This window comes from Hesperophylax consimilis, chromosome 1, assembly GCF_061612785.1.
Source record: "Hesperophylax consimilis isolate HC1 chromosome 1, BYU_Hcon_1.0, whole genome shotgun sequence".
Taxonomy (NCBI): Eukaryota; Metazoa; Arthropoda; class Insecta; order Trichoptera; family Limnephilidae; genus Hesperophylax; species Hesperophylax consimilis.
The window spans coordinates 8063469-8640184 of record NC_142836.1 but is presented as its reverse complement, the minus strand read 5'-3'; the positions used below and the strand labels follow the sequence as shown (position 1 = coordinate 8640184).

Sequence of the window (576716 nt, the reverse complement as noted above, 5' to 3'; positions counted from 1 at the left end):
GGGAACACATTCTTTAACATCGTAAGCTTCAGAAATTCCGGAGAGTGCCTTATCCAGAAAGTTTACATCAGATTATAGGTAATACAATAATAGTATTTAAAAAAAAACCTATCTAAAACGCACCCAGTTGATAGGAACACTAGAATTCACAACCAAACCATTTATAAGTCCCAGAGAAATGCCGGGTATACGTCAACAAGGATTTTATAATTTGAAACACAAATAAATAAAGTAGCACATATCCGTACTATATATATTTGCTATACCTTGATACTAGATGATAATTAACAGCCCTTTTGATACCCCCCCCCCCCCCCCTATCAACCTAAAAATAATTATTCATTGTTTGTTCAAGTATTATGGCCAAAAATCGATACATTGACTTAAGGTTGAATGCAGTTAATCCAATCAATTGAGGGCTGAAGCCGATAGCAGCTATTGAAAATTTATCAGGAATGGAGTCTGGCAGTCTACAATAATTTCTGAAACCAACTCTGAAGTACGACAGGAAGTAGAGAGGCATGGAACTGGCAGAGAAAGAATGTGGATAGAATACAGAATAAATGATATTCGAGAGTCAAAGAGAAGAGAAGAGAGGAATATGACATTAACAAATGCATATTTTAAATCAGAAAGTTTTAAGAAAATTGCAAAGAAAGACACTATCTATGGTTTGAACAAAGCGATACATAATATACCAGTTGATAAATTTAATATGAGAGTGGTAGATACCAGATACTCTGAACCGCCCTGGTGAAGGTGGTAGATACTAGATAGTCTGAATCGACCTGGTGAAAATGGTAGATGCTAGATACTCTGAATCTAGCATCTACCATTACGCCTCCGACTATAAAAAAAAAAAAAAAAATACTCTGAATCACCCTGGTTAAAGTGGTAGATACTAGATACTCTGAATCACCCTGGTTAAAGTGGTAGATACTAGATACTCTGAATCACCCTGGTTAAAGTGGTAGATACTAGATACTCTGAATCGACCTGGTGAAAGACCACTATTCAGAAACGAAGCGCTTCTTAAATTGTTTGATAACCATACCTTAACAGTCAGGTTCTTCCCACCTTCCTCTTCCCGATCTCTTTCTCTTCACACGTCCTTTAGCCTCACACAAACTCCCAATTAGGCTCGGCGGCGCCTTGCGCTAATCAAAATCTCAAGAATGGTGTGTTAGGTGTTAGGTATTATAAGCGCGTTGGCTCCTTGGTACCTAGATAAGTTGGCGCCCGGAGCAGACTGCTTCATTTGTGTCTGGACAGGACCAGCCCTGCAATTGAGGACTTGTGTGGTATTCACATAAAAATAAGATATAAATGAAGCAAGGATAGAGGTATAAAGTGTTTCATCTTCGTCAAACATATCTATACATTATATTAAAGGCACTGCTGAAAACCAGCTAGAGAAATCCGGAATGTACAGCTGAGCAGTTGCCCTTTTGGCAATATAATCATCTAAATGTATGTATACTAACTATATGCAAACATGTAAAAATTATTGTCAAATAAACGTTTTTATTATTAATATTATTATATATTAATGCGTATTATCTAGCTGAAATCAAAAACCTATGAAAGTTTTCATCAAAAAAACAATTACTATTCATGTACAGCACTTAAATACTTACCATTATATAGAGCAGTCTGCAATATTGTTTTTGAAACAGCAGTTTTTATCTTTTGAGCTCTCCGAGGGAAATCCATCGTGAGTAAGGGGGTCTATTTCACAAATTACTGCACTCCATATGCGCACGCAAACTTTTAAGCTGGTACGAAAACTTTTCGTTCAACACTTTACAAGTTGCCTGAATGCGGAGGAATTTAAAACTTTCAGAATATCAATTTGCGTGGCTCGGGGACAAAGCCTGTTCACCCGATAACTATTAGGTAGTTGCTGGAATTCGTCTTTTTTTATTTAATAATTAATTAAGTAATAATGACATTTTATGAAAATATGTAAAATATAAATATAATAAGATAATGTGGATTTTTTTTATTAATCCTCCTCACTGAGCAATCCTGTGCTGAGGCGTACTAGGTTTTTGGAAAGAGTGCTTTCGGCTACTTCTATGGTTTATCTTCGTGGTTTGGGTAGAGTTTTTTCAGGAAGTTCCATGATGATGTATTTAAAATACAAGTGTGTTCTTTTTCTAATAATTCCTTATCGAATTTCTACAGATTTATAATAAATTTCTCTTGAACACTTTAAGGTTTTAAGTTCCTTGTTATATTTTAATTAAGATAATATCTATACATTTGTAGAGCCGAAACGGTAATTATATATTAGACATTACTTCTATGGAAAAAAAGAGAAATATATGCTTCAAAAATAATTAAAAATACATTTTGTTCTGTTATATTTTATAGGAATAAAAAAAATCAGTTTATCTTTAAGGCGATAAACTGATACCATATGTAGTATTGTAAAATCATGTCTTTTTGGTTTCAAAATTTGGTCGTCTAAAAATGCTTCAGGTGCTTCAATTAAATACTGCGAGTAGAATACATCCTCGCCTTTGAAACAATCGAGTAATTTTTAGATAAGTCTTTTTATAAGCCCAGAAAAAAATAATGTATAAAGCCTATGAAAACTGCTTTAAAGTTCAAAATCTCCTACTTACGAACCCATTATCGGCTATGATTTTATTGCATAATGTGGAAAATTAATTTATTTATGAAATGATCGAAAAAAAAAAAATATTTATGCCTGAACATCCACAAAATAAAATAAAAGGCACTTTTTGGCCATGTTTTTTTCCTGCATAAATCAAAACAGGCGGATGGTGTTAAGCGGGAATTTAAACCTTATCGCCATTTACGTAAGGGTTGTTATTGATAGCAGCTCAATTTAAAATATTACACGACGTAGTGCAAATTTTGCATTTGTCGAGAAATTTTTGCTACATTTTAAACGAGTGCTGTTTTATAAAATATTTTCACAATTTTATTATTAACGTTTTTTTATATTAGCGCGCTCCCTTTCACATTCGTATTTACATAGGTATCTCCCTTTCAAACCATCTTCTTCTTCGTTTTGAACGCTCACCACAGAGCCATAGGCTAGAATTTGATGGACTTAATCTAGTTATTTTTTATTTAATTTTTTTTTATACTTAGTGTGAATATGTTACATAACTTTACATCTAAAAATTCAGAACTTCAGAGTGTCTATCTTCTTAGCTCTGGTATTATGAGTATATGATGTGTTTGCTTTTTGTCTTTTTTGAGGTGATGAACCAGCATATTTTTGGCATAGATTTTTTATACTTTTGGATGTCAAACTGTTTAAAGATTTCATGACGTCCTTATGGGGACCTCTCATATGGTTTTTATTATGCATTTCTGAGTTATATTCAGTAGTTTTTATTTGAAGCTCTGAGCCCCATCCCTCTCGACCATATTGCAAATAAGATTGGCATAAAATAGGTGACTATTTAGAAGTTGAATAACATGTATTATTAAACAATGTTGAAAAAACGCTAAAATTAAATACAAACACCGTTTTCATGTATAAAAAACGACGACAAGCGTTTGAACCTTTACAAAAAAGTCAGACATTGAAATCGTCGTACTTTTTAAGTACCATTATTCTTGTATGACTTGTCAGCAGAAGCGTAGAGATAAAAACACGTTTTATTTATTTATTTTTAATACTCATAGGCGCAGTCATTAAAAGATTAGCACGAAACATTTGTTTAATAACTCTCTAAACTATCAACAATAAAAAATAGTTTCCTAATACAAACTCAAATAAATAATCTTACTTTTAAGTAGGTACTTTTCGATAATCATGAAAAAATTTGAAAATATATAAATTAGTTCAAAAAATGACAAAATAAAGTTAAAAAAAACTGCTAATCAATATAAAAAGGCTATTTGTGGCATCTGAAGCCTAGAAATTTACCGCTCTGCAATCGTCTATGATTCATGAGTGATATTTTATGACATCAACTATTAGGTAGTATACTATATCTACAACAGGCCAGAATAAAAGAATGTAATTTCATTCTTCCACTTGGGCCGCTCTACCTACACCAGGGGCAATCGGAGTAACAGACGGCGGAGCAGGAACTTCCGACTTTGCGATGGTTAAACGGTCGTTAGGGGAACATGAAGAGACGGGGGCTTACCCACTTCTGTTTACTACCAACATTTCGTTTCTACAATGGTTTTACTGTCTTCATATTTAATTACATCGGTACCCTTTGACTGAAGTTACGCTAGGTAGGGCCTTTAATAGAAAATTTCGGAAACAATTATAAGCGAAACCTAACAGTACTTTTTTTTTATTTTTATAAGCAATAATTATTAGCCTGAAACGCTCATCCACATTGAAAAATCTCCTAATAAAAGATACATGACGCCAACGGGACTTGAACCCGTTTCCTTTCGATTTCCGGTCGACAGCTCTGACCACTGAGCTATGGTGGCTTATCTCTTATCTTACTTAAAATCTTACTTAAAATAATAAGTACTTTTTTGTATTCGAATCTTGATTCTTCCATTCCCCCGTTGAGTTAATATATTACGTCAGTTATTTTAGGAATATATACCTATATTCAACACAAGTTCTTGTGTCTTTAAAAATAAAAAAATAAAATTCTAATTTGTGAAAATCGTGGTTTACCCACAGTTGGTTATTCGATCTGAAAATTTTAAACCTAATTCCAACGATTCTTCACTGAGATAAAATATTACACCAAAGATATTTACCTACGTAGTACGTAATATGCCAACCTAAAAAAGAGCGTTTGGGTGCCACCCAGGCGTCGGCGTCGTACGTACAATTCCTAGGCTGGCTAAGTCCTCCATCACAACACAAGCAACATTTTCCGCTTACTGTGGTGTTAGTAGGAGATTTTCAAGTATTTTCTGGTTATTCGTAACCCGGAAATGTTTGTCTTTCATTTTTTTTATTAAAAAAAAAACCTAAGTTAAAATATTAAATTCTTCAATGGAAGAAAATCTTGTTTTATTCTTAAAAAAACAATATTGGTAGCTAACCCTAAAACGTGCCCTAAAATCATTATATAAAATTGTTTCCTTTCTGACGCAGGGATCATCTAATCTATAATGTATCTATACCTCATCACAGTTTGGGGAGTATTTTATTATAATCGTCGTAAAAATAATTATTGCCGGTTTGGAGTGAGAAACTAAACTGCATTAGCTGTAAATTATTACTAAATTCTAAATGAAGTGTTTCGCGATCATGCATAATTCATTTCCTGGAAAATTGCCCGTCGAACGAAGGACAAATGGTCCCATCTTTAATAGCGAAACCTTTTAAAGCGTAAATCATCTTTAATAATAATTAATGTATGTACTTTAAGGAAGAAATTTATAGCTGTATTTTCAATTGTACGTTTACGTTTGATGTATTGCTGTTTTAATAGTACTTCGTTTATTGAATCAAATGACCCTTTGGTTGCTATGGTACTTTAAAAGGAACTGCGTTTGCGTTTCAATACTAAATAACATACATTATTTTTCATACATTATTACGTAGGTACAAGAACGTTTATTAGCTGTAAGTATAATAATATTATGTAATTATTAATTTAACAGTAGGATTACGTTTGATGAATTCCTGTTTTAATAGCGCTTCGTTTATTGAATCAAATGGTTTCTAAAAGGACTGCATTCACGTTCGAATACTAATACTAATATATATAATTTTCTCTATGTACGTACGAGATATAATATATTCTTCTACAACTAATTTACTAACTCACGAATGGAAAATCACGGATTTTACAATATTTTTTATCTTTGGAATATTACTAGTAGAAGAGTTTTTAGCTCGCAATGCGTTTTCAATTATAAGCTATAATAGTGCATTACAATACTATAGAACTGTCTATAGTACTCTGTACTATAGATAAATTAGACAAGACGCCATATTGTTGTTCAACGAGATCAAAGAAATCAAATACCCCCTATTACGTTAATAATATCTCCAACTTCTGATAGTTCCATAAATTCTGATGACAATATGCTACACTATCGTCTCCTAGCGGCGTGATTTTGGCGCCTTCTTTTTTTCATACATTGCAATACATTTTACGTGAAATATTTTCTTTATTTTACCTCTATAAATTATAAGAAATACACATTACAAATATAGAATTTCAATAATTTCCTGGATAAAAAATATATATTATAAGTAGGTACTTCACCGCTTTTCTGAATTCTTCACTTATCAGTTCCAAGTTTGAAGATAATTAAAATAATTTTCTATTTAAGTATTATAGGTAGGTACTTTATCGCTTCTCTGAATTTTTGATACAATCAGTTCCAATTTTGACACTTGAATGCAAAACAAAATCCGAGTTTATTGAATCAGAGTTACAATCACTCACAGAAAAACGAACAACCAAAATTAGTATATTTGATAAAGCTAAACTTTGTGTTTTTTTGTACACAGAGAAAAATGGTTATTGTTGATTTATTAAAAATCTCTTAAAATTATTGGTAATCGGGATTATTATTAAAAACGGGATTGCAGGCCGTTTCATGGTAAACTTTTTGTAAAATCCTTATATATCGGAACACGTGTTCATGCACCTACATTTGCCTTGATAAATCATTATATATCGAAACACGTGTTCATGCACGTACATTTGCCTTGATAAATCCTTATATATCGAAACACGTGTTCATGCACCTACATTTGCCTTGATAAATCCTTATATATCGAAACACGTGTTCATGCACCTAAATTTGCCTTGATAAATCCTTATATATCGAAACACGTGTTCATGCACCTACATTTGCCTTGATAAATCCTTATATATCGAAACACGTGTTCATGCACCTACATTTGCCTTGATAAATCCTTATATATCGAAACACGTGTTCATGCACCTACATTTGCCTTGATAAATCCTTATATATCGAAACACGTGTTCATGCACCTACATTTGCCTTGATAAATCCTTATATATCGAAACACGTGTTCATGCACCTACATTTGCCTTGATAAATCATTATATATCGAAACACGTGTTCATGCACCTACATTTGCCTTGATAAATCCTTATATATCGAAACACGTGTTCATGCACCTACATTTGCCTTGATAAATCCTTATATATCGAATCACGTGTTCATGCACCTATATTTGCGTTGATATTATATAATGACGAAATGAGATTTTTATGACATCGTAATAATGCTTTACTTTTACTAAAAGTTTAAAAGGAAAAAAATCAACTACGAATTGATTACGATTAATAATTTGAAGAGATTCTTAATAAATTAGCAATACTCATTTCTCTCCACGTAGGCAATTTGAAAGGGAAATTAATACTGTTAGCAATAATAAAACGCTAAGTAAATGTTATGATGAAATATTATATTGTCTTCACGGTCTATTACAATAATAACATCCAATATTCAGTAAGGTTATATCGCGCATTGCGCAGTTCCAAGTCTCAGCCGCTTGCAATGCTCGTCCCGCGGGTGTCCGCTAGGTGGCGGTGGAGTCGCTCCCGCCTTCAACCAGCAGCGCCTCTGCCGGCCAATTGGTGAACTAAACACTGTGGCGGCAGTATTTGAATTCGCTGCTAACACGGCCATACTGACCACTGCTTTGACCTCAAAGCAGTTGCTGAAATAAAAATAAAATTATAATTAGACTGATTGAAACTTGTTCAGCTCCACGACGGTATTGACGAAAAAATTTTACTGTTCGCCCTTCCTGACCGTTACTCCGAAATTTTTTCAGCCGGCCAATTCCTCATATTCTCATATGTGACCGTCACTCTGTGAGTGCTGCCGTTGGGTCTGGTACCCAACACGTCAAAGCGATCGTTCGGCAAGACTTCATCCACTTTATAAGGCAAGCTCCGAAACCGATCTTTCAACATTTTTTTTTGTACCCAGGATTTCCCTTGGAAATCCGGATTAAAACCGTATCGCCAACGCGATATGAAGGTTTAATGAATCGTTTCGAGTTGAAACGTTTCATCTGCCGCCTTTGATCTTCATCAAAAAGCTTCCGTGCTTCCGCACGTATGACGTTAAAGTCCTGCCTCTCACCAGCCTATGTGAGATTATTTATCCATACCGTGCTTCAGCACGTACAACCGTAAGGTTCTGCCTCTCACCAGCCTACGTGAGATTATTTATCCACACCGTGCTTCAGCACGTACAACCGTAAGGTTCTGCCTCTCACCAGCCTACGTGAGATTATTTATCCACACCGTGCTTTAGCACGCATGACCCTAAGGTCATGAAATTATGAATCGGTTTGAGTTGAACCGTTTCACCTGCCGCTTTTGATACTCGTCAAAAGCTCCCGTGCCACAGCACGAATGACCATAAGATCATGAAATTATGAATCGGTTCGAGTTGAACCGTTTCACCTGCCGCATTTGATACTCATCAAAAGCTTCCGTGCCGTTGCACGTATGACCCTAAAGTCTTGAAATAATGAATCGGTTCGAGTTGAACCGTTTCATCTGCCGCCTTTGATACTTGTCAAAAGCTCCCATGGCACGCCATCGCCGAAAGTGCCTTGACGACACTTTTCATATTTGTTTCTGCCACCGCCTCTAATGGGCTGTACTTTGTGAAGCCACCCCGAAGAGCAATAACACGCTGTGTTCCATCCAGTCTCTTCACGGAGGGTCACAATAAATTGATCTTGCTACATGCTCAACACATCGGCAAAAGATATCTCCATTTTTTTCAATATCCCGGGCTTTTGACCCGTATCACTTTTCTCAACCAAACATTTAAAAGTTTTCACATATTTTGTGATAACATTCCTCATCCACGGAAACCAGTATTTGTCCCGGACAGTAGCCAGTGTTTGATAAACATCTCGATGTCCACTCTCATCGTGAAGAATCCAAAGGATGCCACACCTGGCATTTCTGGGTGTGAATCATTTCGAATATCTTCGAATCATTTCGATTATCTCCGAATCATTCCAAACAGCATCGAATGGTTTCGATTATCTCCCAACCATTTCAAACCAGTTTGAACATCTTCAAACCATAATACAGGATTTCAACTTGACAGTCGACATGATGTAAAACTCTTTGTCGCCACACATATTAACGGGCTTTAATTTTCGAAAACATATTTCCTTTAACATTGATCGGCACTTTTCATTCATTCCGCTTGTGACCAGTGTATCCATAACAGGCAAGTCACCGAATTGGTCTCCTTTTTAGCAGCTAGATCAGGTACCAGGATCAGGTTTCGTTACCGCCGCGTCAACTTTTATCAACTGAATTTCGAAACATTTTGAGGTTTCGAACATTTCACCAACCGCCCTCGAGAATAATATCCATGTGCTATATGTTTGCCCTCAGGAGGGCTTCTCCAGTTCTTCTCCTGTTCCAGATTTCAGGTTATGCGCCCAGCACAAAAAGATAGCGACTTCGTTTTGACAGCTCGGTTGACAATTTCTTCGATCATCGTGAAGTTCGGCTCTCGAAACAAATACGAAAAGGCAAGGTCTTCTTGGAGAATCCATTGAATCACAAATGAATTTTCACGCACCATATAAAAATGAAATCTCCAATGAAATTTCGGCGGGAACATAAGCTATGCATAAGAGTAAAGCGTGCCTCCGTCCTCACAAACTGTCATCACTGTAATTACGCGGCATTTTTACGTAAATTCACAACAGAAGTCCAAATATTTCACGCTGATACACAAATTGTCACTTAAAAACAACAGTAACAGTCACCGGTATCAATACCAAAGGTAAACAAAAACTCGTGAATGCCGCAATGGCGCACGCTGCATTGTTTTCACAACACGATATTTCAAGTCAGGCGAATTAACTAAAAGCCAATGCTTTTCCGAATCCCACTTCTGATGTTAGCAATAATAAAACGCTAAGTAAATGTTATGATGAAATATTATATTGTCTTCACGGTCTATTACAATAATAACATCCAATATTCAGTAAGGTTATATCGCGCATTGCGCAGTTCCAAGTCTCAGCCGCTTGCAATGCTCGTCCCGCGGGTGTCCGCTAGGTGGCGGTGGAGTCGCTCCCGCCTTCAACCAGCAGCGCCTCTGCCGGCCAATTGGTGAACTAAACACTGTGGCGGCAGTATTTGAATTCGCTGCTAACAATACATTAACCCCTATTCAGTAGAGAAAAATTGATGTATGTTATAAGTTAGGTGCATAATATGAGGTATTATTGTATCTCTATCTAAAGGTAGAAGGTATAGGTGGACCTAATATCATCATATTGTGTTTTAGTTGGTAAACGCGAGGCTTAGGAAGTTTCATGCTCTGAAACACGCCAAGGTATTTATTGCACATCGGCGCAATTACATTAACCACACGCTATTACCCTTCACTCTAATTAATTTATACATCATCTAGATAATAAACGGTACTTACTGATCCCGACACACCAATTTATATTTTTTTAAATAGTCAATAACTATCCAAAAATTTATAGTCTAACTAAAACGTACGCGAAAGTAGAAAATCGAATTGCATTCGATTAATTTGCAATAAATCATTTTCACAAATATCCCATACGTTTAATATCAGTATGTATAGGTAGTATTTATAAATAGTAACTTCTTTTATTAAATATGGAAATTCTGAAACAAAGATTTTGATTAATTTAGTCTGAATCTGAGTGGTTCATATAAAGTTTTTTTTTATTTATAATTTTATAAAAGGTTTTTTTTTTAATCATCAAAAGTATTAATGTCGGTTATGTGTCTGTCCTGGGTAACTCTGGTTACATAAAATTTAGATTTCATATTTGTTTTGAATTTAAGTGTTATTTTCATTGAAATTATTTGTTTGAGGAATTCAGACAAACGATAGAGGGTGTTTGTTATATGGTGGTGAAATAAGAACACGATTATAATTGTTTTGAGTTTAATAAATAAACCATTCTTATTGACAATCGGTTAACAAGTGCTTGACAGGAAGAGGTTCCGAAGCAAAGACAATCTTAGGCATAGATTTATTTATTTTATTTTAATATTACATTTAGATACAATAGTGACGTATTGCCCATCTCACTAGGTGTGTAACGCCTGTGTTGAGATGGCAATTTACATAGTGATTGTTAACTAGGTTTTAGTTAATACAATATTGTGAAAATGCCAGATAAAATAAAATGAGTATTTTTTGTTTAAATTATACAATTCAAGAATGAATGATAATAGACAAAGATAATATGTAAGCATAGTGTTACTATATCCAACAGAGGGTAAATATCTTTAATACGATATTTTCACATAAAATTATTTGAATTGTCTTTTTTAAATATGGAACTGGTGTGTCAAGAATTTGGATAAGTGGTATTTGTGTAGTATAAGATTTTTAACATAAAATTATTTTCATTTTCAAATGTGGAACTGGTGTGTCAAGAATTCAGATAAGTGGTACTGTGATATAAGATATTAACATAAAATTACTTGTATTGTCATTTTCAAATATGGAACTGGTGTCAAGAATTTAGATAAGTGGTATCTGTGTAATATAGGATTTTTAATATAAAATTATTTTAATTGCTCTTTCAAAATTGGAACTGATCTGTCAGGAATTCCGACTATCCTGTGATTTTTAATAGTAATATTATTTGTCATAGTAACTTTATAAATTCGATTAAACTCTATTTTCCCCTTCAGTTGTTCGTATGGTAATTTGGCTAGCGGCGATGACACGTGAAGTACCGTTAATACGAGCGGCCACGCAAATATTTACCTGATAAAATAAATGGAACGCGGTACATCATTCGTTCATTTGGTAAACAGATATGCAGCACGAACTCCGGGCTTAGGAAAAGCTTCCACGAGATCACGAACTGAAGTTTAATAGATTTCCGCTGGAAAAATAAAACAAAGGCCTTCGAAAAGTTCCCCGCGGTCTCAGTTACCATTACGAATTGGAGCAAGCTATTTTTGCTCAAAGTTTTAATCGAGAACCCGCATTATGATCATGGCGTTATTTCTCTGCATTCGCTTCTGGTGCACTTTAAACTTCAAGTTTTTAAATTACTATAATTAGCATTTAAATTTATCATAATTCAATCTTGTTCAGTCCTTTGAAGTGAATATCGTTCCATAAATAATATGACGATAATTTTACTGTTTTTGTTTATAATTATTTGTGTCAGAGCTGTGGATTGTTTTGATCTTAAAGAAGACCAAGATATGGTGAAAAATGTTGGAGGATGCTTATTGCATATAACTGAGAGAGAATTCGAACTTAATCCACTGGGATTTATGACCATTCCTAAAACAAACAAACTCACCAAGCCTGCTGATAAGATCCTAAGCAACTACCTTCAGTTTATGTTTGATACGCAGCAAACTACTGTCATGACCATTGGAGATGATCAAGAAGATAGCCAGTGGAGCAAACGAAGAGGAATCAATGACCAACAGCTCCTAGACGCAAGCCTCGAGAATGATGTATCTACAACTGATGCGGAAGATGAGATTATACAGTCTCATCTCACTTTTGTGCGCCTTTCAGAATTTTATGTCATTATAATTGATAGTTTTCGGCTCTATAACAGCAAAATAAGACAGATGGCAAGTCAACCATCTTGGAATGCTACAGCACGCGTAGTCATATACTGTTCCACGCTGCGAAAAACGCATAAGGAAATGATTAAATATCCAGTATCCATGTTGCGTTCACTATGGATGTACCACGTCATGAACGTTATAATATTGGTACACGATTACAAGAACCACTCTGTCATCAATATTTTCTCATGGGAGCCGTATGATCCGCCGACGAGGTGCGGAGAAAAGCACCAAAGTATAAAAAAACATATAAAATTATACAACACTTGTGAGAATGGTAGGCTTTCTCAGGATGCCAGCTTATTTCCTCTCAAGATTCCAAACAATTTAAAAGGATGTCCTATCAGCATCCTCGGAGTTATTTGGCACCCTTTTTTGAATCACAATACGAGTACCGGTGACGACCCGGGAATGGACCGAGAAATACTAAACGTCTTAGCTGAGAGAATCAACTTCACCATTGAGTTAGACACTTCAGAAGGCGTTTGGGGAGACCGAGCACCGAATGGAACTTGGTCAGGGATGATGGGAGCTTTAAAGAGAGGTCAAGCGGAAGTGGGAATCGGCGCCGTATATCCTGATAACCAAATTCACGAAGACTTCGATTCCACTCTGTCGTATCTTCAAGACTCTTACGTTTGGATTGTTCCAAGAGCCAGGAAGATTCCTGAATGGGAAAACCTTATAATCATACTGAAGCCAAAGTTGTGGCTCACAACCCTTGTTGTGTTTTGGATTTCTACAGTAGTTTGGTATTTCCTGGCAAAGTCCAGGTTTGAAACTGGAGTAAAAAACACTTACGCTTTGGCTCTCATGGACTCATACTGCTTGCAGCTGTGTATTTCCACGGTCGGCAGGCCGACAGGTCACTCCATGCGGATATATTTCGTAGCTTTTTGTCTGTACAGCATGGTATGGTGCACGGTTTACCAAACGAAACTGATTACCATATTGACTAACCCGATATATGAACACCAGATTACCCAGATAACAGAGCTTTTAGAGTCTGACTTGAAAATCGGAGGCAACCAGGCATTCAAATATCTATTTAATAACTCTATCGATGCAATCGAAGATCATTTCCGCGATAACTACTTGGACTTAGATATACACGAAGTTTTGGAACATGTTATTTGGAACCGTAACGTATCTGTCCTCACGAGTAAACTGTACGTGCAGTACCTATCGGCAACGACTACCCATTACAACGACAAGCATGGCGCCCCTATGTTTTACGTATTGAATGCTAATGTGTTTTCGTTCCCTGTCGAGATGGTGTCCGTGAAAGGCTTTGCGTTCTTAGAGAGATTCAACTTCATAATAACCTTACTCAAATCAAACGGGTTAGTAAGGCACATATACGACAAATTCGACGTCCTTTCGAAAAGAAAAGCTGCAAAGTTAGTACGAGAGTCTGGGATACACGAGATGGATGAAAACCAAGCTTTAACCATGGTCCACCTTCAAGGAGCCTTCATAGTGTTACTTCTAGGACTGTCGGCTGCTACCATCGCATTTGTGGGAGAACTGGTGGCCTTCAAGCGGTCCAGAGGGAAGATGAAAACCAAAGACAGCCGGGCGAGAAGTGGCGCACCGGATCAGCATTACACAAGACACAATTTTATAAAATGGGCTCAGTGGTCTGATGATTTCAAAAACGTCGATAGACTTAAGTTTTACAAAAAATAAACTTGAAGACACAAATAGTCAAAGGCGCGGTTTTTTACTCACGAAACACAGGTTCTAATAATATATTGTTTTATTAACTGCGCGTGGCGAAGTTCTGTTCTAACTCGGCCACTTGGCGTAGCATCATGATCATGGTTCCTACCGCGAGCTGTCAAATCGGAATAAGAAACATCGTGATACCTACCGGACCGAAGAAAGGTTGAAAAAAATCTCAATTTCTTTGGATAAATTGAAAAAATCTTTCATAAAACATCTATGGTTTATAATTTAGTAGGTGTATATTTAAGTACCTACTTACAAATTTTATGAATTCAGAACTAATTTTGGTTTTCATTTATTAAATAAGAGAAAATAGAAACATACTTTTTTGGTCGCAATGTCTACACAGAATTACTAGTTAATTTTATTTTTGAAGAAGAAAATAATACAAAAAATAAATCTAAACGATACATGAAATAAAACAAGACACATAAAAATATAAAGATATCGGTCACAACTAGGAATCGAACCCGGGATCTTTTGTCTTAATCTCTTGTTTTATTTAGCTATGAAATTTGATCATCAGTAAAATATTTTTTCAGACTTTGAATAGTAGTATCGTGATTAATTTTTGGGTTACTATGCCGCGTTGCGCTTCCACCTTCTTTGGCCAACGTTTCGGACAGTGTTAACACGTTGAACGCCATGTAGGTCACCGGTGACCTCATAACGAAAATCGTCATTTTTCTCCCATAGCGCCATGACGGTCACCGGTGACCGCAGTTAATTTTCTTGATTTTCATGGAAAATTTTGGTAAAAAAAAGGAATACGTTTTGATGGTCGCCGATGCCATCTGAGTATTTTTTTTTCAAATTTAAAATGGTAATATTTCTTCATCTCCACAATGGCGTTCAACGTGTTAATTACGGCGGCAATTGAAATCCACAAAAACCCATTAGGCATACTAATGGAGACGACGGTTCCAAGCTTTATATTTATTATTTCAAATTATTCATAAAATTACTGTTCATGTGTGAAATAAAAATTATTTTATATGAGGAATAACTGCGTCAATTATTTTAATATTTATTTTTCCAAGGGCCAAGGTGATAGCGACGCACCACGTAGTGTAACAATTGGAATCGGGCTGCTAACAATAACAATCCTTGTGTAGTTGACAATAAGGTGTAAATTCTCACTTAACTCCAGCCGCCTGTTATGATTTATGCAAGAAAAAAAACTTCGCCAAAAAGTGTGTTTGTTCAGTCACAAATATTCAAATGTTTTACAATAATTTTATAAATCACTTAATTTCCCATATACAATTAAAAACATTAAAACCATAACGGAAATGGGTCCGTAAGTAGGAAATATTGAATTATAAAGGAGTTTTTATAGGCCTAATACTTTATTTTTATTGCCTTATAGAACGACATATAAAAATAAAATAAAAAAATTCTAAGACCAATATGTGTTCTACTCGTAGTATTTAAGTAAACCATCCAAAATATTTCTATGTGATCACACTTTCAAACCAAAAATACCCGAATTTGCATTACTTCGTAGTGCTTCGCCTTAATAGCGATTTTTTAACAGAATTTTTAATTAGCAAAACAATGTTGAATTACTAATTTAAAACATCAAATACGGCGGCACTGTGGGGTGAGTTGTCCGCTGAGGTTTTATTGGCTAATTTTAAGGCGTGCGTATTAATTAAATAACATTAGAATGCTCATGTTTTAATTTGGTTATGGTTACAATCTACAGTACGGCTGCTTTATTGCCGCTGACTGAGCTTTTGGGTGAATTTCATTACGAACAGGGCAGGTAATGGGTACCTACATCCTACGCCATATACCATTAGATACAAGTACTCCCTATGTATGGAGATATGGCTGTACGAGTCTGAAAGTATATGGAGATAATTTGAGGCACATTTTCCATAAAAGTAATACACGTTAGCATATTCTTGTGCTGTATAACGCATAATGAGTGGCGTTGCACCCCAGTCACGTTATTACAAACACGTCCAGAAAAAAGCTGATAAATTGGTTTATTAATCTCCAATAAAGTCCAGATCAATAGGCAAGCAAAAACCATCACTACGTAGCCCAATTGTCAACTAAAACAAAACGATGCACAGCAAACGAAGTAAAGTAACATACTGCCTTAGCCTAGCACAAAAACAGACAAATTGTAACGAAACTGCAACACAATCTATCTCACTCTAACTAATGTTCAATGGGGTCTCACATAATAAAAAAACGTTTCTTTGATTGATAAATTATTTCAAATGGAATATCCTTTGTGAGTAAAATTGAAATATCTTTTTTTTTTAAGCAAAAGGAAATAATTTTTATACAATTTTGTATTCGAGCTGTTTTTTGCAATAACATCCCAGGTCAGTGTGGTACATTTTTTTTTGCAGTATAAAGGGTTAAATTTAGATGTTTTTCTTTTAATTTATGATTTGGCAAAATATATTTTTTCCAAACGTAAAGCGCATCTACTTAATTTTGGTCTATGATCAATATCAGCATTATTCAGGATTTCGTGACAGAATGGCAGCATTATTCAGAATTGCGTGAATTAGAATTGTAAAATTGGAAATTTATAGTTGTGGCCAGTGGCGGCTCGTGACTTTTGTTATTTTATTGTTATTATTTTTTTTATTAGTAAAAAAAGATACATGAATTACATTACACAATATTGAATATAGTACAGTTATTAATTACATAATATAAGTAGTATTTGATGTACCCCCATAAATAAGCAGGGCTTGTGTGTTATAGGGTGCTAAGTTTGACAAAATCAACATTATTGGTGTTATTGTATCCGAAAATGATTTTTTTGTTTACGAAAATTCGGTTTTTTGTATGAAGATTTTCAGAATATCCGTGCGGCGCACGGTCTAGCGGAATTCCTGAAAATCTTCTTACAAAGAACCGAATTTAAAAAAAAAATCATTTTCGGATACAACAACATTATTTATGCCATTTTTGTAATATTAGCACTCTAGTACACCCAAAAGTCTCGAGCTGCCACTCGTTTTGGCATTAAAAAAACTGACCAAATTGATCAAACTGATTTTCCCTAAAGTCGTAAAAGTGCGAATATCTCGAAAACTAGCGACTTTTTATTGAAGTCATATTTAGATATTCTGATTAATCGTGAGCTGGCCTATTGCCCCTTGAAATAAATAAAAAATAATCTTAAAACAAAAGCTGATACCTACATATATACGATAATTTGGCACAATAATTTTTAAATAAAGCATTGTAGTGAGTAAAAATTGCCTGTAGCTCCAATTATGTGAAGATAAATTTTGCATAATACACGTGTAAAGTTGAACATTAATTTTTAATCTGAAACTACCGGTACTTATTTTATTATGGGAAGTTCGAAAAAGTTATTTACATTATTTTACTTCTACCATCGTGTAGAATCACCTCCCGAAGTTACTGCACTTTATTTATTTTTATTTAGTGAACGCAGTGAACGTAGGGCTTTTACAAACATATACGTGTCGAAAATTTACAAATATTATATGGAAACACATTACCTACATATAAAACATATCAGCACAATAATTACTTATAATTTTACAAAAATAAAACAGAAAAAAATTGTTGTATTCACAACTAATTATTTATGAGTAAAACGTCATATTGTAATATTTAATCATAATAAATAGTTTAGTAATGAAAAATAGTTTAGTCATGAAAAATAGTTTAGTCATTGCCATTCAGGATAGAGTCATTAATACTAAAAATTATAGAAAGCATATAATCAAAGATACAAATCAAATTGATGATTTGTGTAGAAAATGTTTGGCTTTTCCGGAAACTATAGAACATATTATATCGGGATGTTCTATATTAGCACCGTCCGAGTATACATTTAGGCACAATCAAGTTTTAAAAATAATTCACCAAAATTTGGTAATTAAACATAACTTGATTGACTGCCGTAATGTAGTACCATATTATGAATACGAACCAAATTCATTTTTAGAAAACGATTTTTATAAAATATATTATGATAAAACTATACTAACAGACCGAGTGATTAGTCATAATAGACCCGATATAGTTTTACATGACAAAATTAAAAAAATAACTTATATCATTGATGTCGCTATTCCAAATTCCTGTAATATTCAAAAATCTGTCAGTGAAAAAATAAGAAAATACACAGATTTAGGAAATGAAATAAAAATAATTTGGCATTCTCAGACTATAAAAATATTACCATTCGTTATTTCGGCTACTGGCATTATACCTAGCTCTCTAATTAAAAATTTAGGCGTATTAGATCTATCAAAAAAATTATATATAAAGATGCAAAAGTCGGTCATTTTGAATACATGTAGGATAACAAAAGATTTTTTAAATATTTATGTTGAGGGATCAGTAGGATTTATAGGCCCTGTTAGAAGTTCTACCGAGCCGAACCCTCTGATATGAAAATATCTGGAGTCGGTGAATTATTTTCCCATTTGATCTCTGGTGAGTTGACGTGTTGTTCTTGTATTGTTTTGTATTTATTTTGCTTATATAATGCACTTACATAATGTTGATTGACTAGATGATCATTTGTGGAAAAGTGAGTGGAAGGGTTAAGTTTTTCCTTTGGGGAAGATTTAACCCGGACAACTAAATCGGAAGGTAAGTTTTTTAATAGGAGCTAAGCTCAACAGCTCTTGGTATCCGGTAATTGACGGCTACACCAAAGCTAAACGCAAATAACATGTCTAAGTATACTCCAATACCATATAATAATACAATATAAAACCATTGCATTTATACCTTGATACTGGGTACATCTACTCTAACCGCTGTCAATCGGTTTTCTAATTCTAGAATTCACCACAAGATGGCGCCACTTCCGTTGGCATTTCGCACTTGGATGGGCCCCAGGCTATCATAAATACTGTGCTTTCAGAATTCGCCACAAGATGTCGCCACTTCCGTTGGCATTTCGCACTTGGACGGGCCCAGGCCACAAATAAATAAGCACAAACTCGACAACCAAAATTTACACATCTTCGGATCTGCCCTGATGATGGGCACTGCAACGCTGTCCGAAACGTCGGCTAAAGAAGGAGTTAGCGCAACACGGCATAACACCCCAAAAACAAACAAAAAAAAAAAAAAACAAAAAAAAACTAAATCGGAAGTTAAAAAAAAAAATGTAAAACAGAAAAAAATCAGTCGCGTCTAGGAATTGAACCCAGGACCTCGTCCTAGGTTTAATTCCCAGATGCGACTGATTTTTTTTCCGTTTTACATTTTTCATTTGACAGGCGTTAATTTTGTCTTCAATGTTAATTAGGTATTTTTGCTTTGATGTCTGTATATGTAGGAGTATTATCAGTTCGGTGAAATGGCGCTAGTGGGGAGTGATATTAATAGTTGGTGGTCACAGGGGAAAAGATAAAGGAGATGAGTAGATTTAACAGGGACAAGATGTTAATTTATAACACTTACATTTGAGGGCAGAATATGAAGTCATTCTTTAATTTAACAGGGACACGGATGTTAATTTATCACACTTAACATTTGAGGGCAGACTATGAAGTCATTCTTTAATTTAACAGGGACACGGGTGTTAATTTATCACACTTAACATTTGAGGGCAGACTATGAAATCATTCTTTAATTTAACAGGGACACGGGTGTTAATTTATCACACTTAACATTTGAGGGCAGACTATGAAGTCATTCTTTAATTTAACAGGGACACGGGTGTTAATTTATCACACTTAACATTTGAGGGCAGACTATGAAGTCATTCTTTAATTTAACAGGGACACGGGTGTTAATTTATCACACTTAACATTTGAGGGCAGACTATGAAGTCATTCAGTAATTTAAAAAGAATAAGAATATCTATTTCTCACTTTGTGTAGGTACCATTTAGAAAATACTAGCTGACGTGTACCCGGTGTTGCTGGGGGTTATCCTTAGGAGATAGACATATACCATCATTGAATTTTATGTAGGCCTTTTTAAAATGTACAATTCCATCGTACATTATTTTGATGTATTTCATAAGGTTTAGCCAGCGTTAGCAATGTAAGCGCACGAAAATATTTTTTACGACTTGATTACAAAACATCGACCTTTCTCTACTTTCTATAAGTGTAATGGGCATGCTTCCTAGCATGCCGATATCCTTATCGGATAATCGTAAGATATCGGTTTTTGGAAAAAATAGATTGGCTCAAAGCTCTGCGTATAAGTAATAGACCTCCTCCTCGGCTATGTATATCCTATTCTAACCTCTTAAAAAAATAAAACAATTTTATATGAAAATGTATACAAATATAATAATAATAATAATTGGATAATTTGTAAAGCGCCGTTTTTGTTAAAAATCACCTCAAGGGCGCTGTACAATTTATTTCCTAGGATCTACATTTGTTATTTAGAAAAGATACCAAAACATACTTACCTGGCAAGTCGCTTCCGACAAACACACTAAATATGTACATATTAAAATGGACGTACTTATCGGTATACATAAAAAATAATTTAGTATTTTTTAGAGTAGTTCCAGGGAGGAGGCGCTCAGGAAAATAATTTCCTTCTGAGCCTAAGTCATCTTTAGGGATGCTGTGTGGAGGATATTTTCAAGGAAAGGAATGAGAGGAAGTTCATGAAGGAAAAGAGTGGGTAGGAATCTGGGGGTCAGTTGGTCCAGGCGATGGGTAGAGAGAGTCCTGCAGGAGAGGTCAAATAGTCTTCCTCAACCCGATGCGGACTGCCACGCGGTAAGTGGGCAGAAGTATTCGCCGCCAAGACCTAGCAAAATCTCACCTATGAAAAACCGGGTACCCCTACGAAGTCACCAAACGTAGCAAACCACTTGGAGTGACCTATGACAGATTGTGTTACTGTTGGTTATCCAATAAATGGTTCCCGAGGTGGCGGTACCCGTACCCGCCTCTCAAATATACTATACTTCGGTACTTACTTACATTACTATGTAAATATTATTATTTTAGTCTATTTAAAACATTGGCCTATTTTAATTTATTTTTAACTTTATACGAAATGAGTTCAAAAAACAACTTAATTTCCTAGGCGTGTAGATGATTACTATGAAAATATGATTAAAAGTTTCACATCCATTGTTAAATAATTATTTGCAATGTGACTGTCCATCTTTCGTCTGCTCTATTTTTGTCTGGACAGTTTTTTCAAATGACAATGGTGACATGCGCGATAAATATATCTCCAGGAGGATATCTGAAATAGAAAGCTTCTCGGAGCACATCTGTTCGCGAGCGGTAAAAAAAAATAATAAAGCAAGCAGACTGAGCTCCGGGAGAACTTCTCGCCGCAAAACAACACGTGTAACACAAATAAAATGAGAAAAACAACATTGTCACATGCACGCACACAAATAATAATAATCATCGCCGTTTTTAAAGCGCGTTCCATTTTCTAAAATTTGAATTCTCCATTTGAACGGAATATAAAAGGCGACACACCTCGCATTGCGCTCAGTCTCTGAGGGTAGCCGTCTAAATAAAGATTTCAGCTTTCGTGTTAGGAGATGGCGGGCCTTGAGCATTGCCGCTTGTCTGCGGGCCGGAGCTTGCGAGCTTTTCGCGCTTTTTCGCCGAGTGCCGCAGGAGCTGTATCTATTCGAGGGATTACGAAATATTTGCCACGAAGTTCAAAACAACAGAAAGCCCAACAGATGTGAAGTTGGCCGCGGGACGGCAAACTTTGGCAAGTCCCTGAAAAACGGTAAGAAAAAACTTTATTACGTAACGAATAGCTTTAAGTCACTTACACATTTAGGTATATACCAGGTAATATAATAGTTTCAAATACCTATTTAATAACTGAATATTTCGAGTGACCTTTTCAGTAATGTACCATTTCGCTTTTCAGGGTATTTTTAAAACGAGATGGCCGTCAAAATGACTGCATTGTAGTGCGGGGTGACATTTGTGATCTTTTCCAAGAAATGAGAGTCTTGGAGTTGCTAAATTGCTGCAGAATTTATTTGATTTAATAAGTAACCAGTTGCAACGTCAAGATGAAGATCACAATTGATGTTTTGGGCATCTTTTTGAAGATTGTCATAAAGGTATGTACCAACCACAATTACTGTATTTATCGAATAGTTTGAGCTAGACTTTGCATTCTATGTTTAGAAAATCCTTGGCCTATTGGTGGCGTGTTTTCATCCACTGTTAATAATTAAATTAAAGCACAAGACATTACAATATTATGATGCTAACATTTTAACTTGACACCAAATCATTTTTCTTAACACACACCTGTTTCGAACCTGTGAAAAGACTAAGGAGAGGTTGTCTCACAAAATTTGAACAATTCGTCAATTTTTTATAGTAAAATTCAAGTTCTGTTAATATTTAATTGTGGGCCGGTTGTTTAACAGTACATATATAATAACAGAAATTGAATAGGACTTTCACAGAACTTGAATTTGATAAATTGTTCAAAATCTGTGAAACAACCCGTCCTAACTCTATTCGCTGTTGGAAAATTTTATGTTATTTAACTTAGCATTTTTTTCCTTTTTTATTTCGTTGATTTCTATTGTGCTAAAGATTTGCAATATAAATAATAGTTTCGGTTATTGCGTGTCCTGCGTAACTCCAGTTCAAAGAAATAAAATTTGTTTTTCATTTAAGTGTCATTTTCAAAAGTGGAACTGATTGTTATAAGAATTCAGACAAGCGATAAATTACCTACCTCTTAATGTAATGTTTTTAAAAGAACCAGATTTTTATTACTATCCCGTAATTTTAGATTTTGTGTATGTAGTGTTATTTTTAGATACGGAAAAAATCCGATATGGCAACAAAGTGTATGGCTGAAAATTTAAAACCTACCTAGATATATAATTTTAAATAAAAGTTCTGAGCTCTATCCATCCAAATTTTACGTAGGTATTTGTAAACATTCTCTTTGTTGCGTTCTGAATTTTAAACATGTAGGAGTTAAAATTAAAATATTAATCTGAAAATTGAACACGAAAACGGTTTGTTTGGAGCGCGGAGCGGCGCTATCGACATTTTGGCGGGAAACGTGCATGGGAAATGAAAATGACAACTAGTTAGGGGAGCGATCCGGAATAGTGGCCAACTTTGCGTGGCCGACTGCAACTGCCGCAGTTGCTACAATTTCCGCTTGCAACCTTGTTTTCCTTTTATTCGGCTTATGGCAATACCGCCGCGCGATTGTCCAGGTACTTGACTATCACACGGTTTATTTCCCCCCTTCAACAAAATCTCTTGCTTGTAAATATACCATTAATATCCGGGTTTTCGTGTTTTTGACAAACTGATCCGAAAGCGTTTCGTAAAGCAAAATTGTTTGTTTTCTCGTCATTATTATTCTGGTTTAATCCCTTATAATGTCCCTTAGTCTCCTGTCTCTCCTCAGTTTATTATCCTCAGGGGTTTTCCACACCACCCAATCGCCAAAGATTAGACCCAAACACTCATTCGGACAGTTTTTATGAAGTTTGATAGTCCTGCCTAACAATAGAACATTCCAATTGTGGTCTTTTAATAGATAATAATTGCTTTTTTACTTAAAACGGTATTTGTTAATGAATAATTTTGGCGAGTTTGAAAGTTTTAACAATATTTTTTTACCTTTTAGAGAGAAAATCAAAGAATAATATATATAGAAATATCAACGTTTACGATTTACATAGTAGTTGGCAAGAGGAATATGAGCGTCACATAGCGTCACATGTAGAAACCTTTGACTTCACAATGAATCAAGTTCATCAGTCGTTGTTATTTTAGTTTCTGAGGCCATTATTTTTTGGTTTCTCCCATGCCTGTCTACCACATAGTGTGTTTCGTGTTAATTTTTAGTTCTCTTTCATAATAAACCTCATGAATTCATACGTTAGACTTGAGGTGACCAGATGTTGATAATTGAATTATTAGATTTATTAGTTACTTTATTTGAAAGCAGGACACGAAGTATGTACTGTGCAATCAAACAAAAAGTTTACCTACCATTATCGAAATGCCACCAAGAAAATCAACGCTTGTACGTATTTCATTAATTTTTCATTTTACTTCTGCATTCTGTATAATTGCTTTCTAGCATCAAATAAGGTTTGTCTTTTGACCCGTTTTTAATGCAATTTTAGTACCTACTCAACAGTGAGTTTATACATGTCGACGACCACGTACCTACTTATTAGAATCTGCAAATAACAGAATTTAAAATGAAGTAGGTAGGTACCTATATAATTTTATTCCTATATAAAGTGCGTGGCTTTACGTAAAAATGTATTTCTCTGGCAATATTCCCGGTAAAATGTACCTGAATAATAAATTTCGTCAATTTTACATCTAGTCGTCCAGTCTATGTACTTTCCACCGCTCGTACATCGAATTCAATTATTAATTCTTGTACAAGTCGTACAGCGAAGCACCATCAACTATTAATTAAATATGCAGGTACCCGACTGTCAACTGATGCAATGTCACCGTTGATCGGACAAGGTTGGAGTTAGATTAATATTGGTCGGCCGGCATTACATTGGTTAGTGTACTTGGGTCTATTACCCGTGACCCAATAAGTACGACTAGCGAGAGAAAAGTCTGCTTTGTTTAACCATCAAAAATTGATAGAATCAGTATATTCGATTTTTTTAATTATCTACATCAATTTAAAATTACACCAGATGGTACACATTGCATATTTGTTTTTTGTCTGTATTAAATTTCGGCGATAATATTTATTTTTGATTTCTTGGGGTTATTTGTGCTGTTTGTAGTTTAATTTGTGCGATACAACGTCAAAACATTTATCTTGAAAAGGGGGAACTGAGATCTAAGTTCTCCCATCCACGGAATGCTATTTCGTGGTACTTCAAAGTTTTCATCTCGTATATCTGGGCTCCAGATACACGAGATGAAAATCCCTGATTGTGACATCGACTATTTTCATCACATACTTGGCTTTGCAGTCAGCGGCGTCGCTAGTTTAGATATCGTGTATACAAAAAGACTAATATTTTAAACAACGTTGTTATCGATCGTTCCTTTTTAAAAGTGTGTCAAGCATTGCTCTGAGTAGGTACGGTACCTACGTAAATATGAGAAGGTATTAACAGTAATCGTAATAGATAATATTAATTTATTAACAGGTCAATGTTGAAAGAGATACGTCATGTCGAAGCATTATTGGTATACAAAATGGTTTTAAATACTATTGTTGTGAAAAAATAGTGCAATATTATATATCCCGAACCAGAAACGCGTCCAATTGTTCTTTTATATCGGTCGATGGAGTCATGTCGGTGACAAAACATTATTATAATGCTAAATTAAAATGTTTCTTTTGGTTCCTACTTACGAGATTAATTTTTCTGTTTGATTTCTTATATTCCAGGTGAACAGGATGACATTCGCGCCACTCGTGGTGTCAACTCTGTTCATATTGCTGACGTCACTCCTGGCACATTGCGCGCGAAGAGTTGTCAACAAATTTGTGAAGGAACCATTTGTTAAACTTTTATTTGAGGAAGCCATCGCCACTGCCGAACTATGCGGGTGCTGTTTCGAGCTAATAATAAGTATGTTTCAATATACTAACATTAATTGTTAGAAATTTACGACTTGGATAATCACCAAACAATAATAATTATTTACCCACCTTGGTAATATCCCTCGGTGGGTGAGTACTGCTTACCTACTTACACAGGGCCGGACCTGAGCCAACGGGGCGCCTAGCGCGAATAAAATTTTGACGCTTATCAAAACCAGTAGACGCCCGGGATATCGCTGTAATCAATAATATTCGGATGATTTGTATTTTTATAAAGCGCCGTTTTTGGGAAAAATAATCTCAATGGCGATGTGTTAAAACTGGTAGATGTTAGGTATTATCAAAGCCTTGGTGCCTTGACCATTCGGGGCCCGGAGCGGATTGCTCCAATTGCGCTCACACAGGGCCGGCCCTTGCTTACAGTGTATAATTAATAATAATATTTTCTTGATTTTTGAATAATTTTCTGATCTCGTTAAAATTTTGAATTTTAAAATTAGAGCCGTCAACAACAGTCAGCGTTCACCGAAAAGCTACGCCAGCGACCCTAGCGATGGAAAACTGATTTATAACGGTGGCGCGGCGATTGTTCATGATGATTATTTTTTACGTGTATTTTATTTCACGTTTTCTCTAACACAGAATAACGTGGTATAAAAAATAAAAATTGGCAAACGTAAGTATTCTAAGGAATTCATGACAATATGTAATATAACAATATCAATTACGAAAATGCAATGACGTTACAGTATAAAATGTGTTTGTGGGTTTTCGGCTGTTGTACAATTTGCCATTTGGACCTTGATTTCATTTGGGAAACGGGACTAAAGCAGCCAACAGGAATTTGTTTACACAAGGGCCAATTTAACTCGAACCTCTAGATTCACAATATCTAGTGATTTTAATGACATTTGCCACATTCAATTCTACGAAATACTATACTTATGTAGTATTTGGTTATTCATAATATTCTATACATGACTTGCTGATTATAGTCTCGGTGGATTGCGATTGACAAGTGAATTATAATGTTTTTCTTCTTTTTAGTTGCTGATAATTTTGGTGTGGCAACATACGCCATATTCCTGTTCCTGCTATCAATATGGTGGTCAGCAAACTGGGGAGATGCATCTGCTTGTCCGTACACCCATTTGGAAGAATATGTCGAAGGTATTTGATATTTAGAACTATAATTCAGTACCAGTCCGTATTATGAAATTTAAAAATGGCCGAGTTAATCCCACACATCGTCCCATACTGCAAAAACTCTAAAAAATAGGTGTTTTTTATAACCCATAAGGGGATCATAAATTATCTTTAAATTGCTGTCCTGTATAGTAATTCGACATTTGTCAATTATACAGTTTTTGCAGTATAGCAAATATTGAGTTTTTCCCACTCCCCACACAAGAAGTTTTTCCAGTCCCTTGGAAATCCTTACAAGAGAATTTCACTTTCCAGGCATATCGCAAAAATAGCGAAAGTAGGTAGGTACTATTATAAAATTTATCAGATAATAATGTTGTCCGGCTGTTGTACAATTTGCCATTTGGACCTTGATTCCATTTGGGAAACGAGACTAAAGCAGCCAACAGGGATTTGTTTTTCACAAAGGCCAATTTAGCTCGAATCTCTAGATTCACAAAATCTAGTGATTTTAATGACATTTGCCACAAAATTAATGAGATTTAATACCTTTAGTATAAGTATCTGTGTTCGAAAGTGCCTTTCATTGCAATAATTACCTACAGCTTTTCTAAATTCTATAATTTTTTCATAAAGTCGGTGTTAGATAGAAAATGAGTATTTCTGCGAAAAGCATGTGGCAAGAAAGAGTTGTATGGTGTTTCATCCTCTATTCTTAGGTTACTCCTGCAAAGAAATAATGATTTTTTTTATATATATATATTAACTCCACACAGGAGGCCCTGAAGAAAATAATTTCCCTCAGGGCCTAATTCATCTTTGGGGATGCTGTGTGGAGGTTAAATGATTGTAATTATGTTGTTTTAAAATACCTATACCTACTTTAATCTCCTTACTATCGTCTATTTCCAGGCAAAGCAGACCTGCGTCATGTCCTGCTAAAGGTGTGGGCTGAGTTGACTGGGGGCTTCATCGTCTTCAAGTACGTTCAGATGTACTGGGCCTTGGAGATTACCGACACACATAAAGACAGAGCCTTCGAAGACTGCAAGGCCGACCTGCAGGTTAACCTTCAAACACCTTTTTTATGTGCATGTATACCATTCAAAGCATGATACACCTTCTGCAAGGGGTCAAATGATGCTTCTATGGGACCCACTATAGTTGAAAGAATTTTTTTCAGAAGGAGGAAGAGGAGTTGGGAAGTATCCTGATATACATAAATAAACCACTCACTAGATTGATTTCTCCGGGCTTATTGTATGAAACAAATTGGTCCTCGATTTAACCATATGCCACTATATGGTTAAATCAAGGACAGTACAATTCTCATTCGGAGCCTACTTTTAGCCTAAAATAATTTTAAAATAAAAATGTTAGAAATGCAAAATATTACCTCACTATAGGAAAATGAAAAACTCAGTTACATGTTAAGCATTTTTATTTCAGCAAGACAATAAATTTTGGATATAGATTAAATCATTAATGAATAAGGTAGAATTATGGAATTCTACATTGCACGATATAATCACGATCCAGTACGGCCTCACAATACGTACATTTCTGGCAGGAACACAGATACAGTATGAAAAAGAAAAAAAATACATTTCTGCGGTGAAGTTAAATTAAGGCTATTACAAATTAGTAAATTTAGAACCAAAGAAAAAGAGATTCTCACCTGTTTACAAACATGTGTTCTATTTTGTGTTCGAGATGTGAAGATTAAGCATTGACATAATTTCATAACAAACCACTCAGCCTTTTGCTTCCGATTGAGAAATAAGAGTCACAAACTGACGGACATCTCGTTAATATTGGATAAACAATATATTATTCCATATTATGCTGTCTCAGTCTACCTCTAGGTAAAGTCACAAGGAGGAAATCCATAATTGGTTTTATTTTGGCTATATGTAAAATACTTATGTTAAAAACTGATTAAATGTAAACTTTTGATTTATCGAAAATTAATAAATAAATATTCAAATAAGTCAAAATTACACAACAACGGCGTAGTTTGATATCAAAATATCAAAACCATAAATGTTCCACTCAGCCAGCATTCACCTTTCAACAGTTCATTCCATGGACGTTCAGTTTTTCATTAGTGGATACAGTTAGTCAATAATATTCAAGGTTCCAATTTTCGATCTCAGCTATACACCTCTGCTGATCTATTTCATAGAATCTTTTAAATAAATCTGTCAGAACAGGCTTTTCTATGGATTAGAAAAGCAAAGTTGAATACTTCAACTTTCATTCTATAAATTGAACATCAATTTGGGTCTCAAAGGATAGAACAGGTGAAAACCCGCCATAAGAATTCTAGTAAATTTTGGTCTCTTCAAAAACCATAGGCAATGATTCCATTAATGCTCATCAAAAATGCTGGGCTAAAACAGCATCTTGTTAAAATAGTCCATTTATGATTATAATTTTGTCTGCGAAAGATAAGTTGGTACCTACCAAAAAAAATGTTGTAAAATTACAATAAATCGTTACACCAACTATTAACAGTACCGAAAATCTTATATTCCTCCTATATATATTTATATCTGCAATCACATAACCTTACCCTAATGAAGATTCAATAACCATCTACCAACAATATTGCAATAGCCCTAGATAGAAAGAGAATTTTTTTTGTTTGATTATCTAATTTTTTCTGAATACAGGTCCCCATGCTGTATGGAGCAATAATCGAAGGTATAGCCACATGCGTCTGCCGCTTAACTTCAAAGTCCCTCGGAGATTTGAGCCCTCGCTTCTCCACAGCCATCGATGCCTTCATCGGTACTTCCCTGGTGGTTGCTGGTAAAAATTAACACATTTCCACATAATATTTAAAAAAAATGATTGTGAACAGTACATTTTCAATGGTTAATCAAAGCTTTTCATCACATTTTAACAATTTTTCGCTCAGTTTTATTGTCTTGTTTTGTGTGCTAAAAGCTCCAAATTTGTATTAAATATTGAGAATATTTTTTAAAAAAAAATCTACTACGGATAAAAAAAGTGTGTTAATTGTCAGGAAAAAAGCTAGGAGTAATTATTTTTTTTAAAGATAAAATGACAAAAAAATCTTATAAATTAAGTACCTAATGTTAAGTAAAATATTTATAACCTATACTATCGCTATGTAAACACAAGACCAACACTAAACCTAAGCCATTCACACAGCAAAGTACATTACGTACTACTCTCAAGAAGTTTTCTATTGAACCGGAAAATAAAAACTTCTTAAGCTGGTTCACTGTATTGTATTCAAAGCCACATTCAGACGCGAGTAAAAGAGTTGCCAAATGTAATTTTTTTTAACAACACTTTCCAAAATGTTGGCCATTGTTAGCAAGATTTCTAGAATCTCTCATCAGCGCACATCATTCACTCTCATCTGAATGCGACATATATAAAAAGTTACTTCAATTTTGATGAGTTCACTCAAACACAAACATAACACTAACAAAATTGATTTGATTTGATTTGATTGATTGGAGCCAATGCACTAATGTGTCATGTATTGCAGGAGTCTCGTTCAGGAATACGGAATTCACCTACATGTACCAGGATACCAAAACCAGTTCAGACATGACCGTATCCGTTTTTTGCAAAGTCAAATTAGGCCAAGGTACTTAAATTGTCATGATAATATTAATGACCTAATGTTTACTGTAAATACATAGCTGCAGCACGCTTGTTATTACCAAACCCGTATGCGAATGCGTACTTAACCAATTTTTGTTCTTTGCCTAATTTGCTACTCCATTCAGAACTTTAATAACAGTCTATGATTTATGCTTGCATTGTGAGGAATAAAGCAGCCTTGTCTCTGCCCCTAGTCTTAGGATTTACATAACTATGTAAAGGTAAAAGGACCCACATTTGCAACATTTTACATAAGCAGTTTAAAACACTTAGGACGGGTTGTTTCGGAAAACTTGAACAATTATTCAAATTCAAAGTTAATTTTCAAGTTCTGTTAAAGATTATTTCAAGATCTGTTATTATTTCATTTCTATCAAGCAACTAGCCTATAATGATATAATAACAGAACTTGAATAGGACTTTCACAGAACCCGATAATGAAATTTGATGAATTGTTCATATTCTGCGAAACAACCCATCTTTAGGATGAGTTATTTCAAGTTGATTTTTAAGTTATGTGAAGGTTCTGTTATTATTTAAATTTTGTAAAACAACTGGCCAATGATGATATAATAACAGAACTTTAATAGAACCTTCACAGAACTTGAAAATCAACTTCGAAATTTGATGAATTGTTCAAATTCTCTGAAACAACCCATCCTTAGGATTGGTGGTTTGTAAGAATTTGAAAAATTCGCCATATTTCAAAGTTAGAATTCAAATTCTGGGAAAATCTGTTCGGTTATTATTACATCATGGGCTAGTTGTTTCACAGTACTTGTGTAATAACATTGAAATTTGATGAATTCTTTGAAACAACCTAATAAACAGTCCTAAGTAAAAATTTGAAATGTTTGAAAAATGTCATATTTAGAACATTTATTTATGATTCTATTGATGCTATGTAAATATTAAAGAAAATATTTTCAATGTGGGTTATTTAAGCCCTTCTGCCCTATCAATTCAAATATAATATGTGGTAATGTTTCTTTTACATGCAGCCATAAACCAAGGAGCAAAAAGGTTTGATTTTGGTAAATTACTATGTATTCTAAATGTTTCTTTGTGCTGGAAAAAAATTATACTGAAAGAGTTTGAGAAAGGAGACTTTTGTTTTACAAAAATTTTCAATAAATTAACCATTTTTTATTTCAAAATTAAATTCAACCTTTTACTTAATTTTTATGTATTCTATGTACCTACCTACATGCACTTAAATATTATGTCATCACTGGATTGACAATGTGATAAAAGTCAAATTTTACAGGAGAGCAAATAAAGTTACTTTATTCAAGTATTGCGTAATTATTGATGACTTTGGTTCATGGATTGTAATATATTGCAGCATTTGACTACTCGGGTGGCTACTTCAATCCGGCTCTGGCCACCTCCCTGAAGTACGGCTGCGAGGGCAACACGCTGCTGGAGCACGCCGTGGTGTACTGGATCGGGGCGTGCGCCGGGGCGCTCCTCAGCATCTACATCTACAAGCTGCCCGCCGTGCGAAAGTTCATACAAGGGACCAGTGAACTTAACGGCAGCGCCAGCGTATGGGACGAGACCAAGGAAGACTAAAGCCATCGCAAACTTCAACGATTCCAAAATCACACTAAAACAAATTGACTTCGTCTCGTCATATTGCGTCCATAATACACTTATACTAGGAATTATTAAGCAGAAAATTTTATATGTTTCATTTTGCATGTGTAAATAAATAATTCAATTTCAGTCTTTGACATTATATAATTTTAAAATATTCAGCGTTTTCATATTTAAATTTCTTTTACAAAATATAAGAGTCATGTATTTTGGTGGAGCTGTGATCTCTAACTGCAGAAGCGAAGCAATCTAGTCATTTGAGCTTTAAAAGTGTATTTTAATACTAATATTATTGTTTGAAAATCTGATTTTATTTTAAATATAATATATGTATGTACATAATATCACCCGTTGACAAACCAGTTTTAAGTTTAAAATATACTGTTAACAATAAAATGTGTTTATTTATTTGATTAGATTTAATTTTTTGGTACTCATTAGCTGATGCACAACCAACAGATCAGTGATGCTCGACCCGTCGCATTTGGTCCACGAGCCCATCTCGTTTTCTTGAGCCTATTTTGTACTACACTCGTACTGCATACGGCCTGCGGAGGTTTTAAAAGTAGGTAGTACGGCCCCCGCCTGCTAAAGAGGTTGTGCATCTTTGCTTTATAATATGCATCAACTAGGTGTATAGTTTTTACATTACGTTCTACAGTGCGGCCTTACAAAATGGTTTTCACTGGACTTTATTTACATAAACATACATATATTAGATATTCACCTTTTGCTGCCCTCGTTCTACCGTTATTTCAATGGAAGATGCTCTGAGGAACTAGCGTCTTTGATCCCTCTGGCACCGGTGCACAAACGGGAAAATATCCAACATATGAATATAAGGTTTGTTTTCACATGAGAATGCTTGTTTGGTCGCTTGTACAACTCGTTCTTGCATTCAACTGCTCAGCTGGAATGATTTTCCAACCTGTATTTCCTCCCTTCTACAACATGTTATTTCCTTCCTTCTCTCAAAAAGACCCCCAAGAAAAGCATTAAGAGAATTTTTTTATTTTTTTTTTATTGGTTTTCAAGTTACAATCCCGTTAAACTGCAATAAAGCAGTTTGTCAACAGGATGTTAATGATCAATTACATACATACACACATAATATTATTACTATAACTATACAATTAACACACCTAAATTAATATAAACTATTTCTATTTAGTAACCATTGTTTCAGCATATATCTCAATCTATTTGTAGAATCGAAATTTTTTATATTAATGGGTAACATGTTAAGCATTTTTGGCACGTTAAATTCTAGGGTTCGCCGTCCGTATTTATTATTATATTTTGGAACAAGCATTCCTTCATTCTTTGTAAACCTTGTATTATATTCATGTTCCACTTTCCTTTTATAATCAGACTCAGATATATGTTGAATCAATATTTTGTACCATAATAAGGCCTGCACCGGTAATATTGTTGTATTCCGATACAACAATGATATGTTTGGTCTCTGTGAAAAAATATGTTTTTGAGCTAATAACTTAACCATAGAATTTTGTACTGATTGCAGGTGGTTTAAATTAGTTTTACAAGAGTGACCCCAAGTAGTTAAACCATACCGTAAAGTTGATTCTGCGAGTGATAGGTAAATAATTTTTAAAATATTCACCGGAACGAAACATTTCAGTTTGTATATCCTACCCACTATCGCTCTCAGCCGCTTGCAAATTTTGTTTATTTGTGTATCCCATTTGAAATGACAATCAACAGTCACCCCCAAATAAACGTATTCATTTACCAGTTCAATACTTTCACACATACAGGGCTGTAAAATGTTTTGATGAATACATATAAAGTTATGTGAAATTATTTTAGGCATGATCTGAAATGAAGCATGTCGTCGACGGCAATCCATCACCGCGTAAATCATATTTGGTTACTTTTCAGGAGAGACATAAAACCACTTTTCTTAATATATTTACATCGAAATCGCGGCAAATCATTTTATTTTCCATGTTCAATTGTCTTTACAATTATTTATTTAAACACATATACGTTTTTAACCGAAAATAAAATAATAAATGACTTAAGCGGTGATGTTCACTAAAATACGGCAAAAGTTTAGACTTACGCGGAAATTTATTCTTGTTGGGAGTTAGGTATATAATATCATTATAGTTTTAAAACACGGGAACGTGGAAACAAATGTTATTTTTAATAATAATAATATTTTACAACAAAGTAATATTATGTTACATGACATTATTTAGACAAATAAAATAGTAGATAGGTACCTTATCATAAAAATACACAAAATTATTAGTTACTCAATGACACCGACAATCATCAACGTAAAAATTTAGCTCGTCAATTTTTTTTATTTAAAAAAAATAAACTTACACTGTAGGTACCTCGTGTAATGTTAAAAATATAAAAAATAAAGTTATTGATATAGTAATGAATCATAATAGCTATGACAATCTTGCGGTATTACAAATTTCAGTTCCTGTAAATGTTTCCACTTGGATTCTTTTATTTTAATTCTATCTTTGTAAAGTTTTGGAATCTATATTATCTTTGACTTTTTCTTCATGTGCCTTATTTTTACGTACGATGTGTCTTTTCCAAACCTCATCGCTAATATTCCCAACGTCGTGACCACAACATGTGTCACACCGATCTTTTTTGGGCGTAAAAATACTCATTTTTTCTTTTTTTAAACACATTTTCGAAAGTTCTGCAACTCATGGGACTTCCTACATTTTCCTTACAATAATCTAAATAAATATCATACAGTTGAGCCAAACTTTTGATTATTGGTTCTAAGTACAGCTTTTTTGTAGATTTACGACAATAGTGCGATTCGAGTTTTGGAAGATCGTGAAAAAACTTCAGTAATAACATTTTTTTAGAATTTTCTCCTGTTGTTCGTCGCCTGTTCTGATTCGTCATGGATGACATCGGAATCATTGCAGATTCTGATTTTTCTGCCCAATACCTCACGGTCCATTCCTTAATCCCCAGGGTATTCAAAAACGACATTTTGCAAACTTGGGCTGTAATATTTTCAATGGGCAAAAAATACACCAACGTGCCTTGTCTACGAGAAGCACTTGTTTCCGATCTTCTTTGTTTGGGTTCTTTTTTCATTACATTAGATGCAACAAATTGTTTTCTCTGATCCCAATTCAGTTTTGACCAAAACATTTAGAACCTTGGTTAAGTTTGGGACAGTTTCGTAGTTTTGAACGAATGCATATTTTGGATTTGCAAGCTGGACCCATTTGACGAGCTTCTTTAGGCACGTCGTGTACTATGTTGAATTTCCCATCTTGCAGTAAACTTTTTCTGTAGCCTAAATAATCTTTCCCTTGCATCCTCAATTTTTTGTTTAATAATCTTGATGAATCTGCGTGTATGTCACCATCACTCTGCCGATTTGATGGGGATGCTATTATTTCCGAAGGAGATAATATAGTACCTGGTGTAGGAGAACTGTAATCCACCACCTGCATTTCAATTGAAGTTGAATCAACTATAATCTTTTCATTATTTATTATAACAAAAGACGTTGAATTATTATTAATGCTATGAATATCTTGGCATATGTATTCAGGAGATACCATCGAGATCAACTCCGCACTGTCTTCTGTTGTTGTCGGCTGATTTTGGGAATAATCAAGAAAATTCTAAATTATTTATATCAATGTTTTCTATATTTTCATTTGTAGAACATTCACCAACTTTTTTTCCACTGCCCTGTTTGTCAGATAATGTATTTATTCCGAGTTCTTTGCACATGGCATCAACAAATAACTCATCATCGCTAGAATCGAACATTTTGTTACTGAAATAAAAAATAAAATTAAATAATTAATAATTTGTTTCGCTATATACTATTAGTAAATAGTAAAGTATAATTATAATTATTAGTAAAGTCACAAAAAATAAAAAGGACAAATCAAAAAAGAATGAATCAGCGCGTATCTCACGTTTTCCGATACAATGAAACGAATCATTGCGAAGTGTATCAACGCGTAAGTTCATAATGATTAATAATAACGTCTACCGTGTGCACAAACCAATGTTTGTAATATATAATTACTTAGTCTCATAATACATACCTTTTGTAAGACATCCGATGAACAAAAAACACATAAATTTAAAAAAAAACTGTTGTAACCAGCGAAATAATGTTTTGCGGCAATAACGGTTGGTCAACGGCTGAGATAGGCGATGATTTTACCCAAACGGAAGGCAAATGAGATGCGCGGTGATACTATTTTCGTTGTAGGACTATTTCCTTACATTGAAAAAATCCTATAATAATCCCAACGATGTAGGTTTATGACCGCCGTCGAATGGCATTTCAGGATGACTTACGCGGTGATGTTACATACGCGGTGATGGATTGCCGTCGACGATGTGGAGACCGTATGTGCATCAATTTAGTTTTCTTGGTATTAATGATTAGACCTGCGTCATGTGACCATTTTATCAGGGACGTAAAGTCATGTTGCATATATTTAATTGCAATGGATAATGCTAAAAGGAATGATGCAAGTACAAGATTTACAAGTCTGAGAATGATGTACAAAAAGTGGCTTATCGATGTAGTTATAATCTTAACAAAATGCGCAATATTGCCGATTTTTAAATACATCTATTTGAATTTTACTTTTGTTTTCGGCAATGAATGAATGCAAATCTTGGAAGCGGAAATTAACCCACTTTCTGGCATCCGATTGAGCTGAAACTCGGCAGATAAACACATTATCAATGACAATGCATTCTTTCAACTTTTGGTTGCAATTACGCACACCCATGCGAATATATATATATATGCATTTCTCTGAAATTGGACATTACAGCAGTTAATATATAAAATAAATGTCGGTCCTACAAGAAATAAAATATCGTTTTCAGTTACAACAACATCAATAATGCCATTTTTTGTAATATTAGCACTCTAGTACACTCACTCTGGATCGGCATTTGGCGAGGTTGAGTTTTCGATTCCAATTCCTGGGTAGGAAGGTTCAATCCGCAGTCAAACCAACCTTTTTTTTTAGTTTTAAAATAGATGTATTTTAGCAAAAAAACTTTGCTTTTCACAGGTTTTTTTTTCATAAATATGAAAATACATTCTTAACTTAAGACAAATACACAACCTTTCTTCATTCTTCATATTTTATTTCATATAAAAGTATATAAATATTTGTAGTGAAAAGAACAGAATAGTATATAAACAAGTTTAGTAGTCTGTCGCTGTACGTCACCAAAAAAGAAACTGGCTCTTGTGCTTGGTGTGGGATTTAAAATTTGCTTATATAATTTAAAAAAAAATACTTAGGATAGCATAATACTAAGATGTATGAAAATAATTTCTAATAAAAAGATTCGCTTAGTTTGAGTAAAATTGCTTTTTCAAACCTTGCTTGAGTTTTTTAATGCCATTTATATATTTTAACATTCTATGGGCATATTATTAAAAAATTTAATTTTTAAAAATATTGTTTTGCATTTGCTTAGTGTTAAATTTTGAATTTGAAATATTGGTATTTCTTTGATAAATTAGTGATATAGATAATAAATATACCTGTACATTAAATTCAGTAAAATCATATTGTCGGCCCATGTAAACTGAGGAGACATTTTGTAATCCTTTAACCAAAAATATGTCATTCATCCTCAAATCGTAAGCAGTACAGGATTATTTATATTATGTAGACATTTCAATGTTTTCACTCTAAATTTAATTATGTTTTTTGACTATTAAACATCTTACTTGCACATTAAATTTAGAAGACAAAAATCATATTGTTGGCCCATGCAAACTGAGGAGACAGCTACATTATTTGAATATCTCATTTCGTACTACTTTAACCAAACAATATATTGTTCAGCCTCAAATCGTACCTACACAGTACAGGATTATATAGTAAAGGCACAAATCTGAGTACACATTTGAATACATTCACACTACATTTATTTATTTACTAGCTGTACCCCGCCACGCTTTGCTGTGGCTCAGTCTGTCTGTGCAGATAGAGAAACAATAGGAATATAATATAGATAAAAACACATGCGTATTCGAATGCACAGATGACATCTATATAATATAGATAAAAACACATGCGTATTCGAATGCACAGATGACATCTATATAATATAGATAAAAACACATGCGTATTCGAATGCACAGATGACATCTATATAATATAGATAAAAACACATGCGTATTCGAATGCACAGATGACATCTATATAATATAGATAAAAACACATGCGTATTCGAATGCACAGATGACATCTATATAATATAGATAAAAACACATGCGTATTCGAATGCACAGATGACATCTATATAATATAGATAAAAACACATGCGTATTCGAATGCACAGATGACATCTATATAATATAGATAAAAACACATGCGTATTCGAATGCACAGATGACATCTATATAATATAGATAAAAACACATGCGTATTCGAATGCACAGATGACATCTATATAATATAGATAAAAACACATGCGTATTCGAATGCACAGATGACATCTATATAATATAGATAAAAACACATGCGTATTGGAATGCACAGATGACATCTATATAATATAGATAAAAACACATGCGTATTCGAATGCACAGATGACATCTATATAATATAGATAAAAACACATGCGTATTCGAATGCACAGATGACATCTATATAATATAGATAAAAACACATGCGTATTGGAATGCACAGATGACATCTATATAATATAGATAAAAACACATGCGTATTCGAATGCACAGATGACATCTATATAATATAGATAAAAACACATGCGTATTCGAATGCACAGATGACATCTATATAATATAGATAAAAACACATGCGTATTCGAATGCACAGATGACATCTATATAATATAGATAAAAACACATGCGTATTCGAATGCACAGATGACATCTATATAATATAGATAAAAACACATGCGTATTCGAATGCACAGATGACATCTATATAATATAGATAAAAACACATGCGTATTCGAATGCACAGATGACATCTATATAATATAGATAAAAACACATGCGTATTCGAATGCACAGATGACATCTATATAATATAGATAAAAACACATGCGTATTCGAATGCAACATTGTGGCAAAATTTCAAAGCAATCGGTATAGAACTTTCAGACATTAAAGATTTTTATTTAAATAGATTTATTCAAAAAGGGTATTATGTAGTGCCGTTCCTTATCCAGAATATTCCTAGGTGAGAGATAGCATCTCTGTTTCTATGCGATTAGGGCTTCTCTCCTCTTTCAGTGTTCAAATTTTGCGCCATTTCCCGCGAGATTTTGTCCCTCTGAAATGTCACCCACTGCCGCCAACAGCTGGGCGTACGCAAGTGTAAATGCGACGCCATTTTCTCAATTGACATCAAGTTTCTGTCGCGGGCGGTTGTTTAAGTTGTAATATCGCGACTAAAAACAAAGATTATATTTCTCCTCCAAAAAGAATTCTATAATGTCGACTAATGTTAGCGAAGCGGTTGAAATTCGACATCCGCAAGTAAACATCGTGAAAATCGTGACGAAAGACGTAGAAACAAAAAACGAAAGAGACGAATGCATCGCCGACATTCACCGAGTTCCGATAGCTCTGCTTCCAAGAGCTCTTCAAGCACCGAAGGTTCACGCTCCAGAAGGCGGAAGAAGGGAATGGCCCGTTCAATTAAAAAATTATCAAAACAAGTAGACAGACTGCAAGACTTTGTTTTGAAAACGCAGTGGTCTGGATTCGGAGATAATACAGCCGCAGACAATATGTCCACCGGGGAAAATGAAAGTTTGTGCTCAGTTGAAGCCGGGCATAGCTCTCGTACCTTTCAAATGGCGGGACCCACCACTTCTCTCAAAGAACCCTTGATGCCTGCACCTCCTCGAGACAGACTCGAAGTGTTGGAGCGCCTTCAATGCTTTAACAAAAAGATTGGGCCAATGTGAGGTATAGCAAGGTCATCAAGGACCATCTTGCCGACCCCGGTTTCAAAGAGCTCGATGTGAACTTTGAATTGCAGCCGTATGATTCCGCGTCTTTCCAACATGCTCCTATCGAAAGATCGTTCACGGCAATAACACATGCAGCTCTCAAATACAGGGAGCAGCTGCAGCATTCTCTGCAGCAACTGATTGAATGGGGTTTCGAAGCGCAGGATGTCTCCCCGGAGACTTTGTCTGAAAAAATTAACGAATTGTTTGGAGGTCAGAACGACTTGCAAAAATGTTCCGATGATTTGCTGCAGATTACGTGTGGAAAACGAGCACAGATGATTGAACTCAGGAGGGATCGAATCCTCAATTCCTGCCTACAGAATCGGACAAAAGAGTATTGATGCAGATACCTCCGACCTCCTCTCATCTCTTCAACGAAGAAGCCCTCTCTGCCCAGTTGCAGAAATTGGGAGGAGTGAAGAATTGTTTCCGCTCTCTTCAAAAGGCCAAGACATCAACTGGTCCACCAAAGGAGGACACTGGTACAAAAAGGGTATCGAAACCAGGCCGAGATTTCTTACCGGCCTGAGATTTATTTCCGGCCCGAGATTCCTTTCCGCCTCGAGAATTTTTTCCATCCCGAGATCCCTTTCGCCCGAGGGGAGCAGACCCCCAAAGGTGCCCCCAGCCCTCCACCTCCGGAGTTAAAAGGGGGGGAAGGGATAGTAGCAAGCGACCGGTTCGGGGGCAGACCTCTAACCGGCGTTACTACAGGGGTTCATGACTGGAGGCCACCACAGTTTCGGGCGGGGCAATTGTTGAATTACAAAAGACAATTGGGCAGCTCTAAATGCTCCCAGAGTCATTCTAAAAATCATAGGGGGTTACAAAATCCCCTTCTTTACAAAGCCCCTAATATTACGCCCAACTGACCTAATTTTAAAAAGATTCATGACAAAGACTACCCCAGCAATGACAAAGGAAATAGAAATCCTCATAATATTTTATATGTACTGAAACATTTTTTTGTGTGTGTCAAGAACCTGTGTAACTAATACTTTGAAAATGACGAAGTATTCAGCAAAGATTTTCTTCTAGTAAGTGATTATACTGTTTTCTGTTTTTTTGTATCACACTTAACCTTTCCAGGAGTATGGACGCTAATGAACAACGGTACACACTTTCGCCAAAGGAGTATGGACGGCTATGGACGTCAGGCGTGGCATAGTTAAATTTCGCACCTCGATTCTGTAAATATGCATCGTATTGCCATCTATGGGCATATTCCTGTAACTTTACAACATTTTACATCATTATCGACAGGGATATCGGCCGTTATTTATTTTGCATGACGTCACAGGAACAAGTTAGGACATAAACAGAAATATTCAACCATTGATTTCGGCGCGTACGTGTTTTTACGATTTCTCGCGAATTTCTAATAATTTGTTGGAACATCTGTACTTGTCTTTTATGTTTTTAATGTGATTGTAAGTTTGTAGCGAAGTACATAGCATTGTGTCAACCTGTAAATTCCGTAGTTTTGAAACATTTAACTTTTCTTGTGATCCAAGAGTATGTAAAACCGTTTTAAACTAACTTTTTCGTGGTTTTGTGATATCTTGAGCATTGTGATTCATATGTTTAAATGTTTTTATCATTATTATTTGTGTTTTGTGTTTTTATCCCTACCAAAATTTGTGTATTGATGAAAGTTTATTACATATTATGGAAAATAAGGCTCTCTTTTAAAATTTATAAACCTTCAAAGAGGCACAGATTTGACATCAGAATTTTTGTTTGCTGTGTCGTAAAAACGGGCTATGTTTTGGATTTAATAATTTATAGCGGTGGTGAAACAGACTGTTATGAGTTGCCCATATACATACATACATACCCGCGCGGCCGCATCTACTGATCACGTGGCCGGCGCATGTCAACAGTAAAGCCACGAGCTTACAGCCAATAGAGGAACGAATACGCAAACCATTACCTTTTATGGTCACAAAATGATGCACAATACACGCGGGCATTGCGTGTTACGCATGAGGTGACCTGCGTAGACCAATGAACGTAGACATTGCCTTATACGGCAGTGCGCCCCCCCCTCTCCCGCTCGCTGGACAGGAGAAGCCAACGGAAGATTCGAGAGTCGCGCCGGAACAACCCTTGAGGTAACACTACGGTTCAGGCCGCCAGCTGTTAGCTCCGCCACTCGCGTAGGAGTCCGCGTACCTACCCGGTTTGCCCTATAATCGGCTAAGTGTTTTGTACGAATTACCAAGTTTACGATCTCAATGGCTCCGCCACCTGACCCTTTACGTTGTACACTTGTGCCATGCCCTGTGCCATCACCCATCGCCTGCGCAGTGAGCCCCTTGCTCCCGCCCTGCGCTCGTCTTGCAACTGCCCTGTGCCATCACACGTCGCCTTCATAGGCATCCTGCCACTCCAGGCCGCCCTCGCCACCATTGTTCGCTAACACGTGAGACACTAATATACCTAACCCTGTCTGAGCCCTAGATTCCTAGCTTGCCATAGTATAAACAGGTCTTAAACTGATTCACTGTAACTGTCCAGTATTTTTTTTTTTTTTTTTTTTTTAATTCCTTTATTTTTCCCAATTTTTACATTAATTACATACAATATTATATAAATCAATAAGAATAATGGGAACCCACTAAGGCGCAGCCTGTGCGTGGGTAATATATTTAAGTTATTATTTTATTGTACCTAGAAATAAACAAATTGTGGGCATATAAAATAAAAACAAGATTACATTTTGTATAAGCGTTTTGTATAAAAAGTGTTTATAATAGTGTATAGTGAAGTTATAAGTGTTTATTGTAATATATGTAATATATGGTGAATATTTTATGAGAAGTATTACCCCTTGTAATTGATAATAAACCAATCATACCGAAGTACCTGTTTCATTGGATATCGTACTATAGAGCCTTACCCCTGAGATGGAGTTGAATCCTCGACCGGCACCAACCTGGTGGGATTTAACTCTGGCGAACCAACGATATAACACTGGGAACATAGGAGTATATAACACTGGCCCCAACGTGGTCTATATAACACATATAACAAGACATTGAAAGCCACCCAACGTTGGAATATCGGGATCTGTAGTAATGACTTTACTTAAAGATTATCTTGGCTGTGGGCATCGACTCTATGTAGATAGTTTAGTATACTTCACCCGCTTTGTTTAATTATCTTTTTGAAAACAATACTAATTGCTTGTGGGACAGCAAGGAGCAATCGAAAGCAAATGCCTAAATTGGATAGGAAAATAAGAAAAGGAGATGTCATATCGTATAATTCGGAAAATTTAATGGCATTGAAATGGCGAGATAAACATTATGATGTTGACAAATATTCACGCTAATAATATCGAAACAAAAAAAATTGACTACACCACAGGAGCTAAAAAAACACAAACCTGAAGCTCTTGTGGACTATACCATGTGTTATTTTAGTTATTTCAAAATACTACTAATGCCATCTGTGTGTGCGGTACTTATTAAATAAAAGCCAGTTCATTCTGTCTCCTTGTATAAAAGACCGTGTTTTGTTTAATTGGTTATCGGCCCAGCACGCTTCCGCTGCGCCACTCTGCTGTGAGATACCTTCCTTCTTGAGATAATAATGCTGTTATTTGTTATATGGGCGGCGAGCGGAGTACAGGGGCTTAGCATTGTAAAATGTAGATTGTGCACTGAAAGTGAAGATGAGTGCACAATCCGAAATGATGGTCATAGGATGACATTTAATGGGACTGGGCCACTACCAAGAATTTGGTATGGATTAGTTGAGTACAAGTGCATTGGATCATATGGAGCACTTGTATCTAAATTTGAATGTATTGAGTGTGGGTTATATTGCAAGGAGAATGACCTACTAGCAAAGTGTGCATCTGTGGTACCATTAATGGCAGGGGTACTTTGTTCTATGAAACTATCTTCACTGCTGTCAATAGTTCTATTTTGGAAGAGGAAAGCTATTGGAGAGTGGCCTTAGGCCTGCTAGCATTGTCGTGACTTACACAAGTGGCCAAATCATGTGATTTAACTTTATTCATATCCGGTGGTGGACGTATGTGCTTAGAAAGTAGGTGCAAGGATATCAACACTGTCACTTTCCCAAGCACCCAAGGAAAGACCATATATGCTTTAACACCATAACTGATGACAAGATAATAATAAGTGTGGACTCCACATATGACATTACAAGGTACATTAAAGAGTATGCTACTAGAGCCTTCACCATTGATGTAGACTATTATAGAGAATGCTGAAAGAGTGGACAATGTAGGGTTGATGGATGTGAAGGTGGGATCAAGGGGTATCGGTTTGATAACATGAGTAATAGGACCATTGGCGGATTTTACTATAGGATTGTACCATCACAGTGTGATAAGTTCTGTGGTCATGGTCAATTATGTAACTATGTTAAATGGAAGCTCACACCTGAAGGGGAGATTGCGTACATCTACAGGAAGGCATATTCAACTTGGGTATCTAAAATCACTGTCACATACAATGATTTGATTTTTAAGTATGATGTTGATGCAAATAAGCCATCACTCAACTTAACCTAGAATTCACAAAAATAAAGCTAACTTAAACCTTAGATACAGCAAGAACAAGAACATATTACCAATTGCAGATACTGATATACTCAAATAACTCAACATCAGAACAACCACCTTTTTGTCATGGGAGGTAATGCAGAGCTGGTTGATGCATCACCAAAAAACTACCCTGACACGTCTAGGCTTGGTGATTATCAGATATCTCTGTATGACGAGTGTAGTATATACCCAGTCGAAGCCATAAGCTGTACCGGAAGTCAGTGTAGGCCATCATGCAAGGGGCCTGAATCTAGGTTGAAAAGGAATGTCACCAGTATGAAGGAGGCTAAGAACAAATCATCAGAAATATTTTCAATAGATAGATACAATATGAATGTACATCATGCATCAGGATGCCATACATTGTAATCAGGGCAGTAAACATAAAGACCACTGGGGCACTTGAGTACATTAGCAATTGCAAATTTGATAGGCCATTGCTGTCATGTTCACCAATCCCATATTCTATCAAGTTAAGTGCAAACTCTGAGGCATGCTGGATTCATGTAAAGGCCTTAAATTTGACACCAGGATTGAGTATAAGTTTCTGGGTGAACTAACACCTTTAAAGGTGGAGTATTACACCGATGATGGCACCTTTGGAGCATTAAAGAACATCATGACTAGCGAAGACTTCCTAACTGGTTTAGTTTCTAGCTTGGGAGTGTTCACTATACTAACAGTGTTACTCACTTTAATATTGAGAGTAGTGAAATATATTCTCTTGACGAAAGCAGTGGTTGATAGTTACAACCACTACTTGTAACTATTTTAGCTTTTAGACAGTTATTTTTGGGTCGTTCATACTATCATAAAGCATTGGGCAACTAGGCGAATCTGTGGCAGAACATACTCAATCCTAAAATGATGCAATGGCTGTACACAGCCATTGTAAAACCGAGGATCATGCATGCAGCCCTAATCTGGTGGAGGAGAACAACACTGAAAACAGTGATGGTCACACTCAATCACACACCGGGACTCGCATCCAGAGGAATCACGGGAGCTATGCGAACCACTCCAATACTAGCCATGGGAGTGCTCCTGAACCTACCCCAACTAAACTTAGAAATAGAGGGGGCGGCGATGGCGGCAGCCTACAGGCTACAATGCAAAGGTCAATGGAGAGGTGAGAAAAAGAGGTGCCCAAAAAGACTGAGGGCAATTAATGACAGCTGGAATGAAGCAGGACGGCAAACAAGGCGAATACTTCTTCAGACAGCAGTTTAGGGGATCTATCCCACAAGGGAGGTTTATTTCTAGTATAGAAGTCATATCTATGGTCGCATCTGTCAAATCTGCAACAGTGAAATTCGCTTACCAATATATCCAACGAAACAAGAAGAATTTGCTAATAATCACATCTTAAAGTGGGTAAAAGTTGAAAACAGTTAATGAATTTACAATTCAATCAATCAGTTTTCTACACTGGAGTGCTTGCTGTTAAATATTGTGATCTAAAAATATGACAAAGTCCAACACTGTAAACAATACAGATAGTTTTGACATTGCCTCATGATTGGTCAATAGTGTTGTCACTTTTGACGACTTTAAAACAGCAACATGAAAAACACAAGGGCGAAGAAAAATTTCATATGCGTGCTCAACAAAAACCAATCAGAATGTCAATATCAATGTCGAACCACTCAAGAAAGATGATCTTCAGCAATACACCAAGTACATTGATGATAAACTCGATAAACTGACGGCAGCTCTGGAACATAACCTCATACAAAAATTTTGTGATATAATTACAAGTAAAGTGACAATGGAATTGAACTCAATAAAAGAAAAAATTGTCATGCTCGACGAAATAAAGACCTCACTGGATTTTCTATCAACAGAATATGATCACTTATGCAAAGAAGCCAAAGAAAGTTCCGCAACAATAAATAAATTATGTGTCGATAACCAACGTTTCCAAACAAACAATAATATTCTTACGAAGAAAATTGATTCTCTTGAACAATTTAATCGGAAAAATATTAATGTAGAAATATAAATGGTTCCTGAGAAATCTAATGAAAGTCCAGTGAACCTGTTATTAGCTTGTCATCGTGTCCCTCAAGCAAACAAAAGTTCAGGTCGACCTAAACATATTGTAGTGGAACTACCTAGCAGCTATACCCGAGATGCTTTACTGTCTGCAGTAAAAAACTTCAATAAGAAGTACCTAAATTGCAAACTCAACAGTGAACATCTGGAGATTAGTGGAAAAACCCATGTATGTATATGTGTAGTAAACCCATGTATGTAGTAAAAAACAACTTACTCCCAACAATAAAGAACTTCACGCCGCAGTACGTCACGCAGCCAAGGAAAAAAACATTAAATTCATTTGGGTACGGAATGGAAAAATATATATTCGAAAAATGAGAATTCCCCGGCAATATGGGCAAGTAGAAAAGACGTTTTAGAAAAATCAAAATTCTGCATAAATATATACTTTTCTACATCCCTCTAACAATCACAATGGCACTGTCCTTATATTGTCAGAATATAAGAGGCATGAGAAGCAAATTAGATCAAATCTCTATAAACACTCTCTCCTCAAACTATGATGTTATATGTTTAACAGAGACATGGCTAAATTCTTCAATTCAATATGCAGAGATACTGGATAAACGATACACTATTTTCAGACAAGACCAAAAACAACTAACATCCAGAAAGAAAGACGGAGGGGGAGTTTTAATAGATAAAACCCAATAAATATTAAATTTTAAAAATCGGTTTGTTTGAGTTAAAAAAAGGTTGTTAACGAATTCATAGTTTTCCTTAAATTGCTGATAAAATCCTTTGAAACCAACAATAAAATTTTAATAGAAGTTAAAGTAATATTATTTTTTTAATGATAAACTAATGTTTATAAGACCTTTTTACTATTCAAAGTCGTGAGCAGAAATGTTGAGATTAAGACTTTGGGAAGAGAATTTTTCCTAATTTTTTAAAAACATTTTTCTAGGAAAAAAGGAAACGACAAGTGATCTACAAATGCCATTTATCAAAACAAATATCAACGCCCGCTTGTTTAACTGCGTACGCGTTTGCGTACTAACTAAATTTGCCACAGGCGCGATAGCGCACGCGAAATCAGTTGCTGGTTAGCGTGCGGTAGGGGAGGTTGCTCGCACGCATCGGTCGGCACGATACGGAGGATGTACCGGACTGCGAAAATGACAATGTGACCTCGACCCACTTCACATGCCTACCACCGGATGCGCAATACAATAAACAAACTCAGGACCAAAACATACCCCACCAGGTGACGCAAAACCTATTGATTTCTTCAATTTGTTTTATATTTATTTTTTGATAAACAAAAAATGGATTGCGCATCTTGTTCGGTTGGGATGATTGAATTTTGGGACATTATAAAGCAGGAGGAAATCTTGTTGGAGTGGTTGAGGAATCACGGTGTGATCCTCAGGGAGAAAATATGCGAGAAATGTGGCAATAAATGCAATTTTTCGAAATTCATGTTCAGGTGTAGAAAAACGTCCACCGTTAGTGTTGGTCACAAGAAAATTAAATCACACTGCGATTTTTCGGTTTCGGCGCGAAAGCAGTGGCGGCCGGTGGTCAAAATATATGGGGGTTCACCGGATTACAACATTAAGTCATAAAATAAATTAAATAAAGGTACATACCTATTTATAAAGAAGTTCTATTATCTGCTCCTTTTGTTTAGCGAAGACCTCTATCAATGCTTAACACTGATAGTGCGATCAGTCTGTCCTGGCTCAACGTGTTTAAAAAAGATTTTATTCTTTTTAACGTTGAGAAACATCTTTAGCTTTCAACTGAGGTCATTCCAAAGGTCATGAATGGTGCACAAAAGTTTTAGTAATTTCAGTCTCGGGAAAGTCTTCTAATAAACAAGTACTATAAAAAATTTGTAAAATTGATAAAGGGCCGTTAGCTTTTGAAAAATCGTCGCGGGCGTAAATTCTACAGAGTTCACTTTTACTGAACTTTATTTAGGAAGTCATACGTTTTAAACGTAACATTGAAATCATGTTCTGGGAAATTTGACCTGTATCGATTTTTATTAAATAGCTCATTATGGTGTTTAACTTAGGCACGGTAGCCAGAATCCAATTGCATTCTGATGTCAACTTTTCCTAAAACCTTTAAGCTCAAAACTTTTTGTAAATGTAAATGACAAGAATTATGTTTTTTGATTTTTTCAGAAAGGTGAGATACATCAGTAACACCGCTGATTGTCCAAACTGAATCAACATCGTAAATTAAACACGTAAAACAAAATAAACTATTACATTCTTCGATCCAGATTTTCACTCTTGTTTTATTATCAGTTCAGGTTTTAGGTGGACCGGCATTTTTATTATCACTTTGTTTTCAAAACTCGACCTATTGTTCTTAATGTATTCCACATTCAAACTCATTCTTAATTTATACTTTGAACAAACACAAAAGTAATCATAAATTAGTATAACCTGCAATTGATATGCCTTATTAATAATTGATATACAAGATCGATATAACCTGCAATTAAACTTCAAAACTTTCGCAGAGTAAGAAAAGTTTTAAATTCCACAGATAAGGCCCCGGCAACGGCGAGTACTGACTAAACTGATAATAAGTAATCTGACCATCACTCATCTCTTAATGACAAATTTTATCTTAAATGCTTGTATCCAAGAAGCGAAACATTCGCTGAAAATAGCAGATGGTAAATTGAAACCACGATATCGACAATAACATTAAACATACGCGTTTTAGTTTAACTTTCTACTGAATAAACCGTTCCTTCTGATGTGGTGGTAAAACCCCGAACGCCGTCCATGATATGGTATTATTTGCAAAGAATAGTATGAACTGGTATGTACCCACGCTTTCGACTGTTCCACAGAATATGCGACAAAGCAGTTAAATTTTGGATCGCAATCGAAAACGAACTGCTACGAACATAGGCACAAGTCAAAGTCGGTCTGCAAGTTAAGCGCGCTTAATAAGTATGTACCTTTTGAATGAGATATTATAACCGAACCGAGTTTCGTATTGTGATTAGTCATGTCGGAAATCTTGTTGGTTGTTCGGCGCTCGGGAGCACATATTAGCTGGCCGCCACTGCGCGAAAGGGCACGTTTTTTTCGAAGTCGAGCCTTATGGTAAATAAAATCTGTACTTTTGTAGTATTTTGGACCATGATGCGTCCACGAGGACCGCCTTTTTGGTAGAGGAGCTGGAAATGAGCAGCGAGACGGTTGTCAACCGGTCCAACTATTGCCGAGAGGTGTGCGTCCTGTGGTGCTTAAAAATAAAGCAACAAATTGGAGGCGTTGGAGTCACGGTTGAGATCGATGAAGCGAAAATTGGAAAAAGAAAAAACAACCGAGGAAGAATTGTTGAAGGGAAGTGGATCTTCGGCGGATACGAGCGAGGTACGAAGAAGATGTTTGTCTGCGGTGTCGAGGATCGGTCCAAGGAAACCTTGTTGAAAGTTATAAAAGAATATATATTGCCCGGCACAACTGTGTAGAACTTGCATGGTCCCTTTATCAGAAAGCCACATATCTAACAGGAACCATACGTAGAAATAGGAAGCTTGTTCCAAAAGAAGCCAAAAAAGTACCAGTAAACGAACCCAAGTATTTCACCAACGATCCAGTGTTAATGTGTTCCCTTAGAGACAAAAAGTCAAAAAGAAATCCCGTTATTTTGATTTCTACGCACAGCGATAGGGCAATCAAACAGTCTATGATTATACCTACTACCTACAGTATTAATTTCTGCTCCCAGTATAAAAACAGTAAAAAAATTAAACTTTGTGTTATAAAACTTGTTGATTTAACCCGGCGATACTCGCTACCGGGTAAAAAATACCACAGAGTACAAAAAATTGGTTGTATTTTTTTTTCTACGCGTTCTGGCAACCCAAGATTCTAAGTACCTTCAAGCCGATAGTTCACACGCCCTCACCCCGCGCGGCGGTCAGTTCGCGCACGGCGCTTGTTAACGACGGACGTGTAAAGTGAGTATGGGCAAAAAATACCCAGTAGCGACGATCCTTGTTCCATTATTTTTCTATATGTTTACGACTATGTTTTTTGTTTTAGAGCTGTAATTAGTACAATAGAACAGCTGCTTCAAGAAGAAGACAGCGGAGAAGAAAATGTGTCAGAAAGAGAAGATTTTGAGGTGAATAGTGAACACGAAAGTGAAACTGAACAAGAAGCTGATAGTTCAGACGCGCCCTCAAATTCAGAAAATGTTTTTGACCGTCTACCTTCAGATTCAGAAGTTGAAGAATATGAAGAACTGCGTCCAATAGATGAAGAATATTTAGAAGATGTGCCATTGAAGTACCGGATGCGAGGAAAGTTTATTGGAAAAGATGGATCTACTCAGTGGCAAGTTCTTGCGCCAACGCAACGTGTCCGCACAAGATCCCATAATATTGTTTATCATTTACCAGGACCTATTGGCGAAGGAAGATCGTGTACATCTATGTTAGAAGCCTGGGATCTTATGATTCCGGAAACTTGTCTACAAAAGATAGTCTATTCCACTAATATTTACATTCAAGAGCAGAGATCAAAATTTTCCAGAGAACGCGATTGTAAGAGTACAGACATTGTGGAACTTACGGCCGTTGTGGCCAACAATTTCGATGGATTATCAAAGGAATTCTGAGCCTGAGCCAGGCGCTGCTCAGTTAAGTGATCGTAGTGATTTGCTCCATTTCGCCTGTAGCCAACATTTTGATCATAACACCTCGTGTGTAGCACTGTTTATTTACATAGACAAAAAAATGACGTCAAATTAGAAACTTTACATTTTAAATTAATACCGAAGCATTAATTAATTGTATTTATTATTTATACAGATAATTTACTTTAAATAGTGTAATACATAAACCGACATTTCATATTTTTAAAACAAACGTATTTAATATGTAAAAAATAAGGTGTTAATTGACTTAACTTTTTTGTTTACGTCAAGTTTGACGTTTTATGCAGTTGAAACTTTAGATTCAAAATCATAAATATACAAAATGGACAAAGCAAAACGCTCAAAAAATTTCACCCCAAATGAGAAAATGCGACTTGTCGATTTAGTTACCTCGTCGCGGGTCATTTTGTCTAGGTCTACAGGCGGCCCAAATTACGCCACACTTTTGAAATCTAAAGAAACTGCTTGGAACGAAGTGGTTCTCGGTTTTAATAGCAGCAACTCAATTAACCGGTAAGTTACATACTGATTATCTCATATAATAATGTGTTCTTCAAATGCCATTGAAGCTCGATTAAGAAATATGGTTTGGGCACGTAGAATGAACGAACTAAAGAGCTCTTTTAGGATTACTATATTTCTGCGGAAGACTGAGAAGCGGTCACCTGAATACAAGAGATCTCTGGGAAAAGGATGGAAGTGGTTGCGATGTATGCATTGCCACCATGTCACGAGAGAGGTTCCATTTTTTACTGCGAAATTTACGTTTCGACGATATTCGAACAAGGGTTGAAAGAAGACAAACGGATAAACTGGCGCCTTTTCGCGAGATTTTCCAAGAGATTGTTGACAATTTCAAAAAATATTACAGCGTTGGCAACGATGTAACAATTGATGAAAAGTTGGAGAAGACTCGTGGTCGGTGCCCATTCAGGCAATATATACCCAGCAAGCCAGGTAAATATGGCATAAAAATTTTAGTGATGGCTGACGCACGAACCTTTTATACCAATAACATGGAAGTATACGTTGGAAAAAATGACGGTCCATATGATCACAGCAATTCACCAAGAGATCTTGTCAAGCGTTTGGTAGAAACTATAAGAAACAGCCACCGAAACGTTGTGATGGATAACTGGTTCACCAGTTTGCCCCTATTGAGTGACTTGCTCAATGATTATGGATTGACAGCACTCGGCACTTTGAGGAAGAATAAAGCTGAAATCCCACCTGTTTTTACGACAACTAAGGGCCGAGATATTCACAGCTCCCTTTTTGGGTTTCAGAAAGACTGTACTGTAGTCTCGTATGTCCCAAAAAAAAATAAAGTAGTGCTCTTGGCTTCAACTATGCACCATGACGGCAAGAAAAGTTCTGAAGAAAACAAAAAGCCGGAAATGATTATGGACTACAACAGAACAAAATGTGGTGTCGATGTTGTAGATGAGATGTGTGCTACCTACTCAGTGTCACGGGCAACCAAAAGATGGCCATTAGTACTCTTTTATGGTCTTCTGAACGTCAGTGGCATCAATGCGTACGTTGTAGTGAAAGAAAATAAAGAACATAGCGGATTGGTTATGGTCCAGAGAAGAATTGCCTTGAAAGATCTGGCTTTGAGTCTTGTGATGCCGCAGATAAAAAAGCGATCATCGGTACCTAATTTGTCATCATATATAAAAACTAAAATAAAGTTTTTGGTCAGTGACGACTCCAATGACGAACACACATCCGCCAACGCTGACTCATCCAGGTCGCGTCCGCCTATATCTGCTTCTCGCTGTGCTGTTTGTGAATGGAAGAAGGATCGGAAAACGAAGACGGTTTGCGAATTGTGCTTCAAAAAGATATGCCGCGAGCATACAACCCCAATATGTGAGGATTGCTATGATAGAGTGAAGTAGTTTCGTTTTTCGCAAAATATTTGAAACAGTTTGTTTAGTGTTGATTATCTCAATGTTCACTCAGTATAAACGTATCATTATTTTTTATTATTTTAGGAGTGTACCTAGTTTATTTTCGGTACCGATCTCAATTTTGCCAAATTTGTAAGAAAAAAAATATTATTGTAGATTTTCGTAAGATAACTAAGATTTTTTTTATTGTTTTTTAGGATAAACTCTAAATACAAAAAAATAAACACTAATATTCAGTTACGACTACCGTTTTTAAAACACGCATTTAAAAATAAACAATCATTTGATTCATCTTAATGACAATAAACAACAACTTTTTGCATTTATGATTTTGAAAAATATTGATATTTAATATTATTTACGTAAATAATAATTTACGAGAAAATTTTCCGTACGACACACCATTTTGACACACCGAGTTATTTTTCGCGTTACTTCGCGTTTTTTATTACGTAGTGTAGGGCACTGCCAACATAACAATTAAAAAAACACAATCGGAAGCGAGAAACGCCAAAAATTCAAATATAATTAATAATAATTGATTATAAAATTAGCCAACAAACCTCTAATCGGAATCACTCTCTGCTAACTGAGCTGTAGGCTCATTTTCTCCGTTGTTAAATGGATTATAGGCCTGACTTGCCATTTTGAAAAATCGTGTACTCGGTCCCTGTGATGCGGATGCGACCTTTTTCATAGGAATTCGCACAGGTAGCCTTCGTAGTGCAATTCGCTTCTTCCAAATCTAGGCACACTTCCCCGAACTTCCCGCCAACATCTTTCGATATTTTGAGTGTGAGCTCCACTTTCATGGTCCACAAAGGTAACACTGTGGTTCACACTCATATGAACAAAACCATCGTCTTGTAGACAATTGTACGCCTTCCAACAATCGGAAATGATGGTAGTTCCCGGCAAAATGTTTTCCTTGATCACTTGCAACAGCGTTTCTTTCGATCTGTTTGGAACCGAGAAGACAAACAATTTTTTGGATTCTCTTTCGAATCCGCCGAAAACCCACTTTCCATCTACCCGTCGACCCCTGTTATATTTGCGTTTCCCAATTTTCGCTTCATCAATTTCAACAGTCACACCAATCCCACCCACCTTTTCCTTTGTTTTGTAACACCAATTTATACACACTTCCCTACAAAACGACGCCCAATCCACTGCAGTGCAGCTACTAATCTTTAACTCTTCAATTAAGAAAATCGTCCTTGGTGGTCGCAGAATTGCCCAATATAACACAAATCTACATATTACTTCAATCGATAATTTCGATTCCGAAAAAAATGTACATTTGCGAACTGAAGCAGTATAATTACATCTAGTTATTATTTTTTTCTGATTTAGTTGAACGGTGATTGTTTTCCCGCATTTAAAATTAAGGCGGGAAGTCAATGTACATACATTTCCGCACTTTTCACAATTTTTAAATCTTCTTATTACTTCATGGTTTCTTAACCATTCTAATAATACGTCCCTCTTTCCAATAATGTCCAAAAATTCCGCCAAGCCAGTATCACACGATTCACACGACATTTTTATTATTTCTAGCGACCAAGTCAGTTGCAAAATTATTTAGAACTGATTCAAGTTTCAATAGTTTCTTACAGCAAAACGTTTTTTATATCATAGACAATGAAAAACATTTTTTTTTAAATGATGTGTTAATTTATTTATACATAAAAAATATTGTAAATAAAAAACCCGTTATTTATTAAAATTAACGTATTAAGGGAAGGTTTTTTGGTAAAGGTTACGAATTCCGCTTCACGGTAAATATGGAATGTTTACTTTGAATTAATACTTGAATTTATTTATATTATTAAATTATTACTAAAAGTTACTATAAATGTTGGGGAACCTTTAATAACGCCTGCTCGCGTCCCCTTTAGAGTTATATCCCAGTTTTCAAGTAGTTTGTGGGCTACGCTAGGTTTGTATAGACTGGTTTGTGATTTAATTCTATCTAATCCATCCTAACCTAACCTATCCTATAATAATCCAACCTAAACTATCCTATAATAACCCAACCTAACCTAACCTATCCTAATCTAACATATAATAATCCAACCTAACCTAACCTATCCTAATCTAACATATAATAATCCAACCTAACCTAACCTAACCTATCCTAATCTAACCTATAATAATCCAACCTAACCTAACCTAATCTATCCTAATCTAACATATAATAATCCAACCTAACCTAACCCTTTTATTTATCCTTTTATTTTAAAAAAATCGTAGTAAACTTTTAAATGTTAAGAAACTAAATTCATCTGATGTTTGGTATCAAAGTTGATCGCCTAACAATTAACGGGTGCGTGTCTAGCGATCTCGAAAAATTGTCTATTATGCCGATTATGTCTTTCATGTTTCCTACACTGCCACTACACAAACAAACGCGAAGTATGCGAGAACTCGGTGTATCAAAATGGTGTCTCGTACGGAATATTTTCTCAAACGGTAGTCGTAACTGAATAATTACCAAACTTGCATTTGTAGTTTTATTTATGAGCAATAGTACCAATAACACAAATACATTGTCAAACATTGTAACTCAAACTTCTTTTTGAAAATAACGGCAATTAAACTCTGTGGTATTTATTACCCGGTAGCGAGTGTTCATGTTCGTAAATACCTAGCGAGTACCGCCGGGTTAAGATACTTGATTACTCCCGACGGTGTCAAGTATTTATTCTGCTGTGAAACTTGTTTTGAAATTCGTAAACAGTGCAAACAAATAATATCTGACAGTTAGAATAATTGTCAGTCCATAGATAAAGTCCGAAAAAAGAAATACCTTATCAAATACATACCATAAAGCAAAACCGGGGCAACTTGCATCCTTTTACTTTATTCTAACAATATGGCTAATACACGAGCAGGTAAAGTAAATAATACACCGGAAAATGTAGATAAAACTATGGAAAAAATAATTCAATATATCGACAAAAAAACGACGATATCATAAAAAAAATCCACCTGGCAAATGAATATAACCGAAAAATAACAATTGAATTTGAGATTATTAAAAAACAGCACACAGAACAGAACATAACAATAAAAAAAAATGGAAATCCGAGTCTCGGAACTTGACTACAAATCTAGATCCAATGTCTTAGAGATAGCGGGTATCCCCCAGAAAAATGGAGAGCAACCCATCGAAATAGTAAGGAGAGTTGCTGCTGCAGCCGGTGTAAAAGTTCAGCACCCAGCACTCGATGAAGTAACCAGAATTACAGACCGGCGCAACCAGGCACCCCCCAAATTGCTTGTGAAGTTTTTAGACACTAATTACAATTCATTTCAAGATCTGGCTACAGACTCGATATTTATTGGAGAGGACATAAGCCCGTACCATAAAGAAATTTTATGGAAGGCGAAACAAATAGCAAAAGAAAAAAAATATCAGTACGTATGGATAAAAAAAGGACAGATAAAAAAAGGACAGATAATGCTACGCAGGGCCCAGAATGAAAAATTTGTATACACAAATCACCTAGATGACCTGAACAAAATTATCTAATTAAATGTTTCTCCATATACTACATACCAAAAATAATAATTTACCAAAATGGATGAACAAATAACTATATCTAAACCAGAGAACATAACATCACTTAAACATAATTTTAACATTTTACATAAAAACATAAGGAGCATTAATAAAAACTTCAATGAACTACAAGTACTAATAAAAAGTTTAAAATTAAAATGGGACATAATTATACTTACCGAATGCTGGATAACCGATAAATACTCTTGACAAATTGACAATTACATCCCTCACTAAACTTTAATGAATAAGGGAAAAAGTGATATATCTTCATTATCTTCTATATCTTCATTAATGAGTATACATATAAGATATAGAAGTTAATGTTAAAGAGATCAGTATAAATAATGCAAACTGCCTAAAATTATCAATTGGGAACGATACAGCCATACTAGCAATTTATCGATCGCCCTCAACCAAAAACATAGAACCTTTCCTTCATTCTCTATTTCAAGAACTAAATCAACTCAAAAACATTAAAAACGTTTTTGTTATTGGTGATATCAATATTGATATTCTTCAAACCAAAAAAAATTGACTGTATGCAGACGCTTGCTTACCATGGATTCAAAAGCCTCATAAATGAACCAACTCGAATATCAAATGAATGCAAAACTTGCATCGATCATATCTTCAGTAAGACCAATAAACAAACTCAAGCCATCATATATACATCCACCATTACAGACCATTACTCAACAATTCTCTCGATTAACAAAAATAAAACAGGAAAAATCCAAAATCATAAAATTGTACTGCAAATATCAGAAAAGAATTGGAAGGAAGTAAAAAAACAAAATTACAAAATACTGAGTGGACAAACCTTTATGAAACAGATGATACAAATTCTGTTTGGAGCTATTTTAACGAAATTATACAACATAAAATACTAATGAATACCACATTAATAGAAAAAAAGATATCCCATAAAAATAAGCACATCAAACCTTGGATTACACAAAACATCATCAACTGTATAAGGAAAAGAGATGAAATACATTTAAAAGTTAAAAAAGACCCTTATGATATACTTAAATGAAGATTCTATAAAAGATACAGAAATATAAGTAAAAATGTTATTCGCAACGCCAGAGAAAACTACTATAAAAGGAAAATAGAAGAATGTAACAATGACTCCAGAAAAATATGGAGGATTATAAAAGAAATCACTAACTTTGAACCCTCCTACAACAAGAAAATGATTGGAGAATTAAACATTGACATGATTCGAACTTCTTTTGCAGAGCATCCTGACAAAATTCTGGAATATATCAACACTTTTTTCACTAACATAGGCTAACATTAATAACATCCTCTGGTTCTGGCATTTGAGCTTCAATGGCAATATTGTGAAGAACAGCGCATGCATTCGCTATCTTCACTGCCATTACTGGGGTATAATGAAGCACACATGTTTTAGAAGACAGAGCCATCTTGCTTTTAAAATCCCGAAACAGCGTTCTATACAATTTCTAACCCCGCACTGCAATTTCGTGTAACGCTTTTCTGGTGATGCCGGTACCGCATTTAAGATGGGGGTCATCATATATGGCCTAAGCGGAAATGCTGATTGCAAAAAAAAAGTTCACCTTAGTTTTTACCAAATCAAAGCAGAAGATTGTAACCACCTAATCCAATGTTACCACTGCCAAAAATATGGGCACACAGCAATGCATTGCCTTCAACTTCCTAACAAACCAAATGCCATCATTGTGCGGGTGAGCATGACATTAAAGACTGTAACAATAAGAATGAAACACCAAAATGCATTAATTGCACAGAAATTAATTTAATATCACGAATCCAACAGACCACAAATCAAATAACGAAAAATGCAAGCACAGAATAAAAATGCTTGCCTTTGCTTAAGAAAAAAGTTATTACAATTAAAAATGACCGATTTTATAGTAAAACAAATTGACGAAAAATATAAAATAAATTAAGAAATATTACAGAAGTTAATAAGTGGTGCATTACAAACAGTACCCCCTTTTTAATATTACATATGAGTCGTATAGTTCCTATCTACGATAAGTCCACTTTCGTGAAATGTTGGCAAATTAATATTTTTTAATTACAAGGTTTTTTAAATAAAAACTAGAGAATTATGTATTAGGTGGGCTTTGTTGTCAAACTACGGATATAAATAATAAGATAAAACCATTAATTTCATAATAGTTTAGGAGTAATTACGTAAATAATGATGTACTTATCGGCATTTGAAAGTAACTGTCAAATTAATCGTATATAGGAACTCACCAGCCTGTACTTATCGGTGTTTGTTTCTCAACACCGTTGAAATGTGAATGACAAGTATAGGGCCAACAAAAAAATTGATTTAAATGTAAAGAAAATATTTAATGTTTTATTTTTTTTTAATAAAAGTTAGTTAAGAAAAGTGCATAGAAGAAAAATTAAATAAAATACAAACGTACTTATGTAATTTTTTTTTTCTAAATTTTTTTTTTTATAATTTTTTACAAAAAAATACGATGGATTAGAATGTGTTTACAAAAAAAAACTTAAAATATTATTTTTATTGTTTTCCTAAAAAAATAAACAAAATATTTTTTGTACTCTAAACAAAAGTAAATAATCATTGCAATATTTAAGAATTAAACAAAACCAATTTATTGAATGAAACATAATATTATTATAAAAAGTAAATGCAGATATTTTATGATTACAATTTTTCTGTATTTATCACAAAATATTCAAAATTAGAATATTGAAGGAGTTCGCACCCGTTATATGCTGCGTAATTCAAAACTGAACTCCCCGGTTAACAGGTTAATACTTCTCAAAAATCATATGTTTCAACTCTCCTCGACCCCTGTTTCATCTTACCTCGGTATGAGGGGAGTTGAAACAAGTTGACTTGTTACGGTTAAGTCGATTTTTAACCACAATATTTAACGCTTACAATTTCTTTATGTTAGTCATTCGCAAGTGTAAAGAATGACCTATCGATTGGTACTAATATCATCCGATTTCTGTCTATAGTATTTGGTGTATGAAACAAAATGTGAAAATTGTTTCAACTCCCCTCGGTCTCCCCTACTCCAGAGTCCGACAGATGTCGCTAGAGTGTAGCATTAGCCTGTGGGATATTATTGCCAAACAACAAGCTTCTAGAAACAGAGAATTAACAACCCTCGGGTAATGAACAGTGTAGCAGAAATCCTTCAATTCTTGATGGATTTCAACCTCGACGTTCTCCTCATTAAAACCCAGGGCAAAAATAAATTTCCCAAACTACATAACTTACTGCACCGATCGCACCCACACCTCCGGCGGTAGCACCGCTATCATCGTTAAATATTCCATCGACCACTGCGTTATAAACTGTCCCACATCCGAAAAAATCGAAACTACCGGCATCGTCATCAACACTTTAAATAATGGTCCAATAAGGAAGTTGAGTCCATTTTTATTATTTTTTTTTATCAATGTTACAAAATATATATTACATATACTGACAGTGACTCTTCCATTGATAAGTCATCTAATTATGTGCCGTCGGAAATGGAATACATCCAGGAGCCGGAGATTGAGCTGAAAGAATACCAGGAGCACATGGTCTGTGCGACACTGATGACCATTGAAAGGGAACCACAACTTTGCTTGGGCATAATACCTTCTGTTAGCTACTATATTGTCAAGGTGTTAGAAGAGGAAGTACGCGCACCCCTAAGAAATATATTACTAACGCTACGGAAAATTAGGCTGAATGAACCATTTGCCATGTTAGCTTTACTTTTCGGGATGTCCTTAAGTAACGTAAGCCTCATATTTACGCCCACTTTAAAATTAGTAGCCACAGCTCTTCAGGAACTAATCATCTGGCCAGAAGCAAATGAAATTTAAAAAAAATAGCCACTTGCTTTTCGGGCAAGGTATTCATTCTCAAGTGCAGTCCATTATAGACTGCATAGAGATACAGATTGAGAAACCGAGTGACTCAGTAAACCAATCTGCTGCCTGGTCGTCCTATAAAAATTGTAACACGGTGAAATATTTAATTTCATGCACGCCTGATAGTCTTGTGAATTACGTTTCTGAAGGGTAATGTGGGCGCGTGACAGACACAGCTTTGATTAAAGATTGTGGCTACTATGATTATTTAAAACCTGGGATGCATGTATTGGCCGACAGAGGCTTTAAAAATATAGCCGGTGTTCTGCAGCAGCTAGGGTGCGTTTTAATTAGACCCCCCAGTGTTGCAGCAAACACCCAAACAGGAGGTGAAGCAAGGCAAGCGCATAGCCGCCATTCGCATCCACGTGGAACGGGTGATAGGGAGACTGAGGGAATTTAAAATGCTCTTACCTCATGCAACTACGGACAACCATCATGTGCATCAGCTAGATTACATTATGGTATGTGCTTGCGAGATAATAAATGTTCAGAATAAACTAATCAAATAGCTGCACACATTGTCACTACTTTATTAATTAACTATAACTATAATACTTACTTTTCATAAATCTCTTGTTTTCATTTTAATGATCACGTTCATGTATGACCTTTATTTATTTAATAAGACCTATAAATTATAAAAAGTTCTCTTCTTTTTGTATGCAATTATTTCATAAACAAAATTATATTTTTATGGTGTTCATACATGTCGGCCCCTTAGAGTCAAAAAAACGTAACTCAATTTTTATCGATTTTGAGTTACGGATGGTACTAGTCACAAAATAACACATTACGTTAAGTGACAAAAACACGTATCAATAGGTTCAATGTATAAAAATATACATCGATATGTATCTGCAGAAAATCATTTGTTGTTAATATCAGTAGGATGTATCTTTACTTGCGTTTTTTATACTTGAATAAAAAGATATTTGCTTGTGAGTCAAAGAAACGCATCTTTAGTTACGTTTGATTCACCCGCACACATTATGAGAACTGTTTTATCGACATGTCACTTACGCGTCATTCATTCACGATTTGGCAGTTGAGTTCGCGGCAGTTTTTTTATTAAACGAGTGGTTTGAATATTAACTTTGTTATTTTACCTGTGTTTTGACTTAATACAAATCAAACATGGAAAGGAAAACACGGATTCAACGAATAATGGAAGCGGCAATGTTGAATAATAAGAAAGATTCTTCAATTGTCACAAATATCGAAAAAAGTAAGGTTAATTTTGGTTTATTTTTTAGACATTAATAATTACTTTACTAATATCCATAAAGATAAGCAAATGGTGTGATAAAAAAATGTTTTATTTGTTTATTTATGCCCTGGGAGCATTTACATTGATTCTGTAACGTGATGATCATGATAATTATGTTTTTAATACACAAAAATCATTTGATTTTTCTAATTACTTTGGAGTGATAAAACAAACAAAACACACAACCTGATGTAATTATAAACAGGCTATTATTACTGATTATTACCATGTTTGATAAAGATTAGGTTTAGATTAGCAGTTGACTTTTCTAAGTTCCATTTTAAATTTGATGAAGATCTGATTTAACGTTTTTTCCATAGTAAGAAGAATATAAGTAGAATTATGTATCTACAGAATATAATCAATGATTGTTTTTTAGGAAAATTATAGTTTGTTATCTTAGCGCTCAGTACCTACCAATATATTTATATATTTTAATTTATTGTTTATAGATTACCCTTCGACATCTCATAATGAAGATGAAGAATCGCATTTAAATAATAAGCCGTATTTAAGTTCACTAAGTTAATTTGAATACATCAGTGAATCTAGCGATTCTGAAGAATATTCTTCAAATTCTCCACCTCCCAAGAAGTCCCCAGGTGCCTCAATACTTATATAGGAGAATCCAATGCTATTGAACAACAGAACAATGTCGACATAAATAACACCATTGAACAAAATGCTGATTTTGAAAATGTTAGTGCGTCTGGCAATATTCTTGCGAGAGCAGTTAAGAAACGTCAAAAGGTTGCCAATCCAGGTGAATGGAAGAAAAATGTTTTAAAAAGATCAAGGCAGTCTGGAAAACAATATGTTAACTCTGTTGGACAGCACGTGGTGGTTCCTAGGCGTCTAAAAGATTGCAGCAAATGCAATAGAAAATGCAATGTATATTTTGATGAAGATACCATGTAACGATTTGAAACTACTCGCCCCGGTGTCAAGCGCTTGAGAAGAACTTATTAATTTAACAAGTGTGCAGTTATGAACACAGCGACGGCCGAGTACATAATCATAGATTTCGAGCCAGTTCTAGAGAGGTTGGACAGCTGTCAGGATCTGCATCACGGAACGGATTCCCAAGAGGTCTTGCGCCATTAGAAACACGTGAGCGATTGTCATCATGTTATTTTAGAATTCACAATATGGTTTACTATAATTATAAATTTGTTCTTCATATGATAATTAGGAAGAACTGGCGCCCTATGTATTTAAAGCAAGATTACTATTTGAGATTTGAAACTTTAACCTTTTCATTTTTTATATCCACAGATTAGCATATTAGAATTGTAAATTCGCATCACTAGTCAGATTTAGTTTAACGATCTGAACATACCCTGATATTCATAGTAAATGTAGAGTCTCTTGCCAACTAACTTGATTAATATTGTAATTTAATGGATGATAAAGAATTATGGAAAATAACCTCAATAAATTTGTTCTTAGCATTACACACAGTTCTTTAATTTCAGATTTCCTTACTTAATTTTGTACTACACTTGAGATGTATGTTTTACACACCTTTTCAGAAATATTACACCAAGAAATCATGGTACATTTGGCCTCCCAACGTGGATTAAACCTAGTGATCTGTTATTTTGTGGGTAGGATGTAAATTTGTGCTCAATGTTTTATGTGTAGTTAAATGTTTCAAGTGGTAATCTTGCTAATTTGTGAATATATGATGACAGTCGCTCGCGGTTTTGATGCTCTGTGGATCTGTTTTGTGATGTAATTCCAAAGTTAAATAATAATTTTACAAAGTTTAATATATTTGAATGTCCCCCCTGGAACTCTAGCGCTCTGCGTTTTTTACTGTTTATTGACTTACAGTACGCTGTAGTCAATTTTTTTTTTTTTATGAACGAGGCAAGGTTATTGTTATCGTGTATATATGGTACATGTGCTAATTATTTCTTTCATACCTACATAGCATAGTTTCTTCAAGTCATGTCGGAACCGAAAATTATAACGAGGAGTCAGGCCAAGATTCAGGATTCTGTGACAATGCTGAATCAAAATGAAGCTTCGCCGGAGGGACAGGCGGAAACGCAATCCTCTTCCTGCAAGTCATTCCCCGTACACAAATGGAATCTGGTTTTTGACGGATCCACATGCGTACGCAATTTCATAGAACGTGTAGAAGAACTAGCAAATTCTCGTGGTGTAAGTACCAATAATCTATTTTCTAGCGCGATTGAATTTTTCACAGGCGATGCTTTGAACTGGTTCAGGGTGAACCGTTTTACTTTTAATTCATGGTCAGAGATTGTTGCAGGTTTGAAGGAGGAGTTCGAACTCTTGGACCATGAGAAACGTCTTGTAGCTCAGTTAAGAACTACATGTCAAAAACCCAAAGAAAACTTGGGTTCATTTATAACTACAGTCTTACTAATGAATAATCGCCTCTCGAAGAGGAAATATTAGAAATTCTAATGTGTAATATGTTGCCAAGATACATACATAAACTTTCTCTTACAGAGGTGACTAATGTTACTGCTCTAAAGAAATATGGAAAGATGATAGAATTGGCGGATAGTCGCACGGATACTAGAAACCATCCTGCAAATTCAAAAGCCAATAATTCTGCCAACAATACTCCATCTAGTAATAGTAATAACAGGGAGGCTTCTCGCAATAATAATAATTATAATCCTAATGTCAAAAGAAATCAAAGGTATTTTTATAACAATAATCAAAGCGCTCAAAACGTGAATTTCAGAGAACCAGTGAGATGTTTCCGCTGTGGTCAACCTGGTGTGAAGGCTCCTGACTGCAGATGCAAGAACCAAAAAAAAACTAGCAGCCCTGGTTGCCTGTGCAGTGGGCGAGGAGACGTCTTCATCTACTGTGCCGTGTGACCCGGAGTGGACTAATTGGCTTGCTGTCGTGGAGAAATTCTACCAGGACCTTAGAACGTCAAAGGCGGAGAGAGCGGGTAACAATGATGGCCGTCCTCACATATCATTTCAGGTTCTAAATACTAAATTTTCTGGTTTGCTAGATTCAGGTTCTCACCTGTCTATTTTGGGAAATAACTTTCACACACATTTTGTGAGATTAGGATTTAGTTTGGCGACTTTAAAAGAAAAATTTTCTCTAACTTCTGCGACAGGTCACTCAGTAAAATGTACACAAAAGATAACAGTTCCGGTGCTATATAAAAACATTGTCAAATATTTCACTTTTGTAGTTATGCCTGAGATCACTTCAAATGTAATTCTAGGTATAGACTTTTGGAAACATTTTAATATTTGTCCGGAAATTTGCAAATATATATCACCACGGGAATCAAAATCTGAGCCGAAATCAGTCACAGAGATAAAAGGATTAGAAAACAGCTTAAATTTATCGAATAGACAGAAGCATGAGCTTAAATGCGTCATAGACGAATTTAAAGATATCTCGGGAGACAGGTTAGGTAAAACCGATTTGGAATATCACGTCATTGACACAGGTGATGCTCAACCGGTAAAACAAAGATATTACCCAGTTTCACCATACTTGCTACCGGCGGTACACAAAGAATTAGATAGAATGTTAGAGTTAGGCGTTGTTGAACCAAGTCATAGTGCGTGGAACAGTCCTATTTTACTTGTTCCCAAGAAGGATGGATCATTTAGGTTATGTTTGGACAGTAGAACTTTAAACTCGCTGTCGAAAAAAGACAGTTTTCCTATTCCTTATGTTTCAAGCATACTAGATTCCTTAGGCGGTGCTAAATACCTGTCTACTATTGACTTAACAGCAGCTTTCTGTCAAATTCCTTTGGAGGAAAACTCTAAAGAGAAGACGGCTTTTACTGTTCCGAAACGAGGATTATTTCATTTTGCTAGAATGCCATTCGGTCTTCATGGGGCGAGCTCTAGAATGATGCGCTTAATGAATAAAATATTTGGACCTGAATTTGAGGGCAAAGTATTTTATTACTTAGATGATATTATAATTATAAGCACTTCATTTGAGGAACACATGTCTCTTTTGAGGAAAGTTCGACAAAAACTTTCTAATGCGGGTCTAACTATCAATATGGACAAATCTGTTTTTTGTAGAGACTCGTTAAAGTTTCTGGGTTATGTCGTTTAAGTTAAAGTTAAAGCCATAGTGGATTTTCCTATACCGAACTCGCAAAAAAGCTTAAGACGTTTTGTAGGCATACTATCTTGGTATAAAAGGTTTATTTGTAACTTTTCCATAATAGCAGCTCCGTTGCATAATTTAACAAGAAAGGAATTTACGGGAAACAAATTTAAATGGAACAGTCAGGCAGATATAGCTTTTAAAAAACTTAAAGATATTTTAGTGAGCGCACCTGTTTTAGCTTGTCCTAACTTTGGAAAACCTTTCATCATATCATGCGACGCATCCAACACCGGGCTAGGGGCGGTCCTGATGCAGGTAGACGATTCGGGTAGAGAACACCCTATATCATTTATTAGTAGGTCTCTGAGTGCTCAAGAGAGAAATCATACAACTACAGAGAAAGAGCTAAATGCAATGATTTTTGCTCTGGAGAAATTTAGAGCTTACATAGAAGGTTCTGTCATACCGGTTAAGATAATAACAGATCATTACAGTCTAAAATGGTTAGTGAATATTAAATCTCCTACAGGCAGATTAGCAAGATGGGCTGTCAAGTTACAGCAATTCAATTTTATTATAGAACACCGTAAAGGAAAAGATAATATAGTGCCTGACGCATTATCACGTGATCCCGTAGAATTAGCTGTAGTAGGACAAACTACACCAACCAAAGAATCGTGGTACGATAAAATGTGTAGAAATGTTCTAGCTTTTCCAGATAAATTTCATGCTTGGAAAGTTAATAATGGAGTATTGTACAAACACATACAGAGTATGGAAGCTCTACACAGAGTGTATGACTGGAAAGAAGTGGTACCTAAAGAGTCTAGGAAAGATATAATAACGCAATATCATGTACCTCCTTCGTGTGCTCATTGCAGAGTAACTATCCATCAAGGTTTCTGGAGCTTAGCTGATACGCAAAAGCAGCGACAATTCATTTCGGCATTAATTGATGTTACCGCAACTGCTACCAAAACAAAAATAGCAGAAAATCAAGAGTCACGACGCAAAAAATCAAGACAGTTCTTCTTCTACAAGGGCGATTCGAGAATCCAAGTATGCCAAGGATTTTTCTTGGCTACATTGGATGTTACTGAAACCTTTGTTAGAAATATAATTAATAATAGATTGGAAAATCGAATCGTTCTCCAAAGCAAAAGGGGAAAACACCCACCTGGAGTCAAAAGACCAGAAGAGTCCAAAAAAATCATCAGGGATCATATTATGTCTTTTCCCACAGTACCGTCACACTACTGTAGGGTGAAGACTTCATTTAAATATTTAGCAGCCGATTTAACATTACACCTAATGTACACTTTGTATGTTGACTTGTGTAAGGAAAAAAAATATACACCTTAAAAAATGTGGTTTTATCGAAACATATTTAACACATGTAAGTTCCATCAACCACGCAAAGATATGTGCGACTCGTGTGTTAAATACGATAATGCTAATACGCAAGAAAAAATATCTCTTTCGGAACAGTATGATCTCCATATAAAACGCAAAATTTCTGCACAGAATTATAAAATCTAATTGAAAACCCTTGCTTCAGAATCCACTGTAAACTTCATCGAGTGGTTCAGACGAAATCGCTTCATGTATGTACAAGTATTTGGCAGCTAATGCTAACGGAAAGAAGTTCATTTTGATGAGTGATACTTGTGGTGGTCAAAATAGAAATGTAAATTTCTCTGCCATGCTTCTGTATGCCGTTCAGTCTTTTGATATTCCGTACATAGAGCATGCTTTTTTTGAACCTGGGCATTCTATGATGGAATGCGACTCGGTTCACGCCCATATTGAAACGTCTACGAAGAAAATAAATGTATTTGACCCTTCATCGTGGTACACGGCAGTTAGATTAGCTTCCAGAAAATCCAAATATGATGTCATTGAGATGGGACAAGAGTGTTTCTTCAGTTTCATCAACTTGAGGAAACAATTAATTAAAAACAAAAAGACGGATACAAATGGCGTGGATGTAAACTGGTTAAAACTCACATTGATGCAATATCAAAAAGTAGATCCTGACCATATTTATTTCAAATATAACAAAGATGAACAAGAATATCGTAAACTCAAAGTAATTCGACAAGTTCCTAAAACAAGGCTATCAGCTGGACTTCCAGAATTACAAAGAGCTTACAACGCCCCAATGAAAATTGCTACTGAAAAGTTGCAAGACTTACAAGATTTGTGTTATAAAGGTATTATACCCTCTCAATATCACACATTTTACAACTCTTTAAAAGAAGGAATTATCATTACTGATAATCGAGTTGAGGAAGACTTCATTGAACAGTTTGTTGATGAATGATTATAAAATGAATATATGATTTTTTTTTAATATCATGTATATTATCGATGCTTCTGACTCACACAATGTTGTAATTTTTTGCCTCATCTGTTTTTAAATTATAATATTATCATTGTAATCTCCAATGATTTTTAAAAAGGTACTTAATCCTTTTATATTCATGTTGTATAAAAAGTCACTTTCAAATGTTTTCCAAACATGATTATTATATAATATGATTAATGAATCTAAGAATAAATGTATAAGATTTGCCTAAATAACCTAATTGTTTTTTTTTTTTGGTACGAGTTAAGTATTTATAAGAAGGCAGGTATTCGATATTCATAATTTAGGTACAAGATTCCAGTTTTTAAGCAAGTAACAATATTATTTAGCATATTAAGTTTTCTTTTGACGATAGTATCAGTTGGTAAATAGTTACCTAAATATTTTCTATGTTTTTCTGTTTTAAATCAGTTTTTCAATAAATATTTCTAGACATGAATTATTTTTATTACTGTTCCACCACTATCATAATTCCTATTCATCATCTACTATACTAACGTTCGGATGTAAAAAAAAAGTCAAATACTGATGCAAGTTTTTCGTAACTGGAGTTCAGTGTTTGCAATTTTTACTTTGGTTAGGATCAAAGAAACGTAACTGAGATGTAACTGAGATATAACTGAGATGTAACTGAGACGTAACTGAGATATAGCTGAACAACAACACCGATTAACAAAAATAGTGGTTTAATTATATTTGTTCATGAGTGTGAAATTACTGACATTGAAGAAATTTGTGTGTCAACTGTCTAAAAATAGATATAAAATGAAAAAATAAATTATACAGAATTTTAACAGTGTACAGAACACACAAATCAAACATAATTAACTTTATAAACGAACTATGTGAATATCATCTAAGCAAATTAACGAGAGTATTTACTTTTTTGTGTGGTGATTTTAATATAAATATTTCTACAAACCATAACTCAATAGAAAAAAATAATTTCATTAACATGATGACGCACCTCAATTTTAAATCTTATATAAATAGTAACTGTTTCGTGACGATGAATTGTTTTCACGCTTTTTCCGCTCCAACCAATAAGGAAGCTAGGATTTAAAATACCAGTTGTACCGGACGTTGTACACCGACTTAAATTAATTTGCATAAATTTGAATTTACGCAGAGGTAGTTCCTTTACAAACTTACCTCTGCGCATCTTCGAATTTATGCAACAAATTCTCTCTCTAAAACTTGTATAAAAATCTGTAAATCTTATCTGCAAAATTGATTAATAAATAAAACCACGGGGTCAAGCAGTCATCATTATAGACAAAAAACAAAGGCTTGACCCCCCAAATACCCTCTTATAAATTAAATCTGTACAAAACATGAATGACTTGCATGAAATTTGAAATTGTGCAAGCACAGTTTCCTTTACAAAACTCGCCGTTTGCACAAAATCGAATATTGTGCAAAGCTTCCCTTTAAATATCAATTCCCTTTTTAATATGTAAATTTGTGCAAACTATTTAAAAATAAAATATGTCCCGGGCAAACGGATTAAAGAAACAGTCAGGGACCCAGGCAATGTCGTCCGCTATCGAGTTGCGCAACAACGGCGCTCTGCCCTGTGAAAATTCCGGGAACCCAAAATAATTCTCGGAATTTCTCGCTAACAAAGGGAAAGCAGGGCCCGTTGGTCCTTTAAAAGGCGGAAAACTTGCACAATTCGGCAGAGATCCAGCAACCATCGCCTCGACAACATCTCTCCTGGACTGCCCCTGACTGCCTCTTCAAGCCTCTTCTGCCCCGAGATCTTCACTTCAACCTGGCCTTCTTCTTTCTCCCGGCTCCCTGGTGCTCACCAAGAAGAAACATTTCACAAAAGTCGAAACGTCCTTTGTCAGGGCGCAGGTTCCCCCCTACCTTCCTCCCCCCTGCCTTATACCTTTATCCCATAATCTCCCACATTTTCCGCATTTCTTTCTTTCCCTATATTTTTCCCTATTATTCCCACATTTTCCCCCATTTTTTCCTTTCCCCATATTTTTCCCTTTTCCTCATATTTTTCTTAATTTTTCCCTTTTTTGCACATTCTCCATCCTTTTTCCCGACTTTCCTTCCTAGGCGTCGAAGCGGCCAGCCGGCCATTCCCGCTACATCGTCTGTGCGGCCGGCGACTACAGTGCCGTCCCGTACACCAGTTTTGCATCTTTCGCATTTGAATTAAAAACCGTAAGTTACATTGCGAGTACCTATCCTTTTGGTTTGCGAATTAAGCGTTAATTCACATAGGCACAGACCTGCCGAGATTATTATAATTATAATTTCACCCGTGTGTTGATGGTCTACGAGGCTATCGCACATTTATGGTGCCAAAACCACGGAACTTTAGATTATTTTATTTCAATTATATGTTAACCGATCTCAATGGTGTGAAACGTTTCATGAATTTGAATAGTATTATTCATTTAGTATCACTTTGAATAATAGAATAGATTACCTAGCTTTTCATTATTTACAACCTACCGACATTTAAATGCTAATACTATTTTCGGGGCATTTATATATCAAAATGGCGCCTACAATTCAAACATTACGCCGTAAACAGACATTAGCGAACAATCGATTAATAAAAATGCACGATATTGCACAATTTGCTTTGCAAAATGCAACAACAATTCATCTATTTTTAGCGCATTATACTGGGCTAGAAAAGATAGTTACTGAGTTTGAATCAGCCCATGTGGATATCATAAACGAAGCCGAAGAAGATAAAGTTCGCGAAAATTTTGATGAAATGTATTACCAAATTATCGTTATATATCAGGAGTTAACGGTTCAGCCTTGCGAATCTAAAGCTACTGATAGATGCACAAATGTCAAGTTACCGAAAATAAATATTCCCACATTTTCTGGAGATGTAAAACAATGGCCCAAATTCTACGATACGTTCTACGATATGAGAAAGCCCGAGAAGCCGTCGGCCCGCTTCTGATGGACCCTGCTCAAGTTCCGGAGATCCTGGCAGTCTTGGAGCAACGATATGGAGGGACAACTTCACTCGCTGCTCTGATGCTGGACAAAGTCAAGAAGCTGCCTCACCTCACAATTGAGGCCTCTCTGGAGGATATTGCAAACTCTCCGGCACTGTGCAAAACCTGGTGGCATCACTCCGCTCCCTCAACAATGAGGGCTATCTCACCAATCCAGCGCTGTTCAGCAACATCGCGGGAAGATGCCGTGCACCTTGCGGTTGGCGTGGCTGATGGAAGTGCGGCACTACGAGGCCTCCGCTACCATTTGCCAGTTTGCCACCTTCCTCAAGACCGTCGCGAACGCCATCCCCAAGTCCGGTTTGGTCAACCAGGGGGGTCCCGCCCGCGCCGAGAACATACGCTCGCAACAACAGAACTGTTTTCGCGAAAAAACAGTACACAAAAACGTGATACCTGTGACGAAAACAGTTTCGTAAATACGTCTGCCGCGTCAAAAAAGTTTTCGCCGCGAAGAAACAATTCAAATATAAGTGATACCTGAGACGAAAACAGTTTTATGAACATGTTTGCGACGTCAGAACAGTTTTCGCCGCAAATAAACAGTATCCACAAAGGTGATTCTAGCGAAAAAAACCAGTTCACGAAAAATAATCGAAAGCCCGAAAATTTGTCTGGCAATAATCGAAAGCCCGGAAATTTGTCTGGTAATAAACGAGACAATCATCGAAGCGGTGAAAATGTGCGGAACAGTTACGGTGAAGTTCGCGAGTTCGACAACCATGCCGGGTGTGTCCAGTGCGGTGAAAATGGCCACCAACTCAGTGAATGTCGCACTTTTGCCGCGAAAGATTTAAATTCACGTTTCGAAACAGTAAAAAGCGCCGGATTGTGCAAAGTGTGCCTTAATGGCAAACATTATACAAAACAATGTGAATATAGTGACTGGTGCGGTGTGGGGGAGTGCAGATACCCCCACCACCGACTACTTCACAACCCGAACTAACGGGATAAACATTCGTAACGGGACATTCACAACTTGTGACGCCACACCGAAAGTGCCGTGCTAAAAGTGGTGGGAGTTATATTGTTGAGCCCGAAGCGGCAGATCTCAACCTTTGCGCTTCTGGACGAGGGCTCGACTGTCACTCTTATTGACGCCGCCACAGCACAAAAACTCGGCACTACCGGACCTACCCAAATCACCCTACGCGGCGCCGGAATTGCTGATGAGTATATTATCAAGGCAAACATCCATCCAGCAGCTCAGCCTCCCTTAACAGAGGTTCCACGGTCGCTACATCACCCCCACACTTCTCATAGGGCAAGACAATGCTCATCTAATTGTCTCGAGGGAAGTGCACGACGTTCGTGATTCTACGCGAATATTCTCACGAACGGCGTTGGGGTAGACCACCCATGGCGGAGGGACCTCTGAACATGAGAATGAGGCTACCACATTGGCCATACGAGCCACACTGTCACCCAGGCACAATGCCCGGTGGCATTCTACAATGCAACATGGACCATCTGGCCCTGTACCGCAAGCACCTCTGATACAGCAGAGACACCAGAAAGCCGTACGAGAAGCACCACCTGGATCTGTGCCTGCATTTGATACGAGAAGATCAGTCAGCCCTGCGAAACGGTCTCCCAGGCACATTGAAATAAGGCGCCAAAACGTTGGCCTTACTACAACTGTGGCAGAGACACTGCCCGACATAAAAAGATTTTCATCATGGCGTCGCCTTATCCGGACTACCTGCTGGATCCACTGTTTTATCAAAAAACGCTTGCAAAATCTTTGCAAACTCCCAAATTTAAGCGTCTGCCTTCGGCTATACCACCGGCAAAATGAATATGCAACATTTTGCGGTGGCCTATGTACGCGTTTGTGACGCGGATAGAATCCCCACACTTTTTTGGTCGACAGCCAAATGTCGGCTGCGAGTCAAGCTTATTGAATATATGCAGCAAAAGCAAAAATAATAAATTAGTTCAACTTTACCACCAAAACAAGCGTTTTATTTTCAACAAGTGACTCCTGCCCACCAACTGCCTCACCTCGGCTAGTCTTCTGCTCCAAACCTTCTGGTGTTACCTCAGCAAGACGGCCCTACTTAGGAAAACCGCCAACGCCAGAAGCGAGCAGAGACGACAGCACACCCAGTGCCCAACATTCACCGAACACCGGGTGCGGGAGGCAGATTGACATAAATTCGTACCACTATCATCATCATCGGCCGTAAAGGAGCATTCTCATCGGTTGAAGACACGGTTTGGAACCGGCGCCCAAATCTACAGTCTTGTGCGGACTCCCGTCCAGTACAATAGTATCACTTGTGATAATAATGTAAGTATTGTAATTTTTGTAGCCTAGGGTTTTAGATTAGGTCGGGGAGGGTGCGATGTTTGGTAATAAGTTGGGTTTTCAAGCGATAGATGGCACCAGTCATAAAGCTTACTCCAGAGTCCGACAGATGTCGCTAGAGTGTAGCATTAGCCTGTGGGATATTATTGTCAGACAACAAGCTTCTAGAAACAAAGAATTACCAACCCTCGGGTAATGAACAGTGTAGCTAAATCCAGACTTATTTATAGTAACGTAAATAAACGCAATTATAGTAAAAGAACCTTTTACTTTTCACAAGAGTTCCCAACACTAAATCTGCAAGTAAAGCAGAGATAAAACAATTTCCGAGGGGAAATCCTTCAATTCTTGATGGATTTCAACCTCGACGTTCTCCTCATTAATGAAACCTGGTTAAAACCCATTGCAAAAAAAAAATTTCCCAAACTACATAACTTACCGCACCGATCGCACCCACACCTCTGACGGTAGCACCGCTATCATCGTTAAATATTCCATCGACCACTATGTTATAAATTGTCCCACATCCGAAAAAACATCATACCGGCATCGTCATCAACACTTTAAATAATGGTACAATTAAACTCATCTCAGCCTATAGTCCCCCCAAAAGATTACTAACTACCCACAATAATAGCCGGAGACCTCAATGCCAAGCATGCTTCGTGGCACAGCCGCAAGACAAACCAAAAGGGATTATTTCTTTTTAACTACGTCGCCGACAAATCCCTCATAGTAAACGCCCCCGACATCCCCACTTATTTCTCCAGAAACCCGATCTACGACCCCGACACAATCGTCGAAGTCGCGAATGATAAACTCCGCCCCGATCTACCCGCAGAATTAAAAGAACTAATTAGGGAAAAAAACTATGCCCGAAAAGAATGGCAAAGATTATCAGACCCGATCGATCGCATTCGCATGAACCGCCTCGCCCATCAGGTCAAAGTAGAACTACAAAAACACAGAGACGACTAATGGCACGACTTTATCTCCACTCTTGACGACGACCAAAATGCCTTCTGGAAACTTTCCAAGTCCCTCAGAAAACCTCCCACCAGAATATGTCCCCTAACGGGCCCAAAAGGCACTGTATACTCCTCCAGAGACAAAGCCGAGACTTTTGCAGACAGTCTCGAAGAACAATTCTCCCCGATCACGACCTACGATGACCCTCAATTCGTTTCAACTGTAGTCGATGTTGTCGGCGATGAATATGAGAAATTGGATATAGGTGGCAAGACGGTTATACGCCTTTCTGAAACTCTTCCACCAGGAGTTACCATATACTATACATGGACCGTTACTTTACTTCCATCAGACTTTTGGATTTACTTCACATTAAAGCTGAATGTCAAGGTACTAGTACTATTCAGGTGAACAGAATTCCAAAAGACTGCAAATTAAAAACAGACAATGAAATGAAAAAAGAAAATGGAGGGTCCATTGACCAGTCCGTGAGAAATGATGGCCAAATAGCTATTATTAAATGGTTTGACAACTGCCCAGTTACATTGATTTCTAGTAAAGAGGGGAAAATTCCTACCTATCTATGTCGCCGGTGGTCGAAAAAAGACAGTCGATATATAATGGTCAATAGACCAGCACTCGTGAAAGCCTACAACACAAACATGGGCGGTGTTGACATGTTAGATCGAATAATAAGCACCTACAGAATAAATGCACGAACCAAAAAATGGACAGTCCGATTTTTGATGCATTTATTTGATTTTTCCATTGTGTTGATGGTCTACGAGGCTATCGCACAGTAATACTCGAGAAATTAAAAAACAAATGCCATGATGCATAGATTATATCTGGTGTAATATACATTTAAATGAAATAAAAATATACAACAACAACATTGTATGGAATGCCCTTGAGGTGTTTTTGCACAAAAACGGCGCTATACAAGTCATCCAAGTATTATTATTATTATTAATGGTAGCATTTCCGCATACTACACAATTTAATACAGAAAAATTTCAGTCAAATCCAAATATTATCAAATAAAACAGTTTATTAAACCGTTATAAGAACCAGTGAAGGGTTTTTTTAAAACAAACTAAGTCACAGAAACAGTGTGAAAACCAAATATAAGATACGTAACCTAAAAACTGTCAAAATATCACAGTGAAGTGTTTTTGTAAATCTTTTAAACAAACTAAGCTACATAAACAGTGTTGTGTCTCGGTGCATATTCTCTTTTATTAGAATAATTTGGAATAATAATAGCACAATATACCTACAAATCTAAAATCACATTTCTATATTAAAATAATACAAAATGAGTAGGCAAAGAAAACCAGTGACATTGAGCGACGCAGAGGAAATTGACGCACCTACAAAGAAGCCCCAAACTGGCTCCAAGCAGAATATCAAAGACACCCAACAAAGTGCGAGTACAAGTGATGTATACAAATTTAGTGAAGACAATATTATCCTCTATGAGCGTCTTACGAAACACTTCAATAATAAAATTACTAAAATTCAAAAAAAGTTTACAGATGAAATCAATGACCTAAAGAGAAGCAGTGATTTTGTCTGCAACCAATATGAAGATCTGCTGTCAAACTTTAAAAAAATGGAAGATCTCGAGAAAATTTTCTTAAAAAATATTCGACATTCGCTCGCGATGAACGAACGTGGGACGAGGGTAGGTAACTGTACGCCAGATATTTTCAACGGAATTCTACGGAGCTAGGCCCGAGCAAGTTTCGCTACGCCCAGGGTAATTATTTATTATCCCGACCGTCGCTTTTTATTGCGGCTACAATGCACCGCTTCTACAATCACCAGGAACAGGATTATATGGAGATTAACGATGGATTCGCCGAACGTCACAGCGGTGCTGCCAAGGTCCGTTATCTATGTGAGGATATTATGTCAGCGCTTTATTAGCAGCTGACATATACCTGGACGGATGACGAACCTCGTGCTGGCACTGTTGGTGGACGCGGAGGACTCTCTCGCTGCAGCAGTTGGTCCAGTTTCTTCACCACCTAGGATTCCTGCTGCAAAGTCTCCATCTTCTATCTTCATGTCACCTGTTCCTGTACTTCATTTTACTTAACTTAACTTCACTTTCTTTTTGTAATATTTATATATTTTTGTAATACCTGCATCAACTTTAAAGCGCCCTTGAGGTGATGTCTCACAAAAGTTGCGCTGTATACAAATTAACCAAAAAATAAATAAACTCACTGGAAATGAGATCCTTAAGGCATATGTGCAGTAAAATTATTTACGAACGAAGTGCTAGGTTGCCAACGATAGTGTTTTCGGCTACCGACTTGACAGAAATAGTGTTGAAAACCAAAAATTGTGATGTCAAACAAATTTTCAATATGATAAACGATATAAATCAAAATTACATTATTGGTTGCGTGTATATTACTCTGTCAGCTAATTTATCTATTTATAAAAATCATTCCGAAGATATCGAACTTTTAAAATCAAAACATAAATTCATAATTTTTGGAGATTACAACCTTCCAAATTGCAATTTCAACCCAGATTCCCAATCAGTTACATTATGCGAAAGAGAAATCATTGATATGTCAATATTTCTGAATTTCACCCAATTTAATAATGTACATAATTCGAATAATCGCCTCCTAGATTTTGTTTTTTCAAATGAAGAGGTTAGTGAAGGAGTTAGTAAAGCATTAGAGTCTATCCTTCCCATGGATAATCACCATCTTCCACTGTCAGTAATTATTCCAAACAATGTTAAAAAATATATTAAACTCTCAATGATATTAATTACCATCTAAGCAAGGTAGATTGGACTTTTCTCAAGGAAAACAATATGATCTACAATAAAGAATCATTTTATTATAAAATAAATGCCATTATCATAGACTGTATACCCTTAATTAAATTCAAAGAATCAAAGCATCCAAAATAGTTTAACAAGGAATTAATTCAATTAATAGCTAAAAAAAAGTTTTACATAAGAAATAGGTATAAAGAAGTGAGATTCCTACCAAATTATATTGAATTCAGTAAAATAAGAAAAGATTGCAAAAATATGTCAAAAATGTGTTACAACAATTATATAAATAAGGTAGAAATGTCAATTAATGGAAACATAAAACAATTTTGGAATTACGCAAAGTCTATGAAAAATGATGATATTAGCATACCCTCTAATATATGTTATGAAAGTAAAAGAGCCAACAACTCCCAGAATGTAGCTCACCTATTTGCCGACTTCTTCAAAAGTGTTTATGTCCGTGACTCAATAATAGTCAACGATTACTCGCCTAGTTTTTTCTCGGATCATTACTTAAATTTAACTAATGTAATAATTGAATATAATGATGTACTGACTCAGCTAAAACAATTGGATCAAAGCAAGAGCGGAGGTCCTGATAATATTCCACCTGTTTTCTTAAAGAATTGCGCCACTACTCTTGCATATCCACTACATTTTCTTTTCAACTAGCCATTACAAACAGGACACTTTTCTGAAAAATGGAAATACAGTTTCCTCACCCCGATATTTAAAAAACCACGTTATATTTGATTTCCCTAAGCGGTTCGAGTCCGTGGAAACGCAGATATCTAACACAGCCTAATCGAACACCACATAAAGACCAAAGGTCCCCCAATCAAGCAAAGATACAACTTGGCCCTCAAAAACTGAAACTTTTGAAAAAAGAATAATATAATAATAATAGTACCCAGCAGAAGTGCTTGTACCAACCCAACCTTACTAGTTATGAAGAGACTTTGCGTTAATTATCCAACTAAAAACTTTGCTCTCAACAAATTCAATATAATATTGGGTATTATATTGAATTTGTGTATTAAATCATAAATTTACTTCTTGTGTGTGATGAAATCACTATCATATATTATATGTATGGAATTTTCTAGAAAATAAAGGATTCAAATATTAAAAATGTCGTAACGTGAACCAAGACCAAACATTTAAAATTTTCTATCAAATTCTAATATTACTTCTGCTCTTTTGTAACTAACTATACCTGACAAAAAGAAGTTAATTTCTGAAAAATTGGGATGAATTTTTCACACAAACATTGAGAATTTACTCTAAAGCAGAATTTTTGTTTAAAAAGGTATCGAAAGCTATCCGAGGTCGCAATGAATGCAAATCAATGTGATCATATAACCTCGCAGAGAGATAAAATCCCATGAATTCGTTTATATTAACTCGCGAATACCGTGTCACAGAGAGATAACATTCCAAAATTCATATAATAGAGTGATATAACAGCATAGTGGCTAAATTTACAGGCGGAAAACGTATTAATTATTCCTGTAGACAGTCCTATCAAGCCCGCTGCCATGCTGAGGTTGTATCATTTAACACTCGCAAGCCAATACGCACATTGCAAAAAAAAATCTTGGGTAGGAGTCCCAAATCTAATGTTATTAGTAAGATTGAAGAGAAACGTTACAAAAAAACACAATATAATTTGAATTTTATTAGAAAAAAGAATAGGTCTCGGCATACTGACCCTAAAAAGGACAACAAAGAATATGGCAATGCAAGTGCACAAGTGGATATGGAACTGGATGAATTCGAAAAAAGGGAAAAAACTAATTTTAAGTTTGTTGGTCGAAAAACAACAGGTAAGGAATCAAATTCAAGAACTTACTGTTCTTCAAGGGGATTCTAACGAATGGCGTGAGCACAGACGCATGATGCTGACGGGGTCAAATTTTGGGAGAGTTATAAAAAAAAAAGAGAGTACGAGTTGTGGCCCTCTTGTTCGTAGTTTGATTATTGCAAACAACATGTGAAAAACTTGCCTTAACCGAATTAAGCATGCAAATAGTTCAAATAAAGCCTTATGGTCTGTTTATCGATAGCAATATACCATTTTTAGGGGCTACGCCGGACGGAATAACAGACGATATGGTGGTTGAAGTAAAGTGCCCCATTACAGCCTTCAAACTCGGACTAGAAGAGGCGATTAAAAGAAAGAAGGTAACTTTTTGGAAGAAGGACGGAAGCGTCAATAGAGCCCATGGTATGGTACTACCAGATTCAAGGTCAATTACGGGTAACTGGAAAGAGTATATGTCTTTTTGGCGTGTGGTCAGGAAGTAATGTACCATTGAAATTGGAATACAGTGAAACCTCTATCCATCGTTCCTCGAATAATCGTTTTCCCGGATGTATCGTTCATTTCTTCTAGTCCGAATTCATTTCATACAAAAATAGATCACATCGATCGTTTCTATGTCCACCATTTTACCGCATTCATCGTAGGAATTACGTCGCGTATTTGATATATTTTGTCTGTGTTTAAACGGCGCCAGACAGCACTCGTTACGATGCGCGAAACTTTTGAGAGAGAAAGAAAACAGTTTGTCGCCACCATCAGTAGCTAGTTGTCGTCAGTTGTCGCTAGATACCCGAATTTAGTGGAGTGTGTGCAGTTATCCTTTTTGAGCTTTTAAACTATCTTCGAAGTGAGCCGTTCGATGAAAAAAGTACGTACTCTTCAAGAAAGATTTTAAATTATCGAAGAGGTGGAATAAAACCCCGCTGAAAAACGCGTCGATATAGACAAGTGTTTAGGAATAGCGGCATCCACGTTAAATTCTATTTTCTTAAAAAAAAGAAATTCAGGAGCAAATTCAAAAGTGCGGAAAATCTTTGAAAACTAGAAAAACAAGTAAAAAATCAAAGTTTAGTGAACTGGAGAAAATCCTTTTCTGTTGGTACCAAAAATCTCGTGCCGTTCCGTTAACATTCCGATTAATGGGAGCATTGTTCGAGAAAAGGCCAAACAAATTGCGGAGAGACTCGGCATTAACGATTTTGCAGCATCGAACAGGTGGATAAGTCGTTTTAAAGATCGCCACGGTCTTGTGTACAAGAAGCTCGCAGGATTCCGCATCCGTGTTTGATGGATTCGGGCACTTCAGTAAATAAAGCAACTTTAAAGATTGACATTCTACAAGCGTTGCATTTCACATTGACTGCTTGGCGTTAGGTCAAACAGACAACAGTTGTAAACTGTTTCAAATGCGATTACAATAGAGTGTCAGAATCTTTAGATGAACAAGTAGAACACGTTGAGGTTTCTGAAGATGATTGGCTTAGATTAGATACTCAGACAAATTTTAACAATTTTGTTACTTTCGACGACAATATTCCAACGTGTGAGATAGAAACTATCGAAAGCTTGTGTGACGCAAGATTGACGGAGACAACAAAAGAGGTCGATATTGATGAAGAGGAGCCGCTGCCTGTACCTTCATTCTCAGAAGCATGCACACTCTTTGAAAGATTGAAAACTTTCTACTACGCACACTCAATAACTGATGCCGAAAAGAATATCATTTGCAAAGCCGAAAATATACTGTTGACTTGCGGAAATAAAACAGTAAAAAAACAAATGTCGTTGAAAGATTATGTATTTACAATGCAATAAACTTTGAAAAAAAAATTGGTTCTGTTTAGCTTTGTTTTTTTTTAAATAAATACATTTATTTACATCTAAAACTTATTTTCTTCTTATAATTTTAACCTACCAATGGTTATGCAGATTGGGAGGACGGCATCTTTACTGGATCGTATCTCCTTGTGTTTTGTCCTCTTTTTATTTCAATAGGTCCCTTTAAAACCGATAGATAGAGGTTTCACATTAAAAAAGACTATATATTTTGGACAGACCAAATGGAAGATAAATTAGTTCGTTTCTATATGGAGTGTGTTTTACCAGAAATTGTAGATTCTAGATTCAAAAGAAATATGCCCATTAGAGAATCAGATCATATCATACAAGCTCAAGAATGGAGAACATTAAAAAGGAAATTAATTAAACGTAAACTCGACTTCGATGAGCAATCTAGTGCGGAAATTTTAATTCCGGAGTCCATAACGTCAACGAAATCAACATCTGCTATCGCGTCAACTGCTGCTATCGCGTCAACTGCTGCTATCGCGTCAACTGCTGCTGTCGCGTCAACTTCTGCTGTCGGGTCGATTTCTGTTGTCGCATCAATTTTTTCAACGTTATGCTCCTTGTAGTGTAAGGTACTCAATAAAAATTTGAATAAAGCATTTCCTTATCGTTTAGTAGTTTCATAATACATACTGAAAACATTAAAGTTGTTAAAAGTTCCTTTTGATGGAGTTCTTATGGGCACTTTCAGCGTTATTTTTATTGCAATTTGTTATTGTATTATCACGCTAGCGCGATTCTAAATGTTGAGGCATACATTAAAGCATGCATGATGAAACTATATATTTATACGTGAAACTAGCAGTGAAACTAATGTCATAACACTAACTGTGCGTAACTAGTTTTGTAATGTAATTTCGGCTTTAATGTCTATATTTAATGCGAAACTTTCTTTACAATTTCTTTGGAATCGGACCTAAGATTTGTTGGATCAAATCTATGAACTTATTCCATGTATCATTTATATGCACTTGATTCGACTGCTCCAAGGAAGACTGCAGTAACTCAAAATTTGGTGTTTTTGAGTTAGTTACATTTTCGGGTTTCATAAATAATTATCTACCTTTCAAGAAGACATTTATAACTCTAACAGTTATACAGCGTGAGAAAAAGCCATTTCAAAATAGTTGTAAGTCACGAAGTCATTATTTTTCCATGTACTAAAGAAGTAAGTTGAGTTACTGCCCTTTTAATCGGATTTTTTTTTTGTCTATGGTCGTAAGTCTGACTTTCTTCGTTATTCCATGGAGAAATATCGATATTATCATTTGAATTGCGTTTGACAGTTGGTGTTATAGTCATTGCGGGTTGCTTATTGTAGTGATAAAAAAGAGAATTGTACCGTGAAAGAGTTAAACATGAGTATATCCAGTAGGACAGCTAAAATAATAGCTAATGGCAGAGCATTATTGTCTACAACGCAGTCTGGTAAGTCTAAACATATCTCACACATAACCTAAAATTTATTTAATTCAAAATTCTAATACCTCAAAAATTGGTTTGTGAATTCTTCTTTTTTTATATATTGTTTATTCATATTATAATATATTATTACAGAGTCTACTTCTGATGACTTATTGGGTCCCAATGGAGATCAGCAAGAATTTAGTGGAGTGAATTCTGATGACGGTTGGACGCCTGATGAATGTAGTAATTCAAGACCTATAGAATTGAGTGTTTGCAGACCAACCTCTCCTGATTGCATGTTGCTTCTTAATGAGGAAACAGGATTGTTCTATCGTGCTACTCAAACAACTGATAATATGGATATTTCGAACACTGTATGTATTTCACAAAAATGATTACGTTTTCAAATGCTTAAAATTAATAGAAATGTTTTAATCGAGATGTATTTTTTAGAGTGCGGAGAATTATCTGACATTTAAATTTAATTTATTTCATTAATCATCTTATGTTAGTAAAGTGGATACTCCACTTACAAGCACTCTATATCTACGGCAAAAAAATACGATTTAAAATGCTTTAAAAAATATATGTATTTTAGTCAACTTATTTTTTTTTTAGATCGCAGCAAATTTAAGTGATGTTACGGATTCAATTCAACCACTTTCAGTTCAGAAAAGAATGTTCACACCGAAAGAGAAGAAGGTGCGTAAACGCACAAGAAACCCTGAGGACTGGGTCGTAAATAAAGCAAAAAAATTGCACTCTTTGGGCCTTGAACATAAGACCAGAAAGGGTCAATTAAAATTAGCCAAGAAAATGGGACCAGGTTGCAAATCAAACTGCCGCTTTAAATGCAAGAATACTTTGGACAAAGAATCACGAAAAAAAATATTCGCAGCATTTTGGAAATTAGGAAGTCATGTCTTGCAGTGGAATTTTATTTGTCAGCACGTGAAATTAGTGCCGAAAAAACAAATTACGGCTGCAAAACCTAATAACTCCAGGCGTGGAATTTCGCGAGAATATTATTTAAATATAATAAATCAGAGTAATAAACAACGTGTTTGCCAAACAATGTTTTTGCAAACATTGGGGATCTCTGATAGAATGATAACTACTGCATGCGGAAAAATTGACGAAACAGGTGCAGTAATGCCTGATCAGCGTGGAAAACATCTCACAAGATCTAATAAAATTCTCCCTGAAATCAAAGATTCGGTACACGAACACATCCGAGCTTTTCCTGTTGTGGAGTCACACTATACCAGAAAATCATCGACGAAGCTATACCTAGAAAGTGATCTGAACATTTCCAAAATGTACAGGCTGTATCTAGATTGGCTGAAAGAGAGAAACATTGAAACATCTGCTACACTGAGACAATACTCAGATGTTTTTAATTTACATTATAATTACGCTTTTCACAAGCCTAAAAAAGACCAGTGTGAAGTGTGTGAGAAATTTCTAAATGCCACAGAAGAAGAAAAAATATTGTTTAAAGATGCTTATGAAGCGCATCAGAAAAATAAAGTTCAGGCCAGAGCCTTAAAAGACTCGGATAAAGAGAACGCTGAAAATGATTCGCAGCTATGTATAGCAGTATTTGACTTACAAAAGGTTTTACAGACACCTCAGTCAGATGTGAGTAGTTTTTACTACAAAAGAAAGTACGCAACATACAATTTCACCATTTATGATATTGGAAAGAAACAGGGTCACTGCTATATTTGGCATGAATCAGAAGCCAAAAGAGGTGCCAATGAAATTGCTACATGTTTGCTAAAATTTTTAACTTTAATGCAACAAAAAAATATACGTAAAGTTATATTCTATTCGGATAATTGCGGTGGACAGAACCGAAACCGATGTGTGTTTTCCATGTTGGAATATGCCGCACGAACCCTGAAAATTGACGTAACGCATCGTTTTATGGAGAGAGGACACACACAAAATGAGGGTGATTCTATGCATGCCACAATAGAAAATGCAAGGAAAGGGAAAACTATTTACGTGCCTGAACAATGGGTCATGCTTATTCGATGTGCGAAAGTGAAAGGTTTGTCATATGAAATTAATGAAATGAGCCATGAAGACTTTTTGGATTTCAAGTCGCTCGTTTTGCAAAGAAATTGGAAAAAAGCTAATGATAATACAGTTGTGAAATGGAACAAAGTACGCTTTGTATCTGCGACGCACAATAATCCACTGGAAGTGTCTATAAGATATGGTTACATGGAAGAACCCATTTTAGAAAAACGAACAAGAGATAGGCAACTGGACAGATTAGTTGAACCTGTTGCTGCGAATAATAACAAAACAAACAATCGATAAACTTAAACTTAAAGATCTGCTAGCATTATGCAGCAGCGTACTGATTCCGAAGGCTTACCATTACTTTTATCTTTCACTAAATTCTTCCACCGAAGAAATCGCCATTGGACAGTCTAATCCCAGAGATGGGGAGTCTGATGATTCAGAAAGTGAATGAAACTTTATAATTACTTCAGAATCTCTTCTTTTTTATGCAACTAACTAATTATAATTCTAATGTTAATTTTCTTCTTTAATTTTATGTAATAGCTTAAGACCGGTCAGTGGTTAAGTGGGCATAGCGCTTGGGTCCCACCTGGGCGTCCCGTGTTCGATTCCTCGGTTGGCTAAGTCCTCCATCACAACACGATCAACATTTCGGCTTTCTATGGTGGTAGTAGGAGATTTCCAAACATTGTTGGGTTATTCATAACCCGGGAATGTTTGTCTCTCTTTTTTAAAAAAAAGAATCTCTTCTATTTTATGCAAGTAACTAATTTTAATATTTTCAGCTGATCGAATTAAAAATGTTTTTTTGTGTTGTTATTTGTAACACTGAGAAACTATAACTATTAAAAAACTCGCAACTGTGTATTCTTAATGTCTATAAATAATGATGTTTTTTTACTGTGAAAATAAAGTAGCTCGTTGCTACTTCTATAATTTGTTTAATTTTTCCCTGTAACAAAGAAGTAGCTCAACATACTACCTATTGATATTACAAAAAACTCCGAGGAAAAGAGTAGTAAGTCCCAAAACCCTTCAAATTAGTGTGAATTCGAGGGAAATACTAAGAAAATATTAAGTAGTTAGAAAGAGTATTAACAAGCGAAACTTATTTAATTTAAATAAAATTCAAAAACCTCATTAAGCAGAATTTTTTTAACTTTAAAATCGCTCTCCTGCAAAATGACAAAAAGTGAGTTACTGCAGTCTTACTTGGAGCAGTCGAATGTCCCTAGGTATCTCCGTGACTTGAATTCACAGAACGACCAAATTGAAGACGTGCGCCCGCATATGTTCTCTGTAATTTTACACGCAGATGGAGGCGGCAGTTCGTATTATTGGACTTAAATATTTAGTTGTATAGAGTGGCCGGCAACCGTAATAAAAAATTAGAAAGCCCCGAAGACAAGGCCCGCCTCCAGCAGTTCCCTATAGCTGGGCGTCATCAGCCCTATCAGCTCTGGGCACAACTCGTCCATGCCCGCTTGTCTAAAAAAGGGTTCATAAACGGCTCGCTTCCGTCGTAAGAAGCATACGCCACTCTCGTTGTTCTGTTGTTGGTCCCCATACAACGTGACAATGAGCGATGTTCTGGCTCCATCTATCTAAGGATGTTGGAACAGCCAAGGTGTTCACCACCTTAGATTTAACGAAGGGTTATTGGCAGGTGCCGATGGACCCAGAATCGAAGCACCTGACTGAGTTTGCTACCCCTGATGGTGCATGTTACCGATTTCGAGTTATGCCTTTCGGGCTCAAGGGCGCCCCAGGAACGTTTTAACATCAAATGAGTCAAGAGGTACCTGCCGGCAACCTTAGAGAATTGTGCATGGTCTAAATAGACGATGTTGTGATATTCTCTCCCGATTTACAAAGTCACCTGTACCACCTGAGGCTGGTCTTCCAACGACTCCAAGACTTTGGATTCCGTTGTGCCCCAAAAAAATGCAACCTTATCGCTGAACAAATCGATTACATTATTTAGGACATACAGTCAGCGCCAGGGGTAGCCAACCACAACCTATTCATGAGCAAGCGATAGCTGCCGCCACGCCTCCCCGGACACGAAAGAAGCTAAGAGGATTTTTAGGATTATGAGTACGTCCTTCGATTTTCGGAGCTAGCATCCCCAATGACAGACCTGCTTAACACACGTAGACCCTACCGCTGGACCCAGGATGCCATGACGAGGATCCAAGAAGCGCTTAGTGGCCCGCTCACTCTGGCTCGATCGGATTTTAGCCGAGAATTTCTTATTCAAAGGGATGCGAGTAAGTTTGGAATATCGGCTGTGATGTATCATTTCCGCCCGGATGGAGGGAGAGATGTTATTTCCTTTGCTAGTGCAAAGTTTACTGAAGCCGAACAACGTCTACATTCAAACGAACAAGAAGCGTTGGCAGCCGTATGGGCGATCAAGCAACATAGGCCATATATCGAAGGTAGACACTTCAGACTTCGGACTGATAACCAGGCTCTCACGTGGCTGCATAACGCTAAGGACTAACGAGCCAAACTGATGCGCTGGGCGTTGCTTCTTCATGAGTTCGATTTCACGCTGGAAGGAGGAGGAATAATAAGCCCAGGGAGGAATAATGAATTACCCGATGCCTTATCTCGCCAGCCCAGCAATACGTACATAAATCCCGAAGGACAGACGCCAGGCGACACCTAGTTCCATTCCCACACACAAACTATACCAATATCAAGATCGTAATCGTAATGTTAAATTTAGGTTGTTTGGTTAAATGTCGTAGCAATAGTAAAGTTAATAATAGCTTATAAGTTAATTATAATCTCACTGTGAATTCAAGTCAAACAAACCGGGCGCGATTGATATGTCCCTAGGTATCTACGTGACTTGAATTCACAGAACGACCAAATTGAAGACGTGCGCCCGCATATGTCCTCCACTATTTTACACGCAGATGGAGGCAGCAGTTCGTATTATTAGACTTAAATATTTAGTTGTATAGAGTGGCCGGCAACCGTAATAAAAAAATAGAAAGCAAACCTAGGGATACACCGCAGATTTAGCTCTAGACCCTCATAAAGTCATAAATCTGAAATGGGAAAATGTTAAGCCAGCGACCCAAGGGCAATAAAAACCTTCGCCCAAGGCGCTAGGCTATATTGCAATTATTAGAAGGTCATATTGCAAAAATGTAATTTTAAAATATTTAACAATAATTATAAATCAAGACAACAATACTCTTTGACAGTGCAAACGTCAACAATTCTTCTCCAGTCTAAATAATAAAAATAAACAATCTTACAGTATATCTGAACACTAAAACGTCACATAATATTAACAAAAAGTGCTAAATTTAGTAAAATAAAGTGTTAATATCTCAGTTTTTAGTGTCCCAGTGTCAACAAAGCAAAAAACAAAATCACACATACAAACTACCAGTTGTAAACAACATATAAAACATGAATTGTTTCAACTGTAATGGGGATGTTGCCAAGCCAGGAGTGGGAGTCACGTGTGATGGATGCAATCGAAATGTTTGCATTAAATGTTCGGGCTTATCTGCAACGGAAACCAGATGCCTAGAGCTCAAAAACCGCAGAGTGAAATTCTGTCCTGAATGTGAGAGTGGCCTTCAACAAATACCTGTACTACACAAACTAATTCGGGACCTCCAAGAAGAAGTCAACGCCTGCAAAAAACAGCAACAAATGCGATGCACAGAAGACATGATTAGTGAACTTAGCGATCGGCAATCCCGAGCAAAAAACATAATTATGTTTGATATCCCTGAGTGTGACTTGTCAGATCCTGAATAACGCAAATTACGAGATACCGAAGAATCCTTAGGTTAACCCTTGGGACCTTCTAAGACCCAAACAGTCCCAAATGCCGTGCGCGCATTATACTCTCCTAAGACCATATTTGTCCCAGAACGACCGCACATTATTAAAATGCATCTATCTCTCTTCCTCTCATCTAAAAATTAATTATTTCTTTTATGTTAGAAAGAGAATGAAATAGTGCTTGTTATTGTCTTTGAAAAAATGGAAGCTTGTAGAAGGTTCGATCCGTGCAAATCAACAACGTCTCAAGGGTTAAGAATTTAATTTGCAACCAGATATCAATTAAGTGTATGTATGCATAATATTAAGATACCTAATATATATTAAGATTTTTGAACCTTAAGTTAATCGGAAGACCAGATTCAGCCAGCCAGCGCCATCTAGCGGTGAGAGTGGCGACGCCAGCGCCGTGGACCCGAACAATGTACCAAAGTGGTGAAAAGCGGAATCACTATAGTTCCAGCACCCCACGACAGGCGTGCGAATGTCGCCGGATCGCGCAGCTGTAGACAGATTTTTCAGCAACGAACCGTTACCATCTCGCCTCCGCCGAGGAACCTCCTGCCCTCCCCCTTGGAGCGGTCGCCGAGGCTCTTCCCGTAACCCCGCGAACTTCCGCCCAGGAAGACAGTTACCATCTCGCCTCCGCTGAGGAACCTCCTGCCCTCCCCCTTGGAGCGGTCGCCGAGGCTCTTCCCGTAACCCCGCGAACTTCCGCCCAGGAAGACAGTTACCATCTCGCCTCCGCCGAGGAACCTCCTGCCCTCCCCCTTGGAGCGGTCGCCGAGGCTCTTCCCGTAACCCGAGCCAGAGTGGTCGCCAGACTTCCACCCAGGAAGCTGTCCTCTCAGGACTCGCTGCCTCCCGACTCCGCCCTTCGGAGCCTTGGCCCAGGCTGAACTGATTCCGCCTTTCGGAACCAGCCCAAGTTGCCGCTTGTGTTATCAGTGATAAGTGCGAACGTGGAGATCCGCGAATCCAGAATCATCGTAAAGGGAAGTGCCTGAACAATTTTGGTATATTTATTTCGTAACGCGACCCAGCTTTTAACCTTTTCCACTCTGTAGGCCACACATTCTGGCCCATACGATTTAGGTAGACAGCTCCGTCGGCCAGAGGGTCTGGCCCGGTGAAGGGGTAAGTTTAATCACCAATTTCTATGTACCTAAGTACATTCTACGAACTATTATTTCCGATAAGTACAAAGAATGGTCGCAAAATGTTGTCTAAACCAACATTTATTCATTTAAATTTACCGTTTATTAGATATATTCTTGTAAAAATAGGTGCATTATTTTAACACATGCTTGTTTTATTCCAATATTTTCGGAACAGTCAGTTGTTGTACTGCGTTTACGACGGTTCTCCGAGATTACTCCCACTTTTTGTGACCATATTTTTTCGTTTTGTGGAACTATTATATTTCTATATAATTTACGTATTTAAAAAATATATTTATTTAACCGTCATGAAAAATAGTGATAGTTTTACTGCGCAGTTCAGTTATAATTAGGAATGTGATTGTATCGCTAGTAGTGACGCCCGCCCAACATTTGTACACGGTTGACATTTGTCACATAAGAACGGGTCGCTTCTACGATTCGTTCTTAAGTTCAACAGCTCGGCTGTGGAACGAATTGCCGGCCTCTGTGTTTCCTCCCTCCTACAACATGGGACTCTTCAAGACCCATGTTCACTCCTTCCTCTCCACAAAAAGACCCTCCACACAGCATCCCCAAAGATGACATAGGCCCTGAGGGAAATTATTTTCTTCAGGGCCTCCTGTGTGGAGTTAATATAAAAAAATAATATATAAAAAAGTGATGATGAGGACCTTCTTACATTTAATAATATTGATTGCAATGACAATGGTAATGTGATAATAAGTGATAGTGAAACAACCCAAGTGATACAGATAGTAGAAGTGACATTATGCCGCCCAAAAGAAAGAGATGTGCTTATTTCAGTGAAGATAGTAATGAAGAGAATATTGAGATTCCGCAACAACCTTCTATACTGCTTCCTAGGGAAAACATTAAAATGGTGGCGCAATCTCTTTTTTTGGGGCTTAGAAGTTTCGGTGGTAAATGCTTACATCTTGTACAAGGAAAAAAAGTTAAAAAACAATGAAAAGCCAATGAGTCATCTTCGATTTGTGGATAGGCTAATAATTCAACTAGTTAGAAAATATAGAGAAGGTTTAAAAACAAGGAAAGGAAGACATTCATTAGATACAGAATAGAGATAAAATCACGTGAATCTACATGTAATACCTAAAGCTGGGTCCAGACATGTTCTTTTCTCCGTACGGTACCTCCGTTTCGTATCAGCGTCGCGATCAAGAACGCTAGTTTGGACGCCCGTTCGGTACGGTACGGTGGTACGGCGTCTCGATACGGATAGAGGTACGCTCCGATCCATCGCGAGTCGGTTTTTCGACCCGTTCAAAGGCGATACGGTACGGGTCTGCGCCAGTCTGGACGTGTTCGCGGCGTGCATTGGTCGTTTCGTCCCTGTACATCCAACCAACCAATTATCACAACAGAAACAGCGGCCACGGTAAATGTAAACTGGCCTGCTCCAGACCCCGATTTAGAAAATTATAATCTTGTGAAAGAAGCTATTGCGTACAGTGATGATAAAGAAAATTCAATCAAAGGCAATAGAATTGTGGACATTCAGCACGTCCTAAAATGGGCGTTCGATATGTCACAGCACTACTTAAAATGCACATTTTCCAAAATTGAATTGGTCAAAGAGTTGGGTACTGGATTGCATTCAATTTTTTTTTTTAAATGCAATATGTGTGACAGCACATGGAAACAAACCTCAGAACCAGAAAAACTTGTCAATAAGTCTTTTGTGTGGGGTACGCTCACAAGTGGCAGTTATTACACACAAGCTGCTCAAATTCTCAGTGCCATGGATGTTCCAATAATGTCCGGACACACCTTCCGTAAAATAGAAAAAAATTTGGGCAAATTATGGGAGGGGCATCTCGCAGAACAAATGCGTGTAGCAGGCCAAACAGAAAGGGAAATTGCGATAAAAAAAGGAAATGTCAATTCCGATGGTATACCATTTATAACAGTTTACGTTGATGGAGGCTGGTCCAAAAGGTCATATGGCCATAATTATAATGCCGCATCCGGAATGGTGAGCATAACTATTTTTTTCTGTAATTTTTACTTAGATACACAATATTTGTATAGGTTACCATTTGATCCTTCTAACTTTTTACAGGCGTGCATCATCGGGAAGGAGACCAAAAAGTGCCTTTATTTAGGTATAAGGAATAAATACTGTTCGATGTGTCACTATTATAATAAAAAAAAATGTTACTCCAAAAGAGCACAACTGTTGTCGAAACTACTCGGGGACTTCCACCGCAATGGAAACCGATATAGTTGTTGAGGGGTTTCAGCGCAGTGAAGAATTGCATGATTTGCAATATTTGTCATACATTGGAGATGGTGATTCCTCTGTTTTTGCAAATCTGCGTAAAAATGTGTCTTACGGTGACAAAATAAAAAAAATTGAATGCAAAAATCATGTGGTGAAGAACTATACGAAAGCTCTGTACAAGGTAACTAAAAAGCACGAGCTTCGCATACAAGGGAATTATGAAACACCAATTTCTATTACGACATGATAATTTTAATAATAATGTTTTTTTTATAGATTCTAGCTAATACTAAACTCCCATTAACAGGAAGGAAACTTTTGAAACCTCGGCTTTGTAAGTTAAGTGTTTTAGCAAGAAAGATTATAATAAAGAATCATCAAAGCCCGCAAATGATGCGAAAAGATCTTAGAAATGGTGTTATTCACATCTTTGGCGAACATAGCGACTGTGCCTCTTACTACTGTAGGTGGCAAAAGGCAAAGGAAGAGGGTGATATTGAAAGTATCAAGGAAGATATAAATCTTTTACCGGAGATAAAAAAAGAGGCAGTGGTCTGGAGTCAAATTTGTGCAGCCAATGAGGCTATAATAATGAAATCGGATAGGCTCTCGACCGAAACAACTAACGTTGCCGAAAATTTAATGAGTCTGCTCGCGAAATTTAATTGTGGGAAGAGAATTTGTTTAACAAAAAGCGGATCTTTCCAACGCAGAGCTCAACTTGCAGGTATGTGTGTACTTTTAAGTTTATATGAAAATCCACTGCAAATATGCTATTACTAAATAGTTCACTTTATCATTATAGGTCTTGCGCAATCCTGCGGAAACAAGTGGCAAGCACAGGCTTGGAAAAAAGCCACATTACGTAGCCCTGGTGTAAATTTTAAAAGGCATCTGCAGCGTGTAGAAAGCACTCAAATTCGGCAGAAAAGCTATATTCGTCGAAGGTTATTTAAAAAACCTGTTGCACAGGCTGACAAAGATTACGGTCCAAAAGCGACAAACCCTCCTCCTGAAATGAACGAGGCGGAACTAAAAGAAGAGTGCGAAGCAAAGCTGAACACATTCCGGGTAACTTAACTTGTTTAGAACTAGTATATTATTATTTTTTTAAATATTGTCAAAATTAGATATTAGGCTGTATTTTTTCATTATGGTACATATACACATTTATTATATCCCATTATCATATTTTCAAAAAAGAGCACACACAAAAATGAAAGTTTAAGATAATAGGTTTGTTGCTCCCATCATAAATTTGCTGTATATATATATTTTTTTTTTTTTCAGTTAAGTGCAGAAGAAATACATTCTATCGAATCAAGCACAAGAGAGCAATTTGATAGTGACCTTTACAAAACACTATGGTCGAATCGTCTTACAGCTTCACTTTTTGGAATGGTAGTTAACTTAGTGGTCATTTTTTTAACAATTATCAACTACATATTATATAGTGTACGTGTAAGTAATAATTCATTGGTGCATTTCTAATTCTTACAGATTTGTAAAAGGAAACCAACAACACCATGCCACAATCACGTTAAAAATATATTGTACAGCCGTGATTTTGTGACAAAAGATACCATTGAAGGCAAAAAGCAAGAGCCGGTGATTAGGAAATTATTTGAAAAAAAATCGGAAAGGAAGTCAGGAAAGCGGGCCTTTGGATTGACCAAGAATACGGCTTTTTAGCAGCAAGTCCTGATGGTATTATTATATTTACTTACTGTACATAGTCCATGGTCATGTAAGGAGCGAATTGTTGTTTTATTTTATCATTATTATTTCAGGCGTAGTGGAAGGAGAATCTACACTAGTAGAAATAAAATGTTTTCCATCATTAAAAAGATGGGCGGAAAATATTAAAATATCCTCGAATATCATGGAGCACGCCATCAGAGAGAAGAAGGATTTTCCATTAAAATTGGATGAAATGGGTAATCTTCGACTTAATAAAAAACACCATCACTATTATCAGGTGCGTACTGTGCAGTCTGCAATATAAATTACTAAATCCGTAATACGAATTACTTCTTTGTTACTTTCTGTTACAATGACATACATATTCAACCAACAGGTTCAGGGACAATTACGCGTAACACGTTTTCATAAGTATTATTAAGTGGCGCAATCTGTTGCCTCAGAGGATATCTGTGTGGTAGAAGTAGAAGCAAACGAGCCTTTCATCGATTTCATGATGCAGAAACTAATCTCCTTCACAATTACGCGTAACACGTTTTCATAAGTATTATTAAGTGGCGCAATCTGTTGCCTCAGAGGATATCTGTGTGGTAGAAGTAGAAGCAGACGAGCCTTTCATCGATTTCATGATGCAGAAACTAATCTCCTTCACAATTACGCGTAACACGTTTTCATAAGTATTATTAAGTGGCGCAATCTGTTGCCTCAGAGGATATCTGTGTGGTAGAAGTAGAAGCAGACGAGCCTTTCATCGATTTCATGATGCAGAAACTAATCTCCTTCACAATTACGCGTAACACGTTTTCATAAGTATTATTAAGTGGCGCAATCTGTTGCCTCAGAGGATATCTGTGTGGTAGAAGTAGAAGCAGACGAGCCTTTCATCGATTTCATGATGCAGAAACTAATCTCCTTCTACCGAAGTTGCGTCCTGCCTGAGTTGGTGTTAGGCAGATATACTGCAGGATACAAATGCCGAGATCCACCACAAATTGTAGATGCCATTAACGAATAATAATTTTAAATAATTAATAAAATATTATGTTATAAACACAATTTATAGGCGTGATAAGAATAAATATAAACATCAAGCCATGGTTTCAAAAATACGATAAAAAAAACACGAATATCTTAGAATATTTATCTACACCGGAAAAAAAATAAAATGTGATGCAAGTGACTTATTGGAGATTCGCTTAGGGATAAAAAGTTGAAGTTATTGATTGAAAATATAAAATAATCTAAAAAATTGCACATGAATCGTATTCGTAATCATATTTAACCTCGTGTCAGATGAGCAGTGAGCTAATTTAGTGAAGCAGTGCTTAGAATTGGTCAATACAAAAATACAAAAACCTAAAATAGTGACACACATCTCGTCATACCGACGCGCGCACATGCGCGATTGTTCACAAAACTAGGATTTAAAGTACGACCTAGGTATATATGTATACAGACGGTTCCCTGATAAATCAACACATCGACAATTCAACACACATTTTAAAAGTACATATAAAGTCATTAAAAACGGAAAAAAGGAAAAAAAACCTAACCTAACCTACTTAACCCAGTCAATAAAGTTTTTGTTTCATCACTTTCCATGACTTTATACCACTTTTAAAATTCGTGTTGAATCGTCGATGTGTTGATTTATCAGGTCACCATACAAGACAACTCATTATAAACGTGTGTTATAATTAATAAAAAATAAAGGTTTGTTGGTAATTTTTAATTATTATAAAATAAGTTGACTGATTCGGCCCATTGACATTCGTCTACAGCGTGATTGTGAGATGGCCGTGCTGTCGTGATGGCGGTTGAAATGAAGTCGTCAAAAAATTAACTATAAAATGTCTAATTGAGCGGTGTTTAAATACTTACATGTGAAAGGTAAGACCGTCTTTCTTCTTAATTTTCTTCACAGAATTGCTTTTACACAATTTTACAGCGCAGTTGACCATTTTTCTATGTTTTATCAACATTTTACTAGGAGCTCAATACGCGACCGAGGTGTAAAAGCTAATGTCAGCCGTCTCCATAAAATTCCCCAAAATTCACACTTGGAGCGCGCGGGCACACTTCACATGCTGTCTCTCTAGTATCCATAGTCTTTTGTTATAAATCACCAGTAAAAAATATACACGTTATCGGTAACCATGTAAAACGGACTTCTCTCGATTTCCCGAAGTTTGTAGGATTGTACCTTAAGGCCCGTTCGCATTGGTCGAGTAGTTTAGTCAAGTAGCGAGTAATTTAGTAACTGGACACGTGCGAACACCATAAATTTAGTAGAGTAGTTTAGTCAGCGATTTAGTCAAGTCAATCCATTCTGTTCTATTTTTTCGGGCGAGTAGCGTCCCTCATCATGTGTCTATGGCAGATTTATAGAGTTTATCGATGGTCTATTGTCACTGGCTGCATTAGTCAGTGATCAGTATAGCGAGTATAGCATTAGTAGCCGTCAAAACACGCCAAAATGTCTTGTCGTTGGAGCGAAAACGCTACTGTCAAATTCGTGACGTTGTATTTACAACACGAATGCTTGTGGAATATAAAGTCGCCCCGATATAAGATCAAACAAATCAGGGAATCAGCATACGCTGAATTAGAAAAAGGGATGAATATTCCTGGATTTGGTGATAGGGAGATAAGAGCGAAAATTAAAAGCATCAGGTTAGTGAAGTTTTTTTTATTTATATGGTATATTACAAGTGCCTGTATTATTATAAATTTATGTTAAAGTAGTAGCAGAGTCATTAATCATTAATAATTTCTTTTCAGATCTACCTACTCACAGGAGTTAAAAAAAATAAAGGAGTCAAAACCCTCCGGTGCCGGAACTGACGCAGTATATTCACCATCAGTCAAATGGTTCAATCTATTAGATGGATCCCTCAGAAACATTAATACAATGTTAACAGAAAGTGAAAGCAATTTGGCAAGTACATTTCAATTCTATTCTATCGTTTATACATCAGTTTTTAATGTACCATTCTTGTCTGCCAAGGTACCGATCCATCGTTCACAAAGTAATCTGCATATCTTTCTCGAAGATCTGTAGACCTTCGGGATGAACGATTGGACAGACAACTTGGTAGTGGTTCCAATCCTTGAGGCTCTGGCTCCACCCTCCAATTACCAGGGATAACAGTTCCTGAATCAAAATTGTCTTTGTCTACTGTATATTCCAACTGCTTGTTCTGTAATTTTGTCTCTCTGAGCCAATTATGTAAAGCGCAACACGCCTTTACAATGCAAACAACCTTCTCAGGACTGTAGGGCATCGGTTTCTCAAACACTCTGAATCTGGCAGCTAGTATACCGAAAGCATTTCCAACTATTCTTCTGGCCCGAGACAATCGATAATTAAAAATTTTTTGCTTTGATGTTAATCGATTTCCTGGGAAAGGTTTTAAAAGGTATTCTTTCAAGGGAAATGCATTATCTCCAACTAGTACATGCCCTTCTGGCAGAATACCGTTTTCTAATGCTTGATACAAACTACAGTTTCGAAATACGCCTCCATCAGAAACCCGCCCATTACATCCAATGTCTATATAACTGAAGCAATATTTATGATCTACAACTGCCATTAAGACAATGCTGTTTGTCTCTTTATAATTGTAGTATAAACTTCCTGATTCAGGAGGTGCTTTAATGACGACATGTTTGCCGTCGATTGCTCCACAGCATCCAGGAAAGTTCCATTCTTTTCGAAATCCGTTCTCAATGATATTCCAGTCTGTGGTGGCGGGAACCTGAAAAAAGATTTATAATAATGTATACATTCGATATAAACAACATTCTACTTTATTTTCAGGAAGACATTATACACACGGATACAGATACTGAGGAAAGCAGAATTACTATGAATTCTTTTCGTGAACCCGTATCTAAACCCCCTACAAAAAAAAAAGCGGCTTTCCCAACTTTCGAGTATGGTGAGTCAACTAAAGGAGATAACTGAGGTTGCCAACTCTACAGAAGAAGACGAGTTTGAGGTCTTCGGCAGACACGTCGGCTTACAACTGAAATCTTTGCCCTTGCTATTGGCACTTGAAACCCAGGAATATATTCAACTGTACATGAACAGAATTCGACGCCAACACCTTCAAAATTCAACTGAGCAAAATAGATTCACCAGGATAGTCACACCAGTATCAAATGATTCGCAAGACTCTCCATGTAGTAATACTTCGTATTATGATGATGTAATTTATTTAGATGAGCCCCCAGAAGACACATATGAAATTGAAACACATGAAAACCATGACATCGAATAACTTTAATGTAAATTTTAATATTTAAACCATGTGAAAATTAATAAATGTTTCTCAAATTATATTTATAATTTATTTAGAACCGTTTTAGATACAGCTATAATTATAGCGGGATGGCCTATTTTAGTGGCTATTTCAGTGGTCGTTCCATTGGGAATTTATGGCGAATGATATGCTGAAATAAGCCATCTACTATATTTGTAGCTGTGTGAAACAGCTCTTAATCTTACCTTGATAAATTCCTTTAATGATTCATAGATAGCTTCACAAACTTCTATAATGAATTCCGAAACAGTTGATTTTCCAAGTCGAAAGAGATGTGTGATTGTCCTTAAACTACATCCTGTAGCAAAAAAGTAGAGAACTGCCTGTAATTTGGTTTTTGCGGGAATTGCACTTCTGAAAAGGGTATCCGTGCGTTGAATTTGTGACTGCACTTTCATTAGAAGGAAATTAAAACAGCTTTCAGTCATTCTCAAAGTCGCGAAGTATTCTTTCGGATCTTCAAATGCCATTTCCTTCAGAAGAGAATTTGTAGCTCCTAATGCATCTCTTCTATTAATCCATTTTCGTATCCATAGTTTTTTCACTTTCGTCTCACTAATTTCTTCCTCCACCTCTTCTAAAATATCCATTACAATCAGCTTAATTAGCCTATTTACTTTGTTGCGTTGCAGCCCGTTCATCTTACAATTTGACACTTCACTCGTGAAATCTACTCGACCAATGCGAACGCTTTTTGGTCAGTCAAATGGCGAGTAGCGAGCTACTTGACTAAACTACTCGACCAATGCGAACGAGCCTTTAGAGTGATAATATTCTTATTATGCTGTGGATTGTACATGGCCATAGTAAGTCGTGCAAGCGGCCTTTAAAAAAAAGGTCCAGTTAAGGCCAGCAAAGCGCCATATGCTTTGTTACCTAGCCAGCGCTTTTTATAAAAAAAATTCAATCTCCCCAAGCGACGATTTAAATTACTGAATTCAACAATACTTATATCATCCTTCTCTTTTAGATTTGAGCGTTTTACCGTAGAAATTTTGAAATGCACGATTTTTTACAAATATCTTTTGGTTTGGTATTAAAATTCTTCCGCGGCAAATGTTTTCTGTGCGTGTTGGTTTTACAATAAAATTGTGTGTTTTTCTGCCGTTCTGTAAAATTATAAAAGTATTGGTATGAAAAAAAATTTAAACAGATTAATATATTTTATGTGCATGCGCGAACCAATAACTTACCTCAATATTAAAAAGCATAACGCGTTAAAAGAGTTTTAATTGACAATATTGAAAATAACGCCATCTATCGGTGTAAAGTTTCTAAATATATTTTAAGAATAACCTTAATCTGACACTCTACATTAAATGGGACCTAGCATTAGGACGAAACATTTGACTTTTGTCATCTTTTCCTATCCTTTTTGTTAATATTTTAGACATCTTTCCTTATCATGAAAATGAAAATAAACTTTTAGTTTGGGTCAGTGTTCCCGAAGCTCCCGATTTTTCGAGAGATCTCCCGATTTTTCACTTCATTTCCCGATCTACCGGAATGGCATCAATATCTCCCGATTTTTCAAAGCAAGCAGCGAATCGTCGTCACTCGTCGATTCTTTGTTTATGGTCTGCTCAACAGGCAAAAAATTGTCCCTGCCAAAAAAAAGTAATTCCCCCGAATAGGGTATTAACAAGAATAATTAGAGAATACTGATTATCTAAGCATATGTATGTATTAGACCTATACAAACCGATAATCTATGAATTTTACGAGCGAGAGTTTAGAATTTATTACGTAACGCCTCGATTCGCTTTTTTAGTTCTTCGTTCCTCGTACATATTATTTTTTTTTAACATGTCGAGTTCGAATTCAGATTCTGATCGCGGTGCAGGAACGAGTAGGAGCATGGGTGCTAAAAAAAAAAAATATTCGCAATATTATAAGAAAGAGTGGGAAAGTTTATCCAGTTATGAAGGCTGGCTTGCTCCCAGTAAAAAAAACGCATCTGCAAACAATCTGCAAAAGTTGCAACAAGGATATAAATATTTGTTCAGGAAGAGATGCGTTGACAAGGCATTCGTCCTCACAATCGCATATAAAAAGCAGGAGATCTCTTTTGTCTCAACCGACGATCTCTAGTTTCGCAAGCACAGGGAATGTGAAAAAGGTCCTTGAAGATCAAGTGAAGGAAGGTTAGTATTTTTGTATTGTGGTATTTTTGTATAAATTATAAATAACTAGAATACAATGGTTAGACAAATGCATTAATTTGTAATTTCATAAATTATTTATATTGCCAAAGGCTACTTTTATCGTTTGTTCTGTGGCCTCACTTTTGTTCCTAATTTCGAGGCACATTATTTATTCTATTTTATTTTTTTAGCTGAAATTCGCGTGAGTGCATTAGTAGCTGAACACAATTTGCCGTTCACGATTATGGATCATTTGCCAAAGCTTTTCAGAAAAATATTTCCCGATTCAAAAATTGCCGAGGAAATGCATTGTTCTCGCACCAAGACGCAAGCCATAATCGAGAACGTCATCGGCCAGGAGAGTTTTAAGAATGTCTGTGAAGATTTAAAGAAATTTAAATTTTCAATGATCATCGATGAATCCACCGACAGAAGTACAGTGAAGCATTTGTGCATAGTAGTAAGATACTTGAAAAATAATTGCATCAGAGATAGTTTTCTTGCCCTCATCCCACTTTCGTCAGCAAATGCTATCGCTTTATTTAAACATATTCATGACTTTTTCATAAAACACGAAATTCCGTATAAACAAAATATGATCGGTTTTGCATCTGATGGGGCCAACGTTATGATGGGTAACCAACATTCTGTCATGATGCTTTTGAAAGCAGAAATACCGAACTTATTTGTGATGAAATGTATGTGTCACTCATTTCATTTGTGTGCCTCATATGCATGTGAAAAATTACCGCGTTTTGTAGAGGACTTCGTTAGGGACGTTTTTAATTTTTTTTCCTCAAGTCCAAAAAGGGTAGCTGAATACAAAGAATTTCAAACATTTTGCAACCTAAAAGTTCACAAAATGTTACACCCTTCGCAAACCCGATGGCTTTCAGTACACGCTGCGGTAAAACGGGTACTAGAACAATATGCAGCATTAAAACTTTTTTTTATAGATGCCACCCAGAATAATGACCTACTAGCTGCTGAAAATATACTTCAAAAAATTAATGACCCCACGACGCAACTTTTTTTAGAATTTTTAGATTTTGTTCTCCCAATTTTAATAACCTTAACAAAGAGATGCAGGCTGAGTATCCTCGAATTCATGTGTTATATTCAGAAGTATCGCGAACACTTAGGACTTTGTACGATTGGTTTTTAAAGAGAGAATACATTGTCAGTGTACCTATTGAGGACGTAGATTTCAAAAACCAGCGAAACTTTTTAGATTTAAATGACATTTATTACGGGGCGTTAGTTATAAATACTTTGATAAATACAGATGAAATATTAACAAATGAACAAAAGCATTTTTTTAGAGTCAGATGTTTAGATTTTTATATTGAAGCGTGTAAGCAAATTGTCGAAAGATTCCCCTTTAAAAACAATGTATTGAAGGATTTTCAAGCATTTTATCCAGTCCGGATAAAAACTAGCGAAGTAGTTTCTATTTTTGCTATATATGTAGGATTTTTCCAAATTTGATTACTGTTGGTGAATTACAGACAATTAACACGGAGTGGAGACTACTTCGAAATATTGATTTCCAAAACTTAAGTGACAAATCGGATTTATTTCGGGAAAGTATAAGCAATATGAAATATGGCGATGGTTCTGCAATGTTTCCCACTCGTTTTAAATTTGTCTATAATATTTTTACACTACCCCATTCATCTGCAAATGTAGAAAGAATATTTTCAGCAGTTAATTTGCTTAAAACCAAGCAAAGAAATAGGCTTTCTTCTAAGACCATTGAAGGCCTCTTGCATTGCAAACGCCATATTGATAAAAACAGCTGCTATGACTTTGACGTTGAAAAAAATATGATGTCTGTTATGTCTAAAAAACATTGGTACGATAAAGAAACTGAATAATCGAAGTTCATAATTTCTTTACTTGTTTGTCAGCAACATGCTTTCCAGCAACACATTGTATTTTTTTCCTTTGGGTATTGTGTATTCTTACATGTTATCTTTAAACATAACTAGATAGTTCTTGCATTTTCTCTTCCATTTACCGATGGGTGTTATTTTTATGCTTTCTGGCAGCACATTGAATTTTTTTATTCCTATGTGGTGTAATATTCCATTGTAATATGTTAACGTTATCTTTATTATTTCGATAACACATTGTGTAATATTAAGTTTTATGTATAAATATCAATGTCATCAATGTCATCAATATCTCTATACTACTATAATATTGAATTCTTATATGTTATCTTTAAAGATAACTAGATAGTTCTTGCATTCTCTCTTCCATTTACCGATAGGTGTTATTTTTATGCTTTCTGGCAGTACATTGACATTTTTTATTCCTATATGGTGTAATATTCTATTGAAACACGTTAAAGATATCTTTATTATTTCGATAACACATTGTGTATTATTAAATTTTCTTTATAAATATCAACGTCATCAATATCTCTGTTTTACTTTTAGCCAATTTAGCTCCTGTAACATTTTGGCTACTTTTAAAAATCTATTTCGCCTATGTATTATTCACATTGCTATATTTTGAACAATTTGCAACTTACTTTGTTCTCTCTCATTTCACCAGAAAAGAATCGTTGGACAGTTGTTAAAATGTGGGCTAAAATTGGAGTTACGAGTATAGACTGTAATCGCAGATTATTGGAACAACTTTTGAATAATTCTTCCCAGAAAAGAGATACTTGTACCCAAGTATCTATTGTAAATGCCCAGCATGCTTATAAAAATTAAATCTTAATCTAATATAACTCCTAATTACTCCATAACAGTAACAATTTCCACAATTTTATTTTCGCTCATGCATTGTATTTTTTTTGCTAATTCATCTGCTAAATTAATAGGTATTTCATAATAAAGAACGCTAAACAGTTTACTATTGGGTGACAGCGGAATGTTTACATGTGAAGCCAGGTGATATGAAGAAAAAGCTCTTGAGGTGATTGGATGGTTGCTTATTAAAATTGAAAATAAAAAGATTGTTTTGTTTCATTTAATCGTAGACACATCCCGAGGACAAAAATCGTTACTTCTTTGAATGCCGCTCAATTTTAATGTACATAGATAGGTATTCAATAAATTTTGACGTCTCTTGAACTGGCAGTTCAAATTTCACAAAAAATGTTCTGTGTTGACAGACGTAAAAATAAGTCTCCATCGAATGTTACGGAAAATTGCGTCATTCCATGGGCAACATCTACAATTATGCTGCTTCTTGATTTTTTAGATCGTTGTTAATGGTCTGCTTCGGAAATAGTAAACGGGATTCAGATTGTTGACAAGGGAGAATTTTTATTATAATAGTTCTAGTCATCTCCCGATTTCTCCCAATTTTTAGGCGAAAATTCTCCCGATTTTGAATTTTTAGTTTCGGGAACACTGGTTTGGGTTTACATTTCGTGGTTGGTGGTTGCGCTGTTACATTTCACTTTCATCCCCCTTTTCGTAATAAACATTTTAGTTTTTTTTTTTAAGTTAGTTTATCTTCTTTACATTTATTTGGTATAAGTAGGCAGTTTTTTTCTTCAGTAATTTAGTACATAGTAGATATAAATAAGTTAGTCTTAAGTTTTTTTTTATTTATCTTTTTTTCAGTAATTCAGTACATAAGTTTCATACATATAAGTTTCTTTTATTTTTTTTTCTGGTTTTGATTACTTACACTTTTAATTATCTCTCTTAGTTTTATTTATTTCCTTTTTTCCAGTAGTTTAGAACATAGTAGATAGTTAGGTACATAGTTTATTAGATATTTTATAGTTTTGATTATTAACTTTTAATTATTATTTATCTTAATTTTCTTTAAAAATTATTTAGATTGTAGATTTATTTTTAAGTGTACAAAAGGTATATTAATTCATTAGTTTTATTTTAATTATTACTTTTACGTTAAAAAATAAATTATCTTCTCCGTTTTTTTAAGTAAAACTTTTTAATTCGTTTTTGTATTTTTATACGTTACTTTTTTATTTTTTATTAATTAGTTTTTTATTCTAGTTAATCATCCTGTTATTGTTATTTCTGTTAGATAGTGAGTAGTAGGTACCCTTATGGTTTATAATGAATCCTATAATGAAAGCAAAAAGTATTCAGCGGAAACCACTATCGTTAATGGAAAAGCTCGAAATTATTAAAAAAGTTGATAGTTCTCCTAATACAACACGTGTAAAAATCGCGGAAAATCTTGGTGTTCCAGTAACAACTCTTAATAATATTATGTCGAAACGTGCCATAGTAACAAAGCAATCTTTGGATGCCACTCCACTGCACAGAAAAAAGCAGAAGCCTGGCAAATATGATAAGGTGGAGACCATTCTGCTTGAATGGTTCAGGCAGAAACGGGCCTTAAACCTCCCCTTAAGTGGAGTCATCATTAGGGAAAAGCCCGAGGATATCGCGAGAAGATTGAATGTAGAGTTCACGGCTTCCAATGGCTGGATTGACAGATTTAAGAAGCGTTCTGGTCTTGTGTACTAAAGTGTGAGTGGAGAATCTAAAAGTGTAGACAATGAAATAGTGGACTCATGGAAGACAACGGCACTCCCAAGTATCCTGGCTCAATATAAGCCACAGGATGTATTTAATGCTGACGAGTGTGGATTTTTTTTTAATTTGCTTCCAGACAAGACGTATGATTTTAAAGGAGAAAAGTGTCATGGAGGCAAAAGGAGCAAAGAACGGATCACTGTTCTCGTCTACGCCAACATGGATGGGTCGGAGAAGTGGCCGTTACTTGTGGTGGGCAAAGCAGAAAAACCCCGCTGCTTTAAAAATGTACGGACACTACCGTATACATACACAAATAATTCTTCTGCGTGGATGACATGCAAAATATTTCACCAATGTCTGCTGTCGATGGATGGGAAGATGCAGGATTTTCAAATTCAGAATGTTTACCTATCGAAGAGCAAGCGGATGATGATTGTTTCATATAGACAACGTGGAGAGATCTACAAGAAAAAATGAATCTCCAAACAACTTCATTTCATGACTTTGTGAGTGTGGACCAGGAGTTGTTGCCGTGTGGCATTCAAAATCTAGACGAATTGTGTGAAGGAGAGACTGCAGAAAAAAGTGTTGAAGATGATAGTGAAGGTGAGACGGAGCCCGAGAAAAGGATACCCAAATGCGGAGAGGCCTTGCAGCTTCTAGACAATTATAGACGTTATCTAAGTGGAGTGGATAGAGTGCCAGAAAACATTTTAAAGTGTCTGTGGGAATTAGAAAACTTTACCCAAAAAAATTTTAGTGTTAAATGTACTCAAACAAAAATTGATGATTTTTTCAAAAAATAAAATTCTGAACAAAATATCTTATCAAATATTGTCTACTTGCTGCAAAAATGTTTAAAAATAGTGTTTTCAGTGAGATCGACACCGGAAATTCAAATATGTAATTATTTTTTAATTCAGATATTATTTTGTAATTCAGTAATTTTTTACTGTTTATAATCAACTTAAAGTGAACTTTTTGTAGCAAGCAGACGAAACATGTTTTATTTCATCTACCTATTATACAATTACAATATTTATAAATCCTTCGATTGGATGTCAATTTGATACAAAATTAAGAGAAAATTGAAAACCCTCTTAAGATGTTTTCCTGCTTAAGAAGTTTTTTTTTGCCGGTCTCTTGGAAAACCTCTTAAGAAGGTTCCACTGTATCGCCTAACTTTTTTGCAAAAACTGTTCTAAAAACTAGGTGCAATAATCTTTTAAAAGTGTATTAGGAATCAACATTTTTGTTTATAAATTGTAAAAGCAACAACCGACCCCGGACACACTGGGAAGATTCATAATATGCTGCGGGTGGCCACACTGGACCGGCTGGAAGCGCAGCTAGGTTCTCTACCCTTGGTTGGCGGTCTCTTCTCGACGCAATCTCTGACGAATACGGATCTCTTGATATCACCTGCCATTTTCAAAGTGTAAAACATAATCAAATCAATCAAATTGAAAAAATTACGAAAGATACCGGCTTTCCTTTGGAATTGAGAAAAAAATTTTCAACCAACAAACTTCGTCTTAGGAAGGCGGTAGTTGGAGCTGCAAATTACAGGATGCAATCAAATAGTACATTAGACCAAAAAATTATCGATTTAAGGAAAGATTTATTAAATGGACCCAAACATGTTTTCGGTGAACATAAAGATTGTTTACTGTACTTCTGCAAATTTAAAATTGATCCAAATAAAACATTAGACCACAATTACATTCCAAAGTTACAAAACAATATTATATTTTCAAAAATTATGGAAGCTAATTCTCGTCTTGTCAACAATGCCCGGAGTCTAGTACATTGTTTAGACAGTAATATTGTTGAGAGTTTCAATGGAGTTATTGCAAAATTTATTGGTGGAAAACGAATTAATTATTCTTTAAAACAGTCATATTTATATGGGTCGTTGTGCAGCTGCAGTAGTTTCTTTCAATTCCAAGCGACCGTATTATTCTTTACATAAGCAGATTTTCAACAGGAGCCCTAGTAATTTTTTGAAACAATTAGAATTGAAAAGAACAAAAAGAAGAATGGCTTCTAAAACAAACGATAAAAGATCTTTACGAAAAAAACAAGGGAGACATTTACTTACAAAATCAGGAGCACCTGATATCCATTATGGCGAATTGTGCGAAAAAATGGATATGGAACATGATGCATATGAATGTGCTAAGGCAGAATTCTTAAAGCTACTCGACATTTCAAAAAGTGAAAAGAAGGCAGTTGAAAGACAAACTGTCTTGCAGTCTGATAGCGGGGAGTGGCTGCAACGCAGAAGAAACATGTTAACAGCTTCTTTATTTGGTAATATCTGTAAACGAAGTCAAACCATCAGTTGTGCTAATTTAGTTAAAACAATATTATACGGCCGCTCTCTAGATAATATAAAATCTGTGCAATATGGTAGAGACCATGAGCAAGTTGCAAAAAGGCAACTTTGCATTCAAGAAAATATTGTGGTCGATGACTGTGGCTTATTTATTGATGAAATTTTCCCATTCTTAGGAGCCACTCCAGATGGTTTGGTAAATGATAGTACAATATTAGAAATTAAATGTCCGATTTCTGCTAGTGGGATTCTATTTAAAGAAGCAATAGCAAAAAAAAAAAAACGTTCTGGAAGGAAGATAAAAACAAAAACAATTTTTTTACAAATACAAATCACAACTGGTATTATAAAGTACAGGGTCAACTTCACATTTCCAGTAAGTCTGTATGTATTTTTGCCGTCTGGTTGGGTGAAGCAATTCCATTAAAGATAGAAATAATAAAACGAGATGACAAATTTTGGGGAGAAAAGATGGAAAGCAGATTAAGTACTTTCTTTATGGATTGTTTATTACCAGAAATCATAGATCCTAGATTTAAAAGATCTATGGCCATTCGTGACCCACAGTATATTATACTTAACCATAGAATATCGGTAAATCTGAGTAAACCATAGACAAAATCTAATCAACCTCAAACAACAAACTTTCAGTCTATGAATATTCTTTGAAGTGCGTGACGGTATTTACTGTCACGGGAAAAACAATTAATCATGTGCTCCTCTGAGTCTAAGGATGATTCAGCTAAAATATCACTCGTACTACAATCTAAACAAATTATAGCACAGCGACGGGAACTAGAGCATCTTCGAGCAGAGCTAGCGCGCACAAACATGGAGAACTCGCTGCCTCGCGTAACGCACATACAATCGGAATCTCCTTTTAGGAGCCTGCATGGTGAGCGCCTATCCGAATCAGCAAACCAATTAAGTGTCACCAATGCGCAGGAAATGGAAAACCTTTCAAGTGTCAGGCCTGCACCGTGTCCCACAAACCAAACTGAAGTTATTTTAAACCCCACCTATGTTAGGATTGAAACTGAAATGGAGACAAACCATTCCAATGTTATGAATGTTCTGGATCCTACACTGCTTCAGATAGACAACTTCAAGCTAATAATTAATGAGGGAAAAAACAAAATTAACAAAGAGGATCGATCTGCCATCAACAGTACTCTAGAAAACATAAGGAAAATGGTTATAATAAATGCGATGGATAATACTGCGGCGAGCGCTCAAACTTTCTCAGAGGTCCAAAAGGGAATTGAAGAAAAATTGGACAAGCTCATAGAAAAAACAGCCCATCTGTCAAACATTCCTACATTTGAGCAAAAACCTAATAGAAATACTTGTAGGGGGCAACCCTACCTTTCTGCGACAACCCTGGAGGTCTTGCACACGGCCCCAACCATCACGTGACTGCGACGACAGCGCCGCCAGGAGGAGAGAACGCGCAGCGTACCACGCCGCCAGAAGCCACGTACCCGTCCCGCGGTCAACAGTTTACTTAGCTTAACTTGGCGCTCAGAGCTTCTCCTGAGACGTAAATAAATCGATCGACAATCATTTGTGTTTTCCTTCAAATACCTTCAGATTCCTTCTCCCGACGATCCCGTTATAGACATTCAATCCCACATACTTATGCTGGAGCAACTGCTGGTGCACCTGCATTTAAGTCAGTAGTTTCTGTTTCTGGTTATGAGAGAGAACTCCCTTCCTTAAGACCAACCATTCTATTTTACCCAAATACACCAGAAGGGAAAACATCTGAGGAACTCCAGAGGAACCTAACCTCAATTCTGAACCCAAAAGCAGATGGATTTCAGGTGGTAAGGACCCGAAAAATAAAGCGCGCAGGAATTGCAATTCAAACAACCAATTCCGGAGGGGTGGAAAATACCAAAAAGGTGAAAGAAAAATTGAACGCCAAAGGGATCAAAATGGTAAACCCAATGGGAAAACTCCCTAAAATAGTACTATATGATGTACAGAAAGGCGAACCCACGAGTGATTCTGCACTATTTGAAGAAATATTCGACAATAATATAAATGGGAAATGCAACCTATCCAAAGAAGATCACATACGTACAATGAGGAGAGTAATTTCTGCACACAGGAATTACAAACTTGTCGCCATTGCGCTCTGACCGGACATGATTTTATGGATTGCCCCAAGAAAACACAAGCTGCCATATGCGCGACCTCCACTCGCTTCAAGAAACCAGCAAACCATGCCACGGGAGATAGAGTCTGCCCTGCACAAAAAGCCGCAATTGATATGCAAGTTAGCATGACTGATTATGGCTTGTAATAACTTCCACAATGTCTCCACATAATAATAAAAAAACGTAGGCTGACTGTTGGTTTTTTAAATGCACAGTCACTTGGTACAGGGTTTGATGATTTATAAATCTATATTAGAAAACATGAAATTGATGTATTAGCCTTAAACGAAACTTGGATTGATGCGAGCAGAGGTACTACAGATAGAGCAATTCCGGGCTATACGTTACATCTTTCCCTCGCCCCAAACGAGGTGGTGGTGTAGGCTTCTACGTACGTCGTGAACTGTCTAGCACTATACTGCCACACGAAAACAAATACTTAAATACCGCAGGCCAAGTCCGGCCCGCCAGGCTAGTCAATCCAGCCCGCGACATTGTTTTGAATAACCCTACCACAATTTACCAATTGAACAAAATGTATTTTCTACGTAGATAGAATAGAATACTTAACGGTTTCCTTCTCATTGTGTTTTAAGTACGGTATTATTGCATCTAATATTAGTTTGCACACAACCTCGCGCTTTGCAGATCGGTAGCATGGCGAATGCATGGCGATGTGAAGTGCAATGCTTCACAATGTTTCTCGGCTAAGTTCGGGACGAATCGGGCGCTACCATTTTCGTTTCCTCTGTTGTCAAGGTCAGTGTTCAATCGTTCAATGTTCATCAGTGTAGTTCGGACAGTCACGACGCGACGTCGCGTGCGTAGTCAGTGTCAAGTCACCTCTGCGGCTGTATGCCTGGCTTGTGTTTCTATGGTTGTGCTTTTTTGGTAGTGTTTTTGATATTTTTGATCGTTACAATGGCAAGTAAAAAACGTAAAGTTGATTCAGAATGTCGTATTTTTAAAGATGAGTGGACTTGGAAATACTTTTTTACACATATTAAGGATAAACCTGTGTGCCTCATATGCAATGAAGCTGTAGCGGTATTTAAGGAATTCAACCTCAGATTGAATTAATAATTTATATGGTGTTACGGTATTTAAGGAATTCAAAGGATCAGACATTTTTCAAGAATTTCAAGAAACTATCACGTCTTTGAAAGTACCTTTGACCAAAATTTGTAACATCACTACTGATGGAGCACCGAATATGACAGGGATGAAATCTGGTTTTGTAGGCATGTTTAAGGAATCATTTCCTGGGAACGAAGCTGTGTTTCTTCATTGTATCATACATCAAGAAGCTCTGTGTAAATCTGCTCTAGCCATGAAACATGTGCTTGATGTTGTTATTAAGCTTGTTAATAGCATTCGTTCATGAGCACTCAATCATAGACAATTTCGAGAGTTTCTTGACTCATTGAAGTCTGAGTATTCTGATGTACTTTACTACACTAAAGTAAGGTGGCTCAGTGCAGGACGAGTTTTCGAACGAGTTTGGGATTTAAAGGACGAAATAATCTCTTTCATGGAAGAAAAAGGAATGGACGAATGTGAACATATGAAAGATATTGTATGGCTTTCAAACTTTGCATTTTTTACAGATCTTCTCAGTCACATCAATAAATTGAACCTTAAACTCCAGGGAAGAAATCAATTAATCAATAATATTTGGGGTCATATCAGGAGTTTCAAAATGCAATTGAATCTATTTTCTAAACAACTAGTCAAGAAAGACTTTATCCATTTTCCAAGACTAAAAACTATTGCAGTTAGGGAGGACCAACTTAAGAACTATGAGAAAAGCGTGAAATATCTTTATGAAGAATTTGAACAAAGATTCCAAGACTTCAAAGTTATAGAACAGGACCTGGACATTTTTAGCATGCCATTTAATATGGATTGTGAATCAGTCAAACCAGAATTGCAGTTCGAATTGATTGAGTTGCAATGTAACACTGAATTGAAGCAACTGTTTCTCAACGTTTCCAAAATTGAGTTCTACAAGGCCCTGTCAAAATCAAGTTTCCCAAACCTGAAATCTCACGCTCAGAAGATAATTGCGATGTTTGCATCTTCCTACATCTGTGAACAGGTGTTTTCTACTATGAAGCTTCGCAAAAACAGTGTTAAAACAGTGTTAGAAACCGATTGACTGAAAACCATTTAGCTTCACTACTGCGAATCAGCTCATCCCAGTTTTTACCAGATTATGATAAACTTTTAGAAGCTCAGCCACAGTTTCATCTGTCACATACGCCTTCATACTCTTCTAAAGAATAATCAATGTTTGTTACTTTTTTACCATTTTAGCATATAATGTACTCAATATTATGCATGATGTAAAAATTAAAAAATAAAGTACTTATATCACTTATAAAAAATTATTTTACTAAATTTTTTTTCCGGCCCGCCTAGATAATTTTTTATTTTATCTGGCCCTTTCCTTAAAAAGTTTGCCCATCTCTGCAATAGACTGTATAAGTGATAACTTATCTGACCTCATATTTCAGTGTGAAACGGTTTTTTTGCTTGGTGATTTAAATATAAACATAAATAATAAGTTAATAGACGCACTGCAAGTATTTAATATGACGCCAACTGTAAACGAACCAACAAGAGTAACAGTTACTTCCTCGACACTTATAGATGTGGTATTCACTAATAAACCTGAAGTAGTTGAACATACTCAAAATTACCATTATAAATCTATCAGCGACCATGGTTTGGTTGTATGCGTCTTAAAATTTCCCAAACCAAAATATATCCCCAAAACAATAACATATAGAAATATTAAAGATATAGACATGAATGAGTAAAGCGGGTTGCAGATCAAGAGCTAAGCTAAGTTAGTTTACCTTAGCTCGCGTAGCTGAGGTGATTCTCCATACGTGTGCAGACCGCAAACTATGTAAGCTAAGCTATGTGAACTACCCGAAATATGCGAAGCGAAGTTAATTGTGTATGCCGGCCGATGCTAACTGAGCTAAGCTGGCTCGCCCGCCTCACCCCTCGCGCTCCCCTTTGGCTCCTTTCGTTAGTGTTGTCCAGTGTTGTCGAGTCTCTCGTGCGCATCGGTCGATTTTTCGTTGTCTTGAAATGGAGCATTTTATTGAAAGTGTTAAACAATTTCCAATCCTGTGGAATACGGAAGGAAAAGACTATCGTGACACAAATAAAAAGGATGTTATATGGAAGAGGATAGTGGAGGAAATAAATAACACCGAGATACCAGACAGTAAGTTAATTGACTTCTCAAAAATTGACTTCTCAAAAATTGACTTCTTAAAAATTGACTTCTCTAGTTATGGGGAACTTGGATAGACGTCGGAAGTGTCTGGGAATATTTATCGATTTAAAAAAGGCTTTTGATAGTGTGTCGCATTCTAGGCTGATCGCTAAGCTAGAGAAAATTGGACTGGAAGACAAAGCTTTATCTTGGTTCCAGAGTTACTTAAAAAATAGAGAACAATACGTTAAACTAAATAATTCACTAAGTGAACCCTTGTCTTCTGAATATGGAATTCCACAAGGCACAGTAATTGGGCCTATACTTTTCCTTATATATGTCAATGACATGTTCACTCTCCCTCTTAATGGAAGTGTCATCTCATATGCGGATGACACAGTCATCATAATCGAAGGAATAACATGGACAGAAGTAAATATAGCTGCGAATGCTGACATTAACATATTGAAAGAATGGTGTGATGATAACTTACTTAGTCTTAATGTAGAAAAAACATCATATATACCTTTTTATCTTAATGATCCTGTCACAGATTCCAATATTAGCGTGATAGTGCACAGTCGTTCGTGTAAAGGAGGAGAATGTAACGATAATAATTGTAAAATCCTGAAGAAAACCCCAGATGTCAAATATCTAGGGATCACTATAGAAAGTAACATGAAATTTAAGAAACATATCGAAAACTGTGTAAAAAGAATTAGAAAACTTACTTACATTTTTATACAATTAAGAAATATCCTAAATCTTTCAAATATTAAAATGGTTTACTTTGCTCTTGTACAGTCAGTGTTGCAGTACGGAATAATCGCATGGGGAGGTATCTATAAGAATAATCTGTATTCGATAGTAACAACACAAAAAATGATAATCAAAGTTATTATTAAAAAACCAAGAATTTTTCCAACCAACGAACTTTTTGAAAAATTTAAGGTCCTACCGATTTCAAAACTATTTCAAAGAAATGCTATTTTTAAAGTTTTTAAAGATTCTGAAAGGTCCTCAACGCGAAGTATAAGACCTAGAACATCTGGGAACATGTATGTACCTAGATGCAATACGACAGCTGCACAACACCATCATGAATATATAGGCCCAAAGTTATTTAACGATTTACCGGATACAATAAAAAGTGAGAAAAATTATTTTAAATTTAAAAAAAAAACTTTTGTTGTATTTTTACAGAGAAGATTGACTTACTTTTATCGATGATTTTCAGATACATTCTGTTACTTATATTTTTGTTGATTTTTCGTTGATTTTTGTTGATATTCTGTTTCTATAATTATTTGTAATTTTCTTATTGTACAATATTTTGTAGTATTTTACAGTATTTTTGAAAATATTTTTTTCCATTTTTGTAACTGTACATATTATTATCTATATATATATAAGCACATAGACTAGCTCCCCAGTTTTACCCGATAATATTTCTCTACAAATTGGGTAAACAAAAAAAGTGATGTCTGATATGAAATGTAATATATTTTTATCTCTTGTGAATATTTACTTTTTTTTCTAAATATAGAAAAAAAAAAAAAAAAAAATTATATTATTAAAATAATTACAAAAGGACTCTCTGACACGAAATGCTTCTCTAGTCGCTCCTAAGTTGTCGTTTAGTCGTAACGATTGAAAAGGTTGCTCGTCTTCGACATTGATGGTACTAGTTGACGTTTTCGAAGAGATTAAATAATTGTGCAGGACACAGGTTGTTTTTGTAACGGTGTCAACTAATTCTAATTTACACTCGAAGGGCCGACGAAATACACGAAATCGCACTGACAATATACCGAATGCATTTTCTACCACATTTCATGCTCTGCTAAGACGATAGTTAAAAGTATTTCTTGCTCTGCTATCTTGATATGTACTCTTTGGGTACGGTCTCATAAAGTGTTTTTGTAAAGGAAATGCCTGATCACCTATAAACACATAACGTCAACGGCAATCCATCACCGCGTATGTAACATCACCGCGTAAGTCATCTTGAAATGCCATTCGACGGCGGTCATAAACCTACATCGTTGGGATTATTATAGGATTTTTTCAATGTAAGGAAATAGTCCTACAACGAAAATAGTATCACCGCGCATCTCATTTGCCTTCCGTTTGGGTAAAATCATCGCCTATCTCAGTCGTTGACCAACCGTCATTGCCGCAACACGTTATTTCGCTGATTACAACAGTTTTTTTTAAAATTTATGTGTTTTCTGTTCATCGGATGTCTTACAAAAGGTATGTATTATGAGACTAAGTAATTATATATTGCAAACATTGGTTTGTGCACACGGTAGACGTTATTATTAATCATTATGAACTTACGCGTTGATACACTTCGCAATGATTCGTTTCATTGTATCGGAAAACGTGAGATACGCGCTGATTCATTCTTTTTTGATTTGTCCTTTTTAATTTTTGTGACTTTACTAATAATTATATATTATACTTTACTATTACTTCACTAATAGTATATAGCGAAACAAATATATTAATTATTTTTATTTTTTTTTATTTCAGTAACAAAATGTACGATTCTAGCGATGATGAGTTATTTGTTGATGCTATGTGCAAAGAACTCGGAATAAATACATTATCTGACAAACAGGGCAGTGGAAAAAAAGTTGGTGAATGTTCTACAAATGAAAATATAGAAAACATTGATATAAATAATTTGGAATTTTCTTGATTATTCCCAAAATCAGCCACCAACAATTAGTCAGTGTGGAGTTGATCTCGATGGTAACTCCTGAATACATATGCCAAGATATTCACGCACATCACACATCCTTAATAGTTGAACTCAATATTTACGCCCCCATAACCACTTCCTCACCCCAGACGATCAAGTTATTCAATAAAGTCAACTATGACCTAGTCAATGACGCTCTGGCAAAAACTGACTGGTCTTCTGTTTTAAACGCACAGGACGTTAACACGGCGGTTAACAGCTTGTACCTAATCATCGACGCCTTAATAGATGACTTTGTTCCAAAGAAAGTTGTGAAACCAACCGATTTCCCAACGTGGTACTCATCGGCTCTTATTAACATTACAAAAGAAAAGCTGAAATTCTTTCGAGCCTGGAAACGCCACAAGAACCCACTAGATTACCAAACCTTTTCACTGCTCCGAAAAAGACAAAAGAAAATTGCTACTCTCACATACCACAATTATATTTCACACTTAGAACATTCTATACAAAATAATACAAAAAAAAATATGGAGCTTTGTCAAAACGCAAAGAAAATCTCCCTACATGCCGGAACACCTAACATACGGCTCTAAAATTGCACACAACAGTAAGGAGATCACTGACCTGTTTGCTGACTATTTCTCTACCGTCTTCACTGATCATACCCCAAATTTAGCACCTGATGTCAAGGAACCTGATCCGTTAAATAATATAGCCATAAACTCAATTAAAATCAATGAAGACATCACCTACAAATATCTTTCATCCATGACATTAACAAAGGACCTGGTTTAGATAGTTTGCCTGGTATCTTCATACGTAACTGTAGTAAATATATCACTATTCCGGTCAGCGCAATTTTCTAAAAATCATTAAGTGATGGAACGTTTCCTCATAAGTGGAAATCTGCCGTAATAACTCCCATTTATAAAAAAGGCGATAAACATGACGTTACAAACTATAGACCTATCTCTCAACTTCCTATCTTAAGTAAAATTCTTGAAAAATTCTTCTCGTAGGCAAGGCACGTTGGTGTATTTTTTGCCCATTGAAAATATTACAGCCCAAGTTTGAAAAAATGTCGTTTTTGAATACCCTGGGGATTAAGGAATGGACCGTTAGGTATTGGGCAGAAAAATCAGAATCTGCAATGATTCCGATGTCATCCATGACGAATCAGAACAGGCGACGAACAACAGGAGAAAATTCTAAAAAAATGTTATTACTGAAGTTTTTTCACGATCTTCCAACACTCGAATCGCACTATTGTCGTAAATCTACAAAAAAGCTGTACTTACTTAACAAAAGCTTGGCTCAACTGTATGATATTTATTGAGATCATTGTAAGGAAAATGTAGGAAGTCCCATGAGTTGCAGAACTTTCGAAAATGTGTTTAAAAAAGAAAACATGAGTATTTTTATGCCCAAAAAAGATCGGTGTGACACATGTTGTGGTCACGACGTTGGGAATATTAGCGATGAGGTTTGGAAAAGACACATCGTACGTAAAAAAAAGGCACATGAAGAAAAAGTTAAAGATAATATAGATTCCAAAACTTTACAAAGATAGAATTAAAATAAAAGAATCCAAGTGGAAACATTTACAGGAACTGAAATCTGTAATACCGCAAGATTGTCATAGCTATTATGATTCATTACTATATCAATAACTTTATTTTTTATATTTTTAACATTACACGAGGTACCTACAGTGTAAGTTTACTTTTTTTTAATAAAAAAATTTGATGAGCTAAATTTTTACGTTGATGATTGTCGGTGTCATTGAGTAACTAATAATTTTGTGTATTTTTATGATAAGGTACCTATCTACTATTTTATTTGTCTAAATAATGTCATGTAACATAATATTACTTTGTTGTAAAATATTATTATTATAAAAAAATAAAAAAAATAACATTTGTTTCCACGTTCCCGTCTTTTAAAACTATAATGATATTACAAACCTAACTCCCAAAAAGAATAAATTTCCGCGTAAGTCTAAACTTTTGCCGTATTTTACTGCACATCACCGCTTAAGTCATTTATTATTTTATTTTCGGTTAAAAACGTATATGTGTTTAAATACATAATTGTAAAGACAATTGAACATGAAAAATAAAATGATTTGCCGCGATTTCGATGTAAATATATTAAGAAAAGTGGTTTTATGTCTCTCCTGAAAAGTGGCCAAATATGATTTACGCGGTGATGGATTGCCGTCGACGATAAGGTGTTGTATCGGCACCACTTATCAAAGGTTTGTCATTGGGCAAGTTTAATTGCCTATTTTGTAATTTGTAGCCAAATGCACTGTCAGCAAAAATACCTCCATCGCTAAATCGACCCATAGAACCAACGTCTATAATAATAAATCTTTTGTGCGCATCGACAACTGCGAGTAGGACGATGCAATAAATTTTTTTATAATTAAAATAGTTAGAGCCGGAATGAGGAGGGCATTTCACTGAGACATGCTTTCCGTCCACGGCTCCGAGACAGTTTGGAAATTGCCATTTATTATTAAAATCTTCTGAGATTGCTTCCCATTCTCTTTCTGTCGGTACTTTCATATATATTGGTTGCAAATGAGTCCAAAGTGCATTGCACACTTCTTTAACAATCATGGAAACTGTATTATTACCCACTCTGTAATTGTATCCAATTGTTCTAAATGAGTCACCTGTTGCCAAAAACCTGAAAAAAAAATTAATACTTAATCATTTAATTTTATTGTTACAGTCAAAACTGCGAAGAATGAGTGGAAGAAATTACGTGATGGTCATCGAGAATCACTGAAAAGGATAAAAGCCAGTACAAGTGGTCAGGCTGCTTCTCCGACAAATAATTGGAAATATGCTGGTTTACTCGAATTCCTTCTTCCCTACATGAAAAACCGTAAGAGAACTGGTAACACACCACATGAAACTGAAGACATCTTGCCCAATACATCAACTGAAGGTCGGGATGAACCGGTTATTTTACACGATACACAACATGAAGAGAACCTTCAAACCGTACCAACTCAATTTGATGACAGCACCTTAGCTTCTGAACACTCAATACCGCCAAGGCAAAAAAGAAAAAGCTTGCTGATGAATCATTACGCGATTTACTTAAAGAAGTTGATGGCGATTTTATGCGGCGATGTGAGCAAAGAGACAAACGTAGAGCTGAGGAGGCAGAAGTAGCGAACAAAAACAAACATCCGTTAAATTTGTTCTTTAACAGCATGTGTGAGACAACTAAAAAGCTTCCCAATTGGATTCAAAGGGATGTGAAGAAAAAGCTTTTTAGCATTATATGTGACGCAGAGGAGACTTACGAAAAATACATGTCCAGGCAGCAATACCAAAACGAGTATAAGTCATCATCCGCCAAATCAACACTACAAGATGATAGTGATACCTTTCATAATTTTAATTATCAATAAATTCGCTTTTTATTTTTTAATATTAAGTTACAAAATACACATCTCTCATAAATAAACGTAACATATTGTTTTACTTACCTCAAACAGATGGCCAACAAATTTCACAAACAAATTTCTAGTTTAGCTATAGCTGGCTTAGCTTAGCTGACTTAGCTTAGCTCCACCATAGCTTAGCTTTTGGTCTGCAACCGGCTTTAAACTCAGATCTGGCTAATGGGCCATGGCAACTCATAAACGATTTGGATGACGTTGATAGTATGGTTACACATTTCAATGCATATGTTTTGAACATATATGACACGCATGCTCCAAAACAGACTATAAATATTAAAGACAAACACAAACCTTGGATAACAGATGTCATTAAATACATGATGAAAATTCGAGATCGCGCGTATGCTTAAGCCACATTTTTTGGAAATGTTACTTTTCAGTGGTTTCATATAAAGTAGCCTTCAATGAACAACCTGGTCAAACAATTAAAGCTGCTAAATGCTGTTTTTATACCAAAAAATGCATTTTATTAGACGAAAATTTATAGGTTTCGTAAAAACACAAACAGGTAAAAGCAGTCAACCCTCAAATCAGTGATATTTCAATTTTGTGTTATTATAATCCCGTACGGTCAATTGCTTTAAGCTGCGTGACTGTTTACCCTACACGGCTTGTATGGGAATTACGTCGGCAATGCAGTGGACTTTCATTTTTCTACCGGTAGGTGGCAACTTCAAGCAGGTCAAAACCGCTTTGACATTTAGTGAGTGAGGTGCATATTTTCGACTTCCACAATTAAAAACGCTTATTTTAATTAATTACTGTAGATATGGCACTTAAAAGATCACAAAAGATTTTAGAATTGTGTGGTGTCAATTTCAAATCATTTGGAACCCGAGACATATTTATTTGCTATTTGAATTTTGTTTCACAACACGTGTTACATTATTATTTAATTTTGAATTTTAACCATAAAAATGAATTTGAAGTATATTTTCGCAGGTTTTTAAATAATCAAAACAATGCTAAAGCTAAACAACTAACGTATCTTCTGGCAAAAGTGTTGTTTTGATATTATTTGACGTGTATTCTAACCTCGAAAATTTGCTTATTTGGCAGATACTTTTATTTAAAAAACTCATTATTCATTAACATATTCCATAGTTAAGACTTGTTTTTGCATCTTATTTGTTTATTTTCAGATGAAAGTAACATTAGATCTATTGTTTCGACTAAAGAAAGTCCAGACAAATCTCTTATTCCAATTACAACATCCGATTACAACAATAATAACATAAACGTCAGACGCATATTTAAATGCTTCTACATACATTCATTTAATCAAAAGTATAATAAAAAAGTTAAGGGATCACTTCAGTTTGTGAAATACAGTGTAGTTTTGTGCTGGCTATCGCTGTGTGATTTTAGCTTCTAAATTTTACACCCACAAGTTTCACAATTGTGTTTTTAAATTAAAACAAAAAACTGCCCACCAGAGTTTTAATAAATACTAAATAAAGTTCATCAAAAATCAAAACAAAGTGATCAATATTGAATAATTTACAATATTCGGTGATAAAATTCACATTTTTCACCATAAAATATGGAGAAAACACGCAGTACGACCAGATCTACTTCTAACAAAGAGAACTCTGCAATTGCAGACAGCGGTAGTAAACCAGGCTCACCTCCAGGAGATAAACAGTACTTACTCATTATGGAAGAACTCCGTTCAATTAAATCCGATCTCCAAGGATTTAAGAACATACAAACTTAAGTGGCAGCATTATTCGATGAGTTTAAAGAATTTAAGACCTCGATAACCTTTTTTAATACAAAAATGGAGGATTTTGAGGCAAATCTGAAAAAAACAATGGAAAAAACGACAACAAAAAAATTTTGATATCGATATAAGAGGTGTACCAGAGATTGAAGGTGAAAATTTGCAAAATATATTATTCAACATAAGCAAAGAGATTAACACAACCACCACGACAAATGACATCGAAACCAGTTTTAGGGCTCCGGGCAGAACCATTCCAACAAAAACTAGACCAATAATCGTAAGGTTCAAACACGTACATTTAAGAAACGATTTTTTAAACTGCACAAAAAAGTATAACATGAATGCAGTATTGAAGGAAGATAAACTTAATACCAGCTCCATTGGCCTCTCTGGACCTCGAACCCCTGTATTTATCTCGGAACACCTAACATCTACCAATAAACGATTATTCTACCTAGCGAAGAAGACGGCCACAGAGAAAAAGCTCGCATACGTATGGATAAAAACGGGACGTGTATACATTCGTCAAACCCCAGAATCGAGAGCTATACTCATCACATCAGAAAACACCCTTCTAACTCTATGACTCAATATGACAACTAGAGAAAAACAAACAAATGACCGATACAATTGCAAAAAAGGAAGATACTGCTCCAAAAATAGGCGACAAACTGTATCCTTTAATACTCTGCTCTACCTTACAATTACCTTACCACCTTTTACCATTAAATTTAACCCTTCTGCATTTTGCTGGTACTCATGTAGGACTGTCTATGCAACTACTTGGGAATATGTATTTAAACATATATTATTCACATGCATTGATATTTCACATTCTTTTAACTTATATGTAATCATGATTATGTCTTACACTCCTGTCAAAAAAATATATTATTATTTGTTTTACATACCAGTTGAATTTATTTTTAATCTGTTTTATATAAGTGCTTTATTTTTTTTTATTACGGTCTCTATATATATATATATTAAAAAAAATTATTAACGGTCTTACCTATCAAATAAAGTTATTTTTTATTCATTCTTTACACCAGTTAAGTTTACATTCAATCAGTTTTCAATTATTGTTAAAATTAAATTTTATCTGTTATCTACATCTACTATATTATCTTATTATCTCATGTTATTTATTAAAACTATTGATTTTCTATTCTCTATACCATATTGAATTATTTGTTACTTATTTAATATTTTATCTATTATTTTTACTAGCTATAATTAATTATTATCTGATATACTTTCAAAACTACTCTATTAAAAAAACTTGTTATATATTTTATACACCTGCTAAAATTATTCTTCATATCATGTTACATATAAATTATTCTTCAATCGAGAGAATGGTTGCCATGTCATGGAAGACGCATTTAGCTGACCAAATGTCATCTTACATACGACAAGAGGCGCAGCTAGCTCGTGACAATGGGGACTTTGATGAAGGACATCCATTTATAACTGTGATTGTTGACGGAGGTTGGTCCAAGAGGAGTTACGGGAACAGTTTCTCTGCTAAATCGGGAGTGGCTTGTATTATTGGGAGACGAACGGGGAAGCTTCTGTATCTCGGTATTAAAAATAAGTACTGCCAGAAATGTGCGATAGGAAGTGAAAATAGGCGCCAACACGAATGCAATATTAACTTTTCCGGTCCATCTACGGGAATGGAACAGTCAATAATAGTTGAGGGTCTGAAATTTATTTTTCAAGAATTCATGGTTTGGGCCAAATTTTTCATAGGGGACGGTGACTCCAGTGTGTATGCAAGGGTGCGAGAAATAGCCCCATTTGGGTACAGAATACAAAAACTGGAATGTGCAAACCACGTCATCAAGTGCTATACCAGCAAACTGTATAAGCTGACTACAGACACGAAGTATGATAACAGCAGTCGCACGCTACTGAAAAGAGAGATTAGAAGGCTAAAAAGTGCTGCACGTGGTGCTATAATTCAAGCTAACGGCAATTTGGACCAGCTGAGAAATGATCTCAAAAATGGTCCTGACCATGTTTTTGGAAGTCACTCGAAATGCCGTGCTCAATACTGCAAGCACATTGGTAGTAATGCCATCAACCATGTACCCTTTTTAGAGAAATCTCATTTGATGTCAGATCTACGAATCCAAGTGGATGCTGTTGTCCGTAAAGCGGATAGACTGACAGAAAATGTCACTACGAACTTAGCCGAGAATTTCATGTCACTTGTCAGTAAGTTCGTAGGTGGCAAAAGTATAGATTTTTCCAAAGGTGGAAGTTACGAGGGTCGATGTTACGGTGCAGGCTTGAGTCACACCTTGGGACCAGCTCACATTACTGACTTGCACAAGACGATCACAGGAAAGTCACCTGGCCAAACGACCAAGCGCGTGGTAGCGTTGCGACTCAAACGTCGTTGTTTGGCGAGACGCTTATTCACCAACTCGTATAAAGCCAGGAAATCACTAGTCCATAAAGGACCGGACTGTGAATATGGACCCGAAGCAGCTGAACTTGACCTTTCCTCTGAGGAATTAAACGAAAAGATGATTTGTATCATGGATATGCTGACGCATCAAATTTCCACTGAAGCGGATACCATCAAACTGCAAGAACTAACAATCGGTCAAGCAGATAATCCTCTCTGGAGGGAAGCGAGGCATAAACGACTTACAGCTTCGAAGTTTGGCGTTATTTACAAACTAAGAGATTCTACACCTCGGCACAATACTGTCAAGAATTTACTTCTTAGGAGAGACCTTATGACTAAAGCCATCATTTATGGCAGAATCAACGAAAAGACTGCAATAGACTTATACGAGGAAAAACACAAGGTAAAAGTAATGCCTTGTGGTCTTTTTGTCAGAAAGGAATGGCCGTACTTGGGGGCAAGTCCAGATGGATTGGTTGGACAAAATGGTTTAGTGGAAGTAAAATGCCTACCCTCAATTGGAAATAAACCCATTTTTGACCCTGCTTTGGAAGACAATATATTTGTTACTGTGCAGAATGGAATACTTGTACATATTGAAGAAATCGCATAATTATTCATTTCAAGTTCAAGGTCAATTGTTCATTACAAGAAAAGACTTCTGTGACCTTATAATTTATTCTGAAAGTGGAATAGAAGTTAAAAGAATATATCCTGAAAAAGATTTTGAACTGAAAGTATTACCACGTCTCATAAAGTTTTTCAACGAATCACTATTGCCAGGGTTAGCAGATAGCCGAATTCAACGCGGTATGAAGATTAGAGAACCTGAACATGTTATTAATACTCTAAAAGTCAAGGTGTTAAAAGCCAATGAATCTTTGTGATCAGATGTAGTTGTACAGTGGAGTTATTATATTTGTGCAAACGCTAAGCTTGTCTAACTGGAGTATTTATGTTAGTTTATATTTGTTGAAATTTGATTTTTTTTTGTATATAAGTCAAGCAATTGGTCCTTGTCAATCGTTCTATGTTTTTTGTATTATTTTAAAAATAGTTAATCGTATGTTTTCAATACGACCGATAGCTGAGTTCGTTGCTCCTCCCGGAACTATGATATTATGAATTTTATTTTCAAATTATTTTGTTTTCGAATTCAATGTGTAAAACATATTATTATTGGTCACTTCGTTTATATCGATACTTTGATATCGTCGAATGCAGCCCTCTTATTGAAAAGTTTGTGTATATTATAAAGTTAATAAAGCATTACATATTATTTACTTAGGCACCGTTGTTTTCTTGTATGATCCTTATTAAAAAAAAGCTTACAAAAAGCATGTTTTTTTGTTATCCTTCAAAACATGCATTCTTTACCCTTGAATAGTCTTCAAGCACGTTTTTTTATTACGGTCAGAGCGCATTGATGTACCTACCTAGGTACCTACCTATTGTATTTTGTATGTCAGCGCTGTCTTTCTGCAGTGGGAAAGTGTTTTAAAAAATCAAATATTGACATACAATATAAGTCAGTTATAATTAGTGACATCTTACGAATTTCAACAGAACTTTTTTAGTACAGAAAATGGCTAGTAAAACCTAGTTCCTCCGCTGGGGGGCATTGTTGTAGTTTCGTTCTGAACAAGGTACCTATTATACTTGGCGTTAACATAATTTTCATAGTCACAATATCTTTAATTAATAATAATTTGTTTTGCTCTGTGCGTGTCTTGATTTTGAATGGAACGCACCTGCCAGCTGCTGGTGCAGCGAGTTCGATATTCGAATTCGAGCTAGAAACATTTAATAGCGAGGGCCGTTAAGGGACTGCACTTAAAAAAATAAATGTCGACCAGTGTTATCAATATTCTAAAGTTTTATCCAATCAGTGCACTTTATTTGATCGAGGGGTTGACGGCATTACGGTTTGTTTCAGATTTTTCTATTATCGCCAAAATCGAAAATTTTTGCCAAAAAAAACTGTTCTAAAAACTAGGTACAATAATCTTTTAGATGTGTATTAGGAATAAACATTTTTTTTTTGTAAATAATTAAATTTTGGTATATTGGCTTAAAAAACTTAACGTGTGTTTTGTGTAGAAAAACTATAAAAAATTATGAAACTAAACATTTTGAAAACACATTCCTTTACTTAAGAATTTTTTAAATTAAACTGTTATTTCACTTTTTATCGGTTTCATATAATTTTATTTTAAAATTCAATTTTAAAGTAGCATATAAAAAGAAATAAAACCGTCACTTGGGTTCGAGATAGTAAAATATCTATACAAATTAGCCTTCATATTTCAAGGAGAAGCATTATTTCGTTCTCTTGCTGACAATTTTTTTTATTAATGTTCACATGAGAGAAAGAGAGATATATAACTTTTCATAATGTATGGTCGCTCTGGGACAATTTTGGTCTTACGAAATTATAATGCGCGCGTAGCATTTGGGACGTATTTGGTCTTAAAAGGTTCCAAGGGTTAAGTTTTCCCATGTTTTATATGTTTATTACTAGCATTGTTATAAAGTGGTCAGTTATTGTGAGTGCATGCACTACAGATTGCTTGTGTTTTATGTTTTATTCTAAATGGTAAATGCAGGTTTTGGAATTGTTCATTTTTTGAGTGAGTTCATTTATAAGGCTTAAAAAAAGATTAATTTATTTCATTTTTATGTTTATAATTTGTCTTTGCGAAGCATTTGGTTTATTTTAAATTAAATTTGAGTAAGTATTTCATCCAACAATTTTCCAGGCGTGGAGATTTTTAGTTTATTAAGTTAAAACAATTGCATTACGAAAAAAAAATTAACTTAAGATTTACGCGTAATTCGAACAAAGACATATTGCAAGCTCCAGCACTTTCTTCCACCTTTGGTCAACGTAGCTTTAGATACTTTGCCACAAAAATATTCAACATGCTCCCAGAAAATATGTAACTGAGTCAAACACAGAAAGAGTTTAAAAAAAAAATTTAAATTTGGATTCATTCAAATGATCGAGCATCGAGACTGGAGGGCGATTCTCGTTCTAATTAACGACATTAAAAATGTCTTTTCCTTTAAATTAACGATTTTTTAAGTATCAAGCGATTCGGGTTCTCTCGATGACAGATGGAATCCTTAGATTTTCGATTGCAGGCCAAAACTCTTAGCCTTCCGCGAAGGGTACCCCGGGAGCTGTCTTTAGCTTGCCGAATGTGCTAGCGTTCGCGAAGAATTGGCTTCATTTAAGTGTGACGTTTTTACAATTAACAATATTTGGGTAGTTTTAACAAGAGAAAACTTAATATTATCGTAAGTATTGACTGTAAACATGATTAGTGACTTGTTTGTGGCACAATAATGCTATTAAATGAATAGAATAATGTAATGGCTATGTTTGTAAAGTATGTAACATGTCGAAAACCAGATAAAAGTGATTTAATTTACAATAAACTACACATACCATTGAGGATTTGTACATAAATAATAATAACTTTCAGATAAAATGGCTGCAGGATGGCTGGCGCTCGAAATTGTGGGTTTTGAAGTTAACCACAACGAAGTAAGAATCCCTTTCCGTATCTTAAGAGACGCCCAAAATCCCATGGAAATGGGGCAAACGGAGTTCCTGAATTTATTCAGAATATCTAAGGAAATTGGCCACTTCCTAATGAACTCGTTATCCCCCATCTTACAACAGAGAAGAAAGCATGGACTGTCTGTCCAGTCACAGGTGAGAGGTACATTCAATTAACCATGTAATCCATGACAAAATAAGATACACTATTAATAGCTGAATTTTTCACAGGTACTTACTGCAGTAAGATTTTACGCGGTGGGCTCGTACCAGAGAGGTATAGGACACGAGTGGGGCTTGGCTGTCATCGGTTAGCCGATGCATATTAAATGTTTCATCGGCTATCAACGACACACTACTCCAGACGTGAATTAATGAAGACAGAATGTTTAAGCGAGCGGGAAATAAATTTATGACGAAAGACCGCTGGAATATCGGCATTCAAAGTTTCCGTATCAACTGTTGATACAGCCGCGTGTGAGTATGGACCTTTTGCCGTAACAACAGTTGATACGGCCGCATGCAAAGAGTTAATGAACAACTGACCCAATTTAATAAACACTTACTACACCTAGCTAATCGTCAAGACTTGGGTACAAATTTATTTGGGCAAAATATGGAAAAATATGTATGAGAAAAAACGAAACATCTCCAATCTTACAAATAAGAACCTCAGAAGACATCCCCTCCGAATAAAGAATAATAAAATCTCCTAGCAAACAACTATCAACCTTCAACATGTCTGAAGAAAACTATATACAGTGAAACCCGAATTTTACGTCCCCAGATTTAACGTTTTCTCGTCAATTACGCGTAATTATTTCTGTCCCGATATATTTTAGTACCTTTGATACTCGCTTTTTACGTTTTTTTTCCCGCAATTAAGGTCGAAAATATTTTTTAAAAAAATGTTAGTTTCGCGGGCTTGACACGGCCGTGCCGTAATTGGTCAGCTTACGGCGCGCAACGCGGTGATTGGCCGACATATTTCAATTTTAGCCGGCCGTGCCATGATTGGTCGGGGTACGGTGCATAACGCGGTGATTGGCCGACATTTTTGAATTTTAGCCATGTGTAAAATACTGTAGCATCATTTGTTCGGTTTATTTACGCATCTGTCATTCGGTTTTCAACTCGATTTGTGACGCTTCTTTCTGACATTATTCGCGATCATCACATTGTTTTTACGTTTCTTGTTTTGTTTTCGTTAAGTTTATTACAATCTAAAGTGTATTACGTATATTATTATTATGTCTCAACAAAGAAAAACGTTGTCAGTGCGAGAGAAAAGGAACATTCTTGAAAAGGTTAATAATCACGTTGGTTCACGTGTTTCGCTGGCTCGTAATTTTGGTATACCCATAACTACGTTGGCTACAATCATTAAAAATCGGGAATCTATCGAAAAATCTAAAAATCGGGAATCTATCGCTGGCTCGTGATTTGGGTATACCCATAACTACGTTGGCTACAATCATTAAAAATCGGGAATCTATCGAAAAAAGTGCGATTCAATGTGATGTCATGGCGAAAAAACGTAAATATTACTACGTCGAAGTATGAAAAACTGGAAGAAATTTTGAAAGAGTGGTTCGTCAGTGCGAGGTCCAGCAATGTTCCCGTCGGTGGTTCGATTATTCGTGAAAAGGCGCTACGCATCGCGGATTGACTCAGTATCGAAGGATTTACTGCCTCAAATGGATGGATAGACCGTTTTAAAAAGAGGTATAATATGGTCTACGGATCGATTTGCGGAGAATCACGAAGTGTTGATTTAGATATTGCTGAAGATTGGAAGCAGACAGATGTTCCGACGTTAATTGCAGACTATGCTCCCGGAGATATCTTCAATGCGGATGAGACTGGGCTGTTCTTCAGCGTACTACCGTCTAAGACATTCTGCTTTAAAGGGGAGGACTGTCACGGAGGAAAATTAAGCAAGATGAGGCTCACTGTTCTTTTGATTACGAATTCAGATGGCAGTGAGAAGCTTCCCCCATTTGTAATTGGGAAGTCTGCAAAGCCCCGCTGCTTCAAAAATGTGAGGTCGCTGACAACAAAATATGCAGCTAATAAAAAGGCATGGATGACTTCAACCTTATTTGAAAAGCAACTTACTGCATTAGACGCTTTGATGGGAGTAAAAAATCGGAAAATTTTATTATTCCTTGATCGGTGCCCTGCGCACCCCACAAACCTGACACTAAGGAATGTTAAGTTGGCATTTTTTCCACCCAACTGCACGAGTGAACTGCAACCTCTGAATTTGGGGATAATCAGTTCATTCAAACACTACTACCGAAAAAACTTGGTAAATAAGTTATTGTCTGAGCTAGAACGAGGTGAGGACCCCAAAAAAGTTTAAAATATCCATTTTAGATGCAATGCATTATATTGTAAAGGCATGGGGTGAAATTACGGACGTGACGATAAAAAATTGTTTCTGGAAAGCTGGGATAAACAAGGAGCAGGAGGCAGCGGCAGAAGAAGATACCGAGGATCATATTATTGATAGCTGGGAAAGGATTTCTGATCAACCCTTGGAGGACTTCATGAACCTCGACTCCAACGTGATGACGTCAGACTTGGTGGAAGTGGACGACATCGTGGACAGTCATGTAGCACCAGAAAACTCGTCCAGTGAAGAAGACCCATCCGATGAAGAAGAGAATGTGATCCCAACAAAAGAAGAAGCGATGAAGTACATGGAGGGTCTTAAAACCTATTTTTCAAGCATTGGCGGTGTTCGAGAAGAAACTTATGTCTATACAGGATCGAAAAAGAATTAGAACAGAAAAAAAAAAATGCAACCAACTAATCTACGTGATTTTTTTAATAAAAAATAAAATTTAAAATGTGTTTTTCTTCAATACCCCCCCCCCATGATATACATGATTTTTTTTAAAAAAAAGTTCTTTTCTTCAGTATCCCTAATATATATATATATATATATGTGACCTAGGGCCGTCTGTTTCATCGGAAAGCTAAATCGTGAACTAAGTCTAAATTTTAACCATCGGTTATACTAAAAAGGAAGTTAAACAGGGCCACGCGCTGTTTCAAGCCTATTTTAGCTAAAGTAAAAATAGTTAGTGTGGCCAGTCTACAAAGCAGAATATACCTCGAAATTGTCTGGAAAAACGCACAGCAATATTTTTTGGTGCGGCAACACCACAAATGAAATTTGAAATGCAATAGAACTGTCAAAACATTGCTGTATCTTGTTTCCCGTTATTTACGATTCAAACATTTATCATCGTTGATTTGACATCAAGTCCGACAAAAATTCTTTAAAATGGCGGAATATGTAAAGAAGTAAGTACAATTCTGTTGTTTTACATGTATTTATACGTTATGTTAATATGATTACATTTTATTATTACAGATACAAGGCGAGTAATTTCTCGCCGAAAGAAATTTCTAAATTGAATGAGCTGGTTGCGAAGTATTCTCAAGTAATATTTAACAAAAAAACAGATTCGGGGACCAATCGACAGAAGATTGAGGTATGGGACCGGATATCCATGGAATTCAACTCTAATATGCCTGGTCCCATTCCTCGATCGGCAAACCAACTAAAATTGAAATTCTCCAATTTAAAAAAGGTGGCCAATACTGTAAGTATTATTCTATTATGTAGGTATTTCGTTCTCCTAATTTTTCATAAAAGTTCCTTAATTTAGGTAGTATACGGTATATGTATGTTTGTTTTAGGAATGGAGCCATGTGGTCCAGGAGCAGAGGAAGACGGGTGGAGGCCCACCTCCGTCTGATGTCTCGGAGACCACACTGTGGCTCAAGGGCATCATGCAGACGTCGATGGTGGGTGAACCCACTACTTCAGATTGCGATGGTATTATTTAATAAGTATTTCAATCATAATTTAAATATAAACAATGCCAGATGTGCAACATGTGAGTGTGCAAAGTGACACTACATAAATGTTGAAAAACTATCATTTTAACAATATGTACACATATTGTAGGATACCACGGTACGTTGAGCGACCCTACCACTACTATCGAGCTGGTGGAAGTGGACGAAGCTGAAACTGATGCTGGACCTTTGAGCTGTGAGCAGGAGGAGGATGATGTGATATGCGCTGAAAAGCCCATAATCAAAAGAAAGATGGCCAGTCCACTAGTAACAGGTAACAAATTAGTACAAACATATATATAAACTAAAATAATTATTTATGGAGCTTTCTCTCATTTGCATTTAATATTGTTCTACATTGTGGAATCTTTGTAGCGTCAAGACAATGCGTCTATAACAATTTCATTGTTTGCAGTTTCAAAGAAGAAGTCTGCAGTTACTCCGGCCATATTGAGAAAAAATCTCAGTTCCATGACGAAGAGGAAGATGGAGTACTTTGATGAGAGTCAAGACGTCATGAAGAGAAAGGAAGCACGAGAAGCTGAGCTTCACCAGTTGCACCTGCGGAAGGCCCTCGCTGAGTGCAAATCTGCGGAAGCACTAGAAGCTGAGCTTCGCCAGTTGCACCTGCGGAAGGCCCTCGCTGAGTGCAAATCTGCGGAAGCACTAGAAGCTGAGCTTCGCCAGTTGCACCTGCGGAAGGCCCTCGCTGAGTGCAAATCTGCGGAAGCACTAGAAGCTGAGCTTCGCCAGTTGCACCTGCGGAAGGTCCTCGCTGAGTGCAAAGCTGCGGAAGCTCGACAGGAATTGGCAGAGCTATTACTGAAGAAAGAAATAGAAAAAAAATAATACTGTTGTTTCTATCAGCTATTTTTATTTTATATTCATGTGAAGCAGATATTTTGTGATGTAACGTTCAAATTTAAAGAAGAAAAAAATAACTTAGTAAACACCACTTTCATTATAAAAGTGGTGTTTACGAAGTTATTGTTTTATTATTACTTGGATAAATGTACTCTAATGTACACATAATGTAGACACAATACTCGTAGCATCTATATTTTTATGTTTTACTGCTATAGTTTATTATTACTTGGATAAATGTACTCTAATGTACACATTATGTAGACACAATACTCGTAGCATCTATATTTTTATGTTTTACTGCTATAGTTTATTATTACTTGGATAAATGTACTCTAATGTACACATTATGTAGACACAATACTAGTAGCATCTATATTTTTATGTTTTACTGCTATAGTTTATTATTACTTGGATAAATGTACTCTAATGTACACATTATGTAGACACAATTCTCATAGCATCTATATTTTTATGTTTTACTTCTACAGTTTATATTTATTCACTGTTACTATTCAATATTTATTATTGTCTGCTATCTCTGGACTCTCACATCACTGTTGTAACGTTACCTAAGAATAACATGATGTATATGAACATATCAGCTTTAAAGTTTCGATCTCATCTGGGATCTTTAATTACCTTGCTGTCATTAGCTCATAGTTTTGTAGACATAACGTAAGAATGATAAGATGTGTATGGACATATCAGCTGTGAGCACTTTAACGTTTCTATCTCATGTGGGAGTAATTTAATTACCTGGCTGTCATTAGCTCATAGTTCTTTAGACGTAACCTAAGAATAATAAGATGTGTATGGACATATCAGGTCTGTGCACTTTAAAGTTTCTATCTCATGTGGGAGTAATTTAATTACCTGGCTGTCATTAGCTCATAGTTCTTTAGACGTAACCTAAGAATAATAACCTGAGCACTTTTTCTCGTCGTTCTTTAGTTTATATTCATAATTAATAAATTATGATATTTGGTGCTGGCTGAAGGCTGTATTATGGGAATAAATAACAAAATGTACAACAAAATAAATTTATTTTAATTGTTTGCAAAAGTTACAAAGGAATAAAAAGCAGCTCAAAGATTGGCAAAAAAACAATTAATTAATTTATTTCTTTTTTCACCTCTCCCACCGCCGCCAAGTGGAGGCCCGCCCAACGTTTCTTCATCAGGGTGTTCTTCCGGATTCGGGCCATTTTCCGGTGGCTCCATCTCTTTATGCAGAATGCATAAGTTATGCAGAACAGCAGCTGCGACTATTGTGTCCTGCACTCTATCTTTTTTTATTCGTAGTTTCAGCGATAAAGCAGGAAAACGCCTTTTCCAAACCCCGAACGCTCTCTCTACAGTATTTCTCGTCCTTATGTGACTTTCATTATAGAGCGTTTCGGCAGGGGTCGTTGGGAGGCGAAGTGGTGTCAATAGGTAATCGCAGTTTGCGTAGCCCTTGTCACCTAAAAGGTGATAATCTCCAAATTCTTTGGCTATCAATCGCCCTTTGATAGCACTATTGTTGAAAATAGTGTTATCATGAGCAGAGCCGGGCCAGCGTGCGACAATATCAATAAACTTGAGTTTTGCGTCCACAACAGCCTGTACGTTGTATGAAAATGTTGATTTCCTGTTGCGGAACACCTCAGCATCATCTCCTCCTGGAGACTGGATAGGAATGTGTGTTCCATCTATGGCTCCTATCACACTGGGAAATTTGGCAATGTTATAGAAGGAACACGCAACCTCCGACATCTCTGCCTCGTCTGCTGGCATCTTTATGTACTGCGGCCTTAGCCTAGCAATGGCTTTAATAACCCGCCACACGACTCTGGAGACAGTTGAATTGTGGAGTCCGCATAAGTCACCATTGCTGATGTGTAAACTTCCAGTTGACAAAAATCTTAATGTCATCAGTACTTGGTCAATGGCGCTGACAGCTTTGTTCCTGTAAAAATATGTTTGTGAGTATCTTGAAGTAAATGAAGACCCATTATAATATGTAACACGGTATTACGCGGAAAAAAATATAATTTACCTTCCAGTAGTTGTAATATCTCCTTGTATTTATTGTGTCACAAAATTGACAAGGTTTTTCGACATCCGATAGCGCGCCAAAAATTTGAGATCATCCCAAATAACCATATTATTGACGCGGGGTCGAAATGTTTTTGGTTTTTGCCGCAAGACATATTGGATTAGTAATTCATCGTCACTATCATCACCTTCTACAATATCTATCATGATTAGCAATCGATTTTGAAGCGCGTAATTTCGTAGTTTACCTCCCGACTCTCAGATAAGACAGAACTGTCAAATATGCCAACATGGCGGAGTAACTTAAGACTAAAGGATAACTGTCTATTTTCGGAAAGTAAAAACTAAACATAAAAGTGACGTAAAACAAGCAGTCAAATTGATTGAAAAACGCATTTTGGTGATATTTAACTGTAGTCACTCCTTTAAGACTAAATTTAACTGTAACTAGCGTTGAAACAGACGGCCCCTATAGTATCAAAGTGTGACATCTCCATTTTTGGCTAAAATGAGATAATGATGCAGTTTTGTAGCCATTTTATTGTTGATTATAGCTTTTGCCACAGAATCTGACATATCCTTTCAAATTTCTACATAATTTGAGTTAAAAATTGAGGTTATTATCAAAAAATGACATATCCCTCGCTTATTAGTTTCAAATAATGACAGATCCACTTCAACCAATAGGGAGTCGCCATCTTGTCACGTGATTGAGGGATTTAACTGCCATTTCTGTCTTGTGTGTCCAGCTGTGAGTGTCGGTTGACAGTTTTTCGGTATTTTAGTAAGTTTTAAAAAGTTTTAAGATAAAAAACAATGGAACGTGTTGTTCCAGAGAAAGCAAGGAATAGAAAAAAACAGCCAGAAAAGTGGAAAAGATCCAGGGAAGTGAAAAAAAGGTAAGTTTTGTTCTCAACTGTCAAGATCACTCATGGTTCATGCAGTTTTGCAAAGAGCGTGCGAGAGTTAATTTTATTTTTCACACACAAATATTTTTATGTATTTTATGCCTGTCTCTAGAAACATCAATTTCACTTTAATCAACTATTTCATTGGCAACTCAGATTAATAAGTGAAATGTAGGTATTTTAGATACCTCTCTAGTAAATATGTATGGGTATAAATAATTATTAAATATAAATTTATTTTTCATGAAAAATTAAAATATCCCCTTTCTTTTTGTTCAAGATATTCTGCATCAACATTGCCGTTTGCGCCAAAATGCCAACACAATTCAAAGGCATTTCAATGCATGTCATTGACAATGGTAGACATACAACAATTTCACAAGAAATTTTATTTGTTGTCAACAAAATTTATCAGGACAATTACTTGTTAAAATATTGTTTACCGAAATCGGTAATTAGGAGAAGAGGAAACAGCGAAACAGATAGCAACAAAAGGAAAAAGAAGTCTCTTTCAATAACCTATAATGTACGTACAACAACTACTATGACTACGGTACTTGTATGCAGAAACACATTTTTGGATATTTTACATATCAACAAAATGCGTGTGATTGGCGTCACTAAAAGATACTTTAACTCTGGCACTCCTCCCATTGAGAAACGGGGAGGTGATAGAAATCACATAAAATTTGCCGACCGCAAAAATGCTGTAATAGAATTTATTAAAAAACTTATTCCTCTTGAAATTCATTACTGTCGTAGCAAAACAAAATCACGGCAATATTTATCTTGCGAACTTAATATCAGCAAATTAAGTCAAATGTTTAATGCTCAAGCATTATCAGATTGCATCGTAAAGGCTTCGTATTTCCGAAAAATATTTAATTCTGAGTTCAATATTGGTTTTGGAACTCCACGGACAGATCAGTGCTCCAAATGCTTGGAACTTGGTGAAAAAATTAAGTATGAAGTAGATGCATCAATGAAAAATAATTTAATAATAGAAAAACGTGTGCATAAAATTCGGGCCAAGGCATTCTTTACAATGTTGGAAGAAGAAAAAGAGGGCATGGCAACAATTTCTTTTGATTGCCAAAAGAACCAACCACTGCCGAAAGTTGCCGATCAAGCAGCTTACTATTCACGCCAATTATATACATATAATTTTACAGCAGTTATTGGTACTTCCCATTCTAAACTCACTAACGTGCACATATATGCTTGGACAGAAGATCAGTACGCAAAAGGATCAAATGAAATCGCAAGTTCATTATTCCATCTTCTTTCTAAAATTAATTTTGATGGAATCAACACTATTCGACTAATGGCAGATGGATGCGGAGGACAAAATAAAAACTCTGTTCTCATAGGAATGTGCATGAAGTGGTTGGAAAACAGAGGTGATGTTGTAAAAAGAATTGAAATAATTTTTCCCGTCCCAGGCCATTCCTTTCTACCATCTGACAGAGTTTTTGCTGAAATAGAGAAAAAAATAAAGAAGAGAGAAGTAATTGTCAATCCTGAAGAGTATTACGATATATTTAAGGAACATGGAAAAGTATATAATCTTGGAACTGACGTGAAAGTCTTTGACTGGAAGTCTGCCGTTCAGGAGGTTTTGAAACCTCCAGGCAAATGGCATTTTAAATTTGCTCCTTCGAAAAGATTTATTTTAACCAAAAAACCATCAGGCGTCATAACAGTTGCTGGAGAAGCTCACTATAGAGTAGATTTGTGTTCTTCAAAGAAAATTTTCAAAACAAATTTATCTGCAGTACAAATTAACCACAAAGAGTTAAATTGTTCCTTACTGTGTTCAAATTGCTTAAGTGTACTAAAAACTAATTTTACTGTGACCAGTGTGGACGTATAACGACTTTAAGAATAGGTGACAAATAATATTGTTAATCCTAAGATGTGTGAATTCCAATGTGTATAATACGAGACCAGTGCTTTGAACATTCACCAGATGTGATCATCCCTTCGGCCCTTGCCCCTTGCCCCTCGTCCACCCGCACCAATACTGCAAACCCCGCTGTCCGACGCATACAGTGCGGTTATAGAATGTGGGCCATATGACATTGCTTAGGCCACAGAATCGTCGTTTCTCGGAATCTACCCTTAACCCGGACAAGAAGAGAGTCATTTGGCGACTAATGCAACCCAACCTCCGCTCCCCACCGCTCGTGCCCTTCCGCGCGTGAAATAATGACATCGGAAATGAAGGATGAAATCGGACTGAACCCGCGCTCTTTGGTTTGCTGTCTACATGGAGTGTTTTAAAACAATTATACAATGATAAAATATCTATTTTTAGTGGTAGTTTATTTGTTTAGTCATTCTGGAACAGTTTTTTCTTTGGTTGAGTTTAGGATTAAGTTAAATGTTATATTAAGCGTATAAATATGTATTTTTTTTTTATGTGTGCAACGATATGTTAAGTTGTATAAGTAAGATGTTTATGTAGTACTTGGAAGGGAATGGCCGACAAAGATGTCGATGAGGTTCGCTATCCATCACATCGCCAACCCTTCGGTGGCGCAAAGAGGAGGACGGAACGTGATCAATGTCGAATTGGTACATGGAACATTAGAGGAGGAATGGAAAGAAAGATGAACGAACTATGTGATACAATGGTGAGCAAGTGTTTGGACGTACTGTGTATAACAGAGAGTATGAAAAAGGGTAGCGGTACAATGCAGCATAATGATAGGCTCGTCATTTGGTCTGGGAGACCAGATACGGAGAGGGCTTGTCAAGGTGTTGCAGCGCTACTGTCTCCCAGAATGATTGAATGTATGTTGCAGTATGAATGTGTAAGTCCGAGAATAATGTGGATCAGATTTAAAATCGGTTTGACAAGGGTGTTTCTTGTTATTTGCTACGCCTCTGTCAATTCTGAAAGCGATGAAGTGAAAGATGATTTTTGGACTGGTGTGAATGATGTAATGAGACTAAAAAATATGAACGAAAGGATTATAATGGCAGGCGATTTGAATGGGTGGGTGGGAATTAGACGTGACGGATTTGATTCGGTCTTAGGTATGTTTGGGGATAAAAGAACGAATGACAACGGGAACAGAATACTTGAAGTATGTTTAGAGTGGAACCTGTTTGTGTCGAATACTTTCTTCGATCATAAAGGTATCCACCAATATACGTGGGAAAGAGGAAATGAGAGGTCAATTATTGATTTTGTAGTAGTTGACTCTAGGTTGAGAGCTGTTACCGAGGACACAAGAGTTTTCAGAGGGGCTGAGGTCGAAACTGACCACTTTCTTGTAGTGTCAAGAGTAAACCTCTTTCGCGGTTGGCGCTCTAAAGTGAAAACGGTACTAACTCCAACAAGAGTCAAAATAGAAAAACTACAAAATGATAATGTGAGAAGTAAGTATATGAATTGTGCAGAGATAAGATTGAATGCGAAGGAAATGGATGGTCTAAGCATAGACGAAACATGGAACCACATAAAAGTGTGTCTTTGTGAATCTGCTAGGGAGGTTTGTGGAATAAGTACGCAAGGTAGGAAGAAAGGTGATGCATGGTGGGATGATGAGATTAAAGCACTGGTCTCAGAGAAGAAAGCATGGTTATGTCTGATTGCGGCTGGCAGTGCTTCCAGCGAAGAGAAGTATCGAGCGAAAGAAGTATATAAGGAATGTAAGAAAAAAGTAAGAGTTGGAGTGAAAGAACGAAAGAAACGCAGGAAACGCGGAGAGGAAGAAGGAATGAAAATGACAAACCATTTCCAAGAAAACATTAAGTTGTTTTGGAAAGAAGTCAAAAGGTCCCGGAGTGGCCCAGAAAACGGAAGCATGAAAGTGATAAAATCAAAAGATGGAAAAATGTTGACGAATGAGGAAAAAATAAAAGAGAGATGGATGAATTATTTCGAGGAAGTCTTCGAAAGCGAAGTGAGTGACAGTGATTCCAGCGGTGAATCAGATATGAATGACGATGGAGTGAATGTTACCGAAATTAGCATGGATGAGATAGAAAGTTCGATTAAATGTATGAAGAATGGTAAGGCTGTCGGGTTTGACAATATTGCTGCTGAATATTTTAAAGGAGGTAGCCGTATAATTCTCACATGGTTGTGCAATCTTTTTAACCAATGTTTAAAGGAAGGTTATACGCCTTTAGACTGGAGAAGGGCTGTGATAATGCCATTATACAAAGGTAAAGGGTCACGTATGGAATGTGGGAATCATAGGGCTATTAGCCTGCTAAGTTCAGTTGGCAAGCTGTATGGTAGAATTTTGATTGAAAGAGTAAGAAAGGAAACAAAAGATAAAATATGGGATGTGCAAGGTGCTTTTATGAGTGGAAGGGGGTGCATGGACCAGATCTTCTCATTGCGTATGCTCACTGAGAAGTTTCTGGCAAAAAACCAGAAACTTTTCTGTGCCTTTGTAGATCTACAAAAAGCATACGACCGAGTCGACAGGAAAAAGCTATGGAAGGTGTTGTCCAAGTATGGAGTGAATACATATCTGACTCAGGCAATCGCGTCTCTGTATGAGGGAAGCGTTGCATGTGTTAGGGTAAACGGTGGTTTTACGGGGTGGTTTGATATCACAAAAGGTGTTAAACAAGGCTGCGTAATGTCACCGTGGTTATTCAATCTATACATGGATAATTGTATGCAAGAATTGAAAGAGGTGGGATTGGGCGCGAATTTGAATAATTTGAAAGTATGTTGCCTGTTGTATGCTGATGATGCGGTGCTGATTGCTAATAGTATAGAAGATCTACAGTCTCTCGTGTCTAGGATGAACGAAGTATGCATGAAGAATGAGTTAATGATGAATGTAAGTAAGTCTAAAGTAATGGTGTTTGAAAGAGAGAGTACGAAAACAGTGTGCAATATAATTGTGAATGAGGAATACTTGGAGCAGGTGGATGAGTTTGTGTATTTAGGAAGTATGTTTACGAGAGATGGGAAGGCTGACAGAGATATTGAAAGAAGGGTAAATGCAGGTAATTCCGTTAATGGAGGACTGAACGCCGTTGGCGCTAACAAAAAACTGTCCAAAGAAGCGAAGTTAGCAGTCCACAACGGAGTGCTGGTACCTACCTTGATGTATGGAAGTGAGGCATGGAACTGGCAAAGAAAGGATGAAAGTAGATTGAATGCTGTTGAAATGAGATCCCTGAGGCGTATGTGTGGTAAAACCATGTTTGATCGTGTGAGGAATGTGGAGATCCGCAAAGAGTGCAAGGCTGATGTAAGCGTAATGAGTAAGATTAAGAAAGGGACGCTTAGATGGTTTGGGCATGTAGAGCGAATGAGCGAAGATAGGAGTGTAAGGAGGATATATGATGCAAATGCGAATGGTAGCAGAAGTCGGGGACGCCCGAGGAAGACATGGCACGATCAAGTGAATCAGATACTAGAGTCGGGCCATGTCAAGAGTCAGAATAATAGAAGAGTATGTATGAGACGATGTATGAATGTGAATGAGGCAAGAAGTGTGTGCCAAGACCGAGTTGTTTGGCGGTCCGTCCTCTCTGCCTACCCCTGCGGGGAAACGGCGTGATGGTTAGTTAGTTAGTTAGTTAGAGTTAAATTGTGGAACAAATGTAAAAATGGCTAAAATTAAGGATGTTGATTATCTTTTAAAAAAACATTATGGCAACAACTGGAGAGCTCTTGGTTGCTTACAATATTATAAAAATGTTATCGAAAGGTATGAAGAAAATCAGAGAGAATCCGAGAATATTGAAAATGTGGAAGTTAGCGAAGAAGATTGTGAACCTATTGTGGAAATTAATGACCTTATAATATGATTTGTAATTAAATACGTATCCTTTGTACAAGCACCAATTACCAATTTACGAGTCTATTTTAATTTTTTGTTTATCATTTGAATAATAGTGTATTTTTAAAACTGTCATTGCTTTCATTGGAATTTTTTTTATTTTTAAATTGTTTATTGAAAATTAAGATAATAAACTTGTGATTGTACTGACACTCTTTCGAGAATGGTGTTTGTACTTTTTTTTTTAAATATAATGAATATTTTTTGTTTACCTCATGAAAATAAAGTACTTATTTTAACAAAAATATGTATAATTTTGCTAGTTTGTTACGTACACCCATGGCTTCAAAAAAATGGCGGACCTACATAAGTTGGCTGCAGAGTATGACAAATCCAGTATCATGAGTTTCAAAGTATGACAAATCCATACATTATTTTCAAAATGTGACACATCCAAACTAAAAAGTTAAATAAAAATGAAAATAAGCATTATACAAAAGAACTTACTTCATAAAATTAAATATTTCACTATGTTTATTGGAAATACGTTGAAAAATGGTTAAACATCGTCAATATTAATAGTTAAATATGTTTTCATGATTATCTCAAAACTGTAAAAATGGAGATGTCACACTTTGAAACTATAGGTCACATATACACAATTTTTGTAATAAAAAATAAAATTCAATATCCCCCATTTACATTTTCCCTCTGTTGAGGTTTTTTTTTTTCAGTCCCTTAAAAAACGTAAAATAGGGGTTTTACTGTACATGAAAATTATAAATGTAAAAATCCATATGAACTAAATCTCCTCTTTAAAAATGTTAATTTCTCGATCTTAAACATGAATATTGGAAGTTCAAGGAATTATCAATAATAACCTTTTTCTCCAAGCGTAATTGTTTTAACTGAAACTCAAATAAAAGATGTTAGTTAAACAGCATGTCAAAGTAAACAATACCTCCTTCAAAATAAGACGACTCATGCAAGAAGGTAACGAAAAAGTTACACCAGAGAATTGGAGTAACTTTGCTCCACATATTATTGGTATTGAAAAAAAAATTTTGAATATTGAGCACATTGTTGATGAACTCGGGGACAATAATAATAATTCGTTAGCTTTTGACATTTCAAATGCATCATCTGAGGAAAATCAATATATTTTTTTAATGGCAATGATGATATTTTCAACTTTGGATTGATTTATTAGCCAGTTTGATAAATCTGATGCCAAATGAAGTACAATAGAAATTGTAATACTATCATCATCATTATTTGAATGAATAAAATGTTTAAATTGTTTGTTTTATTTGTCGGTAGACAATAGTAAACCATCGATTTACAACCTTAGCCGGACTTGCAATGAGGTGCTCACGAAAACATCACAACACATATATTTCAAATGTTTTGAACAAAAAAGACACTTTTTTACAAAACAAGTACCTTCAAATTTTTAAGAAATATATTCCTAAATATATTCTTCGAATAATCTCGTTCTAATACATTATCGCGCTACAATGGTCACCACATAGTAAAAACAGGTTGTCCAAAAAGAATGAGTAAAATAATACTTTTTCTTTTAAGGAAATTATGTTTATTTGTTTTAACCCCAGAGTAGACTACTGATCATTAGTGAATCCAATAGGAGTGTAAAGTGTTAATGAGAATTATTATTCGCCATAGTGATGACAAAATTATCAACAAAACTATGCAAAATAAAAGATTATTGTAAGTAATGAAGTGAATGTGTGATGTCTCTTTTTGTTGTTGATTTAATTTTTTTGTTTTAATGTTTTATGGTTGTAATTATTGAAAACCAAGAACTATTTTGTTCTCTCGTGTAATATTATAAAAACAAAATAATTTGAATATTCACTATTTTTAAAAAGTTTTTTTTAATATTTATTTCATGGAATTTATGTACTAATGGCCCGTAGTGATTATGTTATGACTTAAATTTACATTTACTTTTAACATTCAAAAAAAAAAAAATTCGTTAACGACTGACTTTGCAGGAAATTCTAGTGTAGGGAAAGTTATAGTTATTCTTTAAGCTTAGCGTCAAGCGGCCGGCGACCAGGCCTGGCGAGATCCTCGTCAAATTACACGCAGCCAACGGCCAGACACAGTCGCCGAGGTCACTGATTTTGTGCGAAACACATCAGTGCGAGCGCATCCATCGTGGCGGCCAGCACATTTTTGCATTTTGAATTGAAGAGTGTTGAATTTTGGCTACGATGCCTTGCTAGGATCATTTTAAAGCGGAAAGATTTATATAAAGTTCAAGAAATTCAAGTTAGAAGAGGCGTATGTAATGTGTCGGCAAGAGATTTTTCCAACATATGTCAAGCGACAACTTCGGATAGAACTGATTTCATAACCCACAAAATCCTATTCGTTGAATAGCAACAAACTCTCAATCTCCCAGATTAAAGTGATGATTTTTGGTAGTTAAAGTATTAAAATCTCTTATAATTTATCTATTCAACAATATTTTTCAGTTTACATTTTAAATCGATGTAAAATCGATGAAAAAAGAAAATTATATGGATTTTGATGAAATAATGGTTTTTTAACAATTTCACTAAAGTGAAGTTTGCATGTTTCAATTCTACATTCCTCACTTGCCAGTACATCTATATAAATAAAAATGTAAGTGTTCGTTTGTTCAAAATCTTAAATCTCCGAAAGTTCTTCAGCGGTTGCTTTAAAATTTTAACACAACGTTGCATTTGAATACGCATGTTTTATATACCTATATTATATAGATTTCACCTGTGGCATACTTTTAAACATACTTTTTTGAAAAACAGTACCATTTATTGGACGTAAAAGCAACACACTCTATAGTTTCTCTATCTGCACACACAGACTGAGCCACAGCTGTGGCTCAGCTGTGTACTAGCTGTTCCCCACACAGGTGGGGAACAGCTAGTACATAATATATCAAAGTGTGAGGCCTGCATGGGGGTAGTAGTACAAAATTAGATATTTTTATAACAGTGACAATAAGTTAATCATGAGCGAGCATCTGTAATAGAATATAGTATGGGAAAGTGTTGAACCCGTCCACTAGACCAGCCGACAGTCAGGCAGGTACCCTCCTCAAAGTTGTTCTGGAACGATATCACATTGGCCACTTCGTTGTTCAACCCCGACAGGAAACAACTGGAAGGAAAAAAAATGGAGGTTCATTTACTTATTTATAGATTTGCGGTACAAGTATCTATGAATGCACAAAAGAAATCAGTCAAAATATTCATAAATTAATATAATATGAAATGTATCAACCGTTCCTCGAATAATCGTTTTCCGATATTTGTCATTTGTTTCTTCCAGCCCCGAATTAATTTTATACAAAGCTCACAAAAATAAATTACATTGATCGTTCCTCTAAACATCATTTTACCACATTTATCATTTAAGCACGCAGTTGTTGTACTACATATTTTACTCAATCGAATGTTTTTTTAAAAATAAATATGAACATACAAAAGCATATTCCTTCAAAAGCATATTAGAAGGAGTTAGCGCAACACGGCATAACACCCCAAAAACAAATAACAAAAATACTTTTAGCCGTGAAAATCTCAGATCATATTATACAAAAGCATATTTCATATCTGAATGCTCGGTTTCGATTAACGGTACTCGTATACAATGAGCAGAACATTTGAAATTTTTTACATTAATCATTAGTTGTCATTAGACATTCAAACACAGCCGTAATCTTGTAATTACGTAATATAATCTTTTACTATGCGGATAATCTTTGAAACTAGAAAGACACGTTACGTTGACTTCAAATGGCGAGTCCTGCCAAGGTTGTAAAGGGTCAAAAGAGAGGATCTCTGTGTAGTTTTGCTTGAATGGAACTGACATATGCAAGCCCCTCATAATAGGCAAATCACTGGAAACTAGGTGTTTTAAGAATACGTAACTTACGCATAAAATATTACGCAAACAAAAAGGCATGAATGACTAAGAAGGGTTTTGTTGGGACCTTGATGCCGCAATGGGCGTAAAACAGAGAAATATTTTATTCTTTTGAATGTGGCTATGACTTTGTGGCTATCCATTATAAATAAATGAAACAATTTAACTTGGTTTGAACCATATTATAAACTAAAATGTTATGATTGTTCGTCATTTTAAATCGGGAAAAAAACTTGTAATTTTGACATAACAGTATATGTATATGTATTATGCATACGAGTTTATTCGAATAATCAAAGAACATAAGGCACCTTCATAATAATAATTTTTCAGATTTTGCCAACAATCATAGTTTTAAAAAAGTACAGTTGTAGCGCGCCGTTTTTACTCTCGCCACTACACCATCTCTTTCCCCAGTACAGCGCCTTCCCGCTCACCCATACCTAGGCAAACTAGGCTGCGCAGACGCCCTCTGCGCATCTCCCACTCTCGAGTCGCCACATAAGACACGCCCCTCTACAAGGAATGGCCTATATAAGGAGCGACACGTCCTAATTCAAGCAGTTTGTCTGCAGCTCGCCCTTGGCTAGTACACTCTCTTAGTTGCGCCTCGTCCTTTGGCACGACCCTCTAAGGAGTATTCTGCTTCCATAAGCAAAGCACCAACCAGACCCCGACTGCTGCCTTAGTTGCGCTTCGTCCTATGGTACGACCCTCTAAGCAGACCACAGTCGCCGCCGCTCGTCACCATAACGGCACGAGTCAGTTTTGTTGTTTCCAAAGTCTAATCGGCAAGGTTCCCTCCGACCCCTTGCTCAGTTGATTATTATTGTGATTTGATACATTGTGACTATTTTACTATATGTGATCTGTGAACCTACTTTAAATAAATAACATTTACCCAACAATTGTGTTACACAGTGATAATTTTTTTAAGAAAATTTCTTCTGCAAGCTTATCACTTTGTGATGTCATTATTTATTATATTAAAACACAAATAACTTTGTTTACATCACTTTAATATACAGGGTGTCCGGAAACTCGTAGTACAAGCGGGAAACTGGTGAATCTACATCACATTTGGAGTCGATTTTGTAGTATATTTTTTTTTTATTTGAGCTTTCGTTATCGAGTAAATCGAGTTAGAAGTTTTTTTTATTGTTTGTTTTTGGGGTGTTATGCCGTGTTGCGCTAACTCCTTCTTTAGCCGACGTTTCGGACAGCGTTGCAGTGTCCATCATATCTTCGGATCTACCGGATCTGCCATGATGATGGACACTGCAACGCTGTCCGAAACGTCGGCTAAAGAAGGAGTTAGCGCAACACGGCATAACACCCCAAAAACAAACAATAAAAATGCTTTTGGCCGTGAGAATCTAAAAACTTACCTGAGTTAGAAGTTGATTTTTTTTAAATTTTTTTTAATCAAATTCTTATAAATTATTACTGAAGATCAAAGTACCCAACTAATTAAAACTATTTGAAAGTAAAACAAATGAAGAAACTCGGATTTGAAGCATTATTTTGAAATCACCCTTCATTTAATCCGGTGTAATCATAAAATATTTCTGCTCTGCAGGGTTAAAACATCTGTTGTTCAACCCTAAACACCGGAAAAAACTTTAACCCTAAAATAGCCGAAAAATATTTTTTTTTGTTTTTTTTTTTTTTTTTGTGAAAATGCTCAAATCAAAAAACTATGTTTATTTGGGTTCCCCATGTGGTGTAGATTCTCCAGTTTCCCGCTTGTACTACGAGTTTCCGGACACCGTGTATATAACCTCTACATGTTTAATCTCTTCAGTATATACTTGCTCCTGATGAGGTGAACATTGTTCATGAAACATGTACAGGTTATATTTATTAAAGGGTGACCGGTTAACTCATCAAAATGACAATTCAACACACCTATAAAAAGTGTTATAAAGTTATGAAAACTGATGAAACAAAAAGTAAGCTAAATAGGTTACATATGTAACTATTTAATCTAGTTTTTGTTCTATCACTTTTAATGACTTTATGTCACCTTTTAAAGGTTTGTTGAATTCTCATTTTGAGGAGTTATCATGGAACCATATTAAAGTGATGTAAACAAAGTTATTTGTGTTTTAATATAATAATATTTTTCATATTAATAATAAAGGAAAGTGATTAGATAACCTAGAAGCCTTAGAAAAAATAAATCCCTTAGTAATAATGAGTCCATTATCAATAAATAAAAAATATTATCTTATAGTACCATTTTAGACATTTTCCCTTTCAAAGTACTCCCCCCACTCTTCACTAATTACTAGTCACGCCCACAATCCCACTTCAAGTAATATATTATGTTCACCCATTATTCTGTAGTGTTAAGTTAGTATTTATTTTGCCCTGAGGAAGGAACGGTTGTTCTGAAACCGGTCGGCATTTATTAAAAAAAATATATGTATAGTGGTTCAAACCAAGTTAAATTTTTTCATTTAAATATTTTATTGTTTGTTCATCCGCATCCATTGTTTTTTTTAATAGATCCCTTCAAAAACAATAGATGGACATTTCACTACAAGAGACTTTTTAAAAGAATAAAAAGAAAGAATAATGTACAGACAGGGAATTGTATGGATTTGACTTACCAAGGTGTTATTTGCAAGGTGTTCTGTATGTTGGTGTTGAAGATGGCCACCACGGGGGATTCTTTGAAGGTGAGGGCGATGTGGTGTCCCCGGGGGCTCCACAACAGGTCCAGCACTCGGCCCCCAGCCGCCTCGCCCGAGTTCAGCTCCACCTTGCTCAGGTCCACAAGGGGCACGGCTACAGCCGGAACATTCTTGTCTTCTGCAGGTTAAAACAATCATGACTTGCGGTCAAAATCTGTCTAGGGCTTGAGCAAGATGAGGTCAACCCATAGAGCAGGGGTGAAGAACCTGCGGCCCACGGGGCTTTATGCGGCCCGCGACCACTTTCAGTATAGCCTGCTGACCCCATAAAAAGGGTTTAAAAAATTACTTTCAGAGCTCAAGACCAGTTTTCTTTCAGTGTTTCAGGTGCATTTTTAAGAGATTATTACAAAACCAAGAGAAGGAATAACATAGCTGAACAGTCCTTTAATACGTACCTACGTTACTAGACAGCAGTTTAGACACAAATAAATAGGCAATCCAACCTCCCTTTTAAATTTAATAAGAAATTAAATGCGTAATAAGAAATTGTTATTGTTTTGCTAATTTGACTGGGGACGCTTGAGATAAAATTAGAATTGTGGATTCATCTGCAGATGCATTTAACCCGTAGGAGCCGGCAAGAATAACAATAAATAAAAATACATTTTTATTAAGGCCAACATGAAGACAGCACCGTACTTGATAAGGTGACATTTTTATTTTCAACAAACCCAGTGGAAGTAATATCCAAAGGCAAAATGAATGTACAAGAGATCGACACTGCAATTGCAGTGCTTCTTGACGTGCGTGGGCACAATTCTTCTACACTGCAATTGCAGGGCTCCAGCTCCTAAGGGATTTTAAAATTCATGTTCCAGAGTACTTCAAAAAAACCGAAAAAAACTATTTTTGTGTTCTGGGTGTAGTTTTAATTAAAGTTGGGAATTCGCACAAGGAGTAACTTTAAGCTCGTGGAGTTTTATGCAGAATTACTCTTAACCCTTTCAGCCCCAGTGTCAATTCAAATTAACGTGAACTTTGTGAATTTTTTTACCGTAACGGTAGTGATTTAGAAAAGCCATGTTTTCGTTTTCTTATAGCTTGTAGTCTTTTTTGTGGCTTCTATTTTTTCTGCTCAAATATTTAAACGCATTAAGATGTGTTCTATAATAATAACATCAGTTCAATTCCCTGATCACAGTCATTTGCCAGAATATTGTAAATTAATTTCAATGTTCATTCAAATTAACACTGGTAGTGACGGACATGTTTTCTACTAGTATGGCGAATTTTTAAAGATTTATTATCCTAGATTATTACTTTATTTCTGAATGAATTTTATTTAAAATGTTATTTATTTGTACCTTAGATATTATCACTACATTGTAAATGTGCATTTTTGACATGAAACAGTTATTTGTATTACTTTTGTGTTATGTTTATTTTACATTACTATTTAAAAAATACCCTCTGACGCCCAATGTTAATCCAAATTAACATAGAAAAATTTCAAAAAAATTAAATACCAAAAATTTTCAAATAATTTTCTGAGGTATTATCAAGCATTACATATTTTATATATGTGGAAACAATAATGCGGGTGTGATGGGTTAAGTTTTGACCAGTCTTGTGTTTCGAACTTCGAAATTTGATTTGCAGACTCACCTCAACTCAAGAGAAACCATTCTATTCCGAGTGCAGTTATAAATTACTAATATCTTGAAATCATACCTCGATTCTTGTATTTGAAATATATATAAATATGATAGACAGTCAAACTCGCTTAAGAAGTTTTGTTTTTCGGTCCCTTGAAAATTCCATACAAAAAAACTGCAAAAATCACAATTTTTTCCCAAATAAGAAGTTTTGCAGCTAAAACTGCTTCCCACTTAAAAAGTTTTTAAAGTTCGGCAGTGAATCCATCACAAACTAAAAGGAGTGGTAAAATATACCTGAAAATGTCCCTTTTTGCCCAGTCATAAAATGTATTATTGTATAATTAAGAAGTTTTACAAGTTCTGCAGTAAAACTATCATAAACCAAAACATCTAGGTACTTGAAATTAACCTTTTTTCAACAGTCATAAAATGTATGACTTTACTGAAGCAAATTATGTGAGACTTATAAATTAGGTAAACAAACCCTCTTTCTACTGACAAGGCGAATTACAATAATAAATATAACTGTAATATTGTAGGTACCACTCGAAATTAGATCTAAAACAATAAATAAACAAAAACATAGTGCTTCATAATATTATTCTATTTGGATGACTGTTTATACCATCAGAATTGTAAAACTAACATTAAAACAGTTTTAAAGAAGTAAAAAGGTAAAATTAATTTGGATCGTGGAATAATTTATGATTTGAATGGCATGTATACGCCTCGTGACGTTATGCCATCATTAGCTACCCCAAACATCGCGCGAAACGTAGGTACCTATACCTACCTAGTGTCTTTTAACAAGTGGGATTTTTTCAAAAAAGATGCCGTATGCAATATTTATGTCATCATTTAGGTATTCGGCATTGCTATTTTACCGCCGGTTTTTTTAATGATTTATTTACTGGACATCACTTACTATAGGGTTTTCCAATAAGAGGTGTTATTTTGATATTCAAAGAAACTTTCCCGTAAAAGATCAATGGTTTCGTTTTGTGTGGCACGTAGCGCCATCTTGTTGAAAGTAAACGTTGTCCAGATCAATACCATCCAATTCCGGCCATAAAAAATCATTAATCATCTCTCGATAGCGCAATCCATTCACCGTAACTGTTGCTCCAGCCTCAATCACATTCATAGATCGTCTTGTACATACAAGTCTACAGGTACCTACACTATTTCATTCATGGCAATAGACTATAATACCATCAGATAGATTCTTCTGCGGGTAGCCAGAGAGGATGGAGCGCCAAACAAGGCGGTCTGGACATACTCCAGGCTTCAATCACATTCATAGATCGTCTTATACATACAAGTCTATAGGTACCTACACTATGTCATTCATGGCAATAGACTATAATACTATCAGATAGATTCTTCTGTGGGTAGCCAGAGAGGATGGAGCGCCAAACAAGGCGGTCTGGACATACTCCAGGCTTCAATCATATTCACAGATCGTCTTATACATACAAGTCTATAGGTACCTACACTATGTCATTCATGGCAATAGACTATAATACTATCAGATAGATTCTTCTGTGGGTAGCCAGAGAGGATGGAGCACCAAACAAGGCGGTCTGGACATACTCCAGGCTTCAATCATATTCACAGATCGTCTTATACATACAAGTCTATAGGTACCTACACTATGTCATTCATGGCAATAGACTATAATACTATCAGATAGATTCTTCTGTGGGTAGCCAGAGAGGATGGAGCACCAAACAAGGCGGTCTGGACATACTCCAGGCTTCAATCATATTCACGGTTCGTCTTATACATACAAGTGACAGACTGCAGTGGTCCCGTGACTCACATGCACATAGTACACGCCAAAGAGACCATTTACTTGTTCTCCCCAAACATAAAACTGCTGTTTTTGAGGGTAGTTTTAGCTACTCATCGTCAAAACTTTGGAATAAAATACCACTGCCTATTCGAACAACAACATCGTTGCAGTGCTTTAAGAAGCTCTGCAGCGAATGGTTGCTGACAGCACAGTCAACCGCACAACATCATCATTGATCGAATTTAAAATGAAAGGGACACCTACTTGTGATTATTATTTTTTTTTTTTATTTTATCTATGTATTTTATGTAAATTTAATCCTGAATTTATATTTTATTTTATTTTAAAGAAATTTGTATTTATCGATTTATAACACATTATATTAAAGGCACTGCTGAAAACCAGCTACATTCCCGGAGAAATCCGGAATGTACAGCTGACCAGTTGCCCTTTTGGCAATATAATCATCTAAATGTATGTGTACAAACTATATGCAAACATGTAAAAAATTATTGTCAAATAAACGTTTTTATTATTATTATTATATAAGTCTATAGGTACCTACACTATTTCATTCATGGCAATAGACTATAATACCATCAGATAGATTCTTCTGCGGGTAGCCAGAGAGGATGGAGCGCCAAACAAGGCGGTCTGGACATACTCCAGGCTTCAATCACATTCATAGATCGTCTTATACATACAAGTCTATAGGTACCTACACTATGTCATTCATGGCAATAGACTATAATACTATCAGATAGATTCTTCTGTGGGTAGCCAGAGAGGATGGAGCGCCAAACAAGGCGGTCTGGACATACTCCAGGCTTCAATCATATTCACAGATCGTCTTATACATACAAGTCTATAGGTACCTACACTATGTCATTCATGGCAATAGACTATAATACTATCAGATAGATTCTTCTGTGGGTAGCCAGAGAGGATGGAGCGCCAAACAAGGCGGTCTGGACATACTCCAGGCTTCAATCATATTCACAGATCGTCTTATACATACAAGTCTATAGGTACCTACACTATGTCATTCATGGCAATAGACTATAATACTATCAGATAGATTCTTCTGTGGGTAGCCAGAGAGGATGGAGCACCAAACAAGGCGGTCTGGACATACTCCAGGCTTCAATCATATTCACAGATCGTCTTATACATACAAGTCTATAGGTACCTACACTATGTCATTCATGGCAATAGACTATAATACTATCAGATAGATTCTTCTGTGGGTAGCCAGAGAGGATGGAGCACCAAACAAGGCGGTCTGGACATACTCCAGGCTTCAATCATATTCACGGTTCGTCTTATACATACAAGTGACAGACTGCAGTGGTCCCGTGACTCACATGCACATAGTACACGCCAAAGAGACCATTTACTTGTTCTCCCCAAACATAAAACTGCTGTTTTTGAGGGTAGTTTTAGCTACTCATCGTCAAAACTTTGGAATAAAATACCACTGCCTATTCGAACAACAACATCGTTGCAGTGCTTTAAGAAGCTCTGCAGCGAATGGTTGCTGACAGCACAGTCAACCGCACAACATCATCATTGATCGAATTTAAAATGAAAGGGACACCTACTTGTGATTATTATTTTTTTTTTTTATTTTATCTATGTATTTTATGTAAATTTAATCCTGAATTTATATTTTATTTTATTTTAAAGAAATTTGTATTTATCGATTTATAACACATTATATTAAAGGCACTGCTGAAAACCAGCTACATTCCCGGAGAAATCCGGAATGTACAGCTGACCAGTTGCCCTTTTGGCAATATAATCATCTAAATGTATGTGTACAAACTATATGCAAACATGTAAAAAATTATTGTCAAATAAACGTTTTTATTATTATTATTATATAAGTCTATAGGTACCTACACTATTTCATTCATGGCAATAGACTATAATACCATCAGATAGATTCTTCTGCGGGTAGCCAGAGAGGATGGAGCGCCAAACAAGGCGGTCTGGACATACTCCAGGCTTCAATCACATTCATAGATCGTCTTATACATACAAGTCTATAGGTACCTACACTATGTCATTCATGGCAATAGACTATAATACTATCAGATAGATTCTTCTGTGGGTAGCCAGAGAGGATGGAGCGCCAAACAAGGCGGTCTGGACATACTCCAGGCTTCAATCATATTCACAGATCGTCTTATACATACAAGTCTATAGGTACCTACACTATGTCATTCATGGCAATAGACTATAATACTATCAGATAGATTCTTCTGTGGGTAGCCAGAGAGGATGGAGCGCCAAACAAGGCGGTCTGGACATACTCCAGGCTTCAATCATATTCACAGATCGTCTTATACATACAAGTCTATAGGTACCTACACTATGTCATTCATGGCAATAGACTATAATACTATCAGATAGATTCTTCTGTGGGTAGCCAGAGAGGATGGAGCGCCAAACAAGGCGGTCTGGACATACTCCAGGCTTCAATCATATTCACAGATCGTCTTATACATACAAGTCTATAGGTACCTACACTATGTCATTCATGGCAATAGACTATAATACTATCAGATAGATTCTTCTGTGGGTAGCCAGAGAGGATGGAGCGCCAAACAAGGCGGTCTGGACATACTCCAGGCTTCAATCATATTCACGGTTCGTCTTATACATACAAGTCTATAGGTCCCTAAACTATGTCATTCATGGCAATAGACTATAATACCATCAGATAGATTCTTCTGCGGGTAGCCAGAGAGGATGGAGCGCCAAACAAGGCGGTCTGGACATACTCCAGGCTTCAATCACATTCATAGATCGTCTTATTTATTTATACCTATGTTAATGGCACAAAATTTGCCAATAACATAGGAATAAAATTACAAAGTATATAAGGTGTAAGAAAATATAAAAATAAAAAAGGCAAGAGATAAAAATGCCAATCTGTACAAAGCCATAAATAACCGTCATACCAAATTACAGGTGACTTAAGTAGCTTAGCGATCTGTTTGTTGTCAAAATAACCACTTATTTTGTTTGGTTCAAGAAAAGGCAAAAAGAAAAATGTAAAATTGTAAGAAAATCAATAATCTCTTAAGTGAGAACTTTAGTAAGGGAAAATATAAATGTAACACAATCATTTAATAAACAAGGCAGTTAAAACACCTGGATCAAAAACAACAAATACAAAAGGCTTCACAAACATTGTCATTTCAAATAAACTATACTTTGCATATGCATGAAGTAAGAGTTTGCATCGACTATGTCGGTTTCTTCTATGCATTATATATTAAAATATAATATATTATATTAATAAAATAGAATCTAATCAGAAAGTAAATCTTAAAATACATTTCTTACAAATCGCACAATTGATCTTGTAATTAATTATATTTTTGCAGCTTTGTTTGTACCAAAAAATGATTCATTGAGTGTACGCAAACAATTTGCAGATATTATTTTATAAAATTGTAAACAACTGTATATTATTTTATGTTTTCAATAATTTAATGGAATTGAATAGAATCTTTTTGCCCGTATTCTAGTTTTGACCAAAAACCCTAGTTTTCTAGTTTTGGAAAAAGTAAGGTCCAATGACTCCGCCGGACCATAAACCGCACCAAACAGTCACACGTTGAGGATAGAGAGGCTTTTCAACAATAACTCTTGGGTTTTCCAAGCCCCAGATGTGACAATTTTGGTTGTTGACGAAGCCACGGGCCTCATCACTCAAGATGATTTTTCGATGGAATTCTAATAATTAATAATAGTGAATTTTAATAATTTTAATGCGTTGTTGAAGCGTGTATCGTTCCATTTTTATTAATGGCGTAGTTTCTACTTGTCAAATGTCAAAAAATGACAGCTTCAAAAGTAACATCTACCGAAATAGTGGTCTATTCAAAATAACACCTCTTATTGGAAAACTCTATAAAGAAATTGAAATACGAAAAATTTTAGGTCGCATAATTAAGCGCGCTAATTTAGGCATAGAGCCGCATATGCATTCAAGTCCTTTACGCGCAAAATCGAAATATTGACAGTTATTTTTAGGCCATTTTTGAAAGGAGAGAATACAAACACGCCATACAAGATACAAACATCATAAATTGTATTATTTTTGTTTGATGGAATTTAAACACATATTACATTAATACAATTATGCGCTCCATACCAAAATATATTTCATTTATAAAAAATACAAATTTGGATCCCACTTAAGAAGTTTCTTTTGTCCGGTCCGTTTGAAAACTTCTTTACCTTTAGAAGACGGATAATATTTTGTAAATATCTCAAAGATTTGAAATAATTGACGTGCATCCTACAATTTCAACGTTTTACTTAGGAATTCTCATGGATAGTATTGAAATGCGTTAAAAACTTCTAAAACTTAGATCTACACAAGTAATGATTTCACTGAACTGCTATTGTAGTTGGTTGGATCCAAAGGGTTAAGAGAGTTTCACTGTATATATAAAGGAAATTTTATCTAATTTCTAAAAACGATATTTGTTTTTACAACATCTTCAAAAGGAAGATATACATATGTGGCACATTTAAAATGCGCGATAATAATTTGATGAGAATTGAGAAGTTTTTAGATTCTCACGGCCAAAAGCATTTTTGTTGTTTGTTTTTGGGGTGTTATGCCGTGTTGCGCTAACTCCTTCTTTAGCCGACGTTTCGGACAGCGTCGACACATCTTCGGATCTACCGGATCTGCCCTGATGATGGACACTGCAACGCTGTCCGAAACGTCGGCTAAAGAAGGAGTTAGCGCAACACGGCATAACACCCCAAAAACAAACAACAAAAATTTGATGAGAAATTTAAAGTTTATACTACAGATAAACCCTCTTTGGCTGTGTAAACTGTATATATCTTTCCATGAACTATTTTATAGGTAATATAAGGTTTTCACAGACGATTGTTTATCAATTGTATAAAATATTCACCTTATTTATTAGTAAGGCTGTGCGAGTATACATAGTGATCAACAATCAACTAATATAATATAGAATGTTTGAATAAATAATCAATATAAATACTTAAGAACTAAGGTTAAGACAAATGGGCTCAAAATGAACATCATACAAGAAGAGGTTAGGTTAGTTTAATTTGGTTTAGGTTAGAATTTTTTTTTGTCTCCAATGTTTTGTTACTGTTCTGTTATCATGGAACCAGAAAAAGAATGTGTGAAGAATAAAGATGCGTCTAGTGAGTACATACCGGCAAACAGTGTAGTATTTGCAAACTTGAGAGCATATAATAGGGGTTCTTCCTCAGTGGCAAACAGCAGCACCTCCGAGTTGGGGGACCAGCATGCTGCCTGCACCCGGCCCCCGTGCACCGTCCACTTCTCCGCCTGCCAGCGGCAAGTCTCCCAAACCCTGCAACCAAACAACACACACTTATTGAAGAAAGATACACTTGAACAAATTGGTTTGGAAATCAGGGAAAAGACAATATACCTTGGTCAAGATTCAATCAATTACTATTGTGTACATTAAAGACGTGATCCCACTCCTACTCATTTTTCAAATCAAACACTCCCAGAGAACTCGGACACAGAATGCCTCTTCATATGTACACAGCGCCCGGCAGTGTCGCTTCCCGGCACACGCGTTCCCCCGCTTCGCATCACTCGAGTTCTCACTGAGTGATGACACGTCAGCCTTTGCTTATATAGCGGTCGATTCTATTTACGGACTTTACGGTGAGTGAAAGTTTTGTTTATTTGTTATGAAAATAATTACTTTGGTTTTATATATAATTATTTTCCTAAGTAAAGTTAGTAATGTTTCATATTACCCCGGGTAGATTGCAGTCAGTTAATTGTAATTGACTGGCTATCAACAGTTGCACCTTTTCTCCGGGAATAGTTTAAGATTTGAACTACAGAGGGTTATTGGTCGTTCGGGTCACTTTTTGGGAACGCGCCGACAGGCCACGGCACGTTACCGACTGGTCACCAAAATGTGGATTATTTATTAATAAAGTGTAACGGATCGGTGTGCTATTTAGCAGTATCATGTGATCGTTAAGTTTACAGCCGGTCGAGGAGCGACCGCGCTGATTTAATTGTCTTATCGGGAAATTCAAGTTCGGAATTCCGGTTATAATGGCGGGCGGTGATACCGTCAATGTAACATTCATATCCGATGGATATTAAAGTCATCCGACTACGTTTGAGCTACACAGCGGAGGAATAAACGTCACATCGCACTACCGTATCTTCGTGTCCGCTTATTTGTGGAATTTGGGGATTCCACCGACCTCATGTCGAGGGTCACCGGGACCAGGTGGTCTGCATCCACACGCACTCCAGCCAGAGGGGGGAAAGAGCTACCAGACCAGACGCTGATGCCATGAGGAGGGAGATGGAGGGCTCCTCAGGCCCGTGGAGTCTCCATCCCGTTTCCAGGAACACGAATCGTCGCATTGAGTGATCTTAGGTTCTAGATAGATAGCTCAGGGTGTTTAAACCCAGGTATATTAATTAATAAATCTTTAATATCAATCCACATCTATTTTATTTAGTATGATTCCAAAGCTCTAAGTAATGTAAAAAACAGTGCCCATCCCTGATGATGATTCTCAGACTCTACCACACAGTTCAGCATACTTTGTCTTCACTGGCATAGTTTGGCGTCCAAGTTTCCGTCAAAGGAAATGAAGCTGTTCACTGTGCAAATTGATTTCATCTATGTACCATATCTTATATTACCTACAACCATTTATTACCTACCCCACAACAGTAAAGATTGCGTAGCAACCCTTCCACCGTAGCATATTGTACAATAATATTGGAGTTATATGGGATTGTGGTTTTTTATTTTGGTACCGACGAGTTAATTAGTTAAATAATAATATCGACTGGCACGGATATAGAGTTCAATACTAGCCACAAATTATTTGAGTGATTGTAAAAAAAATAATGTTCAGTGTCTTAATATTTGATTAATTTAAATGAGTTTCTTAACTCTTGGAAATATAATACATGCATTATTTTTAATGATAAACTAATATTTATCAGACAAGGTTTTATGCATAGCATAAAGGATAACAAATAATTAGAAGCAACAATTAGTCGCTTTATGTTATGCATAAAACCTTGTCTTATAAACATTAGTTTATCATTAAAAAATAATAATATTTGACAAGTCAAAAATATTTCACCAATAAATGAAGATATTATATGTCTCGACACCATCTAGTGAGAAATTAAGCACTTACAAAGTCTTTCCTACAAAAATAAAGTTGGTTGTTTACAGGTGAAAAAACATAACAAGCATTAATTGTTGTTTGAGGTACTAGTACATGTTGAATCATTTGGCGGGTTGTAAATAAGCCGACATAGCTCAGTGGTTTCAGAACACCTGACCGGACATCAGAAGGCACGGGTTCAATTCCCATTGACGGTATTTATTTTTACTCTGGAGATATTTTCAATTTGTATTGATATTTCAGGCGACTAATTATTGCTTATAATCATTTGATAATGCATGCAGCTATGTGTGGTGTTTGTGTTAAGGTGTATAAGTGCAAGCGAAATAGTATGCTTGCGAGATTCTATAAAAGGCGATGCATGCTAGTAGAGCGTCTCTTTTGTTACAAACAGCTTCCTAATAAATACCAGTACATGAACACGTATATACATTACTGAGTACCACCCGACACGCCACAATAAAGGCACGACAAGTCCGAACACTACACTATGTTTTATATATTTTAAAATAAAAATGGTGCATAAGTCCGAGTCCTGACGCCCACAGCAGGTTCAGGGACCGATTTCAGGACCCACTCCTAAAACTCTTAAAGTTCTTTTAAAGGAAGCACTCCTCGGAAGCCTCGAGCAAAACGCAGAAACTACTCATCTCTAGTGTATATAGTTCTAAAGTATTCCTCTACGGCTGTAGGAAAATAAAAATTAATTAATTCACAATTCACGGAAGCTGAAACAGTTGTCATACGGTAGGCACTGCGGCACCAAGCTAAACAAAAACAAATCCACTCTCGAGGGCGGCTAACCACAGTTCAATACTTTATTAAGCTATTCACACGTTTCTGAGATTTTATTCATTTTAGAAATGAGATGGCGGAAGGACTCGTGTCCATGATGCCAACATCAACTAGACTGGAGATAATAACTGCTTTGAAAATGTAATCAGTACCAATCTCATACACAAATGATAATATACCTGAATATCATAGAAGTGGTGGCACTAAACAGTCGGGAGCCGTCAGGTGCGTACGCCAGCAGCCCAGTGCCGCCACCAGCCAGGCGGCGCAAGCGACATGATGCGCCCCCGGGTCCCCACACAAACACCTCGCAGCCTGCAGGGGACCCTGCCAGAAGAAGGGAGCCCTCAGGGGACCAACACACACTGGTAACGGGGTTGTGCGATGGACTGCAGGACAAACTTACTTTATTACAGTATTCAAATACTTATAAATATCTGAAAATGGATAATGCTGTCACCACTATACGTATATAAACTAATTGTCAATGCATTCATAACACAGTCGATTCAGGGTCCGCTTAATTGGGACATAATTTTACGTATATTATAATAACAGTAAATCAAAAAAAAAATGACATCAAAAGAATATACATATATAAAAAAACATTTCAGCAGGAATTTTTCAATTGTAGCCTGTCTTAGTGTTTTTGTACAAAATAGTATAGTAATCATAAATACAATTGATGTCTTGGAAGGGTGCGCATAAACAGCGTTTCGCGCTGTTTGCGATTGCTTCATTCCTTTCCCATAATTTGCAGCTCCCAGAATTTTGTCCTGTTTAACGTAGCATTACACGCAGGGCAATATACTGCGAACAGAACAACTTTGCATAAACGAATGTCGGTGGATGGCGAACTTCCGCCGTAGGAGTCAACCGAATTAATGCAGAATGAACTTGGAACTCCCGTACCACGCCGTATAAATGTTCTCACAAAAGTGTACTTATGTACATTCACCAAACTATATATTTTTAAAATTATCCACAGGTGGCAATAAATTTTCATGTACATTCCTTATTATTAATTCCTTATTATTAACTCGAAAAAATTTATAATAAAAACACCTGCTATTATTATTTATTTGACTAACCTGTTCAAAATGGTTGCATTGCTGACAGAGGGTTTGGCGAATATTGAATTAGGATCCACCGTCCACACGATAACGCCGATTTCACAAGCAACTGCTATTTCAGAGGCTGAATATGGCCGCCAGGCAACCATGGATACTCCCTTCTGAGAACTGCACTTTAATGTTGGGTTGATGGTCGAGTCCGTGCTGTATATTCTCACATTATCATCTGCTGTCACTACCGCCAACTTTGTACAGTGTGGATGCCAGGCGAGGTACCGCACAGGAGAATTAGCCCAATCTCTGGTGTGAGAATAAAGCGCCGTTAACTTTGGTCCCAGATCTTTCAAGTGAGGTTGGAAAACATGGCGCAATGACGTCAAGGCATTGGCAATCTTTAAAAGACACGACGCTGGATACAATAACTTATTGTCTCTTCTATTTTGAGGATCCGCAGCCACTTTGAGTGCTTCGATAAAACCTTGTTTGTACCAGACGCTAGTAAGCCGCTTCAAAAGCGTATCTTCGACCTCCAAATACATTGATAATCCTTCGTCCCGTGTCGAAGACAGTTCCCTCGTGACATTAATCACTGGATGGCGATTTATCTAATAAAAACAGAAGAAAATCATAAACAGACAGTGGATATACGAATCGGTACAAGTTGAACACAAAAAAAAATCATAACCTTACCGAATTGGTGTAAGATGTAATATTAGCGTTTTCCCTTTGCATGGAACATACCATTCCATTCATTTCGCATAACGCTATCTCTCCTGCAGGTGGTAAGTCCGGGAATCCGTTTAGAGAGAGCATTTTTGAACAACTGCGAAAGTAAAATTTTGTGTAAATTAAATTTAAATCAACCCGAATCAACCACTCGTGTTGTCAATTCCCAACCGTTTTATGCGGAGCACATAAATATCAGTGTTGCCAACTCGAATTTTAAAGTAGAGCTAGGCGAAACCCAAAAAAGAGCCAAAAAGGAGCTAAAATTTTGAAAGTGACATAAAGCATGGGGGGGGGGGGTTGTTAGAGAATTTCAGAGAAGAAAAATTCGGGGGCGGACTGCAGAATTTTTGACAAAAAAAAATTACCTTTTGTCCTTCTTGTTGGCTGCTTTTGAACAACTCATAACAAACACTCAACAATACACTTGTTTGTTTTTATAATTTTCAAAACATAATTATTTTTGATAATATCGAAGTCTTCAGGATATTTTTATTGTTTTTTTTTGTTAGGCAGCGACTAGTCCTCTAAAAAATCTAAGCAGTCATCCGGTTCCAGTTCCTGTACCATCGCACTGCTAGGACCGGCTTCATCAGGATTTTTTTCATATACAGATAATGTTCCAATTTTTTTTGAACTTCTGGGGGAAGTTCATAATCCTCGCAAAATTTGTTGTGTCGCCTGAGCCCCGATCGAATTGTTAAAATCGAATTAACCATGCCATTGCCAAGTCTATTTCTAGTTTTATTTTTGACTATATTTAACTGGCTAAAAACTCGTCCCACTTCTCCGTTTGACCACGGCAGAGCAAGTACCGAAACTGCGAAAGAGCTGATTTCGTGGAAAGGATTTTCATCAGCGGCATCACGATACTTTAGAACCTCGGCGCGGCGCACAGTGGGCTGAAAATCGCCTTTCATAGACATAGAGAAATGAATTTTCAAGGGTATTTTTTTGGCTAGAAATGGATTCTGCTGATCATTACTATGCTATAAAATGTCGTACGAAGCAATTGCGTGTACAAATGAAGGAGTTATAATTTTTTTAAGAAAAATTTGTATGGCGCTGACATTAAAAATGAGGCTATCTCTGGAATCATAAGGTTGGCCGTTCTATCCTTACACACAGATAATACTACTATTTATTTGTATTTTTTTGACATACTTCATATTGTGGCGCAAGGTGCGATTTTTTTTTTTTAAATCCTCAAAGTTGAAAAAAACCCTTTTTAATGTTGATGATTCATTTTAATGCTTAAATGCTTTTAGGCTTGCAGTGTAAATAAAATATTGTAAACTAGACATACTCATATGTAAAGCATTTAAGCATTAAAATGAATCTTCAACATAAAAAAGTTTTTTTTTTAACTTTGAGGATTTAAAAAAAAAAAATCACAAGTTTCGCCATAATACGAAGTATGTCAAAAAATACAAATAAATAGTAGTATATTTGTGTGTAAGGATATAATGGTCAACCTTATGATTCCAGAGATAGCCTCATTTTTAATGTCAGTTCCATACAAATTTTTCTTCAAAAAATGATGACTCCTTCATTTGTACACGCAATTGCTTCATACAAAATTTTATAGCATATTAATGATCAGCAGAATCCATTTCTAGCCAAAAAAAATACACTTGAAAATTCAAGTCTCTATGTCTATGAAAGGCGATTTTCAGCCCACTGTGCACAGTGTTTTGGCTTGCAGTGTAAATAAAATATTGTAAACTAGACAAAGCATACTCATATGTAAAGCATTTAAGCATTAAAATGAATCATCAACAAAAAAAAGACTTTTTTTCCACTTTAGGATTTAAAAAAAAAATCGCACCTTGCGCCACAATATGAAGTATGTCAAAAAATACAAATAAATAGTAGTATTATCTGTGTGTAAGGATAGAACGGCCAACCTTGACGGCCGGCATAGTCCAGTGGTAACGCATTGGACTGCCATTCCGAAGGTCGCGGGTTCGAACCCGGCGTGCGCAAATAAATTTTATTTAATTAATTCGTGTTATTTCACAATTAATTAATTAAAATAATATATAGTATATTTGCGGCACGTTCCAGAGTGGAAGATACTACCAGTATCGCCCTGGTGTAAGACCACCATTCAGAATTGAAACGTTGCTGCAAATGGCTTTAGCCGTGTTTAGTGACTAGATCTGAATAGCCAGGTACTTCCCCACCTTCCTCTTTCCCTTCCCCACTTACCTTCAGCCTCACAACATCCCCCAATTGGGGATGCCATAGTCTCACTGGCTCCAGACGGGAGCAGTTGGGACTCTTGTGAGGTATTCACTATAAAAAAAAAACCTTATGATTCCAGAGATAGCCTCATTTTTAATGTCAGCGCCATACAAATTTTTCTTAAAAAAAATATAACTCCTTAATTTGTACACGCAATTGCTTCGTACGACATTTTATAGCATAGTAATGATCAGCAGAATCCATTTCTAGCCAAAAAAAATACCCTTGAAAATTCAAGTCTCTATGTCTATGAAAAGCGATTTTCAGCCCACTGTGCGGCGGCCTGAAGTGTCGCGGGACTCGGTCGCTCCGAAGTGTGCGTGTAAACGGCGCTATTTTTAGTAACTGTTTACTTGTGCAGGAGTTCGGGAAATCTCTTTTTTTGGGAAGTCCTCGTTATTTTGGAATATTATTGCAAATATAATTTTTTTTAAATATTATTTCACTTGAATAAGAGCTGAAAAATCTGAAAAACGAGCTAAGAAGCTAAATGACTTTTTTTGGAGCTGACGACGTCGATTTAGAGCCAGATCTAGCTCTAAAGGAGCTGAATTGGCAACACTGATAAATATACCACGGCGGAGCATAAATAAACCAATTACATGCGCAGTTGCGCGCAGTGTTGCCATGTGCCAACTCGACCAACTCGATTTTCAAAATAAAGCCAGCCGTTTCCCAAAAAAGAGCTAAAACCTTGTACAGCCTAAAAATTTTCTGGTTCCCCAAAATAATATTATTATTGTATGACTGGCGATTTTCAGGAAATAAATATTCCCCACATTATTTGAAATTCATTGGTGGAGGGGGTGGATACGAAAATAATTCCCCACTATTAACTAATTTCGTCAACGTTTTCATAATTTTTGTGCTTTTCCCATAAAAATCGTATTTTTAAAAAGTAGCTAGATTATAGTAGCTAGATTATTATAGAATCTAATCCACTTTTTTGGAGCTGGCGGCCCAATTTGTCTATGGTCACACCCACCCCGAAGGGAGGAGACGGAAGCCTTAGTTCAAAACAATCATCTCAAACAACCAGGGCAAAAAGCGAAAATATCCTGATTACTCCCAGTTTAAACACATCCTTTGGACAGAGATATAATAAATTCCATGCTATAAAATTGTTCAATGCTCTACCAAATGAAACCAAAAAAATAAACGAAATGAGTATATTTAAAACAAAAGTCAAAACATGGCTTAGAGATCAAAGTAACAATCAACTTACAAACATTATGAAGACAATGTAAAGACAGTTCAAAACTAAATACAAAAATTTAAGAAAAACTACAGGCCGCCTCAGAACAGGAAACCCTAGTGAGGAGGACTGTGAAAAAAATACAAAAAATATACTTATATTATATTTTAAACCTACATAATGTACAAATTTTGCTATTGATATTAATAAAAAAAAAAAATAAAAAACAATTTTTGCTGTCTAAAAAAATTAATTATCGCGCCCTAAACGCGCTTAAAGGTCGTAACGTAGTTATCGGAGGGGACTTTAACGCTCGCTCTCCTCTTTGGTTTGACAATAATAAATCCCATTCAGTACGATCATGGACTGACGCCGTCGAAGACCTGATTGCTGCCCAAGGCCTTTGTATCGTTAACGAACAGAGTTCGTTCTTTACCTTTTCAAACACACTAGGAGAGAGCAACATTGATCTAACTCTTTGCTCTGGATCAGTTGCGGCCAGGATATCTAAATGGAGAGTCCATGAATGCGCAATAGTTTCGGATCATAGATTAATCACATTCACAATAGGTGTTAAGAAAACTGAAACTCCGAAATCCTCCTGGAATTTCAACACCTCTAGGGCGAACTGGGATAACTTTGGGGAGGCGCTACGAGATACATTAAGGGATTTTCATTACGTAGCAGCTAATGATCCGGACAATTTGGGGAACTTTTTCAATTCCGCCGTTGTATCTGCGGCTAATTCTTCTCTGGGCAGATCAAACCGAAAGACGAAAATTAGAACGCCGTGGTGGTCACCTGAGCTGACTTCGCTAAAGGGGGCCTATAAAGGAGCCTATAGGGCCTTGGGACTGTCTAGGAGGGGATGCTGTACGGAGGAGGAGACAGCTACCCTTCAGGCCGCTCTCAGGAGATCCAGGGCGACTTTCAAACATGCGGTTCTCCTTGCGAAACGAGCTGCCTGGCATAATTGGGTTAAAGATGTGGGCAACGCCAACCCGTGGGAAATCCACAGCGCAATTGAAAAATCCGGCAAGGGATCGGATCGGTTTTTGTCAAGTCTAATTGGGAATATTGATGGGAGGGACGCTGAGACTGTGGACGTGGCCTCTATTCTCAACACACTTTTGGGCAAGTTAGTCCCTGTAGAGTCAGTAATTGGGGAAAGTGACCACCAACAACAGATTAGAAATCTGGCACGGCTTCCACCTAGAGACCTCGCCCAAGAGGATAGAATCACTCCTGTCACTAGAGCTGAAATTGGTGCTATAATTAAGGGTTTGGGTCCAAAGAAGGCACCAGGGCATGACAGACTCAATGGCGAAATAGTGAAGCATGTCTGGGTCCACGCTAAAGAGGAGCTCTTTCAAGTGATGGAATCGTGCCTGAGAAGAGGAATTTTCCCTTCTGAATGGAAGAGGGGTGTGCTCAGGATTATACCTAAAGGGAACGGCAAACCACTCACCGACGTAAAGGCTTATCGCCCGATAACCTTGCTCCCAATCCTCGGCAAGATCCTGGAAATACTAATTCGGCAGCGACTTCGCAGTACACTTTCACCGTCCAGTGAACTTCAATTTGGTTTCGTCCCGGGTAAATCCACCGTGCACGCCATTTCGTTTGCGCTTAACTGGGTGAAGGTCTGCACAAAGAGGTATGTTGTAGCAATCTTCTTAGATATAACTGGTGCCTTCGACTTCGCGTGGTGGGACATGATACGCACAAAGGTTAAAAGTAGGAATTGTCCAAAACGCCTGTTCAAATCGGTTGACAACTACCTGTCGGGACGAACCGTTTCGATAACCTACGGTGATTTTACTATAGAACGCGAAGTAAATATGGGCTGTCCCCAGGGCTCCGTTCTGGGACCGGATTTTTGGAATATAACCTTTGATGACTCCTCTAGGTTACCCTTGCCTGAAGGATGTATCATGATTGACTACGCGGATGATAAGATGTATCTTGTCTCGGGGAACAGCAGAAAGGAAATTGAAGAAAAGGCTGGTGATGATTTGAACACCCTCCTTAAATGGGGGGAGAGGAATAAGATGACCTTCGCTCCCCACAAGACAAAGGGTCTCCTGATGAAGGGCTCTCTCAGTAGAACAAGAAACCCTACCATCCGGATGGGAGACACCAACATCAAATTTGCAGACACGGTCAAGTACCTAGGTGTAACACTCGATCGATCGTCCTCATTTCTGGCTCATGTTAAAGATGTTTCAAGCAAGGCTCAGGCGCTGTTCCTAAAGCTGAGGAGACTCTCCACCGCTGAATGGGGACTACGCAGTCCAGCACTACGTGCTCTGTACAGGGGCGTATACGTTGCGCAAGTTTCGTATGCTGCCTCTGTTTGGGAGCACCGCCTGGATAACTGCCTTATACTCCTCGCTCTTACTAGGGGCCAGCGAACTTCTTTGCTGGCACTATTTGGCGCATACCGTACTGTTGCTTCGGACGCTTTGCCAGTTTTGGCCGGCATTTTGCCAATCGATCTGGAGATTATGGAAGTCTTAACCAAGCAGAGACTTTCCAGAGGATCCCCGGCAACCCATCTTGGTGTCGTTCTGACACCAGGTGGACCGGGAACTCTCCCTGGACTGCTTCGGACGATAAGGGACCTTTCGCTTAAAGAGTGGCAGGTCCGTTGGGATAGGTCGAGCATGGGAAGATGGACCTTTTCCTTCTTCCCATCAGTTAAACTCAGAATGGAAGGGGCCTTCCTCAAACTGGACCATCACATGACGCAGCTCCTCTCAGGACATGGGGAATTCAGGGGGAGGCTTCACAGCCTTGCCCTGTCTACCCATCCCAATTGCGCTTGTGGCAATACTTACCTGTCGGCCGAGCACATTCTGTGGCACTGTGAGATCTTGAAGGATGCCAGAGACGAAATGATAGACGGTCTGAATGTCCCCATTAGACCGGTGTGGAACACCGATCTTGTTTCTAACAGAGTTAATTTCGAATGTCTGAGGAAGTTTACTAGGATCTGGGTTGAGAGATGGTCTGTGCTTAGAGTCGCTGACTAGCGTGATAACTGAGAACCCCTGGTGTATTGCTCCTGCTCCATGACTAATTCTTTTACAATTCTCCGATTATTGTTTATGCTATTCTGTTCTTCTTATTTTTTTTTTCTTTCCTTACTGTACCAGCTGCTGCAGATGATTTTCTTTCGTTTACATTTCTTTTAAATAACTTGTCTCTTATTTTTCTTCTTATTTTCAGTTTTCTTTTCTTATGTTATCTTATACTTCACATGTTGTCCTCTTTACAGACTATGCAGATTTTATTTTTACACTTTCTAATTTGTTTTACTTAATCTACCGATGTCCTTAAGTGGCACTTTTGGATTGTTTATTGTTTTCCTTTTCTCTTTTCTTTTCTCTTCTTTTTACGTGTATTTTTTTTTCGGTTCTTTTTTCTTTTTTTAGTAACGGCAACGAGTTTACAGGCTAGAACTGAACTTCGTTGTTTGTCTTGTATTGTTTACTTCTCCCCAATAGGGGTTGGACAACGGGCCTCGTCCCCGCATACTTTGCTGGAGCTTCTTTTATTTCCTTGTTTTTACCGGGGGACACCGCCAATCACCTGCGCCACCCCTGAGGAGAGTTGGTGGTCAGAGGGGCGACTGTGCGGATTGGGGTAACCTCCACCTTGCCTCCGACCTCCTGACGCTTCTTTCCCCTAGGTTCTTTAGGGTTTATCCCTCTTTTTCCCATACTTATCTTCAGGGCTCCACCGGGTGGTCGGCTAAGGGGTTTGGAAGTCCTGACCTGCACCAGTCGCCCCAACCACCACCAATCTCTCAACAGGACTGCCAGTCGTGGTTTGGCGAAACTCCCCCGTCACTCTATTATGTCACTTATTTCTTCTTTGTGTTTACATGCACTGGAGTGTGGGTTCCCTCCACCAACTATTTGCCTGACACTTGTTACCTGATTGTTTGATGCTTATTGTTCTGTGTTGTTCTTAGACTAGTACCTGTAAGCGCTCGCATTACCGCTTCCTAACACCGTATGCGGGGACATTGAAGGTCTAGCTTCATTTTTATACTTTGTAGAGCCGTTTATTCAAAAAAAATTAGATTTATGCGAGAGCTCCGAAGGGGTGACCATAAGTCACCTATACCGGGGTGGGACAGGGTGGGTGTAACCTTCAATGTCTAAAAAAATTTGTCAACTATAACTGAAACGTCAGGTTTATGTCGATTGCTTATCCACCCGTGGGCATAAATCAACTATCTACCGTGGGCCGACGAACTAAATCTTTCACGCAGGCTTAATATATTCTTAAATTATTTTACTCCAAAGTGTAATATTAAATTAATATTTTTTTAAATATTTATTCTTTCTTAAAATAATTAACATTAATCCTTTGATTCGCTTAAAAAAAAAAATTTTTATTCTTAGGTCTAGCTGGACACACAGGGCAGAGCCATCGAACCAAATAGCCCACGCCGAGTTGTGTTGGGAGGTTCGGCGGGGGTCGGTAGCAGCCTCCGCAGAATATATTATGTATATTTTTATACTGGCAAGTATAAGAAGTTCACCATAGAAAAAACATAATTACTGTTTTGAATTTTGACACATTAATTTTTGACAGAAAAATATTGGTTGTATTGTCACGATAATTGTTTTTTTTTAATATTTTCATTTATTGAAGAACTTATAGCAATTGTCAGTTGATTATCATTCTGGTCGTGTTAACAATATTTAAATTCCCGGAATCATGGCGGTGTGTGTTGCGGTAATTGGTAAAGAGGTAATTTTACATTTTATTTCCGCTGTGTTAAGCTTGTCGTTGCTGATGCTGCAAGTCCCTGCGCAGAAAATGAAGGTCACTATAGTAAGGTAACGGTCTACGGCGCAGTTCGGTGTGGAACTTGGGTAAAATTCGGTTTATGGGAGTCACTATCCTAGATTAAGAAACAATTACTCAAGTCAAAAAGCAGACTTAGCCCGGGAAAAAATTCTTACAGATTCGGATTCCCCAGCCCTAAATTAGTCTAAATCAAGTTCAATTTCGGTTATTCGAGTGACTCCCATAAACCGAATTTTACCCTTAATCTACTTTGTGCTATTAGGCTACACAACTACAATTCAAAGTGGTGATTTGATTCTAGTATTTAATTCACTTGATTGTGTCTTCCTGGGGCGACTTGCATTTCTTATTTCATCCAATTGCGCATATATTCTCTTTACACTTCTTTTTCCATCTTAGCATAGCACAAAGAATAATAAATTATTATACGCAATAATTAGTCGCCTGTAATATCAATACAAATTGAAAATATCTCCTGTGTAAAAATAAATGCCGCAGACGGGAATTGAATCCGCACCTTCTGATGTCCGGTCAGACGCTCTAGACCACTGAGCCACGTCGGTTTGTTTCCAACACGCCAAATAATTCAATATGTTCTAGTACTTCAAAATCAATTCCCGTCGGCGCATTTATTTTTACTTGTGAGATATTTTCAATTTGTATTCATATTACAGGCGACTAATTATTGCTTATAATAATTTATAATTAATTTATACTTGTTTAATGTAAATTTTTTTTTGCAAGTTGTACAAGTTTGGTGGAGATATTGCAGGAGATATTTTTATTGAGTTCTTAATTTGTCTTATTTATTACGACAATCTCAACGAGCCACGACAATATTGACAGTCATCGCCTTGCTCTGCAAGACTATTGACGGCCAATACAATTATTAGGCAATAATAGGCAATTTATCTTGCCCGTTTCAGGAAAGAGGAACAGAGCGGGGCTACTTGTGATATTTTGATTGGTTATATTGGCCCACTTGTCGAAAGGTGTTGTCATTTGGTGGCAGCAGTTTTGTTTCAAGTAATATGGAAGGCACTTTTTTATTTATTTATTTTTTCTTCTATTATATTTTCTGCTCGTTGACTGTGGCTAATAACCATTTAATGTAATTGTCCACATGTCGGTGTTCAGAACTGGCCGGTGTATGTGGCGTGCAGCGAGGCAGAAGCGGAGATGCAGTGGAGGGTGCATACCGCGCTGGACGTGGCCGAGGAGCGCCTGAGCAGCGGCCGCGCCCCTGACCAGCGCGACCTCTACCTTGGTCTGCTCTACTCCACCGAGGCGCACAATATGTAAACATTACACACCTAATACTGTATCAACAAATAACTAGCTTTTGACCTATCTGCTTGAAGCCATCGCAATTGATCATATTATTTTTCTTCAAGAAAAACCCTGAAAGTGAGACCAGTTAGCAGTAGCTCAATAAGTCATACTGTGTTGCTATCCTCTATTGTGTCATAGAGTTTAACAAGGGGGCATTTACGCCAAACTGTGTCATAGGCCATAGAGAGATCAATGGACGCTGCCGCAGTCTTAAACCTTTTCTGGAAACCAGATTCAATGTATGTTGTCAGTGCCAACACCTGGTCGCAGCAGTTACGGCCTGGTCTGAAGCTTGTTCTTGTGGAACCACATTCTCCAGATTTGGAGCAAGCCAACTCCAATTCTGGAGAAATATCGGGGAGCAATACTGACAAAAATATTGACCCTGAATATTGAGGGAACATCTCACTCAAAAGTCGATAGTTGAATTAGTAAATACATATGAATATAATTGTATTAGCAATCTTGTTACCAAATGAGAACATTTTTCTTTGTTAAAAATTATGCGCAATTTGGAATTAAAGCCGGGTATTTTACACCATCCGGGTCGATGACGACCCACTGGCGAAGTGATTGGGTACTTTTACCAAATAAATGAAAAGTGGATATTTTGTAAAACATATTATGCACAATTTCGACAGGTCAGTGGCTCAGTTGGCATCGCGTCTCAGTCCCACCCAGGCATAGTGTGTTCAAATCCTCGGCTGGCTCCATCACGACACAAGCAACATTTTCCACTTACTGTGATGGTAGTAGGAGATTTTCTAATAGTGTTATTCGTAATCTGAGATATTTTTCTTTCTTCTTTTAAAAAAAAAAAAAAATTTGGAATTAGAGCTGGGTCGATCGATCATTTTACACCACCCTGGTCGATCACGACTCACTGGCGAAGTGATCGGGTGAAAACGCCTTAGACGGATCGATGGACCCGCCGTGTTGGTCGATATCGAAAGTACCCGATGTTTGTTTGACTTGGGCGGTGGTAGATAGACCTTTCGAAAGTATTTTCAGGTAGGTTCTCATTCTCAACACTCCCAACTCCATAATATTGGGATTCCCTATTATTAGGATTGGTATTTATTATTTTGTGTTAGTGTCCACTTTAAATTCGGTGTTATTTTCAATAATTTTGTTCAACAGCTGACAATTTCAATTTTTATTTGGAAGGCGAGTTTGGGTACCGCCGCCCCGGGAACCATTTATTGGGTAACCAGCCATGGGTCACCCAAGTGGTTCACTACTTTAACTACATGTACATTGCGCTAGATATTTAAGTAATAACTTGTTGTTGCAGCTACGGGTACGTGACAAACACGCGCGTGAAGCTGTTTGCGGTGGTGGGAGAGGGGGGTGCACGCGATGCGGAAGTTCGCTCCCTACTGAGGCGCTTGCACGCCCTCTACGCCGACGCGCTCTGCTGTCCCTTCTACAGGCCCGGTGACGCTATCACCTCCCCGTGAGTTCTATTAACACAATTACCTACATGCACTTATTACATATTAGTTAGCTGCTAAATACAGATGGCATTAGTAGCATTAATGGGGCTGACAGATTACGCTATACTCGCCATGCAATCCCAATGGAAATTTATGGCGAACGATATGCTGAAATAAGCAAAGCCATGAGAATATAGCGTGGACACAGTCTTAGTTCAGTTTGCGGCGTTGATTGTTGACATTTTTAACTTCAATTCTTTTGATGCATGTCACAAAATAGTTATAGAGCTGTGACCTAATGAACCTTGCATATTTCTGCTTTGTGTACCTTAACAATCTTTTCTAATCATGTACAATCTTAACAATAATATTGTTATTTTTTGTATGTTTGATTCGGATTATCTGTGGTATTTTTGTTGATCATTAATATATGATCCTGCTTCATTCTACTATTTGCTTATATGTATTTATTGTTTTCCATTTCTCTTTTACTGTTCCTTTTTTTGTTCAGCACTTGTTATCTCTAGAATATTTTGATGAATAACCAGTCAGTGTAACCGGTGTAAGCAGAAACAAAAGCTGGAAGCTGCTGTGTGTAGATGCAATTGGCGACAAGTGTTGTGCTTGTGGTCTCCCTTGTGGTCTCCCTTGTTTCTATTATCTATAGGAAAACCACTTGTTCCGAGCAATTGGGACTCTACTGTGGATTACCACAAATTAACCAGTAATTAGATCACAAGTTATTATACATTGAGATTGGATAGCGGTCGATGGTAAGAAGCATCGGGTTCCCACCCGGGCGTTATGGGTTAAATCCGTTGCTAGCCAACATGCACTGCTTATAATGATGGTAGCTTCAAATATAGTCAGGTTAAATTATCGAAGGAAGCAAACACTTTGTGGCTTGACATTATTACACAAATGAAAGAATATCTTTGTTTTAAACCACTTTATTAAATTTATATACGTCGACCGGTTTCAGTATAATATATAAACAGTTTATATTTGTACTGTCCTGATGAAGGTTGAGTTCAACCGAAACCGGTCGACATATATAAATTTAATAAAGTGGTTTAAAACAAAGATATTCTTTCATTTGTGTAATAGTCAGGTTATTTCGTAACCTGGGATTGTCTTCTTTTTAATAAAAAAAATTATGTTTAACCTACGACATTTGACGTGCAATGAGTCACTAAGATGCCTCACTCACGTTAACCTTTTAAGGTTATGTTTATAGGTTTAGTAGGAACACATTTAAAATCAATATTTGCAACGGAAAGGTTAAATTAAAGAAAATAATAATATTTTCACTTTCATAATAAAAGTATTCGATCCTCAACTTATTATTTTTTATTTTGTTTCAGAATCTTTGACAAGAAAGTGAGAACTCTAATGGCTGGTGGAAATATCTAGTCATAGAAAATACACATTCCCAGTGGGTCAGGTTGAGGATTATTGAAATCATTGTAGTTTTAAGTTAATTTAAGAAATAAATGTTATTTTTTAACAATTTAGATTTTTATTTTAATTGTTCTTCTCCCCTCCTAACCCTGGAGAAATTTATAACAAAATGATAATAAAAATATATTTATTATTTAACCTCTTAAGGACCACGCCCGAGTATACTCGGGCGGCTATTATGTGCCAGAATTCGGAATTCATACTAAAGAAAAATTTTAATTATTTTTTCACACTATGCACCACAACATCAATATTCAGTCCCATTTTGGGCCCGAAATGGCTTTTATATGAGGATATATATTTTGAGTAAATAAAATTCATTGATTAAAAAAAGGTGTTTTTTTTCCATTTTTAATTTTTAAATGATTACTGAAGGGGTTAAAGAATGAGGTACTTGCCTACCTTATTCTAATAAATATTTTTTTAAATAATGTAGTGCCTACATAATCACATTTGCTTTAGTGCCAGGTTCCTACCGAAAGACGGGTAATCTGAAACACTCGAATCAGCTGGTGTAGTTGGTGATCTTGCTAGTTGTGGATCCTTCTTTATTTCTATTCAGTGACTAGAGTTTTCTACAAAAGTTTATGGATAATTGCAATTAAAATCTTCAATGTTGTATTGTGCCTTTGTGAAACTCCAGAATGTTTGGAGCATTGACATTCAAATTCATAGACCAGCCGATCGGGAAAAGGAGAACAAACTAAATACGCGGTAGGCGGCGTGACCGTCCAGCTTTCTGTCATTTGTCAATAAATGAATCTGACAGTGTACATGCAACTTACATTGTAAATCACTATTCAGTCCTCGAAAATAAAATCTGTTTACGAATTAGTAGTCCTTTTTACACTATTTAGTTAGGCACTTTTACAAATGTGTTATAATTTACGATAAACATAATAAACGAACATTCAGATCCTGCGCAGAAAAGACCCACAAGGACTGCCCTGCAAAACTTTGCCTTACTTTTCTGATCAGGGTCTAGTTATTTCAATGTGCGCTCTTCGGCAGTGAATGCACGAACGGTAGTGAAATAATCAAGTGCATCCTGGAATATAATGATATTGACATTAATGAACTGGAAGTTATTGGTTGTGATGGCATGGCAACAAACACAGGCTGAAGAAATGGTGTTATCTTCAATATAGAGGTTAAAACTCATCACAGTCATCACCCACTACAGTGGTTTTTTTTTTTTTTTTTTTTTATTTAATATCAAAATAATATACAAAAATCAAAAAGTCCCAATAAACTACTTTAAAGTAGTTTGTCATTGGGTGCTTTTAACTTAAACAGATTATATCAAATGTATACATTCATATCATGAGAGGTGTAATACAATAAAAATAAAAACAAAAAACAATTAAAGCGTATGCAGTTAGAAATAGTTTGTATTAGAGTCTAGTACAAACTATTTCTTTCAGCTAGCCAATTTTTCAACAAAAAATTTCTTTTTATATTTGTACATTTTTTGATTTCTGCAGGTAACATATTTAAACAATTTGGTATCATGTAGTCTAGCGTTCTTTTTCCATATTTGTTTACATGCTTTGGTACGATTAGTCCTTCATTTAATGTAAATCGAGTATTGTAAGTGTGTTCCAGTCTATTTATGTACATAGGGCTATTTATGTGCTGAAAAATTATTTTATACCACATAATTGCTCTTACCGAGAGGATTTTCAGATTTTGATAAAGGTGTGGAACATTATGCCTTTGTTCATATAAACTTTTATGAGCTAATAATTTAACAAGAGAATTTTGAACTGCTTGAACATGATTTATATTTGTTTTAGAGGAAAATCCCCAAGCTGTAATTCCATACCTTATGATAGATTCAGCTAGTGATAAATAAATTATTCGAAGTGTGCATATTGGAACATAAAATTTTAATTTATATAATCTACTAATAATAGATCTCAGTCGTTCACAGACTTTATTTATCTGTAAATCCCATTTGAAAAAACAATCAATAATAACACCTAAATAAACATATTTTTTAACCAGTTCAATATTTTCACATGTACACAACGCAGGGATACCAACATGTAGGCAATCTGAATTGTGTGTTTTAATTTCGGGTATAATAGTATTTACCTTGGCATTGGGTGATCTAATGTGTATCAATTTAGTTTTTTTTTGCATTTATGATTAGGCCAGAGTCGTGAGACCATTTTAAAAGTTCAATGTAATCTTTTTGTAAAAGTTCAATACATAATTGCAAATCACTGCAAGAAAACACCAATGCAGTATCATCCGCGTACACAAAGTGTTTTACATGTTTAAAAATAAATTTAATAAAAGATACATAAATTATATATAAAATAGGACCTAATATGGAACCTTGAGGAACACCTGCTAAGATTTTTCTTTTTTTACTTAATGTGTTCAAAAGCTTTATTTGCATGCACCTGTTGTTCAAATAATTTTCAAATAGTTTTAGAAGTTTCCCTCTTATTCCTATGATTTCTAGTATTTTCAACAATTTTTTATGGTTAATAGTGTCAAATGCCTTGGAATAATCTATAAATAAGACTAATACATGATGTTTATTATTTAAATTATTATTTATCAAGCTGGCAAACTTTTGAAGTAGCACTTCAGTGCCCTTTTTTTTTGGAATCCATATTGGTTAGTATCAATAATAGAAAAATCTTCCAAATATTTTATTAATTTAATTTGAATGTATTTTTCAAGAATTTTTTCGAGTGATGGCAAAATACTGATTGGTCTATAATTACCCAAAATGGTGTGATCACCTCCTTTATAAATGGGTCTGATAATACTACATTTTAAATCATCTGGAATTTTTGCTTCAAATAAGATTCTGTTTACAAAATGGGTTATAATTGGACCTAATGTTAATATATGTTTTTTAATATCGCTCATTCTGATATTATCGATTCCAGGAGAAGAGCTTTTAAGTTGCTTCACAATGTTTTCTATATCAGCAATTTTAGCCCTAGGTAGGTACATGCTTTGAGGCATCTCCTCTGGTTCAAACCCAGTTGTCCTGTGATTACATTTATGTAACATATTGCAAACATTGTCAGAGAAATAATCAACAAAGTCATTTGTTACGCTTTCTTCGGTCCGATCTTTCATCAAATATTTGGATGCAACTTGGTCACAATCATTTTTACATTTCTTTCCTAAAATTTGATTACATTCGTCCCATGTTTTTTTTGAGTCTTGAAATATATTTTTGAATTTATCATTATAGTATGAGGTTTTTAATTTTATTAACAATTTATTTAAAATATTTCGAAAACACTTATATTCTTTTTCATAGTATTTGTTCGTTGGAGCATTTCTCCAACGTTTGTATAAAAAATCTCTTTTTTTAATTTTATTAAGTGCATCAGTAGATATCCATTCATTTATGGCATGCGGTCGGTTTTTTGATTTTTTGCTTATTTCAATTGTGCTTTTTTTATACAAGTCATCAAAATAATTTTTAATTTTCAAATAAATAACAGAACATTCGGTTTCCTTTAGAAGCGATTTCCAATCATAATTACAAATATGTTTATCAACCAGTTTTTGCGAAAGAATTTTAACTTTATTATAATCATTTGAGTTTAAATTATCTACCGAGTTATAGCGTATACTTATAGCTGTTGTGTTGTGATCGGCAATGTTATAGTCACATACACATGCGAAGATTGTACTGGTTAATCCAGCGGGCAGTTTACCGCTTATTCGCACGTAGAAATGATCGATACATGAACTATTTATTTTCTGTTTAACAATTACTTCCCTAGTGACGCCATCTATACATTTTTTCAAATAGTTATTTGTAAGAATATTTTCATAATTTATTATGATAGGATCATTTTTGTTTAATAAATTTAAATTTATGTCGCCGAAAAATATTACACTTTCATTTGATTTAATATTGTTTTCAAACACAGAGGATATTTCTGACAAAAATGATAGCTTATTTAGATTCGGAGGTCGGTATATTGCTAAGACATTTAAAGTGCTCTTATTTGGAAGTGTCAATATTCCAAAAACGTTCTCAAAAAATTTGGTGTCCAGAAATATTTGCGAAAAGGAAAGGTTATTCTTTATATATAACAAGATGCCTCCACCGGATTTTTGTTTTCTACAATAGTGATACGAATTGTATCCGGGAATATCATAAAGATTAACAAGTTCCGAACGAATTGCCGTTTCGCAAAGCATGAGTACGTCAACGTGATTTAAACAGTCTTTAAAATAAACATGAAATAGGTCGAAATATTTACATATTGACCTAATGTTTAGTTGAACAAAATTAAGTTTACTTGTATCACATTTCCTTGAATCTTGCTTTTGAAACCATTCACGCAGGTTATTTACTTTACAAAAATTAATATCATTGTCATCATCTATGAAACTAAAAGACATAATGATTTAAATAAAATATTTCCAAAACATTCATGGTTAGATTATAGTATTGTTCAGTATAAGGTAGGTTTAATAATTTGTACCAGTAAATACATACTGTACATTTTCTACATGAAATATATTTGTTTCGTTCATTGTATTTTAATTGATAACTAATTGATAATTGATAATTAATTGATAACATGATAATTAATGGATAACAATAATTTATTTGTTTCATTCTCCATTTGGTAATGATTTGTAAGTAAGATAGTGTGCGTGAGTTTACGCCGCTAAAACAAGTATTGAAACAGTAGTGCAGATTTAAATGGGAATATTGGTATTGCGGTGTATATAAACTATTATACTCTTTATTTAAAATATAATAAAATATTACACTTATAACATTCCGTATAAAAGTAATAAGTTGAAATACAGTATTTATTAATAGATAATTTAGATGCAAGGCAATGGACATAATAGTATATGTAGAGTAGGTGTATAGAACGTATTTAAATAGTGTAGGCCTATAAACAATGATTATAAAATGTATTTTAATATTCTGGATCTGGTAAAGAAAAGTGTGTAACTTTTGATGTGTTAATTTAATATTAACAAGCATCTTAAAAGAAGAAAACTTACATATCACATACGCATGTAAATAAAATTGATTATCTTCATTAATTATCAAAATACTACAATATAACAAAAGATTCTTATTTAAAATATATTGTTGCATTTTTTTTGATAAGTAAAAATTAATATTCAATATTTTGTTCAGCAATTGCGAGCATTTTTTTATATACCTTACAGTTGTTTTTGTCATTTGCCCTATGATTAACTGGAAATGTCATTTTATATTTTTCATTTTGAGTGCAACAGTTTCATTTGCTTACTTCAAGAGCTACCATTAATTCTTGATCACCGATGCTAAAATTTCGCCGTGCGCGAGCCAGCTGATTCTGTTTTCTTAATTACTTGTTTTTAACAAAATTATGTTTTTATAAATTGTACTGTCTTACAGATAATGTGTTTATATATTTATATTAAAAAAAAACAGTATATTATCTGCCATTAGTAGTTTCCACAGAATAGGTACCTAGTTATATTCTGAGAAATTATTCTATTAATAATATTGTTAAGGATATGCTGGTGAACAAGTGGTTTAGACATTTATTTTAATATTTGGACGGAGAGACGATGTGACCAGCATAATTTTCTGGGAAAATCTGGGTAATAAAGAACCCCCTTATAAATTTCGAAGTAATTGAATTAGATGAAATCTTAATATACATATAAATATTCAGCCTGCGTTTAGTGCTCGTAAAACTCGAAAAATAGTTGACCGATATCGCTGAATATTTCAAAGTTTTGTTCTTATTAGTGCCAGGAGTGTTTGGAGAGTTTTTTTAATTGGTATAAGAAGTTGGGGATGCCCAAGGAATACTTAGTGGAATATCTCTGCGCCGAAATGAGATACTGTTAAAGTCGATGTAATCTAGTTTTCAACTGTAATATTGTAGTGTACAGTATTGAATGATGGAATAAGTTGGAGACACCCGAGAAAGACATTAGCAATAGCGAAGCATCGCGGGGTCCATTAGTAAATGTAAATAAAAGTGATCTAGTAAAGACAAAAATTTCCTTCAGGACAGGGGGGAAGCTGTAGCATTCACATAGGGGGGTTCGATCCTGAAGGATAAGGGAGGGGGGGAGGCTGGAAAATTCAATAGAAAGATTTAGAGACCTCTACTTAGCACAACTTTTTTATTTTCATCACATTGATAAAAGAGATGGAGCATGCATTTTCCAGGAACCTACAGGTTCTATTCTCTTTTTTCCTACGCAACACTAAGTCTTATTCTAAACCCCTAAGCCCTCCCCTTATGTAAGTCCTTGCTTCCGGTATTGTCAGAGCAATCCAGACATGATAAATGCTCCAGATTTGACTGTAAGAAATCCTGGACCCCTTGTTCATTTCCGATGGATGGCATGCGTTCAAACTGGGTCTTATGGATGTTCATTTCTCAAACAAGTCCTACAAACGCACTCATGATTTAAGATTTTCACTGCCAAAAGTATTATAGTGATTTGTTTTTGGGGTATTATGCCTTGTCTATACACATCTGCCCTGATGATGGACACTGCAATGCTGTCCGAAACGTTGGCTAAAGAAGGAGGTAGCGCAACACGGCATAATACCCCAAAAACAAATCACTATAGCACTCATGATTCTTGTAAACATCATTGTAAAGACATGCTCGTACCTGGTTCAACACGAGATATCAGCCAGTGAAATGAAAATATATTCCTATAAATATCTTTAACAGGTTAACCGCCAACACTGCCATTTGGTGGAGTTCGAGTTTTAAGAAACACAACTATGTACTATCGGATGGCCTGTTTCTGCAGTGAAAGGTTTTTTTCAAGTATTTTTGGGGCTCCTGACTACTCTAGTTTTAAAGTTGTATCGGGTTAAATGGAACATGGACAACAGAGCAGGGACTTCTAGAATCTAGGCCCATCAGATTTCCACGCCTTCACTATTCTTGTCATGTACATTTTACGAATTAAAAAAAGGCATTGGAAAGTAAAAATTTTGGAAAAATATTATTGTAGGTTGTTTAATAATCAAAATAAGTTTTATTTAAACTCACTGTATAATAATATATTATAAATATTTTTCTTATTATTTTGTAATGTATCACAAAAAAAAACTACATGTTAAAGCCCGGCTGGGCGAAAAGCCAAATAAATTTAAAAAAAACCAACTACTTTCATTTATTCACGTGATCAAATTTTTGCGATTAATATCAAAATTATTAATTAGAAAAATAAAAATTAATATTTCTAAAAAAGCGGCGAAATGTTCTAGGGTACCTACCCACTTTTTCGTGAATATTATTGTCTATAGCAGCCTAGTTTCCATCTGACATCTGACAGAAATCTGACGTTTCATATTCGGTTTGGATTGTTTTGTTTGGTTCGGCTGTGAGTTTGTAAATAAACAAAACTTATTCTGTTTTAAATCTGGTATATTTTTGATATATCTTGCTAGAGAGATTTTGTCGATATTTCGTAATGTCGGTAAACAATATCCATTTAATGAACAATGTTGGACTAAACGACCATCATGGTTACCATACCACTTCAATGTCCTTAGCCTTAGGGCACATATCATACGAACATGCTCATCAGCATCAGCAGCCCTCTCACTATCATCTTCAACACATCTCTCCACACTTGCAACCGCCAACATTGCTTCACCGGCATTCGGAAGGTTTGGATGTAGCCAATTATTTGAACCCTGTTATATCTATCGATAGTAATTCCCATGTGAGATTAAACCACGAAACTCAGAATATTGAAAGCAATTCCTTGATAAAGAAAAGAAAAAATCCCAGTCAATCCCTAGAGTTCGAGGACCTAATTAAAGTTAAGAAAAAGAAAAGGAATGTTATTTTTATGAAACAGTTAGTCGATGAAGGAACCGGTGCACGTAACGCAAAAACGCCTTCTCACTTTATAAATTTGTTCTTAGATGATTACCTGATTAATCTTCTCGTGGATGGAACTAATTGGTATATTAATCATGTCCCCAAACACAGAAAAGATAAAATTGCTCCTGTCACCCCGGGGGAGATCAGATGTGTCATAGCTATTTTGTACCTTAGTGGGTACGTGGATCTCCCTCGAGTAAGAATGTTTTGGGAAAGAGCACCTGACACATCCTTTCCTCTGGTCGTGAATGCCATCCCGAGGGATAGATTTGAAACTATCTTCACGAACTTGCACGCTGCGGGGAGCTCCAGCACGGATAAGAAGAATCCGCTGTCCAGGATCAGCACCTTGGTGGACCACTTAAGAAACAAGTTCCTTCAGTATGCCCCCTCGGATGATTCTCACAGCGTGGATGAACTCCGGGTGCCTTATTACAAACAGGCTACAGGCCTCAGACAATTCACCAAAACCAGGAGCATGAAGGTTTGGTGCGGGTGTACTAGCTCCGGATATTGCACTTGGTTTGATCACATAGAAGAAACTCAAGCTGAATCAATGTCAAGTCATCCTAACATCGGGGCCAACAAGATATTGACCTATGGATCCAAAATATCCCCTAGCAAATTAAGTAAACCTACTCTGATCTTTGATAACATTTTCAGCAGTCACAGGGTCATTGAAGAGTTGAAAGAACTTAAAGTGGAGGCAAAGCCAGTCCCTAACCGTGTGTCCATCGCCGCCAGTAAATCTCACAACATATCGGCAGAAGTGATCAAGGAACAAGCCAAGGTACACAATTCGCCCATGGGTGGTATCGACAAGCTCGACCAAAACATCAATCTTTATGCCATTACCATAATAGGCAAAAAATGGACATCTCACTTTTTACTGGCTTATATCTTGGATTTAACGATACAAAACGCATGGCAGATTTACAGAGAAAGTAGACAAAATCCTTTAGATTTGTTGGGTTTTAGAAGAAGCATAGTGACTAGTTATCTCACAAGTTATGGCAAGCCATCTAACCAAGGTTCCAGAATGAGAAAAAAACATTTGAAAGTGTCCAACAAGAATGGCGAGATGGTTGACGCTTGTTCAGTGAAGTCTCTCAGTTACAAGTGCAAGGATGTTAGGTACGATGGGTTGGAGCATTACGTTACTCCTCAAGCAAAGCAAACTCGATGTTTCCACTGCAAGATGAAGACAATGACGCGCTGCTGCAAGTGCGATGTTGGGCTTCACGTCAAGTGCTTTGTCACTTATCACTCCCGTACAAGTGATAACATCTCTTTTAAACTAAAAACTGTTTTAGAAGATCAACAAAACAGTGACTTGGATATTTGCTAATGATGCTCATTATTGAATTTATTGATGTTGCATAATATTATTTTATGATAAGTGATGCAGATTGTGTAAGATTTAATAAAATAAGATTTTAAGTATTTTCTCTTTTGTTTACGATTTTTCAGGACCGCTTCCTTGAGAACTTAATCTCCTCCACCCATCTTATGTTTCAGGATCGCTTCCTCAAGAACTTAATCTCCTCCACCCATCTTACGTTTCAGGACCGCTTCCTCAAGAACTTAATCTCTTCCACCCATCTTATGTTTCAACACCACTTCCTCAAGAACTTAATCTCCTCCACCCATCTTATGTTTCAGGACCACTTCCTCAAGTGTTAATCTCCTCCAACCATCTTATGTTTCAAGGATACCTTTTTAAAATACACACAAATAATGAGGCTGAACAATATAATTATTATTATTTTTCGGAATAACTTATTGAGTAAAACCTCAAATTATAATATTTAAATATTGAAGACAATATTAGTGATTTTTAAACGCAAATCTGAAACAGAAAAATCAGAAAAGGAAACGGTCACATCTGGGACTCGAACCCAGGACCCTTGTCTTTCCGGGACAATGCTCTACCAACTGCGCTAATGGGACCCTATCCTCATCGGTCACTTTTAACTGTATCATACTTCGAATAAGAACTACCAACGTTGTCTTCATTTTTTCACCGCACATTTTTATTGGCAACTATCTTTATGTATGATCGCAAGATTCAACCCGAACTAAATGCAATCCTAGACAGCGTCTTATAGATAAACCTATCTTATTGTTTTTATTTTTAATGTGCGACATCTATTGACTTTTTCTGCAAGTCTAGAAATGAATTATTATTTTTCGGAATAACTTATTGAGTAAAACCTCAAATTATAATATTTAAATATTGAAGACAATATTAGTGATTTTTAAACGCAAATCTGAAACAGAAAAATCAGAAAAGGAAACGGTCACATCTGGGACTCGAACCCAGGACCCTTGTCTTTCCGGGACAATGCTCTACCAACTGCGCTAATGGGACCCTATCCTCATCGGTCACTTTTAACTGTATCATACTTCGAATAAGAACTACCAACGTTGTCTTCATTTTTTCACCGCACATTTTTATTGGCAACTATCTTTATGTATGATCGCAAGATTCAACCCGAACTAAATGCAATCCTAGACAGCGTCTTATAGATAAACCTATCTTATTGTTTTTATTTTTAATGTGCGACATCTATTGACTTTTTCTGCAAGTCTAGAAATGAATTATTATTTTTCGGAATAACTTATTGAGTAAAACCTCGCTGGTAACTTATTGAGTAAAAAAAATTTGCTTGTGCACCGCGGGATTTGAACCTCCAACCTCTGGCTTCGTAACCACTAAACCACGGAAGCGATCAAATGGTATAATGGTGATTTGTAGTTTTCTGTGAATGCATCTGGAAACTGACTTGAGTGCCACTGAATATCGCATTCAGAGGGCATTTCAGATTTGTGATAATCGTATTTGAAAGACAATTAATGTATGTGGAAAAATCTTTTTTTTATGTATGCAGAATATGAAGGTGAATTGATGGTGTCAAATCATAGACATATGAATATTAGTAGACCTGCCCTAAGTGATTAAAAGCGTATTATCCCCACTCCCCATACCGGTTCCATTGGAGCCGGCTGTGCTCGCGTATGGCCTCAAGTGAAATTTGAAAACGTGACGTCATCATTCTTGTGCGAACTATGGTCGAGGCATCATCGGTTCATTTTACGAAATAACACGGCAAAATGTTGACTTGTACTATGAAAACTTGTAAAAATAGATGTGAAAAAGAGAATAAACCCAATTGTCGTATTACATTCCATATATAAGCATTATTTTACTTTATTTTAAGCATATTCACATCGTATAATATGAATCAGTTGTTACTATCACATCGAGAAACGTCTGGACGCTAAACACAAAGCTGGTTGGTTGCTGGGAAGTAAATTATGAACACTTATAAAAGTGTCTTAACTAAATACTTAAACGAAATATTCGACTCTGAAAATTGAACCGAATTTTTTTGCCGAATTTGGACTTCGCAAATTTGTTCATAACGCGGCGAGTAATTTGCACTCCCATGTAAAAATGTCTATTCATTCAAAAGCAGATTTTACTTTTAAGAAGTAAATGGTGATATTATAATGCGAGATGCCTATTTACTGTCAGATTGATTTATTGACGAATCACAGTCAGCTTCACTCCCTTCGTTCTTCAACAGTTGATTTTACCCCTCGCCATTATCTTCTCGTCTATTAATTCCTATGTCTGTGTGTCAAATGGAAATTCAGGATAATATAGGATTGTTGGTTAAAATAAATAAATGTTAATAAATATGTACTATGCAACAGGTCTTATAAAACTTCATATTTATTTTATCAAACATTGCATAAATGCTATACATAATAATATAATGGTACATCCATCAAAAATATATTATTCATAATAATATTATGACATTCATTCACTAGCAAAAATATGATGATTACTTAGCAAAGCATTGCCACAATCATTACTACGCTCTTCAGACTTCATCAGTTTTGAATATTAAAAAATAATGTTACTCTAAACCCTGGACTTGATGAACTATATTCCCTTAAATTGATGAAAATATTTATATGCATTGTCGTTGCTTATTCAACTGTATTCCGATATGCCTGACAACTACAGGTTGATGTTTAATTTTTTAGTGAAACTGTTATTTTTTACAACAGCTCTATTAAAAAATGTACAAAATATTTCAACAAAAATCACAAATATTTACAATCATTTTTTTCAAAGTCTGATGATATTCCTCATGAACATGTCACAAATTTAGCTTCTTCCCTTGTGCAAACATTCAGTACGATTAACTAATTGTGAATATTTGAGTATAATAATGGGAAAAGTTATATATTATGTAATATCGGTCATTCGTCATCATTGCTCAGTAAAGCTAACTATAAACTTTATCATAATGTTAAACTTACATCTAGTATTGCATCAAACATTGGTTAATATTCTTATATTTAACGACTTTTATAGTAGGTAATTCCTTACAGAAAAGGAAATGTTTATGTCCACATTTTCATTATTCCTTTGGATTAAAACTAAATTATTTTTAAGTATTCAAATTTAAAGCATTAAATTAAATGTAGGTAGATAGGTATTAGTATTGGATGTATGCAAAAAGATTATACAAGGATTAACCTAGACAGTAAAAAAGATATTATTTCGCAAAGAGGTACACAGAAAAAATAATAAAATTAAATATAAATTATGTATGTAACTTTTATATTTTTATTCAATACTCTTATTCAATGATTTTGGATTTTTATTCCACTATCATAAAACAAAATTCGACATTAAAATATAAAAATTCCATCTTATTTTTTTTTATGTTCAAAAGAAAAAGAACTTATTTACATAGTGTGAATAATTAGCATAATTTAAAAAATCATAATTTTATTAAATAGGTAGGAAAAAAAATTTAAAAGCACCTCTAGTTTAATAAAAAAATTATATCATTTTCCACTCTTGCCATCCTAATGTCCATCCCAGGGCTTGCCCTCAGTCAAAAGGCGACGGACGCTGCATTAGGTGTCACTAAGCGCCTTAGCAAGTCAGCGCACGGAGCGGCGGGCACAGGGCCAGCCCTGGTCCAACCGAAACATTTCTTTTTAAAATACCTCTAATATTTTGAAAGCATTTCGGATTTTTTAATATTTCGGGATAGTCACTTGATAATTTGAACACCATTTCAAGTCCCACTAATTGCTCAAACTTGAGCAAAAAGTGGTTACTTCCCGAGCTTCTAACGCATTAAGCTTGTAATAACTAAAAATCTTTTAGATTAGAAATACTTAATTACAATGAAAATCTAAAATCATTCCATACCTCTCTGCAATGGGTTGGTACATAATGTATTTGGAATATCGCAATTTGCTTTTAAAATACATAGATATAATAGCAATATAAAATTTTTTATTTACAAAACATTGTTTCATAGTATGAAATAAAATATAAACCATATTGTGTTTAGTGTAAAATTCTACCACTACTTATTAAATAAAAAAGATATAAAATGTTTCTTGGCAGATATTCTACGTCGGTATTATAATCAAAATGCATTATATTATCAAATGCTCATGGTTTCAATCAAACTAACTATGTGCTACACTCTACACTGCTCAATTACTGTATTTACATGTCCAACAGAATCTATTATGTATTTAAATATTCTCGTTTTGTTCTCAAATTAAGTTTTACTCAACTTCTTTATCATATGTATCAGAGTTTTTACTACGCATTTCTAAATAAACAAAGTTCTATGTTTTTAGGCAGGTATCACAAAATAGGGTTTACTTTATATATTTTCATATCTAATTTTAAAAACTTCGCTCCGCGTTCTATACATATTTGGCGATTAATACATCGTTAAAAGGAATATCTAGGAAACTATAGAACTAATCTAACAGGTTTAATTTGCTGTTTGTCTTTCGTAACTGTGCTCTCCATGGTATGATTTGAATATCATCATCGGAATCATCATTTTTCTTACCATTAGATTTTCCATTCATTCCGCCATTCATTCCTCCGTTCATTCCGACGCCATTTGTTTTTGCTTCTCCGTTACTCTTGGAATCCCCGTTGACTTTGAAGTCTCCGTTCACCTTAAAGTCTCCATTAGTTTTGGCATCTCCATTATTTTTAGCATGTCCATTGTGGTAATCTTGATTTTCCTTGTCGCCAAAGTAATGTTCGTTTCTATCTTCCACGTCCACAGCCAGGTTGATATTGTCAATGGAAACGGCTCGCTGATGAGGAGAGTAGGGGGAATGATTCCTCCAACAATTATCGGTGTCGTGGAATCCGTTACGCGGTTCATCCACTACTCGAGGTGTATAAATTGTGGATCTGTAAACATATTAACATTAAAATGAATAGGTTATATATTTGAGTATTTCAGGAAACCAGCATTTTGGTTTTTATCTGCAAACAACAATTTTAAACTGTCATACCCATTCATTATCATCAGTATTTATTTTGTAAGGCCATTGGTTGTTATAAGTGCTCCCGTAGCGGTTCCCTTTTTGTGTCCTGTTTTTTATATGTGTTCATTTGAATGAAGAGAAACCATGACCAGATAACAGATGTAATCGCAATTGCAGCAATGGTAAAAGCAGATTAGTAAGCTAAATTGATTTCCTGTGTGCAAAGCTATCCAAAGATCTGAATACACCTCCAGATGTGCAGCACAAAGAATACTGACTCACTCGAAATAACAACCGATATTCACTTGCTTTAGTTTACCTGACTGGCACTGCTAACTCCTAGAAAAGATGTCACAACATAAGATGGAGTTATTCAAGGATTATGAAGCGAGACTGGCAAATAGTCAAATCAGATCAGAAGTTTGAACACTGCAGAATTTTTATTTGAGATAATTTCTCAATATATATAAACATATTAGATGTTATTTCATAGGACACAAGTACAATACAAATTTTAAGTACATTTCTTTTTGCTCCTATTCTTTCTTCAAGGGGCTATAAAAATTACTATGGATTTGTGACCCATATGATGATAACTAATATTGACACATTCGATTATTATTTTATCCATCTACTTTTACATGTCGAAAGATTGTCACTTCTAGGTGAGGATTGTCTGCAGAAAGCGCTGATGGACTTCCACTTCTCATTCAAGGGGTAAAGACAACAGTTATGGGTCGTAAATAATAAATTATCCAACTCACTTGATCTTGCTGTCCTCCCTGTTCTGCTTGGTTATCAAATTCCTCCCGTTTGATGACTAACTACATCTTCTAGGTCTAGATGGCTTGCGGGCCTCCTTTTTATTATTACATGAACAATCACATCAGATATGTGGCGTGGGTAAATGAAAAATAGAAAATAAGCTGACTCACATGAACCTGTCCTCTCCTTTTTACTTGGTGGCCTTCTCCATGCCAGGATTGCCTGCAAGAAGCGTCGATGACCTCCACTTTTCATTCACAAATGAAAGGGGAAATGATTGGATCACACAAGAACCAACATTTACTCACTTGATATTTTGAGTCCGGCTCCTCCCTCTTGATGAGTAACTGTCTCTTCCAGGTTGGGGTTGTCTTTGGAAAGCGTCAATTGGCCCAGCTTGTCTTATTCCAGGAGAAATGACAACAGATATGTAGCCCAAATAATAACAACTAATGTTGACTCACTTGATCTTGCCCGCCTCCTTCTCCTTGATTGCCTGCAGGAAATGCTGATTGGTCTAGATTGTCTTATTCCGGAAGAAATTACAACAAATGTTCACTCACTTTATTGATGCATGGTTGTCCGCTTCCTCCTTCGTGGTGAGCAACTGCATCTTCCATGTAGAGATGGCCTGCAGGTCTTATTCCAGCAAAAATGACAACTGATGAATATGTCACTCGGATGATAAATACTAGTGTATTAGCTGACTCACTTGATCTTGTTATCCGCTTCCTCCTTCTTGGCGAGCAGCTGCCTCTTCCAGGCGGGGATGGCTTGCAGGCGGCGCTGCTCGGCCTCACGGGCCAGCCTCTCCTCCAGGTCCTTGCGCGCGCGCTCGGCCGCCTTCTTGGCCAGCATCTGGCGCTTCCAGGCCGGGATGACATTGCCCGTGGGGTCGCGATCTGGGATCTGCTTGGTGCGGTAAGGGGGGTTTATATGTTTAATACAGTTCATTAATGCATTCACCATAGCAGTAGGATTCTAAGTAGGTAGGACACGGTATTACCTAAAGTAAAATGGATAAAATTTACTTTCTACAAAGTTTCTTTTTCACACAAAGATGGCTTGTAGAGTACTCAAGTAACTTGTAATATTTACTTTTGCTTTGATTTTTTTTAATGTCCATAATTTCGGGCTTTGTATTGTAATTATGACAAAAACTGCGTGGTGGCGGGGGGTTTCTCCATGGAGGAGGGGCGAGGTAGGGTAAAATTTCTGCGCGGAGGCGGGGGGTTTCTCCCTGGAGGAAGGGCGAGGTAGGGTAACATTTCTTAGGTTTTGGGACATCTACTCACCGCAATTTATTATTGCTAAATGAGATAGGAATTTGTATTTTCCAGGAATGTAATCTACGACTCCTATTGTATTTTTTTCAACAGAATACTGAAGCCAATGGGGGGAGGGGTTGTAACCCCTGACCCCCCCCTTTATATACACCCCGAGAGGCGCCTAGTTGTTGGCAATTTTCTTAGTAGCTTTCAACAATAATTGTAGGAAGGTAAATACCTTACTTTAAAAACGTTTAGTTAAATTTAAAAAAATATTACCATTTAAAGTGGCCCAATTAATTAATGGGTATTAATTATAATTAATACCCATTAATTAATTCCGATAATTTACTAGGAAATCAATTGGGACGTAGGTAATAAAAATAAAATCAGTTTGTTTTTCTTTATAAGTACCTGTAATATAAATATATTGTCTGTAATTGGCCTCAGATAATACCTTTAGAAGGTGAAACAAACACAGCAGAACTTGAACTTTTTTTTTGAAAACTCGACAAACTTTTTTTTGAACTCGAGCGATTTTTGGCATACTTATGGGAAGTTTGAAAAAACGTCCTAAGTGATCGCTTGCCTAATAGAGAACCTAAAAATATGGGAAAGATGGCGAAATCTAGGTGGATTCATTGGCTTTAGATCGCAGTAAGCAGTTCATATGTTTCCATATTAATATTTTATGAATGATATCAATTAAATAATTTGGTAAATGTATATAAATGTACAACCAAGAAAAACTTAAAATGTCGATGGTGTTCTACAAATTATACTTGATAACAATAAATAACTTCAATATTTATTAAAATCATACATTGTACAAGGTAGATGTGCACGTACAGGTGCAGGTAATACCTGTAGGTAGGTATGTACCGATGCTTATCTGTATTAGACAGATAGAAACTAGGTAGGAACATAATATTATATTATTATTGATAGAGAAACAGTTTAGGTACCAATATATCAGAGAACCATTTACGCCTCCTTTTTGCGATCACGTGCATGATTACGTAGGATAAATTGCACTTGAAACCTGCATTAAAGCTATGGTGTATTCTTAACGCACACGATAAACGGAATATCCTAACATTTTTTTAAATAATATACGCCATATAAAACGTTACTCACGCGAGATGAATGTGGATCATCGTGTCCCTACGTTCATTTGGTTAGTTGGTGAATGTGAATACAGTTTGACCGAGTTGTAGTCGATTGAGCTCAGGTAATTGATATCTGATCACTACTACAAACGCCTTCAATAATTTAGTTTGTTGCAGGATAAATTGCTGGCATGTATGATAAGTACTAGGCAGCTCTTGCGAGAGTTAGCCCGTCATCCCATCGGTCGGTAGGTAATGAAAGGATAAAGAATTGGCGTAAATCGTAACACATGGGTATTAAAGTCCTACAGTGGCTACGCTTCAAAGTAGCAAACTTTACTTTTCTGCGCAGGGTCTTGCAGCACTCGGTTTATTTCGATTCCTTACCAGACCGTGAGGCAGTGGGCTTAGTAGACGGGCCGGTAAAAACCCGGTAAAAACCTCAAGAGCGCTGTATTAGGTGTTAGGTATTAACAGCGCATTGGTTCGCGCCTCGGCGCCTTGGCAAGTCGGCGCCTGGAGCAGACTGCTCCGATTGCGCTAGAATAGGGCAGGCCCTGACTGTCAGACCATTAGACCATATTGGTGCTATGAACATTGATACTGAGTAGATAAAACACAAAACTATTACCGAAAATAATAATTACTTGAGCTGAAAACTTTGACAAGTTCAGGCATATTGAGATTTATGAAGATTTCTCAAGATTTTTAATTTCTGAACAATTTACATGCACCTACCTATTTTTTTGTTTTATTTTTTTAGAAAGATTTCCGACAATTATGAAAAATCTTATAAGCGGAAAATGTTGCTTGCGCAATGTTGGGGGCTTAACTAGCAGACGAATTGAACTGACGACGCCTGGGTTGGAACCCGACATTAAAATTTTCATTGCAGATATTGGCAAAACTATAACTTCCAAAAGAAATCACTCTAAAGTCACCTGATGAAAAGCAACGGTTTTCTATTCATAACTTGTAGGTAGGTAATGATAGACATAGACACCACATAGAAAATGGTAGGTGACAGGCGACGCCTCCTTCCGTCAATGTAGGTCTACCTAAGTCTACCTAATGTCAATCTTGTTCAACTATAATTATTATTTACAGTAACTTCACGGTGTGTCCGACCATTAAAGGGGTTTGGTTTGAGTAACTAAGCATAAGTGGACTTCACAAGTTCTGCCCGCAGACACGTTTGCAATGAAGATATTATTAGACGTGGTGATAAGACTTGGTGTTATTTTGGCGGACTCATTGGTATTTTATCCTGAAAAACCTACAAATCAGCCATACTCGTTTTTCTCCGTGTACATATTACAAAGTGGATGAGTTTGTGTATTTAGGAAGTATGTTTACGAGAGATGGGAAGGCTGACAGAGATAATGAAAGAAAGGTAAATGCAGGTAACTCCATTAATGGAGGACGGAACGCAGTTGGCGCTAACAAAAAATTGTCCAAAAAAGCGAAGCTAGCAGTCCACAATGGAGTGCTGGTACCTACCCTTATGTACGGAAGTGAGGCATGGAACTGGCAGATAAAGGATGAAAGTAGACTGAATGCTTTAGAAATGTGATCCTTGAGGCGTATGTGTAGTAAAACCATTTATGATCTTGTGAGAAATGTGGAGATCCGCAAAGAGTGCAAGGCTGATGTAAGTTTAATGAGTAAGATCAAGAAAGGGACGCTTAGATGGTTTGGGCATGTAGAGCGAATGAGCGAAGAAAGGAGTGTAAGGAGAATATACGATGCAAATGTGAATGGTAGCAGAAGTCGGGGACGCCCGAGGAAGACATGGCACGACCAAGTGAATCAGATACTTGAGTCGGGCCATGTCAAGATTCAGAATAATAGAAGAGTATGTATAAGATGATGTATGAATGTGAATGAGGCAAGGAGTGTGTGCCAAGGCAGAGTTGTTTAGCGGTCCATCCTCTCTGCCTACCCCTACGCGGAAACGGTGTGATGGTTAGTTATTTAGATAATATTACAAGTAGTAGACCTCGCGTCCAAAAACGTATGTTTCTATTTCCCTTATTTAATAAATCAACGAAAATTTCGTCTGAAATCAAAATGATTGTAAGTAGATAGGTACTTACTTTAATACCTACCTATTTAATTTTAATATATTTATTTTATTTCCACTGAGGAATTATACGATTTGTCCAAAAAAAGTCAATGACAATTGTTTTTCAAACTTTCTTCATGCAGATAAGAAAAACCAAATAAACACGACGATTTCTCATTAAAAAAAAACTTTACTGAGCGGTAAATAATCACTACACAACTATACATTACCAATATAATATTGTATAGTTCATTATAGCAATAACGTTATTAATACGCATCTAATCAAATTAAAATAATGATTGTTGTTTCATGTTTTATTCGAGTTGATTTTGCCAATCGAAAATAATAATTGCGAATGATTTAAGATTCTGCTTGCGCCAAGATAGATTAAACTTATCTGAATACGATCAACCAAAATTTCCCGTTGCTTTTTAAAATAATATGCAATTCGTTAAAATAATTATTATTTAGCGATGGACTTATTTTCTCTTTGATTAAAAGTGAAAGAACGTTACTTATACACTTAATCATTTTTTCTCTTTCCTTGAATCATTCGCATATATAAAGCAATTGAATTGTCGAATTGTCTTTTCAGGAGATTATATACATATTTAATACACAAATAGTTATTTTTTAATATTAATGTTTGATTCAAATGCTCAAAATGTCGACTACTTTTCGAGTTTTGCGAGCACAAACATATAAATGCTGAATTTTTATATATTAAAATTTTTCAAAAGCTTGTGTAGGAATAATTAATATATCGTGGGTTCAATATAGTCGGGAGAATTGTACTCAAGTTAACTTCTAACAAATATGTTTGTGTTGTTGCAATGTCTTTTCGCAATAAAATGTAAATGTTTTCCCATTTAGAGAGAGTGCATCTGAAATTGGTTTGACCACTTTACTGGCCGCAGGAAGTAGCCGTCATAAATTTTCAGTTGATTGATCTCGCGAAGATGGCCGCCATTATGTATGTCGAGTTGCACGCATCGCTAAAGTGAAGATTGCCATAAATTTGGTTTTCCATTCTCGGCATTTAATACCTGCTACACTGTAAAATCTGTACATTCATCCCAGCCAACAATATCTAAAGTGGAATGAATAATAATAATTTAACGCAAGAAGCGCGAAAGAATATCGTAGCGTAGCATTATTTCAGTTCACAATAAACAGCTTTCGCTTATTCCATCCGGTATTATTTGTACATGTTCGATATTCTAGATCAATCTTTATAATCCATTTACGTACGCGGAAAAAACAACAATAATTTCAATGATTTTTAAACATTGTTCGGAGAACTCGAGCGTGTGTTCCACTTGATTTGAGTAAAATTGTTATAATTTCTTCCGTGATTGGAGTTACTCAATGGTTAACAAATAATACTGCTTTTCTGATCAGAATAAGGGGATGCACTAAGTCATGTAATATTTTAAATTGAGCCGCTATCAATAACAACCCTTACGTATATGGCGATAAGGTTTAAATTTCCGCTTAACACCATCCGCCTGTTTTGATTTATGCAAGAAAAAAACATGGCCAAAAAAGTGCCTTTTATTTTATTTTGTGGATGTTAAGTCATAAATATATTTTTTTTTTGATCATTTTATAAATAACTTAATTTGCCACATTATACAATAAAATCATAACCGAAAATGGGTTCGTAAGTAGGAGATTTTGAACTTTAAATCAGTTTTCATAGGCCTTATACATTATTTTTTTCTGGGCTTATAAAAAGACTAAATCTAAAATATACTCAATTATTTCATAGGCCAAGATGTATTCTACTCGCAGTATTTAATTAAAGCATCTGAAACATTTCTAGGCGACCAAATTTTCAAACCAAAAACACATGATTTTGCATTACTACGTATGGCATCGCCTTAATAATAAGATAACTAGTATTTCTTTGACTCGCGTCCAAAAAATGGTTCTAATTGTCTTTTTTCAATAAATCAAAACCAAAAATTTCCTCTGAAATCATAAGATTTGTAGGTAGATTCTAAATACCTACCTACTAAATTTAAAACAATATATATTATGTAAAATTTAAAAAAAATTAAATAAGGAATTGTACAATTTGTTCGGATAAACGTCTCTATCTCCCATTTCCCGACATCCGAGCGAGCTGAAACTCGGCAAATAGACTCGAGAATGGTTTATTTATGATAGACTCGTTTTCGATGACAATTCATTCTATATTCTATCAACTTTTGGTGGCAATCACTCATACACTGGCGGACATATACGCATTTCTCTGAAATTGGATGACATTACAGACGTTAATATACTAATTGGGATTTGGCTCACTTGTTAGCATTGTTAAGTCCCTGGGGAGGAAGGTTCAATCGTCTACTACTACTACTACTACTACTACTACTACTACTACTACTACTACTACTACTACTACTACTACTACTATTACTACTATGGCTACTAGCCGGTCCAAGAGGTGACGCAACTGGGTCGAAAAAATAAAAATAGATGTATTTTAGTAAAAACCTTTGTTTTTTACGGGATGATTTTTTTCATAAACAAAGAGATGTAAATCCACTCACCTTCTCCACGAAGTTATTAGCCGTGAACTGCTTGGTGAACTCCGAGTAAACCTCCTTATCGACCATGTTCTCCATCTTAGCGCGCTCCACCTTCATCTTCTTGATGCCCGTGATGTCCTTGGACATCTTCAGCTCGGCGATCAGGTCTATCTTCTGCGCCTGGAAGGGCTCCGTAGCCAGGCACTGCATGCTTACACTCCTCACGGGGGCTGACATGGTCTTGGAAGCCAGCATCTTGTCCGTTCTTCTCAGTCTGACGCTGTTGAGGTCGCGGATGCTGATTGCGGAGAGCGGCTGGTGTCGCTCCTCTGCCGGGGGGATGGGCGGTGGGGCGGGGGCGGCTGGCGGCGGGGGCGGCGGCGGAGGAGGCCCCTCGCTGGCGCAGCGCTCGGGCTGGGAGATGACCATGTAGTTGTCTTCCACGTCCGAGGAGTGCTTAGAGGAGGTGGCCGAGGAGCGCCGGTCTCCGATGGAGCGCAGGTACTCGGAGGGCTTGATGAGGCGGTTGGAGTCTCCGGACTGCGGGAAGCTGGGCACCACGAAGGGCAGCACCAGTTGCTTGTTCACGAGGTTGGGGGTGCCGGAGCGAGCGCGCTCTGTGTAGGTTTCTGCAACAAACAAACAAACCAAACTCAATATTTCTTCAAAAATTACATCGTGAACCTCTCTTTCTTGATAAAATGGAGGGGTTACAACGGAATGCGGAATGCCTTTAAAAATGTTTTACAGAATTGTGTTTACGAAATTCAAATGGGATGGAGGTATACGATGTCAGTCTCAGTGTACCTGAGACAGAGCGCTAGGCCATTGGTCTAAACCAAGGCTGCCCAACCCAGGCCCGCGGGCCACAATGTGGCCCGCGAACGAATTATAAGTGGCCCGCGTGAACCATTTTCAAAAAACCCGCCAATCCGCCAATTTGAAAAAGTGTCGCGGGCCCGCGGTAAAACAAACAATGCAGCTTGCGCGCGGTCACCAGTGTTGCCAACGAAGGTGATTTATCGCTATTTAGGCTCAGAACGAGAATCAGCGACGAAAAAATCTAACCTGTTGAACTTACTTTTGAAACAAAAATACACCGGTTTTTGATATAATATTTATTGCGTCCGAAATGGAATATTGTACCCCCCCCCCCCCATGGAATTCGAAAAATTGTTGTGGGGAATCACATATGATGTTTTTGGGTGGCGGAAATTTTTTCTCAGCGAAGTTCCGTAACAACCCCCCCCCCATGGATTTCAAATATTTTGTGGGGAGCACTCATTTTGAATTTTTTTTGTGGGGAATTATATATTATAGAAATTCTCTAACCCCCCCCCATCGAAATAGGAACCGTCAGGTATTCAGTGGCCCGCCAGTGATTCAAAATCGACAATTTCGCCCAACTGTTAAAAAGGTTGGGCAGCCTTGGTCTAAAAGGAACATTTGTTTCCATACAAGTTTGTATGGTAGGAACGTTTCTTCTTTATTCTATGCTTACAAACCATTCGTCGGACGAGTGTAATTGAGACAGAGCACTGGACCAATAGCCCAATAGGCTAAACATAACATTTGCTTCCACACAAATTTGTATGAAAGCACTTCTAGTTTTCTTCTTTAGTCTATGGTTACGAGCCATTCGAGTCGGACAATTATTATTCGAGTTTTCAAAGCGATATTACTATAACATACGCAATATTAACACCATAAGTGATAATATTCTGCGGAAGGAGATTACATTTTTGATAAATTTATTTTTTTTTTTTTATTTATTTATCTATATAAAGTTTTTTATAAGTGGTTTTTCGATGCCTGTCTCACTAGGGTAAACCTGTGTCGAGACAGACATAGAGTACATCGATATATATACATATAGTTAAGTGAATATCAATAAGGGTAAATACAAAATATAAAAATAATACAAAATAATTTCAATACAATCAAAAGAACGATTGGGTTAATCCTGTTAAGATTGTGTTCATTATTAGTATGTGGGAAAATATAAATAGATCATTTTAATTAAGTTTGAATTTGGTCGTGTGTAAATAGTACTTGTTGTCTATGTGCAATTTGGTTTACATATGCTTGCAATAGTGGGACGCCCTGTGATTGCAATCCATTTCTTTATTTCGTGTTTAAATTTTGTCATTGTTTCTAATTGTCTGATCGTAGTTGGTAGTGTATTGTATAGTTTGCAAGCTATGTTTTTAAAATGTCTTTGTCCGAATGAGGTTTTAGCAAAAGGAGTTTGAAGAAGTTCTTTGTTTTTGGCTCGGGTATTGTGAGTAGTTTGTGTTGGTTTGTATAGTGATTTATTGTTCTGGTGTAAGTTGACCAAGATGGATCTTGCATACAGCTGTTTTATGTCCATAACATTGATAGTATTGAAGATCGTATCAGTGCTGGTAGAAAGAGGAACCTTAAGGATGATTTTAATGATTAATTTTTGTGCTTTTATAATGGGGTCAAGGGCACTAGAAGAAGCATTACCCCAAGCTAGAATTCCGTATTCTATGTGTGATTGGCATAGTGAGTAATAGACTGATTTTAAAAGTTTAAGGTCAATAAAATTGCGTGTTTGTTTGAAAAAGTATATAGATTTGCGGATTTTATTCGTGGTGTTATGAATATGTTGTTTCCAATTAAGATTTGTGTCAAAAGTTATACCTAAATATTTAATATTGTTTACTTGTTCTAAGCATGGGCAGTCACAATTCCGGTTAAGAGATGAATTTTTGCATCTGTGTATTTTCAAAGTTAGACTTAGGTTTGACTTTGGGATATTTATGAGACTGAATAGTGTGTATTTTGTTTTAGGTATATTAAGAGTTAGTGAATTAGAGTCGAGCCAATGTTTTACCTTTTGAATTCCTTCTTCCGCTTTGGCGTATACGGTAGGCCAGTCTTTTGATTGAAATAGAAGGACTGTGTCATCGGCGAAACTGACAATAGTGGCATCGATATCTAGGTTACACAACTCATTTATATATATTAGGAAGAGCGTTGGACCTATAACACTGCCTTGTGGGACACCATAACTAATTGGCAAAAATTGACTTTTTGTTGTTCCGAGTTTAACGCATTGGGATCTGCCAGATAAGAAGCTGGAGAGAAGGTCTAGTTCTTTATTTCTAATACCCACATTGAACATTTTGCGTTCCAATTTGATATGTGAGATTGTATCAAACGCTTTACAGAGGTCGAGAAATACCGATAGACATTTCGAGCCCTTATCTAGTTGGCCAGAAATATGGTCAGTTACTGTGGCTATGGCATCGTTAGTGCTTTTATGTCTTCTGAAGCCAAATTGGCGAGGCGATAGAAGGTTGTTGGCTTCTAGGTATTCCATCAGACTATTATTCACGATCTTTTCAAATACTTTTGAAATGGAATTGAGTAACGTAATTGGACGGTAATTGCTGATGTCAAGTTTAGAACCTGTTTTAAAAATTGGGATAATAAGACCTTGTTTTAGAATAGTGGGAAAAAGGCCTTGGCGGAAACTAATATTAAGAAGATGAGTTATTGGTTGAATTATACCAGGGGCAATTTTTTTAAGTACAGTGTTTGGTATTTCATCTATGCCGGCAGATGAAGTGTTTTTGAGAGAGTTTATTGCTACAGAAACATCTTTCTCTGTAACCGTTTTAAGAACAAAACGTGTTGGGACTTCATCATTGGTAGAGGGGTCTCTAGTGTTAGGTGTATTGTTATCTGTTGTGATTTTTTTTGCTAATTCTGACCCTATATTTGCAAAATAATGGTTTACATGATTGACAATTGTGTTAGGGTTCGATGTAACGTGTACAGTGTTATCATTGATGTTGAGAGAGTTTAAGACGTCGGTAGCTTTGTGTGAATTGGTTGCTTCCTTGAGGATTCTCCATATTTTTTTAGGGTCATTGTTGCATTCGGAAATTTTCTTACTATAATATAAATGTTTGGCTTTCCTTATTACTTGTGTGCAAATATTTCTGTATCTTTTGTAGAAATTATGGAGTGTGATATCGTAAGGATTCGTGGCACAATTTTTATGTAAGGAGTTGCGTTTCCTAATGCAGTTAATGATTGTATGGTTTATCCATGGTTTAAGGGGTTTGATAGTTTTAGGAATGTTTTTGGTGGTGATTTTGGTGTTTTGGTTAAGGGTGTCTTGTAGGTAGTTAGAGAAATAATTCCAGGCATCCTCTGTGTTTGTTATATTATGTAGTATGTCCCAGGATTTGGATTTAATCATTTTGTTGAGATTGTCATAGTCAATTGTTTTCTTAGTTGTTGTAGTTGAAGCTTTATTGTGTACATTGTGTTTGGAACCCATTGTGAAGGAGGTGGCATAGTGATCTGTAATTGATGACGTATGAATTTCAGAGGTGTATAGATTGGATGATTTTACCATAATATGGTCGATGCAGGAAGAGGAGTATTGCGTACATCGAGTTGGTGAATTTATAGTGCTTACCATTCCATGAAACATTACTGTATTTAAATAGTCTTGACACTGAGGATGTTCGTTGTTTGTTAGAATGTTGATGTTTAGGTCTCCAATTAAAACTAAGTTCTTTATTTTGTTTAGCTCAGTAAGACAGTTATTTAAGTCAAACAAAAATGGAGATATATTTGGTTTAGAAGGAGAGCGGTAAAGTGCGATGATACATGTGTTGACGTTGTATGTTATTTGGAGACAGTTTGAATTTGTAATGGTAATTTCTTTGACGTTACACGCGTTATGAGTATTGTTTAGTGTGTATACTACTATACCGTCGTTTTGTCTGTAGTGATTTATGGTTTGGTGGTGAGTGTAATCAAGAATAATTTTGGGAGTATAAGAAGGTGTTAGCCAACATTCTGTCAGGATAATTATATCATATTTGATTTTAGTAAGTTCGAGTTGTATGAGAAATTGGTCAAAGTTTTTGTTTATTGATTTGTCAATTGCATTGACATATTATTACAACACTTATGTTCAGTCATATACTAGATACAGATACCACGTGTTATACAATATGTTTTGTATGGATAACGTGTTACTCGTATTATGATTTACCAGTTATGTATGAATATCAAAGATTCGGAAACCTTTCCGGTTACACAAGCATTATGGATGAAGTAACCATGTACTTGTGACCAGTTATATTATGTTTTAATTATTATTGGTTACTGTCGCTTCCACTAAAATAGTAGGTTATATGTAGTTTATATAATAATATTGTATGTGTTCGAAGTTAAATGAAATCTTGGCCAAAAAAGAAATTTGGTGCACGTTTAAATTTGTTATGCACGATCTAAAGTATTTCCGATGTTTAGTGTCCAATAAACCATTAATATTAAATGTTTCAAAATAAGCTGAAGGTGAATTGGTTATTCAATGACCACACTGAATGACCTTTCATTCGATCAACTGTAAAATATCTAATTTAGTATAGAATAAAAAAAAATTTTCATAGAATTTTTATTATATTATTTAAAACATATAATAATGGACTGCCCCATGCTTGTCTCTCTGGGAAATTCCTGCGTTGAGACAGACGTACGAGTTCCATGCAAAATATTATAACAGTTATTAACACGGAGAAAAATGAATATTGCTAATTTATATTAAATTTATTAAACGTTTAGAAAATTCGTAATGTGTCGGAACACGTGTTCATGCCTCTCCTTACCTCCATTTACCTTAATATATAATGAAGAAATACGAAAACATTAGGATTTTTATGAATATGTTATTTGACGTCGTGTTAATATATTTGTATTTTACTAATAAATTAACAGGAAACCAATTAATTTATTAGTTAAGGGCCTGCAATCCCGTATTTAAACGGATTAAGAGTAATTTGAAGAGATTCTTATTAAATTAGCAATACTAATTTTTTCCGTATACATGCTTTCTCTAAGTTACGGTTAACAGAAGATTTAAAAAAAAAATGAGAAGATGAAATAAATAAATGTAATTGAACTCTCATCAATAAAGTGGGATGCAAGTATTCATTAGCGCATGACTGAACAATTTCTATGAGGTCTGACAAGAGGAAGGGATGATTTTTAGGAAATCTAAATGTTGAACTATTCTAACGGAAGCGAATGTTTTTGAAATAATTATTTAAGCTGGCATTGAAAAGTGATTTGCTGTCCATGGTAACCAAATTATCCCGACGGAATCTCACTAAAAAATTACTGACTAACAATGATCGGAAACAGTAATTGGACCCGCCGGAACGTTTGGTCGCTATATTGGTAAAAAGATTGCCTATGATTTTTGACTCGCACTGACTAAAATCAAGCCATGATTTTTATCTTTAGATACTAGTATTTTTTTGCAGGCTTGTTTTAAAGGCAAAGCACTACTAGGCAATGCAATCTCAAGCGTTTTTGGTTTGAAAATTTGTTTGCATAGAAATATTTTAGATGTTTTAATTACGTACTGCGAATAGAACACATTTGGCCTTTAACTCTTGACAGGCCAAGATGCCAAACAAAAGTCTGTATCCAAGTGGGTATTCCGACGACCCCATGCATTTTTTTGCCTTATTGGCTTATGAACTATAGAAATCCCAATTATTCAGTCAATTATTAATGGTAACTTATGTATTTGCGCAGAAATACGTAAAATACCAAAATGATGTGTCAAGTATTTAAGCACATTATCTTACTCATTATCTTAGTCGCAATAATTTTTTTACGGTGTTGTGAATTAAACATTACAGAAAATTAATGTATCTATCATTTTTCATTGAAACTGTTATGTTTCATCTTTTTCTCGATGAGAATTTTGTACCTTCAAGTTTAAAATTATGAAATAGTTTATTTTTAATTCCATGCATTAAAAGACTTTTTTTCTTTTTTCATTGCTGTTTTGCATTAACAAGAGATTAATCAATAAAACTAGTCTCATAAAAATTCAGCAATTACCTTAGAATGAAAGATTTTAATTCAATCTGTTGTTTTACTACTAGCCCCGTAGTGAGGTTGTCAAGCGCGGCAACGTAACGTGTTACCTATCACCTCTGCCGTATTATGCACTCCTGGTATTCCATTATCTTATTGAAAATAGGGTTGCCATCTCTAAAATTTGGCAACCAGGACAAGAGGCGTGAAAACCCCGGATTTTAGAGCCCATAACCCGGACATGTCAACAGGTTTTTTTAAACACAGTCAGTGTAATAAAAACAATTTAAAATGTCATATATCAACTTTTTATTTATTTTCAGACCTTAAAATTAAATTGTGTCATCTTTTATCATCATTTTAAATGTACCCAACAAAACAAAATCTTATTACAGTTTGTTACACATTGTTTTCATAATCAGTTAGAATTTTTTTCATTCTTAGGCTAGCTTTAGACTTGTAAGCTTTTTCGTAAATTTACGACTTCTAGCCAATGGGCATATTGCATTTTGAAAATCCAATATGCCCATTGGCTAGAAGTCGTAAATTTACGAAAAAACTTACAAGTCTAAAGCTAGCCTTAAAATAAAACATAAATTATTAATATACTCTGTTATGAAAACTAAACCTTATTAAAGTATTAAACTTAACAAAATTCAATTAAAAGTTTACAAAAATTTTAAAAATACTGGGACCATTTTAGTATTCAGTCTTACAATTTTTGAGGTAACTCTTTAAACTGAATAATAATTATTATCTTTAAATTTGTATCAGCAGCCATTTACACAACAAAATACCTCTTAATATAATATGAACTAAATTCAGTCTTCTTAAATCTTAAGCAACAAAACTGACAATTTTTTCAAGTTTAGACTTACTGGAATGTAAGTTACATTATTAATTTTTTAAAACATAAAATATCCACAGTCCGTGTGCGGCGGGCGGCCCAAGACTTTAAAATTTTAAACCCGGACTACAAATGAAACCCCGCCCGGACGCTCCCCGGACGCCTTCTAAACTAGGACAAATCCGGGGAAACCCGGACGGATGGCAACCCTAATTGAAAATAAAGTTTTAACGATGTTATCAATTAAAGGTTACGGATAATCAATTTATCTACCATGTTTATAATATAAGGAGGATAGTAATTTTTGGGTACTACCTAATCCCCCACTTGGCTACCGGATAGTTAAAACAGTTCATCATTTCAACAGTTCAAGTCTTTTTGTAACGGACGTACTGCTCCAATATCAGCCGACGTCGCCCCATATTAAAATCTGCCATTTGCCTTAACTTTGCCTGTCTTTAAATTGAATAAACTGCCTGTAAATGTATGTAAAATTAACCTGTAAAACCCTAAATAATGTAGAAATTTGTAAAATTGCTATGTAAAATGTAAAATTGTTATGTAAATGTAAAATTGTTACAATAAACGAAACGTCGGAGCTTGGCTAGAGGTATACGGGCAGAGAAGTATTATTAGAGCTGGTAAAATCATATTTTAATTCGGGCACGATTGTTAGAACCATGCCAAAACGTAGTGGGAAGCCGTGCCGTGCGCCATGCGCCGTCATAGCGTCACAAATGACCGGTGGTACGCCGTCATTACGTCCCACGGGCACGGTTCTGAGGATCGTGCCCAAACAAAGAAAACCAAAACTACCGGCCGAGCGGCGGTAGACGGCCCGGGGGGGCGCCGCGATAGCGTCGCTACACGGCTCACGGATTCCAGGAATCAAAGAGAAAGTGGGTCCGTGTGAGCGTCCGCGCGCCCGCCGGTGGCCTATAAAACGTGCAACATGCCCTCAAAACGTGAGATAACCAGAAACCAACACCAGCTCAACACCTCTCTCTCTGCTCTGCCTTCTACCTCGCTCCGACTTCTGCTTCTACTCGCCTTCTTTCACTCTGACCCCCGCTTCACCCTGGACCACGGACTTGCCTACCCCTTCGGACCAGACCCGGAATCAGCATCAAGGACGCGAAAACAGCATTCGGACCAGCTACAACGGCATCAGAGACGGCCCCGTTCTACCCCTCCACGCCACTGAAGGAAGACATCTTACGCCTCCACAGATTGGGATCACCGGCCCTATCTACAGTCTTGTGTGTCACGATTACGTCTGATACATAAGTGGTCCTTCGACGCCGGATCTTTCTGTGGATAAGATGTCACCTTCACTGCGCTCTGGGAAGAACAGCGCTGACGGGGATTCATCGCAGGGAAGCGATGATCCCACACCGACCGGGGCGGCCACAGCCGCGCCCCCCGGACTCCGGCCAACCGCCCCCCTGGCCCCCTCTGATCCCCAAGCGGACCCACTGCCTGGTCCCTCCGGCGCATCACCACCACAGTCGCCCCCTGCCGCGGCCGACGTCTCGTCAAGAAGCGAGGCTTCCAGCGAGGACACGCTCCGGCAGGCGCAGCTCGAGCTAAGAGCTGAGAGGCGGCGCACCCAGAAGCTGCAGGACGACCACGCCCGACAGATGGCAGAACTTGTCGCCATGCTGAAGGGCCTCACGCGGACCGCTTCACCTGCAGCCTGGCAACCCGACGGAGCCTATCCCGGAAGCCAGCCATCTAGCGGCCCCGGGCAAGCTCAGAGCTACGCACCCGAGGCGCACACCACTGGCCCACGGGTGGGTCTGCCACAGACTACGGCCCCCTCTAGCGGCCCCAGTTACAGCCTTGCCTACACAGTGGGGGGAGAGCCCACTGTTTGGCAAGCTACAGAACCACGGGTGGAATACCTACCGACGCCGACGCCGGCGCCCCCGGGCGTACCTAATCAGAGCTACGCACCCGAGGCGCACACCACTGGCCCACGGGTGGGCCTGCCACAGACTGCGGCGCCCTCTAGCGGCCCCAGTCACAGCCTTGCCTACACAGTGGGGGGAGAACCCACTGTTCCGCAAGCTACAGCACCACGGGTGGGTCTTCCACAGACTGCGGCGCCCCCGAGCGGCCCCAGTTACAGCCTTACCTACACAGTGGGGGGAGAGCCCACTGTTTGGCAAGCTACAAAACCACGGGTGGAATACCTACCGACGCCGACGCCGGCGCCCCCGGGCGTACCTACTCAGAGCTACGCAGCGGAGGCGCAAACCACTGGCCTACGGGTGGGCCTGCTACAGACTGCAGCGCCCTCTAGCGGCTCCAGTCGCAGCCTTACCTACACAGTGGGGGGAGAGCCCACTGTTCCGCAAGCTACAGAACCACGAGCGAACTACCAACTTTTTCTGAACCCGATCCACTAGTGGAGGAACTAAGAAGCGGTTACGTCTTTAGGCGCGGTGATTACGAACAAATTAATACATGTCTCGACCAGGTAAACTGGCATGAGCTCCTTTCGATTGGTGATGTAAACACGGCATTAAAATTTTTTTATTCACAATTAAATAATCTTATAGACGCACACATTCCCAAAAAACTATATAGGAATTCTAAATACCCGCCATGGTATAATTCGGCCCTCATTAAATTGACATCAGAAAAATACAAATACTTTAAAAAGTTTAAGATATACAAAAACCCATCTGACTACGCCACTTTCTCTTTACTAAGATCACGCCACAAAAAACTTAATTGGGAATGCCACAATATTTACTTATTAAAAATCGAACGTGATATATCCTCCGACCAGTGGCGGCTCGTGACTTTTGGGTGTACTAGAGTGCTAATATTATAAAAAATGGCATTTCTGATGTTGTTATAGCTTAAAATGATTTTTTTTTTTTTTTTCGAAAATCGATTTTTTGTATGAAGATTTTCAGGAAATTTCAGTATAGCCGTGCGCCGCACGGAATTCCTGAAAATCTTCATACAAAAAACCAATTTTCGAAAAAAAAAAAAAAAATCGTTTTCAGCTACAACAACATCAATTAAGCCATTTTTTGTAATATTAGCACTCTAGTAACCCAAAAGTCACGAGCCGCCACTGCCTCCGACCCAAAAAAAGTTTGGAATTACATAAAATCCAACTCCAAATCCCACGGTGTTCCGAACACTATGACATTTAAAGACGAAAAAGCTGAAAATGGGTCTGCCATCTGTAACTTATTTTCTAAATATTTCATGTCTGTCTACAACAATAATGCTCGAAACATCCAGATCCTACCGGACAACCCCAAAGAGCTCTGTGTTGCTAGCATTAATAATATTGAAGTCGACCAGCATCATATACAGAAACACCTTGAAGATTTAGATCTCAAAAAAGGCGCAGGCCCAGATAAAATTCCCCCTTTCTTCATAAACAAATGTGCCCGCAGCCTATCTAAACCGCTATCCATAATTTTTAGTCGCTCCCTTAAAGAGGGAATAGTCCCAAACACTTGGAAAACGGCATTTGTAACTCCCATCTTCAAGAATGGCCAAAAATCTAACGTCGAAAATTATAGGCCAATTTCAAAGCTCTGCATCTTTAGTAAGGTTTTCGAAAAAATTGTGTATGACCAGATGTTTTCGGCCTTGAGATCGTCACTCAATAATAACCAACATGGATTTATGAGGGGGAAATCTACAACCACTAACTTAACGGCATTCACCGAATTCTTACAAGATAACATGGATCAGCGTATACAGGTAGATGCAATATATACAGATTATAGCAAAGCTTTTGATTTAGTTATTCATGATATCTTGCTGAGAAAACTTTTACAAATCGGTGTACACGGAGACCTCCTCAGATGGCTCTCGTCCTATATTGAAAACCGTAGCCAAGCAGTAGTTGTCGGTGGCTATAAATCGAACTGGGAAACCGTGCCGTCGGGAGTACCCCAGGGGTCATTATTGGGACCATTACTCTTTAATATATATATTAATGACATTGGGAAATGTTTTCACCACTCCAGAACTTTATTATACGCAGATGACATGAAAATATTCTCCCCTGTCACGTGTATCAATGAGTGTACCCGCGTGCAAGAAGATCTAAATCGCCTAAATATTTATTGTGCAGAACACAACCTGCAAATAAATGTAAAAAAATGTGGCACCATCAGCTTCACCCGAAATAAAAATCCCATTTCTTTTAATTACTCCCTTAACGGCACAATACTGAGCAAAATGACAGAGGCTAAGGATCTGGGAGTAGTGTTAGATTCAAAATTACTTTTTGAGCGCCATATCGAATCCATGGTTGCAAAAGCTTCCCAGGTACTTGGCTTTGTACTCAGAACTTGCAAAAATTTTAAAAAAGTAAATACCATGAAAATGCTGTACTTTGCGTATGTACGCAGTTCTCTGGAGTACGCCTCTCAAGTCTGGAATCCCAGGTATAAGTCACACATAGAAAGGATTGAGAAAGTGCAATATCGTTTTCTACGATACCTTGATTTTCGGGCCTATCGTCCTCATCTGAGTCACGAGGAGTCAGCAGCGTTTTTCAGGATTTCGTCACTGGAAAGTCGTAGAAACTCCGCAGACGTACTATTTTTACAAAAAATTGCCACCTCTGTGATAGATTGCCCGGAATTACTAGAAAGAATTCAATTAAGAGTACCCATCAGACAAACCAGACAAAATCACACATTAAACATCCCTCAATGTAACACTAACTCAAAACAAAATGCTTTTATTCACCGTGCTTCATACAATTTTAATACTTCACACAGTAAATTAGACTTATTTAACTCAGCACCCCACAATTTCAAACCTAAAATCAATAAATAATTATATTATCATTATTATGTTTTTATTAATACACATACGTACATGTTACACATTACACAGACTAGATCCATCCCATCCCCCTCCCTTCCGCCATCCCATCCCTATAGGCTAATTGTAACTTTTTTTCTAACATAAATATTATATATGTTCACTAAATAATTAAAATACCTTAGTGAAAACCTATTATTGGTTAAATAATTTAACACTTACTACATACACCATACCTTGTAATGATTATAACTGTTGGTTTTCCAAATAAAATAAAATAAAATAAAATTAAAACTGACGGCGGCGCCATCTAGCGGCTTCACCCACGGCTTCGGGTATGCAGCGGAGGCGCGAACCACTGCGCCGCGGCTGGATTACAGACCGACGCCAACGCCGGCGCCCCTGGGCGTACCTACTCAGAGCTACGCAGCGGAGGCGCAAACCACTGGCCTTCCGCAGACTGCGGCGCCCCCTTGCGGCCCCGGTCACAGCCTTACGTACACAGTGGGGGGAGAGCCCACTGTGCCACAAACTACAGCCCAGCCTAGCGATGTTTTCGGGAGCTCGCGCCGCGCCGCGAGGGCTCACACTGGGACGGAGAGAAACCATGCTCCGGATCCACTCACGGACGGCGCTTCTCCAGGCGCCGCGACGCTGCGAGGTGGACCAGAGCCGCAGTACGGCTATCCCGGTGTGACCCGCGGGCCCGCCCAGTTCCCAGCATTTGCCCCGAGCGGAAACTCGCCATCGCAGCCCCCCGCTGACGGACACGGGGCCTGTAACCGAGCGGATGAGGCAGCGAGGCAGACACGAGACTGGGTGCATCAAGGGAATGTCCCTCTCGTCCAGGTGACGGCCATGTTCGCCGACGCCCTCCGGCAGCCCCAGGCCGGTGGCACACCTCGCTACCATCCCGAAAATGAGCGGATGGCATCCCTCATCGCCCGGCAGTCCAGCGCAAAGGACTTGATGCCCTACGCTGGCGACGCCATAGAGTGGCAAGCCTGGAAGGCGCAATTCCTCCAGTCGACGGCCACCTGCGGGATGACGGCGGCCGAGAATCTGATGCGGCTGCAGCGTGCCCTGAAGGGAAAGGCACGAGAAGCCGTCAGCCTTCTCCTCCTGGACCCGGCGCAGGTGCCGGAAATTATGGATGTCCTGGAGCACCGCTTTGGGGGCGCGCACTCTGTCGCAGCTGTCATGTTCGATAGGATAAAGCGGCTGACCCGACTACAAGAAGACGCATCGACCGAGCTTCTGGTGGAGTTCTCGGGTACGGTGCAGAACATCGTGGCTTCGCTGGGGAACCTGCGGGGTGATTACCTCTCTAACCCGGCCCTCCTCAGCGAGATTGCCTCGAAGATGCCGTTAGCCCTACGCCTCTTGTGGTTGGGTAAGGTGGCCGACCAGACGCACGCGGCCACCGTGGTGCAGCCTGCCGCGTTCCTGAAGCGGCTGACCAACGCGGTGCCGCGGTCGGGCCTCACCGAAAATAGCCGAGCAGCGCGGCCGAGCAGCTCGGTCGAACATCAGCGGGCCGCCCGCCAGCTCGGGACAACACTGAGGATGGCTTGTCCGGACACCGCCCCACCAGCCTCGCTGCCAACGCCCTGGTCCATGCCGCCGGGGACCATGCCACCGGGGACCATGCCGCCGGGGACCATAACGCCGGGGACCATGCCACCGGGGACCATGCCACCGGAAATGCCGCCGGGGACCATGTCGCAGCACGCCGCTTGCAAAGAGTGTAGCCGAGCTCCACGGGGGGAGTGTAACGGACGTACTGCTCCAATATCAGCCGACGTCGCCCCATATTAAAATCTGCCATTTGCCTTAACTTTGCCTGTCTTTAAATTGAATAAACTGCCTGTAAATGTATGTAAAATTAACCTGTAAAACCCTAAATAATGTAGAAATTTGTAAAATTGCTATGTAAAATGTAAAATTGTTATGTAAATGTAAAATTGTTACAATAAACGAAACGTCGGAGCTTGGCTAGAGGTATACGGGCAGAGAAGTATTATTAGAGCTGGTAAAATCATATTTTAATTCGGGCACGATTGTTAGAACCATGCCAAAACGTAGTGGGAAGCCGTGCCGTGCGCCATGCGCCGTCATAGCGTCACAAATGACCGGTGGTACGCCGTCATTACGTCCCACGGGCACGGTTCTGAGGATCGTGCCCAAACAAAGAAAACCGAAACTACCGGCCGAGCGGCGGTAGACGGCCCGGGGGGGCGCCGCGATAGCGTCGCTACACGGCTCACGGATTCCAGGAATCAAAGAGAAAGTGGGTCCGTGTGAGCGTCCGCGCGCCCGCCGGTGGCCTATAAAACGTGCAACATGCCCTCAAAACGTGAGATAACCAGAAACCACCACCAGCTCAACACCTCTCTCTCTGCTCTGCCTTCTACCTCGCTCCGACTTCTGCTTCTACTCGCCTTCTTTCACTCTGACCCCCGCTTCACCCTGGACCACGGACTTGCCTACCCCTTCGGACCAGACCCGGAATCAGCATCAAGGACGCGAAAACAGCATTCGGACCAGCTACAACGGCATCAGAGACGGCCCCGTTCTACCCCTCCACGCCACTGAAGGAAGACATCTTACGCCTCCACAGATTGGGATCACCGGCCCTATCTACAGTCTTGTGTGTCACGATTACGTCTGATACACTTTTCATAAGCCCAGAAAAAAGTATCAGGCCTTGTGTGTGAGTGAGAGCAGAGAGCAGACACGTGGCGTTGACACATTGACGTTTTCATATGATTTTATTAAAACCTTACATCAGGGTTTTTAAAACTATTAAGTATTGGGGCTGTTTTTTTAAAATATTTTATGAACAGGAGCTTTAAACTGCTGGCGCTGCTGGTTTCAAAAAAATGGGGCTTACAGTAGTTGTTGTAAGTAACATTTATATATGAAAACATTTAAATCATCATAAATCATTAGAATAAATCATTTAATATTTGTGTTTTGATGTATTCCTAAATCATACAGGTATTTTAAAGTCAAATAAACGACGAATTACACAGATGGTTTTTTTCTAATAGATAATTATTACATATATTCTTCAGAAAGACGAAAATTCCCGGGTTACGAAATATTTGAACTCTCCTACTACCATCATTATTCACCATAAGCAAAAAATATTGCTTGGTGAAGAATTACGCCTGTAGAGGATTGAACCCGTGAATCCTGGACGGGAGCCCGACGCATTTATCCACTCGGTTACTAACAATATGCTACCTATAAACAATAACAGACTACGTAGGTACTCTCATTTTTGCTTGGAAATACTAATACATAAAGTGTTAGTTTAAATTAAAATAACGGATATTATGTAACAAAAAATGAATGAAGTCTGTTTTGTAAAGCCCATTTAATAGCTCACTACTGTTAAATGCTAAGCTTTTATTAAAGTTTTTCATTAAAAATACTAATTTTGGTTGTCGGTGAGTGAGATATTGTTGAAATTCCTGCGTGAAATTTTTCACGTCCATTAGTCCCGTTCAATGAACACAAATTAACTTTGAATTTAAGTGTATGAAGAAATTCAAATAAAGTAGGTACATATTAAAAATACGAATTTCGGTTATGACTCTGTCTGTAACTCAGGATCAATAAACCCTAGAACTTTTGCTTTGAATGTTTGAAGAATTCAGACAAACTAAAAAAGTACCTACCTATCCATAATATAATATTTTTAAAAGAAAATGATTTTAATTGCCATTTTCAAAATTGGATCTTATTTGTCGGGAATTCAGACAAGGGCAGTTAGTTTAAATTAGATTTGTTGTTCTGATTGCCGATATAAATTCTACAAAGACCTATTTTTATTTGGTGATTGACGCATTAAATATGTCAACAACATCCTTATAATAATTATCCAAATTCTGTATACGGCGAACGAGCGTATACAATTCTGATTCCGTGTTAGAGTTGTCGCAATAATACGGTAAATATTGCCTCGTTGTTGGTTTGCGGTATATAAAAAGCATATTTAAAAAACGCCGTGCATGTGAACCATTATTATGCTTAATTATATATAATTTTGTTTAGATAGTTTTCAGAAGACGTAAAAGTGCGACAAACGCGTTCATTTCCCGACGTCTGCAAACACACACAACATACTCGTAGTGGACCACAGCCGGCAGTGTTTAAGAAACCCACTGATTAAGATATAACGAGATTACATAGAATTTGAAAGTAAGTGAAACTGATATTTAATAGTAACGTAGACTCTGTGCGGAGTGTAGAACCTGTTATTTACATCGGAGATTGATTTATTACTGAGATTATTATAGTTTTCAACTATAAATACCATGATTCAGAAATTTACGGTTTGAGAGAAAGTATAACGTAATGCGGAGCAAGTTATAATCAAAATTATAGGATGTGATGTACGGATGAGACCTAACTCAATTATCATTAAACAGTACCTACTATACTAATAGTTCCATGAACAAATAGTCCAAAAAAATATGTTTCTAATTTTCTATCATTTTGTAGATCAAACCAAAATATTTCCTCTGAAATCGTAAGATTTGTAAGTAGGTACTTATATAGCCGACTACTTAATTGAAAACCGTAAATATTACAAAAATCTTATAACGAACTTTACAATTTGTACGTACCATAATATTGATTATACCGATTTGACAGCGTAAAAGAATCCACGCTCAAGCGAACTCTGATGGGATAAAAAGGCAATATCCAACACGGCCACCATCTGAGAAAACGGAAACGGAAAGCACAAACAAATTTAAAGACAAATGCAGCAATTTTCCTCAAATGTTTCGGTTTAGGTTCAGAGGTTTACATAGTGGAAGATTTCTCAGTTTCGCCCCGGTGAAAGAACACCATTCAGAATTGAAACGTTGCTTGAAATTTGTTTTAGCCGTGTTTTGTGACCAGATCTAAATAGTCAGGCCTTCTTTTCTCCATAGTCAGGTACTTCCCATTCTTCGTTTTCCGCAACTCCTTATCCGTACTACCTTCAGCCTTACAATATATCCTAGTTGGGAGTGCCATAGTCTCACTGGCTCCAGACGGTTGGGAGCAGTTGGAACTCTTTTGTGGGGTATTCACACTAAAACAGTCTCTTCTTCATGGCCATACTACAGGGTTTTCCAATAAGAGGTGTTATTTTGATATTCAATCGTAAAAGATCAATGGTTTCGTTGCTTGTGTGACATGTAGCGCAAATTTTAGTAGCGTATGTTGAAAGTAAATGTTGTCCAGATCAATACCATCCAATTCCAGCCATAAAAAATCATTAATCATCTCTCGATAGCGCAATCCATTCACCGTAACTGTTGCTCCAGCCTCATTTTCGAAAAAGTAAGGTCCAATGACTCCGCCGGACCATAAACCGCACCAAACAGTCACACGTTGAGGATAGAGAGGTTTTTCAACAATAACTTTTGGGTTTTCCGAGCCCCAGATGCGACAATTTTGCTTGTTGACGAAGCCACCGAGGTGGAAATGGGCTTCATCACTCAAGATGATTTGCATTTGATTCACTCAAGTGAATTTTAATAATTTCAATGCGTTGTTGAAGCGTTTATCGTTCCATTTTTATTAATGGCGTAGTTTTTACTTGTCAAATGTTAAAAAATGACAGCTTCAAAAGTAACATCTACCGAAATAGCGGGCTATTCAAAATAACACCTCTTATTGGAAAACCTTGTAGTATTTCGGAATGGTAAGTTCGGTAGGTTTAGATTACTCTCGGTATCACCCTGGTGAAAAACAACACGGAGAAAACTGACTGATATAAAATATTTATAATTTATTAAGAACCCTTTCAAATTATTCGTAATCCGGTTAAAAACGAGACAGCAGGCTTTTAACGAATGAATGGATAGTTCTCCTAATAAACTTTCTGTAAAACACGAATGTACTATCGGAACATGTGTTTGTAAAAAATTCTAATATTTTCGCATTTCATCGTTCAGACAAATGCAGGTACTTGAACACGTGTACCGATATATTACGAATGAAATAAAAGTTTTAACCGGATTTGAATAAATCCGGTTAAAACATTTAGCAGTACCTACTAATTTTTCTCCGTGCATAATTCAGAATCGAAACGTTGATTTAAATAGCTTTAACCGTGTTTAGTGACCAGATCTGAATAGGCAGGTACTGCCCAACCCTCCCTTTTCACATATCCTCCCTCTCTTCACATTCCTCACAACATAACCCCCTTGGAAATGCCATAGCCCCACTGGCTCCGGACAGTTTTGCAGTATTATAAAAAAGTCACAACATGGACTCCAACTAAAAACTATATGATAAGAATGGCTGTGTGTAATGGAGATGTGCAAGGTGTCTCCATGCAAAATAGAAAGACGTTTGTTAGGATTAGAAGCAAAACAGAGGTAGCCAATATCTGTCCTAACCCCACACTCAAGTGGACTATGCTGGTAAACGTGGCATCCTTGTTTGGAGAAAAAACAAAGGTCGCCCACAGATGAAATGGCCAAAGAAAACAGGTAAATGCCGACCTTGGATTTTTTTACATTAGCTCCTCACAGGAGGCCCGTAGGAAAAAAATCCATCAAGGCCTATGTCATCTTGGGGATGCTGTGTGTGGAACTTTTTAGGGAAAGGAGGTGGGCAGGCGCATCCTGAATACACCTTACTCGATGAACCCGGGCACCCCTGCTAAATCACCAAACGTAGCGAACCACTTAGGGTGACCTGTGGCAGGTATTGGTTATCCAATAAATGGTTCCCGGGAGGCGGTACCCATCTCCGCCTCCCAAATTTTTAATAAATGAAACTGTAAAATTCGGTGTTTCTACAGGAAAAATGACAATAATATTTTTAAGAAAGATGAATAATTTTCGAAAATAGGTAGATAATTTACTTAGGTATAATTGAATCGAGAATGAGAAATATAGAGAAAATGATTGATGCAGCCCAGACAAAGAAACAAGTATTCAAGCTGAATGCCGACACAAAAGCACTTGTCCAGTCGCTAACAAATTGATATTAAATATCAAATTGACATCTTTCCTAGTATAATTAATGCTCTTTGATTGATAGGTTTCTATCTTTTGATATTAAAATAAAATCTACATCTCAAAGGTTCATACATTCACCTGTAAATTTCGCGTTTGTGATAAAAAAATTTAGGGAAATTAGTATTTTATTTTTATTTTGACTAGAATAACGTGTATTTCAGGCAAGATAAAGTGAATATTCGTGTTTTCACGCGATATTTTGGTAATTTGAAATAAGAATGTAATATTATACGTTCTAAATGGTTTGTGTCTATGGTTTTGACAAGCTTGATTCGCAGTAAAACGGAACGCAGCCAACTTCACGTCGAAAACGCCGCATAAATAAAAAAATAAAGAAAAAAAAATACAGAGATACATTCTTTTTTAGACTAAAACAAATTCCCGAAAGGAAACACAACATAATTTTTATTGCAACAAAATAATTTCAATGAAAAATAACGAGAAATGTTCAGATCCCTAGTTATAAGTAATATTTATAAAAAAAATATTGGAAAAACTTTTTTTGACAATTCTGAATTTAAAATATGAGATTGATGACGTGCAATAATTAGGTCCCAATGGTCTAGTGAATAAATTCACAGTTGAGACCGTTATCTTTATATTTTCTGTGGCATGTTTTTTTCATGTTTCGTTTAGATCATCTTCTTCAATAATATTTATTTTAGTTTGGTGATAATTTCATAACATTGATATTGAAGTAGAAGAAGCTCGTTTGAAAACCCTTACATTTTGTCAATAATTTTGTTTAAAAGTTAATTATGGCGAAAGATTGAAAAAATGTTTAATTGAAATAGCTTTAGATATGTTTAGTAACTAAACCTGAACTGCCAAGTAAAATTTAAATTTTCTTTTCCCCTTCATCATTCCTACCACATACTCCAAGCCATTCATTACATTTCCCGATCGTGGGTAACCTAGCCTTACCAGTTCCGGGGAGTAGAAGTCTTGCGTTGTATTCTCATAGCTATTTAAAAGGCAAGACCTGATGGCAGGGCTCTTTCAACCGTTCTCATCCTAACATCCCTATTCGTCAATAAAATAATTTACGGGCTCACTTGAAGTTTATATGGGAAACTCATTAGAGAGTGGAATATATTCTCAATATAGCCTTGGTCAAAGGACAACATTCAGAATTGAAATACTCCTTGAAATGACTTTAGCCGTGTTTGGTGACGAAGGGACCACATCTGAATGGCCAGGTAATAATAAATAATAATAATAAAAATCCAAAAATAATACTAAAAATGTGCATTCATAATATCGTTTCCCATTGTTGATGACTCTTATTTTTATAATTTAAAAAAATACACATTATATATAAATATACATGCAAGAAAGTATACATAGTTAGTTTTAATTATTATATCTTTAAACAAAATTAATAAATATGATTACACACCTCACAGTCAAAACCGAAATTGCACTAATTAAACCACATATTTTCACAAACTTTCGTAAACTACTGCGACTTCATCACACAAAAAATATTAAATTTGTAAAATTGACACACTTTCAGATTTTCTGCGTAATAACTGTTTTTTTAAATGTATTGTTGAGGAACTAGATACGTATAATTTAATTATTGCATTCGATTTCGCGAACTTCAGACTAGTGCAATACAAATGGCGATATTAGCGCGATCTTTGCAGTTTGAGATGTGTCGGAACACTAAAGAGCTCACCGCAAGAGCAATCTTCGGACATCGAGGCGAGGGACAATCATTTAGAAAAGAGGGGGAGAAAGCAGAGAGATGGGGCGCCTACCTACTCGGGGATATCGATCGCATTTTACCATCTCTAAAGAGGAATATTTTGGCGCCAGAAACAAATTAGAGCGGGAACTTGTTGCATTTTTCAACCAGAGACAAAATAAAATAATGTAGAAAGCGTATGAATGCATCTGACGCCAGAACGAACATCAAATTTGAATTTTTAAATTAGAATGGAAAGCTTTTGCTTTTTGTGAATGGAATAAATTCTAACGATAATGGATTTAAAGAGGTAATAATACTTTACATTTTCTCTAAGAATTTTCATAATGTGCAACAAATGTTGCAGCGCTTTGATCCCCGATCATTTTATTATGACTTGCACGTTTACCCGCTTGAATTCGCGCGCAGTAGACTATCATTTATTATGTTTTTTTATCATTTCCGCGGTTATAATCGGTTTCATACTGCAACAACGTCAACATGTTAATTGATAATTACGTAATTATGCTTTTACACCCTTTAATATATCATAATTTTTATCATATTTATTTTTCCTTTCAATATTTAAACAAAATTTAAACGTTCATGCGTATGATATTACAAGTAGAACAAATGCTCTATTTTTTATACCTATACGAAGCGATGATGTTGAAAATACTTTTTTACCTACCTATATTAACTTAATGTATTTAGGAAATCAAATCGTAAATACAAATTAAAACTAAATGCTTTTTTTAATGTTTATGTTCTTACGTTTCAAGTCGTATAACCTCATTGTTTCAGATCTACGTGATACAATATTGCTTTTATTTTATTATTTGATTACAGATGAAACAATCGTAACAAAAGGCACGTACCTACTTACCAGTTCCTGCGTTTACTTTTGAATTTTTAATTAAGAACTAGGTGAACCCTAATAAGTCGATGTGTCAGTGAATTAAGTTATCCAGAGATTGATAATCGATACAAGGCAAACTGGAGACCATACTACTAGTATCATGTACTCGTATGTATGAATGAGTGTGTAGTACCTAATCGTTTTCATTTGAAATTAGAACTAGGTGATCCCTGAATCGAGATGTACTTGGTTAAACTGAATTAAGTTATCCATAGATAATCGTTGCCAGACAGACTGGAGACAATGGCACGAGCTACGTTCTTTATTAGTTTAATCAATTTCAGCAAAAAGTTGGGTAGAGTCAGCGATCTGCACAGCTTCTACCCACTTGCTCCGCGGCGCGGAAGAGAAAGCTATAATTCCTCACATGTGTTTCATGCTGCCTGTTAAAGCAGAGTTCTTGGAGCTAGCTATGTAGCTACACTATGTGTACGGATTTTATTCTAGTATGCTTAATTGCCTGTGGCAAAACCGAAGCCGAAGAAAATTGTAATAATAAATATAGCGTTCGTTTACCTATTCATAACAGAGGGGTAGATTACTATTCAGTGTGCTTAGGTCACCCGGAAATATGATGCTTTTAGCTATTTCCTGAAAATTATACCTGTAGAGAGAATCTCATTTCAGAATTGTCAGCACGGTTTTTTGACAAGGCGTCGTCTACAATAACCCATTCAAAATATTTTCACGTATCTAATGCCCTGATCTTTTAATAAGAGTTGGAATGTGTACCTATGATGAAGCTTATTACTCTTATTAGAAATAAGTTAAATGCCGGTACTTTTAAATTTCGTAGTTAAAATAATTATCGTAGTTTGCATTTTTCAAAGCCCGCCAAAACTATCGAAAACTGACAGGGTACGTGTGTCGTTGTTTAAGTGCTGTCAGAACTAGCGATTGAGTCGTTCGTGAACGAGCCGGACAATTGAGCTAGCTTTTTTGAAGAGCCGTATTCGTACGATTCCCGTTAAACTGTACCACGGCTCAAACGGTTACTCTTTATCTTTTGGGAGCCGTAGTAGGGGAGACGTAGCGGGGAAGCCATATCGGTAGCCGAGCGTCGAATTCTCTTTACTCATACGCTCTGAGCTTACAGCTCCCGTTCAATTGAGCCGTCGTTCAATTGTGTCGACTCTTTGAGCAGTACGAAAATATTGAGCTGTTACCGTGGCTCCCGCTCATAATATCCCGCCGACCCATCACAGGGCGGTTGAGTGTCTCACGGTTTGATTCGTTTTTAAATGAGGGTTTATTAATTTTCGGTGTATTTGTATATAGTTAAACTTACATATTCAGAATCAGCGTTGGTTGATCTAACTGAATATATGTTTTTAAGCCATAATATTTTTAACTCAACTTCCTTATCATATTACCAAAAGATTTTTCTTCATTTCAAAATAGCATTTTGCTCTTCGAAGGGACATAAAGCCATTATTACCAAGATAATATTAGAAAACAAACATAAACATTTTCATACATACGTTGCTGGTTGCATAATTTATTTTCAGACACACATTTAGACGTTATTTTTTTCATCAGAGTATGCAGTGTGAGAAAATGAGTTTTTAGATAACCTCTGTCTGAGAAGTAAACATGTTATGTCATGTTAAAATTGATAGAGAAATTTCTTTGAGTCATTTAAAAACATTTTTTCCTATCACTCATAATAGAATTAACATGCATTAAGGTTTCCGAAATTTATAATTTTCCCTGTGAAAAATGAAACAATTGAGATGTCTGGTAAAAGGTGGCTTGAGTCATCTCTTATTTTCTCGAAATTTAGCTCTCACACTGGAGGAATCCTTTGTCTAGGTTAAAATAATAAATAAGTTTACTTAAATGCTTTACAAAAACTTCCAGACTTGAAGTGACATCTTTTTATTGTTCTTAGAATTACGAAAACACAATCAGATGAAGAAATATTACAATCGCTTCTTTGAATTCGTTATTTATGTAACGGAATCATTTTTATTTCATGGCACCGAAATCTCGGACGAGTTTAAGAGTATCTTTACTGGTTGATATTTTCTGAACTGATTTAGTGTTCCGTAACGGCCTTGTGCTGGTTATTTTATCTTATTTAATGCTTTAAAATGCATTCACGTTTGTATTTTGTTATTTTTGCTGTGGTGTTCTTTCGATAAACAATATTCTAGCAACCTAATAAGCAAGCAAAATACGACGATGTTCATAAAAATAATCAAGGAGAGTTTTATAGAATACTCAATTGTATTGTATTGTATTTGTTCAAACTCTTAAATCATATAAAAACAAACTATTTTATTTCACTTGGAACTTATATTGAAGAATTCATTGTTATTGTGCTTAGTTCGCAGAATACAATTATTTTTTTTGTTAAATTTAAATTAAATCAAATGGTAATACTTTTAAGTATAACTGCAAGTATTTAAGTTGACAGGTGTTTCGGCATTCAAGTATTATAATGCCCTTGACCACAGAAACAGCTGTCACAATAATAAAAACTAAAATACTAGCAGAACTTGAAGTGTCACGTACAATATAATTGCAATCAACTATAAAATCGCTGACAAACTGTTTCCTGTTTCAATCTCCGCATCAGCAAATTACAAATCATTCATCAAGGCAGACTCTTAATCCATAATCCGCAGTACTAATAATTTAGAAACATTGATACGGTTTTAAGTGCTGACTTAACGAGAAACTCGTGCAGAAGTTATGATTATCCAATCACAATGTGTGCCAGATAATCACTGACGACTTTATCACGAGAGCAGACTTGCGACGGATGGCTGCCCCCCGCAGACACGTTCATTCGTTTGTTCGTTCAATCTTCAATCATGTAACCTGCAGCAAGGCACGGCAATCCAATAAGACATTGACCGGAGAACACCATTTTATTGATCGAGTAAACAGTAAATGGATAATTAGAAAATAGCTTTTATTTATATTAGATATCAAATTGTTAAGGCCGCATCGTTGATATTTTAACAACCGAGACAGTAAATAATTGTTCGTTCTGAAGACAGCTAGAATTTATATAAAATACGGTATTAAACTGGTACCAGAATTTGAAAATGCATGGAAGCTGTATTTAAACACCTTAAATGTTACCCTTTAAGCGTAAATGTTATGTACGTTATAATATATGTGTTCATAGAGGGCGTAAAGTTAATGATTTTACGAAAATACACTTTTTCCAAGTTATACTTTAAAATATTAAGATATATCATTTGTTTGCGCCCGCGTATGTGTAATATGAATATAAATAAATAGTTTTGTCCGTATAAAAACTCAACTCTTTGAAGAAAGGCATGTGTATTTTTATAAAATAATTTTTTTTTTAATTGAATTTTTTTTTTATACTTACATGGTTACATAAAATATTGAAAAATGTATAAAAAATATTGAAATAAATGTACATAATTAAAAAAAAATCCCACGAAGGCGAAGCCTGAGTGTGGGTATTATAAGTATTTTTATCTTATTTCTATGGTTTAAGTGAAGATACAATATTAAATATAAATTTAAGTTATTTTAAAAGAGTTACTGTAGAGATGCAATACAAGAAACTAAATTAAATTAACACCATTTACGAAGGCGTAGATTATAACGAACCCTTAATTGTAGAAAATTCTAAAGTTGTCTCATATAAATCTGCAGCTTAAGCCCACCGCATACCCAATTTCTACCGATTTATAACAAGATTCTCGCTAAATCTTTAAGTTTTAAGTTACAAAAAAAAGTTATTTTTATACATTTGTATGAACTTATTGTTTCAGCGTTTTTCACGACAAGAAATTGAGAAAACAATCTTCATTCTTTAGCGATTCACGGATTTGACATAGGTACTGGCAATTGTTTCGGCAAGAATATACCTGATTTTTGTTGCGACCGTTAGGTACCTTTTTATTTTCCGTGTAACATCGCTTTCCCTGAATCTATTTCACTTTTTATAGGTGTATTGAATTGTCATTTCGATGAGTTATCCTACAGTTTCAAATAACTGAATAATCACAATTAAAAAGCGAAGATTTTAAAGACATGTTGGCGTATTATTAATCAAATGTTATGAACAATCTAACTGACATTGAAATGTGTACTTTCACTGAAGTTTTTATTTATTTATGTTTTGTTTTAGTTCCAACTTCCGGTTAGCTGCCAGACATTAATAACCTATAAAAACTTACTAACATCATACTCAAAGACAATAAAATTAATGTAGATCTCTAGCAGCCCCAGTTTCCACTCAATTCTTCAGTCACGACAAAGCTATCGTTCAATAGCCCTGGTCAAAGCGAGTGAGTCACATGGAAAAACGTTCTTTCTTGCGTGAAGGTTTATAAAGAGGGGGTACATTTAACGTTACTGTAAATTTAAAAGTGAAAACAGTACCAAGTAAAAAACGGTTAAATAAATGTGCTACTGAATATATATTTACGTGACGTGATTTTTTTGCATGACGAATGCCTCTCACATATTTGGTTTTGAAATATCATTATTATACACAAATCATATATAATTTATTTCAAAACACTTTTCTTCCTAATAATATTATTAATTTACCACGTTTGACGTCCTTTGTTGTCGAGGGTAAGGCTCTCGACTAGCAATCAGGGGATCGAGGGTTCAAATCCCGGCGTACGCAAATAAATTTTGTGTGATCAATTTGTTTTATTTCACAATTTATTAAGTTAAAATAATTCATATTGTATTTGCGTTACGTTCCAGACTGGAAGATGCTCTCAATATCGCCCTGGTTGTAAGACAACCTATAAGTATTTAAACGTTGCTTGAAATGGCTTTAGCCGTGTTTGGTGATAACCAGGTACTTTTCCACCTACCTCTTCTCCGTCTCCTTCCCCTCCACACTACCTTCAGCCTCACAATACACCACAATCAGGGATGCCCTCACTGGATAGTCTCACTGGCTCCAGACGGTTGGGAGCAGATGGAACTATTTTGCGGTATTCACATAAAAAATAAGAAAAAAAAGTTTCATTGTTTGTTTTGTGGATTTCAACGTTCGCTGGAGATGGTGGAAGCACAACACGGCATAACACCCCAAATATAAATCACGATAATACTTTGGCCGTGAAAATAAACTTCATTTCGGCATCAATAACACAATATTGTTATAGATTTTTTAATTTACTTCAAAATATCAGTGTTTTATATTTGTTGAGATTCTGCAGAAATTACGGCCACTATTTAAATTAAAATACGAAGAAAAATACTAATTGAAAATATGAATTCAGCGCGGCTCCATTTAAAAACGTTTAATTAAATTGGAATCACAGTTATTCGTCATAGTTTTATCGAACAGGTAAATCAGCATTTTGTTAATGATTTTTCAAACGAATTGCTCCACGCTCTGTTGGTTAGTTTCTTCCTTCTCGTTGATTTATTGAATAATAAATTAAGATTGCTTGAAATGAATCCCATATTCAATGCAAGATTTGAAAAGGCAAAAACCTTGCTTTTATAAATTTTCAATTTGTGATAACTTGACGTGCCGGAACTTTTCATTCGATTTTATTTATAAGAGCCATTTTTTTATATTTTTAAATTCACGTAAGATTTTTTTAAACAGTATACAAATATCACTCTGCCAGGACGGAAATTACTTTTATTATTATTTTTTTTCCAAAAAACTCAGACTAATTAATAGTGATTTAAATTAACTAGTATTATTACTATCTACAAAGTTGAGTTCATTATTCATGGGAAAGAATTTAAATATAATCAAAAATATATATATATTTGATTTTTCTCTAAGGAAGTACATTTTTAGTCAATGTTATAAATAAATAATTATATATGAAATAATAATTTTTATTGGATATAATCACTTATATTTTAAAACATTATTTAATAACGTGGTCTTCACTGGGTGCTTTACCCGTGCTGAGGCCCCCATTTTTCAAATCAATAAAAAAGATTAAATAAAAAATAAAATAAAACTGAAATGAAACAACATAAAATACAATTATAAAGGCGGTAACGAAAAAAAAATCGAGGTACGGTTATATATAAATAAGTGTGTATTAAGTGTAATAAGTGTTACGAATATATATGCTTCATATTATTATAGCCTTATTTGTTCTTGATAGTTGGATATGTTCTAAGGAACTACACGATTTAAAAAAAAAAATCAGTATCCCTTTTGACTTACATCAAAATAAAGCTAGGTTTAATCGGTAACGTTCTCGTGTTTATTTTACTGTTAATTTTTCACTAGCATAACATTTACCAAGGCATTGTAACGTATCGAGAATTGCCACATATTATAAATTCTCATCTCACAAATTAATAGGCATTTTTTCGCTCCAAAGAAAAGCTAACTGTCAGATTGTTTACCCCACTTATGGTACCTACCTAATTGGAGCTAAGTACGCTTGAGATAAAGTACCTAATTGAACATGAAATGTATTCAGAATTGAGACGCACAAGGCCGTTGATGTTGTCGAGGAAGTTTACTTACTATGGTGAGTTATGGGAATTAGTAATCGAAATAGACTTTGCGCCTGTCTTTGTTGCTTTGAGAAAGATTTATCAAATATTGGTTTAGCGTATTCAGTACGTACAAAGAAAGCATTCAATTATTATTCATAATATCGGTAGCTTATGTTTTATCACAATATAACTAGGTATTTATTATTTTGACTATAATTTATTTTGTTTAACAATTGAATAATTTGAACAAAATAACATGACGTCATGTCTTTCTTTTCTGCAGTGAAACAGATAGTTTGAAGATTCATGTGTCATGGTGGTCACGATATTGCGAGTTGAAAGTATTTTCTATGATTCGTTTTGAGTTCAACAGCTCGGCTGTGGAACGATTTGCCGGTTTTTGTGTTTCCTCTCTCCTCTTCAAGACTCACTCCGCCCTACACACAGCATACCCAAAGATGACGTAGGCCCCGAGGGAAATTATTTTCATATGTAGAATTAATGTAAAAACATGCGTTGAATTTTATTTTCGTTGAAAATCCATGCAGAGAATCCGAGCAGAGTTTTTCTTCTTCAGCATTATAATTTTCAGCTTTTCAGCTTAAAACATGATAGATATTTAGATCGCAGCAGCAGAACATAAAAAAACGATAAAACATTTGTAAGCGTACAATTTCAATTTTTTAACAAAATACGCATTAAATAAATGTGAAATTTCAATATAAAATTCATTGGACTCTATAATAGCTTTATAACGATGGAATTGTAACGTTTAATATTATTATCTCCTATTAAAATGCAGAATATTTATTTGATTGCTTTTTATGATATATTAAAGTGTTGAATTGGTCATTAGTCATTAATTTGAGAGTCTTATCTCGGGTATCCGAGTGCCGTGGCTCGGCACATTGGGCCCGTGTAATACAGGCTGGTGGTTGGTTACAATGTGGAATACATTCGTTGCACTCTACATAGAGCGGTCAGAGAGATTGGGCCTACTTTTCTCGTCTTCTTTAATTATCACCGCGAGCCGAGCGCGCTGCACTACATAGCATAATTTATTTCATTAAAACCAATTCGGAAAAATGCATTACAATTATTCTGAAAGCGTTCGCCATACGGATATATTTTTTTGTGATTTTTTTTCATGGATATTATATGTTATGTCGAAATTATCTTCCATATTGCACCAAAATATCTTTTCGTATTTTAGAACCAGATTATGGTTGATTTATGATTGATTAAATGAAATTGGGATTTTTTATATGTGAAACCGAACAAGAGTCCCAATAGCTACCAACAGTCTGCAGCCAGTGTGTTGTGAGGCTGAAGGTAGTATGGTTGAGGAAGGAGATGGGGAGGGAGGAAGGAGATGGAGAAGAGGAAGTTGCGGAAGTACCTGGCGATTCAGATCTGGTCATCAAACATGGCTAAGTCCATTTCAAGCAACGTTTGAATTCTAAATGGTGATCTAACACGATACTGAAAACGATTTTCTGGAGCAAGTATTTTTTGGTTGAATTTGTAAATCCTTAAATTTGGGAGGCGGGTACGGATACCGCCGCCCCGGTTACCAACTATTAGATAACCAAAATCCCTGCCATAGGTCACCCCAAGTGGTTCGCTACGTTTGGTGACTTAGTAGGGGTGCCCGGGTTCATGGGACGAGGTTTGTCTCTAGGTATTGACGGCGTATGCGTTAGCCACCTACTGCATAGCGAGACCTTTTGATTCTCCAGCCGTACTTTAGACCAACACCTTGCACCTTCATACGTCCGACTCCACCCTCCCCTCATAAATTTTCCTTCCCAGAACTTCCTCTTCTTCCTTTGCCTAAAAAGATCCTCCACACTGCACCCCCAAAGATGTCATAGGCCCTGAGGGATTTTCTTTTCTCAGGACCTCCAGTGTGGAGCTAATGAAAAAAAAACGTTTTATCGTAAATATTGGAAACTTGTCAGGCATATTTGCAGTATTTGTAACGAAAAGGCGAGTGATTTTTTCTTTATCTAATAACTAAAATATGTTCATTGTGATGTTCAATAATCCACTAACCCGTCACCTAATAAAAATATCTGACTAATTATTATCGAAATGTACAATTACCTGTGATTGATTGATTGAGCACAATTGTTTCCAATTCGATTTCAAATAAAAACATTTACCCGAGCCATTCAGAACTCCATGAATTAATCACTGTTATTAACTGCGGCGAATTAATAATTAATAAAAGACTTGTACGTTTAATTTATTTGTTTCGTCCCATTTATATTAGTCAGATTTTACAGCAATTTCTAGTAAAATGCGACCAGAGCAATGGGGTCAGTATTATTAATTAAAGTGAATGCAATATTAGAGATTTCAGAAATGCACCTACTGGTAAAACACATCGTATGGCCGGTGAAATGCTGTACCTAGAGACAGATGTTATCTGCAATTGACAGGGGCGAACTAGCAAGTAAAATGGACCCAGAAATACTCCTTTCGTATATACAGTAGGGTGTATCGATTTTTAACTTTTTTTTTGTTTTCAAATTCCAAGTTGAAAAAAAGTTGCTACTAGGTACCACAACTTACCACAAAAAGTTTTGGATTTTAAAAAAAATGTTTAAAAATCTATCTAAATCTAATTTTAAATTTAAAAAAAAATTGAAATTTTTTTGAAAAAAATTAAAACTTTAGGCCTTGTGCGGGAGACCTAAACATTTTTTTAAAAATCCAAAACTTTTTGTGGTAAGTTGTGGTAACTAGTAGCAACTTTTTTTCAACTTGGAATTTGAAAACAAAAAAAAAAGTAAAAAATCGATACACCCTAATATACATATATATATATATATATATATATATATATATATATATATATATTTTTTTTTTACCGTATTATTTAATTAATATCATTTCTCAACATATTAACATGGAGAAATATGAACTGCTTAGTAATGAATCCAACTAGATTTCGCCGTCTACCCCTTATTTCAAGTTATATAAATTTGGTACATTAAAACTTTTTTGCTAACTTGCCATAATATGCCAAAAATCGCTTGAGTGGAACATTATGGCGTCTTGTCTTAGCATTTGTTTTTATAATTGTTGGGAAGTAAGAGCTTCATAGATGCACGCACAGATGGCAGTGCATAGAGCTTGCGTGGAAGTCCGCAAGATGGAGCCAGTGGCCAGTAGTCGCCAGGGCCAGTGGGAAGGCTCTCAGAGAAACTTACTATTTCAGATTCCAATTAGCCAGCTACTAGTTAGGTCGACTATCAAGTCACTTTTATAATACGCGGAGTATTAATAAATCCCTGATTAATCTAAAAGAACCACTTATTTATTAACTCCTTCCAAGACGAGTTGGAGACCTGTTTGTACGAACACAACAATAATTAAATGTACCTCTTATAGGTAAGCAAATATGATATACTTTAAAGCTTTTTTTATGGAATCTGTATTCACATAAAGGTAAAAAAAACGTGTCCCGGTGGGGATTTGTTTTTTAAACAGATCTACAGTTTTATTCTGAGATTGATGAAATTTTGTACACTTGACCTTTAAAACAAGAGGAAGCTCGATGTATACATGAGATTTAGTAAAAACAACCCCATTCTCTCATCCCTTACAGGAAAATATTGATATTTCTTGATGAAATTTTGCACACTTGGTGTTCAAAACAAGAGGAAAATAACTGTCCACAACTGATTTCGAAAAACTCTGCTTAAATCTCGGATAACACTGGAGATTGCAGCTAGCTAATATATTCTGTTTCATAATGCATTCACTTTCACCAATGAAGTATTGACTTCCGTAAGTCGAAACATAAACATCAGGGCACACAATTTACGGGTTTTAGTGGGTTCCCTACAGAGCATCGGACCATCCCCATGTAAATAATTAGGCATTATTCTCCCTATAATAAAATGAAACGATGGCCTAGAACACTCTTGAAGGGTGAAAGCCAGAAGCAGAAGAAACTCGGTGGTCCTATGGCCCGACAGACAGCGGGTCAGTTCGTTGTCCGCCCCTGTCGGGAAGTTAGAAAACCCCGCTCAGATTTACGGTAGTCGGCGGAGTTTTCTATGCAAATGATGAAAGTTAATCAGCGTGACGCGGTATATATTACCTGAACTTAACTTTCAGAGCATTCGTGTCAAGTGTCGTTATTTGTTCATGAATAGCGTTTTGCTAAAAACAATATGGTAATGGAAAATTTCAACACTAACGACAATAATTACGCTTAATTATTTGTATAGATAATTTAAAAAAAATATTTCGTATCTATATTACTTATCTTCATATTTAAAAAAACCACCACGTCACAGTAACCAAAATAATAATAATATTTGCGTCACACAATTATTCTTGTAATGTCTAGTATAAACCTCAAGAGATTAGCTTCTTTTGAATACCGCACAAGATTCCCAACTGCCTGGAGCCAGTGGGACTATGGCATAGCCAATTGGCTTATATTGTAAGGCTGAAGGAAGTGTGGAGGGGAAGGAGGTGGGGAAGTACCCGGTTATTCAGATCTGCTCACCAAACACGTCTAATTCCATTTCATGCAACGTTTGAATTCTGAATGGTGATCTAACTCCAGGGCGATACTAAGAGCATCTTAAACTCTGGAACGCGTCGCAAATATACCCTACATTTTTTTAAAATTATTAAATAGTGAAATAACACAATTGAATAAAATAAAATTTACTTGCGCATGCCGGGATTCTAGTCCGTAACCTTCGGATTGCTAGTCTGTATTGTAATATAATAAATAATATCGGCAAATATCAATCTAAAACGTGTCATAAGAAATAAGTAATTGGTAATTAGTTTTTTTTACATGTTTTCTACAAGCAATTGTAAACCATTCAATCTTAAAAACATGTTTAAAACGTTTTCCAAAAAAATTCTTGAAAAAGCGACATTCACCTGTCAATTATGCTCTGATTACTAAATAAAACTTGTCAAGATGACGAAATAAATAATACCACAATCAAATCACAAAAACTTGGTATGGAAGATTAACTTAGAAAATATCTTACAATTTAAATAATAAAAAGTTTATTTATCAAGGAAAAGGTACCTAACCTTGAGAATATTTATATTTTGAATTTTAAATAAAAATAAAAAAAACAACAACAGCAAAATTTTATTACTAAACTTGCAGTATTATTTATGGAGATTGACTAATACGCCGCAGCAGCGCGCTGCTGGCGTTGGTATAGCTATACGAGGAAGAGGGCCATATGCTACTCGTGTTAAAATCGTTACTCATAATAATTAATATTAATGCCAGATTTTTTTTACACTGGCATCACTTTATTCCAAATCTTAAAAACACGGTCATTTTCACATTTCACGTTTTGTTGCTAACTTCACGTTTTTTCAGACGACATTTGTAACGTCACTGACCCGCTTTGTTTTTATTTGGATCGATATCCGGCCAATTCAATTATGCAACCCATATTCGCTTTGATAAATCGATATTTATAATTAAAATATCCCTCCGATAGTGTTGCACATGGATATTACTGCTTTTTAAAAATATTTTCATCACGCTACAAATCGATATTTGCCAAAATTTTGCGAATCCTTCATATTACCGGCGCTATCTTGACGCTATATGTACTAAGGGGCCAGCCTATATAAATCTAACAGCTAATACGTCAGATATACACATTCGCAGAGATTATAAGTAACGTATTTCACTATCCTGACCTTACACGCGCGTATAATTTTTATACCGCGATTATCAGTAAGACGGTTGCTATTTAAACTTACTCTCGTTAAATAATTTAACTACTCGAACGACGATTATGATAAATTAACGGTTTTAACGATTGTGTTTCAAAATCTAGAACATATTAAGTTGTTTTGCGATAGATAACATGCGGTACTAAAATTGAGTATATACAAAGTAAGAGTACCGTTATAAATTAATTTATGATTAAATTTTATCTTGAGTTTAATTATTTGTTATTTGCTTTATAATTTATTTTTGCTGTGAAATAATTAATTATTTGCGCATTCTGCTGAGCCTATTTCGACCCTTGGCACAGTAAAAATATATATATATATATATTATTTTTGATTAAATTTGCGCCCTGTGTATTCTAATGTTGATTGTGAATGTTGATGGAAAGAGCTGACGCTATAAACATAAATTTTTAAAAACCTTGAAACTTTTTCCATCAATACCCAGACATCCAAAGTAGTAGAACATAATAATTTATCTAAATCACAAAGAAAAACCTCAGCACATCATCTGCGTCAATTAATAATTTAAAATAAACTAATCCTTTCTTGTAGCTAAACATACCAAATTGATGATATATTATGCAATAATTGAAAGTTATTGGCATTTCGCTAAATTCATTATCATCAGAGGTGATGATTTTTAAAAAGTTGTTATTCCTGCATCAAGTTGATATTTGCATTAACGGTTTAGTATTCAAGAGGATGCAAAACAATTCATAGAAAAAGTGCTCGGGTGACAAAAAACTGTGATTAATTCAACGCTTCGGCAATGCCATATTCTGTTTTTTTGCGAGCTTGGTCTTAAAATGCCTTCGGATGACCTTTTAAAGTATTAGCGATCTTTCAATAATCCTATACCACAGTATTAAAATATATATACTATTCGATTCATCGATATACGAGTAATATAAATATATATATAAAATCTCAATCTAAAATCTAAATCTAAAAATATTTTAAACCAGTGTTATCGATGTAAGATACACAATATATTGTGTATCATTGGGATTTAAGAGCAGTGAGTTGTAATTTTGCTGATCGTATCCAGGAGCCGGTTTAGAGATAACGTTTTTATATGTGAATTTAGTTGAACAAGAAGAAGTTGTTGTAGATGAGGGAAGAGGGTTGGATGAAGAGTTAATAAACAATATATTGTGTATCTTACATCGATAACACTGGTTTTTATTAGACAATAAGTTAAAATTAAATTTTGATTATAAATGAAACACCGTAGGTGATTAATAACATTAAAAATAAATCTCTAACGCAGCCATCACAAATATATATCACGAGAAAGATTTTTTTAAAATTATTTTTTCTCCATATTTTTTACACGTAAGTTAAATAAACATTTTCAGCATAATACATTACATGCGTGTAAATGTTTAAAACGGGTAAGTTAAGGAAACCCACAGAGGCACTGCATGTGAGTGGTACTATATAAAATAAGAATAAAAATACTTAAAATAAAATACTAGGAATTTATATGAACAGTGTTTCAAGATCTAAATTATTCAGCCGTAATTTAAAATCTTTTACATAGTTTGATATTTTATTAGCCATTTGTATTTGTTTTGATGGAAGATATAATATACGCGGACCAATAAAACTGCTATGCGTTTGCTTTAATTTGATATTGATTTGGAGGATGCAAAGAACACTCTCGATCCTTATGCTAATTCTATTTTAATTTTTATTTCAAAATTATTTTTGATTTTAAATGCATATTTCTTTGATTTGCAGGATAAATAATTTGCGAATATTAGACATTTTAGTTTCTTTGTATAATAAGTCAGTCGGAATTGTTCTCTTTTTATTATGTACCTTTAATAATGTGATTTTGAGTTATTTGTAAAGTTTTAATAAATGCCCATCCTATAATGCCGTAAATGATTGAAGATAGCATAAGTGAAAAATAGATCGATATTGAGTACTTCTTTCCTCGTAATATTAATATTTAAGATGTTATGAACCGATCTTATCTGTTATGAAAATCTTACAGTATCTATATAGTCATTTTGTTTCCTTATGTATACTTTTCTTTTAAAATTTGATATAGAAGATTGCAAAGTGCTAAAATTTGCAGAATAATAATAATCTAATGCCTAAGTAAATAAACCTAATTAAAAAACCAATTGCTGTACCTACTTTGTTAAAATAAAGGAAAAACGTCGTAATCGAGGCATTTGCAACAACAAAGCCAAAACAAAACTAACGATGATCGACAGGGTAAAACCTCTGCAAGAACAAATTCTCTCACAGACTAATGTGACGCTGATTGAAACATGAATATTTAGAGCAAGCGAAAGGAATTGAATTGACTCCCTCGAAGTGTGGTGCTGGAGAAAAATGCTCAGGATTTGATGGACGCCATGCACACTAATATATACATTCTGGAAGAGCTAGGGCACACAACACAACAGGCTACAGACCATACAGCGTGTCTAGACTAGAGCGTATTTTAAAACACTTTGGTTGCTCGTCAAACTGACAACTTCATCCTGGAGAAACTTATGGTCACTGGCAAAGTGGAAATTTATTCAGGTCATTTCAAGGAATAGTCAGTGTTTTCCTAAAAAAAATGAACGTTATAATAATATCCTCACAGCAAGGTCATTGGTCCTACTTTAAAATACCTCACAGTGTGTGTGCTAGACGTGTTATTTTCTACTGCATTGCAGAAGTATGTTTAATTGGCCATAAATGACTTTGATAGAATTACACTTGCAAATCCGCGATTTGATCGGACAGTTCTAATTACTTTCAGGTCAGGCAATTAACATTCAAAATACTTTCTTTAGTTTGGTAAAAATGTGGCCATGTTATGGGCAATAAACGCAATCCGGTTGTTCACTTCGAATTGATAAACTTTTCGTGAATAAGCGGTCCGTAACGGAAACATATACATATTAAATTACCCGCAAGTAGATTTCATCTCAGGGAGCTACTCACTTTTGTCTTGAATCTCAATTGATTTATTGCGAAAGCGGTTTTAAGAGAGGACTGTCAGATAAAGATTTTTTATTCTCAACTTACAGATACATTTATCAATGATTGAAATCAAAAATAAAGAGTTACCCATTTGAAAAAAGTTGCCGACAACTTTAATTTGCGCTTAAAAACCTGTCGTTTTTTCTTCCTTATTAATATTTTAAGACTTCAATTCACGCTTACCTCTCCTTAAAAGATGAAGTGAACCCAGGCAAATGACAGAACAAATAACTTAAAAAATATAATAAAATTATTTTTGGGATGTTATGCCGTGTTGCGCTAACTCCTTCTTTAGCCAACGTTTCGGACAGCATTGCAGTGTCCATCATCAGGGCAGATGTGTTATTTGAGGTTGTGTTAAAATGTGAGCTTAAGTATGAGGTTGTGATACCGTGTTGCCAGCTCACATCACAACCTCATACTTAAGCTCACATTTTAACACAACCTCAAATAACACATCTGCCCTGATGATGTACACTGCAATGCTGTCCGAAACGTTGGCTAAAGAAGGAGATAGCGCAACACGGCATAACATCCCAAAAATAAATAACAAAAATACTTTTGGCCGTGAAAGTCTCAAATCATATTTATATAATAAAATTAATTCAGGTCTTAACTATTTTCCATGGCATGAAAATGAAATCATTCAACCCCCAGTTGACCCCTTTTTAAATTCGCGTTTGCAACTCTGTTGTTTGTCTAAGTTAAATGTATTGTAAAGGGGGTAAGCACTAATTCCGCTTAGAAACATTTTACATTCACCTTGTCTCTGGGTTCAGAGCAAATACCTTTTGTTTTCTAGCAAAAATCTCAAGCAATTCATTAGATCTTCCGAACAAAGGGAAATAACTCGGCGAGGTGAAAGTGATCTTCCGTAAGACACGGTTTAATTAGTTGTATAATAAATTTATCTAATTAATTGATAATGAACCCGGCATTTGCTCGCATTACGTACTGTAGGATAATACGACATTAATACAGTTTTTAATCTCTTTGTTTGTTATGTGATAATTAGCACTGAGCGAATCGTAACTCTTCCGTGGACAATTAGAAATTTTGTTAAATAATTCAATTTTAGGTGGTCATTTTAATGTCGATTGGATTAAACCTGCAAATTGGATATATATGTAATTATCTGATTCGCTCAAAGAACACCCTGAAAAGTGGTATTTGAAGAATGTGCTAAAAATACGTCCCAGTTGATTTTACCAGAGCACAAACATAATAACACATAGATATTCAAGGTGCTTAATAATCTTTCAGAAATGCAATTTTGTGAAGGATTTATCAACTTTATAAAACCATGGACTTCCAAATAATAAGTTGTACATTTTTTAAATAGAATAAGTTACTCCATTATTATTGGAACAATTTTTTTTTTAACTTTTGAAGGTTATACCAAATACCCTATAATATTAATAATACGTCAAACTCCAGTAAAATATTGGCAATATCAAAAACTCTGATCGCTAGAGGCGCTAGTGTAGCATATTAAAATTGACATTCCTTTCAATGGAAGCAAATTGAATTTATTTAGTACTTTGTTTTGACTTTTTGAATTGAATTAACAGTAAATAATTAATTACAATAAGGAAATAAATACCCTATACCTAATATTAATCAGTCCTCATCAAAGCTTACATAAATAATTGTTACATTTATTTATAAAATATTTTATTATCTTTCTAAACCATCAAAGACAGAGTTAATAGCCGTTTTAATATTTTTGTATGTAAAAGCAAAAACAGCGCAGTGACATCTTATGTATGTAGGTTACATACTATTTTCGATTTTCCCTCAGGCCTACGTCATCTTTGGGGATGCTGTTGAGGGTCTTTTTGAAGAGAGGAAGGAGTGAACATGGGTCTTGAAGAGATATAAAGAGTACGAGTCAGTTTGGAATTTTCCCTATATGCTTAGCATGATTGATATTTCACATAAAAATCTTTAAAATGTATGAAAGAAAACCAAGGCGCACAACTCATGCCGCTAGGAGGCGCTAGTGTGGCGTGTTGCCATCAGAATGGATAAGAAATGTCAGAAGTTGGAGGTATTATTAATATTACAGGGTATTTGGTTATACCCATCAATGTAATATATCATTGAGGAAGAATATGATACTAACAAATCCAAATGAAATAATAAACAGAACAAGACACAGAAAAATAAAGATAACGTTCACAACCTGGGTTCGATTCTTAGTTGGGTCTTATTATTGAAGTGAAACTTCTTTAGGCGCGTAATGAATTTTCGGGGACGGAGTAAAACCGAGTCAGGATCGACACGAAAATGCGGGTACCCCCACCACCGCTCACCGTTCACTGTCCCTCTCTCACCATATGCGCTTGTTGAGGTGGGGGAGCCGCTCACGAACGTTCTCTCCCGACACGGGACAACAATCGATGCAGTTTTTGCACGATTCATTAAGGATTTAAGTGCTCATGTATATATCTCGCACTTTAGTTACCATAACCCAATTATCACGACATTAGGAAATGATATTCATGAAATTGACAATGAAAATGGCACATGATTGGTAAATTGTCATTGTAATTTCTTTGTAATTTTTAATTGTAATATTGTTATTTATGTAATATTGTATACTTGTGAATAAATTGAAAATTTTTGGAACTATACATTAATCGAACGTCATTCATCTATAAGAAAATATTAGAAAAAGCAAATCCATGCTTCGTCGTTGAATTATTTAACCTCTAATTTTCAAACTAACCTAAGAGAGAAAATAGAGATGATGAAATGAAAATAGAGAGAGAGGAATACTAGAAGTTTCACTTCTGTCTTGCGTAGGCTTGACACACCCACTTTTCTTCTTCTTCGATGATATAGAATAAATAATATTTATAAAGAATTAACTATATTAAATTGCCTTTACATTGTAATCAATCCATGTATTTAACTTCATGAGGTTACGGGGTCGATTCCCAAGCAACGAAAAAAAGCTTTAGATAATAAAAATATGGGCTACGCAAGTTTTCTATACTGATTCTTAATTTTAATCAACTTTCCGAAAATGGCTCAATAACTCTGCTGGTGTTGGTAACATTATAAAAAAATTACAATATGTTTCTATTGAAAGCACCGGATTTTTCAAAAGCAGTTAAGTTAAATTCAAAATTTCTTCGTTTTATTTAGGGAGAAACCACCATTCATAAACAAAAATTTTCTCGATAAGGGCAATGGAGCTACGTTTAGTACACATATACTAGTAAAATCAACGAACAAAAAAATTAAAAAATTTCCTTTCCCAATTTTCTCATTCATCATTCCCAATCTGGAATCCCAAAATACGACTTGGGACGATGCAATGCGAATTACCGCAAAATAAGGTAAAAACATGTGTAGGTATTTGGGTTGAAAATTTGATCGCGTAGAAATATTATTGATGCTTTAATTAAATATTGCGAGTAGAATATATTTCGGCCCTTCCTATAATGAAGTATTTTTTGATGTAGTACTTTTATAAGATTTGAAAAAATAAAGTATCAAGTACAAAACCTTTTTCGGATATGATCTTATTGTACAGGGTTTTCCAATAAGAGGTGTTTTTTTTTTTTTTTTTTTTTTTTTTATTTATGTCTATTCTTGAATACACGTTTTACAAATTATTACAGTGGTTTATATTGCAGTACAGAGAAAAAAAAGTACAGAAAAAAGGTATAAAAAATGAAGAAAAAAGGTATAAAAAATGAAGAACATAGGTTGATTTAGGTAAAACTGTGTGTGTGTGTGATATTATATGTAACGTGAGCACCTCACTAGGAGAACCTGCGCTGAGGTGTTAACGTGTTTGTGGTTAAGGGTGACAGGTATTTATGTGTTATGGTAGAAAGTTATTATTATTATTTTTTTTTTTCACAGACATATATTGAAACATGAAAACACACTTTTATATGTGAGTGTATGAATTTGTGGATAATTCTTGATGAACGTGTATAATATTTAATTTTACTTGTTATATTTTGGTTATGTTTGGTTTGGAATTATAATCTTTTGAATAAAGTGAATATCTTGATTTTTTATCCAGGCTATGATATGTTTTTTGAGAAAGTTTGTAGATGTGTTTGTAGTCAATAATTGTTTCAAAGTAATGGGCATACTGTTAAAAAGTTTGGTTGCGTAGTATTGAAAGTGTCTTTGACCGTGTGTGGTGTGTGTTATTGGAATGTTCAGTGTTTTATTTGTTGAGGACCTGGTTTTTATTATGGCTTTTGCTTGATTTGTAATATGAAGATTATTATGGATGAGGTGTAGGAGAGCAGTTTTGTTGTAAAGTTGTCTTATTGACATGACGTCTAGTGTTTTGAAGATTTTGGTTGAGTCTGTGTAGAATGGTACTTGCAGTATGAGTTTTATTATTGCCTTTTGAACTTTTTGAATTGGGTCAATTGTTGTGTTTGTAGCGCTTCCCCAAGCTAATATTCCATAAGTGGCAATGGATTGACACAGTGCAAAATATATTGATCTGAGTATTGTTAGTGGGAAAATGTTTTTAATGGATTTTATTAGGTGTAAGACTCGTTTTAGTTTATTGGTAATAAAAGTAATGTGGTCAGTCCATTGTAAGTATGCATCAATAATAACTCCTAGGTACTTTATTTGTTTAACCCTTTCAATGTGTTCGCATTGGCAATTGGATGATGTTTGTTTACATTCATGCAAAAACAAGTCCAAGTTAGACGGAGGTTGACCTCTTTGTGTAATACTGTGTGTGATATATTTTGTTTTGATTGTGTTAACGGTAAGAGTATTTCTGTTTAGCCATTTTATGACAATAGACAAACTTTTTTCAGCTGTTATGAATAAATCTTTCCATGTGGCTGCTTGACACAGAAGAACTGTATCATCAGCGAAGGTCACGAGTTTACCATCAATTTCAATGTCACATAATTCGTTTATGTATATGAGGAATATTAATGGACCAAGGACACTCCCCTGTGGGACTCCGTATGTGATTAAGAGTGGTTCACTTGTCTTGTTATCAATTTTAACTTGTTGTGTTCTGTCAGACATGAAACTTTTCATTAATTCAAATTCTACTCCATTTATGCCAATGTTTTTTAGCTTCTTGAAAAGTTTTTTGTGCGAAATTGTATCGAAGGCTTTAGATAAGTCTAAATAGATTGAAATAACTTTTTTTTTTGCATCTAAATTATGTGTAATAAACTCGGTTACAGTGGCAATTGCGTTTTCTGTGTTCCTATTTTTCTAAAGCCATGTTGGTTAACTGAGAGTATTTGCATGTTTTCCAGATATTGTTGCAGCTGTTCTTTTATTGCTTTTTCAAGAATTTTTGACAATGTGTTTAATAGTGTAATGGGTCGAAAGTTGTATACATTATTTTTAGGTCCTGATTTATGAATAGGAATAACCAAACCTTTTTTTAGGATGCTCGGAAAAATTCCTTCTTTCAGGCTAAGATTAATAACGTATGTTAGTGGAGTAAGTAGTTGTTGGCTTAGTGTAATTATTGTTTTAGAGTCTATTCCGTCGGGACCTGATGTTGTATTATTCTTTAGGGAATGTATTAATTTGTTGGTGTCTTCCAGAGTTACTCTATGTAATTTGAATAGACTGTCACTATTTTTGTGTGTGCACTGAGTCGGAATTTTTTGAGTTTCTTGATTATCGTTACTAGACGATTTTTGTTTTATATTTTCGGCTAGGCTAGCTCCAATATTTGTGTAATGTCTGTTTATGTAGTTCAGGATAAGTGTAGGATTTTTGTGGAAGTCGACTTCTTCGTCGTTGATAAGTATTTTTTTTATTTCATCATCTTTGTTTTTTTGTGTATTTGTACTTTCCCTCAGAATAGACCAAACGCTTTTCGGGTCAAAGTTAGCAGTTACCAGTTTGTTTCTGTAATATAATTCTTTGGCTTTTCGTATAATTAGAGAGCAAGTATTTCTGTACCTTTTATAGAAAGAGTTCAAAAAAGTATCATTTGGGTTGTGTTTGACTTGTTTGTGCAGTTTGTCCCGTTTTTTAATGCTATTTATTATGCTTTGGGTAATCCATTTTTTGAGTCTTATTTTGCGGTGCGTGAAGGATTTGAATGTTTTTGTGGTGTTTTGAGTGATGAGCGTTTGTAGGTATGTAATAAGGTAATTCCAGGCTTCTTCAGTGTTGTTAATTTTTTTAAGGTGTTCCCACGTTTGGTTTTCTAGGCAATGTTTTAGGTTCACGTAGTCAGTTTCAAATTTTGTGATGTTGTTTTGAGTTGTTGGGTTCAATGCCTGTGTGGTCAGTCCTATCATTGTTGTGTAGTGATCTGTGATTGTGGATTCGAAAACTACGCTACAGAATTTGTTTTTGGATTTGATCATTAAGTGATCTAAACATGATTCCGAGTCTCTGGTAACTCTGGTTGGAGTGTTGATGCGCTTATTATGCCATGTTCCAGGAGCATCAGTTGGTATTCGATATTCTGGGGATGGCCTTGTGGGAGTATATTTATGTTTATGTCACCAGTTACGATGATGTTTTTGAAGTGGGTAATTTTTTTTATGTGAGAGTCGAGAGCTATTAGAAAGGGTGTAATGTTGTGTGATGAAGGTGATCTGTAAATAGCGAGTATGCACGTATCTGGGTGAGCGATTATTTGTAAACAGTTTGAGTTTTCTAGGGTGTTATTTTGATATTTAAAGAAAAATGCCATTTTTTAATATAAATGATCAAATGTTTATTTTATTATAATAAAGAAAGTATGGCGTTAATAGTGAAAAAAAAATCAGTCAAATTACCACCACGACCACACCTACAGGACCAAATCCTTTTCATGAAATTTTTCATAACCAAATCGCAAAGTGGCTACCTTAAGTCCTCGATAGCCTCACGAATTCCATCTTTGAGGTCTTGAATCGACGCTGGACTGTTGGCGTCGACCTTTTCTTTCACGTGGCTTCAAAGGAAGAAGTCATAAGGTGTTAAATCACAAGATCTCGGTGGCCAATTGTGATCACCTCTTCGAGAGAAAACACGGTCCGGAAACTTTTCCCGTAAAAGATCAATGGTTTCGTTGCTTGTGTGGCACGTAGCGTCTTGTTGAAAGTAAACGTTGTCCAGATCAATATCATCCAATTCCAGCAATAAAAAATCATTAATCATCTCTCGATAGCTCTTTGAATATCAAAATAACACCTCTTATTGGAAAACCCTATATAATGTGCCAAGTTAAGTACTCTAGTTGACGATTGGAAATGTTTTAATAAATTTCGAAAAAAACAAAATACCAGGAGCACAGAAATATGATTGGATATTTCCATTTGGTTATTATTATAAACAAGTATATGCACATACCTGGTCTCTCTTCATTCTCAGCGGGCAGCAGGGGTGGCGCAGGGGGTGGTGGGGGTGGTGGAGGCCCGGGGGCTAGCGCTCCGCATTCCTCCGAGGAGCTGCCGACGTCCGACACCCCCGACTCTCCCGACAGCGGCTCCTTGCCCAGCTCTAGCTCCTGTCCGCCCCCGCCTCCGCCCTCGCGCTGCTTGGACACGTAGATCTGGTCCTTGCGCACTGACTCGGCCTTGACCATCTTCATGCCCGAATACCCGTTCAGCTTCGTCTTCGAGTATTCCTCGTTGTTCTTCTTGTTGTGGTGGGATTCTTTGATGTGCGTTTCCCTGGAACAAATTTATAATATGGGTGCAACTCTTACCATGATACCTGTTATTCTTATTCATAATCTAAAATTCGGGAATTCGTTACGTCGACCGGCTATCTCGAAGTAAGTTATTTTATATTTTCAAGTTCTAACCAGTTGAGGAGTGTTGAAAAAATAGAGAACATTTGGCAAACTACATTTACCGCGTGACATAATGAGCGAATCTGAAAGTTGAATTGATTGCTTACAAATGAAAATAAATACCTAAAAAAGAAATTGATTTATTTAAATTTAAATCGGTACATATTCTACGACCTACTTACAGAGCTATATTCAACTCAATGAACCTCTAATTTTCGTATTATTTCTGACATAAAAATATTATTACTGTATATTTATTATTATTTTCTTTAATTTGAAGAAAACCAATTTTATTACAAGTGTTTCTTTTATATATTCAATAATATTATTATTCAATTTACAAAAAAAAACTGTTTATTTATAAACAAGTTCTGCTGTGAAATTAGTATCACGCTGTTACATCGTCTTTTGGCTTTACCATAATTTGATACCTCAGAAGGCAAAACAACTGTTTTTGTAATCAACTGTAATTTATTTGTTTCTACGCCTAAAAAGGCTTTTACATAAAAGCGATACATGATGCAGTTCACACAGGAGAATAACTGTATTATATAGGAAATACTAACAGTGTATAGATGTAATCCATTATAAAGTAGGTAAAAAATAGATCTATGAATACGAAAATGTAAAATTGTGATTACAAGAATAGTGAGAATATATTAAAAAATAATTAAAAAAAAACTAAATATGAAACAATATTAGTAAACGTAAGAGTAACAGAAAATAAAATAGAAATTAGAACAACACTACATATAAGACAAAACACTAAAACTTCTTTACCAATGGTACTCTAATTTGCAGGATTCGCAATAGTGCTGGTATAGATAAAAAATAATATTATTGAATATATAAAAGAAAAAACTTTATTCGTGGCTTCTACGTTCTAGAAAAATCTATCACCTACAGTATTTAAATTATTTGAATTCCAATCAAATGTTAAGATGATTATTATTACAGAAGCTTCATTTATCTTATATGAGTTTCTCATTCTTCGTAAATATGCATTTAAATGGAATCTATCAGGTGATAACTAAATTCATTCCTCAAAATATGTACCTCAAACTGGTCCTGGAAACACTTATCTTTTGAGTGTTGTACAGAGTCCTAGATTCTTCTCTTGCCAAGTAGATATCCTCGTAGTCATGATCGTGGCTGTTCCCATTGGTCTTGTTCTTGATGCTGGCGCTTCCGAAGCTAAAGTTGCCATTGCAGGTCCCGTTGGTGTGGCTGGAGATGATGTTGTTGTTGTGATGGCTCGAGTTGTTATTGTTGTTGTGGTGACTGTTGTTGTTATTATTGTTGTTGCTGTGGCCGTTATGATTGTGGTCTGCAGAGCGCTCGGACATGTCTGACGATGAGAGGTTTCCATCAGAACCGGCTCCGGAACTTGAGGAATGTACTTCGACTTTTACTGGAAGAAAAAATAATCATATTAGAACTAGGCCGAAAATTCAAAGGTTTAAAATGTCGGAATAACAGAAGAATGTGTATAAATGTAAATAAAACAAGAAGTTTGTGCGGAGACAGAGCTATGTGACGATCTCTGCCTACCCCTACGGGGAAACGGTTTGATGGTTAGTTAGTTATTTTAAGATGAAATGAATAATGTGGAGTCTTGTCTTATTGTATTAACGGTCAAACGAATTATTGAAAAGTTCCAAATCTCATTATGCCGAATTTATTTAAGCTAACGAGAAACTCGGTAGATACTTACTTATTGAAAAAGATGTATAATTTTCATGGGGACAGAGCATACTGTTTTTTTTCAAAATTTTGGGCTGTTTTGGAACAGACATCTGCTTTATATCAAAAATAATAATATGTTACTATAAAATATTTTTTGGAAAGAGTAATTAAAAAAAAATTTTAAGCCATAAAAATGTAGAAAAGGTATAATTTAAACTCACCAGTCATTCCGTTAGTCTGGCTGATGCCATTTTCCTGTATCCTAGATGACCTCCTGGAAGAGTTGGCCGTGAGGGTGGTGGACTCGCCCCTGGAGCCGGGGCAGCACGACTTGGCCTCGAACAGGTCCTTCACGCGGTTGTAGATCAGCTCCTGAGGATTGTGCAGGTAGAAGCTCTCGCCCCCTGCTGAAGTGGTGGATGCACCTGGTGAATAGGGAGCCATGATAAAAATAAAACAGTGAAAAACAGAAAACCAAAATCTAACCTATTATTTTGTTGTAGTAATATTGGGAACTAAACGATTACGATACAGGATGTTCTAAAACACGCGATACAGGCAGGAAACTGGTGAATCTCCATTACACAGAGATCCCAAAAAAACTTTTTCGATCTCATAATTTCGACTTTTCTTAAGCTGTTAGTAAAGCAGTCAGCTCTACGCTTCGACGCATTTTAAAAGACAATAACCCCGTAATTTGCACAAAACAATCCAACTTCAGACTCGATTTACTCGAAAACGAAAGCTAAAATCAAAAAATAGAATGCTGTATCACTAATAGACCACAAATATGATTCACCAGCGTCCGGACACCCTGTTTATAGGTATCTAAGCCCAAAAACTATTAAGTAAGAACTACAAACTTTTGTCGATGTTTGTAAATTTATAACGGTGTCTTTTAAAGTGATGCAATGTGACGCGTATATTTTGGAATAAATAATAAGTACAATCCGGATAACATCCCGGCAAAGAATCGATCGTAACACTGATCTAATCTGACATCAGCAGTCGGCTCCAGGAAATCACATTACTCTCTTAAGTAAACAATAGTGTTGCTGATTATTGAGAGCTGAGAGTGCTTTTTCTTATCGTATTTCCTGGTTGGAGTAAATCCCATCAGACATGAGGAAATACAGTAATATTCTTAATAATAACTCCTATTCTACTGGGCGTGTTAATGTGATTAGAGCGTTGTACACAGTGACTTGAACTCGCATTGGCAAAATAAATATACATAATTAATTACTTTTTCAAAACTTCTACGATTAAGGCGAAGCACTACGAAGAATGCAAAATCATGTGTTTTTGGTTTGAAAATTTGATCGATCAAAAATATGTTAGATGCTTTAATTAAATACTGCAAGTAAAACACATTTTGACGATTGAAATAATATACAATTTCCTTTTTAAAAGACCAAATAAAAATATATCTGGCCTATAAAAAATGCTTTAAAGTTCAAAATCTTCTACTTTAGAACCCCTATGTGGATATGGTTTTATTGTACATTGTGGCAAAACATTTCAATATTCATCCTCGAACTTCGCAAAATAAAATTAAACATACTTTTTGGCAATGTTTCTTTCTTGCAGGATGGTGCTAAGAGGGAGTTTAAACCTTATCGCTATATGAGTAAGGAGTGTTCCAAATGTTCCACGACTTGATGCATCGCCTTAATACTTACTTTAATACGGTTCACGCTCTCCAAAGTCACTAAAAACCGTGCCGTTTTAATTCACTATTTAAAAATATGATGATTTTTCGCGTTTGATATTTTTATCATAGGTGTCGATCAAACGTTTATTTCGATTTGGCTTCTAGTATAACTCGTACCCATCTCTTAAAAATGCCTTAACTTTTGCAATTGCTATCTAAATCAAAAGGAAAGCTCAGTTTGATTCTTAATGTGATCAGTAACTGCAAATATATTAACATTTATTCTTCGAATAAATTGGGAAAGAAATATTATTTTCCCTGCTATAACCACTAGTTTCCCGACTCCGTGCATTTTCAGATACTATCATGATTTAAGAAAAGAATCACTTAAACATGTTAAATTACATTTGCTTATGTAATTCTACGTATCGAATGGTACATTTATGCCATAAGTATATTGTCACATTACACAACATCATAACTCAGTTATATTGCTAGTTGTGACCAGATGCAGTGAAAGCAAATCAACATCATTAATGTATGGATCGCTATAATTACACCCAGTGATCTATTCTGATTCACAGTACGAGAAATCGATATAATAACGCGTCACTGTTGTAATTATGTGAAAAATTATAGATCGATTATTTTGGGTGATAGTTTTACATTGTAATTCGATGACTACCAAACAATTTGAAGGCGATTTTGATTTGATTGCTTTCGTTTGATCTTTGATCTCAAAATCGGATTTCAATTTTATTTAGACATAGTAATTATTAGTATTAACGTGCGCTTAGTAATAGTTTCACGTCACAGTATACTGATTTACCGTATTTATTTAATATAATTTTTTGCAATTTAAGCATTTAACACGGTAATAATTTTGTGTAATATTGATGTATATAGTATATTAATGTTAAAAAGAGGTTTTTTTATTCGTTGATATTTCTTAGAACTTGTAAGTGTGCATGTAACGTTTATGCTCGGAGAAAAATGACAGAAATTGAATATTGCTAATTTATTACAGTAGAGAGGGAATTAAGGAGTAGTGGAGAGGAGAGACGAAGACCTCTTTCATCGTGTAGCCTTTAGGGAACCAAGGAGGAGTGGGGATGAGAGACGAAGTCCTCTTCCTATCGTGGGGCCCCTAGGAAACCAAGGGGGAATGGAGAGGAGATATGAGGCTCTCTTCCCTTCTGGGGCCTTCAGGGAACTGAGGGGGATTGGAGAGGAGAAAATGAGACCTGGAAAGACACATTGTGGAACCAGAAGCCATAGCCACATATACAATAGGGTGAATCGATTTTTAAATTTTTTGTTTTGTTTTCAAATTCCAAGTTGAAATAAAGTTGCTACTAGGTACCACAACTTACCACAAAAGTTTTGGATTTTTAAAAAAATGTTAAGTCTCCCGCACAAGGCCTAAAGTTTTAATTTTTTTTAAAAACTATCAAAATTTTTTAAAATTTAAAAAAATAAAATCGTAACTTTTGTGTTTATTCCAAGTTAAAAAACAGTAATATTAGGGCATAAAAATAATTGAGAAACAATTTTTTTTTATAAAATATGGATTTTAGGTCTCCCGCACAAGCCCTAAAGTTTGTTAATTTTGATGAAATTTTGTAGTTATAATGTTTCTAAATAACGTCTTTATCATACTGTCTTCCATATTAAATTGAAATTTCATTTGGGAACTGTAATAACAATTATAAAATTTTCACTAGGCCTATGTAAATACTATACATAACTTTGATTTAAGGTTTTGAAGCCAAGATGAAAAGACGAATACTTAAACAAGTCAGTAAATTTGCAGTAGAACAAGAAAACTGCCACTCATGTCGTATGGAAAGTAATCAGCAAAATTTTGTACTTAGTTTTTATACTACATTTTATGACATGTTATAACCTTTATACTTTTGTAATAAACAACAGTAATAGCAAATAACATTAGTTTCTTTCAACACCTTTCTCATACAATTTACACCGTCCAACTATCTTTTTTCAGGCATAAAACATATTATATATATAGTATATATGTGGTATATATTTTTACTGTATGTATATAAGAATTACGTATTCATATATTGTCTCATTTTATGCCTTATGTAAGAAAAGTACAATTAATTCCGGTGGTTTAAACTTCAAAAAGACATGGTTCATATATGTACACAAAATTACAAATTTTCATCAAAATTAACAAACTTTAGGGCTTGTGCGGGAGACCTAAAATCAATATTTTATAAAAAAAATCGTTTCTTACTTATTTTTATGCCCTAATATTACTGTTTTTTAACTTGGAATAAACACAAAAGTTACGATTTTATTTTTTTAAATTTAAAAAAAATTTGATATTTTTTGAAAAAAATTAAAACTTTAGGCCTTGTGCGGGAGAACTAAACATTTTTTTGAAAATCCAAAACTTTTTGTGGTAAGTTGTGGTACCTAGTAGCAACTTAATTTCAACTTGGAATTTGAAAAAAAAAAAGTTAAAAATCGATACACCCTAATATACAATGACAACCCTGGTGAACTTTATAAAAGGGACCGGGTGACTGTTAAAGGATTGAGGTAAAATGGGAGATAGCACAATGGGCCTATGGTCTAAGTGCTCACGGGAACTACATGTAAACTGTCTCCGCTCTATAAAAAAAATCTCTTCAAGTTATACGCAGTCTTGTTGAAAACGGGATTTCCGGCCCTTAACGAATGAATTGATAGGTTTCCCGATAAACTTTTAGTAAAATATTATCACGAAGTCGGATCACATGTTCATAAAAGATCTAATATTTCAGCATTGTATTTTATCAAGGCAGGTGCATCCGTGTTGATGCTATTGTTCCGATATGTTAGAAATTTACGAATAGTTTATCAGGAAACGGCCTGCAATCCCGTTTTAAACCGAATTACCAATAACAAATTGGCTATACTAATTTTTTTCAGATTTTTTAAGAGTTTTATAAATTAGCATTATTAATTTCTCTCCGTGTACATTATGCCAATTCCTGATTAATAGTACCAAATCCACGTGTTTACTATATATTGAATATAGGCATCTAGAGGACATAACAAATAATGATATTTTGTGTTATGTCCTCTAGAAAAAGTTGCAAAAACAATAATGTCACATGACGGCAACAAATATTTCTAGTTGGTTTTTTGTAATGCTTGTGATCTAGTTAGCGACAATTAATTAATTTATAGTTGCAATATCTTGTGATCTGGTTTATTCTATATTAATTATATAATTACATCGCTCATTTCAGATAAGATTAGTGTGTGCTATTAAGAGAAACATATGGAGGTCAAAATAAGTTTCAAAATGAACTCGTATTACTTTATTATTCAGGATTGAGATCAATCTATCAATATCTGCATTTCAACTTTTTTCATATAAAAAAATGAAAAATTCTAAATTCAGTTGTCTGTTATATTTTGAGTGTGTTGTGCATGATGTGAAATATTCCTGCGTAATAAACTCAATTTTTCAATTCAAGTTTTATTTGATAAATTGGAACTGATTGTTCGGAAAATCGATAAAGTAAGTAGGTACCTATTCATTTTTATTATTAAAACAATTATAATTCTATATTTAAAATGCGTATTTGTTTTGTTTAAATTTTTGACAGATTTACCTAGCAGATCAATTTAGAAAAACACACAATTCTATTAGAAAGTAATCTGGACAATATTCATATTACTAATTGGATTATTTAACGCCCGTCCGACGTCAGTGTGGTAAAACCGGCCATGAGCCGGGTTTAAGACCGTTTTAATCAAACAAACGCCATGGTAATAAGTCAAGTTTTCACCTGTTACGTACATACGCGCCGCGTAATATTTAGACTACGTTTTTTGGCAAGGCTGTATGTATTTAAAACACTGCATATTACATGATTTATAGTTGCTATTTTATTCTTCGTCACCACTGATATTATTACATTATTAGAACTCTCTTATTTGTCAACAAAAAATAAATTTTTGTTGCCAAGAAATTTGACAATATTTATTTTAAAAAGGCAATAAAATTCAAAATCCTTCAATTATAATATTCGTGATTTTTCACGGGTCTGCGCTAGTGTTTAAATAAAATGAGATATCTCACCAGAACTCTCCTCCCCAGAAGACGCCGTGTGGTGTGTGGGCGTCCGCATCGGGTTGACGTACAGACCGTCGGATGGTGCATGGGCGGGGTTGCCGCCGCCCACGGGGCCACCCATGCCCCCGCCCTTGGCCGCCGCATGCACGGAGGGCGGCGCGCCCGGTGGGTGCAGGAAGAAAGGCTCGCGGGGACCCGAGCCGGTACTGGGCCCGCGGGTCAGCGACTGAGACCTGCGCCGGTTGGAGTTTATGCAGTCGGACACGGAGCACTTGGAATGAAACATTATTTATTGATCAAATCTGTACATAAGAACAAAAATATGATAATATGTGGAGAACGTTGAAATTATTAGGGATAAAAAAAAATTAAAGCCATCCACAAAACGTGCACGTAAAAAAACGAATAAAAAAAGGGTTTACTCAAAAATTCTAACATCAAAACCATAATGTTTTGTAAATTCTGTTTGGGTATGTTTTTATAAATTTGCCACTGTGCAAAATTTGGTACTGATTAAAATTAGCAATAAAATCTATTTTAAATGTAAAAATAATCTATAAAATATAGGAGGAATCACAAGTCAAATAAATTTAAAAAAATTACGCAACAGCTGCTGACTTTGTACAAATCGCAGGACCACTGTTGAATTTAGCATGGAGGTTTCTGGTTTGGAGCACGAAAATACTTGAAAAACCCTTGATTCTGTGCAGAAACGTGCAATCCATTAGATGGACTCATTAACCTTTAGAGCACAGGCGTGAGGTGGAAATGCTGTCATTATTTTACCGAAGATGCTCCGATAAACTAGCGTCATTGATCCCTTTGATACCATTTGTGACGATCCTTCCACATTTGTCAAATGATTTTTCAAACGGGTCGACCTTCTCTTCAAGAACAATGTTCACACCTTCCTTTCCTTAAAAATACCCTCCATACAGATAATCCCCAAAGATGACGTAGACCCTAAGGAATGTTATTATTCCCGTGGAATCTCTTGTGGAGTCATGCAAAAAAAACTTAGTAACATATGTTTTTGTAACAGTAATCATAAATATATGTTGTAATTACCGCAGAGTCTCCTGGTCTGCAGGTGCAAGTGTGCACCCCCTTGTAGGAAGCGAGCGCCTTGTGTGTCTCCCGAGCTTCGCGGCCTTCTCGCCCCTCTCTCCCCTCCAGAGCCGCGCCGTGCTGGACCAGGACATTCAGGCACTGGGGACAGTAACAACATTCACTAATTATCTTGATTCATCTTTGGGTTACTATGCCGTGTTGCGCTTCCTCCTTCTTTAACCAAAGTTTCAGACAGCATTACAGTATCCATAATCAGGGAAGATGTGTAGAAGTGCGTGTTTGTGTATGTAGAAATGATGACGTGTTACAAGCATAATCCTTAGTGTTGTTTTCTGTGTTTAGTTAGCTGTCTAATAGCAGCCAACGTTCACTTATTTTAAGATCATTTTTATGCTTCTCAAACAGAAATAACACAACATTAAAATGTAGGCTCTCAAAAAAATACTAATTTCGGTTGTACACTCTGTCCTGCGTAACTCTGGTTCAATGCACTCGGAAACTCGGATTTGCTTTAAATTTAAGAGGAAGCTACCAGCCTAAAACGTGTATATTCTTGGTATAGCTTATATTGTAGGTAATAGGCATTAAAATCGATTGACAAACGGAGTCTAGCAACGTTCGATTTCAAGCACAAAACTGGTTTTTATTTATTTTGTAAATAATTTTATAAGAAAGCAAAAAAGTTAATCATGTGAAACTGTCACAGATAATCTTAGCTAAAATACTGCATTTTTTAAGTTGTTTCCTTTATGCGTTTATACATTTCTATTGAAAAAATATTTTTTTAGTGGTCTACATTTATATTTTTTATGGAGTAATTTATTTTTTTATTTGTGTTCTATTCAAGCGAAACGATAGGAATTTAATTCACCTTCATTTTATCTACAGCATATTTTTTAGTATTTATAATGTACACCAATTCGTTATAAAGATTAATCAAAATAGTGATTTGGCATTAAGCTTCGTCTTATGTGTCATTTTCAAAATTGGAACTGATTATGTGTGTGTGGGAAGAATTCAGATAAGCGATGGAGTACCTATCTATAATATGATATTTTTTACAAAAAATTATTTTAATTGTCATTTTAAAAATTGGAACTGATTTTTCAAGAATTCAGATTATCCCGTAATTTCCTACAGGTCTGCGCTAGTTCATGATAAAATCAAAATTATGAGTTATACTAATAGTTGTATTTATTCCTAAGAATACACATATTGTGACAAAATTTCGCACGCTATGATATTTGCCTATGTTTGGGAGCCGGTAGCCAATACTACAGAAGTCAATTTTTAAAATGGTGACATTATGAAAGTCTAAATATGTTTTTAATTCTAATCACTGGGTAGTGGATGGATATGTTTGAAGTATGAAATTATTTTATGTGACATCACGAGTCACCCTGTCCGGAGACAGTGGGTCTGTAGCACCCCAGTGGGGAAGAGTGTGATATGGAAGAGAGGGAAATGTATGAGGGAGAAGAAAATCTATTCGACGAAATTAAACACAATTTAATGTAAAATTAGAAAATATTAATACACGAAAATAAGATGTTAAAAGATGAAAAGTTATTTTCACAAGGTACCCGTGGGTAAAATTCACTAATGTCAGAAGGTGTTTCTAGATAGTATACAAGGTAAAAAAAACATTAAAAAACTTTTTCGAAAATTCACTGTTTTACGGTAGTTTTCAGGGAAAAGCGTTGTATGGAAAAATATATCCATTCATGAAAAAATTTCTACCGTCACATAGAATCACCTCCCAAGGTTAGTGAAATTTACCCCAGGATACCTTGTATATATAATTTAGGTTTTACATAAAATCTGCGTAATCTAGGCTAAGCCGTTAAAGCTCTATCCGTTTCGCAAAGGGAAATATTACGAACTAAAATAAAAAAGGTGTGCGCCTTCGCTAAAAAACTTTCCATTTCCACCCACAGGTGATTGCGACGAATGGAGTCTCACCTCGACTTGTTGGTTCTCAGCGGCGTCGTTGATGGGCGACTTGCCGAAACGGTCGAGCGCGATGCGCGCGCCGTGCCCAAGCAGCCAGCGCACCGTGCTCAGGTGCCCGCGCGATGCGGCAAAGTGCAGAGGCGTAGCTCCATCGCCATCGCGCAAGTTGGGGTCTACACCTTGCTCCAGAATCTAAGAAAAATAATACAATTTATAAACAATAATCATCAACAAGATTGCATCTATTTCTTCTTTCAGATCTATGTCTATATCTTTGGGAGTATTTCTAGAAGTCGTCATAACTCCAATAAATGTCCTCAGTAGGTCTCTCATCTCGTTTAAATCCTAGTTTTAGATATCTGAGAGAAATCCTGGAATGCTGAGTGGAGACCTGTAGATTCGAATGGGATTCCGGAATGCGTAAAAAATGCATTTTTTATTTCTACATTAGCTGGGTTACAATTATATCAATCTAGATCACTTATTATATTTTATTCATACATTATTTAACAAATTTACAAGAGAATACATAAATGTCCCGATAAACTACTATTTAGTGGTTTGACAAACGAGTGCTTTTCGTTGAGTCTTGTTATTATAAGTAGATGATTTAAGTACCTACTTATGTATTCATATAAAATAAAACAGATACTAGAATTAAATCTTTCCGACATACATAAAAATTACATTTTCAGCCTTACTAAAAAATGTGGTGTAAATATTACGCGGCGCGTAAGGTCAGAACAGTGAAAAATTACTTGTTAGGCTTTATAGGCTCAAGGCCGGCTTTACCACACTAATGTAGAAATGACGTGTAAGAATCTAGTTACTAAGACTGTTATGTTTAAACTTAATTAAAGTCACAAATCCGATAAAGTTGGTGATCCCAATGAGTTAAAAGAACCAAAATTTTAGACTTATAAAGGAATGACGACGTTGTTAAAAAAAATCCGTTATTTCATTAACGCTTTCTGTTTTATCAACGGTTATTAGTAATACGCACCATGGTTCTGTCGCTGAGTGCTCTGGTATAACTTATATATTTTTAATTTGCGGCATTACTTTGCGTTCATTGTGCATACTCACTGCTATAAACACATTAACCACAATCGCTGTTATATTTCCAGGTCAAAAAGCTTTCGCTGGGGTAATGTTTTTACTTCCGAAAAGATATATCATTTGCTTCTCGACTTATGACTTAATATTAACTCCACACACGAGGCCGTGAGGAAACAAAATCCTTCAGGGCCAATGTCATGTTTGTGGATGCTGTAAGGAGGGTCTTTTTATGGAAAGGAGGGGAGGAAGTTCTGGGAAGGAAAAAAGGTATGAGGGGTGGGTGGGAATCTGAGGAATGTGTACAGGAGTTACGTACGCATACATCTATCACTCCAACTGCGGTGCAAGGCGATGGGTCAAGAGAGTACGGCTGGAGAGGGAAAAATGTCTCCCTCAACTAGTCTCTCCCGATCCTAGACCAAGACCTGGACAAATTTCAACCCATGAAACCGGGAACCCCTGCTAAGTCACCAAACGTAGCGAACCACTTGGGGTGACATATGGCAGAGGTGTTGGTTATCCAATAAATAGTTCCCGGGGCGGCGGTACCCATACCTGCCTCCAAAATTGAAAACTATGACTATATATCATGAAGATTTTCTAATATTAACACGCAATATAAGTGCAGCATCTATGTTAGAACTTTTCATGACAAAATATCCTCATAATGTGATAATGGGACAATCTCGGTAAATACAACTCATTTCATGTGAATTACCGATCAATTTTTTAATGGGCATTTAATCCGCCGTTTTCTCCATAAACGTATCACTCGACAATCTCAATAATAATTCGTTTATATGATAATTGCAAGCAGAACTTAACGCCATATGTAAGAGATTGAATTACGTAGGAACCTATGTACACACAATGCTATTTAACTTGTAATCAACCCAATTGATCATGGACTTTGATCCGTATTTTGCAAGTGTATTTTTTCTATTTCATATAATTTTGAGAATTATATCGCCGTGTAATATAATTAGGCAACCTTAAAATGAATGCAAAATTAATTAATTAGTGTAATGTAAATGAGACAAATGAGTACTGCTTTTTTAATCAAACACTGTTCAAATGTGACTTTTTGATCGTTTCCAAATATTAATCATTCAGAATATATCTGAACACGTGTTCACGCAGGTGCCCTTGTTCGAATAAATATAATGGATGAGATACGAAACAGTTATTATTTTGAAGAACACGTGTTCTAACTTCCTAATAACAGATTCGTGTTTTACTGATAGTTTGTTACGAAATTTCTCAAATCATTCTTTATAGGTCTACAGTTCCATTTTTAGCAGGAAAACAAATAATTTGACCAGATTTTTAATATTTTTTTTACTTCAACCCTCAATTTTTAATATAGATACTTCAACCCTCCTACTTCATACCATCTTTTCCTCCCTACTACCGTGAGCCTCACAATATACCTCAAGTGGGGATGCCATAGTCTCACCGGTTTCAAAGGGTTGGGAGCATTTGGGACAAACGTGAAAAATTAGTCATCTTATTTTTGCTCTTTCTACATCAAATACACTTCCATATTGTTGTTATATGAGTTTATTTTAGTGATGACAGTAGCAATAATGCATAAATAAAATTCGGATTGCTATATAACTATTATTACTAAGCATAATGCGTTTCTTAGTTGACAACTTCTGCCTCTCACTCGAACGTTGATTTCTACTAAATTGCTCTCAATTTCTATGTTAAGCCTAACATAAACTGTACGACGCATAACTACTTCGACAGAAACCCATCAGTGTCGACTGTAATGTACAAATGAAAGCTGGTTTAATTATACGTTAGTTCTTAAGACACACCCCGTCATATTATCCATTTTAATAACAACTTGCACGTCTGCGTTACTTTGATTGAAATATTATTATAGTGTAGAATGTGCAGTACAGGCACACAATAATATATGTATAGGCACATAATATTATTAATTAAAAAAATATGTTAATATGTAGCATCGATATATCAACTCTAAAAGACATGGCATAGCGTGTCTTACGAATTCAGGCCAATAATTCGGACCGCCAATGAATAATTGCATGACGCCAGCAATAAGGGGGCTGCGAATCCTCTTAAAAGCATGTAATGAATTTGCACTAAAAACAAAAAATACAGTACTGTTGGTCATCAGATACGGGCAGGGTCCGAAAAGCATTAGACCAGAGCTTCTGAACGTAGTAGAAGAAACAAAGTATCTAAGGCACAACATCAACAGTAAGCTAGGGTAAACGGGTGATGATGACATCGACGGCAAAGTCAAAGTCATAAGGTCGAATAAGCTCAGTAGAAGGTTCCGGCTTTGTATCCCACGTGTAAAAATAATGCTATTCCTTACGTTTTGTACATCTTTTTATACTTGTGGGATTTGGGCAGCATGGAAAGGTCACACATGCAGTATAACAATGCCTACCGCATGATTTTTGACCTTCCCAGATACTTTAGTGCTTTCAACATGATCACGGAAAGGCGACTATCAGGTATTGAAGCCCTCATAAGAGCCCTGGTAGCAGGTTTAAGGGAAAGGACAAACAGAGTCGAAGCATCTCAGCACACCGAAGAAAGTTGTTGGCCCCGTCAATCTAACCCCGTCTTTTTTGTTGTTGTTCTTATTATTGAATGTTACTGTAATATTATCAATATTATTTATATTATATTATTATAATATAAATAATATATTTATTTATATTATATTTATATTATTATTATCATTATTATAACCAAACTCCCCATCTAATTGCATCGCCTCGCTTCGAAAGCATAATATTGTAGGGGATAAATTTGCTCCTTGCAGACCAATAAAAGATAAAAAGGAATACGTCTTGGGTTATTTTGACTGTAATGGACTTTCTTTTTGTTAAATGTTTTCGTAACTCAATTTTTTGAAACAGCAAGATTGGTTTCAGTGATATTCATTCACACACTCTGTCTAGATTTTGTTGGTCAATGATATGTAGGAATGTTTAAAAGGGGAAAGTGAAAATTTTTTTTTTTTTAATTGTCACGTCCTCTAAAATAAAGTGATACTCTTTTTACTCCACATATAAAATATTATGGTTATCTAAATAGGTTATCTTAAAAATGATGTTTGCTTCAGAGCCCTGAGAGGATTCAATTCATACTATGCTGGATGGTTTTTAAGGTGATTCCTGATTTGACACCACCCTAATGAGGCGGAAATAATTCATACTATGCTGGATGGTTCTTAAGGTGATTCCTAATTTGGCACCATCCTAATGAGCCGGAAATAATTCATACTATGCTGGATGGTTTTTAAGGTGATTCATGACTTGGCACCACCCTACGGAGGCAGAAATAATTCATACTATGCTGGATGGTTTTTAAGGTGATTCCTGATTTGACACCACCCTAATGAGGCGGAAATAATTCATACTATGCTGGATGGTTCTTAAGGTGATTCCTAATTTGGCACCATCCTAATGAGCCGGAAATAATTCATACTATGCTGGATGGTTTTTAAGGTGATTCATGACTTGGCACCACCCTACGGAGGCAGAAATAATTCATACTATGCTGGATGGTTTTTAAGGTGATTCATGATTTGGCACCACCCTATGGAGGCGGAAATAATTCATACTATGCTGGATGGTTTTTACGGTGATTCCTGATTTGGCACCATCCTAATGAGGCGGAAATAATTCATACTATGCTGGATGGTTTTTAAGGTGATTCCTGATATGGCTCCATCCTACTGAGGCGGAAATAATTAAAGTAGGTATCAAGGAAACGTTGGTGATAAGGCTGAGAAAGTGGGAAAATTAAATTGTTGGATAATGAAAGAAAATGGATCATGCCGAATTAAAAATAGCCTTGAACTTGAGAAACTAACACTATCATAATATTCTATTTCTATAGGTTCCAAAGGCAAAGAATCATACAAGAAATTCAACATAGGCGTGGTTCGTGTTACAAATATTTTCCCAAAGGAAGCTTAAATCTCAAATACACAACTGTATTTACGTAATTCAAATGGGATGGAGATCTATTGCGTCAGGCGAGTTAAACTAAAACCTCCTAGATCACAAGCCCGGGATACTCATTCAAAGCAGCCTCCTAAAAGTGGCCTAGATTTTTTTTTTCTTTTTTTTTCAATGTATTCTTATTTATCAAAACATCTTGAAATGTTTTAATTTATTTAAAAACAAAGTTAAGTTACATCAGGTTCCGTTACAAGTTAGGAGGCTGATTTGATTCAGTCTCCCGGCATTGTGATCTAGGAGGTTTTGGTTTAACTGAGACATTGAGATAGGTTGTCAGGATAAATAGAATATTTTTTCCATCCAAATTTATATGGAAGGTACTTCTAATGGTTCCAAAGAACACGACGGACAGAATGCACGGAAGATTACTGTCTACAGATGTGGAAATGATTTTTTACATTGGTTTAAATTGAACAAAAAACACAAGAAAATTATATTACATGGAAAATGTGATAAACTGCCCAGAAAAGTAAAAAAAGCGATCTAACACATTGTTTTAGAGAGAAATGGGAAAAATACAGAATAAATTAACAAAGTATGACGATTTTTTTTCGTAGGAAAACAGCTTCCAATTTCCCACTAAAATTACTGCACGTATCAAAGAATATGCCGTAATCCTTCAGGTCCATTCATTTAAAATAAAAAATAAAAAAAATCTGATTGGATCCCTGACACCAGAATTTGTGTGCGTCCGGCTACAGTGGAATAAATCGTTAAACCTAGTTGTTGGGAGGCGTTTTGGATTTTAGTTAATGATAAAGAATTTATAAGCCTTAACCTTTAAAGCGTCTTTTCGCTGTTATCTGAGAAATATTGGAATATCATTTATCGTAAAAGTCGTTAATAATTTTAAGGTTAAGGACAATTTCTTATCCTTCAGTAGAACTGGAATATTTCCCTGGTTAGTTCTCCTTACCATCCACTTGAGGCAGTCGAGGCAGCCCATCTGGCTGGCGGCGTGCAAGGGGGTCATGCCGTCTCGGGCGCGGGCCAGCAGAGAACCTCCGGCCTGCTCTACCAGGAACCGCAGCACTGGCAGGTGGCCCTCCTGTGCCGCCAGGTACACTGGCGTCACGTCATTGTCCATCGCTGTGTTGGCACTGAAACAAATAAAAACATTGCTGTAGTATAACAGATAGTTGACAAACAATACCGACATTGGATTTGCTTTATTTTAGTGGGGACATTGGTATTAAATTTATTGCAAGTTGCGCATGTTGATCTCTTAGTTTGAATAATAACATTGTGAGTAACATTTCATTCCACAGGGGCACATAACTCCTAACCCTCCCAGACGACATACATCACAGTTAGTAAGTATAACGAGTACTAGAAACTATGCAAAGTACGTACTTTGTGACGAATAAATTTCGTCACAGGTAAATTTTAATTAATAAGAAGTTATAAATTGAGGAAATCTCGCACAGCGTGTCCAAAGTATCCATGATATTATTAATTATCCATTTTATCTGTATAAACATTGTAATTATTATAATAAAACAAATAATATTATATAAACATTGTAATTAAATAAATGTGGTTAGCTGGAAGAAATGGGGTCTACCCATAAGCTACACCTTTTGTAATTTTTATTTTACAATAAATAATTTTTGATTTGATTTGATTTGAAAAAAAAAGACGAAAAAAGCATTGACAGACATGTGTGGTTAATGGAATAAGGAAGTGCGGGGTACAGCAACGGGTCCTACGAGCACACAGAGCATAGATAGTCAAGACCGTAACGGAAGATAGAGCAGATCGAGACAGGACTGGAGCAGGAACACGAGGCACGCGTTTATTGCCCAGCGGCATCATGCTGGACTGTTAAGATGAAAAAGCTAGAAAACAGAATAATACAACTTCTACACACCAAGAGCGTTGTAATATTTTTTTATCAAAACTGTGGAAAGGCGGAAGGAATAACTATTTACTAAAATTTTCGTTTTTTTTTTAATTTCACTTGGAATATTTTACTGTGGTTTAGCCCCTTGTACCTTCTTATGGTTAAGGTGGCCTGATTTCTTTAACCTACGAAATGATCTTTGAGGCGTTTTACCTTGTGCGGGATTGTGTTTATGCTGAAAACAATATTAATAGCCTGAAAAGTTTTATTTGATACCTTCCTTCCATAGTTGATATGTTGTGTATAAACTGATTAAAAACCATTAAATAGCAGTAAGTGGTTAGAAACAGTACCTTAACTACCGGTTTATGATTTTCATTATGAAAATAATCCACTGGTAAAAAACAAGATTAAGATATTACAGCGTTCACTATTAAATAACAATAGAAAAATCACTGATGATTAAATCCATTGTTAAAGTCACTGCCGGTCAATCAACAACAACAAGCTCTTTTAAAATTGTATCACAGGTCGCTTGATAGAGAAATTTATGTTTTCACAAACACACAATCAACTTTAAGCACATAAAATGCTTTTCTTATAGTGTGAACTTATTTATCGATTTAAAGAGCGTTGACAATAACGTCTATTCTCGGTGAAAATCAGTAGACTAATCTGCAACTGAAACTGAAAGAGAATCGTCCGGTTGAGATGACGATGGAACGAAAGCTGTTTGAGACCGCATTAGGTGGCCGGCATTAAGTATATGCTTCAGCCTAGGCTAATCTCACTGTACACTGTACACTGCACAATTTACAATGCAAGTACTACTTGCATACTAGTACTAGACCAGCGGTCTCAAATACTCATACTTAAAAGCAAACGAAGAAGTATTCACGTACCATTTTATAAGCAGAAGTTCATCCAAAATTACAGCTAATTAATTAAACTATCACAATACGGCATTTACAAAATCCATAAACACCATTATAAATAATTTTAAATCGTTGTAGAAAATTTATTTGTCAAAATAAAAATAAAAATGCCTTCATCGTTGTAATTTTTTTCAACAGAAAAAAAAACTACGAAATTATCCTATTTTTCTTTTTCCACATTTTTTCCAATGAATAGGATTGAGATCGATTTTATTACACTGGGAAAACTAACATATTTAAAATATTGCTAATTTATTGAAAATCTGGTCGAATTATTCGTATTGCTGTAGAACGTGGAATTATATTCCTGTTGAATACGGGCCTTTTACGAATGAATTGACAAGTTTCCTAAAAAACTATCGGTGAAATACGAATATGTTATTAAGATTTCGGAACACGTCTTCATAAAAATTATAATATTTTCGCATTTCGTCCTTATATTTATTGGAATAATCGAACCAGCAAGAACAAGTGTTCCGATATAGTCTGAATCTACTGATATTTTGTTGATAATTGGCGTGCAATCACGTTTTTAGCAGGATTTTAATAAATCAACAGTATTCATTTTTCCCCGCGTAGTTGCATAACTAGGCTCTGGAAAATAGATTCTCTCCTTTTTACTAAAATTTTGGGGACTTTTGATTTGATTGCCTTTTATCAACAATTTTTTTTACTACCTAACTTCCGCGAATTTCCCACCGTTTTTGTTTTTTTAAGCTCTATAGCTTTTTATAAAACGATTACGCTAATTAGTGCTTTCACAAAGAAAACAGCGACCGAAGTGAGCCGGATGAAATTGCTCAGCGGGCCGCCAGTTGGATACCACTGTTGGGCGATGTACGTAGGCACTTTGAATGAGAAATGCTTTTCCCCAGATTAAGTTCAGGTTCAAATAGAAATATCTTGGGGCTATCATGGATTATTATTGCTTTGCGTTATTCTCGATTTTCAAGTATTTTAAGCTAAACTCTAAAGACATTATTTTGATTCGTTTCTATTTTGAAAAATTAACTAAATTTGATTTTATCGCTAAACGGTGCTATACAAAATTGACCGGTTATATGTATTTTTCTTCCGAAAATGTTTTAGGCGCCCTAAAATATTTTTTTTTTCAAATGATCTGTACTGTAATTGCATATCTGAAATATGTAGACTTAACCAAATTTATAAAAGATTACTTTTTTCGTTATATTTTTGTAACAAATGATAAAGTTTTACACAAGTTATTTAAATTTTTATTGGTTTTATCAGAATTTCTTACTAACGATGTTGACTTCTTAAATTTTTTATATTAACCCAACACATGAGGCTGTGAGGAGAATAATTTCCCTCGAGGCCTATGTCATCTTTAGGATGCGGTGTGGAGGTTCATTTTAAAGAAAAGGAAGGAGAGGAAGTATGAAGGTTGGGTAGGAATCCAGGGATCAGTGTGTCCAGGAGTGACTGACATATGAATATATCCCTCCCACTGATGCGCATGGCGATGGGTTGAGAGACTAGTTGGAGAAGTCAAAGGGTCTCAACCAAACCAGCTTTGTGGGCCATCTGGTGGGCAGGAACATCTTGAACACACCTCACCTCTGCAAAATCATCAAGCGTAGCGAACCACTTGTAATAAATAGTTAATGGGGCAGCGGTTCCTGAACCCGCCTCCCAAATTGTAAATAAATTTGACGATTGAATTTATGAACACGTTGCTTTAAGAAACGGTTATTTAATAAATCCAAATGCGTTCGTTCCCGGTAACTTTTTTCTACAGAAGAACAGCATTTACTTTACTTTTTCAACCTGTTAAGAAAATTAACTTGACAAACGTGCTATGAGCAAATTGATTGCAGTTAAATTTAACAATTTAAGAGAAAAATCAATAGGTATGAGCAAACTGGTATTTTCCATCTAGAAATGTTTTTTTTGTAATTCAAATAGAAACTGACTGACAGCGTGTTCGGTAAAGAGCTATGTAGATACAGAACGTGGGTTTATATGTATGTCAACGAAACGGGTGTGGAAAAAGAATGAAAGCACACGACTGCGGCGGAAATACGAAAATAATGAGCAGATGGAGAAGGTGAAGTGCAAGGTCAGTTTAAATTCACTTTAAAGAGAGAATTTCAAATACAAAATATGAGTGAAAATTTTTGAAATATATTCTAGCTTTAAAAATTCAAACCGTATTATATTTTTTTTACGATAATATATGTATCTATTTTAAAACTTTTTTAAAAAGTGGTTTGAATGAGGATTGTATTCCTTCTTCCCCAGGGACTGCAGTCAACCGCGCTAACAACCTTGCCAAATGCCGATCGATACATTAGCTGCCGTAATATCATCAAATTTCAGAAAAATGCGTATATGTACAATATGTACATTGTACGTGATTGCCATTCAAAATAAAATGATGATAGAAAGCATTATCATCAACAAAGAGTCTACCTGCCGATGTCTATCTCGATGGGATGTCGGGAATTGGGTAATTTCCTCTACCATGGTTTGCATTAATGCATTCCCGAAAAATTCCGAAATTAAAATATATGTGCTTAAAAATCATATAAGCAAGTCAGGAGCTCATATTCCAAATCAATCGAAGAAACATCATAGATGTTTAATGCAAACGGAAATCTTTTGGTAAAGAATGATCGCTATGAAGCTGTCAATAGTAGTGTAATTATTTTCCAGTATTCATACGAAACTATAATACTGAATCTCTAAGGACGGGTTGTTTCGGAGGATTTGAACAATTCATCAAATTTCAATGTTGATTTCCGGGTTCTGTGAAAGTCCTATTCAAGTTCTGTTATTATATCAGCATAGGGATAGCTTGAGAAAACTGAAATAAAAACAGAACTTGAAAAAATCTTTCACAGAACCTGAAAATTAACCTTGAAATTTGAAGAATTGTTCAAATTCTCCGAAACAACCCGTCCTAAGTATTGTAAATGACATTCATCGATACTAAATCAATCTTAACCGTTAATATTAACGTTTAAATTGGCAAACTTATATCAGCTTAGTAATTTGTCGATTTAATGGCGAATATGAAATATTTAATAGTGTCAATAAAATTACTATATAATAAATAATAATCATCAATTAAATTTTTCAATTGATTTCAATATTTTTTAATAAAAAGAGACATCTCAAATTCTAAATTATCTTAATATTACTTTTTCGGTATACTAGAAGCAACACACCTTTAAAAAGGGATATAGTCATTAAAAGCGACGAAAACCGACAGATGAGCACCTAAAAACCTAATAACGTATTTGACCTAGTTTTTATTTTCACTTTTCAAGACTTTGCATCACTTTTTAAATGTGCGTTGAATTGTCATTTAGATGAATTATCCGTCCACCACTAAATCTATTCGATTTAATCCATCTACGAGAACATGGCAAACGCCATCTATCGATTTTCATCGAAAGCAATGCGAGCTTCCAGCCACTTCCAGCGTCTCCGCTAACGACCGTGAAGCTTGCACTCTGCCGGCAACGGACCGTTATAAGATTCACTCTTACTTGCCCGCGCGATGCTCCACGACCAGTTTATTAAGTCTGCACTTTATACGCGATGCTGAGCAGACGAGATTTCACGCACAATTGCCCGAGGAGAAATGAGGCAGCGAGACACGCTTTTACTAATCGCTCAGACTTGTAGACTGAACTATGAACAATTGAGACAATTCATTGACAGAATGAGAAAATTGTGGTTTAAAAACAAACTGACGGCTTGTGAATGAATTCATTACATTTGTTAAAACCTTTTTTAATGTATTGCAAGAAAAATCATTTATAAAATTGATCACATTATAGTTGAGCTATAATTCGCCAAAAAAATATCAAAAGCTCGCTAATCTAAAAGGTAGGTTAGCAGTTTACGAAGTCAATGAAATTACTTAACTGTTCCAGCATTTAAAAAAGTTAATAGTCCCACGTTGCAGTTCAAGAAGTAATATAAACCATGTGCCCTGATGTTCAAAAAAATCTGTAATAACAAAAATTGGCCCATAGTGAAATTTTGGGGTTCAACGAGAAAAGCGAACAAATGAACCGAATGACAACATTGTCCCAAATTTTCCGTTTTACTATTCATTCCGTCTGTAAAAATGGCTGTGCTTGAGTATTTATTACATAATCCTATAAAAAGGCAATTAAAAACGTAGGTCCTTCATAATAATCTAAAATCTGTTTCTTTACGAGAGAAAACCTTATATAAGACATTAACTATAATTTATTTAAACATAGCTACAACAACCTAAAAATCTTTAAATAAGCTAACTAAAATAAAACAAAACTTTACTAAAAAAAGCTGTTCAGATTATAACACAATATTTCGTAACATTTCGTCAAATAAAATTTTGATTTTACAATATTACTACGTTGATAGCTAAAATACTTTCTTGCCTTATCTACCAACAAACCTTATAAAAAACGAGAAAATGGTGATGGCCCTATTTGTCATGGTTTAGTCATTAAGAACATAATAACGGTGAAACTTGTTTCTGAATATTAAAAGTCGTATTAGATAGGATTTTACGTTGGGCGTTGCGATATACGTTTTACAAGTGGATTCTGTAATGACCTAAGTAAGTAATAATTTTCTTTTGCAGAAATGTTTAGTTGAATCTAGATAATCGCTTTTTTATTTAAATACTAGCTGAAGTATATGTATATCCGGCATTTCTCGCAGTTATTAATACTAGCTGGAGTATATCCGGCATTGCTCAGAGTTATGAATACTAGCTGGAGTATATCCGGCATTGCTCGGAGTTATGAATACTAGCTGGAGTATATCCGGCATTGCTCGGAGTTATGAATACTAGCTGGAGTATATCCGGCGTTGCTCGGAGTTATGAATACTAGCTGGAGTATATCCGGCATTGCTCGGAGTTATGAATACTAGCTGGAGTATATCCGGCATTGCTCGGATTTATGAATACTAGCTGGAGTATATCCGGCGTTGCTCGGAGTTATGAATACTAGCTGGAGTATATCCGGCATTGCTCGGAGTTATGAATACTAGCTGGAGTATATCCGGCATTGCTCGGAGTTATGAATACTAGCTGGAGTATATCCGGCGTTGCTCGGAGTTATGAATACTAGCTGGAGTATATCCGGCATTGCTCGGAGTTATGAATACTAGCTGGAGTATATCCGGCATTGCTCGGAGTTATGAATACTAGCTGGAGTATATCCGGCGTTGCTCAGAGTTATGAATACTAGCTGGAGTATATCCGGCGTTGCTCAGAGTTATGAATACTAGCTGGAGTATATCCGGCATTGCTCGGAGTTATGAATACTAGCTGGAGTATATCCGGCATTGCTCGGAGTTATGAATACTAGCTGGAGTATATCCGGCGTTGCTCAGAGTTATGAATACTAGCTGGAGTACATCCGGCATTGCTCGGAGTTATCAATACTAGTTGAAGTATATCCGGCATTGCTCAGAGTTATGAACATGTTGGAGTAAATTTTTGAAGTTGTGAATAAAATCTAGTAAACATCTTGATGATTGAACTTGCACTGTGTTCACCTATCCCACCTTTTACAGATTACACAAAAACTGAACTTACAACTGAAGCCCAATGAATTCAGTGTTCCATTTTTGGTCACAATATGTTTCGTTCCTATTTTTTTCTATTCAATGCAAATTTAACCTCTTGCGGCCTCCGGTGGCCCCGGAACCAATATTATGTCTGTTAAACTACTCTACAATGACATTAATTCAACCCCGTATCTCATTCCAGTACGGAGGTAATTCGTAATAATAACACATACATGTATACATATTCCTAATTTATAGGTATACCAGATGTTCTGATTTTTTTGTGAACGACACACTAAATACTAACACAATCATCCCAAACCAGTATCACTAAAAGTCGTCATCAAAACTACGTAAAAGAAAAAAAATTAGAACTAAGTAGCAGATCTGTTAAAAATCAAGGGATATTATAATATAATTTTAAAAAGACAATTTAAATAATTTTCTGATAAAATATTGTACTTTGCTTTTCTGAATTTATTCAAACAAACATTTTCAATTTTGAAAATGACACTTAAATTCAAAGAACATCCGAGTTGCAGAGTTCATTGAACCGGATTTACAGACAGACACAGAGACAAACAACCGAAATTAGTTTAACTTCTAACAATCTCAAAACATATCGTAGCTTTTCTTTGTCTTGCTATGTGAGTTTTTAATGTGAACACCGCTCACGAGTCCCATCTGCTTCCAAGGGAGTCAGTGAGACTATGGCATCTCCAATTGGGGTATGTTTTTAATGTGAACACCGCTCAAGAGTCCCATCTGCTTCCAAGGGAGTCAGTGAGACTATGGCATCTCCAATTGGGGTATGTTTTTAATGTGAACACCGCTCAAGAGTCCCATCTGCTTCCAAGGGAGTCAGTGAGACTATGGCATCTCCAATTGGGGTATGTTTTTAATGTGAACACCGCTCAAGAGTCCCATCTGCTTTCAAGGGAGTCAGTGAGACTATGGCATCTCCAATTGGGGTATGTTTTTAATGTGAACACCGCTCAAGAATCCCATCTGCTCCAAGGGAGCCACTGAGACTTTGGCATCTCCAATTGGGGCATGTTTTTAATGTGAACACTGCTCAGGAGTCCCAACTGCTTCCAAGGGAACCAGTGAGACTATGGCAACTCCAATTGGGATATGTTGTGAAGTAAAAGGGTGTGGGAAAGGAAAGGAGATGGGAAGTACCTAAATAATAAAAGATAATTCATCACTCAATATAAATCATCTAACTTGCTATCAAGCATTTCATAATCAAAATTGTTTATAAATTGACGTCAAAATGAAATATTATTTCATAAAAAACGAAAACAAATCATCGGTCTGTTGACCAATATTAGCTGTGAACAAAACGTTTTATGTTTGTGTTATAGCAACAGGTTAATAATATCTAGAAATAAACAATTCCGTCGTAATGGTTTTTCTCGCCATGACGAAATTTAGTCGAGACGTTCAAATAAACATCCATACAAAATGGACCATCGCTAATTGGTAAATGCAGAAGTCAATTTGATATATTCACCAGGAAAATATTTTTAATTCCGTATAGCCTGAATAAAAAAATATTATTAAATTGTGTTAATTTGAGAAATGTTTTTTTGCAATATTGTGGATTGCTAATTGGCCAGCTGTATATATTATTTTTATTATTGTAATTATTATTTAAGTCAAATTCATATAATGTAAACCTTTATTAGCGTTACACGTATTATGATTTCATAAATATGTGGAACGTTCGTATGAATTCATTAGTAAATAAGTAATAGGCAATTTCACATTTTGTTGTCGGAACACGTGTTTTTTGCGAATATTTAATTTTTATTTATATTTTTAGTTTTGAAAAAGAATTACAAATTCTTTATTTTTTGTAGATTAGTTACTAAGAATTCATTAAAAAAAATCTCTTTTATTTAAGTTTTCCTACTAAACTCTCGCGGCTTATACGGAGAAAACTTTGTGATAAAATCTCTTCAAATAGCGTCATGTGTCGCCCGTCTAATACAAAAAATACCTGATAGTAAACTATTTATCACATAATATGTACTTACTAGTCACTTTATAATAATATATTTCATGTAAATGTTTACACAAAAATAATATTCCTAAAAACCCAAAGTTGCCACAAATATGACGAAGGGACGTAAAAATAAAGAAGGCAAAGAGTATTACTGTCATGATATTTTCTTAGGGTTATTATGCCGTGTTTCGTTTCCTCCAAGGAGTATTTTATTTATTTAAATATGACTTTTGGTTGGTGTACAAATGATAACCGCACAAATCAGAACACCATTGAATAGTAATACAAAGACACGAAAATGAATAATTAATGGCTATAAGCAGAATACAAAAACTTAATTATTTTTGTATTCAATCCTCAAATAAAATAAGTGCTTTTTACGCATAGTTGAACGTGAAAATGGTGAGTGGAAACACGAAAATGGTGGGTGGAAACATGAAAATGGTGAGTAGAAACATGAAAATGGTGAGTGGAAACACGAAAATGGTGAGTAGAAACATGAAAATGGTGAGTGGAAACACGAAAATAGTGAGTGGAAACATGAAAATGGTGAGGAGTAACATGAAAATGGTGAGTAGAAATATGAAAATGGTGAGTGGAAACATGAAAATGGTGAGTAGAAACATGAAAATGGTGAGTGGAAACACGAAAACGGTGAGTGGAAACATGAAAATGGTGAGTAGTAACATGAAAATGGTGAGTAGAAATATGAAAATGGTGAGTGGAAACATGAAAATGGCTACAACAGAATTAGGCCACTCATTCAGTATGAATTAGTGTAAAATTTCTCAACTGAAACTGTCAATCACAAGATGCAAATTCCAGTTGCGCCACCGGTAATTTGGAGTTGCGATCATTTGCAACCGTCTTCTAAAAAGGTACCGAATACAAGATTGCGACACCATTTGTCATAGTCAAATAACGATTTTGAGGTAGGGTCAATTTGTAATAAGCTTCATTCATAATTCATAACATTTCGAAAAATATTGATTAGCAGTAATTAAAAAAAGATTGAAGACGTACTATGTTAATTAAGCGCTATGTAGTTAAATAATAGACGTTTTATAGTATTTTATTTAGCTTTCACTCTTCGAAGGTGTTCTTAGTCATTTCACAACTAAAAGTTGATGGTCTATTAATTGATATATCTGTGGTATGAAAATAAAAGGTCTTGCATGGATATTTTTACAATAGCTCCAAAGAGGTGGCCCTAAACCAATGATTTTAAACCGATTTCCCAAGCACGGTCGCGCTGTTGATAGCCAGACCGATATCGATAACGCAATAAATAAGAAATCGACATACGCTAGCAACACTGGCGCATCTGCGTATGAAATGATATTCCTAAACGTCAAATGGATACGTTATAAGTTAAAAATACTAATAAATCAACAATGTCCATTTGAAATTTTACCTTTAATGTACATTGGCAGTTCGCATGTATTTTTGACACTAAACATGGGGTTAATTAGTTCATGGGGCGAAGCTGGTACGGAATCAAGTGATCGCGTCTTAAATGAATTAATTAAGTCTATGGATTGTCTTTCTTTCATTAATAATTTTAACTCCATTCATTAATAAACCAGTTATTTTGCATTACGAACGACATTATCCACAAAGTACTAGTGCATATTAACAGCTTATCCGACACTTTGGGGGCCGACTTGTTACCGACCGTCGGAATCATATCCTGACCGTGCTTGCGAGCATCGCTAACTGCCCATAGATGACGGATTTTGTCAACTTCGTATTAATGTAGGGTTTTTTCGATCTACTGTGGTAGATATCCAGGTCCTTTGTCACCTTTAGGGATGCTGTAAGGAAGACCTTTTTGAGGAAATGAAGGAGAGAAAGTTATTGCAAAGGAAAACGTAAGAGGGGTAAGAATCTGGGGGTCAATGTATCCAGGGGTGACATTAATTTTTAATTGCGTTACAAGACGATAGGTCGAGAGAGTCCTGCAGGAAATGTGAAGGAGTCAGCTGGTGGACAGAAAACTTGACCGGGTTCATTGGGGAAAAACCTATCTGCTAAGTAACCAAACGCATCGACCCACTAGGGGTGACCTCTGGCAGATGTGTTACTTGTCCAATGGTTGGTTCCCGGGGCAGCGGTACCCCTATCCGCTTCCCGAAATTTTACCTGCAAACAATTTTTTTGCAGGTAAAAGGTCAACTATCGCATACCACGTGGAAAATGGTATATTGAGTTGTCAGATGGATTTAAAATTAAATTGAGAATGGATGGCTTTGAAAAATTGTTCTTTATTTGATTGTTTGTAAAATCGGTAACTTCGACTTAAGCCCCTTTACCTTCGTATCATAGATATATTAACTTTTGACCTTTATTAAAATTAGATTATTATTATAGATATATTAAATTTGTTAGTAAAATAATGTCGATGAAATAAACGATATTTAAATGTGGAAATCTAATATTAATAAAGAATTCACTCTTTGAATAGAATACCTTCAAAATAAAAATATGGGTTTTTATATCAAAACTATTGCAATTCTGTACCTAACCATTTATTGCGATAATCTTTCCCTACAGCCTAAATTATTCAAAAATAATTAATATTCACATAAGCACCATGTAATAAAAACTTCAAAGTAATAAATCACGTAACGTTAATTTCCCCTTTCACGTAAGAACCTTTTCCATTTTTGATTGATTGAATTAGTTCCGCAAATTACCGCCAGGCTATTAAAAAAGTAAGCTTTGTTGGTAGCACAAAAGAATTTTAAGATTTGCATTTCGCGTTTTAAGATCATTTCTCTAAATCTTGTATCGGCCGTCTGTTTTTTGGAGTGTGAAGAACGTATAGATTGTGGAAACACCATCTTTTTTTACAATTGAATTTAAATTTGGAACAATTATTATTTATTTCGTGGCGGTGGCATTTACCCCACCTAACGGGTTTTTCAGTTTTTTCTAACTAACGCGTGAATTTAAAAGCATTCAAATTATGCGGAAATATACGTAATAACCTTAGACATTATGATGCCCTAATCGTTTCACATCTTCCTAGAAATTATGTCTGTGGTTTCTAAACCAGGTGACTGTGGTAAGTGCTATTCTACCAAGTAATTATGTACTATAGTATGCGAGATGAAGATTGATGATGGCATCGAAGATATTTGATAGCAGGGAGATAGAACTGAATTTTATTAAAAATAAAAAATATTTATATATTGAAATTATAAAGCAGACACAAATTAATAATTCGTTAAATAACATTTATAATCAACAAATTTAATTACCCAGTTAGTACAGAAATATTATAACCAAAACCTCCTAGAGGACAAGGCAAGAACACTGAATCAAATCTACCTCCTAACTTGTATGGGAACATTAAAATTTATGTATTTTTATTTATTTTTTAAAATTAACTAAAACATTTGAAGATGTTTTAATAAATAAGAATAATTATAAAAAAACAAATAAAACGATTTTTTTTTAACCCATACAAGTTAGGAGGCTGCTTTGAATGAGGGTCCCGGCTTTGTGTTTTGGTCTATCTAGAAGGTTTTGGTCTAACTGGCGACCTGGTCTACTTACCAATGCTTTAAAATAATAAAGGTAGTAAATATATAATTGATCCTATCTATGATCCTATCCTATGGACCTATGTCATATTTTGTCATGTGGAGAGTCTTTTTGAGGAGAAGAAGGGGTGTCTTTTTTGTGTCTCTTAAAAAGAGACCCATGTTTTAGGCGGGAGGAAACACAGATGCCGGTAAATTGTTTCACACCTGAGCTATTGAACTCGAAAACGAGTGGTAGTCACGTATAAAATTCTCAGATGTTCTAGAATTCCACTTCGTGTTGAGGACAATTCAGGTTCCATAAAAACTTTAAAGATCGCTTTTTAACTTTTACAACCGGTAGTACCTTAAATTTATCAAAACTTTGAAAAATATCTTGCATTTTTATGAATATCTTTACTTATATTTGTTTGTGTTATTACTATCGGGTACAAGTTGTCTAATAAATGCTACCCCTAAATCTAAAATATGCCTGCTAAATATTTTGGTATTTAGTATATTTAAATTTTAAAAATATCTGTGATATAAAGTTTCAATATTAAAAAAAACTAATTATTGTCAGTTTTACGAACGAAATTATTTAAGATTTTAACAATATACGCATAAATATGCACAAATCCAACATTGGCACAGTTCTTTAAAACGAAAATATTTTTCCCACAACATATGAATCCAATGAATTTAATGTAGTTTACCTTTCGGTTCCAATAAAATCTTTGTACTGGCTAGCGTGTAGTAATTATAATACTTCTACTGGATGTTTAATTATTTTACCATTTACAGTTAGTGCTTTTGATGCTTGATTACAAATAAAATTGAAACTGTACTCACCATATGGTCAAATTCTGATTATTTTAAAAAGCATAATGACATTAATGACCATAATGTCATGTCTTTGTAACGGGATATTCCTAATTTGGAAAATATTGCATCACGTCCTTCAGAATTGAGTGCCAATTTAAACCTAAATTTAGATCTTATGAACTAAAAAACAGCATCCGTAAGAGTGTAAAAACACTATATAACAAATTATATAAAAATATGGAATTGTAGATTTTTTGCAGAAAGCCAGGTATTGGTATTAATTCTGACGACGCGGCATTGACCAACTAGTAACAGTAACATTTACGTTAGAAACATACACCAGTATACTTATATTCGTAAAATGAGGAAATTTTTCTACATTTTCCATAGCGCAATTGTTAATGCACCCGAAATAGAGTCGGGGAATTAATCCAAATTAATATTATTTCTTTTATTGATATTCCTCTTATTTAACTTCTAAGGCACTTTTTTGTAAGTTTTCTAGTTTATTTTTAATTTTTGTATATATGTATTAAATATTATTAAGTATTATTTAATTTATTTTTATTTTTTATAATTTATTACCTTCCTCTCTCATTTAATAAAAATCATATTTTAAACTAAGCAAATTTGTATTACATTGCATTGCATAATGTCTGCATGCCCGAAATAAAATAATAATCTTTTCCGATTTTATGTCCGGGTTAAATTTTCCCCATAGGAAAAACTAAACCCTTCCACACAATTTTCCACAAATTATCATCTAGTCAATCAACATTATGCAAGTGCATTATATAAGCAAAATAAATACAAAACAATACAAGAACAACACGTCAACTCACCAATCAAATGGGAAAATAATTCACCGACTCAAGATATTTTCATATCAGAGGGTTCGGCTCGGTAAAACTCCTAACAGGGCCTATAAATCATACTGATCCCTCAACATACATATTTAAAAAAAAATTTCGTTTAACTACATGTATTTAAAAAAAAAAAAAAAATCTTTTAAACTTCCGATTTAGTTGTCCGGGTTAAATCTTCCCCAAAGGAAAAACTTAACCCTTCCACTCACTTTTCCACAAATGATCATCTAGTCAATCAACATTATGTAAGTGCATTATATAAGCAAAATAAATACAAAACAATACAAGAACAACACGTCAACTCACCAGAGATCAAATGGGAAAATAATTCACCGACTCCAGATATTTTCATATCAGAGGGTTCGGCTCGGTAGAACTTCTTCTTCTTCTTTATGTGCCGTATCAGGTCCCCCCGACGTTGGCGATCACTCTTGAAAATGTCTCTTTGTCTTGCGCTGCCCGGAATAGCTCCTCCACACTTCTAATACCGGTCCACTCTCGTATGTTTCGCAGCCAAGACATTTGTCTCCTACCAGGCCCTCTGCGACCCTCTATCTTGCCTTTCAATATTAACTGGAGCAAGTGATACTTCTCCCCTCGAAGTACATGACCCAGATATGAAATTTTCCTGATTTTTATTAATCTAAGCAGTTCTCTCTCTGCTCTAGCCCGCCTGAGAATTTTTGTGTTGGTGATCATGTCGGTCCATGGGACTTTGAGTATTCTCCGGTGAAGCCATATTTCAAAAGCCTCTAACCTGTTCATGGTATTTACTTTCAAGGTCCATGTTTCACATCCATACAACAAGACCGAGCACACATAACATTTTAGCATTCTCTGCCTTAGTTTTAAGCTGATATTATCATTGCAGAAGAGGAATTTCATTTTAATGAACGCAGTTCTTGCTGCTTCAATTCTGCACCTAACCTCTACATCTGGGTCAAGAGTCTCCGTGAGAATACTGCCGAGGTATCTAAATCTTTCGACCTTTTCGACATTGCAACCATTTAACTGTATCACTGATTCAGAGTGATCTAGTCGTCCAAAAGTCATCCATTTTGTTTTATTGGCGTTGATTGTTAGGCCCAGTTGCTCACCAGCACTATTAACAAGATTTAATAGGTCTTGGAGGTCATCGATACAGTCAGCTAGTAATACAGTATCATCTGCGTATCTTATGTTATTAATGACAACTCCGTTGATCTTAAGACCCTTCTCAGTATTACTTAGGGCTCTTTTAAAGACATAGTTGGAATAGAGATTAAACAATAGTGGCGACAGGATACAGCCTTGTCGTACTCCACGCTGAATGGCAATTGCATTAGATCTCTCATTCCCATGTCTTATTTCTGCTGTTTGGAACCAATACAGGTTTTTTATGAAATTCTGGTCTTTGGTGTCAACGTTACAATCCGCAAGCATTTTCATTAGGTCAGCATGTTTTACCCTGTCAAATGCCTTTTCGTAGTCAATAAAACAGGCAAAAACTTCCTTTCTTTGGTCACGACACTTTTGCAATAGTACATCGATAGACAATAATGCCTCACGCGTCCCAAACGCATTTCTGAAGCCAAACTGGGTGTCATCCAAGTCCTGCTCGCACTTATTGCGTATCCTGGCATGTATTATTTTGAGGAATAATTTAAGGACATGACTCATCAGGCTTATTAATCGATAGTCACTGCACTTCTTAGGGTATTGTTTTTTAGGCAATGTCACGAAGGTGGATTTTAGCCAATTTTGGGGTATATTCCCTGTGTCGTATATAGAATTAAATAACCTCAACAGGTAGTCAACATTTTCATCATTAAAGAGCTTCAACACCTCAACTGGAATATCGTCTGGTCCGCTTTTCTATTGTCTGAAATCTTTATCGCATGTAGAACTTCTAACAGGGCCTATAAATCCTACTGATCCCTCAACATAAATATTTAAAAAATCTTTTGTTATCCTACATGTATTCAAAATGACCAACTTTTGCATCTTTATATATAATTTTTTTGATAGATCTAATACGCCTAAATTTTTAATTAGAGAGCTAGGTATAATGCCAGTAGCCGAAATAACGAATGGTAATATTTTTATAGTCTGAGAATGCCAAATTCTTTTTATTTCATTTCCTAAATCTGTGTATTTTCTTATTTTTTCACTAACAGATTTTTGAATATTACAGGAATTTGGAATAGCGACATCAATTATATAAGTTATTTTTTTAATTTTGTCATGTAAAACTATATCGGGTCTATTATGACTAATCGCTCGGTCTGTTAGTATAGTTTTATCATAATATATTTTATAAAATTCGTTTTCTAAAAATGAATTTGGTTCGTATTCATAATATGGTACTACATTACGGCAGTCAATCAAGTTATGTTTAATTACCAAATTTTGGTGAATTATTTTTAAAACTTGTGCCTAAATGTATACTCGGACGGTGCTAATATAGAACATCCCGATATAATATGTTCTATAGTTTCCGGAAAAACCAAACATTTTCTACACAAATCATCAATTTGATTTGTATCTTTGATTATATGCTTTCTATAATGTTTAGTATTAATGACTCTATCCTGAATGGCAAGCATAAATCCTTCTATTTCTGCGCTCAACTCTCCAATACTCAACCATTTGTTTGACGAAATTTTGTCAACATACGTTTGGTTGAGATAATTGAAGTGTTTTGCGTGTAAAATTTTATTTGACCAGGAATCTAATAATTCCTGGTTGGGATTTATAAAAATGTTGGCATTCTCATGGTATAAATTTAAAGGTGTAATATTTATATCTGCCTTGCAAATTATTTTTTGCATTTCTGAGCTATGAGCTTTCCTATGGAAAAAAGTTCTTAGCATTTCTACCTGATTATGTTTCAAAGAAGTTATTTTGACTATACCTCTACCTCCTAAATTTAATTATTATTATTATTATTGCAAGTTCGATTTACATTTTCTTTTAACCCCAAATTTTCTAAGCCCTCAACGGTGGCCACTAGTTTTTTTGTGAATCCCGCATAAAAGTCATAGCATATTGTGAGATGGCATGATATATCGCATCCGCATTTGGTACATCCCTTCTTCCTTCTTCCCCTTCCTCACTAAATTTCAAAAATGAGAGTGCTATACTACAGACTTTGGACAGCGGGACTGAATGAGGAAAACTTGAATATCAGCCGGCAGATTTCTAGTAAAGATGTACTGAGTTTATATAAATTATAATGTCTAAATAAGTGACATTTACATACGTATCTTAATACATTGAGGTCACTTTGTAAAGATTTTACTGATAAAATAGAGCGCCTATTGACGATTCGCACATTTAACTTGTCATCATTACCATCAGATCCTATAAATAATTAAATACCCCTGTCACAACAAGATGTGCGACTGAATAGACAAGCGCACGCGTCGTAGCAGTAAGTAGGTTTATAGGACTGCCATTCGCGGGCTTTATAATTAACCGAATCAATCATAGATCAGAGCATAACATGCATTTCAGAAAAATAAATATCACTTTTAATAATAATAATGACATATAGGTAGTTACAACCAGTTACTGCGAGTTATTTCCAAGGTTCAGGAGATGGTCTTGTTGGGCAGTTACGCTTATTTTGTTGGTACTGTTAGTAGGGGTAAAAACTAAACATAACTATATTTCTTTAGCGTCTGTATTTTATGGATTTCACGGTGAAATTGAGTAGAAAAAAGGGTCCGGTAGATGATTTTCTTGATTGGAATTTATAATTTTTTAATGCAGAGTCTTTAACAACAGGCACCGACTGTTTTAAGGTTCGATAAAAAAAGGTGTGCGGATTATAAAGACGTACCAAATTAGATCATATGAACATTGTACAGATTGTAGGACTTACATTTACGTGGTTTAGTCTGCATACATACCGTGGGTCTCCTCTCTGTAACGCCAAGGGTAGATATAAGACGAACGTGTCTTGTTTTGCAAGAACACTGGAGGCAATTAATAGACAATGTCTGTATCGTCATTTTACAAACTGCTACAATCATGAAGAGAAGAGTTGATGTAGAGCATGGGGTCGAAGCCAAGTGACTGCGACTCCAAAGTGGGGAGGGAGGAGATTTATTAACTAAAAAGTGCTAACAAGAAACATTTTTTCCCCAGTTTTATAATATTTGTAGGTGTAAAGAAAACACGTTTAGGGTTGCGACTTATTACTTGGGATTTGATATAGAGACAACCAATTTCCAATCAATTAGTACATATGGTATTGTGGATTGTGGGATGGGGAGGATGTGCAACATTAATTCTTTATCCCGTGGTTTTAAATAAATAAAAATTATTGCTAAGGATAATATTCAAATGTTACCCATCACACCCATTAGAGCCACTTAAATAAATCACAATCCTTGACATTCGACTATTGTAAATAAAGACTATTCTCGTATACATATGGAAAAATAATTTTATGAATAAAAAAAATAAAAAAATTACACCCGTCATTCAGCACAACTATTATTCCAAAAACATAATTCCTCCAACGAAAACAGTTTTCGCCAAGCGACAGTTCTCTTATATTGCTCCCAAAATGTTCAACTCACTGAGTTTTGATACCAAAAAATCGAAAATATCTTTATACCATAACTGTTCAAAATTGCTTATGATCAAAGGGAAGCCACTATTTTTAAGACTGTCTCACATCATTAAATTAAGTTTGTTTGCTTGATTATTATTTTTTTTACATAATTCTAATAATTTTCTTTTACTTATCCACATTTTCATTCTTTCAACAAGCAAAGTTATCGGTTTATTTTTTGCAATTTTCTTAACTAAGAAAAAAATTATAGATTTCCTCATTTTATTTAACCCCTTCGGCGTTTTAGGGTCTTTCTGGTTTATTTGGTCTGCCCCAAATATTTATGCTGGAATGAAAATAGCCAAAAAGAATTATTCATATTCTAGCCACTATCGTAACAATCGGCTCAACTTTAAAAAATATTTCTTATTTTTTTATTATATGAACGATATAAAAGTGGAGGAATAGTTGTTCTCTTAAAAATTCCCCAAACAAAACGAACTTTCAAAATATCGAGTTCTCTCAATTTTTCTATGATTGAAATAAAAAATTAATTAAGAATGTGGTTAGCGCTATTGACAACATTTTTCACGATTGATATTAAAAATTTCTTATTTAGAAATAGTTATGTTTATTTTAAATGCATACATCGGAAAGATAAATTTATAATTTATTTATTTATTTATTTATACGTCCATTGGGCTTTTACATACATAGTTCATAAAAAAGTAATATTCTGAAGATTGCAAGTTCACAAAAGTAATAGTAAAAATACATATAACCATATCCATTTGACATATTATAACAGCAAGTAAATAGTACAAAAATAGGAATATTCCTACTCCTAAGTTATACAGACTTAAATTAGTTAATAAATAATGTAAAGTTTATATGTAAATGCTAGGTAGTGGCAGCAGTAACATGATACAATACGACACATAGTGTATGAGGCCTTTGAGTTAGAAAGCTAACGAAATAATTATTGGTAGTATTGTTAACAAATATACTGCGTTTGACTGGTTGTAGTGGCCTGCTAAATCGAGGGCGATCGGTCAGCCATTTTACATAGTTTATATAAAAAAAATATTGTGAAGATTATAGATATAGAATAGTAAAGCAATAATATAACATTCACCTTTAGACATATAAAACCAAGCACAAAGCAAATCTAAACATGATAGTTTGTAGGTATAAGCCTGTTTTGTCAATCTTGAGAAAATAATTCAACAAGAAGTGCAATAGCTAGATGTTTATTGTTTTAATTTAAAAGTTCTAATACTTTGGTTTTAAATTTGGAAACCGATTGGAAATGATAGACATCGATTGAACTATATTTGTTTCCAAGTGTATGAAGCCTTTGAATTGGAGAGTTTACGAAGTAATTATTGGTAGATTTGGTAACAAAATATGGAGCATTTAAACGGGTATCACGGGTAGGTATACGCAAATTAATTAAGCTTGTTAAATCGAGGGCGTCCAGGTTGCCATTTGATATATTGAAAAGGCAAACTAAGTCACTCACTGTGCGTCTTGTAGTTAAATCGCTTAGGTTTAGTAATTCCATTAGACATGTATAATTAAGTTCTTCGATTGGTATTCCAAGTTTGTTATTAATAAACCTTAGAAAATTATGTTGTACTCTTTCGATTTTTTGCTGATGAGTCTTATAAAATGGAGCCCAGATTGTTGAGTTGTACTCCAAATTACTTCTTACCAACCCAGTATAAAGCAATTTGAAGGAATTAATTGTTTTAAATTCTTTTATCGTCCTCAGAATGAACCCCAGGCATTTCATGGCCTTGTTGGTTATTTCATTTATATGAGGAACAAAAGTTAATTTACTGTCAAATAATATACCAAGGTCCTTAATTTGTTCGACTCTTTTTAGGACATTGTTGTTGATGCTATATTGATATTTAATGGGATTTTTGATTCGGGTAAAAGTTATCGATTGACATTTTTCAATGTTGAGAAACAGTTCATTAAGGGTGCACCACTCTTGTAGCCTCACAAGATTTGATTTCAATACGCTACAGTCATTATAATTAGTTATTATTTTGTAAATTTTTAAATCGTCCGCAAATAAAAGTATCATAACTCCATCGAAGATGGAAGTTATGTCGTTTATAAACAAGGAAAATAACACTGGGCCCAGATGTGACCCCTGTGGGACTCCGGTGAAGATTTCAAAGTGATGTGAAAAATGTGAATTGATTTTTACTGATATTTTTCTTTTGTGAAGGTAGCTTTCGAACCATCTTAAAATGTGCCCAGTTATACCTAGGGATCTTAGTTTGTTTAATAATCATTTGAAATTCACAGGAAATATTGCAAGCTGAACAAATTTGATGAAAGTACTAGGTTAAGGATACTTAATCAGTATATTTAGCAATGAATAGGTGTTACATACAAATAATTATAAACACAATCTTTTGATTTTCATAATACTAATACGGACACAAGTCTATTATGATAATCAAAAGATTGTGTTTATAATTATTTGTATCTAACACCTATAAGTATAGTGTGGTAGTCAAAAAGCATGTTCAAAAATGTATACATGAATAAATAAAGAAAAAAACCCCTGGTCCATTTAACAAATCTGAGAACATGATCTCCGTGTAATTTACTATTATGTTCGATGGTTTTTAAAAAATAGTTTACATCTATTCTAACAAAAGATTTTGAAATTAAACGTCTAAAGTAAACGTGAATCGAGACGGCTTACACCAAAGTTATAAACAAACGTTGAATCTAGTTCTATTTGCTTAGGATTGTTCTAATGACTGCTTCTGACGTATCAAATCTCAAAGTATGCTACTTAGAGCTGAAGTTTACCGTGACAGTGATCATGTTAAAGTTACCGTAAAATGTTCTCAACACTTCTGGAGATGGGTACGAAGACACAAATGCCCCACAGTGGGTAGTGATGCGGCAATGTGTCTATGTCTGTGTCTCTGTTTCCGTTCATCTCTGGTACACGTTACAAGTCAACTGACAAGGTATCTTCGTATCGCAAGCATCTCGAGTGATATTGAGAAGTGGATCAAATAACACTTGTAAACACTACTTTCTCGTCAGGGTCGGATTAATTGTAATGGAATCCAAGTCGCATTAGTCTCAATAAAGTCGTAATAAATGGTGGGTTGTTCTTCGCAGAAGTTTTAAATGGTAGCTTTGTTATATATAAGATTTGTAACAAGGTGTGTGTGCATCACTTTACTTACATCGCATCTATGGTCTTGGTATGTGGGACCTTTAAGTACCTACACATTGTCATTTTGCTATTGGTCAAATTGACAGCCCCGGAATTCTAACTTGGAGAGTTGCCAAACCTGAGGGAGCAAAGATCTGTGATTTGCATTGGAAGCAGTCGCCATTCTTTGATCACCAGCCCAGAGCGGCGGGCATTCCTCTTGGCTGAGATTCGACGAACACATTCGCCGCTCCTGAGTGAGCATCAGTTTTACACATGAAGCGTTGACCATTGTATTGATGGAATCGGATGACATCTGCAGATCCTGATTGGTTAAGAGGGACCCTTTTCGAGACCAGCAGCGTGAAACTGTTTTGCATAGGACTACAAGATTATTTTTTCGATAAATTATAAACTGGGAGTTGCTGTGAAGAACCGGAATCTACTACATCGCATCAAGAACTAACTGGTATCACACCTTCATTTTACCTATGCAAGCCCTTTGCCAGACAGATTATATAGTAGGATGCTAATTACTTTCTTTTTTATTATGTCTTTTTTGTGGTAATACATTTTTAGTAATCTTAAATATTTTTTATTTCTAGATAATAAATCCATCCATACTTTTATTTGTTGCCACTTAATCCCACGGTAACAACCTGACTTCACATCTGTATGATATGTATGGTTAACGGTTCGACGATTATGCAGGGTAAAATAGCCAATATTACAATTTGCAAGTCAATTTAAACAACATTTTATGACTTAAATAAATCAGGAGGTCACGGGTTCGAATCTCGGCGCGCGCAAGTAAATTTTATTCGAAGAATTTGTGTTATTTCAAAATTTACTCAATTAAAAAATAAAAACTTGCGGCGCGTCCCAGAGTGGAAGATAGTCTCCGTATCTCCCTGGTATAAGACCACCATTCAGAATTGAAACGTTACTTGAAATGGTTTTGGCCGTGTTTGGTTACCAGATCTGAATAGCTTGATACACCCCCACCTTCCTCCACCCCATCTCCTTCCCCTCACAACTACCATCAGCCACACAACATGCCTCAATTGGGGATGCCATAGTATCACTAGCTCTAGACGGTTGGGAACACTTGGGCTTCTTGTGCGATATTCACTTTTTTTTTTAAATGTTAAAAAAATCTAATTCAGTCTTCTTAGCTGATTGCGTGTATATACGCCGTACACCACGCTAAGTAGATAGTTTTCGGAAGCAATATCTAATAAACAATTTATTGTAGTTTCTACTATTGCCTATTGCATAACTTGGTACTATTCGTCATGTTTTAATTAAATTAAAAATGTTCCCAAAATGTCTTTACATGTCAGTTTAAATTGAAGTGTATCCAAAGACCATAAATATACATATGAAGGAATATGACGGCCAACATTTTTTGTTCGTACGAAGGTTACTATTTATTTAATAACATTCTTAAATTTCAACATTGAGAACGAATTATGTATGACAGATCATTTTACCGATAATAATTGATAATAGTATGAATTTAGTGCTCTAGTTTGAACTACAATAATATAGTTGAACGAGGTTTGAATACCAATTTATGTATTGATCTAATATTCTGGTCGGTTTGTATGTAAATGTGTTTGGAAAGAACGCTTAATATATCGTGAAAACCCGGCAACAATTTGGCCTGAAAAACCATAAATTCCATGCTATAAAATGATTTAAAAAAATAATAAAAAATTCAATGGAGGTAAAAAGTTTGAAAACAACATAAAATTATGTCCAAATAAACATCAAGTCAAGGAAATTGTAAAAATTATATAGATGGGATAATAATAAATTATTGAAGTACCACGGAGATATAAATCAATTTTTAAAAAAACACCATTAAAATATGGCTAAGAAATTATAAAAACCATAACGCCAAGACAACAACCTACATGGAGATAAATGAGTACGGTTTTTTTTATCAACATTCTGTTAAATATGTGACTGCATGACCATTTTCTAATAAAATATTAGTCATTCCGAATATTTATGAAAACGTGTTCACCCAGGTGCCCTCGTCCGAATAAATATAATGGACGTGATGCGAAAATATTATTATTTTGAAGAACACGTGTTCCGACTTCTCCATATCATATTCGTGCTCTACTGATAGTTTGTTGTGAAATTTGTCAAATCAATCATTATGTGCCTCCAGTCCCGTTTTTAACGGGAAAACGATTAATTTTTAATAAATTAACAATATTAACAATATTTCACATCAGTAAGTTTTCTCCATGTATAGTCCACCTCAGAACAGGAATTCCTCGTGAGGAGAAATGTTAATGTTAACAACTTCTATTAAACTATACTTCATACTTAATAATGTTAAATAATATGGTAAATGTATCTTAATTAGTCAGTGAAAAAATTGGATCAATTAAATATGTCAATTCTGAAAAAAGGCACCCAGAATAGGGTGTTAACTGTAAGGAAGTATGTTGCTGGGTACCAACCTACCCGTTATCTGTTGGTGAATTCAAAATCTTTATACCAATCATAGATTCCTTCTACCTGATCTTTATACCATTCATAGATTCCTTCTACCTGGCTACTAAATTCATCATATTGTATAGAAATTATGTATTAAATTTCTAAAGTTCACATTTATTTATTTATCACATCAAATGTATCTGCTAATTTCGTAATTTGAGCAAATTTTGTTTTAGATAACCTTGATAAAAAACGCATTTCGAAATAGAATTAAACATCTTAAAATTTTTTTCGTCAATAATTTGTTGATCAATTCTAATTATTTACTGTGCAGTAAACGAGATAACATAGATATTGCGAAAGGGCAACCTCATTACAGTCATTACCAATATTCAATTTATCTCTGTTTACTGTTATTTTTCAATTATTAAAATAACACAACACAAAATACTTACTTCGAATACTCGTCTGAGACTAATCATCATTTCTAAATCAGTTTTAAGTACCAATAAAATGCATTTACGAAGCTCATTAAAGCATAATTGAGTACAGGGGATTCTACGGAGGCTTTATGGCTTTAGATGTGTGTTTGATAGAACGTAGATTGCAGGAATTAGAAGGTTAACCACTGCATTGCATTGAATTTATTTGGAAGGTTTCAAAATAATCTATATAATCATTCATCGGTAATCATTGTGTCAAAACTGCGAATTAATCTGTAGTTTTGATTAAAATCTGAATAATTTAATCATTCAGATTTCAGTTATTATTGAAGCAAAAATATTTAGGCTAATGATTGGCAAGTTTATACTACCAAATAAATCAGGAAAGGTAGTTAGTTATTTTTATAAAGAATCCTTGACATAATAAAACTAATACTAGTAAAAATTTAAATTTTACAAGATAACACATTCAATTGGGTCTCAGTTGCACAATGATTGGTAAAGGGATAGTTTCACTAGAAGCTGAGTTGAAGTCCCAGTTGGGACCGTTTTTTATAAATTATTTTCGGTATCTTATTCTATTCTATTTTCATTGAGAGTTGTTTCAATTTTTATAAAATATATTTGCATACACCACTTTATGTCAGTTTAAAACTAAGGAAGTGAAGAACGGAACAAGGTGTAGGAACTCATGACTACATAACGCATCCTCGCTTAGTTACAAAACAAAAGATGACAACTTTTATGATACCGATCCGTTGGAATGACAAGGTTCCATCTGACCCAGCGAGAATAAACTATAAGTAGCTCTCTAGACGGAAGATTGTTAAGATGTTGGTTGTTAGGTACTCGTATTCTAAGCGTCGGCGTCGTGCCTTTTCCTCGCAAAACCGCCAAACAATTCAGTCTTGGCGCACACTCCTGGCTTTAATTCACATTCGTATATCTCCTCATACATACCCATGTGACACTTGGCATGGTCCGACTCAAGAGATAAATACTCAATACTTTCAAGAATTTTTTTTAACTTAAAATCACCCCAAAGCTCGATGGTAGAAAGCGTAAATAGCTGTAAATTCACAGGTCAAAAATTTTGTTTTTTGGTTTGATTCACAACTTCACTTAGGACCTCTGGACAGAGGCTTGACCTTCTACCTCCAATCTGACATGGTGACCTTGGACATCGTCCGGGAAATTTTCATGGAATACATTGTTAATTTGTTTATTTTTAAATTACTCATTATTTCAAACTTACCTAGGACCTCTGCGATGCCTCCTCTTGGGCTTCCCGCTGCATGCGGAGGTCGAACAGGACCTGGACAGGGGCTTAACCTTGTCCCTCCTCTCCGACATGGTCGCATTGGACATCGTTCGGGAAATGTTCACGGAATACATTGTTCACTTTTTTCTTCTCCGAGTCAAGAGAATTTGTCAATCATTTGTATTGTCACTTTTTCCTTTCACAAAACAATGACTTTTGAACTGTTTATTGTTTTGTTTTATTCGTTGTTTCTTTAAACTTTTTTAAAAAATGTATACCAATTGTTAGCATCGATTAACGGCAGCGAGGAATTTATAGTGTGCAAAGTTCATAAGGAGCATTTGCAAAGTTATTCTTGCGATATTCTACGTGATTGATTTTGAAAAATTAAATTCATTATAACTTATAAAATTAATTTATCTCTTTTAACATACATATAGAAGCGGAAACTCCACATTTCCTAACCCTAAAATAACAACAAATTTATCAACCCAGATAATCATCGGAGAAGGCAAGACAACAACCCCAGACGGTAATCGTCCAAAACTTATACTTTATAATACATTTGTTTATAAAATGTCCACTATTAAATATTTACGATGCTTTTAAGTGTTTAAAAATAATCTAAAATATTTTAAATTTTGCAATGTACAGATTGAAAATGGTCGAATAAATTAATTCTTGCAATACGTAGGTTCATCTTTTTAATATAGTGCATAAGTCTACCGATAACCCATTCCTCTTAGAATGCTATGTTTTATGTATGACTGACCACTGTCACCGCGACTTGTTCAAGATACCATTCGGCAGAACAGATGTGCTAGCACATCTTAGCAGGATCTTAAGAGGAATGTCGCTTTTGAATGAAAATTCTTAAGCAGTAGATATATTTATTTAAGAACACTTTAAATATCGTAAAAACATTTTTTACACCTATCATCCAAAATGTACAGAATGCTTAAATATGAAATCTTGTACCGTAAATTTGTACTTTATATACCTCACAATAATTTAAATAATTTAAAATAATACTAAATTTATTATGCTTCTACGAATTTTCCACTTTTGTAGAATTCTAAGTAACAACAAAGGGACCATAACAAAGACTCTCAGTAAATGTTATTATGCACGGTTCTATAATTTTATTAAATTACTTAACAAAAACTCATTCAGAATCTCGATACCAAAACTTCCAAGTTTTCATTTATGTAGTTCATGTTACGTCACTGGCATCGGTTGGCGAAGAAACTTAAGGCGAGACAATACTCTAAAATAAAGTCGGAATCTTAACGACGCGACGTAAGTGAAGAAGCCATGAACAAAAATATGCGACGCGCGGCCCGGGTGTATTAGGCAGACCTGCGGTTGAATTTGTCTTAGTAAATCCCTAAAATAAAATGGAAATCTTGAGGCGAAGCTTAATGCCAAATTACTATTTTGATTCATCTTTATAACGAATATGTGTACATTATGTATACAAAAATATGCTTTAGATAAATTGAAGGTTTTCCTTTTCGCTTCGCTTGAGTAAAATACAAACAAATATATAAATTACTCAATAAAAACAGTATTATATCTAAGATTAACTGTGACAGTTTCACTTGATTAACTTTTTTGCTTTCTTTTAAAATTATTTACAAAATAAATAAAAACCAGTTATTTGCTTGAAATCGAAGGTTTATAGACTCCGTTTGTCAAGCGATTTTAATGCCTATTACCTACAATATAAGGTATACCAAGAATATACACATTTTTAGCTTGTAGCTTCCTCTTAACGACATAAGTTATGAAGTCGTGTACAAGCAATATTCGGCGCGCGGCCCAGCGTAGTGGACGGACCTACAATCGAAGTTTCCCTAAAAGGCGTACTAAATTGATCTTTCAATGGGGTTTATTTTAATTATTTCTTAGGAACGTATTACTAAAATCTCAGATGTTTCTATAAGAATCCCTCGGCAAGTTAATAATTCATCGCCTTCACAGTTTAAAAACGTTTTATGAAACTTTCAACCCGTTTTACACAAATTCGGAAAAATTAGTTAAAATATGAGCCTCTAGCAAACTCCCGTTATTAGAGTCTTGTGTCGCCTTAATCGCACTTAATTGAAACAAAGAAATGTTGGCATTTCTTGACTTCTGTGCATAATGAGGTATTTGCAGGCATGTGAAATTGCATAGCAGCGATGGAACAATAAATTCATAAACAGATGCTTTAATCCGCACTCTAGCGTGGTCAGGAAGTCGACATATGAAATGTAATATAAAACAATGATATGCGAAAATTTCTGACAGAGTTTCACAAAACGCAAATAAATATACACACAATATACTCATACACACAAGCCTAGCTTTATTATGGTGGTACATCTTATGTTTAAAATTATATGAAATAAATACTAAATTATGTTTAATTTTTGTTTTATAATTATTGCAGTAAATTATGTAAAATTATTTTTTTGTGCATAAAAATTAAAAATTATCAATATATATATATAGATATATATATATAAAAAAATAAAAATAAAATACCAACATTTTGTCATGATGGCCGAACACGTGTTGCAAAGACGAAATGCAAAAAAAATACTATTTTTTTTGCATTTCGTCCTGATATATTGTTAAGACCGACACAGATGGATGAACACGTGTTCTGATATCATTAGGATTAGATTAAAGTTCAAGAAGCGGTTAAAAGTACCGGTTTTGACAGGACGGTTAATAATTTGAAGAAATTTTCAATAACTACAGCTACTTATATTCCTTTCTTTGTACATTCGCTCTACTCCTTTCCTAATCATTTTTTTCGTATTTTTAATTAAGCAGGCAATCTATTTTTTTCTGAAAATTTTGTTTTTAAAAACAAAAGTTTCAACACTCATTACAAAGATTGGGATGATTAAAAAGGAAACTGTCGCATTTACATAACCATGTAATCACATTGCATATTACTACTATTAGCTCCGGGAATAGAAATCAAAGACGCAGCGAGATATAACTGTCGGAAAATTTACCTTAATTATAACGGAACCGATGTTTGAAAATTTAAAATGTTTTACGGGTTCATCGGGATCATCTCATTATTATTTAATATTTTTTTACTAAAATTTAAAAAATAATAATTTTGCGGTGACACTTAATTTTACCATTAGATTCCACTTTTCTTCCGAGTTTATATTTTGAAAAAAGCCAAAAATATGGAAGAAGAGATTAGCAGTTAAACATTAGTGTTCCTAATTGATGTGATTGTCAGTGAAAAGTACAGTTTAATTAGCATCCGTTCCAAGGTGCGAACACACGTGATTTCTACCGACAATTAAGTTTCACGTCCATGCGATTTTATTACGCTGACGGAAGAATTCGAAGGAACATTCGAAATACGTAATTCGAGAGTTTTCCAAATAATTTCCTGCCACTTCCGCCTGGGATTTATCTAGTCACTACATTTTTTATAATTTTCAGCAACAATTATCAAAATGCATAAAATGAAACATAGAAAAGATATGCAGTTATCGCATCAGAATGACCAAACATCGAAACTAAAAAAAAACACAAGTTGGGTGAATCGTTATATCAATTTTAATTTAAAGTTTTTCCTTTATAAATGCAATATTATTATTATTCAATTTACAATTTTTTTTATTAATAAACTAGTTCTGCTGTGTAATTCTTGTAACGCATTACAGCTGTTTTGCCTTCTGAAGGCATTATCAAATAATAATTAAACAGCAAGACTTGTTTATAAATAAACGTTTATAAACATGTATGATTTGAGATTTTCAGGGCCAAAAGTATTACAGTGATTTGTTTTTGGGGTATTATGCCGTGTTGCGCTGCCTCCTTCTTTATCCAGAAGGCTCTAGGCTTAAGAAGGAGGTAGCGCAACATGGCATAATACCCCCAAAAAAATTCACTATAATTTTATAAACATGTACTGCTGTGTAATTATTGTAACGCATTATGACTGTTTCTACTTCTGAAGGCATTATCAAATAATAATTACACAGCAGAACTTATTTATAAATATATTTAATAATACTATTATTAATTTTAAAAATTAAAATGGAGTTCTACAAATTAGTGTTGATAGCAATAAAAAGCTTCAATAAAAGAGTAATGCCTATTTTTGTTTTTTATATAACCTCCGTACATGAGGTCCTGAAGAAAATGATTTCCCTCGGGACCTTGGGATGCTGTGTGGGGGATAAATGAAAAAGAGGAGAGGACGAATGTCAAGGAGTGACGGAAGTTTGAATCTATCTCTTTCGATGCGGTGCAAGGCTATATAATAAAACAGTAACTTTGTTTATAACGACAAAATTAATAAGTATTACAACCTACAGGTTTTGCTTAACACACGGATCATCAGGTTACAAGTTATTTATTTGATTGTTTTTCTATATTTTTTATTGTTATTTCTGAAACTCAATTTTAATTTAAAGTTTTTCTTTTATATAAAAAAACTGTTTATTTATAAACAAGTTCTGATGTGTATTTATTAGTACGCGTGACAGCTGTTTTGTATGTTAATAATTAATGTTTAGTAAGGCCTTCAGAAGACAAAACAGTTGTCACGTGTAATAATAAATCCCCAGAAGAACTTGTTTCTAAATTAACTGTTTTTCACAAATTGAATAATAATATTATTGAATAAATAAAAGAAAAAACTGTTTATTTTTTAGATACCCTGGTGAAAATTACCTTACGCGTAGGTCTCGGTCATAATAAATTACATTAATTATGTGATTGTAAACGAAGATATTGTTTTAAATTAGAAATGGTCGTATTAGGTCAGTAGTAGAGCTCTACCAAAGTACCTCTAGTCAAAGGTCCCTTTCAGATAATCATTTTCTATCTTTTCCGTTTCACATTTTTCATTTGAGACTGGTTAATATTGTCTTCAATGATCAATGAGTAACTTATTAAATACTTATGTTTTTATATATTTCTATTATAAATGTAAAAGCTTAACAAGCATCTAAATAAATAAACAAAAAAATTCAAAAAATTTAAGGGAGGAATTTCCTAAATATCAATTTATACAATTTGGGAAAATCTTAAACATGTAATTTAGATCCTATAAAGATGAAATGTTTAGCATTTAACATTTTCGAAGATATTTTATTATTTAATATTTTTAGATTTTTCAAGCATTTTCCAAATACTCAAGTATTATTTTTACCTTCTAGTGTGAGATTCCGCTGTATTGCATAATGAAATAATTTCTTCTTTAAACCACATTGTTTCCGCACTGACTGAAATTCGAACAATGATTCCAGTATGTTTTGTGTTAGTTTCGCAATCGCACGAATTAATTTATTACACGCAAACGATTTACAGAAATGCCTACACTCCGTACATCAGCGAAAAATATTAAAATAATAATATTAGATTATTTTTGAATTTGGCAAATGTTAGTTATAAAATAAGAATCAATGCGCTTGTTTAATTTTCGATCGATGCAGACGTGTATAGCATGCATTAAGAAGTCATTTAAATATTCCCTTTGTTTCTGTTGTTGTTGCCTCATAACGTGCAAACTATTTACTTCAAACGACGCAAAATGGGTAATAATCCACATACCATTTTCACAGGTTTTGAACTACTTTACGTGCCTACGTAAGTATTTTATCAAATTTATAAAAACTATAATATTTGCTACATATTAGCGTGCCTATTATCAGTGACTGATCTATGACCAAAGTTAGGATGTGTGTAAGTTGCGGGACAAAATAACAATTAATATTCTTTGAATATTATTTGAAAATGGTCATATTATCATATTCCGCTGATCAATGTGGCTAACTGAATAAATGAGCGTGCAAGTTTCGCACTTATTTTTGTGTAAATTATTTTTTTCATAAAAACCAGAAGGAGAAAAATGAGAATTGCTAATTTAATTTATATCTCCTCAAATTATTAGGCCTCCGGTTAAAAACGGGATTGCAGGCCCTTAACGAATGAATTAATAGATTTCCTGATAACCTTTTACTAAATATATGATCACAATGTCGGGAGACATGTTCATTAAATCCAAATATTTTCACATTTTCATATCTCATACTAAGAAGGCAAATTTAGATACATGAATATTAGGAATTTACGAAAAGTTTATCAGGAAACGGTCTGCAACCCCGTTTTAACCAGGTATCCAGTAATTTGAAAAGACTCTTAATAAATTAACAATATGTACTCCATTTTTTCTAAGGGTGAGCACAGCTTTTCACCTTTTATGGACTGCACGCCGCTGCCCATTAAAATATATTTATGTAAAATGAAAACGTTTTTTTTTGTTGTTTTAAACAAGTTAAGTTTATATATTTATTTTCCTGAAGAAGGTTGGGAACAACCGAAACCGGTCGACGTATATAATAAAATAAGGTGGTTTCAAACAAAACACTTTTTATATTTGTATAATGTCAAACCACAAAGTGTTTGCTTTCTTCGATAATATTTTATGTATTTAAAAAAAATACTGCTATGGTTTATGGAAGATTTGTTAGAACATATATTATAACAGCGTTTCGTTAAAAATCTTGATACTTTATTAAATAATCGACGGCCGGCATAGTCCAGTGGTAACGCATTGGACTGCCATTCCGAAGGTCGCGGGTTCGAACCCGGCGTGCGCAAATAAATTTTATTTGATTAATTTGTGTTATTTCACAATTAATTAATTAAAATAATATATAGTATATTTGCGGCACGTTCCAGAGTGGAAGATACTACCAGTATCGCCCTGGTGTAAGACCACCATTCAGAATTGAAACGTTGCTCCAAATGGCTTTAGCCGTGTTTAGTGACTAGATCTGAATAGCCAGGTACTTCCCCACCTTCCTCTTTCCCTTCCCCACTTACCTTCAGCCTCACAACATCCCCCAATTGGGGATGCCATAGTCTCACTGGCTCCAGACGGGAGCAGTTGGGACTCTTGTGAGGTATACACTATAAAAAAAAAAAAAAAATATAAAAAAAAATGAAGTTAATGATGCGCACAATATCACACGATCTTTGGAAGTGACAGATTTTATTTTATACATAATCAGTATCCGTTTATATTTCGCATAAAACACTTCTTCAAGATCACCATCTAAAGTTTAACTTCTTTATTTTTTTCAAAACAAAATTAAATAGATTCGAATGGTTGACTTTTCCGGCTGGTGGCATTTTCACTTCTCCTCTCTGCGGACGTCGATAATTAATCTCTTCACAGTGATAAATACATTTTTTAATGGAATCCATAAACTGACTTATAAATGATGAAGGTCAATGCCAAGCAAAAAAGAAGTAATTCGGTATCATTCGGTATCATTAAAGAAGTAATTCGGTATTAGAACGAGAATAAAATAAACAAAACATAATAATTAATTAAATAATTTTATCAGAACCGATTTCTCGCAATAATTTATTAGTGCTTTAACCATTCAAGCCTCGGCCTTAAATATGATATTTGTAATTTATGTTTGTAAGGACATTTCTAGCCACAAACATCATATTTAGTCAGAAGTGCAGATATGACCTAGGTGTCCACACAATTTATAAGATTTTTTTCTATAATTCGTAGATACGTAATTTATTCGTCCTTGGAAAGATAAATAATTATTATTCTCAGTGTGCATGATATATTTATAAATGATTACATGGATAAAATCATAGGACGGGTTGTTTCGGAGAATTTGAACAATTCTTCAAATTTCAATTTTCAGGTTCTGTGAAAGATTTTTTCAAGTTCTGTTTTTATTTCAGTTCTTTCAAGCAACTACCCTATGCTGATATGATAACAGAACTTGAATAGGACTTTCACAGAACCCGGAAATAAACATTGAAATTTTATGAATTGTTCAAATTCTTCGAAACAACCCGTCCTAAGGAATTTAAATTGAATGATTACAAATAAACGACATGAAAAGTGAAGTGACAGTTTTCTAACTATTTTCATACATAAAAGGAATTTATTTTCTAAATACCGAATTCTTTCAAAATTATAGACTTTTCGAGTCAAAAAGTAAGTTTTTTATTACATTTTCGTGTTAATTATAAATTTAAATTTTTTAGAATTATCAATGATTTTCTTCTTGTTTCTAAAATGGTATTTTTTTTTACGACAATTTCAAAAATATGAAATAAAGCATTCCGAAATTCTATGAAATTTCACTGTGTCGTCTCTGTGGACTTCTATGTGAAAATATTTTTTAATCTGACGGGTTAATCTGTTTTTTAAATAAATCTATTGAGGTTTAGAGTAATCTACCATGACTTCTGTAGGTATAATATGAATTGTGTGACAGACACCTGGACTAAATCGATAAAATCTTTAGCTCCGCAGAGCGTGTAAGTTTAGCTCGACAGAATTGGATTATGTTAGAGAAAATCTCTTGACGGATGTAAAAGGAAATAAGCTAGGTTGAAGAAAACAATCAGTAATATACAATTGTACCAGAAGACCAGTGGCGTGACTAGTACTGATATGAAAAGTATAATAAATCAAAACGTTAAGCTATATACTTCTTTCTAAATCTGAAATTTGAGAGCCTAATTCGACACACCTTTCTGTTTACACTATTAAAACGAAAAATATTGTTTGTGGCGACACTCCTTTTGTGTTATCCTGTTTAACGGCCTCCGTGGTCAAAGGTAAGGCTCTCGACTGGTAATCCTGAGGTCGTGGGTTCAAAACCCGGCGTGCGCACATGATTTTATTTGATTAATATTTCACAATTATTTAATTTAAAAAAAAGAGTTATTTGCGGCACGGAAGAAGCTATCAGTATTGCCATTGTGCGATACCATCATTCAGTATTAAAACGTTGCTTGAAACGGCTTTAACCGTTTTTGGTGACCAGATCTGGGTGGTCAAGTACATCCCTACCTTCCGTTTTCCCATCTCAACCTCACAATTTACCCCAATTGGGGATGCCATAGTCTCACTAGCTCCAGACGGTTGGGAGCAGTTGGGACTCTTGTGCGGTTTCACATAAAAAATAAACAAAAATATGATATATACCATTCTGCCTTTGTTTCAAAACATCGGCATATACTTCTTGTGAAAACTATACAATCAGGCAAGATAACAAAAAATTATTATGTTTTGGAAAATTAAAAAAAAAAATTTCAACTAATATCACTACGTGAAAAAAACCAGTTTGAAAAATGGTTACCTACACGGAAAAAAGGAATATTACTAATTTAATGAGAATCTTTTCAAACTAATGGTAATTCTGGATGAAAGGGGGATCGCAGGCCTAACAAGTGAATTTACAGGTTTCCTAGTAAAATTTAGGTAAATTACGAACATATTATCATGATATCTGGACATATGAATCAAATCCCAATATCTAAGCATTACAACGAATATACTTTGTATTTTCATGATATATTATAAAAGTAAATCGATTAAAGATTCTTCAATTGATGTTTTTTTTATTTATAAGGCCTGTTAATTGATAGTGAGGACAACAATTGATTTCTCTTCGTGTACCTACTTTTTTTTATTTTTGATTCTCCAGTTTACATTTTAAATATTCGTAATGGACGAGACCGCACGCTACTGGTATGTCTACCTACATGTCTACCTCTACAATAGTACTAATAATAAATTGCTTAATTACCTAGTTTCAGAAAGAAACATCGCTAATGGTTAAGTATGTGAGCTGGACATTACGTGGTTTCTAACAATGTTGCGTGGTTAACAAAAGAAAGGGAAAATCATAGAAATCGGATCGTATAAGAACAACAAAAAAATAGTTTTTTTGTAGAAAGATAAATTTTTGCCTCGCAATTTTGTACTTCCTTGTACGTAAACTAATATTTACATTTCAGAATGATATGAGAAATATCACGAATCGAGAATATCATTACCTGCTTATATTATCCAAATAAGCAATGAAGATATCATTTGAAAGGGGAAAAAAATTATATTTTCATTAAATTTCTATTTACAAAGTGCCTCGCATAAGTATTTTCTTTAAGCAAGAAATATTGTGCGTGCGTTTTCTTTCACATTGTTTATCTGATCGTAACAAAAAGTACTACACATTCAAGAAACTACAATGAACCTGACCTTTGTGGAAAACAAAATGGCGGGAAACAATGGCTGATTCCCGCCCAAAAGCGACGTTGTCATCGGATAATGCATAATGGATACATAGTGAAATGTGAGAATACTAGATAGCTAGCAAAACACGGGGTTCTTGTTATTACCTCTTGGCTTCCAAGCAATTACACAATCAACGTGGGCAAATGCAAGTAAAGTGATAGCAACACGTCTAAAAAGAATTTAGAAAGATAATTATTATCGATAATGAATTCCTCGAACAACATTGCAATTAACCCAAGGTTAAAAAACAATAAAATAGGTAGGAACATAATCAGTCACAAATATCACACAATAATTGAATAAGCTAGTTTAAGATAGGACCCACAAGGAAAACTTTATTCGTATGCAGGTGTTTCGTCTAAGTACTGAGGATTGTGCGTTATTTGCCCCGGTGGAACAGGCTCCGCCGCATATGGAAATCATAGCTACTAGCTACTGTAAAATGCGGTGATTTAAATACATTTTCAATTTTGAAAATAAATAATTTATTGCACATTTTTATTTGGCGTAATATTTCTGAAGTATTTGTGTTTGGATAGTCGATATATCATTTTTATAAGCTTAGCATAACTCCAAGTCCGTACAATCTAATACGAACGCACTAATCTCCGAAACCACACATCCGATTTCAATCAAATTTCGTAAAAGTGTAAGATAGTTCAAATTTCAAATATATGATAGTTTTGGTTCCGATAAATGGCCCTACTGTATAAATATAATTAATAAATAAAATTTCAACGATTTATTTATGTTTGAGTTTTCTCATCCAAAAATACATAAAACAACAAATTTTAACTTCCCTACGTAGAAGGCGGTCTGTGGCAGGACAACATCTGCCCGGGCTTCACTTGTATATTATATTTTAAAGGACACTTATGTACTTTATAATACAAATGACACGAAACTATTATAATCTTGGAGGAATATGTATAAATTTTCTCTTTCTGGAAATACCTAAAAAAATATCTCCACAATTAAACCATCTATATATTTGAATATGACTAGAAACCAACTATTTTGACACTTATTTTCGAAGTGCCCTTCTAGTAACGAGAATTATGCAGATATCCGTGATGATAAAGTCGCCCAATATTATAGTAGCATTATTGTGTTATTTAAATAAGAGCTCGTATCTGAAGAAGCAAATAATTTCAGAATGATCATAATTTCCCCATATTACATTACCTGTTTTTCAGGATGAGGAAACATGATCACTCCATTACTCTTGATACCTTCAAATGCTCCTCCTATTTTCTAAGATATACCAATCTCAATAGTCAGGTATTTATCCAAAGATATTAGAAGAACGAGATGTGCTATGCGCAGTTCGTACTGAGTGGAATTGTTTTGCCGAGTGTCGCCGGTTTTGTTCACCAATACTACTGCACACCTTCGCTTGCGCTAAGGTATCCGCACTAATACATAGAACAGATTTCTGTGCGTACACGTCCCGATACCGTTCAAAGTACCCTAATTAGGTAGTACCCCGGCTACGGTCCGGCGGCCAACATAGCATATCTCGTTCTTCTAATATCTTTGTATTTATCTCTTCTTTTTCCTCAATTCTACATCATTTAGCCTTGTAACAGAAATGGAGATGCTATGGTTAAACTAGTTTCGAGTACCCATCTCTTCCAGAATCAATAGGTCGGTACCTACGACTTGTTGTCCATCGTATCTGTGTATTTTTATCCGACACTGCATTACAAGAACAACTATCATTTTCCTCTTACTTGGTCCATGTTTCCACACCGCAATGAAGATTACGAAGATCACCGCTTAAACGAGTCTCATTTCATTTGTCACTTCATATCGCACTCGATCACTATTTTTTTAATCCATTACAAAAAAACTTAACAAAACGAGGAAACAATTAATTTTCTTTTGTCGATTTCTATTTCTATTTAAGTTGTTGTCATTATTTTGAAATCTAGTGAAGACGGTGATAAATAATATACTAGTTTTATTTAAATAAATGGAACTGTATTTGAGCAACTCTTCTTGCAAAAAAATGTTAGTAACGATCTGACATTTAAAAGGAAAAAAAAACTTCTGATGGAAATGGCACATAACGCGTTATATTCGTATGCGATGTGTTTGTTGGTCGTAAACATTTAATTTTATTATGCCGTATTACATTATATAACTTTAATTTAAATAAATACAATTCTATCCGAACGTTTTAAAACTTTTTTTACATATATGTTAATAACATAATGAATATCTCTTCAAAAGAGATTTTTTATTTATTTATTTAGGAAGCAAACAGTCGTACATTTAAGCATAAATAGTAATTATTTATATGTTCTAGACCAATAAAGTTCCATTCTAGTTATTGATTTAGTATTTGTACCTACACAATATATTTATAAATGACAAAGAAATATAAAAAAATAAAAAATTTAAGGAATTACAAAATGTAACAAAACAAAAAAGACAGTTAGTATTAATACAGTTTTCGTATGATAACAAAACTAAATAAACTACGATGATAGTATTATTTCACAAAATAAAATAAAATGAAGTTTAGTGAGCTGCATTTAATATGTTTTCAACTAACAGTTGAAAATGTGTACATCTCTAGAGGCATTGTGAGTTTTACATATACGTCATATTAAAGAGTTTTGCGCATATTTGGCTTTACAGTGTGGTGTTCTAAATAAGTCGTTCGATCTGGTGTTGTGTTCAGGGCAACGAAATGCTATCTTTGCCAACAGATATGATGAATCAACAAGATTGTTCACGATTTTGTATAAGAATAGAGCATCAGATTTTTTTTTTGCGTTTATATGAAGCGGTAGAGTCAACCGATGATCACTAAAGCGATACGATTAGTGTTTAATAAATTTTTATTGGATATTTTCAATACGATCAATGTATGTTTGATATTGAGGATTCCAAATAACTGAGGCGAACTCGAGTTGTGACCTTACAAATGACATATATAGCAGAATTAGTGTGTGTGCTACAGTGAAAGGCTTTGTAATGAAAAACATAAAAAGACAAGTGTTATTTGAACATTAATTAAACAAATTTTACTGGAATTCCAAAAACGACTTGCATTAAAATAATCATGATACCACTTCCCCTACGTATAATTAGTTCATACACATTCGGGTACAGACACTTTTTTAATAGCATAAAATATCATTCATACAAATCATCTCACAAGAGTTCAAATTGCTTGATTCTCTTGACAATTGCAGTTATTTGTCTGATTTTTATGATTTAGACAAAAGTAAGGAAACACATAGATAAAATGGACACCCGTTTATACAAAAAATTGAAAAATTCGATTTACCAAAAAATCATCTGTTGAAAAAATTAAGTACCTTCTTACATTCTCAGCTGACGATAGTAAGCTGAAATACAAACAACCGGAATAGCAGGCAAGTCAAAAGATTTCAAAAAGAATTACAACAGCATATTTCAAGGAAATATAATTATCTATCTTATGTCAATTTGTTAAATATCATATGCAAATACTGTTTAGCAATACGTTTAACCGCGTACAGGTTTTATGTATCCTACGAAGTAATGTCAATCTTCATAATAATATGCTATCATGATGTTGGCATATAAGATTTAAGTATCGGCTATTGAGTTTAATGATTCTGCAACAAAAATGACCGGGTACAGTATATGCTCCACTAGAGTGTATGCTCAGATCGAACCTGTAAACCTGAAGTTGCCCAGACTTGGTGCACTCCGACATTTCTTGACTGTGGCTAACTGTAGGAACGGCATCTGGTATTATTTATAACGACTAGTCTTCTAAAGTAGTTTTATGGGTAAAGTAGTTTTATAAATTTGTAGGTTTTTCAAACTTTAAATAAGAGTATAATCGGTAGATAATTCTGTGAATAGACCTCGCGTCCAAAAAAGAAAGTTTCTAATATTCTCTTATTTCCGATTTATTAATCCGAACCAAAATTTTCCTCTGAAATCATAAAATTTACTTAAATACCTACAACTTCACTATACACCAAATATTGTATGTAACAACTAGCTGAATTTTCTCTACTTTAAATGAATATAATATTCTATATTCATGTATTATATGTATATAAATAAACCTTCTGAAGAAATTCTCTAAATAATACCCTATCAAACTACATTGCATAGATTAGAAAATCTAAGCGCACAAACAGACAGACGCGGATAGTGACTTTGTTTTATACTATTTAGAGATTTTAAAAATTTCAAATAAGGGATCATAATCATAAAATTTGTCCGAAGAATTCCGATTTGACAGGATCCACGCTCGCGTGAACTCTGGCGCGATAAAAAAGGCAGTATCCAACGTGGTCACCATCTTGAAAAGGAAACGGACCGCACAAACAAATTAACAGACAGACGATATGCCAAACGGTCGAGATTGCACAAAGGTCTCAGGCAGACTACGCTCAGTCAAATAATACTTGTAAGATTGCATTATCCATCCCCTAAACAGGGAGGTTTCTTGTTTTCGTAAATAATTGTATGAAAAATACTTGAAAAACCTTCCAATGTCTTAAATGTTGATGAAAATAGGTATAATCGATCGGAGTAAACTATCGATTTCTGTTGAAACGCGTCTTACATTGACAACCATTCGGTTCTCCCAACTTATCATGATATGAAGTGAGTAAGCGCTACATAAAAAGCTTTGCGATTTGAGAAACTCCATTGCGACATTGAAGACAATTTCATTAATCAATTCCAAGAGAGATATTATCGTTGAAACGGTGCTATAACTATTCTTTTAATTCTAAAAAAACAACTGATTAAGAGAAACGCGATGCAACTTTCAAAAAAAGATTTAAATATCGTAAATTGCTAATAAAATAGTGTCAGACATTTGTAGAGAGATTACGAAGACTTGCGTTGGGAAATCCATCTTAATTACAAAGTGACTAGTAGAACTATTAATATTTACTTTGTTTATATTGTATCCTTTATCTACGAGATTTAATCACCTGTTGCATCTGCCATGTCAATCCGTAATTTCAACACACTTAACTCATTCGCGGACGCGTCTGCATATGTAGTAATTTTTGGTGCATCTTGTTGGAATGTGCGTCTGCGTACGCAGACATAATGTTAAAATTTGAAAATACCTATTGGAACAATAAAATATTTTATAATTTAGTGTATTTATGAATTTCCTCTAATTATAAGATTGTTTTCTGTAAAAACACAATAATAATAGTTTTTGATTCGAGAAAATTTATATAATTTTCATAAAATATAATAACATGAAAACATATAATAATAGAAATAGAGAACATTTTCCAGGGGTTCTCAAACATTAATTAAAAAAAATATAATGCAATTTATTTATAATATTCGATACTATTTTTATAATATTTTCAACTATAGAGAATAAATAAATAATAATTACAATTATTGTATATTTTAGAGGGATCCATGCTGCACGATTTTTAGAGAGTAATTTATTATTTTCATCATTTATAAGTGTCCTATGGTAAATCACTCTCATTTTTAATTAATGAATTATTTTAATTTATTTAATTAAAATAATTCATTGAAATTAATTATTTATTTTAATAATGAATTGTCTACTTGAGAGGAGGACTTAAATTACAGAGTCAAGTTATAAATTAACTTAGTTCAAACGGTTGATTTTTTATCTTGAAAACGTATTAATAGGCGATATAACACTTTGCTAGCCATTATAAACCGATGATTTTTTTATCGAGGCATTGGCGTCTATGTTCTGTTCACGCGTTTTCATGATTTTTTTAATTATCCATTGAAAAGAACGCATTCGCAGGCGAAATTTGGTGTTTTTAAGATGAATAATTCACACAAATTAATATTATTTGAAGATGAAATTAGAAGGTATAAAAGGGTTAAAATATAATTTTCAAGTTTGGAAAGAACAAATTTGACAACATTCGGGAGTACCTGAATATTGAAATAAATAAAAAGTAAAATAATTATTTTCTCTTGTCGTTATTAAAGTTTATAAAATAATTTATTGAAATTAAGTCAGTCGTCCCACGGGTACGTAAGCAATCGACATATACAAAAAGTACAGAAAATTAAGTTCGTTATAGTAAGGTAACGATCTGCGGCGCACTTCAGTGTGGAACTTTTCTGCGTGGGGTCTTAAAGCATTTGTTTTTTATCGATTGCTCGACCCGTGGTACGACGGGCTAAGTCATTTTAATTGACTTTAAGTGATTTTAACAGATGATATTAAAAATACAATGATTTACAAATTCCAAAACCAAACATTTATTTGTAAATTATAATTTTGTATTTGATTTCGTTCCCAGATCCATTAACATCATTTTCACAGATATTATTTAGAAAATTGATTCAGTCACACTCTTTGCCTGGATTCCATCGGAACTGTTTCTCATGTTCTTTCGACCAATTACGTTTGTTCTTCCGCAATCAGAACATTTTCATTTAAAAAAGAAGACAATAAAATCGAGTTTAAAGATGATTGAACCACAATAATAATAAGTATTCATGAAATGAGGTAGGTTAGGTACCGCAAAACGAATAGAATTTCCAGGAGTTTTGAGATAAACAACTTAATAATATGGTACTATTGCAACCTTACATATTCGTATTTTAAATTAGATGTATTTATTTTGAGTAGACAGAGATCTTCCAGCTTCAGATGAAACTCGGAGATATTTAAAGGAAAACTACGTTCAATTTTGAACTCCAGAAGCCTGAAGGAAGAAGAAATGGATTTTTTTTAAATTCATTTTACCTACAACGATCACTGTCGAATAAAATAGATGGGTTATAAAAAAACGTTCTAAAGTGTATTAGAAGACAATCAAATAACCAACGCTGGATAAGTTTATGAGACGGAAAAGTCAAAAAGAATTACATCTGGAAAATAACTTTAATTTCATTAGTTGTGGAAAATTTATTCGGGAAATTTAGAAAATAAATAATAACGATTTTTGATATGCCCATATCTTCGAGTTCATATAAGTGGCCTTCAATGCCAAGATAACATTACTAAGATTCAATTATAAACTATGTAATGCACATATGATGCGTTATGATAAACATTAAAAACATACTCTCATAAACTGCACTGTCACTTTCGAATTAAAATACGTTCGCAACACGGCACCAACTCCGCAATTACCGAAATAACAATTACAACACGATGAGTCCAATTAACGCAACATTAGCTTTAAAAATAAAAGTCCACTTTCGATTTTTTTTCACGAATTAAAAACTATAAGACTGTTAAGTAAGACACGAGTTTGTTTGGTCAACAAGTGTCTTTTTGCAAGTCTCTCCGCCAACTGAATGCCTCACCGGCACTTGACTCCAGCCCGCTTCTATAGTCCGTTCATTCATCGGGTGCACTTCACAATATAATAACTATCTTCTCGCAATCGGGAGCTTCCGACGGGCGACAACGCGGCGCTATAATCATTCGAAAGGTGTGACGGTTGGAATAACAATGTATTTATATATTTAATGTCACTCCTCCGACACGCTCCGGGTATCTTTCTCCGGCTAATTACGACATGTGAGCTTATTATGCGCGTTCAATGTCATGATTGTTCGAAAATGTCATAATTACGGTGATTTTAAGCTTTAAATAGATGTTATATGCATATGAGTAATGCAATCATTTCACTTTAATTAATTTAACTTAATTACCCAATAGTCGAAAACGTATTATCATGCAAACATAATAACAATTGTTAATGAGATATGTATTTTGATATCAATGTCTTTAGGAATTTAAGTTAACCAGTCAGCAGTAGTGCAAAGGTTTTTAAACAAAGTAGTTAAATCATAAACACGTAAAAAATATTTTTAGTAATACTATTACGTGTTAATTATTAAATAATGACAGTGCTAGACGACTAAGTATATAAATGTATTTTCATTACTGTAAGTCCGCGCGACAAATATTCACAAAGCAACTATTTAAAAAAAAAATCAAGTAAAATTAAAATATCTGGTAAAGCCATCGTCATTCTATATTTTCAAACTTGTTTTCAGAGTATTGACTGTAGTTATTATACTGCAATTTGGCATAGAGGTTAAGTGTCTCGCATTGCAGTAAACCAACTCGTGCACCTCACTTTTATCTCATCGAACAGACTAAGATTACTTCAGTAGAGTAGGTGAGTTATAGAGTTAACGGACCGCGAGAGATCCATTTTTAACTCTAAAAGTTAACCGTGCTAAACCAGAACTTAAGTGTGACAAACAGACATACAGTAATAAGGCACTTATACAAAATGATCAAGTATCTTTAACTAACATTTTTTATTGCAATAGTGTTGCTCATCATTATCCGTTTAGTGCTACCATTTTACGTTCAAGATTAATCAAAATCAGGTCATCGCAGGTAAAGCTTGTGGTGAAAGATTCTTCGAGTATGAAGATAGGTGATAGGAACGAGTATGTAAAATAGAGATACTCAGCCAAAAGGTTCTAACCAATATTATACGTGTAGTGAAACAAGGTACAGATGACGATGACACTTTTTATTTATGCATCTAAAAAGTTGTGTGATATGAACTTGAAAGATTTGATGGAGTAATGAGTAAATTTAAGCTCATATAAGCAAATCGTGCAACTACGTTACAGGTAAATTAAACTGTTGCTAGGAAACTGTAGGTCCCTTTTATTGAGTGTAAAGTTATGAGTTGAAGTGTGCGGGAATGTCTGAAAGCTTGACCAAGTTAGTTAGTTTGGAGATAACTAAAGAACTTAACTGGACCGCCGCGGGTAAGCGGTCCAGTGGATGTTGTCGTGCCGGGATAACTGGGTCAGTATGGGAACAAGAATATGAGCGTTATTACCGGTTATTACTTTAAATTTTAATGTATAATAATCGGATTAGCGTAACTGATAACGCAGACTTGTAATTCCGGGTTGCCAATCAACTATTTTAACGATTTGACTTATTTAATAACTAGGGCACGATTCTTGCTCATCACCCTAATTCCACGCCGCTCTAGGCACAAAGGATGTAACGTCATGTAACTCTGTCTTGGCTCGCACTCCCAATTTTATTCATATCCAATTTCATTTGCGCGGTTCCATGATAACTCAACACAGTGACAATTCGAAACACTTTTAAAAAGTGATATATATAGGTCATTAGAAAAGATGAAAACAAAATTTAACCTAACCTAACCTAAGTTAATAAAGTTTTTGTTTCATCACTTTATAACTTTTTAAAGATGTGATGAATTATCACTGTGATGATTTATCCGGTCACCCATTTGCGCCCTTGAGAAGAAATCTCGAAAAAGTGGGGTAATGTTAATTTTCCAATACCTAAATATTAGTATTATAATAATTATTATAAGCTGTAGAAATGAGATCCCCGAGGCGTATGTGTGGTAAAACCATGTATGATCATTTGGGAAATGTGAAGATCCGCAAAGAGTGCAAGGCTGATGAGTGAGATCAAGAAAGGGACGCTTAGATGTTTTGGGCATGTAGAACAAATGCGCGAAGAAAGGAGTGTAAGGAGAATATACGACGCAAATTTGAATGATAGCAGAAGTCGGGGGCGCCCGAGGAAGACATGGCACGACCAAGTGAATCAGATACTTGAGTCGGGCCATGTCAAGAGTCAGAATAATATAAGAGTAGGTATGTATGAGACGATGTATGAATGTGAATGAGGCAAGGAGTATGTGCCAAGACCGAGTTGTTTGGCGGTCCGTCATCTCTGCCTACTCCTGCGGGGAAACGGCGTGATGGTTATTTAGTTAGTTATTTATTATATTCATTCTCGTATAATCTACGTCACTTCATACTCTCCTGTTATTCCGCTTGAGCATTTTTGGGAAGCATAAAATATTTGTCAAGTTACGGAATTCACGTAAATATTTCTGAAATCATAACTCCATAACAATTGTAGATATATATTTCAAACAATTCAAATCATGTAACTTTAATTTTGCGAAATCAACTCCTATCAGAGCGACAATAAGGACCAGCTGTTTCACAGAATTTGAACAATTCATCAATATTCAAATTTTGTGAAAGTTCTAGTCAAAATTCTGTTATCATTTCATCGGCTACCGGATAAATCATCAAAATGATAATTCATCACATCTATAAAAAGTTATATTAAGTCTTGAAAAGTGATGAAACAAAAACTGGGTTAAGTAGGTTTGGTTAGGTTAGGTTAAAAAAAAACATAGTTTCTAATGACTTTATATCACTTTTTAAAAGTGTGTTAAATTGTCACAGTGTTGAGTTATCATGGAACCCATTTCATCATGGACCAGTTGTTTAAAAGAACGTAAAAAAATAACTTTGAAATTTGATGATTTTTTAAAGTTTTGTTAACAACTAGCCCTCTAACTAGGGTATTTTCCACTCCGAAACAGAGCCTAAATCGCATCTACAGTTCACATAATTATAGTTAAAACTATATCAATTCAAATTTTTGTGTTTTTTTTGTATAAATACGTAATACTCTTTCATTCCTGGACCCAATCCTGGATTAAAACGTTAATCCTCTAGTTTCAGATGCTAGATGTCGTCATCGGCTACGTCCAGAATAAATTAACTATTAAATTAAGCAGTCAAAGGGGCAATATAAAGGGTATGAAATCAATCGTGACTATAATAGTACGAGGTTCGGGCCTTCCAACCAATGCCTAACCCTTTTGACGGTATCATGCAGCTGTTTGATTCAGGGCCGACCCTGAATCAAACAGCGACTGGCGCGAGTGTAATTTTGGCGCCCCTTGTCAAAACCATCAGACGCTTGGATAAAGCTGATCACTGTATTCAATAATATTCGATGATCGTTGATTTAAATGTTTGTGTAGCACCGTTTATATGAAAAATAATCTAAAGGGCGATGTGTTGGGTGTCAGGTATCATCTGCGCCTTGGCGCATGGCAATTCGGCGCCCGGACTGCTCCAATTGCACCCGCGTAGAGTCGGCCCTGGTTCTATTATTATTTCCGTTTGAAATACCGCAAATGCGTTTATAACAAAAAATATTCTATGCGCCAAGCAATGCCTTGCACATTTATTTAAAAAAATCAAAACATTAATAAATATTATCGGTCACAAATGATTTCATACATTCTATTGACTTTTTGCTGCAAACGTTACGCTAAAACGCTATTTTGAAGAAACCAAAATACTTCGTCCTTTAGGACACTATGCGATCACTTCTCCCTGGTGTATTTCTAATCCTTTGATGATAAGGCCCGAATGCATTCTTTTCGTACACTTTATTTTACCCCTTTGACCACTTACTTATTTAAATATTGAAGACAATATTAGTGATTTCTAAACGAAAATCTGAAACAGAAAAATCAGAAAAGGAAACGGTCACATCTGGGACTCGAACCCAGGACCCTTGTCTTTCGGAATGACTTTATTGACCTGGGTTCAAGTCCCAGATGTGACCGTTTCCTTTTCTGATTTTTCTGTTTCAGATTTTCGTTTAGAAATCACTAATATTGTCTTCAATATTTAAATATTACAATTTGAGGTTTTACTCAATATAGTCATTCCGAAAAATAAATATTCATTCTAGACTTGCAGAAAAGTCAACAGATGTCGCACATAAAAAATAAAAAATAAGATAGGTTTATCTAAAAAGACGCTGTCTAGGTAGCATTTAGTTCGGGTTGAATCTTGCGATCATACATAAAGATAGTTGCCAATAAAAATGTGCGGTGAAAAAATGAAGACGATGTTAGTAGTTCTTATTCGAAGTATGATACATACAGTTAAAAATGACCGAGGGGAATAGGGTCCCATTAGCTCAGTTGGTAGAGCACTGTCACGGAAAGACAAGGGTCCTGGGTTCGAGTCCCAGATGTGACCGTTTCCTTTTCTGATTTTTCTGTTTCAGATTTTCGTTTAGAAATCACTAATATTGTCTTCAATATTTAAATATTACAATTTGAGGTTTTACTCAATAAAGTCATTCCGAAAAATAAACTTACTTATTTATTTGCTAGGTGGAAGCGATTCGATGCACTGTGCGGCTTAGCCTGGGCATAGCCATTGTGCGACTTAGTCTGGGCGTAACCATTGATCGACATGTGCAATGGAGACATCTATTTCGTTAATTAATATGTACATCTATTTTAAAATACCGTATGCATGAACTAATGTTATTTAATATACGAGTATTGCGTTGCCTTAGTTATTCCTGATAAGTTAAAAAGCACGAGAAACGAAAAGCCTTCAAAAAGCTTTGGTATGGTGTGAGGGGGTGGGTGGGGCTTACCTGATGTCTGGGGTCGAGTCCACAAGCAGCCTGACACAGTCGAGGCAGCCCCGGGCTGCTGCATAGTGCAGCGCTAGCGCTCCGTTGCGCGCGCGCTGTGGGCCCCGCGCGGGAGCCATGGCGGCCCCCAAGCCAGATCCGCTGCAGTATCTGCACACAAATAATACAATATAAGGCTTTTTTCTTAGCAAAATTTTATCACACTATATGCTGACCCTAAAAAATCACGGAATATAAATTGACTTGTCCGCTTTTAAAAGTTCGTCATATGTAGGAAAGCACAATTCAAATATATAATTTAAATAATTGACTACTAAAACATCTTAAAGGTAGGTACCCACTTAAACGCTTGTACGGATTTGAAAATATTATTTGTAATTTTTTCTCAAAACTATCGGTTCCAATTTTTTAAATTTTAACGCTGTTATATGCTCGTACCTACAATAATAATTTTATTTTAAATTAAATTCATGATCTTTTCAAATGGCCAAAAGTGGAACTAACTGGAGAACGAATTATTGTTGTTCTCCACTGGTCACTATGATGTTGACAGTGACAACACCATCGACTTCACAATATGTTTCACGCCAATCAAATTGCTGAAATAAAATAAACTTTTAACATATATTCTCAGTGTAACCAAAACGCCAAAGCGAAAGTCAGTATTAACCTCTGCTTCGTGGGTATTGAAGTGTGAAACTGACGTATTCATTTATTTATAAAATGGTCGTAAAAATAACAAACTCAATATCCTTTTATACTACGATAATGAAGTGAACACTTCAAAGGTCATGATGAGAGTATCATTATGTGCAGAAAATATAATTCTGACGATGCCAAAGGGATAGCCACGCGTTCACATTATCTCTTGTGTCATAGAACATATTATGCCAAAGAATTTCTGATTACTATGATTGCTCTACTATCATTATGAAATCAATTCCGATATCGGCTTGCAAAATCGTAATTACTAAGATGATTTCAAATTCTGAGCAATTTTCAAGAATGCACAAATAATGATATTTATTTGGTAATTACGTTATTTAAAATACGAGAGAAATCACGAACTCTCGGTCAAAACAGCGAATAAATTATTTAAGCCGATTAAAAAAATCTATACAATCCGAATCAATCGGTTTTCATATATTTAAATTTTCCCTGGCCAAATAATGTTTTTTTTTATTGAAAGGCAATGAGTAATGACTGCTTAAGTGGCGTAAGAAATCGAAAATTCAGGAGAGTTTCTATTATTTCACAGAAAATTTATTAACTTAAGAAAAAAAAAATTTATGATTATAACTTGCGTCAGCAGAACCGGAATGAGGCACGTTGGAGTCTGGACCACAATACGGAGTCAATTTATTATGTAGCACTTTGGGGATGTATAAATTGCTGTATTTCTCCCGGTTTTACACAATCACAAAATTAAACATTTGTCAAAGATTTACTTAAGGCGATGCCATACGTAATAATGCGAAATCATGTGTTTTGGTTTGAAAATTTGGTCGCCTAGAAATGTTTCAGACGCTTCAATTAAATACTGCGAGTAGAATACATCCTGGCCTTTGAGATAGTCGAGTATTTTTTAGATAAGTCTTTTTATAAGCCCAGAAAAAAATAATGTAAAGGCCTATGAAAACTGCTTTAAAGTTTAAAATCTCCTACTTACGAACCCATTTTCGGTTATGATTTTATTGTATAATGTGGAAAATTAAGTTATTTATAAAATGATCAAAAAAAATTAAATATTTATGCCTGAACATCCACAAAATAAAATGAAAGGCACTTTTTGGCCATGTTTTTATTTGCATAAATCAAAACAGGCGGATGGTGTTAAGCGGGAATTTAAACCTTATCGCCATCTACGTAAGGGTTGTTATTGATAGCGGCTCATTTTAAAATATTACACGACGTAGTGCATCGCCTTAAAACAAGATTAACTCGAAATTTATCATATGCGCCCATTGCGTGATTTTCGCGCCCTTAAGATTTTATTTTGGAGCTAGTGTCCTAGTTTACGTAACCTTCTCTCGGATCTGAATAATCCGAATACCAAACAAATATTCCTATTTTTAACTGATATAAATGCGAAATTGCGGAGAAATCAGTTTGAAGGTAACGTTTGTCTCATTTAAATATGTTAAACCTCTATTATAATTAAATTTAATGACACTTTTCAATAGTTTCCCTATTTGTAGTGTTAAACCATGGGAACAACTATATCTTTTTTGCGTCCTGTTGACATCCAGAAGCCAATATTTGTTAATAAATGGATAAATATACAAAAAAAATTCCAGTGTGATTTCGGGTTTTCTTCAGGGTTCGGGCCTCGGTCCTCAATTATTCCCCATACTTACAGACGACATCCAGTATTGTGTAAATTACGGCAGTACTTCAGACACAGTCATCACTATTACTTGTTCAAAATACCACAGGGCAGAAAAGATTTTCTAGTACAGCATAGGATGACTAGAGGAATGGTGCTTTGAAAAAAAATATTAAAACAATATATATGTTTAAGTACTCTAGAAATAACCTTACTTTTCTGCTAGGTAAATTATTAATCTTCCTAAATGTTTAGGATGTTATAATAATAAATCTTGAAGGTGGGTATTCAAATTAATAATTGATCTGTCGTATGACAATTTAAATGGGTGAGGTGGGTTAAAAAAAACCTCCACAATACCTGAAAACTTCGTCTAGGTGTTAAAGCCTTCTTTTTGTGTTCAAATAATTACTTGAATTATGCTGGCAAAAAAAAAACAATAATGCGATGTTACACCCAGCGTAACCAATCTCACTTGACACTTATTTGTTCGGGCAATCTTTTCGCTAGTCCAATCTACATACTAATTCAATTAGCCGAAACTTGTAACACGTGTTTCCTTTCTACTGCGTCACTTGGATCATCAAAACGATATCACTTTCTCCAAAAAACCGAATTACACCAGTTCAATTAAGACCCAAACTTTATGCCCAAGCTTAAAATAATTATACAAATGAGTTAGGTGTATTTTTGGATCGATCGTAAACATGATTTTGTAATCTGATAAACAGTGGTTTTACCGCAAGTAAACGTCGTCTACCGGATATACCGGTTAACACAAATACGAAATTTGTTATAGAGATATTTGCATTTAAGTTAAATCTGATTAAAATGCACGGATAAGCGAGAAAAATAAATCAACTTCATTATCCGTGTTAAAATCAAAATAATTTCATTGTAATACTCGAGTGTAATTCGGCGAAGAAACATGAGAGAAGGTTGATTCTTAATAAAAAAAATTCCGAAATCAATAAAATGTTTATCAGGAAAATGTACTAGACCAAATTCGATCACTACGAAACCTTTTCAATCGTCTTTAATCGATAGTATTTTTCAAGTCAGATTACCATTTTCTTTAAGGTTATTGGGTATGATACAACCGCTAAATTGCCCTACCTACTTTTATACATGCAACATAAGAAGAAATCAAAGTTTATTTTCTTTTAAACTTTGATTTCCATATTTCCTCTCCCGAGCGCAAGCATCGGCTTTATCAGGAAAGTTTATGTAATATAATTTTATTATTAATTTATTTATTATTTTTTAAAAAAACATTAAATATTACAGTGATCTTTGGCTGTCCAACTAGGAGATTAACCTGTTTTAGGACAGTCAGAAATAGGCAGATTTATTAAATGCGATTCTTGTTTTGTCTAGTGTATTGGCTTTTACTTAATTGTTGCTCTTTATAAATAATTTGAAAAGTTTTCTTGGTTGATACAAGAAGTTGCTAACTATATATTTTAAATAATATAAACGTAGAGAATAGACTAAAAGAATATTCAAATATGATAATTCAAAAATATCAATATAGTAAAAAAATATTGACATGTCAGTTTATCAAATTGAAATTTTACTTTTTATTTAGATGAAATCAATAAGCTAGAGAATCAAAAATAGATAAAGAAAGAAAGGAGATTAAAATAAAATAGAGAATAAAAATAAGCAAAAAAAATAAAAATCAATATTACCATGTTGTAATAAAAATGTATTATGTATGTAAAAAAAAATTATGGAAAAATAAAAATGGTTAAAATAAAATTTCTTATTTTAATTAAAATAAATCACTTTTTTTAATATTGCGCAGTGGCGATATCGTAACCAATGAGGTTTATCCGAGGTGTGATTACTGCTAGTTGAAAACTTTTAAGAAAAAACGAACGACAAGTTTCAAAAGCAATTGTTTCTTCATCGGGATAAACGTTTAATAAAAATTAAAATATTAAAAATAGTCACGCACATAAATATTTTTTTTGCAATGAGCCGTGATTAATTAATTAATTACAAAGAATTTTTTTATTAACTAGTGGTGTTTACAAAGTTATTCATTTTATTTAAATTAAACTGACGCCACAGTGATTTTGCAATTATTGAAAGAGTTTTTTTTATTTTTTTAGGTTTCGTACTTGAATGTTTTTTTTCTGTTTATTTTATGTATGTGGGTACTTAATTATTTTCTGTTTTTCTAAACTGCAATAGATTACGAATTGATAAACATTTGCTTCGACACATATAATTGTAATTAATATTTCTCGGCTTGCCGTATTTCGTTTGTAAAAAATAGGTCTCTTAAACATTATTTTTTTAATGATAAACTAATGTTTATAAGACAAGGTTTTTTATGCATAGCACAAAGGATAAAAAATTATTAAAAACAATAATTAGTCGCCAGAAAAATCCATACTTATTGAAAATATCACCCGAGTAAAAATAAATGCCGCCGACGGGAATTGAACCCGCACCTTCGGATATCCGGTCAGGTGCTCTGGACCACTAAGCTACGTCGGCTCATTCCCAACACGCCAAATAATTCAATATGTACTAGTACTTCAATCAACAATTACTGTTTATTATATTTTTTTCACCTGTAAACAACCAACTTTATTTTTGTAGGAAAGGATTTTTTAGTACTAAATTTCCCACTAAATTTCCTGCTAAATTTCCCACAGGTGTCAAATCAAGAGAATTATTGAGAAAACTTTGATTGCAAAATGCTTCTTGAAAAGGAAAACACAAAAAGTTAAATAATCATTTTTGTTTTAACATTTTATCACACTAGATTTCCTCGATGAATTAAATAATTTATTTAACGATTGATCTGAATTAACATTGAGACTGAAATGATGAAAATGACAAGCATTATCTGAAATTAATTTTCCACATCGGTAAAGCTTCCTTGTGCTTACATTCAGCGAGCGCCATCTATGCTAGAATAATGAAACTATTTGTATGTGAATCATGAACAACACAGCCTTACAAATTTACCGCTGTTGTTTTAATTACAAGAGGCATTTCATTGCGTTTCTTTTTATAACAGAGGTCTAACCACCAATTTCACTATTATTCCAAACAGTCTTCGCGCATTCGTTAGCCAACAGATGGCGGTAGGTTAAGCACTATGAAAAATTTATTTATACCACGAGAAGCTTGTTATTAAAGGAAACATGCATAGATGTTACTAGATCAATTACTGAACCGGTAATAAAAATACATTTTTTAATTAAAAAAATTGTAGGGGAGCGCGAACGAAGGGGATTTTGGATACATAAGTAGATGGTTAAATATTATTGAACTTTTTTTCTGTAAGGGGTGAGTATCGTCAACGAAGTGAAATACTTTGTATTTGTGATAATTATTTCTAGGAGTGAACAGCACCTTCTTTATTATTGTATATTTTCAAAACAGACGCCTGAGAAAATCAAGTAAAGCTCGTAAAAATGATAAGCATTTTAACAGCCATTCGCGACGTACCTACTTGTCAGCTACAACATTAAATGTTTCAATAATTCTCAACGCTAGGGTAGTATAAGAACCCAGGAAAAGTTTGTATTTGCCTCGAGAACAACATCTCTTGCATTCCACTCTCTCATTATCTACATAGATTAGTTACGTGTGCGCTGTGTAATGCTCTGCCAATGATCTCCATCGCTGCACCAGTTAATGCAACGCCAACTATTCTGCACTCACTAATAATATCTGCCACCTTCTACCGATCAGCTAAGTTTTTATAATACACGCACAAAATTGAATATAGAAAAACTAATCAATTAATCGAAAGAAATAAAGTACAGCTTTTGTCGTTAGTTTGAACAGGAAAATGATATTTTTTCTAACGTAATAATTATATGGTTTTCTATGTAAGCAGTGAGATTTACTTGGAACTAATTATTGCGTTACTAACGGAGTAAAATTAAGCTCAGAGAATACGTTGTATTGGCAAAGAAAATATGTTTTTAGTTTTGAATATTCAAAGTTCATTATCTTTTACATCAAGTGCATTGGCCACACGGACTGCATGTCCATCTTTAATGCATCAGTTAGTGGTCAGATTGGAAGGCACCTGCACTCCTACACGTATACAAGAAAGTAGATAGACAGGTATGTAGGTTGGTAAGTACTACAAAGTGCATTTGCGTCGGACTAAGATGGATTCCAGGTAACATTTATCTGCCAATCATAGCTACTGGATAAAATCTAATTTAATAAGCATTTAACATGCGCAAAATCAGATAAACCATAAAATATTCAATAAATTTATAATGTCTTGCGCTTTTATTTACGGATATTTTGAGCAAGTTCTTAATAAACGGTAAACACACAAATGTCAGTCACACAAATAGGTCAGTCATACAAAAGGCAAATGTCAGAAAAAGAAGATCATTTGAGACAAAAAACTGATTAGATGTTGATTAGTAGTTGGATGGGTAAAGGTAGCAATCACCGCTCTCAAGCGGGATGATGCGAATGACAGGTGGAATTCAAACATCATCAGTGAATACCATCACAAGTTGATGACGAGTTACAGAGTTCGCCCACAAATCAGTTGAGAAACTCGTTAGCTGGCGTCGGACGAGAAAATGTAAACTATATCTAAAGATGAACAAGCAGTTAAACATTGAGTAGAAATGACTTTGGTATCCCTTTTCCGGTGCGAAAAAATGATCCTTTTTTCTATAGAAATAAGTTTGTAATGAAACATAAAAAAACACATTTTATACCGTTTAATAAATACTGACCATCTTACTAATTAGATTCTTACCCAGCCATTCAACTTTGGTGTGGTAAAGCCGGCCTCGGGCCTGTTTTCAGACAGTTTTAACCAAACAAATGCCATGGTAATAAGTCAAGTTTTTCACTGTTCCGACCTAAGACTGTCTGTTCTTCTGTCGTGATGTGAATACTGAGAAATATTGTGAGAATATTTCACCCTGAAAACGTCTCAGTATTTTTATTATTTACGATCTTTTTAACTGCAATTATAAAAGTAGAAACATAGTTAGTCTAGTAAAAATGAGCTCGAGAACTAGAAAGTCCATAAAAATGTATTCGCAAGAATCCCATAAAATTAATAATGTCTTTATTTTATATTATTGTAGTTGTCTAATTTACCTACTTTACCAGCTAACCAGTTTCCACAATTATCAATAAATGTTAATCTGAATTGGCTTTGCACGTTTTTATTGGGTTTTTAATGACCTTGTTCGCAAGATTTCATCTTTAAATGTGCAGTTATCTTCCAAATTAGACAAGTAAACAACAGCTTTATTGAATACAAATATTGTATAAGTATAATTATTGATATTTTTTATAATTTAAATCATAATGTGCTTTACCATGCGGTAATCACACAAATTTCTCGAAATACCGGAATAAGAAGGGTTCCTCCAATATTAGGGAATGAGGCGAGATGAAAAGAAGGGGGAAGAGGAAAGAGAAATAATATTGGAAGCTATTGTGAATGTGTCTTTTCGGGCAGTTCTATTGGTAGTGGTATGAAGCGAGGAAGCATTTTGAAATCAAAATTAGTAGGTTCCAACTAAATGCCCGAAGCACAGACTCCATTGCGTCTATAGTGTTAACAACAGACTTTCAATCAAACGAACTGCCCTCCTTTGCACAGAATCAGAATCAAGTAGGTTTATCAGATGCATTGGCGCTCCAAAGGTGACTCCCAAATGTTATGTTATAGGTATAATGTATACATTTATAACGTATCTTTATTAAATTTAATCAAACGAGAACATGATACAAATTAAGTGTTATTATTTAATAGTTAAAATATACAGTGACCTTGATATTTTTGCGCCCGAGGCTTGAGATATGCAGCTATGCAACAGATGCAATCATAACTGCACATATAGTTGTAGTTAGTTACGTATCCAGCTCGTCTGACCGTACATTGGAATATGTTATCTAAGAACCTTGTTAGAAGAATCTGGACAAGCCGGTAGCCGGTAGGTCTCTAGGAATCTGTTTTTTTGTTGTCTACCCGTGTAAAAATCCTTTACTTTACTGTGTGAGAATATTTTTTTTTTGTAGATGAAAAGAAAGGAAAAATAACTTTTTTTTCAGATTATTTTTGTTCGGTTTTTAGAACAAACAGCTATTATCCATAGAGACAATTTGTTCGCTATTCGGAACAGTGCATATGGTCTTATAGAAATCGCTGTGTATCCCTTACCGTCATATAGTAAAAATACCAAACTTTACATTCAAATAGAGAAGTTTACCCATAATAAATGTACACCTCTATAAAACCAAAGGTTCTGACTAGAATATGAGAAAAATATAAGAACTTTTTTTATTAATTATTATTTTACGAAACCATAAAAAATTGAGGTGACAGTAATCTCCATAAAAAATCTAATACATGTTTTTTTCGTTATCAGTAATATTGGTTCAGTGTCTAGAGTCTAGACGAACAAACGTAAAGCAAACCATTTTTAAGATTTTTTTTTTCATTTAAAAAAAAAAAATATTTTAGGCTTATTTCTTAACTTTCCAAAAACAGTTAATAGTTTTTGGATACGTTTAGAAATATCCCATTTATTTGGATTTTATTGAGAAGCGGAAATTCACATAAATTATCCGACTTTTTAACAGTATCTTTACGGTCAAAATGCCAGAGGACTGGAGGGTTAGTCAATCAAAATATGAAAGAAATAATACAAGGTAAATGACCATGATGAAACCTTACCAAAATGTTCTCGATCTTCTTGTTTATGATGGATTCCACAGACATCGATCATAATTATCTGCATGAGCTAAACAATATGGTGTACGGCATTGTAAGGCATGACGACTCGGACCGTTATAATAGAATAAATTTGCTGTATCTAGCTGTAGAACATATAGCTTATATAATATAAACAAAATTGTGATTTGGATTAAAGAACAAAATGGAGATATTACTAAACAGGAATACTATCTTGAAAATATATACATCGTACATAATTACACAAAAATTACCTATTTTTTAATTACTCCTTTTATTATTTTACTTTTAGTTTTTAAGATTTAATTTGAGTTCATTTAATTTCATTTAAAAATATTCATATGAAATCTTTACGTGTACCTCCAAAGCATACTAGATGAGGGTGACCGTATAAATCATCACAATGATAATTCATCACATCTTTAAAAAGTTATATAAAGTCATGGAAAGTGATGAAACAAAAACTTTATTAAATGGGTTAAGTAGGTTAGGTTAGGTGAGGTTAAATTATTTTTTTCATCGTTTCTAATGACTTTATATCACTTTTTAAAAGTGTGTTGAATTGTCACTGTATTGACACATTATCATGGAACCCTAGATGGCATATATTATTTCGCAACAATAACTTCGTTTTCAATCATTAATTAAAAGAATACGTACACTAGGCAATAAATTTATAGATGTCGCTGATATTTTCGATTTAAATTTTGGCACATTCACAACCATATTTTAGTTAATGTAAATAGTGACGAAAATAATTAATGCTGATCATTGTATACAAATTTCAAAAGTTCCTTAAAGTAAGCATGATAATAACTTAACAAGTATATTGTAATTTATGCTATTTATATTAAATATTTTTCATTTATGTTATACAGTTGTTTTCAATTGAATTTATAATCGTTTTATAAAAGCTCAATAGGGCTTTAGTAAATAAGTAAACAATTTCAATGCAAATTTTGTATTTTATAAAATTGTAAAACGGAGGCCTCAGCACGGGTAAGCACCGAGTGTGGCTTACATTACCGAAAAATGTTTTATAAAAAAATACGATTTAGTAAATAATAAAAATATGATATATTGCATTATTTATTTATTTTATTTATTTATTCATTTTTGGGAAATCAACAGTTTACATTTTTACAGATTGTACATAAGTAAAATGGCCAAAATAAAACCAATTACGGATTTCCTCCTTGTGACTTTACGTAAGACAGCATTAGAAGATATAATTAAATTTATGAGAAATGTGAAGTTATAATTATATAAAATAAAAGAATTGTATAAAATAATAGAACAAAATAATACAACAAAAATAACAAAAATAAAGGGGAAAAAAAACTAAAATTTATATAAAATAAAAGATTATCGATACATTGGTAACCATAAGAATACAAACAATATTGTGCATATAAATCATATCATAACCATAACCATAAGAAGACAATGTTGTGCATATAAATCATACCATAACAGGATTATAAATATATAAATACTAGAAATATAAACATCAGAAACATCAATTCAAGAAACATCAGTGAAATACTCTTTTAAGGTCATTTTATATTTAGTAAATTCGCAATTGAAGATGTCGATATTGAATAATATGTTATTGTAATTATTACATATTCTGTTCAGGAATTCAAGAATTCAAGAATTTTGTCTACAGTTCGTTTTGCTTTGATCGATTTTAAACAGGATAGAAGACCGTGTTAAACGTGCAGGCACATTAAATTTAACATTATTTAGCAACTCTGGGCATTGAATATTATTATTAATTAATTTATATAGGAATAGAGCATCTGCATGATGCCTTCGTACACTTAATGAATCAATTTTAAAGTACGAAGCTGCCTCTGTATAATTATTAAATCTTACAAATGAAGATTATATTATATATTATAATAATATAAATATTATACCTAGCTCTCTCATTAAAAATTTTGGCCTATAAGGTTTATCAAAAAAATTATTTATAAAAGTGCAAAAATCAGTCATTTTAAATACATGTAGGATTACGAAAGATTTTTAAATATTTACGTTGAGGGATCAGTAAGATTTATAGGCTCTGTTAGGAGTTCTACCGAGCTGAACACTCTGATATGAAAATATCTGGAGTCGGTGAATTATTTTCCCATTTGATCTCTGGTGAGTTGACGTGTTGTTCTTGTATTGTTTTGTATTTATTTTGCTTATATAATGCACTTGCATAATGTTGATTGACTAGATGATCATTTGTGGAAAAGCGTGTGGAAGGGTTTAGTTTTTCCTATGGAGACGATTTAACCAGGACATAAAGTCGGAAATTTGAAAAAAAAAGTATAGCAAATAATTCAACTGTTAATTTTGAGGAAGCTAGGATGCGTAGGACTAATATTATACCACGTGAAAAGACATATAGGAAGAGGATTACTCCAATGGTGATGATGATGATGATGATGATTAATGATTATTATTAATCTAATTTAGTTTAGTATTGAATCAAGAGTCACAAATTATTTGTTGTGGTAAAAATGTACTTCAATCTCTCAATATTAAATCAATGGGCGGATTGGGAAAATTTCAAAAATAGTGGTATTTGCCTTTTTCTGATTTTCACAAATTTCAAGAAAATAATCGTTTTCAGGTTATTTTTTTTTATTTTATTTTATTTATTTATACATGATAATACATTACAACATTTATTTATATATGGTTCATTAAATCACCATACTAGGCGACTGCCTGTTTCATTCAACATAGTTAATGTTTTATATTCCGTAGTTTTGTACGTATACAAAAATTAGAAAATATATCTACATATGTACTATATTGCAGAGCTTTTCCATGTAAAAAGTTTTAAAAAAATACAAATAAAATGGTATTCCGTAAAGTGGGTTAGATTCCTCATTCCAAATCAAATGGCTTCTTGTTTTTTCATGTAAATGTTTGATGACTGCTCATTATACGCCAAGAACTGGGTTATGTTTGACTACCGGGAGTGCATAAATACCACCTCGGTTAGCAGAGCAATTCAGTAATGAGCATAGATAATTATTATATAGAATTAATTTGTTGTACGCTTAATACGACAAATACATTGATATTTTAAATTATTAAATAGACACGAGATTGGCACTGTTATTCTGCGAATAAGAAAAGCCGTTCCATTCAAATATTTAAATCATTGAAAAGGAAGATCATACTAATATAATAACAGAATGATAAACAGAAAATAAAAAGGTAACGGTAGCATCTGGGAACCGAACCCAAGATCTCTGTCTTACCAGGACATTTTCCTAAACATAAGAAACAAATATAAAATAAAACAATATATTTTGCACTTTGCCAATCAATAATAGAATATGGAATTATTGCTTGGGGAGGAGCAACAAACTCGGCTATCGATTACATATAAATCGCACAGAAAACGATCTTAAAAGTAATACTAAAAAATAATAGACTGACTGATAAAGACCAACTATTCAATAGTTGTTACGTATTAGATATACACCAATTATACGTTAAAACTCTACTAAACTACATTTTTGACCAAAAAAATAAATTTCAACATACACAAAATATCACTAACAGACCAGTTAGACAAGCGTACAAAGAAAACATAAAAACTCCGACAGTAAATACAAGCTTTGGACAAAGACACTATCAATACCATGCTATAAAAGCATTCAACAGTCTAACACTAGAAATTAAAATTGAGGAAAACAAATATAAATTCCTACACAAAATTACAAAATGGATTAGAAAAAAAAGACAATATTACCAAAACTTCATATCATAAAATAATAAAACCTAAATGTAACACACAAGACAAATATAAAATACACAGCATTGTGACCGAATTTATTAAAGTAATTTTTGTCGATCTCGTATTTATCTCATACTACGTAGGTAATCTATACGCCTATTGAGGTAGGTGGGTACATTGTTCATATTAATAAGACAAATTTAAAAAGCAGGTTAGTGGTAGCATCAAACGGTGAACAGCAGCTGCCCCGGTAATAAAGCTAGATTTTTTACCATATTTAGGGAAAAAAAGAGTTTTCAGATTTGTTGTCACTGATAATTATAATTGAGCTTGAACAGCCAGTAGGCCAGTATCCTTAATTAGCAGGCAGTCGTAATGATTCTGTGCCCCTGACCTTGGTAGCAAGGTAATTATCCATTTCTGTACTATCGACAGCTATATTTTATGGTATGAATACATATTTGTTTAGGTATGTACTCGTACAATACAGGTAGTAGGTTTGTCATTTTTGGTCTATCGTCATCTTTTGCACTCTACCTATAGGTACCTACTCACATCCGAAATTATATTGTTAAATAATAACAATAAGAAAAAGGCCCAAAAAAAAACTGTCTTTTTTATTAATGATATACTTTTAATTATGAAATTGAAGAAGAAAAATGTATGTATTACGTAATCAAAAATTTAATTAGCCTATTTAATAACTAAATTTAAAAAAATCTTTCTTACATTACATTTTTATTATTCTAAAAATCTATTTATATTAAACGATATGCATTCTCAGCAAAGTATATTGTAAGTATACTGCGTTAAAAATAAAATATTTTACCCCCAATTTTTTACTAAACATTGAAGCTAATATTTTTTTGAAGAAATCTTTTTTTTCCTTTTTTTTCTAATGACCATCTTTTCAATCATAGTGATGTTAGTTTGAACTTCAAAGATGACGTATTTTTTAAATTTTGCTTTATAGTTTTTTCCCTGCGTTTTATACTCACTACCATAACTAAACAACCACCTGTTAGAGACGAGAAGCATCTCTAATACGAGAAGCTCGCACCTATAATTTGAATAACTCTCCGCAATAATAACTGATCTCCCTCGCAGGTACCTGCGTACAATGTCTAATCGCAGATTTTTTCTTTTTTATATAACAGAACATAATAATAACATTACTTCTGCCACCAAAGATCGCAAAAAATAATTTAATTGTTATTTTATATAACCGTGCATCAAAAATAATATTTAACTTTGGGCATGTATGAGTAGAGTACATATAATAAGATATGGTGTGCTGAAGTAGACATTTTCGTCGATAATTTGTACGGATTCCGAAGAAAAGTTATGATGTCGCTAAAAAATATGTTGCGCTAATTATATTACGTATTACTTGTGTCTCTATCTGTGTCTCCATTTGTGCCTCTATTTGTATCTCTGTTTGTGCCTTTATTTGTGTCTCTATTTTTGCTTCTATTTGTGTCTTTATTTGTGTCTCTACTTGTGCCTCTATTTGTGTCTCTATTTGTGTCCCTATCTTGCCTTTCTTTGTACCATCTGTCACTTAAGTGAGCTTTTATATAATTTTATAATATTGTATTATATTTGATTTTTTTTATCTTTATTTATTCTCTGTTTGAATAGATTTTTGTGATGTTATGTAGCTATTTGTGGTATATACCTCACGTAACTGAGTTCATCTGTAAAATCCAGAGTAAATAAATAAATAAGTAATTGAATACGGGACCGCAACTGACATATTGATGGTGATATTTAATGTTTTGGTGAAATGAATCAATAAATTAATCAATTTATATATTTTTAATAAAAGTTTGGTAGTGAGTAGTGATGCAACGATAATTATTCCGATCCACCGTAACCGCAGGTTATGTGCATATTTAAGGTTATCGTAACCGCCGATTACATAGTACCCCATTATTCAAACAGAATGATATAATATACCTACACCTACATTCATGGAATAAACATAGTTTCTCTTTGTTAACTCTGGTAGGCAGTTTTTTTGACATTTATTCCACATGGAAGGTTCTGAGGGAATTCATTTCTAAAATACCTATCCACACCATAGGTTGCTACCAAATTACTATACTGCTAATTAATTACTGCTACCACTTGCGATTTGTACGGAACGTCTACTATTAAAGTATGCGCGGGCCCTGTACAGTATGTGGTCTTTGGGAAGGCTCTGTAGAGGGTGTTTTGTGAAAAGAAAGGACTGAACCTGGGTCTTGAAGAGACCCATGTTCCAGAGGTTCCACAGCCAAGCTGTTGAACTCAAGAATAAGTCGTAAAAACGACCCGTTCTCATGTTACAAATGTAACATTAACAAATGTAGTGAGCCCGTTTGGCATGTTTCCCGACTATGCATCGGTGCAGAAGGAATCAATGATGCTAATTTCCCGGAACATCTTCCATTGAGTTACCGGTAGGACAGCATTCCCACCCAACGCATGTGCTCTAAAGATTGCAATCGTTTTGTTAAAATATGATAATCCCACAAACAGACCGCACGTTACTGCACAGAGTTGAGGGTTTTTCAGGTATTTTGGGACTCCAGACTAGAGGTGGCTGACACCATCAACCGTGGGGCGATTTGTACAAGGTTAGCAGTTGTATACTATTAGAGTGTACACAGTGGCGGCTCGTGACTTTTGGGTATTCTAGAATGCTAATATTACGAAAAATTGCATTATTCATGTTGTATTAGCGATTTTTTATTTTTTTCGAAAATTCGATTTTTTTGTACGAAAATTTTCAGGAAATCCGAAACGGCAAAACTGAAATTATATGTAAATCTTCATTCGAAAAGTCTAATTTTCAAAAAACACCGCCCAGCTACTGACAGGCTAACTTAACTCTGGCTTCCATGGAACCCCCATACCTAAACTGGTCTCTTAGAACGGGTTGTTTCGGAGAATTCTACAAATTTCAAAGGTCTGTGAAAGACTTTTCAAGTTCTGTTATTATTTCTGTTCTGTCAAGCAACTAACCTATAATGATATAATAACAGATCTTGAATATGACTTTTACAGAACCCAAAAATGAACGTCGAAATTTGATGAATTGTTCAAATTCCGTTAAACAACCCGTCCTTAGAGTTACACCAAGAATATCCATGAAAGGCCCGTTGGAATACATATAGAAGCTGTTTAAAACGTAACACCGTCACTTACCCGATTTAACAATTTAAAAATATTCTTTCTATATTCGAAGGAACAGGTATACAGATTGTATTAATATAATGTTTTAATAATAACAACAAAGCAGTCACGCAAAACTAACACAAGGCTATATAGTCTGCGGTTCTGTCATATTTCTTTAATTTAATAAACATAACATTAGTAAATTAAGTTCAATATAATTTCACGACAATGTCTGTCTGTAATGCACTGGTCTCTTATTCTGATTTTGTGCTTTCTTTATTAGGTTTCCACGATGCCTTCCCTGGATTATCATTTAGGTAAATTTTGTAGTCATCTCAAATTGAAACACACCTGGGCGAGTCCATGTTTAAGTTTTTGAATTCTTCCGAGGATCAGTTTGGCAAATTTTGTATCTCAAACTAAAACAATTGAGCGAGTCCATTTTTTACTGTCCGAGTCAATGTCAATGGCATCCATAGGGAACAAATTTTAAATATGAAACGTGTCTCTGAAAAGAGACTCTAAAAGGCTGTCCTAAACGTTGATCATATACCGAGGATCAGAAGAATAACGTAACCAATGTACATTTAAAATATAATGTAATGGATTTTTATTGAAATTTTCTGTTTTAAAATAATAAATAACTAATTCTGAATGTGTCATAACCAAACTTACCAATGCGAAGATACTAATTTATCCGCCTGAACGAACCTTGATGCCAAACTGAAAAGTTGGCCGCAATGATGTAATTTTATCTAACTGTTTATTCATAATATTTTTCCACAATCAATAAGAATATGAATAGACAGCTACCGTCCGGGTACTTAATATTCACTAAATTCTCGACATGACGTGAACCCGCGTTTTTTTAAACATATTTTGCAGTGATGACGACAATACATCACTTTAACAGGTCGTCATAATAACCCGGAAAAGTGCTACAAAAATTAGAATATATATATATTCAAATCAACAAAGATCAAATGGGAAAATAATTCACCGACTCCAGATATTTTCATATCAGAGGGTTCGGCTCGGTAGAACTTCTAATTGGACCTATAAATCCTACTGATCCCTTTACATAAATATTTTAAAAATCTTTCGTTATCCTACATGTATTTAAAATGACTGATTTTTGCATTTTTATGTATAAATTCTTTGACAGATCTAATACGCCTAAATTTTAAATGAGAGAGCTGGGTATAATGCCAGTAGCCGAAATAATGGTAATACTTTTATATTCTGAGAATGCCAAATTCTTTTTATCTAATTAATTAAATCTGTGTATTTTCTTATTTTTTCATTACAGATTTTAGAATATTACAAGGATTTGGAATAGCGACATCAATGATATAAGTTATTTTTTTAAATTTTGTCATGTAAAACCATATCGGGTCTATTATGACAAAACGTTCGGTCTGTTAGTATAGTTTTATAATGATATATTTTGTAAAATTCATTTTCTAAAAATGAATTTGGTTCGTATTCATAATATGGTACTATATTTCGGCAGTCAATCAAGTTATGTTTAATTACCAAACTTTGGTGAATTATTTTTAAAACTTGTGCCTAAATGTATACTCGGACGGTGCTAATATAGAACATCCCGATATAATATGTTCTATAGTTTCCGGAAAAACCAAACATTTTCTACACAAATCATCAATTTGATTTGTATCTTTGATTATATGCTTCCAATATTTTTTAGTATTAATGACTCTATCCTGAATGGCATGCATAAATTCTTCTATTTCTGCGCTCAACTCTCCAATACTCAACCATTTGTTTGAAGAAAATTTGTCAACATACGTTTGGTTGAGAAAATTGAAGTGTTTTGCGTGTAAAATTTTATTTAACCAGGAATACAATTATTTCTGGTGGGATTTATAAAAATGTTGTCATTCTCGTCGTATAAATTTAAAGGTTTGATGTTTCTATCTGCCTTGCAAATTATATTATGCATTTCATAAATACCATTATTATTATAGTAAATGAGTATCTATTTTGCTCTGAAAAGAACTGAGATTCCGAAACATGTCGGCGGCAGTACAAAAACCAAGAGTTAGGTACATACAACTGTATAAAATGATTGATTTGGTTAATATGGTTTATTGCAAACACAATTCCACGGGCGTAGAATAATTAACAGTAATCCAGTAAATTATTAAACAAGCGTTGTTAGAAGGTAAATTCGTTTTCAGGAAAACTCATGTTATGTCTGGAGTAAGTATATCAGACCGGTTAACCCTGTACAAATCTCAAGTACACCCAACAATTGATTTTGGGAGTCACCTCTGAGCTGGAGCCCCACAATACTTTATTAACCTAATTGATTTTGTGCGAAAGAGGGTGGTTCGTCTGATTAAAAATCTGATGTTAACCGACCGATTGCCATCACTAATACACAGACACAATGTAATCAGGCTGAGTATGTTCTACAGGTATTTCAATTGAGCCTGCTTGAAGCAGTTAGCCACATTTATCCCGGTGAATTAAACTCGACGGACACGAGCGTAAAACCCGCTCACAGTTGATGTTGGCTTCATGAAAACGGATTGTTTCTTCGACTCGTTTTGCTTAATTCGGCTCGAATGCTTAAGTAACTACTGGTATCTGTTTTTCCGGCTTCATATAATCCAGGCCTCTTTAAGACCTGCATTAATAAATCCCTTCCTACAGCCCCCACCTTAACCCACCTAACAACGCTGCCCAACCGGGTGGTAATATAGCTCCCCAGTCTTTACACTGTACAGAAAGAGGTGCTCTTCTGCACTGTCACATAATAAAAGACTTTTTTAATTTTGAAAAGAATATTCGATGAATACGACGAAAACTGAGATTAACGGTTATTTATATATTACGAACAGGGCAACCAATATTTTTTTATCGGCTGCCATCTTTATGTAAAATTGCATGATTCTTCCCGTAATAAATGCAATCTAGATAGTATATTGGATAAATACATCCATTTTTACGTTAATGTGAGACATCTATTGACTTTTCTACATGTCTAGGATGAATATTTTTAAAATAACAACTTCATGAGTAAAACTTCATATTGTAATATTTTAACCATTGAAGTTAATATAAGCGATTCTCAAACGAATATTTGAAACAAAAAAAAATCAGAAAAAGATTCGGTCACAGCTGGTAATTGTACCCAGTTCGTATATGCAAACCGAGTTCCTAATATTGTCTTTCATGATTAAAAAAAAATATCCTAATATAATGTTAATGTGCTGTTGATGGTTTGGTTTGTTGAGAGTTGGTTGGAGTGTTACGTTCGTTGAACTGTAACGCGAAACAGCTCGCCGGAAGTAAGTGTGGACTATTATAATCCGAAGGCTTTGTGATGTCACGAAATAATATTGCGATGATGGGGAATTGTCAATGGCTCAACCGTGAATCGTGAAAAATACGAATCATCTAATTTCACGACATACATACGATATAATACTAATATGTACTGTACTGTACTAAATAATACACAATCAAAGTATTCGTGTTAATTTTACATACAACTTTGTTATACATAAAATGTGAGCATGGGTACCGTAAAAAATGAAACTATAAGAATAATCAATTGCAAACAAAGAATAATAGATTCTCTTGCAAACACGCTATCAATTAACGGGTCATAAAGAGTCCCAACTGCTCAATTGGAGTATGTTATGAGGATGAAGTTAGCGACGGAGGGAAAGCGCTGGGTAGAGGAAAGTGGGTGGGATGCTATTTAAATATGGTCACAAAACATGAATAATCAAGTTGAGAGTTAAAACACAACATTTAAATTTAATTCGTATTTAAAATTTAAGTAACAGGTATTATCACAGTTGGGTGTAGAAAATTTCACTTAATAACCATTCCTTAACGAGTAGGTATAATATTTTCTTTACAAAATGAAACGCTTGAAATATTTCGTAGTATTCGCTTATTTTCTTTGATAAAAAATGGCTATAATCCATTTCTTAAACGCAATCAATGACAAAAGACTATTTTGTTAATTTCGTTCCATTCTTCTGATTGTCATGGATATCATTTTTATTGAGAAATCGATGATTTTAGAGATTTTAAAGAGCATCGTTTCTCAAATGGAACTTTTTTTTAAATATAGAATAGCTGTAATTATTATTATTTGTACATCCAATAACGCAAGTCCAACGAGAAAAAAGAGTACGGCTATTTTATCAAGATACTGTTAATAATGTGATTGCATGACCATTTCCAAGTAAAACATTAGTCATTTATAATATATCTGAACACGTATTCATGTAGGTGGCCTTTTCCGAATAAATATAATGGACAAGATGCGACAACATTATTTATTTGAAGAACACGTGTTCCGACTTCCCTATAACATATTCGTGCTTTACTGATAGTTTGTTATGAAAGTTGTCGAATCATTCGTTACAGACCTCCAGTCCCGTTTTTAACAGGAAAACGAATAATTTGACCAAGATTTGTTCACTTCTATATCTAAATAAATATATAAAACGCACTTTGTGTCTAAATAAAAATAAATATTATATTACTGATTTAATCTCGACTTAATTATTGGACGAGAATAGGACGTATTCATTGTAATTTAAATATGAAAATATTTTTTATTGATTTATGAGAAAGAGTTTCTAAGCTGGGGAAAACATAATTTCATTTTTCACATTCACAAAGAAGTGTTATACAAACAGAATGTGAGTAAAAGCGATACTAAGTTTTTTCACACCAAACAAATAAACAAGTCATGGATTTTATGATTAATATTCAACATTATAACACTTCAGTTTCGTTTTCAGCGGTGGATACTTTAGAAATTTCATAGTAACTATACAAACTAACTGAGTATCGCGCCTTTTCAGGGAGTGGTATGCAGAGAGGATGAACCGCCGTCTTGGTACATACTCATTGCTTAATTCACATTCATACATCTTCTCATACATACCCTCATTTTATTCTGACTCTTATAACACGGCTTGACTTAAGTATTTGGTTCAATTAATCGTGCAATTTCTTCTCCAGGCTCATTCGACTCCTTCTCCTACGCACATGCAGGTCTTATATTCTCCTTACACTCACTTCTTCGTTTAGTTTTTGTACATGCCAAAATCATCTAAAAGTACCTTCCTTAAACTTACTCATTACGCTTACACCAGCCTTGTATTCTTTTCAAATCTCCACATTTAACAAAAGTTTTTACATGATACACACGCCTCAGGGATCTCATTTTTTCATCCTCCCTTTGTCAGTTCCATGCCTCACTGCCATACGCCAGAAATTAAATTAAAGCACAGATTATAAATACATAGTTAATTACATTCGTACTTGTTCAACTCGCGTGAGTTTAATAACACAAACCATATCACAAATCACTCGCACCAGTCAGCCATTTTCAAACATGACAAGAAAATGGTTGTTTTTAACTTAAGTATCCCTTGTCAAGTTTTAAATTATTCTGTCTCATATCTTACCGTTTGTTTCCTGCATAAAGATTTGCTTCTGATATGTCCTCCCGCCCGCTTCCAAGGCACCTCATGAGCACCTCATTCCGAGCTTCTTTCACGTCAAAATACACTCTACCACAGTTCGTTCCAAAGCTCGAGCTTTTAGAATTAGAAGAATCGGTCCTTAACAAACTCACACTAGCCTTATCGCCACCCTTAGGAAAGTGTCTTACTGGAACACGAACACTGGGATATTTTTCGATGGTTTGTTTATTGTTACTAGGACATAAACTGGAAGTTTTCTTCCTGATGTATTTACGGAGGCGTAGGGACAACATGAAGCGTATTCTTATGTGCCTTTTGATATTTCTATCGTATCTCAACTGCTCTTTGGTGACTTTGCTATCTCGGTTGTGCGAAGGAGTGGATTTCTTCGACCGCTTCCTTCGCATTCTCTCCTTCAGCAATCTCAATTGATCCGAGTAGTTTCGAGTTTTAGGTTTGGGTTTCAACTCTTCAGGATCTAGATAAATTGGATCAAGTGTATCGAGGGCATTGAAGTTAGTTTTCCAGCCTCTACTGAGAGACCAATTACCGTCCGAAGTCGAGTAACTTAGCTTAGATTGATTTCCCAAAGAAACGTTTTCTGAATTTCCTCCCCTTTCATATTTAAAATTGCTTCTAAATGAATATGCGTATCCCCTTCTTCTCATCCACGTATCCTCACAGGCATCTGTGGGAGGGTTAAATAAGGAATTTTCTTTTGAAATATCGAGCGGTGCTTCTGTTTTTTGTACTTTACTAAGCCTCACTCCAAATATCCTGTCTTTCAAGACTTTAACGGCGATACTGCATTGCTGTCTTCTTAAATTACTGCGTTTTTCCTTTTCTCGTTGTAGTTCTTTTCGGATCTGATCTTCTGTCATCGGCGACCAATCCCCGGCCTCGGAACAGCAACATATCTCTTTTACAAACTGCACCAGAGCGCTGCAATATGATAATGGATCTTTGGCCATAATTCCCATCAAACACTTCTCATTATTTATCTGATTTCGGCGAGCTCATTCTCGTAGTTTTATAACAGCACAATAGCACAGAATTTACACAGATAAATTATAATTGTATTGCCTGCCGCAAAATGAACGCTGGCAATCCAGCAAAATCGTTAAAATTAGAGTACATAATACACATTGGATAACGATGATTTTAATATCATTTTTGCATCAGCAAACACAGTTTTTTTTCTATTTGGAGCATGCCATAACATTTCTCCTTTCACTAATAATTATGTGAGTACTATTTGAAGTAAATGTGTTTATCGAAGAAACAATCATTAAAAATCGCGTGCATAGTGGATGACTATAATATGACAGCAAACGTACTTTACATGTTGCGGTAAAGTTCTTGTTTTTTACAACTCACTTATTAGATTCCTATTATAACTCCACTAGGGTTAATGAACTTCATTAATAACTACAATGAACATGGTTGAATCTTTATAATCAAAATCTCACACACTTTTTATAATACCGTACACAAACATTTTCTAAATAGTAACATTGATAAATGTTTTTCCACGCATTACGAGAATTAACCAATGTTGTATTGTTTGTGCACGCACTGGATACTATTCACTTGATTTCAAATTTTAACGAGTCAATCTGTCATAAGGATATTATAAAATATCACAAAACATTTTGTTTAATCACATTACGAAAACAAACATCCTTAGCGACGACTACTGGCGAACTGTCACAGCTGTGATGGTGATGTCCGCGGTTCATATTACCGCCGATCCGTACCATTCTGTTGTCTGTCAGAGGTAGGCAACTTAACCTGCCCGTCTGTCACTTCGCACAATGTCCGCCGCACATCACGCGTGAGCATATGAAGCATCACTAAATTCTGTATTCAAATTAGCTTCGCAACAAAACAATAAGTCTATCCCCTGGTCTGACCAGATCCAGAGTAAGTTGCACTCTTCTTTCACTTGTCTGTAGAAATCAGTACTGGCCGGCAGCGATGCGCGGTCGTGCCTTCGCTAAATACACATAAATTATAAAAATATGTTAAAATTGTTATTTGCACGGTACTGCGGTACTGAGTCGAGCGGCTCAAGATGCGCGTCGGGGGTTTTCTTCGTGTTTACACGCTTTTTCACTAACTTTTCGCCGCTGCCACGCTGTTCAGTGCTCACTGCTCGCTGCCCGCCACTCAGGTGCTGGTGCTCGTGTGCCTGGGCGCGGGCCCGTACCCTGGGCCAGCTAAATGGAAAGTCAAACAACCACTTGCCTCCGAAAACAAAACAAATCTTATCAATTTATTCATGTACTGGCCTCAAAATTACATCTTCGAAAGGAGAAACCACGATAAAAAGGTCCGGCAAACGAAAAAACTAGTCCACAATTAAACTCGCGAGCGTTATAGGCCCGGGTAGGGCGTTACCTCATAGAAATCGTCGCATTTTTAATCACGAATTTTGTATATCAATCTTAAAAGTAGTTCAAAACAGTTAAAATTATCGCTCACTCTTATTACATTCTACGCAATCCGGTTTTAGAAAAAGTACAGATTCCACGCGGGATTTTTAACGAACGAATGATCTAGAACGATTGAGATAAATAAAAACCCGAACTCTAAAATTTCTCCATTTATTATTGATGCAGTCCCGGGGCTGTCATCTCAATTTCACTTTTCCAGTCACATCACCATAATGCTTATTGACTGACCAACAGTGATAATCAAATCATAAAAGTGATATTAATAACTTGCGACATTCTACGAGGAGAATTATTAAAGACGTTTCTATTTAGTATTGTATTGAATGCAACACGAGTCGAACAGTCTGACACGTATGGTCAGTGCGTAGTGAAACCATCGCGCCTTTTGTCCAGTCGCATTGTCACGTCCATTGTCTCTGTGCCCCTTTCATTTAGTTTGAAATAATCGCTCCATTTTGATGTGGCTGAGGTCATCAGCAGAACAGAACGTGAGAAGGTTTTAAAGTCCTATGTATTGCACCGGAAAGCTCAAGTTTGCGTCCATTGTTCCAGTTTCCGCGACCACTTTAATTTATGAGGGGTGCCTCAAAAGCACACTAAACGTTTTTTGTTGACAAATTTTGAATTTAATCTGATAAATATGTACTGATGAACTGTTAAAACTTTCATCGGGATTAAAAGTAAAATAATTATTTAAGGATCATCTAAATTACCAATCATAATCACAACATCAATTTTTAACATACTTTATAATTAAAATTTATATATATTTTCGCTGCGCGGTGATCGAACACATAATCCCCAATTCAAGGTAAATATTTAGACTACTACGTCTACGTCTCAAATTTTGTATAAACCACTAAAGTTTTTGCTAGTTTCAGATGTAAGTCATGTGACTCAACACATGATACATGCAAATGAAAGGCTGTTTAAATACCCGTATTAAAATAGAAGCAATACAAATAATATTATCTTTACCATTTTTACAGTGAATAAAATTGTTTCAATAATATTGAGAAAAACTTTTTCAATAATTATATTTTTATAATTAACTTTCCGAAGTTCCCGGCATTGCCGGGGCTTTACGCATGGTTCTTCGTAGATGTAGACAATGATGTAGACTTGTAGACAATCAAAAATCTGATTTGATATGTAGGAAAAGGGGATGGTTGGTTTTTAGAAATCTTATGTAAACACTGACTTTTCTTTTGTTTTGAAGGTTAAATGTGCAAAATTTCATCAATCTCGGAATAAAAATGGAGATTTGTAATAAGTAAATAAAATTTACTGACAAAAAAACTTTAAGTTTATTAATTTATATTATACGCCCATACGGGCTTTTACATGCATATGATATACGTAATAATTTTGTGGAATAGTGTTCATGAAGTAAAATTTTCTATTAAATTTAAATAGAAAACATTCAGGAGAATAGTTTTATGCTAACCTTAATTATTATTATAGCCTTCTTTAACTATTTTCAAAGTATGTTATTATATTGTATATTATGTACAAAGCTCCTTTGCATGGAAAATCTTATTAGCAAAAGGCAGTTCAAATTCACGCTAAATTATGTCAAATCGTGAGAAAAGTTGATGAATCAAAACAATTTTGACTGAATTGATGAAAATTGCGAAAGATAATTATGAAAATACTTCTCTTTCGTTTTACAATAATGTCTTCATACGTCGCTTGATTATTATCAATTTTTACTTATTTAGCAACAATCTAATTATTATTCCAGAAATTTGTGTAAAACATAATTATTTCTTACTGTTTTTTTTCGGTGAGTAAAGAGATAAAGATTATTATGTGGAAATAGTTCTTAATCTTTATTATCTTTCTGCAAATACTTCCCGGTGGTTTAATTCACGATCTGATGTGAAGTGGTGCATTCTGTATTTTAATTGTAGCTGCTTCGGATCATAAACATTAAATTAATAATAACATGAATACGGTTTTTTATTGGTTGAGAGAACGGTGCTACTAATAGGTAACATATATTGGTCAACTTAGATGGCTGGAAAGCCTTTTAAAACCTAGATATTGCAAAAACTTAAGCACTGTTTTTATACAATAGACAAAAAATGCACTTGCGTTAATATATTTCGTCATGTGAAACGGCGAACAATGCATTTACCAAATTAATCATTCGCAATACCATCAATCAAAAATTAATTAGGAAAATTATAAAAACTTGGTTGTTTTATTCTTAGATTTTTATGTTTCAATGCCGCAAGTACGCCATATCGAAAAATGAGTCTAAAATCATTAGACAATATTGGTTTCGAGACAATTCTTTAGTGCGTTAGGAATGTTCAATCACCTTCATTACCACCAGTGGCGGCTCGTGACTTTGGGTGTACTAAAGTGCTAATATTAAAAAAATTGTTATTCGAAAATGTTTTTTTTTGTATAAAGATTTTCAGGAAATCGGCCAAGTTTGATGAAAATCTTCATACAATAATCCAATACTCGAAAAAAGATATAAATTATTTTCGGATACAACAACATCAATAATGTCGAATTTGTTAAACTTAGCACCCTATCATACTCAAATTTCATGTGCCGCCACTGATTTCCACACAAATAAATGCATTCCCTGACCCATCAACTCAATAACCAGTCCACTAGCATTAATTGAAGATATATACCAAGCCAAGGAGGACTGAGCTATTACAACTGTGAACGAAGCTTAGCCATCTGCTAAGTACCAGAGCCTTCGACTGACCTGAAGAAACTAAGAATGAAAAGTTGCTGAGAGCAAAAAACAGCGGATTGTTGAAAGAAGATTGTACTCCCCATAAGAACTGCATGGTCATTGGAAGTAAGTGCATAGCATTAAAATCAAACAAAATACAGGATGTTCGGGGGTTAAATGCACTTACTTCGGTAGGTGATTCCACATGATGGTAGAATAAAAAAAAACATTTTTAAATCAATTTTTTTTCCATATTATTTTTTTTCCTTACTAACAACTTTTACAACAAATAGAAGAAGTAAAAAAGAGAAAAACTTTTTTCGATTTCCGTTGTTCTCACACAAAATATATTTGCATAGGAGATTTTTTTTCGAATACCGAATATTTCATGGAAAAGTAAGTTAAAACATTGGAATTTAAAACAAAAAGTTAAATCTTTTTTATTTCTACCTACTATCATGTAGTTAGTGCACTTTACCCCCGGACACCTTGTAAAATGAGGTTATCTCCTAATATTTTTATTATGATGAGAACGTATTATATTTAAAGAGTTAATAATTTGTTTTTTGATATCTCCGAATTTACATAAGTGAGAGCTTTCAACGTGAACTTGGGTAAAAAGTATGTAAATGTGTCTCGTGACGTCACGATTCAGTACTTAACATTTTTACTAGAGTTAAAATTATGTTACAAAATTTAAATATGATGACAACCAAACAACATATAATATATAATACGTTAACAATGATGTATAAGCTTCAAAATAATATGCTCCCAAATTATCTGCAAAGAAATATTATGTACCATGAAAATGTTCACAATTATCCTACGAGAAGACGCAGAGATTTTAGGCTTCCCAAAACTAAACTTTCATGCACACAAAACAGCGCGTTTTATAAAGGGCTAAAACTTTATAATAACACACGTTTATAATAACAGTTTATAATAACAGTTTATAATAACAGTTTGATAATGCCTTCAGAGGGCGAAGCAATAATAATTACACAGCAGAACTTTGTCTTTTTTTATAAACCCAATAACAATATTATTGAATATATAAAAAAATAAAAAAATAAAATGGAGTTCTACCATAGACATATGAATATTCCTATGTCTGTGAGTTCTACAAATTAAACTTAATAACAATAAAAAATAAAATTTATAATAACCTACCAAATGTCATACAGGAATCCCCAAGCCTTAGCACTTTTCGTAGGACATGTGCTTTATATGAAAAAAATAATTTTTGGTTGTTGAACATACTCACCAATATTATTTTAGTCACCTAGATATCTTATATAATGTAATTTTGTGTATTTATCTTTTTCTCTTAAAATTTAATTGTTATTTTTTGTATTTTTTTATATTTTCCTACTAGATGTATGAACAAATTTGCGTACATCTAAAGAAAAGATTCAAAAACAAAAACAATTCATCATTCGAATGACAGTGTTGCAGTTCCGCCGCACATGTACCGTGATGTCACACGTTTTTCGGCCGGCCGCAATTTCAATATTTTGACGACTTTTGTCTTTGGTACCATTCGGTATTTACCAAAAAGTTCTTCATTCAACATAATTCTAAATAATGCTGATAAAAAATCCAAAGAATGAAAGAATGAAAGTCATCACGTGGCCACATTCCGGCAACCGTTGCAAAAATACATTTCAATACATAACTTTACCTTGGTCGATCAGGCAAATTTCCATGTTATTTATTTCGGCTAATATCAATTGTAATTGTTGTTATGACACACGTCTCACTCACTCATGTCCTCGCACCGCTCTGTGTTGTGGGGGCCGCGGACATGCCGGAAACCCTCACGTCCGGTCTGTTCTGCAGGAATCCTCACTTTTACACTATTTTTAAATTAAGGTACCTACTACGGAATCAAATTGCTGAAGTGGTCAACCATTTTTCAAACATTTGTTTTTTTTTAATTAAGTACCTATTTAAAATAATTAATTCTTTCTTTATTTTGAAATTTCAAGAAGAAATACTTTTAGAACACTCTTTATAACGCATTTTTTTGTCATATGTGCATATTTGTTCTTTTCTGTGAAGTGTTCTTTTATTTTTGAACGTACTCGATTTTTGAAGTACACTGAATAAAACGGAATTAAGGGTAGGTACCTATTGTTTAAAGAGTTTCCTTCGATATTGAATGTGTTTTATTTTAAGCGCGCTAAACAAAGCAAACTTGTTGGGGTGGTACAATACAAGGATCTTTATATATCAATTTTCTGAGAATCTTGTACAGCATAGAGTTTTTTTTTAAATTATTGAATGTGTTCCATTTTTTAAGTGCCTTGAATAGAGCATAACAGTTTGACTTTTTCTTTATTGATAAATTTTTTCCATTTTCAAATTGCTCTAAACAAAGGACAGAAGTTGGCGCACGTATTTTGTTGGAAAAGTGTATTCCATTTTTGAATGGCGCTAAAACGCAGCATTAATTTCTGAAAGGTACATATTATATTGCTTGCAACTTGGATCCAACACAGTTTATTAGGGAAAACGTTTGAGAAAAATTTGGGTTAGAAAAATTAAAAAAATTACATAGATTGGATTTTGAATTGATTTTGAAAGCTGGTGTGTACCCGGCGTTGGTCGGGGTTATGAATGCTTTAGAGCAAAAATTTTAGGTTGTGTTTTGTAAAATCTTCCTCGGACGTCCCCGAATTTTTTTAATCATTCACCACTATATACCACATTGTTACAAAAATGTACATTATATTGACTTTAATTCAACTCCGTATCTCACTCCAGTGCAATAATGAATGAATGAAACCTTTGTCGGGCGGTTACGACTTCTTTTTCAACACTAACCACTCAATCGGTCCAAAAGTTTTTGAATTTATAGGGGACAAACAAAAAAACATTAATTATTTTATATTTATAGAAGATAATATAACGAACAACCATAAACAAAGCTTCAAAATTCACTTAACTCGTAGTTAAACAGTGAAATGAGAACATATTTGCAGCATTAATTATGTTGTAATTCTAACGATATTTTATTATTTATTGTTCGCTAAAATATATTCTATTGAATTATGTAACCAACTGAAGATTGCAAACGATTTGAGAGTAGGAAGACGTTGTCAAATTCCTAAATCACTCGGCGCGTAAAAAATATTCAGTTGCCCAAATAATGCATAATAGACGGACGAATTACAAAATTAATATTCGCTGTTTCCTCATCATAACAGCCAAGTAATCGTGATCCATATTTTATGACCGAAGTATTGCGGTTTACCTAATGACCCACGGACCGTAGGTTCACTTAAATTTATAAGACTTCATTAAATTATTACAAGCAATGATTATTAGCCCATACACATTGAAAAAAACTTTCGATAAAAAATAAATGCTGACGACGGGAATTGAACCCGCAGCCTTCTGATTGCAGGTCAGCTGCTTTGATATAAATTTAAAAATCTTGTTTGTGGTGCTTCATAACTTCTAATAATAACTTCTAAGCATGATTTTAGACAGTTTAGGTAACAATATATTTATGTATTATCGTCAGATCCGTGAAAAATTACGGGATATTATAATTCCGTTTTCGGAAAATACAATGAAAATAATTTTCTGTTAAAATATCACAACGTATGTACCTGTAAGTAGGTACCTAATTTATCGCTTGTCTGCGATTTTTTTCACAAAATAAGTTTCAATTTTGAAAATAACACTTAAAATCAAAGCAAATCAGAGTTCTATAGTTCAATGAACCAGAGTTACAGATAGACTCACAACCCAAATTAGTGTTTTTTTATGATGATGATTTGGTCATAAATTCACAGTTTTTTACTTAGTTAAGTCCCCTTTACCCCTTTATTTAATGGCCTAATATATAAAAAAATCATGAGTCATGTGTTCGTACACGCTAATCTCCGAAACCGTGAAACTGTGAATGTGTATTTATAAAAAGAAAAATTTTAAAAATCGAAAAAGTTTTGACTTCCCTACATAGAAGGCGGTCTGTGGCAGGACAACATCTTATATTATAAAATGCTTTCCAAATGGTTGAGTTAAATTCTAACTGTTTTCTAGTGTCAATATATGAAATTTCTGAATGAAAGTTTATGCTCGCAAATTTCGAAAAGTAGTCGACTGATATCGCTGAAAATTTCAAAGTTTGTTCTTATTAGTGTCAGCAGTCTTTAAAGATGTTCAAATGGTAGAAGAAGTTGGGGACGCCCGAGGAATACTTAACGCAATATCTCTGCATAGTAATGGGATACGGAGTCGAAAGTCAATTTAATGTAGTTTTTTAACAGTAACATTGTTGAAGTCGTTGTTGAAAGTCGGAGGTGCCCGACAACGACATTAGCAATAGAAAAACATTGCGGGGGATGCACTAGTATTTTATAATTTAAAACACAGATAAATAAAGTAGCACACATCCGTACCAGACATTACCTATACCTTTCGATTGAAAACATATTTTTTTCAGTTTGCTGTATTTTGTTCTGAAATTCAAATTTCAGTTTTTATATGAAATGGATCTAATGAAATGTAATTTATTCCGTAGGAAGAAAAGCATTTTATTTATTCTATTGATACACGATTTAGAGAGTACATGTGGTTTTTTGTGTTATTTCACCCTCCATGTTAGGGATAACCCTGTGCGGGTGAATTTTACAGTTTACGGACATAGAATCTATACATTACTATATAAAATAAACATATAAAAAAAGAAAAATGATGTACAGCTAGTTTGGGTTGCAAGAAGAGGATGGAGAAGTTAGAATTATAAGAAAATGAAAAATTTCAGAAATTATTAATAAATAGATCACACTAATTAATTATGTACATACTATAACGCTACGTTAGAAAATAAGGATATATTATGTTTTGTCTGAAAGGTGATTAAATTGATAGAGTGTAGAATGCATGGGTATTGTAGTTGTAATGTATTCCGTGTGTAAGGATCCATTTCGTAATTTGTTTTTTAAAGAAATGGGGTTGACTCAAGGTTTTTAGGTTTTCAGGGATAAGGTTAAAGATTTTAGGAGCTAGGAAGAAAAATTGTCTTTGAGCTGACGTGGTATGTAGTGAAGGTACTTTGTAGTGACCGTTGGTTATTGTTCGGGTGGTTTATTTGTGTTGTAAGAGAGTTTGTTTTTATATTTGAACAGGAAATGTATTAGCGAAAATTTAAGGTGGAGTTGTCGTATGTTTGAGACCTTATACTCTATGAGGAGTCGAGTGGAGGGGTTTCTTGTTGGTATCTTGTTAATGACACGTATTAAAAAATTTTCGGCTTTTAATAGAGGTTCGATGGTAGATTGTGCACAGCCACCCCAGATTATAATGCCGTAAGCTAGTAGGGATTTGCAGAGAGCGTAGTATACAGTTTTAAGAATTTAGGTAGTAAGGATAAAATATAAAATCATAAAATCAAAGCCCGTCAAACTGAAGTTATGAGTAATTTATAACTCGTAGCAGATATTTCCATAAACAATATTCAAATAAATATAATAAAAGATTTGCCTAATCGAGACATTAATTTCCAATACAAAACTGTGTTTACAAAAATCAAATGGGATGGAGATCTATGATGTCAGGTGATTATAAGTGAGACAGAGGGCTAGCCTATTGGGCTAAATGGAACATTTCCATTCAAATTTGTAAAGAAAGCAAACTGTATTCTATGGTGTGATAATGTAAACAAAAAAATTTTTCCTGCCTCATCCGTTTGTTATTTATAGAGGTGTCAACGTACGAAAGTGTAAATTTGCATGCGCTACAGTTTTCTTTCGAGACTGCAATGAGAATTCGATTAAAATATGATCGACCTAGTTAAGTACCTACGCGGGGAGAATTCGATAGCAACGCCCACTCTCACTAGCCATCACTAAACTTGTCCCGGGTAGAAAGGTGACAGGTGGTTTGTCAACACCAATGGCATTGTTTATGTTAAAAGTTTAACGTTTACGACAAAAAGACGTTTAAACGCATATAAATTGAAGAGTTAACATCGTTGGCGGAAACTTGGTAGTGAAACTCAACTGTCATTTTAGAGAGTATAATGTTTCCGAGAACTTGTGTAGAAACTACTAGAAAATAAACAAAGGTACAACATGTTATTTGTTTTTTTAGATACACTTTTACGGGTACTTTTTGGTGTAAAATAATGCTACTCCGTTTCGACCATCTTTCAACATAATTTTCAGGTTTTACGTTCTATTATTTTTTTTCTGTCAAATTACTATTTCTTATTTTGTGTGAGTACCTACCGCACAAGAGTCCCAACTGATCCCAATCTGTCTGTTGCCAGTGAGACTAAGGCATTTTCCCAATTAGGATACGTTATGTAGTAGTAGTAGTAGTTGGCTGAGGAAGAGGATGATGGGGGTATTTGGATATTCAGATCTGGTCACCAAACACGGTTAAAGCCATTTCAATACTGAATGGTGGTCTTTCACCAGGACGATACACATAGTTTTTAGTGCTCTTGAATGTGCCGCAAATATGCTACATATTATTTATGAAATAAAATGTACTTGTGTATGCTGTTATTTGAAACCACGACCTCTAGATTAGTACCCAAGGATCGTAACCACTCAACCACGGAGGCCGTCAAATCAGAGTCATTTCTGATGACAGAAATGGCAAGCCAGGTGATAAAGCAGTGATTAGTTCAAAAGCTTGGATTACGATTAAATAGATAGATTAACATTAAAAATTCTACACCACTTCGTTAATTTACGAGTAGATAGATTAACTCATTTTTTAAATCTTTGGAGGTGAAACTAACGACTACCAACATGGTTTTTAAATATAATGTCTCTTTTCTAATCTAAATATATAGGTACCTATTTACCGAATGCATTAAAATCCTTTTATGAACGAGTTTTTAATAAAAGATTTTTCTTATCCAAATTACATTTTTTTTCTTAGTTTCAAATCCATGTGCACGACATATTTAAACAGTCTAATGTTATTGTTAAAACTATCTTTCATGTGACTTATCAATCACCAGAGCAGAATAAAATAAAACATACTTTATAAAATAATTTATTTCGCAAAATTTCTGAGAAATTGTACCCATGCAAAATAACTATAATAATAACACATCCTAAATCTAAACAAAACAGCCTGACCCATGAATTGCAAATGAGATTAGCGATCATTCCGCTTTGGTGATTTTACTATTCTTTCTGCGGACTGGATAATTTATGCATTAAAAAAAAGAAAAACAAAAGCAAGGCCGAATTAAATGACCGCCCAAACATGAATTCATCTCTAACACACTGGGCTTTGGGCGAATAATTACATGCGCAGACAAAACTACATCAATCTGTGGAAAAAATAAGCGAACATTATAATTTATAATAATAAGGTGATTAAGCTGTAAGCTTTAATTTACATGTAAATTGACAAGATGTTTAGCGACTTAACTTATGGACATTTGTGTAAATTCATTAACATCATAATAAAATCATCATTTTCATAATTCACTTCCATGTTATGTTCATTTTAATTACCGTTTAATATTACATCCTGGTTAGAGAAAGTGCAATGGACCTTTGAACGCTGATAATAAAAAGAAACATTTATTTTGACTGATCTGGGTCAGATCTTTTTCTTTGACGGCTATATGATCTAAAATCTTGTATGAAAAAGTGAAAGATAATACATCATTTTGAATTAATGTAGGATTAATTTGGGAGGCGGACTTGGATACCGCCACCCCGGGAACAATTTTTTGTATATCCAAAATCTATGATATGTGGGTCGCAACGTTTGGTGACTTAGCGGGATGCCCGAGATCATGGGGTGAGGTTTGTCTAGGTCTTGGCGCCGTGGCAGACCGGAGACCCAATGCGATGGTTGAAAGAATCTTCGACCTCTTCAACAGGACTCTATCGACCCATCACTGCATTACAGTAGTAGAAATGGATTCAAATGTCCGTTACTCTTGAACACATTGACCCCAAGATTTCTACTCACCTCTCATATTTGTTACCTTCCCAGAACTTCCTCCCCTTTATTTCCTTATAAAGTCTTCCACACAGCATCAGAAATTAGTTTCCTCAGGGTCACCTGTGTGGAGCTAATATAAAATTTATCATAATAACATACTGTATATAAAAATATAAATATTTAATTGGTTTGAAACCATGGGACTAGCTATTTGATTCAGATTCATTATTTGTTCAGATTTGACCTACTTACATAACCTTTTCGGTCAATATAAGAGTATATGCTGACCTGCCTAAATAATTTTATATGCATTAAGAAGAACAATTACGTATTTAATGAAGTTTTTTTTCTAGTTGCCGTTTCGGAAGATTTTTTTTGAATAATATTTTTTATCAAATGTTTCAAATAACAATTTATGTATACAAAAAAAGTAAAGGGCATTTCGATATAAATTCAAAAACGTGTTTAAAATAACTTTATTTGTTGTATAATTATTAAGTATAGTGTTTTAAAAAAAATCTAATTCAGGATCAGTACATAATCATAGATAAAATATATTTTGAGGAAAAAACAAAAATAATTAATATAGAATCAGAAAACATGTACAAAAAATAAAGAAACAAAATATCACAAAAAATCTTTTATTTCACTTCTGAAAATTAGTTAACATTTCTTCTATTAAATTGGATAACATGTTTTACATTTTTGGGACAATTTATTCAAAAATTCTTTGGCATCTGGTATTTACAATTAATTTGATAAATTGATGCGTACTTATGTAATGATATGTAATTCGTTCAATAAAAATACTACGATCATTTCTCACCATCACATTAATAATTATTTATGTTCAATATAAATCAATCCATTAGAATTCCACTGCAAAGTCTATGACAAAAGTAATTGCAACGACAATTACTATAACCGACTATAACTACTATAGCGACGCCGTTAGTTCGAACGAATAGCTGACTGATGGTAGTACTTTTTACCTGTATCGCTAGATGTCGGTATTGTAGAACTTTTTTTTAAATTCACGCACAAAGAAAATAAATTTTTTTTTCTCTACATTCTAAGGAAAGTTTATTTATTTACTTGAATGCGAATTATAATCCGAAATACCTATATATTATTTGATTTTTCTAATTTTATATTTACAACATTTTTTTTGAGAGGAGGGGAAGGAGATGGGGAAGAGGAAGGTTGGGAAAGTACCTGGCTATTCAAATCTGGTCACCAAATACGGCTAAAGCCATTTCAAGCAACGTTGCAATTCTGTATTGTTGTCTTTCATCGGGGCGATACTAAGATTATCGTCCGCTCTGGAACAAATATACATTATATTATTTTTAAAGAATTAATTGTGAAACATCACAAACTAATTAAATAAAATTTATTTTTGCACGCCGGGATTTGAACCCCCGACCTCCGAATTCATAGTCGAGTGCCTTACCTTACAAACGATCCTAGTGTTAAACAACTTTAGTATATTATTTTTCTCCAATGCGAGTATTTTAGGGTTTTATTTTACCTTGGAAAGTACTTAAATACGATGTGTCCTGTCCGTTTGATCACATCAAAAATAAAATTCACAAAACATGAAAGCTGATTGATTAGTCAGTTGGTTGTTGGCAAACAATAACATCAATTATACCACCCACATGCAAACAAGTTTCTGCAAAGGAAAGCAATCACAAAGAGACGTAGAGAAGATCCCACTTTCTATGTTATGTTGTTTTGTATCAGCAACACCTGCTTAAAGTGCTTATATAATGTATATAAAGTTTAAGTTTAGACTTACGGAGTTCAATACTTCGTTTGTGTGAACGCAATATGAAACAATACAATTATATACGAGTTATTTGATCACTAGGCTAGAATTGATAACTCAACACTCCTTTAAAAAGTGATATAAAGTTATTTCTAATGATTTCAAAATTTTAATTTATTTCGAAAACACAATATATATTATATCAATAAAATTTTGATAAAATCTAAATATTCAGGTAATTTTAATCGGTCAATAGGTGTTTAATATTATATATATATATATCTGAATGTTCGGATCGAAAAAAAACATTTTTTGTGTTCTCTATGTGATGTAGATTCACCACCGGTTTCCCACATGTGCAATGAGTTTCGGTTATAAAAATAAATAAATATATTCAATTTTTATATTTTTTACTTATTTTTTTTAGGTTTAAATAATATTTCACTTTTTTTTTTGTTATTTGTTTTTGGGGTGTTATGCCGTGTTGCGCTAACTCCTTCTTTAGCCAACGTTTCGGACAACATTGCAGTGTCCATCATCAGGGCAGATGTGTTATTTGAGGTTGTGTTAAAATGTGAGCTTATGTATGAGGTTGTGATACCGTGTTGCCAGCTCCAACCCTCTGAGCTAACATTAAAGTATCATTTTTTATTTAAAGTGGTTTTCTTCGTTTAGCTCTGGTGTATCCGTCAATTACCGGATACCAAGAACTATTGAGCTTGGCTCCATCGTCTCTATTAATGTTTATGGGATTTTTATGAATTTCAATGGCCTCCGTAATCAGCCGTGCTCTATAAGTTTTGGGTCTCCCCAGGATTTCAGGAACAAATCCAAAGTAATGCCCGGTGTCAATCAAATGCTCGGCAATTGCCGATTTGTCAGGGTGGCCGAGTTTACAAGCTCTGAAGTGTTCTGAAATCCTTTTGGAGATAGTCCGCTCTGTCTGGCCTACATAGACCTTGTCACATCCGGAACAGCTGAGTTTATACACTCCATCTGTTTCCAAAGGAAACTTAGTCTTTGCAGACCTCAGTAAGTCCTGTATCTTTGTTGTTATTCCGAAGACAGTCTTGATATTTTCCTTTCTCAGTAGCCTGGCAATTCTGTCTGTCACATTGTGCACATAAGGCAGGAAGGCACAGCCTTTCGACTCTTGTTCAATTCTGTCTTCGTTTGGTGCAGATTTGGCTCTTATGATTTGCCTTGTCTGACTTGCTGGGTAACCGTTACGCTCCAGTGCATCGGTCAGCTTCGTAAGTTCCGCTCCGATTTTATGTTCTTCACATATTCTCCCCAGCAAGCAGCATCCTACCCAGGTAGGATGCTGCATATGGTCACATCTAGGACTCGAACCCAGGAGAGCGGTGTCCCGGCAAGACAAGGGTCCTGGGTTCAAGTCCTAGATGTGACGGTATCCTTTTCTGATTTTTCTGTTTCAGATTTTGGTTTAGAAATCGCCAATATTGTCTTCAATAATTAAATATTTAAATTTGAGGTTTTACTCAATAAAGTTATTGCGAAAAATAAATATTCATTCTAGACTTGCAGAAAAGTCAATAGATGTCACACATTAAAAATAAAAAATAAGATAGGTTTATCTAAAAAGACGCTGTCTAGGTTGCATTTAGTTCGGGTTGAATCTTGCGTTCATACATAAAGATAGTTGCCAGTAAAAATGTGCGGTGAAAAAAATGAAAACAATGTTGGTAGTTCTTATTCGAAGTATGATACAGTTAAAAGTCCCACTAGCTCAGTGGTAGAGCGGTGTCCCGGCAAGACAAGGGTCCTGGGTTCGAGTCCTAGATGTGACCGTATCCTTTTCTGATTTTTCTGTTTCAGATTTTCGTTTAGAAATCGCTAATATTGTCTTCAATAATTAAACTTTTTTTTGGTTTTATGCCCAGCCGGGCTTTAACATGGATTTTAAGAACAGAATATACCTAGGGAACTATCGAGAATTATACCGAAGAATGAAATAACAGTAAAGTGAAAAACTGAATTTGAAACAATATTAGTACAACATTAAGATAAAACAATATGTATAAATATTGAATGGCATTTGATGCTAATAGCAGTAATAAACGACTAATAAGGTAAAGGAGATGTATTGTAAAGAACTGTGTATTTTCATAATAATATCTTATGATGCCGTAACAGGTTTATATTTCCTAGTTCCTACATGTACACAAAGACTCATTGATAGTTTTTACAACTGACCTCGATATTTTAAACAATGCTGCACTTTTCTCTGCGACATGTTTACGAACTAAAAAATAATGTATGCATATTTCACTTCACTTTTTCTACTGACTGTCATTTCTAACATATTTAGGTCAAGTGGTAAAATAAATTTTCCTGTTTCCTCGAGCTTTTCCGACATCTAAACGAGTTATGTTCATTAGTTCTTAGGAATGTCAACTTTTTAAACTTTCTATATAAACAAGGGGTTTTCTCGGATAACTGAAGAAGTTACGGGTTTCCTATCAGCAGACATGATTTTCTGACCAAAACTGACGCAGCAAAGAAAGTTCCACACGCCTTAGTCGGTCGGAGAAATTACCGGTCTTCTGCCCACCGGTCTTCAACAACAGTAAGGCGGCTTTTACGCAAAAGTTTAGCGTAGTAATTACAGTAGATTCGAAGTGATACCGCGCAATTAATTATTTTCATCTCGGTGGCTTTGTATTCGCGGCACGAAATGTATGAATGACTGCGTCCGTGCGTCCTTTGGTGTGATTGAAGAGATTTATAATTGACAAGAGATAAATATTGCGAACGGAACCGGTTAACATACTTGGCCACTAGGGCCACGGAGGCAGGTGAAAGATGCACTCAACAGAGCGGAGACTTCAATTATTGAGGTGCAGTATGTTTTCTCAAAGACCGAGTATACTTTGTTAATTTAATGAACTACTTTTCTTACTCATCTTAGGAACAAAACTATAAACTTGGTTAATTTTTGTAATTCAGTCGTGTTTATAAAATACTAGTGCAAGAATGGCGGCAAAAATTAATGATATGTACTGAAAATGAGAATTTTAAAATGTTACGAACTCACACACATCACAAAACAAATACTATCAAACATATTATTATTTATTTGTTTATTGGATGGTTTGTATAGCGCCGCTTTTGTGAGAAATCACATCAGGGGCGCTTTACTAATTACTACTACTAATTCGGGTTGTCTGTGCTGTACGTCAGTTAGTCTTGCGTAAAATCTGATTTTTTTTTTTCATTCTGTTTTTTTTTTTTTTTTATTGTATTTTATAGCAAAACTGAGTAATATTTAGTTCAATATTAAGAAAATCTCTCATTTAGACATATTTATTTGTTTGTGTTATAGGTAGGTACTACCAGTAAGTTTTATTTCTAACTAACTGACTTATCGATAAACAAATACCATTCTGGACTTTTCTGCAGGCTTTTTTTAAGATATACAATTCCGTAGTACATTATTTTGATGTATTTCATAAGGTTTGGCCAGCGTTAACAATGTAGTGCCTTGAAATATATGTTTACCACTCGATTATAATACATCGATTCTTCTCTACTTTCTATAAATATAATATGTATTTATTATATGTGTAAACCTTTCGGAAGAAATTTTCTAAATGATAGTGGGAATCTTATCAAAAGCCGGTACGCAGTTTAGAAGAACTAAGCGCACAAAGAGACGGAACCGGATAGCGAAATAATTTTATACCATTTTGAAATTTAAATCTTGAATTCTCGTGAACAATATTGAAACTAGGATTTATTTCTAAAAATATATAAAATATTCCAACCGAATGAACTCAATGAACTTGTATTTGCTTTGAATTTAACTGCCATTTTCTAAATTGGAACTTATTTTTCAAGAATTCCGACTATCCCTTGATTTTTCACGGGTCTGAGCTAGTTGTTTAATATCAACATATCTCAGACTCTTTGAATTACAAACGTTGACAATGCATAAAAGAAAAGAATAAATCTTCTTTTGTAGGTACTAAATATTTTCCATTATTCAATTTGATATATAAAACACATTTTTTTTATTCCACGAGATTATAAAAATAACATTTAGAGGGATTTTTCCACTCTTTTTTATACATTCTCGTATTATCGCGGAGAAGAAAAAATACAAGAGGGAATAATGTACCTACTTTTAAAAAACTTCACCAATTAGTCTCATTAGCTTGAAAACGTATCCGACTTCCATTGACGTATGTCATGACAATTTATAATGCAATTCAGTTGCATTTTATTGCTACAAGAGTGCGGTCGTACCCAGTATTCGTTTAGTTTAGTGTATCGTATCGAGTATTGTACTACATTCCTGCCTCGCAAAGTACCTCGCCCGGACGGGCGAGCGTATTAAGAAAGAACATGGATGACATTATCGAAGATATAAAGAGCGACATCGCAAAGATCACATCTGTTAAAGATTCAAGAATAAAACTGAGTTTGGAAAACAACCTAAAGAAACTAGAAGAACAAATTATAATAGAAAATTGTATGCTACAAAAAAAAATTATAAGTCTACAAGAGCAAATTATAACAAACAATGAGCACTATAATGAGAAATTAGAGAGTTTCGTGGTAAAAAATATAAAAACATATGCGCAAGCCACAACAACAATTAGCAAAATCGAGAAACAAATTCTACAAAAGCACGCTATCATTATATCAACGACTAAAAACTTCAAGGCTGAAGAAATGAGAAAAAGAATCGAAAAAAACATAGATGTAACCAAAATGAAAGTTGGAGTAACTGAATTTAAAAAAATTGGTGATCAAAAAATCATAATCTCATGTGCAAAAAAAGAAGACGTACAAAAATTAGCCACAAAAATAAATGAAACATTCGGCGAAGACATAAACGCTGAAGAAACAAAAAAGAGAAAACCAATAATGATCATAAAAAGATTACAATCAAATTTGTCAGAAGAGGAAATAGTCTTAGGCATAACTCAGCAAAATGAGGGGCTACAAAATTTCCGAAAGGATGATTTCAAACTCATAAAAGAAATCAAACTCAAAAAATTCGACCAACAAAAGACGTCCCAACAAGACATGTCAAACTACTTACTACAAACGTCAGGAGCCATCAGAAAAATACTAGTTAACATTGGAAAAATCAATATAAAATACCAAAGAGTCCCAATTGAAGATCTTAACCCCCTTACGCAGTGTTATCATTGCCTGAAGTATGGACACACAGCATTAAGATGCCTGAACAGAACGCAACCTCCTACCTGCCCCCATTGTGCAAAAGATCACACCCTAGCAAAATGCACAGAAAGAAACAATAAACCAATCTGTTACAACTGTTCCTGCAATAATAGAAAATTCAAAGCAAACATATCGGACGACCACAGTGCTGATAGCATCAACTGCACATACAGACAAAAAATGCTTCAAATCGCCAAAGAGAGAATAGAATATGAATAAAATTGTACACCTACTTATTAGCGATAAAAAAACACAAAGGCTCTCAAGAAGTCCGTTCTCCATAAAATCTAACTCCAACAGTGAAACGAACAAAGGTGATTCACGGCTTCTAATGAATTTCAATATTATTATTTCTTCGATATGGATGACTTTGTGGTAAATGCTATAGATAAAACCATATCAATAGACGAAAGAATATACACATCGGTGAACGAAACAAACAACATATTAGCGATAAATTCCGAAGTTAGCCTAACCATATTTCATATGAATGTCAGGAGCATAGAATTGCATTTAGACGAACTCCTGGTAACAATAAAATCACTTAACAGACTAGACTGCATAATATTAACAGAGACGCATTCATCAAGTGATATAAATTATAATATTCCGGGTTATACATACTATGCAACAAATATCCAAATTAATAAAAACAGCGGAATCGCAATATTTATTTCAAATAAATATGTTGTGACTTTTTACAGAGAAATTCACATGCACAATGTAAACATTTTAAATATGGAAATCAGTTTCCAAAAGAACACCTTTAGCATATTCGCCATATATAGAACCCATGCCTCAATATTACCAACCTATGTAGATGAACTAAAACACATTCTTCTTGCGAACAGAAATAAGAAAACCATCATTGTCGGAGACATTAACCTCAATATCGCAAATGATTACTCATCCTACGACAAAGATAATTATCTGAATATGATGGCAGAATTAAACTATATTTCGTGTATTAATTCATTTACGAGAATTATCCCAGGTCAACGACCTTCGTGCATAGATCATGTGTTCACAAATATTCAAGATATAAAAAACATAATATCTGCAGTCATACAAACGACAATCACAGATCATTTCGGGTGCATTTTTACGTACAATTACGATAAAAAATGTTTACCAATACAAACTCTAACTCCGGAGAAGGACAACGGCCGACGCAAAACGCTCAACATAAATGCCCTAATACATAATCTAGATAAAGAGAAATGGAACGACATCTTCAATTGTAATGACACGAATAAATGCTTCGAACTATTTGAAAAAAAACTATCAACGCACGTAAGTACTGCACAATTCATTGATTCCAGAAAACAATCTTCAAAATTTAAACCGGTTAAGCCATGGATAACTTTTGGATTAATTGTATCAATCAGACACAAAGAAGCACTATACAAAAAATTTATCCGACAACCTACAAATGAAACACTAAAGAATCACCTAAAAGCATACAAAAACAAACTCACTTATTTAATAAAAAACACAAAAGAAAACTATTTTCGGCAAAAATTGGAAGCAACGGAGAACGATGCAAAAAAAGTCTGGCATGTTGTAAATGAAATCATAGACAAGAAAAAACATAAAAAAATGAAATACATAGCATCACAAATAACAATATCAAAATACGATGCAAAGAAAATCCTTTAGATACCGCTAACATATTCAACAACTTCTTTGCAAATGTAGGCAAAAACCTTGCAAATCAAATTCAAAAAGTACCGTCCAATGACGTACAGAACCTTAACATTAAAATATCAAACAAAATTGACATGTTTCACCCTACTTCAGCACAGGAAATCGAGCAAATCATTTCAAGCATGAAGGGAAGATCAGCACCAGGTTTCGATGGAATTACTGTCGAAACACTAAAAATTATCAAAAAACATATTTCAAAACCCTTAACACATTTAATCAACATAAGTCTCCAAAGCGGAATATTCCCAACTATATATAAACAAACCATCATCACTCCAATTCATAAATCTGGCAACCCTGAAGAAGTGTCAAATTATCGTCCAATATCGCTGATCTCAAACATTGCGAAAATCTTTGAGAAAATTATCAAAAAAAGGTTGACTGAATTTATTGACAAAAATGACGTAATTCACGGCAACCAATATGGATTTATGAAAAATAGAAGTACCCAAGATGCAATTGCCAAACTATCGAACATAATCCAAGACACATTAGACAAATCTTTGAAATGTCTCGGAATCTTCATAGATCTTAAAAAAGCTTTCGATAGTATTTCTCATGATAAACTTATTGAAAAATTGAATTGTGTTGGGATAAACGATAAAGCTCTAAAATGGATAAAAAGCTATTTATTTGAACGATGCCAAGTAGTCAAGATAAACAACTCACTTAGTCTACCACTAACAAGCAATTTCGGGATACCGCAAGGCACAGTCCTAGGCCCCCTACTATTTATAATTTATGTCAACGATATTTTCAAACTACCACTTAACGCAAACATAATATCCTATGCCGACGACACAGCTATCATAGTGAATGGGATCGACTGGAATATAGTTAACGAACAAGCAAATAATTGCATGAACACATTGAAACAATGGTTTGATACAAATCTTCTCTCATTAAACACTAACAAGACATACTATATACATTTCTCAATTAACAAACTACAAACACTCCCTAACACTCAAATAATTATTCACAATAACAAATGTAATAAAAACATATGTATCCAAGGCTGTTCAATATTGAACTCAGTATCAGAAATTAAATATCTCGGAGTGATAATAGAACAACATATGAAGTGGAAAAGACATATAAGTGAATTGGTCAAGCGTATCAGAAAGTGTGTATACATATTCATAAGATTAAGAAATATTTTAAAAAGAAATAACCTAAAAAGAATATACTACGCACTAATCCAGTCGTTAATTCAATACGGAATTATTGGATGGGGGGGGTCATACAATAAGATTCTGACCCCGATCAAAGTGGTCCAGAAACTAATCCTCAAAGTAATCCTCAAGAAACCCTCCACGTATCCAACAGAAATGCTATTTACAGATTTCGGGGTGCCCCGAGTAGAAGATATATTCAAGAAAAATGCAATTATCCAAATTTATAAAGATAATATAATCAAAAAATTTGAAACCCACTTATCTAAAAGATATCAATACAATATCAAAATTCCAAAATGTAATACCAAACAAATGCAAAATAACTATAAATATTTAGGAATAAAGTATTTCAACAACCTTCCGATTGAAATAAAGAAATTAAAGGATATTAACATACTTAAACTAAAACTAAAGTTACTCTTTCAGAAATAATCAATTAAATAATTGCCTGTTTTTCCCTTCATTGATATTCATTGATTTTATTATCAGTCTATACTCATCTCCACTGTATTTAGATTTTGTCTCTTTATTTATTGTTACTATCATTTATATACTTACTCATAGCATAATGATATTCTATTTTTCTTATAATTAGTGTAACTCTCTCACCAAGCACAAGAACCAGTTTCTTCATTGGTGAGATTGCGAACATAAATATATTTTGTAATGTAAATATATACCTTATGTACTCACATTATATCCTGTACCCACTTTATATATATATTAAATAATAAAAAAAAAAAAAAAAAAAAAATTATTTTTTCCAACTGAATGATAAAAAAAAAATATTTTCGATATAAAAAAAGCAAAATGCCGTAAAAAAAAAGTAACTGCATGCCAATTTTTTCTATTTGGCGAGCTACTAGTTAATCACCTAATATTGCTGCTATTAAATTATTGAATCGTGTAAATCGATTTTTGATTAAAGAAACACATTTAATTAATCGTGATGAAATTGTTTACCTTAATCACCGTTATCTTCATTTTCAGAGCAATTAGAACCGTTTAACTATGCTAACTGTGCAAAGTGATGTGCATGCTACTCAATCGTTACTTCTTACTTCGAAGAATAAATTGATCAAATCTGCCTATTACTGTTGAAAAAAATACGGAAAATAGTGTTGCCAGTTCGTACCAGGTATTTAAAGGTGCATTCCGTGACTAAAATTGACTGTTTTTTTCAGTTAAGTTAACCTTCTTCGTGTGCAGCGTAGGTACGTTTAACACCACACAAAATTGATAATTTCATTTTCATTTCCTAAAAGAAAGTGAATTGCGAACAATGCGAGGTAGTGAATTCGGTTCCCAAACGTACTGCTATAAGATTCCAAAACAATATGGTTGTAATTATTTTATCTTTTCAATTAAAACTATGATCTTGTGATGTGGGTGGTTCAACTTGTATCGACGAAAGTTTGTAATGTTTTGGTTTAAACAGTTAATAAATCAGATCAGACAAATAGGTTTTTGATTTCTTTTGTTTGAACGTTGTCGTGAAATTAGATTTAAATAAATTTATCACGTAAATGATTATATTATGTTATCTTTATTAAATTGTACATCCTGCAGACAAGCTGTCTATTTTTTTTTTAATTCTGGTATATTTAATGTTTCATAATAAAACTAAAAAATAAATTCGGTTAAAAACGGGATTTCAGGCCTCTGACCAATGAATTGATTGGGTTTCTGTTAAACTTTTAATAAAATACCAATGAATTGTCACGATGCCGGAAGACGTGTTCATAAAAATCCTAACATTTTTACATTTCGTCATTATATATTACTAATTATATATTCGTATTACGAATTTACTAAAAATTTTATCAGGATATGTATTTTATTTAGGAGAATTTTATCTGCAGTCCCGTTTATCGGATTACTAATAATTAGTTCAGGATTACTAATAATTAGTCCAGGATTACTAATAATTTGAGCAGATTTTTAATAAATCAGTAATACTCATTTTTTTCAGTGCTATAAAATTTTATAAAAAATTCAAGGTGATTTTAAAAAATTTCTTTAAAAAATTTACGGAAATCGTTCAGATTTGTAACATGGAAGAAACATATCTTTTTCATTGAATACAACGCTAAAATTCTGTCTTCGGAACCAAGTGTATTCTAATTTTACAACTAATGACGATGAACGCCGACCGCTTGTTGTCATAAAAGTTATATTTACATATTATCAATTCACATTTTCAAATTCTTTTTTAATTACATTGGGAGGCGCTTTCTTTTTTTTCAGTCAATTTATTTTATTATTAATAATTAATTAATGATCAGATCTCCACGTTGAAATTATTAGACTACAGTGCCCGGACTACGATGGCAAAGGATGTTCAAACAATATTCAATCTCGGCATTCGCTGGGAAGAAAAAAACGATTTGTGAATATTGTTTTCTGAAATTTTTAAAAAGGAACACTATAAAAATATTATCACTATCGGTTTTCGTATTTTTTTAAACTTAAATTGTAATATACCTAATCCATCACCTCTGCCTGCCATAGCGGAGAAATGGTGTTATATTTTATTGCCATACTCGTACCTTAACTTCATGCATTGAAGTAATAAATTGTTAACATTGAATAAAACATGTTTCCTGTAATGTTGCTCAAGTGCAAGCAAGTTATTCATTGTAACTTATATTATCTTATATCCATTAGACCTAGAGAAATATTCGCAGTGTTACATTATGAAAAAAACTAGACATACATGTTTATGGATTCACTTTTTCTAGCAAGTATAGTATTATTATTTTGACCCACAAACAAACAAAGATCACACCTTCACCTCTCCATTAAATTTTTCCCACGACTGTATTTTTTTATTATATGCTAATTTGTTATCATCTTCCCACAACATCTGAATCTTAAAATCACTTCTAACGACTGGGTGTCGATTTTTCCACAGAACTCAACAATCCAATCGACCACATCAAATTCCAAAGAATTTTCATTCCAGTTTTAAATTTCGCCTCGCCACATTACGAAACAAAAGAACGCTAAACGTGTGAAATACTTTGGGATGGAAAACAGTTTTTAATTTGTTTGAATAACATGATTGTTGTTGAAGTTTTGGATAAAAGCGAATGGTAAAAATGTTAATAGTGGTTTTGGCAATAAATTGTTAACGCCCCATGACAACATTTAGGATTGCAATACGTTTCGATAAACGGAGTTTTAAATATAACTTTTGGCGTAAATATTAAGCTAGAAAAAGCAATAATCAATATATCTATGTGCCATTTGGGTATTATGTAATACAATATGAATCGATATTATTATGTTGTATTAAAATTTATCGAGAAAAGAAAATTATATTAAGGACGGCTTGTTTCACAGAATTTGAACAATTCATCAAATTTCTAAGCTATGTTTCAAGTTATGTTCATGTATCATTCTTGGCCAGTTGTTTTACATATCTGAAATAATAACAAAACTTGAACAGAAGTTTCACAGAACATTGAAATTTGATGAATTGTTCAAATTCTGTGAAATAACCCATCCTAAGTAATTTTGTTTTATACAATTTTTGGCAACCCTATCTTTATTGCCCATTATAATTTTCTAAATAAACACATTGTGAACGAAAACTTATGAATAGTGTTTTTACTTTCTGCATAAGTAAAACAAACGAAAACCGAATTCTTTCTAAACCACAGTTATTTTCAGGAAAAACATTGTGACTTTCCAATAATTGTAGTGTTTATATTTCAAAAAATTGTCAAAATCTTGTATTAGATCCAGTTTATGGCAAATATATATGGATTTTTTTAGAATCTACACAGTTTTTATTGAACACCTTGGAAAGTTTTTTAAATAATTATAGTGCAACCACCTTCTAAGTTATTCGAAACCACATGTTTGAGGAGCAAATTGCTAGTTATTTGCAGTCTACCACATCCATTACACATAAAAACATTATAAATCAGCAAAAACGTAACTATTTGTCGGTTTCCTATCAAAACACCGTGTTTATACGTCCGATCCTCCTACACCGTATTATTAGAGAGATAATAAAACAGCAAACAAATACTACAACAGGAAATTCTTCGAAGACTAAAAAGACATTAATGACCAGTAATAGTAGTAACTCTAACTAATAGGAACATTGCATTGCAAGGATACATGGGATTATAACGTACTCCTGATTGCAATGTCACTGACTGATAATAATATAATTGATTGAGCTTAGCGAAGTCCTGTTTTCACTCCAACTACTCGAGCGTTCTGCTTTTTGTATTTCCTTTTGTAAGTTCCGGTTTCGATTAAATATGGTGGCCGTTTGCGCCACAGCAGCTGATGAAAAAAAATCATTTCTCTGGATATAATTAGCTATTCTGAGGAAAATACCAATAATATGGTAGATTATGTAATATATTTATTAAAAATATATATATTAACACATTTTCTGGTATTATGGTACAATTTACAAAATCATCATTTTCCAAAAAACAAATACGAAAGTTACGAAAAAGAACAGCTGACGGAAGGCAAAAATTTAGCGTCAGCGCACGACGGGATAATGGTTCATGTAAATATTATTTTTTTTAATTGTGATCGATTTATTAATGAAGGTACGTATGTACCTACTTACAACTCTTACTATTACTAGCCTTTTCTGAAAATATTGTAAGAAAAATCGTATTTCTTGAAAGGACAGAGTGTAATTTTTTTAATTGATTATAATTTCTATAAGAGGTGAAGTAAATGGGGAAGAGGAAGGCAGGAAAGAATCTGGCTATTTAGATCTTGTTATCAAACACGTCTAAACCCATTTCAACCAACTTTTCGATTCTGGATGGTGGTCTTTCACCAGACGATCCTGAAAGTGAAGAGTGATTGATCTCTAAATGTGGAAAATATGGATTAAAGATATAAACAAAGAGATAACAGGATAAAAGAAATATAAACAACAAAACAAAATGAACAAAGAGAATTGAAGAGAAAATATAATAAAAAAGGGTTCCATGATAACTCAACACAGTGACAATTCAACACACTTTTAAAAAGTGATATAAAGTCTTTAGAAACGATGAAATATTTTTTTTAACCTAACCTAACCTACTTAACCCAGTTAATAAAGTTTTTGTTTCATCACTTTCCATGACTTTATACGGGGTGTATCGGCACATACCCGACAAACTTTAACCAGCTATTCCTTAGCACATTTGGAGTAAAAAATGTTATGGGCACTTTGCTGTCCGGTAACATTTTTTTTTAATAAAAAAATTATCATTCATATTTTCACCACATGTCACCACCGTTTTATCCTTTGTCACAGTTTGAAAACCCGTCTGGCAATATTTTATTCGTGTTTCGTTGAATAATATACGTACGTACCTACATTGGCGCGCTTTTACAATCACAACGAAATGGCATGGCACCATTCGTCTCATTTTTAACTATTATTATTTAGTGTGTATGAAAGAGACGACGTATGAGAGAAGACGCTTTTTGACACACTTGCTAATAGCTGTTGAACACGAGAAACAATGCCAATGACAGTGACGGAGTGTGGATTTTTTTATAATTTTTTGTTTTTAATCGAAAAAAAATGTTACCGGACAGCAAAGTGCCCATAACATTTTTTACTCCAAATGTGCTAAGGAAAAGCTGGTTAAAGTTTGCCGGGTATGTGCCGATACACCCTGTATAACTTTTTAAAGGTGTGATGAATTATCATTGTGATGATTTATCCGGTCACCTAAAAAAATATATGTACAATAAATCATAACTTATGACAAAAGCACGTTTTACGAGTCCTTAAATAATAAAATTTACGCAATATCCTACACTGGTGGTCAAAATAATGGACCTTCGCTTTCGTTTACATTCTTCTACCGGCTGCAGAGTTTGGGCCGTCGCGGTCGATGCAAGCCTATGAATATTGAACAAAACGCGGAACAGAACGTACCGTTATGTACGGAGAATGAGAAAAATGCTTTCACTACGCTAATTTATTCGACTCAAGTTCAGGCCACCGGCAGTCGGCGTAATTAACGATATGTGCGCACAATTAACATTCTTAAATGACATCAATGCGCAATGCAGATATTAGGCGTGCATTGACTTATTTGCAATCTGAGATGCTTGGCTACACTTGAGATTGTTGACTGAAGTGGGATGAATCATAAGAATTACTACATGTTGCATTTATTCTGCTAATTTTGTTTTTTTAATTATTATTTTGATCTATTAGCAATATTATTTATTTTTAAGTTTGACTTGTTTTGCCTTCCCGAGGTTTCTAAATATCTCGACTAGACATTCTGGGTGTGCGGGTTCAAATCCCGTCGTGCGCAAGAAAATTTTATTTGATGATTTTGTGCTATTTCAAAATTTAATTATATATAGTATACTTGCGGCAAGTTCCAGAGTGTAAGATAATCTCAGTATCGCCCTGGTGAAAGACCACCATTCATAATTAAAACGTAGCCGTGTTTAGTGACCAGATCAGAATATCCGGTTACTACCTAACCATCCTCTTTCCCATCTCCTTTCTCTCCCCACTAACATAACCCAAATGTGAAAGCTTACTGGGAATGGAAATGAGAATGTCTTACTGGCTCCAGACAGGTGGGAGCAGTTGGTACTCTTGTGCAGTATTCACATTGAAAAAGGTTTTATCAACCAATAATGCTTGCTGTTAAATGCAAGTTTCCTTAATCAATATACTCGTATATTATAAAAGTAAGTGAAAAACGACTCCCGGTACAATCAAGGGAGTTATGTGTTGGAGTTGCCCTCTATCCCCTATCCATGAAGAAGGTTCCCATTTTTATCTAAAGGCCTTGCTTTTGAACATATAAGGGCTCAAAGTTTCGCCCTCTAGAAATATCTAAAACAGTCCAGAACATTCGAGAGCATTCCACAATATTCCAGAACATCCTGGAACATTCTAGAATGTTGCGGAATGTTTGAGAATAGTCTGGAACATTCGGAAACATCCCGGAACATCCCAGATCATGATGCACTAAAAACGGGATTACAGGCAGTTTCCTGATAAATTCGTAATCGTGACAATGCATTGGTATCTCTAAATAGTATTAAACAAAGTCACTATCCGCATCTGTCTGTTTGTGCGCTTAGTTCTTCCTAAATATGCAACGGAGTTTGATAGGATTTTCACTGTCATTTAGATAATTTTCTCCAAAAGTTTTACATATGTATTTTAATTTTACATAAGTAGAGAAAAATCGAGCAACACCGGGTACACGTTAGCTAGTATAACATAAATAATAATATACTCATATACAGCTAAATAATAAATAAAGTGAAATTTGATATCTTTGATTTTCGCTATTACTAATAAAGTCTAACGCGAGATCTGATCGGCAGCGCTGTTTAATATTGGTCTTTAGAGAGTGAATTTCTTTCTCTAGGTCAAGTCAGCCACCTTGTTATTAATCAATCGGCGACCTTTTGTTTGACTCCGTGGTACAAGATATACTCCATCTCTGAGTGCGGTCACAACACCAATGTATTATCATATACTCTGGATGGAGAATGCATATTATTATTTTTTTAATATGCCTTAGTTATGTGAGTATCACACAACAGTCTCAACTGCTCCCAACCGTCTGGAGCCAGTGGAGTTAAAGCCCCCAATCGGGGTATGGTGGGAGGCTGAAAGTGGTGGGAAGAGAAAAGAGTTTTGGAAGTAACTGGCTCTTAACTGAAGCTTAATTTTAATCACTGTTTTCGATTAATTTTTACTATGAATCAATTTACATTATAAATACCAAAATTGTTCGGGATAAATTGAAGATTTTCCTACCGTTTTCTTTAAGAATGATTAAATATTTTTTGCATTAATTATTAAAAATGGTTAGACACCACCGATACGTTTAATGTACTTTAGGATCGCTACAGTATTTGTAAAGAACAATATTGGTACAATATTTTTTTCACTCTAGTATTATTAGCCAAAGTTCAAACAAGAATCCATACTTAAAATGCTGAAGAATAATGTATCCACATATGTCACTGTAACTCGCACATACTTATCAACAGTTTACCATATTTTTACATTTGCTCACCTAGTAATACATACTCACTTTGATGGTATATATATAAATATATATATATAATTTTAATAACTTCTTGAATATATATTTTTTTCTTTAAATTCATTACTTTCTACTGTGTCTCATATTCTATACTTTTTATTATTTTTCATTCTATTATATTTAAATCTTTTGATATATTCTCTAAAATTATTTTAATGTATTTCACATAAACACTTACTCGAAAATATATAAAATACCATGAGTTAATTTTTCTCTTATTAGTAAGTACATTGATTTCGTAAATTGTATACTATATACTCCTTATTTTCTTCAAAATTATATACTTATTTTAATTTCTACGGCATTTCATACTTGATTTATTATTTAAATGTACTGAATATATAATCAACCACCAAAACACGGGTATGTGCTTAGCTTGGTGGTTTTAACATACCTACCCAATAATTGTAATACTTAACTAAAAAAAAACACTGAATAAAGAAAAAAAATGTTTATATTTATATAAAAAATATAAGCGTTAACTACTATTAAAATTATAAAATATTTTTCATTAGAAATAACTTTTTTTAAATACGAGTTTATGGCTAAGATTATTTGCTACAGTATCTTTTGATTCATTTTTATATTTCTCATAAAATTATTCAGAAAATTTAAAAAACACTATCGCGCTTGAAATCGAACATTTCTAGACTTCGTTTGACAAATGATTTTTATGCCTATTACCTATGTAAGGCACGTTTTTGGCTTGTGGCTTCCTCTTAAGACAGGACCACCAAACATGGTTAAAGCATAGAAGCAATGACCGTCATGTTCAACGGAGTGGTCAGAAGCAAGCTGGAGTACGCCAGTACTGTCTGGATACCTTATCAACTCAAATACATAAATATGATTGACAAATTCAAAAAAAAAATTACTAAGGTATGTTTACATGCGATCATACGGAATATATCCGAAATTCATGCATCACGTGGAACTGCTAAAGGAGACAAATTACCAAAGCTTGGAGCCCAGGCGTAGTGCCGGACTCATGGTATTTGAATTAAAGTTACTAAAAAACCTTATCGATTGTCCATATGTTGTTGTCTCCTGTCATGCTGTGGCTTATTAGTTCCTGATAAATACTGTCGAAATCGTAGCCACGACCTATTCTGCATACCGCAGGGTCGGGCAGATGTCATTGCCCAACATAGCATGACAAGAGGTATGACCTTGCTAAATGTCCTACCAGCGGATATAGATGTGTTTAATATCACTATACCATGTTTTAAATAAATTATGTACATGTATTGTTAGTTATAATAAAATTCTACCATAATTGGACTTACCTGTCTGTCGTACAAAACAAAAGCCATTTCAAGCGACGTAATGATTCTGGATGGTGTTATTTCACCAGGGCTATACTGTAAATGAAGATTGGTAGAGCTCTGTAATGTGCTGCAAATATATTACTTAGTACCTCGGGATTCTTAGCCAGGATGTTAATCACTCAACCACGGAGGCTTGAAAAAATTTCATAAGATAGAGGTATAAAATTTCAATATTAGTTTGCATAATCTAAAAATATAAGCTCATTTTGTTATATTATTACTTTCTGGAAGTTGACCGACAGAATCAAGACACATTCATGCTTTTTACTTGAAATAGTATTTCCTATTTTGAAATCAATAACAATGCTGAAAGACTCCATCCATTGTATATTATATATCAATGCAGACTCTCGGGAACAACTCCGTAACCAAACGAGTACCTGAAGTCGAGTTCTGGGTCAAGATTGAAACTCTACGCGGGAGCTTTTACTTTGTACAGACAGAATATTATGTTTATTTTTTAATTATATTCTTCCTATGCGAGCGTGTTATCATCGATAAATCTTATAGAATTAATAGAGCTGTTTTAAAAAGTTAATTGGTGGTTTGTATACTCAGATAAAAATTTAAAAAGCGTTTATCGTGAAATTGAATTTTTTCAAACAAATGCATTTATTTTGGTATTTTTAAATCAAAATAATTATAAATCAAATGAAAAAAGCTAAGGTTTTTTTTTCATTTTTTTGTATTTTATTTTATTACGTATCCTGTGATTATATAAATAAAATAGTTTGAAGAATTCCTTTTTTATGTATGCTTTTCTATAAATCACTAAAATTAACAATTAAAATACCCCAATAATATCAATATATGTAGGAACTTCTTTATTCTTCTGACGACAGTATTTTTTTACTAAATGTTTCTATCTATATTACCATAATTATTATCTTGTAGGAGAAATATGAGTGTCATTAGTTTTAAGTCACTAGATATAGATCTTAGTTGTATGCGAGTAGTAACAAATTATGCTGTAAATCAAAGTGATAAGTTAAAGGTTAAATAAATTGAGTTGTAAAGCGCCCGTGAGGTGATCTTCCACAAAGACGGCTCTATAAAAGTAATCCTTTTGTTATTATAAAGAAACAAATGCTGTGTTTCAATTACTACAAATTTGCAAATCTTCTTGGTCAGGACAAAAGTTGATCCAACGACTAACACAGAAATCAGCCATTCAATGTTGGAGTATTAAGTTTAATAGCACGTGGACAAGTCGTGTGGAGGAAACAGAGCAATTAACTGGGAATACTAAACAATTTAATCGATTTTTGGCATATTATGGCAAATTTGTAATAACGTTTTGACAGATTGCTGGTCATAAAGTGCCAAATTTATAGAACCTAAAAATATTGGATAAACGTCGAAAGCTAGGTGGATTCATTGACTTTAAACTGCAGTAAGCAGTATATTTCGAGGAATGTTAAATTTTGGTTATAAGGTCTTCAATAATTTGTACTCTTGAACTATGAAGAATGTCTTCCGCAGTATCTTTATTAAACCTTTTATCTATTAATACCAGGTGATTTGCAATTTTATTCTCAAAGGCAAATAAACATGGGATGTTATTATGATATTTCAAGAAATGGGTCGTGTCGCTTTCAAATTCATACAAGCCTTATCCAACAACCATGTTTGCAAGCTATTAGCTATTGACTGGTTGGTACCTGTATTGTAAGGCCAGGCATTGAAATCTTATTACAGACGAATTGTTAGATGTTAGCGCGCACTCCGTTAACAATGGCAGACAGTTTTTCTCGAACACAAATATTCCATTCATCACAATTCACACGCGTCTAGAAAATCTCTCCGATTATTTCCCAAGGTCGGTTGTGATTGGTGGAAAGCTTCGATTTTATGTGTTACGTCTGCCAATCAACAATTTAGTGACGTTCGTGGATCTAAATTGACTATGTCCGCATTAGGCCGCACGACGCTTCTAGCCGCTCCCAACTAGCAAATAAATAGCAGCAAAAGGTTTAGGTTTCTAAAGGTTTGTAAATAGCGGCAAAATATAATAGAACTATAATAGTGTACTAAATGATTAGCTCTTATGACGGCATAACTTGGTTTTCTATATATTTTGGCTATCTGAATACACATTTATATTCCCAAGTAATAAAATATATATCTTATATCGTCAGTATTATCACGATTGTCACGAATATTTATCACGAAATTCATAATTCTGTGATGTTTTTTAAAATTTATTTTCCTACATTTATCAAACTAATTATACGGGGGAGTAGTTAAATTAGTAGCACCTTCATGTAACTAATTTGTAAATGTGATTAATAATTTTATGTTGGGTATTTTTGTGATGTCGTAGATCCATATAGATCTTGCGACTACGTTTTGTTTTTATACAGCCTTGTAGGTGCCTTGATGATGGACACTGCACTGGACTGAAACATTAGCTCAAACGGAGGAAGCTAATCACTAAATCAACCACATTTCAACGTTATGTGTCGTGAATCTATGAATGTATAATAAATTAAATACTAAATTAAATAAAGTACAATGCATATAATAATTAAGGTGGCCATACGGAGAAAACTTACCGATATTTAATATTTATATTTTAGCCCTCTGACCCAAATGTGTCGTCTGTATAATGAGATTGAGTGTGCTGTTTTTGTTGATAATTTATATGGATTCAAAAAAAAAATCTGCTATTGTTAAATAATATTTTGCACTGATTATATTATGTACTTGCGTCTCTTACTTTTCTGTAATATTTGTATTTCATATATAGGTATTTTCAATTTTTTGGTTTTATATTTTAATCTTTATTTGGTTATATGAAAATTAATGTGTTTTTGTATATGTATTTGTATGTTAACTGAGTTTTATTGCTGGATTGTTCTCACGTAAGTGAGATCGTCTGTAAAAACCCAGTATAAATAAAAAAAAATCTGATCAAATTATTTGTATTCCTATTAAAAACGATACTTCAGGCCTTAACCGAATGAATTGACAGGTATCTTAACAAACTGTCGGTAAAACACGAATATTTTATTAGGATGCCAGAATACCTGTGCATAAAAATTCTAATATTGTAACATTTCGTCGTTATATTTACTAAGAAAAGGACATCTGCAAGTACACGTGTTCCGATATATTCTGAATGGACTAATATATTATTAAGAAATGGATTGTGATAAATTTTTAACAGGATTTCAATAAACCAGCCATACTCATTTTTCTCCGTCTACTTTTGGGTGTGTGTTTGGGTGTGTGTGGGTGATTGTTGTGTTATTATAAATATGTAAGGCGTGCAATGCGAAGTAATACAAAAACATATGTTTTAAGTTTTAAAACTTGATCCCCTAGAAAAATTTCAATTAAATGCGATGCGCGTGTAACGCATCTTGGCATTTGTTATAAATCTTTTTATGAGCATGGAAAAAAATAAAGTATCAGCCTTAAAAAAAGCTTTGAAGTGCAAAATATCTTACTCACGTAACCCTTTTCGGATGTGATTTTATTGTTTAATGCGGCTATCTAACTTCTTTAGATTATATCGAAAGCGTTTAGTTATTAAATTTATTCCTGAACTTTACAAAACAGTATAAAACATTTCTTTCGGTGATTCTTTTTGGCATAAATCAAAACAGACGGCCGATCTAAGCGGGAATTTCAAACTTATCGCCATTTGCGAAAAGAGTCGTGATTTTTACCGATTCAGGTTGATGTGGATTGCCTTGATGAAACAATATTTACACGCATTCTGAAGCCTATGAAACGAGAGGGACACAAAGAAATGCATTTAATGAATCAGCGTTTGAATAAATTCGACCCAACCAGATCTTCCTATCAGTTGACAACTGTCAATGAGATGATTAATCTAACTGGTGCTGCAGTGCTATAGTGGAATGAGATAATTGCTTCGATCTAAGTGAAAATATGCGTGGCACCAATATGTTCACAACGAACTGTTACACTCCGTTATTCAGTCAGTATTTGGAATCACCGCAACCGTAACATTGCAGTCAGCATCCCACTAAATAAATATCTTGTTCAATCTATACATGAATAATAATTGAATATTGCAAGAATAAAACTGAACATGAGCAAGAAATGAATAAACTGAAAATATATTTCTAATAAGCCGACGAATTAATTGTAGATGCATTTTTTTAAGTGCATCAAAATTGGAAAAGCCATTTTCGAATTCGAGACTTGAGATATCAACACCAAAGTGATAAGATATAATTTATCGCGTACTATGAAGTTATAATACAAGGAAATAAATAAAAACAAATTAATTCCCTCACGGAAGGTATTCTAAATTCTTCTCTAAGGTTCTAATGTACTTAGGTTTTAGTTACTTTCCCTTTTGTTTCAGCGTGGTCAATGGTCTTAGTTTTAGTAGGTACTTACTTGCGCGTAAATCAGTTAGAAGTTAAGCTCTAAAGACTTATTCTATCAAATCCTACCCATAAACAGAGTAGGTACCGAAAATAAATAGGATAGCTTCAAACACGACGCAGTGAAAATTTCTTTCTGTGTACCTCAATTATTAACAGTACATTTTCCTGATGAGATAAGTTTTCCCGGATCCGCATTGTCTTTTTCTCAGAGATTAACAAATGAGTAATTTTTTTCTAAAGACTGTGACCGACTGTGACAATACCTTCGACCTGCAAAAGAGCTGTCATTCAAACGAAGAACTAGCGGAAATGACAACTGATTTGTATTTCATTATGTGAAATAATATGTTTTGTTACATATCTACATAATATTTATTCATAATCACAAAAAGTCTGAATTAATCTTTTCCACAAATATGGGCAGTGCTAGGCACACGGCAGAATGTGTATGCCTTTGCCTATGTTAAGCGCAATTATAATTAATATCAAAGCAATATGCGCGAAGCAGCCTCATACATTATAACCGCGAACTGTAAATATTGGAAGAAGCGGAACCTACCAGCTATCTGCCATACTAACAGCTAACAGCTTACAGCTAACAGCTGGTCTATATTATGTCGAAATAGATATCTAACTAATTATTATATCATCGCGCTATGAGTGTTATCTAACTGCGCTTTCGCCTTTAATTATTTCGCTTTTCACAACTTGCTTATACACGGTGTCCGGAAACTCGTAGTACAAGCGGGAAACTGGAGAATCTACACCACATGGGGAACCCAAAAAAACATAAAGTTTTTTGATTTGAGCATTTTCAAAAAAAAAAAAAAAAACCAAAAAAAAATATTTTTTGGCTATTTTAGGGTTAAAGTTTTTTCTGGTGTTTAGGGTTGAATAACAGATGTTTTAACCCTGCAGAGCAGAAATATTTTATGATTACACCGGGTTAAATGAAGGGTGATTTCAAAATAATGCTTCAAATCCGAGTTTCTTCATTTGTTTTACTTTCAAATAGTTTTAATTAGTTGGGTACTTTGATCTTCAGTAATAATTTATAAGAATTTGATTAAAAAAAAAAAAAAATCAACTTCAAACTCGATTTACTCGATAACGAAAGCTCAAATAAAAAAAAATATAATACAAAATCGACTCCAAATGTGATGTAGATTCACCAGTTTCCCGCTTGTACTACGAGTTTCCGGACACCCTGTATTTTAGGCATGGATGGAGAAAATCCCTAATAAGCAAATAGCATATGTACAAACCATGGGCACTGTAGAAGTACTTAGCAATTATGCAAGTATTTTTTTACATTTTAAATGAATATTATAGGACATAATACCGGTATTCATGCTAATTATTATATCATTTACAGCGTAATAGCAATTAACGAGGAAATTGAAGTATTGTCTGCAGAACGAAGGCTCTACTTATTATTATTTTTATATTTAATAACTTCAGTTAGATACATTATTATTAAATCGTAATATTTATACTTTACTAATCGGTTTGATATTCTACGTCATTTTCTTTGCTAGAACCTTTTTCGTAGCATTTTATTTCAAATTTGAACTAGCATTTTTAAATTCAGCTGAAGAAAGGTGAAAGAATTAGTTATGCCGGTGGATTATCGGCGGGAAAAATCAAAAGGAAAACAGTGAGTCGGACAGAGCTTTGTGATTGGATTGAGGTTAACGTAACGTGTTGAAGAAATTACGTAATGAGTGTATTTTATGATATTTATACAAGAAAGGAAGACAAAACATCATGACATTACCCTGCTTACGTCTTGTTATGACTTACATAAAGCTGCTTAAAAATAAATTAAATTAAAATATTTTTTGAAAGGGAGAACTTATTGAAATATATATACATGATTGGTCATTTATAGTCGTACGATTGATATTCATTTTTCAACCATCCGTAAACATGGATTATTGTAGTGTTTTACAGTAAAAGATGAAGTTTGGTGAAAGATATCTTCAGACATTTTTAACGTCATCTTCATCGAAATATGGGATTCGACCTCCTTCACGAATCTCTTTCCCCGACTGTGTTTCTAGCCATGCTGCTTCAAATTCCTCAATATAGTCAGTCTAAATCTTCTTTTTTTTACTTCTAGGTTTCTTCCACTTCGTTACAACTTTCAATGTCCTATCATCTTGCACTCTTGGCAAGCCACCGTCTTTGGAACAAACATAATCTCGTAGTCTTTATCATTTTTATCTTTTACGTTTCAAGGTAATCATGGCTCAAGGCATTAGCCAACATGTCGCCAGTCTTTTCGACACGAAATAATAAAACGCAAATGGAAGATTTTTAAAATATCACATCCGCCGTTTTGCAAAATGGTGGCTGGCTTCACGGACAGTAGCTATTAGGGTTAATGACGAGAAGTAATTAAAATCAGAGGCATTCGATGGAGGCAGGCTGTGTTCAGTGGGTGATTTACTTTTTAATGAAGAATGCATTAACTTACTATTTGCTTAGTTAAGATGTGTCTCACTTACACGGGGATGTGGAAGATCGGGGGCAATGAACTGCGAGACGAAGCTGTTAAGTATTAGTAAGTGAATTAAAATCCATGTGGTTATTGTTGTTGTTTTAGGTGAACGCATTTATTTATCCCTATGTGTTAGGTTAGGTATTTTTATATGCATACCGCGCAAGAGTTCCAACTGCTCCCAATCGTCTGGAGTCAGTAAAACTATGGTATTCCCAATCGGGGTATGCTGTGAGGCTAAAGGGTAGTGGGGAGGGGAAGGAGATGGGGAAGAGGAAGGTGGGGTTTAACTTGGATCTGGTCACGAAACACGGCCAAAGCCATTTCAAGCAACGATTCAATTATGAATGATGCTCTTACACCAGGGCGATACTGAGAGTATCTTCCACTCTGGAACGTGCAAGTATACTATATATTATTTTTAATAACTCAAATTGATCAAATAAAATTACTTGCGCACGGCGGGACTGGAACCCGCGACCTTCGGCCTTCTAGTCGGGAGCCTTGCCCCTCGACCACGGAGGACATCACGTTTGCTACCAGGAGAAAAATTAATGTTGCGAACGTATTGAAAATCTCTTCAAGTTATTTGTAATCCGGCTAAAAACGGGATTGCAGGCCCTTAATGAATGAATTCATAGGTTTTCTGATAAACTTTTACTAAAATACGAATAGTAAATAACACGATGTCGGAACACGTGTTCATAATAATCCCAATGTTTTCGCATTTGGTCATTATATATTATCAAGACAAAAGCAGATGCATGAACACGTATTACGATATTTTAGGATTTTACTGAAAGTTTATCAGGAAACGGCCTGCAATCCAGTTTTTAACCGAGCTACCAACAATGAAGATATTCTTAATAAATTAGCAATACTGATTTGTCTCCGTGTCGATTAATTTTCACCTTCTGCGCAAAAACTCTTCGATTCCAGTGATTCGATATTTTGAAACAATTATTAAATTAAAAATTGTAGAGTACCCTTCCCTTTTATAATATAGATTTACTGTAGAGACAAGATTCTCGCAGATGTGCGAAAAACACTTCAAACGTTTCAGTGGTTTAGTTTATGATTTATGAGCACACTTGTAATGAACAGTTTGAATCATAGCTTCAATACAACCTTCTCCTAAGAATTGTATGCATCAGATTAGATTCATTGGATCGTAACACAACGGTAGGATGTTTTACATAATATGTAGGTGAAATACCTCATTTTAACTTTAAAAAATATTTAATTAATTCGCTTTATAAATAATTCAACAGTTAGTTCGATGAGCACTCTATAAACATACACTATTTTTGAAAAACATTTGTATTTTATGATAGGTACTAAATATAAACAATTTTTAAATTTCTCTTGATATTGTTGAAATTCAGGGCGAAAACTTTTTGATATAAAATACTGCCAATTTATTAAATTAAAAATCTCTCAAAATTATTCGTAATCCTGTTAAAAACGGGACTGCAGACCCTAAACGAATGAATTGTTAGATTTCATGGGTAAACTTTTAGTAAAAAAAGGGATGTGTTGACGAGACGTCGGAACACGTGTTCATAAAAATCATCATATTTCGTCATTAAACGGAGTGCTTCCCATTTTAAACCGGATTTTAATAAATCAGAAATACACATTTTCTCCGTGTTTTTCTCCAATTTTTGACTTATAATGCGAACACATATTCAGTTAAATATTTTGTTGGGTCGTTTATTGCTAAAAATTACGCATTCAAAAGCGTTTTTAATAATGTTTATGTGCCAAATTTTCTCATTCGAATCAGGCTTTGCGTCAAATCCAATTAGTTAGAAAATATGAATTTTTCATTTTCATAAAATTATGCAGGGCCGGCCCGTGAGTAGGGCAATCAAATCATATTTCCCTGCGTCGAGATTTAGAGGGCGTCAATTTTCAAAATATAAATAAATTTATTACTGTTTTTTATTATTATAATATTTTGTATAAATTTGTGTGTGCAAGCCTAAAAATAGGGGTAAATAAACACCAAAATGTTGTTACATTTTAACTGTCAGTAAGGAGTTGTGATAAAATTTGATAAATATGAATAAATAAAATTATTAATTATTCGTAGCAACTATTTTATAAGTATACGTTTATCAATTAAACTGTCGAATAAAATCTTATTATTTAATATAATTTTACGCTTTCAGAAACCATTTTTTTCCGGATCTGCCAAAATATTGTTTATCTGAGGTGATAAAGAGCCTGAAGCCGACCCTGACGTAATGAAATACGCACTGTCTTCTATGACAGACGGATACAGCATTTCATGGCCGAAACTAACACAATCAAGAATTTGAAGGAAACAAAATAAAAATATTTACAAATATGTACACCGTTTTTATTAAAATACAATTTGTTGGAGAATCTAGGTTTCTCCGAATAACATATTCAAGGATATGTAAATAAATATGTTCAACTTATTCGGTGTAATTATATCTTTTTAATAACATTATTATTCCTACATAAGTTTTGTTTATAAAACTTACGAGCAGGTTTGTTATTTCGACAATCAAAGATGTGATTAGATAGTGGAACATTTTTTTGTATCCTAATGATATTTATCTTTGCTTCAAGTCAATCCATTTTATTTAATATGATGATGTGTACACATGTAAGTAACAGCATAATATTTTAATTATAATGGTGACTCGTTATTGGAATTTAATGAATAGGGAATGAACTAAATAAAATCTTTATTTTGACATTTTTATAATTACAAATTATTTACATAATTATTTTTTTATAATTAAACATTGAAATTAATTTTTAACTAAAATAATACAACATAATGAAGGGTGTAAATTTGCACATCGTAGTACATTTAAACATTTATTTTTAAAACTAGCTGACGTGTACCTAGCGTTGCTGGGGGTTATCCTTATGTCATAGACATACAACAATTTTCTGTAGTCCTTTTTAAGATAAACAATTCCGTAGTAAATTATTTTGATGTATCTCATAAAGTTTAGCCAGTATTGCTAACACACGAGCTATAGTAAACGAAAAAATATTTTTGAGACTTGATTAAAAACATCGACTTTTCTCTACCTTCTATAAATACAATATGCATGTATTATATATGTAAACCTTTCGGAAGAAATTTTCTGACTGATAGTGAAAACCTTATCTATATCAGTTGCGTAGTTTAGAAAAACTAAGCGCACAAACAGACAGACGCGAATAGTGACTTTATTTTATTTATATTATTATTTATTAGCTAAGAGATACATGGGATTCAAATTACGTTTGCAAGACAATTGATACATTGAATCAACATACTAAGCAGCTGCCTACTTCATGGTGACAAAAACATGATTGTTTTTTTGGAATAAAGTGTGAACAATATAATGTAAGATTTTGGGCCTTATTTCAAACCCGACACAACCGAAAACCAACCCTTAAGGTAGAGAAATGATTGTTTCCCAGCTGCACAAAATCTAAAACACGCCCATTTGTAAGAGAGTAAAATATAAACATTATGAATAGAAGTAGTTTTGAATCACTTAATTTCTTTATAAAAACATTATGCAAGCATGTAGTAAATAAAATAATTCTAAATTGGTCTGTGTTAATTGTGTGCTCTTAACTTTTGCCTAAACTTTATTAGTGAAAAACTGCAAGGATGTACCGATGAGGTATAAATGGTCAAATTGCCGTACTTACTAGATGCTTGAAAGTAAAAATAATAACAGTTTTTAATTGATTATATAAAAGAAAGACAAACATTCCTGGGTTACATATTAACCGATAACCGATATTTACGGATAACCTGACAATATTTTAAAATCTCCTACTACCATCACAGTAAGTGGAAAATGTTGCTTGTGTTGTGATGAGAACCAGCCGAGAAAATGAACACACTATGCCTGGGTTGGACCCAAACGCTATACCAACTCAGCCACTGACCGGTGGTATGAACCTATAGATGTAGGTATATGTTCATTTTATCGAACATCAAATAGTTGTTAAAGAATTCCGCAATGTCCGAGGTTTTTTCTTTATGTTTTTATTCATTTTATAAGTCTTTTATTATATTTAGGAATCAAACAGTTAACTGTTATATAATAGTAATATTGTGAAATGACGTTACAAATACCGTTATTTATTTAATATTATACAATACTTTCATCACCACAAAGAAACATGTTTTTTTCTTTGACAAGGGAATACTAGTTCAACTATATAAAAAAGTAAAAATAAAATATTGTAAATAAATATCAAAAAATACAAAATAAAAACGCAAATTTGCCAATAATAGAAAAATAAGATATAAAAATTAATAATAACAGATATGGACTATTCTAGTAATTTTAGGTAATTTTTTAAAATAATCTGAAATTGATGAATATTTTCGATTTTTTTTTTGGATTGAAGGAAGGTTGTTAAAATAGGTTATTCCTAGATAGAAGTAGGTATTTTGAATGTGTTTGGTATTATATATCTTGCTGATACATTAAAATGTACATTATGTAACTGTATAAATATAGGATATTACTCGAACATTAACGATGAGTCCAATCTACAATAATCGCATCGTCTGATAGATTCAACCAATTTAACTTTATAATATTTTTTCAGAAACATACCATAAATGATTTTGCGCATCTTATTACAATAATTAAAAAGCCAAGCGATGATTTTAGGAAAGTTGTTGCTGGCTAAATCGGTTTACCCAAACTATCAAATTTGCTTTCAACTGTAATTAGCATGATACATTTAAAATAAATCAATTGAATTAAATACTTCCCCCACTTATTACTTAAAATAGACATTTTATTTTTTATGTCTCGAAATCACTTTTTCCGACTGATGAATTTGTATATATGAGCTGTAAAATTTGTAACTACTTCTTTCGGAATACATTCTTATTTTAATTGCCGAGGAAACTTTCTAACATTTTCTTTCCGTTTGTTGTGAAAATATTATTTATATCATTGGGGGAACATAAAACGCCGGAACAATGGGTTTTTTCTGATTAGAATATATCTCATAATATGTTCAAGTGAGTGAACCTTAAAAAGGTGTGAATAATAATTATCGTGGTGTAGTTAAACGAGTAAGCCTACAATATGTTAATTATATTGTAATAATATTATTATTACTTTGAAGTTAAGCTTTTTGACTTCATTTAAAAGTTGTTGATTTATACAAGAATGACAAGTGTAGAAATTATTGATTGCTTGTCCAATCAATTTCACAAATTACTTTGCCAGTATGACGTTAGGTTATTGCGCAAAAAGAGTGGAAATTTGTGGTAACTTTCATTAATTAAAAGAAGTTATTCGAAATTCGAAATGGAAGAAAATAGCAAGTAAGTTTAATAACGTGAATCATATTGGTAATGATCTTGAAAACAGCCCGTTGTAAACAGCGAAACCAGCCGGCGAGATGACCGGTCCACGGACAGCGAGAAACTTGAAAAGCACCGTCTCCGAGTAGAAAGTTTACAGTGATACCTTCGCATATCAACTTTACAGTGAAATCCGACGACGCTTTTCTACCAAGTCCGGTGGAAATTTATCCGTCTCTTAAGAAATCGAAGCTTTAGAAATGGAACAACAACCGCACGACTTCTTAAGATTTATTTTGTAAGTTATTGAAATAAATGCATATTTTATCCGGGTATTACCGATGCTGATTGTAAAATCATTAAAATTTGTTGGAAAACGGCACCGATTATTTTTGCTTGTTAAGTTGAATTTATTAGTGATTTTTGCTTATGATCTCGAATATCACAATTATTTTTATGCACTGCGGAAATGATAGTGATTTACCGACGAAGTGGAGTGACTTGTGAAAACCGAATTTTTCTTTCCTATATTTTTCATCAACCAGTCTTTATAAATTGACATTCTTTTCAAAACATAATTGACAAAATTATTAGTAGATGCAATTCCATCAAGTATTATATTGGAAAATACCATGTTTATTACGTAATACATACCCTTAACAGTCGTACCGTCTTACTAATTAGATTTTTACACACCCTTTTATCATCGATGTGGTAAAGCCAGCCTTGAGCCGGGTTTAAGACCGTTTTAACCATACAAACGCCATGGTTATAAGTCAACTTTGGATCTGTTCTAACGTTACGCCCCGCGTTATATTTGCACCACGTTTTGTAAACAATCCAGGGCGACCGGAGGTAAAGTGCGCTAACCTCGGGGGATGTTTCTACGTGATTTTAGAAGTAAAAAAAATTGAAAAAAAAATTTGGAAAAGGATTTTTTTGAATTATTTTTCCGATTGCCGAGTAGTTTTTTGGTTATAAAGTTGCATTTTTTTTATGGGAAAATAAATATTTTTCTGTAGAAAAATATTTTTGTATGGAAAAAAAACAATGGAATTTCCAAAAAGTTATTTTTCTTTTTTACTTCTACCATCATGTAGAATCACCTTTCGAAGATTTACCCCTGGACACCCTGTATATCGATTCAATCATATATCAATGCGTATATCAGGCATTATGCATCTAGATCGATAAAAAAATAAATGTTTGTCTAATAGTGCTGTTTCAAAACCACATAAAACTCCCTTATACCATGCATACACAGGTTAGATAAACAATATGCAGAAGTAGAAGATATTTTCAATAGCACTGCAAGAACTTACAAAAAAGCATTACACATATTTTCTAAATAGTTATTAGTTAACATTTGTTTCATATAGCCTGATAGTAAATTTTAGTTGTAAAAATGATTATTTTATATAATTGTTTTTAGGTAAAAAATGTTTTATTCTGTATTTAAAGGTACTTGAACCATAAATAAATTATTTATTAGTTTTACTATTAATGCTTCAAGCGTTCTGAATATCAAACAATGAAAAAATTCTGTGGTATTCTACAAAAATACTGTTAATCGCAACAGGCGGATGTGCCCAATAAAATACATGTGGTTTACTGTAACGTTATTAATTGATTGAATAAAAATATTCAGCAGCCTTACCAGCACGTCATTTCATGAATACATAAAGAGTATCTGTAGCGCATATTTCTTCAATTCATCGTTATTTTTATTACTATTACCAATTAATAATAATATTAGCTTTGAATAAGGTTTAGTTGCCGAAGTTACTATATAAAATTTACCTCACCAATAGTGTGTATACATGTACAATGTACATCCATAACTAATTAACCATCTTCATGTCACGAAGATGGTAACTTAAAATTAATTAATAAATATTTGTTTTCTTAAAGCCAAGAACCAAGTAACACATATTATAAATAATATGTAACAGAACTATAAAATTTTTCGTGTGCACATTTTATGTTTTTCTATGTTCTGTAAAACACTTAGTTGGGAGTAATAAAGGCTTGTTAATAACAAACGCGCTTTACAACAAACTGTTCATGTTTATTTTTTTTATATTTATATTAACAAACTTACTTTAACTACGTTATTATATTACTATAATACACTTATCAAACTCCATTACACAACTTCCGATATAAAATTAAATCTTTCATACTCCTTCATGTGCACTTTTTATCGCTGTTATAATTTAGCTATATTCTGTAAAACACCCAATCTGAAGTAATAAAGGTTCGCTAAATACAAACATGCTTAACAACAAACTTTTCATATTTATTTGTATAAAAAACAACAAAGTTATTACATATTACTCTGTAATTACTTTCATAGTAACTTAAGTAAATATTTTGTATTCTTATGTACAATTATAGAACTCCTTTGTACAACAAAACTCTCTATGATAACTTTTATCGTACCAGCGTATATCGTTCATACTCAGTTTATTATTATTGTACTCCTTAACAACATACCTATAACAATGTATACATGTAGAGCCCTTCCAAGTGTGAATAAATAAATTAAATATTTTTTTTACATCAACCCCACACATGAATCCCTGGGGAAAATAATTTGCCTCTAGACCTGTATCATCTTTTGGGATGCTGAGTGGGGGAAGGAAAATGATATGAGGAGTGGGTAGGAATCTAGAGGTCAGTGTGTCCAGGAATAACTAATGTATGAATGCATCCCCCCCCCCCCTCTGATGGGTCGAGAGAGTTAAGTTCGATAGGGCAAAGGGTCTTCCCAAACCAGCCTCTTCCTATCCGGCCCACCAAGCAGCTGGTGTATATGTTTATGTTTGCTGAAGAGGTGTCAAATTATAAACATCAAGGAATTTATCAATAAATTACTCTTCAATTGAACTAGACCTGTATTTTAATTTTAAAAATCATTGGAATATAAAATGCAACAAATCCCTGCGCTTTTAGATAAAACATCTCTTTTCTAACCCACAACAAGAACACCGAGCACACTAATTTTATTCTTTATTGAGTTGTATGGTATTAAATTAAGGATTTACCAGACTATTCAAACAATCGGGAAACTTTTGTAGTCTGCAGACCATTGATTGAGTGTCTAAGGGAGATATAAATCATGTCGGGTTTCACGCAAGTGTTGTTGAAATTTACGAAAAGGGCGTGTGTTATTTAATAGTTACAGTTGTAATTTAATAGAAATAACTGACTTGAAGTCCTGTTTTAACTCGATCATTTCGCATTTCGTCTGTCTGTGAATTTCTTTGCACTTTAGGTTCCGTTTCAAAATGGTGACTATTTTAAAGATATTTTTTTAAGAGTAAAATCTTCGTGTTTATTTTGACTTAATTTGACTTGAAAAATAATCATTTAGTGATTGTAACGTTTCTTTGGACAAATTGTAAAATCGTTATTTAAAATTATTTTGCATTTCGTCTGTCTGTAAATTTCTTCATACGTTTCTTTTTCGTTTCAAAATGGTGACTATTTTAACGATTTTTTTTTCAAAAGTGAAATCTTCGTGTTTTTTTTACTAGTTCGTACTTTTTAAAAGAAGAATTTTTTTTAAATAATCATTTTGAGATAGTAACGTTTCTTTGGACAAATTGTAAAATCATTATTTAAAATTATAAAATACGTTGTATAAAATATTTATGGTTTATTAAGTAGATGGGTATTTAAGTACCTACTTACAAATCTTATGATTTCAAAGGAAATTTCGGTTATAAAAAAGACAAATAGAAACATACTTTTTTGAACACAATTATAGATTAAATACGAGTAAATGGTTATTGAACAAGCAGTTTTTTTTAATTTGTGTTTTTAAACACAAAAAAACACGAGGCAAAATCGAAAATTTCAATTTAATATTCTAAAAAAATTACACGTGGCTAGAAATGATTGTAGATTACCTACATGCGTAATTATAAGAATATTAAAACAGATTTTTGTCCTTTGAAGAGGGTTGCAGAATAATTAATTATGCAGATTTAAACACAGATTATGCTATTAATTATTGTTAATAATTTAGAAAAAGAACTTTTATTTTATTACCGGTTGAAAGCCCGTTAATAATATTAATGGCCGAGAAAATATGAACGTTACTCGCTTAACATAAAGCAGAGTAACATCAATAAATGATTGTAAAATTCAAATAAAGAATCAAAAGTTTTTCTTTAGACCTTTGAGAAAGGACATCCCAGCCTTTTCTTATCCCCGATGAAATTTCATAATTAAATTTCAATTGCAACATTTCTTTATTTTGCTGACGGTATTAATTACATAATGTGTTATTGAAAAGTGTACGATATTAAGCTGTCATATCCTCGCAGAGTATTATTATAATTCTTAAAACACTCTAAATATGATCACCTATGAATAAATGACTTATTTTACAATGTGTATATTTGTGGAAAGAACTCATACTAATTTCTGCAGTTTATGAACCTATTGCTTACAATACAGTTATGAGTAAGTGCAATATATATCACCAATCCTTGTTCATCTATCCAAATCTAACAATTTTTGTCGATAGTAATAAAAGTTAAATCTTTATCGCTTAAAATGTATTTAATTAATTTACTGTTATAAAAACACACAATATTAACGGCTATTAACAGTAGATTTATGATATTTATGTTGCTAAATAACGTACTGAAAAACACATTTATTTTCTTTAACTTTTTTTAACATATTATTTTAACTGGCGTCTCGAAGTCAAGAATAATAAATATTACGTACTTCTACATATACATAAATAACGGTTTAATTTATTAATAACTACTGTTTGTGAGGAAATTTATATTAAATTAACACTACTGACGAATAAATTTTTTTAAATTGTTAAAAATAATATTTTTTTCATAAATCGGCGTACGAATAAAAAAATTCGCTAGTTTTTTAAAATAAGTTCAGAAGCTTGAGACAGGATTAAATAAATCTATATTTCTTTTGATAACTCAAAACATAATCTGTCTTTTAATATAAACTAAAAGTAATGCTTACCTGGATAATGGATTACCAGGTATTCGCTTCTGTCCAACTATGCAATAATCCTTGGCAATTTTGAAGAAGAAATAAACACTTCAACCAACAATCAATCCGATTGCTTTCTTTCTATTGTTGATCACAAAATTGGAAACACTTTTTTAAAGACACAATAATACTTTTAATAATGTTAAAGTTACTGTTATTGTTATTCGCTAATAACCACAATCACGTGACTCAGAAACAGATAAACACAGTTGTTGCATACGTTTATTCGAATGAATATTTTTTTTTTTTTTCTGTGCGATAATCATTGAATCGTGCCAAACACGGAGCGCATAATAAGCTATACGTTAGCCACACAAGCTCCTACTTCGGCAACTCGAGCACGTACATTTTCAAGGCACACTTCCGATGTAATCGGACAGATTAATAAGGTTTATTTTTATTGCACAACAAACGTCAAAAAGATAATAAACATGACACAAATAAACTTTTTTCGAAAACTCGCGGCACTGAACTTTCAAAGCGAGGGAAAACCATCTGTCAAAACACCACCTAGCGGAAGGGTGGGAAAGTAACTTTTTGAAAAGTCATAGAAAAAGCGTTCGATGAAACGTCAAACCCACATGGTATTTACGTCTTGTATGGCCGCATGAACGATCTGGACCGTTGGGTGGTTCGGTTCGCAATGAATTACTGTTAGCCGCAAGAGCCGCTGTTTCGGAGTATGGAGCCGGTTGTGCATAGCTACATACTTGCTTGTGTGTGTGTGGGAGATCTGTCGGGATGTTCCGTTCCTCCGCATGTCTCGCGGTAAAAGAGAAACCCGCCGAAAACCGCATGCGCTAATTTTTCGAAATTAAATTTCATTTGCATTAAAATTCTCCACTTACCTCGAGAGCCTCGAGCGGCTTTATTTTTATAATTGTACGCTATATAGTCATTAACCGTTGTACGATGGCAACAATAGCCCCTTCAAGATGCGTGCATTACTTTTAACGTGAAATACGAGCGCTTGTCTTCGAAATGCTTAACGAATTGCATGTGCATCCAATCAGAAAATTAAATCTAAAGTGTTAAATAATAAATTATTTTTCTAAAATTTCACTGCGTTTTTATGGATTATCAGCCACCCAATACTTACTATAACCCATACCGTTTACATATCGTTTACTCGGGAACCAGAAGTCGCAGGTTCAAAACTCAGTTCATTGCAAATAAAATAGAGTACAGAGTTGTCACAAAAATAAATAGCAATAAATTAGCTGTCGCCTTTATTAAATACCAACATTCATAATCGCTCGAAAATAGCTCGAAATTGCTTTATCTGTATTTGATATGATACAACATTTTAATAACCAATGTGCCAACATGTCACTTCTTCTTTATTTTTAAGATACAAATTAAAAATATGTATATATTTACAATATATACAAATTAATAACATGTTACATAAAATTATTAATGAACTAATTTAGTTACGCAGTTGGTAAAACATATTCTCTGGTCTCAGAGAGGAGCTAGTTTATTTACTAATACTTAAAAATTATGAAGGCAAGTATGGGAAATTTCCAGTTTTTTTTTTATTTAACGCTCAAAAGCCTTTCCATTGTGGTAAGTACAACTTAAACATGACACATAATTTTGAAACATAGGAAAAAAATAGTAAAAATAAAAATTTCAATTAATAAAAAATTAATAGAAGAATTTAAAATACATGGAACAATTATTAAAAAGAACAGTAATCAGATAGGTTCATAAAAATACAACAGAAGGTTTTATGTACATAATACTGCTGTAATAAATATTTTATGTAATCCATAAAATTTGACAAGTTAAAATTAAATATGTCAATTCCACCATAATATTGGTTTCCAAATAGTTTGAAACCGCTGCGCCGGGGAGTGAGCAATGTAGTTGCATTTAAGTATGCTACAGTAGAATAGTGTATTTTGTCGTTTTGTTTTTGAGGGCATGCGTAGGTTTATAAGTTGAAAGAGTTCGCTACAATCGAATTTAGAGTTTAGTATTTTGAATTAATAAGTTTAGTTAAATCAGTCATTTTATTCTTATTTTCTAAAGAATATATATTTTAGGGTATTTGATAGAAAATGGCCATTAATGTTTTCTAGTAAGATATTTAATGTGAGTAACATTAGAAATATTGGACAATGAATGAAAAAGTGAAAATAGCAATAGAATATATATCTGAAAATAATCGGTAATATATCAAACAGAATGTTGTTTTTTTGCATGAAAGTGTAACATTAGTTTTTTTTTATAAAATTCGGAATAGCTTTTACTTTTTTTAATAGCTAAATAGAATTGGGCCTAGGATTCGTAGTGGTATTGTGCAGCTATCGTGTTACATTTAGTTACATATATACTCCTAGACATTGTAGGTCTTACAAATGTAAACTTTTAAGAGAGCATTTTTTTAGTTTCATTTAATTCTACTTCTTGAAATTCACCATTTAGGTGTGTCGTTGAAACACTGGCCGGGGTATCGGGACTTAAGTGGAATACACATAAAACTTTAATAATGTATTTGATAAGGAGGTGGTCATTATAATTAAAACATCAACACTTAAAGCAGTACATGCTCGACGTTTTCTGAATTGTGAATCGAACAATGGATTGTAATGTAATCTAATTTAATAATGAAAATATTTCAATAGATTTCTAATCAAAGAAATTTTATTGCGAAATTAAATACTTTCGGTACTGATTTGTGGCGCTGTAATCATTTTATTTTCTAATAATTATTATGAAGAATGCGCTAACATAACTGAACTTCCACAAATAATATTCTTACGACAGATGTTCTACGTGATGGGCATTATTAAATACTGCCTACAACATACACAGATAAATTACGGATGGCAGACGAGAAGTGGATTCCCTCAAGAGCCCATTTCCTAAAACCCACTGGAGGTCGTTTGTTTTAAGCAGTTACCACTTTATCTTGTATTATTTCCCGGCACTTAACATTAATTTTATAATTTATTTTATATAAATATTTATGTACACTAGCGCAGACCCAAGGAAAACCACGGGATATTTATAATTTTAGGACTTTTGAAATTATTATTTATAAAAAAATGCCAAAGCCTTAGTATCATTGCCTTTCAAAAGAAGAAATTTGGCTTTCGAATGTTAATAAACTTGAAAAATGTTGTACATCTGTCAAACATAACGAAAGAAGTATACATTTCAAATTAATTTTTAGTATCTATTTTATCGCTTTTCTGATGTTTTATACTTACCACTTCCAATCTTAAAAATTAAAAGTGCTTGAATTGAATAAATTTACGCCTTACGCAGGATTGTAAAGGAATATTTCACATGACTTCATGCATGCATCCACAAACAGACAACCGAAATTAATATGTTTAAATACACATTGAATAAATATAAACATTTCAATTTATGATACAACTACAAATCTTCGCTATGTGTACTTTTTACCAGTTGGAAATTTCCTTAAAATTTTCCTAAAAAAAATTATGATGAAATTTTTTTTAATGATTTGGGAAACTGTTGGCACTAGGTCACAATAACAATGCGACAAATACAACTTCCAACCCAAACTCATTAATCATCTCTAGTCATAAAACTTTTTAACACATTCCCATGTGATAGATAGACGACATAAATTAATACCATTAAATATTCAGCATGCTCTTAATGCTGATAATAAACATATAATGAATTGTAATTCTCCCAGTGAACTTGGGAACACTTTGAATAAGTTATGTAGGTACATATAAGATTTTAAATTTTAGGCGCGTACGTCGGTCGCGTGCGTTAACATGTATGCTATTGAATGAAGAGTAATAGTGCCACTACCCAGGGACTATCGGTCGACCGTATGCATAAGTACATTTTTTTAAACTAAACAGTATTCACAAACGTTTATATCTTTTTTTATTTCAATTGATTATATAGACGTCCTTAGTATTAGAACTAATTTCATACAAGAATATGCGTACACACTGCGTATTTATTAAAATATTTATCCATATATAAAATATCAGGAAACTCCTACTGATATTAAAATATTGAACATCATTCCACCTTTTGAAGCAGCAAATCGCAATGTGCGAAAAAGGTATCTCCATTAGCCACCAGAAATCATGTTCCCACTAATCTTATCCTTATGTCATGTATGACAAAACTAGGTTAAAACTGTAACGGCGCTATATAAAAAAAAGATGTTGACCATCTTCGCGTTATACGTAAGCCAAAACTGGTAAACATGCGCCAACTACCTTCAATAAACTTTAACTTGACACGCGAAACCGGACTTTGAAAACTGGCAGATTTTTTCACTTAAAACTTTTTTCGTGGTTAGCTGGAATGACCTAGTGAAACTGACCTTGCAAGAGACCGACGCCACTAATAAAGACATACCGTTCTTGGACTTGTATGGATCGGTTGATGTGGAAGATTATTAAGGTGCGGGTAAACGAGCAAGATAAATTACCTATTGCTGAACGATTGTCCTGACCGTCAATAGTTTTGCAGGGCAAGGTGTTGGCCGTCAATTTTGTCGTTTCCCGTTAAGATTGCCGTGATCTAAGACAAATTCACGGCACATAAAAACGATATCCTGCAATAACTCCACCAACTTTGTGTAAACTTAATAAAACTCACGAAATTATTTATTATTAATCGCGTTCGAAAATATTACAGTTATGAAAATTATGAGAAGTAACAGAGCGAGAGGAAAATAGATTTGGCTCGACAATATTGTCGTAATATATTGGTAGCTGATCGAACTCACAATCAAATTTTCTTTTTAACTTCATAATAATATGTTTGTATTTTTCTGTTAATTTTATAACCTTAAAAATAAAAGTTACAAATCAATGTAGACCATAATATGTATTTATAGTTGTAATGTGTAAACTTTCCTAAATAAAGATATTATTATTAAATACGTCGACAAGAATAAGCAATACACGACAATCTTGCACAATCTTGATGGACAATACAGATATCTTGACGGAAACGTCTTGCCGGCAAAAAGTCATTGTAAAAACTTGCTCAAACTTATAGATCGTGCTTGGCTTTCTATCGTTTGAATCTACTTGGCACCCATGGATATAGCAAATTTTTTAAATAATCTTTCAGTGTCTCTTTTCTTTTTTGTTTATTTTCTTAAGTTGTGACGCCTTTTACGGAACCTTTGAACGTCGTCGTCACATGGAATCCTGTTTATCTTTCAGAGATCAATAATAATTCATAGCCTTTGTATTTTCTTCCGTCAATTTGTCACTATTGCAAGCGATGTGACCGCAATAAAACTTATATAAAAAGCACCACGAGCTTGTGAAAGTCAAAGTCAGGTCCGGTTTATCTAATACGCCGAAGAAGTTCAGTGTCCAGGGCCTAAGAACCGTTTATGGCCACGAATATTTTAAGGCCTACAACAGTGGCGGTTCTTCACTTGTCAATTTGTGTTTGAACCCCCAAAATTATAAAAGATAATTTAGTATAATAATAATAATAATAGAACAATAATAATAAATTATGTGCATCAAAACAACTGGTCCTATTCTTCATTTATTAGAATTGTACCGGAAAACAACAGAGCTGCAGCGGTGGCGAGTGACGGACAGTGACATCTGTTGTCTCTAATAGAAGCTTTGATTCACAAGTCCACACGAGCTGGGTCAATTTAAAGAATGTCCCCAGAATTGGCATCTTCTGTCCCGCGTCTATCTGTATGCGCGCCATAGAAGAAACGAGATGGCACTATGTCTTTCGTCGAAGTAAAATTTAGGTACCGAAGAAAGCTTAGGGACGCTTAGTTCATGACCGTGAGGGAGACAGCACGAAGAATATTATATGTTGGAGATGGTGACATAAACATATGTCGTGTGTGGAACATTGGTTGTTTTTCAATTGCTTCGCACCCAGTATCTTTGGATACAGCGGACGTGCGTTTCAAACTCTTTTTATTTGTGCACAACTACATTAAAACGTAATATCTTTAAAATAATTTGCCGCAAGTACATGGATCGTGTAGTTATTTCCAATTTACTATATTATCATAATATGTATTTAGAGTTGCGGACTTACAAATTGATACAGATAATAAAGTATGGGCATTTTTCACAATATCAAATAAAGATCAGTCACACATTTTTTTTTTCAAATGCACGCTTGGATTCCTAGAGCTTCCTCTGCTACTAAATATACTATAATTTGTAGCGAGTCCTGAAAACTACTGAGTTTTTATGACTTCCAAAAGCTATTTTCCGCGGGGGTTTGGACCCTGGGATCTTTCGCTAACTGGGCGACTGCTGTCATCAGTAAGCTTGTGTTCTTCAATACATATGGTATTTGGAGATGTAATGACTTTTTGAGGTTTTCTTTAACTTTTCTTAATAAAACACTTTTATTAGTAAGGGGGTTAGAATATTTTGTCATCAGTTTCATTTGCTTATTTATTGGAAGGTTGTTGGTTTCGCGGTAACGTAACATTGGTAACACTGACCTTCTGGGTTTTATTGGGGGAACAATGAACATTGCTTGTTGATCCGTAAATTTTAAATTCGACGCGGACATTGTATTGACGGATGCAAATAATGATTTATGCACGGAACCTGCAATGAAATATCTTAATTATTATTGAGATTAATCTATATTCCAATATTGGTAGATCGAACCACAAGTGGAGAAAGTTCATCAATGAACACTTTTACATATTATCACATCATTTATATTTGCCGACCATAGATTCGAGACAGCAATGACGTTGTTAAATTTATTATATATTTTTTATAATATTTGCGTTATTCCGAATAATTTCGGGTAAATCGAAAACTTTCAAATAAATTTTGCTTCTGTCGAATAAAATTATATTTTGGCGTAAAAAAAACTCGCTTCTTATCAAGAATAGGCAATTATAATTTGTATGATTGAAAATCAGACGAGTTTCTCGTTTTTAAACGCCATTCAATCGTCCGGATACTTGAGTCAGTGATTTACTCGCGTTCCAGTGAATTTGGAAGGATGGTTTAATTTACGTATTTATCTCAAAATTGATTTTTTTTAGTTTATTACCTGCTTTGTAAGTTGTAACCTCACATGGCGTATTATCGGTCAGTCCTGTTCCTAATAATTTTATACCATATACCCCGTCTTCCACTCTCATACTGCAAACCTTTGGGGGTGATTCATGAAAAACTTTAACATTTTGTTGTTTTTACTACCCGAAGTAAGAGTAAGTGAGAATTTCTTTGTCTAAAACCAATTATTAGAATTTTTCCTTGGATTTTTTGGATTTTCTTGAATAACCACCCTCAAAGTGTCGCGATTTAAGCGTAGATCTCGGTGTATAGTTTTTTTTTAAATCGTCTTGGTATAGTTTTAAGGCTTAAGGTTTATTATTATCACGGAATAATATTAAAAATAAATTAAAAATATTAATCAAACGATTCGATGTAATGCCTCACTTTTCACCGCTGAATTGTTACTTAAAAGCCTCAAAGCTCATAATCGAAATGAAGTGAGAATAGTCATGTTAACGTATTAAATCAAAAGAGAAAAAACTCTCACAATTTTAGGACGCTGGTGATCGCCGTTCAGGTAGTTTGAGTGGGACAAACAAACAAATTTACTCATAAGTTAAGAATTTTCAGTGGGCCAAACAAACAAATTTACTCGTAAGTTACATATTTTCAGTGGGGAAAACAAACGAATTTACTTGTAACTTACGAATCTTCAGTAAGACGTATACACGAATTCTCGTACTCATTAGTTACTTACTCGAAAAATATGTTTTTCTTTTCAGTTTTTAAAGAATGTTTATTTTTAAATAAAAAAAAAGGATAATTGCGATGAAAACATGCACATGTTGGTAACAACATTACGTTTGTCGTGTGTCTATTACAACCGCGACGGTTAAATAACCATAGCAAATCATTAATAAAGGCATCAACAATATCAACACTGAGAAATCTACGTTTTCAGAACACTCGTTTGATTTCACGTTTTTATATGAGATTTCTCTTCTGCCGGAGAAGTTGCCTGTGAACCTGATGGTGGACAACTTGTATGACAACTCTGATTATTTCAGCCACTGACACTCAACATACGTTCCTCGGCTTCTATACGTATATTGATGTAAATAATACAGACAAAGGTGAGAGGCAAGTAATAAGCACACATATATACTCAAATGATATAAATCTATCGATTGGATAGCTTTCTTATTAATTTCATTACTTTTCCCCAAAAGATGAACTTTAAAATCAAATAAAAGGTTTTCCATGCGCACCTACGTTTCCATTTGTTTCGTTTTTACATTTTATTGTATCCTTCAACATAATATTGTAATAATTTTTACATGGTATTCATAAACTCTAGTACAATCTAATAGATTTTGTGGTGCAATTTTTTTGATTTGTTTTTTCGTTTACGAGTAAATCGAGACCGAAATTGGAGTTATTTAGGTCGAATTTCAAAAAAAAAAGGTTTCTAGAGGGTTAATATCATCTATTTAATGTATTTCTATATGCGTCAAAGTGTAGACCCTTTAGAAGAAAATTATAATAATAGTAGAAATCCTAGGACCCCAAAAAAAATGTTTTTTGGGTTCTCTGTGTGAGACAGATTCACTTGTACTTTATTATATACGTAATTTCCTGATACCGTATATATGCCTACCTCATGGTATTATTTATTTATTCATTTACGCCTGTCAGGCTTTTACATAAAATAAGTATAAATTAATCACACTAAGTAGTGAATTCAAATTAACATAATAATAATATTTTTGTGGCATCGTGAGAAGAATATAAAAAATAAGATAGGAACAAAATAAATTAACGGAATTCACATCATAATTTGTGGGGCGTGTATTAATTTTTTTTTTTTTTTTAATTGTTTTTTGGGCGTACAGATATATGTACAGGGTGTCCGGGGGTAAAATAGGGTACGCTAACATCGGAAGAAGTAAAAAAGATAAATAACTTTTTGCAAAATTACAAATTTTTTCCCATACAATTCGTATGGGAAAACTCTTAAAACGTAAACGGAAAACTCTCGAGTTTTCCGTAGGAGAATTTTTATTTTCCCATACAAATATTTTTACTTTTTTTACCTAAAAACTACCTTTAATTGTTGGAATTTCGAAAAAAGCAACGAGTCCTTTTTATTGTACTATCATGTAGAATCACCCCCCAAAGTTAACGCACTTTACCTCCGGACACCCTGTATATCCCTTGTATATGTATAGGCCTCTATTGGCGATGGAGCGCCTCAAAGATGATCGCAGAAGGAATGATGCATGGAATCGCTGCCTTGATGCGCCACAGAGTAGCCGGGATGAGTTAGCGCTAGGAGATCAGAAAACACTCTTGTCCAGGCCGTCGCCCAGTGGCAGGGCGCGTTCCTACTTAATAGATGTAGAATATCCCTCAAGCCACCGTAGTACAAGTGCTAAATATGTTTACTATTTTATTTTATTTTCATTTTGTTTTCATGTAATTTATTTAGATATGAATGTGACTTTTATATGGCAGACAGAGTATTGAACTCACCGCTCTGTTCAGCTAAAATAAACAAACATTATTACTATTCAGATTCATTCCTTCGATTCCTTTTCTCCTGCTTATTATGTTCATATAATTTCAATTTGTTCTCTTCATTATCATCTATCCATTAATTTAATTAATAATATAATTGTAATCAGTGTATCTATATATCATATGAACATTGAGCATACTATAATAAACCACAGCTATTAAACTACGGTGATTCATTTCATTTTAATATACATTTCTTCGATCTTAGTATTTTACGTAATTCACAACTATAGGATTGCACTAATCACCCAAGATTAGCCTCATATACCTTACAGTCTTGCCGTTGGACAGAATCAATTCAGATATCGACATATTTAGCTGAAGGCGAAGCTGCCTTTAAAAGGCAAGCTCTATTGATGATGTAAAGTTGATACACCGCTTATTTATTACGTAATACCATTTTACAAATGTACTTAAAAACGAATTAAAATGTAATTTTGTAATATTTTTAAAGAAATAAACCATTTTAATTGAATTGAATAAATTTAAATGCTCATTATTCCAATAATACCCTTTGTTATACAATGCTCATTATTTAGTTTATCGACATTTGTTGTATTTTAATAAATATACCCTTTTAATTGCAAACTACATTATAGACTTCCCTTTCAGAAGTTCGTCATGAGTCATCAACAAAAATATTTGGTAAACTTATGAATTCCGCTGCATGTAAAGGCTCTTTAAAAACACTTGATTTCGGGGGTTTAAGTAAATAGGTTTTTAGGGTGTTACTTTGAATTATTTTAATATTTATTTCTTAACATTGATTGAGAAAAACTGGAACTTTAATGTATCGGTAACCATCTCCCACGAAAAACATACTTATTTATTGTAGAAATGAAGTTGAAACCAAGTACTATTTATATATTTTTTGTGTATCAAGCGTGCAGCGGAATTCAACAACTTTTTCAAATATTTTGATGACTAATACTTAGGTATGGTAAATATCCATATTCTTGTAGATAAAATTTGTTTTAGCGTTTTGGCCAATCTACTGATTCTAAAATTATAAATATTTTCCAATAATTAATATGACATACGCAGTGCCGGACTATCTACTAGGTCAACTATTTTTCTACACTCCTTATAGGGGTCTGGTGTTAGCGAAATCATTTTTAAATTTCATATTAAAAATAAATTGATGCATTGAGTGGGAAAATGCGTTATTGGCCTCGCTTCGTGGAAAACATATTCTGTTATTATTTCAAACGATAGTGTGTTCCCTGATTTACCGCCTGACAAAAATTCATTTCAATCTGATATAAATATTGATGTCTCTGTATGTATTTAGACAAATGACAAAAACGAATGTAAGCAGCCGTTTATGAAGGATATTTCGACATCTCCCGTCTCCAGAGCGCCATCAGAGGGGACTCCATCCAGGCAACCATGGCAGTGATGATTTTGTTACTTGATTGGCGCACTCTGCGCTATAAGCTTCCCATGTGATGGTGGAGAAGCGCTCTTAAAGAGTGTACTCGTCCCTCCAGGAACATTTCTGTGGCGCTGCAGTATCTCGGTAGGCGGAATAGTTGGCGATAAGCATTATTGTAAGCGACTTTTATCTTATGCCATTGAGATGCAGTGTAATCCACCTAGAGTTCTGACGTGTACAGCGAAGTGCAAAATGCGTTGAAAAGTATCTTTTTCACGTTTGTACTGCAAAGGTGAAAACGCCTTGACAGCATACCTGCTATAACGGATATTGTTCTTCTTTGCCTTTCCATATCCTCTTTGTTTTGGAACATGTCAATCCCTTTTGATTAAATAATAGTGTTTACAAAGTTATTTATTTAATTTAAAATAAATTTTACGTCCAATAATGTATTATATATTAATGGTCGGGTTGTTTCGGAGAATTTAAACAATTCTTCAAATTTCAAAGTTTATTTTCAAGTTCTGTCAAGCAACTAGCCTATTATTATATACTAGTAGCAACAGAATTTCAATAAGACTTTCACAGAACCCGAAATTTAACGTTGAAATTTGATAAATTGTCCAAATTCTGCGAAACAACCTATCATTAGGGTCGGCTTTATAGTAAACCCAGGAATGTTGTCCGACGGCTTATCTTGTCAGGGTTCTAGTCAGAGAGAAACATGACGAAGATGAATATCTCTCAAGCCGAGCTTAAAATATACTGCCTTATTTCTAATTCAGCCTCTGGTTGTAATCTAGGTATGGAGAGGAGAACCTCTTTTCCCACTTGTAACTCGAGATCGTCTCATCTACCTAACTTAATAATTATAGAAGAAAGCAAACACCTTGTAGCTTACAATATACAGATGAAAAATTTTTTTTGATTAAAACCCTTTTATTTTATTTTTACACGTCTACGAGTTTTGGCCGATCTCAACCGTCGTCAGGACAAGAAAAATATAAACTAAATTACAATGAAATATAATTTAAATTTTAATAGCATATTATTATTTATTTTTCTGTTTTTTTTTTGCTTGCTTTATAATCTTCCTCTGTACAATAATTTAGTTTACATATTTATTGTCCTGATGAAGGTTGAGATCAACCGAAACCGGTCGACGTGTGTAAATCAAATAGAGTGGTTTTAAAATTAAGAACTTTTTAATTTATTACTTAATAATTACAAAAACCGGGTTAAGTGTTCTTCAGGTTTCATTACACACAAACCCTTATTATTATTTTATGGCGCAACTGGACATTGGGCGAAGTAAGTACGGTGATAGACTTATCACTCCTTCCGGTAGACATCATCAAAGTTATGACAGGCGATCAACAACGAAATACGTAAACATAAATACACGAACAGCTGTGCCTTGCCAAAGTAAATAAGATAAGAGCAAGTAGGTACTGAGCAGACATTCTGACTGGGAGTTTTGTGCTGCTTGTATGGGATTATCGATTATTACCACAAGTGTAGCCATATAACAAAAGACACATGGTCTTCGCTGCCATAAGAATTATCCTATGTTTATTATTGATCAACTTAATCGAACTTCAGGGGTATTCTGTAATTTAAATTCAAGCATTTTTTAAATAATCAACTAACTAGCGAGCTGTTTTCCTGCAGTTAAGGAAGTATGGAAGAATGAAGCATGCTTCTCCATTTAAATATTCTCCATTAACACACCCATGTCAAGTATTTTTCTATGCCAAACTTCCAGAGACAACCCCAGACTTCTCATCTCTAATTTAAATATTTAAGTTTTCAGTAGCGATAGTTTGAATTGTAGGTAATGTTTATGATTTATTTCTAATTCATTATTTGTGGAAATGGAATAAACTGAGTTTTATGTGATCTGTATATTAGACTTAAATACACGTGGTCATAAAACAGCCCTCTTAAGATTGTTTATTCAAGAAGATTGCAGAAATCAAACGTCATAACACGCTACTTTTCCTTGGCATTAAAGCTAAAAGTCAATCTACAATGGTGAAAAAGTTAAATCTAACTTTAAAAACACAACAAAATATAAACATAAAAATACTCGTATATTATATCACACGTTGGAATTCCCTGTTCTCTCCGGATAAAGCGTGAAATACGATTAGGGTACAGAGAGAAATTATTTAAAAACACATGTCGTATTTTTTTTCGCGGACTGTGAAATATACAGTTCTTTCTATACCGTTCTGGCCGTTAGCGGCACAGCATTCACTGACTGAAATATTCCGGGCGGTGAATCGAATTATTACTTTGGCGTGGACACCGTATTATTTATTACACCTCAGAAATTAAAATATTTAAAGCAGAATAATAGGCGATATAAGCTAGAACCATATTTCAAGTTTTTTATACGAGTAATCTAAAGGTAAGTAATGAAAGTAAAAAGTTGATATGCTTTATGTGTTTGCTTCTAAAACTTTTTTTGTGTGTTAAATACAAAAATAGACTATTTATATTTAGAGGGAAAATGATTTGATAAATATAAACTTTTTTTTAATATCATTAAAATAACTCATTTTATTTATATATGCATTTTGTGCGTAACTTTTCTTTATTAAAAACGTACATATATATTAAAGAAAACTCATTTATATTACATTTGAGTTAGTTTTCCATTTTCACCGAAACGCGAATTAATTTGACTTTTCTTTCTTAATACATGAACATATTTGACAAAACGCATATACATATTGCAGGAGCAAGGTATCAAAAACTTATTTTTCATTTTGAAACTGACGATGTCATAATATGGACTAACCACTTGTCTACTAATTTGCAGCTCAAAGATTTGAGGCCAAAATGTAAGTAAATTTTCCATTTTAGTTCCATTGGTTCTAACTGTTATTTGATTACAATAATTCTTCAAATTCAAATTCGTCGCAAACGAACGTAAAATGCGTAAAGCGACCTTTGTTCATGCGTTATTATTTTAATTTAATTGGTCCGTCGTAAATTTTTGACGCCTAGTTTGAACAGTTATAAAATCCATTAATTTAAAAACATAATGCCATAAAATGTGTAAAAATCATCGATCGCAACATTTTTGAATTTTGTGGAAAATAAATAAATGTTCTGAAAAAAATTTATTTATTACATGACACTCGATTTTCTGACGGTAATATCTGAAAACGCACTCTCATACAATTTACCCTCAATATTTCAGAGGCGGACAGACCATTAGATTTTTTGCTTCACGTGAAACACCTGTACGTCAGACTTCCGAATTCCGATGTCAAAACATGATTTTTTCATCGTTTTGAAAGTTTTTGGTACCCATTTCACCTTTTCATTCTACCGTTATAAATAATGGACATTTAAAGATAAACTTAAAAAAATGTAATCAATTTAAAATTAATCAACTATAACTATTAATTATGAATCAAAGGAACACTGGGCAAAACCAATACAGCACCTTTAATATCGCCACAATTACAATTTAGAAATTAATACATCAATAAATTTAAAAAAAAACAATTTCAAATCTGAAAGATCATTTAAAATTGAAGTGCACAGCTTTTAGCCTCACGTGGTAAAGAGGTAAGTAAATTTTATTTGATGAATTTGGGATATTTCACAATTTATTAATTTAAAATAATATACATTATACTTGCGGCTGTTTCCAGAGTTGAAGATACTCTATAAGACCACCATTCAGAATTGAAACGTTGCTTGAAATGGCTTTAGCCGTGTTTGGTTACCAGATCTGAATGGCCAGGAACTTCCCATCTTCCCCCTCTCCATCTCCTTCCCCTCCCCATCTCCTTCTCCTTCCCATCTCATTCCCCCTCCCACTACCTTCAGCCTAACAACATACTCCAATTGGAGATGCCATAGTCTCTGCAGACGTTTGGAAGCAATTGGGACTCTTGTGCGGTATTCACATAACAAAAAAATAATACATATTTGTATTGAGCATTTACATTGTGACTCGTCATCATTTACAATAAAATATGTAAACAGTTTTAATATTCTTCTGACGAAGGAAGGGTGCTTCCGAAACCGGTAGAGTGCAATTAAAATTAAAGTGGTCTAAAACAAATTCATATCTTTTATTGTAAAAAAACAATACTTCCCAAAACTATTACTTGACTGTCCAGCTTATATTTTCCTAATTAATAACTTCAATGCAGGGACAAGGACTAAAACTTAAGGTTTGAAATTTTTCATCTGCACATTTTATTGGCGATATACAAAGGACATTTGGGAAGCGGGTGGGGGTACCGCTGCCCCAGAAACCATTTATTAGATAACCAACACCTCTGCCATGGTGGTTCACTACGTTTGGTAACTTAGCAGGGGTGCCCGGGTTCATGGGGTGAGGTTTGTCCGGATCTTGATTTTCTGCCCGGGTGTGGTGACCGTGGCAGGCTGGAGCGGGGGAGACTGGTTGGGGGATACCTTATGACCTCTGCAGCAGGATTTAGCATTAACACCATGCACTCAAGATATTCAAGTGGGAGAGATGGATTACAAGATGGATACAAGTGGGAGGGATGGATTCATACATCCGTCACTCCTGGACACACTTACCCCCAGATTCCTGCCCAACCCTCATACCTTTTTCCTTCCCATAACTTTCTCCCCTTACTTTCCTAAAAATACCCTCCACAAAGCAGACATAGTCTCTGAGGGAAATTATTTTCCTAATGGCCTCCTGTGTGGAGCTAATGTAAAAAAAAATGGTTCCATGATAACTTAACACAGTGACAATTCAACACACTTTTAAAAAGTGATATAAAGTCATTAGAAAGGAAGAAAAAAAAACCTATCCTAACCTACTTAACCCAGTTAGTAAAGTTTTTGTTTCATCACTTTCCATGACTTTTTATAACTTTTTAAATATGTGATGAATTATCATTGTGATAATTTATCCGGTCACCATAGGTTTATTACATTTCTTCTACTTCCATTTTTATATTTTTTACACTTGTTACTTAGTTCGGCTTTTGAATTTGTTACTTAGTTCTACTTTTTATATTTTAGTCTACATTCACTAAATACTAAGTTGTATGTTACCAATTCAACCATCTGTGAACATTTATAATTGGTCTGTTTTTTCCACCCTCCGCCGTAAATTAAATTAATATTAAGACTGTTTATCATCCTTTAAATAAATAATAAATAAATATATAAATAAATAGATAACAGTATTCCTTATTAATTATAATTAGTGTTTCGATCATATTTCAAAGTTATTTGTGTTTTAATTGAGATTCTACTAGGGAAAAAAACTATTCCCCAAACACGGCTAAAGCCATTTCAAGTAACATTTGAATTCTGAATGGTGGTCTTACATCAAGGCGATACAGATAGTATCTTCCACTCTTGAACGTGCTGCAAACATACAATGTATTATTTTAAATGAATAAGTTGAGAAATAACACAAATAAAATTGACTTGCGCACACTGGGATCTGAACCCGTAACCTACGGATTGCTAGTCTAGAGCCTTACCCCTTAACCGCGGAGGCCATAAATAAGCTACCTACTTGCATAAACATATTCAGAATGAAATCGAGAAGAAAAATTAACATCAGTAACCTCTAAAGTCTAAATGGAGTTGTACCACCCCCTTTGTATTCACATTATAATGTGAATACAAAGGTAATTTTTAAAGATGCTCCATTTTTGTTGATATAGTATAGACCATAGAACATATGTAGCGCCCTTCGTGGCAGCCGGACGCATTCTAACGCCTCCTAAGCGTCAACCGCTTTGTGTTTTTTTAGTATTTTCTAGGGAAATGAGGCAAGATCCCTTTGAAATTATTTTAAAATCAATCAATAACAATTTTAAATAAACTTATCAACCATTTATTGGAACTTTATTATATGTGATTTGAGTGCAGTGTGTTAAAAGTGAATATTCGGATATTTTGCTCAAAATATTCGACATTCGAAACGAACGTCGATCGGTAAATGCACCCCAGATGTTTTCAACGGAATTCTCGGAAACTCTGAAGGGTCTAGCAAGTGTTAGCAAGCTAAGCCCAGGGTAATTTATTATCTCGACCGTCGCCTTTTATTTCGAGCAGAATGCACTGCTTTAATAATCGCCAGGATGGACTCGCCGAACGTCTAAGTTAGGTGTCAGCGCTTTATTAGCAGCAGACACATACCTGTTGTATACTTCGTGCTGGCACTGTTGGTGGACGCGGTGGACTTTTTCGCTGTAGCAGCTGGTCCAGTTTCTTCACCACCTAGAATTCTTGCTGCAGTCTCCATCTTCTATCTTCGTCGAACGTCACAGCGGTGCTGCCAAGGTCTGGTATCTGTGAGAGGAAATTCTGTCAGCGCTTTATCAGCAGCAGACACATAGCTGGACGGATGATGAACCTCGTGCTGGCACTGTTGGTGGACGCGGTGAACTCTTTCGCTGCAGCATCTGGTCCAGTTTCTTCACCACCTAGTATTCTTGCTGCAGAGTCTCCACCTTCTATCTTTGTGTCACCTGTTCCTGTACTTCATTTTACGTAACTTAACTTCACTTTATTTTTGTAATATTTATATTTGTTGTAATACCTGCATCAACTGTAAAGCGCCCCTGAGGTGATATCTCACAAAAGCGGCGCTATACAAATTGTCTAATAAAAAATAAACATTTATCAATTCATACAATGCCTTACACACCCCCCGGCAATCGGAGTCAATTTAGGGAAAGTGCTGATTGGGGTGAAATTGGCGTCTTCTCTACACCCCCGCCCTTTTCACAGTGCGAAACTGATCATGCAGCAGAGCGCTGGTCGATCAAGATGGCGCCAACACTTTATCAGAAAATAGGAATGGCTCTGGTGCTTTCTTGCGTGTAATTATGTTAAAAAGGGAAAATTTGTGTGAAAAACTGGTTAATGAATCGCTGTAATTTTAGCCACATGAATGTAATGAAAATACTGGAACTAGAAGACCTGAAGAACTTATATCGATATCTTATATTATAACTGACATCCGATTTGTCTACTCTAGCGGTAATCAAGGGAACGATCTAGGGTGCGCCCCACGCTGCCATGATATTGCCTCCGATTGCAGGAGGGTGTGTAAGGCCTTTGAATTTTTTCTTACCCAATAAATAATTTAGCATTTTTATTTAAAATTGTTCAACTTTCAAAATGACTAAACACGATGAAAATCTTAATGTATGCACAATTTGTAAAGTTAATTATGTTTATTGCCTGAGAATTAAAGAGCATAATGCCCTCACCATTCGTAAGTATCATTGACCACCGTTTCTAATAAATAAACAAGTCCGAATTCAGTAGACTTTGAGGCGTTTGGCCCCTTGCTCACTGCAATAATAATTGCTTATAAAGTTAACGCGATAGTAATTAAACAGTAAAAAAATCACATACAAAGCAGCCCATGACGGAACCGTTAATTTATGCGAAACGAAAGTGTTCCTGAAGTGGCTAAAGTAGGTAGGTTCCGTCACTACTCTTGGCTAGGTACGTTCCATCACTACTCGTGCCTAGCTAGGAACTCGTTCTTCACCGTATTCTTATATCCCTACCTGTGCAATTTGTTTTTTTTTTTAAACTTATTCTCTCCGCCTTTTTATTACAGTAGTGATGGGCGGAGATAACCTAGCAAAGATCACGGCAGGTCATGTCATATGTGTTCATTTGAAGGGGGTTACAAGAAAGTTCATGTTTTCACTCGTGCATACATCATATAGGTTAAACGGCTACCAAACATACCAGCACATACATTTAGACGTACGTAACGCCCATTATTCTTCAAGTTGTCTTTTCTAAGGTGTAGGTACGTCCGTTATCATTTTTTAAGCCTGTTAAATCGCACCGTTTGCTAATTTATTAAAAATCTCTTTAAATTATTATTAATCCGGTTAAAAACGAGATTGCAGGCCATTTTCTAATAAAAAAAGGAAATTCCTAATATATGTTCATACACTTGCATTTGCCACTAAAATATACAATGACGAAATGCCGAAATATTATGATTTTTAATGAACACGTGTTAATACGTTCATCATATGAATCGTAATAATACGTTCTTATTTTACTAAAAAAATATTAGGAAACCTCTGAAATTATTCGTTAAGCTCCTGCATTTTATCCAGATTGCGAATGATTTAAAGAGATTCTTAATAAGTTAGCAATATTCAATATCAGTTATTTTTCTCCGTGCAACTGTTGTACCTACTAGATAGAGAAATGAAAAATTTCATCAAATAAGTGGCGTAAAGAAATTATTGTAGAGATGTAATATTATAATTGAATGAGCCATTTTTATGCATTCATTTCAAATATGAATCTAGTTATTGTACATTCTCTTCACTTTGCATATGAGGATATGATATATTTTATGAAATCCGGTTTATTACATCTAATAATTGCCTCTTTCGGGGTGAATTTTATTTATAAATAATAGCCAAACATATTTATATATGTGGGTAATAAAAAATAAATAAAAAAATGTATGTATGAATATCTGGATGCAATTGAAAAAGAAAGTGGTTTTATCTGACAAGTGAAAATTCGAATGGCAAATTATTTCGCAGAGCACATCGACCCAGTCCAATTATTATTATTGGCAGTAAATTAATCGGATTAATAATTTTGTTATTATAATACAAAATACTTTCCTTTTCGAGATAATTTATAATTTCACCAGCAATATTATCGAAGATTAAATAAGCAAAACGTTTTTAACACTCATATTTGCAAATATTATAACGAAAAACATATCTTCAATCTAGATCTTACGTTTGCTATTTAGGTACCTATGACAGCTTTCGAAATGCGAATTATTTCACTTACGTGATTTCAATAAAAAATCGAAATCATTTAATCTTAAATATATGTATTATATTATCTTCTTGTTAGAAAAATACATAAGTAGTTATTCATTTTCTAAGCCGCTAGCCTGAGCGTGTTTTTATTTAAAGAAAGCAATATGGATATATCGATGCATATTAGAAAATTCTTTGAAGATTAACAAATCATGACAGAATGATAAATGGCTATTTTTCGGAAGTGAGCGTAAGTATATCATATTCTTTCTAAACAGTCGCCCACGCCCAAAAACATTTTAATTTGTTACGGAGTTATGTGAAAATTCAGACGTAAAATAAAAAGTTCTCCAACCGTAAAAAATCATGGATCGGCTGCGAATGGCCATCTTTGTATTGTGCTGCGAATGATCTTACCGTCGGAAAATGTGGTTTGGATCTTGGATAGCATGTAAAGTTTACTCTTCTACGTTATTTGTGTTTACCTCCGATCTCCAATAGAGAGCGTTAGTTTCCTTTTTTTCAGTGCCTACTAGAGTTTGTTGTTTTTAGGTTATTCATTTTATAGTTACGTTATATATTTAAAATATATGTTAACTTTGCACGGTAAATGGAATGAAACCAATGAAACATCTTTTTTTACATACATCCAGATATTAAATGTGTTTAACATAACTAATAATATGAACCAAATTTATGCATGCAAAGCATTTCAATTGTTTCGAAAAAAAATCCCTTATGACAAGTCATCAAATGGCAACTTGAAAGATCCCGTTAAACGCCGATTCTAGGTGGGTTTCAGCTTTTTATCAAAGTGTATTAAGCTAACAAGCTTGACAACATGATAGTTGTCCTCTTCTGCTGATCACAATTTGCTCAAAAGCGGAATTGGACTTAGAATCACCATTTAACGGGACCTTGAAATAGTAAAAAAAATCGCCGAATGGCTATTTGATGACAATATTACATTTGAATTTATGTACACAAATCGGTCAATAGTGTCTTCATGTCAATTCACCGTAAAGGCACCTAAATCAAGATCTTGTATAAAATGTATACCTACATATTCCTCCGTGACCAAAAAAAACGTAACAATTCAATTTTTGAACTTTACCAAGAAAATTAAAAAGTAAAAAAAAGTATTTTATAAATAATTTTTTACTCTGGAATTTTCTAACAAGTGTCGAGCAGACCAGCAGTTAAATCTCCTAGAAGATAGCGAAGAGGGAAAGTGTGGGTGAAATTAAACTGTCAATTTTATATTAATTACTTCACACGTGTCAACAGCCACAATTAGTTATAAACACATGTACTAGTTTGAAGCGCCCTTAGGGTGATATTCTCACGGAAACAAATAATCCGATTATTATTATTATTACTATAATCGCATGTATTATCAATATTTTAAATATAAAACGAAATAAAAATGCAACATTTCCAAATAATATGGTTACGTAAAACGATGATAGACGACAGAATAGATGTCACATAATGTCCGACATCTTAATATGTTAGAAATTCGGTACCAACACATGCTTTTTTCATTCTTAATCCATATGAAAACTTTTCAATCAAAAGACGAACCATATGGAATTTCGACAAGACACCAAAATAGATATATGCCAAACGTGAGCCAAAAATTAATATTCTATTTGTACATGTTTGTTTCCCCTATCTCAAAACAGAATCTTGTTCTCTTTAAAACCCAGATTCACTCTTGCTTTTACTTAAAACATGGTCCGTACTAGAGGTGAGGCGTATTTATCGTACCCAGTAAAAGTACCCGGTATTTTCATGCGGTACTTTGTACTTGTGACAAATATCCAAAATACCTGGTTCCAAAATGCTCACAAGTATTTTATATAGTCCCCAGGTAGGTATAAAATACTTGTGAGTATTTTGTAAACAATATTTTTTAAAAGTACTTTTAATAGGTACTTTTAACAGGTATTTTTAATAGTAACTTTTAATAGGTATTTTTAGTAGGTATTTTTTGCAGGTATTTCTATTAGGTAACTTTTATAGGTATTTTTCGTACCCGTAGTCACTGTACTACCTAGTTACAAAAAAAAACACCAGAAGACACAAAGTAGAAAAAATGTGGGGAATTTTTCGACAGGGAATTTCCTAGCCACCCCCCATGGGGGGTCAATTACACGTAGAAAATTTGTGGGGAATCGTTACTCACATTAATTTATTTTTTTTACTCTTATTTATTACTTTCCGTCCCTAGATACTCAGGTGTCTTAATCATCTGGTCGGTTAAAATACTTTGGAGTATTTTTTTATTTTTTTTTTTATTAATATCAATAGCAAAATTTGTACATTATGTAGGTTTAAAGTATAATATAAGTATATTTTTTGTATTTTTTTCACAGTCCTCCTCACTAGGGTTTCCTGTTCTGAGGCGGCCTGTAGTTTTTCTTAAATTTTTGTATTTAGTTTTGAATTGTCTTTACATTGTCTTCATAATGTTTGTAAGTTGATTGTTACTTTGATCTCTAAGCCATGTTTTGACTTTTGTTTTAAATATACTCATTTCGTTTATTTTTTTGGTTTCATTTGGTAGAGCATTGAACAATTTTATAGCATGGAATTTATTATTTCTCTGTCCAAAGGATGTGTTTAAACTGGGAGTAATCAGGATATTTTCGCTTTTTGCCCTGGTTGTGTATTTATGTTGGGCAGTGGAGTATTCGGATATGTTTTTTTTCAGTTTAAATGAAATATTTTTTGAATATAGTTTCTGTACATTGTAAACATTGAAGTTTTTGAATATTTCTTCTGTCGGAGTTCTAAGCGGAACTTTCAGTATAGTCTTTAATACTCCTTTTTGTGCTATATTGAGCCGCTCTGTGTGAGTGCTCAAGGCAGACCCCCATCCAGTTATTCCGTACTCTATTTGTGATTGACACAAAGCATAGTATACTTTTTTAATATCGTTTATATTGAGGATATTGCGAATGTTTCTAAAGAAGTATATGTACCTGGTTAGTTTTTTTGTAATTACATCTATATGTGAGTTCCAACGGAGATTATCATCAATTTCAATTCCAAGATATTTGATGCTTTTGGAGTGTGCTATAGTGGGACAGAGGCATGATAAGCCTTGATTTTTTTGATAAATTCCTTGGCATGAATGTAATTTGAGATTAAGGTCCTCTGACGGCTGCCCTCTGGCTGTTTGTAACCAGTATTTTTTTGTACCTGTACTTACTGTACCCGGTAACGAAAAGTACTCACAGGACACACCTCTCGTCCGCACAGCTCCAAAGGGAAATATTTGGATGTCCTGGGGTAAGCTAATTTATAAAAATTACAATTCTGATAAACGTTTATTGCTTTTTTCTAGATTTTCAATTAATATCAAAATTATCTTGTTTCGGCAAATATGAGAAATAAGCGCATACAAAATTTATATTTATGTCGTTCACTTTTTATAGACCACAACGGTTTATTGGCTCTTAATTTATTATGGTCGCCGTGAAATATTGATTACTTATCAAATCGTATTAATGATACTGATTTCAAGTTGTGCGAATAAAACGAAACATGGAAAAGTCAGTACAAAGGAAAGCGAAGATAACGCGTCTGTGAAAATAAATAAGTTTTCGTGCACCACTTATTTCCTAATTGAAGGCGACTCAACAACTGAACAACAAATCAATTATTGTTCTCAAACTTACAAAAAATAATTCATCTAATTATTTATTTTTTGTATTATTAAATTAAATGTGGATTCGATTACCAGTTACAATAAAGTATTTTATGAGTTAATAAATGTATTAATAAAAATTATATGAATAAATGTATTAATAAAAATTATATGAATTGATCTATTTATAAAAATTATATGAATTGATGTATTAATAAAAATTATTTGAATTGATGTATTAATAAAAATTAAATGAATTGATGTATTAATAAAAATAATATGAATTGATGTATTAATAAAAATTATTTTAACTGGTGTATTAGTAAAATTTATATGAATTGATAAAAATTATATGAATTGATGTAAAAAATTAAAATTATATGAATTGATCCATTAGTAAAAATTATATGAATTGATGTATTAATAAAAATTCTATGAGTTGATGTATTAATAAAAATTCTTTACTGCAAAGCGGAAAATCTGGGTGCTGTCCCCGACAAAATTCTAAAAACTTGAGTTCTAACACTATGAAATTTACACATCTTTTTTTCTATCTACAAGTGAACATTTAGGTATTGAAATGTCAAAAATAATTTAAGACGTAATATTTTTTTTTTAAGTGACATCTCACAAGACTTCCCTTTTTGTACAGTGTAAAGACGAGAGATATATGTCACCACCCGGTTAGGCAGCGTTTTAAGGCGGGTTAAGGTAGGGGCTATATGAAGGGATTCATCAATGCGGGTCTTAAAGAGGCCCGGATCATAGGAATAAGAAAAAGCATTGTTTCTTCTGTCTGTCAATAATATTATTGTTAAGTAAGAAAATTGTGTTTAAATATCGGGCGAATCCGAATAATTGCTAATACTTAGGACGGGTTGTTTCGGAGAATCTGAACAATTCATCAAATTTCAACGTTCATTTTCAAGTACTGTGAAAGATTTTTTCAAGTTCTGTTTTTATTTCAGTTTTGTCAAGCAACTAGCCTACAATGATATAAAAACAGAACTTGAATAAGTCTTTCACAGAACTTGAAAATGAACGTTGAAATTTGATGAATTGTTCAGATTCTCCGAAACAACCCGTCCTTAGTATTTTTTAATAACAGACGAACAAATATAATTTTTTACATGTCCCTGAAATTTGATATTGGCCTTATTAAAAATGTTTATTTTTTGTTTATCATCTTGTACTTACTACTAAGGTTAGATATATAATATAAAAGACAGAGAAGTTTTTTTGAATTGTGTATTTAAATCAATGACGTTGCAATATGTAGAAATCTCAGTGGCAAGCAAAAAGTACGTCTATTGTAGTGCTTTCGATTTAGTAGTTTTAGTACTAAACTGTCACGCATCGCGTAAGGTAGTGTGCTTAAGTTTCAGTAAAACCTTTTAAAAAGTGCCTATTACTCGTAAACACTAGTAAAAGCCAAAGAATAATATTTCATTTGAAAATATTATAAATATACTATAAATTGAAAATATTATAAGACCGGTCGGTGGCTGAGTTGAAATCGCGTTTGGGTCCCACCCAGGTCGAGTGTGTACAATTCCTCGGCTGGCTAAGTAATCCATTACAACACAAGCAACATTTTTAGCTTACTGTGTAGGAGTAGGAGATTTTCAAATATTGTCAGGTTATTCGTAACCCGGGAATGTTTGTCTTTCTTTATTAAAAATTAAAAAATTAAAATTAAATTACTAAACTTCACTTTTATAAATAGTCTAATCACTCTATTTATTTTAATACTTGCGGTTAAACAACAATATCCAAATCAGGAGTAACAATGAATATCAACAATAATCGCCGCCATTTGCAATTCGTTGCTCTATTACAGCGTTTCCCAAAAGGTGTTCCGCGGAACCCTGGGGTTCCGTAGAAGCATCACAAAGGTTCCGCGTTCTGTCCGGATTTAACGTATGTATTTAACAAAAAAAATCATGCGCACGGGAGCTAGATCCAGTGCGCTTGACCGCCGTCACCTCCTCCCGCCACCCGCGACCCTTATCGCCCGCCGCAAGCTCAGTCGAGTCTGGCCTGCGATTCTGGAGTTAAACGATCAATCGTTTTCGTATGCGCCGTCTTCGAGTGAAAAACTACTAGTCGTCGCGACTAACTTTTTCGAATGTTTCAATTTTACGTATTCTTGAGCGTCGAACGGTCGAAGTTGGTAGAAGAGATGATTATATTGGCACCCCTGTGAATATTGTCTATGTTCCTGATGTTTTTGGGATTTCTATGGTGTGACTGTCAAACAGACCACAGTTATTCGTTATTCAAAACAGAAATGGCTGCGGGACTTATTACAAATTGCCAAAAGCAACTCTTAATAAATTGAGCTTGTAAGCTCCGATAAAGACTTAGTAAGTGGGAAATTTTCACCCGCTTTTACATTTGCGGAATCCGCGCGGTAAAACAAAAATTGACAGCTAGACTAGATTTTGACAGCCAATTCCATAGAAACGCCAACAACCTACCACTTGCTGCCCTGTTTCTACTGGTTATACCCAGTAGTTGTTGTGTGGAATGACTTTTGACGTTTGGCGTCGAAGTATGTACCTTCGACCAATTTCGGGAATAGCAACGACGACCAACGTACGTACTTTCGACGGCGATTACGAGCGCCCTCGATTCAGGAATAGAGCCCCTGGTCGAGTCTATGACTGTGACATGAGAGAACGTGTGTGTTCTCGTTCTTTTTTAATTCGTGTGAACTTACAAAGGTGACATTCCAGTGATATTGTTATTCCTGCTCTCATAATCTTGTACTTACGATATCCGTTTTAGGTAAGTATTTTTTTATTTGTTACCAATTGCAGATAGTGCCAAAACAAATAAAAACGATTTATTCATATTCATGTTATTTTTTTTATTTCAGCCTTTATTAAAAAATGGATAACTGGCTCAAAACAGGGCGCTTACAAAGTGGCATAAGTGCTTCATCAAATTCATCGTCAGCAAATAATGAAAGTATTTCAGAAAAAGCTGTTGATTTATCCGTAAGTTAATTATACTTACCTAGCAATAGTTATCTTTTAGGCCCAGTTCATGAACATATTTTGATTGGTGAAAATCGTGACAACCCTGACAAATTACTTTAATATAGTATAACTGACGCATGGGTGTTCGACTCTAGCCTTTTAAACAGCAAATGCTATCTAATTTTGATATAAATGAATCACGCCCGAAAAAGGGGTCGAATTCCAGGTTGTGCCAAAGGAAGATTCGGGGTGGAACTGTTCTTTTTAGCCAACACCAAACTGCGTCTTGCCGTCACATTACTAATGTTTTTTTATTTCATTCCAGGATATCGTAAATACTGAAGGATATTGTCCTGAGCAGGATAGACAAAATACACCACCGACTTAAAGGGCTGGGCAATCTCAGGACAACACTACTTCAAAAAAGAGAAAATATGACGAATCTTACTTGTCCTTTGGATTTATTTCTGTAGGAACGCTTGAGAATCCGGATGGTCAATGCGTTATCTACAACAAAATCATATGTGATAGCTCTCTGGCACCTGCAAAGCTAAAACGACATCTTAATACCAACCACCCGCAATTAAAAGACAAAAGCTTATACTTTTTTAAAAGATACAAAGATGCACATAAAACCAGTGTGGCTATTTTACATAAATATGTTAAAAATGATAACGAGAATGCCACCGAAGCATCATTCCTGTTAAGTTACAGGATTGCTCGTGCTGGCAAACTACACACAATTGCAGAGACTTTAATAAAACCCTGTGTGACAGAAATTGTCAAGTGTGTACTTGGCGAAGACGCAGCGAAGAAAGTTGCAGCAGTTCAGGGGCTCTATTCCTGAATCAAGGGCGCTCGTAATCGCCGTCGAAAGTACGTACGTTGGTCATCGTTGCTATTCCCGAAATTGGTCGAAGGTACATACTTCGACGCCAAACGTCAAAAGTCATTCCACACAACAACTACTGGATATAACCAGTAGAAACAGGGCAGCAAGTGGTAGGTTGTTGGCGTTTCTATGGAATTGGCTGTCAAAATCTAGTCTAGCTGTAAATTTTTGTTTTACCGCGCGGATTCCGCAAATGTAAAAGTGGGTGAAAATTTCCCACTTACTAAGTCTTTATCGGAGCTTACAAGCTCAATTAAGAGTTGTTTTTGGCAATTTGTAATATGTCCCGCAGCCATTTCTGTTTTGAATAACGAATAACTGTTGTCTGTTTGACAGTCACACCATAGAAATCCCAAAAACATCAGGAACATAGACAATATTCACAGGGGTGCCAATATAATCATCTCTTCTACCAACTTCGACCGTTCGGCGCTCAAGAATACGTAAAATTGAAACATTCGAAAAAGTTAGTCGCGACGACTAGTAGTTTTTCACTCGAAGACGGCGCATACGAAAACGATTGATTGTTTAACTCCAGAATCGCAGGCCAGAGTTCCAATAATGTCATATCTGATCAAATCCATAAAATATCTGACCACATTGAAGATGAATTGATTTTTAGATTGAAAAGTAGTGAAATGTTGGCAATGCAACTCGACGAAAGTACAGATGTCGCTGGACTGTCAATACTGCTTGTTTTTGTAAGATAACCCTTCGGGGGATCTATTGAAGAGGATTTGTTTATTTTTGCTCCTTTAGAGACCAACACCACTGGAGAAGAAATTTTCAAAGTCATTGATAATAACATGTATGTACATAACATTAATTGGAACAAATGTGTCGATGTATGTAGCGATGGAGCTGCTGCTTTGACTGGCAAAATAAGAGGTACTGTAACAAGAATTAAGAATGTTGCACCTAAATGCAGCAGCAGTCACTTCGTTTTACATCGACATGCCCTTGTCGTAAAAAAAATACCACACGAGGTAAAAAAAGTTCTCGATCAAGCCGTACAAATTGTGAATTACGTTAAATCACGTCCGCTCCAATTGAGACTTTTTAAAAAAGTGTGTGAAGATATAGGAAGTCAGCATCAATCACTTCTTCTTCACACGGAAGTAAGATGGCTTTCCAAAGAAAAAGTATTACCAAGATTGTTTGAATTGAGCAACGAACTAGTGTTATTTTTTCCAAAGAATCGCTTTCTTCATCTTTGAGTGGTCTTGTTCAACTATTGGACGACGAGCAATGGCTAATGAAACTGGCGTATTTGGCAGACATATTTGATAAACTGAATGTAATTTGCAAGTCATTGCAAGGAAGAAACATAAAAACTTTTACAGTAAACGACAAAATCTCTTCTCTTAGAAAGAAACTTGTCTTCTGGATAGAATGTGTTGAACAGAAACCTCAGATGTTGAAAAATTCATTTACGAACATTTGATAGCCCTCAACAAATCTCTGGAAGAGTATTTTCCTGAAAAAAACCTGCAGGACATTGACTGGGTACAGAATCCATTCCTAGTTCACAGGAAACCGTCGACTCTTACAGCAACAGAGAACGAGGCTTTGATCGATATCATGTGTTCTTCTTCCTTACAAAAAAATTTTAATTCAGAAAAAACTAATCTGGATGAGTTTTGGATTGGACTTAAAAACGAATATCCAGAAGTCGTCGAGAAGGCTATCACAGTTTTGTGACCGTTTGTGACCACTTACCGATGTGAAACTGGTTTTTCGGCTTACGCTTACACAAAAAACAAATACAGAAACAGACTGGATGCATCTCCAGATCTTCGTATTTAGCTCTCTGACATAAAGCCTGATTTCAATGCTATTTTAACAAAATATGTAAAAAGATATCACTCTTCACATTGAATTAAGTTTTACACAAAACTTTTCATCTTTTTTTTTCATGGTAAACATGAAAGTATTCAAACTACAAGTTTATCTTTTTCTTATAAAAATAGGGTTCCGCCTAGAAAATTATGATCGATAAGGGTTCCGGGGCGAAAAAAAATTGGGAAACGCTGCTCTATTATGGCACGGCAATGACTTCATCACTTGTCACCTCAAAATCCACCAGGCGCCCAGACTTAACTAACTCTATTGAATACTTATTCTACTATCATTTATTTCGTTCACATACATATATTCTTTGAATGTCTATCTTTGTCATACATGAACAACGTTTGAATTAAGAATTTACTGGAAACATAAGGCCCAGGCTACACGAGCGGTTCTCCCGCCGCGGGAGAACCGCTTGTAAACCGCTACAGACGGGCCCAGGCTACACGAGCGGTTCTCCCGCCGCGGGAAACCGCTCGAGAAAGCGACCGCGGACATTATTTGGTTCATTCTTCAAAATGGATCCGCCAATGATCACTGCTCTTGCAGCGCTTATTTTAATAGAGTTATTAAAAAAAAAAACGACGAAGTGTTTGGGTGGCACCAATATTAAGTAATCGTTTAAATTCCGGAATATTTCATTTAATGTTTAGTGTACACCGAGATAATCCTCAAAAGTTCTTCACATACGTGAATGTCTGTGAACTCGTTTGATGAACTTCTATCAATTGTGAGCCATAGTATTAACAAACAAGATACAAACATGCGACGATCCATCAAACCTGCAGAACGCTTGGCTATCACACTCAGGTAAATAAAATCACATAATATTATTTATTATTTTATTTAAAAAAAATTATTAATAAAAAGTAGACCAGAGTAATTTATTGAAGAGGTAGGTAAGACATAATATTATAATAATCATCATTTTCTTGTGATGTGTCAGAAGCAGTCTCATTTTGTGGCGATGCTACTCTGCTTATTGGAGAAAATGCTTCAGAATATGTTCTTGAGCCTGAGCTCCCATCCTGGTTTCTGCGGTAAATAAATTCAGACAAGTTGCTGGGAATATCGGAATTTGTATTTTCATTATTTGCGTAGGTTGTTTGCTTTCTTTGTATATTTCTGAATAAACTGGTGATTTGATATCTGGTTTCCATAGCCAAATCTGGTGTCATCGAATTCATAATGGGTACAAACGACATAAGAAATGCACGATTTCCCTTTTCATCCTTATCCTTGTTATCTTTTTGCAATTGCAAACTTTCGTTCAAAATTTTGGTTATTTGAGGAATTGCATTTTTTTCTTTTTGGTTTTTCTTCGTAGAAACTTGTCTTTCTTGAGGTGGTCTCATTAGAACATCTGCTTCTATCTCCTGATTTTGTGTTAAAACCACAGGAGAAATATTAGACTCACGTTCGTCTGAAGTACTGGCAGCAGTAGGGCGTAAAAAGGACAAGAGGTCAAAATAAATATATCTTTTTTTTTTGTGCTGACTGTCCCGACACTGTGTTGGTTTCTGACTTTACTTCTTTCATATAACTGTCTTTGATGTTCTTCCACTTCTTCATGAGATCTTTTACTGTAAAAAAAAGAAATATATTATATTTATAATGCATCTATTATTTTTTACGTTGTGGCGAGCTCTGAGACAGGCCTATGTTCAGCAGTAGACAATATTGGCTGATGATGACAATGATTTATTTTTTCAGATATTTGGCTTCAGGAGGAACATTCACAGATTTGGATAACGATTTTCAAATTTCACGAAAAACCATACTATTTATTGTAAAAGAAACATGTCAAGCTATTTGGGAAGAACTGGCACCTTTAGAAATGCCAAAACCAAATAAAGAAAAATGGATCAATATTGCTGAGAAATTTTACAAAGAAGCGAACTTCCCTAATTGCGTTGGCGCCATGGACGGCAAACATATTAGAATTATTTGCCCTCCGAAAGGTGGATCTAAATATTTTAATTACAAAAAATACCATTCTCTTATTTTATTTGGAGTGGTGGACGCAGACTACTGTTTTACATCCATTGATATTGGTGCTCCAGGTCGAGAAGCTGACTCATCAATCTTCAAAAGTTCAAATTTTGGGCAAAAGTTAATAAATTCTCAGTTAGATCTACCAGAGCCCGCTTATCTTCCTGACAATATAGGACAACCACCTGTGCCTTTTGTATTTGTAGGTGACGCTGCGTTTGGTCTAAACAAAAATGTTATGAGACCATTTTCTTTACGAAACATAACATTGCCCAAGAAAATTTATAACTATCGATTATCAAGAGCTCGCCGTTTTGTCGAATGTGCGTTTGGTATTCTCAGCGCAAAGTGGAGAATTTTTCATTCAAGCATCATGATCAATCCACCGAGTGCCATACCCATTATAAAAGCAGCTTGTGTGCTACACAACTTTGTAAGACGCAGAGATGGGTATCGATTTGAAGATACGATTGAATGTGATTTCGAAGAATACGATGTAGTTCAGGCAGTTGCAGGCCGATCTACTGGCATTACAGTAAGAGATTCGTTTATTCGATACTTCAATGGTCCTGGTGCCGTTCCTTGGCAAAACAGGATGATTCATTAAGACGCTGGTTACTAACATTAAATTTCAATTATTATAACATTATTATTTAGCGTTTATGATTTTAAAAAACTGTATATTCGTAAATGCCATATGGTTACCCTGTAATCCCAAAAATATTGGTGAAACTTTTCAAGATGGAGAAGCGTTCATTATAATCGTCAAATTCGCGTACATTTATTCATACTCACGTTAACTGCATCGCAAAACCAAACAATTTCAAGCATATTTCAATTAATAGGAACTGATCTAGAATGTTCATTATCGATACAAAACCATCCTATAAAGTTTCTCTAACATTTTTGAGGTCACCCTGTATAAGAATAAAAAGTATACTCACTAGATCTGTTTTTATCTTCTGGTCCTAAATCATCCCAATGATCCATCATTTGTTGTCCTATCTCCATCCATAACTTTGCTTTTAATTCTCGATTGGCGTAATCATTTAACTTTACATCATATAAAGCAGGCCGATCTTGTATTTCTATTATGAATCGCTCCGTATCAAACATGTTGTAACATGAATCCTTCACGCGCACGACCGACCAACAACGCTCTCTCGCAGGGAATGAGCAAAAGCGGGGAAACCGCTCGTGTAGTATGAACGTGGCGGTTATCCGCTGCGGGAGAACCGCTGCATGCGGCGCGGCGGTCGAATTTCTCCCGCCCGTGAACCGCGAGCGGCCGCGGCGGAAGAACCGCTCGTGTAGCCTGGGCCATACAACGTTCATAGTAAATTGTGTCTGGAGCGGTTTACAGCGATTCTCCCGCGGCGGGAGAACCGCTCGTGTAGCCTGGGCCTAAGAGTGATTCTTACATGCCACATTTTATCTTAATTTTGTGAGACAAAATAGAGAGATGTCTAGATTGATTGTACCGTCATTTATTTATATTATTATTTTAGTATTTATAGTTGAAATAAATTCTTTTGTAAGTTTTTGCTGGATTAAATGACACTGAATTTATTGGAAATCTTAAACGATTTCGATGTCCTTTTACGAATACATCCATTAATTAAGTTGACCTTAATGTGTTTATTGTTATTTTATTTATTATTTTCACGTTATTTTAAAAATTGTTTTGGTTTGGTAGGTACCTGTTTGTTACGCAGTTATATTTATTCAAAGAATAATAAAAATAAATATCGATTTCCCAATGTGTTTGTGGTTATCGAAGAGGAACAATAATAATTCATGCGCCTAATTGTAAATTGAACAACTTCAATAAACCTTTTTATTTGAAGTTGAGGTTACTTACGTAATGCTAAATATCTTTTTCTTCTGATATGAACCGAATTAAACAACTCACCGAACAAGAAAAAACAAGAATATCACTTCAGATACAATTTCGTGTTTTTTGTGAGGTTTTTAATAAGCACTTCTATGAACCTCATTCACGCAACCAGGAATGTTTTAGCGCGGCATCATTTTTTTAATGGAATATGCGAACAAAAGTCTTACTTACCAGAGATTTTCCCGCGTGGTTTTTTGATAAGTCTAGAAGCTGCAGGCTTAACGATTGCATTTATTCAAATTTGGTATTAGATCAATGATTCATATATTCATTTATTCACAAAAAATATGGAATTAGATCGTCTTGGAATATATTAGGTATGATAAAACTAAAGCACCATGTTTACATGTTGTATTATTGTGTAAATTTCACACTAACAACTTGCTAACAGAGTGGTTGTACCAAAACACCTATCCGAGTGCTCGATCGAGCACAAAGTCAGATATAATGTTTATAGGAGATGCACATAACTTATATAGGAGGTATTCATCTGGTGGACACATAGATTCTAAGGACGATTTTTATTTTAATTTTTGCTCGTATCATGGTATGGTAGACGATGATACATAAAATCCTTCGTTAAAATGATCCCCAGACAAATGATCCTCAATTAAACTATCCTCAATCAAATGATCCCTAGTCACATTATCCTCACTTAACTAATCCTCATTCAAAGATCCTCATTTAAATGATCCTCAGTCGAGTGATCCTCAGTCAAGTGATCCTCAGTCGAATGATTCTCAGCCAAATTATTCTCCGTCAAATGATCCCCTGGGGAATTGATCCTTAGTCGAATTATTCTCAATCAAAACATTCTCAATCAAATGATCCCTAGTCACATTATCTTCACTTAAATAATCCTCATTCAAACGATCCTCACCCAAATGATCCTCAGTCAAATGATTCCCAGTCGAATGATTCTCAGTCAAATGATCCTCAATTAAATGATCATCAATCAAATTATCCTCCGTCAAATGATCTCCGTGAAATTGGTTCTCAGTCGAATGATTCTCAGCCAAATGATCCTCAGTCAAATGATTCCCAGTCGAATGATTCTCAGCCAAATGATCCTCAATTAAATGATCATCAATCAAATTATCCTCCGTCAAATGATCTCCGTGAAATTGGTCCTCAGTCGAATGATTCTCAGCCAAATGATCCTAAGTCAAATTTTCCTCCGTCGAGGATTTTCATGATCTCTTTTAATCAATGTTAATTCTCTGGTTTTGTTAACTTCTTGATATGAATCCCTCTAACATCCACCAAAAATAAGTTTCTACAGGATAAGTTCGCGCAAGGTTTACAAAGTGTCCAAGGAGTATATTTGAGAGCCTGGCTATAATATTCAGCTATTTCTTAATGGATGCATCGATTCACTGAATCTGAAGCATTATTTTCCACCAATTCCCAGAACGGGATTTAGACAGATGTATATTGTGTACCTACATTAGGTAGGAACCTAAAATGATGAATTTTCATACTTCGTAATAGCCTCAATACGAATCAGACCAAAAATACACATAGCTACCTACATAATTATGGGTAATATACCTCTGTTATGATCTTCCCGCTCTTCTTTAACAACCGTTAAAATTAAGTAGATATCATTAAAATTCTGTTATTATTATAATTTTACTTATCTGTGTACCAGGGGCGTGCCGTGAATGTATTACGTTTATTTATGTTTTTCATTGTTTAATTTTTAATTTTAATAATTTAAGTTAACATGAATTAATTAGTTTTTTTCTATTCTATTTTTCAGAAAGAGATTGACGCTAAAATATTCTAACAGAGTGGAGAGTAAAACGAAAAATACAAATCCATCTCTCAAATATATTTTCACATAAACATCTACATTGACAACATATTTAATTCATTTGTTTTTTTGTTATTTAGACATCTTAACTACTCTTTGATTCTGTTGTGTTAATTTACAAAAGTTTTTTTTAGTATAATTGTAAATACTAAAAAAACTATTTAAGGTATTTATATTAATGTCAAGAATCACTATTTATAGCAAGTCAAGTACGTTTCTCAACTCCGTATTTATACATAAAGGTGTTAATTAATTAATATTGATATATGCATAATTGAAATTATTACCTATTTTATAATAATTGCATTTACTCCAAATATTTTTTTGTAATAATAATCTAATTAATCACCGCTCACTATGTATTTCTGTCTGTAGGTACTTATTTATATGTTTGGTTATTTAACAATTGGTTTTTAAAAATGTCGATTATTTGGATTAATAAATGGTGTATACACAGTTATTTATTTTATTTAAATAATAATGTCGCCACAAAGTGAATTTGCATTAATTATTAAAGAAGTAAAAATACTACACTTAAATAAATGTACTTCATTTTTATATAAATATAGGAACTGTTATTATTAGTATGGCGTAGGGATTCAGAGTAATCTAGTTTTTACAACATGTTCTTGAGAAACAAAACGATAAAAAGTAAGGACGTTTACGTTTAGTGTAATACTTAATATAGATAGTATCTATTAATTATAGGTCCTTGAGATGATTCTGCACAAAAACGAAGCTTTAAAAATGATGAAATTAAAGAGTCGTTGCCGTAAAGAAGAACATAATCGAGTCACTGTCGAAATTATAGATTCGTTGCCGTAAATAATAACATAAACGAGTCACTATCGAAATATTTAATTATCCAAATATTTTAACTCTCAAATTTTGATACATTAAATAATAACGATCATATTTTATTAATGTTAATTAAAATACAGTCAGCATTTTTTGAAGTAATAAAATAATCCAGAATGCTTCGACCTTTTAGTGAATTTTGAGGCAACAAACAAACTATCTCGGCGAATTATCAATCGATTATATCGATTAATCGGTATTGCGAATCGATTACTCAAACCGTTAATTTTAAGAATCAAAATATTTCCATTCTTAAATAAATAATCTGTGATTTCTAAATGGGTATCTCGTCTCCGTTCACCACTATCAAAATGTAGACAGATCATTATTTTACGTAGATATTATATATTACATATATTTAAGAAAATACTTTACTAACATTTTTGTAGAAAACAAAAAATGAGATATTGACTTTACTAACATTTTTGTAGAAAACCAAAAATGAGATATTGACTTTACTAACATTTTTGTAGAAAACCAAAAATGAGATATTGACTTTACTAACATTTTTGTAGAAAACCAAAAATGAGATATTGACTTTACTAACATTTTTGTAGAAAACCAAAAATGAGATATTGACTTTACTAACATTTTTGTAGATAACCAAAAATGAGAATATTGACTTTACTAAAATTTTTGTAGAAAACCAAAAATGAGATATTGACTGTACTAACATTTTTGTAGAAAACGAAAAATGAAATATTGACCAATGTATTATATAAATCCCGAAGATATAAGCCATCAAAATTTCGATATTTGCGGCCGGCCGAAAGGAGCGCGACATCACGGTACATGCCCTGCGTTACTGCTGCACTGCCATTCGATTTAAAAATTGTACTAAATAGTGTCTCGTATGACGTCACGAGACACCATTGCAAGCGATTTATCAATGTTAACTTTGAAAGCTCATAACGTCGTCATTTTTGGAGATATCGAAAAACTAATTTTACTGTAGTTAAATTTATCTATTTAAATAAAATACTCTTCTTCAATAAACTTTTAAACATAATTCAGTTTCATAAACTAAATATTTGAAATATGAGCCAACCTCATTGTTTTAAACATTCCTAAGTATAAAAAAAACTTTTACTCCGCGAGAACAATGATCGCGAAAAGACATGTTTACATGTGACATTTTCTCAAATTTGCATATCATTCAAATGTAGATCTATTCAACACTTGTCGTCGTCGACCTGGTAATTCAAAACATCGCTTGACATTGGCAAATAATATAAAAACGTTTTCAAAATGACACCTTATTTTAGACGGGCGGTGGTGATATTCATTCGCCCGCGGCGCTGGTTAAACTTCCGGCAAAACAAAATACATGCACAATAGGTCATGTGACATTAACAATCCAGTCTCAAACGACATTATAAACGCCTGGGTTGCCGGAAATGAAATCTCGAATCTCAACATTGAAACAAAGGTTAACTCTTATATTTATTGACTGAGCGTAGCAAAGTCCTGTTTTAACTCAACCGTTTTGCATATCGTCTATCTGTAATTTTTTTTGTACGTTCCGTTTCCGTTTCAAGATGGTGGCCGTTTTAATGGTTCAGTAAAGATTATTTTTCAATTGTGAAATATTTGTTTTTATTTGGACTTTATTTTTCCTATCTGCCTGAAAACAGTTTGAAATAATTAACTTCGGTCATATTTAACTGTATCATACTTCCAATAAGAACTACCAACATTCTCTTGATTTCCTCAACGCGTATTTTTATTGGCTCCTATCTTTATGTGTGATCGCAAGATTCATCTCAAAATAAATGCAATCCAGATAGTGTCTTGGATAAATTTATTCTATTTTTATTTTTATGTGCGACATCTATTGACATTGCAACCATATCTTTTTCTGAATTTTCTGATTCAAATTTTCATTTAAAAAACGTCTTCAATAATCAAAAAATGCTACATAAAATATATGGTTTAAAAATAAGTAGGTAGATATTTAAGTACGTAGGTCCCTATTTTCAAATCTTATAATTTAATTTAAAGAAATTTTGATTTTGATTTATTTTATAAGAGAAAATTAAAAATATACTTTTTCTGACGATAGGTCTACTGTTCACAGGCATACTATAATAATAAGTTGAGTGCATTTTTGTTGGGGTGAATGATACGTTCAGTATCGCCCTGGTGTATGAATACTATACAAAACCGAAACATTGCTTAAAAAATCTATGTAAATGTATATTTATAATCGGGTATTTTCAAAACTACATCTTATTGCCTTTAAATGGAACAATGTATTTCTGTAATCCATTTCCGATGCCACGAAATTCCAACGCAAAAATTTTCGCCAAACCATAAATAAATAAAAATCTTTTATATATTGACACATTTCCTTTTTGTTCTGAAACAAATCACAGTATGTCCGAAATTTTAAATTTTCCATCGAGTCTATGTGGTAATTCGTTCGGTTGCAAAGATGATGGCCCATTTTAAAGTCTTCGATTCACCGTACCACTGCGGTTAGGAAATTTGAAAGTGAAATCACAATATTATTTTTGTGGTAAATTGTTATGTTAACGAGATCCCCTTTTGGCAGTACAGTACTCGTGTATTGGATAAAACCAGTGCAATAATAATGATATTCGTTGTGCAATTTTTTTGTCTTACATATTGATATTATTTAAAATTTGTTCTTATAGGTTCTAACCGGTTGATGATGAGTTGACATCGTGTTTGGGTCCCGCCCAGACGTAGTGTGTTTAATTCCTCCGCTGGCTAAGTCCTCCATCACAACACAAGAAACATTTTCTGCTTACTGTGGTGGTGGTAGGAGATTTTCAAATACTGTCTAATTATTCCTAACCCGGGAATGTTTGTCTTTCTTTAAAAAAAATTAAATAGGTTGGTAGGTCCACCGCAATTTTAGATCGTGTTTAAAAAAGTTTTCATTCCGCTTACTTGTTTGGAACCGGTAGGAACAGGATCCGACCCCCAATAGTGGTAGATACTCTCAATGTCACCCTGGTAAAAGATTAACTTTCAGAATTGGCACGTTGCTTGAAATGGAATTAGCCTGTTGTAGTGAACAGGTAGTTTTTAGACATTTCCATTTTATTTTATTATTGACGGACTTTCAACATGTCGATAATATATCCAATCGAGGATATTTTGTATCACTTTAGTTTTAGCAAGGTCTTGACTTGACTTGACACTTCTATTTCATTTTTTTTTCTTATATATTCCCTGTTTGTCTCTGCTTTTATATACCATCCTTTACTCTTGCATTGTACACTGTCCCAAATCTCGCGTCGCTTTGTAATATATTGGACGTAAGTACGTTAATTAATAAATAAATAAAATATAATATTACTGCCCAAAGACTTTCAGATTTACAATAATCATATTGTTTTATATCATACGATCACACCATTGAAACCAACTAAAGACCTTGAGCACCTGATAGCTTTTCCAGGAATGAATTCCCAAAGAATACAATAGTGAATATTTTTAAAATAATCTGATTGGAATCCTCTCTCCCATATCGAAGAGGTTTCAGATAATGGCGCATACAACATGTATAAAAAGGAAATTCAAATGCAGAGTAATAATTATTTCATAAACATAGATTTTAGAGACTTGAATATACCAGTATTAAATATAATAAAACAATTTAGAATAGTGATTATTACATGGTTCCGTAAAATGGTGTAGCTTTGATCAATTTTCGACTTGGAAACTAAATAAATTATTTGTGTCGCAAAATTTTGTCACATTTATTTCACACCAGCTGACGTCCCGGGCTTTTCTCGGGCTTTACGCAGAGGTTTTATAAATCTCATATAGATACATCCCTTCCTCTTGATTTGAAGGCCAAGTGTGTAAAATTTTATCAATTCCGTAATAAATTTCCATATTAGCCGGTCGCGCACAAAAGCTGGTGTCATGAATTCAATCAGAAGAATGTTTAAATTGTTTAATCAAAATCAAAACCTGAAGGATTCCGACATATTTTTTGATACATGCAGTACCTTTAGTAGAAAATTGAAAGCTGTTATCCTATAAAAAAACAACCTTGACATACTTCCTCCATACATTATGTACTTTCTCACTTTTCTGTTTAATTACATTTTCGAATTAATTAACTTTACCCTCTATTCTCTTAAAAATATTTTTAAACATTTGTTAATGGATATTGTGAACCTTCTGTTATTTTTTTATTAACAAATAAAAAATTTATTATTAATATTATTATGTATTTATTAATATTATCATTGTAAAGGATTATTATTATTATGTTTAAAGGTTGCCATGTTAATCTGTGAGAAATAGTTAGGATGCAGGCGAATTCTCCAAGATATTAAGATGATTAAATAATATGTAAATTATTAATAATATATAAATTGATAGATGATTAAACTATTGAAATATATGCAAAAATAAATGTTATAAGCGTTGGAGAGTCAAATTTAAACATGGTGATCAAATCCGCCTTTCGGAGTAGGGTCACTTTGATTTAAACATGGTGATCAAATTCGCCTTTCGGAGTGGGGTCACTTTGATTTAAACATGGTGATCAAATTCGCCTTTCGGAGTGGGGTCACTTTGATTTAAACATGGTGATCAAATTCGCCTTTCGGAGTGGGGTCACTTTGATTTAAACATGGTGATCAAAGTCGCCTTTTGGAGTAGGGTCACTTTGATTCACCTTTTATAAGCTTAATACAACAATAAAACGAACCAAAAACATTGTTACAAAAATGCGGGTTCGAATATGGAAGTACGTAATTGTATAATATATCGATATTTAACTGTATACTTTACATTATAAATGGCACACTACCATTACAATCTTTGGGAAAATTGTAAAATGTATTTAGATTTTCTCTGACTGAAAATTCTCAATTCAACTATCAATATAACTAGAAATCAACTAATTTAAAACGTATTTATTGAATATTAAATACTAAAAAGAATAGAGTAATTTTTAGAGGTAGAGAAAAATTATGCAGATATCCGCGATAACAAGTCTCCCCATATTACGGTAATTAGTTTAGTCCTTAATGCTTCGGGTTCTTCAGACTAGAGTTTAAGTAGATTATTCAAGTATAAGCTAACGGGGGGAGCTCCCCATTAACGATATTTCTAGAGCGTGTAAGTCCTCGACACCTGTCATGTCGTCTTGCTCACTAAACAAATTGTTATTCACCTTTTTTCATGTAGTCGATGTTATAGGTAATATACAAAATATTATTTTCAGTTGTTTACAATAGCCTCCATGACAAAGCAGTAAGCTCCTTAGATCTGAATTCCGATGTTGCAGATTCAAAACTCGGCTTATAGGCAAATAAATATAAATGTAATAATTGTTAACACTCTGTATATGTTTCAAACAATAAATAAATAAAAATGAATGTGGGTTATAATATCACTTATACACGGAGAAAAATGAGTATACCTAATTTACTAAGAATATCTTCAAATTATTCGTAATCCGGTTAAAAACGGGATTTCAGGCCCTTAACAAATGAATTGACAGATTTCTTAATAAACTTTTAATAAAATACAAACGTATTTTTTAACCGGATTACCAATAATACTAAGAAATTCTTAATAAATTAGCAGTACTCATTTTTCTCCGTGTAGAGATTCCCCTAAAATAACATTCTGTTTGCACACAAGAGTGAAAGATATTTGTAATATCGCCGCGCAGATAGATTGGTTTTTAAACATTTTACAGGTAAAATCAATACATGAAATACTTTTATCTAAGTTTAGTTCCCAAATCTCAATAGCAGGTACCTCCTCTTCACCGTCTCCTTCCACTCCCCTAATTTCTTCAGCCTTACAACAATCCTCGAATGTTAAAACAAATAAGAACTAAATTAATTTCACCAAAATCTTTTATACATCTAACCCTCTCATACAACACAACTTTCTATATTGTGTGTGCTCAATAAAGGGTTTACAAATAAATACACCATACAAGATTTTGGAGAACATTCTAAATATTTCATTTTTAAATCAAATAAACAGCATTCTAGATTATTATCAAAATCTTGCGAGAACTTTTGTTCACTTCAGAACATTTTGAAACTCGGGTAACGCCGGACACAAATCGCTAGTTAATTAATAAAACCGGAAAGTTTAAGAGAAAAGCACCAACCAGTATTATAATAACACATATTTAAGCTATAAATACACGTGTTTCACTTTATTAAACCTTGTGGTTTGCTCCAATTTACACAAGTGCACTATGAAATTTAGAATTAATTTGACTACTTCCAATACTAAATTACATTAAGCTATTGAATTTATAATGACTGTTAAAACGGGTGTTTCATAGAATTTAAACAATTCATCAATTTTCATGTTCTATTATTATATCATTATTCACCAGTTGCTTCACAAAACTGAAATAGTAACAAAACTTGGAAAGAACATTCACAGAACTTGAAAATCAACTATTTTACTTACTTGGATTGTTCAAATTCTGTGAAACAATAATCCCTTGTAAACAAACTTGATATACCTACTACATGCCTTCTTACAAACATTGTTTTGTAAGTACTTACTCATTTGTTTAGCTTCGCTAACAAACATTCCGTTCTTTTTTACTTAACTGTATTTAAGATGCGCACAGTGCAAACTACAACAATTATTAAAATAATAATAAGAAAATATCGGGTTTTTCTGGTTCCGTTATTCTGCATTGTGGGCTTGCATCTCTATTGTTTTTTCTATCACAATAGACGCTCATATTATTATGATTAGTTAAGAATGAGATAACTTACAGACAAGCGATGGTCCCATCTGGCATGTGGCTCCATTCTTCCGGGATGAAGACGTAGCTGCCGTCGGGGTAGCACTCGCTGCCACCCAGGTGCTGGTTGCCGTTGAAGATGAATTCACTGCAGCAGAGGGAAGAATACCTCCCGCTATCGTCATCACACTGACAGCAGCTTGGACAGGCTCCAGAAACAAACTCATCCCCGAAGTTCATCTCATCAGGAGGCGGAAGAAAGAGACAAGAAGAGGGACGCCCACCTCCTTCACTAAACCGCGTGCTTTTGCTGGCAGGGTAGGTACTCCACACGTTCGTATCAGACGAATACCCCGGAGAAGGTGGAACCATTGTAAAATGATCATTGTATCTGACCATCGTAAACTCGTTAGTATTTTGCACAAATGTGTCCATAAATTCCTGTGTGTACTTCTTATACAATTTCTTTTGGCGCTGATTTTGGATGATATGCAAACGGAGAATGTTTAGTAAACACATTTTTACTTTATTTTCAATTCGTTTTAAAACAAGTATCTATTTGTACAACATGATCGCAATCATCAACATTGCGATACGGTTTTAAAATATTCAAGAAATCCGCAATCAATTTCGTTTGGTAATTAAACGTGTACTAAAACCATCACAACACTGTTTATATGGGCGGAACAAACAAATCTTCAATACTTTAAACTGTCACTGGATTCAAAAAATGTTGTTATTGTTGAGATTTAACATATTGACCGTACGAGACACTTGCGCACCTCCGAGTGGCTTTCTTTGCAGTGAAGCTTTCCTGCCGAGGAAACTGCGGAAACCGTTGGACCCGTGTGGCGGACAATTATTTCCCCGATAGCGCAGTTGCATATTATTATGAACATAGTGCACAATTCATTGTTAGTTCAATTCGCATACTTGCGGAGAAACTATATGTGTTCGTATGCTAATAATCAGACGGTTCACTCGAGACTGTCACCTGAGAGTACGGACAATCGTCATACTTTCAGTTTGTTCCACATGTATCCTCCGCTGCTTACCATGCTAATGAATTCATAAAACAATACTAGTATTACTTCACTTTGGCGAATGCTTCGATTCAATTAAAACACTGTACAAATGTTGATCGAGAAATATCAACATTTTCCTCGAAGAAAAACGTTGTATTTTCGTAATAATAAGTAATATTATCATGAAATGTTCGAAGGATTTTATTTCGAAATATCTCTACTGGAAAATGCTATCACATTCCACTGATTCATTCATGGGCGAATAACACTCGAAATCGTAAGTGAAAACGTCACGAAAATACGATAAATCCCGATGATCTAAGAACAAGTCTTCCCCGGGCAAAGGTACGATACAAATGATCTGTTAACAGAACACAAAACAAACCGCTGGAACCAAACATTATTCCGCCATCAGGCAATAATTATTACAAAAAACTAGCTGACTTTATCACCGCTTGGAAGGCCATTGCGGTTAAAGAGAATAAAATAGATGAATTTATCTTTCCGAGCGACTCGATATGAGGAATAGCGAGATAAAGCATTATTATATCCGTCTCAAAAGTAAACATCTCCAGCAGAGCGATGGGAGAATAGTGTGACTTCAAGTTATTCGCATAGGCGTCACAATGCCTTGGTGGAAATAATGGAGCACGAGCGGGGAAGTGATTTTCTTCGCAGAATGGAGCAATTAAGGCAAAATTCGTGCGACAAGGTGTATCGTATATATCGTGCGCCAGGCGTATATGTACTTATATCGTGCGCTGCACGCTGCACGCACGCATGGAGAATACTAAAACGCTGTCTACTCAAAAGAAAATCACTTCACACAATTCTCCGGCAACCTCAATTAATAGATATTATGTTCAGTTTTATTTAGATAATAAAATTTGCTTCTAAGTATGCACATTCTTTTGTAATTAGTACAAAAACCACGCATTCATTCATCATGAATAATTCTGAAAAAAGACCTAGATTTTAATTGAAAAGCATTTAGCGTGGCTTTTCGCTATAATCACGTACATTTCCGGACACTGTTTATTTGGAAAAACTACCTTTTGATATCTACCTAATTAATAATATGTTTCGGTTTGAGATCAGCAAATAACGCGTTGAATATAGAATAACAGTTTTTTAGTCATTGGCTAATACCTTCAGAGCCTTTACCAACTGTATCTTTTTATCAAATAACTTGCTTGTAGGATATTGTATAAATGCAAACTTTTTATGTAGAACTCATGATTAAGACACGATTGGCAGGTGAGCACTATTTGGTTTGACAAAGCCGGACCTGCTTGTAGGTGCCAGTTTGAGATACTTTAACTACCTCGTTTAAGTCAATAAGATGAAAAGAAATACTAATAGCCTTTCATTTAAACCAATAATTATTATTAGCAAGCGTTTTGATTTATAAATAAATTTCCAGGTCAGCGTCAATATTCAGTAAAAATTCAACAAATCGATGTTTTATGTTTATACAGGGGAAAGTAAAGTAATAACTTTCATAAACAGAGGTCGGTAATGGGGCATTTTCCCCATGGATTGTCACGCTTCACTTGGCTTTTCGACGGTTTAATACTGACAGCTGGAAATAATAAATGATAATACACCGGGTACCTGGTGAAAATAATCGATGGGTCATCAATACAGTGGTGGAGAAAGGAGAAGGAATCGAGATACCGACATAATGAGCTGTTGCAGTATCCACTTTATAATACTTTGGCATGTACCACGGAATTATGGATAGGTACGAAGTTACAAAATTGCAAGTAAGTAGGAAGATAATTGCCACAAACGACGTAACTTAGGTAGATTTGACTATCTTGTCCGCTTGGCACTACACACTCAACGGCGTACCTACACAGGAACTGGTGTTAAACTTTTGCATAATATTTTAGTTAGGTACTGCATATAGTACGTACATAATTAGACGGAGGCAATCAATGGAACTTCGACTTAAAAACATATTCCTACGCATACGTACTTGTTTTATATTCTTCGGAACTTGCAGACATCTTCTAGCCCAGATAATTCAGGATCTCCTGAATTTTAAATTCAATCACATACGGATTTCCCTCGGGTACCCTCTATATCAGATGCATTTTAGTTAACTATAGAAGGACGGCCTCTGCCAGACATTTAGGGTTCTTATCGTAACCCCGTTTTGAACTTATAACTTCATCAGGGACTCGATTCCTCTGACAACATTATGTATTATTAGGTATGTATTTGTTACAATTTTACCATACTCAATTCATATACAATTTTAAGAACCCAATCAAGGCCCCTTCCTATTTTTATTTTATCGTCAAAGGGTACATTGAAGGAAATAAGGTAAATATTTACAATTTAAACACACTCTTTTTTGTATTAGGCAATTCACCCTAAAAAGAGTGCTATGTGACACTCTTAATAAGGATCAAAAACAATACTTCGATCCAACTAAATTACTATGAGAAAAAAGTATTTAAATTACCGAAAATTCAATTTGCAGTTTCGTTCAAATTTAAACGGGATACCAATTTGGGAGGCGGGTTTGGGTACCGCCGCCCCGGAAACCATTTATTGGATAATCAAAACCTCTGCCATAGGTAACCCCAAGTGGTTCGCTACGTTTGGTGATTTAGCAGAGATGCCCGGGTTCATCGGGTGAGGTGTGTTCAGGATGACACACTGATCCATTAATTCCTACCCAACTCTCATACATTTTACCTTCCTAGAACTTCCTTTCCTTAAAAAGGACCCTCCACACAGCATCCCAAAAGATGACATAGGCCCTGAAGGAACTTATTCTCCTCAGGGCCTCCTGTGTGGGGTTAATGTAAAAAATAACGGAAAAATTCACGTCTAGTTTGCGGCCACCTTGAATGTTCATAGAACTATTACCTATTATAGTGTATTTACTATTGCTATTACTACTACATTTGACGGTAGGTACCTTGGTACCTACTGCCAAATAGAACGAAAAGCACACAATAATAATATTGATTGTTTGCTATTTGTATGCATTTATTTTTAATTTCCGGTAATTTCAATATTTTTCTTGCCGTAATTTAGTTGAAACGAAGTATTGTTTTTATGGTAAATATTTACCGGAAATAATATATATTACAGAGGGGAAAATGGTATGTACTTGTGAATAAAACTAGGGGAAAATAAATAACATATTATTTATTATTGGAATCTGTAAAAAATATTTATTTTCTACAACAAAGTGATACTTTTATGCCTGCCACTCTTAGTTGGCATTGTTCATAGCACGAACCCTTTCTTAGGGGAGTAAACCGCTTTAAGTATTGCTTTGGGTGGTTACCATAAGAAGTTTCTTTTAAAAGCTTTTTCGTTTTTTTAATAAAGGCTTTCATGTTTGTAGAATTCTGAGTAGAAAAGAATTCATCAAATTGTTGAATATTGGAAAAACTTTTAAGAGTGTTTCTATGAATAAGGCTGTACGCCACAATAGCCATTAAAATGAAAGACGTTTCATTACTCAATATGTGATCCCAAAGGATCAGCCACTCTGAAGATGAAAGCACTTCGCTAAAAGCACTGGTCATCAGTTTGAAAGCGTACACCTTACTTGTGACACCGACGACACAGAAATGGTCCAATAAGCAGCAGTCGTGCTCGCCTAATACATTTTCAACCATGGATAAAACATTAATAGGTGGCAAGGGACAGTACTCAAACCATAACTGGCAATAATTCTTTAAGATTGTGGCGACCGCCTCGAAACAAAACATTGGATCTTGATGCAAAATCTTCACAAATGGAAACACGAGGATGTGCAAGTACTCCACTTCGGCCAGGACGGGACACCAATGCATCAATGAAGACACCAATCTTTTCGTATGCTTCAGATATATAGAATTGCGTATTGTAATACATTTATCCAATTCCCTGCAACAACGGTGCACCGGTCTAAGTATAAGATCGCAGTAAGCATCATAATTGTTTGGAGTCTTCAGCATTTTCTTCCAAATTACGGGGCGGTGTTTATCTGGATACTGTGCGAACTGAGATAATATCTTTGAAAGTCGATCTTCACTCAAACATTTGTCAATTTCTTGATCTAGTTCGATTGGCTCAAAAGTAAATCTTCTTTTAATTTTTTTCCTGTCGGCGCTTGCAGGTAAAGAGGGTTTCCCAAAACTATTGTTCACTAGTTTTTCGGATTTAAAGATGTTTATCTGTCCCATTTTGAGAATGCATGCTAGATATTTACCAGAATAATTTGTTGCGATTTTAGAAACGTTGGAAGATTCAATTGATATGGTGGTAATCAATGTTAGATATTCTAGATTCACCAAGTGCACATCGCACCGCATTGACAAAACGGCCAGAACGTTGTTACACCCCCCATCCAGAGGTTGTGGTAAAAAGAGAAGCTGTTTCACCCCGTGTATGTTTAATTTGTTTGTGTCGACCAGTTTAGTAGGTTGCCAAGTATCCGCGTCATGTACACTCAGGGTGGAGCATGTACCGATCACGACAATTCTACCATTTTTATCGTATACGAAGCTTTTCACTTTCCTTAATTCCTTGCAAAGTGTTATTTTCAGCGGCTTCATATTTTTCCTGCTCCATACGCGAAAAATATCATTTTTAAAGCACGCTACCACATTATCAGACACAGGTGAAAATCCTATTTCAGTAATTTCTCCAATGCCTAAGTTGAGTTTGAAATACAGAGTGCGTCCTTTCAACTCCCAAATTATGGCTTCAGAACCGGTAGAAGTAAGGAGAAGATCGTGTTTCGAGGATAATTTAACCATCTTAATTTCAGAATTGTGTCCAGAAAGTTTGCTCACGAGTTTTCCAGTTTCAGCGTCGATGAACAAGAGGTTGAAGGGGGAACATGTCGTGGCCAACATTAGTAGATTTCGTTGATAAGCGGCAAACGCGGCCACTGAGCTGGGTTCGTGTCCAGAAAGTGGCCAATATTCACAAGCTACCATATCAAATACAAAAATATTACCGTGATGGTCTGAGCAAGCAAATCTATCACAAATGTCGTCGAAAACTATGGATAGAAACCGAATAAGCTTCCCTTCGCCAGATGATGGGCAAATTGTATGATGTACTTGAAGAATATTTCCATCTGATAGTTTATATTTCAATTTGAAATTATGTTTCTTTATTCCAGAATGTCCCATTTTGATATACAATTCATCACAATAACAATTCATCGCAATAATAAGTCAACATCAAAATTACACATATTGAATCGACGAGTTGTAAATGAAAAGACACGCAATAATTTGTTATAAAGTTCACAACTATTCTTATTTATCAGTCTTCGCGCATTCTCTGTTTAGATAACACGCGTTTACTTTAGGGTAATTTGGAGCCATTTCGACAACATCAAAAATCAAACTGTCAAAATAATTTCAAAACAAACGGCGACATTACCGCCACCTGGCTGTACATTTTATAACAAAAATGAGTAGAGCACAAGACCAAGAAACATTTTTTTATTGTAAATAACCACCGTAGAATTTATTGATTCATGATAGGATTAGAAGATAAAGCCAAAGAGGTTGGAATATTATACCTAGTACGAGAACCAAATTTTCTACCTAGGATTTACGATTATTTTTTTTCCACCAGGCAACATTCTGTTTTAATTTTTTTAATGACACCTATAATATTTTATTTCTTTGTCGTTCTTGTAACTTTTTACCCCACCTGGAGTAAAAAATTCAGGATTTATTATAATATAATATGTAAATTAATGGGTTAAAATTATTTTGCCAAAATATAGTTTGAAATTAAACTAATTGTTGTTATATTTTACTAAAATTGTTTTATTATGAAAACTATAAAATAATGTTAATTTGACAATTAATATTATTTATAAACATCGGAAATATAAAAATAGTATTCAGTTTTTTACTAGAATAATTTAAACATAAATATGAAATTTTGTATGAATATTTGTATGTACCTACACATTATTGGTTTCCTTGAAACCCTTTCAAACGATGAGTTCTTTGAGAAATTTTGTCATTTTTATTTTATTTCTTAGTTGCCTTAGCAGAAGGGGTTCTCAATATTGTTGGTTTTATATGGCTGTACAAACTTTTCCTTTTCACCTCCCCGTCCTTGGGTAGAGCTGTAATAATAATAAGAGAATGCATTTATTCAATATTTCGTAGTTGCGCTTGCAAAAATGGCTACGTGGCGCGAGTTAAATTTTGGCACCACTTGTAAAAACCAGTAGACCCCTAGGTGGGTGATCACTTTAATCAAAAACATTTACATGATTTGTATTTTTGTGTAGCGCGATTTTTATGAAAAATAATCTTAAAGGCAATGTGTTAGATTAGGTATTAGGTATCCCAAGCGGACTACTCCAACTGCGTGCCAGATATCAGCAAAAAAAAAATTTAGATCAGAAATTTCCAAAAAAGAAGGAATTATGTGCATAAGTTTTACTTTTTTTATTACATTTATTGAAGCATTTGAATGAAAAACTGGGAAGTTTTTGCCGGTCTCGCTAGCGCAACGACGATTTGTAAAAATAAAAATAATCTAAGAGGAGGCATGTGAATATTGTGGATATGCTACTAAACGTGCTGGCAGACTCGCCGACTTTACTGGTCAGTTTTCTTCGGTCGGTGCTGATTTGTACGGCAATATATGTAAGGTATGTATGGCAAGGTGGTACCGGCCCAAACCCGTGACTGTCCCGGGAATATGCACAGCCTGTGCCGGGCCCGGTTGGCAGGAAGAAGTATTGCTTTCAATTATCAACTGTATTAAACTGACAAAATGGCAATTAATTTCATAATAATTATTGCTTAAAATATAAAATCTAATTCTAAATTATAAGTTGGCATTATTTTTTTTTATATCAATAAGCTTGTTAAAAAAATACAATAATAAATTATAACAACCCTATAAGTGACAAAAGAAATAATATTCCGTTCAAAGAACAACTATTAATTTTATCAGTGCGGAGACAATTTAATAGGATCTCCTTTAAAACTAACATTAATTTATTTGTATCGATATTTTCACAGATTTAATTTTTTCTTTAATTCTGTTAGAAATAACATTCAATGTTCCTTCTTCTGTGTTTGCACTTGTGCACAAACGTACAATGGATTCGTAGAGGTGAAAACTGCCCGGCAGTCATAGAATGTTTGAAATAACCGGCCGGTTGCTGCCCGGCAAAGCGTGAGCCTGTCAACACGCTCAGAGATTGCAAAGAAATGTAAGATTTCTTCACATAGGAATGAAAGATTTCGACTTACATTCCTCAATAAAAATATAAAATTAGGTACTTACAAGCTGCCCCCCCTAAGGACAATCTATCAGTCAAAGGTTTATAAGTTCCTGACACTTGATTACTGAGCACAGAACTTAGTCCAAAACTCTTTCTAGCTCCAAAAGTAGGGCTTATACCAGCCATAGAAGATATCTTCTTGGGGATACTTCGTTTCAAGTTGCTTGGCTTGGTGGCTTCACTACGAGTTTGTAAGTTTGGTGAGTGAATTTTATTAGTGGACACACTCCTAATGCGCTTCAAACTGGTGTTGGATACAGATCTGAACTTGGATTCTTGTACTCGACTTAGGTTTGGACTTGATGCATATGGTTGCCCGGATTTTGCAGTTAAGCTGGACATGTGACCTATGCTGTTTCTTCTTCTCGGCTCAGATTCCTAAAAAAAAAGTTCAATTTTAATGCTGGCTACGGGTGTTTATTTTATTGTAATATTTATTTACATAGTTTCTTTATCCGCCTAACTAAACAAAATCTGTTTCGAAGCAGGTAATTAGTTATATTTCCCATTGCAATTCCTTAACTTAAATACTACATTATATTCATATAATATACCCTAACCAGTTCTTAAATAACATACTTCTAGATTAGAATAATTGCACTCTCTACTAATGGTAATATAAATAAATAGAATTGCATTAATAAGTCTTTCATGCTGATTGCCTGATATAGAAATGTTCAGTTAACAAACCTTTGAATGTGATATTTTGGAAACATCCATCACTGAACCGTGTGGAGACATTCTAGAATCGTCTTCAAACAGTTTCTTAGCTTCCTTCAAAATAGACATCAAGTCTTCCGATAATCTTTCAGCTTCGTAGAGCTTGTTCAGTGCAGATCTTCCAACAGAAGGTACAGGGCTACAAAATAATAGAGTAAATGAACAGACAACCTTGGACTTGCTTGGACTATTCAGTAAAGCAATGGTAATAAAAATCATGAGGGTCGTATAATTAAAACTACCAATTTCGGTCATGCCTCTGTCTGTAACTCCGGTTCAATGAACTATAAAACTTTTGCTTTGAATTTAAGCTTCATTTTCGAAATTGGAAACCTTAGTTTAGAGAATTCTGACTAAGTGATAAAGTACCTACCTATAATATAATACTTTTGACAGAAAATTATTTTAACTGCCATTTTCAAAATTGGAACTGATTTGTCGGGAATTCAGACTATCCCTTGTGACAAAACTCGTTAACATCTCCTCCGGCATCTAGCTCAGAATAATACTTAAATATATTGCTGTTCTTATACTTACCAATTCGTATGTTCTGCCTTCTCACCAATTCGTGTCGCTTGGGTGGGGACTAGGGAGGTGAATTTAATTAAGAACATCTAATAATTATAAGTCTTGATTTTAATAGGGTTTTTCAAGGGTTAATACTAAATTTAAATTATACTTAGATCTACTTACATCTATAACTTAACTAGTTGTCATATGGTTCGGATTACTTCTTCACTATTCGCATTGTCATTGTTCATTGTAGCTACACTGTTGTCACTGAGTTCATTTTGTTCGATGGCCTTAGTAAGGCCGAAGTCCTAGGTGGCAGCTTCTGCAGTTCTGCAGCTCAGGCCCTCCCGGCCGCGTCTGATCACCGCACTTTCTTCGTCTCCCGCCCAACATTACGTCGCCGGGCGGAGGATAACACTTGAAAATCACTTTCTCTAACTCGACTGTAACTTCTTCATCCGCCGCCCAGCATCACACCGCTGGGCGGGGAGCGCGTACTTCACCACCACTCCTGTCTCGGTCTCCTCTCTCTCCCCTCTCGATCTTTACTGTCTTTCTTTCTTGAGCTCGTAGGACCTGTCGCCCTACCCCGCACTTCTCACTTCTTTCTTTACAACCCCTGTCTGTCAACACTTTCTTTGTCTCTGGGCGCACACTGCGGGACATACTTAGTTTAACGTTCAAATTTATTTGTGACGAAATTTGATTCGTCACACCCTGTTGATGTATTTATTATATTTAGATGAGTCATAAAACGAAAAAAATTGTTTTCCTCCAATTAGTCCAATTTGACCTCAACGCTTTAATGCCGAACGACCGGAAACTAATCCGAATCTGGCTACCGCTCACTGCTACTCACGTGATAATAGTGGAACACGTTTCGACGAGATTTTAGTATGCAATAACGCCTCTATGACTATCCCGTGATTTTTTTACAGGTCTGTGCAAATATATACAATTTTTTTATTATTTTATTTATTTTACCTGGAAGTGCGGCCACAGGCGACATCAGTAGTACCGGTAGTGCGCAGGTCAAGTGTGGGACTTGTAGTGTAAGTATTCTGACGAGTCATCATTATATTTTTTAACTAGAAATAGAAAAAATCAACATCATACGAAATAATATCATTCTATAAAGATTAACGTTATGTGCTAAAATAATTAGATTCTTAGAAATATTTGGTACTTAAATAGCAGCATAATATGCAGATAATTAACAGAAACTAGGAAATTCAGCACCCAATTCAAAAAAAAAAAGTGTCTCTACAATAAGGTAAACCAGTGCCCCTCACATATCCCGCGTATGTCCCTGTTGCCCCATATTTTAGTTCTGGCAATGAATCAAGAATCAAGCATTTAAAATGCCAATTAAAATTTAAACATGTTTTATTTTTACCCCACCTTCTTAGCATTTAATATTCCTGGTTCCGGTAGCATTGGTTCCTTTTCTAATTCTGTTAGAGCGTCTAAAGAACGATATCTGTTTGGAGTTTCAACTTTTAATTCTTGCATCCTAAAATACAAATCAAAAAATCATGTATACAACAGGTCTTATTTATGATATCAACCTCTTCGCCAGCATTTCCTTAAGTTTACTATTAAGAAATAATTTCTCTAAATATTCAAAGTCAAACAACGTTATCTACAAAAAAACAAACCACTAATTCGAGGGCTAAAAGTCAAATAACATTATCTACAAAAAGACTCACCGATAATAATTATTGGAATGTTTTTTTATAGATATAGATTTATACATTGTTTAACTTAAAGCCCTCGAATTATTGGCATGTTTTTTTGTTGTAGATAACGTTGTTTGACTTTAGCCCCAGATTTATTTTAAGATAATGTTGTTTGACTTTAAACCCTCAAATTAAACTAAAGATATATCTTACATGTCTGCTGTGTGGATGTTACAAGTGCTACGTGATATGTTACTCTTTGGATCGTCGAGGTTTAAATGGCACTCTGATTTTATTTTATCCAGTTTGGCATCAATATTACTGAGAGTAACAGAGTTCTTCCGTTCTCTTGGAGGAGTGTGCATTACTGGTGAGGTGCCTCGAATCATTTGTACTAAGGTCTCCATTGTTTTCTCAATGGATGACATTATACTTTTGGGCAGATCTTTCCAGTTTGAAGTGCTACTTTCCTGTAGATAATAAAAATATTTACATAATACATATTGCATGTTTGTGGGATTTTTATCCTCGGCACACTAAAGAGGTATTAAGTCGCGGGAATTCGGTTAAGTGAACTTGTATTACAGAGGATTGTCATATGAAGCTGCCAGTTGATCCCTTCTGGGGGGGGCAAGCCCAGGGACTATGAAACCTTTTTTTGGTTATCAGTCAAGACTTGATTTCTATACACAAACTACAAAAATATTTAAGAAATTTTTAATATCCTCACCGTTTTAGAAGTTTGTACTCCTCCACTCGTCCCAGAAGTCTCCCATATCTCAACATCCGTTTGTCCACCGTGGCGCCAACAGTAACAATCATTATCGTTAGATTCTAAGTAAACCTTTTTTCCAGTCACCTTAATATTATGAAAATGATTTTACAAATTATTAGCTCTTTACCAAAATAGGTTACATTTCAACATCATACTGTCATAGGGCGGAAGACAATGTTTATGGGTCTTTAATTTTTTTTACATAACTGTCGCATTATAAAGAACATACCTACATACAAGATCCACAATATTTATTTTGAATAAATCCCTTCTATAGTCTGCTAGAGAATGATTTATTAAAAAAAATTAGTAACAATATTTTAAACACCATCTACATGATTTTAAGACAGATTTTTGCAGATGCATTATTATGCTAAGGTTCATCAAACTCGACATTCAATATCATATCACGTCCATATGCATAAATTAACAATTAGTATACAGGTGTAACAGCACGTATCTGAAGGATTTTAACCAGCGATCCCTGAGCATATTTGGAGTAAAAAATGTATGTCATTTTGTTGTCATGATATTTTTTTTAAATTAAAAACAAAAAATATTTCTATCACATTCTCTCTCTCCTCTGTTACTGTGCTGCTGGAATGAGACGAAGCATGTATCACATATTCCGCTGTACCCAACTATTCAGTTGCGACGCGTGACAAAAAAAAAATTATTCAAAAAAATATCATCCGACAGCAAAATGATGACTGCATTTTTCAGTTCAAATATGCTCAGGAATCGCTGGTTAAAATCCTTTGGGTATGTGCTGTTACACTCTGTATATATCTTCACTGCAAGGTAATCAAACCCACAACACAGTAAATAAATTTTAAATACTTACATTACAAACTATTTCAATGGTTCTCCCGGTAGTCTTTGGCTTTTGTGAATCAGCATCATCTGTTAGAACAAAGCCAACAGACTGCAAAATGCTACAAAGGTCGTAAATGTCTAAAGATAGATTCTGAAACAAAATGACTTCTTTGTAAAATGTACTATAATTAAATAAACAAAAAATTATTCACTACTTTCTTCACTCACAGTTTTTTCAGTCTCCATTACATTAGAATAATGAAAATTCAATAATTTATTAAACATTCATATAAAACACACAAAACAAGACAGGCAGTTACATCGGCAACAATATGTTACATTATTCCTACCTACGAATTAATATTTGACAAAATTAAAAATAAGATGCACAGAAGATTAGTTTTTGTCTATCACTGACATGAACAGAGCTATTCAAGAACAATTTGAAATTGCGGGGTGAGGAGGAAGATTATGAAAAATGCCTTTAGTGCTTAACCTAAAAAGCCCTGGAGGGGACATTAGTGCGTATGACTATCTTTTGAATTGATTTGTATGCAAAGTGGTACATAACGAACTATTATTATTTTATTTTTGTGTTAGTAATTCAGTTTTAAGAGGAAGCTACAAGCCAAAAATGTGTATATTCTTGGTATACCTTGTATCATAGGTAATAGGCATTAAAATCGCTTGACAAACGGAGTCTAGAAACATTTGATTTCAAGAAAAAAACTGGTTTTTATTTATTTTGTAAATAATTTTATAAGAAAGCAAAAAAGTTAATCAAGTGAAACTGTCACAGGTAATCTTAGCTATAATACTGTTGTTTTTAAAGTTGTTTCCTTTTTGCGTTCATACATTTCTATTGAAAAATATTTTTTTTAGTAATTTGCATTTATATTTTTTATTGAGTAATTTATTTTTTTATTTGTATTCTACTCAAGCGAAGCGATAGGAAAACCTTAAATTTATCTAAAGCATATTTTTTGGTATTCATAATGTACACCAATTCATTATAAAGATTAATCAAAATAGTGATTTGGCATTAAGCTTCGCCTTAGGGGTTTATGTTTTTTGGGGTATTTTATGAGACAAGGAATGGAATAAGTACATAATATATAATGACATATTCATTCCTTCTCTCATCAAATACTTTAGAAAAATTCGTAAGGCGCTATAATTGCAATATTTTTTTTTTTTTTTTTTTATTGTTGATACATTTTTACAATATTTCATATTTCAATTTAGTAATGTTGGCCTCACTGGGTTGTTTACCCGTGCTGAGGCCCCCATTTTATAATTTAAGAATTTATACATTTAAAAAAAAATAAAAGAAAAACAACATTAAAATAAAGATAAATATAAAAGTAAAATTAAAATAATTCTTTTTATACCACTTTGTGTAAAAATCATTTCAAAAATTTGTCACACAAGATGTCTGCCAGGCAATTTCTCCTCACCCTAAATTTGGTTTCAATGTCATTCACACAAAACTGCACATGCTCTGTCAAAAAGTAACCATAAACTATATTGTTGTCTATGAAAACAAAAATTTATTTTGCATGTCACTAGTTTGGAAAAAGTAAAATAAAGAATAGGTAGGTACTGTTAAATTTTTTTATTGAAATGCCTTTACATAATTTTCATACATTTCTGACAAAACTGAAGCTTAATAGTAATACAAAACGTGTTTGATAATGAGTTTGAAGATTTAGTTGTAGGTCATGTATCTCGGGGTAGCGGAGAATTTGGCGTAGGATTTGATGACCTTGTTGACAGCTTCTAAGAAGTCCTTCTCTGTGGCCACCTTCCTCCTCGCCCGAATGGCAAACATACCAGCCTCGGTACACACAGACCTGGAAAGAGTTAATACACCAAATTAAAGCTTTTTATTAAATAAGTACAATAAAACACTCATAGTTCCCACATAAGAACTTCTGTTACTTGTTTTTTTAGTCTCTTCAAAACTGAAACTATGCCCTTCCTAGAAATATCTGTCTCCAGCAGAGAAATCCACATGGGCTTTTATCGTCTCTTGAAAAACCTTTTAATAGAGATTCACTGTAGATGAATACCTACTAGTAAACAATCTAAAAAGATTTATATAGTTATTTTGATAAATCTTAACCACTCAGAACATTAGAACGTCAAAAGACGTAAATATTATAATAGCGGTCAAGACATTAGAACGTCTTTTCACGTAAACGTGGGAGATTTTACAAAAATTGATTTATTTCCATCACTAGTATACGGATTGCCATGATTTAAAAAACAGAGTATCGATAAGGAATAACGCTACGCGTCTGTATTCAAGAATATCTATGGAAAGTAGAGGTGCATTATCTAAGCCGATTGGATCTGTCATCTTGTTCGTTCATAATTTATTGCGTTTCTAAATAATTTATTAAAAATATTTTAGTTTGGACGGTTAATATTTTGAGGTGACTAATAGTTTCTAATTATATTTCTTCAATATATAAAGTGTTATTTCTTTATGATACTCAGAAAAAAGTACATTTTTCACAGCTTTGAAATAATGGTAAGCGATTTTTAGATATTTTTGACGTTTTCATAAAATGTATATTTAGAAACGCAAATATTTACGTATTACAACACAATGCGATAGTGAATTTCATAATCTTTCCAAAACATTTTTTAGAATGAGGCTACGTTTCCCAAAACGTGAGTTATGAAGCTTTTAGCAAAACTCGTAAATAACACAAAAATTATCACGTTTTGACAGTTCTCAAAGAAACACATAGTAAATAAAAGTCTTTGTCTGAGAGGTTAATATATAAAAATTCAGCCTGGGTATATTTGTGCTCGCAACATTCGAAAAGTAGTCGCCCGATATCTATGAAAATTTCAAAGTGTGTTCTTATTAGTGCCAGGAGTGTTTGGAGAGTGGTTTGAATGGTAGAAGAAGTCGAGGACGCCCAAGGAATATTTAATGCAATATCTCTGCATCGAAATGAGATACGGAGTCGATGTAATGTGGTTTTTTAACAGTGTGGTGTTTGTGTTCATGTGTGTAAGTGCAAGCGAGATAGCATGCTTGCGAGATGCTATAAAAGACGATGCACGCTAGGATAGTGTCTCTTTTGTTACAAACAGCTCCCTAATAAATACCAGTACTAGATTACATATTACTTTACTGAGTACTACCCTCACACGTCACAATAAAGGCACGACTACTCGATACAATTGGTGCAGCTCCATACACTACAAAAAGTAACATTGTGGTATACAGTAGTGAACGGTGGAAGAAATCTGAGACGTCCGAGAAAGAGATTAGCCAAAGCGAAGCATTGCGGAGTCCACTAGTAAGTACATAAAAAGGAGGAATGAGTGTTTGTTTCTTATCAGCTATACAGTGAACCCTACATAATATAAGGTTACCATATGAGAAGTTTGGTCTTCAGTCCATTGAAGACATAAATAATAAAAAATTACTAGTTTTTGTTTTTGAAGTGAAACTTCTTTACGCGCGTCATGCAATTTCGAGGACCGGAGTAAAACCGACTCATGACCGAAACGAAAATGCGGGTACCCCCACCACCGATTAAAGTTCATTTGATCTAGTCAAAGTTTTGAAGTAACATATAAATGCTTCTTAGCTCATCCCGACAACTGGCGTTGGTGGTGTAATGGTCAGCATAGTTGCCTTCCAAGCAGTTGATCCGAGTTCGATTCTCGGCCATCGCACATTATTTTTTTGTTTTTAACGCCTTTTTCATTCAATATCTTATTTTTTAGTAGGTCAGAACATTTTTTAAAAGAAAATAATATTGCAAAATAATAAAAACACTTATCTCACTGTGATAAAACATTACTCCGCTAGAGCGCGCTTTGCGTTATTGTGTTGGATTAAAATTATTATCTAATCCGTATATTATGATAATTGTATTACATTTATTTAATTAATTTATTTATTTTGATAATATGTAATAATTTACAGAAAAAAAAATTAAAACTATCTCCCTCTGATAAAATATCCGTTCGCTAGAGCGCACTACGCGATCTTGTGTGGGATTCTATTTCTGTACATTGTACATTATTTTTAAAAATATATTATATTTTGGGTGTGATGTAGGTAACATTATAAAACATAACAAGCTCTCATATTTTCAGAACCTACATAATATAATCAATTTATGCGGCTTTGCTTACAGTTGGTGCTCAGCGTGGTTGGCTTTCAATCAGTTAAGCGAGGTTCGATTCTCGGCTGTGGCATTTTTGAAGTGAAACCTTGTTGAGGTGGGGGAGCCGCTCACGAACGTTCTCTCTCTTCTCTTCTTTCCTCTCTCTCAGACACCAGCGAACTGCGCCACGCCAAGCATCAGCTGAAACTAGAAGTTTCACTTCTGTCTTGCGTAGGCTTGACACACCCACTTTTTTTTTGTAAGATGAGCATTCAGACTGCAGTCAGTAATAATACTTAGTACAAAAGTTTTTGTCAGATTTGTCACAAAAAGAGTTTTAAACGTTAAATCACGCAATATCTAGAAACAAACAAGTTTATTTATAGCAAAACTAATTTTTTCCACACAGGATTTCAAGAGTTCCACTTTCAGTAAGCATTAACCTAACAACTACTGGTTTGAATGATGTTTCCAACAAAACATCATAATGGTACAATTCAATAGATAATATAATTACCTGATCTCAGCGCCAGTAGAGTTAGGGCAAAGGCGGGCGAGCAGGTCGAAGCGGATGTCACGCTCCACGGACATGGAGCGAGCGTGGATGCGGAAGATGTGCGTGCGGCCCTCGAGGTCGGGTAGCCCGAACTCCACCTTGCGGTCGAGACGACCAGGGCGCATGAGTGCAGGGTCCAGCGTGTCGGGCCGATTGGTGGCCATTAGTACCTGAACATAATATCAAGAAGAGCAGTGTTAATAATTCATCCAATAATATCAAGAACCTTTTAACCCTCTACCATATGAAAGAAGAAGAATGTTTATACATATAATAGTAATGTAATAGAGACCGCCCAAGTAGCGCATTGACCCAAATAGTATAAGTTGAAGATGAGATAAGTCTCAACTTACAGCTATATAGTTTAGTTAACTTAGGCAGCCGTATTGAAACAGCAGTAAAAATCTTACCTTAATATTACCACGAGGATCGAATCCGTCCAACTGATTAATAAGTTCCAACATAGTACGTTGCACTTCGTTGTCTCCACCAGCTCCATCATCAAACCTACAAACAACAACACACAATCGTTTATCAAAATCAATAAGATCATTCTTTGAAGTAGATATTAATGTTATTTATCGTTCATCAATGTACCTGGCACCACCGATGGCATCAATTTCATCAAAGAAAATGAGACACGCTTTTTTGCTACGAGCCATCTCGAAGAGTTCCCTCACCATCCTTGCTCCTTCTCCCACGTACTTCTGTACCAGCTCAGATCCTGCGGAAAGTATAGACACAATAATTTATAATAATTTTAACTTTAATAAGTTAATCTAAGACCAACTGCTAAGTGCAGCAAAACAAAGCGGTTAGTGAATACGTTGACAAGTGTTGTGGCAATAGAACTAACCGATAACCCTAATGAAGCAAGCATCAGTTCTGTTGGCCACAGCTCGTGCGCAAAGGGTCTTTCCGGTTCCGGGGGGACCAAATAGCAGGACTCCTTTCGGGGGCTCAATTCCCAAGTTTACGAATTTCTCAGGCTGAAAAGAAATTAATTTTCATGAGTGAAGCGCAAATAAAACAAAACTATTCAAGAGACAAAGACACAAATTCATCAGTCTTTTCTATCACTCAACATTACTTTCCACTAAAAATAACTAACACAATAATCAACGACAAACCGGTGATAATAATGCATAATAATTATTGGATCATTTGTACAGTATCATTTTTGGGACAATTCTTACTTTGAGAATATAATTAGGATTAAACAATACTCACATGTAGAAGTGGGGTCTCCACAACCTCCCTTAGCTTCTCAATCTGCTCCTTGCAGCCGCCCACATCGCTGTAGGTCACATCGGGCTTGTCCTCCACCTGCATCATGGTCACCGTGGGGTCTATCTTGGGCGGCAGCGGAATGTGGATCTGGTACTTGTTACGATCAACACTGAAAACGGAAAATTCGTTTATGTTTAAAAAGATAAAATACACTAATTTAACCAATTAAAGTGTGAAAACACCTCCAAAGGAAGATCAAAAACACTTACTTCCAAAATAGGTATGGATATTAAAACATTTCATAACAAATGCATCCAGAAGTTTGTTTTGACGGAAAAATTGGATCACTTCGCTGTGCACTTAATACGCAACTTTTTTTCAAATAATACTCGTTTTCAGATTCTGTATCAGACGGGTGTCCTTTACATTGACTGTAAATAGGGGGTGCTGGGTTTCTAGTCGGGCTACTACATGGCGCTTGGGCAAAGGAGAGGGGGATGAGACGTAAATACTTGGTCCGCAGCTTTAAACGCCCTATTCAGTCTTCCCCGGTCGGGAAGGGAATACAATGTAAATACTAGCTTTCTTATCCTGCATGGTCAGAAAGCTGCTTTGTGGACGTTAGGTTGCATTTTAATTTACATCTGATTTAGGTTCATTACTATGAGAGACGACTATTTAAGTCGGGGGAGATGGTAAAAGATGCATTAAAAAAAAATTTTAGTTCAAAAATTGACAAGACAGTTTCAACAGATTGTCATAAGTTATGTTTGAAGGATAGGAAAAATGCAATAATTATTAAAATAACCCAACTAAGAACCTAATAACATATTTTGACAAAGTATTTCCATCTTTCCGACATAAATAGGTGTTTCTAGTAGTAGGGAATTTGAAATCAAGTGTTATTTTATACACTTTTGCATATTAAGCATGCAGCGGAGTACTCTAGTAATTATAGTAGTTATAGTGGAATTATCCAATAAACTGAACTGATTGAGGCTAATAGCACTACCGCATTTCACATGAAAGCAGTGTTAAAAATTTTAATGTTGATAGCTGGCAGCAGCCATTGCATTGCTGAGCATATAACACACAAGTAATGTTGCATATAGACGATTTCTTACCCGACCCTCATGCCTTCTTCAATGTCAGTGGGCGCTACGGAATCAGCCAAGTCAACAACAAATTTGGCAAATTGTTTAACATTGATAATGTACTTGGGATTGTCAGAGTCTGCGTTGATGATCTTGGTACATCTCGCCACCTAAAATAATTGTTCAATCAACTAAACATTCAAAATAATATATAATATATTTGCAGCACATTCCAGAGTGGAAGATACTTTCAGTATCACCCTGGTGTAAGACCATCATTCAGAATTGAAACGTTGCTTGAAATGGATTTAGCCATGTTTGGTGACCAGATCTGAATAGCAGGGTTCTTCTATATCTCCTTCCCCTCCCCACTACCTTCAGCCTAACAACATAACCCTATCAGGGATGCTCATAGTCTCACTGTCTCCAGACGGTTGGGAGCAGTTGGGACTCTTGTGCGGTATTCACATTTAAAAAAAACACTAAATAATGCATTACTTTTTATTTGAAGGGGAGGTAAAATGTTGCCAAAATTAATGTAAAAGAATAAAAGTGCAACGATTGACACCAATGCAATCTGCAAAGGCTCTATTCATAGTTAGTATAACATTATTTCTTAGATAAATCGTTCTAAGTAAAAACACTGCTGTTGTGAATGTTGTCATTATGACAAAGCATTATTATTTATGCGGTTAACTCAATTTACTAATAAACCATCATTAACCTGCAAGGGTTGTTCATTTTGGAGTGTTTGTTTATCAGCTGCCAAGTCCCAAAGTGCTGGAGGGGCCAGCCCGGTATCCGACTCCTTAATTCCTGTCAATTCATTCACCAGCTTTATTACAGTTTGGATATCATCTTCAATAGCCTTTATACTCTTTGTGTATTGTCCTTGACCCTAAATAGAAAGTAATAAAGAGATTATATATTAGTTTTTGGATTTTTTAATGTGATTTAGGTGATGTGTAAAATTATTTCACTTTAAGATCAGAATCAACTTACATATGATTTTAAGAGCGCTATGTCGCCTTCATCAAGAGCTGTAAATATTAAAAAATTAATTAGAATATTAAATTAGTTTCAATTGCACAATTTGGAAGACAAGACCAAAATATAGCATGACAGCAAATTAAGCATTTTTCAAGCTCAATCATAAAATTAATACAAAATATATCTAACATTTAATTTCTTTTTCTGGTTCTTCTTTGTCTTCTTTCTTAGTCTTCCTCATATCATCGCCTAAATGGTCAGGCATTTTAATAGAATAAAAATTACTGACAAAGAGTGCAAAACTCGTGAACAAAATTTTAGACACAAACTGACACAAGATGATTACAGGCAAGTTTCGAGTTTACCACGAAGTTCTTACAATTAACCATAAATTTTTCATAGAGAAATAAATATTTAGAGTCCTTAATCTATGCCACGTCTCAATAATAATAATAATTGGATTATTTGTATAGCTTCGTTTTCGTGAGAAAATCACCTCAAGGGCGCTTATATTTGAAACAAACATTTTGAAAGAAGATGGATAAGACTTTTTTTTAAACCTTTTGTTGATTAACGAGTTTTTGTTTAAGACTAGTGGTTTTATGGAAAGTGAACAAATTATTCTGTAACATTCAATTTTTAAAAAACCTTTCCAGCTTTACTCCAAATTTATTTCTATAACTGCACGCTCGTGTATAAGTTTTAGTTCATGAAAATTTGAAATTCCTTTAATTTGGTCACATATTTTATCTGGTAAAATAGTACATAATTTTTTTTCAAATACTTGGAATCCACGATCATATTTATTGTATGCAGGCTTACAATATAAATTATAAAATGATAATATATTTTAAAGTTTTGAACTATCTTTTGTACGACTATTCATGGCAAAGAGTGCCTACCGAGGGAGAATTCTACGCGAAGGACATCTATCGTCGAGTTTTGTGACTATGTTCGTACTGAAATTTGTACAAAATGTGCAAAAACGATTTGATGCTTTCTGCCGGTAGATTATGATGTAGTTTATTTATGGTAGATTATCGTACTTTATTAATCCGTATTCGTCGTATACGATTGCCACATTTCTGTGTTTTGCATGAGTAAATCGATATAAATTTCGTTATTGTGATATTCGGTAAGTTTGAAATATGAATTATCATAGTTCTCTAGCGAATAATTCGGCAGGTTTTTGAGTTATCTACGTCTACGAGGGTCTCTTGCGGCATTTTGAATTTTGCATTATGTGACCCAGAAATGACATTTATGAACAGATTTTAATCAATTATATTTATAATAGTAAATTTTCGTTTAATTATTTGTTGTGTATCGACATAATTTTTCGCAATTTCTTTATATCTGTGATCTGACGAAACACGACAATGAAGGGCGTATAAAAATTTGATATAACATCAATCTGATCTTATTTACAAGGTTATAAAACGCGTAATGATGGGTCCACAATATTCTCTTACTTCAATTAAATGCCTATTCAGGTCGTCGACACACACATGCGGTAATTTGGTAGTGTTTTGGGAGCACGCCAATCAAAAATAATGACAGACATAAAATCAAATTTTCAAAAAAATGAGTATTTACCAACAATTTGATAAGCATGTGCTTTATCAATTTTATTACAGAATTTCTGATATTTTACTGTCTAGTATTCTTTTATCGTTACATACCTACTTTTGTTTCAGCGTTTTGAAACCACTGACAGTAACAAATTTGTTAACCTCCATTATCTGAACAAATAAAATGTCTCATAAATATTATGAATTCAAGATGAAGGATTAGAATTACCTTGTTGCGGAAGTTACTATTGTTTCTAGTGTCGAAATGCAGTACTAAATAGTAATTATTTTTTATTATTCACATCGGGGATTACCAAAACATAATATTTTCTTTCTACAAAGGGGTCAAGAACAAGAAATGATAATAATTTCATTAGAGCCAAAGCAACTGGCTTGTGAGCACCTCCACAGCAAACAGTTCTTATTTCGATTCAACCTTTTACACTTCCACAAGTGCCCTTTGTCTTGATATTTGGATTCAAGTTTTTTGTTTTCCTATACTTAGCGTGAAAGATTGTTTATCAAAACGTGGAACCAATTCTGTAATTGTCTTCTTCGAACATATGAGGTATTATACATATTTGTTTAATTTTAAAATAATATTATGCCTAACATACCTTGCTTGAATTAAAATGAATTCAATGTCAATATTTTGTTTTAAAATTGTTGCGTTTAACATATTATTTAAAAAATTTGATACAATGAACATTTTTGGGAAAATGATTTTTGTAGTTTTATATGTACATAGACATTAGTGTGTTATCCATGATATTGTTCCGAATTCAGAACAAAAGATTACCACCATGCCAACAATAAATAGTGTTACTTTCGTTAATAATTTAGATTTGGTAATTATTGTAGAATGTTTAACGTAGCATATTTAAACAAAAAACATGTTTCTATTCGGTTTATGCTAGTAATTAGCAATTACTGCACTTTGAGAGTTGATAAATATATTATATTGTAATTGGTTGCAAATTGATAATAAATTATAACTCGTGGTTTTTTTTTTTTAAATTTATGTGACCACCGCACAAGAGTCCCAACTGATCTCAACCGTTAGGAGCCAGTGAAACTGGCATCCCCAATTGGGGTATTTTGTGAGGCCGAAGGTAGTGGGGAGGGGAAGGAGATGGGGGAGAGGAAGGTGGAAGAGTATCTGGCTATTCAGATCTGGTCACCAAACACGGTTAAAGCCATTTTAACAACCTTTCAATTCTGAATGGTAGTCTTACACAGGGCAATACTGAGAGTATCTTCCACTCTCGAACATGCAGCTAGTATACTACGTATTATTTTTAATGAAGAATTGTGAAATAACACAAATTGATCAAATAAAATTTACTTGCGCATGCCGGTATTTGAACCCTTGACCTCCAGCTAGCTGGTATAGAGCCTTACCCCTCTATCGAGGAGGCCGTCAAAATCATAAAAATATTCTTAGTTTGAAGATTATAATTTTTTCCAAATTGGATGGTTTCATCCCCTTCATATTCTATAAAACATAAATAATAACGAAATATCTATTTAATATGTTGCTGAAAAAAGCAACTCAATTACCTACCAATATTGCTTGCCGCGAAATCAATAATATGCATCCTTCGTTGTTTGTACATAATCCAATTAGTTATGAAAGCATAAATCTCTTATATCAGAAATAGCGATACCCAGCTAGATAATATCATATGAATTTCCCATTTTCTTGGATAAACTGAAGTATGTCTGTGCGACGGCAACACCGGATGGTATCCAGGAATAGATTTTGGCTATCCGTACAATAACATATCCACAACTGTCACACTAACCTAGGTTACATATATTCTCACGCTTCTTGGTATGGGAATTAAACTAGTCAAAAACTGCTGCATAATGGTACGGAGGTATGTAATGTCCAGCATGCTTGATATTTACACACTCCCAATCAATTAATCACTTATTTTATATTCAAATTATGAAAATTCATAAATGTGTTTAACAATCCTAAGATAAATTATAACTACGACATAATGTATTTATATTTTGGAATGTTTTGATCTACCATGAAAATAGTAACTATGTTGTTGCTTTTTTTTATTATTATTATTATTATCGCATTACAAACTAGCCATTTTAGTCTTGTGTGACGAATAAGTTGCCAGCATGTGTGTCCTTTCGAATTGAAAATACTATCAAAAGCTTCTGAAATGAATTATTGTGTAAACATGTGTGAACCTATTTTTTTTCACATGACAACATGTTTGTACGCTGTACTATAATAGCCAATGTTATTTATTTACTGATTTGAAATTGATAACTGTTCTATTTTTTTACTTCCACATTTGAATGTTCCAGTTTCAATCATGGAGAAACTTAATTTATGTTATGTATGAGTGATTTAATGGGTTTATGGTTTATGTGTGCAGGTACCTGCTTTTACTGAGTTATAAATTATTACTGGATTATATGACTGTATGTAATATTTCCCTAAAGCTTTTCTTGCCATTTCAGTGTTGGTGGGGACAGACCGACATGCACAGTTCCAGCCCCGAGGGTAAGTACCGGACCACAAATGGCGGTGCACATGCAAACGATCGAGTGGCCATCTTGGATGCTGGTTCTCAGTACGGAAAGGTTTGTAATAATTTAATTATATATTAAAGATTTTCTGATATTTCTCATTCTATTGGGACAGCAACAATCCCAAAAGACTTATATTTCAAATTCAAAATTAAAAATCTCCATTAATAACGGTTCTCAATTATTCCATGTAACTTTTCTAAATGGTAAAATGAATAAATGTGATAATAAGAATATTTTAAAATTCTGAGTAAAACATATTGGACTGTATTACTACATTTCACGCCAAATAAATATTATGTATTACATGGTACTAGGGCAAACAATTTTTTATTTGTTTATCACACATACACATTGGGATAACAGTTTCAATATCTATCTTAATCTTACAAAGCTATTACTTACGTTTCACTTTTTATTATACTCCCAACATGTACTAAAAACCAGGTAAATACTTGGCACTCCTTTGGACACATTGTAACATAGCTATAAAAGGCCTGGAGAGAGATTATTCGCACTTCATATGTGTGTATATATCTTCACTTCAAAGTGTCCCACCCAAGCATCGCTGATTACATTACGTAACGGCAGCTTTTGACGTTGGAGGTAGAATTTTTTTAATGTTTATTTGTAACTCAGAAATGTTCACAACCCCAATATTAGTTCAGCTCTTGCGAATTGGCATCTTGTTTTGTGTGTTTTGGTGTATATAGACGTTATCACATTTGATTTGTGTTCTTGTTCAGGTCATCGATCGCAAGGTCCGTGAGCTATGCGTGGAGTCAGTCATCCTGCCGCTGGACACGCCGGCCTACCACCTGAAGGAGGCTGGCTATGGGGCTCTGCTCATCTCTGGAGGCCCCAACTCGGTGTATGCCGAGGATGCGCCCAGATACGATGCGGACATCTTCAAAATCGGACTTCCTGTACTAGGTTAGTTTACCCTCAATTCCTTAACACTATTGCTAACAATATACCCCATTGGTCTTTTGTTATTGACCTGAAACAAAATGAGATCCCTGATGCATATATGCGGTAAAACCGTATATGACCGTGTGGAGATTCAGAAGGAATTCAAGGCTGATGTAATGAGTAAGATTAAGAAAGGGGCTTAGATGATTTGGGCATATTCATTGACAAACAAATTCCAAGCTGTATTACAAAAAGTAATTTAGATAAGAGAAGAAAATTAATAGTCCTGGTTCCCAGGCTGTGACTAATTTCTTTGGTGCAATTATTATTATGGGCGTATAATATTGCATAAAGTTCCCCTTGTTTTCTGAACTGCATGCTATCTTAATGGCCCTTCATTATTTATTTCAATGGTTCATTTATATAATTTCAATGATGAAACTGATTACTGTAGCTGTGTTGTTTATGATAAGAAATTGTGGGAGGTTATATTAAGTTCAGGGTTTAAATAATAATTCTAATATTTCAATGGCTCATTTCAAAACTAATGAACCTGAATTTACAAAAAAAGTATCTTTCCAAGTCAAATTTACAATATTGTATGTTATATTTACACATGTACAATAAAACCATAACCGAAAATGGGTTTGTAAGTAAGAAATTTTGAACTTTAAAGCAATATTTATGTCTTGTTTTTCAAAAGTGTGTGCTGAATCTAAGTTTTTTTTCTTCAGGTATCTGTTATGGAATGCAGATGTTAAATAAAGAATTCGGTGGCACGGTTCATCGAAAGGATGTGAGAGAAGACGGCCAGATGGAGATAGATTTAGACACCACGTGTCCTTTATTTAAGTGAGTATGTTTAAGTAATACAACATGCTTTGAGGTTTAGACACCGCGTGTCCTTTATTTAAGCGACTATGTTTAAATAATACAACATGCTTTGAGGTTTAGACACCGCGTGTCCTTTATTTAAGCGACTATGTTTAAATAATACAACATGCTTTGAGGTTTAGACACCGCGTGTCCTTTATTTAAGCGACTATGGGTTTAAATAATACAACATGTTTTGAGATTTAGACACCATATGTCTTTTATTTAAGCGACTATGTGTTTAAATAATACAACATGCTTTGAGATTGGCCAGTTGATTTCTCTCTGTGAACATAATGCAAGAATCCAATGTCAACCCTGACTTTACTCTTCTTTTTTTTGACCGGACCTGTTTCAGACAATCATGTCCATCTTCAGATTGGTACATTAACCCCTATTGTGCGGCTGGCTACATGTCCAGTCCTGTTAAATTATGGCTAATTTGAGGTGCACTGTAGTATGCTGAGTTAGGTTTTAGAATTTTTTTAATGCATTTTGTACCTCGGTAAAAAAGTTAATTTTTGTAGAAGCGTGTTTCAAATATAATTTTCAATATTAAATTAAACTGAGATATTCACAAAATTTTACCTGTCCCGTAGGGGTTAATGTACCTGACCAGACTGAACTGGTACACTGATGTACGAGTCTGAAGATGAATCTGATTTTGAAACTGGTCCAGTCAGAAAAATCGGAAAGTTGAAAGAAGTTTAAAATTCTTATACTTATTACAATGGAATTTCACCCAAGTTGAAAAAATACATGTTTTTAGTTACCTTAAGTTTGGAAGTGTGGTTTAGTGATTAGATGCTACTTGTGCCAGCAATTGTGGCTTACGGCAGCCACAGAACTGAGAGAGATAATTTTGGCACTTTAAAATCATAAACTTGCAGACTTGGTATAAACTATTCGGCATAAGATCTGAATTATTGCACTGAAAAACTTTTGATATTTTTCGTAAATAAAGCTATGTAATTGCAGTCGTTTGGAGGCCCGTGAGACAGTGCTGCTGACGCACGGCGACAGTGTGGAGCGTGTGGGCGAGCGCCTGAAGCCGGCGGCGCGCTCCAACACAGACATTGTGGCGGCCATATACAACGAGCAGCTCCGGCTCTACGGGGTCCAGTTCCACCCGGAGGTAACACACGAGCACACGCCACTGCTTCTATCCCTGTTAGAATGTTTAGAATATTGCTTTATTCTCTGTCTTTATTTTAACATCTCAAGTTTGTGTTTGGTTTGTAGGTGGACTTAACACCAAAAGGAAAACAGATATTGTCAAATTTCTTATTTGACATTGCCGGACTAACGCGGACATTCACTCTCTCCAGTCGCAAGGAGTCCTGCATTAACTATGTTAAGGAAACTGTTGGAAATAATAAAGTTTTGGTAAGTTCATTTCCAACACTTAATCTCGGTACCTGGCAGACTACTGAATGTTGACATACAAATACTGGCCAATTACAGAGCTTGATTTTGTGCTTTCAACTAGTCAAAATAACATCAGATTATAGTACTATAGAATATTGAACAATAGCTCTTTGATTTATTGTAATTTAAATTGACGATGAGTTTCACTAATGATATTTTATTTTGTAGCTATTAGTTAGTGGAGGAGTGGACTCTACGGTTTGCGCTGCATTATTAAAACATGCCTTGAAGGAAGAGCAAATCATCGCTCTCCACATAGACAATGGTGAGACTCAACTTGAATGCTATTTTCTTGCTTATCAACCAATCCACTCGCAGAATTAATGTGTTATAACTATTTTGTGACAGTGAAATAAATAGTTATTGTAAAGCTGCTTTGGATACTTACTTTGCAGGTTTCATGCGCAAGAACGAATCCCAGAAGGTGGAGAAGTCCCTACGTGACATTGGTCTGCACCTCCACGTGATCAGCGCAGCGCATCAGTTCTCCGAAGGGCAGACAACAGTGCGTTGCGAGGCCACGGGCCACTGCCGCGACAGCCCCATGCTGTGTCAGGCACTCGGGCCCGAGGACAAGCGCAAGATCATCGGGGACGTGTTTGTCAATGTGGCGCAGGATTACGTCAAGGAACTCAATCTCAGGTGCGTAGATATCTATCTGTTACAAGCAGATAAAGTGATGTTCAATCCATTTGGATGCCTTTACCACATAAGAGTTTTATGCAATGCCTGGAATTGATGAGACTGACATGTCCATGGTAATGGGAGAGGGAGGGTATGGTTGGGGACACCTGATTATGCTGATTTTGATGAATTGTATATTGCCATTTTTGTGAAATAGCACCTCAAGAGCGCTTTAGGAGTTTCACTTAATGTGTTTTCTTTGTATGAATCTGAGACGAATTAATAAGATGTAATTAGACTGCAATGAAAACTCACTCTCAAAAATACATTCAAATAACGTAAACAGTTTCAAATTAAAATTTGATTTGAAACCTTAAACCCTACAATACACCACTATCAAAAATACTAATTTCGGTTGTATCTGTCTGTAACTCTGGTCCAATGAACTCTAGAACTCAGATTCGCTTTCAATTTCAGAGTTATTTTCAATATTGCAACTTATTATAATAAAGCAATAAATCCTATCTATAATATTTATTTTTTTTACCAGATTTCTTAATTTCTTTAGTACGTAAAGTTCTAACCTATGATAAAAAAAAAATTCACTTTTTCATTCCACATCCAAGAAAATGGTATTAACTAGAATTCGGACTGTCCTCTAGTGTATTTCCAAAAACATAAAAATTTTAAATGATAGAAAAGAAGTAGACAAAAATAATTTTAACACCACATTGCTTGTTTCCATCCAGGCCAGAGGATGTGTACCTGGGCCAGGGTACGCTAAGACCTGACCTTATAGAATCCGCCTCCACCCTGGCCAGCAACAAGGCGGCCACCATCAAGACGCACCACAACGACACCGAGCTGGTCAGGGCGCTGCGGGGTGCCGGCAGGGTCGTGGAGCCACTCAAAGATTTCCACAAGGATGAAGTAAGCATCTGCAACCTATTCCTTTTCAACCTAAATATTACAAATTGGCTTGGAAATATACTCAAACGTAGCTAAAATTCACTTTCTAATGGAAGTCATTTTTATACAACTTTGCATCAGGTTGTGCTACATATATATATATATATATTTTTTTTTTTTAAATAAAGAAACATTCCCGGGTTACGAATGACCTGACTACATTTGAAAATCTCCTACTACCACCACAGTAAGCGAAAAATGTTGTTTGTGTTGTGATGGAGGACTTAGCCAGCCGAGGAATTGAACACACTACTCCTGGATGGAACCCAAATGCGATGTCAAGTCAGCCACCGACAGATCAATTTACTACACCATTTAACAAAAATATTACATATGTATAACCAAAACAGTTGTATAAGAAAGTGTAAGTCCTACATCGAGCACGAGAGCCACTCTCTTATGTGGAGAGGTGCAGTGACAAACTTTGAAACTTGTTTTATAAATTCCATCCTGTTCTTACAAAAAATCTGTAGATATATACAGGGTGTAACAGAACATATCCGAAGGATTTTAATCTTCCATTCCTGAGCATATTTGGAGTAAAAATATATATATAATTTTTGCTTTCCAATGTTTTTTTTTTTACTTTTATTGAAAACATAAATAATATTTTTCTATCACTTCACCACTGATCACACTGCTACATTTCGCGACGGATCACGTGATATGTGCTCTGTCTCGGCTGTTACGAGACCGAGTGCATATCATGTGACCTCTAGGCTGTACTCAATTACCCAGTGGTGCGATGTGTGATGGAAAAAATATGTTTGTTTTTAATTGGAAAACAATATCATCAAACAGCAAAATGACATCTTCAATGACATCACCAAATCAAACACGAGAAACGTTTTTCTCTATTGAATTGGGTAGTTACGTTAAAAAGAAAACATTTTTATTGTAATTACTTTTTTGTTTCAATTTAACATATTTATGTTTTTATATAAAAGAAATATATTTTTTAAATAAAAAAAAAATATTAAAAATTTTAACTCTCTTAATACACTCAGGAATCGCTGGTTAAAATCCTTCAGGTACATGCTGTTCATCCTGTATAGATAGTAGGACATCCCAAGAAGAGTGCCGAATTTCAATTTTGCACAATATTTTATATTATGTTCTATTTCATTATAGACTAGTTATTTCATAGAACTGACATAATAATAGAACTTGCATATTAACTTTGAAATTTGATGAATTGTTCAAGCTCTGTGAAACAACTGACCTTTAGTCTCAAAGAGCCAATCGGCGCAGCACAGACGCACCTAGATTACACGCTAAAGACTACAGTGCCGATTCTGTAATGCTTATTTTGCTGTCATATAAATGAACATTAAGACAAAGGAAAAATCTTTAAACAAAATACTACCATAAGAGTTACTTTTGTCTTTCTAATAAATTCATTTTCTTCAAAAAAAATTTGATTGTTTTTTAACTAAAAAATGGGTTAAGCGCCTTCTCCATAACTTTGCTAAACTGATAATATCTGATTTAAAATAACATTGAATTTTTTGTAGGTTCGTATACTGGGAATAGAGTTAGGACTACCTCCAGCATTAGTCGCCCGTCATCCTTTCCCTGGGCCGGGTCTAGCTATCCGGGTACTCTGTCAAGAGGAACCTTATATGGAAAGAGATTTCTCAGAGACACAGGTAAACCATTTTGTTTTATATGACAGACTCTAATGTAAAGTTCTCTGCTTTGATGATTTGTTAAATAATTTCGTCCCCTTTTCATGGAAGGCAAATACAATTTGAAAAAATAATTCTACTGAATGCATTTCAAATCATCAGCTGAAACAAAAAATATTAAGAAATTGGTTTTTTGTGGCCGCCTTGAATAAAATATGTATATTCAGTATTTTTGGATTGATTATTTGCTCACCAACGATGTTTTTGTTTCCAGGTCATAGTGAAAATAATAGTGGAGTTTGACCAGATGTCTGAGAAGAAGCACGCCCTGTTGCAGCGGGTGGTGGGCGCCACCAGCCGACAGGAGCAGCTGGAGCTGCGGCGCATCAGCTCCCAGCACTTCCTCACCGCCACCCTACTGCCCATACGCAGTGTCGGGGTGCAAGGTACAACACTATTCTGATAGTCATAATGATAGCAGAGTTCCATCAGATGTCGTACAAGAACAGGAACGTACATTGTTTGAAACAATCTCTGCCCTACAGCTATTTCAAAGATAGTTGCTCTGCGAAGCTAGCATTATTAAACGCTTCCATTCAAAAACCCACAACAGCCTGCAAAAGTACCTTCTTTATGTACTTTATTTTCAATCTCCCTGTTTCCTTCTTCCAAAGGGAAACGCCAGTATCCGATACTTGACGATTCAAGTATCTTAGCGACTAACGCCATACATCTGCGTGGAGGTTCGTGCACAGACACACATTGCTGACATTTTGTAATCTCGCCGGTGATGCCAGTCTCCCGCGACCAGCCGCTACCACTCACGTCATTCAGATTTGAAACATGGCGGAGCAATTAATAAATATAATCTCGTCGTTAGATACTTTGTAACAAAACCGCGTGTGCTCTCTTACAAAATGCTGGAAACAAAAGAGTCGACAAACCATGACAGCTACAGCAATATTGTGAGTGAGGTTATGAAAGCTAGTTTTGTCCTTTCGAGAGGTAGTGACGACGCGGGTCTATTTCAGTAGCAATATGTACAGTCTGTACGCAACAAGTTGTTTGCAATGTGGATACACAACATCACTATCATATATGTGGAAGAAGGGCTTAACAGTGACGTTTTTTCTCTAAATTTGACTATTATTTTGAATTCCAGGTGACGGCAGATCATACAGCTATGTAGTAGGTCTGTCAAGTAAGCATTTCCCACCACCTTGGACAGATCTCGTATATCTAGCCAAACTGATTCCTAGAGTGTGTCACAATGTGAACAGGTAATTTATTTAAACACTCTATAATTAAATTTATTATCCATCCTTATGAAAAGCATTTAGTGATTTGATTACAAATGTTAAATGGTACTCTCTGCACTATAAACCAAGTCTTAAACAAGTAAAAGTTTATTTTTAAATATTGTTTTTTCTAATCTTTTAACTGTTGTAATTAACAATGCTTCTTTTGCTTTCAGAGTATGTTATATATTTGGAGATCCAATCAAAGATCAAGTCCTGGATATAACACCTACCTACCTTACCAGTCATGTGATCTCTGTCTTAAGACAATGTGATGATTTGGCAACACAGGTAAAGAAAATTATGATACCACAATAAAATATTAACAGCCTAAATACATTTCAAGAATATTCAACCTGTGCCACCTAGCCTTCTTAACCTTTCCTTATCTGTGGTGTGTATTTACTACACATTGCTTCTAATAACTTTAATAACTCTATAAATATAATAAATTCTGGTTTCAGATTTTAGGTATTCCTCCGTTATTCATTTATGCACTGAATTAAAAAATAATATATTACATAGTTTTCAAATTCAATTAAAAATCAGAGTTTTTTTGTTAAAAATCGGGAACAAATACTCCAATACAATCAACCGTGTGATACTAATACGCGAAGAGTGTGCGAGGAAATGACATGCTATTGATGTCCCGCTTTAATTCGCTATGCGGGAACATGAGACATCCACATGTCTGCAGTTGTAGTTTTTGATTTAGACCATCGATACCTACGACCGCACAGCTGTGTTTGTGCCAATCGCCGCTAGCCAGTTGGCCGCGAACCGTCGTTAGATGTGGACCCCTCGCACATTTCTTTAGCATCTGCCGATGGTTTTTTCATGTTTTCAGCAATTAAATTACAATTATTGTCACTTTTGATATAAAATATTATAAACATAATCGATTAGCTATGAATATTCATATTTTTCCGATATTTAATCGCTTATTTTGAGATGTGTATTGACTACACAGTACCGTAACGCATGTATTTTTTTAGCACAGTAAGGGAAAGGTTAATACACAAAAGTCTATGCAGCGCAACATGGGACAAAATTGTCCGCATTCTTAATGCACAACATAATAAGAGTTTTAAATGGTAGGTTAAACACCAGTATTGTGTTGTAAGAACTAATGTCTAATGTATTTTGCTTGTTTGCAGGTTTTGATGTCGTCAGGTTACGGTAAGAACATAGCGCAGATGCCGGTGGTGCTGATCCCGGTGCATTTTGACCGCGACACGGCTACGCGCATGCCCTCGTGCCAGCGCTCCATCGTGCTGCGGCCCTTCCTGACGGCCGACTTCATGACAGGCCTGCCCGCCGTGCCCAACACGGACATGCTGCCGCTGGACGTGGTGGAGAGGATGGTGAAGGAGGTGCTGACGGTGGCGGGCATCTCGAGGGTACTGTACGACCTGACCTCCAAGCCACCCGGCACCACCGAATGGGAATGATGACCCGCCGGCCTCGGAGCCGCCAACATCTCGGTTTAGTTGCATGTAAATCTACTCCTTACTAATTACAGTGCGCAATGGTGAGAGCCGTGGACTGGACGTATCACGCACCAACTCACCAACGGATCCGTCAACGTCAACTGCCAGCGGCCAAGTGTTAAATACGTATTACAAACAGTATTTCTTTACCCTCGCTGTTTTTAACATCATTTTAGAAGTTTTGTGCACCCAAGTCTCTCTCGCCTTTGATGTCTATACCAAGAAAATAATAATTTAATGGATTTTAACAAATTTGAATTCTATGAAAGATAAATAATAGCGTATTTCTAACTAAAATAGTTTTGGATGTTTGAATAATTATTGTACTTCATCGGACGTTATGGCATTGTGTTGAAACTGTTTTAGAAAGTGATTTGATGAAACCCCGTCTTGGTTCATTATTCGTATTTATTTTCTCGCTAAGGTTAAGGCGTAATCCATTTTCCATTCATATTACTTTATAATTTATCATCATTATGAGTGTTGCAAATTGCTCGTTTTTATGATGTGAAGATTTTAACAGCTGTTTTGTTTTATTAAATGATTTGAACTATATTATACCAGCTGTGATTTGTAATTTTAATGGAATCTATTAGTTGAGCTATTTAGTCAAATATATATTCCGTTTATTTCCTTTCTTTCTAACTGGTTGAATCATCTTGTAATAAGCTCTAACCCTGATAACGATATTAATACCGAGAAAGCTTCCGTTAGATCAGTGCCTCTTATTCTTGGGTTGACTCAGCACCCTAATAAATACATACATTATAAGCATTTTACACAAACTTTTTTAATTAAAGTTAATGTTTTTACTGAATCAAAATTTCAATGTCAATTTACTTACTAAGGTTTCATTGTTAAACATGATTTCATATTTTCACGGCCAAAAGTATTATTGTGATTATTTTTTTTTTTAAATAATCATGATGAAGGTTTCATTGTTAGATATCCCTTCTCTCTTATTCCAAACACTGGGCTAATGTCATAAATGGGATTAATAACAACCGTTTGTACGTTAACCGCTCACCGCTAGCCAGATATTATGCGCAAATGATCCATGGCTCCAGCACTGTACGCATTTATTTATTAAATAGTTTTTAAATAAAATATAACTCGTTAAGAGTGCTATTATTGTTTTACATGAAATCGAGGGGACAGAAATATTTTTATGTGTTTAAAACTAAAAAAAAAAAAATGTTGAAAACTCTTTTTTGTTGTAACAATTTAAAGAGTTAAGATGGAAAGTTTGAACAAGTTAACAATGCTTTGCAAAGATTTTTTTACTAACACAGAATTCAGCACTTCATGTGTCACTCACTTCAAGAATAGACTGTAAATGAAATGTTTTGCTTGCCGGCGGGTATTTACATTTCTTAAAATGGTTAGGGTGTTATGCCCTAAGCTATTGAATACCAGCCTCGATAGCGCAGTGGTCTACGTTACAGTTTCAATCCCCACCCAGTGCAAAATCATGGTAACATGGATTTTTTTAATTTAATATGTGCGTACTGTCAGGTCTGGGTATTCAATATGTGCATACTGTCAGGTCTAGGTATTCAATATGTGCATACTGTCAGGTCTAGGTATTCAATATGTGCATACTGTCAGGTCTGGGTATTAAATATGTGCGTACTGTCAGGTCTGGGTATTGTGATGTTGATTGTTATGTTTGATGAACCTTTTATTAATATGACTGTAGCTGTTTGTAACATTTATAAGTCAATATGTTTGCCCGTATATATAAAATGAAATCACATTGGGGACACAATATTGTTCCCCGTAAATCGGAAGCACAATGAAAAGGTCAACAGATTCATAATTACAAATCTCTGTTAGTATTAACACCAGAAAACATTGAATGCAGTGATTGGAATAAGGCAGCGGTAATAATTTGTTAACAATAAATGTTGTAACTGTTCATTCGTACACAATTCAAATACAGTAGAACCCGTTAATTCGAAATCCACGGGAAACCAAAAATCAAATTTCGAATTAATAAATTACCAAATAATTCGAAATTTAAAAAAAAAATTTGCAGAAAAATAAATTTGTAAAAATACAATATATTTCTGCGAGTATCGAAATTTCACTGCCGATTTCCGACCTGGCCGGACCTTTTAACTCAGATATTCAAAGTAAATTCGTAAAAATATTAATATATTTCAGGTTCAGTCTGATGTACGATATATTTCCGCATTCGATTTCGGTCACGGCGGGCTTTTTAAATACAGATATAAAACCACATAAAAAGACATTTTACAGCCACAGCTGTCTGTCAGATTCAGTTTTACGAAATTATGTGATTTATTTTCCCAAAAATCGAATTTTTTCAAATAACGCCAACAAATTTTCATGTACTGACAAAAATTACTTTCGAATTCAAGCATTTTCTATGAAATATTTTTACTGTGAATTTTTTTTTACTAAAATTTCGAATTATCAGAGTTTGAATTAACGGCGGCGTTCTACTGTAATATGTATTTTAATATTTTATGTCATATCCCCTAGCTACATACAAAATTCATAAATAATTATAAATAAAAATAAAATCATTGGATAAAAATGGTAACAGACCGATTTTTTTCAGTAATATTTATTTTGAGTGCGTTCATAAATTATTATTCATGCACCATGTACACATTTAGAGGCATCAATTATTATGGAAGTCTAATGAATTTGAAAGCAATACTTTAAAAAGTGAGAATAGTGAAATGTTAGGAGTGGAATCAGCATATTACCGTACTGTATTAAATCACTGCAGGTGAATTCTCATACTTTTGTATGGCAAATGTTTCATTGGTCAGCTTTAGTGATACTTGTGTATAAATTTTACATGTTACGAACTGAATATTAACTATAAATATTTTTTATATCGCAGTATATTTAATTCTACAGTAGTTCCAGTGACAACCAGTCTTAACTGACGCTTTTAAGTTGTTTTTTTTTTTTTTTTTAAATATGTATAGACAGGAAACACGTTCAAATAATAGAGAAAAAAATTATGTTTTGCAGATTGTTTCATAAATGTAAACTGCATCTCTTAACACGTGAATTATTACAGAATTCTACATAAACAAATACTGTATGATATGTAAATTTATTTATGGCAACAATCGATTGGTTATTCTGTTGATAATAAAGCATACTTTCATAAGATCATTTCATTTTTATTATTCCCAGCCAAATAATACCCAAGTGACTTTATGCCAAGATATGTGTTGATTGATCATTTATGATAATTTTGTGTGATGAAAGAAGTGTCTTTGTGTTTCGAGATAACTTCCCATTTCAAAATAGATACCTTCGTAATAGTGATAAGTTTTTACATACTCGGGGACGTGAATGGTATCTGAAAATCCGACATGTGGACTCGGACATATATACCTGCACATAGCATCTCATTTTTCTTGTGGCACGAGGTGGCGTACTGGTACCAAGAGTTGCACGGTCATTGTACGCTTACAGTGGGAGACGTATCGGGCGAGCGCAGTATTCTCATTGCTCATACGCTCTGAGCTCACGGCTCCCGTTCAATTGTGTCGACTGAGCCGTATCAGAAAATTAAGCTGGTACTGTGCCTCCCGCTCTTAATAAAATGAGTCATGACCCATGGCTACTACGTAATGACATGTACATATTGTTGCAAGCCAATCGCAGATATTCAGAGTAACTGTAACCTTTTGGCTGTGTCAAAGGGCGAGTGGGCCGACACTCACACTTTGACACGCAATCGGCACATCTAATATTTCTGTACAATATTACTTTTTAAAACTGTCATTAGACATATTTTGTTTCTTGATTGTTCTTTGTTTGAATTCAGGTCAATAAACTCGTTCATGCTTTAACTATTCATAAATCGAATGAATGCTGTTTTAGAACGATGTTGAATGAAAATGGTCCGATATAACCCACTTACAAGGTTTTCCCACATAAGTTGTTTTTTTTCAGTTTTTTGGTAAACCTTATAAGAGAGTTCACCACTGTAATCATACAAATACCACTTTTTAAATAAGATTTTATTCAGTTATTATCAGACATAATTTAAAAAAACAAAGGGTTATGATAAAAGCATTCTCACAATCTTAAATTTTGGATTGCACAATAAACGACTAATAATAAAAGATAGGCTAAAAATGCATAAGTAAAAAAATGTTTTAAGCACCATCTTCAGAAACTAAAAGGTTTATACTGGTTCCAATGTCATTATGTCCTAGGAACTCCTCTCCTCCAGTTATAGACAGAGTGCTGGCCAGCGTCACAGCCTTTCTCTCTGCCATCATGCCTGCTCTCTGCCAGCGATTGTAGTGACAGTTCCTGCAAGGCTGCGTGGGAATCACCTCCAGAGAAGTATGCCGGTTACCGCAGTGCATGCACTTGAAGAAGCGTTTAACCGTGTCATACACTTTCAACGGGTGCTTCTCTTGTTTGCACCTGTCTGCTGCAGAGAAGCTGGTGTAGTTGCACTTAATGCATCTCACTGCTTTGCACGCTACTTTGTAGGTGTTCAACATCTTTTCTTCCATCATTTCTTTCTTTTCTAATTTGCTGAAATATTTGTCCACCTCCGTGTCATCATGCTCGACGATTAGATCAGCGTGTGAAGATGTTGCGGCGAGCATCTTTTGGAAGCGCTCCGATGCAATGCCTGTTTTAGCTTTTTTAGGTGTAGGTTCGGTTTCATCTATGGTCCCAACTTCGGTGGAAATATTCAATTTACTGAGACTTCGCTTTTTGCCTTCTTCAGTTCCCCTGACATTGTTGGGGTTTTTTTTGTTCAGAGGCCCATTTTCTTTAATCCATTTCATCGCATTGCATTTGGCTCTTTCACTTTGTTTTTTACTGAATGGTAGAGTCAAATCCACTGAGGATTTGCTCTTCAAACCAAATCCCAACGTAGGAATACCTAATGTTGGACATTTTAATTGTAGCGGTGTGTTTGGACTTACATTGACATTATTTCGGTTAGCAGATGGATTGTAACTTTGGCTAAGAGACGACTTAGGACTTATAAATGACTGTTTGGTGTCCTGTATTGTCGACTTGGGGCTCTGAATAAGGGTCTCTTTAATTCTCTCCATAGTTGTTTCTTTAGCTGTCCCATTCTCCGTCATGTTGATACGTTTTGATGAGCCAGCACTTAAAAATTCTAATCTCTCCAAGTCTTTTAATCTCTGAGACCTGCTCGCGTCAACCCTTGAGGCATTCTTCTTGATGGGGGGTGCCCCGTTGGGTGATTTATTGACTAATAATGGTTGCTGTTCCGAATTTCTAAAATAATCACTTAGAGATTGCAGTCTGTTGGTATCTTTGGCAGTTTGCTTCTTGTTCTTTACAGCCGGTATAGCAGAGAATGATTGTCCGCCGTATATGACCGTATTCTTCCCCAGGACTTTGTTTCTCAAGTCAACCAAACCCCTGCCTGACGTGCTGGACTGTAACTCAGACCTTCTGGAACATTTCTGATACTCTTGTTTAACATGATAGATGCAATGTTCACATAGATTCAAATTTACAAACGCTGTGCATGGATCACCATTCTTCTTTTTACTTTTGCAAAACCCAAAGTCTTTAGAATTGCCAAATATCATTACTTTTTGTGGGTTATCAACGGACAAGCAAGCTTGGTCAGTGCTGTCATCTCTCTTGTCTAGCACACTCGGGTTCAGGATTCCTATCACCATTCCTTGATTAGTTTTCCATAATTGTTTATAGGCATTGCGGAACAAGAATACGGAGACAGTTTTTAAGTCATCTTTAAGATCACTGAGGGTCCAAATAGAGTATTGAGCTCCTTTTTGTGATTCCTTTGAAGCACTCTTGCGAACAATGACCCCGGCCACCACCCAATCCTTGGTCAGATCTCCATTGACCACATGCCTCTTCACCTTGCACATAGTTATTGCCTCCCTTCCTTGCATACGTTCCTTCAATGCAGTGCCAGAAATCAGCGGTTTTATAATTCTCATTCCAAAGATTGGATCTGTATAAATGTCTTTGTTTTGCATGAGTTTATTTTCAATAGCTGGTGATGGAGCATTCTTAATTGTTTTGAAGGAAGTAGATTGTATTGGTCGAGGCGCATCCCTTACATACTCTGTCTTGTTTTCATCTTTTTGCTGCATTAACTTCTTTACATCCGAACCGTATTCACTGTATTTTCTTTCGAGATAATTTCTTTTGTCTTCATCATCTGAAGAGTCGGTGTCACCATTATGGATCAAACTATTATTAGCATTTGAAGAGGTTTTCTTTTTCAAAGAATTTTCTACCTTAGTATTAGGTTGTAGGTCTTCATTGATTGGTTGTGCCTTGTTTTCCTTGCCTAGCGATAAAATAGACTTTTCTTGTTCTACTTCTTGCTGGAGGAATAAAGGCTCTTTCGGTTCTGAAGGGGCGATACTATTTTTGTGACCATTTTTTAACTCAACGGTTTCATCGTCTGAACTATCTGCTGCGAATAATTCCTCTAGTTTGCTCAAATCGTCGGTGTCTTCCATTTTATTTAATAATCCGGCTCAAGCGTTAACACAAGAAACTGAATGAATTTTCACTTTTTTGACAGCGGATAAAGTGGGATAAAGATGTCCGATTTTTGACATGTTTCGCGCGGTTTCGCGGTAAAATTAATGATGAAAATGTACACAGGTTAGTCCATAGACGAAATAGACCATTTGTATTTGTAGGCAGTGTTGCCAACGGATCTTGGCCTAATATCGCCGTTTTTCAAACATTTAGTAGCCTAATGTAGCCGAATTTCAGTTGCAGTAATTCTAATGAACTCACATAAATTCTGCCCAAATATTCCCCACAAATATTGTACGTGAGCTTGATTCCCCCTTGGCTACGGAATTCCATTTCGAAAAATTCCTCACATTTTTCCATTGAAATTAAAAATTTTCATTTCAATTATTTATTATTTGGCTGATTTAAATAACTAAGGTAGCCTGATCGGCGACCAGTCGCCTTTTAGATTTTTTCGTCGCAGATCCTCATTCTGAGTAGCCTAAATGGCGATAAATCGCCTTCGTTGGCAACACTTTTTGTAGGACGTAACTAGAAATATCGTCAGGGCTCACATAATTTAAAATAAAATATAATAAACAAATAACAATATTAATTGAGAATCTTAAAATATGAAGGCGAGTTATTATTGGAACTTTAAAACTCATTAAAAAAAATTAATTCTTTCAAATAATAATCCTACGCTTGGTTTTATTTACCAGTTTTGATATTTTTTTGGAAAGCAAACGACCTTTTACAAACGCATTATTTTTCCAGTAGAGTAACATTTACCAATTAGCTCTCAAAAGTGAGCGATGTCCACCGTTCGCGTTTAATACACCTAAACACTCGACTTTTATTAGCCGATTTAGCTTAGCGGCCGCGGTTGACGAATAAATAAATTTTCAGTGTGCCGTCACGTACCAACTGCATCTTTGCATAATTTTTGAAAAAAAAATAGGGAATAGGTGTCGCACAATAGGCGTGGATCGTAAAGTTAGTGTTGAATGGTTTGTCTAAAATTTTACTTACTGGCATGTCAAATATCATTTTATCAGATTCTGGTATGGATAACCCAACAAACAGAGAAGAGAAAAAATATTTTTACTTTTTTATTGGACTTCGATAATATTACAGGACTGCAAAACAGTCTGTTATAACTATACTTAAGGGAGTTTAATATTAACACCATGCATGTAAAAGAAAAGGAGGAACGAGTAACGAACGGGTAATTTAAAAATGTCGCTAGAAGAAAGGTATTTTTCGCTCGAATAATCGCATAGAACACAAGGTTCTCCTAGGCCGAATTTCGGCCGAACGACATATTCGTAAACAGGGAATTTTTATCTAAATTCTTACATCGATTTCATTCGTGTGGCACGTCGGATATTTTCATCCCAAAAATGACACCGGAAGTCGTCGCTTTCCAGGACTCCTCCCGGGCCGAAATCTGGATGAATGCGTTTTTTTAACTAATCTTATTTGGGGTTAAAGCCCAGTACTAATTTGGTTCATGTGGCCTATGGGATGGGATTTTTACGGTAATCGCTTGGACTACTAGGGACATATTATCAAGTCCATCAATACCAACGTCACTATTTCACCAACCATATTCACATAAATAAACCACTCACCATATTCATGTGCCTAGTTCCATAGATAAATAAATTATCATTTTCGGTATTTGACATTTAAAATCGTGTTTTCGTGTTTCCGGAATTTCTATAACGCTAATAATTATTATTATACGTGCCAAGTGTATTTTTTCCAATTTCAACAGGAAATCCCACATCTTGAATAACCGCTTGTAAGATAAATAATACGCATAAACTACGTACAAATACTACAAAGTATATTGAAGGCGATGGATGTCAATACTGGCATGTCGGGAGACGCACAAGTCAAAATTGATTTAACTACTGGTCCTGGCCTAAAAATGGAGCCTGAAAATGCAGTTGCGAAAGTGGAAGTTGAAAACACGGTCGCCAAAATTGAAGACCCCTGTGACAAATTAGTTGTCGTGAATGAATCCACCAATAAACTTGATAATAAAACTGAGGATGAGTCAACACAAGAAATAATTGTCATCGATGTCGACGCCTTGGAACTAGATTTAAATCATGGTCGAATTGGAAAAATTGAGAACCTCGAACCATTGCAATGTATCGAAAGGTAAGATCGTTTAAAAATGAGGTAATTATTTCCTTAATCACTGCACTTTTAGGCACAGATGGTGGAAATTACACTTTGTTTTAACAATAACTACAAGAAACAACTGTTTACATGTACCCAATTGGTTCTTAAGTTTGGTTAATTTAGATTGAAACGAAACTTACTAAATGAAGTGTCCCTCCATGCAAAAAGAATCGAAAATGGTGGCAATGGGATCGTTTTATAAGGTAAATTTTGAACTTTAATTGAATAACATGGAATTATTATGCATCTTTCATCATCTATCCCGACGCAATCGTTGTTTCTTCTAGTAATTAAGTAGAAACGAAATGTAATTTCCATCATATGCCTATTAAAAGTGTGGCGGTTAGGGAAACATTTACCCAAAACGATTATTTGACCCTACTTAAGCCGGATTCTTTTTGTCAATCATTTATTTATCCGTCTTAAATCACAGATCTTAATTCTGATTACTTGATAAAGTGAACTAATAACAATTCAGAATTGTGAATCGGTGCCCTAATAAGTTATTTTATTATTATAAACACCTAGATTTGTTATCTGTATCAATCAATTATAATAATTGTATTTTGACCTGTTCTGATAAATCTAATCCATTCTACTTTAGTACCAAGGTAAGCCCCCAGCTTTCCTTGGTGCATACTCCAACTTCACATGCAATATTAAGTAATAACTGATGTGCCTTAACCGCTTCTGTGCCAAGAGCGAGTTAACTCGCATTCTTGGCCTGCTGTGCACAGCTACACTTCTACCTACTGGCATTTAAAAGGTTAAAGATTGGCTGTTATTGTTGTGCAAAATAACACCTTAACCAAACTGCTTTAAAACGTACTTAAATAATGTGATCAAAACACTACATAACCTCTACCCATTGGTGTTTTTTTTTTAAATTCTTTCCATTTTCGCTAGTGCAGGTATCATCATGCTAGTACATTTGAAACTTACGCTGATGGATTCCACCATGAATATTTTTTTCAATTTCAGGCTCTGTCTTCGTTGGAATCTAATAAAGAAAATAGAAAATCTAGATACCCTCGCCACACTGGTGGAGTTAGAGCTATACGATAATCAAATTACTACCATTGAGAATTTGGATTGCCTCGTTAATTTGGAGTAAGTTATTTGTACACATTCTTAAGGCCATATAAGCAGACGGAAATTAAAATTTTCCTCAAAAAACCGTCTCCCATTTGGGCAATTTTAGAGTGAGATAGATACACTGTATTCTTTGCGTAACTGGCGATATCTACAGGATGGTTCAGATGAAATTATTGATGAATTCTCAGTTCCAGAATTTTTACAGAATGTTCATTCCAGAATGAATGCGACAATACCTATTGCAAATAATTTAGATATAAGATTAATTTTCCCACTATTTTTAACATTAACATTATCACAACGTAATATTTTTAGCTCACACCTGCAATCTAAAATCCCAAATAAAATAATTTAACAGCCTGGTATTTTATAATCACAATATTTTTCAAGGATGTCACGAATCCTAGGATTAAAAATTTTTTCTTACTGTAAAATTTATGTTTAAGTGTCGGTTTATGTGCATTGACCAATACTCTTAAGTACCTACTTTCCGAAGCCCTTGAATGATGTTGGTTTAGTTTAAGAATCTCAAATTTTATTGCACTCAGCTCCAAAGAAAAGTCAGTTTTATAGCCCGGTTTATAGGGTGTAATAATTGCAAAGATGCCTTTGACCAAGGCAAAACTAATATTTTAAACCCATAATAAAATAAGAGATTGCAAATTGCGAATGCATTCCTAAGATTCTGTAAATATATTTCTATTGTTAATGTCACGTCCCTTTGAAATTATTTTTAGTCTAAGAAAAATGTATTTCACACTCCAACCAAGGCGTGGGAGAAAATAGCCTTAGTGAGGTCAACTTCTGAACAATTTCTTTGTACTTTTAATCTAAAAGAGCATAGACCCGGAGTATCGAGAATGGACACTGCAACTCGCAATAGAGATGTCCTGGCATTTTGAGCCTTTGTAAGATATACCTTTGCCATACTGTTGTAGATTGAGATAAACTCGTATATTATCACATGATTGGGCAATGTTGAAAGGCGGGTTGTTGTGGAACGAGGATTGATTAATGCTGGAAACTGATTTCACTAACGAGCTGTTATGTAAAAGAGCAAGTTAGGTAAACAACTGTGAGCATACGTTCCTCCCTCTGTACACCATGGCGTAATATCAATATAACTCGTTCCTTTAAAATAGGCTTTGAAGTAATTACCTGCTAAACAAGCTCGGCATACCTGCATTTCATACGTGTCCAAGAGATAGCTATTTTGTCTATTAACAGTGAATTGTTCATTCATTATTTGTGATCACGATAAGTTCTGCAAGAACTTCTATTTTATATTATGTTAGATATTTTTCCTTGGAGTGCTACATATGTAACCTCTCCCCTATCTCATTGATTAATTAATATAATTTATATTTTAGAGTGCTGGATCTCTCTTTCAACAGAATTAAAGAAATTGGTGGATTAAAAAAATTGGGTACTCTAAAAAAACTGTTTTTGAGCTCAAACAAAATAACAGAAATTGAAAATGTTGATCATCTGAAAAAATTGGAACTTTTGGAGCTGGGAGACAATAAAATAAAGGTATATTGATCAAATTTGCTTTATTATATATTTTTACACCAAATTGAATAAAGAATATATGAGTTGTCGACTTGCAAAACCCGTTCTGGAATTTTTCTTAAATCTTGTACATGTTGTGAAAAACTATTTGGAACATTTTGAATATACCTTTTATGCAAAATATCAACATAATCATACATTTTTCTTTTGATATTTACCAAAAAAATATTAATAATTTATTTATTTCCAGAGCGGGTTTTGTAAGTCAACGACTCTATCATTGTTGCGCTTGAATAAACGGCTATTTCAGCAAAATGTTTTTTTACACCAAATTTTTTTTGAAATCGAGGAATTGGGCCCAATTTTGGCCATATGCATAAGTTTAACTGTTATCGTACAGTATTCATTAAAACGTTGTTTGTTAACATATTCGAATACAAAATGGGAGGTTTTTCGCTTCCCATTTGGTAAAACTCGCGTAACCGGTCTTGTAAGTGCAACGACGATAATATGTAATGATATTGTTTTAGGAAATCAAAAACCTTAGTGGACTGACAGGTTTGAAGCAGTTGTACTTGGCGAAGAACAAAATATCCAAGATCCAAAACCTGGACGACCTTTCCTTGCTTGAGTGTCTAAGCCTCCAAAACAATCGCCTGATAAAGATTGAAAACTTGGAGAAACTCACCGCGCTAGACCAGCTTTACTTGTCAGAGAACCAAATTGCCACTATTGAAAATCTGGACACCAATCTCTTGATTGCCACACTGGATCTCGCTATGAATAAGATTACTGTCATCGATAACGTCAGACACTTGCCAGAGCTGGAAGAGTTTTGGGTGAGTTAAAGATATTAATTAGTGAGACAACAGTTTTCATTCCGAAAGTTTGTAATCTTGGAGGTTGTCGTAATTGATGATTATCTGTATGATTATCATAAAAAAAGATTATTTTTCCGATTTTTTTTTCATCATTGAAACGCTACTAAGAACGTCTATAGGAAGATGGCAACTTTTGTTTCCTGAACCAGAGGTCATGGGTTTGAAATCTAGAGATAAATAAAAAAAAATATTTAGCCTGTAGGTTTTTCACAATTGGTCAATAATCATAATTGCTCCTGTTATTTCCAGGTGGAAATTAGGCTTTCTGTACCTGATTTGTAGCAATGTCTCATCTTATGATTATAACCGTACACGCACAATATGTTTTTAAACTCTTTATCAGAATGTTATGATGTAACATGCCACCAGTATGTACTGAAATGTTCCTATTGCATAATAATTTCACCCTAAGGTTGGGGTGTTTTAATTAGATTTGATGATCATCAAATCGGCAATGAAACGGGTCAAGAATCGGCGTTTAAAGGGGACTGTTCAAATAAAACACCCCAACCTTAGCTAATTGTATTATTCGATTACATAATATTAATCCAACCCATCCAAAGTTATTCAAAATGGCGCCTCAAATGGCGTCATCAAATGTGATGGAGACTAAAACACCCCAACCTTAACTAATTGTACTATTTGATTCCATAATATTAACCCAACCCATCCAAAGTTATTTGGATTGAAACTGACTACAGCTAATTGAATTCATTTTTGTGCATGAAACGCTTTTTTCTGAGTATTTAATAGATTCAGTCCTGTAGAATAAGACTTGGGTAAAGATCGTTTTCCAAGAAAAAAAAACATTGTAATCATATGGGGTCTGCTCTATATACTCAAGAATATTTATGTAAATTATTATTTTTTTTTTTTTATTTAACGGCAATATAATGTTATGTAAAAATGATACAATATTAAGTAAAAAAAGATATAAAGTGATGTAGTATGTTCACAGTCCTCCTCACTTCGTATTCCTGTTCCGAGGCGGACTGTAGTTTGTTGTATTTGTGTTGGTCATGATTTACTCATCTTCTAATTTGTTGGTTCCCACAAAATATAAAATATATTAAGCAAAAAGTATTTATGTTTGTTGTCTGTAGGTTGCATTGGGGTTACTTCATAAATTTAATGATTTCCTCATCTTCATGTTTAGTTAGCTATAATTTGATGTCCTTTTTAAACTTTTCTCTATCCTTGGTGTTTTTAATTTCAATAGGAAGGGCATTATATAATTTTATAGCATGGAAATAGTGGTTCTTCTGGCCGAAAGATGTATTTAATTTTGGAATGTTTAGTAGATTTGAGGATTTCGTTCTTGTAGTGTAGGTGTGTTGTTCAGCAAGGTGTTCATATTTTTCTTTAAAATTGAGTAGTGCATTTTTTGAGTACAGTTTTATAATGCTGAACACGTTAAATTTTTTTTAAATTTCTTTTGATGGAGTCCTTATGGGTACATTCAGGATTATTTTTATTATTACTTTTTGTGTTTTAACGAGCTCCTTCATGTGAAAGTTTGAGGCAGATCCCCATCCAATAATCCCATATTCTAAGCGTGATTGGCAAAGAGCATAGTAGACTTTATATAGATCATTTTTATTTAGTATATTGCGTACGTTTCTAAAGTAGTACATGAGCTTTGTAAGTTTCTTATTGTGGGTTTACATTTCTTTTTTTTAATATTTTCAGTTAAATGACAATCAGGTGGCGGACTGGAGCAGCATTGACAACCTGAGGGACAACAAGAAGATCGCTACAATTTACTTGTACAAGAATCCCATCGCAGAAGATCCGGCTTACCGTCGGAAACTCAAGATGATGGTACCTTCCCTTCAGCAAATTGATGCCACTTTATGTAGATAAATTACTTTAACCAGATTAATTTCTTTGTACCCTTCTAGCTTCAAATAAAAAATAACATCTTTCATTAAAAATGAAAAATAAAATTTTCAAAATAAGAATATAGTTTTTTTTAAGGATATTTATAAAAAACAATAACAATAGGGTATTTTCACCACTATTTTAATTATTGAAAAAATTGTGATAAAGAAAGTATTTTCATTTTATTTTTATGTTGTTCAATAAATTTTCTACAATGATTTAAAATGTACCATTTTCGATTTGCGGCCAAAACAACATGTTCTTGTTTATACGTGAATTCGGTGGTGTTGATGTCATGCCGGGAAACATCGGTGACAGTCGTCTTACCAGACATTGGCGATTTCTATGTCATAATGACGTTGTAGCCAATTGGAACAGTTTCAGATTGTTCGTTTTGTGTCATTTTTGAAATCAATTAGTGAAAATATTAAAATTACATATTTTTAGTATGATAATAATAATTCAATCTTCCACACATTTATGACGGTATTCGTAGTTTGTGAAAATACCCCATTGGTAATTGGTGGGATGATGCATTTAATTAATTTTTGATGTAAAGTGTAATTTTGCTTTGAATCCTTCAATATGTGGAACTTGTCTGCGTTTCACAAGGGCACACTGGGCCCAAGTTCTCAACTTATGGGATGCTACATTCCCACAACAACATAGAAGGACATGTGTCCTGGGTTCCAACGCGTGTGACCAGTCTTATGATTCTGAAATTGAAATTTAGGGTGACTTGCAAGGGCAAATGTCAAATCAACCTTATCACGTACATTAAATCTAGAAACATACTGGTCATATCCCCTCCACCTTTCACGGTTCCATGATATCTCATGAAAATGACAATTCAACACACCTTTAAATCTGGTTACCACCTTTCACATGTCCAACACAACTGCGCATGACAAGTGTATTCCTAAAGCATCTATTTTCATGAATTGTAAGTTGTCCAGATGTTTTAATGTGTTGCATGTGTGGGCCCAGTGTGTCCTTATCTTTATTATTGCAACTTCAAAGTAATGTGACAAAATTATATTCTTCAGCTTCTGTATTTCCTATTTTCTATACCTCATTAGCCATTAAAATTTTGCCTTATCGCTTATTGTAGTACATTAAGTATTTATAATTTTAAAATGAATGTGTCAAAAGATTGTGCAAATTTTCATTTAATTTCGCTATGTAAGAAGTTAGTATGAGATGAATGGCTTTCCGATTTACAATAATATACTAACCCCACAAAATATTCCTCCTCTCAGTTTTGTTTTCACTGTACTATTGCCACCTTGTTCTGTTTACACCTAAAATATATTTTCACCTTAAAACCTTTTACAATTTGTTTTGATGTCTAAATGCACCCTTGAAGGGCGATTTTTTTTAACATATCTCCTCAATGAAAAAGTGCTTCCCTATTTGGATGTTGTGTCTACATTTATATATTATTCATTATCTAAATCCCCAGCATAACGTAGGGACAGTTGTTTGACTAACTCTCACATTTGACATGGTCATAAATAGACAATCAGCCCCATTTTTTACATTTTGATGGTCCTGATTGAAAGATACTTGGCCCGCTCCAGCATTTTTTCAGGCATAATGGTCATGATATTATTGATTGGTTTGATGGCTGATCACAATTTTATCAAAAGTTAAAACGATCCAAGAATCGGCGTTTAAAGGGAACTTTAAATGGAACTGGTTATTGATTTGTGACAAAATTGATGATCGGTCGAACAACCAAAGCCGGCCCTGAGTTAAACGGCGCCTGGCGCAGGTAAAATTTTGTCACCCAACCAGTAGACGCCTAGGCCCTAGGTAGTAGGTAGAGGTGATCACTGTAATCAATAATATTTGCATTTTATGTAGTGCAGTTTTTATGAAAATAATCTTAAGGGCGATGTGGTAGTTTAGGTATTATCAGCGCCTTGGAAATTCAGTGCCCAGAAAGGACTGCTCCAATTGCGCCCGCACAGGGCCGGCCCTGCAAACAACTAACCCTTAAATTAATTATGTGGAATTTGGATACCTTATGAATCAATTATTCTGAATATTCTAAAAACATTTTACTATAATCTTACTACTAATTATTAATCTTGTAGATAAAACTCTTATATTCAACATAAAGTAGCTTGTAAGTTTATATATTTTACTAAAAGTGTGTGTCAATGGAATGTTAGTAACATGTTGGCGTTCTTGTATCTACATGTTATTTCATAAATAATTACACGTGTTACATTTATTTACTCTTGATAACTTGTAATGAGTAGGTGTAATCTATGGCAACTGTGTAGTATTTAGAATTGTCCATTTATGCCTTATTATTAAAAAGTTATATCCAAGTGAAATACATATTAAGTAACAATTTCTTCTTAATATAATTGAAACATATCCAGGGGTAATTACTAATACTAGGTAACTCCGAATCAAACTTTGAAAAAACTCAAAGTTCAACAAAACTCATCCATGTATGCCACAACACGTTATATTATTTCATGGACGAGAAATTAAAAGTTTTTTGTGAAAAAGGTGATTAAGAGTTGCCTATTTATCGTTGCACCAACCCCTGTTGAAAAAATTTCAACATATAAAATTCAATTTATTTACAAATACAAAATATTTTGCTGGAGTTTGCGTGTCATTGTACATAATGTACAACGATGGAAATTGAGTTAAGTAAGACAACTGTGGTGCAGTTTTTATGATTTATTTTGTTTATTCTTTTTTACTTTTTTATTCCACAGACGACTATAATTATTCACAAAATTAATACAATAATGGAAAATTGAACAATATACACTGCCTCTTATTCTATCAAAATCATTCAGACACTGAAGAGATAAACCGATAGAAGTAAGCTGTGGGCGTGACCAAGTGCCCGGAGTAAGCTCATTTTCCCTTACTTCTGGTGAAATTGATCAAATTCTTTTTTATCAGATTATAAATTTCATCATATCCTCCGGCAACATCAGTTTTCTTTCCCACACTATTTGGGAATTTCTGTTCAGTGGAACATCGTTATCGGTCCAATGAATCTGAACCAAAAGTCTAAATATCTACTAACTGGTGACCATTATTTTTTTAATACCATTGCTTACCTGTTAGCCGTCGTGCATAGTATGGCGAAGATTTAGCTTCAGTATATCTGTGCTACAATCACTTTTGTAATTTTGTGCTAATTAGTTGCTTGTGAAGGTGTGTTTAAAAATGAAATGCATAAATATATACTCGATGCAAAATAAAACGCTGAGGTTCTAAATGCAGTTTTTATCCAGTAAAAATAACTTATTTACGATTTTAACCATAGATAGTGAAGGAATAAATACAATTTTCCCTAATCTTCTAATTTGATTTTCTAAGCCTTGTGTTTGTAAAAATTTGGTTAAAAAAGCTAAAACTACCCATTTGTGCATAGTCGGAACACGACAGCGGATAAAAAAGGTTATAAGATACTGGGACAAAATTTTAAAAAATGCGAATAAACTTTGTATTTTTTTTTGTAAATAAGTCTTATTTAACTTTTTCTTAGTTTTCTTCTGAATTTTCTTTGAAAGGAACCAATAATATATTCTAAGCGCATAACTTTTCTGAGAATGTATTCATGGGTTTTATCATCTCCCAAATTGTAATGAGTATTACTTGGGAATGAAGCCTTGTGAAGTCAGGTATATAGTATTTTCGATACAAAATTAATCCAAAGACTGAAGATAAGAAATTTTGATGAAGAATGCTATTTTCCGAGACATATATTTCGTATCAATTTGAGTATCATGTAGTAAAATGTAGCTACCTTAAAGTTTATCCGTCTACTGATCCAAATGTTGTTAGTGTCAAATTTAATGAAGTTGTGTATTGTAAAATGGTTTAATAAAAACTACTTACACCTAGATTCTTCCATTTATTTGAATTTAATAAAAATATGTTAAATATCATTAATTTAATAAAAATATTTTAAATATAATTAATTTATTTAAATTTAATAAAAATATGTTAAATATCATTAATTTATTTTAATTTAATAAAAATATGTTATAATTTGCTGCTTGACTACTTAGCTGGGATAATATTATTATTTAGTAATTATCTACTAAATATCATTTAATAAGAAGAATATGTAATGTTATAATTTGCTGCTTTACTTATAATAAGCTGGGATAATATTATTATTTAGTAATTATCTACTAAAATATAATGAAAGAATATTCTAGCCTTTCTTATAATGTATGTTCAGATTTTAAAATTTTTTATAACATTGTACATACAAAATATGATGTTAAATACATGTTTTCCAACTGTAAAGTGCCCCTTAGGTGATATCTCACAAAAGTGACGCTATACAAATTATTACTATAGCAAGTTGTATTTCTTAGTCCTCACTAGGGTGACCTGTGCTGAGGCGAATTAAAGTTATTCATTTCTGTTTTATTAGTTTTCTATGTTGTTTTTAATGTTTCGTTCAGAGTTTTTTCATTAATCTTTTTCAGCCAGATTTTTATTCTTGATTTGTAATCATTAAAATTTTCTATTCGCTTTATAACAGGGGGAAGGATGTTGTGGAGTTTCGTCGCAAAATAAATATAATTTCTTTGCCCAAATGTGGTTTTATGACCTGGAATATTTTTTATGTCATTGTGATATGATGAATATGCGGTATTTTAGAAGATTCAATATTTTTGAACAGTTTCAATATTTAATATTTTTAGCATATATTGGTTGTACATTTGGTACATCAAAAATATTGAAAATTTCAATCGAAGGCATTCTTATGGGTGCTTTCAGTATGGTCTTTATGATTCCTTTTTGAATTGTGTTCAGGTTATGTATGTACTTAGATTCAGCAGATTCCCATCCTATAATTCCATATTCAATACAAGAATGACATAAGGCGTAATATATTTTTTCTGCCCTTTTTATTTACCACTTTTCTTAGATTTTTAAAGAAATGCATCAGTTTTGTAAGTTTTTCCGTGATACTTTTGATATATAGGTCCCATCTAAGATTTTTATCAATTACTACCCAGAGATATTTTATGCTTTTTGACTTTTCTATAGTTGGCATTCGTGTAATTTTAGTTCGAGTGATTTTTACTGGTTGGCCCTTTGAGTTCATTGAAAATGTTGTATATTTAGTTTTGTTTATATGTATTAAGGGTTAGTGAGTTAATTTTTAGCCAATTTTGAAGTGTACTAAGCCCCTGTTCACCCACATAAAATGTTTTCATCCAGTTTTTTTGAAATAATATAACGGTATCATCAGCAAAACTGATTATGTTTCCTTTAATGTTAAGGTTAGTGATATGTATCATAATCAGAGGCGGATTTGCAGTCTTGGCCGCCCTAGGCCCCAGACCATGTAGCCGCCCCTTTCTCAGTACCCATCATATTGACCAGGAGTATCCAAACTTTTCAGTAAGTTCCAAATTGGAAAGTATGGCGAGCGATATGCTGAAATACACCATCCCACGCATATTATAGCTCTGTGTGTGAACACGCTATTATGCATAACAATACCTAACGCGGTTCAGTCACTAGCGCAACTGAATCACGGTAGGGATTGGAAATACGCGAGCGGGCGAGCGACGGAGCATGATAGGTGTGGCGAGGGCGGCTGCGGGGCGTGGGGGCGCGCTGTGTGCTGTGTGTGAACACGCTCTTGCATATCGCTATTTCATACGTAGAATATTTAGGTACTTAGGAAGTAATTTCTTGTTATCATCTGTGACTTTTTTGTCACGATTGGCCGCCCCTAATATCTGGCCGCCCTAGGCCCGGGCCTACATAGGCCTAAGGGCAAATCCGCCTCTGATCATAATGCACCATTACTGATAGATAATGCACCTTTTCACCTAGCCTAACTTAACCCCTAGAAGACAGGTAATATTCTGAATATATATCAGAAAGCCAAGTACACCGTGTCCGGAAACTTGTAGTACAAACGGGAAACTGGTGAATCTACATCACATATAAAAATCAGTAAACAAAAAAAATTATCTCTGCATTTTGTTTTCATTCCAATTTTTTTCGGCAACTAAAGGGTCAAATAACTTTTGGAGCAGGGTCAACTCGTCAATCCGTTTGACCTTTGAAATGCCGAGCTCCTGTGACCTCTATATGTGCTGAGGGTAAAAATCCCGCAAAGATTGTTTTCAGACCAATATTGGATACGCCAGTGCTCAGAGGATACAAACTTTTCATATGTAATGGGTACTTTTGGCGCTTGAGAAGTTCCCCCTAATGTCCGATTTATTTTTAAATTTGACAAATTCCAACTTTGAACTCTACTTGAAAATGAAAATTCAAATCAACAAAGTTAAAACATTAAAATCGACTTCATTCACCAGCTACCCGCTTTTACTAATATTGAAAATTACACCTAAAAATGCGTTAACTTCTAAAGCCTAATTCTACACAATGCACCTCGAGGTAGTATTTCCCTTGGGTTTAATCTGAGCTAAATTTGTACCTATTATTAGTATTGAACTTGAGTCACTACCCGCAGGGCTAACAACTACTTCTCCATCTCTTCAGTGGTCGAGGGGTAAGGCTCTCGGCTAGCAATCTAAAGGTTGCGGGTTCAAATCCCGGTGTGCGCAAGTAAATATTTGTTTGATGAATTTGCGTTATTTCACAATTCATTCATTAAAAATAATACATAGTATATTTGCAGCACATTCCAGAGTGGATGATACTGTCAGTATCGCCCTGGTGTAAGACCACCATTCAGAATTGAAACGTTGCTTGAAAAGGATTTAGCCAGGTTTTTTGAAGTAACGTAGCGAACCATTCGAGGTGACCTATGGCAGGGGTGTTGGTTATCCAATAAATGGTTACCAGGGCGGTGGTACCCATAGACACCTCTTAAATTGAATACCAATAATAATAGTTTGGTGACCAGATCTGAATACTTCCCCATCTCCCCCCCTCCTTACTGACTCCGTCGTCACAACCATACCCCACTTGGGGGTGCCGTAGTGTCACTGGCTCCAGATGGTTGGGAGAAGTTGGGACTCTTGTGCTATATTCACATTTAAAAAAATATTTATAGGAAATGGAAATCATTCATTAAGATTATCCTAGGCCCAAGAAAAAATTATCGCAGTATGAACAATGGAGAAATATTACAATTTTTATTTCAAAAGGAATGAATTTTTGTAGCAACGCATTATTATTACCTCTATAAACATGTTTTTCTAGAGCTAGTGGCTTGTATACCCAGCTGAAACTTGTATTTTCTATAATAATAAATATATATATACATATGCAAAACATTCTAGATAGATAGATTATTATTCTACTTCTTCCAGTATCAAAACAAAAATGGTGAATATTTTAGTAAAGGGGTACACAACCACTGGATTAATAAATGTAATGCTTCTTTTTAAAAACGCTGGGAAAATGAAATGACTTGGTATGTAGATGATCTATTGTTGTGTACTTCTTAAAAAAACAATATTATCCGAAAAATTAATATAAAGTTTTGAATTCGAAATGAAACGGTAATTTCGATTTTATGAAATATTTCGTAACCAATTTAAATTAAATATCAACAGCAGGTAATCTAATCAGAAATCGGCTTAAATTTCGTGTTGATGGGAAACACAATAAAGTTTAATATTCCCTTTATTGAAATTATGTCCGCCAACGAATGATCTTGACAACCTTGAGATCCAACATTCTGGTTAGAAAGGAATGCATAATTAATTTTATACAATATTACCCTCAAAACTACATTATTCAAATGTTTTTAATGTCGCTTATTCAAACGAGATTCTTCGACGTATTTACAGTCCACTGCGGCATCGTACGACCGGGCCGGCTAGTAACAAACAAGTGGTCGAATAACCTTCACCGGAGCAGATAAACGTCGTACGTTTTCAATATTCCTGGAAAACTGTGTCCTGATCGGAAAAGAAGATGACTTGCGACGCTAAAATGATTTCTTTCATTGAATACGCACCGGATAGCGATTTTCCGATCACCAATCTGCCTTACGGCGTATTCACCTCGCCTAAAAATGTAAGTAGTTTAGTAGCAAACAATATATTGTTTATTTTACGTAAAAGATTTTTGCATCGATGCAAATACGTAGCTAAGTATTTAATACTTTCTAAAGTGCGAATGTTATAAAAGTTAAAATGTATAACCTTATTTTATTACAATATTTTGAAGTTTTAGTAAAATTAAAATAAATTGCAAAAGGTACATTGATGTATGAGGTCAAACAACAAAAGTGTAAAAAATCAAAGCTGTTTGACTGTTTTCTTTTCTAAAAATATCGTTTTCTGTTTCAAATTTTCCAAAAACTTTTATTGTAGATGATTGTAGAGTTCTGAAAAAATATATAGGTACATGTAAATATTTGAAAGAATTGTCTTCATATGGTTGATATATTCGTGAATTATTTAATTGAAAATAGCTCTAACGGTAACAGTTGTTAGATACTGTTTTTGAATAACTCATATTCTTAGCTTGGTAAGTTATTAGTCTTTATTCCACGATTAAATAATGTTCCCATTAATCTGAAAATATTTTCCCCAAAATAAAAGAAATCTTCAGAAACATTAAGTTGTAGTTCCTCTTTGTGAACATCAATTAAAAAACTTTTTTTTAAAGGTGGAACCCCATATTGGAGTGGCTATTGGTGAATTGATATTGGACTTGAATGTCATTTCTCACCTCTTCTCTAGCTCCTTATTAGTCAACGTTCAAAATGTTTTTAAGGTAAGCGTTAAGTAAATATGCTCTTTTAGATGCTATGATATTAAAATGAATAAATATGTAAATTTAATTTAACTATATATATATATATATTTTTAGGAAAAAACACTGAACGCGTTCATGGCCTTAGGCAGAGCGTTTTGGGTGCAGGCTCGTCAAACAATTCAGAATCTGTTAAGTTCCAACAATCCCATTCTTCAGAATGATGCTTCTCTGCGAGAAAAGTATGTTTTCATCGATTTAATATTTGTTTCGATAAATAATATTGTAATGATAGTTTGACATGCAATAGAAGTATTCGTCTTACTCCTTCGTGATATCTGACTTCTTTTTGCAGGGCATTTGTGAAACAATCTGATGCATTAATGCAAATGCCTGCGGCTATAGGAGACTATACTGACTTTTTCTCTTCAAAACAACATGCAACTAACACGGGCACTATGTTCAGAGGAGCAGATAATGCGCTTTTGCCCAACTGGTAAGAGATCTTAATAATTTAGTGTTTCATTTTTTCTAAAGTTTCAATTCTGGTTTATTGGAATGAAATTATAAATAAAAATACCCTAATTTTTAGGAAACACATTCCAGTTGGTTACCATGGCCGTGCAAGTTCTGTAGTTATATCCAAAACTCCGATACGTAGACCATACGGTCAAACTCAACCTGTTGATGGTAAGCAGTATTAATTAAAATTATTTGAACATCATTGTATAGGCTTGTCTTTTAAATTGATGACAATGTAATAAAATGTTAAACAAAATATTGTGTCTTCAAGGGGCTGACCCTGTATTTGGACCGTGCCGGCTGATGGATTTTGAACTGGAAATGGCATTTTTTGTCGGAGGTCCACCAACCAACGTAGGCGATAGAATCAGTGTTCAAAATGCTGATGATCATATTTTTGGATTGGTACTCATGAACGATTGGAGTGGTATTAGTATTATTATAATTTAAAAAATACACATGAATTTTTTATTTTTCAGTCAATAATTTGAAATCACATATGTTTATTGTCAATATGTTATTTAATGTTATTATTTGCATATTTACAGCTCGTGATATTCAAAAATGGGAGTATCAACCTCTTGGTCCATTCACATCCAAGAGTCTTGGAACAACAATTTCTCCCTGGATCATTACAATTGAAGCGCTCAAACCTTTTATGGTACCTAATGTGAAACAAGATCCTATTCCATTTCCGTATCTTCGACACGATGACCCTTTCAATTTTGACATAAATTTGGAAATAGAGTTGATCCGTAAGTAATCCGAAAAAGAACCTCAAGGGCACTGTTCAAATATGATTTTCTAGGCTCTATTTAATTAATTGCAAATAGACTTTACTGGCGGTCACAGGTCTGGTCATGAATAACTGCTACTGTTGATAGTATTTACAGTTTCTTTTCAATTACCATTTATCCACTTTTTCTTTTAGCTGAAAATGGTCCTGGTACTATCATATCTCGTGGTAACTTCGATAAACTATATTGGACGCCCAAACAACAACTGGCCCATCACACGGTGACTGGATGTAACGTGAACCCCGGAGATTTGATGGCATCGGGAACTATCAGCGGAGAGGTCAGTTTTTTTTCCGTAAATGTTTACTAATAATAATTGTTCAAGTGTGGTTGTGTGCAATATTAAACTTGACATATCCAGTAAATCAGGGGTGGTTCTAGACTTTTTGTGAGATGTGTGGCACAGTCTCCCCAAACTGAAAAATATTCGTATAAAGAATTAATATTTTGAAAAAAAAAAAAATTTAGGCTGAAACAACATTAATAATGTCCTATTTTTCAATCTTACCACTCTAGCTTACTGTGAATTCATGGACCGCCACTGAAGTAAATACAATTAAACTAAACTGATAACATTAAACTAACCGTCGCCGTTTCCACCATAACGGTAGGCAGAGATGACGGACCATCAAACAACGTTAAACCACTGGTTAAAATATCTTATTTATTTTTCCAGACATCCGACTCCTTTGGCTCGATGCTGGAACTGTCTTGGAGAGGAACTAAACCTGTTGTTCTAAAAAATAGCGGAGAAACACGAAAGTTTTTACAAGACGGAGATACAGTAGTTTTGAAGGGATATTGTGAAAACGATAATGGCGACAGAATTGGTTTTGGAAAATGTGAAGGAAAACTTCTTCCAGCAATTGATTTTGATTGATGAGTTCAATTTGCCTTCTTGATTATTTTCTTAAAGTTTATTATAAACATTAAAAATATAACATTAGCATTTTTTGATAAATACATATATGCCCATTATTACAAGTGTTTTATTTTTAAGTGATCTAGACTAGTTTATTAATCTATGACATGCTAAAGCTGATTGCCAGTGGACCAAAAGCCGGACGGAGCAATTCAAGAGTAATTTGAAGCCGCGGGGTGAGGGGGAAGATGAATGGAAACTGCCAAAATCAAACGATACATTCATTAAGTATACATTCCTTGCCTCTTCAAATGCCCGCAAAAAATCTTAAGCCGTCATAACCGCACTAACAACACAAAAAGAAAATAATATAAAGGATTTTTTTTTTCTTTTTAACTTATTTTGGAGGTTATGCCCATAAATCTAATATATCATGAAGAAGAAGATAATACTAATAAATCTAAACGAAATATGAAACAGAACAAGACACAGAAAAATAAAAAGATAACTATTTTCGTAGAAAGCAATCACTTTGTGGTTTAGCATTTTAATGAAATAAAAACAATATTTTTTGTTTAAAACCGCGATTTTTTATTAATTTTAAGACCGACCTGTTTCGCTACACTCGAGTGCAGCGAAACCGGTCGGTCTTAAAATTAATAAAAAATCGTGGTTTTAAACAAAAAATATTGTTTTTATTTCATTAAAAAGATAACTGTTGCAACTAGGAATCGAACCCAGGATCTCTTGTCTTACCGGGAAAGGCGTCTTAAACCACTCGACCACTGTGTCATTTATTAAGCGTCATATTTGTCGATCTTATTTTTCAAATTCATAATTTACAATATAATCTTGCAATTATTTTTTCCCATGAAGAATTTTTTCGAATGCAACGTTGTGTCAAAATTTCAACTGAGAATCGGTGAAGAACTTTTGGGGATTTAAGATTTTAAACAAACGAACACTTACATTTTTATGTACTTATATATAGGAAGATATATATATTTTATTTATTTTAAGAATTTATAAAAAATAGGGCTTTTAGGTCCACGCAATTTCCTCTCACTCTAGGTTTGGCTACAATGCCATTCGAACGAAATCGTACTAATGCTCTGTACGGGTTTTTGGGTCCATGCATGGTACAGGTAGCAGAGTTGGCAAGGCATATGGTCTAAAATACCTACAAGAGGTGTTAAAATTCTCACAAATTCCCCCTCAAGTTCCTTTACCTTGATAATGAACCAATTTATATAGAAATTAGAATTTATATTTTTATCATTTTCGGGTTTTCCCCTTCATTCAGGGTTTAAAAAAAGTTTTTTTTTCAATTTGTTGCAAAGAAAACAAAATTATGGTACATTCTCATAATTTTTGGAAATATAATTTTTTAATGTGGTTGAAATCAAAAAAATTTCAGAATCCTCGCATTCTCCCCACAAAACGGTTCTCCCGCAATATACTCAATTCTTTCAAAAAATTTTGAAATTCCCTGAAATTTGGGGAATTTCCCACAAATTGGCAACCCTGGTGGGTAAACATGAAAGGTAGTCGTCCCTCGTCTAGCGATGGGCACAATCGATGATTTACTCGATCTTTTTGACCATCGAAATATTTCGATTAATAATCGATTCTGTCCAAAATCATCACACAGTTGGAGGCAATCGTTTTGAAACGTCATCGACTAAGGAATCGATTCTTTCAAATATCATTCGAAACCACAGCCATCACGTCATTGGTCAGAATTCATCAATATTAAAGCAGTCACGTCTTTGTTCATAATTAATAGATACATAAGCAATCACGTCATCAGTCAGAATTCATCGATTCCCAAATTTGAGATTGGTTCGGATCTCGCATTACTTGACAAACGAGATATTCCCATGGGTACATTGTGTGACGTACTACCTAATATGATTTTATATGTATTTGGGATTACACAATTTTTTTTTGGCTATTGTCACATGTTGGAATGTTAGGTATTAGATATTAACTGTTTAATTAAGATATTTTCTACTAACTAAAGAAGCTACAAGTATGTGAACAATTCATTCATTTTTAGTTTACGATTTACGACGCCAGTACATTAAGTGTGTGTGTAAAAAATGGCATTCTGACTTATAATCAGTTGGGAAGATTATTATTAATAATAAATTGATCATATTTGTCTCGCTCTTTTGTCGAAAAAGCATCTCGAGGGCGCTCTTTTAATAAGGTCTAAAGTTTATATGTATATGTTTGTTTTGAATCATAGGCAGTATGAAAACTTCGGTTTTGCCCATTTATTGCAAATGAAGTACTTACTTACCAAAATGTTTCCATACCAAAGTAGCATATTTTGTCCTGTGTGACGCCAACCCTCCCTCATCCCACGAGACAAAAAAAACGCTGCTTCTGTCCGCAGCTACTGCTCCCGCTGAACTCCAAGTAATTAAATCGATTAATCATTCGATTATTTTGATGTTTCGATTCAAATATTTTGATCATGTAAATGTTTCGACCCTGCCCATCACTTCCCTCGCCTTGTGAAAAGATAAATCCATGGTGATTCACCATAGATAAGAAATCTTCGTGAACTTCATATTTTATGTGGATTAATGAAGAAGTGAAGGAAGAGCAAAGAGTGAATTTAATAATTTATGGGTGTCGCGGATCACACGTGTTTTTATTTATAATTAATAATAATATTACCATTTGCAAATTGATTATCGGCATTTATGAACTGTTTATAATTTATGTTTGCTGCATCTCATGATATTTTGCGACGTTAGAACGAATTTACCATTAATTTGTCGTGCATTCGGAATGTCTTCGATCAAAAGTAAAATTCTCGATAGAAAAAAATAGGTGTCGCGGAAAAAATCTAGCGGGATTAGTTTTGTGATAGTTTAATTTCCATTAGTGCAAAGATGGATTCTTCACAGGACAAAACTGAACCGTCAAATTCTTCACTTCAACTATTGCAAGCGTACGACAGTTCGGACTCGTGCGAAGAGATGGATGATGCAAATCATAACATCGTCTTGGAAGAAGTTAGAAACTTTTCCATGAATAACGCACAATCCGACCTCTTCAAAGAAGTGTATGCAAATGTGATTTTGGGGTCAAGGGACGTAAACGAGGTTCACGAATCTGGTACCGACGATGCAGATCATGTTACCAAGAAGAATGTCATCAATTCTAGCGAGCACGGCCCTATTGATGGCGATATCGTCGAGCCCCAGGCAGCTGAATCCCCAGCTGCTCCTGTAGCTGAAAGCAAGAATCCTGTGATAGATTGTGAGATGCTGGCTCCTCGTGATGCGAACAGATGGAGTGATGAGGAGAGCAGTTCGGAAGATAGCTCTCAGGAATCAGAGAGTGACTCGTCTAGTGAGTGGGAGAGCTTGAAGGGAGCTGGTGTCACGAGTGATAGGTTTGTTTATATTTTTCTCATTGATTTATTTCATTACCCCCATATTGGAACATCTATTTTAAATTTGTAATGTATCTGTGCATAATTGTATTTATTTGTTTAGTTATGCAGTACAATCATAGTAATTTATTGCTCTTTTTGGGTATCGATATATATATAATTATTGAGTTGACATGTCAATGTGTTCTTGGTAATCAAGTATGCATATACCATTATCATAGATTGCAAAGCAATAAATTGCAATATAGAGGGATCTCTTTTTACTTGTAAATCGTACCGAATTAATTAATCCTACCTACTAGTAAATGTAGATAAACCTAAAAGTTGATGCAGTGTTTAAATAAATTTATTTATTTTATTGTAATATTGGAAATATGGAGGTCGATACTAATGAAAGCTGTTTAATGCTTTCATTTTTGAAAATGTAAGATATTTCCTTTAACTTTTGTAAACTTTGGGCAGTTTTCATTTCTATTTTTTCAATAATTAGGACTAGCCAATATACCATGAGTTTTAATGTTGTTAGTTCACTCATTAGATGTTCTCCAAAATGAATTATCATGTCAGGTAACAGGTAAGTTGTTTTCCCATGGTCTGTTTCTGAATTACGTGCAGCCATCACCACTATATTAATGTTTTTCCATGGTCTGTATCTGGTGTGATCATAGCTCATCCCCATGATAATGTTGTTTTCCTTGCGCAGTGATGAGGCCAATTCCAACAACAAGCCCGCTGCAGTGAACAAGAAGATAGCCCCCAAGGTGAAGGGGGAGATGGGTCTAGAAGACCTTCCCCCCATTGAAGACCTCACCATCTCCGTTCCTAACAAGGAGTGCGTCCTGATGGGAACTATTTACGATATAGTCGACAGATTAGGTAAAAAAACTATTTGTGACACTTAATTATTTGATACTGAGATGGCAATAGGTTATATTCAGAAGAGTTTTTGTAATAGATTTCAGTGTGCCTTATTTAAAGGTTATTCCAAGTACCATTTTATATCCAATGTAGCTTACATGACTACAATCAAGTAGTTCTGTGAACGGTAGACCTTGCTTTCAAAAGATTGTTTTTAATTATCTTTCATTTAATAAATTAAAACCAACATTTACCTACTTCATTGTAAACCATGAATATTTTGTTTATCTTTTCTTTTATTTCAAATAAAGAATTATACAATTTGTCCAAAGAAAGGATTCTTTTTTCAAACTTGCTCCAGGCCGGTAGGTACCGTAATATTGATTATTCCGATTTGACAGTTGGTCGTAGGAAACACGATCATGCTAACTCCAGCGGGTTAAAAAGGTATTAGCCAACACAGCAAACCATCTTGAACCGGAACGTAATGAACAAATTTACAGACAGATGAAATGCTAAATGGTCGAGTTAAGTAGGACTTTGCTACATGACATTTTAAGAAAATTATAAGCTTTTTCAATATATACTTTTCCATGCTTTGTAGATGTAATAGTCGTGATAATAAACTTTTGCCACATCTCTAAATAGTATAAAACAAAGTCGCTAGTCCATGCGCTTAGTTCTTCTAAACTATGAAACGGATTTTGATAGGGTTTTCACTATCATTTAGAGAATTTTTCCGGAAGGTTTATATATATATATATTACATGCATATTATATTTTTAGAATGTAGAGAAAAGTCGAGCAACGCTGTGTACACGTTCAGCTAGTAAGAATATATTTTGTGGCTTTTTTTTAAAGAAATTTATAGACAGATAAAGTCTGCATTTTTCCTATTGCCATTATGTTACTGAATTATTTTCAGTTGTTTTTGTGGTGAATAAACTAGAGTCAATATTCCTAGTAGCATTTCATTGTCTGAATACTTATCATCACAAATTGTAAAGAAGTATTAAAAAATAAGCCCCTTTCCCCTAACAAGCTAGCGGTTTTGTCGTGTGGGCAATAATATGCAACCAAAGATAAAATAACGAAACCCCTGTTAACTTTTATATTGAATAATTAGTGAGATTAAAATTGTGATGGATTTGTAGTATGTATTATATTATTGTTGGTTCCATGATATTTCATCAAAATGACAGTTAAACACACACCTTTAAATTGTGATACAGAGTCGTTAAAAGTGATGAAACAAAAACTAGGTAAAATAGTTACCTATGTAACCTGTTTAACCTAGTTTTTGTTTCATCACTTTCCATGACTTTACATCACTTTTTGTAGGTGTGTTAAATTGTCATTTTGATGAGATAACCGGTCACCATTATTGTTACTATGTACATATTTTGCAGCATGGAAAATTTATATCAATTATAGTATTTTAATCTAAAACATTATGATGGCTTATCTGTAATAAATATATGTTCTTCGTATGAAATTTATTGCAAGCTACAGAGTATGGAATTATGTAAACCAGTAGAAAATAACAATAATACTAACAATAAACCATTATTATGTTGAGCACATTTTCTACAAATATGTTATTTTTCTCTTTCCAGTGATTGTGGAGGCTTTTCCTAATAAACCAACATTAGACCTGGACACAGTTCTATTCCTCGATGAAGGTGCTAGAACTCTTGGACACATTTACGATGTCTTTGGGCAGGTTATAATAATATTATTTATGATGTTTTGCTTTTTGCACTAATAATTATTATTGGTAGTATCAAAGTCAATCTTTTAACAGGATCTTTACCATTTTTGTTTATGTTTCAGGTTTTCCAACCATTTTACTGTGTCCGTTTCAATTCCAAGGATCACATCAACGATAAAGGAATTATCTGTGGCATGTGCGTCTACTGTGCCCCTAAAACTGAACATACCAATCTGGTCTTCGTGTCTGATTTGATGAGGTAAATATTTCACTGTATTATATTGTATTTAACTTAAAATTATATAAACAAGATAAGCTCTTGGAAAACACCACAAACACTGCAATGGTTGACTGCCAGCACTAATTAAGCAAACATGCTCCTTCGGCTTTAATGACTGTCTCAGTGGTTGAGGGGTAAAGCTCTCGACTAGCAAGCTGGAGGTCGCGGGTTCAAATCACGGCGTACGCAACAAATTTTATTTGATTAATTGGTGTTATTTCACAAATCACTCATTTAAAATAATATATAGTATATTTGCAGCACGTTCCAGATAGGAAGATGCTTTTAGTATTTCTCTAGTGTAAGACCACTATTCTGAATTGAAACGTTACTTGAAATGACTTTGGCTGTGATTGGTGACCAGATCTGAATAACCAGGTACTTCTTCTTTCCCATCTCCTTCCCTTCCCCACTACCTTCAGCCTGACAACATACCCCAATTAGGGTTGTAATAGTCTCACTGGCTTCAGACGGTTGAGAGCAGTTGGGACTTGTGTAGTTTCACATAAAAATTCATTGACTCAGATTTATTAATGTATATTTATGCATGTTGATTTTATTTTTAGAATGAAAGGTTCCGACGCGTCTTGGAAGGATGATGTAGAACCTCCAGCACAGTTTTTGGAATTCTCCGACGATGAAGAAGAGAGGAAAGCGAAGCATGCTCTTAAGGAACAGAAGAAGAAGGTCAATGCTTCAGCTACTGAGGGCGGAGAGTCCTCAGAGAGCAGCGCAAACAAGCGCCACCGGCCCAGTCCCTACGAGGAGAGAATGAACAAGAGGAACCTCGAAAAGACTGCTGAGGTTAATAAAAGAAACCAACAACCGAGCAACCAACCTCAACAAGGCATTGGCTATGGTAGAGGTATGGTTCCTGGACGCGGCCGGGGTAACTTCTATAACCCGTTTGGTCCTCGGTATGACAACGTTCCCGGTCAGGCAGTGGGGCCCCCTTCTGACATCCAGTGGTCTCCAAACAACAGCTTCTATGTGGGGCAGAATCCCTTTGACTTCACGCAGCAGAGGTTCCGGATGGCGGGGCAGTTTGAACCTCCGCGGGTTCCCCAGAGGGTGCCCCGTTCCCCCTTCACAGCTGTGGGGAGGGGGCGCTTTACCTCCTTCCCCCCACCTGGCTTGTGGTTTGTAAACCGCCCCCCTGGTTCCCCGTGGCCCCCACCACCCCCTCCAGGTTTCCCTCCTGCACCTTAAACATTTAGTATTTAACAGTTTTAGGTTATTTGTAAATAAGTTGATTCATTCCTGTTGGGCTTATGTTCATCGTGCATATTATTCAGCGAATACTTTATCAGGTAGTCTCATCTTTATTTGTTTAATTATTTTAATATTATTTCTTGATAGTTGTCAAGATTCTATAAACGTCAGTGTGTAAATAAATTTGATGTTATATCCATCTTATGTGGGCCAGTATACTACTTGGAATTGCTGTGCATTCTATGAAAGACCTAATTTTATCACTCTTTTATTCTTTTGTTAAATTGCAACAATATTCTACCCATTTAAATTATGAATACATTGCATTATTGTAAGTGTAGAAAATAAGTCTTAGTATGAAATAGTTATCTATCCATCTGCTCCGACTATTTATCAGCTCAACTTATCGTAATATATATATGTATTGTTTTCAAATCTCTCTATTTTATTTTACTATTCAAAATATGTATGTAATGTAAACCAGTTCCTGTTTGCTTATGTCAAACCACGAAACATTTGCCATCATTAGTAAGCATATTACCTTTTATCCGAAGGATAAAGATCTTTTATAATAAGCATTACAATAGTTTTTTAAACAGTTTGACTGCCTGTCGTAAATTAAGGTTTTACCAATTACAATAAATTTTGTTAGATAAAAAAGTACTGAGTAATTTTTTCTGTGGAATTACTTTGGAGCTCTTAAATGATTTTACATAATTGGCTTTATGGTGAAAGGTCCCATTTTATTTTATTAAAAAAGGCTGTTGAGGTTGACAGATCTGTTAGAATTTTGCCATTCCATGTGAAATTGTACCATAATTTAGAATAATATGTATTTTTAAAGCACGCTTGCGGGTCGGAACGAAGCACGATTAAATTAAGTGATAAATACATAATTTGTATTGCACTAATTGTATATAATTTTTTTTGTTGAGTTTTCTGTTTTTTTTTCTTTGTGTCAACATTTTTTTTAAAATATTTTGACAGCATAATACAAAATATGGAAACATAATGTGGAACATAAATTCTTTAAATTTGGTAGTTTTTACAATTTCGTAAACATGTCAAGGGCATTTAAAAAAAACCACTTAATGCCTTTGCTACTCATTAAAACATTGTACAGTAGTAATATAATAATTGTGTTTTCGTGTTGCATCTTATTTGTGTGATTCTGAATATATTTTTGAAAGGAAAAAATATTTGTCCCCGCACAAACAAATGATTGTGATTTATTTTAAATATTATTTTTATTGGTTTATGTGATGTAAATAAGTAGTGAGGTTAGGTGACCCAGTGTAAATACAAATGTAGTAGGTAGATCGTCCTCTCACATGCCGGCTGCTAGCTAGTTAAGACATATCCGCAATCTTTTACTCGGTGTAATGCAATTTGGGAGGCGGGTATGGGTACCGCCACCCTGGGAAACATTTATTGGATAACCAACACCTCTACCATATGTCACCACAAGTGGTTCGCTACGTTTGGTGATTTAAGTGCACTGGTTCATCGGGTGAGGAGTGTTCAGCATTTGTCTGCCCGCCAGCTGCGTGGTGTGCCAGATCGGGAGAGGCTGGTTTGGATAGACCCCTTGACCTCTCCAACTGGTCTCTCGACCCATCGCCTTGCGCTGCAGTGGGAGGGTATATATACATATGTGTCACTCCTGGATACACTAATCTCTAGATTCCTACCTCACCCTCATATCTTTTACCTTCCCAGAGCTTCTTCTTCTTCTTAAAAAAGACCCTCTACACAGCATCCCCAAAGATGACATAGGCCCTGAGTGAAATTATTTTCCTTAGGGGCCTCCCGTGTGTGGGTTACTGTAAAAAAAAAAAAACACAATAATCTATCATGGATTATTACTTGAAGTCTACTTGATCTTACCCACACCACATAATAACCTATAACAGTTAATACAACAGTATGTGAGAGGGCGATCTCCAATTACATTTGTATTTATACTGTACTGACAAAATCAACTTCACTACTTGATTTACACCCCAAAATGTGTGTGTTTATTACTTGCATGTTTTTGCATTTAAATAACTTTAATGTGAATATTATAAACCTTATGAAACAGCTGAAGAGGGAGAGAATAATAGTGATACATCTGTTTCGCATAATATGAATATTATTAATTTGTTACAAGCACTTGTTATAAGAAACATATTTTAACTAATAAATGTCAATAATTTGTACTCCTTTCTGCTATGTATTCTAAAAAGTACCGAATCTGTGAATATCATCTCCACTTAGAATGTAAGGTAGAAAGATATTGATAATGAAGATGCATAGTTTATCTGCTAAACAGTAACATGGTGATAAGTTCGCTTGGAAACATTCTTCACCCCTTAACATTGAATGCATTTTATAATGACGTTATTTCAAGTCTTTATAAGGAATTATTCGAATAACTACTGCACTGCAAAAATTAAATTTTTTTCCTGTAAAATAATTAATTTTGTTAGATACAGCAATCTAAGTTATACGCCGATAGTAAACACCGTAGAAATGTTGTTTGACTTTCTCATGAAGTAGATATTATTTTTGCATTTGATTGTTGATGTTTGAAGTTGCCTACGCCACTTCCATTTCTGTTGTGGTGTGTATCGCAACATGACTCAAATATTTAATGCTTCAGCATTGTATTCTGTTGAATCTTCTGATGGTTAAAGTGTTTTTCCACTTGTATTTTGGTAAGATAATTTCTAATACATAAATATATTGAATTTGTGTTAAAATGTTTAATTTTGTGTGGTTTTAAGATATGCAGCCGTGTCCAGTGAAAAGGAATTGATCTTGTATTTTTTTTATTTCATTTTACCTATTCTAATAATAATTGATTGTCAATGTAAAAACCGTAAATTAACCATTCCAGTTTATCGATTAAATCTGAAATAAGTCTGCCTGAAGTGAAAATGTTGTGAAATTTTCTTTAACTTTACAGTTAACCACTCGGAACATTAGAACGTCAAAAGACGTAAATATGATAATAGCGGTCAAGACATTAGTACGTCTTTTCACGTAAACGCGCGAGATTTTACAAAAATCGATTTATTTCCATCACTAGTATACGGATTGCCATGATTTAAAAAACAGAGTATCGATAATGAATAACGCTACGCGTCTGCATTCAAGAATATCTATGGAATTTCGAGGTGCATTATCTAAGTCGATTGGACTTGTCATCTTGTTCGTTCATAATTTATTGCGTTTTTAAATAATTTATTAAAAATATTTTAGTTTGGGCGGTTAATATTTTGAGGTGACTAATAGTTTTTAATTATATTTCTTCAATATATAAAGTGTTATTTCTTTATGATACTCAGAAAATAGTACATTTTTCACAGCTTTGAAATAATGGTCAGCGATTTTTACATATTTTTGACGTTTTCAGAAAATGTATATTTAGAAACGCAAATATTTACGTATAACAAAACAATATGATAGTGAATTTCATAATCTTTCCAAAACATTTTTTAGAATGAGGCTAAGTTTCCCAAAACGTGAGTTATGAAGCTTTTAACAAAACTCGTGAATACCACAAAAATTTTCGCGTTTTGACAGTTCGCAAAGGAACACAAAGTAAATAAAAGTCCTTTTCTGAGAGGTTAACATAACCAAGCTAGCTACTAAAAGTAGATACTTTTTATGAATGAAATGATTATGATCTATAAAGCAAATTGCTGGAGAAAAACACACGAAAGCTTATTTTTGCTGATCATGCTTCTCTACTCCACATGCTGACTCTATTTTATGTGGTTTTAACCATTCAGCCTTTTAAATATGTTTACCTAAGTCTCAAATATCAGGGGAATTTTTCAAGGAACTTCTGAGGTATTTTAAATGTGCTATACATTTCTTATTTTTGAAGTTGACATAAAACCAAATATCATTTTGGAAACAAAATTTTTCTTTCTGATGTTTGTATTTGAAATAAACTTTGTTATTTCTAAGTAATAAAAATTTAATATCAAACATGAAAAACGCTTTAAAAAAACTTACCGAAACATTTTCACTTTTTGAGAGAATTTTAAATTTAGAAAACACATTCCTTTTGTTTAGGAAATTAGTAAGAAATCTCTTACTTCACTTGTATTCCATCTGTGCAATAATAAAAAAAAATTAAACATTGAACTGTCAGCGGAAAAATCCTGCCAATTTGCAATTTGTACAATGACAATTTAAAAAATTTTATCCATTGTATCCAGTATTGAGAAAACTGAGAATAATATTAATTTCTCTTTCTAACGGCGAACAAACCACATCTCCGCTGTATAGAAGTATACTTTTATAATGTATGGACACCCGGGGTCAGATGCATCCCTAAGCAGCTAATGTAATATGATGTTTGTGGCTATTAATCTCCTTCAGAAGCTTGAAGGGTTAAACCATTTTCCTAAATGTCTTAATCCAACATATTATGATGTTACATGTCTGTTTCAAATATAACATGCTGGTAGAATATAAGTTTTTACCACCATTTTTGTATTAATAATTTCTTGTTGCCACATTGCTGTTTTTTGTGTTGAGCTGAAGTGGGTGTATTGTCTAAAATTAATTTCTCTTAGATTGAAGCGGTCAATCAAAATTCTAGTCCGAAGTATAAAATCAATAAATCAAAGATTAAGGCGATGCACTACGTCGTGTAATATTTTGAATCGAGCCTCTATCAATAACACTCCTTACGTAGATGGCGATAAAGCTTAAATTCCCTTTTTACACCATCCACCTGTTTTGATTTATGCAAGAAAAAAAAACATGGCCAAAAAGTGCCTTTTATTTTATTTTATGGATGTTCAGGCACAAATATTTAAATGTTTTTCCATCATTTTATAAATAACTTAATTTGCCACATTATACAATAAAACCATAACCGAATGAACATGGGTTCGTAAGTAGGAGATTTTGAACTTAAGCAGTTTTCATAGGCCTATACATTATTTTTTCTGGGCTTATGAAAAGACTTATCTATAAAATACTCGATTATTTTAAGGGCCAGGATGTATTCTACTCGCAGTATTTAATTAAAGCATCTGAAACATTTCTAGGTGATCAAATTTTCAAACCAAAAACACATGATTTTAAATTACTACGTAGTGCATCGCCTTAAGAAAACTGCACAACAAACAACTAAAAAATTAGTCACTTTCGTTTTAAATGAATTCATGTATATCTTTTCTGATATTATTTGAGTGTTTTTTTGTTTTAAATAGTTATTTTATTCTTTAATAGATATTCTGCTTCTTTCAATTAAAAAATAACATTATTATTTTGTTATGTTTGTATTTATGAAAAACAATACAACAAAATACTGTATTTTTGCCAAAGAACAAAATGTGTAATATTATGTTGGAGATAATTTCTTCATTTGTCAAATTGTTAAATGTCGCCAATGAGTGCACATTTGCATAATGCTTTGAAGAATGTCTTATGAACTATATTATTAATCCTTATGAAGGACAGATTTTAACATATTGAAAGTAAATGTAATTTTTATTAACTTAATAAAGGATGACTTCCGTTTTCTGGAGGTGTTCTCATACAGTTAGAAGAAGACGTTACAAGAGTTATATAATTTGCCGAAAAGGAATTTAGCATTGCCTGAAAGTTGTTGCCTTTACTATGTACATATCTATTGTTTAAAGTTTACGCTAGGTAAACCTGGGGTATTTACTTTTATTTTCTACAGCCACAAATGTTAATTAGCTGCCGTTGCAATAACAACAGAACTAATTTGCTCGTAAACTCTCGGAGAAGTAAAAAACTTGTAATTATAGAACCATGCAATTAGAGGCGCTATTGTTTACTAATATCTCGTCAAAACGTGTTCCATTATTAGAATGCGATAAGCGGTGTGTGTAGACCGGATTCGGTAGTTTTAGTTAGAGCATCGGAAGTGTGGAGGTCACTTGGAGGTAAAAAAGTGGAACTTGTTTTTTCACTTCATGTCTCTAACTCAATCTTTTCTCTTCTTTGAAATAATTTTCTTCATCATGAATCATGAACAATACAAAAGGTTGAATCCATTTGTAAGTGTAATAGTTTTAAAGAAGTAATGATAATTAATTCTATTGTATTATATTTTCATTTTGCTCAATTTTTATACTATGCTTAATTAAATTGAGATGAATTTTGAATATTTAACCTCTCTGGCCTCGCGTATATTCTATCAGGTCAGAAAATTTCCGCTTTGCGATAAAATCCAAATAAATGGAATATTTCTGAATGTATCTGAAAACTATTTTTGAAAGGTTGTGAAATATGCTTTCAAATGTTATTAGAAATAAACATATGATTTTTGAAATATTAAAATTTTGAATGCAAACATAAAACTGGCCCACCTTTTATGTTTTTTCTGATTAAAATTACTGACAATAAAAAAAAAACACAAATTTTATTAACAAAAATGTATTCACTTTTTTAGTTCATAAATTTTTTTCAAATTGCGGTTGAAATCTTTGTTTTTATAAAGGTACACATTTTTCTTTTGGTAAACTTTCTGATAATAAAGTGTGGTATTTTATCTTTCTAACACTGTTTAGATCATATTTCTCACAATGAGAGTAAGGGAGATACAATGAATTGTATGAGACCTATGTGAACTGTTCCCAAAAGCGAAGAAATTAGCCTGAGGGTTAAATTATTTTTCATGTTTTTATTTCAATATAAATAAAATGCAAATACCTCTGGTTAGCTAGAAACTTAAATATTATAATGTATTTAAATATAATTTAAAACTTACTACTTCAAATACTGCTGTTATAGAGGGTGTCCGGCCATAAATGCTTAAACTTCGGGAAGTGATTATACAAGCAAAAAAATATTATTTTTAGAAATTCTATCGTTTTAAGGTAGTTTTCAGGTAAATAAGTTGATTTTTATGTGGAAAAAATAATATTTTCGAATCAAAAAAAAAACAATGTAATTTGGAAAAAGTTATTTATCTTTTTTATTTCTATAATCATGTAGAATCACCTCCCGAAGTTTGTGCACTTTACCTCCAGACACCCTGTATACAAATAAAAAAGTTATTTTGGAAGTTTGTTTACAACAGTTTTATTTAGGGGTTCTTGTACATAATATGTAGCGGCAATACTCCTCAATTTGATGTTCTGGCTTAAAAAAATTTTACCCTTTAAATCTTTAAAAACATATGTGAAAAAAAAAAACTTTGAATTTACAATTTAATAGCCATTCTATTTCATACAAATCGTATGTAATAGAATGGCAAAAACAATATGTACCCGAACAACAAAATCGGATCTGCAAATTTGTAGTTTTGCAATAGAGCTGTTTAAAGTTTCGTTTCTGCATTTTTACTGTTTTTGAGAGCGTGTTGTTTGAGATATATCATATGAACCCCTGTTTAATTGGAGAAATATATGTTTTAGCAAAAACAGTAAAAATGTAGAAATGAAACTTTAAACAGCAAAATTATAAATTTGCTCATCTGATAATGTTCTTCGGGACCGTCGATATATGATATAATCTTCTGGTTTAAATTCTTGGAAAGTATTTCTATCTAACAAACTTGTTTATTATAAAGTATGATCACTGGGTGAATTTATTACAATATTTTGTTATAGAAGATAATACATATTTATATCTTCTGTATGTTTAGTTTTTTTCTAAAACATGTTGTATATAATTCAGATATTATGATAGATGAAGAAAGGTGTTGATGGTTGGTATCTTTACACTATTGTAATCATTGTCTAGGAATTAATTATGTATGTATTTCTTCTATTGTACCGTGGTGAATTAATTCTATTATGGAATGGTATTGAAGAGTGTCCAACTTTAAATAGTTTGAGGTGTGCGGAATGAGCTGGGAATTGCAGTGTCCATCAATAATTATCCAAATTAGTATACATTGATTCGGTATTTATCTACATAGTATTTCTGTATACGTGATGAAGTGTTACTCGGATCATCTTCATCCAAAAGGTGTTGCTTTTGATGCTGAAAGATAAATACAACCCATTTCCCAGTTTATTTCACATACAGATTACAAAAAGGTGCTAAATTTCAACAATGTATTATTTATAGACGGTTTTTGAAAGAGTTGGTCTATATTATTATCAATAAAGTTAAATGGTTTTTATAAATATGAATTAATTTGTTTTCTACCTTACACACGATTCCTTCACACAATTTATTCTTGGACTGACTCGCTAACTAACCATCACGACGTTTCTCTGCAGGGGTGGGCAGAGAGGAGAGATCGCCAAACAACTCTGTTTTGATACACACTTGCCTCATTCACATTCATACATACTTTTCTATTATTCTGACTCTTGACATGGCCCATCTCAAGTATCTGATTCACTTGATCGTGCCATGTCTTCCTCGGGCATCCCCGACTTCTGCTACCATTTACATTTGCGTTCTTGAACTGCCCTGTGCAATAAATAACATTACCGTAGAATTCTCTAGCCCTTTCTGATCACAAATCCTTCTTCCTCAAGAAAGAGAAAATTATGCACAGAAAACTGCAGCTAAAACTTCGTTAAAAGTATTTTTAAATTAAAAGGACAAATTTTCCCGGGTTACTGATAACCTGACAATATTTGAAAATAACCTACTACCACCACAGTAAGCTGTGATGTTGTAGCAGTCTTGCTTGTTAGTTCCTACCGTAGCGGCTGACAGCATTCTAAAGTTGCCGTCTTGATTTCCGAACTACTAGTCTGAAGAGCGCTGTGCATCGTAGGAATTTGTTCCGTCAGTTGTGGCGAGTTACTCGGGGGACACGGGACGTTTGTGAAGGCTTGCCCGACCTTGGCGGACTTAGGATATACGTAAGATGCCTTCCAAATTGAGATTGATTTTTTATACTTTAGTATCTTAGGGATTACTCTGTTAATTATATAAATTTTGTTCAGAATTAAGTGATTCTGAGCTGGCGCCCATTAAATTCATTATAGCATCATTTTATCCATTCGTAAATTCAACTGTCATGACTTGCATTTTGTCAACTATCGAGTTAATATCTAACTCGACACACCTTGAGAGTTAACCCATTGGCCTCCGAATTGTTTTGTACCGAAGTTTTAAATCTGCAGTGGTGTACTAAATCTTACATAACTTTTAAACTAAACATGCAAACGAAACATTTTTTTAAATTTACTCGTTCATTGAATTAAGGTATGCAAAAAATATATGCAGTTTTTAAAAAAATAATAATAATATGATTAAACGAGGATATAAAAATATTTTTTTTATAAAAACCATTTTTTTTTTCTTTTTTTTATAATTGGATTAAGAAAAGTTTTACATCAATCATACTTATGACCATAATATATTTTATTTCAATTTGAGCTGATGTTAGCCGCCCACCACGCATTTTACGAACAAGCTTGTCAATTCCCGAACCACACGCTATTTAAAAAAAAATTTAATGACGTTGAAATATAACAAAATTTCAATTGTATATATCAGGAAAAAACTGTACCAACGGAGTCCTGCCAATTACTACGAAATGAATGCTTAATTATCTACAGAGCGATTGGCATTTAAAATTTTAAACACAGATGTCAATAATGTATCCCTTTTTCGTTTTTAAGCCGACGACACCAGACCCGCCGGGACGGCGTCGTTTGAGGCCAATGGGTTAAAGCTTTTATAATGAGTCTCTTGCTTAATATTAACTTCCCAGAGCAATATGTGTAGTAACAGAATCATATAATAAATGTTAAAGTTGTTAATAGAGTTTTTATTACTGGTGCACACAATTATTCCACCCACATGTAACATCAAGTTCCCTTTTAGGGAAGTAATAATATTGTTAAATATATTGCTACAATTGGCGCCCAACGTGGGGCCCGAGTATCTCGCCACAACTGACGGAACAAATTCCTACGATGCACAGCGCTCTTCAGACTAGTAGTTCGCAAATCAAGACGGCAACTTTAGAATGCTGTCAGCCGCTACGGTAGGAACTAACAAGCAAGGCTGCTACATATTTACCAATATTTGTAGCAATTAAGGAGGGAGGACTTAGCCAGCCGAGGAATTGAACACACTACGCCTCGGTGGGACCCAAACGCGATGTCAACTCAGCCACCGACCAGTAAGTAAGTAATCAAGCTAACTCACGACACACAGTTGACGCTTTCTTAAATCTGGTATCGCTCCAACAAAATTTATTTTTAACCTATATTTTAATTTGAATTCGGCCAAGTCTGAAATATTTGCGACGGTGCAAAAATATATATATTTTTTTTTTTTTTTTTATAGTCGGAGGCGGTTTACTTACGTTCCCCGCGAGCACTTAGGCCATAGGCCCATTGTACTATCTCCCATTTTACCTCATTCCCTTGCCAGTAACCCGGTCCCTTTTATGAAGTTCACCAGGGCTGTCATTGGATATGTGGCAATGTCTTCTGGTTCCACACTGTGTCTTCCCAGGTATCTGAGCCTTATTCCCAGCAGAGCGGGACATTGGCACCATAGGTGAATTGGAGTCTCTTCCTCCTCTTCACATTTCCTACAGATGTTGGTGTTTTCCACTCCCAACAGTTGCATGTGTCTCCTGAGATGGCAGTGTCCCGTTAATAGTCCTACCAGTTCCCTCAGTGAGTTTCTGTCCATATCGAGTAGTTGCCTGGTTCGGTTAGGGTCCGGTCCGTTTATGAGTACTTTAGATTGCCTCATTCCGGGTGCCTTCTTCCATTCCTTCCAGTGTTGGGATTTGACCCACCTCTTGATATGTAGTTTGGTGTGGCAAGCTGCTACTCCTACGGCCGGCTCAGTCCCACAAGTGGTGCTTTCGCCCCTTTCCTTGCTAGTTCGTCAGCCCGCTCGTTGCCCTCAATACCTTTATGTCCTGGTACCCAGAGCAGGGTTACTTTATTGATGGTCGCCAGTTCTATTAGGATAGTCCTGCATTCCATCACCAGTCTGGAGTCGCATCGGTTACTTTCCAGTGCCATTAAGGCCGCCTGGCTATCAGAACATATGTTTATGTTCTTATTTCTGTACCCGATACTCATATTCTCCTGTGCGCAGACTAAGATGGCTTTCATCTCAGCTTGAAACACAGTGCAGTGCATTCCTAGAGGTATACATACTGAGTTCCCTCTTAGATCCCTGTAGACAGACCCCGGCCCCTGTTCCTTCCTCCATCTTGGACCCGTCTGTGAACCAGATTAGTTCCTGTTTGGAGTTTGGACCTGGGACCGTGTCCCATTCCTCCCTTGTGGGGTACGTCACTTTAAACAGCTGTCCGAAGAAGTATTCGGCTTGTTTGCCGTCCTGCCTTATCCCAGCCGTCGGACTAATTGCCCTCAGTCTTATTCCTATCTCCGTGTGACTGTTTCTGGGCAACTCTCCTCTCCATTGGCCATTGCAATGTAACCTGTAGGCTGCCGCCATCGCCGCCCCCTCTATTTCTATGTTTAGTGGGGGTAGGTTCAGCAGCACTCCCATGGCTAGTATTGGAGTGGTTCTCATGGCTCCTGTGATGCTTCTGCATGCAAGTCCCTGTATGTGATTGAGTGTGACCATCACTGTTTTCAGTGTTGTTCTCCTCCACCAGACCAGGGCTGCGTGCATGATCCTTGGTTTTACAACGGCTGTGTAAAGCCATTGCATCATTTTAGGTTTGAGACCCCACGTTCTGCCGCAGATTCGCCTAGTTGCCCACATCAGAGCACAGGCCTTTCTGCCTACAGTTTCCACCTGGTTTTTCCAGCTCAGTTTGGCATCTATGATGACTCCGAGGTACTTAACCGTGTCAGAGGGTTCTAATTCCTTTCCATAGAAGGTTGGATTGCTCCATCCTTCTAGTTTCCTTTTACGCGTAAAGATTACTAGTTCTGTCTTGTCTGGGTTGACTGACAGTCCTGTTTCTTCACACCATTCTTCCACTGTTGCCAGTGTTGACTGTATAAGGCCTCGGGTTGTGTCTGCATCCCAACACCTTATTATGGTTGCAATGTCATCCGCATACCCTTGCGTATATAGGCCCCTGTTGTTGAGTTTCCGGATGAGGTTGTCCACCACCAGGCTCCACAGCAAGGGTGATAAGACCCCTCCCTGTGGACACCCTCGTGTCACCAGCACTTTGATGCTTACCTCACCCCTTGTCACCGTAAGTATCCGGCCTGAGAGCATGTTCCTCAGCCACCTTCTGGTGGTTTTGTCGAGTCCATGTCTTTCTGCCGCTTCATCAATGGATTTAATAGTGGTGCAGTTAAATGCTCCCTCTATATCCAGGAATAGCCCTACCGCCAGTTCCCCAGTCGCTTGTGCCTGCTCCAGTTTGTACACCAACCTGTGCAGTGCCGCGTCGACTGACTTACCTGCTTGGTAAGCAAACTGTAACTCGTGGAGGGGCTTCTCTTTCAGTGCCCCGTCCCTTATGTGCCTGTCCATCAGCCTCTCCATTGTCTTCAAAAGAAATGAGGTGAGGCTAATTGGGCGGAATGCACCTGGTTGGTCGTAGTCAGCTCTCCCCGGTTTGGGTATGAACACTACCCTTGTCTTCCGCCATGGTATGGGGATGTATCCGAGGGCACAGCATGCCCTCAGGATCTTCGTCACCGGAAGTAGGATTGTATCTAGGCCCCTCTGTAGAAGTGCCGGAAAGATTCCATCCTCTCCTGCGCTTTTAAAAGGGTCAAACCCTCTGATTGCCCATTTAACTCTGGAGGGAGTAACTATTTTAGCCGCAGTGTCCCAGTCCTTACCTTCCCGTGTAACTCGGGCTGGTGGTGGACCGGTATCATCTGCTCCTAACTTTTTGTAGCCGGGAAAATGTTTCCCCAGCAGTACCTCCAACTCCTCCTCCCAACTGTTGGTATATCCTCCATCAGCTTTTTTGAATGGGCCTTTTGCTGCCCCTGGGTCTTTTGCAAGAATTTTTTGGATTCTTGCAGTCTGTGGGATGGTTTCCACCTCCCCACAGTATTTCTCCCAGGAGCATGTTTTGGCTTTCTGGATTGCCACCTTGTACTCTTTCTGGTATTGCTTGTGGGCATCCCAGTTTCCTGACTTTTTGGCCTTGTTGAAAGCTTGCCTTACTATTTTCCGTAGCTCCTGCAGTCTTCTGCTCCACCACGGTGTTTTGTCCCTGGTACTTGTCTTCAGAGGGCAGCTATTTTCGTATGCCCTTATCATTGAGTCTCTCAGTACTTCTACTGCGTCCTCAATTTCTTCGGGGCAGCCGTATTTAGCTGGGAATCTTGTCATTCCTATATTTAGTTCCTCCGAGTATCTAGTCCAGTCAGTTGCTTTTGGGTTCCTATATGTATCGGTCCCCGTTTTGCTTGTTTCTCCCTCTAGTTTAAATTCTATGTGTCGGTGGTCCGACAGGGATGGTTCGTCCGATACTCTCCATCCTGAGACTCTTAATGTTCCTAGGGTGAGGTCTATCACCTCCTGTCTGTTACTTATAACGAAGGTGGGTTCCCTACCTCTATTAAGAATCTCAAGGTTCACTGTCATCAGGTATTCCAGGAGGTCCTGTCCTCGTTTGTTGATGTCCGTACTCCCCCACACAGTGTGGTGCGAGTTAGCATCTGCTCCGAGTATCAGTTCCCTACCCTTCTCCCTGCAGTCCTGGACGAGTCTCGTTATTTCCCTTGAGGGTGGTGGTTCCACAGAGTCATAGGGCATGTATGCTGATGCCACAACTACTTCCCTGCTTCTTTGGTCCAGCGTGACCTGTAGCTTCACAGCCACTAAGTCCCTACTGCAGTGTTCGGGTAGCAGTGTGCCAGGTATCCCTCTGATGAGAATACAGGCCCTGGGTCTGTCCCCCGACTCGTTATAATAGATTAGACCTTGGTTCATGTTTAGTCCTCTGACCTTCCCCCTATAAGTCCAGGGTTCTTGGATCAGCGCGACGTCCACACTGTCCCGAGTGACTCTACTGCTAAGCACTGCAGTCGCTGCCGGACTGCGGTGCAAGTTTATTTGAATGAACTGTAAGTTTTTAGCCATTACTGCCTAATCCTTAAGTCATTCCTCCTATTTACGCTCCTCGGTGTTAGGAGAGCGCACCGTGAAAGTGGCCTTCCTTATCCCGACATGCGCCGTCATCCCCATCTCCCTCAGCACCTTCACACTTTCCTCGTCCACACTCATGATCAGGCGATACACGTTCTTATCCCTGATCGAGTCGTGGACGATCCATTTTTTTGTGTGTAGCCGGGGAGTCTGGTTCTCCAGCAGTTGTAGCAACCTCTCGGTGCTTACTGCTCCATTTTCGGGGATTACTGCCATAACTGTAGTGTTTGGTGTTTGCGCTCGTTTAGCTTCGGGTTCTACCGAAGACAACCGAACGCTACTACAGGCCTTGTATGACATCGTCGGCTGGCGCGAAGGCATTCTCTCGCTAGACGGCCTTTAGGCCACTTGTTACTATTATTGTCAGTATATTATATTCCATTAAAACAACCTCCGTATATCAGAATCTACGACTTTTAATAGAGATAATACCAGATCCCTATCCTCGATAGAATACTGGAGATTGAGGGCCCAGTATTCTATAACCTGTTAACATCAATACGTTACAGTGGCGCAGCTTAAAAAGGAGTATACGGAAACAGTTTTTCGGATTGCCGGCAAGTCGGATTATTTCACACCAGTGACTTGCGAAAAAAAATCTCCGGGATTTTATTGTCGAGGTGACAATAAATGGAGATAAACTGGGCATAATAAGGACAATTGGAAGTAAATAACGTGGCTCTGGGTAACAAAGACCAGACGAAGAATCCAGCGAAGAATCAATAATTTCGTGGTTCTGGGTAACAAAGACCAGACGAAGAATCCAGCGAAGAATAAATAACCACGTGGTCCTGGGTAACAAAGACCAGATCGGTGGTCCTGGGTAACAAAGACCAGATCGGTGGCCCTGGGTAACAAAGACCAGACAAGTTTCACAGAAAAAGAAGACTTGGAATTCCGGGAAGCGGCTGGGCGCTGGACTGCATCGGCGCCGGTTCCTGGAGTCAGGTTGTCTTGTTTCTTGTTTGTTTTCTGGAAGGTGTTATTGTTGCCGGGTGGGTTTTTTTTGTGTTGTTGTCGTTGCAATCATGGAATCGGGCGGAATTTCCAGGTTCTCCCACGTTAATGGAGATTGGAGTCTATTCCGCTTGAGGTTAGAACAGTTCCTTCTAATTCGTGATGACATTAAAACGACTAAGTTAGATGCTTCACAGAAACGCGCTTATTTGCTGAATCTTCTGGAAGCGGAGACATTAACTCTTTTGATCAACTTATGTTTCCCTGCTAAAGTTACAGATGTGGCATTCGATCAATTAATAGAATTAATTGAGAAACATTGTTCCAGACCGCGATCGGTATTCAAGGAACGAGAAAAATTTTATCAAGCCAAGCAATCGCATGGGGAATCGGTTAGAGATTTCGCGGTCCGTCTAAGGGGTTTATCTTCTTTTTGCGAATTTGGAACGCGCTTGCCAGAAAGCTTAGCGGATGCCTTTGCAATCGGTATTTTACCAGGCCGGGCTAAGGAGAAAATTTTTCTAGAGGGAACTAAATTAACATTTAACAAGATGGAAGAATTAGCAATAACGGTTTCAGTTTTAGACAATCTGGTTCCAGAAATTAAATCTGAATTTTCCGCAGGGAATTCGGATGTGAATGCCATTTCGAATCGTTCAAATTCGCCCGGGAGACATTCGTCGCGTTTGGGAGAAACTCAAGGTTTTTCAAGGTTATCTCGTTCAAAGAGCCCCGAACCGAGGAAAAAAAAATGTACGATTTGCGGTGAATATCATGTAGAAAAATATTGTAAATTCAAGAACGCAAAATGTTTTAATTGTCACAAGGTAGGGCATTTGAAGAAATTTTGTAGGAATAACAAGGTTAATCCGATTTTTGAACAATCCCAGAATAATAGTATTTCATACATTAATCCGTTTAGGGCTAATGTGGTAATTAACGAAGTGAAATGTGCTGCTATGATTGATTCAGGGGCAAGCATGTCGGTCATGCCGGATTTTATTTTCAATCGTTATTTTAGAAATGTAACATTGTCACCAGATAAGCGTACTTTATCAGGATACGATGGCAAACCACTTAATATTGTAGGTAGTGCCTGTTTTACCGTAGAATACAATAATCTTAAAAATAATTTATTATTTACTGTTGTGGTTAATGGCACGGAATTGATAGTGGGTAGGGATTTTATGGAGATTTTTAATCTGAAGATAGTTCCTGTGATGAATAATTCGGTTTCATCAATCAAGGACAAAATCTGTTTTATTGAAAATTGTGAACATGTAAATTTTCAAGCAGTTGTGGTAGCCACCGCAGCGGATAGCGAATTACAGCTAGTGTTTAGGTATTTGCGGCAGGGCTGGCCCAAACGAGTAAATCGTGACAGCAGTATATGGAAATATTGGCTAAAAAGGAACGAACTGTCTATCGTAGAAGATTGTTTGTTTTGGCAACACAGAATAGTTATACCTTTTTCTCTCCAAAAACAAGTGTTAGATTTATTACACAGGTCACATCTTGGTATTGTTAAAATGAAGGGAATAGCTAGAGCATATTTTTGGTGGACAGCTCTGAACAAAGACTTGGAGGAAGTCGTTCAATCATGTTCAGATTGTGCGTTGTCAAAACAGTCACCACCGAAAAGTCAATTGACGGTTTGGCCAAATCCAGGTAAAGCTTGGAGTAGGGTACACGTAGATTACTGTGGGCCTTTAGCGGGGAAGATGTTCCTTGTGGTGTGTGACTCATTCTCCAAATGGTTGGACTGTATTGAAGTACAGAAGGCAGATTCAACTCATACGATTTTAGAATTGAGGAAAATTTTTTCTAATTTTGGCAACCCTGACTTAATTGTGTCTGACAATGGCTCAGTTTTTACAAGTGAGGAATTTAGAGGGTTCTTAAAGGAGAACAATATTAAACTTATGACTTCTCCTGTGAAACACCCCCAGTCAAACGGATTGGCGGAAAACGCTGTTAAAACTTCGAAAACGTTCCTCAAGAAACTGTTAGTAAACGGTAAATTCCCACTAAATTTTAATGTCAAGTTATTAAATTTTTTAATGGACTATAGAAATTCTTTGCATTGCTCGACAGGTATTGAACCAGCGGTACTGTTATTAGGAAGGAGGCTGCGTTCTACTTTCGACAATTTAATTCCAGTGAAAAATGGTGATGAGTTTTCGGAAAAAGTCAAGCAAGCAAACGTTAACATTTCTAAAGCTCAATCTGATCAGGTTAAGTTTTACAAAGGGGTTAAAACCAGGGTTTTTAAAGTTGGACAAAAGTGTTTAACAAAAGATTATCGTCAGGATAATAAAGTAGTTTGGGCTAAGGGAGTAGTCTCTAGGAAGCTAGGTAAAAAAGTTTATATTATTAAGATAGGGAACACAGATGTGACATGGAAGAGACATGTTGATCAAATGAGGGAAGTGTCAGAGAGCCGGAAGGAAGATGGCAATAGTGCACAGCATCCCGCGTCTGAAATTTCGAGGAATGAGCCTCATGAGTTAGAGACTTCAACCTTATTGCGTGGATTCACTGGTTTTCCTCCTGATTTCAGGTTGGCGGCAGAGGAGGTGGTGTCGGAGCAGACACAGGCCCGGCAACAGAGACCATGGTCGGGGAGATTGCGGCCAAGACGCGAGACACCCACATCTTCCAGAGGAAACGGGGCAACTTGACCCAGGCACCGCGGTTATTAGTCTTAGGATTATTTGTTAGCAAATGTAATAACTTCAATTGATGATTTAATCGTGTTTGGTGCTTAATATTTTAAATTTCTAAGTTGTCTATCTTTAAGAATCATTGTTAAAACCAAATGTAATATAAAATGAATATCTATGTTGTGATTTAGATATATGTGAAATATTTATGTTGGTTTGTAAGTAGCTTCAGAATTGAAGGAGGGAAGGTGTAGTGTTTGGTGTTTGCGCTCGTTTAGCTTCGGGTTCTACCGAAGACAACCGAACGCTACTACAGGCCTTGTATGACATCGTCGGCTGGCGCGAAGGCATTCTCTCGCTAGACGGCCTTTAGGCCACTTGTTACTATTATTGTCAGTATATTATATTCCATTAAAACAACCTCCGTATATCAGAATCTACGACTTTTAATAGAGATAATACCAGATCCCTATCCTCGATAGAATACTGGAGATTGAGGGCCCAGTATTCTATAACCTGTTAACATCAATACGTACTTTGGCAGTTCCTGCAACCCCACCACCTCCAGGTCGCAGCCCTGCCATTTCCGTATGGTCGGCACCATCTCCCTCAGCCATGTCTCTGACTCCTTGTCGGAGCAGGTCATTTTCAGGACGCCCCTCTGAGTGAAGCATTCGTCGAATCTGGGTTTGAACTGCCCCTTTGGGATGCTCAAAATCAGATCCGCGGCCGCCTCACTCACGAGGGCCTCCTGCTCTTTTGTAAATTCTTCCTCTCTGTTTCCATGTACAACAGCCACTCGAATTTTATTTCCAGCGGCTTCCGCATAGGTAGCAGAGGTGAGAATTCCTCGGGGCTTTTTCCTGGCATTTCCCGGTGAAAGCCCCAAGGGTTTAGGTTCTGATGAGGTTCTTCTCCTCTTCCCAGCCTTCTTTTCCCGGACGTTCCAGGTTGCTCCCGGTTACCTTGTGCGGTCCCCGTTAGCTTCCGGTCTGTCCCTGGTTTGCCTTGCCTGGTTCCAGCCTTCGAGGTCCCTGGTTGTCCCCAGCGGACTTTTACAGTCCCTGGTTGTTCCTGGTTTCCTTCCTGCCGCCCCTGCTTCTCTCTTTTGAGTTTTCTCCTCGCAGCCCCACTGAGTTTCTTACTGATGTGAATTTTTTCCACATCGTCTGACAGGGACTTTACCTTGTCTTCCTCAGCGGTGGTTGTTGGAGTAAGTCTCTTCTTTAAGTCCCCCCCTCTCCGCTGGTTCCCCGAGGGCCCCAGTTGGAGTCGGGGGTTCTTAAAGAAGTTATTTTCCAGGTCCCCTGATGGTCCCTGCATTTCCACATCTGGATCCCCTGGGGGATCCCGCCGTGTTGCGTCCGTCGGAGGTCCTTCTTTATGGTTCCCAGAGGGCCCCTCAAGGGAAGAGTCCACCAGGGTGGTCCCATCTCTCCTCTCCACTTCCTCTTGGTTCCTCAAAGGCCCCAAGAGGGATGAGTCCACCGAGGCGGCCTCAACTCCTTCTTCCACTCCCCCTAGGTTCCTTAAAGGTCCCTCGTCAGTGTTGTTTTGGTTTTTGTTTTTACAGTCCATATTTGGTCCCACGAGTATGTAGGGAAATAAAAGGTCCACCCCAGCAGAGCCCCGAATGCTGGGGTAAGGTCTGTATACTCCGAGATGCGACCTTGTGTCTCGGAGGAACCGTTCGTGACACTGTTCCCCAGTGTCATTCAGCCCTGAGCACGGTATCTCACACCTTAGCTTGGGATGGCTATTGCAGGTCGTGTTTCCACTCCCTGAGCGATGGGTTCGCCACACTCCCTACGCTTTGCAAAAATATTAGATGAGGATGTTTTATCGAGAGACAGAAAATAGGAATAATATTGCAAAGTGGATATTCGTTGCAGACTATTTTAAACTTCACTGCAGCAGCTGATACACTCAATATCAATCTAATTTGAAGGATTTTGTTATATTTTTCAGAAAACCAATAATATGTATAAAAAAAATCATTTTTCTGAATATAACTAGCTATTAAAACATTGAAGCAAACATTGACTTTTCTCTACTATTTATAAATATAATATGCATGTATCATATCGTCGCATTAATTCGTAGAATGCGTAACTCCCAAATGTAAAATTTTACAGGAGGCACAAAAAACCTCGTAGTGAAAAAAAATGAAAAACGGCTTATTCTTTTTATTTATGTTTCGAACATATAATATATTTGGAAATTTATTTTCAATCATTAAACTTCTGTAAGTTAAGGCTTTCTATTTCAAATCGGAGTTAGGAAATTTACGTTAAAACCGAGAATGGAGATACGCATTTTACAAAAGATACATACTTTTCTGCGAACAGTTTTATGAACAACCTAGCGGAAAATTTGGGAGATAGGAATTTTACATTTACAAAATAAAACACAACAATGTATGTGTATGTCGAGGCAGTCTATTTAAATGCATTTTAATGATTTTAATGATGCGGAAGGTTATCGTTAAAGGAGTGGTAATCCTTTTCTAATGTCTGTTTTAAGTCTTGTAAATGCTGGTACTTTTCCTTCCTTAAGGGATTAAATCTGACTCTCAAGTGAAATCTTCAAACTCTGGAGATCATTACAGATTCGGCGACGGTTTTGTGCTGGGTGAGATCTACACTGACCGGGAGTAGTCGTGTCAGAGATGATCGTTAAGTGACGCTTGGAGTTGATGAAGGAGATTGTAGAAGAATTTGATCTGACATTGTCGATCACCCTTGTTGTCCTGTAGAAATAAAACTGATGTACTTACTAGGGTTTGCAAGACCCGGGCAAAGAGTAGCCATGACAGGAAACGTTGTGAAAGAGACTCCTCAGAGTGTGAAGATAGGTGGGAGAGACTTGAAAGTGGAACTGGTGAGCAAACATGTGCTTTAAGCGTAGAAACTCTTCATGCTCAGCATCACTTTGGAGTAAAGTGAACGCTTAATCTTGCCTGGCTGGTCGATCCCGAGGCGAGAAGAAAGGACGTCGATAGATGCGTGCGTTCCTGCGTACAATGCAGGACAATTGACCCTCCACCATCATCCCATGAAGCGGGTAATCTTAATGTTGTGACAACCTGGAGTCGCTTGGCAGTTGATGTTACTCATTTCGGTAGGAAATGTTTACTCACATTTATCGATTGCGGTCCAAGTAGATTTGCCGTGTGGCGGGAAATCGAGTCAGATAATGCAGCTTCGATTATCAGACATTTGGAAGAAGTGTTTCGGGAAAGAGGCCCGCCCAAAGTAGTTCTCATGGACAATGGTACTGCATTTTGTTCCTACAGTGTTACAGATAAGTGTAAGAGATGGAATGTTCGTCAAAGATTTTGCGCGGCATACCGACCAGCTGGAAAAGGTATAGTTGAACGACATCATCAAACAATAAAGAGAACTGCAGCCAGAAGTGGAAGCGATCCCCTGCAGGCAGTGTTTCGGTACAATCTTTGGCTGCAAAAAGTCAGGATGATCGAGGTATTGCGCTGTCTAGTATAGTTCACACTTCACACTCGTGGAGACACCCTTCTGCGCAAGTGAATACAGAAGAGGAAGTATTGACTGAGCTCTAAGTGGGCGATCTTCTTGCGGTTAAACCAGTAGATGGGAGATGCACATCGTGCATGGAAGGGTGACAGGACTTACTTCAGTCAACAACATCGAAGTAGATGGCATACCAAGACATGTGCTTGACCCGCGGAAGATGCCTGACAGAGAACGGACTGTGTCTGAGGAAAGACGAGATGGAATTGCCGCACGTTCCACCGTAAATATTTTGGGTTTGTTTGAAGAGGACAGTGAAGAACCGGATCCGGATATGCATCAGGAGGAGATCCACTTGCAAAGAGATGGTGACCTTGAAGAAGAGATAATCACAGAACAAGGACCTATTAGGTATTTACGAAACCGCAGAGGCACATAAAACAAGAGAGCTACGGCAGAGCGTCACACGGTGCAGAAGACGTCAGTTTAGACTACAGATACAAAACACTATTCGTGACTTCACAATTAAAATTAAGGTTATAAAATGTTCAAAATTGATTAGTCAACATCTCAGTTAATTTCACGGTAAAACTATTACACCGTAAATAAATTTCCTCAGTCAAAAACACAACAAGGGTGCACGGCTCACCGGCCAATACTGAATTAAGGAGTTACGAAGTATTCGCGAGTAAAAATGGCACCATAATTTTACGCAGTTTCCTAATTTGTGTTTATCTAAAAGGTTAATTTTTTTTTAAATTTTCGAGTTTTACTAGTCGATGCGGGTCTAATTTTAACACCAGATGGCATTAAAAACGTATTTTCGAAAAATTTGGAGTTACGCAGTCTACGAATTAATGCGACGATATATGTAAACCTTCCGAAAGAAATTCTCCAAATGATGGTGAAAACCCTATCAAAATCAGTTGCGTAGTTTAGAAGAACTAAGCGCACAAACGGACAGACGCGGATATCGACTTTATTTTATACTATGTAGAGATAAACAGGTTATCCGGTTTATAAGATGGCATCGGCAATCAAGAAGTTAACAAATATGGTAAACTTTTAGAACGGCTGGCCCACGCTTAGTAAGATTATTTTTTTTGAAAAAACACATGTTTCAACAATTACTATTGGAGAAAATTATACTGCATTTAAAATTACAATTACGTAAAATGAAAATTTGATTGATGAAAATGAGGAGCAGCGTCTTTTTCTTCATCTAAAACTATTGCTAACATTTCCAGAGCTGTTTTTTTTTTTTTTTTTTTTTAATTGCCGGCAACCCGGGCGTTTATTGCAATAACATGATCAAAATTACAAACATGAAAATAACCCACCTAACTAGAAGATTTCTGTTCTGAGGCGGGTACATATATATATGCTTACACATACACATACATTTATATAAATATATATATATCAATATATACATGGAGCATTCCATATATAGATAATATAAAAACAGGAATTTCGTAGGCACTTTAAATTTACATAAATGGTAGCATCTAAATCTCATAATAATAAGATATCAAAAAATAGTTTAAACAACAGGTATTGTATTATTATTATTTTAGGTATTGATAAACTAGGCATGCGTAAAACATAAGCAGTTTTAATAAGAAAGAGTAAATCACTATAAATTTAAAGGTAAATTTTGGATAGGGCCTGACACGCTTATTACGAATAATTTTTAGAAAAAAACTTTATATTCGCCTTAATTACTATAAAAGAAAACTTTTTGCATTTCGGGCGGCGGAAAATTATGCATTTTGATTTTCAATTGCATAAAACCAAAATTCACTTCGCGAATCGATGTGGCGACAACGCGACGCCATTAGGAACGCACTGTTATGTTGGTATCACTAATGCATTAACAAGAGCTAAATACGACCGTTGCTATCTTCGTGGGATGCCGAGGTTTGTGTAATATGGTTTGTGATACAAAGGAAAGTGCCCCTTAATAACGCCTGCTCGCGTCAAGGCAAGAAAAACATCCCAGTTTTCAACTAGTTTACCGGCTACGCTAGGTTTGTGTAACATGGTTTGTGATACAAATCAATGTATCAGGGATACCAACATAACAGTGACGTACCTAATGGCAGCTGATTGCCGCCGCATCGATTCGCGAAGTGAATTTTGGTTAACGCAATTGAAAATTTAAATTCATAATTTTCCGCCGCCCGAAATGCAAAAAGTTTTCTTTTATAGTAATTAAGGCGAATATAAAGTTTTTTTCTAAAAAATATTCGTAATAAGCGTGTCAGGCCCTATCCAAAAATTACCAATTTAAATAACACATGTATGGCAATAGATATGTTGAATAGCAATACATACTGATATTATTAAATAGGGCCATAGCAACTAAAACAATAATAGACAATTGCGCCATTGTAAAACCTGTATGTGATAGCTTCGTGAATGTACTAATGTAATCACTTTTGTATCACCGTAAATTTGGACCATCATTGAAAAAAACGCATTCTACCAGTGAAAAACATTGCCACCCGTAATGCTGAGCAACGGCCGAGGAATGATTTAAAACTGTACCGTTACAGATATGTGTAATTAATTACCTTTAATAGGCTTCCAATTTGCTCCCTGCCAAAAGAATTACTAGCTTTGAAGTAGTATTGATAGCGAATCTGACCTGGGTATGATATATTAAGCATTCTCCAAATTTTATTATTTCAGAGTTACAACAAATCTGATAGTTCGTAGGATAGGCATAATGTCCACCATTATATTACGGGAGAGAGGAAGTAGGTGTAACAAATTATTTAAATAATGAAACCAAATTTTATTTCATTCATTTAGAATTTTATTTCTTGATATAATTTCAACATTTTCCTTAAATCATTGCGTTAAAAATAGATCACTAAATAAAATGTGTATGACCTTAAACTACGGAATACATAAACTCAGTACTATCCCCTGCATTACTTTTACTTTAACATTATGGTACATAAATAAATGCAATTATACTTATCTGTTTCACTGATCTACTTTAAACAATTCATTTAATATGTATTATGTTCACTGTAAATACTGGTAATTTAAACAGAAGGTTTTGAATAATTTATATTTCGTAAACTATTACTTTAAAAATTGGAGTTATTTTTTTTTTACTATACTCCTTCTGTAGAGCAACTCTGTGAAGGAATTTATTTATTTATTATAAAATTCATAGTGATTATAATTGTAAGTGTCTGTGAGACTTCTGTTTAAAAAAAAAACAAATTTTTGAAAAATATACTTCTGACATACGTATGTATTTAAAAATATATATTTTGGTTCATTATTGCCTTGCGTTATGTCACATCAAATTTACAAAATCTGTTTAACAGATTGTACAGAACACAAATTTATTTCATGAATAAGCAACAGATTTCCTGCAAAAAAAAACTTGTTTTAAAAATATGTTCAATTTCACAGGCATATTTTGGTATTGACAAAACAAGACTATTAAAATGCACGGAACATATAATATCCTGAAAATGTAAACATTGGTTTTGCTGTGTATCATTTTCTACGAAATAACATTTTTAACATTATTTTTGATGATAAGTTTATTCTTTAATCTATTCCAATATTATTATGTACATAGTTGCAGAACAATATTTTATAATGAGTGAATAAATCTTAGTGTTTATTTTTACTATGTATGTATAGTTTTAGATCTACATACAAGAATGTAAGAATATTTGACAAATTATACATTACGATAGGTGTATATTATAGCTGAAGCGCTTCAAAATGGATTCTCCAATCTTGTCCTAGAAATATTGTAAAACGCTCATCCAATACTTATAATAACAATGGAAATATCCTCACTTTCAATAGAAAAAGCAAATGATACTCTCTTTTAGGGCACTTTAGTGTTAAATAGCATACTCAAAGAACATAAGTCATAACAGGGGTTGTTCATCATTCATACTTCCATAAAAATACAGCAATTGCTGTAGTTGGGTTGGCAACACTCTAATTAATCATAATAATATATAATAACTATTATTCATTAAACAAATAATGTTTAAACTTAATTTTTTTAAATGATCAACATGACACAAACAATTATTAAAATATTCAGTCGACTGTACTACAAAATAAAAATGGATTTTTAAATAAAATGCACAATGTTTTGAAATGGTTATAAATATTGTGAAATATGAAAATAAATATGTGATTTAAAAAACAGCAAACATTCAGAGATTCCATATTAATGAACAGATGGAGATAAAATTATGATTAAATAAAATATATACATATATGTATATGGTTTACCATTGTTTAAAAGGAACTGTAAATAGTAAAATTGGCAATATTTCTGTAACTGATGGGCATAGACTGTTGCTTGGAGCGGATGACGTCAGGTTACAGATCCAAATACATATGAACGAGCAGTCCACCATGTTGCATAAGCTGCCTTAGCTGGAATCTTATTATTTAGAGATTCTAGCGTATTACTTATTGGAATCTCGCTCGGGAATATTCTACTATGAAAGCTGAACCAAGAATTTGTTTTATATAGAAAATGTATATTTTTCCACAGCCTTTCCACGCTTCTGCAGTTATTAAATCCATTCATTTCCTTGGAATATTCCCACCTAATTAAGTACAGTATTCAACCGTGATTATACTTGACAGAATATTTATAAAGCTTAACTTAATAAATAGTTTGAATACATTAATGTGTCATAAACAAATTTTAAAAAGAATTTTTCCAAATACAAATAAAACTTAACTGTTAACCGTCTTAAAAAAATTTGTTTTTGGTGGAAATTAGTACGAGAACATACACAAATAATAATAAAACATTCAAAATACTTTTGTTTGTAATTCGTATACACAAAATATTGTTTAAAATACTGATATTGCAATGCAGTAATTGTCTTGTAATTCTTTTATGTAACTAAAATAATCTTGTGCAAAATTTATTCCCCATCGCTGTTATAAAACTGCATTGACATTAAAAAGATTAATAAGCCTCACTTTATCAAAAAGAAGAATCGTCAATCTGTGAAAATGTAGCAGAGATTGGCAGACATCAAACTATTAGCCAAAACGACTTCCCAATTAAGCACAATGTATAATTAATAAGATTAATAGATACACTGATAAAATTGTAATAATTTTTTTAAATCAATTTAATTCTCCTCATAAAGTCACAAAGAAATAGATACATTGAAACTGTATATAGGCAATTTTGTTAAATAATATTAAATGGCAGTTAATAATCTTCTGCATTCATATAAAATATTGTACATAATATTATTATAAATAATAATAATTAGTGAAAAAAATAATATTTATAAAATTGACACATAAAACTTAGAGGGTAGCTAAAAATGTACTGTAATTGTAATAACAAATTTGATGGCATACAGTAATCTAATTTAGATAAAATCCTACATTTAATGTTAGACAATGCCATTGCGAATTGCGGACGTCAGGAGGTAAATGAATTAGATTACAAAGCCTCTTCTTTTTAAAAAGAAAAACAACTAAGCTAATAGTTTGTTTACTTAGAACTAAACGACATTCGAAGGCTACAGAAGATATGGTCATTCTGCACAGACTATGCTGGAACCAAATTGCACTATTTTATCTTTGATGATCCAAAGAACCTCAGCCCTTGTGGTAGCCACTCATTTGTGTTGGGAAACGGGTTGAATAGTGCAGTCGCCAATAGTGGTTACCACTTTGGAACTTCCTTCCGATGTATCCCTGATCTTCACAATCTGGCAATCTCCCACCATCATCACCTTCTGATTGGGTTTACCATCCTCATTCTCAGTCACTTCTCTGACAGTCATCACTTGGTTATTCCTTTCACAATTATTCAGGGAGGGCGTATCAACAGCTTTACATTTTGATTCCAGATTGATAATTTTAGTGTTTGTGTTCATCTCTTGAATTTTGGTTATGGTTTCCGGCAGGGTGGCAACATTTTGAGAAATCTTTTCATCTTTTTTCAAGTTCAACGCTTCGGTCGAGTTGGCTGTGTTTTTTTCAATGGAAGACTCGTTAAAGGCGGCGGCTTGTTTCATTTTTTGGGCTAGAAGGTTCTGAACAGCAGCAGCGACATGTTTATCTTGTAACGGCGGCTGGCTTTTCATATTTTCCAAATTCTGTAGTCCCGGTGGCAATAGTGGAATTCCTTGACTGGACAGAGCATTACTCAGAGCATTGGCCGCTAGTAGGGGATTGATTTGCATCATGTTCTGGTAAGCCTGTTGAGTGGATTGGTTGAAGTGAGTGGAGATGATGTCGGTCAAGTAGCTGAAGTCTCCGTAGGGCAGGTTGGAGGATGTGTAGTTCTCTATCGGTCGCGAGTGGTCCATGGGGTCTAGAAACAATGGAGAAGCTTGTTTGATGTCCACACTCAAATATATTCTGTTCCATAAGACAATATATTTAATTATTAACTCACACTAAAAGTAAAAACTAATCATATTTTTGGTTAATATACAGATACAAGGGATATGGTTAATGGGCACATTTTATTTTAAAAACACTTTGAATCAGTTAAAAAATAATTCATTTTAAGAGTTATTTTGATAAAATTGTTCACTTGGCGGCCATTGTTATTGATGTGGAAGTTTTTTTCTTCTCTTATTTTACCCAAATTAGGTTAAATAAGAGAAGAAAAAAAACTCAAAATTTTGAACCTAAAGTAGGTTCTTAGTTTGGATTTAATTAAAAAATAATAAAAAACTAGCCAAAAAAAAAACAATTTCAATATTATTATGAAAAAACATGGCACGAAAAAAGGGTAAAATTGTTCATATTTAGAACAAAATAGCTTAAAAAAATGCATTGTTTGCCATTTCCGGTTACTGAAATAGTTGTAATTGTTATCTAACTGATAAAAACTGTTTTTAAAATAAAATGTGCGCATTTACAGTGTCCCTTGTATCTGAATATTTACCCTATTTTCATAGGAAAAGCAACCACTTGGCAATACAATATTTTAAATGAAAAAAAACAAAAAGGTAGTACTAACCACTATTTTATAATAATATTATAATGTCCCTGTGGCCTCTAGCTTTTGCTTCTAACTAAGATTCCTCCCAACATAATATTTAAACTACAAAAAATACTTAATTTCATACTAAGGAATAATTTTATTGTAAGTACATACAGATAGAATCCTCACCCATTTTGATAATCTTGGGCGGGCGTCCTCTCCTCTTCTTGATGATGGGCAGTTCGATGGACGGCAGCGGCTTCTTCCTCGGCCTTCCGCGCCCCCGCTTCATGGGGTAGCCTCCGTCGGAATAGTTGAGCCGCTCCTTGCTAGCATGTGGTGGTGCAGGAGCCTCCACCATGGACTGGTTGGCCTCGGATTTTAGGGACAAGGTGGTCTCTCGGCTGGGACCATCTGTTGCCGTGCGAGGGGCCAGCATGACCTCCCCACTGGGAGTGAACATGAGGTGGTGCCGCTCGCTGTGGCCGATCCCCACCATGCCGGGGACCATTGTCTGGGAACTTTCTTGTTCCTGTTTAGTTTCCGCCTCTTCTATAGCCGCTGATGCATTTCCAGGCAATACATATTCGTCCTGAAAGTAATTTCAATTAGAGACTTCAAATGTGATATTATTTATAATGCAATATGTCCAAGTAATGCTGGTTGTTTGGAGGTAAGGACGAAAGGTGGTCAGTGAAAATAATATTCAGATGTTACCTTCTCACAAATACGCATGTGCAGTTTGAGTTTATCCCCGCGTGCAAAACACCGTCCGCATGCTTCACAGCGATACGGCCGCTCCCCGGTGTGAGTTCTGCGATGTCTCGCCAGATGGGATGAGCGGTTAAAGCTGGATAAAGAAACATATGATAAAATCAGTCATACAATGAAGCTAAGATTAATAGTTAAGAGGATAATATTCAGAAATTAATTAGGTGAATTTGCAGATATTCAAGTTCAGCAGCTCTTAGAAAGCGCTATATAAGCAAGATTTTTCTCTAATAAATAATTGAATTTCAACTTCATTACACGGAAACATTTAACATACAAATTGAACTTTCAAAACATCAAGGTCAAATAATATATCTATTTTGCATTTCAAATACCTACCAAAAACATTTAAATTACTAAACTAAAATTACTTTCTATATATAACATAATTCAAATATGTTTTTTATAAGAATGGTTTTGAATAGAGAAAAAAAAAAGCACTGTAATCAAACAATAGAAACGTTTCCACATAATAAACATGCTACATCACGGAAGTCATTTAATATTAAATAATTATACATAACTTGGTATGTACAGAAATATAATCAAATAAATGCTGCAGAAAATATTAAAGTAAATCTAATGTTACGTTTGTACCTAATTGTTATTTTAAATACTGAACAATATGCATATTACTTTTATGAAACTAACAAACATATACATAAAGAAGCATATGTAAGTAAGTGCAGTGTGCTTAATGCAAACAAATTATTTTTGTAACTTAAAAGTAGTAGAGTTATTATTTATAATGTATTATTGAATGATTTTAAAATCACTTAAAGTCCCACTGTCACAGTCCTCCCCATGCAAATTACAACCCTTCATTGTTTTTGTATAAAATAAATATAGCATTGAAGGACACATACATGTTGACATACAAAAAACCCAAAAAATGTGAAAATACAGTAAGTAATCAAAAACACCAAATGTATATCTTTACAAAACCTTGTTTCTAGCTCCAACATTTGAAGGAAATTTTGTTAAACTTTAGATTAAATATTGCATCCTCTTATTAATGAAATACTATTAACCAAATGGAAAAAACGCGGCTCTAAGGCTTAAAAAATAAATTACAATTACTAGTATTGACCAAATCTTTCATGAAGGATAAGTATATTTTGTTCATTATATTAGATTTGTATTCCCAAATGTGAATATTTATAGATTTACAGTAGCTAAATTTATTAGGGCCATCAAATTGTGTAATATAATAGAAGTAAATTTTTTTTTTTAAAGTTCAGCTATTTTTTTTAGTTTTTCAAGATTGCTATCCACCGGTTTAAAAAAAATAATTTTTTTGTTTAAATTTACAAAAAAAAATTTCCATAATCTTTATAAATTAGAACTTACTTAGAATTACTTAAAAATTTTCCCATCAAAATTTAGGAATTAAAAAACTTTTTGGCTATAAAAATAACAACAAAAAACTTCACAACATGTCCGTGGATTCTATGTAGTAAATGGTTCTATTTAAATTGAGCTCAAATAAGAAAGCATTCTCTATTGTAAAATGGCACGGTGAATCAACACAGTGAATGAGCACGGGCTGGCTGGAGGCACGAGAAACAATGCTTTAGTGACGTGAACTGTGGTAAAGTATAAAAGCACATCCATACTTGCGGTACGTTTGTTTGTTTGGGTACAGTTTAACCTAGGGTAGAGGTAGAGGGTATGCACCTGTAGGGGCAGGAATTGCACTTGAAGGGTCGATCCCCGCTGTGGGTCCTTCGGTGGCGGACCATGTGGTCACTCCGACTATAGCTGTGGACCAACACAACAACCGAAACAGCCCATTATCCACCTGCTACACTTCTGCACACGACACACACACCAACCCACCGCCTCACATCACACGACACAAACACGAGATACGACCGGCCGTCGACAGAACTTTACACACTACTTCTAATGCTAAGTACTAAATTATATACCAACAAAACGAATTGAAGGAATTTGCGGTTTGCCATAGTTGAAAAATATGATTAATGGTTTATTGATTGTGAAGTAAATATATGATGAAATTATAATAATACAATTCTAGGATGGGAGGACTTGAGTATACATCCTTTATGAGCAGTAGTCCAAAAAGTTAACATTTCAGGAGAAAAGTTTTATCAATGTGTTTTTATCAATTTATTTTCGCTGCCAATGGCGAAGTTACACTTGACTAAATAAATTAATGTAGAAATGAAATGAAATTTTTTCCAATTCTTGGAAATATTTCTATTCCAATAACACAATCACAGCAAATTTCCAAATTGTGAACTGCTGCCATTATTTTGTCTTTCACAGAAAGTGACTTCCGCGGAATAATATACTAGGTAAGTTCTCCCATCATAGAACTTAATTTCAACTTAAAAGAAATGAAATCGTCCATAGATTAAGTGGTAAAATTCCTAAATAATAAATGGTAGATCTTGTCAATGCAAACATTGGTAGAATACAAATTAAAATTAAGAATAATAACACGAGATTAACCAATGTTTTTCATTTAATTATATTATTATTGGAGAAAATAAATGTTTTCATGTATAAAGGAATTATTAAGAAGATAACAAAAATTGCAATTTCAGTATTTAAATACATTTGTTTAGTTTTCAAATAGACACGGTAATAAAAATATGTGTGTGTATGTTACAGAGAACTCTGTTTATTCAAGCAATACATTAAAGGCACCTGTTATTGTGGGTCTGATAATGCGAAATTAAACATAATTATTTTTCAAAGCAGTAAACAGAATAGAGCTGACTACTACTAGATCTAATGTGTCATTAGTCAACATCTTCTACAATCTACTGCAAAGGGATTATAACAATGGGATTAATAATAATATATTTTTTAATGAAAAAGAGAGGATTAAAGTAGTGATCCAATGGTTACCATTTTAATAAAAAAACATTATAAAATTTTGTCAAAGTTATAACTCGTGATGTTAATTTCATCCATGAACTGAACACTTACGTTGTTGTTGTTGTTGAACGGTACGGGTTGTTTCGTAAAATTTTAGCAATTCATCAAATTTCTGTAAAGGTTCCATTCAAGTTCTGTTATTATTTCAGTTTTGTTAAACAACTGGCCAATTATGATACAATAACAGAACATGAATAGAACCTTCACAGAACTAGAAAATCAACTTTGAAATTTGATAAATTGTTCAAATTTAGCGAAACAACCCATCCTAAGGACGGGTTGTTTCGGAGAATTTGAACAATTCTCCAAATTTCAAAGTTTATTTTCAAGTTCTGTGAAAGATTTTTCAACTTCTGTTATTATTCCAGTTCTGCCAAGCAGGTAGCCTATCATTATAGGCTATCTGCTATAAATTATATAATAACAGAACTTGAATGGGACTTTCGCAGAACCCGAAAAAGGACGTTGAAATTTGAAAAATTGTTCAATCTCCAAAACAACCCGTCCTAAGTGTTCAGTTCATGGATGAACATTTTTTGAAACAACCCATCCTTACTGTCAATTTGTCAGAAGGAATTTTATAAGATTTTCAACACCATTTATCGATTCAGCTGTCTGAAATTTAATCCAAGAATCGTGATGGTAAGAATCGTTGAATCACTACTTTAACAACAAGAAATTATTTTAAATGATAAAATTAAATAAGAAATCAATCGGTCTAAACTCGAGTTTCGTTAGAGAGAGAGATTTTTTAAAAGATAGTTATTAATTTAAGAAAGGTTGTAAAAACATTGTCATCCATTGAAACTTTCAGTCTAGGCTTAACACAACCTATGCAGAGAACTCAAAATTAACTTTGAAGTAGCCTTTGGCAGCATGCTTTCCCACAGGTATCATCAATTAAAAGTCAACAAGTTACAGATAATTCCACACTAAGAAATTTGGTAAATTAAAGAAATATCAGTTTTGTACACTCTTAACCTTTTCACTGCCTTCCGGCATAATATGACGGGAAGAATGACGGACTCTTTCTTAACCCATCGGCATACTAATTTTTATTTGTGACATCTGTGCATACTTGAGAAGGATTATTACTGTGCAGTATTGCACCCCATATTTCCCCAAATTAAACTTTTCTTATGCTTTTATATAGATTATAATTTTATAGTGAATCTAAGTATGTGGGAAAAATTTTTGTCGCCCCAATGGAGCGGGCAATATGCCCATGCGAAAAAAGTGCAGTCCCCCAATCTTGGCGGCAGGTATGCCGATGGATTAATATCATATTATATTTTTTAAAAGACTAGAGTTGTAGGGTACATCTCAGGGTGTTATTAAATGTGTGCTAGGGGTTTACTGAACAGGGACAATAATATAAGGCTCATTAGTCTGTCAACCAACGAAGCTCCTTTACAAAAAGCCAGGTACATATAGATAACAAAAATGAACTGAAAGAAGCAGGTCAATTGCACAAATGTAGCGAGTGCTTGCCTAAAAATCAAGATTACAGGAGGAGAAGCGCTTATGTCTCCTGAATGTCGAAATTGAACTGAGTTACGTAATGTTGTACTGCATTACTAGAATTATCTTCTCAAAATGTTGTCATAAAATCGAACCACGTCAAACTTATACAGTGAAATCTCTATCTGTCATTGAGTGTGGGAAAACAATTTTTTAAAATTTTTCTTTATTCAGTGAAAAGATTACAGTTATTAGGAATGTTTAGACCACCAAGCTAGTCACGTGCCTGCTTTGTGGTGGTTAATATGGGAAAAGGGAAAAATGCTACATTCATACAAATGCCTGGTGAGTAAAAATGATCAATCGAGCAGGATATTTAGTACAAAAACTGTGAGTTTTAAACAATGAATGCGGCAAAACAATACGTAGAGGAACGATCGATGCAATCTATTTTTGTATGAAATTTATTCGGGACTGGAAGAAATCAATGACAAATGCGGAAAAACGATTATTTGGGAAACGATCGATCGAGAATTCACTGTAATTAAATTTGAAAGAGGCAAAAATAAGTTATACCTTTATTTACAAGGAAAAGTATCAATTTTCAATTAACAGGAAGAAACATGTCACATGAATTATTTTGTAAATCCCATTAACTAAAAAACAGATGTTTATAATTTTTTTTTTCGATTTTTTTTTTTGAGAGACAGTAGTAACCCCTTCCTTTTTCTCCCTGTTCCCTTCAAATACATTAGATTTTCACTCTAATTCTGCACAGTCCAACTTCAATCCATATAGTATATCATTAATGTAAGTTCAATACGCGTAAGAGCCGACAATTTTAATTTTATTTTTTTTTCAGTTGAACAGCACAAGCGGCATTGGGTGCCCTCAAATTTTGAAACTGGCCAATAGACTGCTTGTACTCGGTTAAAGTCAATACCGCATATGAACCATTCCCCGTACATAAGCTAACAAGAGTGCAATCCTTAGATAGGTTTTTGCCCCTCCTGAACATTTTTACAAACGGTTCTTCCGTGATATTGGACTTACACCAACAATATATTATCTATTATGTTCTTTTCAAAATTTGAGAACACTTTCAAATCCCAAGCTCATTTAAAATTATTATAATATAATTTATTTTTTTAAATCACATTATTATATTAACTACATATTTATTGATTTTGAATGCACATGCCATTATAGCAAAAATATATTAGTCAAATAATTAATTGATTGATTGTATACCTGAGGTCACACAGGTCACACTTGAAAACCTTCTCTGACTTGATGTTGGGGTCTTGTTTCGAATCACTACTGTCGTAATCATCATCATGGCCAACACTCTCAAAAGCAGTTTCCACCAAGAGATTATTTTCATCGGACGTATCTGCACATAAAAAAGATTTCATCGGTAAATAATGCGAGACATTTTTAGATAATTAACTAACAATTAACTAACAATCAACTAACACAACTCTCTCATGGCAGACTTAATGCTTCATTCACATTTATTAATATTATAGACATTGTTGTGAAATTAAATTCAACTGAATTTACCATTTTTTCAAAGGATGCAAATACTTGGAGGTGTGACATTAAATGAAGAAAAACACATTGTAATACATTTTTCTTGAGTACCCCTTCGAGATCGAGCACAAATTCGTATACCCCTTGTAGCCAAAATGTACTACTAATTGGGAACCACTGGATTAAACAATTTAGAAGCCCTCGAAATCAAGAAAGCCGTTAATAATACTCCAGAGTAATTAATCAAATAAATTTAACCGGTAGTCTTATATTTAATTTGTTGCGTAACCCGTGATGAAACTGTTTCCTCCACCCCTTACCCCTCTTATAATAAGTTGTCTCCCTCTTTTCTTTTTGAATCTCTTTTATGTATTATTATTCTGTCATTGTATTATTTTCATATATATACATACATACATACGTGTCTGCATTTAATTATAGTTAGTTCATATACAAGCCCTGACGAAGCTTGAGATAAGAGAAACCCGGTTGGCTGTATTGTATGTATTGATCCATTTAAAGTGGTGTATTATAAAGTGTGTTTTTCATTTATATGAATTAAGAAAAATGCCAGAACATGCAGACAAGCTGCCATGTGGCAGCTTTGCATGACTACTTATTTTGGTTTTGTTAAAACTTTTGTAATATCAATGTTTCGTTATAAAAATAATCCATATTTTCAATAAGACTGTTGACATAGGTACCTAACCTTTTTTTTTTAAACCAGCCCATTATTTGTATTTTTAGTCTATAACTTAGCAGGCACTATTACACAATGTTTTAATATTTACCGAGGGCAGAAGAATCATCATTATCGTCCAACATGGGTCCTAGATCGTCATGAGATTCACGCAAATTTTCCAGATCAACACATTTCAATATTCCGGTTGCGTACGGTTGGTTGATTTCTTGATGCACAGGGGTTGGTGTTGCTAGAAAGAAAAAAATGGTATCATTCTGTCAACAAGAACTTCTCAAATAAACATTAAGTGAACAATGTAAAAAAATGAGCTAAAATTGAGACGAAAATTCCGTTCTACACACAAGACAGCCAAGCATTGAAAACAGTCACAATACAACACAGAGAAATTCCGACATTTGGAATAAATAAAGAACGATCATTAGAAAACATCAAAGTTTTTTGAAAAAACTATGGAAAGGTACATAAAATGTTCTTATTTTGAATCGGTTTTACGATGGTTGATTATTTGTACAGTTCCAAATGTCAGATTTATCTTTTTATTTTTTTACTTTTCAGCTAAACTAACCGACCCACTCACCATCAGCTTTTGAGTCGGTTAGAGCGGAAGCAGTTGCTGTGCTGACCCTGGCTTGAGGCTTTCCTAAAGGACAGAATATTCAAATATACTTTTTTTGTAAATAATATAGCCATATTCGAAAAAGAATTAAGGTACCTACATAAACTCATAATTTCCACAATTTTTTAAATTCAGGTGATACCTACTAACTATAAAAGCCGTTTTTTTAAACAAACTTGAGTTGCTACATACATTATTTACAGTCTAAAGGTGAAAGTAGGTGTGTAGTGTGTAGTCAATTCAACTACATGCAAAGGTTTTATAATAATATGCTATTACTATTGTCTTTATCATATTTTGCATAATAAAAATTGTGTAATCAATGATTTGCAATATAATATAATAAAATTAAATTCGTTATGCTGTTTAACCATAAAAACTCAAGGCATAATATTATGCAAACATTGAATAATATAATAAAATATTGTCGGAATAACCTTGGACCCCCCCTATTGTTATTATCTTGATAACTTTTAATGGGTACTTAGTAATGTGGTTACTAATGCGGGTACCTAAACAAAAATACATTAATAATGGGTGTTTATAAGAAAAAAATAATATTACAATATGGTTTAATATTACTATTATTATTTATGTGACTATCTAGAAAGTTAAAGCATTAATGCAGATAAGTAATTCCTAATCTAAGTTAGGAACAATAATTATATTATATTATTAGGTTTTCCATTTTAATGCACACTACGAAAATTAAAGAATTCCGGAAGACTTATCATATTCATTTTAAATAATAAGAAACAAGCAAGAAGCGGGTAGGTGCCTAAGATTACTTATTTTTTAATTATTTATTTAGACCTGTCCCTATTTACTAAAAAAACCTTTGAAAACTTAAAAATCGAAACAGTATGTGTTTTTAGCTATTTGACATTAAATAGATAATAATAGCATGTTCTAATATTGGATACATATAATATTATAAAATCAAGTGTTTACATATTATCAATAGAAAATTTGCAGCTTAAATATTCAATATTATTTACCTAAATTAAAGATATGTTTAAATTATGAATTATTCAACATGAACTATGAACCCACAAAATAAAACTACTGTACTGGTTACCAATATTCTCATACAAAATGGATGAAGACAAAATCAAATAAAAAAGATAATTTTAAGCATTAAAAAAATTGGTTTTATTTTTAGTTTGGGAGGAAAAAGATAAGAGACTAGGTATAAGTACTTAGATTAGTGAGTAAACATTAAACTGTTATCTCCTGGGGTATTATGCCATGGTTAAGCGATGTCCTGATCTCAAAAAGCCAATCAGAAAAAGAAAAATGTAGCTGTTTTTCAATGGAACTTTAGATACACTGTAGACATTGTGATTGGAAACTGTACAAGTAGAAGTAAGGTAGTAACATTTCTTACCTGTCCTAACTTTGGATATCATCGGAGTGTAATCATTTTGCATTCCGACGGAGACTCGTTTCTTCCCTTTAAACCTCGTGTCCCGACCATGCAGCGGGGCTTCTTCTTCTTCCACTTCTTCCCGTTCCAACTTCATAGTCACTACCTCGATTTCATCTTCCGTTTGGATACACGTCGAGGTCTTTTTATTCTTCTTTTCTTCTAATTCCTTTGCAGCAGCGGCGAGGATGTTTTTAACAGCGGTGGTCGTAGTGGCGGGCATCGGTTCATCTCCTTTCCTCTTGCGTTTAGTAGCTGACCCTTCTGCCAACTGCGCCGGTGCATTGCTCGGAGTGTACGGAGTATTGCGACACATGGCCTGCTGGTACATGTGTATCTGTCGCAGCCGCTCCAGGTTTGTCTGATAAGGGTTGACAGTTCGCGGAGTAGAATCATAAGGAGAACTGCAAGTTGGATTGGCAGCTTCGAAATTTGGCGTAAAGGTGTTGGTTTCTTGAACCGGTGCCGGAGTTACAGGAAATGCCGGATACTCATTTAGGTTCACATTCAACAAGCTCGAAGCATCTTTCCTCACTTCATAGGCCAACCCTCTGATTTCCAATTCAGATGCTGTATGCATCAATGATTGCAAATCTAGTTCTTGAACGTCTACGGATCCTTTGTACATAAATTCAACAAGCAAGTTGATCTCAGCATAGGGGATCCCTTTAAGAATGATGACAGGATGCTTGCAAGGGTTCTCCTTGAAGATCTGCTCGAAGTAGGGACTACAGGCTGACAGCACCAGCTTGTGAGCCTGTATGGATCCATCTCGACAAGATAGTGTGACATCAGCGAGGGCTGATGAGGAGTATATCGTCGTAAATAACTGACTGAGGTTCTGTAAGTGGTTATTCCACTTCAGGTGAAATGTTTTATCACTCGTCGCGGACTGCATCTGTTAAAAACAATAAAAAAAACTAATTTGAAGATACATGCCAAAACATAACCTGTCCAGAATATTCTATCCATTGTCAGAGAAATGTCAACAAAGACAAAAACATGTCGGCAAAAATTAATATAATATTTTATATTACGATGACAATGATGATATAATTTAAAAATCACAAGTAATCCACTTGGGAGAGGGAGCCGCCACAATATTAATTGATACTTTTATTTTTAGAACGTATGCTGTAAAAAACGCGTACCTATACAAATGTATTACCTACGCTTCGCGACGGCATTTCGGAGTGTTAATTATTTTTAAGAATAATAATTTCGGCAAGATTGAACAAATATTCATGTAAACACTTAATAAAATAAGATAACTCACCTTTAAAATTTATATAATATTGTATTTGTCGCGCGGAAATTGTATTTTTAACGTCATTAATGATTTAAAACAATAATAAAATTACACGAAAGAGCCAGACGCAAAATAAGTCGAGTCGAGTGGGTACTGGGTACGCCACTTCCCCGCCACACCCCTCGCGGCTCGTACAATCAATATTACAGTGGCCCCCCACCATCACCGGCTCGCGAACTTTAATGCATTTCCAACTAACTACATAACTAATATTATATCTTATTTTATTATTTTCTCTTCTTACAATTCAGACTACTAATTATTTATTATTTTTAACATGTCAGAATTAGACGCAGATGCATTTTAAAATTCGTACAGCGTTAAAATGGCAAGTATTTTCGTTTCAAAAGAGCATACTTATAAACAACATTTTATGAACGCATACATTGTAGTCGCATGTATGTAGTACGTAGTAGCGCGCATAGATATTATACCACCACTGGTAGTGAATACACGGACGAATACCTATATAACATTATTATTATGTATACCTACAGGAATAATTATAGACGAGAGCCGTGTGCTGCTTTTGTATGTGGGGAAATATTACGTATATCGATGTGGGCATGTTTAGTTTAATTATTTTCTACTGAATTTATGTAAAACGCAAAGTCACAGGCGCGGCTTTTTGCGACTCATAAAGAAATTGAACACGGAAGACATTTTATGAAAATAATCAACACTAATATTATTTTTATTGATCCATTCTAGCAAATGATAAATTATTATTATTAACATGAATTATGTTTAAATTATAAAAAAAAATGAATGACCTATTTTTTATAGTTATCCCAAGTAAATATTAATCACGTTTCAGGTGAATTAAGGTATTTATATATTATACACAGTTGTATTATTATTCAGAATTTCTATCTATACCTATCTACTTCGTTCAGTAAAAAGCTAAATTGTGTTATTATATATTAATTGTTATTATAATTCTACATGTTGTATTAATTTAAAACTGACGAATTAAAATCTAATAGAGATAAAAACATGTAAGAGGCTTTTCTCAAATAATTTTGGTAAAATAGCTCAATACCTATTACTCAATAGATATCTGGACAAGTAAATAGATATCTGGAAAAGTAACTGAATTTAGAAAAGTGAAATTTCTTCCAGGAATATAATAATTGAAATCTGATGAATTTTATACTAGCTCACAACAGCTCGAAGACTTGCACTGCAAGCAGATTCAATTACGAAAGTTCAACTAATCTTATAATAATATTATGGCAATTGTACTGATTGATAAATTTTTTTGAACATCATAAAGGTTATTGAATAAATAGAACGCACAAAAAAATATATTAACAATAATAATACTTGAATTTGAAGGAATAATCTTGATATTACAGAAGTAAATGTAGTGTTTGGATAAACATATTAAATAATTAGTTCCAGTAATCAATTTAATCATATTGAAGCGTTAATAATAGTTTGAAAGAAGATTCTGTCGATTTTCATCAAATCATTGAGTTATTTCAAATTTCCCGCTTGAATGATGATTTTTTTTAGTATGGCAATTTCTTGTGCCTCGATTGGCGGCACTTTGATAAAGGCGAATTTGGAAACTATGATCTGAATATTTTTAATAATTACGTAAATTGGTTGAAGTTTTTCACAGTTGGATTTGTATATTACTATGTACAATAATTGCTTTGTTCAGAAATAAAGCTAAATTATTTCGGTAAATTTGCCGAATTCCGCTGCACGCAGGCTTAAAAAAATAACACTTGATTTCAACATGAAAACTCCAGTCCTCAAAAACACCAGTATATATTTGTATTGCTGTAGTTAGTTTTTGTTAAAATAATGTTAATTTTTTATCCTCAAATCTGTGAAGTGTATGTATGACGTCACAAGGAGCATGTATTTTATTTCAACAAGCGCTGTACTTTGCATGGCGGCGTCAAAAGTCGATATGTTTTTTATTCTCATGCATTTCTTATGTTTAACCGCTAATATTGGAGAACACTAAACTTAAAATAAACCAATCACTCTTTTGATAAAACCTCAGGGACTAAAATATTACATAAAAATGCAATTTAAATTAGGTTAAATAATTAAGAAGCCCACAAAATTTAAAAAAAAGCCGTCAATAATAACTTCACGATAACAATTAAATTACTTTAACTGAACCTTAACCTTCGCGTTTATATTTTTTAAAATGATTACAATAAACTTTCAAAAAATTCCAAAGTTGTCTCTCAAATCACCCAAAATTATTTTTTTTAATAGCCCTTATTTCTATATTTAAAATATTTGCTATCCCTTTTATTAAAAAAAAAATATTTTCAGTTTTGTTGGGTATTTTGGCCTCAAATTTAAATTTAATTATTGTATGAAAAGGGCCGCGCAGCCGTCCACCACTAAACGTGCAGCGGAATTCTGTATATTTATTTATTTTTTTCAAATATATATAAATAGTTGATTCCGTGTCCAGATTCTACATGTCATATTATTTAAATCTGATGGAGGAAGTAATATAGTTAATTATTTTAGTACAATATGCTTTTCTCAAATAATATGGTTAAATGGCTCAGCCATAGGACTACTAGGCCTACAAGATTGTAAACATAACTAGTAAAAATTATTCCAGGAAAGGTATAATAATCGAAACCCGATGAATTTTACACAAGCTGACTTGTATAGAATGCAGGTTCGATTACGCAAGTTTTAACAATGTATCTCAAGGTTCATAGAAAATATATCTTACTTTTCTACTAACCTTGAACGTATTCTATTATACGAGTAAGCACCGATTAAAATCATTGCATAATATTTTTTAACATCGTAAAGGTTAGGCACCGAATTTATTTACTCTTATACACCCATTGGGCTTTTACGTCATGAGCCTAAAAAGCTCTGAACGGAGCTATCCGAGAAGAAAATGAAGCCGCGGGGCGGGGGAAGTTGTATGAAAAATGCCTAAACCCACTTAAATTTTTGTCATACAAATGGCTGCACGGCAATTTCCCCTCACCCTAGATTTGGCTTCATTGCCATTCATGCAAAATCGCACTAATGCTCTGGATTTTTTGGTCCATGTTTTACATTGAGTAGGTGCATGAAATGGAATAATAGAACGCACACATATAAAAATAAAAATATTAGAATTTAGAGCAATAATATTGAAATAACAGAAGCGAAAGTCGTATTCGGATAAAATGTTTCATAACTGTTGCCAATAATAATTAATTTTGATTGATGATAGTTTAAAAGAAGATATTGTAATAACGTTTCACGAAAAAATTACATAATATTAAATTGTCACATGTCGATTTTCTTAGTGTGGCAATTTTCATATGCCTAGATTGGCAGCACTTTGATAAATGGGAGAAATTGGGAAACTAATCGGAATATTTATACGTAAATTAAATTTGTTGAAGTTTTCAATACACAAATAATCCTTCAGCTTATATTTAAGGTTATGGTACGTATTTATTACCTGCATTTTTAAATTAATTTAGAGTAGGAGAGCTAACTCAAAGTACGCATAGAGGGAAAATTTCAATTGGGTTATGAATCTTAAAATAACCTCTAAATCTTGACATTACTTACGTTTTGTGATAAAGCCTATCAAGTGCTCTCAAAATAACACAAAATGTTGATATATTTAATCCACTCAATTACTTGCAAATATATCTTTACGCAAAAACTGTCGTGATGCTAATTAGATTACATTGAGAAAGTACCCAACATTTGTGTCGAACGTCATCAAGAATTTCGTATTTTTTTGAGATTGATTCAATTTATAAATTGATTTGATCTAATTGAATACTTGCTAGCTACTAACATTCGTTGTTCATCTATCAATAAAGTGATAAACTCAAAGGACGGGTTGTTTCACAGAATTTGAAAAATTAATCAATTTCAAAGTTAATTTTCAAGTTCTGTAAAGCTTCTATTCAGGTTCAGTTATTATATCATTATTGGCCAATAATTTCACAGAATTGAAATATAACAGAACTTAAAAAAATATCTTTGAAATTTGATGAATTCGTTAAAATACTATATAATACTTACATATATATTTATTTAAGTATTATGTAGGTATCCATATATATTATAACAGAGCAAAAATTATATCAATTTAGATGGATTAGTCCGATCTTTACACACTGAACAAATTTTTGTGTGACTTGTTTGATTATTCTCAATTTACCCTGTTGATATGTTTTGATTGGACTTTGGTTTGGACCTGTGATTTGAATAAATTTTACAAACTCCTGACTCAGCTTTATCAATGTAGCGTATTATTATATGGATCCCGCTTTCACTCTGAAATTTAAACTTCAATATTATGTACTTTGTTTTGTTTAACCTGTTGTAATGTAAGTCACAATAGTTGTCTTGGGAACATGTATCAATGAAAAAGTGCCGCGTAGAGACTGAAACATCATGCATTTGAAGAGTTAACTAATGTAATATTTTTTATTGTAGAAGCAGTAAGTCAGGCACAATGCGCCTACTAACCGCAGCCCTGCTGCTGACGGGGTGCTGTCTTCTGGTGGCAGCCGGAGGGGGTCTGGACGACGGAGGCCTCCTGGAGGATAATGAGTTTGCTGAGTTTGAGCAGTTTGATGCTGACGAGGACCTGGCCTCTGGCATTCCGTCGCAGCAGCAACAGCAGCAGCCGCCACAGTTTATTAATGTGGACGATGGGGATGATGACATTCTTGTTGAGGTAAGATATTCAAAAGATTCAAATTATAATATTTCGCTATAAAGATATCCATGGCTTACAGCCAAAATATCTTAATCAAACCAAATAACACATATTTCAAAAGACATTTCTGTTATTTAAGTTCCTCTTCAACTTCTAAGCTAGTAGTTATGTCATAAGACTGCCCTTTTTATTGTTGTTTCCTGATATTATGAAAATTGTACATATTATTTTCCTCTCCTGTTGAATTAAAAGTAATCATTTGGCTTTTAACTGCCACAATCATTTTTACAGACCTAACCTAACTTCTTGGTTGATTACTATGAAGAAATAAATGATTCAATTCAAATAACTCAGTCAAATATACATTAGAAATCAGATATATTTAAATGTGTTTTTATGTAAAACTTGGCCTAGGGAGTGTTGATTCTATGATGTAGATAAGAATAGATAAGGACTTAAATATCGTCGCTGGACGCATGATAGCTCCAATGTGAAAAAAAAAATTTTGAAGCAGGAAAATGAGAAGAATCTCCAATGGCTTTTTATTTATTGTGTACATTATTAATATAAATAAATAGATCCATCTTTCCTGCTTCAAAATTGGTTTTTTCTGTGTCCTGTAGAATATTTTTCACATTGGGGTGTATTACGCGCCGAGCCACAGCATGACTTTTGGTAATGTAAATAATACATAATCGTATAAACCAGAGAATATGTTTTTTAAATTCTATTGTATCCCTGGTGTTTTTTCATTAACTCTCTTAATCAATAATACTCTGGCTTAAACAAAACTAGACCCAGACTTTGAAGTTCTCACCTTATTTATTATCCTATTATTCTTGACAGCTAACACTATCTATGGGTAGCCTAATAGACTAATCTAGTGCCATCTTTGGGTGAACACGTAATACCAAGGATATTTATTTATTATTTTTAAAGTTTCGAACTTCTATGTTAACATAATTATTTTCGTATTGCAACGCCATTTTGATAAATAAGAATAGAGTTTCAAAATATATCTTTAAACACTTATAAAAAATAAGGAGAGATGCTATTAGTTTATTCTATGTTTTTTATTTGTACAACAGAAAAAAAATATTTCAAAAAAAGAATCTTGAAACTACTAGTGATGACAAAGCTGGGTAGTAACTACTAGTGATGTAAAAAACAATACATTATGCTCATTCAAAAACATGCTATATATTCATAGGGGTCATGGATTTACTGTTTATTCGATTACTAAGGATTCTGCCCTTAATCTCCTACAAAATATTTGTTATATTATCTCTCATCAGAAACATCAGCTTATCACAATCATTTATATTCCTTGATTATACCCGATATTTACTTCTCCCAATGGCTTATTTTGCAGGATGAAGACAATGAGTTTGAGCATTTCCAAGATCCTGAGGAGTTTGAAGGTTTTGCTGATGATGGTTTGCCCAATCAGCCTAATCAAGAACAGCCGAAGATCACCATCACAAAGGTAAAGTATTTTACAGAAATTAACTTTTTTTTGTATAAACTGTACTCGCGATTGTGCTGTTTTATTATACGCATACAACATATTGTTTCTTCATTAGTATGGAGACTTATTGCTTTGTTGTATGGTGACAGAGTTTCTATCATTGGGAAAATAGCAGTCGTTGATCGAAATATTCATTAATTGTGTAACGATATGATAAGTTGTATAATTAAGATGTTTAAGTAGTACTTGGAAGGGAATGGCCGACAAAGATGTCGATGAGGTTCGCTATCCATCACATCGCCAACCCTTCGGTGGCGCAAAGAGGAGGACGGAACGTGATCAATGTCGAATTGGTACATGGAACATTAGAGGAGGAATGGAAAGAAAGATGAACGAACTGTGTGATACTATGGTGAGCAAATGTTTGGACGTACTTTGTATAACAGAGAGTATGAAAAAAGGTAGCGGTACAATGCAGCATAATGATAGGCTCGTCATTTGGTCTGGGAGACCAGATACGGAGAGGGCTTGTCAAGGTGTTGCAGCGCTACTGTCTCCCAGAATGATTGAATGTATGTTGCAGTATGAATGTGTAAGTCCGAGAATAATGTGGATCAGATTTAAAATCGGTTTGACAAGGGTGTTTCTTGTTATTTGCTACGCCCCTGTTAATTCTGAAAGCGATGAAGTGAAAGATGATTTTTGGACTGGTGTGAATGTTGTAATGAGACTAAAAAATATGAACGAAAGGATTATAATGGCAGGCGATTTGAATGGGTGGGTGGGAATTAGACGTGACGGATTTGATTCGGTCTTAGGTATGTTTGGGGATAAAAGAACGAATGACAACGGGAACAGAATGCTTGAAGTATGTTTAGAGTGGAACCTGTTTGTGTCGAATACTTTCTTCGATCATAAAGGTATCCACCAATATACGTGGGAAAGAGGAAATGAGAGGTCAATTATTGATTTTGTAGTAATTGACTCTAGGTTGAGAGCTGTTACCGAGGACACAAGAGTTTTCAGAGGGGCTGAGGTCGAAACTGACCACTTTCTTGTAGTGTCGAGAGTAAACCTCTTTCGCGGTTGGCGCTCTAAAGTGAAAACGGTACCAGCTCCGACAAGAGTCAAAATAGAAAAACTGCAAAACGATAATGTGAGAAGTAAGTATGTAAATTGTGCAGAGATAAGATTGAATGCGAAGGAAATGGATGGTCTAAGCATAGACGAAACATGGAACCACATAAAAGTGTGTCTTTGTGAATCTGCTAGGGAGGTTTGTGGAATAAGTACGCAAGGTAGGAAGAAAGGTGATGCATGGTGGGATGATGAGATTAAAGCACTGGTCTCAGAAAAGAAGAAAGCATGGTTGTGTCTGATTGCGGCTGGCAGTGCTTCCAGCGAAGAGAAGTATCGAGCGAAAGAAGTATATAAGGAATGTAAGAAAAAAGTAAGAGTTGGAGTGAAAGAACGAAAGAAACGCCTGGAAGAGGAAGAAGGAATGAAAATGACAAACCATTTCCAAGAAAACATTAAGTTGTTTTGGAAAGAAGTCAAAAGGTCCCGGAGTGGCCCAGAAAACGGAAGCATGAAAGTGATAAAATCAAAAGATGGAAAAATGTTGACGAATGAGGAAAAAATAAAAGAGAGATGGATGAATTATTTCGAGGAAGTCTTCGAAAGCGAAGTGAATGACAGTGATTCCAGTGGCGAATCAGATATGAATGACGATGGAGTGAATGTTACCGAAATTAGCATGGATGAGATAGAAAGCTCGATTAAATGTATGAAGAATGGTAAGGCTGTTGGGTTTGACAATATTGCTGCTGAATATTTTAAAGGAGGTAGCCGTGTAATTCTCACATGGTTGTGCAATCTTTTTAACCAATGTTTAAAGGAAGGTTACACGCCTTTAGATTGGAGAAGGGCTGTGATCATGCCATTATACAAAGGTAAAGGGTCACGTATGGAATGTGGGAATCATAGGGCTATTAGCCTGCTTAGTTCAGTTGGCAAGCTGTATGGTAGAATTTTGATTGAAAGAGTAAGAAAGGAAACAAAGGATAAAATATGGGATGTGCAAGGTGCTTTCATGAGTGGAAGGGGGTGCATGGACCAGATCTTCTCATTGCGTATGCTCACTGAGAAGTTTCTGGCAAAAAACCAGAAACTTTTCTGTGCCTTTGTAGATTTACAAAAAGCATACGACCGAGTCGACAGGAAAAAGCTATGGAAGGTGTTGTCCAAGTATGGAGTGAATACGAATCTGATTCAGGCAATTGCGTCTCTGTATGAGGGAAGCGTTGCATGTGTTAGGGTAAACGGTGGTTTTACGGGGTGGTTTGATATCACAAAAGGTGTTAAACAAGGCTGCGTAATGTCACCGTGGTTATTCAATCTATACATGGATAATTGTATGCAAGAATTGAAAGAGGTGGGATTGGGCGCGAATTTGAATAATTTTAAAGTATGTTGCCTGTTGTATGCTGATGATGCGGTGCTGATTGCTAATAGTATAGATGATCTACAGTCTCTCGTGTCTAGGATGAACGAAGTATGCATGAAGAATGAGTTAATGATGAATGTAAGTAAGTCTAAAGTAATGGTGTTTGAAAGAGAGAGTACGAAAACAGTGTGCAATATAATTGTGAATGGGGAATACTTGGAGCAGGTGGATGAGTTTGTGTATTTAGGAAGTATGTTTACGAGAGATGGGAAGGCTGACAGAGATATCGAAAGAAGGGTAAATGCAGGTAATTCCGTTAATGGAGGACTAAACGCCGTAGGCGCTAACAAAAAATTGTCCAAAGAAGCGAAGTTAGCAGTCCACAACGGAGTGCTGGTACCTACCTTGATGTATGGAAGTGAGGCATGGAACTGGCAAAGAAAGGATGAAAGTAGATTAAATGCGGTTGAAATGAGATCCCTGAGGCGTATGTGTGGTAAAACCATGTTTGATCGTGTGAGGAATGTGGAGATCCGCAAAGAGTGCAAGGCTGATGTAAGCGTAATGAGTAAGATTAAGAAAGGGACGCTTAGATGGTTTGGGCATGTAGAGCGAATGAGCGAAGATAGGAGTGTAAGGAGGATATATGATGCAAATGTGAATGGTAGCAGAAGTCGGGGACGCCCGAGGAAGACATGGCACGATCAAGTGAATCAGATACTCGAGTCGGGCCATGTCAAGAGTCAGAATAATAGAAGAGTATGTATGAGACGATGTATGAATGTGAATGAGGCAAGGAGTGTGTGCCAAGACCGAGTTGTTTGGCGGTCCGTCCTCTCTGCCTACCCCTGCGGGGAAACGGCGTGATGGTTAGTTAGTTAGTTAGTTAGTTGGCATTGCGAAGTACTGTTTTAACTGTCTGTCTCGACACAGGTATATCCTAGTAAGACAGATATCGAAAAACACTTGTAAAACAACTTTATATTGATAATAAAAAAAAAACTCCGAACCGTTTGGCAATTTGTCTATCTGTAAATTTACGTACGTTCCGTTTCAAGATGGTGGCCGTTTTAATGATTCAGTAAAGATTCTTTTTTCAAATGTGAAATCATCATATTTATTTGGACTTACTTATTTGCATTTTTTTCAATATAATGGTACCTACCTACACACTACATAAAGTATATTAAATAATATGTAGGTAGGTATTCAAGTACATACTTACAAATCTTATGATTTAATTTATTGAATGAGAAAAAATTTGGAACATACTTTTGTAGCGAAGTCTACTGTTCACAGAACTACTAGTAATAATAAAATTGTTAAACGATTTTTATAAAGCCGTTTTCCAAAATAAAATCACCTAAACAGCGCTCTGAATTGATTAAAAGAGCCCAAATATACATTTTTTATGCAAATACCACATAGAGGGACTTGCATGCAGAGGAATCACAGGAGCCATGCGAACCACTCCAATACCAGCCATGGAGTGCTGCAGAATGTACACCCACCAAACTTAGAAATAGAGGGGGTGGCAATGGACACAATGGAGAGGTGAGTTGCCCAAAAACAGTCACACGGAGATCGGAACAATGCTGATGACGACTAGTCCAACAGCTTGAATGAGGCAGGATGGCAAACAAGCTGAATACTTCTTCAGACAGCTCTTTAGAGTGACGTACCCCACAAGGAAGAAATAGCCATAAACAGGAACTAATCTGGTTCACAGATGGGTCCAAGATGGAGGAAAGAACTGGGGCCGGGGTCTGTTTACAGTGTTCCAAGAGGGAACTTAGTATACCTCTAGGAACACATTGCACTGTATTTCAAGCTAAGATGGTGATGGAATGCAAGACTATTCTTGAAGAACTTGCTACCATCAATAAAATAACCCTGATATGGGTACCAGGACATAAAGGAATGAGAACCAGGAGGGCTGATGGACTAGCAAGGTAAGGGGCAAAAGCACCACTTGCGGGATCCAAGCCAGCCGTAGGAGTAGCAGTTTGCCACACCAAAATACACATTGAAAGGTCAAATCCCGGCACTGGGAAGAATGGGAAAGGGCACCCAACAGATGCAGAAAATGTGAAGAGGATGAAGAGACTCCGATTCACCTTTGGTGCCAATGTCCCGCCCTGTTGGAAACAAGGCTCAGATACCTGGGAAGACACATTGTAGAACCAGAAGACATAGCCACATATCCAATGACAACCCTGGTGAACTTTAATAAGGGACCGGATTACTGTTAAAGGAATCAGGTAAAATGGGAGATAGCACAATGGGCCTATGGCCTAAGTGCTTACGGGAACCTTACTTCAACCGTCTCCTATATAAAAAAAAAAAAATATATATTCAAATAAAAATGCATATTACAATCCAATGTCCAATAATGACTTTTGAACTATTATTTCAAAACATACCTTTACGTATTATTTTTCGGACTAAGCTTTCATTGCCGGCAACCTGGCGATTACTTTTTTTAAAAATCTTATACATTTCCGTTACCTTACTAGGCAATGTATTTTCTGAGTATCTATAGTTTCACGAAAAAATTCTTTAATTTAATAATATTTCTGGTAGGTCCCCATCATGGTGAGGGCCCGCTGGGAGGCCTACTGGGCTGAGTGCCTGCTGGCCGTGGGGCTGCTGATCTATGCTGTAAACTTCCTGACCGGCCGCTCCAAGAACCTCTCCATCGCCACGGCATTCAGCAACCTGCACCGCCCCATGCTGCAGGATAACTTCACACTAGTCGGTGAGCAAAATCTTTATTCATATTTTATTGCTTCATATCTACATCTGGCAACTTTGCTCAATTTAGAGAATGGCAACTTCGTGAACCATTGTTGCCAACTTTATGCTATTTTGAAGTTATAACAGGACAATTTTTGTTTATACATTATGACTGTTTATTAAATATATGCATCGTGGCTTGTTTTTTTATAGATAGAATAATATTAAGAAATGTTTATTCCTTGCCAAGTGAATAAAATATATTTTAGTTTGCTGGAAGCATTTTTTATAGTACAAAATACAATAAATCTGAATCATATGCGGTTGAGCTCCTATCACAATATCCGCTAGGATACGCTGGAATTCAGGCCGTTAAAAGCTTATGTTGAGATTCTTTGAAATGATGTTTCAGATGATTAATCTTTGTGATTTTACTTTGTTAGGTGAAGAAGGGGGTGGCGAGGCAGGAGGATGGAGAAAAGAAGCAGAGCACTGTTACACCATGTGGTGTAGTGGGAGAACTTGCTGTGAAGGCATGCTCCTCACTCTCAAACTGATCAAGGTATGAACCCAAACCCAACTACCTAATAATAATCAGGGTACTGTTTTTTGACCCAATAATTAATGCATGTTAAAGAATACTACTAATTCTGTAAACAGACTTGAAATAAGATTTTCTCTTATTTAATAAATCAAAACCAAAATTTCATCTGAGATCATAAGATTTGTTGAGTAGGTACTTAAATACCTATCTCTTAATTATAAACCATAGACATTTTACGTAACATTTAAAAAAAATTCAAATATGGAATTATAAAATTTGTCCAAAAAAATGTTTGTATGTTCAATTCTTTTTTCAAACATTCTTCAGGCCGGAGGTACCATAATACTGATTATTCCAATATGACAGCTCGCAGTAGGAACCATGATCATGCAAACCCCGGCGGGATAAAAAGGCAGTACCATCGGCTACCATCTTGAACCGGAACTGGAACAAAACAAAAAATTTACAGACAGATGAAATGCCAAATGGTCGATTAAAAGAGTACTTTGCTATGCTCAGTCAATAGTAGTAGACTTTAATTTTGTTTTCTGAAATACTTATTATTGTTATTTTCTGTTTCAGAGACAAGACTTGGTACACTTAGGGATCGGTCTGGTCAGGCCCACATTAGACAATTTATTGATTAGAGTTGATTTAGGAAAAGATGACATGGACCAATTTGTTCTTTGCGTGGCACAGAAGAAGATGGCCGCTAAATTGGGCAAGGACATGGCCGATTTGGTAAGGAATCTCTTTCTTTTTATTTACTCCCTATTTCACTTGTCTTTGAAAACCTTTTGTCAAACTTTTATACTATGGGTGTAGGCTGTACCACTATTAGTAAATATGTACATATAAGGTTCTGGATTATTCGTATAAATGATACTCTGAGATTGATTACTTTGTTTATGGTTAACCGAGTATAAAGATTACGAATACATGTTTCCTAATTACGAGCTGAGATGTGAGGGAGATCAAACTAAAACATGGGCTTTTATACAACTATAATACATACATCTGTCTCACTTTACACTCACAGTGTCAAGTACCTGACTACATCTTTTTTGGCCTCTGTAGAAAACCTTTTATGGACTGATTTAATATTAAAAAAGTCACACTTCATCATTAATTTTCATTTCCATAGTAAGTTTCCTTGAGTCAGTCAGAATTGTACAGTACAAAAAACTGTCTACCTTTATTTTATTTTTAAAATTTATTTTCCAGAGCGTCTTCTGTGGTGAGAAGCGTTCTGGCGACCGCTGCGGCCTGCCAGATTCCTTCTCCATTCTGTCTGAACTCGTAGAATCTAGTCAGGCACTGCTTGATCAAAGAGTTTGTGCCGCCATCGAGAAGTATGGTCATCTCATCGAATTCATTCACATCAGTGATCAGTTCTCCGGACCCAAACAGACTGAGTGAGTTTAATTCCATTACATTTTATTTTTTTGTTTTTAACACATAGCTGTATTTTTGCACTTATTTTAGTTTAGAAATTGTGTAGGTAGGTACCCATAATAATTTTAATTTCAATTTGTTGCTTATTGTTTCAAAATGTTCTATTTTCAAATGTAAAATGTGTAGATAATTTTACATCAATTTTACACATTCTTCAAGGGAAATATCAAAGGAACTTCAAATAAAATTTATTATAGATTGATCATGTGCTTCTAATGCGCAGAAATCACACAAAGACCTGCTCAGTCGATTTTTCCATTGAGTAAATCCGCCGACGGTAACACGAACGCGGACATCCAGACATTCGAGCGGCGAGCATCTCATATTACTGTGATTCTATGTTTAGGGAAAAAAACTTTTTAGAGAAAAGGGAAAAAGCATAAAATTTTGGTTTTGTAGTTGAAATACGCAAGCTAATTTTGAAATATTCCGGGGAATTGTCGTGAACGTCATGCTCATCGAGTGTGAATGAGGATAACAATCCACACAAGGATTGACTTGTGACGGACAGCGGACCGATGAATCTGAGGATGGATCGAGCCAGTCAGTTCGTCACAGGAATAAAGAGACAGAACCATGTGTGAATTCTGCGCATAACTGTGAAAGAAACCCTAAAAATATTGAAAACCAAGATTATACATTTATGAGTGTCAATATCAATATGCAGACTGCTAGCACAATGATTATAGGACTTAACCATAAGATAATTATGGAATTATAGTTATTACGTGTGTTATATTTATTTAGGGAGACTGGTTCCACGAAGCTTCCCGAGTGCCAACGTGTGCTGATGATGAGCCTGACGGTGCCCGTGTCAGTGGCGGGCGTGGAGGGCGGCTGCGAGGCCATGAAGCCGCTGCTGGCGCTCATGTTCTACATGCTGGAGAAGCTCAAGAGATTCCGCCTCTCCAAGGAGGTACTGTTTCTTTTGAGATAAAAGCTTTATTACACAGATAATTTATACGTAGAAAACTTATTCTATCCATAAAGAAAATTTACTGCTGTTAATTAATATGATTCACAAGTTTTTTTTTGCACAATGCTAATATCCATTTCTTAATTTTGTATGGTTATAACATGGCTTCACCATGGCCTAGAAATTTTTTCAAACATTTTTTTGCCTAGGCACAGTTTTTTGACTATGCAGTTGAGTTCAGTTTTAACAATTCATATTAATAAAAAATTCACCACCGTGAACTCTTCCCTTGTGGAGTCTTCACGGAATCAAAGGGCAACGGGGAGGAGAGATGAGGCTCTCTTCCCTTGTGAGGCCTTCAGGGAACCAAAGGGAATTGGAAAGGAGAGATGAGACCTGGGAAGACACACCGTGGAACCAGAAGACATCACATATTAACCCTGGTGAACTTTATAAAAGGGACCGGGTGACTGTTAAAGGAATAAGGTAAAATGGGAGCTAGCACAATGGGCTCACGGGAACTACATGTAAACTGTCTCCGCTCTATAAATAAATAAAATAATCATATTTCAATGATGATTTAACAATAATTAATATCAGTAGCAATCATCATGATATTCCAACATTTCTTCTACTTGATAAAACACGTTGAACATAATCAAAGTTGAAAGATTGAAGTAACATATCTTTTAGAAAAAAAATAGCACTTAGTGTATATGACCGAAAGCTGAATTCCACGCCAAAAATTTCTTGCCTCCGAACATTTTACTGCCTTCTTCAATTAATATTGGACTTTTGGCTAGCAATGCTTTTTCTATTTACATGATTCTACCTGGAATATTGCAAACCATCCTATTTGCATGTTGTACTCCCTGGGTACCGATGGCCCTCTTACTTGAGCCTGATTATTAACTTTATCTACCCGCTTGTCGTATATGTGATCCGTGAAGTTTTACTAAAACAAATACATTGTATCAAAACGTACTGCGTGATGGGATAGATCACGTTGTAAAGGTGAGACGTGGTAAAAGTTTCATAACAACTCAGGACAGTGATAAAACAGCACACTTTTTTAAAGTGATATGAATTCATTCGAAGTAATGAAAAAACAGGCTATATACCTAACCTAACCTAACTTAACCTATTTAACCAATTTAATTATTTTTTTATTACTTTTCACAATTCACATTTTAAAAGTGTGTTGATTTTTTCTGTCCTGAGTTATCCGGTTGTAGTAATTGTCGACACTGCTTTGAATTCTGTATATATCGGTGATACATAATATGTATGTACACATTTCGTCACTATGGTTTAACAAGGTTCTAACTGACATTTTGGATCAAAATGACCTTTGAGTGGGAAAGGGTTAGCTCATATCAACATAACATCTAAAATAATTTTGAAGTCATTCTGTTGAGTATTAACAAAGTTAGTAATGTGCCAAAGTTAAATTAGACACTTGTAATTTTTTTTTTGAGAATGTTCTAACGTTCCTTCAAACCTTGTTCAACTGACATTTTGTTCCTAACTGACAGTTATGGTTTGAAATCGAGAAGTGCGTTGCTTTTTGTTAACAGAGTTTTTGTGTGTTTATTTTCATTATTATTAACCTGTCAGGCCTCTAACATATTGACCGTTATATTTCTTAATAGCCTCAATTTCAGAAAGATCATGATGTCAGAAAGTCAGAGAATTATGTGTACTTCCGCTTCTCAATAAAAACAATTAAAAGGAGAAATTTCAACAGCAATAATTTTTTCTTGTTATTCCTCCAAATTCATTTCAAATAAAGTTTCTGGGCACTACAATGACAAGATAATGCCAAATACAAATAACTCATCAGCAATTTAAGGTAAATTTATGAAAATTTGTAATTTTTTTATTAATTACTAGCTGTACCCCTCCACGCATGGCTGTGGCTCCATCAGTCTGTGCAGATAGAGAAACAAAAGCGCGTGTTGCTTTTACGTCTAACAGATGGCTCCATTTAAAAAACATGTTTTTACCTGCCTTAAGTGACATCTATATAATATAGGTATTTAAAAAAACACATATTCTAATGCAATGTTGTGGCCAAATTTCAAAACAATCGGTGAAGAACTTTTGAATAAACGAAAATTAATATTTTTATTTTTATAGATTTTTATATGAAATGACAAAAAAGTGAAGTGGCTCTAATATTTATAGTACTTTTTTTCGTTATCAGTAATTATAATCAGGTTTCAAAATTGTAATATTTTAAAAAATATGCATTTATTTCTAATAATAAAAATTGAAAGCGTATTTTGTCTCAACAGTTTTTAGTTTTGGGATATGTTCAGAAATATCCCATTTATTTGGATTTAATTGAGAAGAAATTAATTTCTACGACTTTCTGCAATCGTCTTTGAAATATAATGGTCAGTATGTCAAGTAGCCCTGAAGGGTTAATAATAATAAAAATAAAGACACAAAAAACTTCATAAACAAAAAGGCAATGCACCATTTGAATCCAAACAAATTTTGTTTCTGACTGTCAGTTAGGAACATAATGTCAGTTGAACAAGGTTCAAAGGAACGTTAGAACCTTGTAAAATGAAATATTGTGTCCTTGCTGATCGAACAAGGTTCTAACTTCACGTGTAGGTGTTCAAAAATCTAAAATATACATCCAATTTAAAAGTTTAAATAATGAAGAACTAAAATACTATATATTAGATCATACCATAAATTTAGCAATTGTTATAGACGTAAGGAGAAATTGACGTTGTAATTTTTGGAACCCCATAACTCAGAATATGGTAAATCAATCAGTTACAACCTTGTGACCAACAAACCAAAGTGACGATTTGCTAATATTGTTTTTTTTTTTAGGCTGCCGTGAAATCCGAACGCAACCGTCAAAAGGTTGAAGAGGCCTTCCTACGCAGCACTCATGCCGCCCGCCAGCAGCTCGCTGTTCAGAAGAGAGAGGAAAAGAGGAAGATAGAGAAGGATCGCATTATGGCCGTGAGTTGCTAGCCTCAATTTCCATTTTCTAATCAGTTTTGCCTGATTCCTGATAATAGCCGGCGTTAAATAAGTTCCACGCAGCGTACATAACAGAGACTGTGGTGAGTCATGGGGTCGACATCCTTAGGGAGTTCCAATGATGTACGTTACAAGCCACTCTTTTAACGTCGTCTTAGCTAATGCAAAAGAAATAGACTCACCTAAAAATTACCTGTTTCCCCAGAAAAGACAAAAATAGTCGCCATTTCTAATTTGATCGGCTCATATGTTGAAGAAAAATTACTGAACTATGCGTTTATGAGGGCTTTCAAAGCCTACAAAAAAAATTCATCAACGACCAAAAAAGACTCAAATAATATCCACTTGCAACCAAAAAGGCTCAAATATGCATTATACATAAAATGCATAGATGTATTATGAAAATATTCTTAATTACATATCTTCAACGTATAAACAATACTACTCAAATGCTAAAAATCTAATTGTGCAGAAGAGACAAAAAACATTTGATGAATATCAACTTCCCGTGGTGCATCAGATCTGTGTTGTGGCGGGAGTATTGGAGATGGGCAGTATTTCATTCAAAATATAACTGTAGTTGGTTGTCCGTTATTGTTTATTTGCTGCTTCGAATTTTGAATGTATTTTTTCCCCCAACAATGTCCACAGAAAAATGATTAACTTGGAAAGGGGTCCACAGGACAAATATGTTTGAGGAGCTATGAATTAGAACTTAATGTATTTGTTACAGGAGGAGGACCCGGATAAGCAGCGCCGTTGGGAGAAGAAGGAACAGAAGAGACAGTTGAAGAAGAAGACTCCCAAGATGAAGCAACTCAAAGTCAAAGCTTTGTAATAAGTTCTTACCTTTTTACAAAGTCTGTTCATGAATTTATCATATTTTATTGTTAGTAAAATAAACAAGAAACATTTTTACATTCGAATTCAAAGCAAGTCATATTTATGACAAATATATTTGGGCTACTTGCAGCATTTCTTTTAAGTATTTTTCATCTCATTAAAAGCTGATTACAAAGGACATCTCTTTACAAATAAATATATATATTAAGAATCTAATGCATAAATAATATGTAATTCTTAAGAATTCAATATAAAGATTCCTATAGATTTACTAATCGACTGTTAATTATTACTAGTTTTTTATTTTTATTTATTAAAGTTAAAATTATTATGTACTATTTATTACTGAAAATATTGTGTTTTCTACCAGATTATCGAATATGTACTATTGAAGAAATGCTTGTGAACCATTAAATAAGTCAAAATCTTCATTTTCACTATGTCATGTATTAGTTTGTTAAAATGTATGTTAAGAAAGATGTTTGCGTACATAACGAGGTGTACTGTAATTTTTTTAAATATACTTATTTAAAATGGAGCCTGTTTTAATTTTCTTTAGTTGTCATCTTTTTAGGTGCTCACAAGTACCTCACTTATCTTCTTTTTCCAAGTTATCTTTCTCTATTATATCAACATGGGAACTATGGCCACATGGTTGTACTACATGTAAACAGGGTGTATCGACACGTTTTGCTGCCCAATGCCTTATGTCGTATGTCGCCACTGGGTACAACCTAGTACATCACAAGATACACACTTCTTAAACCAGCCGCACCATAAAGACGAGACAGAGTGCGTATCACGTGATCCATTGCGATGTCTGCCAGTTTGATCAGTCGCAATATGTAATAGAACAAAAAAAAATTTACCAGCAAATTCGGAAGGCCTCAAATGACTTGACTAGATAACAGAAGCTGTTAAGCCGTTGAAGCTACCCCTTTCAGCATCACATGACATAATTAAAATGAGAAGCTACCACATGATCAAATGAGAGATAGAGAACTAAATATATAATTAGATATTTGAATGATTTAAAAAAAAAACTGTAAAGAACTGCCATCTAATTATTCCTCAATCTGGCCTGGAAAAAAGTACCGCACAGGGGCACAACTGCTCCCGACCGTCGAGAGCAAATGAGACTACGGCATCCCCAATTGGGGTATATTGTGAGGGTGATGGTAGTGGGGAGGGGAAGCAGATGAGAAGGATGAAGGTAGGGAGAGTACTGGACTATTCAGATCTGGTAAACAAACACTGCTAAAGCCATTTCAAGCAAAGCTTCAATTTAATGGTCATCTTTCACCTAGGCAATACACCTAGCTAGTACCTTCCACTCTACCTAATATTTTTTTGTAAATACACTGTTTTTCTTCAATTACTGAAGGAATAAATCTTTTTATAATAAAAACATTTATTTTTAATATTAAATAGCACCTGGTACTTATTAAATACATAAATTTTTAAACAAGCTTACTGTTTAGAACCGACGATTGATATTTTAAATGGACAGTATGTGAATGAAAAGAAAATATCAATTGATCGTGTTATTATCACAGTGAAATATGAGGAAAAAGGAACGGAAGCGTTGATATTGGTTTCTTTTCGGAGGCCTGCTGGTTTCTTGAAGATTCCTTGGGTCACTTATAGTTTCAAGATGTACACTTTATAAGCACCATCAATGTTGGGTTTTCACAACACAAACTCTGTTTAAATTCAACACACAAAACTATTTAACTTGTGGATGATATTTGCACAATTTTTTACTACTTTTCACTATAATATTGAGACGAGCTGCGAAATAACATGCACTTTCAACTAAAACGAAAATTAGAACCAAAAAAACAAATCACACTGACTTCGGTCTTTGATTTTTCAATTCTTGTTTTTTCGAAGTAAGACTTTTAGGAAAGGAACAAAACAAGAAAAAAGGCAATTTGAATAGGAACTGTCATGTGGAATAATCACAAAAATGTTTCAATAACACTTCAGTTAATCAGTCTTAAAGAGGGGTGACCGGATAACTCTTCAAAATGACCATTCAACACACCTTTAAAAAGTGATATAAAGTCATGAGTGATGAAACAAAAATTAGATGAAATAGGTTATGTTGGTTAGGTTTATATGTTAGTTTTTTCCACTGCTTTGTATTGTATTACTTTGTACAATTTTTTAAAGGTGTGTTAAATTGTCACTGTGTTGAGTTATCATGGAACCATATGTAGTTATATTGAGATAAATGATTTTTAAACATATCTTTAAGGATATGCTGGCGTTCAAGAGGTTAATGCAAGGGTTAATTGAATAAAAAAAATCATTGTACATTAAAATGACGTCTATATTTTTTTATTCCAAATATGCTTAGGAATAGCTGGTTTAAGTCTTTTGGGTCTATTCCACTACTTTAATTAAAACTATACCCAGAACACGAAAATGGTTTCCTCAGATTTTTGGAGCACATAGTCTGCAAGTAGAATTTTAAAACTTTATTTATTTATTTTATTGATACATGATTTAGAGAGTACATGTGGTTTTTTGTGATATTTCACTCTCCATGCTAGGGATGACCCTGTGTTATGGCGGGTGAATTTTACAGTTTGCGGACATAGAATCTATACATTACTATAATATAAAAAAGAAAATTAAGAAAAATGATGTATAGCTAGTTTGGGTTGCAAGAAGAGGATGGAGAAGTTAAAGAATTATAAAGATGAAAAATTTGAGAAATTATTAGTAAATAGATCACACTAATTAATTATGTACATACACCGCTAAGTTAGGGAATGTACCGGACGTTGTACCTCGACCGACTTTAAATTAATTTGCATAAATTTGAATTTACGCAGAGGTAGTTCCTTTACAAACTTACCTCTGCGCATCTTCGAATTTATGCAACAAATTCCTTCTCTAAACTTGTATAAACTGTAAAAATTGATTAATAAATAAAACCACGGGGTCAAGCAGTCATCATTATAGACAAAAAACAAAGGCTTGACCCCCCAAATACCTCTTATCTCTTATCAATACCTAATCTTATAATTAAAATACCTAAATGTTCAAAATTTGTACAAAAACATGGATGACTTGCATGAAGTTTGAATTTGTGCAAACGCAGTTTCCTTTACAGAACTCGCCGTTTGCACAAAATCGAAATTTATGCAAAGCTTCCCTTTAAAATATCTATATGTAAATGTCTATTTGTGCAAACTCACAAAATATCTAAAAACAAAATATGACCCGGGCAGGCGGTTTGAGGAAACAGTCAGGGGACCCAGGCAATTTCGTCCGCTAGCGCGTTGCGCAACAACGGCGCTCTGCCCTATGAAGATTCCGGGAACTTGAAATAATTCTCAGAATCTCTCGCAAACAAAGGCAGAGCAGGGCCCGTTGGCCCTTTAAAAGGCGGACAAATTGCACAATTCAGCAGAGATCCAGAAACCATCGCCTCGACAACATCTCTCCTGGACTGCCCCTGACTGCCTCTTCAAGCCTCTTCTCTGCCCTGGGACCTTCACTTCAACCTGGCCTTCTTCTTTCTCCTGGCTCCCTGGTGCTCACCAAGAAGAAGCATTTCACAAAAGTCGAAACGTCCTTTGTCAGGGCGCAGGTTCCCCTCTACCTTCCTCCCCCTGCCTTATACCTTTCTCCCATAATCTCCCACATTTTCCCCACATTTTCCCCCATTTCTACCACATTTTCCCAATTTTTCCCTTTTCCTCATATTTTTCCCAATTTTTCCCTTTTCCCACATTCTCCCTCCTTTTTCCCGACTTTTCTTCCTAGGCGTCGAAGCGGCCAGCCGGCCTCGTCTGTGCGGCCAGCGACTACAGTGCCGTCCCGTACAGGGAATAAGGATATATTATTATGATTATTATGAACCTATATCACCAGTAAATAATTTAAATAACTTGTATATTACTAAACAATATATTTCTTTTTCATATTCATCATTAAAAAAAATATATATTTACCACCACTGATATGTTTCTTATACTCTAGTATTTATTACGAAAAATATTGTGACAATAATTCCACATTTGTGTACATATCCTTAGCCGTAGCTCAAACGTGGATTTACACAAAAATTGCCGATATATTTCTATACACCTATGTTACCATAACACGCACATGCAAATCGCTCATCAAGATATAACTTATCCCTACTTTCTTACCAAATAGTACTTTCTTTGATTTTATATTGTATTTGTATTCTTTTTTTATAAATACACTTGTACTTAATGTACTTGTATTTTTACTACACTTTTAATTCTATTTTAATTACACAAATGTACTTGTATTTTTTCTTATTTTTGATACATGCTCCTTGTATTATTTTTAATTCAATAATACGTATTTTCTTTGATATACTTTTTATATTATTTTTAATTTTTCTGTTTTCCACACCTATTTTTTATATTCATATATCTTAAACTTATGTAGATATTTTGCATTATTTTTAATTCCTTTATACTTCATATGTACTTGTTTTAGATGTATAAATTATTTTATTTTATTTTTATATTATTTTGTTTTCATTCAACTTATTTTTAATTTGTATTATTATACTTAACATAAAATTGACCACTACAACACGGGCATGTGCCTAGTGTGGTGGCCAAAAAATTTACCCGTTTACTGTAATGTATAAACTTTACTGAATAAAGAACAATAAAAAAAAATAAAAAAATTATGTTTTGTCTGAAAGGTGATTAAATTGATAGAGTTTAGAATGAATGGGTATTGTAGTTGTAATGTATTCTGTGTGTAAGGATCCATTTCGTAATTTGTTTTTTATAGTAATGGGGTGGACTCACGGTTTTTAGGTTTTCAGGGATAAGGTTAAAGATTTTAGGAGGAACAAAATTGTCTTTGAGGTGACGTGGTATGTAGTGAAGGTACTTTGTAGTGACCGTTGGTTATTGTTCTGGTGGTGTAGTTGTGTTGGAAGAGAGTTTTGTTTTTATATTTGAACAGGAAATGTATTAGCGAAAATTTTAGGTGGAGTTGTCGTATGTTTAAGACCTTATACTCTATGAGGAGTCGAGTGGAGGGGTATCTTGTCGGTCGCTTGTTAATGACACGTAGTACCATTTTTGGGGCTTTTAGAAGAGGTTCGATGGTAGATTGTGCACAGCCACCCCAGATTATAATGCCGTAAGCTAGTAGGAATTGGCAGAGAGCTTAGTATACAGTTTTAAGAATTGAGGTGGTAAGGATATTTCTTAGATTCCGAAAAGCATAAGAGAGCTTGCGGATGCGTGGGGTTAAACTGGCCAAGTGCTGATCCCAGCGAAGATGTTGATCAATGAAAACTGCATTTCAAACAATTGTATGGTTTCCTTTTTAAATGCATCCGCAGATGAATCTACAGCTGTACAGTTTTTATTGATACATTTAGCATTAAAATTAAGATTGCCTCTATCTGCTGTGACTTCTTTTTATGATTTGAAGTTTTATATATACCTATACCATTATATATTTTTAAACATATTGTCGCCTCCAATTAACTTCATATATACCTTTGTAATTTGTAATTGCTTTGAAAAATTTATATAGGTATGTGACGTATTGAACACTGCACATACCTACTAGAAATATTATTATATTTCACTATCCATAGAAATAAAAAATAATTTAAAAAATATGTTCATATATAAATGTATATGTACGTATCTCTTACCTGTTTATTATTTACTCAGCGCAACAGAGACACAAAACATATATTAATTTACGTACTTTTATAAATAAGTGATCTCCACCGCGAACTATACACACAAACTTTTAACTTAGCGTCTCGGTACCTACATTTCGTTTACAATATGATATTATGAAGATTTACATTCGTATTGTGATATTATTATGTGAATGTAAGTCTTTCTACTCTATTTTTCATATTATGATGTTATTATATAAATGTAAGTCTATCTTTCAACTCTATTTTACGCACGTAAACAGTTTTTATTGATAAATTTAGTCTGCCTTTATCTGCTCTAACTTTTTTTTTTTTGATTTGAAGTTTTATATATACCTGTACCATTATAAATTTTTTAATCATATTGTCACCTTCTATTAACTTCATAGATGTCGTTGTAATTTGTAATTGATTTGAAAAAAAAGTATGTAGGTATATGACGTATTGAACTTTGCGTATATTAAAAATATTATAATATTTCACCAATGATTAAAAAATATATAAACATATGTGTGTATGTGTATGTATATGTATAATATTTACGTGTATTTCACAAGTAACTCACGACTAACATATACCAACAATTCACGTAGGTATCTATGATGTAATTTTAGACATGTTTATATATCCTATATATCTTATAAATTAATATTTTGTTTATGCTAAAAATATTTCTTTTAACATACAACCGTACTATTAAGATCATCGCGCACTTCTTGCATTTTTATTTTTATTTAACCTTCCGTTGAATATAGTAATTTATATGTTTTCTTTTTTTAATTAGTTTTTTCTATTTCCTTATATTTTGTTATCTTCTTATATTGTTTATAATCATATGTTTTGTAATTCTATAATTCGTCGTGTAATCGACGTATTATTTATCCACAACCTTACACCATTCCCCCATTCCACTCTCACTCCCCCCCTCTTTCCTAACATGCTCTCCGTACTTGCTGCTCACATTTATATTTCACTATTTCACCAGTTTAGTATAACATCATGCGTGTCCTTCATAAAACTCTGCATTTATTATTTGTTTTTTTTTATCTCTTATCTTTACCAAAATTATTTACACTTATAGAAAAACTTACATAATTCACGATGATTACTATTATGTATCAAAACTGTAGAGGACTACGCACTAAAACAGACATATTTCACAATAATATTTTATTGAATGACGATTGTTACATATTCGGTATTTCTGAAACTTGGCTAATTAATTCTATTTTAGATCCGGAACTGGCACCAACAGAATTTTACAGCGTTTTCAGACGGGATAGATCAAATAACATTACAATTAATAGCATAAACAACCAAGAAGATTCTCGTCGAGGTGGTGGAGTGATGATCATAACACATAACAATCTTAACGCTTACCCTCGCGAAGAATTGGTCTGCAATGCTGAATGTATCTGGGTAACTATTCCCCCTTCTAACTATACCTCCAAACGTACTATCCATGCAGCCTGTGTTTATCTCCCACAGGGACAAGGGTATGAAACTGCACTCAATTCATTCCTTTGCTTACTTGCTAACGTAAAAGATCAACATCCCGATGACATTTTACTTGTAATTGGAGATTTTAATATGCCCACCGTAACATGGAATATACATAACAATGATTTACACTTGACACCTGAAAACTTGAACACAATTAGTTCCTCACTTGCTGACACAATCCATTATTCTGAATTAAAACAATATAATTACATAAAAAATGCAAATAACAGAATCCTGGATTTAGTTATCTGTAATGAGGAATGCCAAGTATATCGTGCATGCGATCCTCTTGTCAACGAAGACTCGCACCACCCATCACTCAAAATTATGCTAAAAATCGATATACTTCCTATTATTCACGCCCCACCTAAAGAAATTTATCAGTTTACAAAAGCCAATTACGAGCTAATCAACCAACATCTGTCAATGACAGACTGGTCATTTACTCAGGAAAATTCGGATATTGACGTAGTAGTCGATTCTTTCTACAACATTTTAAACAGTACCATCAACCAGTTTGTCCCTAAACGTATCATCAAAAAGAGAAAATTTCCAAACTGGTATTCAGCTTCTCTAATTAAAATCATTAAAGATAAACAAAAACTCCATCAAAAATGGAAATCCAATAATAATCCAGTAGACTACATAGAGTTTTCAATCAAACGTACCCAACAAAAAAACTTACAGAAGCATTGCTTTATTCAGTACATAAATTCAGTTGAATCTAATATTCTTATAAATAATAAACAACTTTGGAACTATGCTAAAAGCAAAAGTAAAACAAATGGCATCCCACAAATCATGCACCTTAAAGATGAGTCAGGCACCGGTGCTCAACAAGTGTGTCAACTTTTCTCTAAACACTTTCAGTCCACCTACGTTAATGATAAGGACACGAATGATCCCAGTATAGTCGATAGTTTTACCTATATGAATAATCATAACCCGATTGGGAACGTACAAATAAACAATTTTTTGATCAATAAATACCTGAAGAATTTAGACATTAGTAAGGGTGCTGGCAGTGATGGTATATCGCCATACTTTATCTCAAAATGTGCAAAAAATCTTTCATACCCCCTAACTAATATATTTAGAATGTCACTAAAAGCAGGAAAATTTCCTACAAAGTTTAAAGAAGCAACTATAATCCCTATTCATAAAACAGGTTCTAAAAGCAACATTGTAAACTACCGCCCAATCTCAATTCTAACTGTATTTAGTAAACTCTTTGAAAAAATTGTCTACGATCAAATTTATACAACAATTGTTCGCAACATACAAAACCAACAACACGGATTTCTACAAAAAAGATCGGTACTAACAAATTTGGTAAATTTCACGGAATATTTAACGAGCAATATGGACAATAGAAACCAAGTAGATGTAATCTACACTGATTACTCTAAGGCCTTCGATAAAGTAAACCATTTCATTTTAATTAAAAAATTAAGTCAAATAGGCATCCATGGTGATTTACTTCGGTGGCTCACTTCATACCTTCGGTGCAGACTTCAATGTGTATCAGTTGCGGGAACTAAGTCCAGTTTCTTTTCCGTGCCCTCCGGTGTACCTCAAGGTTCTCATTTAGGGCCATTATTATTTAATGTGTATATTTATGATATTCACAAATGTTTTTTACATGCCAATTACCTAGCATATGCAGACGATAAAAAAATCTACTTAGTTATCAAATCAATCGAAGATTGCATTAAACTTCAAGAGGATCTCAATCGTCTTTTTAACTACTGTGAATCAAATAAACTTGTAGTAAATACCCCAAAGTGCAATAAATTATCATTTACACGTAACAAAAATAAAATTTCCTTTGATTATACATTAAACGGGACACAAATCAAAGAAGTAGATTCTATCAGAGACCTTGGGGTAATACTGGATGTGAAATTAAACTTCATTCAACACACTGATGCAATCATCAACAAAGCCAACAAAATGCTAGGATTTATAATACGTTTAACGAAACCTTTCCGCAACCTTAAGACTCTATATTCCCTTTACACAGCGTTCATCTGTCCCCACCTAGAACACTGCACACCGATCTGGACTCCTTTTTACCAAGCCCACATTGAAAGAATCGAAAGAATTCAAAAAAAAATTTTTAAACACATTAATTATAAACAAAACTTACATTTCTCAAATTACGCCGATTCTATGAATTACCACAAATTCAACTCACTTCATACACGACGTTTGGTTTTTGACCAAATTTTATTATTTAAAATTCTTAACAATGGCCTCGACTCACCAGAGCTAATGAATTTAATAAATATTCATATTCCAACAAGATCAACACGGCAATCCCATTTGTTTCATTTACCTACATGTAGACCTAACTTTAGAAAAAATTTACCAATTCCACGTATATGTGCCCAATATAATACTAAATTTCAAAACATAGATATTTTTAGCAATACACTTCACAAATATCGAATAGAAGTAACTCGTACGATCGAAAATTAATACTATAGTATGGAATGTATCCAGAGCATCTCCTATCCTCATCCTAAATTCCTATTCCTCCCCTCCTCACCTAAAATATATATATATATATATATATATATATATTTTTTTTTTTTTATGCAATAAAACTCCATCTCCAATCAATATTAATATAGGAGACTTTTTTGGCTTGACTGTTTTTAACATGTATATATTTATATTTGTATTTTATGTATAAGCTGTTTGTCTCTTACCTTTACCAATAAATAAATAAATGTCCCGAAAGTTTATCTGTATGTGACTTTAGTGAGTCCCCAGTTTAATTAGCATTACACTCATTATATCTTAATATTATTGTGAAAAAAAATATTATTTAATTTCTTATTAGTAAAATAATAAGAAAATAAAATAAAATTATAAAGGAATGTTGGTATGCCTATTTATTTGTGTCTAAACTGCTTTCTTGTTAAGGCGATGCACTATGGTTGTGCGGAAATCTTTCGTACGCAATTGTGCGGGGGGTTGCGGTAATGCGGATGCGATATAGACTAAGACAAATAAAAACGAATTGAATTGCCTTAGTGTTTTGCAAGAGGAAAATGAGTAGGAAAGGCCAAAAGACTTACCCTGGTCTCGTTCTCCTTAAGCCGCTGGTTCTGCTCTCTTATCAGTTTGCATACAATTAACATTAACACTTAACACAAAACAAAAAACACAGTGAAATTCACTGCGGCGGGTAAAACCGTTTCACTGGACGATTGTACTCCAAAATGATCACAGCCGAGTTCAACATACGGGTTTCAATATGACACAAAATGTTCGCGGGTAAGATGCAACGATAACAACTGATAACAATACTCCTTGTCTCTGGGCCCGGATCAAGGAAAGGGGACAAGGGGCAAAGGGGGGTGAAGGGTACACATTTAAGGCTATTCAATTTTAAACCTCACGCGCAACTATCCCCCCCGCCTTGAAAGGGTGCGAAATCACCCCTTTTAAAACCGCATTGTCATAGCATTTATCATATAAACAAATTAACATAACCTACAGTTATCCTAAATTTCCTAACCTACATTGACTAAACCTAATGCTACTAGACTACTATTGAGTTGGCAAAGGGTATAGCCGTATTACTGGGCGAATGTAAGATCCCAGCACTGTTCTGACACGAGCAACACGAATTACTCCGTCTTTTGCGGGGAAAACTTCATCAATAATAGCTAACGGCCAATGTAATGGTGGGGCGTTTTCAGTTCCCACTATTACTACTAAGCCGACCTTTACTGGATTAGTAGGAGTATTCCATTTTGGACGTACTTGCAAAGTATGCAAGTAATCTAATCTCCATCGCTTCCAGAATGATTGAATTAATTTATCGAGTAAATCATGACGCGATAGAAGGTTTAAATTATCCTTCTGGATTTCCATGGCGGGCAGGTTTTTTAAGGGAGTTGTCGTCAAGAAGTGAGCTGGCGTTAACGCAAGGGGCTCGGAGGGGTCTGAAGAGAGCGTTCTACACAATGGCCTCGTATTCAGAATGGTTTCTACTTGTGCAAGTACTGTAGTTGCCTCTTCAAACGATAGAATCTGATCTCCTATTACCCGAAAAAGATGAGTCTTCATACTTTTAATATTGGATTCCCAATTTCCTCCAAAGTGGGGTGCTATTGGCGCATTCAAATGCCAGCTTATTCTATTATTGGCCAAAATACTTGCAAATTCTTCACCAAAATGTGAAGATGACGAAAATGCGTGCAATTCATTCAATTTTCTCTTGGCTCCTACAAAGTTAGTTCCGTTGTCTGAATATAAATTTGACACAGGACCACGCCTAGAAAGAAATCGTTTGAATGCGTTCAGAAAACATTCGGTGCTCAAACTTGATGCCAATTCAAGGTGTATAGCTCTTGTTGTCAAACACACAAATAAGCAAATATACGCCTTTTGAGAACGAATTCCACGTCCGCGTGATACGGTTACCCTTATAGGCCCGGCAAAGTCTATACCCACATGCGTAAATGGTTTTATAGACTGAATGACACGACAATCTCTATGATCCGCCATTAAAGGTGCAATTGTTTTAGGGCGTAGCCGAAAACACGAATTGCATTTATGTACTCGATTTCGAATTAAACTACGGGCTGACAGTATCCAATATTTTTGCCTCAAAATAGACATTAATAATGCGGGACCCGAGTGACAATGAATTTTATGATAATGATCAACCAACAAATTTAAAACGTGATCCTTTCGCGGGAGAACTATGGGGTGCTTTTGATCATAATTTAAATCCGAATTAACTAAACGACCTCCCAACCTTATGATTCCGTCATTCAAGAACGGTCTCAAACGTTGAAATACGGGTTTACACGTCTTTCCTTGTTGTAGATTTATCAATTCCCCGGGAAAGTACGCTCGTTGTATTTCGCGCAATATTTTAAGCTCAACGAACTCTAAATCTGACCCACTTATATATTTTCGATATGGCAACACCTTAAGAAAACGAAATACGTAAACCAAACATCGTAATAATTTATTCCACGAGGAAAAGCGCTTTGACAGGGTTAGAATATCATATTCTTCTAGACCAGAAGTCATTACTAACGAAATAGACTTCTGTTCGGGTAGTTCTGTCACCATAGTAACATCAAATGTGGTAATAGGCCACCGATCAGGCCTAAATTTCATCCACGGTGGGCCATGAAACCATAGCGGGTGATCTAAAATTTGATTGGGGGTAAGCCCTCGTGACAGACAATCAGCGGGATTATCTGTGCCTGCGATATGATTAAAACAGGTAGCTGATAATTCAGATTGAATTTTAGCAACTCTATTAGCCACGAATTTCCCCCAACGGTGCGGAGAAGACTGAATCCAACAAAGTGCTACAGTGGAATCAGTAAATGCGTATATATTTTCAATTTTCAAGCGTTTTTCTAAGGTTTCTATTACGTTATGCATTAATTTTGCAAGTATTAATGCAGCGCAAAGTTCTAATCGTGCGAGAGAAACAATTTTCACAGGAGAAACCTTCGATTTTGCACAAGCAACATGTACTGAAATTGCTTCATGATTTTGGACATGGAAATACACTATACCTCCATATGCCTTTTCGCTGGCATCTGCGAAACCAACAATGGTTACGATGCTACTGGACGTGATGCCAGTATGACGCGGAATTTGTATTCTATTCAGTGAGGAAAGTTCCTCACAGAATTGCGTCCATATCCTTACAATATCGTCGGGAGGCTCATCATCCCAATCGCATTTGTGTAGCCACAATTGTTTAATTAAAAGCTTGGCATATAAAACGACAGGCGCGATGAAGCCCATAATATCCCATATTTTTGCGACACAAGACAATATATTTCGTTTTGTACAACCTGTTTTAGGTGTAGAAGTGACGAACGAGAATAAATCGGAATTTGGTGACCAGTATAAGCCCAATATTTTATGCATGCTTACTTCATCAAATTCCTTTATCGCTGATAAGCGATGCGAATCTGGAATAGATTCCAGAACATTTTGCGAATTGCTGGTCCACTTGACAAGGTCAAATTGGCCAGTCTTCAATAATGCGATTAACTGAGAGGACGTTTCCTTTGCACCCTCTTCAGTTTCCATACTATATACAAAATCATCCATATATAAAAATTCTTCAATAATTTTCTTAGCCTCAGGAAAAGCTTCTCCTTCATCGGAGGCCAATTGCCTGATAGTGCGTAAAGCTTGAAATGGGCTGGATGTAAGACCAAAACAAACGCGGTTAAACTCATAAGTTTTAATATCTTCGCTGGGCGAGAAGCGATACAAGATTCGTTGATATCTCCGATCACTATCTTTCACTCCTATACACAAAAACATTTTGCGTATATCAGCTGAAAGAGCTATTGGGAATACACGAAAATTCATAATTATATTAAATAAATTTCCCTGTAAATTTTCCCCACTATATAAAATATTATTCAATGACACGGAAGTGCTTGTTTTTGCGCTAGCGTCCAGGACTATTCTCAAACTGGTCGTGATTTTATCCTCTCGTACAACTCCATGGTGCGGAATTATGTATGAAGGCATCTCATTTCCTTCATTTGAAGTGCTGAGAGTCAAATAATCCTTCTCTAAATATTCATTGATAATATTATTATAAGCTTCTCTTAATTTTGGAGAGGCTTCCAATTTACGTTCAAGACATAAAAAACGTTTCTTTGCCATTGCAAATGAATCCCCAAGGGTTGAAACATCCCCTTTAAATGGCAAAGTTACTATATATCTTCCATTTTCAGGATCTCTTGTGGTTGTTCTTTGATATATTTCCTCACATTCACGATCTTCAGGACTTTTAATAGACGGAACGTTTACCTCTTCTAATTCCCAAAATCTTTTGAGACAAATATCATCTGGTTCTTCTAGCATGGCACAACAAGATACGCTAACATTATCCTCAACCCGAGTTGGTGCTGATCCCAAAATAACGTATCCTAGAACTGTTTCTAAAGCATGCAGATTATGCCTCTGAAAAGGGTCTTGAACCCTTTTTGACAACAGGAGATGCGGGAAGAGCTGGGCTCCTAGCAACATGTCAATTTCTCCTGGTTCTCCATATGACTCATCCGCCAACGGTAAGTCATTCAAATATGACAATGAAGGTACATCAACTTTGGCGGTAGGTAAGCGCTCTGTAACTTTATTCACAATCAATGAAGTAATGTTATAATTTATTGATCGATTGAAACGAGAGTAAATTTCGGTCTGTATGGAGCCTGTAATGGGCTTAGACGATCCTCCAATACCCTTAACGGTGGAACAAGACGGGCGTTGATATTCAAAAAATCCTAATTTTCTACAACAATCCCGAGTAATAAAATTGCTCTGAGATGCGCTGTCCAATAAACACCTAACGAGATGTTCATTTCCCTGTGCGTCTATTATTCCCACTCGTGCGGTAGCCAGCAATACAGTACAATGAGTCTTTAGACTATGAGATCGAACAGTTGAAAAAGTACACAAAGCTACATCAGAATTGGAGCAGCCCGGTTTTGGATCATTCGATTGATCAGCTTTCTGGTTTTCAATTCTTTGGGCATTTTGAGAGTCTGACTGCCCCTTGTGTGATGCACCCTGTTCTTCAAAATGTAACATTGTATGATGAAACTTGTCATTACACTTATGACAATTTTGATTTGAATTGCAAGCTCTAGCCTTATGTCTATCACTAAGGCATCTAAAACAGAATCCCTTTCCTTTGATAAAATTGAACCGTTCCCTTACAGTCAATTTTTTAAATTCTGAACATTTAAACAAATTTCCATGCGATAAATTATTGCAAAGTAAACATTTAATAGGCTGACGATTTTCCTCACTACCAGCGCTCATATAGGCATGCGTCGATCTTTGTGACCGTTTTAACGTTTCACTTTTATTTTCCACCGATTTCCTTGAAGAACCGGTTCTTTGCAAGATCTTAACTTGTTCACGCACAAATTTCACCAAGTCTTCAAACGAGGGGAATTCATTTTCCCGATTGTATGTTTCGAATCCTTTCACCGAGTCCATATCAAGTTTTTTCAATGCAATGTGTAAGAAAATAAAGTCACACAAATTATCTAAATTTACATTTTTAACGGCTGCCACAGCTGACGCAAAATGATCAATGAAGGATTCCAGATTATTAATATTTGCAACAGCAAAGGATTTAAAATCCAAAATTTGATCGATGTATGCAGAAGATATTACTCTTTTGTCGTTATATTTATCGATCAACGAGTTAAAAATAATTTCGTAATTTTCCGGCGATAAAATGATCCCGGCGAACGTTGATTTAACACGGTTACTGATTTTTCCCAACAAATAATATAACTTTTCTGAATTCGAAAGTGTATCGTTATTGTGTACGGTATTAATAAAACTTGAATAAAATATGGGCCAATTTTTTATTTCCCCATCGAAATATGCCAATTCAATCGGTGGGAGTTTTACACTACATTTTTTCTGTTCACTAACCACCCGCGAAGTGTTTTCCCGATTTAACGATATTTTTCTTTTGATATGTCCGTACATATCGTCGAACTTGAACCATCTTTCAAAATCAGGTTCAAAGTTTGAATCGATTTCCAAATTTAATATATTTATTTGTTGAGATATGTCCTCATACTTACTTCTAGTCAAGTCTAGAGTTTCAACTAACGAAAGAAACTCCTCTAGAATACTCAAGTCGGAAATTTTATTTGATAGTTCAAATAACTTAGTAAGACGTGCATCTAACGCATCTCGCTGAGCCGTCAGTAATCTCAACTTTTTTTCTTTAGTGGCCATTATGTATTTAGCAATAAATAATTAACCCAAATAATTAATTATAATTTAAATAACGCTATAATTTAATTAACGCTAGCGTAATTGATCAAAGTAAACAATTCTTCTGATATGTGTTTCCAAATTAAACTCAATAACAACTGAATATTATTATTCTGTTTACTATCTATTGTTAGCGGTCGTTAATACATACCTACGTACTTAACGCTAGCGAAGTATGTACTCGTATTATTAGAATTCAGTATTGAATACAAGTACCTACTTACACAATACGATTCCTTGCGTTAAACCAGGTACCTACATACACGATTAAATTATTGTCAACCTATAATTTGCCACGAGGAATTAAATGTAATTCGTTTTTAATATAACTATTTGACGGACTAAATTTTAACCCATTTATAATGCAAATGCCATGATTTTGGTACAAATAATGATTATAGATTGCAATTGCGAACGAAAGTAATACAATATAATCCGGCTCGAAGGACCAATTTGATGGTTGTGCGGAAATCTTTCGTACGCAATTGTGCGGGGGGTTGCGGTAATGCGGATGCGATATAGACTAAGACAAATAAAAACGAATTGAATTGCCTTAGTGTTTTGCAAGAGGAAATGAGTAGGAAAGGCCAAAAGACTTACCCTGGTCTCGTTCTCCTTAAGCCGCTGGTTCTGCTCTCTTATCAGTTTGCATACAATTAACATTAACACTTAACACAAAACAAAAAACACAGTGAAATTCACTGCGGCGGGTAAAACCGTTTCACTGGACGATTGTGCTCCAAAATGATCACAGCCGAGTTCAACATACGGGTTTCAATATGACACAAAATGTTCGCGGGTAAGATGCAACGATAACAACTGATAACAATACTCCTTGTCTCTGGGCCCGGATCAAGGAAAGGGGACAAGGGGCAAAGGGGGGTGAAGGGTACACATTTAAGGCTATTCAATTTTAAACCTCACGCGCAACTACACTACGTAGTAATTTAAAATCATGTGGTTTTGGTTTGAAAATTTGGTCGCCCAGAAATGTTTCAGATGCTTTAGTTAAATACTGCGAGTAGAATACATCTTGGCCTTTGAAATAATCGAGTATTTTTTACATAAGTCTTTTTATAAGCCCAGAAAAAATAATGTATAAGGCCTATGAAAACTGCTTTAAAGTTCAAAATCTCCTACTTACGAACCCATTTTCGGTTATGGTTTTATTGTATAATGTGGCAAATTAAGTTATTTATAAAATGATCGTAAAACATTTAAATATTTGTGCCTGAACATCCACCAAATAAAATAATAGGCACTTTTTGGCCATGTTTTTTTCGTGAATAAATCAAAACAGGTGGATGGTGTGAAGCGGGAATGTAAGCCTTATCGCCATATATGTAAGGTGTGTTATTGATAGCGGCTCGATTCAAAATATTACACGACGTAGTGCATCGCCTTAAGTAATAATGTCTAAAAATGTATCTGAAACAGAAAAGGCTTATCTGAAACAGAAAAAAAAACGCATTCTGAAAGTATTTTTTTATACTCTTTTTGGGTTCAGAAGGCCGCACCAAAAAGCCTCGGGGGCCGCAGGTTCCCCACATCTGATTTAGAGCATATAATAAAGAATAACACAAGAAGTGCCTCGTGGACATGTTTCGTATTCCAAATATAAGCCTTATTTGGGCCTATATTTCAATACAAAACTGTGTTTAATCATGATTATGAAATTCAAATGGGATGGCGATATACAATTTCAGGCAAGTGTAAGAGAGACATACAGCATGCTAAATAGTCTAGAACCAAAAGGTACTAAGTCAGTGGCAATTTTTTTCGATTCAAAATTGTGTTGAAGGCGCTTCTAGTTTTTTTTCTCTGTATTCTATGATTTAGAGTATTTAGACAATTCCAATGTGCAAAAATCGTCAATGTTGTCATCCTTACATAGAACATCTGCAATATTTTATTTCAACAGTTTTCCATGAAAATTATAGATGACACAGCTTCTGTATATAGCTAGCTCGTGAAGCATGTATTGTGTGCGCCTCATACGGCGATTAGGGAAACATGTACGGCGGACATTTTCTTTCAAGGGCAGACAACATAGACTAATATAATACATCAATGGCAGACAAATATTGTATGAGCCACTTACATATTGAATTGACTTGAAAACAAAAACAAAAAATAAATTATACGTTCTTGAACCTCTCAATCTCGATATATGGTTATTAAAAGTATATAACTCAACGTTATTTACTTATTTGAACAGTTGACATCATCTGACATTTTATTTTTATTTTGTAAGAATGTTTTTATTAGAAAGAACGTTTTTTTTTGTCCACCACCTGTACCGTGGAGGACATTTTTCCAGGGTAAATTTATTAAGGCGATGCCATACGTAGTAATGCAAAATCATGTGTTTTTGGTTTGAAAATTTGGTCGAAGGATTTCTAAGGTATTCTGTTTTTACTTTCAAGTCTTTCACCGTAGGCAGGGACGGCCCTATGCGGGCAAAATTGGAGCAGCCCGCTCCAGGCGCCGAATTGTCAAGGCCCCAAAACGCTGATAATTCCTCCTCCTCCTTGAGATTATTTTCATAAAACGGCGCTACACGAGAAGCCAAATCATTCCAATATGATTGATTACAGTGATGTCCTGCCGAGGGCCGGGTCGTCTACTGGTTTTGACAAGGCCCTGACGTAGGTACATACTTAAGGCGATGCACTACGTCGTGTAATATTTTTAGTTGAGCCGCTATCAATAACAACCCTTACGTAGATGGCGATAAGGTTTAAATTCCCGCTTAACACCATCCGCCTGTTTTGATTTATGCGAAAAAAAAAACATGGCCAAAAAGTGCCTTTTATTTTATTTTGTGGATGTTCATACAATTTATTACATTTAATACGTTGTAATATAAATTAAGGAAACGGCTACTTAATGGTTTTTCATATATTTTTTTTGGTTAATTTTAAATGATTCCTGATAAGAATGAACCATCAATGTACTGATAAGAATCACATAATATAATGTGAAGGAAGGCAGATTCTAAAAGGCACTTGTTAATGATTTTATCATTTACGATTTCTGGATAGTAGGCATTGTTATTTTTTACTATTACTTTTTGTTTTTTTGTTTGTTGTTTGTTGTTTGAGGCGCGCCTCCAGCTAAATAACACGTGACTATATCGGCTGCCATTCATTTTGATTCCATGTGACTTCACACAGTGAAGTAACTTCGTGTGTGGGGAGGGGAAAGAGATGGGGAAGCACGTGGCTACTCAGATCTGGTCACCGACTGATTAAACAACCCATTTGACCAACCGTCACTTTTGACATAGTGACAACAACTCGACTCTACTTTTTAAAAATATTTGTATGTTTCATGTTGAACGCCGATTGTTGGCCCGTTTCAGCTTTGGATCAAATTGTTGTAGGCTGTCAAGCATAACAGTTGTGTTGTTATGCTGGTCAATCGATAAATATATATTCTTCTCTTTATTTTTTAGGGAAGGCACAGCCTCCCCTGCCTCATAGAACGAACCGCCACTGACATAGCTAGAACAACTGGTAAGCCATACAACTATTTATAGGTAGGTAGGAACTAGTAGAATCGCGTGTACTCGCAAAAGCTGTGTGGTATGTTTTTTCGTTGTTCCGGTGTCTCTTGTTATCCTTGTTCCTTGGGCAGTTTTCCTGGTTGCAATAGTGCCAGCGCGTTGTGATATTGTCAGGGTCGGCCCTGAACCAAACTGCGCTTAGCCCTAGTAAATCCTCAAAGGCGTTTTGTTAGGTATTATCAGCGCCTCTTGCGGACTGCTCCAATTGGTTCCGGTCTCAGGTCATTTGGATCTTAAGCAAAAAAATATATATATACGTATAGCACAATGTCGCCAGAGGAAACTTTTTTTATTAAATACACATTGTTAAAACCACATGAAAATATAAAAAAAACAACAAACTGTCACATCTTAATCAAAGTTCCGTAGCTTACGACGAAAGTGAAGTTGCAGTTTTTAATGCTTTAGATCAGGGGGAGGTAATCTGCGGCGCGCGCGCCGCTTGCGGCCCGCTAGCCTTTTTGTTGTGACCTTTTATTTAAGCGATCTTTTATTTTATATAGCGACATTTAATTTGAATGTATTATTTTAATAATACGAAATAACAGATGTACAGACTCGCTTACAGATACAATTACTGTTGTGGATTCATCTGCAGATGCATTTCGAATGAAACCATTCTCGTGTTTGAAGTGCAGTTATTATTAATTCTAATTACAGACTATATGCTGCAAAAATCGAGGGAAACCATTTTCATGTTCAGGGTGTAGTATTAATTAAAGTTGGGAACTCGCACGAGGATTAATTCTTAAGGCGGTGCACTACGTCATGTAATATTTTGAATCGAGCCGCTATCAATAACACACCTTACGTAGATGGCGATAAGGCTTAAATTCCCGCTTAACACCATCCATCTGTTTTGATTTATGCAAGAAAAAAACATGGCCAAAAAGTGCCTTTTATTTCATTTTGTGGATGTTCAGGCACAAATATTTAAATATTTTTCGATCATTTTATAAATAACTTAATTCTCCACATTATACAATAAAACCAAAACCGAAAATGGGTTCGTAAGAAGAGATTTTGAACTTTAAAGCAGTTTTCATAGGCCTTATACATTATTTTTTTCTGGGCTTATAAAAAGACTTATCTAAAAAATACTCGATTATTTCAAAGGCCAAGATGTATTCTACTCGCAGTATTTAAAAAGCATCTGTAACATTTCTAGGCGATCAAATTTTCAAACCGAAAATACATGATTTTGCATTACTACGTATTGCATCGCCTGAAGTTAAAAGCGTGTGTTCAGAATGTAACGGTAAAATTATATTTGTGGATTCATCTGCTGACACATTTTGAGCGAAAACATTATAGTGTTTGAAGTGCAGTTATAAAATCCAAGATGCTGATTGTGTGCTGCAAAGATCGGGGAAAACCATTTTCATGTATTGGGTTGATGTAATGATTAAAACTACAAAAAATTAGATAAATACTAAATATCGAGGATTCCGACTCACCCCGGCCGCCAAAATCGAAGTATGACTCGCGGTGATACCACAAACACCCAAATGGCCCGCGACAGCGTAAAGGTTCTCCACCCCTGTTTTAAATAATCATACTAGGTTTCCAAAAAATTAAATAAGATTTTCGTTTTAATAAAAAAAAGTTAATAATCGTACAAACATTAATATGAACCATTGCGAAAAAGGTTACTGATCTCTGGTTGCGTTCTATTCCTGATTGTATTGAATTCTTGTCATTCCAATCATGAAACATACTAATCACGTTGTCGGTGCGTGTTGTGAAATATCCGTGCGAGAAAATATTCACGTTCAATTAACTCAAATTTGCTTTGAATTTGTCCTTTTCAAAATTTGTTATCTCATTGTTCAGACAAGCGGCAAGTGTAGGTAGGTACCTAAAACTACTCGAAAACTATCTTATTACCTAGTACCTACTCGAAAACTATTTTATTTTCTTTTGCTAAAATTTTTGACAGATTTCGTAAATTATATTCATAAAATTTCGTTGGCAAACTTGAAAAAACCACGAATGGTTTTTTCAAGTTTGCCAACGGTGTCCATTCGGAAGGTAAATAATTTCTGATCATCTCTTATAATTTTGAAACATAAAAAATACTATTATTTTACAAAGAAATTTGACAATATTTGTTTTTAATATACTTTTTGTAAGGCAATGAACCTTAAGGAAATATTGTATACAAAAATTCAGCCTGCATATGTTTGTGCTCGCATAACTCGAAAAGTAGTCGACCGATATCGCTGAAAATTTAAAAGTTTGTTCTTATTAGTGCCAGGAATGTTTAGAGTGGTTTGAATGGTAGAAGAGGAATACTGGGATGAGATACGGAGTAGAATTAAAGTAGATGTAATTGTGGTATACGGTAGTGAATGGTGTAAGAAGTCGGAGACGCCCGAGAAAGACATTAGCAATAGCGAAGAATTGCGGGGCCCACATTTTATAAATACTTTCAGCTTCACAAATCCTACAATAATAATTATAATATCATGGATCTGCTCGTAATAATATAAGCACATTGCTAGAATATTTGATGCGTGGGTATCCGAAAGTAATTTTCTACTAGCATAGTAGCATTATGTATATAATGTGCCTATGTAGATGCACTCTCCTAGACTACTCGCAGTTCGGTGACCGTGGCGATACAAAAAACGACGAAATGAACCGAACATTGAACAGATGATATAACCGGGCGCACGCTGCTCAGTACCACTGCTTACACTGCGCAGAGTGCCCAGACTCAGTCACTGCTCCCGCCATGGCCGAAATGGGAATAGTTGAGACGACCCTGACATATTTCAGAGTTCGGTGACTGATCGCAAGCTTTCCGCTTTCCACTTTCTAGCGAGAAAGCTCTACATTCATCAGAGAGAACACAACACCTAGAATTTGTCTCAATTCAATTTATTATAACAAGCCATATTCTCAATTTAAATTTCCTCCTTGCTGTCTACTCAGAATGTTCTTGTTGCTGAACATAAACTGCTTCCTGTTTAATATTATATTTCTTTGTTTTCATTTTTTATTGAAGTGAAACTTCTTTAGGCGCGTAATGGATTTTCGGGGACGGAGTAAAACCGAGTCAGGATCGACACGAAAATGCGGGTACCCCCACCACCGCTCACCGTTCACTGTCCCTCTCTCACCATATGCGCTTGTTGAGGTGGGGGAGCCGCTCACGAACGTTCTCTCCCGACACGGGACAACAATCGATGCAGTTTTTGCACGATTCATTAAGGATTTAAGTGCTCATGTATATATCTCGCACTTTAGTTACCATAACCCAATTATCACGACATTAGGAAATGATATTCATGAAATTGACAATGAAAATGGCACATGATTGGTAAATTGTCATTGTAATTTCTTTGTAATTTTTAATTGTAATATTGTTATTTATGTAATATTGTATACTTGTGAATAAATTGAAAATTTTTGGAACTATACATTAATCGAACGTCATTCATCTATAAGAAAATATTAGAAAAAGCAAATCCATGCTTCGTCGTTGAATTATTTAACCTCTAATTTTCAAACTAACCTAAGAGAGAAAATAGAGATGATGAAATGAAAATAGAGAGAGAGGAATACTAGAAGTTTCACTTCTGTCTTGCGTAGGCTTGACACACCCACTTTTTTATCTCCACCCTGGGGAAAATATTTTCCCAGGGCCTATGTCATCTTTGGGGATGCTGTGTGAAGAGTTTTAGAAGACGGCTAATATTTTGTAAATATCTCAAAGTTAAATATAATATTGAAAATTATATTTGAAATAATTGACAGGCATCTACAATGTCGACGTTTTGCTTTGAATTGGAATTTTCATGGACAATATTGAAATGCGTTCAAAATCACATTGCAGTGCACCTGAAGGAAGTCAGGATTTCACTGCTATTGTAGTATTATAGTATGCTATCCTAAGGGTTGGAAAGGATTTATAAAGGTTAAGGCGATGCCATGCGTAGCAATGCAAATTCATGTTTTTTTGGTTTGAAAATTAGATCACTTAGAAATATTTTAGACGCTTTAATTAAATACTGCGAGTAGAACACATTTTGACCTTTGAAATAATCGAGTATTTTTTAGATAAGTCTTTTTATAAGCCCAGAAAAAAATAATGTATAAGGCCTCTGAAAACTGCTTTAAAGTTCAAAATCTCCTACTCACGAACCCATTTTCGGTTATTATTTTATTGTATAGTGTGGAAAATTGAGTTTTTTATAAAATGATCGGAAAAAAATTAAATATTTATGCCTGAACATCCACAAAATAAAATAAAAGGCACTTTTTGGCTATGTTTTTTTCTTACATAAATCAAAACAGGCGGATAGTGTTAAGCGGGAATTTAAACCTTATCGCCAAGTACATAAGGGGTGTTATTGATTTGGAATATTTTCAATATTCTCGTCATGATAATAATAATCAAATACATCAAATGCGCTTAATAAACAATAAACTTCAAAATAATGATTTAGTAACCCCATTCAGATGTCATGTTTTTTAAATTACTCCTACAGTGTTTCTTACGTAATATAGATAAAATAACATGACCTATATAAGTATAAAGTATAATTATGGAACAAATCAACAATACCAGCGCTATTATAGTATTGGCGGATGACTGGTTGAGGGAGATATTTTTACCTCTCCAGCAGGACTCTCTCGACACCGACCCCCAGATTCCTACCCAATTCTCATACCTTTTCCTTCCCAGGTCTTCCTCTTCTTCCTTTTCTTAAAACAAACCTCCACACAGCATCCACAAAGATCACATAGGCCCTGAGGGAAATTATTTTCTCGTGGAGTTAATATCTGAACGGAAAACATGCAAATTATGCATAATTTGTTGCAATTGCCCAATACAACTAGGACTTATAGCACATATATTGTTGCAATTGCCCAATACAACTAGGACTTATAGCACATATATTGTTGCAATTGCCCAATACAACTAGGACTTATAGCACATATATTGTTGCAATTGCCCAATACAACTAGGACTTATAGCACATATATTGTTGCAATTGCCCAATACAACTAGGACTTATAGCACATATATTGTTGCAATTGCCCAATACAATTAGGACTTATAGCACATATATTGTTGCAATTGCCCAATACAACTAGGACTTATAGCACATAATTTGTTGCAATTGCCCAATACAACTAGGACTTATAGCACATATATTGAGAAATGAATGTACCATTTTTTACGAAAAAAATTTTTTTAGAGAAAAGGATGGCGTGTCTCCAAAAAGTGACGCAGATAATATAGATCTATTTCTTATAACGCATGTTTCATAAATATTATTTTGGTATACTAGGTAGTTGTACAAGGTCGTAATTTTCTTTTAATGCGAGCTTTTCAATTTAATCCTGTGTTAAAAACTGTCGTCTGGGTTTCAAGCAGAGTTTTACAAAATTTCCTCTAGACAGTGATCTTTCTCTTGTTTTAAAGGGGATAAAACTTTAGATATGTATTCTAAATCAAATCTACGCCGCATATAGATGTCACAGGTGACATCTATATAATGTATATTTTATAGCTCCATCCGTTGGACGTAAAATGAACTCGCGTATGATGGGAATGATCGAAATATTTATATAATCGATTTTTTTAACCGAAACATCAAAAGAATCGAATGAATCGCTCGGAGTGCGGAAGCAATAGCTACGGACAGGGGCAAAAAATTTTCCGTCGGGGGGGGGGGGGGGGGTAGGATTCGAAAATAGAAACTCGAATATCAAGACTATTCCTATCGTAAAAAAAATTGTTTGCACATTCCGGTTGTAATTTATTTTCATTAGTATGGCAATATTTTTGGTAAGCAGGTACTAGGGAAATTTCATTCCTGGCAATGATTCCCTTGTTGTCTGCTAGCAACATTAGTATTATTCCTGTTAGCCACGAATTTCAAATATGTATGCATATGCAATTAACATTTTTATAAATAATTAATAAGATTCGAATATCTACATACGTACAATTAAAATAAAATATTATACAAGTTTTTTAAGTACAAAGAAAAATATTTTCTGAATTTCTTTACGTTATTTAGGTGGATAGGACAGGTACTGTAAATAAGTCCGAATTATTTTTGGTTTTTGGGGAATTTCCCTTTTTTCGAAATGCACCTATCTGTCTATAAAATTATTCCAAGCTTACTCTCTTGTGACTTTTGCGTCAATATTAATAAAATCACATTATTTTATGTTATTTCACTTGAAGCTGCTATTACAACGCTGATTTATAATGAGATCTGGAAAAAAAAGGTCCGTGGTGTGAGAATTCTTCACCAAATCCTCTGATAAAGTCGTATACTGTAAATTGTGTAAAACAGACTTGAAATATTTTGGGAATACTACAAATTTAATGGAGCATTTGAAAAGAAAACATCCTTTAGATCTTCTAAACGCGGCAGACCAAGATGATAACAACAGACCACGTTCATGATCCTCACGTTTGCCTCCTCCTGTTCCCCACACAAGTGCTGGTGTTTGCTAAGTTATTGGTTTATTTTATTTTAAATATACACTACCCGAATGTCCCGAATAGATGATACATAACCTAATAATAACATAGGTAGGTATTAAACCTTCAATTGTGAAAAACTATCACCATGAAAATCTTTTACACATAAACTATACCTACTGGAAACGTAAATCGTCACCTAAAAGTATTAATTCATAATTTACAATTCACACACGAGGTTGATTATAACATCAACATGCTTCAGTAGGCAGCCAACAATGTACTTATAAAATATTTCGTTTGTCAAGCAATCTGAGATATTTTGACATCTCGAAATATAACCTCTCGAATGTGAGAATCGATTTGCGTTTTCGAACGAATTCTGACAGTTTGAAAACGATCGTCTCGGACTGAACATTCGAATGATTTCTGACATTTCAGAGCGATTGTCTCGATTCCACTTTCGATGACATTTGAAAACGATTATTTCGGACCGTGCATTCGAATTAATTCTGACCAATCACAACGCTTGCTGGCATCGATTATTTCTGACCAATCACAGCGACGACTTTCGATGACGTTTCAAACCGATTGTCTCGGAGTTGCATTCGAATAAATTCTGACAATGAATCGAGATATTTCGAATGGTAAAAAAGATCGAGTAAACCATCGATGATTCATCGATTCCGCCCATCGCTAGCGTATTGTTTTGCAATCTGCAGAGACAGATTCAGCTATAGGAACGCGTGGTGGCGTACAGCTAGTTATTAACCTTTCCTTATCTGTGGTGTGTATTTAGGTACTACACATTGCTTCTAATAACTTTAATAACTCAATAAATATAATAAATTCTGTGTTCAGATTCTAGGTATTCCACCGTTATACATTTATGCACTGAATTAAAAAATAATATTTTACATAGTTTTCAAATTCAATTAAAAATCAGAGATTTTTATTAAAAATCGGAAACAAATAATAAACGGAAATAAATACAATCAACCGTATGATACTGCTACGCTAAGATGACATGACACGCTATTGATGTCCCGCTTTAGTTCGCTATGCGAGAACTTGAGAAACCCACACGTCCGGAGTTGTATTTTGATTTAGACCATCGATATCTACGACCGCATGTGTGAACCAGCCGCCACTCGCCAGCCGCCAGTCGGTAGCGGACCGTCGCACAGAGTCGTATTTGCACGATCTACGCGGCCAAAAGTCCCAATCTCAAAATAACAATACTATTAATAAAAACCAGTTAGCCGAACAAAGGACTAACCCGTGAACAGAACCCGTCCCTGTTCTACCTTGTAATGCACACCGCACACCCGTGGCGTCAGTCGGAATTGAACCGTTTCTCCTAGTGCACGTATCTGTTCTCGGCGACGCGCTTTATTATACGAACTTCCCAAGTTATTTTTTATGTTAACAAGTTATTGTTACAAATTGAAAGTGATGGATTCTAATGAAGAAGGTAAGAAACTTACAAATTACATTATAAAAGTCATGGTAAACTACAAAACAAAATTATTATTTCAACTTATAAAAAATATCTATTTCGTACCCTGATTTCCTTCAATATTTTTCTTTACTAGTGTTTTTGTTCATGTATAGGGGAAGATCGGGCAATGGTTATTAATACAGGTTGTTATTTGATCCTTTTCCTTATAACTAGTATCAAAATCGTGTCCGGAAACTTCCGGATAAATATAGTTTTGAGGCGTTAAAGATATGTAGCGAAATTTCGTATAAAATTGGAAATGTTTGTTAGTGTCTTTTAACTTAATGTATGTTTGTTTTAGGTTCAAAGGGTTCATCAGGAGTAAAGATTGTGACTCGACAATACTTATTCGACCGCATGAAGAAGGAAAATTTGCCTAGTTTAGATGCAAATCTAAACTATCTAAAAGATCAACTTTTGTCATGTGAAAATTATAATGGAGACCAAATTATTAAATTGAAACGAGGTTTTGCAAAAAAAGATGCATCAAATGTCTTAAAAGATATCACCAGTACTCCGACACGAGCAACTAAATATAAAAAGGCATTTTACTGTACAAAATCAAGTAAAAAGCAAGCCTCCTCCTTAACACCAATGCAAGCTTTGCAAATGTTAGTAGATGCCGATTTGACACTTGGACAGTACGAAATTGTAAGAAAGACCAATAAAAAGTTTTTTCCATGCTATAGCCGCTTACTAAAAGCCAAGCAGACAATTTACCCACCTCAAGAATCGATTACGGTGACAAGTACTAGTGCCGAAGCTCAATTGCAGCCTCTAATGGATGTTACCGCTAGGCGTTTAACGGAGTACCTAGAAGAGCTATTGGAGACTTTAAAGGATCAAGAGCGTGAATGCCTAACTCTCATAAATAAATGGGGTTGCGATGGGTCCCAGCAATCACAGTTTAAGCAAAAACTACAAAATGATACCGATTCGGATGCAAATATATTCCAAAGCTGCTTTGTACCTGTCCAATTGATTTGTGGAGATAATAAAGTTTTATGAAACAATCCAACGCCCTCTTCACCGCGATTTTGTCGACCAATAATATTCCGTTTTGTCAAGGAAATAACAGATGTTACTGAAGAGGAAAAAAGACATATTAAAAGCGCCATTAACTCGTTAGTCCCAACAGAGGTCAATATAGCGGAGAAAAAATTCTTAATAAAGCACACATTTGTACTGACCATGGTAGACGGAAAGGTCTGCAATGCCGCCACAGGTGCAAAGTCCACAAGTAGGTGCTATATATGTGGAGAAACCTCGAAAGATTTCAATAAATTGGACTACACAAGAGGAGTGAATTTTGCAGCCCTTGAATTTGGCATATCGGTGTTGCACGCCAGAATTCGAATTTTTGAATGTATCCTACATTTAGCCTATAAACTCCAAGTAGAAAAATACAGGGAAAGGAAATCGAAGGAGGAGAAAGACCTAGAAGAGCAAACCAAGAAAGAGATACAAAGAAGGTTTCGCAATGAAACAGGGCTAATAATAGATATGCCCAAGTCCAATTTCGGCAATACCAATGATGGCAATACCAGCAGAAGGTTCTTTGAGGACCCCAAATTATCTGCGAAAATAACTGGCATCAGCTATGAGCTAATTTACAGACTAAAAGTCATATTGGAAGCAATTTCAAGCGGATTCAAAATTGATCCCGTAAAGTATGAAAAATATGCTTCAGAAACTGCTCGCGTTTATGTGGACCTATATGATTGGCACCCTATGACGCCAACAATGCACAAGCTCTTAGTCCATGGCGCAGTCATCATCGAAAAGGCATTATTACCAATCGGACAGCTTTCCGAGGAAGCAGCTGAGGCTCGCAACAAACATTTTAGATGTTACCGCCAAGATTATGCGAGGAAATTTTCAAGGGAAAGCTGTAATCAGGATATTTTTAATCGCCTTCTATTTACTTCTGATCCTATGCTAAATAGCATGCGGACTGTAAAAAAAAGGAAATCTGGAACATTTTTACCTGAAACTTTGGCCATGTTTGCACCTGAAGACCCCAATATATCAGAAAGTTCATCGGAGAGTGATGAAGAATGCCAATAAACTAGCATTTTTATTGTTATTTCCCTTTGCACAGACCGAAAACTGTACTTTTTTGATTTTTTTGTAAATATATAATGTATATAATCTTGAAAATATATATAATTATTGTGAAAAATTGTTTTTTAATTTATTTACATTGTTTAGATACCAATTCAGTATAAACATAGTTTTGGCCGCGTAGATCGTGCAAATACGATTCTGTGGCGTCGTTAGATGTGGACCCCTCGCACGTTTTTTTAGCATCTGCCGATGGTTTTTTCATGTTTTCAGCAATTAAATTACAACTATTATCACTTTTGATAAAAAATATAATAAACATAAGCGATTAGCTATGAATATTCATATTTTTCCGATATTAAATCCCTTATTTTGAGATGTTTATTGACTACACAGCACCGGAACGTGTGGATTTTTTTAGCACAGTAAGGGAAAGGTTAATAAAATATTTGCCCTTTGATTATTTGATCATTATCGATAGATCAGAAATACCGTTAGTAAACTTTAAAAATCATTAGTGATTCTGATTTAGATCGGCAAAAAATATACAAAAGCAACACACATTTCTAAACTATATATATATTTTTTATATAAATAAAAATGTTCGTTCGTTCAAAATCTTAAATCTCCGAAAGTTCTTCATCGATTGCTTTCAAATTTTGACACAACTTTGCATTTGAATACTCGTGTAGTTTTTAGATGTCACCTGTGACAAAGGCAAAAACTCGCGCTATTGTTTCTCTATCTACACAGGCAGACTGAGCCACGGCAATGCGTGGCGGGGTACTACAGTTAGTATGGAATAATTATTAAAATAAAAGGATTTTGTTACCTGCTTTATCGCTTGGTTCAAACAGCTCCAATTTTGAAAATTAAAAGTTCATCGAACGTGAATAATTTTCCGAATTACATTACATTACGTAGGAATATTTCACATCATCACAGACAACTGAATTAGTATGTTTGGTGTCTAGACTACAAGGTCGCAACTTTCTTCAAACGCACGCCTTTCAATTTAATTCTTACACATGCTATAAATTGAATTTTATATTAAATGACCTCCACGGAATTATCTGCGACTAAATAAACTTCAGCGGAAAATCGACACATAAATTAAAAACAATGGACCGACCTTCAGCTTTTATTCTAATAGTGTGACTATTTTTGTTAACACATTTGAAGTTCATGATATACCTGACCACAAAACCGCAATTCTTCAAAATAAATTTCGGACTTCATGAAAGTTACCTCTGCAGTATTATTTTATCTCTAAACTTGAACTTAGAAATCGTTATTTGATTACTACGATTAATAAATAATTGTAATGGACGCGTGTCTAAAAGAGACATTCGTGTATGAAAGATATAGGATGATTAGGCCTACTGGTTTAAATGGGTTTGTCTTCTGTTATTTTTTGTCTTTATACCAGTAGCTTACTTCTAAGTAACATGTACCTAGTGTAACAATAAACGTATAGTATAAAAAACAGGATGTTTTGTGTAAATTGTGTACCTACACTCCAGTAGTATTATTCCAAGTCTACCCATTATTATAATACACAATGAATCAACACAATTCTGAATATTTACAAGAAGAATCACACTAAGTATACGACTAGTAAAAGAAGAAGTAGTTCATTATAATGTGACCCAGTCAAGTGAATCACCACAATAATAATATTGTAAATGCGATTAACCAATAAGTAATCAAACTATTTTTTCCCATATTTTTTAATAATTATAAAGTTCTAAATAATTGATTTGTAATCTAGAGAGTGTCTCGGATACAACAACAACATATCCGATTTTTATTTATATGAGAAACCTATTGACTTTTTGTAAAAGTATTAAGGCGATGCACTACGTTGTGAAATATTTTTAATTGAGCCGCTATCAATAACAACCCTTACGTAGATGGCGATAAGGTTTAAATTCCCGCTTAACACCATCCGCCTGTTTTGATTTATGCAAGAAAAAACCATGGCCAAAAAGTGCCTTTTATTTTATTTTGTGGATGTTCAGGCATAAATATTATTCATTATCATTTTATAAATAACTTAATTTTCCACATTATACAATAAAATCATAACCGAAAATAGGTTCGTGAGTAGGAGATTTTGAACTATAAAGCAGTTTTCATAGGCCTTTACATTATTTTTTTCTGGGCTTATAAAAAGACTTCTCTAAAAAATACTCGATTATTTCAAAGGCAAAGATGTATTCTACTCGCAGTATTTAATTAAAGCATCTGAAACATTTCTCGGCGACCAATTTTTTAAACCAAAAACACATGATTTTGCATTATTACGTATGACATCGCCTTAATGAATATTTATATTTTTATCTAGTATTATCATTGGAGATAATACTAGCAATTCTCATACGAACATTTGAAACCTATCCCCTCCCCTTATTTTGACCTTATCCCCTTCGGTCATATTTAACTGTATCATACTTCGACTAAGAACTGCCAAAATTATCTTATTTTTTAACGCGTATTTTTATTGGCTGCTATCTTTATGTACGATTGCAAGGTTCTTCCTACATACGACCGAATCTTTTTTTGATGTTTCAAATTTTCGTTTGATAGTCGCTAAAATTTTCTTCAGTGTATTTATATTGCTGTTCAGAAAAAAATATAGCATGGGCAATATATAGGTTTATATATCATTATTGACGGCCTCCTTGGTCGAGGAGAAAGGCTATCAACTAGCAAGCCGGAGGCCGCGGGTTCAAATCACCGCGCGCGCAAGTAACTTTTATTTTATCAATTTCATAATATACTCATTTAAAATAATATATAGTATATTTGTAAAACATTGTTTCAAATTACTTGGGCCGAGTTTGGTGACCAGAAATGAATAGCCAGGTACTTTCCCACTTTCCTCTTCGCTATCTCCTTCGCCTCCCTCTACTTTCAGCCTCATAACATACCTCAATTGGGGATGCCATAGTCTCACTGGCTCCAGACGGTTGGGAGCAGTTGGGAGGAACTTGCAGTTCCACATGATCTCACGAATTCCTGATTTTTTCTGGAGTTCCTCAGGGGTTTATCCTTGGACCGCTTTTGTTTTTGCTATTCATTAACGATATTTGTTCAGTCATCCTTCATTTGTACGTTTTATTTTTCGCAGATGACTTGAAACTGTATCGTTCAATTAAAAACCTTCTTTACTGCGTTGTCTTCAACGTGATATCGACCGTGTCTCAAACTGGGCAAAAATAAACGGTTTAAGCTTTAGTACACCTAAGTGCAATATCGTATTATATACATGATCAAAGAATCCGTATGTTCTTGACTATGAAATTAGTGAATTTTTTTCCAACGCTTAAACCAAATCAAAGATCTTGGGGTTATTTATGACTATGACGATAAACTAACTTTTCACCAACACGATTTAGTTAGCAGAGCATTCAAGCTCCTTGACTTCGTAATTAGAAATTCGTATTCGTTTCACAACGCACAGACTCTGAGGATATTGTATAACACACTAGTCTTAAGTGTATTGGAGTCAAATCCAATCATTTGGTCCTCACATAAAATAACGTACATTTTGTTCATTGAACGAGTACACAAGCAATTTTAAACATTTTTATTTTACCGTCTCTGGGGATATTACCCATGGCAATAACAATCTATTTATATCCGGGGCATGACCAATTACCACTCCTTAGAGACACGTAGAGGTATTTTCCTGAATAAATATTTTTTATCTTTCACTAAACGGTTACACATCTAACAATGAGATTCTGGCTCAAATAAATTTCACTGTATCAGAGTCTCTCTATACAGGACGTCGCCATAACCTCCTTTATTGTAGACCGAGCAGTACCAATTTGTTCATGAACTCGCCCGTGGGGAGAGATCAAAAGATCGATATGTTTTTCATGTCCTACAACGCACTTGCAGCGACAAGGTTTGTGTCACTGCAAATGCATTGTATAAACGGTACAATTATAACGACCTAGACTCCAATCTGTAAAAAAATGTACAAATTGAATTAAATAAAAAAAAATGATGCCTTATGATTATCATGAATGATATTTAAAGAACAAAGCAAAATGATTAGACAACTCAGAGGCCTTGGCAATTAAGAAATCCGTAAATTACAATGAACACTAATTACTAATCTTAGTTGTCTGTGCCGTGCGTTAGTCCTACGTGAAATCTGGTTTAATGAACTCAAATTTTATTTGAATTTAAGTGTCATTTTCAAAATTGGAACTAAAATGGGAAGAATTCAGGCAAGTGTTAAAGTAGGTTCCTACACCTATCTACATATAATATACTATCTTTAACACATTTTCAAAATTAGAACTGATTTGTCAAGAGTTATTGTTATTGTCTGTCTATTTCGAATACGTTCTCATTCTCCGCACCATCTGTCTCGCTCTCTCCTCCACTCTTTACTAACCTCCCTTCCATAGGCATACCTCCACTCCCACTTCAACACCTATTTTAAGTATTGACCATTATTTTGCAATAATGTAAGGTTAGTATATATTTAATTCTGATGGAGGAACGGTGGTTCGGAAAAATACTCTAAATGATGTGGTATACCAAGTGAATTTCTTTTTATTTTATATTTATACTGAACAACTACAAACTAAATACAATAGAAGTTTGGCCCTGGCAAATTGTGAATATTCATACAAAATATCAGCAGACACGGAATTTATTTTCATAAAAATCTTAGTGTTAGGCGTTCTTACCGTTTTCTTCCTATTTTTCCTAAATCTGTCAGAGCTTGTAGCCATTATTATACCAAGCATTCCCCTTCTTTTGAGACCATATTTATCTGCTGTGGGCTTGGAGTAACGATATGTACATGTAATATTTTTTTATAGTTTTCCTGCTATTTTTTTCTATCGGTGTCCCTTCGAATAAAATAGTTCTCCAGTAATCCTTCAGAAACTTCGTTTTATTTGTTCCGTCGTTTTGGGAATGTAAGAGACATTATTTCTACATTATAAATAAACATTTTGCAAAACAGATTCGAAAGACAGAGAATAATTTATAGAATAAATAGGATGACTGGAATAAAAGAACAAATATTTAAAAATGTAAAGAAAATAGAAAAGAAAAGAATTTTCATTATTATCTTATCTTCCTTTAAATTAAAATTGACTAGTGCATAGTTTCCAATTTCGAAATTGACGATTAAAGTATATTTTTGAATTATTGAATAAACTTGCGCAGGCTCGTGATAAATCAAGGGTTAGTCCATCTCAAAAATCAAGGGTCAATCCATCTTAAAAATCAAGGGTTAGTCCATCTGAAAAATCAAGGGTTAGTTCATCTCAAAAATTTAATTTATATTACAGATACACGGAGAAAATTTACTGCAAAAATCATATATTGTAACATTCATTGTATTTATCAGGAAAAACACGTGTATTCTGAATGTACAAATATTTTATTTGGAGATGGATGGAAATCACGTTTATAACAGGATTTCAATAAATCAGCCATACTTATTTTTCTCCGTGTAGGTACCTACTTTATCTCATGTCTGAATTCTTCATACGATCAGTTCCAATTTCGAACATTACACTTAAATTCGAAACAAAATTCATTGAACCAGGTTTCACGCAGGACAAACGTACAGACTATCGAAATTAGTGTGGTAATTAGGTAGGTAATTTATCGCTTTCGGACAATCAATTAAAATTTTGGAAATGACACTTAAATTCAAAGTAAAATTAAGGTCATTGAACCAGAGTGACAAACCGACAACCGGAATT

At 34.8% G+C, this 576716-nt stretch overlaps 16 protein-coding genes and 2 pseudogenes across 26 annotated transcripts; 11 read left to right on the top strand and 7 right to left on the bottom strand.

The window, feature by feature from the left end:
• The first annotated feature begins 12662 nt into the window (after positions 1-12662).
• LOC149426230 (ionotropic receptor 21a-like) lies at positions 12663-14234 on the top strand. Its single transcript, XM_089635391.1, has one exon. It carries the CDS (start codon positions 12663-12665, stop codon positions 14232-14234), a length of 1572 nt encoding a protein of 523 aa, XP_089491517.1.
• Positions 14235-21739: 7505 nt separating this feature from the next.
• On the top strand, positions 21740-32564 carry AQP (aquaporin). 3 transcript variants are annotated; one of them, XM_089644642.1, is made up of 8 exons: positions 21740-21974; positions 22122-22320; positions 25623-25806; positions 26826-26948; positions 27837-27988; positions 29600-29738; positions 30451-30552; positions 31915-32564. In XM_089644642.1, exons 2-8 carry the CDS (start codon positions 22270-22272, stop codon positions 32142-32144), a joined length of 981 nt encoding a protein of 326 aa, XP_089500768.1. In that variant the 5' UTR covers positions 21740-21974; positions 22122-22269; the 3' UTR covers positions 32145-32564. The 3 variants fall into 3 exon arrangements, with proteins under 3 accessions (XP_089500768.1, XP_089500921.1, XP_089500844.1); XM_089644718.1 differs by lacking the exon at positions 21740-21974 and adding an exon at positions 21979-22039; XM_089644795.1 differs by lacking the exon at positions 30451-30552.
• A 77298-nt stretch (positions 32565-109862) lies between these two features.
• On the top strand, positions 109863-118622 carry LOC149426228 (uncharacterized; annotated as a pseudogene).
• A 305-nt stretch (positions 118623-118927) lies between these two features.
• Positions 118928-132111, top strand: LOC149426227 (uncharacterized). Of its 2 annotated transcripts, XM_089644437.1 has the most exons (6): positions 118928-119248; positions 126225-126457; positions 126533-129918; positions 130016-130154; positions 130287-130451; positions 130593-132111. In XM_089644437.1, the coding sequence occupies exons 3-6, from the start codon at positions 129664-129666 to the stop codon at positions 131024-131026; spliced, it is 993 nt and encodes a 330-aa protein (XP_089500563.1). In that variant the 5' UTR covers positions 118928-119248; positions 126225-126457; positions 126533-129663; the 3' UTR covers positions 131027-132111. The 2 variants fall into 2 exon arrangements, with proteins under 2 accessions (XP_089500563.1, XP_089500509.1); XM_089644383.1 differs by having other exon boundaries at positions 118928-126457.
• A 9630-nt stretch (positions 132112-141741) lies between these two features.
• Positions 141742-159759, bottom strand: LOC149426226 (aladin-like). The gene is made up of 6 exons (XM_089636139.1): positions 159561-159759; positions 158889-159475; positions 157977-158186; positions 155005-155165; positions 146302-146503; positions 141742-142918 (listed from the first exon to the last, which is right to left on the bottom strand). Exons 1-6 carry the CDS (start codon positions 159681-159683, stop codon positions 142768-142770), a joined length of 1434 nt encoding a protein of 477 aa, XP_089492265.1. The 5' UTR covers positions 159684-159759; the 3' UTR covers positions 141742-142767.
• A 7868-nt stretch (positions 159760-167627) lies between these two features.
• LOC149426225 (trafficking protein particle complex subunit 2-like protein) lies at positions 167628-172126 on the top strand. Its single transcript, XM_089636128.1, has 4 exons — positions 167628-167805; positions 169003-169163; positions 170492-170653; positions 171998-172126. The coding sequence occupies exons 1-4, from the start codon at positions 167773-167775 to the stop codon at positions 172044-172046; spliced, it is 405 nt and encodes a 134-aa protein (XP_089492254.1). The 5' UTR covers positions 167628-167772; the 3' UTR covers positions 172047-172126.
• An 11629-nt stretch (positions 172127-183755) lies between these two features.
• Positions 183756-418740, bottom strand: f (espin protein forked). Of its 4 annotated transcripts, none has more exons than XM_089643898.1 (12): positions 417908-418740; positions 304473-304622; positions 255622-255805; positions 249640-249822; positions 247675-247815; positions 246613-246877; positions 241078-241281; positions 240227-240581; positions 238726-239048; positions 194075-194682; positions 187785-187984; positions 183756-186230 (listed from the first exon to the last, which is right to left on the bottom strand). In XM_089643898.1, exons 1-12 carry the CDS (start codon positions 418393-418395, stop codon positions 185780-185782), a joined length of 3552 nt encoding a protein of 1183 aa, XP_089500024.1. In that variant the 5' UTR covers positions 418396-418740; the 3' UTR covers positions 183756-185779. The 4 variants fall into 4 exon arrangements, with proteins under 4 accessions (XP_089500024.1, XP_089500079.1, XP_089500131.1 ...); XM_089643953.1 differs by having other exon boundaries at positions 187785-187981; XM_089644005.1 differs by lacking the exon at positions 417908-418740 and adding an exon at positions 325889-326068.
• On the top strand, positions 308594-308724 carry LOC149426224 (U4 spliceosomal RNA; annotated as a pseudogene).
• Positions 418741-422086: 3346 nt separating the features above from the next.
• LOC149426222 (TBC1 domain family member 31) lies at positions 422087-424347 on the bottom strand. Its single transcript, XM_089636116.1, has one exon. It carries the CDS (start codon positions 424085-424087, stop codon positions 422096-422098), a length of 1992 nt encoding a protein of 663 aa, XP_089492242.1. The 5' UTR covers positions 424088-424347; the 3' UTR covers positions 422087-422095.
• A 420-nt stretch (positions 424348-424767) lies between these two features.
• LOC149426221 (uncharacterized) lies at positions 424768-431041 on the bottom strand. Its single transcript, XM_089636091.1, has 9 exons — positions 430921-431041; positions 430721-430843; positions 429832-429960; positions 429315-429571; positions 428824-428935; positions 428407-428510; positions 426880-427048; positions 426192-426567; positions 424768-425013 (listed from the first exon to the last, which is right to left on the bottom strand). The coding sequence occupies exons 1-9, from the start codon at positions 430975-430977 to the stop codon at positions 424916-424918; spliced, it is 1425 nt and encodes a 474-aa protein (XP_089492217.1). The 5' UTR covers positions 430978-431041; the 3' UTR covers positions 424768-424915.
• Positions 431042-432293: 1252 nt separating this feature from the next.
• Rpt1 (26S proteasome regulatory subunit Rpt1) lies at positions 432294-439068 on the bottom strand. Its single transcript, XM_089636103.1, has 10 exons — positions 438891-439068; positions 438714-438751; positions 438436-438609; positions 437742-437881; positions 436618-436786; positions 436244-436376; positions 435985-436111; positions 435798-435894; positions 435349-435557; positions 432294-432545 (listed from the first exon to the last, which is right to left on the bottom strand). The coding sequence occupies exons 1-10, from the start codon at positions 438964-438966 to the stop codon at positions 432401-432403; spliced, it is 1308 nt and encodes a 435-aa protein (XP_089492229.1). The 5' UTR covers positions 438967-439068; the 3' UTR covers positions 432294-432400.
• A 621-nt stretch (positions 439069-439689) lies between these two features.
• On the top strand, positions 439690-455209 carry bur (GMP synthase burgundy). Of its 2 annotated transcripts, none has more exons than XM_089643766.1 (14): positions 439690-439836; positions 442760-442882; positions 443575-443761; positions 444475-444592; positions 445592-445748; positions 445856-445999; positions 446210-446306; positions 446437-446683; positions 447415-447595; positions 449149-449283; positions 449537-449708; positions 450425-450542; positions 450737-450851; positions 451718-455209. In XM_089643766.1, exons 2-14 carry the CDS (start codon positions 442781-442783, stop codon positions 452009-452011), a joined length of 2067 nt encoding a protein of 688 aa, XP_089499892.1. In that variant the 5' UTR covers positions 439690-439836; positions 442760-442780; the 3' UTR covers positions 452012-455209. The 2 variants fall into 2 exon arrangements, with proteins under 2 accessions (XP_089499892.1, XP_089499949.1); XM_089643823.1 differs by lacking the exon at positions 439690-439836 and adding an exon at positions 440649-440840.
• A 901-nt stretch (positions 455210-456110) lies between these two features.
• Positions 456111-458689, bottom strand: Mcm10 (minichromosome maintenance 10 homolog). Its single transcript, XM_089636081.1, has one exon. It carries the CDS (start codon positions 458545-458547, stop codon positions 456205-456207), a length of 2343 nt encoding a protein of 780 aa, XP_089492207.1. The 5' UTR covers positions 458548-458689; the 3' UTR covers positions 456111-456204.
• Positions 458690-460246: 1557 nt separating this feature from the next.
• Positions 460247-470708, top strand: LOC149426217 (uncharacterized). The gene is made up of 5 exons (XM_089643608.1): positions 460247-460723; positions 461729-461857; positions 463213-463375; positions 463885-464193; positions 465925-470708. Exons 1-5 carry the CDS (start codon positions 460416-460418, stop codon positions 466096-466098), a joined length of 1083 nt encoding a protein of 360 aa, XP_089499734.1. The 5' UTR covers positions 460247-460415; the 3' UTR covers positions 466099-470708.
• A 3154-nt stretch (positions 470709-473862) lies between these two features.
• Positions 473863-477110, top strand: Faa (fumarylacetoacetate hydrolase). The gene is made up of 9 exons (XM_089636071.1): positions 473863-474129; positions 474727-474834; positions 474931-475055; positions 475169-475309; positions 475406-475503; positions 475607-475762; positions 475884-476090; positions 476267-476412; positions 476809-477110. The coding sequence occupies exons 1-9, from the start codon at positions 474028-474030 to the stop codon at positions 477010-477012; spliced, it is 1287 nt and encodes a 428-aa protein (XP_089492197.1). The 5' UTR covers positions 473863-474027; the 3' UTR covers positions 477013-477110.
• Positions 477111-479550: 2440 nt separating this feature from the next.
• LOC149426215 (uncharacterized) lies at positions 479551-489318 on the top strand. Its single transcript, XM_089636059.1, has 6 exons — positions 479551-480406; positions 481110-481282; positions 482881-482987; positions 483098-483234; positions 483822-487416; positions 488081-489318. The coding sequence occupies exons 1-5, from the start codon at positions 479901-479903 to the stop codon at positions 484462-484464; spliced, it is 1566 nt and encodes a 521-aa protein (XP_089492185.1). The 5' UTR covers positions 479551-479900; the 3' UTR covers positions 484465-487416; positions 488081-489318.
• Positions 489319-508386: 19068 nt separating this feature from the next.
• On the bottom strand, positions 508387-523451 carry LOC149426214 (uncharacterized). 4 transcript variants are annotated; one of them, XM_089643292.1, is made up of 9 exons: positions 523261-523451; positions 521946-522882; positions 520520-520582; positions 520031-520171; positions 518958-519099; positions 515013-515096; positions 513282-513414; positions 512739-513156; positions 508387-511943 (listed from the first exon to the last, which is right to left on the bottom strand). In XM_089643292.1, the coding sequence occupies exons 2-9, from the start codon at positions 522880-522882 to the stop codon at positions 511243-511245; spliced, it is 2619 nt and encodes an 872-aa protein (XP_089499418.1). In that variant the 5' UTR covers positions 523261-523451; the 3' UTR covers positions 508387-511242. The 4 variants fall into 4 exon arrangements, with proteins under 4 accessions (XP_089499418.1, XP_089499486.1, XP_089499622.1 ...); XM_089643360.1 differs by having other exon boundaries at positions 512754-513156; XM_089643496.1 differs by lacking the exon at positions 515013-515096 and having other exon boundaries at positions 523261-523450.
• Positions 523452-526592: 3141 nt separating this feature from the next.
• LOC149426213 (PAT complex subunit CCDC47) lies at positions 526593-541794 on the top strand. The gene is made up of 10 exons (XM_089636036.1): positions 526593-526729; positions 527740-527983; positions 529338-529451; positions 534463-534637; positions 535059-535177; positions 535742-535900; positions 536384-536574; positions 537362-537530; positions 540384-540518; positions 541273-541794. Exons 2-10 carry the CDS (start codon positions 527759-527761, stop codon positions 541375-541377), a joined length of 1392 nt encoding a protein of 463 aa, XP_089492162.1. The 5' UTR covers positions 526593-526729; positions 527740-527758; the 3' UTR covers positions 541378-541794.
• The last annotated feature ends 34922 nt before the right edge of the window (positions 541795-576716 follow it).

Bases quoted from the DNA above. Each gene is read 5' to 3' on its own strand.
- LOC149426230 (XM_089635391.1), top strand. From the start codon at position 12,663: ATGTACCACGTCATGAACGTTATAATATTGGTACACGATTACAAGAAC.
- AQP (XM_089644642.1), top strand. From the start codon at position 22,270: ATGAAGATCACAATTGATGTTTTGGGCATCTTTTTGAAGATTGTCATA. The intron at 22,321-25,622 runs GTATGTACCAAC...CTTATATTCCAG, and splicing joins TTTTGAAGATTGTCATAAAG to GTGAACAGGATGACATTCGC. The intron at 29,739-30,450 runs GTAAAAATTAAC...CATGTATTGCAG, and splicing joins TACTTCCCTGGTGGTTGCTG to GAGTCTCGTTCAGGAATACG.
- LOC149426227 (XM_089644437.1), top strand. From the start codon at position 129,664: ATGATTACATTTTATTATTACAGATACAAGGCGAGTAATTTCTCGCCG. The intron at 129,919-130,015 runs GTAAGTATTATT...TGTTTGTTTTAG, and splicing joins TAAAAAAGGTGGCCAATACT to GAATGGAGCCATGTGGTCCA. The intron at 130,452-130,592 runs GTAACAAATTAG...CATTGTTTGCAG, and splicing joins GGCCAGTCCACTAGTAACAG to TTTCAAAGAAGAAGTCTGCA.
- LOC149426226 (XM_089636139.1), bottom strand. From the start codon at position 159,683: ATGCTCTCTCTAAACGGATTCCCGGACTTACCACCTGCAGGAGAGATA. The intron at 158,187-158,888 runs GTTAGTCAAATA...TTTGTCCTGCAG, and splicing joins AATGCAACCATTTTGAACAG to TCCATCGCACAACCCCGTTA. The intron at 142,919-146,301 runs GTAAGTCAAATC...TTTTCCTTCCAG, and splicing joins ACCTTGCAAATAACACCTTG to TTGTTTCCTGTCGGGGTTGA.
- LOC149426225 (XM_089636128.1), top strand. From the start codon at position 167,773: ATGGCGGTGTGTGTTGCGGTAATTGGTAAAGAG. The intron at 169,164-170,491 runs GTAAACATTACA...TTGTTGTTGCAG, and splicing joins TCCACCGAGGCGCACAATAT to CTACGGGTACGTGACAAACA. The intron at 170,654-171,997 runs GTGAGTTCTATT...ATTTTGTTTCAG, and splicing joins GGTGACGCTATCACCTCCCC to AATCTTTGACAAGAAAGTGA.
- f (XM_089643898.1), bottom strand. From the start codon at position 418,395: ATGTGTTTACTAAACATTCTCCGTTTGCATATCATCCAAAATCAGCGC. The intron at 241,282-246,612 runs GTGAGATATCTC...CCTATTCACCAG, and splicing joins TTCTGGGGAGGAGAGTTCTG to GTGCATCCACCACTTCAGCA. The intron at 240,582-241,077 runs GTGAGTTTAAAT...TTTTTCTTCCAG, and splicing joins CCAGACTAACGGAATGACTG to TAAAAGTCGAAGTACATTCC.
- LOC149426222 (XM_089636116.1), bottom strand. From the start codon at position 424,087: ATGAATTGTTATTGTGATGAATTGTATATCAAAATGGGACATTCTGGA.
- LOC149426221 (XM_089636091.1), bottom strand. From the start codon at position 430,977: ATGTTTAATAAATTATTGAATTTTCATTATTCTAATGTAATGGAGACT. The intron at 428,511-428,823 runs GTGGGGTAAAAA...TTCTATTTCTAG, and splicing joins GAATATTAAATGCTAAGAAG to TTAAAAAATATAATGATGAC. The intron at 427,049-428,406 runs GTAAAATAAATA...ATTATTTTGTAG, and splicing joins GCCTGTGGCCGCACTTCCAG to CCCTGTACCTTCTGTTGGAA.
- Rpt1 (XM_089636103.1), bottom strand. From the start codon at position 438,966: ATGCCTGACCATTTAGGCGATGATATGAGGAAGACTAAGAAAGAAGAC. The intron at 438,752-438,890 runs GTTAGATATATT...TAATATTTACAG, and splicing joins ACCAGAAAAAGAAATTAAAT to CTCTTGATGAAGGCGACATA. The intron at 436,112-436,243 runs GTTAGTTCTATT...TACTTTCCGCAG, and splicing joins TTGCTTCATTAGGGTTATCG to GATCTGAGCTGGTACAGAAG.
- bur (XM_089643766.1), top strand. From the start codon at position 442,781: ATGCACAGTTCCAGCCCCGAGGGTAAGTACCGGACCACAAATGGCGGT. The intron at 446,684-447,414 runs GTGCGTAGATAT...GTTTCCATCCAG, and splicing joins GTCAAGGAACTCAATCTCAG to GCCAGAGGATGTGTACCTGG. The intron at 449,284-449,536 runs GTAAACCATTTT...TTTTGTTTCCAG, and splicing joins GAGATTTCTCAGAGACACAG to GTCATAGTGAAAATAATAGT.
- Mcm10 (XM_089636081.1), bottom strand. From the start codon at position 458,547: ATGGAAGACACCGACGATTTGAGCAAACTAGAGGAATTATTCGCAGCA.
- LOC149426217 (XM_089643608.1), top strand. From the start codon at position 460,416: ATGGATGTCAATACTGGCATGTCGGGAGACGCACAAGTCAAAATTGAT. The intron at 460,724-461,728 runs GTAAGATCGTTT...TTTCAATTTCAG, and splicing joins CCATTGCAATGTATCGAAAG to GCTCTGTCTTCGTTGGAATC. The intron at 463,376-463,884 runs GTATATTGATCA...ATATTGTTTTAG, and splicing joins TGGGAGACAATAAAATAAAG to GAAATCAAAAACCTTAGTGG.
- Faa (XM_089636071.1), top strand. From the start codon at position 474,028: ATGACTTGCGACGCTAAAATGATTTCTTTCATTGAATACGCACCGGAT. The intron at 474,130-474,726 runs GTAAGTAGTTTA...TTTTTTTTAAAG, and splicing joins TATTCACCTCGCCTAAAAAT to GTGGAACCCCATATTGGAGT. The intron at 475,056-475,168 runs GTATGTTTTCAT...TTCTTTTTGCAG, and splicing joins GATGCTTCTCTGCGAGAAAA to GGCATTTGTGAAACAATCTG.
- LOC149426215 (XM_089636059.1), top strand. From the start codon at position 479,901: ATGGATTCTTCACAGGACAAAACTGAACCGTCAAATTCTTCACTTCAA. The intron at 480,407-481,109 runs GTTTGTTTATAT...TTCCTTGCGCAG, and splicing joins GCTGGTGTCACGAGTGATAG to TGATGAGGCCAATTCCAACA. The intron at 482,988-483,097 runs GTTATAATAATA...TTTATGTTTCAG, and splicing joins TTTACGATGTCTTTGGGCAG to GTTTTCCAACCATTTTACTG.
- LOC149426214 (XM_089643292.1), bottom strand. From the start codon at position 522,882: ATGCAGTCCGCGACGAGTGATAAAACATTTCACCTGAAGTGGAATAAC. The intron at 519,100-520,030 runs GTAAATATTAAA...TTTTATGTGCAG, and splicing joins TGATGATTCTTCTGCCCTCG to ATACGTCCGATGAAAATAAT. The intron at 515,097-518,957 runs GTATACAATCAA...GTTGGTCCACAG, and splicing joins TGTGACCTGTGTGACCTCAG to CTATAGTCGGAGTGACCACA.
- LOC149426213 (XM_089636036.1), top strand. From the start codon at position 527,759: ATGCGCCTACTAACCGCAGCCCTGCTGCTGACGGGGTGCTGTCTTCTG. The intron at 529,452-534,462 runs GTAAAGTATTTT...TATTTCTGGTAG, and splicing joins CGAAGATCACCATCACAAAG to GTCCCCATCATGGTGAGGGC. The intron at 537,531-540,383 runs GTACTGTTTCTT...TTTTTTTTTTAG, and splicing joins GATTCCGCCTCTCCAAGGAG to GCTGCCGTGAAATCCGAACG.